Here is a 458918-nt window from a genome sequence, read left to right on the forward strand (position 1 = left end):
AAAACATCACGGAACTGGCAGGATTTGAGAACAGATTAAGGGCTTTCCAGGTGGGCAGCGAGCATTCCAAGCAGACGGAATAGCATGAGAAATGGCCCTCCCTGAGAACCAAAAATTACCTGAGGTGGCAAGGTTATAGGCCCCGTACACAGCGTTCTGGGAGGAATTATAGTTTGGGTGGGTTTAGACCAGTGGTTCCCAAATGCTGGTACAGCACCTAATGGTAATCTGTAATAAAACGTTCACCAGATTATGGTGGAAAGAGAAAACTAAGGAAATATCGTGTGGTTTTTCATAGAAAGAAATGTACTCCATTTAAAGGACTATCTTTTGTTTTGCGATCTTAGCCTTTTAACATTTTTCTTATTAAAATACTCTTTCTTTTATGAAATGTTGGTCATGGTAGAAGACACGTGTGTGTTTGTCTTTTAATGTCCTAACAAGGCAAATGAAAAAGTGAGTAAACCTAGGAGAGGCTCAGATCAAGTCGATATTTCTTTTCTTCTTAGAATTGGATGATCTGTGAACTCTAGAAGTTTGGCAACCACTGGTTTAGACTAAAAGAATGGAGAAATGGAGAAACCAGTATGAGCTAAGTTGAAAGAAAAAAGGTGTTTGGTATTTGAAGGAAGTTCTTCCTAGGAGTACTACTCTCTCTCTCTCTCTCTCTCTCTCTCTCTTTTATGGTTTCCTTCTTTCAACAGTGGCTACTGAAAGCCTCCCACACTCCAGACCCTATGCGAAGGCCATGGGGATATAGAGATAACGCAGGGTTTCTACCTTCAAGGTGCTCACAGAGCATCAGTACCACCCAGGCACTCGCCAGAAATGCAAATCCTCAGGTCCTACACCGGATTAGAAACTGGGGGAGTAGGGCCCAGCGATTCCTGTTTTTATAAGCTCTCTGGAGAATTCTGAGCACCTCTCTAGTTTGAGAACCCCTGCTCTTGTGAATTCCACTTCCTTTTCACCAGGACTCAGTGAGGATCTAAGTAGCCTACAGGAGCTCATGGGCCGTTTGAATTAGAGCAGTTTGCATCTTGCCCAGTAGAACTAGGCTGTTAACTTTGATAAGATCTCTTTATATTCAGTTTTCTGAAGAAAGACGGCCTTTTCAAGCTTGAGAACAAGCTTGCATATGTAAAGACGTATTGAGAATGGATCTTTGCAACTGTTGCAAGAGTCCAGATGGGGACATGAAAAGAACCTGAATTAAGGCCAGAGCAGTGGAGGTAGAGAGGAGGGAGCTACTGATATAGAAGCATCAGGATCTGGTGGCCGGACTGGGTATATGGGATAATGTGAAAAAGGGAAAGCCCCGACTTGTGCACTTCTGTCCTAGTTTCTGCTGTGCCCAGACTTGGTCCTCTGCTCTGGACAGTTCAGCAGCCTCCTTCTTATCCAGCTCCTCCCCTGACTCGGGCTCTGGCTGTGCCGTGCTCATTCACACTTCACTCTTGCTGACAGAGTCTACCCTTCTTTCTCTGCCCAGAAAAATACCCTCTGAATGCCCTTCCACATTTTCTCCACCTGTCTAAATCTCAGACGTAGCCAAAACCTACCAGCAACGGAACTTAAGGCATATTTATAAGAAAAACAAATCCCAACATGGAGAAAAACTGGCGACTTCCTATCCTGGACTTTCCAGGGCCGTCCTGATCTTAGGTAATTTTTTTCTTTTTCCAAATAAAGGTGATTTGTTAAACATATAACTAAATGTGATTTCGTTTTTAGACCTTTCTTAAAGTTTTTATATAAATACACTCAACAAATGGGAAAACATCCCTTGTCAGGACACACATCCTCAATGAGGGTTTGGAAAATGTGACTCTCTTCCGGGAGAGGCTTTTTCCCCAGGTTTCCTTGTCAACTTTTCTGGCCCCGTCTCCTCGATCCCATCGCCAGCGTGAAAGAGACGCTGCCCCGTCTATCTCTAATCCTCCCTTTTCAGTGCTCCAAGAGGGTCTTTCAGGTAGTCTGATTGTATCAAGCCTGCTTCAAGGAGACAGTCTTGAGTAAGTAGGTAATTTCTCTTTGAACCCCGGAGGCTACTGATTTTCTCCAACCAAGAAGACTTGGCTTAAGTTGTTGTAACCCCTCTTCGTTCCCTCCACCCCCCACCTGCACAACCCTAGATGCTTCTAAAAATACCCAATTTAAAGAAGGGTAAGTCCTAGGGGTCTGCATTATGTACCACTATTTACTATCCTCAGTAGTGAACCAGTTGCACACAGAATTGCAGAATGTCAAAGGTGGAAGGGCCCTCATAAACCATTTGTCCAATGTTGCCCAAACTTCCTCAGGAATGTGAGTTACATGGGATACTTGTCACAAATACAAGTTCTGGGGCCCCATCCCAGTCCCACTTGATTAGGGCTCCAGCACAGTGGCCGGGGAAACTATGTTTAACAAGAGCCTCAGTGATTCTCTCATCTGCGAAGTTCCCGGCGCTTCCCAAACTTTACTGTGGATTGAATCGCCTGAGGATCTTGTTAAAAAGAAGATTCTGATTTACAAGGTTTGGGGTGGGGCACAGATTCTGCATTTCTAACAAGTTACCCACGGATACTCCATGCTCCTGGTGCACGGATCGTACTTTAAGTAGCAAAACATTACATTCAAATTCCTCATCGTTCAGAAGAGGAGGAAACTGAGGCCCAGGGAAGGAAAGGAAGTTACCCATTCAGACACTTGGGTAGAGGCAGAGATGGGCTAGCACTGGGGACTCCTGGGCCAGTGGTCTTTCCACATGGCCAGGCTGCCTATCACCAGCAGTCACTAAAAGCAGCCCAGCTGTAATGGTACTGTTTCCAATCAAAGGCTAATTGGAAAAATGATGCCTCCTGAAAGGGAAGCAGCCCTGGTTTGTCTCAGTAATGAGTGGACACACTAGCAGGGAGGGGACAAAGGATGGGGGAGGGGACAGAATTTATGTCTCATTTTAATTGAAGAAATGAGCCAAGGTCCCCTTACAAGGAGCCAGGAGGGTTAAGGTCACACAATGTCCTCCTACCTCCTCCAGGAAAAAAAAAAACAAAACTAAGCTAAACTAAATTAAACCAACCAACTAACCAAACAAACAAAAAACCATCACCCAAAACCTTGGGTAAGCGCCATGATGGAGGTGCTGCAAGGAGATGGGAGATCCCAGAGGAGGGGCAGTCTGACTGCTGGGGTGGGCTAATGAAGGCTGCTAGATATTGGAGTTAGAATAATAAAGCATTAATGATGAAGAATGAGCTAAGAATTACCCTGCCTAGAGTAAATCTTTATTTTAATGGTCCCCTTCAGGCACGGGCTTCGCTGAGATGAAACTTGAGCCGAGGCTTCAACAAGTTGGAGTTTGTTTGAAGTTGGGGGGCGGGGGCAGGGGCCTTCCAGCCAGAAAGACCTGTTTGCACAAAGGCAAAGGGTCTGATCCACGTCCAGTGTATCTGGGGATCAGAAAGTCCTTCAGTGAGGTGGAGGGGTGTAGAGGGCAGGGGAGTGAGTGGATGAAGACCGCGTTGCAAAGGGAAATCGGGATTCATTCATCTGACAAACATACAACATGCTTCATGCTGGGCACTGTATTGGGCCCTAGGGGGTAAACAGACATGGCCCCTGACTTCACAGAGCTCCAAGTCTAGCTAAGGGAGACAGTAATGATAACACAGTGTGACGGGAGAAAATGCAAAACGGCAGGGGAATCGTATGGGGCACCTAATTCAGCCTGAGGACGAGTTAGGAGAGCCTTCCCAGAGAAAGTGACATCTTAACGGAAACTTGCAGATGAATAAAAGCCAGAGGGAGGAAGAATGTTCCAGGTTAGGGGAAAGAATATGTGAAAGCCCTGAGAAAAGTTAGTTGGAGCAACTGAAAGAAATCCAATATGGCCAGAACACACGGGGCCTGTAGGCTACGTTAGGCAGTTTGAACTTCCCCTTTGAAGAGCTCCCAGGGAGGTATTTAAAAGTTTTAAGCAGGAGAGAGAGATGACCAGATAAAAGTTGTAGATAGATCATTTCTGCTGCTGCCCTGTGGAGACTGGACTGGAGGGACACAGGAACAGGAGATAAGGAGAGCATTTGCCCGGGGCATTGACGTCCTTGATCCAGGAGAGAACTGATAACAGCTCGGACAAGGGTAATGGCAGTGCCGAGGTACAGGACAGGGAATCTACAGGGCTTGGTAAAGGATGAAATCTGTGGGAAGGTGAGGGAGAAAAGGTTTTATTTCTGGTTAGAGGGAAGTGAGTCAGAGGATAGGAAGAACTCCAGGCCAGGGAGAGCTGAGGGCCCCTGAAAGGTGACACCGAGGGAGGGACATTTGGGGGCCTCCTGCTGGGCAGTGGCAGCCTCTCACGCAGCCTGGGCTCTTTGGGGCACAGGGCTACCAGAGGCCAGGAGCGGATGAGGGACTTCTGTTCCCGCCCCTCAGCGCTGTGCAGCCTCTGTGTGGACCGGGCCCTGGCTGGGTGAGCTTCCTTCTGGATGAAGGGTCTGGGCCCAGAAGGAGAAACTACCAGCGGCCCAGCTCTCCAGAGATGCGCCAGGAACTGAGTCGGCACCACACATGCTTTATCCCGAGCAAGGCTCATCAAATCCCAGCAGGGTCGGGGTGCTATCCTCATGCCTACAGATAGGAAATGGGGGCTCAGAGAGGTGAAGTGACCTGTCAACAGTCACACGGCCAGGAAGTGATGGTTTGATGGTCTTTCCATTAGACCTTGTTTCTCAGAGAAATTTTGATACCTCCATCAAATGGCCTCTACGCTCAGTCCCACCACTATGGCTGCCACAAAAGCAGAGTTTAAACTCGTCTCTGCCTGGGAGGGCAGGAGAGGTTGCAAGTGTATTTGAGGATGCTGTATTACAACACCCAAGGCTGAAGATGCTGCAGGATGAAAAGGCACATCTCACAGGCATGGAGGAAGCAGCAAGAAAGTTATGGGGTGTTGAAGGCAGGTGGTACTTAGAATGGGGCACGTTCTCTCTGGAAGCAGTTTGGAGCTAACGGGGTAAAGGCAAAGCAGTGTACAAAGAGCTTGGGGGGAACATCACCAGGAGGACTGGAATTCAAGAACACAGAGTTCAAAGGACTTGGAGAAATCACCTAATGAGGCCCCCAGGCATCATTCCTGCTGGGTTCTTTCTTCATTTTATCATATTTTCCTTGTTTTTAAAAATGTGGGCTGGAGTATCAAAGGGCACAGTCAGCAAAGTGAAAAGGCAACATATGGCATGGGAGAAAATATTTGCAAATCATATATCTGATATGGGGTTAATATGCGGGATACATAAAGAACTCTTACACTTCAACAACAACCAAATAACCCAATTAAAATATGGGCAAAGGACTTGAATAGACATTTCTCCAAAGAAGATATACAAATGGGCAGGAAGCACATGAAAAGATGCTCAACGTCACTAATTATTAATCAAAACCACAGTGAGATACCCCTTCACACCCATTAGGATGGCTGCTATGAAAAAAAACACCCAGAAAATAACAAGTGTTGGCAAAGATGTGGAGAAATTGGAACCCTTGTGCCTCACTGCTGGGAATGCTGCAGCCACTATGGTAAACCGTATGGCAGTTCCTCAAAAAATTAAAAATAGGATTACCATATGATTCATAACCCCATTTATGAGTATATGTCCACAAGAATTGAAAGCAGGGCCTCAGTGAGATATTTTCATGCCTATGTTCATAGCAGCATTATTCAAAAGAGCCAAAAGGTGGAAGCAACCCAAGTGTCCACAGACAGACAAATGGATAAACAAAATGTGGCATAAACATAGAACGGAATATTATTCAACCTTAAAAAAGAAGAAAATTCTGACATATGCTACAATATGGATGAACCTGGAGGGCGTTATGCTAAGGGAAAGAGGCCAGTGATGAAAAGGCAAATGCTGTGTGCTTCATCTCTATGAAATATCTAAAATAATCATATTCATAGAAACAGAAGGTAGAACGGTGGTTACCAGGGGCTGGGGGCAGGAGAAAAGGGGAGTTGTGTAATGGGTCTAGAATTGCAGTCATGCAAAGATAAAAATTTCTGGATACCTGTTTCAGAACAACGTAAATATACTTAATACTACTGAACCCTATACGGTTGACCCTTGAACAACATGGGTTTGAACTGTCAGGTCTACTTAATACATGGATTCTTTTTTCAATAGATACATATTATAGTATTATGATTCTCAGTTGGTTGAATCTGTGGTGCAGAACTGTGGATATGGAGGGTGGATTTTCAACTGCCCGGAGGGTCAGCACCCCTTAACCCCTGTGTTGTTCAAGGGCCAACTGTACTTAAAAATGATTAAGATGGTAAATATTATGTTAAGTATATTTTATCACAATTACAGTCTTTAAAAAATATTAAATGTGGGCTGGAATCGATATTTCGGGGAGTTCCTTCTCTCTGTAGAAACCTCAGCTCCACTTTCCCCTGTTTTTCTGAGCCTCTTCCAGAAAACTTTTTCAGACAATGGGAAGAGTGGGAATGATTCTCTGACCAGGCCACTTCCAAATCTCCTCCCTCCCTCCCCAGCCTGCAGAGTCCCTCCTCTTTCGCTTACACCCGATGGATGTTCTTAGCCTGTTTCCAGTGTGTTCGTGGAATGTGCATTCTCAGAGGTACTGGATGAAGGCTGTTGACGAGGAGAAAGGTGTGGACAGCTTGTTCCAGCCCTGTAAGTTACAAGGAGCTCTGGGCTTGTCCAGCAATAGCATAGCTTTGTAGATTTCAGGCAAGCCTATGCTTCCTCTGAAATGTTCTTTCACTGCAGGTACAAAAACACAGTAAACCACGATCCAAAAAAACCCTGTCCACCCGTGAATGGTGCTTTGTAAGCTGGTTAATGTATAACACTTTAGAAAGCTGGGCAGGGAGCATGTTTGCTTTTCCAACAGGAACCACATCAGGGGTGTCAGATGCCAATAATCCCAGGATTCTGTGGTCATAGGCTTTGAATCTGCAGCCAAACTTTGGCATCCAGACGTAGAGGCCAGTGATTTCCAACCTTTTCACCACCAAGGATCCCTTTTATTACTTTTTCCCCTGTGGGCCTCACATTTGGAAAAATTTTTATCTAGCAAAGCTATATTTATTATGGAATAATTCATTTTCCCAATTTTTGACTCACTCGGTGCTTCTGATCCGCGTGAGATAACCACACCAAGCAGTCAAAAGCAAAGAAACGTGATATTGTACTTAGCTCTCTGTGGCTTTGTCTTGGCTGTATGTGCAATTTCTAGGAGACTTTTTAAAAAATATTTCAAAAAATAGCTTAAGAACACCAGTTACTCCCTTTAGAGACCTGCAGATTGAGAACTGCCGGTACAAGGTAGTGGAAGATCTGACAGGATGGCTATCAGCTGAAGAGGCTCCACATCCCATGAACCACAAGAAGAACAGAATCTGTTCATCAGGAGGCCTCCCTGTTTTATTTCACTAGCTTAAGTGTTCCGTTTTTTTTTTCCCCATGCAGAGGGAGTGATGAAAGAGATTGTTCCCCAAACAAAAATAACAAATGTTTACCAAGCCGCTACCTAGATGTCTGGTACTGTGACAGGACAAGTCGCAGACAAAGTCTGCCTCCCCCAGATCCTCTGCTCCCCAGTTCTAAGTCACGCTCCCTCTGGATTGAGGATCTTTGGTCAGAGGGCGTCATCTAAGCCAAACGTCCCTTCCCACATGGAATACAAGTGGACACGTCTATGTGTCTGTCTACGCTACTATACTGGAATCCTCTTGAGGTCAACCACTTGGTCCTATTTTTCTGTGTAACTCTACATCTCCACCAACCAGCGCAGTGCAGTGTCCGGCACCGGCAAGTGCTAGTGGAATGAACTACAGTGAATTCTAGGCTGAGTAAATAGTTGAACTCTTGGGAACTAGACTGTGAGCTCCTTAAGGGCAGACACTATCTTATTCATGTCTGTGTTCCCAGTGCCTGGCACACCATATGGCACAGAGCAGTCACTCAGTAAATGCCTGGGTGGATGCACGCATGAATGGATTCCATAATGCAGGAGCTGGTACCCTGCGGCTGGACACCCGGTGATGAAGCATGGACTGGTTATTATAGGCACACAGGTCACGGGCCACAGGTAGAACCGCTTCTCACCATTTATTTTTGTAAGCCATCACCCGGGGCTGCCATGTCTCTGGCTAACCCTTGGCTAACCACTCCCTTCTGCAACACTCAGTATAGCTCTGTCCTCTCCCTCCTACCTCATCACCCTCCCACCTTGGCATGATTGAATATATACACCAACATGCACCGGGCCGATAAAAGAGCATGGTTCAGAGCCCTGGCACCCCATTTTGGAAAGGGCACTGACCCCTACTATAAAAGAAGCTCAGAAAGGACAGAGAATGAATGCGGCCGAGACATGTCTCTCCCTGTGGTGTCACTGGGTGTAATTTAAGCAGAGGCATTCCTGCAGTTGTTACACCCAGGCAAGTGTGGGGAATGAAACAGTTGTCTGTGACTGATTTAAACTGTGGTTTTTGACAACTGTGGCCTGGATTGAAGTGTCCCATCTGTTAAATTTAGTGTCCAAGGGAGCTGTGAACATGAGCTCTCATAGCAGCAGCTTCAGTTCTGTGGGGTCCTTGACAACTCAGGAAGAGTTCCTATCCCCAAACCAAATTGGACATTTTCTCTGCATCTAAGGGTTGTTTTAATTAATACAGTTATTCCTGGCAGGATACTGGAATGCAGGAACAAGGTGGGAAGAACGTGGAGGGGGCAGGGAGGGGAATGGGGAGAGCCTCTTTTCAAATATTTAAGAAATAACCAGGACTATCCTTATGCAAAGGTCACCCAAATACCCCCTTCTCAAATTCCCACCTCTACCCCCATCCTCACCCCATCCCCATTGCCCTTTTCTCTCAGCCCGAAGTCCCCTGATAACCCCTGCTTCTAGCAAAAGCATTGTAAGCTCCCATTCAAATTAAAACCTGATTAAGACATTACCAACCGTTAACATCTACTGAGCATTTTCCTTTCAGATTTACGCTTGTAACATGATAGAGCCCAGAAGAAAAAAACGATATGGTTTGGATGGAGGAAAGTAAGAGAAAAAGATACTGCATAGAGAAGGCGGTCCTGGGTGAGACTTTGCCAGTGATAGAAGGTGAGAGTTCTGCATGGAGAAGGCAGGATGGCTCTATTGCCATCCAAAGAGAAAGGATGGTGATGGGAATTCCCTGGTGGTCCAGCAGTTAAGACTTCGGCTTTCACTGCTCTGGACCCGAGTTCGATCCCCGGTCTGGGAACTAAGATCCCACAAACCCACACGGTGTTGCCAAAAAAAAAAAAAAAAAAAAGAGAGAGAGAGAGAGAAGGGAGGAGGGCAAAGTGTGCAGGCGAGGAGACCCGTGGCACGCCACTTTGCCCTAGGTGGGCCCTTGCTCACTGTCTCCATCCCAGAGGAGCTTGGTACGAAAGAAGTTTCTATTATACCCATTCTCAGTGGAAGCCTTCCCAGCTGCGCCAGTCAACTAATCCATGACTGTCTACAACTATATTTGGCGAGGCAGCCTCCTGTGTCTACAAATACCAGCTTGGGGAACTCACGTAAACTCCTCACTCCTCCAGATTTAGGCTATCCCCAGTGTGATCTCCCATTATTTGCCAACATGAACTCTGAAACCCAGCCCCGCCAATCTACCTCACTGTTCTTTCCTGGAGCTCATCCCCAACACACACCACATTTCCATCTGGCTGACTCCGGGCCTGAAACGCTGCAGATCTCTCTACCCCATTCCCCAAATGCCTACTTTCTCTCAAAACACTATGATCCTTTCGGGCCCAGCTCAAGTCTCATCTACTGCTGAAGAAGTTCCAGACAATTCTAAATTCTGCAAAATGAAAACAAAAATTACAAACGCACAATCTACTGGAGGATGTAGAAAATAAAATAGACAATTATAGTAAAAGTGTGATGAATGAAGCATGTAGGTTCAAATCCTGGTCCTGCTACTTACTAGCTGCATAATTATGGTTGAATCATTCAACTTCTTTGAACCTCAGTCTCCTCATCTAAAATGGGGAAATGAACAGTACTTACCTCATTGGGCTAATGGAGAAATTGAATTAAATAATGCATGTAAGGTACCTGGCACAGGGCTGCTCCCTTCTGTTCCAGGGCCTTAGACATGATCCAAGAGGCATTAAGGGCTGATGGAGGGTTTGTCCCTGTTTCTTTAGGCTGAAGATTCTATAGGGAAAAGCTTTGACAGAGAAGCAGAAATACGCAGCTTAAGCAAAGTGCCCCTGGGGTGGAGGAGAAGAGTGAATGTCTGTAGGAGTGTTGGGAAAGGAAGAGGTCTGACTTCCTGGTGGAGGCCAGACTGCAGGGGCTGTTTGGAAATGAAAAGTGGAAGCACTATCTTGGTTGAAGGCCAAGCTGGACAAAGTACCACTTGGTAGACAGCAATCACTCCTCAGCTTCTGGAAAGGGGAGAGAGAAGGAGAAATGCACCCCACCACCTGCACCCACATTCTGTAAGTCACAAACTACAGAAGGCTTAGGGTCTTCCCTACTGAGGGACAGGCGCTACCCCTCGCCTCAAGGGAAGTAAGAAGCTCATTGCTGGGGGTCCGCATGACAAGAGAGTCCCCAGATCACATTTCCTCTTGGCCGCTTAGGAAGCCCCTGGTGCCCCCTTTCATTCCCACCACACTTGCCTCCTCCCAAGAGCTGATGGGTTCAGTTGTATGAAAAGTCAGCCTTCAGAAGAGTAATTCTAAGTTCAGGACCACAGGAACCTTCACCAAGACTTGGAGTAAGCACCTTAGATGCCTTCAAAAACTGATATCCTCACTATAAGTGTTTGGCTTTTTTAGTGCTCTTGTGTCTTGGCTACTGACCTTCTTCCCATGGTTCTCTAGCTTTAGGAAGTTTCACTCTCCAAGTAGGATTCTGTTAAATAGGAAAAACTATACTGAGTATCTTTCTGTCAGAGGGAGCAGCAACATCACCCACTGCTGACATCTCCAACTTGACGTCTCCCATGGTCCCTGTGCTGGGGCAGAGCCGCCAAGTGGCACCAAGGCATGAAGAAAGCTACCAGGCATAGGCCTTTGTCTGACAGCTCACAGTTGAACTTCACTTAGGGCAAGGGGCTCCAAAGGGATGAGGCACCAGCCTGGAAATCTTCCAGAGGAATCCTTGTATCTGCGTATAATTCCCTCACCAATCTTGGAAGTGTTTGTGCATGCCCTGTTCCTGAGGGTATGTATGCTCTTCTGAAGAGGGTGTCTTACTTAGGATTAGAGCTCTATAGAGGGTGAAAGGGAAGGAATGAAGGAAGAAGTTCACTAAGATTGCCTCCAGACCCCAAACTTGGGCCCAGCTAACCATGGCAGTATGGCACGATGGAAGTAGCCAGGCCTTCCACCCAAAAGCCGGGATTTGAATCTCAGCTCTGCCACAGAAAGACCCATCTTAGTGTTGTGAAAACTAAGCATGATGATATACAGGAAGCACACTGTGCATGACACACGTTCCGTCAAAATCAGCTGAAGCAGAGGTGTTAAGGAAGAATTTGCTTCCTGTGCTTGGAATATCAGCTCATTTGGGGGGCAGTGTGCTCGTGTTCATTCTCTAAACCTGTTACTCCCAATGTTTTCCACTAGTCCAGAACTCCCACCACTCTTATAACCCTCTCCCTTTGCTGCCCGCTTAAAGGAGCCAAGATTTAGCCAGACCTCAAGGTGGGAGAAGACCTCTTGCGCACCACGAGGCAGGTCTCAGGCCTGTACTCTCTGGGCTTTGGTTTTCTCACAGTCCGGTCAGTGTGCTGTGCTCCACTATCTTTTCCCACCCCCATCCCTTAGCTATTCCTTCCTCCCCTTCATCTTATCAAAGCCATACTTATCCTTCAAGGCCCAATTCAAATTCCTCGTCCCATGAATCCTCCTCCCATGCTCTATCATCGTGAATACATCCCACACATATTCACCCTTAACAAGCCTGGTTGTACGAATGTGACTGTTTCGTTTCCAGGAAGCATGGAGGCGATCTGAGAACTAGGGCCAGTCAAATCTTCTCTCTTTTCCATATCCTTGCATGCCTTCAAGGAGCAAGCATTATGCCAGGCTCTGGGGCTAGAGATGAACTAGACACAGTCCCTATCCTCAAAGTGGGGTAAACACCTCGGAGAAAGACTTAAGATGAGTGCTGTGCCATTTGAGGTCGCTGGCCGGGGTCAGGTATTCAAGGTAGAGAAAAGGGCACTTGGAGAGACCTGGGGAAAGGGAAAGTCATGCCATGTTCTGAGGATGATTAGAGCACCGTGTAGTGCAAACTTTGGCCACACAACAGGAAACATGGCTGGAGATGGAGAGTGAGGCCACCTCTGAAGGGCCTGGTTTTTGAAGCTAAAGAATCTCAATCATATCCTGTAAGCAATGGGAGCTGAGGGAGCTTTCTCTATGCTAGCAGTGAACATATTTTATATCAACTCTCTGTCCACTTGTCAGTTTTTCCTCCAGCACTGTTTCTCACCCAGGGCTGGTTTTGCCCTCTACGAGAACTTTGGGCAGGTCTGTGGACATTTTTAGTTGTCATAACTTGGAAGATGCTACTGGCATCCTGTCAGTAGGGGGCCAGGAATATTGCTGAACATGGTACGACATACTGAACAGCCCCCACAACAAAGAACTGCCCAGTCCCTAATGTCAATTGTACCAAAGATGAGAAATCCTGTCCTACAAGAATGACTATGGTCTCTCTCTTCAAGGTCCAGCAGGTTCTCAGATACTGTGAGTGCTCGAGTGCTTAATAAACATTGAATGAATGATCTGAATGTCCCAGATCCTTTTCTGGGAAAAGTGTATATCTAAATAGCTACTGCTCTATTTAATTACTCTCTTTCCCAACACATTCTCTGTGTGTCTGTCTCCATCTATTCGATTGTAGTTCCATGAGGGCATGGACTCTGGCTGGTTCACTGTTGTCTCCCCAGCAGTTAGGTGAGTGGCTGGCAACTATTAGGTGCTCATACATGTTTGTTGAATCACTGAATGGTAGATCTGATGAGTGGGGCTGGGGATAGAGACCAGAGGAAGCTAGGGTTTGAAGTAATTGAGATTTCTCCTTTCCTGGCAAGAGGCAGAAAGGGGAGACTGACAGTCCTGAAGATCTTCTGTACTGAATTTCCCCAAACCTACTCTGTCCTTTGGACCATGACTTCCAGTTTTCAGAAGTTTAATTATCGTGTGTCTTGGATATTTTTAGGCTTATTCTGTTTGGGGTTCACTCAGCTTCTTTAATTTGTAGGCTTATATCTTTTGACAAATTTGGAAAATTTTTAGCCACTATTTCTTCAAATATTTTTTCAGCCCCACACTCTTTATTCTCTCCTTCTGAGATTCCAATGATACAAACATTAATTCTTCTGCTATTGTCCCACAGATCCCTGAGGCCCTGTTCACATTTTTTTTCAGTCTATTTCCTCTCTGCTTTTCAGATTGGGTAAGTTCTATTCATCTGTCTTCACATTCACTGATTCTATCCTGTTATCTCCACTCTACTATTGAGCCCATCCAGTAAGTATTTTTGTTGTTTCTGTTATTGTATTTTTCAGTTCTATAATTTACCTTTAGTTCTTCTTTACATTTTCTATTTCTTTCCTGGGATTTCCCATGTTTTTCATTTGTTTCAGAAGAATTTGTAATTGCTCGTTGAGGCCAACTAACCCCGCCTCACATTGCCTTGTTCAGTCTTCTCCCTGCAGGATGGGCGTGGAGACTCAGCACAGCTAGACTAGGCTGGTAGCAGGGCATAGAAGATCAGCTCCCCACTCAGCTCCACTGAAACCCCAGGGGAGTGGTGTGCCGTTGTTCCATTGATGTTTAGTTGGAGTAGGGTGGGAAGTGCCCCCCGAAAGGTGTTATATTATTAGATGACCCTTTTCCTAGGTCTTTGACTAGGAGGAATGGGCTTTCCTTAGAACTATTTTTGGTTGGTGCCTGTTGGAAGTTTTGGGTTGGGGTTTCTGCAGAGTCCTATCTGGAATATATGGGGAGGAAATAAGAAAACCCAGGGGACTCAAGGCTGTGTTGTTCCTCAAGTCCTGAGGTCCTTAGGTTGCCTGCCTTCTTCTCACCTTTCAGTCTTCCTATGTTTGTTTGTTGTGGTAGGTCCAGTGTTTTTTAGTTGTAGGAGGGAGGACCTGGGAGGGAAGGAGGGGAGAACGGTATTATTCTATTTTGGCCAAAGCCAGAAGTCTGGGCCATGAATTTTAACCTTATGTCTCATTTTAGGCATTAGAGCAAGTCAGTCACCACCTGCTAGGAGAGGTTTTGCGATGTGTGTGTAATAAACATGTCTTGCATGTCTATACACCGTGAGAGTTTTCCCAGTGCTTTTATCCAGGATTTCATTTGATCTTCATGACAATCCAATGAGGTAGGTACTATTGTTAGTATCTCCATTTTATCAATGAGGAAACGGACACACTCAGAGATCAGTTAATTTGCCCAGGGGTGGCAGAGCTGACATTTGAGCCCAGGCCTCCAGGCCCTAGTTTAGGGCTCCCTTCATCGTACAGGTCACCAGCCTGATCTGCCTCTCACCCACCAGCTACCCTTAGGGCACCCAGGGTTTTCCAGCCTGCCTTCCCCCCTGGACTCCACCCTCCTCCCTCTTTTGCTCTAGATCAGTCAGCAGGGATTTTACAAGTGCCCAGCACTGTGGCTTCACAGTAATAGGTTCCAAAGGGCCACTTAGACCTCAGTCATCCCAGTCAATCCAGACCAGCAGGGAGGGGCTGGCCAGTGGGAGCTCGTCCGTATTCTCTAGACATTGCAGCTGGGGGATTTAGCAGAAATGTTAGCTGGGGCCAGGACTTGTGCAGTCACACAAGGCCCTGTGCTTCGAGAGGTCCCGGGCCTGGCTTAATGCTCTGCCATCACCATCGCGAAATGACTTATAAATTTGAACAAGCGGCCCTGCATTTTCATTTTGCACTGGGCCTCACAAATGATGTAGCCGTTTGGGGCTGAGGCCCAACCTAGTCACCTCTCTGGGAGCAGGGTTCAGTCTCCCAGAAAAGAGCAGAGGAACCTGCAAAGTTATGGCCTTGAATGAAAGGCCCCCAAGCATGAAATCTGTTCCTGTGAATTTCACACCACACTCCCATTCTTTTGTAGTCAGTCAGGCTCAGTGACCTGTGTGAACTTTCTCCCTGAGCCGAGAGAGCCCTGCCACCTCCAAGTCTTGGCTACATTGCTCAGCTGTACCAGACCACTGGCACTCCATCTCTCAAAAATGGTTTCTGTCTGATTAGACAGAATATATCTGATGCATATATAAACCTCCCCACTACATATAATCTCTTTTTAAAAAAATCGAGGTAATATTGATTTATAACGTTACATAAGTTTCATGTGTACGACACCGTATTTCTACTTCTGTATACACTACAGTGTGCTCGCCACTCAGAGTTTAGTTTCCATCCGTCACCACGCAGTTGACCCCCTTCACTCCTTTAGCCCTCCCCACACCCCTTTCCCCTGTGGGAACCACTATTCTGTTCTCTGTATCTATATGTTTGTTTTTGCTTGGTTTGGTTTGTTCATTTATTTTACTTTTTAAAATTCCACTTAAGGGTGAAATCATACAGTAATTGTCTTTCTCTGACTTATTTCACTTAGCACAATATATGCTTATTTCACTCAGCATAATATATGCAGATGGCCAACAGGCACATGAAAAGATGTTCAACATCTCTAATTATTAGGAAAATGCAAATCAAAACCACGATGAGATATCACCTCACACCTGTCAGAATGGCTATAATCAAAGAGGAAAAAAATTTTAGAATGCTGGAGAGGATATGGAGAAAAGGGAACCCTCATACACTGTCGGTGGGAATAAATTGGTACAGCTAGTATGGAAAATAGTATGGAGATTCCTGAAAAATTAAAAATAGAACTAGCATATCCGATCCAGTTATTCCACTTCTGGGTATATATCCGAAGAATATGAAGACACAAATTTGAAAAGATATGTGCACCCCCTGGTTTATTGCAGCATTATTTACAGTAGCCAAGATATGGAAACAACCAAAGTGCTCATCAACGGGTGAATGGATAAAGAAGATGTGGGACTACTGGGCATATACCCTGAGAAAACCATAGTTCAAAAAGAGTCATGTACCACAATGTTCATTGCAGCTCTATTTACAATAGCCAGGACATGGAAGCAACCTAAGTGTCCATCGACAGATGAATGGATAAACAAGATGTGGCACATATATACAATGGAATATTACTCAGCCATGAAAAGAAATGAAATTGAGTTATGTGTAGTGAGGTGGATGGACCTAGAGTCTGTCATACAGAGTGAAGTCAGAAAGAGAAAAACAAATACTGTATGCTGACACATATATATGGAATCTAAAAAAAAAAAGAAAAAAAAAAGTCATGAAGAACCTAGGGGCAGGACGGGAATAAAGACGCAGACCTACTAGAGAATGGACTTGAGGACATGGGGAGGGGGAAGGGTAAGCTGGGATGATGTGAGAGAGTGGCATGGACATATACACACTACCAAATGTAAAATAGGTAGCTAGTGGGAAGCAGCTGCATGGCACAGGGAGATCAGCTCAGTGCTTTGTGACCACCTAGAGGGGTGGGATAGGGAGGGTGGGAGGGAGACGCAAGAGAGAGGAGATATGGGGACATACGTATATACGTATTGCTGATTCACATTGTTATAAAGCAGAAACTAACACACCATTGTAAAGCAATTATACTACAATAAAGATGTTAAAAAAAAGATGTGGAATACTACTCAGCCATAAAAAAGGTGAATTCTTATCATTTGCAACAACATGGATGGACTTTAACAGTACTATGCTAAGTGAAATAAGTCAGATGGAGAAAGGCAAATACCGTATGATTTCACTCCTTTTGTTTTTAAAATTGAAATGTTTGAGATAGTTGAAGAGTCTCCTGCAGTTTTAACAAATAGTACAGAGAGATTCCGTTTCCCCTTTCCCCAGCTTTTTCTAATGATAACATTTTGCAAAACTCTACTATATCACCACTAGGATATTGATGTTGATACAATTCACAGATCTTATTCAGATTTCCTGTTTCACTTATACCCATCTGTGTGTGCATTTAGTTCTCTACAATTTTATCACACGTGGGTTCGTGTATTCTCCACCACAGTCAAAATACTGAACAGTGCCATCGCCTCAAGGATCTTTCGTGGTATTACCCTTTGTGACTGCACCCACATCCCTCCTGCAACCCTCTTCCCCACCAGTGGCAAACACTAATCTGTTCTCCAGTTCTAAAATTAGGACATCTGGGCTGGTTGCAGGTTTCGGCTATTATGAATGTCACCTCTGTTTTTGACTGTGTGTTCTTATGAATTCATGGTCACTTTAAATGAGTTACTAAAGCAAGATTTGTCAGGAAAAGTCTTTGAATCTCCTATCAGTCAATGGTTTTATTTTTCAATTTAGAGGCAACACAGGCCAGGAGAAAGCTATAGGGCTTTGGAGTTGGGAGAATTGTTTTTTTTTAATAATAACAGGGCTCCATTATTTCCCTCCTGCGTGGCCTGGGGCTGGTTACTTAACACTCCACAGCCATCACCTCCACCATCATCACCCCACCCTCCACTCAGCATCTCCACTATCTTTGTTTACCAGGAAAAGCAAAACCTCTGTGCAGAGTTGCTTTTGTGAAGATTAAATGAGATAGCACATGAAAGCTCCCAGTATTTTGGGGCTTTCCAGAGTCCCTTCTTTCTTGACACCAGCTGAGGAGGGGGAATGAATCGAAAATAGTGAAAAGTTGAAACTGTACATTTTAATAGTGCAGTTTGAATACTCCTAAGTATTTGCAACAAGGGGAAAATAGGACAAGAATGAGTGTACAACTGGGACTTATAATTAGCTTAACTTCTAAAGAGCTCTAGGAGGGAACTGGGAAGACTTCTTTAAACTAAGTCAAACAGGACCCTGTCCCGTCCCTCACGCCCTCTCCCAACACTGGGGAGGCTTAATTAGTTTAGCAGCTCTTTTCTTTCAAGATCTGCCTATAACAAGCTATAGTCTCCCTTAGTCCAATTTTGCAAAAATTCTAGATTAGTAGAGCCCAGATGAATGACGTTTTATTGGGATTGAAAAAGAGTCCTTTACCCCATGTTGGAAAACTTTCATAATTCTGTTTGTTTTTAACCCCCTCCCAATCTTTCCTTCACTCTCTGGCTCAATGATGGCTCAAGGCTGCCTCCACCCTTTTTGTTCTAATTCTATGAGCTTTTCCCCGGCACTCAAAGGGCTGTTGATGGATACGTAGTTTTGCCAAAGAGATATTGGGTTGGTCAAAAAGTTCGTTCGTGTTTTACTGGAACATCTCATGGAAAACCCTGAACAAAATTTTTGGCCAGCCCAATACTATCATTCCCCTCAGACTGCCCCCGCTTCTCAAGTTTTGAAATCCCAGATGACAGTTCTGCTTGATTTTCTAAGCACTTTCTGTGAGTGCGTGATGGGTCCATCTCAGGGAGCCTTGCTAAGTTGCTACTGACTTCCATTCCGAGTGTCTCTGGAATCCATCGCCAAGTATTTACTGCACATCTACCTGGGGCCTTGCCCTGTGCTCCACACTGTGGGGAGTGCAAAAGCCAGAGCTGTTGTCCTCAAGGGGTTTGCAGTTTGAGGAAACCCAAGTACACACATGAAACAGTTGGAGAATGATTACGAAGAACCCTGTGGGATAGGACACGGACTCAAAGTGAGATGATTGGTCAGAGAGGTTGGAGATCAGTGAGGGAGGAAGAAGGCTTCATGGAGAAAGTAAGGTTGGAGGCTCAAAGGATAAGCCAGACTTGGATAGATGGAGGAGTGAGAAAGGACATTCCCAGTAGGGGGACATCTTGAGTAAAAACATGGGGGCAGGGGGAGGCTTGAACCATGCTTCCTGACCTGAGTTCTGGGTTGCCTCAGTTCCTGACTTCTTGTCTTGCCTTCTGCTTATGGCCTCGCCCACCCTCACCTGGTACCCAGTGCTCAGTTCTCTGGGGCTGACACTCAGCTACAATGTATGCTTAAGTTTTGAATGCCAGCTGCATCCAAAGAATCATCCCCACCCAACCTTCCCAACCCTGAGTTCCCTACCCCAGCGCCCATCAGTGGTGGTGATGTTCCTGAAAACGTCCAGCCGTGAGATTTGGAACACAAAGGCCAGCTAGACCAGCACCAAGGAGTAGTGGGGAAATCAATCACAGGAAATGGCTAAAATGACATCCCATGGTGGAGGAAGGGCCTTGGTAACCAAACAGAGGGGTACAGATGTGATATAGTCAAAGATTAGGAACCACCGTAACCATTTATTTCTATTACTAGGGACAGAGGTTTCCTTTGACTAATATTAAGAAACTAGAGCCCTTTAGTTGACAGGGAAAATGAGCTGTTTCCCCTAATTAAAGGAAATTCTGCCGACAGCCCAGTGAAGACTATTTTTGTGTTAACCAGGCCAACAGGGAAGACATCCAATTTACCCCCTCCCAAAGTCTTGGTTGAACTCCACCCCACACTGGCCCAAGGCTATTTGGTTTGGAAGCTGACAGTCCAACCTCTTCCGTGGCTTCTGTTCACACTCTCACTGGCCTTGGGGGATTGTAAAGTCAAAAGAAGCAGGGACTGCAGTCAGCTGGCCAAAACCAAATGCTGCCCCACACCACGGCCGTACCACACTCCACACCGGGTGCAGCTGGATTTTCCCCATAGGGGAAGTCGATTTTACAACCTAGGGGTGGAAAATGCCCGAGATGGGAGAGGAGATCGGGCGAGGCATGCAGCTGGAGGATGCAAAAGGGCAGACTCCAAGACCTGGGTGTGTGTTGAGATGGAATTAACCAGAATCTTATAGCATCTTGGACAGAGTAGCCACCAATGTGCTCTACCAATCCTGGGCTACTGAATCAAAACGATTCTTACAACTATCCCCGCAAACTTTTGAAGGAGGTTGAGAGTCCGCCTGCCGATGCAGGGGACGCGGGTTCGTGCCCCGGTCCGGGAAGATCCCCACATGCCGCGGAGCAGCTGGGCCCGTGAGCCATGGCCGCTGAGCCTGCGCGTCCGGAGCCTGTGCTCCGCAACGGGAGAGGCCACAGCAGTGAGAGGCCCGCGCACCGCAAAAAAAAAAAAAAAAAAAAAAAAGAATAAGTCAAATGTACCACTTTACCCGGAATGTGAAACAAACAAAAAAAAAATAGCACAGACTGAAAACTTCCACAAAATAAATGAATGGCTGGTCTTTAACTCATTGAGGGCTGAGATCATGTTTCTTATTGCTCTCCATTATATCCCCAGGACCTAACATAGTATCTGGCACATAGTAGAAGCTCAGTAAATGCTTGTTGAATGAATAAATGAATCACAGTAATAATAGCAATGACAGTAATAAATATGTATTGAGCCCCAATTGTACCCCAGGCAGTGCTCTAAGTAATTTACATGTGTTAACTAGCTGATTGGATCCTCACAGCAGCCCTCTATAAAGTAGGCTCATTATTATTCCCATTTTATAGAGCAGGAAAGCAAGGCACAGGAGGATGGTTCCTTGCCCGAGGGTATAGGACAACTAGTAAGCAACAGAGCTTGAATCGTTACTTACTGAGAGAAGGCAGGGGCACCCTGGCTATCTCTTGACCACTTGTGGTCACTCAGTGTTCATAATGATCAACCAAATGTACTATGAGGCAGACGCAAAGTGGCGATTATTTATTATTTCCCCTGCCTGGGATGCTCTCCTCAGTCTCCTGTATCACCCTACCACAAATGCACACATCACTCCTTTCTTCCTATTAGAATCCCACTCATGCTTAAAGATGCAGTTCAAATTTCACCTCTTTTACCAAGCCTGTGCTGACTACTCTTGCTGGAAGAGCTCTCTCCCACTTTGGAACTCCTATGGCACTCGTGGGCCATACCACTCATTTGAAACTTGGAAGCTAGATAGCATGCCAGTTAAGAGCCAGAGTTTAAAGTTGGACACGGTTGGATTTAAATTCCAGCTCTGCCAATTTACTAGGTGTGTGACTGTGGACAAGTTACTTAACCTCTCCATCAAAGAGCATGATCTTTGAACTGGAAAGAGAATTAAAGCCCAAGATAGATGAGGAGATAATAAGGGAGTACTTAGTTGCCTTCAATGAGTTCAAGTTTCCAGGCCCGGACAAATTACATCCGAGGCTACTGAGAGAATGTGCAGATGTGATCACAGAGCCAGTCTTAGTAACCTTTGAGAAATTATGGCAAAGGGAATAGGTAAGAGACGCAAAGAGGCAGGCAAACGTTGTTCCAAGTTTGATTGAAGGGGAGGGGGCTGGTGTTGCAGAGTGCAAAATGTATATCCTGGAAACTGCAGACCAGTGAGCATGGCATTGGTCTTTGGCAAAAACATAGAATGCACTATTAAGCAGATCATTTTTGAGGCTTTAGAAAGGGAGCGGAAATCACTAGGGGTAAGCATGAGCTCACTAAAAGCAAGTCATGCTTAACTAAGCCCATTTCCTTTTTTGAATGGATATCTAAAAGGGTAGATGAAGGGGATACCATAGTGTAATGTATCTGGATTTCAGTGAGACGTTTGAAAAAGTCTTACGGTATCCTCGTGGAGAAGGTGGAAAAATTGGAGCTGGTTGGTAGCAGAAGTTATATGGATTGCTTCAAGTTTGAACAACCTTATTAAAAATGATTTTTAATAAGGGGAGGGCTCTAAGGTCATGCTGCAGTCTTCTGTCCTGGACTCTCTCTCATTCAATATTTTTATTAGTCGAGTTGATCAAATATGCAGATAAAAGAAACTTGGTGATACAGAGCTGCACTTTCAATGGAGGCGATATCGCCCCCAAGAGGGCAAAATTGCTTCTTGAGGAGTGAAAAAAACCCTTTACACATAGAGCCCAGACCTGTAGAGAGTAAATAAACATATACACAGCATATCAGTATTATTAAAATTTCACAGGCAGAGATTAGAGAAAAATGTCTTAGAAGGCTCCTTAGAGGTGTAAAAATGGAAAAAAAAAAGGTTGAGAAACATTGGTATAAAGAATATGGTATTTTAGATGAGAGACTCAAGATCTAGAAAAATCGTAAGAGAGGTAAATTCAAATACAAAAATAAACAAAGTGGGACTTCCCTGGTAGTCCAGTGGTTAAGACTCTGTGGTTCCACTGCAGGGGGCGCAATTTCGATCCCTGGTCGGGGAACTAAGATCCCTGGTGCGTGGCCAAAACAATAAAATAAAATTTAATTTAATTTAAAAATAAATACGACAAATAAACAAGGTGATGGTTATGGAGGATGCATGTAAGGCCCGGCACCTAGGCTAAAATAAAAGTCAATTGTATAAGCATAGAATCAGGCAAATAATAGTAGTTCGTGCAAGAAACAGAAGAGGGTCTTAATTGAGCTACAAGCTCCACGTTGAGCAGACAACCCGAATGGAAGATCTGGAAACCATGTCCCATGAGGCATGATTTAAATGAACTGAGGATATTTGGCCTGAAGGACAAAAGACGTGGGCTGACATGACAGATATCTGTCATGTGAAAGAGGAATTAGAAATAGTTTATGCAAAGCTAACTTTTTGCTCAACCTAAGGAATACGTTTTTTTTGTTGTTGTTGTTTTGGGTTTTTTTGGCGGTACGCGGGCCTCTCACTGTTGTGGCCTCTCCCGTTGCGGAGCACAGGCTCCGGACGCGCAGGGTCAGCGGCCGTGGCTCACGGGCCCAGCTGCTCCGCGGCATGTGGGATCTTCCCAGACCGGGGCATGAACCCGTGTCCCCTGCGTCGGCAGGCGGACTCTCAACCACTGCGCCACCAGGGACGCCCAGGAATACTTTTTTTTTTTTTTTTTTTAACAATTAGGGGATGTCCAAACGTGGAACAAGCTGCTTTACAGAGGGATGGGCTTTCCAGATTATCGGGATGATATTCCTGCACTGAGCGGGAGGGTAGATATAACCTCTAAAGTTTCTTCTAAATCTCAGATTCAACGATGCCCGACTCATTTGAAAGTTATGGACGTGGAAAAGATGGCTGATGAACCCAGACAAAACACCCTCCCTTGGTTTCAAAGCCAAAAGCCCACAATACGGGGCATACTTGCTTGAGAAATCTGTCACTCAGGAACCAAATCAGGTGCCAATACTGAGAGCCCTCATTCTCCCGGGTTCTGGTGTTTTGTGTTGCCCCCTACCTGTTGCTCAGTTTCCATCTTGGCATAGAGGGCGAGAAGGCACAGAGGGAGTTGTGGTGCAGTGCCAAGGAGGAGGTCGTAGAGATCAGAGTTAAGAGAACTGCTCAGATCTGTTTCATGAAAATATTGGGGCCAGTGAGTAGGGCAAGCACACTTCTTTTCCTTCTAAGTCTCTCTTTCTCTCCCTCTGTCTCTCTCCTCAACTAGCCAGCAGCAGATTTGGCGCAGGGATGGGGCAGAGGGTGGTAATTTCAGGTCAAAGGTTACCACCACATTGGTTGGGAGAGCTGCGGAATGAGACCATGGGAGTCCTCACCGTTTCTGAAAATTGAAACAAAAAAAACGACTTGAAAATCTAGTCCCTGGAACTGTGTCCCAGGGAATGTCTCAGGGAACAGGACCGTGATGGGGGTGCGGCATAGTATTCCCAGGGGTCTGAGTATCTCGCTGAAGCCCCTTGGTCGGCTGTTCAGTGCACACCCAGTTACGTGTTCTGCTTTTCACCTAACATCGTCAGGCAGACTCGTCACAGCCCCATTGCTAGAAATTAGGTTTCTTACAGCTGCCGTGCAATCAAACTCCATTCACTTTCCTCTTACTGCTCCCTTCTCTCTGCCCTTGGCCAGATGTAACCTGTTGCTTCACGAAGCAACCTTTTCTTGCCTGTGCCCCACCGTCTCCTCTTTCACACCCACCCACTCGCTGAAGTCCTCATCACCAGTGTAGATCCGTGTACAGGGCCGAGCCCACAAGAACTCTGCCAGCGCTTCAAGAGTTTTCTCTCCACGTCCTCTCTCGAGTCATGCTCAGGTCTGCACTATTAACTCTGGGACAGAAAAGTCAGAAATCTCTCAGACCCCTCCCTGAAAAGTCCTATTTCTCCTTGGAACAGAAAGAGCTTTGGAACGTGTTTTCCTGGGTTTTTCAGTTTGCTGGTGGGTGGGTCTGGAGTGGGCATCCCGTCTGCACATCTGGTAGGGGTGCTTTCCAGATTTTCCTCATGACTCTGGATCAGTTTCTGACTGCTAGGCGGGGCAAAGGCTCCTGAATTTTCTGCAAGGCACCTCCCCCTGTGAGCAGAGCTTGGTACAGCCCAAATAGTTTTCAGGTTAAGAAAGCCAGAATCTTTGTTCAGCCGCACTGACTGAACAGACTTTGTAGGGGTTACCTGGCTAAGAGCAGCGGCAGCGGCAGCGGCAGCGGCGGCAGCAGCAGCAGCAGCAGCAACAAGGCTCCTTGGATAACTCAGGTGAGGAGAGAGGACATTCGCAAACTCATCCTGCAATTTTATTTGCTGGATAACTTAGAGTCTAAATGAAATGAAGGAACTTGCACTTTATAGGTAAACTCCGCAGCTATCATTTTATGGTTTGTCTGGATAGAATGTGTGTGCGTAATAGCAGTTTGGAAACTTCGAAACTAATGGAATTTTGGATTGCTTATTTGGGGGGGGGGCAAGGGGTAATTGTGGTTGTCTGGCCATGAGACTTTTCTGGTGATATCTGCTAGGGTTTTGTTTTGTTTTGTTTTTTGGTCTCCTGTTACTTAAAATACCTGGTAAGGAAGGACAAACCTGGGAGGCGAGTGTGAGGGGGGGGAGAATCCCCATTTTCAGGGCTTTATTCTAGCTTCTGCTGACCCGCAATTGTAGGCAAATTGTTGAAATGCAGGCAGAATCTTGGAGGCACACTGTGTGCAAAAGGTCTTTAAGCCCTGGAAGTGGGGTCCATAGGTGGTACACTGTTGCACAGGAGGGAATGGCAGCAGAGTCTGTCCTGTCTGCAGAGCCGGGATCTTCCTGTCCTGGTGACAGGTTGATCTTGGCTATTTCATGATCAGCCCCTGGCTGGCCTGGTTTTGTTTTTCTCTGATTCTTGCATTGGTGTAAACTTAGATTTGCAGCTGGGGGCTCTATCCGTCCCTACCGCAACTACATTGTTCTGGGGGCTTAGCTGGACTACTTGACCAGAGCAGGCTGGGGTGAGAACGCGGTGGCAAAAGGATTGGAGCATTGCACTTAAAAATTGGTTCTGAGGATTTGGAGCTTGAAATATGGTGACAAGCACATAGGAAAATTAAACAAATTCTGCCATCCTGACAGTCACTTCTGGCTTCAGGATAAAGCATCCTGGTTTGTAATTAATGTTTTTATTGAAATTTGACTAATGCCTCATTTGCTAATATTTGTTGTGAAATTAAGGACATTTTATAGTCTGAAGGAATTTAGGAAAAGATTCTACGGGGGACGGCTAATTAACTCGCATTCCTCTTGCAGTTTGTGTGTATGTGAGTGTGTGTGCACAGACGCGCATGTGCGTTTATGAATACTTTGGATTTGAATAGCATTCTTTATTTATCCTTAGAGTCCTTAGCAGGCGAGGCAGAAGTCTAAACACTTGTGTAGTCAGGAATAGGTTAAAAAGCAGGCTTTCCGTATCCTTGGGAGTTTTCAGTCCCTAAATTAAAAGCAGAAAAAGCCCCTTTGTGACCCCAAAACAGTGTTTCTTTGATTAGCCTTGATTTGAAATCATCTCACCTTCTGACAGCAATTCAAAAACAAAACTCCTAAGTGCATTCTTGTAAGAAGAGGACAATAAGAATTTTCAGAAGCAATGTCTTGAGGTTTTGTGTTGGCATGCTCCCCCAGCTTTTTTTTTTAATTGTGGTAAAACGAGTCAGGAGGTCCAGGTTTTAGTGCTAGCTCTGTCATTAACTGTGCAACCTTGGACAAGTCCCTTCACCTTCCTGTAAAAGCAAGGAATTGGACTAAGTGATCTATCTCTAAGAGTCCGTCCAATGTAACATTCTAGAAAAACTGGAATTAGATTTTCGCAGGGCTATAAAATTAGACTTATAGGATGGGCTTATTCCAGCCAAGAGGGAAAAATAAAAGGGGTAGTGGGGCAAGTCAGCCAAAATGGAGAGGTGGAAGAGAGAGGAGGTACTGAATGGCAGAGGGGCCATTTTATATTGGTCTTTCAAATGTTTGTGTGTGTCTTACTTAAAGTATGTGATCAAATCTCCTCATTTTCCACTAAGAACAGAAAAGGGATTTAACTTGCTTAGAACGAGCGCTTCCTAATACTACTGCCCTATATTGGTCTTATCCTTAGTAGTTAAAAAGCATGTTCACATTCCTAATTTTGTTAGCTCTCCCCAGTAACACCCTGAGGTGTATATGGGGCAGCCATTTTATCCCCATTGCTCTTATGGGGAAACTGAGGGACAGAGATGTTATCTACACTAAATGATGGTATTTGGGATTGGATCTCCTGACTATGTGTGCTCTTTTCATGATTTTGAATTGCTTTTCATTTTTTGATAGAGTTCTGCAACAATGGAATTAAAGGAAATTGTGCACTCTTTTTCTTGGAATTTCTTTGAACAGGGTCTTCTCTCTGGGCAGAGTAGATGTGTTCTATATAAGGCTGGATCAGAGGACTTTTGTGGTCCCTTTCGGACCTCAGAATATCTGGCCAACAATTTGAATCTGAAGAACCATACGTTCGTTGGTAGATGCATTCTCTAAGGTGTGGCCATGCTTCTACCTGTGTAGATGTGGAAAGCAACTCTTCTCTGGGTAAAATGTGGATGCTGAATTTTGATTACTTCTCCTTCTCCAAGCCCCGTTTCTCTCCTCACACCACCCCCAGGGGTGAGGATAGAGACCCCCGATTGTGGTGAAAGTGGCTGCTACGTCATGCCGGGGCAGAGTTAAGTCTTCTGTATTCACTTTGCTCTGCAAACTCCCAATTGCTTTGACGTCCGATTTTGCCCCAAGTAGAATACAAGGGGGAAACTGGGGAAAAGGAGAAACCAGCCAGGAACAACACTCTCGGGGGCCCTGTTCTCTCCCTCTCTCCCCCTTAAATGCCGTCCCCTGCCCTCCCACTCACCGCAATGGAAAGCAGGTTGTAAACCACAGACTGGATTTCCTCTTATCAGATCATAATTTTCTTGAGTAAACTGAGGCAGATTTCATTTTTAAGAGCAAAATCTGGTTTCTACTCTAAGGCTGACCCACAGGCAAAGAACAAGTGATTTTCCTCTTAAGACTTTGTCCAGCTTCCCAAACTTTCTAGTCCGGTGAGTAGCAAAAGCCCCCTCTCCTAACTGTGGCCTCGTGTTCCACGTGGCAGGCTCCCTCAACTTTCCCTGGCAACTCCTAACTCACCACACCCTGGAGCCACCCCTCCCACTAGCTTTGGTTCACACGGCCTTCTTCATTCTCTCTGGATGAAGGATCCCCACTCAAACAGTACTTCTTAAGACCATTGTCTCAATACAAAACTGCACACTCTTTTTCACCCAACCACCCATAATACTAGCCCTCAGGACACAAGGTCCCCCTTCTTAAATGTGCATGTTCCCTTTGTTAGCTGGAGGCCTTCTTTGGTTGATACTCAAAACCCCAGCTTTGCTTCTGTTTACTGACTTTCCTATATGTGGTCTTTAACCTAAAGGCTCTCTTGTCTTCACAGCTGGGTACAGTAAGATAGCAAAGAAGGAACATTCCCTTCTCCACTCTCCTATACCCTGACAGGGCAAGTTGTTGATGACAAACTCAAGACAAATTTCTGAGTTTCCAAAAGTTTTCTGAGACTTAACTGATGAATCCTGAGATGTGAAGTGTTTGGATTCTCCCATGCTCATCAAACCATGGAAATAAAGAACCTTTTCAATATCTACCACGGCAATGAATTCTAGGCAGAATGCCTCCAAGTTAGGTATCATGTTTGCTTTGGAGGGTTTTCCTCATTTGAGCTAAAAAAAAAAAAAATCCCTTCTTTAAGAAGGCAGTGAGCAAAAGAAGCAGTGTGGTGTGATAGAAAGCTGTACACTAAATCGGGTGTTAACACAGACCAGGCTTTGAGTCAGCTCCGCCATTTTCTAGCTGCCCCTTGTCTGAGCTGCCGTTTCTGGAGATACAAAATGAAGGGCACAGATAACATCTACAGAACGTGGCTGCCATGAAGGGAACATGAGCTGAAATGCACCCTTCAAACAATAAATTGCTACACAAACATTCATTTTCTACATAAGACATTCATCCATTCCACAACTATTTCCTGAACAGTGGCTGGGTACCTAGCTCTGTGCCAGGCAGTGGGAGGGCTTACAGTGTGTACCTTGCACTTATGGAGCCCTTTCTGCTTATTCGAAACACCTGTACACTAACCATCTCATTAGGGAGAGCCACAGTGTAAGGAGGGCAAGATAAATAACCCCACTCCCCTGTTGAGAAAATTGAGGCGCAAAGAAACCAAGGTCACAGCAAATGGAATATAGTTTTCTGCTACCCAGTCAGAAATCGGGGGCAATTCTACTCTGCAAGTCCGACGGGGCGTGGGACTGCAATTGTGCTCTAACGAATGCCTGTCAAAGTTGAGGCTATTGCTCGCTATTCCTTATTTTCTGTGTGCCCCCAAAATGCGTGTGCCCTCACCCGAAAAGCTTGAATTATCTGCACCAGCTGTACATTCTGTCTCTGATAAAGTCGACTGGAATCATACCGGTTTTGAAAATCAAACTTGATTTTCTTCTCAATTGATGCTGTTTCTACCTGTAGACAGGCCTCTTTATATAATAGGGATTCCCTTTGCAGGCATTTGACTAGGTAACAAGGTAGACTGGCAGCAGCAGCGGGCCTTCCCAAGAACAGGAAATGCTCACTTATCCAAAATGTTCAGGAACTAGGAGGCTCTGGGAAACTAAATATCCTAATTGTCCCAGACGATCCCCCATTTGCAGTCCCCAGCCTCTGGCAATCCACCCAACCTTCCAGGAAAAGCAAGAGACACGGTAGGATTTGTTGTAAGTTTGAGCACATGTAAAAATTGGGGTCCATTTGTAAAAGGCCCCAGAAAGGAGCCTGGGCATACATTCAGATTGGCTCTGATGCTGCTTAATGGAAAACTATTACTGATACTGTCCACGACTTCAAACACAGTGAAATACACGTTAATATTTAAAACCCGTGGACAGACTTAAATCTGATGACTGAAAGCATTTCAGTACTTGCAGTTTCCTGTAGCCTTCCATTTGAAAAACAATTGCCAATAAACGAGGCTATGGAAAAACTGGTTATTTCCAGCTTCTTATTCCTTGGATTCAGAGAAAGGGTAAGTTTGTTTACATATATTGTAGGTTGCAAATAACATCGAATTACATTTTTTTATGGTTTTCAAATGGGGAGACTTCTTTACCGGTAAGGCATTTCAATGTAATACTAAAGGAACAGGAAGTAAGATAGTAGACAGGTCTGATTAATATTACACTTTTTATAAAATAACAACTGCCTCATTATTAACTGAGTTTTGAGCTGTGTTACCTACACAGATATTCTTTAAAGTGCTAATTATTTAGCCTTTTTTTTCAAATTTCATCCATTTTTTAGCAGACACTCTGACCTTAGCCAGATTTTTTGTTTCAACCCTCATGTAATCATAGAATATAGACACCGTTATCCTTAGAATATATTTTTGATATACTTGGTGCATATAGATTTTACAGCACCCTTCTATTTACCATTGACTGTCATCAGAAGATCATTAAAATCATTACAAATCTATCTTTGTGAATCAAGCAAAGTCATTGAAAACCCTATTATCACCCCAAAACTGTTTAAAATCAAATTTACCTTTCAAATTATCCTCATAAAAACCAGTTGTCAGGGGCATTTGAGTGTGGGGCACTCTGATAGACATTGCCTGAAGAGCCACTATATTAATTCTCTGTATAGCCGTGTGAGAGTTGTTTCGTTGTGTTTTTTTTTTAAGAAGAGAAAGCAACAGTGTATTGACATGGGATAAGAATCCACCTAATTGGTGTAACTGAATTTCGGAGTCTGCCTTTTATAGTGGGCCAATGATTGCACACTAGACTTTGAAGAAGACAGACACATACAATCTTTCTATCTTTCCTTGTCTTCGGAGGCCATCTGCTGAGCTCTGTTTCTTGCATTAGTCTTCCTGGCCAGTAATAAAAACGCAAACCTCTTTAATGATAAAAGGGAAGGAATTGTGTAAAAGGGCTTGTTAGAAGTGAAAGGGGCTGCTTCTCTCCTCAAGCACAAAGTGTGTGGCCCTTCAGGGCACCAAATTATTCTGAATGTAGTAAAGCGATTTTCCCCCTTTCTCTTCAAATTTAGAATTTTTCTGTGCTTGAACTCCTCCCTGCCAGTGGAAGATGGAAGATTGCCCTTTAAATTATAATGACTCACGTTTAACTAGCAATCTTAACGTTTATTATCTATTTTTCCAATAAGATTGTTAAGGCCCATATTACCCCATTTGGCAGATGAGGAAACTGAGACCCAGAAATGGTTTAGATGCCTTATCCCAACCCCCAGACGAATTTGCTGCAGACCCTGGGCCCTTCTTTCCCTGAAAATGGTGACTTTTCCTTTAAAGCTAAAACTGAGGTGCCCAGCTCTGGGAATAAATCACTGGGATGACAACTGTTTGTCTAATCTCGGGGAATCTTTAAAAGACTTGAGAACTTCTTCCTTCAATAACAACAATTTTCTCATTCTAGACATAGTTTGACATTATGGGTCCTCCTCTGAAGCTCTTCAAAAACCAGAAGTACCAGGAACTGAAGCAGGAATGCATCAGGGATGGTAGACTTTTCTGTGATCCAACCTTTTTGCCTGAGAATGATTCACTTTTCTACAACCGACTGCTTCCTGGGAAGGTGGTGTGGAAACGTCCCCAGGTAACTTCGTTGTTTCAATTTCTGTTTCCCTCTTGATCTCTTTCATCATAAATCTACTTGGTCCACTACTTCACTCACACAGCCCACTGCGTATAGACCCGTTTAGCAGACAACTTTATTTATTTTTTTATAGCATAATATCCTTTTTATATTTTTAGAGCACAGCAAAATTAAGAGGAAGGTATAGAGATTTCCCATGTATTCCCTGTCCCCAGACATACAGAGCCTCTCCCATTATCAAATGCCACCTCTCAGCGTGGTACCTCTGTTACAACTGGTGAATTTACACTGACACATCATAATCACACAAAGTTCAGAATTTACATTAGAGTTCACTCCTAGTGTTGTACATTCTATGGGTTTGGACAAATGTATAATGACATATAACCATAATTATAGTATCCGAATATTTTCACTGCCCTAAGAATTCCCAGCAGACAGCTTTAAAATTGGGAAGTTTTATGGATTTGTGCTTCTGGCTCTAACTTGAGGAATCTTGAATTTTAGTCACATTTTATCAGATTTAGTCATTTAGAAAGAACAAAAAAGAGATATACCATGCTTGTTTTCTTTTGGAAGTTCATTTGAGTAAATACGGTAACTCAGAAAGCAACTATACTCTTGTTTCTTTACTGAGTTACCTATGACAGCAACTTCAAGATAATCTCAGACCATTGAAGAGAAAAACTTATATGGTGAGCATAAATGAAATAAACTCAACAAGATGGAGTTTGAGTTGGGGGAGGGAGACTTCTTTGCTGCTCTTTGGATACCATCGTCTGTATTCTCCCACAATTAGCAAAGTGGGATCCAAGTAAGATCGTATATCTTTCACCGCCTATTCATAGTTACTATGGTTCTCTGTGGAACATCTGTATGTTGTGTCTCTAAAGCAAGTCTCAGAAGCCCTTTACAAGTCCTACATGAGTGGGAGGTCAATGTACAAAATGATAGGATGTTGGAATCTGGAGAATAAACAGTAACCTGGTTATATCTAAAGGGTACGACTAGATAGAAGGATATTCAACCTGGGCTCCTTCCCAAAGTGGGTGACCAGGTATATAAGCCATCAAGGGCTGTTATGAAATGCAAATTCTTGGACTTTCACCATATCCTGAAAACCTTCTGATCCTATTTCACGATGTACCTTTTTTATGCACTATTAACCATCTCAGTCAGCAACTCAAGGTTCGCTTTCTTCAATGAACAATTTCCACAGCTTGAACTCCTGAAGGGAGTTCTTACAAGAGCTACTTCGGTTTATGTAGGTTGCCACCAGGGGGTGCCAAGATACATGGGTCGCGTCAATGCTCTTGTTTTCTATGTGACTCAGAGGGCATGTCTCCATTTTTGCCCATAAAGTATGATAGTCGCTGAGAATATAAGAGCTGCAGAAGTTCTCTCCATCAGAAGGAAGATTACACTGCTGCTCAGTTTCTGTGCCTCCAGTCGTTGACATCCCTGTAGATCACTGACCTGCAATACAAATCTGGAAAACAAATGCATGGAGAAAATAGAAATATGCTGTTTGGGAGCCACTCTTCTGAATGGATGGTGATAATGAGGGCCGCCACTCTTTGTTGATGGTTGGCTATGAAAGAAAGGAGATCGATAGGGCAGAAGTAGCTGAAAAGAAGGCAGGGAATCGAGGGAGGTTTTCTGGGGGAGGGTGTCTTTTACAAATAGGACATATTTATAGGCTAAGGAGGAAATAGTAAAGGAGAGGTTAAAGACACAGAAGAAAGAAGGAATAATGGATGGGGGTGAGGTCCTGGACGAGGTGGCAGGAGATCTGACGGGCAGTAAAATCGCAAGCCAACGTGAAGCCATTCTCCTGATGTGAACCAAGCCGACAGTGCTTCCTGTATTGGCCCGCCTTTAGACACATCCTCCCTCCCCCATCTTGGCTCCGTCCTTTGTCCTTTGCCTTCATCTTCCAAATTCTGTGGATTGAGTCCTAGATGAATTAGCAAGGAAGGAAAAAAACTTAGTAATCACTGCAATAATCCATCTTGCCTCTGAGGCAAGCGATACCCCTTCCAAGGTGAGGGAGTGTCAGAAAGAGAGAGTGAATGGGGTAGAACAAGGCAGAGGCATTTAGAGCATGCCTACGATGGGCCCAGATACTGTGTCTGGAGTTTTCTATACATTTTTTCATTTCATCCTAATTTGCTATAGCTTAGTAAGGTAGGTATCTTTAAAAACCACTTTGATGTAATTCTTTTATCCTGGTGTGAAAAATAAAGGTAGATACTATGTTCATTTTATTGATGAGGAAACTGTGTCTCAGAGGGAAGGTAAGAATTTTCCCAGGGTCAGACTACTAACAAGCTGGGATTTGAATCCAGGTTTGACTCCAAAGCCTGTATTAGTTTTTACTCTACCATGATGCCATGTCAGGGAGATAGATTTGCTCGTGTCTCTTTTGGTAAAATAGGTAGCTTCCCTCCAGTAAGTTCTCACATTCCCCCTCACTGTGTTGATGCTGTACACCCATTAATTGATCCAGACTCTCCCTTTTGCGAGCATACTCTGAGCTTAGTCTTAATTAGGCCCAAAGAGAGAGTCAGTTGAGAAGCATTCATCGAGCGCTTACTCTATGCCAGCCTCTGTGCAAGATACAGACGAGGCCTGGGGTGAGGGATTCCCATTCCAGCTGACGAGATGGATATTGAGCTGTCGAAGAGTTAAATAAGAAATTACTGCTCCACAGAGGAAATGCTATTTTCAGGCATATAGCCAGTAAATCATAGAGGGTTTTGAAGAAAAGGAGATCATGGTGGATTGGAGCAGTTGGGGCGGGGGACTCTTGTGGGGAGTAGGGGGAAAAACAACGTTCCGGACCACCATCTGAGTCTCTTCTAAAAGCCGGAGATTCCTCTCCAGCCAGAGTGGAGGCCAAGCCTAGGGGCAAGAACCACGTCAAAGTTCTCTGGCCTCCCATCAGTAAAGCCAAGAGACGGCCTCTCTAAATTGGCTCAGGAAGACCAGATGGGTCGTTGGACTCACCTGCCTCATTGGCAAGGTTGAGATCCTCATCTTCAGGGAAGCTTACAGACATCTTGTCCCTTGGCATGCCACCTCGCCTCATACTCAAACGGGGTTCGTTTCTGAAGTCTCTAAAATGGAAGAAGCACAATTAACCAGATATTTTCTGTCTCTTTCCCTCCTGGGTTGCAAAGCCTCCGTGTCTGTAAACACCACTGCTAATCAAACCAACCAACTGCGGTCCAGCGCCACCATCCTAGGGCAGGATCGAGCTCCCCTCTTCCCACTTGCCACTTCCCTGCTGCACCCTAAGGAGCTGCTTTAGATGGGCAGGGATTGTGAGGGTGTTTTGCAATTGTTTGGTGCCCCTTCATCTGCCCATACCTTTCAGAGGAAGATCCTTCTCCTTAACACCTCCATTGGTCCAATGACCCCAGCTACCGGCCTAGCTTCCTGGGTACACAGCTATATTGCCTGATACCTGTCCTCCTGGGCTTTCCTGTCCTCCTGGACCTTCAACATATAAAGTCTTAGCAGATTCTAAGAGCTGAGTTCCCCTGAGTTACAGTGTGATCCTAAGACGGCAGGTAGGATTTTTAGGCTGAAATCTAGCCACCAAATTCCCACAGAAAATCTCTTCTCCAGTGACTCTCCCCTCCTACCCGCCTCTGGCTTTTTTCCTGACTGAGTCGTACCCAGCTACAATCGTGTCTTCGAGTCAGACACAGCTATTCTCCTGCTAAAATGGAGCAAGGCCTTTTGGGGATTGCACAGCCGGCTGTGGAGGAAGCCAGGGCACCTGCACAAGATCTGGCAGCTCTCCTGGTCAAGTTCTGAGTTCAGCCTCCACTACCATGGCCCTTGCCCAGGTCTTTTCACTACCTTGGGTGAGAAGAGGCCGATGAGGTTCTGGATTAAAGCAAAGGTGGGAGGAATGGGAGGGATCGGTTGAGAGGGGACATTAGAAGCAGAGAGAGATTGCATATGAGGGACCCCGTTAAAGGAGAAAATATTTCTCTCTTTGTGCGAATAGAAATTTCCAACACCCAGCTGAATGGGACACCTCTGTAGAGTAGTTTTGGCCTAGACTGTTCATGAATTTCTTTTTCTTCCCAGAGATCATGTGCCTCCACGTGAATGGTCCTAAGTGTTTTTCTCTGTTGACACAATCGAAAAGAGTTGAATAGGCCAATACTCTTGCCATCTGTCCTATTTATTTTAGATTCTGGATTTAAAAAACACTAGCAGCTTTATCGAAGTACAATTTATACACCATAAAATTCAGCTGCTTTAAGTATACAAAGCCATGATTTTTTAAAATAAATTTACCGAGTTGTGCAAACATCACCACAATCCAGTTTTAGACCAGTTGCATCATCCCAATACAACCCCTTGTGCACATTTGCAGGGAGTAAACCCCTCCTCCCCCCAGTCGCAGGCAACCAGTAATGTACTTTCGGTTTCTGTCTAGATTTGCTTATTCTGGACATTTCACTTAAAATGGAATCATAAAAGTAACTGGCTTCTTGAGATTAGCATGATTTTCAAGGACCATCCATGTGGCAGCATGTATGTTCCTTTTTATCGCTGAACTGTATTCCATTGCACGGATATATACATTTTTCCCAATAAAGCAGTTTGGGATTTACACCTGGAGTCTCCTTGCAGAAGTCTGAAGGTTTAAAGAAGAAGATAATTCTGTAGTGACTTGCTTGTCCAGTTTGGAAGTGGAAGTTGGGCTTAAGATATTATTCTATGGTTCCATATTGAGTTTTCCTTGGAGGGGTTAGGAAGGAAGAGATGTTTTACCAATGACAAGATCGTCATGCAGAAGCAAAACTCCCCAGCAAGTAAAGTCGACTCCTTGTGCAGGTGGTTCAACATCGGTCCCTGAGCCGAGGTCCACCTATAAATGCCGTGTCTGGAGATGGTACGATTTTCTAAGGATAAGATAATGGTTGCTTGGACTAGCTGTTAAAGCCCTCAGGCCCTGGATGGCAGCCCTGGGCCTTCTGGGACGACTTAGAGCCTTGGACTTAGTCCTAATGTACCTACTGCAGGGCTGGCCTCACTTGTAAGTGTCCACACTGTCCTCATCCCCATGGGACTGCTAGACTGCCCATAGCACTTTTGAAATACCTCCACTCTTCCGGCTGCTGGTTTTCTAGGCAGCCTTTCATTTTACTGTGGTTCTTGAGGTTTACCCTGGACCTCAATGTTTATTGTCAGCAAATTTCACCTGTGTAAAAAAAAAAATTGCTAAATATGTGGATGTGGTAGGTGCGAAGAGAGCCACATAGAGTGACATGTGTGGGGCTCCAAGGCTTATAACTGTATGCCTCCCTCCCCCCACCCAGAGGTCTCTGGGAAAGGAGATGAGGTAAGGACAATAGGAGGATCTCTCAATGCTCAGCTAAGAGAACATACTTCCTAGAGATGCTGCTTTGCTTGTATCAGTAGAAGGCTTTGGCTCAGGGATAGGGGTCTGCAGAGACCATTCCTGGATTTACTCTTGGTGCTTGACTTCCTAGTTGTGTGTTTTCCCCCAAGAAATTATTTTGCCTTGACAAACAGCCCAGTTTAAGGATCACGTCGACTAGGCCAACACAGCTGGGAACCATTAGAGGTTCAGCAATCTTCCCTACCTCTCAAGCCACCCAAATATGTGACTATGTGAGCTGTGACTTCTCCTCCAACTCCACTCCCTACCATTTCAGCAGAGCTTGGGCTGAAATGTCCCATCTGCACTCTGCATCCCAGCTTTGACTTACAGGAAAATGTCTCCAGCCTTGCTTCCTCACCCCTGCAGGAATTATAGCCAGTTGTCTAAATCTAGGGGAAAATTCAATAAATATCCATTTCATTGTTTTCAAATTTGTCACCATAAAGTCCATTTGGCTGTTAGATTTGCATTGGCTCATTACCCGTTACCCTTTCTACCTCCTTAGCTATTTCTAGTCTTTCACTTCCTTAAAGAGGTAAAAAAAAAATGTGGCTTAATAAAAATGTTCTCCCGTGCTTCACATCACGGTGCTGACATACATAAGAGTTTGATTCATATTTAGTGGATGAAACTGAGGAGATTAAAGCACATTGGTGATATCTAGCCTAGAACCAAAAGCTAAGACATGAGTTAAGCCAGTCTTCCAGAATGATGGAGAGCTTTTAGGTGAGCATTAAGCAAAGAGACATAAAACACTGGGATGGATGACTGAGACAATGAGTTGCATCTCCACCCCTGAAGAGCTTCACGGTATTATCCTTTGCATGGTGACCATTGATCAACTTAAAGGCAAAAGGATGAACCAGCTGATGTCTAGAGGTTCCTTCTCTAACTGAAGAACCTAAAACTTTAGTCCTAGGTCTACTAACTAGCTAAATGACAGGAGAGGCAAGTTACTGCCCTTCTCTGTGCCTGTTTCCTCATTTGTGAAATAAACAGGTTGACAAAATAGTCTCTAAATTCCTTCCAGGTTTGACAGTCTATGGACTGTTAACTCATTTTTAAAAACACATTGTTAAATAGCCATCTATCATGTATGAAGAGTGGTGAAGTAAAACTGGGGCATGGGCCAGTTTATGAGAGGAAATGGAAAATAAGGTGTTTTTTTTGTCCAAATGTATATTCTCCCATGATTACACACAGCTTTACACACACACACACACACACACACACACACACACTATATATATATATATATATATATATATATATATATAAAATCACATTCACGTTAGTCGACAGGAGAATAATTATCCAGTTCCTCAATTTGAGTTCTGTTTCCATGTCTTTTTGCTTATTTACATGATCCTTTAGGTCTTAAATAGAAGCTGACATGCCAAAAGTGTTTGCTGAGCCTAGATCCCTGCTGTGAATTAAAGCCTTGTGGAAAATCAAGACACTTATGTAACTCCAACCACTAATAACTCTACATAAAACCAGCAAATAATTTGCCTCAATAATCTAAAAACACACTTTTCCACATATCAATGTTCACTTTATTGTTTTTTCATGCTTGGAAACTATTATATGCATCATCTAAGTCCCAGAAATCACTGTATAACTTTACATCTTGCTACAAATAAAATGGTAACGCCTGACTCAGAAAGGAAAAACTGTATTTCGTCTCATCTTAGAAAGGGCAAAGAAACAATCAGAAGAGAAAGGATATCAGGACTGAATCCACCCAACACACCTGCTTTATGTTCAATAAATGAAAAAACAGGCAGCTCCCAACGCATGAAAAAATTTAGTAAGATAGAAGTCTTCTACTAAGACAAAAAAGTAATGAGACACCAGACATGCATCTAAAAAAAAAAAAAAAAAAAGACCAGAAAACCAAAGCTGACGGCAACCCACCTAACTCTCCTTTTGGCAAAGGAATGACCAATTAATTTTCAGTTTGGACTTGTCCTTGCCCAGAATGCCTATTCCTTTCCAGAGTTATTTTGGCTTTTAAAGAATATATGGAATGTTTCATTCTGTAGACCAGACCCTTCATCAAGGAGAATTATGTCCATTAAAAAAAAGAGGTTTGAGAACCAGAAAAATATAGCTGTCTCTATTTAATAATTTTTTAAAGGATATATGTCTAGATTTTCTTTCCATTTGAGACTAGGATTTATTTCTGCTGGGTAAGCAAAATGTCAAGGTACTGGCCAACGGCCTCCTCCACGAAGCTGTCTCCATCTACCCAAGACTTCATTGGTATTTCCTGCCTTTGAACTCTGCAAGGGCTGATACTCTGAGTCACGCAAACGTGTCTTCAATTATGTGGTGTCATGTATGTGACTATACCTCTGTCCATGACTGTCTCTCTACTCCTTACGCCTCCATCCCTCTCCCTTGTCCAACTGCTAACTCTAGTCATTCTTAAGCCTTCAGCGTGAACATTACCACCACTATTCAAATTATTTTGTCTACCACCAGGGAAATTTTGGGGATCCTTCCTTTAGGCACTGATTATACTTTGAAAATTCCTCCATTACATTGTGCTGGAATTGTATTATTTGGGCCTCATTTTCCTACTTGCAGTGGGAATGGCACAGCTAATGATATGTTGGGGAAAGACACACACATACGCCTCAAACAAATACTTGCTCCACTCTGTCCAGGTTCTGAACATCCCCTGTGGGAAAAGAGTATCTGTTGAAGTGCTCCTAGACGCGGTCTATTACCACCTGCTGTTAGTGCTGCTGCCATCTGTATTCATCCAAAGATGTGGGGAAATCTTGTTGCGTGGACACCGCTGTTGCCTTTGCTTTATGTTAGGAAAGGGCTTCATGTATAAGGTCTCCTAACTCATTTTTCTGGAGAGGGAGAAGCATTAATGTCCACCTCTATCAGGTCTTGTCTTTTAAGTGCAATCACCCATCTGAGCACAGGCGCTTCAGAAAATCTCATCCTGACAAATAGGTTCAGAATGTAATGTGCTAATCCCTCGTTCTCTCTTTACAAACTCACTGCTGCAGTGAAAACTCTCTAAACCTCAATGATAGCTATGTCTGAGGGCTCCCACCAGCACGTCTCATCCTGTCTCAGTCGCATCCTCTCCTTCCATTTCTCCTGCCGCCTTCCCACGTGACCCTTTTTCCTGTGTCTTGATGAGCTACTGCTTTGTGTTTGTTTCCACAACCCCCCAACCTTTCCTTTCTCCTACCTGTGGAAGTCCTGGTAATCTTTCCACCTTACCTCATCTGTGAAGTCTGTCCTGCCTAGCTGGGCTCACACTGACCCATGGGGAACACTTCCCAGGCTCTTAGAACCAACTGTTGTATCCACAGGACATCTGCGATGACCCCCGTCTGATTGTGGGCAATATCAGTAACCACCAGCTGACCCAAGGGAGACTGGGGCACAAGCCAATGGTCTCTGCGTTTTCCTGTCTGGCTGTTCAGGAGTCTCACTGGACAAAGGTACCGACCTCCCTCGGTTTCCACCTTCTTGTCTTCTTTAGTAACTTTAGGAAAAGTCAGCTCGTAACTGTCTCAGATTGTTTAATCCCTGAAGTCAGAAGTATTCATGATTGAAGGTGATTTCCCTCTATTTTATTATGAGAATTTTCACAAATACAGAAAGTTGAAAGAATTTTACAGTCAACACCCATTTACTCACCTAGATTCTACCATTAACATTTTACTCTATTTGCTTTGTCGCACATATTAGGTGATCTTTTGTCACTTGCAGTACTTTGACTCAGTAGCTCTGCATACTTGCATTCTCAGTACCTACTGGGGTAAAAAGCCACTGGGGGCCAGGAAGTCACTGACAGATGTGAACAAAAGAAAAGGTGAGAAAGGTGGAACTAGATGCTTGAAAAGGTTCTAATAAATTATAAGAGTACAAAAATCCCTTTGGCATTTAGGCAGAGTTCAAGGCAATGAAGTGTTGACCTGGGAAAAATTAGAGCATTTTCTTCAGAAAATAACAATTTTCGAAGATGAATGTGTAATTGTATTTAAAAAGGAGACTTTCCCAAATATAATTTTATTCAAGGTGTGAATAAAATCTATAGTCTATAGAATCTGCACGAACTCTCTAGGATGGACCTTTGAAAACTGAAACCACAGGGGACCTTGTGTTTTGATTGATTTTCCTTTTTAAAATGCCTTTGTTTATGTGGTTAAGTATGCAACCACGAATATGTTTGTGTAGACAGTTTCTCATGATCGAGTTTGTAGATTAACTGTGGTAAATAATTTAACCCATAACTTGCTGCCCCCAGTCACCCTGTGTGTATTCAGGGCAAGCATGGTAATACTATCCTCAGCAAAACTGAACTCGGGGAGCAAAAATTGCAGAAAAAAATGCCCTACCAGGGACTTCCTACCTAGACCCAAACCAAATGTATTTGGTGTGCTTCCTGTCGCCACATGGGATTTGTCAGAAGTCAGTTGTAATCTCAATATTTGGATATGGTCTGGTGAATAACAGTTGATTGAATGTTCTTATACTTCCAGACAATTCCCAACCATAAGGAACAGGAATGGGACCCTCGAAAACTAGATAAATATGCTGGGATATTTCGCTTCCGTTTCTGGCATTTTGGAGAATGGACCGAGGTGGTGATTGATGACTTGCTGCCCACCATCAATGGAGATCTCGTTTTCTCCTTCTCCACCTCCATGAATGAGTTTTGGAATGCTCTGTTGGAAAAAGCTTATGCCAAGTAAGGAGGGGTGTTGGCCAGTCAGCGGTCAGGCTACACAAGGAAAGGAAGGTCACATTCATCCTTGGGAACTCATGCTCTCCCAGCTTAGCCTTGGGCTTTAAATTGGGTAGGATATCAATCAGATCCAAGGCATTGCTTTGCACCTGGGAATGGCCCTCCCTAATTCTAGATGAGAAAGAAATCAGCTGTCCCAGTTTCCATTAAGCCCTTACTGCTCCCAGGTGCCCTCTTCCTGCTGCTGATCTACAGATCACATGGCATTATGGCCGCAGATTTTCTCCGTGTCTAATATTTACCTGTAGAAAGAAGTTGCTGCATGGACCGTCCTAGATAACATAGCCTAAACCTAGAAATGTGACTATATTCTCAAAATATCTCTCATTTTGTACCTAGAGGAAAGCTAGCCAGTAAAGGCTGGCTGGGCAAGGACTGTTTTAACTTGGGGGGACAAGATGTCCTTGACCTGGAAAAATACTTTTACAAAGATAACTTTGCATATTTGCCCCCAGGCTGCTTGGGTGTTATGAAGCCCTCGATGGTCTGACCACTACTGATATCATCGTGGACTTCACTGGCACATTGGCTGAAACTGTTGACATGCAGAAGGGAAGATACACTGAGCTCGTTGAGGAGAAGTACAAGCTGTTTGGAGAACTGTACAAAACATTTACCAAAGGAGGTCTGATCTGTTGCTCCATTGAGGTTTGTACTCACCCAAACCACTCTTCGCTCACTTCCGGCAGAGGAGACCGTGACATTTAGTGGAGAACATCACCCTTACCCTGGAGATCCAGGACAAGTCATTATGAAACTCGGAGAGCTAACGATAGGCACTGAGCCCTGGCGCAGAGGCTAAGGAGCTTTAACCTATTTTCCTTTTGTACCAGTCATCCCACTGGAGGCCGATGTAGCATCCGAGCTGATGGAAATAGTCTCTGCTAAATGATTCCTCCTGCCTCTGCTCCTGGGTGTGGCAGTTATAGCTGTTTGCTCAAAGAATTAACCAACCCCAACCCCAACAAATTTCAATGCTCTTCACATCAATGTACTACCGTGGGTCATTTGAATTGTTTGAGTTGTTATATTAAATTCTTTATTTCCTTTCCTTGGCTTGCTTTGTGTCAAGTTAGGCGGCAGGATCAAATTTCTATCTGCATAAGAGAACTAGTTTCAACCATACTCGGGTAAACCAGTCAAAGAAGAGGGAGAGCCAAGCCTTGGATCTCCCAATTCTTGTGCCCTTATGTATCTTTCTTTGCTCTCAGTTTCCCAATCAGGAGGAACAAGAAGTCGAAACTGATTGGGGTCTACTGAAGGGCCATACGTACACCATGACTGATATTCGCAAGATTCGTCTTGGAGAAAGACTCGTGGAGGTCTTCAGTACGGAGAAGCTGTACATGATTCGTCTGAGGAACCCCTTGGGAAGACAAGAATGGAGTGGGCCCTGGAGTGAGATGTGAGTGGCTTTCCACTTTGATTGCTGCATCCCCAAAGCCCTATACGTTCTCCCAATCCCATCCCTCCAGACCACTAGTGGGCTGTCAATACTTAGTGACATGGGGCCTGTGACTTAGCTGGTGGTGAGACAAAACTGTCCCAGTCCTCATGTATTCTGTTCCTTTGGCATCCTGCTTACTGTAGGAAGTCAATGGCAAACATAATGGCTTATCCCTTTGTTCATTTGCCTTTAGTTCTGAAGAGTGGCAGCAACTGACTGCAGCAGATCGCAAGAACCTGGGGCTTGTTATGTCTGATGATGGAGAGTTTTGGTGAGTAGGGTTTTTCTGTGCTAAAGGGAATTGGGGCTTCCACATGGAACTGCAGGGGTAGGTATTAAGTATCATCTTCATTTCTTTCCTTCCATTCAGGATGAGCCTGGAGGACTTTTGCCGCAACTTCCATGAACTGAATGTCTGCCGCAATGTGAACAACCCTATTTTTGGCCGCAAGGAGCTGGAATCGGTGGTGGGATGCTGGACTGTGGATGATGACCCGCTGATGAACCGTTCAGGAGGCTGCTATAACAACCGTGATACCTTCCTGCAGAATCCCCAGGTTTAAATAAAATTCTTTTTCTTTGCCTTCAAGTTATCAAGGCAATAGGAAGCCAGGTCTCACCTTGGAGTATTTCTTTGACATCAGTTCTCCCATTTGCAGCTATTGTGTAATATTCATCAACCAAGATGCATAGGGATTGGCTCAGATGCCTGTAAAGCAGACTGTGTCTCTGTAGAGACGTGACTTGGTGACATTATCAAATCCAAGCCATCTCCTCTGGCTGCCTCTATCCTGACCATATTGCTGGGTATGCTTTGACACTCCCTGCTTCCTTGTGATGGTCCCACATTAGAGAGAAAGGACCTGCTCCCTGACGTTTTCTCAATTCTTTTCATTTCTTTACTGCCTAATTGCTCTCTTGGGTACACATGTACTATATGTGTCCTCTTTCTCATGCAGGTGATTCTTCTGAACCCCATCATTAGGCCTCCCTTTTCTCATCTAGAATACCAGGTCATTCTTCTCAGGATTTGAATCGCTACCCTGTCAACGACCCCGTTCCATCCATCTCCCATTACAATGCTATTCCAGATGACACATTAGAGGTCAAGCCCAGGCACACACCAAAGCAAAAAATCCGAACATCCAAAGCCTGAACCTATAATAACCTTGATGGTTTTATCTGCAAATGTGCTGATGAGCTAACCACAGGAGACAAGACTTCTGACTGTATTGCAGCCTTACACGAGTGTGTCTTTTCTTTCCATGAGCTTCATTGGCCAGCCACTTTGAAGGATACTAAAGCTGGTGGGCTGATTTACTTAACTCATAGTTTTCTCCATTCCTTCCACCTTAATTGCCCCTAAAGAAAAGAAAGCTCCTATTGCCACCCCCCTTCATTTACAGCCCTAGAAATGCTTTAACTATCAGGAACATATACCAAACTGGGGAAATGGGCTTTTTGGCTTCACTGTTTAAGTGTCTGTGCAGGATGAACTGACGGGGGCCTCGTGAGCGCATGTTTCTGCATCTGTTTCCTGTTTCTTGGTGGGAGGTTTGGGGGAGAGCGAGAGAAATCTGATGTCTTTTAGTCTTACTTCCCAATGGCACCATGATTCCGCAGATGATGTTTGGGAAGTCTCTAGAAAAGGACTGCGGCATCCTTAAAATGGTGATAGCAAAGCATCAATTCACCAAGGAAATGGATCCGGCCCCTTCCACAAGTCACACATCTGGGCTGGCAATAGGAGGCTAGCCTAGGGGAATGCTGCAGTGTCAGGTTAAGTCAAGCAAGGATGCTTTCTGTCTTTGTTGATTCTCAAATTTTCCTGTGTACAGCTTTTAAAAACAAGGGGACAGTTTATAAGATTTAAAAAAATTTTATGTATTTATTTATTTTCGGCTGCGTTGGGTCTTCGTTGCTGTGTGCGGGCTTTCTCTAGTTGTGGCGAGCTGGGGCTACTCTTCTTTGTGGTGCGCGGGCTTCTCATTGCGGTGGCATCTCTTGTTGCGGAGCATGGGCTCTAGGCATGCGGGCTTCAGTAGTTGTGGCTTGCGGGCTCTAGAGCGCAGGCTCAGTAGTTGTGGCACACGGGCCCAGCTGCTCCATGGCATGTGGGATCTTCCCAGACCAGGGCTCGAACCCGTGTCCCCTGCATTGGCAGGCAGATTCTTAACCACTGTGCCACCAGGGAAGCCCACAAGGGGACAATTTTAAAAAACCCAAGATCCTCCCAAGAACTTATTAAAACAAAGCATACCCCCTTTGGCATCAAAGGCCTAGGTATGAAGTTGGCTCTCTCAACACATGCTGAATGCCATAGGGAGAAGCAAACATTAGGATCTGCATTTAGCAAGTCAATGGCGAAGCCCAGAACATGACCCAAGTCTCTGCTTCGCAAGGTAGAGTTTTCTTCCCTGAAATTTGAGCTGGCTCGTCTGAAACAGAAGTGCTAACTAAGCTCCTTGCTGGCCTCTTTCCCTTAGTACATCTTCACTGTGCCCGAGGATGGGCACAAGGTCATCATGTCTCTGCAGCAAAAAGACCTGCGCAGTTACCGCCGCATGGGAAGACCCGACAATTACATCATCGGCTTTGAGCTCTTCAAGGTAAGAATGGGCCTTTGGAGCAGAGAGAATGATGGCAAACAGTGTCAAAATTAGGACGGCTTGGGGTTAGGGGAATCAAGAAAGGTCGAGGGATAAAGAAAGTAGAAGAGCTAGGCTCTTCAAACGCAAAAACTATGATCTGAGCGCAATAGAGCATCTCCTTCTCTTGCATTTCCAGGTGGAGATGAATCGCAAATTCCGCCTCCACCACCTGTACATCCAGGAGCGTGCGGGGACCTCCACTTACATTGACACGCGCACCGTGTTTCTGAGCAAGTACCTGAAGAAGGGCAACTACGTGCTTGTCCCAACTATGTTCCAGCATGGCCGCACCAGCGAGTTTCTCTTGAGAATCTTCTCTGAAGTGCCCGTCCAGCTCAGGTGTCGTTTCCTTGGCCAGCCCTGCCAACTCCCATTCTGTGCTTTGCCTCCAGTCCTAACCCTCTTGGCCCTCTCCCCCTAGGTGGACACTCAAAGGGACAACTTATGCAAGTCAGATTTAACTGCAGTGATGGCAGGAGAAAGATTTCTCAAAGTGGTGTGGGTTGTGAGAAGTTCCCTGCGGAGGTCAGAGCTTCAGCACTTTGAGCTGCCATTTAAGGAGAACAGGCCTATAGCCTAAGCTTTTCCACTTATATTTTATCTTCTGTTCTCTGGCTGACTCTTCTCTTAAACAGCTGGCACTCCTCACTGCTCCTCTATTACGTTCTGAGTGCTGGGTCACCAAAGCTACCTTTTCACCCCAGCCCTGCCTACTCTGATCTTTATCTGCTGGGCCTTAAAGCAAGGGGAAAGGAAAACATACTCATAAAATATAAGCCATGTCGGAGGAGGAATGGGCTAGGTCACTTGGCATTTCGTGTTTTTCAACAACAGGGTCTGCTTTGGCGAGCCTATCTCCTCATCAAAGGGCATTCGTCATGGATGACGTGTCTTCTTTTTGATGTTCCAGGGAGCTGACTCTGGACATGCCCAAGATGTCCTGCTGGAATCTGGCTCGTGGCTACCCCAAGGTTGTCACCCAGATCACAGTGCACAGTGCCGAGGGCCTGGAGAAGAAGTATGCCAATGAAAGTAAGAACTGCAGGGGTGTCTGGGAAAGCAAAATCAGTTTCATTTATTGCATATATGGTTAGAAAAGATGGTCACACATGATTCTCTCCAGTGGCGTTTTCCGTGTAGAAAAGTCAGAATGGCTGTCAACCGTGATAGGAAAATGGGATATATATAAACAACAAGGGCCTACTCTATAGCACAGGGAACTATATTCAATATCCTGTGATAAACCATAATGGAAAAGAATATTTTAAAAAGAATGTATATGTGTATAACTGAATCACTTTGCTGTACAGCAGAAATTAACACCATGTTGTAAATCAGCTGTACTTCAATTTAAAAAAAGAGAAAATGGGATATAAAAGTCTTGGGGCAAGGGCCTATCTAATATTCATTTCTATATCCCTATATAAAGTATAGAAAAGAAAAGGGAAATAGGAACCAAAGTCCTAGGTCATTCTAGTACCCAGGTGTGATGCTAAAAGTCCCAGAATAGACTTAGTGAAATAGTGTCTTGACTATCTAGAAAGAGGACTTTTAATCACTGTGTTAAAAATAAATGTTACTTTGTTCCAGCTGTAAACCCATATTTGGTCATCAAGTGTGGAAAGGAGGAAGTCCGTTCTCCTGTCCAAAAGAATACTGTTCATGCCATTTTTGACACCCAGGCCATTTTCTACAGAAGGACCACTGACATTCCTATTATAGTGCAGGTAAGGATGTGAACAGGGACCCTCACGTGGCTCATATTCAGTACCAGATACTGGATGATCCCAAGTGCCTCACAGATGTCTAGGATACGGAGCAAGGCTTATCCTGTTTTGTTTGTTTGTTTTGGTTTTTTTTTTTTTGCGGTACGTGGGCCTCTCACTGCTGTGGCCTCTCCCGCTGCGGAGCACAGGCTCCGGACGCGCAGGCTCAGCGGCCATAGCTCACGGGCCCAGCCGCTCCGCGGCATGTGGGATCTTCCCGGACCGGGGCACAAACCCGCGTCCCCTGCATCGGCAGGCGGACTCCCAACCACTGCGCCACCAGGGAAGCCCTATCCTGGTTTTTCGTCTGTTTGTTTTGTACTGGAAGACACCTCCCACCAGGCACAATCACTGGCTTCCTCATGAATCTCCATCCTAAATCTCCTCTCCTCTGTTCTTTCATTGTGGGCAGAAGCCCGCATGCTGGCAGATACACATGTTGACACAGGTACTGTAAATCCCATGTGGGGAAGTATATGCCAATTCACACGACCCTCGCCCTGCTGCTCAGAATGGAGCACTGTGGTTTGGCCGTTTTTCTGACTTAATGCTTCTGACCAGCTGCCTTTCGGCGGCCATCTCATAGATCAAGGTTGATTCTGAACTCTGACTGGTGGCTTTTCGTCTCTCCTCTTTGAGGTACTTTCCCCTTAGCCAGAGAGGTATCAGGAAATACAGTCCCTTGGTTTTTACACAGACCTTTCAAAGCCCGGCATTAGGTTCTAGATGCCACTCGGCAAAGTCCAATGTTACGGAGGGTTGCTCATCTTCACTTTCTTGACTTGTCTCTCCAGGTCTGGAACAGACGAAAGTTCTGTGATCAGTTCTTGGGGCAGGTCACTCTGGATGCTGACCCCAGTGACTGCCGTGATCTGAAGTCCCTGTACCTGCGTAAGAAGGGTGGCCCAACTGCCAAAGTTAAACAAGGCCACATCAGCTTCAAGGTTATTTCCAGTGATGATCTCACTGAGCTCTAAGTCTCCAGCTCCAGGGAATCCTGACAGAGCTTTCCCATCCTTTTATTTTCTGTCAGACGCTAGATCTTATCTAGGATTCATAATCTTTTGAAAGAAAGAAATTCACAGTAATTAACTTTGCCTTTCTTCTGATAAGTTCCCCATACCTCCCCATCCGAGTAGCGTAAGTAGCTACGTAACCTATATACCTCCAGCAGCTGGACAGGGGGAGGTGACAGTCCTATCTGGAGATCAGACAGATGTTGGCCAAGGAAAGATCTCTGGGGCTTCCGGGGGTGAGATTCATGCAGGACAACGACAACAGCCTGGATACCCTACCGATGTCTTAGCTGTTTTCAGGTGCCCAAAATGTCTCCCCTGTAGGGCATGTTGAGGAAGGCGGAGGGGTGATCAAGGCCAAGCAGGTCTAGCCTGACATCCCAGCTCCTGACTGAACACTACAGGTGTCCCAGCAGCCTTTTACCCAGCAGCCACAGCCTGTTTATACATCCCCAGCCCTTACCGCCGGCACCGCCATCACCACCACCACCAACCACCACCTCTGGAAAGCGTAGTCCTGCCCTGACCCAAGTCACCCCCCACAGTAGGTTTTACCTTCATGTTGAGGAAGCTTCCTAGGTGCTTAATCAAGAGCTGGAGTTCCGTGAGGCTCAGACAGTGGGAAGGGCCCAAGCTCCAGCTCCATGGAAGCCAGCTGTGTGCCACAAGAGGGAAAAGTGGAAGAAGCTGCAGTGGGAGACAAAGCCTCCGTCCCCCACGCATCCACACACACCTACACTCACACACGCGCACGTGGGCGCGCACGAACTACCGTTCAGGCAGTCAGCGGGCAAGAGGAAGGATGAATGAGGACCACGCAGGATAAAAGGACGAGAGACTCCATCCAGGCAGAGTCTCGCCAGTTTGGGGCCCCTGACTGCAAATGTGAAACCTCCTGCTGCTGCTAGGTTTACAAACAAGCCCGTTGTCCTGTGCCTCCTAATATCATTGGTACTGAAGACCCCACCTGGGGGGCTTGAGACCCCTCAGGCTTTTCTCCCAGTTGGGAGCGTTCACTCCCTGGGGGTGTTTGTTTGCCCTCTTGTTTTTTCAGTCCTTCTATAGAATTTTCTCTAGAGTCAGTCATTCTGAAATGTTCTTCCCTCCATCTCCTCTATCAACATTCTACCCCTCCTTCAAGGCCCAGCATAAATGCCACCTCCTCCATGAAGCCTTTCCCCATCCCCCAAGCTCCACCTCCTAGAATATTTCAACGCTTCTGCAATGATGAATAAAATGACATAGTTGTAGTATACTTAGTCTAGTCCAGCACGCGATCATTTAAAAAATTTTGTAGTTTTCTTAGCTCGCTCCATTTCCTACCATGTTTTTCAGTCTAACTTCTGCAGTGCCTTCACCACACTGCCTTACATAATCCAAACCACAATAAAGTTCACGTTTAATAAATTGACCAGTCTTGACTTGATTTGGTGGCACAGGAGAGATGGCAAGAGTGGCTGTCTGCTGAGACTCCTTTGCGAGCGGTTAGAGGTGGGGGTGGGAGGAGGGGTACTTCCTGCAACCGGAGCCCAGGCTTAAGTCTGATGGATCCAGAGCCCTTGGCTGTATTCATCCGGGGGGGGAGGGGCTGGTAGAATGGAGAGGGGGTCCTTTTCTAGTCCATATTTAGGGGTATTTGTGTGATATCAGGGGTTACATGATTTTGAAACCCCTCTGAGATTGGACTCAAGGCCAAAGCTACAGTGGCCAGATCGTTCAAGGGCAGGCCTTCCAACAGGAGACGATATCATCCTCCCTCCCACCATATCCCTGAGAGCAGAACGGATGTGAAGACTTCATTCACTTGCTTCCACACTTAATTTGTCATCTGCCCATTTTAGGGTTAGACTAGGAGGGAAACTCCTCTCCTTTTTCCTTGAGCTCTTCCTCCTGACAGGACAGGATGCCCAGACAGGGGAGGCATCTCCAAGCTCAGCAGAACTGACCTCAAGCACAGTCCTCATTCCCTGTCCCTGCAATACTAAGCCAGAACACACTAGAGATGACATCTTAAAGACAGGCATTTAGGTGTGGTAGAACTTTTTCAGAAATGAAGTCTCTGATGCAGATAATGTAATAGTTCTATATGGTCACCAGATGGCACTATGATATTATGATTAAGCTCAAACGCTCTGCCACTTTTTAAGGATGAGAAATTTTCTCCCCAGATAAGAATAAAGACACAGACGTAGAGAATGGACTTGAGGGCACGGGGAAGGGGAAGGGTAATCTGGGACAAAGTGAGAGAGTGGCATGGACATATATACACTACTGAATGTAAAACCGATAGCTAGTGGGAAGCGGCCGCATAGCACAGGGAGATCAGCTCGGTGCTTTGTGACCACCTAGAGGGGTGGGATAGGGAGGGTGGGAGCGAGGCTCAGGAGGGAGGGGATATGGGGATATATGTTATGTATAGCTGATTCACTTTGTTATACAGCAGAAACTAACACACCATTGTGAAGCAATTATACTCCAATAAAGATGTAAAAAAAAAGTAGAAAAGAAAAAGAACTAACACGTTTTTGATTGTTTGCTATGTGTCAGACTCCATGCTCAATGCTTTATATATGTAATCTCATTTTAATTCGCATAACCATATGAAGTGTTGTTATTATCTCTATTTTTGAAAAATAAGGAAATGAAGGAACAGAGAGGATAAATAATATTTATCACACTTATAACAGAGAGGATAAATAACATTTATCACACATATCAGAGAGGATAAATAACAAATAAGTAACAACTCAAGGTTGTTAGTCAGTAATCATATAATGATTATTAATCAGATAATAATGTCTATTCGACTCCTAAACCTTGAACTATTCCATAAAAATATGCTGTCCCCCAGAAAGTGGTAACATCTTCGCTACATCTGTACCAGCTGTGTATCCATAATATTGTACCAAGAACTGTACAAATACCAAACGTTTCTCTCAGAATCTTTACCTCTCTAACTTACATACGCATGCGTATATGTACGTATGCACACATATAAAGTGTCAGTAGACTTCGTCTTCCCAAAAGGAATCCAGTGCACTAATATGTATCAATATGTATTATCTGATAACAGCATAAATGACTCTCAAAATAATTATGCTGGCTGAAAGAAGGCAGAAAAAAAAGGGTGCATCCTGCCTGGTTCTGTTCACATAAAACCTCGAAAATGTGAACTACTCTGTAGTGACATAAAACTTCTCATTGGTTGCCTGGGGAGGTGGGGAGGGGAGAGAGGAAAGAAATACAAAGTGACCAGAGGAACATTTGGGGAGTAATGATTAGGTTCATAATTTTGGAACTATTGTGTATCTTAGTTGTCTCGTTGGTTACACGACTGTATGCATTTCTCAAAACTCAACTGAATTTTACTATAAATAAATTTTTAAGAAGTGGAGCCTTATAACCACTTTACCATCCCCTTCTAATCTTTTACATTCTCATAGGTATTATATCTGAATAGATTAAAAATTCCTCCAGACAATGTTATAATTTTTTCTTTCAACAGTCCTACATATTTTAAAGAACTTAAGGGGAGGAAAATAGTATTTTATACTTACTATTTCTGTTTTGTGTCTTTATTTCTGAAGTTCCAAGATTCTCTTTGGTATCATTTATATTCACCCTGAAGAACTCCCATTAGCATTTCTTTTAGATCTGTTGATGAATTCTCTTAGTTTTTCTTCATCTGAGAATATCTTTATTTTGCTTTCATTCCTGAAGAATATTTTTGCTGGATATAGAATTCAGGTTTGGCAGTTCTTCCCTTTAAGCGATTTAAAGACATTATTCCTTTCTCTTCTGCCCTCTGTGGTTTCTGCTGAGAAATCCACAGTATTCAAATTCTTGTTTTATATATATTATGTTTCATTTTGCTCTATCTTCTTGCAAAATTTTTCTTTATTTTTAGTGTTCAGCAGTACTATTAACTGTCTAGGAGTGATTTTCTTTATGTTTATACAGTTTGGAGTTCACTGAGTTCTTGAATGTGTAAATATATGTCTTTGATCAAAATTGGGGAAGTTTTCAGTAATTATTTATTCAAAAATTACTTACTGCACCAATTTCTTTTTCTGTTCCCTCTGGACCTTTAGTGACATGACTATTAGACATTTTTATATTGCCCCAGAGATCTTGGAAGCTTTGTTCATAATTTAACTTTAATTAAAAAAATGTACATGGGGTGAATGATTTGATAGAAATAAGCACAGAGAACTGTTAGACACCAAGGAGGTACACCCAATCCCTGGGGTCAGGGAAAGCCTTCTGGAAGAGGTGATGTCTAAGCCGAAACCTGATGGATGAATACAATTGGCCAAATGAAGGAGGGAGGGACCAACAGTGACAGGCAATGAGAATGACGTGTGCAAGTGCAGGGACTTGCAAGGGAGCATGGAATGTTTGGAGAAAAACAATTCGTTGCGGTTGAAACATATGGTGCCAATGTGGGAGTGATGAAAGATGACGTTCAAGCAGTAAACGGAACGAATCATGAGAGGTCTTATATTTCAGGATAGGCATTTTTGACTTAACCAATCCTGAGGACAACTGGGAAACAGAAAAAAATTTTTTTAATGTGAATGGAGTTTCTTTTTCTTCTTTTCTGAATTTTCTCGTGTTTTTATATTGGACATGTATCATTTTTTATCATAACAGCTTTAGTAAAAATATAATTCACATATCATACAACTTACCAATTTAAAGTGTACAATTCAATGGTTTTTGGTTTATTTATAGAGTTGAGCAACCGTTACCACAATCAATTTTAGAACAATTACATCACTTCCAAAAAAGAAACCCTGTACTCCCCACTTCCTCCTAATCCCCTTCTCCTCCGCTTTAGGAAACCACTAATCTACCTTCTGTGTCTATGGATTTGCCTATCCTGGACATTTCATGTAAATAGGGTTATACAAAGTGTCGCTTTTTGTGTTTGGCTTCTTCTTTTTTTTTTTTTTTTTTTGCGTTACGCGGGCCTCTCACTGTTGTGGCCTCTCCCGTTGCGGAGCACAGGCTCCGGACACGCAGGCTCAGCGGCCATGGCTCACGGGCCCAGCCGCTCCGCGCCATGTGGGATCTTCTCGGACCGGGGCACGAACCCATGTCCCCTGCATCGGCAGGCAGACTCTCAACCACTGCACCACCAAGGAAGCCCCTGGCTTCTTTTATTTAGCACAATATTTTCAAGGTTCATCTGTACTGTAGCATGGATCAGTACTTCATTTCTTTTTATCTCCAGATAATATTCCATCGTATGGACATACCACATTTTATTTATTCATTCACCAGGTGATGGAAATTTGGGTTGCTTCCCCTTTTTGGCTATTGTGAATAATGCTGCTGTGAACATTTGTGTACATGTCTTTGTGGGGACATATATTTTCAATTCTCTTGGGTATGTAGCTACGAGTGGAATTGCTGGATCACATAGTAACTGTATGCTTAACTGTTTGAGTAACTGACAGATTGTGTTCTAAAGCAGCTGCACCATTTTGCATTCCCACCAGCAGTGTATAAAGTTTCCAATTTCTCTACATCCTTGCCAATACTTGCTATTATCCGTCTTCTTAATTATTTCCATCCTAGTGGGTGTGAAGTTGATATCTCATTGTGGTTTTGATTGCATTTCTCTAATGGCTAAGAATGTTGAGCATCTTTTTTTTTTTTTCGGTACGTGGGCCTCTCACTGCCGTGGCCTCTCCCGCTGTGGAGCACAGGCTCCAGACGCGCAGGCCCAGCGGCCATGGCTCATGGGCCCAGCCGCTCTGCAGCATGTGGGATCCTCCCAGACTGGGGCACGAACCCTCATCCCCTGCATCGGCAGGCTGACTCTCAACCACTGCGCCACCAGGGAAGCCTGTTGAGCATCTTTTTATGTGCTTATTGGCTATTTGTACATATTTTTTTGAAAAATGTCTATTCAAATCCTTTGTCCATTTTTAATTGGGTTGTCTTTTTATTATTGAGTTATAGTTTCTCTTTATATATTCTGGATCTAATCCATTTAATAGATATGTGATTTGCAAATAGTTCCTCCCATTCTGTGGGTTGTCTTTTCTATTTCTTGATGGTGTTCTTTGAAGCAAAAAAGTTTTTAATTTTGGTGATGTCCAATGTATCTATTTTTGTATCTTTTGTTGTTTATGGTTTTGGTGTGATATCTAAGGAACCACTGTCTAATCGAATGTCACAAGATTTATGCCTATGTCCTCGTCTAAGAGTTTTGTAGTGTCAGCTCTTTCATGTACATTTTTGACCCATTTTGAGTTAATTTTTGTATGTTGATGTATGGCAAGGGTCCAAATTCATCCTTTTGCGTATGGGTATCCAGTTGTCTTAGCACCATTTCTTGAAAAGACTATTCTTTCCACCATTGTATAGTTTTGGCACTCTTACTGAAAACCAGTTGACCACAAATGTATGGGTTTATTTCTGAGCTCTCAATTCCATTCCATTGATCTATAAGTCTGTCTTTATGCCAATACTAGACTGTCTTGACTACTGTAGTTCTGTAGTAAGTTTTGAAATCAGGAATGGGAGACCTCCAATTTTGTACTTCCATTTCAAAATTGTCTTGGCTATTCTGGCTCTCTTGCACTTCCATATAAATTTTAGGGTAAGCTTGTAATTTCTGCAAAGAGCCAGCTGGTATTTTGTCAAGGATTGCTTTGAACGTGTAGATCAAATTGGGTAATATTGCCATCTAACAATGTTAAATAGCATTTAATTGAACAACATCAAAATGAACATGGGACATGCATTACTTTTTAGATTAAAGTAAAACTAATATTATTTGTCTACAAAATGGTGCACTAACCTCATTTAAGGTCCCGTCTCAGCAAGTGCCCCATCTCCCTCTTGTGGCGTTTCTTTTTTTTTACTTTTTTTTTTTTTTTTGCGGTACGCGGGCCTCTCACTGTTGTGGCCTCTCCCGTTGCGGAGCACAGGCTCCGGACGCGCAGGCTCAGCGGCCATGGCCCACGGGCCCAGCCGCTCCGTGGCACGTGGGATCCTCCCGGACCGGGGCACGAACCCGTGTCCCCTGCATAGGCAGGCGGACTCTCAACCACTGCGCCACCAGGGAAGCCCCGTGTTGTTTCTAACTGGTTCTTTAGAAACAGAAACAAAGACCTTGCTATTAGAAGTGGGGCATATCAGAAAGAGGCAGTTCTGACCCTGAGAATTCTTGGCTTTGCAGACTCCCTGTTGTATAGTCCCATGCTGTGCAAGGGTAGAGGAAAACTATCATTTATCAAGAGCATATTGTCTGCCAAGTCCAGTGCCCTGCATTTCCCCACAACATGGTCTCATTCGATCTTTACCATGACACTTTACATGGGTATCACAATTCCAGTTTTACAGATGATGAAGTGAAAGCCTTGGGAGGTTAAGAAATTGGATCAAACTCATAGGGCTATTAGGTGGCAGAGGTGGGATTTGAAACAAAGTTGTTCTAACTCCAGAGCCTCTGATAGTCCCAGTGCTCCCATGCCCTGAGACCACTGAGAGTATGAAAACATCTGTCCAAACCCCTTTTAAACCTGCTTCCCAGACCTAGCAGAGGGGTCTCACCTCCTTTCTCTGGACCTTCTTAAGCTGTTGAGTTGCTCCCACATTCTCCTTACAGATGTCAAGGGTCACAAGGGAAGTCTGTAGTCTGTGCCAGGGTTCTTATCCCAGCTAACCTGGACTCTGTCTGGCACAGTACAACTCTCCAGAAGAGCTCTGCCCAGAGATGGGCATTGCCTTTTGTCCCAGGGCTGGACAAACCAACAACACTCATACTTTTGGATTTTAGGGTAAACCTCTCACCTGGTAAAACCTTTGGGATAAAGGTCTCAGTGACAATTGTGTAAAGAACCCATTTTACTCCATAATGGAAAATTTCTGTGTGTCTATCTCTAGACCACTATAAGGCCATTTCCAAGGAGTCTGAATATATTGAACCCATCCAGGTTATTGGCCAAGGACCATACCTTCTTTCTTAAAAAATTTTTTTATTTATTTTTTAATTGAAGTATAGCTGATTTACAATGTTGTGTTAATTTCTGCTGTATAGCGAAGTGATTCAGTTATACATATACACATTCTATTTTTAATATTCTTTTCCATTATGGTTTATTACAGGATATTGACTATAGTTCCCTGTGCTATACAGTAGGACCTTGTTGTTTATCCATTCTATATATAATAACTTACATCTGATAACCCTAACCTCCTACTCTATCCCTCCCCCCACCCCCACCCCCTTGGCAACCACAAGTCTGTTCTCCCTGAAGGACTATACCTTCTTGAGCATCAAGGAGAGAGGAGAATCAGCTTACTTTCCTGGATGGAGGCTGGCTTGCAGCAATTGGAAGGGAAAATCCAAACACTACAAAATAGAGAACACGGTGTGGTTTCTTCTGAATGTTGCCCAGTACAAAGCTGCCCTCCCCTCTTTATCAGTCTGTGCATTCTCAGCCTCAGAACTAATTATATCATTGGCCTCATATGCTTCTCCTATGGGATCATCATACAGGGAGAGTTTGCAATCACGAACTACAGTCAATGTTCTTCAGCATTTTTTTCCACTCCCTACTGGCATAGGGATCATTAATTTTGATTTATTGATGTGACTTTGTTATGTGGTTCCCATATCTCTCCATGGATCTATAAGCAGGGGTCATGGCTTCTGTTTAGAAAGTATTAGACAAGCTTTTGAACTTGATATGAGGATCCACATGAAGGGCATATAATGGAGAGCAAGGGGTCCATGCTGATGGTGCCAGAGAGTCTATGCAAAGGATTTAAGAAGGGTCATGACATGGTCAGGTTTGCTTTTCTGAACAAACACTAGCACAGTGTGAATCAGAAGAGTGCCAAGAATGGAAACTAGGAGACTGGTTCCTTCAGGCCTTCCTTATTTATTTTGCTGCAATATTCCCCAAATACTGGGGATAAAGAGTAAGGGATAGTTTAAAAGATATTTAATAGGAGGAATCATAAGAACGTGGTAACTGAGGAGACAGTAGGGGTAAATAAAAATGAAGAGAAGCTCAAGGATTATGCCTAGATTTCTGACTTGGGTAGTTATGGGAGACAGAACACAGGGAGAGGCTCTGATATGGTGAATACGAGCTAATGCATTCAGTTTGCAACAGTTTGAGTATCGAGTGACTTTGGGACACATTAATGGAGATTTCAAGTAGGTAGATGTATTTACAATTAGGGTCTGAAGTGTAGAGGAGACATATGGGCTGGAGATATTAATTTGGGAGTTATGATATAGGTGGGGATAGGAGACTTGGGTGTGAATAAAATAAACCATGAAAGAATCCTGGGAAAACACCTACCTGTGAAGGATGGTTGGAAGTAGGACTCTGAAAAGGGAACTGGAGAAGTGGAAAACAGAGAAGTAAGAGAATGATCGGGAAAGAGTGGTCACAGTACCAAGACAAGATAGGGTTTCGAGAAGAAAGGAACAGCCAACATTCACTGAGTCAACTAAGGTTTACAGAATGACTGCTGTGTGCCTGGGGATGCCTCAGGGAATTAAAAAAAAGATATTTGCCCTGGTGGAGCTTACATTCAACTGGGAAGAGTCAGACAACAGATAGAAGAAATAGATGAAATGGTAGAGCATGAAAGAAGTTGATAGATATTATGAGGAAAAGGACCAGGGGAAGCATATCAGGAATCCTGGGTGGGGGGGTGGAAGCAGTTGAAATGGGGTAATCAGGTAGACCTCGTTGAAAAAGAAATATTTGAGCAAAGACCTAAAGGAAGTGAGACATGAGATGTGTGGCTACCTGAGGGAAGTGTTTTCCAATAAGAAGGAACAGTCATCACAGAGGCTCTGAGGCAAACACATGGCTGAAATGTTTGGGAACTAGCAAGGAACCAGTGTTCCTGGAGCAGAACGTGTGAAGGGGAGAATAGAAGGGGATGAAAAGTGTGGGGGGGGGTACACACAGTGGAGGGCCTTGTAAGTCATTATAAGGACTTTGTCTTTACTTTGAGAGGAATATGAAACCATTGGCGAGTTCTGATTTATGTTGAATGTCCCGTTGAGACTATAGTTAGGCAAGCATAGAAGCAAGGAGACCAGTTAAGAGGCCACTGTAACAGTCCAAGCAAGAGATGAAGATGCCTTGGATCAGGTTGGTTGTGGTAAAGGTGGTCGGATTTTATATACATATATTCACAAATACACACACACACACACACACACACTCTCACACTCAAAATCATATACAGATGGTACCTGACTTATGATGTTTCCACTTACAATTTTTCGACTTCACGATGGTGCAAAAGCAATATGCATTCAGTAGAAATCATACTTCGAATTTTGAATTTTGATCTCTTCCCGGGCTAGTCTCTTGTGATGCTGGGTAGTGGCAGTGAGCCGCAGCTCCCAGTCAGCCATGCGATCGTGAAGGTAAACTATTGATACACTGACAACCATTCTTTACCCGGACAATCATTCTGTTTTTCACTTTTTTTTTTTTTTTTTGGTGGAGCACGGGCTCCGGGCGCGCAGGCTCAGCGGCCATGGCTCACGGGCCCAGCCGCTCCGTGGCATGTGGGATCGTCCCGGACCGGGGCACGAACCCGTGTCCCCTGCATCAGCAGGCGGACGCTCAACCACTGCGCCACCAGGGAAGCCCCCTGTTTTTCACTTTTAGTGCAGTATTCAATCAATTACATGAGACCTGGAACACTTTATTATCAAATAGACTTTGTGTTAGGTGGTTTTGCCCAACTGTAGGCTCATGTAAATGTTCTGAGCACGTTTAAGGTAGGTTAGGCTAAGCTATGATATTTGGTAGGTTAGGTGTATTAAATGCTCTTTCAGCTTACAGCTTAAAATGCTTTCAACTTACAATGGTTTATTGGGATGTAACCCCATTATAAGTCGAGGAAGATCTGTTGTTTCTTTTTAGTCAGTTTCATTGAAGTATAACTTAAATACAATGAGATTGCCCAATTTTAATTGCATGGTTCAGTTATGGGTCAGCAATGCATTATATGGATGCTGTAATGCCTCCGGCTAAAAATAAATCGAAATAGCTGGATTTTCCCCAAGAGTATTGTCTTATGGCTTTAAGAGTATTACGGAATGGATTTGGCAATATAGGAAGGGAAAAGATTTGGTAACTATTAAAGAACTGGTTATTTCAGCTAAAGATGGATAAGGACTTGAAATACAAATGTGAGGCACACAGCTGGATGCCATCCCCAGACGCAAGCCACCAGTGTTAGCAAAGATTTCTTGCTTTTGGATGGAGATGGGGAAAAAATGGGGTGCATGCTCACACCGTCTACACACTTCACCAACCAGGGCCCTCCCAGTCTGGTCCTACGTAGGACTAGAAGGTCTCTAACAATGGCTACTGCACTATGGAAGAAACACTTCTCCGCATTTGGACTGCCGGCTGAAATTCACTCAGGGCAGTGGCTACTCTTTTTTTTTTTTTTTTTTTTAACTAATAGGGGAAAGTTTGGTGGGGAAACAGGTATTTATATAATCTCAAATTGTGTCCCCACAAAATATTTATTAATTACTTTTTTTAAACATCTTTATCGGAGTATAATTGCTTTACAATGGTGTGTTAGTTTCTGCTGTACGACAAAGTGAATCAGCTATATGTACACATATATCCCCATATCCCCTCCCTCTTGCGTCTCCCTCCCACCCTCCCTATCCCACCCCTCTAGGTGGTCACAAAGCACCGAGCTGATCTCCCTGTGCTATGCGGCTGCTTCCCACTAGCTCTCTATTTTACATTTGGTAGTGTATATATGTCCATGCCACTCTCTCACTTCGTCCCAGCTTACCCTTCCCCCTCCCTGTGTCCTCAAGTCCATTCTCTACATCTGCGTCTTTATTCCTGTCCTGCCCCTAGGTTCAGATAAAGAAGATAGGGCAGTGGTTACTCTTGAAGGTGCTCCAATTGGCCAGGATATTTTAAAAGGATAATAATAATAATAACTACCATTTATTGAGTACCTACTTTGTGACCAAATGAGCATTGTGATATGTCAACTTCTTCATTCTTCACAGCCCCATCATGTGTATTTATCCTATTTTTATAATTGCTACTAACACTTAGATAAGAAAAGTGAAATGCAATTGTAGCCCTGAAATCTAAATTCATAATCCCATGTCAACCTCAGGGAGATCCATAATTTACAAGATTCGAGTGAATTGACAGCACCTGGTCCAGTCTATTTGCGGCAAGAGCAAAAGACATGGTGGGGGCCAGGATGGAGCATTCTTGGTACTGGGGTGCTACCCTACTAGGAGTGATGATGTTACTCTCATTATTTTATTTTTGGTGGGAAAACCCACTACCCAGAGACTTCTATGGGGGAGGAAGTGGAAGGTATGGAAATTTAGGAAGCTGATATAATATAGATCTAGACTAAAGTAGAAACTACTAGAAACACGCAGATTACCACCCCCCAAGGCATTTTGCAGCAAACTTGAATGGAAGAAGCACCAGAGCAATGTTGAAGTATGATGACAGGAGCTGCAGGAAGGGATGCTGAGTGATGTTGAAGAATCGGGGGCCTCCCTGGTGAGCCCCAAATGGTTGCCCTATCCATAGACAGGGAGAAAAATGGGGTGAACCTATCACAGTGGGTCACAGTGTGTACTCCAGCCAATAGGTAATTAAGGGAAAGCCACTGGGCCACTGTCCACATGCCGGCCGGAAAAGTAAGTGCCCCTCCAGGCAGGGTTCATTCCTTTACTTCTTAAACACTTCGAGTCTGAGGAGCAAAACTTGTACTCAGTCTGGACGGGCCACGTCAGGTGTAGCCAGGCACCCATGACAATGACGAAGAACAACATGGTTGGGAATTATTCATTATAGTGTGTGTGTGTGTGTGTGTGATTGGGAATTATTCTTTATAGAGTGTGTGTGTATGTGTGTGTGTGTGAGAGATTGGGAATTATTCATTATAGTGTGTGTGTGTGTGTGTGTGTGTGATTGGGAATTATTCTTTATAGTGTGTGTGTGTGTGTGATTGGGAATTATTCTTTATAGTGTGTGTGTGTGTGTGATTGGGAATTATTCTTTATAGTGTGTGTGTGTGTGTGATTGGGAATTATTCTTTATAGTGTGTGGTGTGTGTGTGTGTGTGAGATTGGGAATTATTCATTATAGTGTGTGTGTGTGTGTGTGTGAGATTGGGAATTATTCATTATAGTGTGTGTGTGTGTGTGTGTGTGTGTGTGTGGTGGGGAGCCTCTGATTGTGAGGCCAAGATGGTGAAAGAAAAGATGGTGGAAAACCTGAAGGCCTGAGAAAGTGAGGCCGACTAAAGTGGGCACGTGGCACCTTATGGCTCATTAAGCCTGTGGCCATGTGTTGATCCTCAGCTTTCCCATCTGAGGAACAGTGATTCCTAGAAGGTCATAGGGTGTGCAAAGGCCCAGCACAGCCAACAATGCCTCCTTTATAGTACAGATGTTAGTGCAGATGACATCAAGGTTTTGACTTCTTTAATAGCCTATAAAATGCTATGATCCATACACAGTTTGAAGGAGGGCTTAAGGTAGGTGTTAATAACCTTCAAAATGATACAATGAGTTAGAAAAGATCATAGGAGTGTACCGTGGAGCTAAACGAAAAGAGTTTCACTGACTCTGGAATTGATCCTCTTATGAGCATCATCTTATGAAAGGGAAATGTTTTAGATTCCAGATGTTTATCCTGGTACCATAGGCTACTCTGATATTAATACACACGCCTGTGTCATCAATAAGCACATCACTCTAAGAGTTACATCAGAGTTACATCATCCATGTAACTCTGTCACGGGAGAGGTATCTTCGATGGAATTTTAAAAATTCATGAATGTAGCTTCTTACATGAACCTCTTGAGATAGATTGTCTCCCAGTGTGGCAGGTAAAACCTTTATTGTTCGGGATTTGGTAACGGGGGTCTGCACACTGTGTGGTAGCCGCATCGTTTTGATGCTAGACGTGTTGGTGAGATTGATGATAACGTATGGAATCTAGACAGTATTTATCCAAAGGATTTAGAAGGCTATATTGCAAACTGGGACAATATTGTCTTTTCCACAGTCAAGTCTTATGCTAGGAATACCCCGAAAGCAGATTAGGACATACGCACTTGTGCTTCAGGTGAAAAACACCTTCCCAAACACAATACACCCAAAATTAGAAGAACAATCATTGCTGAAGGTAGCAATGGACCGATATGACCAGAGATTAAGATCGTCTTGAAGGGGACTACTTTGGTAATCCCTTCTCTCTACTTGCATAGCTAGAGGAATAACTGTATCTCATTCAAGTGAGATTCAAATTTTTTAGGAATTATGTCACACAGCCATTTAAATATGAAGGAGATTTTAACCACCTAAAGTCTGTGGGAAACATAGCAGGGCTTCTCATTTGTGCCTACAGCAGGGTTTCAGGACACATCAAGAAGTTTATTCTGTCCTATAACACTGTTGGAACATAACATTCCCATCCTGTATTTTAAAGCACAGCAATTCAGTTTTACTTGTTGTAGAATTAAAAGTTTCTCATTATGAATTTTGTTCTCGTGGGACACCATAGGCTGAGGAGCCGGTCAACCCATGCTCACAGGAAAGAACTCACAGGCAATTAGATTTGAGTTCCCTGCTTCCCCAGGGAGGCCTCGGAAGTGCCTGAAGAGAAAGTGGGAATTCTCACTACCTCAGATGGGCAGGACTAGGGACAGGTGGAATTAAGTTAGGGAGGAACTTCTTGATACCAAGGTAATTAGCAGCTGGTGGCGGAAATGGATTGGGACATGATATCCAGCCAGCATCCTAGCTCCTTGCCATGACCTCTGAAATGTCACGGGGGAGGTACCATGCAGTTTGTTGCTTTTCTTGTTGGAAACTTTGAGATAATTGCAGATCCACGTGGAGCTGTAAGAACTAAAACAGAGAGATTCCTATGCACGCTTTACCCATTTTCCCCCAATGGTAACAGAGCCTGTTGCTTCATACTTTGTGGGAATGTATATCCCTAGGAAACAGGACGAGGGTACTCTAGTGAAAACATTAAAGTACACGTAGAATGGAACCAAACTGCCAATTTCCTTTTTATTCCAAGGAGGGCTGCTTGGAAGAAAATGGTGAATTTATAAAGGAATGTCTCCAGCAGACGCTGTGAATTAACTTCCATGGAAAGCGGTGGGCCTGAAAGGGGCCAGGCTATGCACAGGTTGACCTGACGAGCCCCAAGAAGGGAGGGGGGAAACGAAGGCCAGACTTGTTCCCTGGTTCAGTGAGGCGACAGAAATGGAAAAAGAACCACCCAAAGGGGTCCGAAGATGTAGCAGAATCAGCTGATTTCATGGGAAGGGCTTCTGCTGTCAGGTATAGAAAAGAAAACAAGTTATAAAATAGATAACCAATAAGGACCTACTGTATAGCACAGGGAACTATACTCAGTATCTTGTAATGACCTATATTGAAACAGAATGTAAAAAAAAGAATATATGTATATATTATATATATATATATCTGAATCACTTTGCTGTACACCTGAAACTAACACACTGTAAATCAACTATATTTCAATAAAAATTAAAAAAAGAAACCCAGTAAAAAGCAACCTGCTATGAAACTGCAAGTAAGTCGATGAGTCGCCCCAGTGCCCTCCCCAGAGGCTCTTAGCACCAGGGACTGGTGTGGCTATTGAAGATATAGATCAGCAGAGTGGCAAGCACAGTAGCAATGGGAAAGTGGCATGGGTACAGGATTAGCAGAAGGCAGTGACAGCAGTGGTGCTTGACGCAGGTATGTGGAAAGCCACCAGATACCACCCAGGTGTCTGGAGGCCAGGGCTGCGTGGGATGTAGAGAACACCCACGATGTGGGAGGCTCTTCGGGTATTACCCCTCCCCCTTCACTAGGAGGTCAGGGACTTAGATGAGGCTAGAGTTCCAGCAACTGAGCTAGTAGGGCTGAGCTGCAGAGTAAGACATTTATCATTGTTTGGGACCCTGTTCCTCTAAGTTGTTGTGAAAACGGGAAATGCCTTTGAAATTTTCTCTTCTGATGGAAGATACTGCTAACCTGCTAACACGTAAAAAGTATTTCTACTTTAATAGGGATAGAAAAATGGAGGAAATCTGTCAATCCAAGTTGGAATGCCATGAGGCTAATAGTGGGAGAGGCAACATAGGAATTCATGCGCATGGGCGGTAGAGAGCTTGGCTAAAGGCCAACGACTGGGATTCTCGCTTAGTTGCCCATTCACATGTACGGAAATGTCGCTTTTGCTTTCAACATGGAGAGAGTCGGTGAGAGAAATAAAGCTTGCGTGTAAATCCAGTGAACTGAAAACAACCAAATAGCATTTGGTAAGATATATAAAACGTTCGAAGGAAATATGGTACCACTGGGTATCCACTTACACAAAGGTTATCAAATTATATACACAAGCTCCAGAAGGAACACTAGCCCCACTGTACAAGTACTACCAGGGCAACAAACCTCCAGGTTGCTAAACCCCTGATGTTTTTAGCTTGTCGGGGGGACTCAGTTTCTGACAAACCTGACTCCAATATGTTCATTTAGCTGCTTTCAATGAACTTTACTGTCATTTAGTCACACTTGGAGGTTGTTTTTAAAAGAAAAGTTATCTTTCTCAGAAAAGTCCACAGGGCCTGACCTACAGCAGGAGCTCAATAAATCCTTTTTGAATGAAAGAGTGAATGAATGAATGAATGTTCTCAGTAACATGGTTTTGGAACTTCTCCTGTGAACTGTGGCCCTTGATTTCTACATGTAAGATAAAAACTAAACATTATGGAGATGGCTTTACTTGTTCCGAATTTTCCAAGCAGAAAGATGAGCAAAAACAAATTATTTATTACATACGGTTTCTTTCGGCAGTTTCCCTTCATCTACCTTTTGCCCTGCATTGAGTTTACACATTTGTCTCTCTGAGCTATTCTATGTAGAAACCAGATGGAGACTCTGGGCCTGAGTTATCTAGTGGTAGGATCTGCAGGACATTTCCCATATTGCTCACAAGGCTGGCCGTTTCCCTGTCTTGATACCTGCGGGAGAATGCTACCCTCCAACCCGTGAAGCAGGTAAATGCCAATGCCAAGGGGGTGGGTGGAAAGGTGACAGAAGAGAGGAGCACCAGCTCAGTGATGTTTGTCATTTTTATTTGCAATACTTTAGGTCCAAGTTTCAAACTGCAATATTTTTACACTCAAGACACAGTCATGCACAATCCATATTTCAATTTTCTATTGCTTCAACCACAATTTAAAATAACAATATTGGAAACAAAAGTCCTTAAAAAGATCGGATGCTGAGGTCAGAAGGATGGAACCGTACCATCAGCAGGTTTACAAAAGAAATAACTTACTTAAAAATCAAACAAACAGAAAGACCATAAATACCTTTAATCCAAAGTTACATAAGAAGTTCACTACACATGGGTTTACAGATAACACATTTTAACAAAAGCACAGCCAAATGAGAAACAATTCTGATAAACAATGAAAATGCAGATCCTCCTTAACTTGTTTCGTCTGGATATTATGAGTATAATCCCAGTAGCCATCACTACCCTGTGATCTGTCTCTTCCTTGCTGATGTACTGAGATTTAAAACTCAACCCACTAATGGTTACAGAATTCTGTGAAAGGTCTTATCATCACTAATGAATATAGTATATGCGGGTCCGTAAAACACACCACACACAAGCACACACACCGAACTTGAATTTCACACTCAGGGCTGGTTGGCACTGCTGTGGTCAGGGCATTGGGACTGTCCACTACCAGTTTATCCTCTTTCCAGTAGCATGCTCATTCAACTGGCCAATCCCTGTGGGAGTTGTCACCAGAAATGCTATCTTTGGTTCCCAACAAGTGGATTGGCCAACACTCCTTAATGCTAATAGCATGTAATCACTTTTGCCTTTTTCTCTCTGCAACCTGCAAATGCTTAGGCCCACTCAGTAGTCCCAGCCATTAAAATGCATGGGTTCTGACATCTTGTGCCATTTATGAAGTAAACTCTATAAAGCCCAACACCACTTCGTAGGAAAGAAGAGGCCCAAGTACAGTTCTATTCTAGCAAGTGTGACAGTGTATTTCTGTTCTAGTAGCAAATACTGGCCACAGCTTAATGAAAACCAAACTTTACATACAGAGTGTATGGAAGATGAAAACTGGGAATATGCAACAGAAAAGGAACATTAGAACAAAAACAAAACAACTGTGAAGGAATTGGAAGGCTGCCACAAGTTTTATCAACATTCCCTAGTATTATTCGCTTCATTTGTTCGAGGGTTTTTTTCTTCTTTTTTTTGGCATCATCTTACATAGTTCTATTGTTTAACTGCAACATAAGAGACCCAGGCTGAAGCATGTGGTATTTGCCATCACTTTAGCAGCATGAATTAGCAAGGCAATCTACAGTACCACAGAATGTTGTAGCTTTTGGAAAGCCTTGGAGATCTAGTCCAATACCCTTATTTTATAGATAAGGAAACAGCCATAACATGGTTAAGTGACTTGCCCAAGGTCACACAGTAAAGTTAGGAATAGAGCCTTTATTAGAATCCAGGTATCCTTACTTCTAGGCTAGTACTTCTTCCACTACATCTGACTGATTCTCTCTAATTGCTGTTGATTTCCTCGTAGGTCCTAAATCAGGTGAACACGGTACCTGCCTTCTACTGGTATTATGGGATAGCATTCACCTGATGGCAGCTTCCAAAGGAGACTCTGAGGGCACTAACTGGCTTCTGTAAGTTTATATTGCAAGTGTGACTGTATTATGTGGCAGTAAATGCTCCTCGCTATTATTGTCTACTTGAACACAGAAGTGTGCACATGGAAGTGATTATCTCAGTTCCCGCATTTGCAGAGTCAGTTAGATATTGTTTAATATTAAACAGACATCCCCGATGAATGAGGAGTCGGGTTATATTCATTTGGTTCCTAAAGGAGTGTGGGATCAGAAAAGGAGTGGAAAAAAATTAAAGCTGGCCAACAGAAAGATTCTACCAGAAACACATTTTTGATGAAAAAATGCTTTCTGAGGAAAAATAGTCCCATTATTTCCAAGGTCCCATTTATTTCCTTCCCAATCCACATGCAAATACATGTTCAGAATTGTGTGTTAAGTTCACTCAAAATCCCGGGTCTGTTAGACTGTCAATTTACAAATGCTGAATTTCAGTTCTCTTTCTCAGAGACTGGGAGTAGCTTGCATCACTGGCCATGCCTTTGTTTAACCGAATATTAACTGCAAGTAGCTAAGAAAAGGACCATGAGGTTAAATGGGGCAGGGCAGGGCAGGGTTAAGACTCTCATAAGTAGATTATATGTTGAGAATGGCCAAAGAAAAGCCTGTGGGTTCTCTAGGTATAAGGTCTGCACTTGGTGAAACTAACACCTGAGGCCACTACCGCATTATAAAAGTCCTCACCTATAATTTCTTTGGTGAGTTAGAAGGAAATTCCTCTCTTTGGGTAGATAGTCTCCCCTTTTCTGTTTAAAAATGACAGTAGTTACTGCATACAACCTATAATCAGGCCGGACAGAAAGTACATAGAGGCTGCCATCTCAGGCCAAAGCTAAAAGGAGTATGACTGAATGCCAACAGGCAAGGGCAGTTCTAAATATTTGTCTTAATGTTTTCAGTCAGCTTTTAAGCGCAAGTCATAACTTCTACTGAAATCAATGGGACTTGCCTACTGTTCATTAAAAGAAAATCCTACCTGAATGATAGTGTATCCTGTTGGAAAAGGAAATGGTGGGAGCTGGGGATTTTATCCTTCTGTCCTTCCAAGATTCAAGCTGAAAATCTGCTAAAGTGATCCAGAAAGGCGATACTTGAAACAGATGACTTGAAACAGATGTTATCAAGGGGGCTGATCAAAGGTCACCCCTCCAATCTAAAGTAACCAAAACAGAAACCTCAAGACCATACTAAAGTGGAGGGGGGCACCCAGTCTGAAAGCAGAAGGACGCGTTTGGAGTACTAATAGTGACAGCTCCCTAGCTTTAACTTGTAGATAATAGTCCCCTAAGAAAGCACGTGCCGTACCCAAGCGTGTGCCAACCTCAGCACCCAGGCAAGTATAAAGCCTACGGAATAACTGTAACTAGCAAATATCTGTGCCCTGCATGCTCTGGGCTCTGGCCAGAAGGCATCTGCTTCTGGCGTCTTTTCTATGTTTCTATAGTTCCCTTTCTGATGTTTATTATAAAGCAACATTAGAACGATATCAAAGAAAATTTTAAAAAGAAAAAAATGTTCCACATAATCCCGCCACCCTAACACAACTGATTTCAATTGTCTGTGTTCCCAGCCTTTGCCCATATGCACACTTATTTTTACATGGTTGTTCTCCCTGTTTATGTTATTTAAAGGTGATTTTATCGATTCTCTCTGAGAACTGGCAGCCTCATTAGAAATAAACAACCCACTGAGCAAAGGAATATAATTATTTACACGATCTTTGAGCTGAGAAATATCCTTTATAGACAAACATCTCAAACTATCAAAACAGTTATACAGATGACATGAAGCAATTTCATATTTCTTTTTCTTTTTGCAATGGAATGTGCTTCACAGGGGAGGGAAAGATGTGGGGATCAGGTGGTTAAACTCAAACATTGGGGTGCAATTCACAAGCCTGAAAGAAATCTGAATAACACAATTAAAGAATAAATACTTGAGTTAAATCTTCTTACATGACTTGGCCATCCAGTAGCCAAAATGGAACACAGACACACAAATATTTACAATGACACACAGACGAGATCAGCAAGAACGAAGTCATTACCCAACATGGTGACTGATTTGAGGGGATTATGACAACGTACCGGATCCTTGCTACAACATTAATGTTCTTTTCTTTCTTAAATAAATAATCTCTACTGTGCTTCTCACCCTTCCCTGACTTTCCCACTGCCCTATCCCTATCTCAGGACATTTTGGAATCGACATTCGACGATGTGCCCTTATTATCTCAGGGCACACGAGCGACTTCAAAGATCTGGATAGACTCACCTGTGTCAAGATGAGCTAAAAACAAAAATGCAGGGAGAGGGAATAAACTATTAACCACCTGGAGTCCTTCAGCATCATTTTGGCAGGAGAAGCAGCTTCTTCCTAATACTTATTAGAAATATACATAACTCTCCAACGCGGGGAAGGGTCTTTAGAAGCTGTTCTCATTTTAAAATTTACATAGATATAAGTTTGTAAGGGTAAAGCCTACTGGGATTATATTACCATAAAATCTTGGTATAACGGGCTGTGGTGAAGTAGTACCAGGCTTCTTGTTGTTGATATGCTGAATTGAAAGCATAAAAGAGCAGCCATTTCTCCGCCTACAGTAACCTGAAGGGTCACTGGTCCAGGTCTCCCCCCACCAAAAAAAGGCCTTCATGACATGTAAGGGATGCTAACAGATAACTAGGGCTTCCCAACCAGGTATGGGGCTCTCTCCCCTGGCAGGGTATAGTTATCAATATACTGAATTCTATTTGCATCCCAGGTATTATTTCACTGAATTCCCTGGCACTATGAATGAAAAATTAAAAAAATACTTAATTTTAAATGAAATCAAAATTAAGGCTTCTCTCTCTCTCTCTCTCTCTCTCTCTCATTAAAACAGTGTGGCATTAAAATTTTCAGGCCCAGCCACGTTTTTGTGAAGTATAACATAGTATGCTTCAAATTAATATTACCATTTGATCTTTTCATGTTTGTTGTTTTATCCCACTGTGGACATTTTCGGGGCCGGGGGGTCAAGCCCCTCCCAAATTTCATAGTCAAAGAAGACAATAGGAAATCCACCAGTGGTGTCATCTCCTAAACATAAACACGTGCACTATATGGTTAGCAGAAACTCTCTAAAGAAAGTGCTTTCATTTTAAGGAATGGATAGATGATTATATTGACGGATGTGCCTAGGCAGAGAAGGAGAGAGGCCCACGGCATTGATCTCTTTCCCTCTCTTGCTGGATGTGGATAGGTTCTATTCAGATTCTTGACATACTACAAATCAAGAAGCCTTCTACTGCACAAACTGCTAGCTTTTCAAAGGCTTAGAGAAACAACTATGCAGAATTTATAAAATTGACAATACACTCGAAAGAGAAGCATATCCTTTTCTACGCAGACACCCTCCAGATATTTTTCTACGCTCAGAAGATTCAGAAAGTGGCAACTGTTGAATTTCTAATAAATTGATACACGGTGAAATACTAGTCAAATTTTCATATTTTCCCCAAGCCACAAAAGGAATTCAGTTGGACTGATATTTCTTGGGGTATATGATTGCAAGCCCAAATGCTTTTCACTGGAGAACTTCAAGATCTTTACAGACATGTTTTTAAAATTCAAAAGCCCAAAGGGCTAAGTATGAACACACCATATCCAGAAACAGAAATTGGTGAACATAGGGAAAATGGCAACAAGTACTTAGAGCCTAATGTTGACTGGGATGTAGTTTTCACTGACCTCCCATTTCTTACAGAGTTGACTGCTTACAATATTTCTGTCCTCCAGATCTTTAAAAACAATTTTAACGTTATAAATTGTCAAGATAAATCATTTTTACCAGCAGCAAATGTTGGTTAATGGGTCCGTTTCCTCCTGTTGTGCCTATTTTACAGTTACCTACATTCCACAAGGACAAGACAGGATTGGATTAGGTATTGTTATCTTTGTTTACTGTCCAACAAGGATTTCAGTATTGCATGCTTATATTATCTCCCTTTGGGCTCTTGGAGAAAGTCCCGTCTTTGTTTAAGTATGGTTTCTCCTATCAGGATTTCCTAGGTTTCAGACCTGGACTCACCCAACTGGAGTGCCATAGTTTTGGTGTGTCTTTTTTCAGGTATCATGAAGATGAACGAGCTGGTTTATACAAATGATAAATCAACTACCTCTTAAGCATCATCATGAAAATGTGATAAGATTTCACCATTTGAACTTTTAGACATAGAGTTTTTAAAAGCCCTTCCTGAACACACATATTCCTCTCTGCTTTTGGAAAATGTCGTAAAAGAAACCTTTTCCAATACAAATGCAGAAAAACAGGTACACAAACCGAGCCACCACTATAGAAGAAGAATAAAAAAATTTCAACTCTATTAGGGCATGGACTTCCACATGTTCACACAGTACTTGCTCTGGGTTATTTTTTTTTGTTTTTTTTTGTTTTTGGTTTTTTTGTTTGTTTTTGTTTTTTACTTTCTTTTTTTTTAAAAAAACGTTTTGACATCTTTTTTTTTTCTGGACATCTAATGACAATGCAAGTGAAAAACATCACATTGGGTAAGGAGTTTTGAAGGAGGTTCGAATGCAAGAGGGACTACTCTCTAACTTAAAAACAAACACAACACTATGAAGAGGGAGTGTGCATCTTTGAGAAATCTTTTTTCTTCAAAGTGAATGCACAAAATGAGGGGATTCACTACTGGCTCTTTCGCTTCACGGTAGAAGTGACCACTTGATGGCCACTTTGACATTGCTGCCCTGTTTGGGCTGCGATTCAGGCTTACAAATAAATTACATAATCTGAGGGAGTAGGAAAAAGGCTTATAAGAAGTTTCTATTCATTTGAAAGTTAAAGAATCCCCACCCCATTCAACTGTCTTTTCTTCCATCTTTCCTGCAGTGGAGTTTTATTTCAGTCTTACTCATGAAGGAGATGGTGTGGGGTAAGGCTTGCAGTCCTAGCGGCTGCTGTTCTTAATCGCTTCCTTTGCAGCGATAATCAGAGGAGTCAGGCTGGAGAGAGGCTTGGCTAATTTTAAAAATGGATGCTGCAAAAGGAAAAAAAAAAAAAGAAATTACTAGAATTCTTTCCTCCAACAAGTATATTACTTTACACTTTCAAGGAGTCTTTTTTTTTCATTAAGATGTATTTTGTGGATCCAATTAAACATCATTTAAAAAATAGTGCCAGCTTTTGTCCTTCAGATGTTTTTGGTCTTCGGTGTCATGAAATCTTCTAGAAGCTGACTGGCAGAGCTAGAAATTCAGAGTAGCGGTCTTGTAAAATCTCGCTGTGTTTGCAAGTCTAACTTTCTGATTTTCTTAAATCGATGAATTTATCTGGAGCAGCCGTCATCCTTAAAAAAGTGTATTCTTTTGACCACTCAAGACCTTGACCCTGAAATCAATGGCCCGCTAACTGCTAAACCCAAAAGTGTGTCTCCACCATTTCTTTTTTGGCCCCTCTGCAGTGCTTCAAACAAGTGAATATCCCTTTCTTCTTTGAGATGTTCTCTTTGGGGGCCTGTGACATTCTACTGTCTCGATTCTCTTCCACACACATGCTCACTGACTACTCCCTCCCTTTCTATCTTCCTCCCTGATTTCACTTCCTCTTCCCACCTCCCAGAACTTGACTCTCATCATCTTCTTTTTCTAATTTAATTCCTTGGAGAGCTCATTCCTTTTCATGGTTCCAACCTCTCATCAAGCTTTATGGACATGACTCCCAAATGTCCACTGTGTCACCTGATGTCTTTCCCGAATTCTGGTCCTATTTCTCCAATTGCCTGCTGGTTATTTCCTTTTGAATGTCCTTCTGCCACCTTGAACTCAACATTTAAAAATGTATGTTCAAATCTACCAAACGGTACTCTTGTGTGATGTAAGTTACAGGGGCTTTGGAGTCAGAGCACCTAGGTTCAATCCTCTCCTTTGCTTATCACAATGGTTAAATGAGGTAAGTGACAGTTCCTCGTAAGCTACATTGAAGCCAATCAGTGTTAGCCACTGTAGTATTATCCTCTATCACTTCTGCTTTTGCTGAACTCTACCACTGGTTTGATATTCTGAGGTAGCTCACTTTTGTGTTCCTCTCCCTTATGTTCTACATGCAATCAGTTACCAAGTGCTTCCTTTTCAATGCCTTTTACAATTATCTCTTGCTTTCCCTAGGCCTAATCAACTTAATCCTAAATTATAACAATAACCCCCCTATCTTCCTGCCTCCATTTTTTCTATTGCTAATTCTTCTTGCATACCACAAGATTCATCTTCCTGAACAAACCTTTCATCAGGTGTGTCCCTCAGATATCTTCAGTGTTTCCCCACTGCCTACAGCCCCTACCCTTTAGCCTGGTGTTCAAGGCTCTCTACGTCCTGTCTCCTGCGGCTTTCCTTCCTGGAACTCTTTACTTCAGCTACACCGTCTAGTTTCTGTTCCCTTGAACCCTGCCTACATGCCTTTGGTCATGCGATAATCCTTCCATCTGAAATTCCTTCCCCCTTTCCCCTCAAACTATCTAAAACTGATCTGTCTTTCAAGGCCCAGCCGAACTCTTTCCTTTTTGCAGACATTTTCTGAATGCCATAGCCCATAGAAGTACGTCTCTAATCAACCGTGACATTTACTGTTTAAACGGCCTCGGGTTGACTGAGTCGCTAAACAATCCTGCATTTTTTTCATGTTCCTAAGGAGACTGTGAACTTCTGAAGAGTAGGAATCATGCCTTTAACAGATTTGTATCACCCACTGCACTTAAGCCCTGCAAATAGGGAGTTGCTCCATAAAAATCCACTTACTTCTGTCTTCTCTCAAGCCTTCCAGTGGTGTGAATGCCATGTATCTCTCTCCTTTCTAACCTCTAAAATGGGCTAGAGTCAGAGAATGGAGTTATATGGACTTAAGGTGATATACAGATTACAGCCTATATGTGTAAAACGAGAAGATGCAACAAACAAAGTCTTCAGTTTTCTCAAAATATCATTTTGCATCAGAAATCTGACTGCTTCAGATAAAAGTATTGTTGGGGAAGGAATTAACTAGATAATTGATTCAATTACCTACATAACTGTATAGCTACCTTCAGAGAACCTGTATCTTCACTCATCCTTGGAAGAAGACATGATAGGAGTGTGTACCAGGATGTGTATGTCGGATGGTGGGAGGGGTGAAAAGATGTGGAAAAGAAGCATTCAAAAGTTCCAGTTTTTCATCTATAATTTGAGGCTGTATTAATGGGAGGATTAATAAAGGGCTATTTCAGATCTGACATTTTCGGGCCCCATGACAGCCTGTGAAACGCTCACAGGTAGCAGAGAAGACAAGGGGTAGCTTCCCCAATTCCTCCAAATTGGTGTATCCCAGATATGATTTGGGTTGGGATGGGATATTTTCGCGTGGGTGTGGCTGTCTCTGGAGGGAGTTCAGAAGCAACAGGAACTGTTTGTTGTTTGGCCTAAAACAGACTGACTCTATGGTTAATAACACTCTGCATGACCAAGAGTTATGCCTTTTGTTTAACTGGATTATGTGTTCAAAGTCAGGGAGAACAAGCAATCACTTTTCTTGGCAATTACAGATCTTTATCTTGTTCCCCAAGGAACAGTGAGTCCCCAGCAGTGAAGCTATATGTGTAATCCTGGGCATGCATTGCTTTATCAATATAAATGCATTTTTTCCCTCTAAATTGGTTTGTGTGGAAGAAAGTCAGACAATTCAGGGCTCAAATCCACGTTCTGCCACTCAATAGCTGTGTGAGTTCTAATTTCTACAACTGCAACGGGGATAATAACACCTATCCTAGAGAGTTGTAAGAATTAAGTGAGATAACGTTTGTAAAGAATTTGGTATAAGGTAGGTACTAATTACCATCATGTATACTAATCCCTGAGAGCCATGAAAAGGACAAATGGTTACAGAGGCACTCACCACTGGATGGTACTCACCCAGGCAAGCAGGTGCCTGCCATTTGGCATCACAAGCAAAGGGGCTTTGACCAGTAAAGCATTAGAGTAGCAGATGCCATGGAAATAATTGCATAGTTATGTAGACAATTACCTCCGGCCAAGAGCACCTGCGTACAACATCCAGGGGCACAAGCAAAATTTAGAACAAAACAGCAACACCAGAGGTTCACATTGTTATTTCCCTTGCAAAATAAGACTCCAGGAAGAATAAAAGAGAGTTACAGATTGAACTCCCAAGTTCTCAGAAGAAAGGCAACGTGCCAATCAATCACGTAACAGATGCATGCCTATACTTATGTGCCTGTGGTCTCAAATCAAATGGTTAGAGCCTAACTCGAGCTAGACCTCTTTTGATAGCGCTCTCTTACTGTCACACATTGACATGGAAAAGCTCAATATAATGACTCTCTCTTTGTAACTGTCCTGTTTCACTGTCACCTGTAAGAGCTCCTTGGCAGATCCTCGCCTATCCACATCCATCTCAAGACAGCGATTTAAAAAGTCACGGAATACAGCAGACAGTCTCTCAGGATTCTGGAGCTCTGGGGTTCCATTAGTGGCTATCAGATATAATGCCTATGGAAAAAAAAACATTAGAAAAATCTATTCAGCGTATACATGTTAGGATCACGAGCTGGCATACAAGACACAAATCCAGTTTCTTCTGGTTTATATCCTGGGTCTTAAAAATTCCATTTTAGAGAATGACACTGACATATACTGCAAAGTTTCTGTAACATTTAGAGATGGTTACTCTTGGCAGTAACGGACGTGACAGTGAGGTGCCCCACCCCCAAAAGCTTGGAAATAAGGTTATAAGGCTGTCCTATGAGACTTAAGCCAGAAAAAAATCAATATATAATGAACGTGTGATTAACCACCTAGGAAATGAAACCAAGGAATCTGTGACTAAAGAGTTGAGGAAACACACACACATCCAATCATATCGACCTAAGTATAACCTCCGGAAGGCACAGTTGCCAAGGTGATTGTAATTTACTGACTGTTTATCTTGATTGGAGAATATTTGTGAGCCGACCAGGGATGAACAGACTACATTATGCAATCAGAGAAGTACAGAGAATCAGAAGATGGCAGTGCCTGGATGAGAAGTAACCCTTGGGGCCCGAGGACTCAGGTACTTTTATCCTGCGGCAGATGTGTCCCTATAGATTTTAATTAGGTTCCCCATGAAAGTCTACCTATAATAAGAGAAAATATAAGAAAAGTTGACATTAATAATCCTGTATCCTACTGTAAAATAATAAGTTGCTAATATATCTCTGAGATCTTTGCTGTGGAAGGCCACCACTGAGAGAGATCAACTCATGGTGTGCTGACAGAATCAAGGGCCCTGGCCTTCCAGGCTGAGAGCTGGACCCAGAACCGTGGTTAATTCACAAAAGTAAACCCGTATTTCAAAGGCTCCGCAGCCATAAAAAGCTGGCCATTCCTCATGCCTCCTCTAAGCAAACTATTCTAGAGCACTGAGTATGTATCAGGTATTAAACACTGGAGATCCAAAGATGAATAACAGAGTGCCCTACTTTCAAAGATGACACAATTTAGTGAAACAGAGAGACTTATAGATAGCTACCATATAGTGAGACAAGAGCTAATAGAGAAACACAGAAAGTGCTAAGTCAATGTAAGGATGAAACAATTTACACCAGAGGTCAGAGAAAGCTTCACAGAGGAGCTTGGCATTTGAACAGGGTCTTGATGGCTAAATAGGAGTTTTCCTGCAGGTATTACCACCAGGGTTATGTTTGCCTATGTGACCAGACTCCTAACTATCATGAAGACATGCCCCCTCTTGAACCTGCTTGAACTTCGCAGCAAATTATCAGCCCCCTTTTCCACCGTGGCTCCTAATATTATTATCAAAAATATTTCTATCAGGGCTTCCCTGGTGGCACAGTGGTTGAGAGTCTGCCTGCTGATGCAGGGGACACGGGTTCGTGCCCCGGTCCGGGAAGATCCCACATGCCGCGGAGCGGCTGGGCCGGTGAGCCATGGCCGCTGAGTCTGCGCATCCGGAGCCTGTGCTCTGCAACGGGAGAGGCCACAACAGTGAGAGGCCCACGTACCGCAAAAAAAAAAAAAAAAATTCAAATAAATAAATAAATAAATAAATATTTCTATCAAACTCCTTTCTCAGGCCAGTTTTCATCAGCTGGTGAGGACATCTCTCCTCCTTTCCAGAAACCTCCAGAGATGTACTTTAGAAAGGGTTAGAAAGGACCGTTTAATCCAGTGGCTGTCAACTTATAGCAGGCACCAGAATCACCTAGAGGGCTTGTTAAAACACAGATTTCCTGGGTCACCCCCCAGGGTTTCTGATTCAGTAAATCTGCAGAGGGGCCTGAGAATTTGCATTCTAACAAGTTCCCAGGTGATACTGAAGCTGCTGGTTTCAGGACCACACTTTGAGAACTGGTTTACTCCACCCAATTAAGCAATGGGCTTAATGATTGATGCTTGACGCACCTGTCCTCACAAACCATCTTTGTTCCTGCATTAAAAGAAAATTGGTTACTGCAAATTACATTTGCTAACTCCTCCTAAAACTCTCTTATTTCAGCTGGCCACAATTCTGCCAAACTCTGCGTCCTTTGCTGGCTTTTTTCTGCCCTGTAGCCAAACCCAGTCCTAAACAAACACATCTCTTTTTTCCCTTTCCACTCTCCCTAAGTCTGTGCACATGCCATACTGTTTCATTTTCTCTCTTTTTCTTTTCACCATTCTTAGCTCAATACATTCTACTCCATATAATCTCGCCCCTCACAAGTACATACACATCTCTACCCAAGTCCTTCTCACCTCTCTTCAATCCACGTACTAAGAAAAAGGTTGACAGGAAACACCCCAACATGTTAACAGTGGTTCTCTCTGGGTGGTAGGATTATTAGTGACAATTTTTTAAAACATATTTTTCAATTTTCCAAATTTTCTACAATCAACGCGACTGCTTTTATTATTCTTAAAAACCCTCCAAAATTCTTTACAAAATAAAATCTAAAGAGCTGTACCATCCAATTTACACAACAATCTTCATCTATTTCTCTTTGTCCTCCTAGGATTAAACCTGCTTTTCATCAAGTACTACCCCTTAAGGGAAACAAAAACCCAGACGATTTCTTTTCCAACTATTGTTTTCGTTTTAATTGCAACAGTATTATTTCCAACTAATTTCTATTGCAAAGATCCACACTTTTAGTTATATTATGGCTAAACTGGCCTTTGTGGACTGGCCTGGGAACGTACTCACTATGCATAATGCCGTTTCTATGGGAAAATGCACTCTGAGTTCCAAATAGTTAACTTAAAAATGAACTTGTGTGTAAGCTGGGTCCTATCTTTGCAAAAAAGAAAATTGCTACTGACTACCCTGCTAATGAGAGACAAAAACAGTTGTAGGCAACACAACAATCACAGCAAAAAGCATTTTCCTAGCAAAGTCAAGTCTTAGCTGAAGAAAGATCACAGAAAATCAGTCTAGGCACGAGTTTATCACATTGTGGTTTTATCTGAGTTAGTGAAAACTCAAAGAAAATGGGCTGGCTGAGAAATTAGACTAGACTTATTTCACTTAGCATAATACCCAGCAAATCAGAAAAAGACAGATACCATACGATATCACTTACATGTGGAATCTCAAAAATAAAACAAATGAATGTATGTAACAAAACAGAAACAGACTCACAGACACAGAGAACATACTAGTGGCTACCAGTAGGGAGAGGGAAGGGGAAGGGGCAAGATAGGGGTAGGGAGTTAAGAGGTACAAACTACTATGTATAAAGTAAATAAGCAACAAGGCTATATTGTACAGCACGGGGACTATAGCCAACCCTTTATAATAACTATAAATGGAGTACAAACGTTAAAAACTGTGAATCACTATGTTGTACAACTGAAACTTATATAATATCGTACATCAACTATACCTCAATAAAAAAAGAAATTAGGCTAGAGATTTCCTTTACAGTTGGTTGCTCCTTGAGTAAGAAACCCAGATTCATACCTGACTTCTCCTCCTTCCTCAACTGGAAACCTTCCCCTCCCCCAGCCTTCACTCTAGTCAGTCTAGTAGCTTCTGTTCATGCAACCTTTAGAAATGTCATTCATACCTATGCACTTTCCTCTACTCCCACTGTCTCTGCTAAAGGTTGGGCTTCCCTCAGACTGTTACGATAGCCTCCCAATAGGTTTTTTCTTACTCAAGCCTTTTTATTCTTCAGTCCATCTTCCTTAACAACCTACCTCATCTTTAATCTCATCGTGGCATCCATTTTTCTGCTCTAACACAATTTCTGGTGGCTCCCTATGGTCCACAGATGTGGTTTTCAAACTGGACTCTCCAAAATTCCCCTCAAGAGCAGCTAAGTGGGAAAAGAGGTGGGAGAGGGAGATGGATGTAGGGATTCTAGGACCCTGCACCCACCCATATGTGTTTCCATCAGAGAAATACTTCTTTTTTCTTTATTTATGCATGCTTCCAGCAAGGTTTAATTTGAACCAAGGGATCACTATAGTTGTTTGAAAACACAGGACGTAGTAAAGATTCCTTTGCATGGCATACGTAGTAAAGATTCCTTTGCATGGCATAGAAGGTCCTCCATGATTTGGTCCCGCCTCCCTTTCTAGTCCTCATCTGTTCTCTTCTCACCCTAGAGCCCTGCTTCCCCCAACTCCCCATACGTACACACATTGGCCAAAGCTCACATACTATTCATGCCAATTAGTTCATCATTCCCATAGTAAGAAATGCTCTTTTATATCTGCCTGAAATGCTGCTCCCTTAACTGCCTAGTAAACTTCTACTTGCCTTAAAATTTCTATTTCAAATGGCATCTCCTTTTTAAAGTCTTCTCCATTGCTCCCAGATGGATATGGTGAATAACCACCTCGATTTTCTGGGGACTGTCCTGGGTTTTACTACTGAAGGTCCTATGTCCCTGAGTGCCAAGCAAACTGGGATGGTGGTCACCGTGCAGATAGAGTTAGTCCTTCCCTCCCTTAAGCTACTACAGCCTTTTGTTTATATGTCTGTTTTCACATTGTAGGGTGAATACTTGTTACTTGTTCACTGGTCTGTCTTCCTAGACTGTAAAGGTAGGAATTGTATCACAATCATCTCTGGATTTTATGGCAACTGGCTCAGTGAGCAATGTAGGTAAGGGGATGACATCAAAGAGAGGGAAAGCTGGAGAAAGAGGTCCACAACATGGTGAACTGCTGTGGGCAAACCCACAGAGGAAGCGGAGACAATACGTCCTCTCTGGAACTTGAAACATAGCAACTTAGTCTTCTCTGACTGATCGTGAACAGAGAAGGAGCTCTTGATTTTTCTTCAGCCTTATCATTAAACGAGGTCTGTTTAATTCTTAAGGTGAGGCAACATAGGCCCTGTGACCTTATTTATAATGTTAGACAGACAACCTTTGGCCAGAAAATGGTGTCTTTCTTCTTTGTGATACACACATTACCTAGAAGTTTCTGGTGTTCCGGAATTTTTAATAACTCTATATCACTTGGCAATAACACACAAACTTGGCAGTTTTCTGCGGCCCCTGATGTGCAACTAAATTTACCTTAGTACTCAGAGAAAACGACTTTACCCAGTTGGAGGAATAATTCAATTTACCTTATTGTCAATTTCCTCGGTTAAAAAAGATCAAAGTGGTCATCTTCGAAGTTACCACACTTCTCCAAAGAAGTCCCAAAACAATCCATATGTACCCAATAAGTTTTCATTAAGGTGGTTTTGCAACTGGACTAACCATTTAATTAAAAAACTTCAGTTTGTGACTTCAGTTCATTTTAACAGTTTATAAAGTTTAGGTTAAGACATTAGAAGACAAACCAGGAGACTTAAACGGAAATGTGTTAGTAACCCTGAGAGGTCCCAGCACTGTTATAAAGACTCCCTTTACAAGGAGGAGAGGGTGTGGTGTGAACATTTCTTTCTAAGTTGAATATTTGGGACTCAAAACACATTTTCCCATGGAAATCGTGTTATACATGGTGAACAGGCTCTCAGCCTGGCCCGTAAAAATCTATTTAACAAACAATGTTGGGGCTTCCCTGGTGGCGCAGTGGTTAAGCATCCGCCTGCCAATGCAGGGTACACGGGTTTGAGCCCTGGTCTGGGAAGATCCCACATGCCGCAGATAAGGCCGTGCACCACGGCTACTGAGTCTGCGCTCTAGAGCCCGCAAGCCACAACTACTGAGCCCACATGCCACAACTACTGAAGCCCACGCGCCTAGAGCCCGTGCTCCGCAACAAGAGAAGCCACAGCAGTGAGAAGGCCGCGCACCACAACGAAGAGTAGCCCCCGCTCACTGCAACTAGAGAAAGCCTGCGCGCAGCCAAAAATAAAAATAAATAAAATAAATAAATTAAAAAACAACCAATGTAACTATAAGACAAAGGGCTATTCATCTATATCTTAATATCTGTATAAATACGGTTTTCATGGGAAATATTATTAGCTAGCATTTATTGAATGATTACTATTAGCTCACTTGATTCATACAACGACCCCCTGAGTTATACTTGATTATGAGCCCCAATTGACAAATGAAGAAACTGAGGGAGGTAGGGTTAATACAATAATTTGCCCAACATCACACAACTAGCAATGAGGGAGTCAATATCTGAATCCAAGGACTGTGAGCCCAGAGTCCACACTCCTGACCACTGCACGGCATCACCTCACAGTGTTCCCAGCCTCTGAGGTAGTAATTCTCGTAAGCAGAGGCAGACAAGGTCTCTTCAAGAGATGAGGCACACTGAGCGTGCACAACTCTACCTCCACCTCTACCAGAGGAAATGGACCCCCTGGATGTCAACTGTTTTCCCACTTACTTCGAAATGGGGAACAAAAGGCAGGTGCCCAGTTAGGCTTCATATTGTATTCACCAGTGTCTGTATATATGTTGGGAGTTCATAAGCAGTGTGTCCTCTGGTTGTTGCCTGTAACCTACTGCTGTCCTGGTTCCTTTCTTACTTTGGAATTTTCAACTACCTTTGAGTGTTTTACGGGAGAGATTTGGCAATGAGTGACTTGACACCTTAAGACTTAGTTTACTCATGACCTGGGATTTCAGAGGTTAAAGGCCAGAGTGTATTACTGCCTCTGATGTGTTTATGGATTTCATGAAAAGCCCTGACATTTCTTTCTAAGAAGAGAGTAAATGGGGCCAAATCTACAAAAAAGGAAATTGCTATATTATAGCTACGATTGTGTCCCTATTTTGACTTATTCAACCCAACGGTTCAGTGTGATAACTGAATAAGCACTGTGGTCTAACTTAGTTCCCTACTTGTCTTGCATAGTAGCTCTCATCTGTCACCAAATTCTTCACAGGGGTAGGGAGCTCCGCTGCTGTTGCTGAGCCTATTACAGATCTATTCCCTTATAGCTTGATGGTAAAGGTAATTAGGTACCTCTGACTGATTAGGTCTTGGCTTAGCTTTAGACTGCTCCTTTCAAGTGTAAGAAACTGGCCACTGTGCTTCCCTGGTGGTGCAGTGGTTAAGAATCCGCCTGCCAATGCAGAGGACATGGGTTCGAGCCCTGGCCCGGGAAGATCCCACATGCCGTGGAGCAACTAAGCCCGTGTGCCACAATTACTGAGCCTGTGCTCTAGAGCCCACGAGCCACAACTACTGAGCCCACGTGCCACAACTACTGAGCCTGTGCTCTAGAGCCCGTGAGACACAACTACTGAAGCCCGCGAGCCACAACTACTGAGCCCACGTGCTACAACTACTGAAGCTCATGCGCCTAGAGCCCGTGTTCTGCAACAAGAGAAGCCACAACAATGAGAAGCCCGTGCACCGCAACGAAGAGCAGCCCCTGCTGGCTGTAACTAGAGAAAGCCCGCGCACAGCAAAGCAGACCCAACACGGCCAAAAAATAAATAAATTTATTTTTAAAAAAACAAAAAAAAACTGGCCACTGCCAGAAAATAAAGACCAGATGAGTCTGATAATGTACATGCTCATTCTAATCTCTCGGGATTAATAGTGCTTGTCAGGAAACGTGGAGCAGGCTACGTGTGCTCAGGAAGCCACCCTGGGCAGCCTAAGCAACACCCAAGGTTGAGAACCACAGCGGGTTTGGAAGTGGGGGAGGGGTGGGCAGAGAGATGGAAAAGCAGGAAAGCAAAATGGAGCAGGAGGTAGAGGGGGAAAAAAGCTGTAAGAAGCAGAGGGAGCAGGAAAATACAGGACAAGGACTGAGGCCAAAGTACCATGGGGAGAGAAGGTGGTCAGTGGAGTGAAGAGGAAGAGAAATGAAGATAAAGGCTCAACAAATCAGGAAGGTCAAGGGGACCCGATCCTAGGATCCATTCTGCTACTGCCCCATTTCTCCGGTCCTTCTCACATAAAACTTCTCAAAACATCATCTATATTTGGTATGTTGACCTCCTCACCTCCCATTTTCTCTTCAACCCACACCTAGTTTCTAGTTCCAAGATACCGTTTACCGTAATACGTTTGTTCCTATCCCACTTCAGAATATTGGAGCAGGAAGGGGCTAAGTCCCTGATTCTCTGGAGCTTTTCCAAATTACCATATTAGGATCAAAGTCCAGCTGGACTGTGATATGATCTGTGAAACATACATTACTGCTCACATCCATTGGTTTCAACTTCTGTTTTATATGCAGTTCATCAGCTGAACAGCTCTGTATACCGTAACATGCTATTCTTCCCGATATACCACAGAGTGTGGATCATGGGTCCCCGTGACAGCTTTATCACTCTTTTGCTCTTCCCTGGCTTCTCCCCAAGATTCCTGTCAGAGTGGGCTTGCCCAGTCCCACAGGCAGCGTGCTTTGCATCATGATCAAGTGTCTTTCTTGGTAGGGAAAGGGGGATTTTTCCACTCTATGGAATACAGACTTAGTCACGAGATGATGACAGAGATGTATCCGAGCAGCTTTCCGAAGGTCACAACTCTGGAAGCACTCCTACAGACGACGTGTACTCAAACCCTGGCCCTTCTGGCACTCAGGGAAGGCTGTAGCCTATCTACAGCCTAAGAATACAGAATCAGAGTAAGAGACCCAGGAGTTTCCTCTTTTATTTAATTAAATTTCATGTGGAAGCTCGATACAGAAAACAAGTTAAAGAGGAACTATTCTGGTGGACTCAAGAGACACATGACCTCCCCCCTGGGCCCCAAGGATCTCCATGGAATTCTAGGAGCCCATGGAATTCGTAGAGTCCATTGGTAACCAATAATCTTGTTGAATTCCACTTGTTTGAAATGATAAGGAAATGGAGGCCCAGCAAGAAGTAATCTATACAAGGTCAGGGGGCTCCTGACTGGCAGACCTGGGAATAGAATTCACTCTTTGACTCACATGATGCGTACCGTTGGCTGAGGCACTAGATAGTTCCTTGTCTGGTCCCGTCACATTCACTGGCCACACAGAGATGAAAAGTGCTGATGGATTTTGCCATCTAAGTAGTGGGGCAATGCTTTAAAAAAGAAGGAAGGGGACTTCCCTGGTGGCGCAGTGGTTAAGAATCCGCCTGTCAATGCAGAGGACACGGGTTCAAGTCCTGGTCCAGGAAGATCCCGCATGCCATGGAGCAACTAAGCCCGTGTGCCACAACTACTGAGCCTGTGCTCTAGAGCCGGCGAGCCACAACTACTGAGCCCGTGTGCTGCAACTACTGAAGCCCACAGGTCTAGAGTCCGTGCTCTGCAACAAGAGAAGCCACCGCAGTGAGAAGCCCACACACCGCAATGAAGAGTAGCCTGTGGAACATGTCATTTTAAATATATTGTAAAGACTCAGTTTTAATAAAAAGTTTAATATGGAAAAAAAGAGTAGCCCCCGCTTGCTGCAACTAGAGAAAGCTTGCACTCAGCAATGAAGACCCGATGCAGCCAAAAAATAAATAATGAAAGAAATCTATAAAAAAAGAAAAAACAAAAAAGAAGGAAGGAGGAAGGAGGAAAGCAAAGAAAAGAAAAGAAAAAGAAAGGAAGGAAGGAAGAAAGAGGGAGGAAGAGAGGTTGAGAGGGACGAAGGAAGGAAGGGAGGAAGGGAGGTGGGGAAGGAGGGAGAGAGGAAGAAAGTTACAGCAAAAAGGTCAGCCTGTTTTTGGTGATACTGTTAGGATGTTGGCTCTTGCAGCTACAGAGCTAAGACTGCCTTAATCAAGTTAACTTTCTCTGCTGAGAGGCTTATACAAGACACCTCAGAGTATCCTTTTATCAGAATGCAAAGGGTCTTCTAAAGTGATGTTGCAACCAGGTTGAAAAAGGCATATTTCAAAATGATGACAAAGGTCAGAAATTATCTTAATTATCGAGCTAACCCTAATTTTCTTGGTGAAGTCATTTTTCACTGGCAAAAACACAGATTTAAAAAGCCATAGGATAAACATGTGAGTGGGCATTTGAGGGGCCAAATGTCCATCATCACACTGTGTGATCTGTCCATTTAGAATGAACTTTGATTTCAACGGACTTAACTACTTAGTTATAGGTCTGGTACCTATTAGGGCAACGGGCATATGCACCCTTGGCTTATTCCCAAGCCGTGCTTTAAGGACACTGAGGAGTGATAAGATAATAAACAGTAGGATAAGGGAATATCAGTCATGGCCAACAGCAGGTCCCTGGTCACCACATTTGTCATCTTTCTTTGCCTCCTCTTTGCCTGGTCAGAGTCTCAGATTTTCGTTTGCTGTGGAATCAATTTCTCCTTTGGCTGTCTTCTGGGTCATAACTCACCAGTTTGAACTGTCTGCTTCTGAAGTACAATCTAAATGAGACTTGCAGCTTTCCTATGGCTAGGTCCCATTTTCCTATGCTAAATTCCTGACAACCGATGATTCTTAAGAGCTGTCTATCTTTTGACAGGCAATATTTTTTTCTGATTAAAAAGAAACCCTGTTACTGTTCTATAATTATTTTAGTTGCAGTTATCCCAACTCACCCCTCCTTTCAGGCATAGGTTTGCCCTCAAAGTAGAAGTGTCAACAAACCATCAATAAACCTTGCTGCTCCATAGTGGCTTACGGAAAAAGAAGGGAATGCTCCCAGCTCTTCCTGAAATACATTCAAAACAATATTGACTGAGTGCTAGCAAAGTATGCTTGCTTCTCTGGCGCTCAGGAAGTTTATGTCTGACTTTAATTCCAAATGAGCACCCGCCATCAAACCCAGACATTCCGATCCACAACACAGGTTCCAGCACTTTGGCCCTTAGCTGCTGCTTTTTAGTTGCTAGAGATTCTCTTCTTCTGCTTAACTCTCTTCTCTAGACATACAAGCTAACCAGAATTTCCCAGGTTCTATAATAAAAAAGAAGAAACTAACGTGTGTAGTGCTTCAAGCGTGGGGATAGGCGGAGTAGGGAGCCTCTTGTAGACAACAGGTCTGAATTTACACTTCTGCCCTCCCTTCTCTCTGGCCATACAGTTTAGGCACTCCTAATCACGAGTAGCCAGACTGAAGGCTTTCTTATCACCAATATGTGTTATGTACACAACAGCTAGCACATTGTCATGATGGACTCCGTTTGCAGGAGAAGCGAAATTGAAAAAGAAAATGGGCATATTATAGAGGTATATACCGAACTAATGTCATTTCTTTTTTGACAGCGTTGCTGGAATGGTAAATCAAAGAATGCCAGGGTGTGTCAGGATTTCAACAAAGTGACCCATGATACTTTTTTTTAGATGGAAAGGAGAAATGTAGGCAGAATGATAGCATGCTCTTTTCTGGTTGAGCAAGCATGCTCAAAGAGGGCTGATGAAGAACTGTTTTTCAATATAGACGGGGTTCTACAAAGGGCTTGCCACAGAGCTTTGTATCTGCTCTAGGCCTCGGTGTGGGAACTTGACGTCGTTTGTTCTTGAAGCTCCACAGATGATTCCAACGTGTAACCAAGGAGGAGAACCGCTAGTACAGGATAGGCGGTTCACATACTATCCTCAATACTATTTTAAGCCTTCAGATAATCTCTTCCTGATACCGATAACTGTCTTCCAAAGATCCCGTGTTTGATACGGTTTCACAGATGCTTAAAGCAAGGGTAGAAAGAGAACACTCAAAGTTCATCTCAACTAGGATAAAGGTCTGGAAAATTACACAGAAAAAGGGCTTCATCCACAGGGTCCAGGAGGGACCTCAACTGGATGTCACTGAGACGTTTCACAAACACCAGAATCCCTCAAAAGCCATTGACAAGAACAGCCCCATTATGTGGAATGCGAAGTTAAAAAGAGGCACTCTCTCAGTGCTGAGGAATAAAAACAACAACAAACCAAAGATTTGTTTTATGGAAATGATTGTGCCTCCTTATTTAGAATCAGGTCATTATAATCACAGGTTTATAAAAAGATAACTTCAAATTAACACAAAAGTTGGGGAGATGAGCAGTGTACCAACGTTTGATTTGCATATCCACAGGGAAAGTTCGATTTTAACTCCAGTCACTTTGGCAAACAAAAAGAACAAGGCACTTTATTATTGGAGGCGTCACTAAAAATGTCCGTGGGTCACAGAACGAGGCATCCAAGGCCAATTAACGTTGAGTGCAAAGACTTCAGGCAGTGAGGAACTTGTCTCTTCTCTGTCTCTGGAAGGGTATCAACCTCATAACATCGGCACAGTTAATAACTCTCTGACCTTTAAAAGGCATTTTATGAGCAAATTAGGTCAATTAGTACAGAGCAATTTACATTAAAAAAAATCCCAACCGCTTTATAACTGGGGGGAGGGGGGAGTCGCTAATTCCTTGCATCAGTGGTATGTTAACAGGCAATATTTCTAGAGGGTTTGCTCAGTTCCAATGGACGCAACAAAGACACAAAAAAAGCCACAGTGAAATGCAAACAGCCTTCGAATGTACAGCCCCAGATTTTACCTTTAACCTCTGCTGCTCAGTGTTACCTGTTCATGGTCATTTATACTAAACTGTGGAGGACTCTCCACTGCTCGAAGGGATGTGAGCATAGTCAGTGTGGAAGGGAAGTTCTTGGGGGAAGTGGGGAATCCGATCTCCCTTCATGAATGGGTAAAAAGTATTCGAAGGATCCTTTCTCACTTTTCTATTGATATATAAATCCCCTCCCCCATTCTCCTTACAATGAGCTACACACTGTGCTAGGTGTTTACATGCATTATTTCATTTAATTTTCACACTAACTCTGCAGGAGAGATATTGTCCCCATTTTACACACAGGAAACAGGCTTATAAAGGTTTTGAATGACTTGCTGAAGGTCACAGCGATGGCAGGTTGTGGAGCCGAGACCCACCCAGTTTTGCCTGACTCTGTGGGCCAAATGCTTTTCATATCAACATGCTAGCCTTCACTCTACCACTCTGTCTCCCTTCCACTTCCTTCCTTTTTTTCCTCCTCAAAGCCCAAAGAGGTGGATGAGTGGTGGTCTTGGAAGGATTTTAAAGAAAGAAGGGCTAAGCCAGTTCTCTTTTATACCTCTCCCAAAGTTCTGCGATTTTCAATTTCCCCACACATGGTCTGGTCACCAGGATCCAAGAAAACACAGGCTTCCAACAGGGTCATGGTATATCTTTTTCTGTCCAATCTCTCCAGGGTTTCAGTGACTACATTTTTCAAATTCCAAATCAGGGCATATAGCCGGGAACACTGGCTTTTATTTAAGAGAACGTGAGGACAACATATCTAAAATCAAAACTTAAAAGGTCCTTGTGGCGCCTGGCAGACAGATAGAGGGCCGGCACCATACGGACTTGGTGACTGAGTCATTGGAGGTGGATCACACGTGGAGAGGAAATCTTTGTCAGTGGAATTCAACCGGGTGGTCTTTCTGACGAATCTTTGTGTTACAGCCTTAATGTAGGCTTCCTGAACCTGGTGGCTTGTTAATCTACAAGTACTTATTTAGGTACAAGGCTGTGGATCCTAAGAGACAAGCTGTTAATTATTAGCTCTAATCCTAGGCTAGAAGATGCCCATAAAGATTAAAACTTGTTTCCTTTTTTCTAACGATCAACAGCCTAGCTGAAGAGCGATCAACTGTAATTGGGGAACGAAGAAGGTAATAAATGCATTACTGAGACCACTTGCTTTACAGAGCCATTGATTTAATCCTTAAATTTTGCAGGTTGTAAATTACTCATTAGAAGGCAGAAAGCAAAATAGCCATAATCCGTTTAGTGCCTCCAAACTCCAAAGACTTAGAGGAGGAAATCCATGGAAACAAGAGACCTGATGTGTTCTTTCACTGCTACTTCTTAATGGGCAAAGGTGGTTAAACAATAAGGACAAGCCCATGTAATTACCCTGATGCGCTGGTCCATAGGTCAGGGGTGGGCTTGATTCAATTCACGGAGGGCTGACCCACAAATGGTGGGAAAATGCCCCTTCTTTTTCCACTCAGCCGCATCGTACCTCCAGATTGTTTCATGAGACCAGAGCAATAGCCCATAACATTCATTAGGGCATTCACTCCTATCTGTTATTTTCTAATCAGTGCCGGGACTAGGACAAGAGGCCAAGTACCAGAGAGAAATTAGAAGGGGGCGAAGAGGAGGCTGTCCCCGTCTCCATACATGGGGAATGCAGCTCCCAATTACAAAATGTTCAACTGCAAAATAACTAGATAATTAGTCTGTAGGTTTCTTTACATGTACAGAAAGCCACATATATTTGGCTTGAATATGAATCTTATAAGCTTAACGTGTAAACACTTAACCATTTACTAATGGTTTTTGTATATACTAAGGGTAAAATTCAATTTTGGACGCTTAGTGGTAATGAAGCAAACAGTATGCAGGATGCCTTCGGCACTGGCGCTCTGCACGGGTTTTGAGATCAGAATTTGAATCAGTGCATATTTCCTTTTCTCAATAGTGTGATGCCCTTTATATATTGGGTATATAACATAGCTTCTGGCTCACCTTTAGGCTTTATTCAACAAAACAGCTACTGGCTCCCTTCTGTACTGAGCAACCTCTGATTCTGCAGTAGCAAACTGAGTTACCCAACACAAACGATTTCCATTCATTTTCTACTTGACAGTCTAATAAAGTTTGTGATGTCACCAGGCTGTGTCTATCTTGTGTTCCATTCACTACCCACCACGCTGCTGTTGCTCAATAAATCATTACTGATAATGAAACAAAATCTAATTTAAAACATTATAGCTGGTCTGGAAATGTGTTTATTTACTTTGTTAAAGTAATTATAAAGTAAGTGTTTCCTAGATAGATCATTTAACCATGGCGTGTGATAAAAATACTGTTTTCTTCCCACATCTTGCTTTAAAAAAAAAAGCTACATTTTTTTTAACAGCAGAAAGCTATACTAAAGAATTTTAAAGACCCCTGGCATTAGAAATAGCGATATCGAAGCATTTGAAATAACTGTTGAGACATCTTAAGAGAAACAGGAAATAACTCCTAGTAATTTTGAAAATTATAACTTGAAGCTTCTAGGTCACTCGTCCCATGAAAGACCCCATTCTGGCCACTTTTAGTGGAGACAAGAAATGACATTTGGCTTTTTCCCTTTCCTGGGGATGAAGTACTTGAGTTTTCTTTCGACTTACCCTGAGTGGATTTTCATTAAGGTAAGGGGGTTCACCTTCTACCATTTCAATCGCCATAATCCCCAGAGACCAGATATCAACTTTGGGACCATAAGCTTTTCGAGTCACCACCTCAGGTGCCATCCAATAGGGAGTTCCCACCATAGTGCTTCGTTTACTCTGCTCAGGGGTGATCTGGGCACAGAACCCAAAATCAGCTGCAGAGAAGAAAAGTCAGTTAAAATCAGCTCAAATTATTTTTCTTTTACAAGAGGTCACTTTCAGATATGGCCATACTTTCCTTTAGTTAGACTTTGAGCTGCTACAACTGCCTGGCTCATATCCTTCTGTTACCTGACCTCTCAGCTGGTCCAGATTTCAAACGGGTCTGAAATAACCGACTGATGTGATGTCATTTTTACTAGACCTCAATCTGGTTCCCTCCCCACACTGCTCCCTCTAACTTACGGAATCTTTTCGTTTTCTAATTAGGTATTTGTCATCCAGCAGATGGAAGGCATTAGAAATTCTGAACTATCGAACCCCCTAAATCTGGTCACGATCTACAGGAACACATTAGAAAAATTCTTTACCTCAAACTGGGCTCTAAATGCCTTCAAACCCGTCACTTTTAATAGCCCTTTTCTTCTCAAGATAGACAGTAGAAGAGCAGAAATCCCCTGACACTCTCTCAAATGCATCTGAACCGTAATACCTACTCAATTTAACAGAGCCATCCATCCCAAGGAGAATATTGTCACTCTTTATGTCTCTGTGGATCACTTGGTTTGAGTGCAAGAAATCCAAAGCTTGGAGGCACTATTGAATCAGGAAAAAAAAGTTCTAATTATATCACAACAATTTGTTTAGATGTGCTTCATTTCTAGATAAATTTCGGGCAAGGGCATAATTTTATGTTGTTGGGTGAAATAAACTACTAAAGGTTTTCAATGCCATTTTGAAATCATGTTACCATTTACATCAGTGATGCAACTTAGCGTTATACATGTGAGAGCTCCCGACTCAGACTTGGACATGAAGAGTGATGGTGTGATAAGTAGCACTAAATCATTAATACAGCCACAGGAACCAATGACTATAATCATACTTTGACTTACTTATCTGGAGGATGTGGATTCAGCTCGGTCGTTTACAGATACAGTAAGCATCTGCATCTGTGGTGTGATTTCATGTAGTAGGTCTGGAGTGGAACCCTGGAATCTGCATTTAAAACAAGTGCCCCAAGCTATTTCTGATGGACCGACCGTCAGGTTTGGGAACCACTTCTAGGCTCTGAAGTAACTATAGGTACTTGTTTGGAAATGGCTTTGCATTGTAATACTAAAAGACGGAAACCACAGGCTAAAGGTTGAAGAATCCCCTGAATATTTTAAGTTTGATTAATTGCATGAATAGGAAATATATGTGTTTGGTGGATATGTGTGCATACTGGGAAGGGGGAAATTTAAGTGAACAATTTAAAATAAAAAAACAACAAAAGACCAGCTGGAAGTATTTGGTTTTGTTTTACTATCATTGATTTTCAAGTTTCAGTGGGTCAGAGTTCCTCCCTGTGTCTATAGAAAACCTCAACGAATGGGGTAGAGGGTAACACCCAAGATGAGACTCCAATGAGGAGTGTTTTTTTTTAATATTGAAAAAATGAATATAATAAAATATCCTTCGTTTAGCTTGAAACTAGGGATATGCCACTGTTATTGGATAAGAGGCAGACACTCAGACTCACTGGAGGGCTCCACGGGAGGTGAAGATTGTACTGTGAAAGCAACTACTTTCTGGACTGAGGGAGGACCTTGTTTAAACTGTCTTCTAGAAAAGGATTGGATTATAATGTGGTCTATGTTATACATGGATTACATTGCACGTGCAAGGCAAAATAACTGTCATGTAAAAATTCCCCCCAGTCAGAAAGAAGTTCCATGCCAACGTTACTGTTTTCCATATTCACCCAGACTCCAGCATGCAGGCTTAGATATGGTACCTCGTGAATGGCATAATAGAACTCAAAAAGATCCACAGCAAAGCAGCTAAAATAAACAAAGGGGCTGGGGAGGGAGGGTTAGGATTTAAATTGGAGTTAGGATCTTCAATTGTTTTTTAGTACAAAAGATGTACTATTGCTACTTTGACGTTACAAACATTCTGAATAATCAAAGATAAAAAACTGTCAATCTTGGTGTTCTCATCAACCAGAGAAATGTTCTATTTTCTTACCTCTCTGCAGACGGCTGCTATCTGTCCTTCATCCATACAGGTCTCTGTGACCACATCAGTCAAAGAGCCACCAGCCAAGTATTCCATGACTACCCATAGTTCATCACCCACTAAGTAGCTACAACGAGAGAAGAAAAAGACGTTGACTCAGGCCTAAGGAAGTGGAGACCCTTCTATATTTCCATTAAGAAGGGAACGTGCAGTTAGTCTCTGCTTTCGGGCACATTACATAACAAGAGGAAAATATCAATAATGCGTATGAGACACTTCCTTAACATTAGAAGAGAATATGCATGGAAATCAAAGGATCATCAGATAAAAGTGCACCATGGAAGGAAGGAAAAGAGCAAGGAGGCCTCTGGTGACTGACTACTGTCAATCCTTCCATTGTAAAAAGCTAGTTTCAATGAACAGGATCAGTGAATAGCCCTTTTGGATAACTCAAGCCACAGTGTTGATTTCTTGGACTGAACTGACCCATGGCATACAGTTTTACAGGATAATTTATTCAGATCTCAGCATTATTTTTGATTCTACTCAATTAATTACAGAAATCTTTTCAGGTAGTGGCTGAATCAAAGAGAATCAAAGAGACTCATGTTGGCAATGGATTTACTGGGCTGAGGTCTCTGTTCTGATAGAAGTCAGTTATGACATGCCCGTTATCTTTAAGTAGTTATTGAGGGACACAGCCCAAGTGATCAAATATGGAGAGGCAGGTCACCAGAGCAATGTGGGCAAATTCAAACCCCTGGGATCATCTGAAGGCACTTTAGCAGTATGATCAGGTCTCTCTCTTCCCCTGCTCAGCAAGAGAGAGAAATTACAGTGAATGGAATGACCCTGACAATTCTACCCTGCCCCCAGCTTAACGTCAGTATGAAGCAAGCCTTTCTGTTCAGTGGTGCTCAAACTGCAGTGCCCGTAAGATTCACCTGGGAAGTTTGTTCAAAAGGAAATTTCTCATTAAAATTCTCATTTCATAAAAATGAAATATCTCATTAGTGATGGAGAACAGCCTAGCAATCTGCATTTTTTAGAAATGCGGTTTTTACAAAATTACAAAAGTAGAGTGAAGTCACTCTGCTGCAGATGGTCCCTAAATGACACTTTATGAAACCCTGATTTCGACTATAAAACCTGACCCTCCTTCGTTTTGCCCCCCTTTTGCCTCCTTCTGTACCACTCACTGGTCTACTTGGCACAAAACACAGAACGCAAGATCTTAAACTCACTGAGGTTGTAGACCTGGTCTTGTTTCCTTTGTATCCCCTCAGAGTACACAGCACAGTGGTGCTAAACAAACACTTATTGAAACTGAATGAGACAGATGTTAAACCACAACTGAAGAGTTAGTGCTGTCTTTAAATGCCTATTAATAACCCACTGCTAATACCACTGATGAAAGAGACATTAATTACCCGGTCTAGGAAAAAGGTTTGAGATTAAAGTCTCAATTCCCTAGACCTCACTGTCAATTCATCACAAAACACCCATGAAAGCAGGGCCATTGTAGTCTGCCTCCTTTACTTAGATAGCCAGAGACTGCACTGACTCCAAACAAACACTTGATGAAACGTTTCAAACACCACAGCTCTCTCCTATATGCAATAGCCTACTTCCTGGCAATAGGGGGTCACAATCCTCAAAAGGAAATTACACAAACTGCTCATGTTTAGAAGCAAGACCATAAAATGTGTCTTCAAATGTTTAATGCGTGGACACAGATAACTGGGTGCAAGTTTAGCAATAGATCTGATACTCAATATTCTGTAGCATTTGAGAACTATTTGTAGAATGGATGCTAAATGAATAGATCCTAAATAAATATAATTGGCCAAGAAAATGATATCCCATAAAGAAAACAAGTACATGATGAGAGAAAACACTTACCTATCTAAATAATTAACAATATTGGGGTTCTTATTTTCCCTCATGACCAGAATTTCATTAATAATTAATTCCTTTTTGGGTTGCTGTTGAAGGTTCATCTGCTTTATGGCCACCTGAATAATGATTAAAATGCAAGAATGAATTACCATCATCTGATTAAACACGAACAGCCATATTTTTTGGAAACAGTGTCAGGCATACAGATTCTTTATTTTACTAAGCTCTTCCTCGATGCCACAAACCCACGCTCCTTTTCTTTGGTCAATCATGAATTCGTCATTCACTTCAGATACTCTGGACGCCAGTGAAGTAAACATATGTCAACTCAGTGCTACCCGTTTTTTCAGGCACAGATGCCGTCGAAGAGGAATTCTGATCAATATGAATAAAGGAAAGTAGAAGTCAGAATTGAATGTTAACACTTACCTCTTGTCCTGTGGCGATGTCTAGCGCTGTATAAACAGTACCTGATGCCCTGTGAAAGTGAAAAGGATCAAATGAACAAGCAATCAAAGTGTTATCAATATATTTGATTTGGAATTACATGTAATCATTTCCAGGAGAGGGAAATCAGAAAACTCAAGATGAAGGATGAAGTACAAAAGGAACAACCACTTTGTATAGTAATTGCTCCCCAAACTATCATGATGTATCTCTTTTGGTGGGCCAGGAGCTCCAGTCAGATTTCCTGTGTGCCACGGAACTAGGCAGTCATAAATTGAGCAAAATGGCCTTGTTCCTTTCAGGAAACTCCTGGAATATTTTGAACACTCCTTGGACGTTGCACAACCAACCCTGCAGTCCTTGATTAAATACCTTAGGAAAGATTATATCATCTTTTGCTTAGGCAACTGTAAATTAATCTTTGTTTTTAACATATGGACAGAGTGGCTTTTTTCATATATTTCTAATTCTTAAGAATATCTTTGTCTAACAAATGAATCACTCCCAGTACAGGTACTTACTGCACTTACCTGCACTGTAGCTATACAAAGCAATAACAATGTGGTTTTATTGTTGAGCCATTTTTTTCTTTTTGTTAAATTTTGCAACAGCTTCTATGCTTAGGTTTCACTCCAGCCCACTCTTGTCTTAAAATCTATCATTCCTTAAGTCTTAGTAGTACTCATGCTTCTAGTCTAACTTCAGTTACGGGGTTCCCTTGCTTTGAAAATAGAAATTGTCTAGTAAAGCTGAATTCACAGTAACTTCCTGTGAAACACACATGCATTCTGAACCACCTCCCTACCCCATCCCCATGAAAAAGGAAAAGCCTAGTCAATTGCATTGAAACATTTGTGGTGAATAAAGGAATTAGGACAGAGATCAGTTCTATGATTCAGCAGGCATTGTAATGCTGCTACAGTTAAGATCTAAACTTTCTGGTAATTGCTGTTTCTCCTTTGCTTTCTATTTATCTCCCTTGCTGTTTTGTTTTCTGAGTCCAGGAGGTCTTTCCTTATGTCACCCATTTCCTTGTTATTCTTCTCCCTTCTCCCTGGATTGGCCAAACTACTTCTCACAGGCCTAGGAAGTTTACATTACCTGCTCCTAGGGAATAAAATGGGTGGCGTAGTAGAAGGAATATTGGATGGCTAACGGAGATCTGAGTTCTAATGTTTGCCCTAATATCAACAAGCTATATGATCTTGAGGTAGTCACTTCCCCTTTCTGGGTTTCAGTCCCCTCACTTGGAATATAGTGATCACAGTAACAGTAAACGTGTGTTGAGCGTGTTGTGCGTGTCAGGTACTACACTAAGAACTTAATCTTATGCAATCCTTACCATGTTTCTGTAAGGCAAATGCTTTTACCCCCATGTTACACATGAGGAACCTGAGGCTCAAAGAGGTTAAGTAATCTGCCCAAGGTTATATAGTTTAAATCCAAGTCCAGCTGACTCTCTGATCTATAAAATACAGGAAAGGGGCTACTTCATTTGTAAGGTTCTTTTATTCCACGGTCTAGAATCTAAGAACTCTACTGTCCTCCTCACTCGGTGTGGGTATTTAAATATCTATTGGAATGAGAGTGAAAAATCATACTTAATTAACAGATGCTACCTAAATTTGGTAATTTCAGACATTCCTTAGGATTGAGGCTTATATTAAACAAATCAGTCTCAATTTTATGTTTGAGATTCTGGGTTCAGAGCACATATTTGGTGCTCAAGAAGTATTTGTTCAATGAACAAACTAATAAAAGTCTTTGCAAGCAAACATGTAATTGAAATAAAACCGTTCCTTTCTGTGAAGGAAACATTTCTTCTACTTAAATCTACAGATAAGCTATCAGACATTCCTGATTTCAGAGGCCAGTTTGTGATTTGTCCTTCTGAATTTAGAATTGCCTGGGTTCAGAGGAATAGATCACCTCAACCTGGTGTGTATTTCAGCTGCATAAGCCCTGAGCAACTACTTAAATCTATTTGCAGAATGATTCAAAAATGCCTTTAGTTGGTTTATTCCTATATCTGTAGCCAACTTGTACAATTCCTTCAGAGGCAAAAAAAATTGATGGCATCTGCAAAATGAGCACCTATCTCATTGGGCTACAGAGAATCGAAGGGCACAATCTATATAAGCATTTAGCCTTGTGCCCAGATCAGAGCTGATACTTAATAGGGTAACTGCTATTTAAAAAATTTTTTAATTTTATGTTGAAGTACAGTTGACTTACAATGTTCTGTGAGTTTCAGGCGTATAGCAAAGTGATTCAGTTATACATATAAATGTATCTATTCTTTTTCAGATTCTTTTCCCATATAGGTTATTCCAGAATATTGAGTAGAGTTCCCTGTGCTCTACAGTAGGTCCTTGTTGATGATCTATTTTATATACAGTAGTGTGTATATGTCAATCCCAAACTCCTAAAGGTGGGGGGGAGATGGCAATATTATCATTTGTCGCTGCCACTGCTGTTATTGGTTTCACAGTAAAGGATGACATTTACTGAGTCGTTAGCTGGCCCTTCCCAATCTCCCAGCCAAAATATCCTTGCTAGTGTCTGCCCCTATTTTCAAAAAGGACAAAGGCCAAAGCTGACCTATTTGAACACTTTTTGGAGCTCCTCCGTCCTTTTTCCCCCCGTTAGAAAAGTGGTTTTGCCTTTTTCTTTAAGTATGGAATGTCTTTATCAAATGAAGCCGCACGCAGAAACCCTCGATATAAAATGGGAGCTGTTCAAGTTAAAGCTAGGGAGGGAAGCTCTAAATTCCTGCCCAAGTGGCCTTCCCCTTATTCAACCCCTGTGCCCCCCACCCCAAGTCCATTTCCACTGGCCTAGGAGCTAAAATTGCGATTGACTTAGAGTACAAGGGGGATTAGTCTTTAGCATCTCCAGAGCTTTACCTTTCAAATCCTTGGTTTTTTACTCCCCACCTCCCTCAGCATTTCATTGTCTTAAAATTGTTAGAGTACTAACCCTGGAATCCCAATAGCCAGGGTCTTATGGCATTCTGTGGTATAGAATTGCCACAAATCCCCACTCCACAGGAGTTTAAAGACCCTGAAACTCTAGAACATAGGTTATTAACTCAAAAACGAGCTTTTCTCCTCACTTCCCCTTCCTCCACCTTATTGCATATATGCCCTTGTTGGGTGGGAACCATTTCCCCCTTCCCCCCAACTCTTGTTCCCAGTCTTATAATGGTGATATCCTCCCCTAGCCCACTTCGCACCGCCTATCCCCACACCAAACATGTTGTTAGGCATTTGGAATTCACTGCTCTGACCAATAAGTTATTGATTGGCCCAACTTCCAGCCTACGTAGAATCCTCAACACAAATGCACAAACTCAGGTACGAATCCACAGAGTAGAACTTAGTGTCAGCACTCCTAGCACTTCTCTGCACCCCAGTTCTGATGCCTGTCCATAGTTCAGCAATTTAAGATTCAACTGGTATAAATGTGAATCTCTCTCATTCTCTTATTCACCTACTAAAGCACTTTTTGGCCGCTGAGGGCTTAAGGAAGTAGGCTTCATCCCCATCTACTCAAACCTCCCTGGGTTCAAATCCTCCACCCAATTCCTAGTTGTGTGATCCTGGGTAAATAATTTAACCTCTCTGTGGCTCAGGATTAAAGGAGGATTAAATGTGTACAGTGTTTAAAACCAGTTCTGGCATATAGTAATTGCCTAACAAATAATAACAATAATAATACTTATCATTATTATTAGGTTAATTGCTACCTAATATATTCATTAAGTTCCCAAATTGCAATCTGTGGATCACTATAAATCTTTTTAAGTATCTGGCAGTTTCCAAGATATCTTGGTGTTTCAAATTCATAACAGAAATTTGATATTTACCTGAGATGAAGCTAATTAAAATATCACATATATTTCCTTTTAGCTAGAATTATATCAACTTGTGATTACAATATATATCTCATGCTGCTCAAATTCTTTAAGTAGCAGTTATATGGTTTTTGTTTTTTTGCTTAATAAAGTATGGGAAGTAAACTATAATAAAATACAGTTTAATAGTTATTATTATTCACAATGTGGAGTTCACAAAGACAAATAATTGAAGGAATCCTTGGTGGGGAAGTTGGGAAGTACTCTCCTTATAATAGGTGATGCACAGTAGCGTGTACTCCCAAAGAAACAGTCTTTGAGCCAACAAGATGCCACAGTAATTCCCAAAAGACAAGTTTTGCTACAGCTGGGGTATGTTGAATTATCTCAGTGGGTATCTTTATAAAATCTGTCAGTCACTTTAATAGAAAAAAGTCAGTATCATGCAGCACTTTAGGCAGTAAGGATGGCAGAAATCAAACAAAGATGGCAGTTAAAACGAATTCTCTGGTGTATTGGGGATGGTGTGCTAAAATGGTCAAGACTGTCAATTTGATTTTTATGCCATTTAATTACATTGATCCCTTTTATCCTTCACCGCGGGCTGCTCATTGCGGTGGCTTCTCTCATTGCAGAGCACGGGCTCTAGGCGCTCGGGCTTCAGCAGTTGTGGCACGTGGGCTCAGTAGTTGTGGTGCACGGGCCTAGTTGCTCTGCGGCATGTGGGATCTTCCTGGACCAGGGCTCGAACCCGTGTCCCCTGCATTGGCAGGTGGATGCTTAACCACTGCGCCACCAGGGAAGTCCTTCATTGTAGTTATACTGAAGCCAAATTACTATAGGGAGAACATTTGTTTATGATGGGGATTTTGTTTATTCCAAACCTCAGTCCTTCAGATGGTATAAAGAAATCATGCCTTATCAGGACTCAAGAGAATATAGAGATCATCCAGTTTAATCTCCTCACTACAGATGGAAAATCTGAAGCACAGAGAGCTGGGGGGTACGCCCAAGATGACACAGCTAGTAAGTAACAAAAACCTCCTAACTTTGAGCAAGAGATCTTTTGGTGAACCTAGGAATTCAAGTATGCAATTCAATTCAACCGTAGTTCAGTGAACTATGATTCAAGAATATTAAACCAACAGATTGCTCAACCGTTGGGCCTCATCAGCAATTACAGCGTGATGTATACTGCTGGCATCACATTACATGCTTTATCAACAGTTTCTCCCCGACCTGGCCAAGCACTTACTATTCAAATGGAAACACTGGCATCTAGCCTGAAGGGTCCAGAAAGAAACAAAACAATTCACTATTTCTCCCTTTTCCTCCCAAGACAAGTCAGTTTAATTATCAGTAATCTTCATCAGGTTTTGATGTTTCCTGCTCAGAGCCAATGTCAAGCCGTGATCATGAGTAGTTGCCAAAGCAGCAACATGGTAGGACTTATAATTTAGATAAATCACTCTGATTTCAGCATAGAAATATTGCTAGATTAGAGGAGGGGAAGAAGGGCAGGCCAGTGGGGCTAGGAAGAAGCTCATGGTCTGGGAGAAAAAGGAAAGGGCAACAGGACTAGAGGGCTCAACGGGGTCCGAGGAGAGCCTCATGGGAATAAGAGTGAGAGAGTCAGAAGGATAGGGCATTATTCAAGTTTAAGGTTTCCTAAGTATAAATCTGGTGCTAATGAGATCACAGTCAGGAATTTAATCCACATTTAGGTTGGTTATTTTTTACATCTACTTTGACTTCTACTGCTGCTGCTGCTAGAAAAGGTTGTATCATTTATTGAGCCTCACTTTCTGCCTTCTCTATGTAAATGCCATGAGCTCACTTAATGCTCACCCTATACAACCCTGTGAGGTCAATTCTATTATCTTCCTTTTACAGATGGGGAAAGTGGAACTGGGAAATGGTAAGTAGCTTGCCCAAGGTTACACAGTTAGAGTCAGCAGCTGAGCTCAAAAATCCATTGGTTTAATGTAAAATAGATAGCTAGTGGGAAGCAGCTGCATAGCACAGGGAGATCAGCTCCGTGCTTTGTGACCACCTAGAGGGGTGGGATAGGGAGGGTGGGAGGGAGATGCAAGAGGGAGGGGAAATGGGGATATATGTATACATATAGCTGATTCACTTTGTTATACAGCAGAAACTAACACACCAGTGTAAAGCAATTATACTCCAATAAAGATGTTAAAAAAATATACTAGTACAATTAGAAAATACAGGAGAACTTTTAAGTAATAAAATTAATAAATTTAAAAAAACCCAATATACTGTAAAAAAAAAAAAAAGCATTGGTTCGACTCCACAGCCCATGCTCTTTTTATTTTCGTCTGCAGCTTTCACTGTTTTATTTATTTTTGTATTTTAAAAATTTTTTTAATTAAAAAAGTTTTATAAACATCTTTATTGGAGTATAATTGCTTTACAATGGTATGTTAGTTTCTGCTTTATAACAAAGTGAATCAGTTATACATATACATATGTTCCCATATCTCTTCCCTCTTGCGTCTCCCTCCCTCCCACCCTCCCTATCCCACCCCTCTAGCTGGTCACAAACCACGGAGTTGATCTCCCTGTGTTATGCGGCTGCTTCCCACTAGCTATCTATTTTACATTTGGTAGTGTATATATGTCCATGCCACTCTCTCACTTTGTCACAGCTTACCCTTCCCCCTCCCCATATCCTGAAGTCCATTCTCTAGTAGGTCTGTGTCTTTATTCGCATCTTGCCCCTAGGTTCTTCATGACCATTTTTTCCCCCTTAGATTCTATATAAATGTGTTAGCATATGGTATTTGTTTTTCTCTTTCTGACTTACTTCACTCTGTGTGACAGACTCTAGGTCCATCCACCTCACTACAAATAACTCAATTTCGTTTCTTTTTATGGCTGAGTAATATTCCATTGTATATATGTGCCACATCTTCTTTATCCACTCATCTGTCGATGGACACTTAGGTTGCTTCCATGTCCTGGCTATTGTAAATAGAGCTGCAATGAACATTTTGGTACATGACTCTTTTTGAATTATGGTTTGCTCAGGGTATATGCCCAGTAGTGGGATTGCTGGGTCGTATGGTAGTTCTATTTGTAGTTTTTTAAGGAACCTCCATACTGTTCTCCATAGTGGCTGTATCAATTTACATTCCCACCAGCAGTGCAAGAGGGTTCCCTTTTCTCCACCCCTTCTCCAGCATTTATTGTTTCTAGATTTTTTGATGGTGGCCATTCTGACCGGTGTGAGATGATATCTCATTGTAGTTTTGATTTGCATTTCTCTAATGATTAATGACGTTGAGCATTCTTTCATGTGTTTGTTGGCAACCTGTATATCTTCTTTGGAGAAATGTCTATTTAGGTCTTCTGCCCATTTTTGGATTGGGTTGTTTGTTTTTTTGATATTGAGCTGCATGAGCTGCTTGTAAATTTTGGAGATTAATCCTTTCTCAGTTGTTTCATTTGCAAATATTTTCTCCCATCCTGAGGGTTGTCTTTTGGTCTTGTTTATGGTTTCCTTTGCTGTGCAAAAGCTTTGAAGTTTCATTAGGTCCCATTTGTTTATTTTTGTTTTTATTTCCATTTCTCTAGGAGGTGGGTCAAAAAGGATCTTGCTGTGATTTATGTCATAGAGTGTTCTGCCTATGTTTTCCTCTAAGAGTTTGATAGTTTCTGGCCTTACATTTAGGTCTTTAATCCATTTTGAGCTTATTTTTGTGTATGGTGTTGGGGAGTGTTCTAATCTCATACTTTTACATGTAGCTGTCCAGTTTTCCCAGCACCACTTATTGAAGAGGCTATCTTTTCTCCACTGTATATTTTTGAGCCCATGCTCTTAACCACCATTTCATGTTCTGTTATAGATCTTTAGCATTTTTACAGCAATGCTAAGTGCTAAGTGCAACCGTGGTACTTCCCAAAGCCCACGTTTGTATGTACTATGCTAAGCCACCTCCCTAAAATATTTCTCTTGCCTCTAATTTTCTATTCGCTTAGTCCATGTGCCCCCTTGTGAACCATTTAGTTTGTCCCTGAGCACGATAAGTCTGATTCCTTTGGCATAACCATACAAGATGGTTCTTCCGTTTTCTGAATCAATTAAGATTGGTCACGTGGCCAAGAGTGAAGTGGACCCAGAATTAGTGCTTAGGACTGGACTTTATCTTCTGCCGAGTATTTAAGATACAATTACTCCTTGTAGGCCCCTATGTAGAAATTGTCTCACTGTATTAATTCACTTGATATAAAAATATACAGATATATTTTTCAATGCTACCATACATTTACTTGTTTTGTTGAGACATATGTCCTTTAGGGCTCCGGAACGGTGAGGAACAGCGTTAGTACGGCTTGCAATAACTCTGCCAGAAAGGGAAAGATTCAGAGTGTTTTCTATAATTTGCCACTCAATTAAAAACTATCGGGCTTCCCTGGTGGCGCAGTGGTTGACGGTCCGCCTGCCGATGCAGGGGACACGGGTTCGTGCCCCGGTCCGGGAAGATCCCACATGCCGCGGAGCGGCTGGGCCCGTGAGCCATGGCCGCTGAGCCTGCGCGCCCGGAGCCTGTGCTCCGCAACGGGAGAGGCCACAACAGTGAGAGGTCTGTGTAACGCAAAAAACAAAACAAAACAAACAAACAAAAAAACCTATCACTAAATTAAAAACAATAAAATTGCCCAAAAAATCATGTTATCTAAGTCCCTTTCTAAGTACACAGAATGTAGCGAGGGCCAGGGGGTACAGTTTTTAATTACTAGGATTATAAATAGTAACGGAATTTTTTGTTCTTTAGCTAGGGCATGACCTTTCCCAGAGTATTCATGATCATCTAATTTTAAATAGAGCTGTAACACATTATGGGTGTGGTGCCAGGGAGCTCAGTAGATTATAGTCCAGTGATAATGAGGCCACATTTACAGGCCTTAATCCCTGGAAAGGCCAGCTAACTCTCAACTACTCACTCCAACATTAAGTCTAAGCAGCTGTTTCCCTGTGTGTGCCACTGGTTTCAAGAGGGCCTAGACAGGAAAGGGGGGCGGGGGGCTTAATACAAGCTCATTACTATGGCTGGAAAAAACAACTTGAAGTGCAAACTCTGCTAATGGTGGTTGACTGAGTGGCATCATCTTTCTTTACAAGGGACAGCACACAACACAGGGCATTTAAGAGCATTAAGTAGAACAAAGAGCATCTTCCATTGCTCCATAAACATTGTTCTTCACAAATGCTAATGTATTTCCAATCCCCTTCATCACAAAGCCTATTATGAAGCTCAGACCACATCTATTTAGTGCCTCATAGCTGTGTTCTACCTTGTACGGCCCAAAATAGATCTGATGAGGAAGCAAATACTTTTGGGGTGGGTGGTCTCACCCAAAGAATCGCTTCTGTAAGCACGCTAGACACCACTTCTGCTCTTGCCCACAGTTTCTTGAGCAAAGAAAAACAAGTCAGAGCACTTTATTCTCAGCACTTATCCCTGAGTTCTGTGCTGTACACTACTTCGTCAGATTTGCAAAACAAGCTGTTATTCATCAAGTCCTTTAAGAAACAAGTTTCAAAAATATTCATCTTCCATATGGGAACGTCATGTTAGAGTTAAGAAAAAGAGGGCTCCTCACTGAGTAGCAGAGAGAAGTCTGAAAAATACCTAACATGATATATTTACTTTCTCAAGCATTGAAACTAAAATTAATTTAGAGGGATGGGGATTGGGGGCTTCCAAAAAATGTTTGTTTGCCATTACTGATGAGTTGGTCATATCATCATTCTACATAATGATACGATTGGCAAAGACCCAGATGTTAGATAAAAATTCCTTTGGTCGGATACATATCTTTATGCATAGGAGGAAAATGATTTCAAGAAATGCTCCCACTGTCAGCTGCTGACAAATTTAGCTGCTTGGCTGATCTAATCTATACGAAGAGATACTACATGCAACAAAAGATACTTTGGCGTAATACAAACATGGGCTATGTCGACGAATGGATTCTTCAGGATAGCCTTTTGTTTCGACACATAATTTCTTGTTAGAATTCCTTTCTTAAACACTTTCCCCTTTGAAGATCGGTGTGGGGACAATTTTTATTATAGTACTAAAATCCCACATATTTGAACACGGTTGTGTTGGCGAGAGTGTGGACAAACAGACACCCTCAAACACTGCTGGTGGGAGTGTTAAATGGAACAACCTCTATGGAGGGCAACTCGGAAATGCAGAATGCACATATCCTTTAATGTAACAATTCCACTTTTAGGAATTTATCCTAATGATAAATCCGCATATGTATGAAGTGGCTTGTCAGGATCTTCACTGAAGCCTTGTTTATAGCAGCAAAATATTGGAAACAAACTAAATGTCTACCAATGGGGGCCTAATTAAATAAAGTATGGTACATCCAAACAACAAAACACTGTGCCTCTGTTAAAAAGAATGAGGTATGAACATGGAACCATCTCTAAGACATAGGCACATAATAGAAAAGGAGATATATAACGTTTTAACATTTGTGTTAAAAATACATGCATCGTGCACGCGCGCGTGCGCACACACACACACACACACAAGGAGAAATGTACCACGTATACCCAAATACAAGGTAAGGGGCTCTCCCCCAATTTTTTCCTCAGGAGAAAAAGGGAATTGCCTTGTATTCAAATCCTTATAAAATCGCTCATGTAATGTAGTAATTCTCCATATCCATTTATTTTTATCCATAAAGTACAGTTTAGGAGAGATACATTAGGTTGAAATAGTCTCAATCAATGCTAGTTTGGGACTCTCATAAAGAGTATCTGTCAGAATTGGAAAGAAATGATGTAAATAAATTATTTCTAAAGGTATGATCTCATAACTGCAGGTGTTAGATATCATAAACAAGCTTTTTAAAGGTCACTTTCAAATTAATGCACTGAAAAGGGCTCCCAGTAGCCAAAGATGGGACAGTTTGACCATCAAAAACAATAATAAATGAGATTAATTGAAACAAATTGAAAACATAAAAATCCCATGAGTTTATAAAGATATTTTTTTAAATAAAAGAGAATGCCTTCTTCTCCCACTTAAAAAAAATCAAAACACCTTTCATTGGACACTTTTGGAAGTAGCGTGGGTACCAACATCTTACACTGAAAACGGGCAATTTAAAAATTAAGCATTTATCTTGATTTCCCTGTATGAACTATATTTCAGGGTAATCAAAGACTCCCTAAAATACAAAAGTATTTTAACTGATGAGTGTAGAAGGAATGACAGAATTAGAAAATTGCCATTCTGTTAACCCCTCATGAAATAATTGATCTGGGCAATAATCATCAATAGATGAAATCATTAGATGAAAGGCTGATGACAACTTTGCAGGGGAGGGGACAATCACCCACTGAATCTTCTGATCAATCTACTCATCACTAAAATATGGGACAATTAGACACTGTACCTCCTGATACAATATAATATGACACTGTACCTCCTGATACAATATAATATGAAACATATAGCACCACCACCTATGAAGAAACCTTGCCAAAAATTGAACCTCAGCCTAATTAAGCTTCTAGATCTAACTGCCATTTATAGGAAATACAGGAAATATGGGAGCAAGATAAATGGCATCAAATGAAACTAACAGACAAATCCAGAAAGTGTATATTCTACAAGATGCTGATGAGTTTCTTCAGTAAGTCAGTGGTAGTGGTAAAAGAAGGCGGATGCTTTAGAGTACAGAGACTTAAGAGACACAACCAAATGTGATATGTGAATCTTTTTTGGATGCTGATTTGAACAAATCAACTATACAAACTGCATTTTTTTAGACAACTGGACAACTCTGATTATCGACTGGGTGTTAGAGGTTAAATTTTTATATATATGCGTTATATTTATTTATTTATTTACTTTTACATCTTTATTGGAGTATAATTGCTTTACAATGGTGTGTTAGTTTCTGCTTTATAACAAAGTGAATCAGTTATACATATACATATGTTCCCATATCTCTTCCCTCTTGCGTTATAACGGCATCGTGATTATATTAAAAACATTGATAAATGTTGAATTTGGGTCATAAGAATATGGGAGGTCCTATACTATTTTCTCTACTCTTGTGTAAGTCTGAACATTTGTAACAGAAACTTTAAAAAGTGATATAGTAGAAAGTTACGTTGTGAAGATTTAAATATACACCTACAGGACAGATTTGGAAAACAATCATCTGAATGTTGTATAAATGGGTAATTGTAACTAGGAATAAAATATCCAGGCACAGAATCATATGTAGGTTAAAAAATATTTTATCTCAAAGATCTTAGAGGGAAGTCAGACGATGTACTTAGCTAACTGCTGGGGGACTCAAAAAGGGGCTCTGGGATTACAAAAACAATACAGATGCAGAGGCAGATTTTGAATTATACCGCTCGTGAAACGTGAGAGTAGAAAAATCTCTCCTAATTTATACAATGTGTGGTTTTAAATATGTAAATAAGGGCGAATTAACAAGTTAAACATCACAAGTAGACATTCACCATTTATTCATATATCTGATAGTTTGTGTATTTAGGTGAGTTAAAACACAGTGCACCACCTAATATTTGAGCATACATGGTATGTGTGAGCACACTTGCACACGTGTGTGTGTGTGTGTGTTTGTAGGTCCGCGTATGTGCGCAGAGATTCTATGAAAATATTACATACGAAACTAGAAACAACATCTTTTTGGAAGTTTCCTTTGTGCAGCGTAACTGGGAGGCTGAGGGAAAAGGGTTGGAGGGACACTTACTTTTCACTGTCTACTCCTCTGTACCTTCTGAATGTTATACCATGTCCAAGTATTATCTACTTAAAAGAATTAAACTCAAACAAACAAATAAAACACCCCACAGTATTGCTTGTATCTCTCAATTTGTTCCATAACACAGCCCCAACTGATCTTTCTAGCATTATTTCCTGTTAATTCTCCTGCCAAACTGTACCTTCGACTGTCTACAGAATTGGAATTCTTGATTTAATTCTTCTGGTCTTTTTGATACTCATTCATCCAATACTTGCTGAGTATTTACTCTATGCCAGACATCGTTGCACGCCCTAGGGATATCAAAATGAATGAAACCTACAGTCTGAAGTGAGTTTTCATTTGGTTTTCTTCAACGGAAACTTCCCATAATCCCAATTTGTTAAATCCCACACCTTCTCAAGTCACTATTCAAACGCACCCTCCTTGAAGAGTTCTTCATCATATCTCCTCCATGGCTATAAATGATCTGTCCCCATAGCTCTTTTTTTTTTTTGTGCGGTACACGGGGCCTCTCACCGCTGCGGCTTCTCCCGTTGCGGAGCACAGGCTCCGGACGCGCAGGCTCAGCGGCCATGGCTCACGGGCCCAAGCCGCTCCGCGGCATGTAGGATCTTCCCGGACCGGGGCACGAACCCGCGTCCCCTGCATTGGCAGGCGGACTCTCAACCACTGCGCCACCAGAGAAGCCACCCCATAGCTCTTTATAATTACATTACATTACTTACTGTATTTTGCTCTCTATAATAATAGTAACTGTGGGTGTGACTTTTACCCCTAAAAATAACATCGTTTATGGAGTCCTTCACTATGTGCCATGTACTGTGCAAAGCACTTTAAATACCTTCTCTCATTCCTTTCTCACAACCTTATGAGGTATGTGAATTCTGCTTACAATGACAGAAAATTGGTGCTTAAAGAAACTAAATAACTTGCCCACAGCCTTCTGATTTCAGAATCTGGACTCTGTCTTTCTCTTCAAATTTCCCCCAAATTCTCCCTTTATTCCATCATGGTTTTCAAAGTTTCAAGCAATTTTACATGTCTAGACAAGCTAAGATATAAGTGGTGTAGACATGCCTGTGTGGATCAAAGCTGTAGGACTCAGGACATACACAGAAAAGATGAGTTAGGGCTGGGGTAGCCAGAGAGAGAGATTCATGGGGGAGATGACAGTGAAGATAGTGTGTGGATAAAGTATGGGGGAAAGGTACACGCATTTGGGAGTAGGGCGGACCTGCTTACTTCTCGATACAACTTTCCGTTTCTCCCCGTCAAATGTTCAGAACCTGGTTCTTAACTACTACTCTGCACTACACATAGTAGGCCCTCAACAAAATTTCGCTGAAGGAAACACGTTATTTGTTAAACTGGATCCAAACCATTTCCTCTGAGCTGCTTCCTCAAAAATATTTGTTTTATTATAATGTTGAAGAGAAAACAAATGGAAACCTCAAAGAGAAAAAGAGTCTGTTGTTCAGTGCATTCTCATTTAAGGAAAGACCTTAAAATGAATTCAAATATATTAATGAGAAATATGTTCGGACAGCTGCCAATGTTCGTGAATTCAGCCCTCTGTTACGTAGCTACTGCTTACTCAGGAATTACACAGGTTTGCCAATGATAGCTGTTGACTGAAAATAAATATTTAATTTTGCTGTCTCACCCTACCTCATTTATTAAACAAGTTCTTTTATATAACTATCCTAAAGAGTGAAGATTCTTTAAGTCTCCACCAGATGTATTTCTGACAAACTCATATTGTCAAGTTAATGATATTTTGGGGGGTACCAGTCCCTTTTTCTTCCTTTCTGTTTTTTTTAAAACTTTACATACATCTGCTCAAAATATTTAGATTTGGTGGCCACGTACAGAACACTTTTCACAGCAAACCTGATGAAATAATGTCATTTTTAGCTTTCCACTCACAGCTATGGCCTCAAATGATTAGACATGCAATTCTGAATTTGATTTATGGAAAATGGAGCCCAATTCTCTGGCCCCAGGCCTGAATGCTGGGATGGCAGAAACCCATGCTGGAAAAATTTTGTTTTCCAAGTAGATGAGGGTGATTAATGGAGAGGTTCCTCTCAAATCCAGCTCCCAAGAGTAAGCTGCTGTGCTCCAGGGAGCTAAAAATGGAATACTGGGGCTGATTATTCCTAGCTCCAAATGATTACGGACATAGGTTTGAATGTCACCATCAATGAAAAGAAAAAAAAAAACTATAAATTGAGAGTAGAGACTAGTTTATCTAACTTGGTCAATAATTCATGGGAAAATCCATTGAGAGCAATTTAAATAAAAGAAAAATTAATTTAAGTGGGTTCTTTTCTGGTCTAGAAAGAAATAAAACAATATTTTGCTCATCCCTTTAAAAATTAAGAACAGAGAACAAAAATCTACCAAAAATGAAAAAAAAATCGTTAATTAAATAAATGATAGAGTTACAGTAAATAAATAGATTTAAGTTACTAGCTTATATCTTAAAAAGCTACATAATTACATCTTGATTTTATGACCATTTTGGTTGGGTGTGTGTATGAAAATGGGCAGAAGGTGAAGCCAACATGGATGAAAAAGACAGACATGCAGCACACACAAATACCCAAAAGAGAACAAAATCAGATGTGGTGAGGCTGATCTAGTGATTATGAGAAACAGTTAAAGACACACTGCAAAAAACAGAGACAGAAAGAGCAAGATACACATGTATATACTCATGAAAAGACAGAGGACAGAGGAAAAGGAGAGCTAGAAAGGCAAACATTTTCATTAGTTCAACAAATATTTATTGAGGCAAAAACAGATCCAGAGAGATGGGGGAAGCAGACAGGCGAAGCTCTGTAAATCCCTGAGCTTGGCCAAATGAACTCTGACTGTTGATCGAAACTGTACAAAATTGTTTTGGGGGGATCCACCAAGTACAACAGCACTATGCTAGACAGTAAAGGCGACAAAAGGATAAATCAAAAAGACTCCCCACCCTCTAAGGGTTTATTTAAAAGTTGAAGGGGGTCTATGAGTGAACTCTCTGCTGGTTTCATCATTCTTGAAAATGATGAACTTGCTGGGAATATAAAAGAGAACTTTCCGCAGCGGCAAGCAGGATTTCTCCTTTGATTTTTCATTGTAGATTATAAAGGCTTTACAAAGGTATGCAGAAATACAGAACTTTCCTCTTGCACCTTCAGAGGTCAGAAGCATAAATAACAACCAGGAGGGGAAATCTCTTTGGTATGCCAAGTTGTTTGGCAGCCTAATCTTTGTTCCTGGAGGAATCAGTCTTGCTTCATTACCTAGTATCTGGGAGATATTTGAAACCATCTCTTACTTTTTTTTTCTTTTCTGAATTTAATGATATTTTTGGCTCAGTTGGGTCTAAGTGAGAATGAGCAATCAAAACAAAATTATAACATTTTCCGCTCCCCAAAAGACAACTCCGAATATAAAAACACTTTATGAATAAATCAATAGCTCCCATTTAAACCTACAACTAGGGCCGTGTTTGTCCATTAGACATATAATGTGAACCATATTTTATATTTGGGGGAAACTCTATTTTCAAAAGCTCAAAAGGTGAAATTAATTTTAATAATATATTTTATTTAACACAATGTATGTAAAATATTTAAGCATGTAACCAATATAACATTTATTAATATGATATTTTGCATTGTTTATTTCATAGTAACTTTTTGAAATCAGGTGCATGTTTTATACTTGTAGCTTACCTCAGTTTGGACTAGCCACATTTCAAGTGCTCAATAACCACACGGCTACCATATTGGACAGCAAAGATCTGGAATGCTACTTCTCTATGGATTGTGTATCATTTCCTATTGTTAGCTCCATCAAAGATCCAACTAGATTAAACTAAAATCTAAAAGGTAACTTTCGCCTTCCAAGTCACCTTAGTACAAAATACTGTGTTCTTTTAACCTGCCTTGTGGTGTTAACCTTTTGGACAAAAAGAAAGTGAGCTGAGGTTTGTACATGGACTTGAGAAGGCACGGCTTCCTGACTTAAGTAAAGCAACCAGTTCACTAGAACTTCTAGTTTACTAGAAGTTAAGGAGGAAAACTCCAGGTGAAATAATGGCTACAGAAGCCAGCCCTACCCTGCACTTGGGTGAATTGAGTAAGCATGTCACCCAAGGTACCCTATTTAGCCTCTTCAAGCATTCATCACTATAGATTGTAAGTTCCTTGAGGGCCCACACTATCATTAGTGAGCTCTGCTTCTCTCGCGTTTAACAGTGCCTGGCATATAGTTGGTGTTCAATAAGCGTGCACTGAACAAATAAATTAATTCAAATAAATACAGTCTCTCATTTGCACTAGACACATTTCAAGTGCTCCATAGCCACAATGTTAGTGGCTATCATATAGGACAGTGCAGATGTAGAACATCTCTATCATCACAGAATGTTCTAGGGGACAGCACTGTCCTAGAGCAATGGGCAGAAATACTATTTGACTTGTTAAGTTTTAGGGGTCCTCTAGAGACCACAAAACCTTTTTTTAGGAGCACGGGAGAATACCAGTGACAGCAAATGACAAAGAAAGAAGCAAGAGCACAAACAGGTATATATTTTGCCCTCCTAGAAAGTTTAAATGCAGCAAAGTTACGGTTTCCACTGCAAGAAGACACTTGGCCATATATTTCTCCCTTAGTTTCTGCCCCCTTCTTAGGGTCTTCTCACCTTGATTCCCACCAGGCACAGTCCCCAAGAGTGTCCCTCTTACCCTCTAGCCAAAATGTCTAATGAATGTTTTCCCTTATTTCCCGAGATAAGTTGGCAATTTCAAAAGAAACTTTAGTAAAAAAGCTGGGGGAAAACGAAATAAAATACAAAAAATCACAAAAACAGTCAAGCTTATATACAGTCTATAATTTTCTGAAGCTAAGAATCCCAGGAAAAGCAGTGAGGTGCTTGAAGAAATCCTACATTCCCTTATCTGAAAACAGACTCCAGTGGCTGAGGGGCTAGCACAATTCTGCAGGCACATTAGCTGTATCCCTTTCTTCCCAGCCCCTTGTTTCAGTCAGGAGACCTCTGGGGTGCCTGACATACAGTTGTTGGTACACCTAAATATCTTGTCTCATTTCCCATTTAAGGACACCCCTTTAGAACGCTTCATTTCTCTTTAAACAAAACATTTCCCTGTTTCAAACCCTGTTGCCTACTCAGGCACTCCTGTTTAGTTTCACGTGAAGGCTTGAGAAACATGTCTAATTACAGCTGGCTTGTAGAACTGGTGACTCCCACCGTTAGCTCTGGTGAATGATCTAGCCCCCTGGTTTCCAGGTCTAGTTGATGGTCAGGATTATCTGAGGAACTGTCCCAAAGTTCAGATTCCTGGGCCCCGCTCCAGACTTCTGAATCAAATCTCTGGCAGTGGAGCCTGGGAATCTTTATTCCTACAAGCATACTAAGTGAAAATGATACACTCCATCCCATTTAGGGATTATTGATCTATTTCTTCCTTACTCAGATAGCCAACTCTGCCCACCTCTGGATCACTCAATCAGGACCTTCCTTACCATCACTCTGTCACTTTACAGTCTGAGAATGAAACAGGATCTTAAGCATAACATCCATACAGATGTAGAGGGGGACAGGGATAAAGGGGGTTTTCATACAAGCTTAGAGGTTTCTATAACTCTACTGCTTTTCTAGACGAATCGGTTTGAATCGTGTAACTCTATGGGATGAAAGCATCAGTAAATAATTCACTGTTAAGCTAACAATAGTGCAGATTCCAGCAGGATATGTTCCTAGGTTAATGAACAGTCTGACAGCCAGAAAGGCCGATATTAAGAATGCAAAACATGAATGTAACCTAGAAAATGAGAAGCATAATTTACCAGAAATTCAAGCTGTTATTGCACTTTAATATATGTCTCTGGTGCTCATCTTTTGATAGTTCACATAATAATCACTTACCCTTGACCTATTTTTTCAAATCTTGTGTATTTTTTCTTTGGGTCACCAACACTCACAATGCTTCCTGAGGGGAGGGAGGGGAGAGAGAGAGAGAGAGAGAGAGAGAGAGAGAGATTTAAATTGATTGATTTTCCTCTATTTAATATTAAAATTTAAGATGCCAGAGTCAATGACAAATAAAATATTACAGCAATATTCTTATGTGATTTCTATAATTTATATGGATAATGATATATTTTATTAAAGTAACAAACAGTAATATATTAATTAAACTAGTAGTAATAACCCAGATGCTTATACTCAAAATTGATGATGTTTGGGAAACAAGAAGGACTGATCATAACCCAACATTTATAAAAAGTTCCCATAAAAGGATACTGTAGATTAGGAGATTAAAACATCTAAAGGACTTGCACATAGTATTTAATAAAATCACTATCTTCTCTGAATTGGAGTAAAATCGAGTGCTACAGTACATTCAGTTTTGCTGGAAAAATATCTCTTGAGCAATTAATATGCACCCAGTACTGCACTAAGGGCGATGGGGGATGGGGAATGGCTCTAATAAAGAATAAAGGTTAATCATAAAGTAATGAGACTTACTGTTTTAAAAAAACTTACATCCCTGTACACCTGAAACTAATATAATATTGTAAAACAACTATACCTTAATAAAAATTTGTATGATTATAAAATAAAATCCTAAAAAAACTCCATACATCCCTGAACCTAGGCCCCTATTAGCACTCCAAACATTTTTAACAGCTTTACTGAGATATGATTTCCATACCATAAAGTTCACTCAAAGTGTACAATTCAGTGGCTTTTAGTAAATTTTTAGAGTTGTGCCAATTTACTCAATTTTACCATGATCTCATTTTAGAACATCTTTATCATCCTAAAAAGAAATCTTGTACCTGTTAGCAGTCACTCTTGGTCCCCTCTTTGCTTACCAACCCATCCCTAGGCAACCACTCACCTACTTTCTGTTTCTATAGGTTGTTCCAAACATTGTGGAGTAAGTTTACAAGCCACACAAGAAAACCATTCATTTATCATGTTTGGCTCTGGGAAAAAATATTGGTTTTTGCAATTTCAAAATTTCCAGTCCAGTCAATACTTGCCATCAATCAGAATAAATCTAAAGGAAGTGACATTGACTCTCCAATGCAATGCTCAAATAGGTACAGAAAAATTCCGTGCCACGGCAGCATCGTGGGAATAAGTTCTCAAGTGGACTACTTGGAAGGGAATCATTTATTTGGATCCTTCTGGCCCTCCCTTCTTTCCTTATGGAAGCAAAAATCAGTATCATTACCTTTAAGTTATATCTTACTAACATGGCCCCTATTCAAAGAAGTGTAGAGTCAGTTAGTATAACAAGATTTATACACATGAACTAATTAAGAGAAGGTCTGTGGAGTCTATCTCCTAATTGTCACTCTTATCCATTCCCTCCTCTTCATACCCATGGCCACTGCCATTGTTCAGGTCCTCAACATCTCTTGTTCAAACAATTGTGCTGGTCGTGACCTACCTCTAAACTCTGCCTTCTCTAATTCCTTGTCCACAATGCCTTTGGAATAGGGTAACCATGTAACTCATAAACGAAGACTGTCTTGGATAAACTGAGATATGAGGTCAGCCTACTTCAGAGTGATTTCACTCCATTATCCATAAATCGTCAAAAGTTCCCCCTTACTACAGGATCAATTTCAAATTTCTTAGTCTGGCATAGAAGGCCCTTTACCATCCAGCAGCATCTAGCTCCTACCTAACCAGTCTAACCTCATATTATTCCTTTCCTCTCCGTCCCTCCGACTTTATATCCTAGCAACACCATCACTATCCAAGGCTTTGGTCTTTAGACATGCTCCCCCTTTCCCTTTCCTATCAAACCCATGAATTCCTATTTATTATTTAAGTGTAATATCAATATTCTTCTCTGATCATTCTAATGAGACTTACATGCTTCTTTTTGAGGGCAGGAAGCTTGTCTTTTCATCCCTGTAACTTCAGTGCCCAGAACAGTGGCTGCCACTGAATTTGCTGACTAAATGAATGTGAACAAGCAAATATGTATTCAAGAGCTAAACTGTGTGCTACAGACGATACTTTGTGCTAATTTAGACATGATCTATTTTCTGGGCTAGTGAACAACTTCATTCAGACCTACCAGTAGATAGTATACCTGGAAAAAAAAATGTTTCATTCATGGGTTGTTCATCCATGGTTGTTAGGTTTGTTGTTGTTTGTTTTTCGTAAGAGAAGTCCATGTTTCAGTTAGGTTAAATAAGAGTCACGATATGTGAGTCGTTGTAATTCTTTTCCTCTTGTATTCCCAATCTCAGTCAATGGTACAACTATCTGTCTACTCAGTAGCCCGAGTCCGAGATCTGGGAGTCACCCTGACTTATCCCTTACCTTCACTCCCCATGTGTGTAGTTGTCCACTGAGTCCTGGGCCTATATCTGTTTACCTCCTAGATACTTTTTGAATCTGTCGTCTCCTCATTACTACTGTTCTAGTTAGGCCCTCACCATTTTTTGTTTGGGCTATTCCGACAGCCTCCTAACTGGATTCAGAATTTCCAGCCTCTGCCCACTCGAGTCCAGGCTCCACACCTATGTCAGGATGCTCTAAGTGCAGACCTGATCACGTGATTCTCTGGTTCAGGGGTCCTGGATGCTTCCTCAACACCTACAGGGTAAAGCTCAATCTCCTTGGCATGGAATGCAAGGTTCTTTGTATCTGGCTCTTGCTTCATTCTCCATCTCATCTTCCCCACTTCCCCACTAGAACCTTATGCTCTCACCATAACAAACGAATTGTAGCTCATGATCAGATCCTGCTTAGCGACTTGGCTCCCTCTCTTAAAACTCCAGTCCTCATATCCACCACCAATTCTACTGATATACTCAAGTGGCACTGAATAAGTTAATGTTCCCAACCATATACTTTTATACTTTCTTTACATGCTATTCTCTGCCCGCAATGTCCTTCTTAAGTTTTCTTCCTGGCAAGTCCTTATTCACGCTTCAACTCAGCTTCAGTTATGCCTCCTCTAGGAAGGCTTCCCTGATGTTTTTGGAATAAAATTAATAATTTCCCTTCTCTGTACTGCCATTGTACCTTCTCTCTCTCTCTCTCTTTCTGCCTCCTCTTTTGCTTTTTTTCTTGTTTTTGCTCTTGCTCTCCTTCTCTGTACTTAATATACCATCCATCTATATCTATGTATTTGACATCCCCTTATAGACTGTGTCGTAAGGACAGGGGCCATGTCTTATTCATCTCTGCATCCTCAGTGCTTCCCCATATAATGCTGTATGTGAAATACGTTGGTTACTCAATAAATGTCTATTGAATTAAACTCAAATAAAATTAGGAATTACATTTAGTAAATGCCCCGTATTTTAAGGCAGGGGTTAGAGAATGTATTTTACTTGAGCTATCTCTATAGAATACCACCAATGTAATTCTGAGTTGCTATTTCATTTTTCAGATTGTCTCACAGATTTCTACATCACTGAGAACTACCTTCCTTCAAGCCAGCTGTGAATGGGTAAGGACCTGGAACTTAAAAAATTTTTAAATGAAATGATTTTAAAGTCACTTGAAACCACAGTTTTATTAAGCAGTTTAAAGTCTTCTAAGAAAGTTATACTATTAAGTTGCTGAGCAAACTCTTTTCCATAGACTGAACAAAAGCAAATAAGCTTCACCCCAAGCCACTTTCTGAATTATGACCAATTCCAATTGGCAGGCTTCAGTTAATGAGGTTTTTATTTTATTTTATTTTTATACAGCAGGTCCTTATTAGTTATCTATTTTATATATATTAGTGTATATATGTCAATCCCAATCTCCCAATTCATCCAACCTCCCACCTCCCACGCCTTGCTTTCCCCCCTTGGTGTCCATACATCTGTTCTCTACATCCGTGTCTCTATTAATGAGGCTTTATGGCAGTAAATTATTCAACTTTTATTTCCATGGTATGCAGGATAAAAACAACAACTGGGAATAAATCCTTTCATGAGGATTACCAAAAGACAACCATTTTGAGGCGCTTCTGCTTCTGAATTTAACTGCTATTCTAATAAAATGGCGTCCTCATGCCCATTACCAGTCACAGGAGAGTGTGTGCTGCCATCTACTGATGCTAAGCAAGTGAACAGCAGGCCTTGTGTACAATTCCGAATTACAAAACAAGCTTTTACAGTGACCTCTTTCATCAGAGCCATTATAATTTGTGTTCATAAATTATACTAAAGAAAGGAGAAAACCTTGGTACACAATAGGGATAAAGAGACAAAATTCAGCAACTCAACATCAAAAGGAAAAAATGATGGCAATACCAGAACAACTTCCAACCAGAGCAATTTCCTAAATGAGAAACAAACCATTCACTTTAAAGTACAAGGATTTAAGAAATCACTAAATACTAGTATTTGAAAATAGGCTTCATGATGTGGTTTCAGTGACAGAAAAGCCCATCAGTGTGTTCTCCTACATATCAAGGAAACTAAGTTGAACTCCAAGCATTAAAAGACTGTCTGTTTGGCATAATGAAGGTTTTGATTTCTGAGAAAAAGCAAAAGAACTCTCTAAACTAATATTAGTTCTATCGGAGGGGGGATTCGGAGAAAGACTTTTGAGTGGGGAATGCTGGGGGAGGGGAGGGACTAGAGGAGGAGGTGATTGCACAATTCTGCTGACAGTCAGCACCTTTTGAAAAATTTCACTAAAATGTAGGGGTTTCTTTATTTTCCAGCAGATTCAGACCAGACCACAATGAACAAGGCAGACCCAGGCTATCTGTCTGTGTAAAACTGAAAGATGATCTGTTCATTTCAGCCATTAATGATCCCATGGTCTGGCTCCCACAATCAGTATCTGTGTGGAAGAAGAATAGCCTGACAGCTCTGTGGTCTGGGCTGCCCACGTCATAGTAATCAGATCCCTGAGACTGAAGGTGAGGCCGCCCTCCCCTCCTCCCCACGCTTATGGTGGGGTCCACCCTGGTATGGGCCGTAGGCCATTTTCCTACCTCCCTGTCTCCCTTTTCCCTCTCCGTTGCCTCTTAGTACAGGCTCCTTTACTCCTTCCCCAAGCCCCTCCTCCTCAGTGATTTCTGTACAGAGCCCATACATCTGGGATTATTGCTGGTTTCAAACATTCTGTCCCCCTGAAGATCCTAGGCCCCAATTTTTTTTTTTTTTTTTTTTTTTTTTTTTGCGGTACACGGGCCTCTCACTGCTGTGGCCTCTCCCGTTGCGGAGCACAGGCTCCGGACGCGCAGGCTCAGCGGCCATGGCTCACGGGCCCAGCCGCTCCGCGCCATGTGGGATCTTCCCGGACCAGGGCACGAACCCGTGTCCCCTGCATCGGCAGGCGGACTCTCAACCACTGTGCCACCAGGGAAGCCCCCGAATTTTTTATAGTGAAAAATACGGTTGCTCTCATTGTGGAAAACACAGCATAATAATTCTAAGCAACTATTTATTGTGCTGGGTGGCTTACATACTTTGCCTCGTTTGGTCCTCACAAAATCCCCATTATACCAGTACAATCGTCTCCATTTTTCAGATGAAGACACTAAATTTTAGAAGAGTTCAGTGACTTGTCTAAGGACACACAGCTGGTCTGGGTCTATGACTCACTCAGACTCAGTTATGATTCACTTCAAAGTCTGTCCTATTGTATTATCTTAATAAGGCTTTATATTCATGTAATAAAATAGTAACTACCGTTTATTGAGCACCTATTGTGTACCAAGTACTCTTGCTGGAGGTTTTTACATACATTATTCTCATTGAATTATCATAATGCTATAAGGTTGGTACCATTATTATCCCCATTTTTCTTAATGAGGAAAAAGAGGTCCAGAAAAGTTACAATAACTTGCCTAAAGTGACACAGCTGGGAGCAATGGGCTTGCGATTTGAATCTGGGCCTTTCTGACGCCAATACCTGTCCTCTTAGCCATAGGTTGGGCTACGTAAAATCCATCCTGTAGACAGAGTCCTAAAATGTAGTTACGATTCTCATCCCCATTTGGCCAATAAGAAATGAAGGTTCAGAGGGGTTCAATAACTAGCTTAAGGTTATATAAGCGAGTAAGTGGCAGAGACAGGGCCCAGGGAGGGTGATGGTGAAGCAGAAGCAGGAAAGACTGACTTTGCAGACTTTGCAGTAAAGCTCAGCCTGGATTTGCTTCGTGAAAAACACTCCTCCATTTCTTGGCAGGTGTGCCCTGCCGACATCTGTGAGCACAAGGTAGGGTTGAGAGTTGCAGGTGGCCCACAGGCTGGAGGGAAAAAGATTCTCTCTAGGCCCAAGCATTCTCCAATAGAGAAAACAACTGACTTAATTCTTAATTAAAAATGTAATCAATCAAACATGGCTTTTTCCTCTTCATCATGTTGCTCAGTGTGGGGCAGAATAAACAACAAATTATAAAAACCACAGCTCCAGAACCCTTACAGTTTGCAAGCAAAACAAGATCTTGCCCCCGCCTCAAAATAATGCCTGTTTCTCTGTCAGTGAACTTAAGAAAGCTATACATGTATTTTCATTATAATAAATCTACTGAGACTTGAACCAGTTATCAAATAATCAATTTTACTAAAGCGAGGCTGCTAGATTTTTAAAATCTGATATATTCTCACAGGTCGTGTAAAGTAAAGGAAAAAAACTGAGGCAATTGTCTGAATACTTGAACTGAAATTATCCAGGCAATTCTTTCCTTTATTCCTTCCGTTTTACACAAATAGACAGCTGGCAAATGCAGAAGCAAAGTGGGTAATGGAAATAGTATAAGCTTTGAAGGCAAACAGATATGAATTCCAACTCTGGCTCTGCCACTCATTAGTTTGGTGATCTGGTCACTCCAGCTTTTTGAGGCTTACTTTCACTGATCTATAAAATGAGGCTATGAAAATCTACCACAAGGGATTACTGTGAAAATTAAACTTGATAATGTATGTGAAGTGGTCAGCAGAGAAGGCACTTAATAAATGGGAATTATTGCTGTTGTTATTAAGGAAATAGTTGGTATTAGCACTAGAGGCATGTTTGATCGTGTACAGTAAAGTCAGTTGGCTCAATTGGTCCCTCAATTCCAGTTCTGAGCGCTGACAACGGCAACCCAAACCTTTGCCTTTCCAAATACCTCTGTGTCAGACTGTCTCAACATCAGCACTGTTGACATTTGGGGCTGAATAATTCTTTGTCGCAGAGGGAAAGGAAGGAGGCTACCCTTTGCATTATAGAGTGTTTATAAGCATCCTTAGCCTCCATCCACTAGATGCCAGTGGCATTCCCTGTGCTGTGACAATAAACATGTCTCCAGATACTGCCAAATGTCCCCTGGAGGGCAAAATGGCCCTACGACCACCTCTGCAGAGTCTTCCTGTGGCCTATAGCCTGCACTGCTCTCTTCCTTTCCTGAGTTCTTTTAGACAGTTGCATGAAACAAGATGGTCTCCTATTCTCTCATTGCATCACACTATTAAATCTTATCTTCCAAATAAAATTGTAAGTTTCTTAATATCAGGAAATTGTTTTTCTATGGTTTCCTCCAAAGACTCTGGCATAGAACACGTAAGTAGGAACCCAGTAAAGATGCATTTGTCTGCTCATTTTTTCACCCATTCAATCAACAAGCATCCGTTAAGTGCCTCTCTGTACCAGGCACTTTATTAGAACTGGATGTACGGGAAAAGAAGGCACAATCTCTGTCTTTAAAGAGCTCCCAGTCTAGTGAAGGAGACAGACAAGTACAGTGTGATATTTGCTGCAATAAAGGCAGTGAAAAGAAGGTCCATTGACTCAGACTGAGAGAGACAAGGAGGGCTTTCCTGAGGAGGTGTCTTTTGAGCTGAGGTTTGAAGGATGAGTAGGAGTTAGTCAGATTGGAGGCACGAACTGTAGATAACTAGTGATTTGTCAGATGCTTTTGTAGTATGAGTTTAATGAATGTGCTTCACAGAACTTTGACTCTTTTCAACAGAGGATTTTTTTTTAAATCTCTTTGACTCAGAAAGCTAAGTGGAAGAGGAGTGTTTTGTAAAATGGAGCGAGTGTGTATGTACAAGCCTGGGTACACTAATGACACTGGGTACACTGGGTACACTAATGACACTGCAGGAAGGAGGCTGTGAGCATTTGCTGGCCCTGCCTCCCTGTCCACGTAGCAATGTTCCTAAATTAAGAGAAAAGGCAATTTTATCGTGGCCACCCACTTTGATTGACTGTGTTGGGTTTTGAGGTTGAACTATCCATCATGATCGATCAGGTGGGGGCCCCTGGGGTATGATCATAAGATCTTTTTCGTCAGACTGATCCCCTTTGGGGGTATAATCTTAAAATAAAACATACTACTTAATTCATTTAGTGAAGTTTTCACCTTGATTGATGTTTTTCAAGTGAAAATGCTTGGTTTTTGTGCAATTAGGAGTATGAGGGAGGGGGTGATCTGGAATACACAGTGAGTCTCAAACTTTTCATCTTGTGATGTCAGGGAGCCTGGAGTTCATGCAAGCAGGTTCAAATTTTTAAAGGTTCAATCCCCACTGTAGGTGGAGAAACCCTCTCATGAAGAAACTAACGATGGCAAAACAAAAAACAACTCACTTAGCTTCTCTAGGATCTCCTCATCTGTCATCTTGGATTTTTTCCTTTGCCGATCTGTGTTTCTATACAAAGTACTGGAATTGGCGTTCTCAGCAGAAGGTGGTGTGACCTCTTTATTTGGTGCTGCTGGTGAAGCAATGGATTCAACCACGGAACGAGTGTAGATCTTAAAGACAAAAAATCTGGTTACAGATTAAAGACCAAAATAATGCTACAATTGATGAACCTACATTGACACATCAGGATCACTCAAAGTCCATAGTTTACATATGGTTCACTCTTTTTTTTTTTACACATACACACAATGATTTATTATCATGTACTTTCATAATTATTAGATGTATCCTTTACAATAACGACTTCAGAAGTATCCATTTTTGTAGATCATTAATAAATTCAATGTTCCTTGAATCCAAAATCACTAATTGGGTATGGGTAATACAGATACTAGTGAAAATTCTATAACTAAAGAGTTGTAAGACCTTAGACAATTAAATCACTTTCCTAAAGGTTTTTTTTTTTTTTTTTGCAGTACGCGGGCCTCTCACTGCTGTGGCCTCTCCCGTTGCGGAGCACAGGCTCTGGACGTGCAGGCTCAGGGGCCATGGCTCACGGGCCTAGCCGCTCCGCGGCATGTGGGATCTTCCCGGACCGAGGCACGAACCCGTGTCCCCTGCATCGGCAGGCGGACTCTCAACCACTGCGCCACCAGGGAAGCCCCTTCCTAAAGTTTTAGGGTCTGACTATGCCTGATATCTCTCTTCTAATTCTCAAAATTTATGTTTGGCCTTCCCCTCTGAGTCTTTCTTTTCAGAAATGCCTTTTCTGTCTCCCATTATCCTTTATATGGGATGGCAGCCTCCAGGGCCATCAATTTCTGTAGAGATGCTTACCAAACTGTATTTACCTACAAAAGTCAAGTAGGAGGAACTAGAGGAACATACTATAATGAAGGTAGAGTTGGGCTGTTGTATTTTTGGCCACACAGAGACCAATAGGATTATGATATTCAAGTACCCTATTTTTCATCACTTTCAATCCATCAATCACATGGTTCACTCTTAATGCACATTCTATGGGCTTGGATGAATGTATAATGACATGCATCCATCATTATGGTATCACACAGAGTATTTTCTCTGCTCTAAAAATCTTCTGTGCTCCACCTATTCATTCCTCCCTCCACCCCGCCCCTCAACCTTTAATGAGTTTTTAAAGACAAGTGATTTCTATCAAAAAAGATCTTTAAGTTGCTTCAAGTATACTGCCCTTGAAAACGCTCAGGAGCTAGTCTTTTGAGGCCCCCAGACATGCTGTGCTAATTGTGGTCTTGGTGCCTCTGCGTATGCAATTCTTCCTACCAGATTCCCATGGCTTTTGTTCTCTTTCTTAACTTCTGCAGCAGTTTTAAAATTTAGCACTTATTTGTATATTGCTTGGTATTATTCTCTAATTGTCATGTGCTAATCTGCATCCTCAAACAGCAACCCCAGTGAAATTTTTATCTTATACTCTAGTTCCGGGAACATAGATGCTCAACAGATACTAGGTGATTAACTAGATTCTGACTCTAGGACTATGCCAAAGGACGTCTGTTGAATCATTTGGAAACACGGTCACTTGGGACTTACTGATTTTGTGTGCTCTGGTCTTGGTGCGATGACTGGTGGCGGCTCATTGTCGTCTTCTTCTTCTTCCTCTTCTTCATCTTCTTCTTCAGACACAGGGGGAGCCAAAGGAGGCTCTGATGCTGTTTTTGTACTCTTACGGTAAAAACAAAGTTTAAAGACCAGATCTTAACTCCTCATTGTTTCTCTTCAGAAGTGAGAAAAGGGAGATAAAATATCTAAGCACGTAGGGACAGGAAGGAACTTCATCTTTTACAAATGCACAGAACCATCTACAATTTGGTGGCCAGAACCTGCCCGCATTCAGAGATAAATTCAGGTCAGGATTTAAGCACCATGAAATTTTAAAACTTCCTTTTATTTTCCACTGAGCTCAAAAACAGTGAGCTATTCATTGAACATTTTCAAGTTCAGTGTTCTTGAAATCAATGAATATATTTTAAAAATCAAATTAATTGCTATTAACGCCTTGAATTGGTACCGGGCAGATTGTCAGTGTGTTGATTGACAGTTTGTCAACCAGCAAATGGCTATTTTGTGCCTAAAGATCAGAGCATGCGTATGGCATAAATACAGCTCTGCAAATATTCACGAAGTACAAGCGAGCCCATAAATGTTTCTTTCCTGTTCAGCCTCCTGGAAAGAAGCACTCAGAGAATAACAGACATGAAGATTTAAGGAATCCTCATCTACATAAATAATTGTCAATCTCAACCAACAGGTAAATGATGATTTGCAATGAGAAAAATTTCAATAACACCAAAAATAATGACAGCAACCACAGTATCTAGGGTTGGTTCTTGATCATTCACATTAATGCAGGGGTAGAATGGTACCAAAGGTGGATTTTGAAATAACTATGGCCATGGTACTCAAAGTGTGGTCCCCAGATCAGCATCATTAGCATTATCAAGGAATTTGTTAGAAATGCAAATTCTTGGACCCTATCCAGACCTATGAATCAAATTCTGGGGGTGGGACCCAGCAATCTGTGCGATAACAAGCCTTCCAGATGATCCTGATGCTTGCTTAAGTTTAAAAATCACTGAACTATGATATAGGTCTTTGTTGCTCAGTATGATGGCTATTCAACACTTAAAATGTGGCTAGTCTGAGTTGAGATGTAAGGTGTAAGTGAAAAATACATACCAGGTACTGAATATATAATAAGAAAAAAATATAAAATATTTCCTTATTGCTTTTTATATGGAGTGTATGTTGAAATAAAAATATTTTAATATGTTGGGTTAAATAAAATATATTATTAAAATTAATTTCACCTATTTCTTTTTACTTTTAAAAATGAAAGTCAGAAAATTTAAAATTACACATATGGCTTTTATTACATTTCTGTTGGACAGCACTATTATAGATGGTTTTTGAGTTTTTGTTGTGTGTGTGTGCATGTGTGTGTGTACTTGTTTATGCCTTTGAGTACACTGGCTCAGGCTAAGCCTAAAAAGAATTTTCTTTCTTTCTTTCTCTTTCTTTCTTTCTTTCTTTCTTTCTTTCTTTCTTTCTTTCTTTCTTTCTTTCTTTCTTTCTTTCTTTCCTTTTTTCTTTCTTTCTTTCTTTCTTTCTTTCACATCTTTATTGGTGTATAATTGTTTTACAATGGTGTGTTAGTTTCTGCTTTATAACAAAGTGAATCAGGTATGCATGTACATATAGCCCCATATCTCTTCCCTCTTGTATCTCCCTCCCTCCCACCCTCCCTATCCCACCCCTCTAGGTGGACACAAAGCACTGAGCTGATCTCCCTGTGCTATGCGGCTGCTTCCCACTAGCTATCTATTTCACATTTGTTAGTGTATATATGTCCATGCCACTCTCTCATTTTGTCCCAGCTTACCCTTCTCCTTCCCTGTGTCCTCAAGTCCATTCTCTACATCTGCATCTTTATTCCTGTCCTGCCCCTAGGTTCTTCAGAACCATTTTTTTTCTTAGATTCCTTATATGTGTGTTAGCATATGGTCTTTGTTTTTCTCTCTCTGACTTATTTCACTCTGTATGACAGACTCTAGGTCCATCCACCTCACTACAAACAACTCAATTTCATTTCTTTTTATGGCTGAGTAATATTCCATTGTATATATGTGCCACATCTTCTTTATCCATTCATCTGTTGATGGACACTTAGGTTGCTTCCAGGTCCTGGCTATTGTAAATAGAGATGCAATGAACATTTTGGTACATGACTCTTTTTGAATTATGTTTTTCTCAGGGTATATGCCCAGTAGTGGGATTGCTGGGCCATATGATAGATCTATTTGTAGTTTCTTAAGGAACCTCCATACTGTTCTCCACAGTGGCTGTATCAATTTACATTCCCACCAACAGTGCAAGAGGGTTCCCTTTTCTCCACACCCTCTCCAGCATTTATTGTTTGTAGATTTTTTGATGATGGCCATTCTGACTGGTGTGAGGTGATACTCATTTCAGTTTTGATTTGCGCTTCTCTAATGATTAGTGATGTTGAGCATCCTTTCATGTGTTTGTTGGCAATCTGTACATCTTCTTTGGAGACTAGAAAGAATTTTCATTCCTCGAGGACAAAGTTCCTGAGGCCGATGCAGACAGCCTACTAATAGACTGTTACATCAAAGGACCTCAGTCTGTGATTTAAATCCACTGTGGATTTTCTATAATCATGTATAAACCTACGGTGGTGTAATAGGTATAACCATATATCTTTTTGGAGCCAGCAAGATTTATATACTGTGACAAGACAACTTAGAATTTATAAATTTGAAAGAATATTTGATTGCCTGATATATACGCTGAGTGGTTTATAGATTGAAGTTTATATGCTTACTTGATATTGTTTTTCTATTTTTTTTAATTTTTAGTTTATATTGGAGTATAGTTGACTAACAATGTCGTGTTAGTTTCAAGTGTACAGCATATTTATTCTTAATTTAGCCAAAACAGCTGGGCTATTACATTGGGTTGTGGCTGCGTGGATAGCAACATATATTAATGACGTTATATTTCTAGATAAAAAATCAGTTTCTTTTTGTGAAAGACTAATTCTTCAGGGCACCTCAGGGCACAGGGAGAAGTTGTCTTTGGATTAATGGTATTTGCTTTGATATTATTTTGTTCCAGAAACTTCTACTCCATCTTATGCCAGCTGGGATCCAGAATGCAACTAATTACTGTTCCTTGGTAGACGGGCAGAACCTGCATATAAACTGACTCGTTTCTATATGGCAAACGATGCTATTTTATTCATCAGGCAATATGAACCATGCCTAGGAATAATAAGCTTTACGTGTGCCTAAGAAAATATTTGAACTCAGAAATAAATCATCGGCTCCAAAATGCCACAAGAAAATGATAAAATTTGTCAGTTAATGTCTAATTAAATGTCTGTTAAGTATAATATATGTCAACTTAATTAATTAGTTCTTTAAATTTTTAGTATTTATAGAAATTTCATTATATTAAAAAACAAATTATAGGTTAGGCTGTTCTATTTAGCAACAATTCTTGAGTATTCACAATGATTTCTAAGAAGTTACACCTAACCATAAATTAAGTGCTACTTATGATCAAATAATCTCAAAATTAACATTTTAAAAATTACTTTTAAAATTTTATAGCAAAAATAAAAAGTGGGGTATAGAGGCCCTTTAATATACTTGATATATTTGATACAATGCATCACATGTCCTCCATAAGTGAGAGTGTATATACAGCCTATGAGGATCTAAAAGTGGCCCAACCCTTAAACTGGTACAAAGACCAACCAGTGCCTACTGGCCAAGAGGTAGCCTTGCACATTTCAGTTCTCGCTAATTTACTAGAGAAGATCCACCTGCAAAATTTCACGGACTGATTCTTAACATTCATTACTATCCTCACTATCCTAATTTCATATGGGGGACATTCCAGTCTCTAAGGATGGACTAAGGGACTATTCGAAAACCTAAAGATTTTCATCCTTTGAGGGTTTACAGGGCAGGAAGAAGATACATGTCTGATTATCTGGGACCAAACACTATGCTGCCATGTTGGTTGGCTGGAAAGAATGTGTGACCTCCAGTGGACATTATGTTTTGGATGTTGGTTGGGCCAGGGAGCATTAACCACCCAGCATTACACATAGATACCAGGCCTTCCTTGGTACTAAGAATTGAAATGAACATAATTTCTTGCTCCTGTGTATTTTTTCCACAGATTTTCCATCCCTGTGTAAATAACACTGGGGCTGGGCATACTTTCTTTTCCCTGTGTTAAACAATATCAAGATGGAGCATATTTTCCTGTTCTTATGTTACACAATACTGAGAACAAGCAAAAATAGCTTAGCTTCTCACTTTAAGAAATACTTGTTCTTGGAAGATAAGACTGAACCAACTGAAGTAATTTACTTATTAAGAATAACAACAGCTTGCTCACCAAAACTCTATTCAAGACCCTCACTTTGCTGTATTCCCCAATCCAAAGTTACTTTATCAGAAACACTGCACAATCCTAACTCTTTTCTTGTCTTGAGAGACCTGCTTCAAAATCACATAGCCGTGCTCCAAAACCCTATAGATATTCTCCCTTGACATCCCGTTTCTAAGACACTGGCAGTGCTCTTTCTTGCTCCTGTAAGTGTAATAAACTTAGCTTTCCTTGATTAACAGCTTTTTTTGATGGCCTTTGGGGGAGTCAAAGTTATAATGTTGCTACACTCTTCCTTCCGGGCTGAGGATTACTATGTCTAGTATGTCTAAACTTGTAAAAGTAGAGACAGATGGATATCAAGTAAGGAATTTTTTGTCTTTTTGAAATTAAGTATTTTTGACAGTCATTATGTCACACATTCAGTCGAGCTAGGCAGGTTATTCTTAACCTGATTGGGTCTTGGACTCATTTCCAATTCTAAAGGGTTTGGCCTATCTCCCCAGAAAAATACAGGTAGACACATATTTTTACATATAATTTCAAGAGTTCAAATGTCTTCTGAAGCCCATTCATGGACTCCAAGTTGTAAATCCTGCTCTAGAGAATACACCAGCTAGTGGAACTACCTTAGGAAACTCTCCTTTCTTTGAGCTTAATTGTTAAAGGTCGAAGAAAGAATAAGTAAGGACTTTGGAGACTTCAGATAATGCTAAGTGTGGCCTGAGAGCCCCTCTTGGTCGCTTGTTTACAATACAGATTTCAGGGCTCCATTCTACTCTGGGAATGGAGCCCTAGAATCTGCATTTTAACAGGCTATCCAGCCAATTCTAATGCATACTGAAATTTTTAAAAAGCACTAATGTAGATGAACAAAATAAGCCAGTACTGTAAAAAAAAAAAAGTGTCATCTGTCACACGCACACCCAGTTTCTCTAGGCACAAATCACGGCATATTCATATTATTGCTGTTACCTTCCACTCAAAATACTAGCTCAGGATTCTCAATGCATTACTTCACTCTCAATAGTACAATAAATATACACGAATTTCAAAGTAGCCTCAAATTGAAGAGTAGATCCCTGAACAGTATTTAGCGTTTAATAACACTAACACCAAAGAAGCTATCATGAGTGGGCAGTGAAGCAGATTCGTATGACTATGAGAGGCATTGCTGAATTCATTATTAATTATATTGCCATTAGTTTAACACATTTAGTGAATATAACATTGTTTCTATTTTGATTCCCACCCAGGCTACTAGAAGATGCGAAAACTTGTGAGTAGTTCAGGCTATGTCGAGAAGGGGTAGTCAATTCCATTAAATCACATCCTGTAGGATAGCTAGGTCTACTGGGAGTGTTTCTAATGCAACAAAAGCACAAGCAGTGTGAAGTGCAATCTCCCCCTAGAAACATAAGGAGAACACAAGATGCAATTCCCCAAGTTACTGAGCCCCAAAGAAGTGACCCAACCTGACCTTAAGGGTCTAAATTCAGTTCATTCAATCAATAGAAACCCAGCCTTCCTCAAGTAGCCTAATCAATTAGTTCCATCTGGAAGTCTTGCTAAACCTTCGAACTCAAACTGTCCAATAGGAAACTCAGCATCTTCTCCCAGAAATATGCATCTCCTGAAAGATAATACCCTCATATTTTTGGCCACCCACGTAGCATCCAAAGCCTGCAATCATCTCTGACCTCAACCTTTCCTCCAACATCTAATCAATAACCTAAACATCTTTGGAATTTAAATCTAATCTCCATTCCCACTGCCACTACCTCACGTAGGCCCTCATCACCTCTGGCCTTGGATGCTTGAGATATTTCCCCAGTCAGTCTCCCTGCATCCAGTCTTACCTTCTGTCCTTAATTCACTCTGGACATTTGCGATCAGATCACTCTTCTAAAGCATAAACTTTATTCACCTAACTCTCCTGCCCCACAAAACTTCAAGGGCTTCCCACTGTACACTTACATAGGCCAGATTCCTTAGAATACCATTGAAGGGCTTCTATGATTTGGCTCCAACTTAACTTTCAAGGCTTAACTCCTATGATTCCTTTTCCTGCATCTCAGTCTTCATTCAAACCCATACCCCCTTGTCCCCTTGCTCTTTTCACTACCCTGCCCTTTATCATGCCTTCCCTTTGCTTAGAATGCCCTTCCTTATCTTCACAGATCCAAATCGCATCTGACCTTCAAGATCTAGTTCAAATTCCGCCTTTTCTATGAAGCATTTTCTAATTCAACAAATACGTACCAAGTGCCTATTTTGTACTAGGCACTGAGCTTAATTAAGCCCTTGAAGACGAGGGCCTGCTTCCTCTTCCCTCCCCAGCTAAAAGTAAGCTCCTTCCTTTGAATCCTCAGAGCACATGGACATATTTTATGGTATGTAACATGATCCATATGGTACTGTGCTTCTTTATGTTCGTACTTCTCTTCCCTTACCAGACTGAGCTCCAAATTTCCTAGTGCTTATAAGGAGGCACTTGATAAATACATGTTAAATAAGTGAATACCCAGTTGTTTTATCTCCAAACAGTGAGTTCATGAGTTTCCTTTTTCTGATCTGATGGAATATTTTGAACATTATGTAGATTTAGTTTTAATTCTGTAGTAAGACCTTGCAAGGTCTTACTTACTCTGAAGCAAGCTAAAAACAAAAGCAAGCTTACTTACTCTGAAGCAAGCTAAAAACAGAAGGCCAATATCCTGGGAGCTATAAGCTGTTTATAAAAATGAAAACCAACATACAGACTATCCTAGCAGGTTGGTGTTTAAAATAACCGACTACCTGAAAAGATAACAACGATTTCTTTGTCAAGATACTTATCTAGTATCGCACAATAATGACAGTAATTAAATCAAGGGAGGTAAGGTATGTGTTGCTCATGGAAGGTTGGTATTTTTGGCTTTCCCAGTTTGCTATTATCTCCCTTCACGTGCTGTTTTCAGTGAGGCCCAGGAAGCTGTCATGGCAAAGAAGCAAAAGGAGGGCAATGACCAGTGAGAAAAGAAGGGCGACATTCGGCTCTGTTCTGAGAATTCTGAACAAGGCACCAGTACCATGGCCTCAGACAAGTCTCACTCATGGAGAGAATGAGTTTTCGTCTTTGTTGCCATCTACAAATGGTAGCAATAGTAGCTTACATTTAATAAACACATAGTATATGCTAGGTAATGTACTAAGTATATTATATGCATTAGCATATTCAATATTCACACAAGTTTTAGGAGGTAGGTACTGTTATTATTCCCAGTTAAAGGCTGAGGAAAGAGAGGGTCACAGAAGCTGAGCCACTTTCTGAAAGTGGCTCAGCTTGTAAGTGGAGGAATAAGACTAAACACCTACGCCCAGAGCCTTTACTCTTGTAAGTTTTCTTTTTAGTTGTGGTAAAATAGACATAACATAAAGTTTACCATCTTAACCATTTGGAAGTGTCTAGTCCAGGAGTGTTACGTATATTCATATTGCTGTGCACCCATCCCAGCTATCCATCTCCAGAATTCTTTTCATCTTGCAAAACTAAAACTTTGTACCCATTAAACAACAACACCCCGTTTCCACCTCACCCAGCAATCACTTTCTGTGTCTATGATATTGACTACTCTAGATACCTCATACAGGTAGAATCATACGGTATTTGTCTTTTTGTGACTGGATTATTTCACTTAGCATAATGTCTTAAAGGCTCAGCCATGTTGTAGCCTATGTAAGGATTTCCTTCCTTTTTAGGGCTGAATAATATTCCATTGTATGGATATACCACTTTTGTTTATTCGTTCACCTGTTGATGGACACTTGGGTTGCTTCCACCTTCTGGTTACTATGAGTAATGCTGCTATGAATATGGGTGTTCAAATATCTGTTCAAGACCCTGCTTTCAGTTCTTCTGGGTATATATCCAGAAGTGCAACTGCTGGATCATGTGGTAATTCTCTTCTAAATTTTTGAGGCCCTGCCGTATTATCTCAGAGCCTTTAGTTTTTACCAGCAATGATTTATTGCTGTCACACCGGCTGCCCAGGGTGACATCAAGCAGGCCAGCATTTGTCCTCTATAAAAGGAAGAATCAGCTTGACTATCCGTGACTCTGAATAAGCGGTGAGGAAACTTTCACTAATGCTAATTATTTCACTCCAAAGGAAGCAAATGGGGCAGGAGATAATTTCTATCAGGATATCAGAATGAAAATCATGTAAAGGGAAGCCTTGTCTAAGACTGTTTTCTGTGTAAGGGTATTCTTTCAGATACTATAGCACTTCCAAGGCCCTTGAGCTAGGTTGCTTATTTTCTAGTCTCTTCTCTGGTAAAACTATCTATGTGACTTTGGGCAAAGTCTCACTTTGTTGGAACAGGTGACACCGAAAGATGTAGTGGTATGACCTTAGACAAGTTATTTCACCTCTCTGAACCTCATCTGTAAAATGGAGACAACGATAAGACTTGCCTAATTGGGTTGTAGGAATGGTTAAGTGAATACAAAGTATTATTAGCCTAGTGTCTGGCACATTTGTTCAGTCAAGAGAAGTTTCTATCATTATGATGATTATTTTCAAGATTCTATATGTAAAAGAAATAGAAACATTTGTCTATGTAAAGACTTATGCATGAATTTTCATAGTAGCTTTATTTATAAACGCCCCAAACTGTAAACAGTCTAGAAACCCTTCAGTGGGTAAATTGTTAAATAGCAGTATAGCCATACCCTGGAATACCACTTAGCAATAAAAAGGAACAAACTATTGATACAATACAACAACTTGGATGAATCCTAAGAGCATTATGCTGAGAGAAAAGCCAATCCCCAAAGGACATATACTGTATTATTTCATTTACATTTGAAATGTCCAGAAAGACAAATCTATAAAAGCAGATTAGTGATAGCCTAGGGCTAGGGTGCGGTGGATGGGGGTTAACTCTAGGCAGACCTGGGAGATCTTACTGGGGTGATGAAAGTGTTCTAAAACTAGATTGTGGTGATGGTAGCACTGGTGTATAAATTTACTAAAACTCATCAAACTGTACACTTAAAAACGGGTGAATTTTATGTATCTAAATTACACCTTTAAAATATTTTTAAAGGATTCTATGTGTATCTAAAAACAGGATCTGCACAATTGTATTCTGTTGCACCACTGGAAACACGGATCATACAAAACTGTTTTCAATTTTTCACTTACCGAAGGATGGGCTGCTATATATCCATGTGCACTTTTATCTGAAAAGTGAAGATAAAGATATTACCTTTGTTTCATAAAGACTGCCTCATTTAGAGACCATGCTTAAAAAAACTGCATGGGTTTGACCAGAAGGAAATTTTCTGATTCAGTATTAAATAGATACTACGACAAATGACTAGTTTTTCTTAAAATAGCTCACACCCTTACATCATCACCATATTCTCGCCACCCCATTTTATAGATCTTAATGAAGGCCTCCAGTGAATCTCATCTATACTGAGGAGTGTTGAGATAACCTACTCCTGACTGGTATGACTTTACACGTCTATATCCAGAATTTCTCCTCGACTTCCTCCTTCCCTCTCCTCCTCCCTCCCTCATTTCCCTTCCTCCCTTCCACCCTTCCTTCCTTTCCCCTTCCCCTCCTAGGCTATTAGTTAGCATCAACACGAGAGCATAAAGAAAACATATGGTGAGTTTCAGAATAGAGCAATAACTCAGATACTGTTGAGTTCTAACATAGTTTTTTCAGGATTTCATCTTTATAAACTGAGAGAATTTGACACATAAAAACAAAAGGGTTAAAAAGCAGTGGCAGGGCTTCCCTGGTGGCACAGTGGTTGAGAGTCCGCCTGCCGATGCAGGGGACGCGGGTTCGTGCCCCGGTCTGGGAAGATCCCACATGCCGCGGAGCGGCTGGGCCCGTGAGCCATGGCCGCTGAGCCTGCGCGTCCATAGCCTGTGCTCCGCAACGGGAGAGGCCACAACAGTGAGAGGCCCGCGTACCACAAAAAAAAAAAAAAAAAAAAAAAAGCAGTGGCAACGTGGAATAAAGAACAAATTCTGAAAATGTGCCCTGTACTAAAACCAATGCCAAGAGGTAGGGGCTCTTTATAGCTGGAGCACTAATGATACTATTCTCTTCTTTCTTTCTTTCTTTTTTTTTTTTTCCGGTACGCGGGCCTCTCACTGTTGTGGCCTCGCCCGTTGTGGAGCACAGGCTCCAGACGCGCAGGCTCAGTGGCCATGGCTCACGGGCCCAGCCGCTCCGCGCCATGTGGGATCTTCCCGGACCGGGGCACAAACCCGCGTCCCCTGCAACGGCAGGCGGACTCTCAACCACTGCACCACCAGGGAAGCCCTCTCTTCTTTCTTTAGATGTAAAATAATAAATTGTTTTAGAGACAAAACCCAGATCATCATTTTCACAATGCAAAATAATTGCTTGGTATGTTTTTTCAGTTGCTTACAGTGCAAATTTGGACATCAAACCTTCAAACAAAAGCTGGGTCTACAGGCTAGCAAATGAAGTCGAGATATGGCAGGAATGTAGCCATGTCAATCTCTTATAAATACCAAGACATGATTTCTTTTTTTAAGTCTGATTTTGCGGTCAGATCAAAATAACCCAGCAACCACAAAATTTGTGCTGTGTCACCATGGTGCATGCAATTCAGTGAATCTAAGGGATAAAATAAATTTCAAGAGACCAGGGTTTGATCCAGACACCTCTTACTTCCTAAACGCATGACAAGGCCTGATCCTAAGTGACTCAGTGTCTTCATGCCAGTGAAGAGACAAAACAACAATCGTGATTGCTGATTCAAACTGACAACTACAGCTTCACTGAACAATTTCCTTATTTGAGTTATAAAATCACCCAAGTACTGGAAATCTCCTAACATCAACCTCAACTTCCAACTCATCTTTTGGTTGATTTATGTTGAAGTCATTCAGAAAAGGAACTTGAACTGGCTTCGAATACCCTCCAGGCATTCCGTTCTAATCCTGAGGTTCTGAGATTGGAATTACTTCTTCCCTTTTTTTTTTTGGCTGCGCCGCACAGCTTTTGGGATCTTGGTTCCCGACCAGGGATCAAACCCGGGCCCCCTGCCATGGAAGCGCAGAGTCCTAACCACTGGACCGCCAGGGAAGTCCCACTTCTTCACTTTTTGATATCCTAGATTTACTCTTACCTCCGGACGTAAAGCTCATGTACTTCTGGTTGTTGACTGTTTCTTTGGAATCATAGAATTTGAGAACGTCTAGAACGGCTTGGGGGTTCTTCTTCTGTTCCAGCTTTGTTATGTTGGAAGTTTGGAGTAATCGTGCCCATTGCTCAGGAATTCCCTGTGGACAACCAAAGGGAAAGAATGGAAGCTCAGAACATTCGACAGCTGCATTTTCATGTTCCAGTAAAGTTCTTCACCAAGAAGCCCATGCTACCTGTAGGATTACACTTGGGAAACTGAAGTTACACTCTAGATTTAAAGTTAGTAACTTAATAATGCAATCATTCTCTTCTCTAATTAAAACACATAGGTAAAACTAAGATCCAACTTAAAAAGGGTGGGTGGGAGTATGACTGTGATAGAAAAAAAAAAGCGCATGAAAATCACCTCCATATTAACTCTGCTCATCCATGAAATGATGTTTACGGCTTAGCTTATTTTTTCTGGCGACTCAGGGCAGACATAGCAAGACTTCTCTAAATTTGTGCACAGCATAGTATAGTGCAGATCAATAGATTTTATATGACTGGAATAACAGAAGCTGTTTCTGGGCATGTTGCAATCAGAATATCTTTTAGAATAAAAGTAAAGCCTCACCCTTGGTCAGTTCATACTCTGTGGTTATCAAATGTAATTTTTTGGGGGGTCTAGAGCTTTAATATAAAGGGGGATTGAGAGGAGAACAAAAATAGAATCATGGACGAGCAATAACCACAGGGGTGCTAAATAGTAACATTTTCCCTGCAGCTTTCTCCTCTCCTCCCCCCATCCCCTCCTCCCCACTTCGTTCATTGGCCGCATAGAACCTGGGGACAGTGGCAACCATGCCAAAGCCTTCTGAAAATTTGCAATAATCTGAAGCATTTAGAGCAGAGAGGAGGGAGTGTTTGGCAATCTAACCAAGGAGAATTGCAAAAATTACACAGAGAGGTTAGCTTTGTATTGAGCGTTCAGCACTCTTTCCTACACGTTCGGCCTACAGATGTCCCCATTTCATAATTAACCAACCTCCAAGAGAACTTGGAGCGAGAAACAGACACACTCTTCCTGAAGTGCATCTAGACACAATTTACGTGGCTTTGTCCTATGAAGTCTCGGCAAAACAATGTGTGACGTGGGCCTCCAGAGTTTGGGAATGACAACAAAAAAGTGAGATAAGCCAAGCAACAACTCTACTGCACACACATGAACCTGCTGCTGCAGTGCTATGACATCTCAAAGAAGCACTTTGATGCAAGCTTCTTTTGGGCCTGTGACGCACCTCTGGGAGCTTCCCTGGGCACATCTGTGAGCCATAGAGATCTGGCTGTAATGGACGTAAATAAAGAAAGAAAAGAAAGTTAAAACAGAATGTGGGACAACTTAGAAGGTGGGAGGAGATGAAACCAATGGGTCTGAATGGGGAGGGGTTAATCCCTTCTAAAGTGGGGCGGTTATGAAAATAGGGAGGTATTAACTAAATCAGGGGCAGGACAGGCTACAGGACAACAGATTTAAGAAAACAGAGAAAACAACGATGTTCCAAAGTTTGGATGCATAGTTCCACTTTTGGCCAGATGCTTCCTCCATAAATATGCAATAATAAGGATTACCATTAAATGACTGGAGAAATTACTAAAAGGCAGAAACATGAATTTGGAGGGAAGAAGGATGGCATCATGAAAAGCTTCAACGACAATTTGTAAGTTGTTTTTACGACTGGGTGATCACAGGTAGCCAATGGCCATGTGATGAACTTACAAATTTCAGTTCCCAATTCTGGTGAACCATTTTCAATTTCACATTGGAAGTGTCTGTATGGCTAAAATTCAAAGAAGAGGTATATGGTGATGCTGAATTCAACCTGTTCTCATTAAGGTGATTCTTCTGTATTTTGGAGCTAAAGTCGTGGCTGGCTTAGAGAAAACTAGATTAAGGATTTCCCACACAGCCAGACTCTATGTTTGAATTTCTTAGACATTTAGGCCAGGGAAAGGGAAACCATTTCGTTTCAAACCATATTCTGAATAATCTCCATTTTAATGCCGCAGTTCTAAAGTCCCACTTCCCACAAAATAAGATCAGATATAAGGTAACAGCTTTGTCTAAATAAAGATGATATTTCCAATGCTACAGAAACATGCTTTCACCCAACTGATTTGATTTGGGTTACAGGTCTTTGATTCCTGGCATTTGGGGTTACTCCAAGCACAGTGAAAGGACACTTTTACATGCATTCATCACGCAATTTGATGCTAAAGCCTTAAGCCAAAAATTTGAACTCAGGAGCCCATGCATGATCCCAGTTCTGATTCTAAGTGCAATTAATAGCGTTTGGTTAATACTGTAATGGCCAAAGGAGTTATTAAGTGTTACAAAACCAGGTAGGCATTGCACATAACCACCAGAGCAGACATCACTGGCATGATCGTTACCATAATCATTAGAATATTTGCAGTTATTATACATACTCATGGCACTTCTAAACTTTTGTGATAATAGTCTTGTGATCACTAGACAGCAGGAAAGACTGCTGTCAGTTGCAAAAGATCCTCCAGACAACTATACTTACCACGTGACTACACTGCTGACATAATTGTTTTCTTTTTTTAAGTTGAGATAAACCAGTTCATCAATGAAACCTGACACTTCAATTTGAATGTATGCCATGAAGGCATGTAATCAGAAAGCCATAACTCATTACTCCAAATTGAGGTACAAACCCCAAAAGTCAGATAGCTAATGGAGACCTAGAAGTGTGAGCATCAGAAGCCTGACCATGTATGTAATAACAGCTAGATGTACGTCAAGCTGGGGATTGTCCAGTGTAGCCCAGGAGAATGGCAGCATGATACAACAGGCCAAGCATTTATCTTATCATAAGAAATGATAATGTATATCACTCATACCATTTTTCCCTCTGATTGACTTGAAGCGACCGTCACAGGTCTAGAGGTCTGGAAGGGGGAGTTCTGAAGTATTTGGGACAAAAATGGTAATATAAAGGGTAAGGACTTAGAGTAGTTTCATACCCCAAATCTCACCTCCCAACCTAATTTTAACCTCAGGGTCCAAGTGTGTGACCAAGTGTACAAGGTTGCATGGGCCAATTAGCCAAAGGGTAAACACCACCAATACACCAAACCAGTGTCCAAATGTTCCAAATAACAGGCCCTTGTGAGACAACTGGGCTCGACAGTTCAACAAATTGCTCAAAATTCAACCTCAACAACTGTAATGATCAAATTTAGTAATATGTCCCTCCCCCTCCACGTGAACACACGCATACACACACACACACACACACACACACAACCAATTAGTGGTACTGGGGCGATTAAGATCCCATTCTAAATCCTATCAATAAAATGACTTTTAAAAGCTTATTATCATTTGGTATTTTTAAAGTTAGTAAATATAAATCATAGGTTAAGATAGTTAAAAAAAAGGCAGAATTTGGTATCTTTAAAAAACAACGTGGGGACAAATAGTTATGAAAGATTATCACAGCGACAATAAAGTACATCAGATTTCCAAATTTAGCCTGCGTCTCATCTATATATTCAGTGGATTTCTAACAATTGCATCCAAACACTTTATTTTATATTAGGTTTTTAGGAGGAGGGGAAAGGTTCTTGTTTGGTTTGGTTCAGTTGCATCAAAATGTTTTTCACAATTGGAAAGATTGCCCATCACACATCCCACCCCACCCCTCTCTGGTTGATTCTTGGGGTTCTAACTGACAGCAAAGTGAAAATGGATGGTCTCCAGTCAGCAAGATGATGGTGATTCACTTTCCTTCATTTCCATTCAGAACCCATAAAGAACAAAGGAAAAGCTAAAGATAGAGAAATTCTATCAGAAGATGTCAAGCAAGTAGGAAAGAGTGGAAAAAATTTAAAAATTGGAAAGAAACCAGAGTATCACATGAGAATAGTGGAGGGGAAAATTTTCACATCAGAAAACAAAAAGGAAGAATAAAAGAACAGAGAAATATGGAATGACAACAATAAAACAAGAAAAGATTAAACAGAAGAAAAGCACATGGAAAACAAAAAGGTCAAAACAGGAAAGACAGTTCTTAAAATAAAAAAGGGAAGATTTTTAAGATAAAACTTATAATGATTCAGTGCTTTTACTGTTTCAAACATCAGAAAAAATAGTCATCTCTTTGTTTATGATTTTTTAAAAATCTAAACTTGTTCAGATTATAAAAATATATATAAATATTTTTTGTTTTGGGTGGTGATGATGGTGGTGGTAGTGGTGACAGTGAGGTTATATTTTCTAAGTGTAGCTAACAGAATATTCTCAAATACAGCAAAGAACAGAGGCTGGGCTCAAACTCAAGGCCATTTGAATAATATCTCTGACTCCAATGATGAAATTGGCTAAACCAGTATCTCAACTTTATCAATGTCAGCACTTCTTAACGTTCTCTTCTGCTTGCTACTGAGAACATACAATCAGCTCACATCACTTTACAAGGCTAAGATGTTTAGTCAGTTTCCATTTCATTCTCACACTGCTTACTTCCGGAATTGAAAAAAGAAGGTAATTTGTCAGTTCAGAAACATGGTTTGATTCTCCAAATCAAATTAATTTGTTCCTTCTTTTTAAAAATTTAATCTTATGACACAGTCTACTCACTAACCATCATGTTATGAAATAGGAAATTTAATTATTTAATACCTAAATTTCTCTCTGGTTTAAGAATCCAAGAATTAACGGTAATGGTTCTATCAAAGAATTTTTTTCCAGAATGCATTCAAAATTACTCATTATCTCAGAATGCACATTTTGATTGAGGTCCTTACTAGTATAAAAAAGTAGTTAATCTTCCTGAGGACATGTTTCTAGCCACATCTTTTCCTTCATCCATCCAAAAGAAAGATGCCAGATCTTTAAAAAAAAAAAGGTATAAAATATCATAGATCTGAGATCGTGTGCTATTTGAGCACTAAAAATATCCAAAGAAAGACTGGATCTATAGCTATAGTCTTTCTGGAGAATTCTTACTGGTATTTATTGTGCATTATGTATATATATTATATTTGTATAGATGTATATATATATATACATCTATACAAATATAAAGTAAGCATATAACCACTAAAGCATATGATACAACCATCAATATTTCTTCCTGAAACATGGGGTCTGTTGTTTTGAATGTCTACAAAATATACCTGTAAATAAGCCTAAAAATAAGCTATGTTCTTGAAATCAAAGAGAAGAAAAGGTCAATTTTACAGAGATTTTTGGTTAGTGTGGTTAACTTATCTGGGTAATCCAGGTTCCATTGTAAAGCCTGAATTATTCAGATAGACTATCTTCACTGGCCAAGTTGAGTCAATGGTTCTCTGATTCACTTCAAGTGCTAAAGCACAGGCTCAAGCTGAGTCTATCTGGACTACATCTCCTGTGCCATGGTAAATTAGCATTTTCAATCACGTTGAAGGCTAACCGCGATCAGACGTTTCTGTTAAGATGGACAAAATAATTTTGCCAATACTCTTGCCACTCTCTAGTTCCATCTGTGATTGTCTAGGCAAAGTCCATCTTCCTTGAAATCACCAAAGACATCAAGTCTGACATTTTGGGACGTGGCAATTCTTCCTTCAAACCTATTTTCACAAAGGAATCTTTTCATGCCTTACAAAAAAAAAAAAATAAGGAGCTTACTTACAGTGAATTCCCCGGTGACTGCATCAAACCCCACATGAATCGTATGTTCAAAGTCTGAAGGAAGAGAGATCTCTGGGCGTTCTTTCTCTTTCTTCTTATTGGCTAAAGGCAAAATGTTAACATGTATTTATTTGGGATACAGTTTTGGCATCCATAAGTTGTACAATTAGGTTCATCAAAATAATTACAAAGTTGAAAGACAATTGAGTCCAACACAATTATAACAATATTTAACTCCAGAATTTATAATTTTATTTAAATAAATGGCTGAGAGTTTGACAAAATGCTATGTCCAAATAATTTACAAATTTCCAAATCCAATTCAAACAAAACTTGCAGTCAAACTGATTTATGTCCTTTACCAGTCTAATGATGTAATCGGCAGGTATCTAGGTATATTGTGTTTAACTGGTCTTGTTGGATCAAATTCCACACACTATAGAAGAAATTCATTAGACTCAAGTCAAGCTAAGCCTTACTATTAGAAAGAAAGAATAGAAAAGTGCTTAAGCTATCTATATAGTGTTGTGAATTGTTTCTATTTTAAACCATAGCTAAATATCAAGTAACTAGAACTTTAATTTACACGTTTACATTATGAAGAGTAGCTTAATAGGTTCTTGGTCTTCTTTCAATGAGAATACTACTGCAAAGCAATAACTTTGCTAGTGAAAAACAAAACACAAATTGTTGCTTTTTACTGAATTAATTTTATTGAGTTCTTAGAAACCTCAAACCAATTCCTTGGTTTCGTCATTTTAGTTCGTAGCTATTTTTCCATGTCCCTATAAATTTTGTCATAGTAGCCATTCGAAATCATTGTTCTCAAGTAACAGATTATTCATAGTGACACAGTTATGAAGAAATACATCAATAGTTAATAAATCAAAAGCTTTTAAAGGTATAATCACTGAAGAAATTAAGTTGGGAACTGTAATGAAATTAGTCTATCTCAAAAGAGATCACAGGAGGAAGTTATTATGGAAGCATTGTAAAATGGCATTTCCTAGCTTCCATAATAGACAGAGCAGCAACTTTGAGCATGTATCTCTGATATGGCTGCATTTCATAGTCAAAAAAATAATACTCACCCTAATACTGCGTAAGTCAGCATGAACCAGTTTTGCCCCATTGAAACCAATCAACTTTAGAGTTGCCAGGGTGGCAAATTTAGAATATTCTGGTTCAAAGAGATGTTTCCTTGGCCTCAATTTCAGACAACATTTAACTAACCGTAATGGATCACTGGTTTGGGGGGTTACGCAGGACAAATTTTAAATTCAAAACATTTCATGTTCAAATGTCATTCGTATGGCTTCTTTTCACTTTCTACTCTCTCTCACTGTTCCATATCCGCCAGCCAGAGGACAGAGATATGGGACAGAAATATGGAAATTCAAGTAGTAAGAGGATTAAGATACAGGATTAAGAAAGAAAGGTTGGGGTTGGGGGAGGCAAGGGTCACTCAAAGTCTTTGCCTGGCCATGGAACACAGTTAGGACTCATTTTGAAAGGTATATACGTGCCACCTAACTTCAGTTCAGCATGGATTCCACATTTACAGTGAGCCTACTTTATTCCCTATCATTTTAACTGAACATTAGAGTTTTGGGTAGGTACTTCTACTTCCCCTGCATGTTTCTGGACTGTAGCTACCTTTTATACTTGTTCACCTACCACTTTTACTTATCCAGAAAGGCAAACAGAACAATCAGCTTTCTGTTCTTGCCACTTCACTGAAGACGTCCCAGCCACTTCTGTAATCGTTTTCTTATTTTCCTCTTTCCTGATCTCCCACCCATGTTGGACATGGCTAACCGCCTCTCTTTATACTTCCTTGACAATGTGGTCTGATTCTCCTCCTCCCTCAGTGACCATTCTTCATTTGATGGGCATCCTTTCTTCTGCCTTTCCTGGTGCAGTCTTTGGCATTCATTTCTCTTGGATGGCATTCACTCCCAGATACTAACTCATGTTGGGTAATTCCCTAATCTGCGGTTGGCAGGGGGTAGACACAGATTTTGTGGGACCAAAGACTTTATGTAATTTGAGAGGAACGCTCCCTTTAGGTAAAAACAATACAAAATTGCTAGGGCTTCTTCTAGAGCCTTGGAAGAGTCCCAGGCAAGTGAGAAACTCTGAATAAGCAGCTTTATTCACTTCATAGTAAACGTACTCTGGTGGTTGGTGGCCTTTTTGGTGTCAAAGATCACTCTGAAAAATCTGAAGCAAGCTGTGGTACTTCTGTCTATAAAATTGCACTATACACACATATACACAATTTTGCATATAACTTCAGAGGTTCAAAATTCCCCTGGGCTCTAGGTTAAGAACCCCTAGCTTAGTCTCCATCTCTAATCATTGTATCAACTTGCATCCATGACCTCTCTTGCCAGCAAACAGGCTCTCCCTACTTCTCCATTAGCAATGGCTGCACAATTGAAGCCTGTTGACTTAGATGTAAACACTCCACTTCAGCTAAGCTACGTGAATCAGCCTAATGGGGTCTCCCTAAGGCCATCTGGTTGCCAGTCCCTTACCAGCCTAATTATGCCATTCTCTTCACGCAGGACAAAGCGTAACAGAGGCAGGAAGCTCAAACTCGCTCCTCCTTCAGTGTCCATGTTCTCTGTGAAATGATAAGCACTTACCACCCAGATCAGAGAAGGATTAAGGCCTTGGACCCCTCCTCTTTGGGAGGCTCTAAGCAATGAAAAGATTACGACCTCCTCTCTCAAATAAAAGCAATACTACAGCATAAAAAGGGAAGGAAGCCCCAACAGTTCTGATGTTCCTATGATGATTAACTTAAGTCTTTTAAAAAACGACTCTAGATCCCAAATCAAAATGTTTTCACATTTTGGGTGCCCCGACGTGCTGGGCCTTAGGCACATGCTTGCTCTGGCTTTTGGTTATTTCAGCCCTGGCCCAACTGCCCAAATCATAAATTTGGGAGCTTCTTTGACTCCTACTTTAATTCTACCTTAATCAGTCATCGCGTTCTATTTCCCAAACTCACTTTGGATGCATCTTCTTCCTTTCATCTCCACAAACCATCATCTTAGTCCAGGGCACTGGCATTTTTCACCTGGTCTTACTACCTCCAATTTTGCCCCCTGCAATTCATTACTCTGTGGCCGGAGTAATCTTTTGAAATATATATATCTGCCCGCATTCCTCCCTGTAAGATCCTTCAATGGCTCCCCATTACCCAGAAGTTCAGAGTTCATGCTCCTTAGCGTGCTAGCCAAGGGCCTGCTTAATCCGCCCCCAGCGTACCTCTCTACTGTCTATTCTCGCTATGGCCCCCGCTGTTGCATACCCATTTCATGCTCCCTCAACTGCCAAGCTTTTCTCTTACTGCCAAGCTTTTACGCATGCTACACGGAGGCCTGGGGAGTCTTACTTCTCAACGCCCCACATCTGCACCCATTAGTCCTTTTTTTTTTTTTTTTTTTTTTTGGGTACGTGGGCCTCTCACTGTTGTGGCCACTCCCGTTGCGGAGCACAGGCTCCGGACGCGCAGGCTCAGCGGCCATGGCTCACGGGCCCAGCCGCTCCGCGGCACGTGGGATCTTCCCGGACCGGGGCACGAACCCGTGTCCCCTGCATCGGCAGGCGGACTCTCAACCACTGTGCCACCAGGGAAGCCCCAGTCCTTTTTCTTGAAGACTCACTTTTGTGTTTCCTCTCCTTTGGCAAGTCTTTTCCTGTCTTCCCTCTGCAGACAAAGTTGAATGCCCTTCTCTTCATGCTCCCAGAGAGCTACCCAGTGTGTACTCTGAGTTTGGCCCTTATTAACACTGAATTGTCATTTCTTCTTTACATACCTATCTCTCTAGCTAAAATCTGAGATATTTGACAGCAGAGACTGTATCTTATTCGTTCTCACATTCCCTAGCACCTGGCTTATGTCTGCACATGTAATCACTATCATCTACGGAATATTCACCATGTGCAAAGTGCTTCTAGGGTTATCTCGTTTAATCTCCACCACAATCTTATAAGGCAGGCATTATTATTGTATTATTATTGTTTTACAGATGAGGAAAGTAAGACTCAGTGAAGTTAAACCACATATCCAAGATTACACAGCTGGCAGGTGTCGGAGCCAGGATTTGAACCTAGGTCTCAATTGTGTCTACAGAACCTAAGCTCTTAATAGCGACACTATTTATTACTCAGTAACATTAAAAGAAAACCGCAATAGGGTTGAGCCGTTAGTCTTCAGTAAATGGTTATTGACTGAATGGAGACTAGCTGAGAACTTTTTTCTTTTTTTTTTTAAGGAATACTAAAATGTCTGTATCTCCCCCAGAAAATTCTGTGAGCAGTGGTTGTTTATATTAAGACTCATCCTAACCTGAATCTTGGGCTCATAAGACGCGGCCTGATCACCTCTGGGTTGATATTTGCAGAGAGCAGAAGAACAAACGAGTACCACTTTCTAAGTGTATCAACCATATTCTATTGGAACCTAGAATGAAGGCCACAAATCGCTGACTAGACCACAGATTACAAATGGTGTTTGGCACTGGGACCCTCTACCTGCTCATGGTTCTGGCTGTAACTCCAGGGGCCAGCCAATCTCTCCAGAATCTCTCATCCTGACATCTTTCTCCATCCCACTACATTTTTTTTGTTTTTGTTTTGCGGTGCGCGGGCCTCTCACTGTTGTGGCCTCTCCCGTTGCGGAGCACAGGCTCCGGACGCGCAGGCTCAGTGGCCATGGCTCACGGGCCCAGCCGCTCCGCGGCATGTGGGATCCTTCCGGACCGGGGCACGAACCCGTGTCCCCTGCATCGGCAGGCGGACTCTCAACCACTGCGCCACCAGGGAAGCCCCCCCACTACATTTTAAAGAAAGAGAAGTCATCTGTCACCTCCTGTACACCCCGACCCCAATGTTCTGCATTTCTCTAGTGACTAGGGCTCACTCCATTAAAATCCCCCTACACCTTCACTTCAACCTCTTCATTAAATGCACTGTTGACTTCTTGCCTTAGGTTCTCAGACTTCACTGTGCATCACCCTCATGTGGGAAACTTCAAAAAAGTAAGCGAGAGAGAGAGATTTCAGAGCCCTGCCCCCAGAGATTCAGATTTAGCCTGGGGTAGACCTCAGCACCTTTAATTTTTAAATGCCCTCCGGTATTTCCATTAAGCAGCTGGGGTTGAGAAAAACAATTTTAAACCCTACTATCCAACGAAGGTATCACTTCCTCAGATAATCCTGATGGACGATGACGGTTCTTCCCCATTCCAAGTCTTTAGGTCCAGGGGAATGGAGAAGGGCAGAGTTTCCTCATTTTTATTCCATATTGTTTGTTTGAGATCAGTACTTCTGCACTTTCCTACAAAGCCCCCTCCTTTGAGGTTACTGCCATTTAGTTCTCCTGGCCAAGTCGTCGTATCCACTGAGGACTTTGGCTCGCAGTATTCTTCCCAACACTCAGTGCTGCCATCTCTCTGTGAAACGTAATATACAAATGGACACCTCTTTCATACACACCCTCTCCTTTTAACTCCTTGACCTCCCTCAGCTCTAATGAACTTCATCTCCTTTCCACTTCTTCAATCCACTCCCATGGTCACCATTAAACCAGTGGTTCTCAACCAGGGCTGCTCATCAGAATAACCCGTAGAGTTTCATAAAAATCCCAACACCTTGGGCCCACTCAGAACCTACTATATCAGGATTTCTGAGGATGAGACCTGGGCAAATGATTTTTTTAAGCGCCATAGATGATGTGCAGACAGAGTGGAGAACCACAGCTACCCCAGGCCTCTTCATTACCCAGAATGACCCTTTCTCTGAAATACTCTCTGAAATAACCCTGTTATCTCATTCTCTGGGCCCAGCCTCCCATCCTGCTAGCCTTCTCACTCTTTCATGACCTTATTCCTATTTGACTTGTTCTTTGATGTCAACAAAACTTCCAATCCCTGGATCCTTCCATTTTTAGCCAATTTCTCAGCTTCCTCCTCGCCTAGACTCTGTGGTCCATCATTTAAACTTCTCTTAAGCCAGTGCCCTGGGAACTGTGCTCCTGTGACCCCCTCTTGCAATTCTCCCACAAAACCTTACCCTGACAGAATCCAACTGTGAAATCTCCATTTCCATACGGAAGCTGGTAAAAGTTGTTGGGGGAAAAAGAATCACACAGCCATGCAGATTGGTGCTTACTATAAAGGTCACGGACAGAATTGGGTCATCAATGGCACTGAGCAGTACCCTTCTTGACCCTGGCCAACTTCCTTTCCCACTGCTCTTAGCGAATATTCTAGAATTTCACAACTTCGCTCAAACTTCTGCTTCATCCTCTCCTCCCTTACTTTCAGCGTAAGAAATTCCTTCTACTTCACTGAGAAAAACGGAGGCCATCAGTTTGGAACTCCTTTGACTTCACTTCCTGTCCCGCTCCTATGAATTTATCTCCATCAGTAACATCTCCCTTCACATCTTACCGGAAACAGTGTCCTCTCCTACCTGAGGTTTATGCCCTCACTGGTGCTCTAGATCCCTGTCCCTCTCACTTCTCCAGGGGTCTCACTCTATCAATTACCTCCTATTTCTTCTTATATCTTCAATCTCTCCCTCTCTACTAACACTTTCTATTTGGCTTCAAAAAAACATGCTGAGATTTCTTTAGTCCTTAAAAATTGAAACCTCCTGCCATCACACAGCTTTCTTTAGTTGTTATAGTCTCTCGAATTTTCCTTCTCTAGCTTAAACTTCTTGAAAAGGCAATCTAGACTCCCTTAAGCCTCACTCTTCAAACCACGGCAATGAGTCTCTGAGGTCCCGAATCGATCTCCTCCCTGAAGACGGCCATTTTCCAGTCCTTACAACCATTGACCTCTCAGTCAAAACTGACATTGCTGACCGTGCACTTCATGAAACTAACTTCTCCCCACCATCTCTCACACAATTCTTTCCTGGAGTCTATTCCTACATTTCTGGGTCTCTTGTAGACAATTTAAATAGTATTCCCCAGGAGCTGTCCTAGGTCCTCATCTCTTATCAACACACCTCTCCCTTTGGTCACCTCATCTACTTGTGCGGTTTCAATCACTATCTACTTCCGTGACTCCCCAGCTGGATCCCCAGCCCTGACCTCTCTGCTGTCCCCTGACTGAACACCTCTATTTGGATGCCTCATAGGCCCCTCACTCGAAATACTTTCAAAAGAAAGTGAATTCTCTACTGCCTTTCCCCATGTAAAATAAGAAACTACAACTCCTCTTGTGTTCCCTACCTCACCCTCCTCTAGTTTCTCTTGTCACCATCTGATAAGTTGCCTAGTTCTATTAATTCTTCCTCATAAATGTTCCCTCTGCATTGCCCTCTTTTATTCTTACAACACTGGCCCTTAGGCCAGGCCACTGTCATTTCTCACCTACCTGAATCCCATAGCCTGACTTGTCTTCTTTCATTGCCCACCCCCCACCCACATTCATTCTTCTCCTGTGGCTAGAGTGATACTGTGAGACACAAATCTGATTATTATTCCCCTGCTTCAATGTTTCCGCATCGCCTTCAGAATCATATTCAAAGCGCTTAGCATTGCACATATAAGCCCTCCAGAACCCGATCCCCAATTCCTTCCACAGCTCTGTCTTCCATGCCTCTCCCACCAGCACTCTATGCACTAGCTATGCTGAACAACCTGTAGTTACAGTCATAGAACCTCAACTAATAGTGTGTCACGCCTACTGTCTTCATAATGCTGCTCCTTGTTTCTGAGATGCCACCCAACTTTTATTAGCTGGCTCTATTCCTTCATTAAGACTCACCTCAGTTGAGTGGTCACCTCCTCCAGGAAGACTTCCCTAACTGCTCCCTTCCCTCAGTCTTCAATAGACACCCCATCTCAGTGCTCACTTCTCTACTGCACTTACCATGCTGATCTCTATTCATTGACTGACTTGTCTGCGTCCCTCATTAGGCCATCAGTTCCTTAAAGGCAGGAACTGGGACTTATTCACCTCTGTACCCCAACATCTATCTAGCATAGTACTTGATTCAATAGATATTTAATGAATAAGCAAATGAACAAATGAATGGATGAATGAATGACCTTCATTATATGAAATGAGACCCAATATATGGAAACAGGTCATGCCTATTTGCCATTATGTGTTCATGGATAAGGAGACATTGATCCAGGTTCCCCAAGAAGGCTGGGGGGTGGGAGGGTATGTTTTAGAGTAGTTGTTATAGTTGCAGTTGGCGGTGATGGCGTTGTTGCTGTTTTCCCCGCACTAGGGATGCCTCTGTACTCATTCAGGTATATCTCTTGCCTGGTGACACTTTGGGGCCAAAAGCATATATTGGCAACAAGTTGTGCAGGGTTCGAGGTACAGCAAAGCAACCAATTCTCCCCTGGATGAAATCCCAGGATGGTGCTATGTCTGCCTTCTGAAAGCATTTTAGCAATCTGTCACCTGAGTCTTCCTTGTTGTAGGAGTTCCACTTGTCATCTTCCCCTAAAATTCCTGGAAGTTTTGTTGGGCCTTCTCATTGGATGTCACGTCCAGAATTATTTTTTAGAACACTTTCTAGCTCCTTCAAAACAGAGCATGCAGGAAAAGAAAAAGAATAACAGGGGACAGACATAGAGAAATGCTTTCCTATGTAAATTTAGCCTAAAAGAACAGAACAATAATTATTTTTTAAAAAGCAATGGAAAGCACGCAAAGTTACGGTGTACGGCATAATAAAAAAAAGTGACATTGAAAGCCATATAAATACAGAAAGAGAAAACCAAAATAGTATATAAAACATATTTTTTAAATGCAGAAACAAGTTTTCCAAAGGAAAAAGCACTTAGGCTGGCTAGTTCTAAACAGCAAGCATTTCACAGCCCTGGCTCTGAGGAACAACTCTCTCTTGCTACTGCCCCAGCTTCCTTTTCCTCTGAACCAGTCAGTAGGTCCGTTAACCAGTATACATGGAACTGTGGATCAGTGTAGTGACAGATTGTGTTGCGTGACTCGTTAGGAACTAAAGTAATATTCTAAGTTTGCGATCTCATTGGGGAAATAAACTTAGCAAACAAGAAGCAACAACTGATACTACCAGACCAACGAAAATTCAGTGCTAAGTTGGGAAAAATAGAGTATAAATGCTGTAGCATGTCAAAATAAAAGAAGATCAGAAAACTGTGGCGGAGAGAGAGGGCTTACTGGAGAGGAGGTAGGATTTGGGAGATGGGTCTTAAAGAATGGGTAGGCAGGAAAGGTAATGGGTAGGCAGGAAAGGTAAGGCATCGCAAGCAGGAAAATCGGGAGAGGCAAAGCTTGGATGCTGAAATGGATACGGCACATTGACGAGGAAGCGAGAAGACAGAAGGGTAAATGGGTAGGGTGTAGTCTTGGAAATCAGGAAGATGAAATTGGAGACAGTGATAACGAATATGCTGGGAAAGGCTTTGGGCAGGTGGATGATATGATAGAAAAGGCGTCTTCTGGAAGAGAAGCCAGGTAGCTTTGTGCTGCGAGGGACACGTGGGATGGTAGAGGCAGGCTTCAAAATGGTCCCTGTTTCACACAGACTGAGGAAGAAAATGAATAGTGGGGATGGAATGGGAGGACCTATCTGCCACTGCATCTGTTGCCTCGCAGGATCACCTACTGGGCATTTCCTGCATAAACTGCGTGTCTGATTTCTGCACCTAGATTGAAAATTACCTGAGGACAGGGAATCTTATCGTATATGTAGTATTCCCCGTCCCACGACACACAGTGCAGAGCTAGGCACATAAAAAGCAGGCACAAATCTTTTCTGAGTCAAGCATATAAGTGAACTACAAAAGATGCTCCAGGTAAGCCGACATTAACAACCAATTCTGTTCTATCTCATTTTTAAATCGCGATAGCTAGTAAACTAGATCTGGGCTCAAAGTCCGCACGCAACTCAGATTTAGGCATTGGCTGGTTGCACATGTCTCTATCCTGTGACCTTCCAGAAAGTTCCTTTGAGACAAAGGAGGTCTAAAAAAACATTTTGCTAGGAGGCTCATACTGGAGTTGCTGGAGTTGGAGCTCTCCTAGGAGGGTCGCTTGTCCTACAACCCCTAGCTTGACACTAGAAGCGCTCCCTCCTCTCCCCGCTTTGTGGCGCTCCCCCTACCCAGGTGCAATCTGTACTCAGTGTCATGTGTTCCTGAGGCCAAACAACTTGCGCCGACATGGGGTCATTTCTGGCAGGGGCAGTGAGGGTGTCAGGGTTAGAGATCCTTCATACTAAAATACTTGTTTTTCACCTCAATATTCCTGGGCTTTGCTCTGGGAACGCCATGTTGGAAGGATACAGAAGTATTTTTAAAGGGCCATTCATCTCCTATGGGTGACAACCTTTACTTTTCCCAATAGACGATCCTTAGTGACTTGGTCACTCTTTAGCTGGGTGAGAGGCGCATTCAGTGGTTCGATAATTTCTCCAATTTACTAAGAGGCAGTACCTCACAAAGATCGTTTACAAAATGTTACCCTTGTGGTCTTTCAAGAATTAAAATGCCTTAGTGTCTACTTAACTACCAGGAAAGTAAATTAAGTACTGGAGTTGGTGTTTTTAAGTTAAAAAATGCCATTTTGCTCCATCCTCTGCTTTGTGGGTCACTGAGCACACCGTTCCATAACTGCCTGCCTACCCAGCCCCCAGCCAGGAAAATGTCCGAGGTCTTATAATTCGGGTAAGAATAAGTATCCCGAAACAGTTCTTTCTATGGCAACAGCAGCCCTGCAGGTGGTGTCAAAAAGGCAAGTGTTCATTGTGAGGGCAAACAGTTCCAGGGGGACTGACTTCTGCAAGGACAGTTCTAGTTTCTGGCACTCCTGCTCTATAAACAAATATCCCGTTTGAGGACATATTATGAGAGGGGACCCACAGGAATTCCTCACCTCCTGAATTCAGGAAGTGCATATGTTCCCTTACAGAGGGGAGAGATTATCTAGTTTTCCTCTATTTTTTTTTTTTTTTGTAGAAAGAATGACATTTTGTGGACCTTCAAAATTTATTTTTCCCATTGGAAATACTTGAAAGTACTATGTGGTAACTACAATGGAAAGTTAGGCATAAAAATAGATTTTATTCTTGGCTCTAAGAATTTAAAGAAATTGATAGTGCAAGGTTGGTAAAAGATTTAAAAGAGGTTCTACATAACAGATATATTTCTGCTTAAACCTAGCATCTTGGGCAAAATACATACCGATTCTGAGCAGAAAAGGAAACCGATGTTGAGTAAATGAGGAAAAGGGCCCAAATCCTTAAATACTGGATTATGAATGAACCTAAAGGGAGGGATGAGAGGTGACTCTTGTCTTCTATTTTAATATAGTTCTTTATTTTAATTATAACAATATCAGATATTACTTTTGTAATAGAAAAAGATTTTAAAGGCAAAAAAAATAACACAGGAATCAGGGGAAAAAATTAACTATTTTCTGTTTTTACAAAGGCTGTTACTTTCTGCTAGCAAGTTAGGCCCTCAGGAGGATTAACTTATAAAAAGGCATGACTACTGTTGTTAACTGCTGAATGAGAAAATGGGTTAGATTCACCTAAGTTTCACCTGCTTCCATAAAAATTCCATTTCTGCATATTCCATTGGCCAAAACCTATTTTCAAAACAAGTTAGGTGACTCTCATTTTATCGCAAGTGGTATAATAGTCAACCGTCACTGGACCAGGAGTCGGGGATCTAAATTCTAGGCCAGCCTTGCTTTGTAATTAGTAGTGGGGCAAGTTTGTGGAGGTCAGTTAACCTCTCTAAACTTCTGCCTTCCTCTGCAAAATGGATAAACCTTGCCCCCATCACAGGAGGTTTGAAGAAGGTGATGATATGAAAGTACATTGAACGCTGGTAACACCCCTACAACTACCATCAAACACATCATCTCACTAGGAATATACGTATTAGCAGGGTGACTGTGTTTGCTGGAGAATTAAGTAATCTGTCACTTCTTAAACCCAGCTCTTCCATGCTATGAATGATGTCCTTGCAAATATAACTACCAAGAAAGGAGATTAAACTGGGCTATCTTAAACATTCACTGCTCTTACGTCTTTCGTTATATTAGCAAATGCCAGAAGTATATAGTTGGGAAGGCCCATGGTGGAAGGTTCCTTCACCTGCCTTCAGGTAGAACCTGCTAAAGTCATGAGACACCCCCCATAGAGAACCTAGAAAATTTCACCCTTGGTAATTCATAATATTTAATCGGCATATCTGGAATTTCTTTATGGCTAGTTCCATTCCCTCTGGTGGAACAGTAAGCCCATTTCCTCCTGTCAGGTCTTCAGTGGCTATGAAAAACAATATATGCTCTCCATAAACCAGCAGCCTTTAATGTATAGATAAAAACACAAAGTGGTACCCAATTCCTTAAGAGTAGCTACAAGCCCAATTCAGAGGTTAGGTGTTCCATGAGGATGACAGGGAAAAGGAAATGATGGTCCCATGTGAGCCCTTTTAGTGACTCCCACTCACATACAAGCAGACAGCCATCACCTTCAGTGGTATCATCTTCAAAAACTTTCAGCAAAAGTGATCATTCTGGCAAATCATTATGAACTTGACTCTTACCTATCTTCTTCCAGGCAACACACACCAGTTCCAACTCTCATTTACACCCAATTCACACATGCAACAATTTCAATGGAAAATGTTGGAAAACAAAAGGCAAATATGAGGCCATGTCCTCAACTGGACACTTCTGATCATGTGGATAACGATATAGGGCAAAAATACGTTTGAAAGGGGTGGAGGAGGCCTCATTTGTTTTGAGGAAAGCAACTTCATATCCCTTAGCTGGTGTCCAATTCACTCTCTTTGCAACCCTTCATCTTAATGTTTGATACATCTCTCTTGTCTTCCTCTCTTCTCATCCATTTCCTGTACCTTCTCCATCTCCTAATCTCCTTCTCATACACTACTTCCTCTCTCAATCTATTTCTCCCCATTGCTTCTCTCCTTTCATCTATTTATCTCCTAATGCCACATTCCATACTTTGCTTGAATTTGTCTGCTGGTTCTACTGGGCCACCATATTTGTGCCCAGTTTCCCTGTTTACGGGCCTTGAAGTAGAAACACGGGTCCTAGTAGATAGAGTGCATCCTTACCCCACCTTCTTCCCATTTCAAACACAGAGGACTTCTAGGAGTAAAGGAGTAGTACAGGAAGCTCTTCTCCGGGGCAGAGCACTGACCATGGAGGACAAGCAAGATGCCGTGCCCTTTCGCTCCCCAAAGGGCAAGGCAGTGACCTCCAAAGAGCACTCTTTGCTGAGCTGTATGGTCTACATTTGAAGAACCGAGAGGAATGTAAACACCATTCAGGATGTAGTGGTCTCTGACATCTGACTTTCTGCTAACAGAACCCTCAATTAATTGAGACTCCCACTCATAGTTAGTGCAAGGAAAATAACCTTGAGCTACTGCAAGATCCCAAAGGGTCTTCAGCATCACCGAAGAAAGACTGCGTACTGTTCAGTCTAGTTATCACACTAAGTATTTTTTATTGTGCATTAATTAGATGAAAGTTAATAAAGTGTATTGACCGAAACATTTGAGTAACAAGACCATAAAGGATAACTGAGTCTTCTTTAATATAACTGTTGCACAGTAATGCTTCCTGCTGTGTAGTGTATATAGAAGATAACATACTCTAGGAGTTATCACAATAATGTGTATGCAATACAATAACAAAACTATACGGCACTTTAAGAACGTTTTCTTCATTAAAATTTAAAAAAAAAGAACTTTTTCACATATATGAACACACTCAGTTTAGAACCTCAAGCTTCTAAAGTAAGCAACATGTAAGCCAATAAAGTACACATACCAAATGAGAATCTAACCACATCTCTCTTGTCAAGAATATTTTCTTGCCATCATTTCTTTCCAAAAAGACATGAAAAAACGTTTTCTTTCTTTCTGAGTGGCAATAAAAAGTCCCCTCTTCTGAAATTCGGATATGTTTCAAAGTGCACTGCCATCTTCTTAAGGAAAAATGAAAGCCACTGCTGGCTTTTGGATGCTAGGAACATAGTTTACCACCTATCCCTTTGTCTTGTTTCAAGGCAGTGTGACAGAGTAGCACAAGCATGGGGTTTGGAGTCAGAGACACCTGGGAGATTTCTGGCGTCTATCGTTTGCTATGTGACCCTAGAGGCTGTCTACTTAAACGCTTTGAGCTTAAATGGCCTCATCTGTAAAAAGGGGTTAATACAGAGTAGTTGTAAGGATGTAAAGATTCAATACACATAAAGTGCCTGTCACACAGCTTGGCATGTAGGAACTAATGGGTAAATGACAGATCACTTCCTATTCGTCTTGAGCTGATTTAGCCAACTATCCCCTCGTACGCCTCCAGGAAGGGGGGCCTTCACTTCCATTTGCAGGCTCACCAGCTCCCGAATCTCTCGATTTCCCACAAACAAAATGCACATGAACTGTGCTCACTAAAGACACAGCCCTTCATACAGCATTGCATGCCCCCTGAAGCACACCTAATGCTCTAGTACAGCACAAGACAAAGACGCATAAGCACGCTTCAGAAGACACAGACGTCACATAGGACACGTCACCTCCAAAGCAGCCTCACCTGCTTCTTTCCCACATGTTCTTCCAAGCTTCCAGTCCTTAACATTGATTATTTTTAGAGGTACTATGCCATTTTCAGAGTCCTGGCTGATTCATTTGCCTCATTGCCTTTGCCTTATTGTTTTATTTATTCATGTATTTTTTCATGTATTTATTTACCCATCCATGTATTCATTCCCCACCTTGTTCCAAAATAGATATAAGACGGCTTACAAGAATACACAAAATACAGTATGATAGCAGCAGAAATCCAAAGTCGATATAGTGAAAGGAAAAAAAAAATAGAACAAAGATAGGCACATAAAACGGAGCCTGGAAGAAAGCTATACAAAGTGATACATACCATAGAGGCCCGTTACAAGTGCTAGGCAGGGGCCATACATCTGGCTCCATGCTTTCTAGTGGCCAACAAAAGAGAAACCTGATCAGTCTCACACTTCACAGGGTCCTTAAAGGAACATCAAACCACTTGTTCAGGATGTCCTTTTCCTGGTCTAAATTCTGAAAACTTTTGTAAGGTGAAGCATCATAAATTCGTGGCAAACTGTCCCTCTTACTTTGCTCTAACACCAAGATTCAGCTCCTGGAAAGGCCTCCAACCAAGACAGGTCCTCCATCTGGAAATTACTTTTACTACTTGTTTTTCTTCTACCTGTCTCTTGAAGTTCCATTTGGTCAATGAAATGTAGCTATTAAAGAGACCCCTTAAAACACACAAAAACCTCTGCTGTCACCAAAGCAAGTATTTTCATTTAACTAAGGAAATAGACAATGTGACATTATTTATGACAAAAATTTGGATAGGATCCCAAATAATGAACAAAATAAATGGTTAAGTAAACCACGATGCTACTATATGATGAAATGTTATATACCATCAAAACTTATATTTATGAAAGCTTTTTTAAAATATAGGGAAGTGTTCACGATAAAATGTTGAGTGAAAAAGCAGGATATAAAACTGTATACGTTATGATTTTTAACTATATAAAAAAGTATATGTATATATAGCCATTTAAAAAAGTCTGGAAATGAAGCCACTAAAATATTAACATTGTTTCTGAGATTTGTGAATATGGGTGATTTTTACTGTTTCTATACTCTTGTCTTTATTTTCCAAGTTTTTATCATTGATGAACAGTTTCTCTATGATGAGAAGAAGAACTGGGTGGAAAAACACCAACCCAGTTAGTTATCTTTGGCTTGTGAAATTATGGGTAATTTTAACTTTTTTTTTTTTTTTTTGGTACGCGGGCCTCTCACTGTCGTGGCCTCTCCCGTTGCGGAGCACAGGCTCCGGACGCGCAGGCCCAGCGGCCATGGCTCACGGGCCCAGCTGCTCCGCGGCATGTGGGATCTTCCCGGACTGGGGCATGAACCCGTGTCCCCTGCATCGGCAGGCGGACTCTCAACCACTGCGCCACCAGGGAAGCCCTTAACTTTCTTTTTAAAATTTTCTGTAACTGACATATAAATTCTAGTTAGGGACAAAGTTACTTAAAAAAAAGAAAGAAGGATTCTAAAACCTAGTTTTTTAGTTGTTTGTTTGTAAGTTCCAGAATGATACAGATGTAATAACACCTCACAATTATTTAGCACTTTTTAATTTCACTTTTAATAGCACTCTGACATTTAGAATTACATTTGATTAGTAAAAATATTTTGCTAGGGAGGCCAGGTCTTATTATTTTCATTTAACAGGTGATGAAACTGAGGATCAAAAAAACTAAGTGATTAGCACAAAGTCACAATAATCAGTGGCAGAGCTGGACTTGAAAGCAGGTCTCCAGAACCCAAGTAAGTCCAGTGCTCTTTCCATTCATTCAAGACTGACTGTGGTATAATCCAAGTAATCACCAAGAGGTAGAAACACAGAAATCGTAACCCTTCTTTACCTATGAAGATCAAGTTCCTGAATGACCCCCCCCACCTAGGTAGGAGAGTTCAGCTGAGGAAGTTATAATTTTAGGAGGTGAAATAAAGGGCAGGGGAACTGAGGTCACGTAAACTTTTGAATGCCCTCATAAATATTTTTTTGCACAGTAAAACAATAACAGTACATTACATAAAAAGAATAACGAGAGTTTACATAGCTTAAATTAGTAAACGTGATAGGCTCTGTAGAGTTTCCATTTAGATCTTGAGACGGTTTCCAGAGGTGATGAGGATGTATCACTCATTATGGCAGTGGAAAATGGGGGTGACAGTGAAGCAATGAACAGAGGTGGACTGTTAGTCCAAATCATGGATCTTCGTGCTCTCAGAGTCTTCATCAAAGTCCAATCCTGAGATTATAACAACTTGGGGCTTTAGCCCTACCAAGCAAGTGAAGTTACGTGGCATGACTTAATGACTTTGGCTCTTCTGAAGATGCTGTCTTCTCAAGTCTTTTCTGAAGACAGCTTGGCACTTCTGTATAGAGCTCAAATTAAACCATTTAAGTTTGTCTGAAGGCAGCTTCTCTGCTGTCTGACACAGATACTTAAATGGCAAGACTCGATGATTTAGGCTCCTCTGAGGTTGCTTTCTTCCGAACATGGTGTTGTAGAAAGACTCCACCTCTTTATAGAGTTCAATTAAGTCGTTCAAGTTTTGTACCATGGCAGCTTATCAGCTGTCCAGCAATGGTATTAAACGGTACCATCTGATGATTTAAGTTCTGCCGAAGATGGTTTCTGTCCAATGTGATTTCTTTTGCAAGGCGTAATGTCACCTCTTTACTGAGTTCTGCCAAATCACTCAAGCTTTGAACACGTAAGATTTGACATGTAAAGGTACCCATTTTTCCATTACTTTCTTGGGGAGGATTTAATCTTGTTCTTAAAATTTTTCTCCTGTTGCTTGTAACTGCATTTGTCTGCAGTGCCATAGCTTCCTAATTATCTTTATCATCACTTATGATAATCACCTCTGCAGTCCCAGGAGCTTCCTGAGTCATCCTCCAGCCCAGCACATCACGTGAACCAGCATCAACCAGTTCAGATTCAACTTCGGCCAATGACTGCTCCTGTGCCAAATGTTCACCCTCACCTACAGGTTCTGTTTCATCCAAAGACTTTTTGTCTTCAGGAGAAATCACTGAAAGATATTTCACCATCTCTAGCCACATCTTCTCCCCGATCACATGAATGACAGGCTCTGTTAAACTATCTAATGCCTATTTTATGAAGAATACAGCATTGGTGATGGTGTAGGAATCCCATGCACTAGGATCTTCAGACAGATGAACCTTTGTGAGATTCTGAACAACAAAGTTATACATTAGTTTGGCCTAAGTCTTCCTGAATGGCTGGATCAAACACCGATCTAAGCGCTCCAGGACCTGAAACAAGCAACTGGTTCTAAAGACAACCTTAACATCAGGATGACATTGGCAAATGCATCTGCGGCACCAAGAGGACAGTGAAGAATCAGTAGGGCTTTGAATTCAAGACTTTTTTTCTTGTAAGTAGTCTTGAGCTTCCGCAAGAAAGCACTGTTCAAACAATTCCTAAGGGGAGAGGGAGTCACCCAGGCTTTTCTCTTTGCACGCCAGTATACTGGCAACTTAGCTCGGATTTTCCTCTGAGAAGACATGGGCCTAGTTTTCTGTAGAGTGGTAATGGTTTCACTATGAGGTCACCTGAAGTATTAGCACAAAACAGAAACACCAGCCTCTCTGTTTTGGCTGACCTCATGTCAGAATCAGCTGGCTCCTGTTCTTCAAAAGGGCAGATGGGACTGTTCAAGGGCTTCCAAAGCATGGCGGTCTCGACAGCACCAAAGACTCGTGCAGGCACATAATCCCCCCTTCAGTCGCTTTCTACAGTTGTGGCAGATACAACACGGGAGCTGCAGGATCAGGTGACTTGGTCTCCGGGTCATGGTGCACCATACATTTCTCAACCCTTGCTCCTGGCAATACTTTTTCTCGGGACCCACTTCGGTATCTGAAAACATGTCTTCGAAAATTCTTCTTGCATGATGGCAGGTCCCTTGCATGGAAAGTGTTTTCTTATTCCTTTGCTTGTCTTCAATCCAGAGGTTTAACGTCATTTCCATCTTTTCCATCCTTGGGTCACGAGGGATAAAGCATCTCTTAAGTGACACAGGTCTACAAGAGGTGATACTGGCCCTAATAAGAGTTTCAGCTTTCCTTATGGTACGAATTCTTTAATACCATATAAACGACCTACAAAGCTATCTGTTTTACCTTTGAGAAGATCAAGAGCGTCCCTTTTCTCTTCAAGAGACATCACCCCTCTTACCCTTTAGCAACTCTCTCTGGTGCCAGAGTCCTTGTACTTGGCTTTACTCTCTTCCGCCGCAATAGTCACGTTTATAGAAGCCATGTTTAAGCTTTATGCTAATTAATGCAACCTGACAATTACTTACTAGAGATTTTATATCTCCCAATGTTACAAAGTGTCAGCGTATGACATTTAAGGACCAAATGGTATTATGAACAACACAAGGATAAACGATAGTATATTGTTGGGATACTCGGTGCAAAAAGGGCTGATTGTGTAGGGGGTGACTGTCAGAAGAATGGGAGAGGAAACAAATAGCTCAGAAGTTTCTTCCCACCTTGTGATATAGTCAGAGAGACAATAATGGGGCACTTGGACTGACTTCCGTATACTCAATTCAAAATTTTCATGGCTGTCAAAAAGGTATACAGAAGTAAATCCACCTATACTCAAATTCCCAATAAGGGCAACTTGCAGTTAGGAAGGGATTTACTATAAATTCTCCTGTAAGTTATCAGAAAGAAAGTCACTATTCATATATTTAAGACAGTACTGTTGCTATGATTTCCCTTGGCTTACCACTATGAATTCAAGGCTATGTGAAAGGCAAACACAGCATACGTGTATCTTCTGTAAACCCACAGTAAGTCAATCAAACATTATCCTCTGACAAAATGCAACCTCCGAAGGTGTAGATGTAAAGGTCAGGCAGGCCCTGAACAGCCCACGCTCAAGAAATGACTACTCGAGAAAGAAAGTGACAATGAAAGAATAAACTAGCCCCTTTTCAATGCCCGGTCACTGATACTTTACTTTTATCCCCTCCTCCTGGGAAGATAGAGCGAAGCCTGGCTTTCTTATTCTTCTCTTCAGGGGCCATGGGAAGTGGTTTGGAGCTGTGGTTGAGTGCCGAAGAATCCCGGTTGTTACTATTCATCCTCAGTGGGGGAGCTGGGGGTTTCTCTTCATTATCCAGACCGTCAGACATTTTCAGTTACAACCGATTGCACAGCTCCTAAAGACGAGGAGGAGAAAATAGGAGTTAAGGGAGGTCTAAAAGACAAAGTGGTAAATCCGGGGAGTCTAACATCTTAGAAACAAAAGCATTCATCTCACGTCATCTCAGGTTTGGCACTGACCATTTTGAGGGGTTTCTTTTCTAGAGGGAAGGGAGCTGCCTGCCTAAAACCCAACGATGCCATTTCCCAAAGAGGAAAGCGAAGGCAATAATGAATGGCTTTTCAATATGTAGACACAAACACCTAAGGTCCCTTCCTTTTCCCCCAGTGACGCTCTATTTTCTGCTGTCCACTCAGTCTTTTAATGAACAGTTTCCAATCTTTCTTCTTTAAAAATTCTATCCTCATGATCGTGGTCAGGTAGCACAACCTCCCCGGAGTCTGGAATTGACACAGGCCTGGCTGTTGATACATAATGGCCCACAACTATCATCTGTTAGTTGCTTTGACACTGGGATGCCTTTGGCGCCTGATTCTTACCTGTGTACACCTGATCAACAAAACACACCCTACTGTTTTATGAGAAAGAACTGAGAAACAATCTAGTAAACCTGGTAGTTTCAGCAGAGTTGGGGTGGACTGCTAGGGGAAGAAATGCCCCATCTGCAAGGAGCAGGCAGAAGATAAAGCAGAGCCCAATGCCACCATGAGCAAAGAGGAGGTCCAAGGAGAGGACTGCTTCGTGAGGAGACACCATAACCTTCCTCCTTGTCATATTTTATGTCCTGGAACAGGGAACAAGGGAGTTGACAGGGGTAACAGGGTGGTAAGAACCAGTCTCGTTTTAACAACTTATCTGCTCTTAATTTCATTCTTCTTCAGTATCTTGTGCTGAGGGTTCAATACATTCAGGTTTCATGCCACTGGAGGGTTAAGTGAACTAGAAAAGCACAGACTCCACAAGGAAATGTTTCTGCTTCCAGCTGTCTTCCCATTCTCATTCAAGTCCTTGCATTAGGGCCCTGACACTTGCCATGCATGTCACGCATGAAGAGTACCTTCTAGGGGAGACAGGGCAGGGGAGGGAGGGATGGAGTGGGAGTTGGGGATCAGCAGATGCCAACTATTGTACATGGAGTGGATAAACAACAAGGTCCTACTGTAGAGCACAGGGAACTATATTCAATAGCCTGTGATAACCCAACATGGAAAAAGAGTATGAAAGAGAATGTATATATACGTATCACTGAATCACTCTGCTGTATAGCAGAGATGAACACATTGTGCAAATCAACTATACTTCAATATAAAAGAAAAAGGGTGCCTTCCAAGTGAATCTCCAGTTCGGATACAAGGAAAATCAAATCCCACTGCAACAAAATCTCTGTAATTCCATCAAGTATTAACTGGCACTAATTTAGGAGTGTATGAGCTCTCCATACACAACTTGGCATATCACTTTATTCCAGTAACATTTACTATTAACCAACCTAAGTACAACAACCACAAAAACAGGGGTCTCCTCATTACCTGCTACAGTGAGAAATAATCTACCTTAACTCTTTTCAGCCCTTCAGTGGTGACAATGTGTTTATTACTTTCAGTAATGAATTCTAAGTTATATTATGTTATGTGGAAATTTTTACTGTTTTAAATTTTCTCAAATATATAGAGCCTGTACGTATTCAAAAATAGCTGAGTATCAATTAAGTTTCCCCATCTGCACAGGTGACTGCCAACTAACTGATTGGTTTGACCTTGGTTTGGACAAGAGATCTCTTTTCCTTTGCCTAAGTGTCATGCCTTGCATTATCTTAATGAATTAAGACCAAATCTGTATTTTTTTTCAGGAATCACGACAGTGAAATTATCAGTAGTAAATGTTTTGTTACCACCAGCTTGATTAAGTCTCATATTTTCCTATACGGGTGAAACTACAGCACAAGGTAAAATGAAAACCTAGCTGTGCTGTCAAGGATCAATTATATGCATAGATACTGCTGGTAAATATATGAAATCAGTGCTAATGTGTCGACATTCCCTTTCACATTTTGATTTTGGTCTTTCTAAATTCATTCTTTCTCCAGAAGAAAAGTGAGTTTAAGACTGACTTCACCAGTGGTATTCTGTATCAGACGGGTTCATGGTTTTAATTTAGTCACTACAAAGAATTTGCCACCAGAATAAAAGCACTATATATTTTTTGTGTGTGTGCGGTACGCGGGCCTCTCACTGTTGTGGCCTCTCCCGGTGCGGAGCACAGGCTCCGGACGCGCAGGCTCAGCGGCCATGGCTCACGGGCCCAGCCGCTCCTTGGCATGTGGGATCTTCCCGCACCGGGGCACGAACCCGTGTCCCCTGCATCGGCAGGCGGACTCTCAACCACTGCACCACCAGGGAAGCCCAAAAGCACTAATTTTTTCTCTGTGTGTGCTTTGTCTGTTTTACTTTTCTGGGTTCAAAAATAATGCCTGAATATGTGGTGATTATTAACTAAAGCTCAACATACAGAATCTAGGTTGGTAAAAATAATGAAGTCTGAAGGTTATTGCAAAAGAACTGAGGATTCTAGGTAATACCTAGAAAATAGTGAAAAATGTGTCTCAGGAAGAGAAAGCCACCACATTCTGGATGATACCTATTTTCTGAGGACATGTTAGTTAACTTGAGATGACAGAAGTCAGAGAAACATACATACCCTCTTTAACATGATATACAAAGTTGACCTTACACAATAAGGCAAACAGGAGTCTGAGCCAGTCAGGGTTCTAGTGCACCTCCGTAATCCAAAATACTAGTCTCCTTTGTTCTGGATAATCAGGTGTGGGTAACAGTGGCCTTTTTTCTTCCTAAATATTCTCTCTGGGTAGAGACTCAAAAGGTAGATGCCCTGTTTCTTTTCAGGTCGGGAAACAAGGGCTACTTGGGATATAAAATTCACACTATACTCTCCTATAGTAGACTAGAAACCCCTGCCCAGAATTTGAATACCACACACTTGCTGCGGTCCGTATCACAGGCATTCTGCAAGGGACCCAGCTTAGATGGCCCACCTTTCTACTGCCCAGCAAACTGGAATTGGTTTAATTCCATTCAACTTATCAGGGGATTATAAGAGGGGCTGGAATAAACCTCTTTTACAGAGATGTTAATGAAATTGAAGAATCTTTATCTACTTCCACAATAGGAACATGAAGCAAATAATCACTCCGTTTACCTAGACATTTCAGATTTGCTTTTGCTCAGATTATCCTGCTATTACGTCAGTTCTTCATGACTCTTTACAAGGCAAAACCAATCTTCATCTTCTTCTCACGATTCCAGATAATTCTGAGCTGGTGACAAAGGAATAGGGCTGGAGACTCTTGTTATCTCTAACTCACCTTCAAAGCAAGTGCCTCAAAGCACACTTTTCGGTGACCGATGGAGAAAGGGTAGGGCCCTGTAAGGAAGCCTTGCTGTTAATGTATTTGCTTCCCAAGTGGGAGGTGTCTCCGACTATTCCACAAACGTATGAGAAAAAGGGGGATTCTATTCTGTTATGTTTGTAAACAATGCCGATTTACTAAGCCACATCCCTCCCCTGAGACAGCTTTCTACAAAGGATACTATTAATGGACTGCTGGTTCAATCTGCCTATGAGGTCATTATTTCCAAGATCTTGAAAGAGACTATTTTGTTTGGGGCGGCTGCAGGCTCTATTTCAAGAATTGTACAAAAGTGCCATTATTCTCCAGGAACCCAATCGAAAAACTGTTGATCTTTAAAGTTTAACTGTTGTCGTTCGCTTCTGCAACACAGCAGAAACTTGCAAGTGCAGGTCACGCTGGATCCAGCCACAGGCCATTTCATTTCACTTTCAGAATGTGGCTCTTAGCATTGAGGAGGAATCTGAATGGACAACCAGCAACAGTTTGTATCTGTTCACAAATTGCTTTCAGACTTGGCTACTAGGTTTTTCAGAGAGAATTCAAATGGCTTTTGTGGACAGTGTACTTTTTGTCCAGCCCTTGGGACTGAATGTGGCTTACCGATGCTCTGTAATTACAATTGAAATTCATCAGCAGTAAGAAATGAGCCTCTTGTCTCATGATAACCAAGAAGCCAGAGCATCCCTCTTTCAGAGTACTAAGAAAGATTAATTCTCTATTTCCTCCCCTCCTTATCTCCCTTTTCTCTCGCTCTTTTCTCTACTCCCCACTCTCACCCCCCAAGCGCAAGGGCAGGCACACACACACAGGTGCATACACACACACACACACCCCTTCACTGAGTTGCCTTTTGACACAGAGATTTGCTGCAAAGTACTTCAGAGGAAAACTTTTATCAAGGTGCATGGCAACTTTAGATGAAATGATTAGGCATTATAAATAATTGTCATTATTCTCTCATTCTTCCAAAATGTATTCTCTTAATGTGGTGACAAACTAAACCCTCAGAGAATGTTCAGTAGGTTACAAAAGAAAGCCGCCAGCCTGCATGTTCCAGGAGTCAAGGGGAAAGACAGGTGCTCAAGTATACTCTAGCTAATGTGGCCAAAATTCATATCATGGCATATGTGTTGAACTGGATACAGTCAAAAATGCCAATTGTGCCCATTTGCCACAGATGCTCTACCCAGGTGTGTGAAGGGTGAGACTCCAGAAATACTGGCCCTACAACTTGCAAAGATCATCTATTAAGCCATTAGCAACTGCACTAAATATTTTCGTCAGATCTGGTACCATCAGAGACAGCCCATATGTCTGTATTATTCTGTCTGCTTTCAAAAATCTAAATAACTGTTTATTTGCATATTTTCCCAATGAGAGACAAACTAATAATGGTCTCCTTTCAAAAACAAAAGCCCAGGCCGGCAGATGCACAGCCATGACCTAATAAACCCAGAGGTAAAGCTCCCAGACCACCAACCACACAAGGCCATTACTATAAACTGGTGAGCACATCAATATCGCTTATCTCCCTGTCATATCAAACTAGAGGATCTAACACAGGAATGAGATGTAGCCCAGGGGAAATTTCCAGGGTGAACTTCCTAATGTTTCTGAGATACCTACATAAAGAACAGGGTTGGCTGCAAGACACCTAGAGCTGATGAGATGACAGCTAAACTGACAAGAGCACACATGAAATAAGACTGATTTTAGGATCTCAAAAATGTAGTAAACAGGTCAAAGAACTCTCACTATGTTTAGACATTAACAGAACATGAGAGCGTTTCAAATTTCTAGAATTGGGTAAATCTTTTTAACAAGAATTAGCTCTATAGATCAAGAAAGAGTGAACTTTAAATGACAGCTTCCAGACTTGGAGGTATTAAGTAAACATAGATTTAAAGTCAGCCAATGTCTCCTTAGACAATGATATCAACACTGGACTGTTCTTCGTATTTCAGGATGAGGTTACTGCTTTTACTATAAGAATGACGTATACACTGAATTATACTTTGGTGGTGGGAAAAAGGATCCAAGAGTTACTTGCTGGCTCTTTCTTGGGCTTCCTTGTAAACAGAAGCAGACATTTTCAAGATGGCTAGCTGAGCTTCCTGGGATAAACTGTGATGGGGAAACAAATGATGCTTTGCTAACTATCCTATGCTGATACTAAACCCACTTTATCTTGGACACATTCTTAGCAACTGAACCAACCAGCCAGACACTTATGACTGACAGTGTAAGAAGATGTAGTGAACTGTTTTCAATTGCCAAAAAAAAAAAAAGAAAAAAAGAAACAAATCATCTAGCCTTCTACAAAGGGGACAATGTATTATCATTTGAAAGAATGTTTATACCTTGCTTTACGTTTTTACAGCAACTTGTATCTGAAGATTTCTAGCAACTTTTCAGACATTATTTCCCATAATATGCTAAGATGCCAAAGAAGAGAGAAAGGGCTCATTTTATAGGGAGGAGAATGAGCCAGGTCTGGGTCCCTCAGCAGCCCTAAACCCACACTCCCATTCCCAGACAAGGTGGACGAGAGCCCGACCCCTAACAATAGTCAGCCAGATGGGCCCAACTTAGCATTGCCACCATCTTGTCTCAAATTGCACACAGTCATGAAACATGTCATTCCCCTCACTAGATCATAAGCTCCTTGAGGGTAAGAACCCCTCAGTCATAACTATAATGCTTTCAAACTGCCTAGTACAGTGCCTTGTTCCCAGGAGGCATTAAATACACATGTGAGGGAATGAAATGGAACTCTGTAAGTTCTATGCCTTTGTTGAAGCTCTGAGTAAGTTTTTCATGGTGTTGAATAAGCCTATATGCCTACTCCAAGCAGGTCTGAGCTAAGAAGGCGTTTGGAAATTTTGGCACTAGTCTAACTGCCAAGCAATTGGGCATCACGTAGATGCCAGCTACCCTCGGATTACCGACACCTCATTTTTTACTATATGACTTCATAATGTCCAGGAGCTTATTTGAGCTCTTGCTCTTATCTGAGCCGGACACCAACCTGTGAAGAAGGGAGCACCATCCCCATTTTCCATGTGAGGAATTAACAAGGCATAGAGGTGAAGCGACTTCCCCAGGGTCACAAAATAATTGAAAGAACTGAGACCAGAATCTCGAACTCTCCTCAATTCCCCTCCCATGACACCATTACAATATGGATCCAAGTAAACCCACAAACACACACACATTCTCTCTCTCCATATGTGCACTTTCAACCTCCCCGAATATTCATATGACAGTTCTAGCTTTTTCATTTCAACCCACTTCAGGCTGGTACTTACCGATTTCAACTGCTTGTCTCATCCAAAGACCCAAGGCTAGGAGATTTACTGACAGAACTCCAAGAGGATTCGTTGGCCGGTAGGACCAATTCTTAGATGGCCTTGTTTTGGGGCTTGTCTGTTCTGGGGCACTCACCAAGGGAACTCTGCTATCAGAGACAGGGGTGTGCTGTTTCAGAAAGCCTGGCCTGGGAGATACCATTACAGCGTGTAATGGAGGGAAGCCATTTCAAAGATCATTTGATCAGGAGTTGCTGAGCTACTTGTTAGGCAGATTTGCAAAAGCAGCCGGACAAGTAAGGGAGGCACTAGCTCTTTTTACAGCCGCCTCATTTCAATCTTAGATCCTGCAAGAGATAGCTCACTACTGACACACATACAAGGCATGGTCACACAGAATACGTTCATGCTCTCTCTCACACACGCGAGCAAATGAGGTCGGTTCCGCTGTAGTCCTGTTCTCTGTTATGAGTGGCTTCCACTGTTTGTAGCAGGAACTTCACAGTAATGAAATCCAATAAGCCAGCGTATTGTAGTTGCAAATTTCAATAATAGCTTGCAAATAAGGTAATCGATAGGTATACCCCAGCATCCAGACCTCATACACTGCATATATTATAGGGGGCAAATAGTTCCTATTCGAACGACTTCTTAAGCTTCTAAATGTATTGTGTATGCTGCGTGAGCTAATGCCAGGAAAATGCTAATAATCACCTGACCTGTGTCTGTATTTGCAAACTGATGCATTATCACAGGTTTCAGCTTTTCATTTCCAACACTGATGCTTCTAAGAAGAGAAAATAAGATGCATAAAGAACAGAGGTAGACATTTTTGTAAGCGTTAAAGAAAATAAAAGATGCCTCAAATAAACGTGTGGAAAAAAGAAAAGGGAAGCAAAACCTAGTAATAGAACATTTCCTAGTTCTCAAAAGAGAATGTAGTATCCTTGCAAGCAGTCAGATGGAAAAAATTAGATGCAGACTAGCAGCCCAAGTGAACAAGATATGGTAAACCAACATCTCGAGTCTCTGGGGTTCTAGCTGCTCGCTGTTACTATGCATGGGTGATAATTATACCGTTCCCTGATCCACTCCGGCAAAAGAGCCACAAATTCCCTCAAACTCAAGCCTAAAAATTCAATTCCCAAAGTTGCTAGGGCTTTTTGTATACCAGAGAGATGTCTGGACATCGTTTTCGAACATGTGCCTTATGGCTTATCGTCCTAGGAACTTGCTCTATTCTCAATGCTCTACACCCAAATCGGCCTTCTATAGGGAAGGTGCCCATTGAATATTTGAAGAGAAGAGTTACATGGGGTCAATTGAGATCTTAGCATTACATATTTCTAAACTAGGAATTGAGATCATTGTAGCAAAGCTCAATGCTACCCGCTCTAAACTAGGAATTTAGATCATTTTAGCAAAACTCATATGCTGCCCGCTCCCCGCAAAAAAAAAGACATCCTGCCAGAACTGGAGGTCAAAGAATTTGAGCTGGTGCAAAATGCAGCAACTCTTCTTCAAGCTTTTGCCCCTTAACCTAAGTTTACAAAAGAGCTGAGCGTGTGTCTCAGCATCTTATCTGGGGGCTATGGTTAAGGATGAGGAAATACTATCTATTAAAAACAAAGCGGGGCTTCCCTGGTGGCGCAGCGGTTGAGAGTCCGCCTGCCGAGGCAGGGGACACGGGTTCGTGCCCCGGTCCGGGAAGATCCCACATGCCGCGGAGCGGCTGGGCCCGTGAGCCATGGCCGCTGAGCCTGCGCGTCCGGAGCCTGTGCTCCGCAACGGGAGAGGCCACAACAGGGAGAGGCCCGCGTGCCGCAAAAAAAAAAAAAAACAAAAAAACAAAGGGCTTCCCTCAAATGCTGAAGGAAGAACGGGACGTGACCAGGCCCAATTGCCATCTATCCCACTTCACAAATGGTAGGGGATAAACATCCAGCTGGCCATAGCCTTAGCTGCAGGAATTCCCCATCTCCTACCCCCACCTCTTACTGCCGCCAAAGAGGATTATTTTTGTCTTAAAAAAAGACTGTCCATGGGTCTAAGAAAAGATTGTAATCCACCCAGTGAAATGCCTCTAGAAACCAGAAGCCCGAAGGATGACCTCACAGTCGAGCATGCTGGCTTCCCTATGGCTTTCCTGTACCAGGTAAGTTCTTCACTTACGAGCTGTCAGATCCACCGAGTGAGTCATTCTCCTTGCTGCCCGTTACTCAGCTGCCACTGTCCACTTCTATAAGACGTGGCTCATGACATGCAGCAGATCCCTCCTCCAGCACTCGATCAGCTACGCTGCCCCAGTGCTCACCCGCACACACAAAGAGAAGGCTGCCAGGTACCTAAGTCTTTCTGGAGCCTGGAGAAGCCTCCAGGCTGAGAGCACAGGGCCCAGCCCTCACTTCAAAGGAAGGACGTGATAGCCCGGTAGGAAAATTGCAGATAAAGCAGAAGTAGGGTTTGTTGCAAGGAACGCGAGTCAGCAGGCCTGAGTTCCCAATGACTCCTGTGGAGGTGGGACTGTGGCCTAGAACACATCTTGACAAACATTTGGGGGAAGAAAAAGGGAAGGAAAGTTGGGTGTTTATAATAAATATATATAACTCCATTATAATTCTGTATCAAGCAACGGTCATCTCAGAGTGTTCGTTCTCCTTTAAGATTGAGCCTAGGGTAATTCCCTGGTGGTCCAGTGGTTAAGACCCTGTGCTCTCACTGCAGAGGGCCCGGGGTTCAATCCCTGGTCAGGGAACTAAGATCCTACGAGCCGTGCAGTGTGGCAAAAAAAAAAAAAAAAAAAAAAGATTGAGCCCAATACATTCCCTGCACTCACAATCATGGCAGCCAACCACCAGCAGGTTTCGTGGCCTTCTGCAGTCTCTTAGACATGCCCTACACTCTTCTGGCCAGCTTAACTATGAGGGTCTATAATGAGGGTCTATATGACGGTCTTTATGCACAGCTGTATAAAGAGAGGAAAAGAGAAGATCTTAGGTCAGCCTAACATTGCTTTTTATAGGAAAAGAAACCAGTTACGTGCCTTCTTCTTGTGGCTTGTTGGCTGACTTTCATTTCAAAGAATCCTAAGACCAAAGCAGAGACCTACTCCCCTTTAACGGTAAGGTGCTGCGAGTAAAGAGATAAATAAACGCCCAGCTCTGAGGGACATTATAGATTTGAGCAGTGGGTTTCATCTCTGGCTGCATACTGTATATAAAATGTATATTAAATACACAGATAAAAATATAACTACAGAACCAGGGCACGTGTATTACAAATTGAAGGGGGCTACAAAAAGAGGGACTGAAGAAGGGAAGACTCTCCTTCACTGACTGCTATCCTATTGGATGAGAAATCAGTGCCAATAATCATACCTCCCCATATAAGGAAAGTGTTTGATGTGGATGTTCCAAAGAACATCACTGTCCTGCCTTTCATCTCCATGCCACAAACATTCATATGTACCAGGTACTGTGTCAGGTACAGGGGGTATACAAAGAGAGGTGAATGAAGACCAGTCCCTGTCTTCAAAGAGCTCACAGTTAAATGAGGATGGCAGACAGGCATACATGCAATAGGGAATACAACGGATGCACCCAGGTGGGCACAGAATGCTTTGGAAGGACACAGCAGAAAGGTAACTGAGGTTCTCAAAGAGATCAGAGATATAGTACTTCAGCAGGGCATTGAAGGATGAGTAGGAAAGCACTAGGTTGGTGTAATACATTATTCAACAGTATATTCCAGCAAACAAATACTCCAAGCATGCTAGATTACGTTTCTTAGCCTTAGGCCTCTGTTTCTGCTGAACTAAGTGATGCTGGTGATATGTAAGAAAAAGAACAGATCTTAAACCTCTGGAAGAAAGTAACACGTATGAGACTTTCAAAGGCCAGAACACTGGCTTCTGGTGAACTATGGAAGGGATCAGTAAGGGTGACACAAAGCATTTTCCAGAACTGAAGTCATATATGGGCAGAACAGACTTCTTTTGGGGAAGTGTATTAAGAACATAACACTTGGAAAAAGAAACTACTTCCTTTCATGCTACATTTAAGAACTAAGTTGCATCTTGCTCTGCAATTTTAATTTTTGGAGTTGATTTCTGGTTAGGTCTTTTTATAAACCCCAAAGAATTGTCTCCAACCAAAGAAGAATGGCTAATTCTAGCCCCACTCCTGGATTGTTCTGTGATCTTCAGATAATCACTGAATCTTCATAAATAAATTCAATCTTTCATTCAGCATTTACACGGTGTCTAGTATGTGCCCAGGAAGGCAGGGGATGCTTTGGAAGGCCAGTGTAGGAAGGGAAGCTAATACTCCCCAGAGGCATCAGAGGGCATTACACTTGAGCAAGGTATTGAAGGGTAAGGAGGAACTCACCAGGGTCTAGGGCAAGAGATGAACAAGTTACAGTCCCCACCCTCAAGGAGACAAAGTATAATGGGTGTTGGCCGTGACAACTCAGGCCAAAGATGACAACGGGTTGCTACTGAAGGGCAAGAGAGGGGCTCCCAGCAGCCTGAAGAAGGATGCTTCACAGAGGAAGTACACTGGAGCTGAATTAGGAAGAACAAATAACCAAACCACGGGGAGGTCACGTTTCAGGCACAAGGAACAACATGTGCTAAGGCCGAGAGGAGAGTAGAGACAACATAGTGTATTAGAGAAACTACAGGTAACTTGGTGTGACCGGAGCAAAGAAGAGGGATGCGAAAAATAAGACCAGTGGAGATCAAATTAAGAAGGATCTCGTATGCCTTTCTTTGGGGTTTGGACTCTTCCTGTCTAGATAAAGAGATCTCAAACAGTGGAATGGCATGATTAGCTTTGCATTTCAGAACTATTATTCGGGTGACAGTGTAGCAGATACAGCAGGTTGAAGAAAACTTGGGGAATTTTTTTCCCATGCAGTGGGATGTTCCAGGTAGAAACATGGGAATAATTTTGAAAAGAGACAACTCTCAGAAAAGGAGCCACGGGAGAGGAAGCACAGGCAGTATGGGAATAGAAAGACAGGAAAAGAGAGGTTTCAAGAGGGGTCTCTATTTTGGACATTGGCCAAATATGGCACGGATGCTAGACCTGGTGTGATTAACGGGTCTCAGCACCCCAAATGGAAATCTGGGTAGAAATATATTTCTATCCCAAGAGGCCCAGAGGAATGTGGGAGGACTGATTTTTTTTTTATACTTTAGGGGTTTTTCCAGCTTTACTGAAGGATAACTGACAAATATAAAATGTACATATTTAAGGTATACAGTGTGATTAATGGTTTGGTATATGTATACTATGTGAAATAGTATACATATACCAATTAACATACAATTGTGGAACGTGAAATACAATCACGTTAATTAATACATCCATCACTTCTTTGCTTTGTTTTGCTTTTTGATATGTCGAAAACACTTAAGATCCACTCTCTTAGCAAATTTCAAGTATACAACACAGTATTATTAACTACAGTCACCATGCTGTACATTACATCCCTAGTGTAGCCTTTAGTTTTTGTTCAGGATTCCAGACAGAACCGTGCCTCAGTTTCTGGTCTTTTCGGAAACGAGAGTAAACAACTAGCTTAGAATGGTGATTAATAAAAAAAAGCTAATGAAGTTGGTATGCTGATAGCAAATATGATTATGCGGGAGATGAGATATCATCTCACACCAATCAGAATGGCCATCATCAAAAAATCTAGAAACAATAAATGCTGGAGAGGGTGTGGAGAAAAGGGAACCCTCTTGCACTGCTGGTGGGAATGTGAATTGGTACAGCCACTATGGAGAACAGTATAGAGGTTCCTTAAAAAACTACAAATAGAACTACCATATGACCCAGCAATCCCACTACTGGGCATATACCCTGAGAAAACCATAAGTCAAAAAGAGTCATGTACCACAATGTTCACTGCAGCTCTATTTACAATAGCCCGGAGATGGAAACAACCTAAGTGCCCATCATCGGATGAATGGATAAAGAAGATGTGGCACATATATACAATGGAATATTACTCAGCCATAAAAAGAAATGAAATTGAGCTATTTGTAATGAGGTGGATAGACCTAGAGTGTGTCATAGAGTGAAGTAAGTCAGAAAGAAAAAGACAAATACCGTATGCTAACACATATATATGGAATTTAAGAAAAAAAAATGTCATGAAGAACCTAGGGGTAAGACAGGAATAAAGACGCAGACCTACTGGAGAACGGACTTGAGGATATGGGGAGGGGGAAGGGTGAGCTGTGACAGGGCGAGAGAGAGTCATGGACAGATACACACTAACAAACGTAAGGTAGATAGCTAGTGGGAAGCAGCCACATGGCACAGGGATATTGGCTCGGTGCTTTGTGACAGCCTGGAGGGGTGGGATAGGGAGGGTGGGAGGGAGGGAGACGCAAGAGGGAAGATATATGGGAACATATGTATACGTATAACTGATTCACTTTGTTATAAAGCAGAAACTAACACACCATCGTAAAGCAATTATACCCCAATAAAGATGTTAAAAAAAAAAAGCTAATGAAGTTGGTAGCTGATAACAAATATGATTATGCGGGAGGCCCCTTAAATGAGCAGCCACTGGCCCACCAGTAATAACCATATTCCCAAGAGAATAAGAACACGTTATTCTGGTTTTGGCCAATAGGACAGCCCTTATCAGTTTTATAGAAAATTTTTCTAAATTTTTCTAAAGACTCTACCAACAAACATAAACATTCTACAAAGACTAAATAACTGCAAATGGTCCTCGAATACGTAACTTCTGTATAAGTCCATACACAAAGAAGAGAGAACAAACGCAGTGACACAATGGAGATCTCGGTAAAAATTAAACTAGGAATATCTAGGAGGAAGCAAAACAAATATCTAAGCACCCTGTCTTTATTACATAGCAAATAATAAAAAGCTGAAGGGAAACACCAATTCACATGTGATGGGAAAAAAATCTCTCCCTAGCTATATCTATTCCTCTCAACAGAGAAAGCAAAATTAAGACAAATATAAACGTAGCAGCAGTTCTAACATGTGTATTTGGCATTATGGAATGGTTCAGTGGAGAGCAGGACACGTGGGCTGAAAATATTAATTTGGAGACCATTAGCATGCGAGTAGGTGCAATTGCCCAGGAAGAGTATAGAATGAGAGAGGAGGAAAGACCTCGGCGGAACACCAACATTTTGGGGCTGGAAGAGGACCCAGGGATCCTCGAGAAATATGCTTCAAGTAGAGGAACTGGCTCTATGACATCATGGAAACCAAGAGAAATGTATTTCAAGATGAATATGGCTATGAGGCAAATGTCACAGAGAGGTCAAAAATGTTCTTATCTTTTTGTCCTCCCATCCTTTCCCTAGAGTTCACTAAAATTGACGCCTTGTCATTTTCAGGTCAGAAGAGAAATGGCCAAGTGGCACCAGAGGTCTGCTGATGTGTTTCAGAATGTTTCAAGAGTCTCCAGGCTCTGGACATTTGGTACTCCTTGAGCAGCATGAACAAAACCACACGGCAGGCCTCAAGAAAGATTTTCCTTTTGGTGGTAAACGGTACCACCGTGACCATATATCACTCAGCCTTGTTGCAAAGGGTACTCTTATGATGTCACATTTATTGCACTTTTGCAACATGTTGGGCATCACACAAGACACAGAGAGAAACACCGTGTGGTCTGGCGAGCAGCTAAACTGTAGCTAGTAGCATTTAGACATCTTTTCACAGGAAGGATCATGCTCAGTTCAAACAGCTCATATTCGCCAAGTGTCGCCCCAAAGACTTTGCCCAACAAAGATGCAAATATTCTGCCTAGACTAGTACCTTCTCAGCCCAGCACCGCTAATGAGCTTCGTGACCTTGAGTACATCCCTTGGTCGCTCTGAATCTATTTCCTCACATGCAAAAGGTGACTACCTCACCAAGAGGTTGTGAGGATCAAATGACCCACATGTGGGAAATGCTTTGAAGTCATTTAAGACTTTTTACCCCACAGAAGGTGTTTACAATTACTGCCACAGACTTCACAGGCCATAAAAAAAATCACCACCATTCACTGAGATTTGATTATGTTCCAGGCACTCTGCTAAAAGTTACTCATGTACAAGTTCACGTAACTTGCAAAACCACTTGTGTTATTATTTCCATTTTACAGGTGAAACTGACATTCGGAGACATCAGTTCACTCGCCAAGGTCACAGAGTAAGACTAGAGAATCTCAAAGACAAATACCATATGATACCTCTTATATGTAGAATCTACTAATAAAATATGACAGAAATGAACCTATCCACCGAACAGAAACAGACTCACAGACCTAGAGAACAGACTTGTAGTTGCCGGGGGAGGGGGCAGGAGTGAGGACTGAGAGGTTGGGATTAGCGGATGCAAACTATTATATACAGAATGGATAAACAACAAGGTCCTATTGTATAGCACAGGGGACTATATTCAATATCCTGTAATAAACCATAATGGAAAAGAAAAACAAAACTATACAATCCCATGTCTGTGTGACTCCAAAGCCCATGCTCTTATTTATGCTTCCTCAATCACATTACAGTTTTATGTGATATGCTGAGTTCTCAGTTACTCACAGCTTTTGCATGGACACAAATGCTCTTAGGGCTCTGAAGTGAGTGAACCGTGCCTCCACTCTGCTGTCTGGGACCAAAGCCTGGAAATGAGCAGACCCCTTGCCCAGGACACAGAGATTTCAGCATGAGAATCAAGGGCAGAGGAGTGCCTGTGGTTAGAGACCAGACCTCTGGCTCCACCAGCATCAGAAGTCTTTTCCATTCCTCCTCTCCCAGGTTTCTGTACCCGCATATGAAGGTGATGTTACCGAGGGCCTCACGATTTCAAGGGAAAAGCTGTAGGACTAGAGGGGACATTGAAATGAACATGAAACATTGCTACAGTGGCCAAATAAGCATGTCTGAAAATGACACAGGAAATGAGGAAACTCGCATGGGTTAATTTTATTTTTCACGCATCTTCTTAAGTGGAAATGAGCATTGACCCCTAGCCCCTGGTTAAGCAGAAATAAAGACTTAAAGGAAAGCACGCAACCAGTCCTGTGAAAATCGGGTCTTTGGCAGCAAGGAACCATACTGTTTCTCCGTTACCTCAGGGTTCTGCCCCTTTGAGAGCACCTCCTTCCAAGGGCTGTGGTAAGGATAATAATAAGATCTACCATTTTTGTTCAGCACTGACTATAATCCAGACATTGTGCTAAACGCTTTCATACAGTATCTCAATTCATCCCCATAACAACTCAATGAGGTATTAGCGTCATGCCCATTTTACAGATGAGAAAACTGAGACTTGAGGATAAGTAATTGACTCAAACAAGGTTACATGGCTAGGAAGTGCCCAGATTGGGATTCAAATGCTGGTCCAGCTGATTCCAGAGTTGGTGCTCCTAATGCTTCTATCATAACAGATGACAGGGTTATTAAATATTTTGAGAAGTATAAAATACCATATACATGCAAGGGGTGGGTCTCCTTACTTAGCGCTCCTCATTGTATTCAAGTGAATTCAGGGAGGTGCATTTTGTCCCTCCTAAAATTCAGCCAGTACTGTCAGTTTTATAAATTGCTTTCGGTGAGTCTCAGCTTATCGGCAGAAATGATCAAATGTAAATTTGCCGAGCTATTTCCCTAAAGCTGTCTCCTGGTGGAAGTGGTGGCTAAATCTTAATTAAGTACAATATTTCCATTAAGGTCTAAAAGCTCACTTTTATTCCTCTGCCTGATGCCCAGTGACAAAGCACTTTGTTACACAATCTTCTAGAAAGATGAGCCATCTTTCCTGTGCTAAGCAAGATGTCTATGAGGCAGTTGGCTTTGGGAAGTGTCCTCCCTAAATCCTGACTGCTGTTTCCAACCACTCATGGGCCCTCAAGGCCTTTTGGAGCCTGAAGACCACGGAATGACATGATGAGGATTCCGCTGACCCCCAACTTCAAGACTGCTGCCTTGTACTATGGTTTCATGGTGATTCATCTTTCCCATTCAAATGAAATTACCTCAGGGGCAGAGTTTGTGCCTCTCGCCCATTTGAATTTCCCTCTGGGCCTTGTACTATGTGTGGCCCACAGAAGGTCCTCAATGTGAGCTGGTAATGCCATTGGAATCCTGGAATTGAGGGAGAGAGGCACTGGATCTGTCCTGACCACATGTTGCTGCCCACCCACCCCGTTTAGTTTCTTAATCGAGTTTCTCAAGTAGCTGCCCTGGGCCCGGCGTTGTGTTAGGCACTGAGCATCCAAGCTAAGTAAGGTGGTGTGGTCTCAGCTATCAAAGAAGTTCTCGATCTAATGATGGGTGTACATGGGGTGGGCTGGAGAAGTGGTATCCCAGAGTATAGGCTCCTCCCCATGGTGTGCTGGAACCCATATCCAATGGCGGCTTGGTTATATTTTGAAGTGTTTTTACTCCAGGGAGACTCCAGCAGGGGCAGCCATGGACTACGGAGACTCCTACAAGGTGCTCTTGGGGCCTAGGGTGGCACATGGCCCTGGCACCAGGCTCCTGATCTATTGGTTCACTCCGGGGGTTTTTTTTTTCACCCTCTGCAGGGAAATCTACAGTCTGTCTGGAGTGCAAGGAAGTTTCTTCAGCTTGTCTTTACCCACGCCTACTGAGAGATCTCCTCTGTTAACTTGTTAGTAACAGCTGCTGAAATTCCAGTGGGGTCTATATGTGCTCGTGCACACTCACAATAGGAACATGTTTTATCATCCAGCTAGCTCATTGGCCTTTTCTTTCTCTTTCTTTCTTGAATACCATGGTCCAGGGTTAACAGGGGAAGGGCAGACCTGGCTGGATGAGAGGTACCTGCTGGAAGTAGGACTGCCCTTTCCACGTGTCTAATCAGCAGGCAATTCCAGATCATAAACATTAAACCAAAGACACACTTTCACATAGGAAACCATTATGAGTGCATAAAGAAACGCATGCTTCACCTCCCCCTGCCCTTGGGAGAGAAATGAGGTGGCAAGTTAAGCCGTAAACTTCCAAAAGATAAACAAACCGTTGAAACCCTAACCTCTCTGGAAAGGAGTGGCTAAGGTTCTGCCTATTAGAGGTGATTTCTGCAAAAGGAAACTATGGTGAAAGGATGTAAAACTTGACCTGAGGGTTTGAGCAGCTACTTTTAATCCTAGACATAAATCTCACTCCTTTCTGCTAGAAAGATCCAGTCCCATTGGCACCTGGCTGAGAGCAACACTCTTCCTTTTAGCCAGAGGTGAGAAGAGAACTAGTGGCAAATAGGGGGGAAAAAAAGTGACAGCTGTGACTACGAACTACTGCCTGTAATTGGGTGTGTTACAATGTGTGTGTGCGTGTGTGTGTGAAGTGAGAAAGTGTGTGAATGTGATAGTATCAGTGCGGGGGTATGTGTAAGAGTTTGGGAAAGTATTACATGGGTGTGTACGTGACAGTGTGGGTCATTACTAGTACTATTGTGAATCTGTGTCAAAATGAGTGTTGCCATGGGTAAGTGTGATTACGTGTGAATGTGACACGGTTAGAGTGACTGTATCAGTGCTGAATATATGAGTGGAAGGGTGTAATTCGGAGTGTACAAAGATATAAGAGTTTAAATGGGTGAGATTGTGTTTATGGTGTGAGCATGTGTAAATGTGAACATGTATGCACACGTGTGTGTTCGTGACTTACGAGCTGTGTAAACATGTAACTGTGAGGAGGAAATAGTGGTGTCAGTGCAAATGTGTTGGAGTGTATGAAATTGAGCGTGTGTATGACCATGTGAGAAACAGGCAGGGAAAGTCAACCTATGTCTGCGTACGGAGTGTGTGTAATTGTGTAGGAATTTGAGGGAGGGTTAAGGGTGACTGCATCATCTGAGTGGAAGTGAGTGTGTAGGTATGACTGGGAGAGTGTGAGAACATAAGAAGGAACGTAAAGAGTGTGTGAGAACGTGAGGGTGGGTGTATGATAAGTGTGGGCGTGTGTCAGTACGGAACTGTGAATACAGAGACGTGACTGTGTATCAGTGTGTGTCAGTATGAATGTACCTGTATATAGTGTGTTCAGAAATATGACGGTGTGTGAGGGCGAGGGGGTAAGAGTGATCATCACTATGAATGTGTCCAGTGTGAACAGTGAGTGTGAGTCAAGGAGGTAAATATGATCGTGTGAACGTACAAGGGTATGAGTATGTGCTTGTGAGAGAGTGTGTGTGTGAGCGCCGGAGGGTACCAAAATTATCTGGGATGCTGAGAAACCCTCCAGAAGTGTCTTTCCTCCCAAAGTCACTACATGTGTCCAGTTACACGCAAGCACCTTAGCCCCTCTCAACCTCTATCTCCTCATGGGTAAAACAGTGATGATAAAAATGCCTACCTCGAACTAGTATCACTTTTATAATCAGAAACAAAAACAGCAACGATCAGAAAAAAATTTCTACCTTGCAGAGTTACTGTAGGATCAAACGGTCTCATGCAAGTAAAATGCCTAGCACAGTGCTGGCAACAGTGGACAATAAATACAAGTTATTATTGTGGCTGTCATGGAACACCCAGGAGAGACCCAGGGGCTTGCTTATTTTAGCCAGTTCTAGTTACCTTTTGTTGCTCAAGCTCTATAGAGGATCCCCTGCCAGAGCATCTCTGGAAAGCTGAATGCATCAATATCGGCAAGGCTGTAATTTCATACCTTCAATTTCACGGCCAAAACTCTGGAGCTTCCCCTCCATGAGATGGCATCACAGAAGCACCTGCCACTGAGCCGCAGTTTTCCTTTGTCCTGTAGGCCCAGGACAGGCTCAGTGTGAAAGGAAACTGCATTGTATATTCCTTGTTTGTTTTTTGTTTAGGTCTCTTTGTTTTTCTTGTTGGGTCTTTTTTTAAATGTTGGTTGTTTGGTTTTGACTTGGGCAATATGAGAGATGTCTCAGCAACTGACAAAAAGACAGAAGACCAGACAGGGAGACAGAGGGACGGTAAGATACAGATAGCTGGACAGCAGCATATGGCCACAGAAGGCCAGACAGAGACGACAACAGAGGAAGCTATCATGGCTGCCCGAGAGGAAAAGAGACAGGTAGAGGATCAGAGAGGCAGGCCAAGAAACCTGAAAGGAATGGACAGGAAGAGAGAGAGGCCCAAATGGGAAAGCTGTTAGGGAACTGCCAGACACTTGAGAGAGACTAGAGACCTGTGAAATCTGGTCCCTACTCCTGAAGACCTTACACAGTCCAGTTTACCTGCCAAGATGAAGACTCCAGAAATCATGCAAGAATTAGTTAAGGCAGCAGAGAAACAAGGGCTACGCTACATGCTACAGACTCGGGCGTCGTTGGAGAGCTGGGGGAGGAAATGCTCCCTGGTTGGGTGGTAAGACAGAGGGAATGTTCTGGAAGGTTTAAGTTAAGCCTGCCAGGCCCAGAAGCTGGGATGGATGGGATGGGGGTACACTTTGAATAGGAAGGTAAAGTTAAGGTTATGGGGCAGTAGAAATTACAGGAACCAATTGGTGAATTTGGGGCATGTGGCTGAAATGCCACTTCAATATCAGGGAAGCAAGAGGAAAGGAAATGACAGCTTGACGGGAAGCATGTCTGTGTTACACGAAAGCTCTTAGATGGAGCTTGACATTTGCAGAGGACTTGACAATGACTGGTAGGTTGTTTCTCCTGCTCACTCCAGGATGTAGGTCAAGGTTGTCAATCCCATATTAGAGATGGGGGAACCAAGAGACCAAGCGCCACTGCACAGTCCCCCAGAAAGTATGGGCTGTGCCCTGAGGCCTGGCTGGTGAGGCCCAGGCAGGGTCTTTGACATAGGGAGCTCTGGTGGAAAGGTGGCATTCACCTGGATTTGGAGATCCCTAACTCCCTGCCCTGGAATCCATTACTCACCTCACACAGCCACCGCTGCAGGACCTCAGCACAGGTGGGTGCTGCCCATGAGAAGGGGCCGGGCTGCCTTCAGCTCCGACGGGCTCAGTGCTGGGCACACCAGCTGCCACAAGATGCAAGGACTCAGCTGCTCTTTCTTGGGGGAAACCTGCCGAGAGAAGCATTGTGGGGGGGCGGGAACCTCCTTCCCCACCTGCTACTACTCCATGCAACCCCCCAAATATCACACACACACTCACACACACACACACACACTACAGAAAATCCCTTAAGAAGGTAGATAATCAGAGTCAAGAAGTGTAAAAAAAAAGCCTCGGTACATGGGAATCCGGAAAGGGCACTGAGCTGGGAGTTTCAAGCTGAAAGCTGCTAGCACTTCGCCACTCTGCATCTGCTTGCTGGTGAGTGGAAAAGACCTGCCCTGGTCACCCTGGACAAGTACTGAGAGCACTCAATCAAATGACAGGCGTGAAATACCTGCATATTTACAGGGGGTGGTACAGTCCGGTGGACAGGAGGAAACTGCGAGATGGTGGCAAACCCTCACCCCCAAGTCTCCACCGCCATTTCCATTTCCCTCCTCAACAACCTCCTTCACTGGGTTGGTGGGCAGGCTTGGGGGAGCACTCTGAGGTCCCCTAATTTGCTATCATCTCACAGCTGCTGAGGGCCTCAGCCTCTGATCCTAATTGGAACTTTCCTCTACCTTCCGCCAATATCTGCCACAGGGATGTCTTCCGTAGTCTTCCCCAGATTTTCGGGGTGAATACATACTGGGGTTTTTAGGGGGTTACAATTTTCCTTATCTTCCCCAGAGAGGTTTCCATGTCCAACCACAAAGGAGACAGGGTCCCCCCTTTTTTTTTTTTTGCGGTACGCGGGCCTCTCACTGTTGTGGCCTCTCCCGTTGCAGAGCACAGGCTCCAGATGCGCAGGCTCAGCGGCCGTGGCTCACGGGCCCAGCCGCTCCGCGGCATGTGGGATCTTCCCGGACCGGGGCACGAACCTGTGTCCCCTGCATCGGCAGGTGGACTCTCAATCACTGTGCCACCAGGGAAGCCCAGACAGGGTCCCTTTAACCCTTCCCTTTCCTGCCTTTCCCCACAATCACTTGAGCCTCTCAAGGAGGAGACTGATATTCCCTTGATAGGACCCCAAGCCTTGCAATCCTTCCTTCCTTGCCCCCTCTTTCCTCCATAGACTTTGTCCTCAAAGAAGAGCAGCACCTATGGGCTAACTTCCAATCGAGTCAGATCCAGGCTCGCACATGCTCTATTAGGGGATTCCAGAACACAGAGGGTCCTAATCCAAAGACATGGATGGATGGATGGGTAGCTAAAGCTGGAGAGAGTAAAACTGAAGCCTCAGGGAGCCAGGAAAAGCCCCGTTCTTCCCAATTCCCCTTTCTAGAAGAAAAAGACCAAGCCATCCTCCGGGTCTGCCAAGTTGCTGCTGGCAAGCCTCCAGAGCACGTCTGGCCCCCCAGGGCCCTGGCATCCCCTGCGAGCGTCCCACATGCACACTCCAAGCAGCCTTTCCAAATGCTACCCATTGCACCGCTGAGTGGTGTGCCACCCCCGCCCCCAAGGCATGAGCTCATCCTGCAAGGGCGTGGGGGGGGGTGAGGGAGGGAGGGCTGCCGTAGCTCCAGAGAGGGGCGGGACTTGGAGAGGGCCCAAGAAGAAGGGCCGCAGGAAGGCCCCTGCGCATCCCCAGGTGGGGAGCGGCACCAGAGGACCTGGGGGAGTGGGGTGCTAGTGCACCAGCCAGTACTAACCAAGCAGCTCCAGGTTTCTGTGCAAGGTCAAGAGCTTTCCTTGACGTACCTCCACTTCCCCTCAGCTGCTTATTGCTTCCACAGCAGCCCGCTTTGAACCCACCAGCTGCACAGCTGGAGCCAATGCAGAAGCAACGGGCAGGACACGGAGCTCCACCTGGCGGCCGCACTCCTGTCACCCGTCTGGGGGTATGCTGTGGTGGAAGCGTGGGGGCATGTCTGTGTATTTGCGTGCCTGCACCGTGTCGTGCCTGTGCAGCTGTGTCTATATTGGCGTTGTGCGTGTGTATCATGGCAGTACCGTATTGCGTATGTGTGCCGTGGGTCTGCGATGTGTTACACGTGTATTCCATCTATCCCGTGCTTGGGGAGCCTGTATCTAATCTATATTGTGTGTCATATGTCTACGCCACGTTGTGTGTCTGTATCTTCTCTGTGTTTATACTGCCCGTGTATGCACCTGTGGCTTAGCCTCCTACTGGAGGCTGGGGTAGAGATCAGTGCACCCCTCGTGCGCCTACCAGCACCCCAGCCTTGCTACATTCCGGCTTCCTGCCAGCATCTATCTGGGGACTAGGGCTGCCACCTCTTTGGTAGGGGAGGGGATCTGTGGACAACCATTCTCTCCACCACAGAGACTACCTGTCCCAGCACTGAAGAAAGCTGGGAATGTTCCAGAACCTTTTTCAGGCCCAAAGAAGGAAACTGGGCACTGGGGGTGAAATGGCTCCCTCTCTCAACTCCCAGCCCCAGATGGGCCTACAGGAAGTTGCAGCCACCTGAGTTTCAAAGTTGGAAGGACTGGAGCCCTTCTCCACAGGAAGGAGCTGCTGCACAGGGGGTTAAGCTCTGACCTTGGAGCTGGGCCACGGGATGTATCCGGAGCTCTGCCAAAGGTGTCCCCGTTGAGGTCACTAGAGGGCGCGATTGTGCTGATTGTTAGGGGTAGTGTCTCTAGAAAGTACAGAATTCCAAAACTTCCCCCTGGCTCAGAGAGGGAGGGGGTTGAGGAAGACAGAAGGAAAAGGATACAGACCCTAAGCCGGGCCTTTCCTTCACCCTCACCCCAAGCCCTTCTGTTTTGAGGCTGAGTTAGGGAGTCAGGGCCACTAACGCATGTCCGCCCCCCTCCAGGGTGTAAGATCTGTGTAAGAGCCCTACGGCGCTTTTCAGGGGCTTGGTTACAGGGGCAGATTCTCCACTTGCGCTTCTCTTTTCCTCCCTGTTCCCATTCCCATGAAATAAAAGTAAGGCCACCCTGCTGAAAGAGATGAAATGTGTGTAGTGGTTGTGGGTTTGTTTTGTACAGTTTTCCTCCAAATTAGAGGCACGCCAAAAAGTATGATTTAAAAGGGGTAAATTGGGGGGGCTCTCCTTTCGTGAATCTGTTTTTCATTACCAAGAATAAATGGACCCACTTCCTAAAATGTCACCACCATCTTAGAAACCACCTAGTCCAAACCCATCATTTGAAAGACAAGGAAATTGAGGCCCAGAGAGGGGCAGAAACACTCAGACCAGAACACTGGCTTCTGGACTCCCAAGGTTGGTTCCATCCCAGCTCCTGGTCCTCTAGTCCCTAAAAAATCTTCCTTCTCCAAATCCAGGACCCTCCCACCTCAGGGCAAAATCCTGGCCTCCATCTCCACTGTGTGGGCTCCAACACCGTCCTATTCCATCTCAGTGATCAGGCGCCCAGGCCTTTCCGTGATTTCCATTGCCCACCAGGAGACTGTTCATCTCTTTCCAGTCTTCAAGCTCCGCTTCCCCTCATTTTGCTTCGCGCCCGCAGACCCAGCTGTGGCCACGCCATCTTGCCCCTCCTCGCATCCCCCTGGGTGCAGCGCAGATTGCCCCAACCTGCAGATAATTGACCGACTGTGCAAATCAGACACGGATCCATCGCATTGTTTAACGTTTCCAATTAAACTCTGGGTTAGGCTGTATTAGTGACTCCAGTAATCACCGGGGATGTAAATGCAAACGCCTTCCAAAGTCGCGGAGCGCGGGAGGAAGCGACACATTCTGGGAGGAAATGGAAGCAGACTGCCAGACACGAGGGTTCATCTGGTACCCCTAAATCAGATTTGAAATGTATGGCTGTCACTTGATCCGAGGCCCAGGTTTCACACCTGAAATGGAGGTCTCTGGCCCTGGGCGCACCGCGGCCTGCCCTTTCCCGCCCCCTGTCGGAGAAGCCGCGTAATGCTGAGCTGGCAGTCGAGTTCACCCCAAGGCCCTGCAGAGGGAACTGCCTAGCCTCTGGCCGGTGGCGAGCTTGGGGGACAACAGGGCAGCTGAAGCTTAAGCTGCATCCTAGATGCCTCAGCAGCTTCACTTACCTTCTAGGGCAGTGGTTTTCGCCGTCCCCGGTCTGCACAGGGTCCCGGGGCCCCTGGGAAGGAGGGCTTTCTTTTTGAGCACAGGCAGAGATACCCCCATGCCTGAAGCAGGGGCCCCAGACCTGGCCCTGGACCACCCCAGGTAAAAGCAGTCAACCTACCTGTCTCGGTCAGATTCGAAGCTCCCCCAGTCCATTCTGGGGCCCTGGCCCCCCACTCCCTTCTCCTTACCCAGGAGGAAGACCCATTTGTAGAGGCTGCTGCTCATCGAGTTTCTTCTTCTTCCCTCGACCAAAGCTACTGGCTCCTGAAGGTTGGGTTTCACCAGTGAGAATGCTATTGATTCCCCAAGTACGGAGCAATTGTCCCCCTAAGTCTGGACTGAGCCACAGGTGCCCCAGCCACCCAAACTGCCCCCAGTCCACCAGGGAAATCAGGGCCTTTGGGCTCCTGGTAAGATGATGGCTTTTTTCTTCTCTCTCTCTTTGGCTTTGCTCCTATCTACTCCCCTGACCTTACCTACCTACTCTATCTGATTTCTAGATCTGATTTTTTTTTTTTTTTGGCCTTGGCTATCCACTTTGACTTCATAGTAGCTTAGTCTCTGACTTCATAATAACAGAGTCTCTGATGAGGGCAGCACCTCCCAATCCCCGAAGTTATTCCTCATTTCCATCTCTTGTCACGTCTGTCTGCTCCCTTCCCCCGAAAGACCTCAGAGCAACCTGTGGGAATGGTCAGCTACTTGGAACGTCCTTAGGGTGTTGTGGCCCCATGCCTGTACCTCTGTCACAGGCAAACCCCCTTTTTCTGTGAGGTCTCTCCTACAAGGTCCCCCCCTGGCCTCGAGATTCGCAGCTGTTGGCTTTTACCCGCCCCCCCCAGTCTCTGGCTATTTTGCCTCTTTCCCGGGGGGAGGAGGCTATGATATTTGTATCCAGAAACGGAGGCTTACATGGCTCTCTCCAAGCCCTGGCCTGTTAATCGCCCATTACCATATTAAGCCCCTTTGCCCAAAGGTGTCCCTGATTAAAGGCCTCAAGAACCAAATGACAGACCTGCCCAATTATAATTTTGCAGATGGCCCAGTGAAAACCACACTGACCTTTACACCTCGGTCATTCCAGAACAGGGCCACAGTGTTGTCACCGACAGGAATGGACTTCCTTCTGTTCCAACACCTCAGACAGCCATACAGTTGGCCTGGATTTGAGTCTGCAAAACCATGAGGGGAGCGAGACTAACATGGCTAAAGGCTTCCCTGCTGAAAACCATTTTTTAAAAATAGCACTGCAACCGCCCCCTTCATGCTTCCCAAAGCCAAGCCACTCACCCTTCTCTCCTTCGCTTCTACAGACCACAGCCCAGAACCCTCAAGTCCAGAGTCTGGCACTGGATTCTGGAAGGTGGGACCAAAAGAACAAGTGGAGCCTCTGGCTCCTTCCCTGCAGGCACCGCCCTCCCACCGCTCCGCACTCCACCCCTCCACAACCACCGAGGGAAGGAGAACCTGCCAGAGCGAGAAATCAAAAAGGTCCAATCCCTCCGAAAGTGTGGCAGGAATCCTGCCAGAGCAAGAATCGAAAAGGTCCAGTCCCTCCGAAAGTGTGGCAGGAACCTTGCCAGAGCCAGTTCACAAACTGAGGGCAAGGCCCCCTGCAAGCTGACGGGGACAGGGAAGGGGGGCAGTGGACCTGATGACCCTGCTCCCCAAAGACAAAGGCCAACTGAGGGACCCCGGGTTTTCTAGGGACATTACTGCATCATTCTAGTCCTCACAGGAGAAGAAAAGAGTCCTCCTCTGGTTGCCCTACCCCACCAAAAAGGGGGAGGGGGAATATAGAAAAATAAAAGAAAGGGGGGAAAGGCGCCCGTGTAAGAAAATCGTCACTTTTTCTGTTTGCTCCGGTTGGGCTGTTCCCCCTCCCCCGGACTTGCCGGGGCCGCGGCCACACCCCCTCGCCTTGTGGGGGTAGGGGGCTGCCGTCGCTGCTACAGTGGCTGGGGGAGGGAGGCGGGAAGATGGTATAAGACTTACAGCCTGACGTAGCTCCGGGGGCGGATTTAGCCTCAAGCGGCCCAGGCCCCAGTAAGCGAGTCTAGGGCTTGACCCACCGAAGGGGCCCTGGTCCTCCAGGAATGGCCCCGACACACCCACTTGTCCGCGTTCGCAAGCCGAGATCGTGTACACGGTGCGCCGGGTGTCAGGGCTCTGGGGGAGCCACGTAGGGGACTCGAGGCCGGGGCGCCACGACAGCGGGAGGGGGGTCCAGGCAGGCAGAGAATCTGCCCGGCCGGCTAAAAGCAGAGCCCAGCCGCCACCCCCTTCCCCAGAGCGAGCCGGGTGCCACCCATCGCGGGATTTACCTGCCACTGGTCCAGCCACCCCGTCCAGACCTTGCCTCTCCCTCCGAGCGCTCGGGCTGGCTGGCGGGGCTGGGGCGCCACAGCCCCGCGGCCGCAGCCGCAGCCCCGGGCTCGGCCCGCTCCCCACCCTCCCGGCTCTCCTCCCGGCCCCGCACACTCGCTCCGGGCCGGGGAAAGCTGCAGCCCCCCGCGCGAGACCCCAGACGGTCCGCCGCCCACAGCTGCACGCCCGCGGTCGAGCCGTGCTCGGCAACAGCTCCCTCGCCCTGCTCCGCTATGACGTCACCCGGGCTCTGCACCGCGCGGAGGCCAATCAGAGCCGGAGCAGAAAACTAAAATCACCCTGAGTGGGCTACTGGGGACCAATCTTTTGTTTCCAGGCAGGAAGCGCCGGGAAGGAAAAAAAAAAATGAAGGGGAGGGAACAGGGAGAGGGAAAGGAAAAGGAGATGGAAACTTCTACACTGTCAGGGTTGTCTAGACAGAGGTGTGGCCCTCGAGAAAGAGGCGCACCTGACAGTGGGAGGGGAGGGCGGTTATTGAGTATATCTTCCTCAACTGCCCCCGCAGGAAGACTGGGATTTCAGATACATTTTCAGGGGAGGAAATCTGTCCAGCTACACAAGCACTTTTTACTGGGGGCAAATGGTTTGGATTTGGGACACCACCTGTCAGGCAAGCAGTTTACACCGATGGAGTCTCCAGAAACCACAGTAAACTGAGAGGCAGGTATGGCAATGGGGTTCAAAGAGATGGCAATCTAGATAGGAAAACTACCTTTCTGCACATGAAACACACATTTTTAAAACAGCATTATAGGGGCTTCCCTGGTGGGGCAGTGATTAAGAATCCACCTGCCAATGCAGGGGACACTGGTTCGAGCCCTGGTCCGGGAAGATCCCACATGCTGCAGAGCAACTAAGCCTGTGAGCCACAACTACTGAGCCTGCGCTCTGGAGCCCGCGAGCCACAACTACTGAGCCCACGTGCCACAACTACAGAAGCCCGCGTACCTAGAGCCGGTGCTCCGCAACAAGCCACCGCAATGAGAAGCCCACGCACCGCAACAAAAAGTAGCCTCTGCTCACCGCAAACAGAGAAAGCCCACGCACAGCAACGAAGACCCAACGCAGCCAAAAAAATAAAAATAAAAACAGCATTATACAAAAAGAGAATGATTAATCTACTTCAAATACAATATATATGTGTGTATACACACACACACATATATATAGTTATATTAACAATTGTTAAGATGTGGCTGTTTCTGTCCATCCTTTCCCTAAAACCTCCCATGGCATATCTTGTCTTTAAGAAAAAGTTCAAATTTTTGCCCATGTTGAAAGCCTTCTAAAATCTAACCTCAAATGTCGTCTCTTGGGCTTCCCTGGTGGCGCACTGATTGAGAGTCCGCCTGCCGATGCAAGGGACACGGGTTCGTGCCCCGGTCCGGAAGATCCCACATGCCGTGGAGCGGCTGGGCCCGTGAGCCATGGCCGCTGGGCCTGCGCGTCCGGAGCCTGTGCTCCGCAACGGGAGAGGCCACAACAGCGAGAGGCCCGCGTATGGCAAAAAAAACACAAAACTGTCATCTCTTGCTACTCCAAAATCCAACCGCCCTAGGATTTGGCTAGATTATGTAAATTAGCGTAAACCCCAGCAAGGAGACAGTAAGCTGTCATCAAAAATGACCAAAAATGCAAAATAATAAGTACATTTGAATTACAATGATGTAAAATATGCCTACACACACACACAAAAAATTAGAGATGAACATAAAATTATAATAGTTGGGTTAAAGAAGTAGAATTATTGGTGATTTTTCTTCTTCACTTTGAAACTTCTTTTTATAAAGATAAATGTGTCCTCACATAGTTAAATGGTCAAGATGGGTCATGACCCTCCCCAGTGCACTTCTATCCAATTTTCTCAACACTGCATAATATCCAGCAATCATTTTGCTGTAATGTCAACAAAATAAGTTTCAAGACCAAGAGTGAACAAATACATCTGCCAGGGTCCTCTTAGGAAAAGTCACACAACAGGCCTCTAGATTCACCAGAGACAACATCTGGGGAAGTTGGAGATTGGGATTCCTCTTTGGACTAATTCATGTTAAATTCTGATGATATTGGGAATTGGGAAATGAATAATAACGACCCTTCAAGTCTACGACAAAGCAAGAAAGAGGGAGGCAAAGACTAAGTAAACCACATATTCTTAAGACTTTTTTAAGAATCACTTTGCATTTTACTTTTTATTTTCCTTAATTAAAAAATATATTTATGTATACATGAGTATTACATGAATTTTGCAGAGCTGGGATTTGTGTCTAGATCTGAGTACAAAACCCATGCTCTTTCTAATATGATGTGTGGTATTACTGATTTTGTTAAAATACATATTTGCTTTAAAAAAAAATCTGAGTATACCAGCTTGATTTTTTTTTAATCAGGCATTTTAAAAAGGCTTTTTTTTTTGGTGTGGTTACTGTCTTCTAATGCAAAAACTCCCATCACCCTCCTCCTCAAATCCTTGATTAATAGGTTTAAATCAGGATGGTTCTGCTTCCAATGATTTTACAGATATCTTTTTTTTTTTTCTTTTTTTTTGCGGTACGCGGGCCTCTCACTGTTGTGGCCTCTCCCGTTGCGGAGCACAGGCTCCGGACGCGCAGGCTCAGCGGCCATGGCTCACGGGCCCAGCCGCTCCGCGGCATGTGGGATCTTCCCGTATCAGGGCACGAACCTGTGTCCCCTGCATCAACAGGCGGACTCTCAACCACTGCGCCACCGGGGAAGCCCCAGATATCTTTTAAATTAACTTCGGGGTTAAAAAAAGCGCAACCCATCACACTGATTTTTATTTTTACATCGTGGTAAACGTAATCTAAAAATCACTGATATAAATGAATGTCATTTACTTAGTGTTACATCTCTGATTTGTAAAATGCGCTTCTCTGGGTTATTTTAAACAATAAGAACACTTAAAAAAAAAGAAATAGAAAATATAACTGGATTTTCCTGGCTAATGATCTAACTTGAGTCTTCTAGGCTATTGACTTAAATTGTAATTAAAAGGTATTTGATTTCACTCTAATCCTCCCATATACCTCAGCTATACTTCAGAGCTATTTATGCAATCACCGCACATGGTTATTTAAACATTTCATGCGTGTATTTCTTCTCTCCCTGGTGATTATAGAAACTAGCACAGGGCCAAAATCCTATTAGGTGCTTGACAAGTTAAAGCATAGTGGTATCATAGAAAGAGGACTGGACCTAGGAGCGGGAATCGACACAAACACTTCAGTCTTCCTGTGAAAAGGTGATAACCTATTTCATTCTTGATACCATACAGCAGTCTTCACTGCTGCTGGGGTTTGTCCTCCAGGAATATAGGATAACTGCATGGGACCTTGCGGGGAAACTGAAATGTCTTAAAGATTTCATCTGTGTTCATCAACTCCCTTCTCCAAGCTCATTGATTTAAGGATACAACAACACTACCATAATAACCTCTTTTTGTGTGTCTGTCTTTTGCGGTACGTGGGCCTCTCACTGTTGTGGCCTCTCCCGTTGCGGAGCACAGGCTCCGGACGCACAGGCTCAGCGGCCATGGCTCACGGGCCCAGCCGCTCCGCGGCATGTGGGATCTTCCCGGACCGGGGCACGAACCCGCGTCCCCTGCATCGGCAGGCGGACTCTCAACCACTGCGCCACCAGGGAAGCCCCATAATAACCTCTTGGCACGTGTATCCTGCTCCTTAGGTTACACACCAGTTTTGTCTCTCCCCGTTTGATCCTCACAATAACCACGACAGTGTACTGTGGCAATTATGATGACCTGCATTTCACAGATGAGTGAATGGAGGTCTGGGGTTGAAAGTAGCCTGTTCAATGCCTCCGAGAGATGGTCCTAGAAATCAGGTCTCCCAACTGTCAGTTCTGTTCCTTCTACCACCCTACATGGCAACTTCAGTTGTATTTCTCCTTTGGCTCCCACCGATCCAGTCAGCCCTTTCAGTCGCAGGAGAAGTGAGATGGGGCTTGTAGCAACAGATGTAAACTAAAACGAATATCTTCAAACTGTTCCAGCCAAATCCCTGCTAAAGGGAACCCACCAGGCAAAAGCAGCCTGGATGTTCTGGCTCCCTCTCCACCCCTGCCTCGAGTCCCAAAGCCAGAAATTATTCCCAGTAGTCGACTCTGGGTCTCTGTGGCTCTCAGTCTTCACAGCTTTTGCTGCAACAGCTGAACTTAAAAAAAAATCCTCCCTCCTGCTCTGAATACAAAAGAACCTGCCTTGCCAGCTAGCGCACAAGGCATTGGTTGGGCGCGCGGTGCCCACTCCTCTTTCATCTGGGCCTGCTCACTCTAACCTATTGTCATCACTGTAGTCAGGCCCTACTGGGCTCCTTCCCATCCCTTCCACCTTCTACTCCAGTCATTAGGGGCTCCAGCTGTCCTGAAGGAGGCAACGTGGTGGGTATCCTGCAGGGCAAAGGTCTCATCCCACATCCCTTAAAACCAGAGGCTAGGGAAAGAGGGAAGCCCATGGCTAGGGAAACACCATGCTCGTGGGTCTTCAGAGTTCTGGCCAGGGAATCAGGAGAGCCAGACTGTAGTCTAGCCTCTGGCTAGGAAACCTTGGGCAAGATTCGAATTTCCCTCAGCTTTAAATTTCTCCTTTGAGAAACCTGTCCTGCCTGTCTCCCTGGACTCTTGTATGGAGGCAAATGGCTAATGGAATATGAGTGGTTTAAACAGATTTCAGAGCTACACACCTCCTTAATAGACTGGACGAATCCCCATTTACATATACTCCCTGTATAGTGGAACCTCGGGACTGGGTGGTGGTGGTGGGCACTCCTCACCTTCCCTCACTATAATTAGTGCCCGTTAGAGACCTGCCCTGTAGAATCTACCAGCTTTCAGAAGCCCGCAGCCTCTGCCCTCCTCCCCTCCACGAGGGAGTTAGCGAAAGAAAAGCAGAAGACAATTAAATGCAAGTGGCTGTGGATGAATTAATATGAGAATTAGGAAGTTCCTCTCCTCTGACTTGGTTTTAATTAGCTCCACTTCCATGGTCCTACATATCAAACCATATTATTTAATTGAGCTGATGCTCTGTTTTGCTCCTAAGTGGATCACATTATACATTCCTTCCCCACGCACTCCGATCAGGCACTGCCCGAACCTAAGTCAAACTGCAGAGTGAATTTGGAAAGTTGGTTTCATTGCTGTCTCCATTTTACTAGGGGAAAAGAGAGAGAATGAGAAAGTAGAGGACAAAATCTAGGGGACAAAGAACCAAGGAGAGAAATAGAAAAACAAATCTTAATTTTTTTTTTTTTTTTGGACCGGCTGGACTATGATGTCATGCTTTCTCAGCTCACCTGTGATTGGCTGCTCAGTTCAGCATCTGCTGAGAGCTAAAGGCTGATTATTTGCCAGAGATACAGACCTTTCAGGGAAGCTTTGAATCATTGCTGGTTGTCGTGACAACCTGGGCAGTGTCTGCTCCTGATAACCACATAATGAGGTTGTCAGGAACAGAAGTGACCCCATCCCCACATCCAACCATCTGAAGTGGTGAGCAATAGAACATTTCTCTTAGGAGGCAAAGGGAAAAAAACCACCAGCAGGCGTGGTGGAGATCCCCTCAGGTCAGGTATGTCAGCCAAATCCTGGAGAAAATCTTCTTGAGGAGCTCCTCACCTAGCATCTGCAGGTTCCCATCTAAACCCCATTGTATTCACTATAATTCAGAGACCCAAGGAACAGGTGGTGGAGGGGTGAGGCATCTCTGCAAGCGTCCAGCAAAGCTGAACAGAGGGAAGTGAGAGTGGAATGCTAAATAGATTAGGGCAAGGTACATTACATCTCTTCAAAGGACACCATCATGGCATGGTTGAGGGCCAATCGAGGGCATATGTCAAAGATGGCAAGGCATGGCCGTACCCAGTCACCAAAGCCAGATACAAAGGGAGCTTGAAGAGGATGGGTTGTGTGCTTTTCTTCCTGATGCTTTCATTTCCCTGGAGGTCAACACCTCACTCTACATTATCTTGGGGCTCTGAATGTTCTCGAGAGGGAATATCAACTGCACCTTTGTGACACGTTATACATTCCTAGGACAATTTTATTAGCACCTACCAAGGACAAAGCACACAGCTAGGTGCTACAGATGCTACACAGACGAACCAAATCTGGACCATCTCCTCAAGGAACTTGGGATCTAGCTGGGGAGAAAAAATACAGACCCAAGTAACTGTGATACAAGACAGGTGTAGTAAGTACAATACTACAAGGAAAATCCAAAGTCCTCGATTTCAGAGAGGAGAGAATCACATCCAGACTGTTACATTCCAGCTCCAACCCATCTTTCCAGGTTCTTCTCCCACCAGTCCTCCTTTATACCCCAAGCATCAGCTCCATCAAACCAATATCTGTTTCCCTGATATGCCTTGACTTTCACACTTCTGTGCCTTTCCTCCTGCTCTTCCCTTTGCCTAGCATAGCTTTCTCTCTCCTTTCCCTACCTGGTGATATTTAACACGTATTTCCAGACCCTACTCAAATGGCATCTCTGTTGATGCACAAACGGTTCTGATATTTATAACCCCACAGGGATCTGTAACTGGTAGACATGGATGTTGACGGACATTACTCTTGGGTACCATCTTCAAATTCAGCGACATACAAGAGAACGTTGATATAACCAATTTTGGATTATTTGGGGGGAAGAGAATAGATAAAGTCACACTACTTTTAAAGAGGTCTTATTAAGATGATCAACACAAACACATCTTCTATAACTGTTTTCAATTTTGAAAGAGTTTAAGGCTCACAAGAAGTTGCAGAAATAGTACAGAGAGTTCCCAGGTATCCGTCAATGAGTTTTCCCCAATATTTTGATACATTGTATTATTTTATTTTACACGGCCATAGTACATTGTCAAAACCCTGGACATTGACATTGATATAGTAATAACTGAAATAAAAGCCTTTTTCAATATTCACCAGTTTTACACGCACTCTCCCATTAGATAATTTACCAACTCAGCTGAAAAGTAGCAAAACCATTCATTGTAGATCTGAGTGTCAACTTTCTTTTCCCCCTCAGGCCCATCCCCTCTGAAAAAGCCCAAAATCTGAGAGTCAAAACTTCAATCAGCTTGGACTAAGAAAAAAGAGCCCTGCCATTAATCAGGCTGGGAGGACAGACAAATAAAGTCAGCTGCAAAGTTAACAGAAAACACTTTCTCCCAAGGTTACACAGCAGTTGTAAAATGCCATAATGACCTCCGTCTTCTTTGAGTGACTACTACTATTGATACTTTCTTGCCAGCGATGGCCCAGACCTGCTTTGCTATTCTCATGTATTACTGGGAATACCAATTACTAAGCCACCCTTGCCTCATGACAGTACCCAATTCCTACTCAACCCTCCTTCTCCTGATCCTGCGTCCGAAGCTGCAACCAATCCAGAAGTCATCCCTGCTTCCTTAGACCCTCCTCAGCATCCTTCAGTGGGAACCCAAACACTACAAAAGATGTTCCCTCCTCCCTCTTCTCAAGAGTGGCACCCTATGGTTCCTCTGCAATGCACTTCCTCAATGCATCAGGTCAATACATTTGACTTTGTCCAACTACAGTCTTGTCTCTGGTAGCCTTTGGCTGATTAAGCTTTAACGTAAATAACGCGATAACCAACCTATGGCTATCTGGAAGGCCCCGTGAATTACCAGGAGTTAGCCACATTTCCTTGAATCTACCTAGAGTCACACACTACACCTAAAACTGAGATTTACGTAGTAGGTGCCCAATAAATTCTCACTGAGTGGACATGGGATTGTCACATATCAGATTCGTTGGAATGGTACTGGACCCAGGGGACAAAAGCCCAGAGAAACAGTATTGCATAGAAGTTCAACATGCAGACTCTGAAATTAATCTGCTGATATTCAAATTCCAGATTCACTATTTAACAGCTTTGAGACCCTGGCAACTTATTGAGCCTTTCTGAACCTCAATTTTCTCATCTGTGAAATGGGGATCTAATAGCACCTCCTTCTTAGGGTAACTGGGAAGATTAAATATAGATTAAATGCATGTAAGGTGGGAAAGCTTTAGGGTAGTGGGTCCCAATTTGCTGCACTTGGAATCATCTGGTGATCTTCACAAAATGCTGGTGCCTACCCCCGCCCAGAGATTCTGATTCAATTGTTTGGCATGAATCTGGGCATTAGGGTTTTTAAAAATCTTACACTCTAATCTCCTCTGATTCTAATGTGCAGTAAAGTTTGGGAAGCACTACATTCAGGATTTCATTACTTAAGGATTATCTTTCCTCCTTAGGTTAGTGGGTAACCTCTCGCCATCTCTCTCAGGGCCAGGAAGTAGAATTGGGGAATTTTCCCAAAGGGCAGGCAGGCATTTAAGTTTGATTCTCCCTCAGGCTTTACCCAGCTTTTTCCTGCAATCCCCACCCCAACTGCCAGATGGTTTGTTCGACTTGGAAAAAAAAAAACACAGCCCTTTTCTTCCACGTGCAGAACAAAGTGATGAAGACTCTGAATATTGGGATCAAACTGCAGCTGTATTCATCTTTGTTTTTTTTATTTTTTTACATCTTTATTGGAGTATAATTGCCTTACAGTGGCATGTTAGTTTCTGCTTTATAACAAAGTGTTTGTCTCCTCTTTCCCCCTTCCCAAATACAGCTCAGTCACACTTCAAATCAAGCGGTCTCAAGTGTGACTTTAAAAACAAAGTTAAGGGAATTCCCTGGTGGTCCAGCGGTTAGGACTCCATGCTTCCACTGCAGGGGGCACGGGTTCGATCCGTGGTTGGGGAACTAAGATCCCACATGCCGTAACATGGCCAAAAAATAAATAAATAAAAATAAAGTTAGAATTGAAAAAAAAAGTTAATACGTGCACGCAGGATTGGCTGGCCGTCACAGACGTGGTTGATAGATGCAGATCTCCCTGTGCCGTTGTCCCATCTAGGTATGCACCTGTTGATCCTCATAACCAATCCTTATTTTGTTATAATCCAGGAACTGGTTACGTTCAATGCTCTCCGGTGTTCACTTGACCAGGTCACTTGTTGGGGAAGGGACATCCGAAACAGCTCGCCCCTCCGCCCCTTTGAATCAAGCAAGCTAATACCTTCCCTACCCAGTAAATAATAAATATGAATTAACTGATGAACTTTAAAGGTCAGTTAAAAAGTGAAGTTTAAAATATGTTCATGTTGATTTTTTACAAGTGGTTCACCACCTCCCCTCCTTATTCATTCCGGCGGCTAATATGGAAAATTTAACGAATTCTGACATGCCAGGCTCAAGTTTACTGCCAAAAAGGGAAGGGGGCAGGTTGCTAGGCGAATTAATACTATAAACATAGGAAAGTGACAGCCTGCTATGGGAGTATGCTAACACGCAGGTTTTAAGCACCACTTTGACTGCACTTTGCATTCAAATGACCAGTATGCTAATTACAGTCCTTATCTGTTTGTTCAAGGCCTTAAGAGTCTTGGAAGCTCAGAGCACAGACCCCAGCCAGCAGTTGGACTGCACGTTTGTGGAAATAATAACATGGCATTTCTCTAAACATATTTTCAAATTCAAGCTTCTTACAAGTCGAGATTGGCTTTTCCCCCATTCAGGGAATTAGTGAGGCTTAACTGTGTTCACTATGGTGCCGGCCCACACAAACCCCTGCTAACAAAGGCTCTGACTCTTCCTTGAGCACTGCTGCTTGGGGCAGATTTCCATGGTAATTTGCTGGTTCTCTTTTGAAAGACGTGGGGCGTCTTTGGAAACGGGAGGAGGGTGTACTTTCTCACTAATCTTGGGATCGTCTTTGACCCTTTTTAATTTTCACCACCCATGTAAGGCGAGAAAGACTCTTAACCCGGCTTTTTGTAATTTAAAAAGCAAACTGCCCCCTCATTCTGTTCTTGAGAGGGAGGTAGAGAGACAGAGCATCACTCTCCCTCTACTCTAGTTGAAATTATCAGACATTTATCAAAGCTACATTGGGGGTGGGGAGCTGAGGATTTATCACCCTTCCCCCCAGGCTCTATTTGGATTTGTCTGCTGGAGGTGGGTGATGGTGAAAGTTACCGTGTTCTAGTTATGCCACACAGCCCTCAAATTCCTTAGATTTTTAGTTAACTCTAAATGATCTAGACTCCCCATAACAGCAGCCTCAAATAATAAATTTATTATTTTTTTTTACTATATTCCACTTTTTTAAAAAGCCTGTCCCACACACACAACACACACACACATGTTGACATCTGAGTCATCTCTCTAGAGTTTGAGACAATGATCCATGGACATGACAGGTCTGTCCTAAACAAAATTATAAACTAGTCTTAGTATGTTTTTTCCCTTCCCGTGTTCCATTCTTCCTCTCAGGGACTTCTCCCAGCCACCCAGAAGCCCAGTGAACTAAGGTTGCTGCCCATTTCCTTCCTGGGTCTGTGAAAAAGGAAATCTGATTGACTTCTTCTCAGTACAGTCTTAGCCATTCCATGTATTGCTTCTTTTAGATATCTGCATTTAGGAATGAAGTGCACAGGTGAAAATATAGAAGCCAGTGTAGGTTTGCGGGGGGTGGATGAGAAAGGCACGTTTTTGGTGAAGAAAAAGAGCCTGCTGAAGAGACCGTCCCACAGTCAAGTTTGGTTCCGATGCGGGCCAGGGTTCTCAGACATCAGAACTCCATGATTTCAAAGACAGACTTCTGCATTCATACACGTAAGCAAGACTTTTCATCAACTCCAAGAAACTGAAGACAAAAACAGGGCTTTTGGTCAGAGAGAAATTTAAAATGCCTCTCAGGGCTGATGACCCTCAGCTTTCTGGTTAATTTCAACCTGACCATATTAGGAGTCTAGGCCAGTCCCTGCCTCAAGAACATCTGTCTTCACTGCTGTGCAACTTTATGCGTCCAGATATAGAAGGCTGGGGGTGATAGTGCGGTTGGGGAGCAATCTCGTGGCTATTTTAGCAGAGGCTTGAGATAACCTGGATTAAAACAGACTGGCTAAATTGGAAAGCCACTTTCTGGTCTGGGGATTTTGATTGGCTACAATACACCACTTTACTTTTAAATAACATCTTCATTTTTAAACACTCAAGTTCTCTTGTTTAAAAAATGACATTTAAAAATAATTCAGCACTTGAAGATAAGTTGGATGTTTTCTGCAACTTCGGGAAAATCTGCTTGTACTGAAAAACAAAAATAATAATCAAATACATTTTCCTCTAAGCAAGGCTCCTAGGGAAAGGGGTAATAGTTTTTCCAAAAATCTACTGTGCCAAACCACACAAAAAAGGAAGGCACAGGAAAAAAACAAAGGAATTCCCTGGCAGTCCAGTGGTTAGGACTCTGCGCTTTCACTGCCGAGGGCCTGGGTTCAATCCTTGGTTGGGGAACTAAGATCCCGCAAGGCACACAGCACAGCCAAAACAAAAACAAACAGAAAACAAAAATACAAAACAAAATAAAACCTCACACATTCCCCTGGAATAGTGACAGCATAGTTTCGAAGTTTCTGAACCAGAAAGGCAAATAAACTACAGAAAGGTTTAGAGGCTCAAGGACTCGGCTACTGGGCTAGGTGTTCTGAAACTCCCCTGGGTGCGAACCATTCACAAGCTCCATTCCATAAGCTAGAGCTTATCAGTTACTCTGCTCAACTAGAAAATGATTGGGTGCCATCCATCCACATCACAGAAAGGGAGGCAGGTCCCAAAGAAGCATCCTAGAGGAGATGACGATATCTGATGCATAGCTTGAGCTGAGAATGGAGTATGAAAATCCCTAAGGACAGAAGACACAGAGGATAAGCAGCCCGTGTTTAAAAGCTGCCTCACAGTTGGAGCTAAACTATTTACAACCTGTGATTAGTTTTATTTCAATTCATTTCATTTCATTTAACAGTCACTCCTTTTCTTCAATAGCCCAGAGGAAGAGAAAATTAATTGAATCCAGTGAATCAGTAACCTCTTGAACACATTATTTTATATGCAATGGAGTGATAGGGCTCTGAGCTAGTTTCCCCAAAAGTCAAGTCAAACAGGCCTAGTCCCTGCCCTCTGGACGCTCACAAAGACAGATAATCCAGGAAGGAACAGAAATGTGTGTGCAAGAAATACTGGACAAACATTGTGCAGTATCAGTGGCCACCTGTGAATATTTCATGGACACTTCTGAATGGACCAGCCAGTCCTCTCCAGCACACTGTGGGGTTGGTGAATGTTATATGTCAAGATATGCAGATTAATTTTAAACACGAGATTAATCAGGATGGGTACATCTGCACTCAAAAAGATAAAAATGATTTTGAAATTGCCTTTTATTCGTGTCATGGGCAAAAGAGATGACTGTCCAGAAATGAAATAAATAAGATCAATGCTTGACGGCAAGGCCATGTTCACTGCTATCTATCGAGTGCTTAGCACTCTGCCAGGTATCTAGAGGTGTGCAGTACTGATGAACCAAGCGAAAGACATGCTGTATAAGGAAAAGAGTTGGTGCGTGCAGTGGGGAAAGCATGGGGCAGTGGTGGGTACCGCTCGGGTGGAGAAGCCCTCCCTTGCTCACTGTCAAGAGCATGGCATTGCACGTTCCGGAATGAAAAAATGGGAGGTGAAGTTTTATGTGCAACAGTTGATCAAAGAGGCCAAGAATTGGCTGTGACAAAAACACAGGAAGAAGGAAGGACATAAACAACAATATAACTCATCAGTTCAGATGTTAGATGGTATTGAGAGTGGCAAAGGAAGGAGGGACGGTACCACTTAAAACAGAGGTTAAAGAGAACAGAAAGAGTTCGTGCTAATAATCGGGGGAAAGAGAAGAGACCAAAAACTAGCCCGGTAACGAGTGAGAGAGGTTATGGAATGAATAATGATTCAAGTTTACAAGAGTGGCGCCTTTTGAAAAGTCAGCTTTCAGACAAATGAATAAACTAATTTAAGCAAGCAGCAAGTCATGAAGGCCTCATAAAAATAACCATCAGCTAGAATGAGGTAAGGGACTACTCAGGAAATGCGAGCCAACTCAGTGAGCCAGCAGCTATGATATACGAAATCATAAGAAGGAAAAGACTGGTTATACCTTCTGTGCCGTATTCGGATTTATGGGAAAGAAATGTCAAAAGCCACGACAAGAAAAACAAACAGGAAGACCTCATTCATTTGAGCCCATCCAATTTAGTTTTGTGATCATTCCAGACCTAGGGTGGAATAAAGTTATCTTTTGCATTTCCTACCAAAGAACTGTTTGCTAAGTAAACTACTAGTGTTCATGTCAGACAGGATGTAACCAGTTTGGGAAAAGATCATTTCTTTTAATTATTTCTGTGGCATTAATTTCTATATCCATGTCCTAATCATCAACGTGTCTCATTCATTCAATGAGCAATCTTTTTTTTAGTACCATCTATTATGTGTCGGGAAGCACTACATATAGATAGAACTATATCTGTATTCCTGCCCTCAAGAACCTCATACTCAGGGATCAGAGATGGAGGAGGGGGATTAGAGGGAAAAAGCATCCATTTAAAAATCATTATTCAGATTCTTTTCCCATTCAGGCTGTTACAGAATATTGAGCAGAGTTCCCTGTGCTGTACAGTAGGTCCTTGTTGGTTATCCATTTTAAATACAGCAGTGCGTACAAGAATTTGAAAAAGAATAGTTACATGTATAACTGAATCACTTTGCTATACACCTGAGACTGTCACAACACTGTTAACCAACTATACTCCAATATAAAATAAAAAGTTAAAAAAATCATTATTGAATGTCTACTGTATGTCATGAGAAATGCTGTATATTTGACCTATGTAACCTGCATTTCCCCATGTACACGGGTACAAATGAATTTACCGTAATAGTAATAACTCAAGTAAAACTTGCCTCCTCTTGGCACAGTGGGGAACAACAGAGAATCTTTTCTTTTTTTCCCCAACCAATTACTATTGGCTTTCTCTTCCTCCAAACTAACATCCCACAGGCAAATGGAGCAGCTAAATCTCAGGAAGAACCTGCCAGAATCAGCCCCTGCACCTCCATCCTCATCCCACCCCGAAGGTCTTCTTAATAATTAGAAACTTCCCAAGAGCCCCTTGGTGTCTAGATGAAGCTTAGCTGTCTAACACCCAGAACACTCCAGAAAACATTTTGAACCTTTATTAACTGTTAGGTCTCAAGTTTCCCCAAACCATACCTGACCTTGATCACACATGAGATCACATACACTTTAATAACTCGCATCGCACTGACTCGTGTCCCCCACTTGCTCAGTCCCCCTTACTGTTTCCCCAGTTATTTCTGAGAATCCTCAAGAACAGTTCTTTTCTGTTATTCTTCTACTCCCTCTCTTCTCACAAATGTCAACTGCCAGCAAATTAATTGAACAAATGTTTCTTAGGTACATACTATGCACCAGGCACTGGCCCAGCTGCTGGGAATCCAGCGGGGACCGCTGACAGAAGCGTCCCTCTTCTTACGGAGCTCACATTTTTTACATCTTTATTGGGGTATAATTGCTTTACAATGGTGTGCTAGTTTCTGCTTTATAACAAAGTGAATCAGTTATACATATACATATGTTCCCATATCTCTTCCCTCTTGCGTCTCCCTCCCTCCCACCCTCCCTATTCCACCCCTCTAGGTGGTCACAAAGCACCGAGCTGATCTCCCTGTGCTATGCGGCTGCTTCCCACTAGCTATCTACCTTACGTTTGGTAGTGTATATCTGTCCATGCCTCTCTCTCGCCCTGTCCCAGCTCACCCTTCCCCCTCCCCATATCCTCAAGTCTGTTCTCCAGTAGGTCTGTGCCTTTATTCCTGTCTTACCCCTAGGTTCTTCATGACACTTTTTTTCTTAAATTCCATATATATATGTTAGCATACGGTATTTGTCTCTCTCTTTCTGACTTACTTCACTCTGTATGACAGACTCTAGGTCCATCCACCTCATTACAAATAGCTCAATATCGTTTCTTTTTATGGCTGAGTAATAGTCCATTGTATATATGTGCCACATCTTCTTTATCCATTCATCCGATGATGGGCACTTAGGTTGTTTCCATCTCCGGGCTATTGTAAATAGCAGAGCTCACATTTTTAATGAGAGACAGTCAGGGGCGGCCCCTCCACCCCTCGCCAGCAGCTGGAGGGAGCCTCTGGCTGTGGGAACACGGAGGCCCCTGCTGGGGTGGGGTGTGGGTTCCTGGGCGCTCACAGCTGCAGATGAGCAAAAGCCCATGAAAGATGCCACCCTCCCTTCCAGAAGCTTTGGCTGAAGCCATCTACGGGTCTACCCAGAAAGGTAGAAACGCCCCCTTTCTTTTCCCTGCCACACTTTGTCACCTGGACACTGAAGCCACGTTGCTTCTACCCTGTATCTCAGTGAGGCCCATGGGAGAAAAGGGCCTTCAGCTTCTTCCTGTAGCAACACCCCCTTCTCCAGAGCTCCCACCACCCCGGCTCAGACTTCCCAGCTCTGTTCCTGTGCTCCTCCACCACCACAGCCTTAGGTTTCCCAGAGTCCTCCTCACAGAGCCTTGTCCTTTCCTCAAATCGTCTCAAGCAGATAGACATCTGGTGGTCTTCACACACCCACATGTGTCTGAATCTCAATTTAGGGTCAGCAGCAGGACCCCTGATACAAATAATGTGTTTCACGTAAGTCTTGGAATAATCTCATGAGGTCAGGTACAATTCTTCAGTCCATGATCAAGAATTCCAAATTCCTGAAAGCTTTGAAAGCCAGTTTTTTATAAGTTCCCCGACAAAACTTATACAGTGACAAAATCTGTGAGGCACTCCCTGTAAATATTCATATGTTTCATTGCAGAAATATTAATGTGATTGATTCCTGGGTTCTGTTCCAAATCCCACTAAGGGTGTTGTACACCATGCAGTAGTTTTAAAATAAAGAGAAAATACTGAATTATGAAACTCATCTGGCACGAAGGCTTTTGAACAAGAGGTTGGAAAACTACTTCTACACCAGTTTTATAGGTAAGGACACTGACATTCAGAGACTTGGCCAAGGTCACAGAGCTAGCAAATGCTGGAGCCTGGAGGAGAATCAAGGTCTTTCTGACTCCTAACCCTTTGCAATGTCCAATACATAAGTTTGGCTGGGTGCTTATGTAAGAGGTAGGGTGTATGGGCGGATGTTACAATCAAAGGAAGGTTGAGACCAAGTAATCAGAACACATCTCCAAATTCTGCCTTGCAAAGTCGTGTATCTGTTAGTTAGCCACGTTGGTAGTATTGTTTGTCACAATTCTATCCTCAAAAGAAATTATTTTCTGAGAGTACATTTTAGTACTGCTTTTAGAAGACTGACAAAGGTTAATGAGAAAACTCAGAAAGAGGATCCACTTCTAAAGGATTCCAGGGTGTTTCACTCTACTCTCTGGTGGGGACATGTGGATTTGCAGTAGAAAATCTGAACAGTACTATTTGCTCAAGATAAACACCCTATGTGGCCAGATAAGCCATGCTCCAGAAATGTGACAGCTCCATGGTATATTCCCAGCACTCTAATAACCATAACCATAAGAGGTGCTATTTTTGAGAAACTACTAGGGACAAGAAACTCTGCTATATAGTTTATATAATTTTATTTAATAATCTCACAAAAACCCTGAAATGCAGTTAGAGATGGTGATGATGATGATAACAATGTATTAAACCTTTCCAATGTGGTAGGCATTGTGTGGGCTAAATTCTTCATGTGAATTAATCCTTTCAACAAACCTATTATTATCCCATTAGATAAGGAAATCAAGGCACGGAAAACTTAGAGTAAGTGTCCAATGCCACGCAGCTGGTTAAGTGGTCACTATTTCATAGCGAAGCGAGGCTTAGAATCCAGTTCTATCAGTTTCCAAAGACCAATATGGCCTCAGTAAACTGGTTTTCTCAATGACATATGTGAGAATGCCCCCAAACACTTTTTAACATCCAACTACATAGTATATGTGTGCAACAGGCTGTCCGATTAGGTTGGGTTACTTACATGGATTCTAGAGTCTGATATGCAATCACTCATTAATTATGAGAACCACCTGATGTATACATGTGCCCTATGAAGTATTATCAGAAAGAATATTTTAATACAGACATCAAAGGGTTGGGGAACATGGCAGGTCGCATGTGAATAGATCATATGCAGCTCCAGAGGCTCGGGGAAAGTATCACTGCATTAAAGAATACGCCAATTCTCTACAGGCAAACAGAAGTGCGTAAGATCTGCCCTCAATTATGGGAGCTAAGAGTGAGGATTCCCCCCACTAGGTGCCCAGCATGTAGCAACATGTTCAGACTCTCGGGAGAGCAACATTAGATCAAAGTAGCGACCAAGACAGGATATCACAAAGTAGACGAAGTGCAAACAGTGGCCGGGTCAAGTATGAGGTCTGGGACTACAGAATGGCATTTTCCGTGGGCCTCAGCTGCCTCACCTGTAAAATGGGATCACAGTAGCACCCGTAGCTGAAGGAAGGGAGTTACAGCAGATAGTCTCAAAGTCCTTGCCGGGTCCAAGATCTATGATTCATTTGAAAGAGACATCCAAGAGGTATAGTAATGACTACAAGTACACAAAAGCCTTAACAGGAGATTAAAACATTCTTGTGCTCAAAAATAAAAAAAAGCCTTCCCTCCTCATCCCTGCCCCCAGTTCAACCTGAATTGCAAAGATTTCTCTGCAGGGAAAGAATTGCAAAGATTTTTCTGCAGCAAACATAGCCCAGTCTCAGAGAGGCAAGATGTCTCCATTTGAGGCACGTCCCAACCTGGACACATGGCCACAGCCATTTTGAAGTCACAGAGTACTTATGGGAACCTCACTGGAAGCACACGCAGTCCATACAGACGATCAAATTCAGCAGTTTAAAGATAGGAGCTTCAAGACAGCTCTGGGTTGGTGCAACTCCCCTGGAATCCCAGCCAGGCTGTCCTTTTGTTTCAGGGTTACCTTGTGCCCATATAATGCAAAATCATTTTGTAATGGCTTGAATGGGTAGAAAATCGATCATAGAAAAAGAAAGAGCTAATCTAGTGCACTGCATATCTGGCAAACAGGTTAGCACAATGCAATGTCAGGTCTCTCTTTATCCTGCATTGTCATTAAAGATACAGAGGAGAGAAAGAAAAAGAAAGTCAGATTCGGTCTACGGAAGAGTCCAATTAAGGGTTGTCTGGAAGCAAGGACATTAAAAACGATGGATGTGGGTGTGAAAACAGAACACTGTGCTGGAGGGTGCAGTTGGGAAGAAACGGCCCTATTCATCTGGAAAACGAATTAAAACTCACCATTCTTAGGATGTACACATCAGGCGGCAGTGGGGGATTGGCAGTAGCAGTGGGAAGAGGAAGAGACCATAAAAGCAGTCTGAAGGATGCCCCCATCCTGACATCTGAGATACAAACTTTGTCACAAGGCAACGAGACTGTGGTCTTACAGAGAAGGTACAAAGGGAGATGAAACACCCATCAGGTTGTTAAGCAGAAGGAAGATGTATTCCGTTTTGGTTTTGTTTTATTTTGCTAAGACTATCTGGTCATTACCCATTCATCCCATTTATTCTTTCAGCATGAACGTACTGATGTATTTGTTTTGCTTAGCTCTTTACAAAGTACTTGAGGAACTACTTATGGAGCTAGGTAAGATGCAGCCCCTGCTCTTAAGAAGCTGAAACTATAAGTCGGGAGACAAGACATCTATGAAAGAGTTATAAATATAGCAAAGAAACATCATAGGTTACAAGGTAATATAAAATCACCTCCTTTGCTATGGATACAGTGGGTTTGAAGAGCAAGAAAATAGTGGTGTTGAGTAGAATAAAAATTAACCAGAAGCCCTAGCTTCCAAGGACAGATAGATAGTTTTTTTTCTCCTGAACAGGACTTGGAAGATTCTACTTCCTCAATGCCCCATGAGCTATGGGATGTGCCCATAACCAACTAACCAAGGCTCTTCAGGGTAGCTACAAACCACTAGAATTAGATGAGGCAACATGATAGGTGTGTACTGCCTGGCAAAGAGGGCTTATAACGTAAATATCTTCTCTCTACCCTGTAGAAGAGGCTCTTTAGGAAAGGAGCTGTCCCTCTCTCAGTGGATCAACTAACTTTTCAGAACTGACATTCAGTCTCATTTCTCATATCCTCAAATGCTCACTCTTAGGTGGTGCTGAATATGTAAAAGTCAACATCACACCGCCTCCAGATTGGGAGACAAGGCAGAGACACACACTGGGATGGACAATTACAGTTTGTATTGATTGAGAATACAGGTTCAAAATCCAGCCATTCAAAATGGATTAAAGACCTAAATGAAGGCCAGAAACTATCAAACTCTTAGAGGAAAACATAGGCAGAACACTCTATGACATAAATCACAGCAAGAACCTTTCTGACCCACCTCCTAGAGAAATGGAAATAAAAACAAAAATAAACAAATGGGACCTAATGAAACTTCAAAGCTTTTGCACAGCAAAGGAAACCATAAACAAGACAAAAAGACAACCCTCAGAATGGGAGAAAATATTTGCCAATGAAGCAACTGACAAAGGATTAATCTCCAAAATTTACAAGCAGCTCATGCAGCTCAATAACAAAAAAACAAACAACCCAATCCAAAAATGGGCAGAAGACCTAAATAGACATTTCTCCAAAGAAGATATACAGACTGCCAACAAACACATGAAAGAATGCTCAACATCATTAACCATTAGAGAAATGCAAATCAAAACTACAATGAGATATCATCTCACACCAGTCAGAATGGCCATCATCAAAAAACCTAGAAACAATAAATGCTGGAGAGGGTGTGGAGAAAAGGGAACACTCTTGCACTGCTAGTGGGAATGTGAATTCGTACAGCCACTATGGAGAACAGTATGGAGGTTCCTTAAAAAACTAAAAATAGAACTACCATATGACCCAGCAATCCCACTACTGGGCATATACCCTGAGAAAAACGTAATTCAAAAAGAGTCATGTACCAAAATGTTCATTGCAGCTCTATTTACAATAGCCTGGAGATGGAAACAACCTAAGTGTCCATCATCGGATGAATGGATAAAGAAGATGTGGCACATATATACAATGGAATATTACTCAGCCATAAAAAGAAACGAAATTGAGTTATTTGTAGTGAGGTGGATGGACCTAGAGTCTATCATACAGAGTGAAGTAAGTCAGAAAGAGAAAGACAAATACCGTATGCTAACACATATATATGGAATCTAAGAAAAAAAATGTCATGAAGAACCTAGGGTTAAGACAGGAATAAAGACACAGACCTACTAGAGAACAGACTTGAGGATATGGGGAGGGGGAAGGGTAAGCTGTGACAAAGTGAGAGAGTGGCATGGACATATATACACTACCAAACGTAAAATAGCTAGCTAGTGGGAAGCAGCCGCATAGCACAGGGAGATCAGCTCGGTGCTTTGTGACCACCTAGAGGGGTGGGATAGGGAGGGTGGGAGGGAGGGAGACGCAAGAGGGAAGGGATATGGGAACATATGTATATGTATAACTGATTCACTTTGTTATAAAGCAGAAACTAACACACCATTGTAAAGCAATTATACTCCAATAAAGATGTAAAAAAAAAAAAAAAATCCAGCCACGCAGGACTCAAAAACAATTAGAAATCAGCAATTGGGCTTCCCTGGTGGCACAGTGGTTGAGAGTCTGCCTGCCGATGCAGGGGACACGGGTTCATGCCCTGGTCTGGGAGGATCCCACATGCCGCAGAGCGGCTGGGCCCGTGAGCCATGGCCGCTGAGTCTGGGCGTCCGGAGCCTGTGCTCCGCAACGGGAGAGGCCACAGCAGTGAGGGGCCCGCGTACAGCCAAAAAAAAAAAAGATAACCAACTCCCTCACTCCCACCACTCAGACCCCTCACTCCCAGCACACAGACCCAACACAACATACGTCTGCAAATTAAAAAAACAAACACACTTCTAAACAGCTTTTAAATAAAAGAGGAATTTAAAATGATATTCCAAATGCTTTAGAACTGAATGATGATGAGAGCAGTACCTATCAAAGTCCGTTGGATGCAGTCAAGGCAATATTCAGAGAAAAACATATGGTCTTAAATTCACTTACTAGAAAATAAAAGCAAATGGAAAATGATTAATTAAGCTCTCAAATCCAGAAGTTATAAAAAGCACAGTAAAATAAATTCATGGAGAGTAGAAGGAAGGGATTGATAAAGATAAAATCAGAAAATGGTGAAATAGAAAACAAAATATTTTAATATTAAAATAATATGTAACCAAGGTAATATTAAAAATAAGAGAATACTACGTAAAATCTTATTAACAAGTTTTTTTTAGTGAGGTACCATTGGTTTATAACATTATATGTTTCATGTTACAGCACTATATTTTAACTTTGTATACCCTACAGTGTGCTCACCACCAAAAATTCAGTTTCCATCTGTCACCATACAGTTGATCCCCTTTACCCATTTCATCCTCCCCCCAAACCTCCCCCTCTGGTAACAGCTGCTCTGCTCTTTGTATCTATTTGTTTGTTCTAAACTAATATATTTCAATGGGAAAATTTCTAGGAAAAGACAAATTACTAAAGTTTATCCAAGAAGTAGAAAAAAAATCATAGACAAAAATCATAGAACAAGTTGAAAAGATAAGCAGTTTTATCCTTCCAAACCTTTAAATCAGACGATTCCCATTTATATAAATGGTTCCATAGTATAGAAAAGATGAGCTGCTCTCACAGCTTGAACAGACAGACAAGAAAGAAAAAGAAAATTATAAACTAATCTCACTTATAAATAAAAATATAAAAATCCTAAAGCAAATGGAACGTAGCAGCTTATTAAAATGATACATCATGTCCAAGTAGGGTTTTTTTTTCTTAGATTCCATATATATGTGTTAGCATACGGCATTTGTTTTTCTCTTTCTGACTTACTTCACTCTGTATGACAGACTCTAGGTCCATCCACCTCACTACAAATAACTCAATTTCGTTTCTTTTTATGGCTGAGTAACATTCCATTGTATATATGTGCTACATCTTCTTTATCCATTCATCCGATGATGGACACTTAGGTTGCTTCCATGTCCTGGCTATTGTAAATAGAGTTGCAATGAACATTGTGGTACATGACTCTTTTTGAATTATGGTTTTCTCAGGGTATATTGGGCCTCAGTTTTCTTAAATGTCAAATAGATAAGTTAATAGTAGCTACCTCATAGTGTTCTTATGAAGACTGAATGAGAGAAAGCATGCCCAGTACTTAGCAGTGTTCTCCTTCACAGAGGCTATGTACTCATTAAATGGTAACATTACTACTACTATTGTTATTATTGCTGTTGTTGTTTTTAAATTGGGTGATTTTCTTCCTCACAAAGTCCTGATGAAAGAGGTATGACTCACAGTGTCATTCTCTTTCTTCAAATAAGAAATTGTTCAACAGAGTAGGGAAATGGTTTAGCCAAAGTAGGAGCATGTCAGAGCCCAAATTAGGCACACCATCTGGTTTCCCCTTTAAACAACCAAGGCACTCTGACGTACAGAGCAGTAAACAGATTAGCATAGTTCAGGGTGCGTGGGAGGGGTCTGTGGTCTAGAGCAATCCTGGAATTGTGCTCTTCCCCTTGCCAACAAAATCCCTGAAAGACAAGGAACATCCTGGAGTTATTCAGGGGTTAAGTCAAGTCAGTCTCTGAGTCCAGCTAATCTTGAGCAGTGTTGAGGAGTCTAGAGCTTCTTTTCATGTGTAAGAAGCCACTGCTTTTGCAATAAATGCCCAGTTCCATGTGCCCACTCTTTCCTACAAGAAGAGATGACTGCTTTAGCAGCAGGGTGCTACTGAAGGCCTCTCTGGAGAATCTTGTTTCTCTTTAGTTAGGTTCAAATAATTTAGTGTCTGCTTACAAGTCACTGGAGAGAAACAGATATAGCATAAAAGACAGTGTCTCTTCCCTTTCACTCTCAGGCTTTTCACAACAATTCCATTCAGTAATTCTTTCTAACAGATAATTTTCGTGAACCTTGAATATTGTTAGATTCTTTGCTAAGCATTTTATACATATCATCTCTTTTAATCATCACAATGACTTTTGCGGTAGATAGTATTTTCATCCTCACTTGGCAGATAGGAAACTGAGGCACAGAGAAATTAAGTGATTTGTCCTAGTTCACATAATAAATGAGGAAAAGAGCTAATATTAAAGTCCAGGTCTGTGGACACCTAGCTCCTTCCACTTGGCCATGACCTGACTGAAGAATACTTCATTCCATTATGCTTTCCGGGTATTTTCCAAAAGTGTGAGGCAGAGAGGCTCTTTTGAGGAAAGCACATGTTAGGCAGTTGGCTTCAGCCACCAGTTTTTCCAAGCTAGTGTAAGAAGAAAGAGGTCTTTTTCTTCAGATAACAGGAGCTGAAGCTGTCATGTGGCAGTACAAACAATATGTCATGGAAAGGGCGAAGCCAGTCACCCCTAAGTGGTGATTGCCACTATGACAAGAAGATAATCTTCAAAGCAGTGGCCTTTCTCTCCTGAGGCAGTGAAAAAAATGAGGTAATTTCCTGACTCAAGGGTTCTACAGTTTGATGGAGGTGTAACAAACCACAGTTCTCTCTCTTCTGTTCCCATTTGGCTTGATGACCTAAGGCAGGCAAGCAACAGGGTCTTCAGCAGAAATCTCATCTGCTGGGACTGGACCTCCAGACCGGCCTCTTGTGCCACTCTTACCCCAAGCAAGATCCTGTTACGTGATGAGACTGAGCTTTTATGGTATATACAGAGCCCTCCGTCTCGGAATTTTGTCACTTCTAGGAGGTTCCACAGATGTCTGGCTTCAATTTGCAGAGTACATCTGCCCAAAGTTCAATTCAACCCAAGCCAATGCTCTGCAGGCCATGAGTCCATGATGCTTATGCATTCTTTCCTAATGAAGATGGTACCTGGTCTCAAGTGTGGCACTACACTCAGCACACCATGATTTAACAAATCTTTAAAATTAGAAACTCCTAACCTTGATAAAACTTATCTACTAGAAACCTACAGCAAGCATGCTTTCATGGTGAAAATTTAGAAGCATTTTCATTAAAATGAAAAAGAAAAGGATGATCATTAACAACTACTATTCCATATGGTATTAGGTATCCTAGCCAATGCAATAAGACATAAAAAGAAGTTAGGCTTAAAAATGAAGTGACAAACTATTTAGACCTCATAGCACTTTTAAAAGCAATTGGGTATATGATTCACAGGCCAAAATTAATAGCTTTCTATACACTAGCACTAACCAGCTGGGAAGTGTAATAGAAAAAGAAACCCAACCTCTGAAATACATAGGAATAAATCTGACCCCCAAAATGGTCAAAATTTTTATGAAGAAAACTATAAAAATTTATTGAACATCATAAATATAACAACATAAATATAGATAAATATAAGTATAAATATAGATGAAAGACAGGATGTTGAGGACATAAAGTCTCACAAAAGGAATCTTATAAGATCAACATAATGACAATCTAAATCCTACAAGATACATCATAAAATTTGACAAGCTGATTATAAAATTCAAAAATAAAATGAATATGTAAGAATAGCCAAGATAATTTTATAAAGAAATAAGCAAGATATTTGTAGATAACAAAGCATGTGATACCTCTGAGTAATTAAAATGTATTTGCATAAGACTAGACAAAAATAAATCAGTAGAGCATAGTGAAAAGTCTAGAAACTGATTCATGTATCTATGGGAATTCAGTAAAAGTAGCATCTCAAATCACTGAAAACCCTGACTATTCAAAACACTGCATCTGTACAATAGGTTATCAGTTTAAATAAATAATATACTTACCTAATATACATCATTCGGAAAATAAATTTCACGTGAATGAAAGACCTAAATGAAAAATATGGACGTAGTCTTCATCTAGAATATATAATAAATGCCTACAAATCAACAAGACAAAGATGATCAACACAGTAGCAAAATGCGCAAAGAATGAAAACCAAAAGTTCACAGAATAGTAAACCCAAATGGCCAATAAATCTGAAAATATGTCCACTCTTCCTAGTAATTAACAGTGAGATACCATTTTCATCCATCAGATTGCCAAAATGTAATTTTTTTGAAACATCAAATGTTGACAAGAAAAATGTTTAACCTGACACTACTCAAGCCACTGGATGTAACTTCCAGGTTATAAGAAATCCAAGGGAAACAAGAACATGTAAAATAATACTGTTCATCACAACACCATTTGAAACAATCAGACAAATACAGAACAGTCTACAAGACAATTAACTTGGTATCTTTCAAAATCAATGTATGGGGGAAAAAGGCGGGAGCACTGTTCTAGAATAAAAGAGTCTAAAGAGACATAAGAAAATGCAGAGTTTCACAAATGACCAAAAAGAAATGTAAAAATCTGAATAGATCTATATAAAGACATTGAGTTAATAATCAATTAATTCCTACAAGGAAAAACCCAGGACAAGAAAGCTTCACTGGTGAATTCTATGAAATGTTTAAAGAAGAATTAACACTGATACTTCACAAACTCTTCTAAACTTAGAAGAGGAGAGAACATTTCCTAACTCCTTCTGTGAGGCCAGTATCACCCTGATACCAAAACCTGATAAATACATCGCCAAAAAGAAAACTACAGACCAATACCCTTTACAAATAATAGATGCAAAATCCTCAACAAAATAGTAGCAAATCAAAGCCAGCAGCATATAAAAAGGATGATACAGCGTGACCAAGTGGGATTTATCCCCAAAATGCAAGATTGGTTCAACATATGAAAATCAATCGATGTAACATACCACGTTAGTAGAATAAAGGGGAAAACCCCACACGATCATCTCAATAAAAAAAGTAAAAGCATTTGACAAAACCAAACATTCCTTCATGATGAAAACACTCGACGAACCAAAGATAAAAGAAAACCTCCTCAACCTGATAAAAGGTATCTATGAAAAACCCATAGCTAACATTATACTTAATAATGAAGGGCTGAAAGTTTCCCCATAAGATCATAAGACATAAATGTCAACTCTCACCATTCCTATTCAACATTGCTTGGAGGTTTTAGCCAGGACAATTAGGTCAGGAAAAGAAATAAGTGGTATCTAGACTGGAAAGGAAGAAGTAAGACTATCTCTATTCATTAATGATATGATCTTATATATAGAAAATCCTAAGGAATCCACTAAAAGACTTTTAGAAAAAATAAATGAGTTCAAAACAACTCAGTATCAAAAAATAAACACCCTGATTTAAAAAATGGGCAGAAGATCTGAATAGACATTTTTCCAAATATGATATACAGATGGCCAACAGTCACATGAAAAAATGCTCTAAATCACTAATCATCAGAGAAATGCAAATCGAAACCACAATGAGACATCACCTCACATCTGTCAAAATGGTTATCATCAAAAAGTCTATGAATAACAAATGTTGGCGAGGATGCAGAGAAAAGGGAACACTAGTAAATTGTAAACGGGTGCAGCCACTGTGGAAAACAGTATGGAGGTTCCTCAAAAAACTAAAAATAGAACTACCATATAATCCAGCAATTCCACTGTTGGGTATATATCTGAAGAAAACAAAAACACTGATTCAAAAAGATACATGTACCCCAATGTTCATAGCAGCATTATTTACAGTAGTCAAGATATAGAAGCAACCTAAGTGTCCATCAACTGGTGAATGGATAAAGAAGATGTGGTATACACACACACACACACACACACACACACACACACAAAGTGGAATATTACTCAGCCATAAAAAAATGAAATTCTGCAATTTGCAACAATATGGATGGACCTAGAGGATATTATACTCAGTGAAATGAGTCAGACAGAGAAAGACAAATACTCTATGTTAACACTTATATGTGGAATCTAAAAAATAAACAAATGTATATAATAAAATCGAAACAGATTCACAGATACAGAGAACAAACTAGTGGTAAGCAGTGGGGAGAGGGAAGGAGGGGCAAGATAGAGAAAGGGAATTAAGAGATACAAACTACTATGTATAAAATAAATAAGCAACAAGGATATACTGTACAGTATAGGGAAATATAGCTATTATTTTATAATAATTTTAAGTGGAATATAATCTATAAAAATATCGAAGCACAGTGTTGTACACCTAAAACCAATATAATATTGTAAACCAACTACACTTCAATAAAATAAATAAATGAGTTCAGGAAGGTTGAAGGATACGAGATCAATATAAAAATTGTATTTCTATACATTAGCAATGAGCAATCTAAAAATGAAATTAAGAAATCATTTCCATTTACAATAGTATCAAAAAGAATAAAATACTTAGCATAACTCTAAACAAAAGAGTGCAAAAGTTGTACACTGAAAACAATAAAATATTATTGATAGAAATTAAGACTTAAATAAATGAAAAGACAACCCATGTTCATGGATTGGAAGACTTATTAAGATGGCAGCACTCCCCAAATTGATCTATAGATTCAATGCAATCCCTATCAAAACTCCAACGGCCTATTTTTGCAGAGATGGACAAGCTGATCCCAAAATTCATATGGAAATTCAAGGGTTCCAGGATAGCCAAAATAATCTTGAAAAAGAAGAACTAAGTTGGAAGACTCATACTTCCAGTTTCAAAACTTACTACAAAACTACAGTAAGCAAGACAGTGTGGTAGTGGCATAAGGATAGACATATAGATCAGTGTGACAAAATTGAAAGTCCAAGACTGTTTAAAGAAAAAAAGAACAGTCTCTTCAACAAATGGTGCCAGGACTACTGGATATCCACATACAAAAGAATGAGTTTTGACCCCAACCTTATGCCATATACAAAACTTAACTCAAAATGGTTCAAAGACTTAAATATAAGTACTAAAAACTATAAAACTTTTAGAAGGAAACATAGGAATTAATCTTCATGTGTTTGGACTAGGCAACATTTTCACAGATATGACACCAAAAGTATGAGCAGCCAAGGGGGAAAAATAGATAAATTGGACTTTATAAAAAGTTAAAACTTTTGTGTGTCAAAGGAAGCTATCAAGAAAGTGAAAAGACAACCCACAGAATAGGAGAAAATATTTGTAAATCACAGATCTGATGAGGCACTTGTATCTAGAATATATAAGGAACTCGTATAACTCAATAAAAAAAGACCACCCATTTTAAAATGGTAAAGGATTTAAACAGACATTTCTCCACAAAGGTACACAAATGACCAAAAAACACACAAGATGCTCAGCATCATTAGGGAAATTCAAATCGAAACAGTTAGATACCACATCATGCCCACTAGAATAGCTATAACATTTCTTAAAAAGTAAAATAACAAATGTTGGCAAGTATTTGGAGAAATTGGAACCCTCATACACTGCTGGTGGTAATGTAAGATGTTTTAGTCACTGTGGGAAACAGTTTGACTGTTCCTTGAAATGCAAACATAGGGTTATTATACGACCCAGCAATTCCACTCCTAGATATGTACCCAAGAGAAATGAAAACATATGTCCACACAAAAATCTGTAGGGGAATGTTCATAACAGCATTATTTATAAAAGTCCCAAACTGGAAGCAACCCAAATGTCCATCAACTGATAAATATTATTTAGCCATAAGAGGAATAAAGTACTCATACATGCTACAACAGGGATGAATCTTGTGAACATTATGGCTAAGCGAAAGAAGTCAGGCACAAAAGGTCACATATTGTATGATTCCATTTATATGAAATGTCCAGAATAGGCAAATCTAGAGAGACAGAAATCAGATTACCAGTTGCCAGGGGTTGGGAGGAGGGAGAATGAGAAGTGACTGCCAACAGGGGTGAGGTTTCTTTTTGGGGTGATGAATATGTTCTGGAATAAAGTAGTGGTGATGTCTGTACAATCTAATGACTGTACCTAAAACCACTGAATTGTTCAATTTAAAATGCTGAGTAGTTTTTGGTATTTGAATTATTTCAATAAAAAATGCACTTAGTTAGCCTTGGCTGGATCCTGGTTGCCAAAATAAAACATTATAAAAGATATTTTTAGACACCCAGGGAAATTTAAATGTGAGCTGGATATTAAATGATATAAAGTTTAGGAAATTATTGTTAATTTTCGTAGGGGTGATAAGATATTGTGTGAATATAATTGGCATGTATATAGGATAATGTCCTATTTTAAGAGATCCTTGCTGAAGTATTTAAGGGTCAAGAGCCATGATACTTAAAACTTACAGTGAAGTGGTTCACCAAAAAAGAGAGATAATAGATAGCTAGATGACAGATAAAACAAACATGACAAATGTTAACAATTAATTAATTTAGGTGTGATTATATGGACAGTCATTATACTATCACATTTTTTATGTTTGAAATTTTTCACAATAAAAGCTTGGAAAAACATTTGCAAAGGATCGGGGAAACACATACGTTCATACACTTTAGTGGAATGTAAATTTTGAAAAGGCACTTAAGAGTGTGATTTTGCAGTACTTATTACAATGAAAAAGGGGGGAATTCATGATGACCCGGTGATTCCCATTCGCAATATCTACCCTAGAGAAATCCCTGCTCAATTACACAAGGAGGCATAAGCTAAGACTTTCACTGAAGCACTGTTTGCAATAGAAAAACACTGTAAACAACTTAAATGTCCATTGATAAGGGAGTAATTACATAAATTGAGATATATTCATAATATGCCACACTATGCAGTCATTTATTGTAAATGAACTAGGTACATGACAAGATCTTCAAGACAACGTAGGGTAAAAAAGGAAGTTGCAGAATGATATGTACTACCCAGCATTTGTACAAAAAGTCCGTGCATAAAATAATCCTCTATATTTGCATAGGTCCCTATATATGCATGTAAACATAGAGATAAAGGTCTTAGAATACACACACCAAATGGATGACACTGTCAATTTAGGGAGGGAGCGGGGAGTGAGATTGAGTGTGACAATAGCACATATGAGACCAAAACCCAACCCAATGTAAGGAAAGGAGAGAAATGGGCAGAAAGGAGTTCAAGGGACATGAAGGACAATGAATCATGGTTTAAGTCTCTAAAGATTGACAACAAACCTACAGATGAAGAATTTATTTAAACAAGTATTTTCTCTCATGTGGTATAGCAAGAAGTGGGATAGCAGGAGGCACAGAAGATTTTATCTACTTGACTTTTTTGTTCAAGGTCTCCTCTAGTTCCTCCCAATTTGGCTGACACATCTCCCTTCATCTGGGGACAGGTCTTAGCTCACCAGCAGCTGGCGTGCGGGCCGGCCCTGCTTACTAGAGAAAGGGGATTTTGCTCCCCAACCATTCTGTTCCAGGAGCATAGATTCTCATTCGGGAGGCCCAGTCTCCTGCAGCAGCCCTGCCTGAGGAGGTGGTACTGCCTTAGATGTTTCCCGAGTTTTCCTCTGACCTAAATGGGACTGTGAATACATCAAAAGTATTTTGACAAACAATACAGCAGTGACTTGACTGAAAGAGAAAGAGAACAAGGGAAACAGAGAATGGAAGCAAAGGGGAGAAAGGAGAAGAAAGCGGGGGGTGGGGGAGAGCAGAGAAAGGGAAAGGTGGGGAAGGAAGAGATGAATGTGAAGAGTGGGGTCATACGCCAGGTCTGCTCATGATCGTCTCATGAAGTGGAGGACACTTCTGTGGGCTCCGGTCATCTTAGCAGCTTCTGCAAGATTCCTTGGTCTGCTCAGAACATTCAAGTTTTGCAGGCTGATGTTCGTTCCCTAGCCTGGTGAGGGTTCGATTCAGGATGTGAGGCGTGGCTGTGCAGGTGGTCGTCTGGTCAGCATTGACGTGGATCCTGGTCTGGGCGGGGATGACCTAGCGCTGTGCGGAGAGTAGGCACGGCCCTGTTCTAGTCAGTGTCCTGAGTGGTTTCACGGGCCTGTTTGGGGTAGAGAGTCATTGTTGGGGGAGAGGGGTTTGAGAATTGACTCTGTTTAGCAGGTCCCTCCAATTGTTGGAGACGGTGTTACGGATCTTAGTTTCATCAAATTCAGCCTAATGCTCTGTGAAGAGGTGGTAGGGGAGCCGTGGTAGGGGCTGACACCTATGTCCCAGGTAGACTCTGGTCTAATCATAGGTTGCCTCAGGTTTTGAGGACTGGTACCGGCTATGTGGACCTGGTCTTCTCCGTCATTTCCTCATGCTGGAGCTGTGCACTGGCCAGATCACGGGTTGTCCAGAGAACAGGGGCAGTAGTGAGCGGCAGGTCAAGCCAATAAATGAAGAGGAGGCGTGGTTATAACCTGCCACATGGTGTGGGGAGATTGACAAGTGTCTGGAGGGCTGCTTCATGAAGAGCTTGGTTGGGGTGAGGTCTGCTCAAGGGTGGTCTCAAGGAAAAGGGTACATATAAGCATGGGGAGTGATGGTGTGGGCCAGTAGCTGGTGTGCACTGCAAACCTACGTTAGAGTCCTCGCTGGTTTGGAAGAGATTTGCCTAATGGCATGTGTACCTAGGTAGTGAGACTTAGAGAGCTAAATAATGATGGGTGCAGTGGTTGTAGGAGAGGATAATATTCAAAATATTTCACAACAGATTCTGCATGGGCACTGGCCAATCAGTACACACACTGGAACAGGATGCATAAGCAAGCACTATGCCTCAGTTGCGAGATTCTGAGGAGGTCCAGGACTCCTTAGGGAGGGTCTAGGGAAACCGGGATGATGGTGGGACGCACAAGGGGAAGGGGGAATGGTTTAGGGAAGTAGGTATTTATCAATAAGTAGGGAAGAATTTCAATATTTGAAAACCTATTATGGCCATACTCATGTATTCTGGATGAATATTGGTCCTAGTTTTAGGGTTACTTGTTCTAAGCAAGAGTTGTCTGATGGTGTGAGGCATTTTGAGTAGTGGCAGGCGGCTGCCTCATAGTTTGTGGGGAAACAGAGAGGGCAGGCCAAATCGGGGCCTTTTTTGGAAGCCCTAATTACTGAAAAGATTTTAGATGACCTTCCTTGTCTTTATCATTCAAATGGAAACCATTCTAAACCATATAAAGGTGTAAAAAAAAATCCAACAAAGTTCTGATTTTTCTTGTCACGACTATTTCATCTTTTAATGTCGAATTACCAACTCCTGAACAAGTTATTTGTCTGGTGCCCCTGCACTGCTGTGCCCTAAGCACATATTAGAAAGTTGTTCCGCTGGGCATATGGGGAGATATGAACGCTGGTCTGGGAGAGGGCTGCCTTACTGGGAGCAAAATGGCAGCCTAAGCCCTGGTGAAGGTGAGGGCTGGTGAGGTCAGCTTCACAGTAGACCCAGCAATGGGAGCCTCTGGTCTGGCTGTCCTGTGTGAAGTGGTGGCTGGGTGCTCAAGATTGACCTCACGATGTTCAGAGTGGTGGCATGGCGAGGGATCGTGTAAGGCTGCCTTCACTGCATTGGAAAGTTCAGTGAGAGCTCCAAGCCGAGCGAGGCTTGCCTCACAGAGTTAAGATGGGTTAAGTAGACCACGGAGGTCATTGTCAAGGCTGCATCACTGTAGGATACAGTCCGGCGGAGAGCAGACTCGTCTCAGCATGTATCACAGCCAAGACGTGACCTCAAAAAGAAAGCTCTTACTCCACGCAGCTAGGGTACGGCTCCTCAAGTAAGTGAGAGCTGCCTGATGGTGTCTGGAGTGTGGGTGACTGCCAGGAGGGCTGCTTTGGGGTATGTGCCGTGGTGGTGTCGACCTTGGTCTGAGAAGGTACTGTGTGGGGTTATCCCGATCAGTGGATGAGGCCCCTTGAAGGAATGTGTCAGGGAAGAAAGAAAGGGCTCTGGGATGGACGGGGCCTGCCCAGCATGGTATAGCACAGTTGTGAGGGTCTTAGGTGGGGCGAGAGTTACCCCACTGTACGTAGCCTGGTCTGAGGGTCTCCTTGTTGATAAGATCCTGCCTAATAGTATGTAGTGTGTCAAAAGTGCCTGAACCTTGAATGGATATTTGAGGGTATTATATCCAGACAATTACAACACACAGCGAACCAGTATTCTGAAAGGGCTGCCAGTTGGTGACTGTGCAATGGCTTATACGCCATCATTTAATATCTGTACAGATAAAGAAATAGAGGCAACCTGACCGTTCTTCTGAACCTGTTCCTGCAATCCTAGCCCTATAATCTGGAAGACATTGGGCCTCCAATTCTCCATGTGCACTGGAAGACACTGGTAGCTACCGGCCAAAGAGCACTGAGAACCTCAAGCTTTAGAACCTGTTGGGGTGCCGACTCTCTCATCCAATCCTGAGTCAGTGGTGGAAGCTCATTCCTCAACCAGGCACAGCTCTTCCCATCAAGGATTCTGGAAGCCTACACCTCTCTATATTCTAATCTCAGATCTCTCCTGGAAGTAGACATATAGGAAAGCCCTGCCTCCGATACTCTTCACCTCACTTACACATGGGGCACGTTCCCTGAATATGTTTTATATCTCAGAAGAACATATGTGAACCTAATTCAGTTGTGCCTATGAGATACATGAGCTGTACGTCTACCACAAGTTTCCACAGTAAAAGCCACCACTGTCTATTCACAGCTTAATAACATTTATAACATGGCCTACTGTTTAATAAAAGTATAAAATAGATCACAATATCCTTATCTTTTGAGCTTTTCTGACACTGGTAAAGGGGTGTGGCCATGTTAAATCCCTTCTTCCGTGAAAGAAGCCAAACGTTTACAAAATCATCCACTTCCATTGCCACTGCCTCAGCTTAAGACTTTATAAAATTGGTACTTACGTAAAAGAGTCAAAGGAAGGAAACACACCTATTGTAGTGCATCGGTTAACAGAAGTTAGAGAGCTTGGCTTCAAATCCCGTCTCTATCAGGCAGTAGCTATGTGACCCAGGAACATTTATTCACCGCTCTAAGTCTCAGCTTCATCATCTAAAAACTAGTGACAGTATTAATTGTACCTGCCCCGTGGGAATCACTGTGAGGATTAAATGAAGTGGTGGAATAATGTGCTTAAGAGGATTAAGGTATCTGGCACATAGTTTACAATACATGTTAGCTGCCATTATTATTAACGCCACAAGATAGAGGGTCTAAAAAAAAAGAAAGTATTGACCATTAATCTGTATTCTCTGTAAGACAAGACAAATAAAACGTTCAAGCTACACGGCTACATAAAACATTTTCTGGAGACCCTCTGGCTCACATTCCAGTGTTTTGTTGTCTTAAATAACTCATTCTCCTGTGTTGATGACCTATAGATTGTTCAAGACCTCTGACTCTTGCCTGCTCCTTCAATTCTTCCCATTCACCAATAAGGGATGTAACTTAATGCTAATTCTCTTCCTCGGCAATTTCTGGAGATGGTGGGAGAATCTGGGAGGAGGGTTGAGAGGGTGTGACTCTGGTTTCTGAACTAGGCAGCACAAGGAGCTGGGCTCAGCCTTGACCAGGGGAGCGGGATAGATGGTACCTCCTGCCCCCAGCACCCTCCTCCCAGGCAAATGGAAGTACTGTTCACAGACACGGGCTTGCTTGTCTTCCAAGCTTCCCAGTGTCTTATTTTACAGTGACCTTGGAGCTGCTGAGAGTAGCTTCACCATCTGTGTGTTTTGGGAAGGCCAACCGTTGCCTTGAACTGAGAGCTCCACCTTAGGGCCAATTTGAGACTTGGTCTCTAATGAGATGTCTTCCTGTCTAGTACTTATCATGGCTCTAGTGACAGGCTGAGAAGTGCTTAATCATTTCACTTACATGTAAATCTTCACCCTCCATGGGCTTCTTTAGTTCTTTTCCTTCTTCCAGGCAGTTAAAATTGCTTACACATGTACACACATGCACACCCATGAACACACACATTGCCCAGAAGGACTACATCCACTGATGTCACACTAAGCAGAGATCAGCCCGAAACTGGAACCCCAAGTTATTAGAAGCTCAGACTGCGGCAGCAACCTAGTGACGGGGGAGGAAAATGGGGGGCCTATGACGATTATCAGCTCAAGGGGAAAAAAAAATCTCAAAACGTTCAATATGGAATACTAGGTTTAGAGAAAAACAAAAAAAGGGAGGAAATGGGCCCAAGACCATCTTTTAGAAGCAATCTCTGTGGGGTTTTGGCTTATTGCCTGGAATGTTACAGCAATTAAATTCTTCCAGTAATAGCTAGGGAAAGGTTTCCACTAGACAAACTGAGTTTATCAATACTAGTCTAAGATTCGGGATTGATATTCAAATCTATTTTCATTCATCCTCATATCCAATACATATTTATTGTGCACCTGCTATGTGCCAGGCACCCTTCCAGGCCCTGAGGAGATGGAGGTGAACAAGCCACACAGAGCCACGGCTCCAGTGGAGCATATGCTTCTTGCTTTCAATGGGGGCGGAATCCTTTTCCAGAAGCCAAATTCAGACTGTCTTGTCTTATTCAGAAGGTGATAGCGCACTCTGACCACCCAAACCCACCCGTCTCTTTCTGCTCAAATCCGAGGCCCAAAGCCCAGGACAAAGTTGTAAGTTTCATTTCCTGCAGCAACTGAGAGCCTTGGGCCACTTGTCATTCCGTCCTCTGAGTCCCTACTTTACAGTGTTCTCCTCTACCCACTCCCCCGACCCCGCCACCAGGTTTGCCTTGTGGGGTTTAGACACTGACATAGGACAAATAAGCCCTTCAAGTGAAACAAAACCGTTATTGTCAAGTCCGCATTAGGGACCCTTATTATAGACTCTCCACACAAGCCCTGACACTGGCCGGTGCCCATCTGCTAAGGGAAGCAGAACAATCAGTCTCTGATAGGCTCTTGGCTCCTAGCAGGGCTTCAGGATGAAGCCCCGCGTGGAGGATGAGGCCTTGCTTACTGGCACAGGGAGAGGGTAGGATTAACAGTCTGAGATTGTTGCCAACAGCTCCTTCTGAGCTGAGGGGCTGGGCCTAGAGGTCTGAGGACCTCATGCCCGCTCTGCTAGTAACTCAGATGAGTGAGCTCCTTCATCGTGCCAAGCCACATGCTGGCAGTGAATACAAATGATAACAGTGCTTCGACTGACAACATTAGCCAGACTTACAGAAAGCTCTGCGTGTCTGGATGAGATCGTTGATGCTGCATTGTCTCTGGTGCTTAAGGGATCAGAGTGCGCACTTGTAGTAGGAAAGCAAAATACTGGTGATGACTTTATAGGCAGGCTTTTTCCCCAACGGATCTCAGTCATTCCAAGGCACTCTCCATTGCTTATCTTGATATCCGCCCCTGTGAGTAGTAAGGAGCCTATGTTATGAGGCTGATGTCAGGAAGGATGACAAGGACTCCTCACCGCCCACGCTTAGGGCCCCCTGCCTGGGAAGGAATCCACAGCATTGTTCAAGGGAGGGGGCGAACTGTAGGGAAGAGGCTGGGGGAATTGGAGATTATTCTAATCTACACTTTCTAGTTGTATTTCCTGGGAGCTACTAGATGTGATAAACAGATCCCTTGGAATGACGATTTCCTATATCCTTCAGCTGCTTTGTACTCCTGAAGGGTCCCACAGCCATTACTTTAAACTCTCATCTCTATGCTGATGAGATCCTCAACCTCTCTCTCCTCCTCCCTGCAGGATTCTAGGCCCACATTGAAAGGCTCTGCCAGAAACCTCAGGGGATGAGTAAAACTCAGCATGTTCTAAACCAGACCTGTCATCCTTCCTTCCCACCCACCAGCAATTCTTCCCCCAAACTTTCTGCTTTATTTTCATGGCAAGAAACTATAGAATTATCATTTATCTCTTTCTTCCACTCCCATAACTTCCAGATAGCAAGTTCTACTGATCTATTCCTCCACTTCTATTTTTGATGAATGGATAATTATTTATTGTGTAATTGACCTGGGGTCCCAGTTTTGATAATCTGTAATAGAAACAGTGACCTAAGAAGCCTTCCAGTGTTTACAGTATTAAATACACTGAAATGAAATCTGGGTGGGTTTGGTCTAATACTGATTTGTTTTTCCATTTTGCTTCCTACTGCCACCAATTTAATTAAAGGCTTTACTGCCTATTGTCTGTATTACTGCAGTAACCACTCTGCTGCCAATTAATTCATTCAACATGAATTCAGTATATATTTATTATATGTCTACTACATGCCAGGTACTGTTCCAGGCATGGAGGATACCAGGGAAAGTAGGACAGAAAAGGTTCCTGCTCTCATGGAGCTTACATTCTAGTTCTGTGCATGGGAGGTGGGGAGTAAATAGTTCAAGAACAAGATAAGTTGACAGAGATAAATACTATGAAGAAAAGAAAACAGGTTGATGTATTAGAAGGTGATAGCAAGGAAGGAAGCCTACTTTAGGTGGTCAAGAAAGGCCTTTCTGAGAAGGTGACATTTATGCTGAGTCCCCAACGACAAGAAGGTGTCTATCACATGTAAATAATTAGAACAGCATTCCAAGAAGAAAGAAGAATTGGTGCAGAGGCCCTAATGGACTTGTTCACAAAACAGAAAAGACAGTGAGACTGAAAGACAGTGAGCAAGAGGGAATAGGGCACAAGCTGGGGTTGAAGAATCATGCAGGTGCCAAATCCTGTAGGACTCTTGTACACCACAGGAAAAAGTTTGGATTTTGTTCTAAGTGCAATGAGAAACCACTAGACGGTCTCAAGCAGATGAGTGATGGTCTGACTTATCTTTTTAAAAGCTCACTGTAGAGGCTCTGTGGAGAATTAATGATAGGCCCTATAATAATAATAATTATATAATAATAATAATATAGAGGAGAAAAGGTAGAATTGGGAAGACCAGGTAGGAGATATTACAGTGGTCTAGGCAAGAGATGATGACGGCTCGGACCAAGATGAGAGCGATGGAGGTAGAACAGATGGATTTTTAATATTTTTTGGAGGTAGAGTCAATAGAATTTATTTTTTTTAATAAATTTATTTTTGGCTGCATTGGCTCTTCGTTGCTGCGCACGGGCTTTCTCTAGTTGCGGCGAGCGGGGGCTACTCTTCGTTGCGGTGTGCAGGCTTCTCATTGCGGTGGCTTCTCTTGTTGCGGAGCACGCGCTCTAGGTACGCAGGCTTCAGTAGTTGTGGCACTCAGGCTCCGTAGTTGTGGCTCGCCGGCTCTAGAGCACAGGCTCAGTAGTTGTGGTGCACAGGCTTAGTTGCTCCACGGCATGTGGGATCTTCCCAGACCAGGGCTCGAACCCATGTCCCCTGCTTTGGCAGGCGGATTCTCAACCACTGCGCCACCAAGGAAGCCCCAATAGAATTTACTGATGAACAGATGAATAGAATGTGTTGGGTGAGAGAAAGTAGGGTCAAGAATGAGGCTAGGGATTCCCTGGTGGCGCAGTGGTTGAGAGTCCGCCTGTTGATGCAGGGTACACGGGTTCATGCCCCGGTCTGGGAAGATCCCACATGCCGCAGAGCGGCTGGGCCCGTGAGCCATGGCCGCTGAGCCTGCGCGTCCGGAGCCTGTGCTCCACAACGGGAGAGGCCACAACAGTGAGAGGCCCGCGTACCGCAAAAAAAAAAAAAAAAAAAAAAAGAATGAGGCTAAAGGGAATTCCCTGGTGGTCCAGTGGTTAGGACTCTGGGCTTTCACTGCTGAGGGCGTGGGTTCAATCCCTGGTCGGGGAACTAAGATCCCACAAGCTGTGTGGTGTGGCCAAAAAAAAAAAAAAAAAAGAATGAGGCTTAAGCTTTAGTCTTGGACAAACGGTACCATTTACTTAGGGAAGCCTGAAGTAGGAACAATTTGGTGGTGGGGCTGAGGGGTACATGGATCCAGGGCGTTTTGGGAGCCATGATAAGTCTGAGATGCTATTAGACCTCTAAGTAGAGATTTAAGTAGATAGTAGGATATATGAATCTAAAGCTCAATGGAGAGCTGAGAACTGAAGATATAAATGTGAGCATCATCAGCATGTAGACTTTTAAAACTATGAAACTGGATAAAATCATTGTAAGAGAGAGCACTGACATTGTAAGAGAGGAATAGAAGACTTAGAGCTAAGCTGTGGGGTGTTCCAACATTTTGAGGTTAGGTAGAGAAGAAATAGTCAGCAAAGGAGGCTGAGAAGAAATGGCTAGAGAGATATGAGGAAAACTGGAAAGTATGGAGTTGGAGAAATCAAGAGAAGAGACTGTGGCAGAAAGAGGATGGAAAGATGACCACTGGATGTGACTCCGAGGAGGTCAATGGTGACCCTAACAAGAGTATTGACCGTAACATCCTGGGGGTAGAAGCCTGTCTAGAGAAAGCTGAGAAGAGAATGATAAGTGAGGAAGTGGAAACAAGGATATAGATAGCTTTTTCTTTTACTTTCTTGGAAGTTTTGCTATTAGGGCGGTAGAGCAATGGGTACGAAGCTGGAAGGGAGTGTGAAGTTAGAGAAGGTTTTCATTCTTTTTTTTTTTTTAAAGCAGTAGGCTAACACTGCATATCTGTGGAGAGAGAAAGATTGAGGATGCAGAAGAGAAAGATACCATTCCAAGAGAGAAGTCCTTGAGGTGGCCAGAGGAGATGGTACTTCCTGGACCCTGCTGTCAGAGTGTCTTCCAAAAGGGCAGTTTCGATGATGCAATTCCTCCTTTGCAATTCCTTTGCAATTGCTCCAAAATTGCCCATGGCTCCCTACTGCCTACTAAATAAACCTAACTTTTTAGCCTGGCAGTTAAGCCCAGCCACCACCAAAACTTCCAGCCTTGTTATCCTTCAGCAAGTCCCCATGTGTATCCCATGTGAAAGCCAACATAAGCTACTCACTGGTACCTTCATACTCTGTGTGTGTTCTCATCTCCACGGCTTTGCTGGTGCCCTTTGCCCTCAGTTCTGCCTGTTGAAAGCCTCATGCTTCAGTGCCTTCCCTGATGCTCCAACAAGAAACAACCCCTCCTTCTCCTGGTGCCTATAGCACTCTGCAATTCTTAAGGCCTGTAGAAAAGACTACAACCATTAGCATTTATATAGTTTCAGCTTATAAGGTTATGTGTATGTTCTTAATTAAGACTAATAGTTAACACCGTCTTGTCCTATAGCATGTTGAGTTTGAGTATGTGTCTCTCCTTAACGATCAAATATCTCTCTGAGATCAGGGACCACCTCATGCCACAGATGACAAAAAGTAGGCAGTTACTAACTGTAGAGTGTGAAATGACATCACATCTACCTCTATACACAGGTGTATCTCACTTAATGCAGTCAACCTGTTTCTGAAAGTTAAGCATCTTGAATTTCTGTAAGTGAATCCCTTATGGCATTCATCTCAGAGGCTGTCAGTTTAAAGAGGCCTGTCTCTTATCGTGGTGTTCAGATTGAAACGTATAGAAATATCACATCACTATGTTGTGTAACAGGCACTGACATAGTGTTGTAGGTCAAATAAACAAACTCATAGAAAAAGAGATGAGATTTGTGGTTAACCAGAGGCAGGGGCTGGGGGAGAGGAAATTGGACGAAGGCAGAATTGTGCTGCCACAATTCTTCTCAAGTATCAATAGAAATATTGTGCTCAAAATGTCAGAAAATATAACTGTTGAAAATAAAAATAAAACATAATCCCGGAAACCTGGCAGTATCTGCCAATAACACACTGGAAAGCGTGAGCAGTGTGGTTCTGCTTTTAACTCGTGTCAAGCCACCTTAGCACTTCCAAATTGACGTTCAAGGTAATTTCCTATACATTTTGGGCACTTTGCCCATTGCTTCCCCTTGTTGGCCTCTTTCCAGACACCTGTGCCTGATTATACCTGCATCTGATGAGGATCCTTGGGAAGAAGAGCTAACAGCATCTAAGATCTAAAATGGAAGTCAATTTCATTGTGGAGGGGAGGAAAGGAGAAAAGAGCTGAAGAAGTCTGTGGCTGGGGTTTCTGTCCACTAGGCTTCCCTTGCAGAGGCTGTGTCTTTCACTGCAAGCTTTCACGTCATATGTCATAGCTTGAATTTCCATCTTCTAGACATTTCTGAGTCTCCTATGCCAGCCCCCACCCTCCTCCCAAAAGGCTCATGTTCACAATCTCCATGATCCAGCTTAGGTGGGCAATGCCAAAATGGCAGGTTTTCTTGGAGTTTCTGTTCCAGTAACCTGCAAAACACATTCTAAGATCACATTCTTGTAGTCACAGATGACAGCACGGATGGAAAAATGAACACTTATGTGTAAAAGCACTGCAGAACTCTGGTATGTACATTCTCCAAAGCTGCACCTGAGGGACTGCTACTACAGGGTGGGAGATGATGATAGATGGGGGTAGCCAATAAGGTAACCATGTATTTGCTAGTGAGCACCTATCTCCCTATTTCTAAGGCAACATCCAGGGAGTGACCAGGGTACCTGGACAGAAGAGAAAAGAAAGGACCATGAACCTTGATACCACTGCTTTCGAAAAGTTGTCAACTCTCTTTCTAGGGGTTCCTGCACAAAGCAGGGTGGTTAAAGACCAAATGAAGAAAGCAGGTCTTGTCCTTGGGGGATATGCTATTAGCAGCCATTGAGAGAAAGAAGAAGGAAAATCAGGAGCAACCAAAGCCATCCTCTCAGAATTTGTCAAGAGTAGGGGGTAGCAAAAAAAAAAAAAAAAAAAAAGAAAAGAAAAAGAAAGTATCTATTGTATTATGTTGGGTTATGTGTCCATTCTAAAATGTTCTAACAGGAGAATACATTATAATATAATAAATTAATCTTTAAATGTTAAAAAAAGAGTAGAGGGTAACACATTGGGGAATAATACTCCTCCATTGTTTTGTAATGTGATGGTGACACAGTAGTAGAGTGTAAGAGATACATGGTGGATGCCTGGATTCTCCTTCAAACTCAGTCACTATTTTACTGAGTGGCTCCAGGCAAGCAAGTAGAAAGTTCCTCATCCAAAAAACAGACATAATTTAGCCTCCCAGACTACCTATCTACTTCAAAGCATCATGACGGAATTGCATGCAGCATACTTTGGTTTCTTATAATGGTTAAAGCCACCAAAAATCTCTGGATAAATATGTTTTTTAAAATTGGCATAAAATCAATAAAAAACCACATTATTTATGAACTATCAGAAAGAGAAATTAAGAAAACAATCCCATTTAAAATTTCATCAAAAAAGAATAAAATACCTAAGAATGAATTTAACCAAGGAGATGAAAGACATGTACACTGAAAATGATAAATCATTGAGGAAAGAAATTGAAGAAGAAACAAATAAATGGAAATAGATTCTACACTCATGGGTTGGAAGAATTAATATTGTTAAAACGTCTATACTACCCAAAGCGATCTACAGATTCAATGCAATTGCTATCACAATTCCAATGGCATTTTCCACAGAAATAGAACAAATATTCCTAAAATTTGTATGGAACCACAAAAGACTCAGATAGCCCAAGCAATCTTGAGAAAGAACAAAGTTGGAAATATCATGCTCTCTGATTTCAAAATATGTTATAAAGTTATAGTAATGAAAACTGTATGGCATTATTATAAGGACAGACACACAGATCAATGGAACAGAAGAAGGAGCCCAGAAATAAACTCATGCATATACGGTCAATAAATTTCTGACAGAAGAGCCAAATATATACAGTGGGGAAAGGACAGTCTCTTCAATAAATAGTGTTGAGAAAATTGGACAGCCACATGCAAAAGAATGAAACTGGACCACTATCTTACATAATACACAAAATTTAGCTCAAAATGGATTAAAGACTTGAATATAACATCTGAAACCATAAAACTCCTAGAAGAATACACAGGCAGTAAGCTCCTTGACATAGGTCTTATATCACCTTTGATGATGTTTTTTAATCTGACACAAAAAGCAATAATAAACAAATGGGACTACCCCAAACAAAAAATTTCTGCACAGCAAAGAAAACCATCAGCAAAATGAATAGGCAACCTACCAAATGGGAGAAAATATTTGCAAATCATATATCTGATAAGGGGTTAATAATCAAAATATATAAAGAACTCATACAACTCAACAGCAAACAAAACAAAACAAAACAAACCCAAAACAATCCAATTAAAAGTGGGCAGAAGATCTGAATATACATTTTTCCAAAGAAGACATACAGATGGCCAACAGGTATATTAAAAGATGCTCAACATCAGTAATCATTGGGGAAATACAAATCAAAACCATGATGAGATATCACCTCTCACCTGTTAGGATGGCTATTATGAAAAAGGCAATAAATAACAAGTGTTGACCAGGATATGAAGTAAAAGGAAGTGCACTGTTGGTGGGAATGTAAATTGGTTCAGCCACTATGGAAAACAGTATGTGGGTTCCTCAAAAAATTAAAAATAGAACTACCATATGATCCAGCAATTTCACCTCTGCATATTTATCTGAAGAAAAAGAAAACAGTAAATCAAAAAAGATATATGCACCCCCATGTTCACTGCAGCATTATTTACAATAGCCAAAATACAGAAGGAGATATGGAAGATACACACACACACACACACACACACACACACACACACACACACACAGAGGAATATTATTTAGTCATAAAAAGGAACAAAATTTTGCCACTTGCAGCAACATGGATAGACTTGAGGGTATTATGCTGAATGGAATAAGTCAGACAGAGAAAGACAAATACTGGCTGATTTCACTTCTATGTGGAATCTAAAACAAAAAACAAAAAAAAAGACAACCCAAGCTTATAGATACAGAGAACAGATTGGTGGTTGCCAGGGGCAGGGGCTGGGGGTGGGTAAAATGGTGAAGGCGGTCCAAAAGTACAAACTTCCAGTTATAAAATAAATAAGTCATGGAGATGTAATGTACAGCATGGTGCCTATAGTTAATAATACTGTGCTGCATATTTGCTCTCTTAGCAAAGTTGCAAAGAGTAAAAGTTCTCAGAAGAAAAAGAATCTGTGACTATGTATGATGACGACTTACTGTGGTTATTGTTTTTCAATATATACAAACATCGAATCATGTTGAACACCTGAAATTAACATAATGTTACATGTCAATTACACCCCAATGAAAATAATAAATAAAACTAATGATGTTGGTTAAAAGAAAGAAATTATGGTTAATGGGATGAGAGGAAAGGAATGTATAGTAGTGGTCAATAAAATATTATACATGTAGAAAAAAAAGAACTAACAGGTAGTGAGTATTATGGGACAAGACTGACGTGATAATGGGAACCTAGAAAGTTGAGTAAGCATGGAGGTAGCTCCTTTTGCCCTAAGGGCATTTTCCAATGCTAGCGAATTTGAACTTCCATGTTGAAAGGCTTGTGGGTCAAGGGGGACAAAAATCAAAGCCCGGAGCCATAGAAGGTGAGAAATACGGTAGGAAACTCTCACCACAGAGAGAGCCAGGGTTCCAAATAATAATACTTACAGGATAAGGATGAATCACACATGAACCTTGCAGGCTTGCAGCCAGTGTTTATATTGTCCATAAAAAACTCAAGTCTTGAAATAAAATTGCCCCAGGCTAGCAGTGCCCCAAGATCCTGGTCAAAGCAAACACAAACTCTCTCTCTGAAGAAGGATAACTTTATCCTGGGTCTCAAATTATGGCTACACATAAGTTTTCAAGTAAAATGACTAGCACACAAAGATAACCAGACACACGAGGAAATAAAGTACCATGTCCAGGAGCCTGTAGAAAAAACAAACAACAGAAATCGACCCACAAAGACTTCAGATTTGGGACTTGTTAGAGATAGACTATAAAATGATACTATGTTTAAAGAAATGGAGTTAATCTGTTCTAAGGTCCTGATATTATCCATGAGCAGGATAAAAAAAAAAGTATGATTCGAAAACTATGACAAGTTAAATGGGCATGCTCTAATTTTTAGGTAACAACTAAAAGAATATAAACAGTATTTATCTTCCAAACTAGTAGAGCGGAAAGAGAAAAAAGATAAAACAATAAAATCATTGCCAAAGAAGGCAAGAAAGGAGAGGAAAAGAAACAGAAAGACAAGTAGAAAGCACAAAACAAGTTGGTGGATATTCATATTGGAAAATGTACACAGAAGTGCTAGGGAAAAGCTCACAGTGTATTATGAACGCAAGAGATTCTTGTGATTTGGAAACTTTAATTGTGGTAAGCACAGAACTGTCCTCTACTTTCAGCTCTCAATTCTTGAATGGTCCTCGGACTCTACTGCCTGGTGGTCCCACAAGTAGGGTGTGGGGTGGTGGAGTGGCTGTTCACCTGAGCCTCAAAAGAACCATGACCGATTCCAAAGAAATCAGAACATAGGGACAAAAAGGACATAAAATAGATGCAGCCTTTCTTTTATGGTCCAATTTGCTGAGAGCTGGGGAGTGAGAGCTGAGAGCATGGACCTAGGCACAGTCAGGGGCCCAGACAGGGCCAGGGCCAGGGCAAAGGCAGGACAAAATAAAAACTACTACAACTATGACAAACTGGTCGTTTGGACACTTGACCGTTCATTCAGTGATTTGACGTTCAGTGAATTCACTTTTGGAGAACTGGCTTTTAGTCCACTAGAACCATTTGACATGTATTTGCTACATGTGGATTTCCTGTGCCTCTTGTCCCAGGGCCTTGGGAAGCAGCACAAGGGAATGGGGATGGCTAGCAGTGATGGCCCCAGACTCAGAAGAGCCCTGCGTGTGGTTTAAAGCTCTGCTCTCACTGTCTTGAAGTTCTTAGTTTTTAAACCAGAGGCCTGACCTTTCTATTTTTCCTTGGGCCCTGCAAATTATGTAGCTGGTCCTGACAGCCAGAGTGGTAAGTGGGCAGCAGCAGATGAGAATAAGGTCAAGGCCACTCATTGAGTTTTGCCAACCTCATGGCTCATGAGTGCCCCAAGCCTACGACTAAATGAATGCTTCATTGGGCGCCATATACAGCCCGAGATGTGTTGAATGGAAGTGGTGACTGAGGTACCAGAGCACCCATCCAGAACTATTTGAGGCTTATTTTATATAGATACTATACACCAGGCACTGGGCTAAGCCCTTTGCATACGTGGTCTAACTAATTCCTTATTATGAGCAGGGTACTGTACTAGGTGCTGTGGGAAACACATAAGTTCTTTTCTAAATCCCCTTTCAGGGAGGAGCTAACTGTGTAGCTGGACAGAGACATATAAGCAATAGTAAAACAACTGAAAAGGCAGGATATGTTTAAGGGCCAAATGCATGACGTGTCTGAGCAATAATGCAGTACAAGTTCAGAGGAGGGGAGTCCATTGAGTTGCAGTGTCAAGGAAAGTTTCTTGAAGAAACTGAGGTTTGAGATGGGTCTTGAAGGAAAGGTCAGTCCTGGATACATGGATAAGGATTTCAGGAACTCCAAGCAAGGAGAACGGTATGGGAGAGAGAGGGGAAGTAGAAATCCCCCCAGTATGACAGGGAGTGGAGGCAGGATGAGGTTGAACAATCTTGTTGAAGTATAAGGTACGTAGGGTAGGGTGAGGGAAGCAGCCAGAACTTTTGGAAAGAGGAAGGTGTGGAAGGCCTCGAATGCCATGGTTTAGACTTGATCTAGAACTTGTAGGGAACGGCAGCAAAGGTTTGGGGCAGCAGAGGAGTGGCATGTAAAGGGATGTTGGGGGAAGCTGAACCTAGAGGCAAAGACAGGGGGTACTGGGTACAGTGAGTGGTTCTGGAGCTTCCGGAGGAGAGTTCAAACATTCTCTAAAGGCATCTGGCCAAACTGCATCCCAAACATTCCCCCAGGACCGTCCCTGAGGGCTACCACCCAAGAGGGCAAAGTGAGAGCAATTCAGCCCTCTCTTCTCCTCATCTCTGCCCAGAAAGGGCCTGTCTGGACCCCAGCTCTTGCCTCAGCGCCTACGCAAACACTAATAAGTGCCAAGGCATTGCCATGGAAACCACCGCTTTGGCTTTCTCATGGAATGCTCTGCAGCCACGAGGCTTCCTGCTCTGGGAAGCTTTTCACAAATATTTGAAGAAAGTGGCAAATGCGTCAGCCAGGAGTGTACACGTACAACTGGCTAGTGGGGTGGGGGGTGGAAGGAAGGGGCTACCTCATGGTACAGGGTCCATGGGGAACTGACTCAGCCGTGGGGTCACTAGAAAACAATGACCTTTGAAAGCCACAGTGCTTTTAGTTAACAGGGTGGGCTCCTAACAATGTTTTACCTCTTTCCACTAGCACTGGGTCATACCCGAGGGCCTGAGAGTCTCAGTCGCACACCCCCCTCCAGGAGTCCATTAGTGACACTCCGGACTTCCCTATGGTACAGCTCAGCATGATGTAGTAAAGGCTGGTAGAATTACATGGAACACAACAGGGCCGAGAATTGCAGAGGGTAAACATCCATAATGATAATAACCAGGAATAAATCTTAGTTAATTCTGTGCAGGGCACCACACTGAGCACTTGATGGGGGTTTCCTCATTTAATTGTCACAGTATCCTGCGAGCTTGGTCCTATGAGCCTGAAGTGGCTACATGACTTACCCAGAGACTCACAGGTCATAGAGCGGGGGGTGTGAGCCATGATTTGTCATACATTGGCAACCATTCCGCCTTCCTTTTTTCTCTTTCTAATGACGGTTTTATTGTGAAATACAGTATGCATTAAAAGTGTGTGAAAATGTATATGTATTTTCTTAAATAGTTATGTTTATCTGCTTTCAGTAACTGTTCCATAATGGTGATGATGATGATAATTACCATTTACTAGGCACTTCGTTTTTGCCAAGGAGAGCGCTAAGTGCTGCACCTACATTCTATTTATGTAATTCTCACAACAACCCAATGAACCAGGGACTTTTATTATCACCTCTACTTTAGAGAAGAGGAAATTGAGACTTGGAGAGGTTAAGTAACTCATCCAATGGAATTTAGCAAAGCAGGGACAAGAACCCAGTTCTCTCTGATTCCAAGGCCTTACTGCCATTTGCAGTCGCTAAGCGGCATTCTCTCTGGACCTAGGTTGAGTCTTTTAGTGCAGGCAAACCTCCCCCCTCCACTATGACAGCATCTTGGAGACAGCGTTTTGCTATATCTACATTTCCTGGGATGGTTAAGAACTCCGAGGGGCCCAGCCCTTCTCTAACAGGCAGAATGTCTCCCTTGGATTCTCAAGGTTGATAGGTGTGCCTCAGCCATGACCCTAGGAAGTGTGTGCCTCACAGGACCCCTTCCTAGCCACAGGGTACCCCACAGGCACAGCTACTTTAGGGAAATTCATTCACCTATGTGCTCATACCCAGCTTGCCTTCCTGGTTTGAATTTCAGCCCAGTTTAGGGCTGATGATACTGACACTCCATCTCCAATCATTCAGGAAGCTGCCTCTGTGTGGGCTACAGTCTAGCCTGATTCTCCAAGTGAGAAATCATCTCTGCCCCAGTTCTCCCACTTCCGTTTGTCTGCATGGTCTATTAAAGCATCAGTCCGGTCTGCTGAGCTTAGAGCAACTCTATCACTGAACAACCTCACCTGGAGGCATACTTCCGGTCTTTAGTGAGTGGCGGGGGGTGGTTGAGGGCAGATGAATGGCTGCTACCTTCTGCTTAAATAAGAGGCTAAAGTCAAACGGCAGATGCAGGTACGTCTAGGTCAGATATACAACTGACGAGCTGATGGCATCAGTTTTATGACATGATAATTCCTCTCATTTAAGAGCAACAGGAGTCTTACAAATGGGAAGATTGTAAATCAGCAAGCAACACCCAGCACATGAATGAAAGTTGCGCCCAAAGCCTCTTGTCAATCAAAGTGGTCCAGGATCTGACAAGGAGGCAGCAAGGAAAACTGGATTTCTGAGTAATAGCTGTTTTGTGAGCATGAGAAGGGTGACTAGTTGAACTTGCCCTTTATGCCACTGAATTTCATGGATCGATCTTCAAATGTCATCCAAGGAAACACAAGCTTAAGTGACAGTGAGAGTGGCATAGAAGAAAGAAAACTCTACTAAGTTCTGAGTTAACCTGGGTTTATCCTAGGTATTACTTGCTACTGACTAGCTGGGTGACCTTGAAGGGCAAGTCACAGAACTTCTGATCAGGAAGTGATGGTAAAGTTTATCTTGTCTAATCCTCTCCTGGTGCTTGAATATTTTTCATACTACCAGCCTCTACTGGCATCCTGGGAGTGACAGGGAACTCGCTACCCATAAAAGCACTTCCTCCAATTCTTTTATTTTTTTATAAATTTATTTATTGATTTATTTCTATTTTTGGCTACACTGGGTCTTCATTGCTGCATGTGGCCTTCTCTCTAGTTGTGGCAAGTGGGGCTTACTCTTCGTTGTGGTGCGCGGGCTTCTCGCTGTGGCGGTTTCTCTTGTTGCAGAGCAAGGGCTCTAGGCATGTGGGCCTCAGTAGCTGTGCCTCGATGGCTCTAGAGTGCAGGCTCAGTAGTTGTAGCTCACGGGCTTAGTTGCTCTGTGGCATTTGGGATCTTCCCGGACCAGGGCTCGAACCCATGTCCCCTGCATTGGCAGGCGAGTTCTCAACCACCGCGCCACCAGGGAAGCCCACTTCCTCCAATTCTTAGTGAGCTCTCAATTTTATCTATTTTGTTATTTAACAAGCACTTACACTGTCCTTCACGTTTGTCAGATACTGAACTAAGCAAATCACAAATTTTAAACTATTTAATCTTGAAAACATCTTTATGGTATAGGTACTATTATCCTGATGTTACAGGTGAGAAAGCTGAGTATCAGAGAGGCTAAAATACTCAAAGTCACACAGCTCGTAAGTGTCAGAGTCAGGATTCTAACCCAGGCAATGTAGCTTCTCACTGTGTACGTTTACCCACTGCACCGTGAAAAGCTCTGTTATTGGGCTGAAACCTGTCTACCTTTGTAACTTTGTGACCCCATTGGTCCTAGTACTTACTCTTCCTGGAGTCCCAAAGACTACATTAGACCTAACCTCAGAAAGGCCTTTTCTATGCGTGAGTGCAAGGCAGATTAGGATGCAGGAGCCATTGCTATAAGAATGATGGGGTTAGTGCTCTGGCTCAGACGGGCAGAGGATGCCAGGGCACTTTACTGTCTGTGTACCAGGCCCACAGATGCAAAGAAAGTCACAGAATGACTTGATGATAAAGTCTGAACTTGAATCTATGTGTTTGAACTTCATGTTAATGTCCTTTATGATATAGTCCCTGAGGCTACCTCCATCCTTGCCCACTGCCCCAAACACGTACATTATTATTGTTGATAATAATTGTAGCTATCATTCAGTGAATGCTTACCTAATCTGTGTCTGATGCTCTGCATACGTTATCTCACTTAACCCTGAGAGATACCTCTATCCTGTGAGATATGTACTACTATCATCTTCATTTTACAGAAATGGAAATCAAACCATCGGGAGGTCAAGTAATTTGCCAACAGTCAAACAGCTAGTAAGTTGCAGAAGTTGGATTTGAAATCAGATCTTTCTGTCACCAGAGTCTGGGCTTTTAATCAGTATGTTGCAGACCTCTCCACAATATTCACAAGAAACTGGGGCACCTTGTGAACCCCTTGTTGAAATGGAGATTATTAGTGTTAAAAACCTATGAACACGTATAGATATCCTGTTCCTGATATAATCAGATTTTTTAAATATTGGAAAAGAAGAGTTTGAGAGAAAAAGAGAAAGAAGGGAGTCTGCCTCGTAACTGAGATAAGATATGAGGCTATAACTGATAAAACATGATTCTTGGGGAGGAGGGAGATTCATGCTTGCTTTAATTTTACAACAAAGTTTTTCTCAGCACCTACTACGTACCGGGCACTGTGTACAAGGAAGACGGTAGACCTATGCTGTCTACTACTTGACAGGCTCAATTTTGTTTCTTGGCAGGGTTATGCCGAGTCTCTATGACTAAGGGGAAGACAATATTCACTCTGCTTCCTCTAAGAACTGAAATACTTGGTTATCCTTGAGTGGTATAAACCACAGTACCAAGGAAAGACCAGTTTTGAAGAAACAAGGGATGTGGGAAGATTTAAAAAGTCATCCACACCAATCCAACCCCCAAATGGAAATGCTCTCAATTTTAAAACAGTGGCAGGGAATCAGCAAGCTTAAAAAAACAATCAGCACAAACATGACAGAAGGTTGGGAGCCTTCGTATATAAAGAGCTTGCAATTTGTCAAGAAAAATACTGAGACTCTAATGATTAACTGGGCAAAAGGTACAACTATTTTCTAAAGGAGGAACTATAAATGGCTAATAAATATGTGAAAAACATTCAACCTCACCTAGTCATAAAATATATAAAAATGAAGCAACAGTCGGAAGCAAATTTTGCCTATCAAATAAACAACAAAAAATAGGTTTTTTTAAAAAAATGAGAGGACTCAAAGTTGGCAAAAAGTGTCCTATGGGCTCTCTTAAGCACGGCTAGTTTAAACTGGGCAAGCTGTCTGTAAAGAAATTTGGTAATAAGTATAAAAAGCCTACAATACATTTAGACCCATGGCATATAATGACTTGCTTGAGGTCTCTGTGAGGGGCAGCTACAGTCCACAGACACTCAGCACACGGCCTTGGTTAGTCAAGCTCAGCCTTGTGTAACTCTTGGTGTCTCAACCGGACTGCGGTCTGTGTCCAGTGCCACCTCCTTCAGCAAGCCCCCTGCACTGAGTACGTGTTCAAGGACTCACCGCCTAGAGATGGATGAATTGATGGAAATGGTGATACACGGGGAGCCCAAGTTCCACATTTCACATCGTACAGATAATAAGCTAGGGCTTTGGCATCGGCTCTTCCACTGACTGGCCATTTGGCTTTGGGGACTTTACTTACCTCTCTGTTTCAGTCTCCTGACCCATTAACTGGGGCTAGCTTTATTCACCTCTCAAGATGACTGCGGAGTGAGGCTCCACCAGTCCCAAGCTGTCTGATCTTGAGAGAGCTACTACACCCCTCTCAGGACTTTAATTTTCTCATCTATTTAGTACTGCCCTCATAGGGTTGAAGTGCAGATGGAATGAGATACTTCATGGAAAGAACCCAGCACTGTGCCCAGACAGAGTAAGAATAATAAAAAATGAGGGGGCTGCAGCGTCATATCTTCTACTTGCACAGCATTTAAAATCCTATTTTTAAAGCATTTTCTTTCTATTTTCTTTTTCCTCTCTCTCTCTAGGAAAGCCTGAAAACATCTAGCTAATAATGTCTCAGGGCCGTGACCACCACCTCTGCCTGCTGGCATGCCACCCCACTTCTCCCCCACCCCCCTGCTCTCATACCAGGCACAATCAGTCCCCAGCATGGCATCGGTTACCCACAGTAAAGAACAACAGGTGCTTTGGGAAAATTCAGCCACGTGCTTACAAGTCCCTCTGGGCATCACAGTGACTATTTAATGGGGACTAAGCTGAGCCTTAGAGATTTGGGTGAGTCCCTGCAGACTGAAGCAGTTGAAACAAGAGGCAGAATCCTTGACCCTTGTTAACCACAACTACATCCATTAGCACAGCACTGTTTGTGTGCAGGAGGCTTTCCTGACATTTCCATTGAGCCGCCCAACAAGGCTATGAGGGCAGCAGGGCAGATATTACCATTGCCATTGAAAAGATGAGGAAGTGTGGCTCAGAGAAGGACAACCTTGCCTACAGTTATACGGTTAGCTAGCAGAAGAGGTGACATTAGAACCTAGGTTGAAAATATCCTATGATATCCCTTACATGTGGAATCTAAAAATAGGGTACAAATGAACTTACCTACAAAACAGATGTAGAAAACAAACTTGTTACCAGGGGGTAAGGTAGGGGGGAGGGATAAACTGGGAGACTGGGACTGATATATACATATTACTATATGTAAAATAGATAACTAATAAGGACCTACTGTATAGCACAGGGAACTCTACTCAATACTCTGTAATGGCCTATATGGGAAAAGAATCTAGAAAAGACTGGATATACGTATATGTATAACTGATTCACTTTGCTGTACACCTGAAACTAACACAACACTGTAAATCAACTCTACTCCAATAAAATTTTTTTCAAAAAAGAATGTGAAAAAACAAAACAAAACAAAACAAGGAACCTAGGTCTAGTCTAGAGTTCTTTCCACTACATCGCAAGGCCTGGCAGGCGCAGCTATCAAGGTCAGTTTCAAGGGAGTGCGGCACCTCAGACAGGATACAGAGGTTGTCTTGGGAAAAAGAGTAGATGACTGGCAAGCCCACTCTTTGGCCGCAAAGTAATCTACTTGCCCTGACCTGGGAAATTACCAAAGGACTGAAACAGTAGCATCCATGGAGCACTACAAAGGTTGTCGAAAAGATCAAAGAAACTTATGTAAAAATTGGATTTTACACATTGTTGGAAAGGGAGGAGTGGACAAGCAAGGACAATACGACGATTGAAGCACTCGGGCAGTCTCTTATTTATGGACGATGACCTCCATTTGCTCTCAGGATCATTTTTTTTAAATCTCGGCCATTTATCTCTCTCTCTCTCTCTCTCTCTCTCTCTCTCATCAGATGAGAGAGAGAGAGAGAGAGAGAGATACAGACATATATATATAGATACATAGATAGACATACAGATATCTTCTCTCTTTTGGGCCATATTTTAGCCCTCTGAGTAGGTTACTGTGACCATCTCCCAGGAAATAAGCTATCCTTCAATTTTACTCTCTAGCTGCCATCCTCATGGAGAGAATAAAGTACAGCAAGAATTAAGTACAGAAGGGAAATTTAGAGTAGAATTGTGCGTATGCATTTGTATGTCTGTGTGTGTGTGTGTGTGAAGAGGCAGGAGAAATGAGAGCTTGAAATTAAGAGAAAAAGTTCCCAGCTCTGTTAGGGTGCTGACACTGAAATGATGTAAGGCACGAGATTGTGGAATTCTTTTTTAAGAGTATAAGAGATTATGCCCCCTCACATGATTGCAAAATAATAACAATAATAAGAACAAAATTAATGTCATTTTTATTGAGATCTTATTGTGTGCCAATTACCCTGCAAAATGTTTTTACAAACATCATTTTACTTATTCCTCACAACTCGGTGAGGTAGGTATCATCATCCCATTTTACAGACAGGCAAACGATACTTAGGGTGATTAAGTAACTACACCAAGGTCACACTGTTAATGTCACAGCTCAGACTAAGCCCACGCATCCACCTCCAAAGCCTATGACTTAAACATTACACTCTAGTCTCCTGCAGGGAGATGGACCTCCCCGCGCTCCAAAATAAGGCATAATACTTATGAAAAGTTCCTCAGAGTACTCTTATACTTTTCATTTAGTTTCATCCTCATAGCAGGCATTATTAGTCCCCATCTTATAGTAAAGTTAGGAAAGAGAAAGTAAGGAAAACTGCTCAAGGTTCCATGGTTAGCTAATGGCAGAGCCAGAATTAGAAGACAAGAGTCCTGACTCCCAGTCCAGTGCTTCAATGCTCTTTCCATTATGCTACATCTGCTTCAGAGCTCCTGACATGGACCCCAAGGCTCTCTCTGGTATCGACAGCCATGGAGCATAGGCTAGACCTAGTGACTTGATCCTAAGGGACAAAATATAGCAAAAGTGATGGGAAGTCACTTCATTGATTAGGTTCCAAAAGACTGTTAATCCATCTTGCTGACACTCTCTCTCCATTGCCTTTGCGGCTTCGACACATCGATGAGGTAAACTGCCCCACAGGAAGAGGCCATGTGGCAAGGAACGGAGGGTGGTCTCTGGACAGCAGCAAGATCCAGGCCAATAACTCACAAGGAGCTGAATCCTCCCGACAACCACACGAGTGCGCTTAAAAGTGGATGCTTCCTCAGTTGAGCCTCGAGATGACTATAGTCCTGGCCAGCAGCTTAACTGCAGCCTTGTGAGAAAACCTGCTTAGCTGGGCCTGGACTCCTGACCCACAGAGACTCAGAGATAATACATTTGTGTTGTGTGAAGTCGCTAAGTTTTGGAGTGATTTGTTATGTAGCAATAGATAGTGAACACAATATGATTCCAGCCAGCAGCTTCACTGATCTTCTGCTCATTCATAGCAAAACAAATCCATGGCACAGCGCTGGAGAGGGGTGAGAAAAAAGATCTAGGTGAGTCTTTTCACTCCAGGGGAAAGCTGTGAATGCAAGGATCACCTCTTGGCCTACATCGATGTTTCCTTTGCCCTGAGGTTCTGATAGCCATGTCCTAAGGTGGTGCAAGTAGATCTAGGGTCTCTCATCCTCTGCTGGTCAGAGTCCAGCATTTCTCACAGCTCGGCTTCCAAGTGGTTGACAACATCAGGTCAGCTTCTCCTCACTGTCAGCTTGAGAAGCACCTTAAGTGCCCCCCATAGGAGCTCCCGGAGGGCCCAAGCCACCACCCTAGGCTGTCTCCATTCTAGCATTTGGAGCTGCTCCCCAGCCACCGTCCCAACCACAGAGCTATTTTGGAATTTCTGAGTGTGGGCTGGAGTAAGTGAGGGGTTCTGACAGACTCCCTAAAAGCAATTAGCCAAATGGGAATCACTTAACACTCAATTTTCAAATGGCTAATTTGGTGTCGGGGAATCTTCTTTAAAAGGCGTGGGTAGGGCTTCCCTGGTGGCGCAGTGGTTGAGAGTCCTCCTGCTGATGCAGGGGACGCGGGTTCGTGCCCCAGTCTGGGAAGATCCCACATGCCGCGGAGCGGCTGGGCCCGTGAGCCATGGCCGCTGAGCCTGCGCGTCCAGAGCCTGTGCTCCGCAACGGGAGAGGCCACAACAGTGAGAGGCCCGCGTACCACACACACACACACAAATGGTGTGGGTGGCAGACATCCCAGCGTATCCTGTAACGATTTCGCTAGACAGCTTAGCCAAGGGAGTCACATTCCCACACGCTGAGAAAAGTCTCATCAAGGGGGTCCACCTGAGTGCTTTCTTTGCCCGCCCTCTCAGGTGTCTCTAAAAAACTAGAGACAAGCCAGGGAGAGTTACTTTTCACCATATCAGCAGAAACTGGAAGGTGAGTGCAGGCCAATGTGGGGCTTTAGCAGATCAGTGCAGTGCCTGTGAGGTAAGGGTCCTCTGCCCCTTCCACATCCTTAGTCCCACGTGTCATGAATGCCTGTGCGTGTGCCTGGGTCGGTAGTTACGGGGGAGGAAGGAGGGATAGGAGGGGCGTGACAGATTGGAGAAGGTGCACTCCCCACAGATATGTAGGCTTGAACAAGTATCACCTCTCACAGATGTAGGTGATGGGTGTGAAGATTTGCCTCTTGACAGCTACAGGTGACATGCGTCTAGAGGGGGCTGTGACCACGAAGACCCTGTGTGTGCGGAGGGAAGCTGCGAGTGGGAGAGCTCCACTGAACTCTCACTATATAGAGTCAGAATGTTTCAGGGTCAGCATACCTAAATCTGGTGATTATAAATCGGGTCACAATGGGACTATGTATGTATGTGTAGAACGTCTCAGATTCGCAGTGTGAGTCATTCACTGACGTGTGTGTATGAGTATACCGTCCTGCATGTTAGTAACAGGGGAAAAGAAGACAAGTATGTCAGCATGGAAGACAGAAACTGACAAGGAGCCCATGAAGAGCCCTTTAAGAAAAGGACAAGGAAGAAGATCTGGCTCATTAAGTACCTACCTCATTAGGGCTCCAGTTGCCAGGGAGCTGAACCAAACTACTTCAATTCCTTGACAATTAAGCCAGTCCCTCTCCCCTTCTCCCTCCACTGAAGTAATCAAGAGAAAGGGAAATGGTGCAAAATTGCCCCTCCCTCAGATGAAATGTACATGTCCTCCACGCCTCTCTCTTTCCTAACAAGGGTCTGTTAAGTACCTGCCTAGCTTGGGCTCAGCAATGGGCAGTCTTCCCTTTGTTTTTCATTATCTTCATTTGATCTACACAAGTCCACCGTTCACAGTAGCATCCAAGGAAGAAGAATGGTTAAATGCAGTACCGTGAGCCACCCTATCTCGTTTCTGACGGTTCCCTCAAATAACAGGGGAACTGGCTGCAAGTAGAGCAATAAACGGATTATCTTGCACCCAGAGGTCTTGTACCTTAAAGAATTAGGCTTGGCTGAAAACCAGAGTGGCTCACATAATGTTCCTTTTTTGCCTGTAGTTACACAAAATGCAACCTGGGTTTAATGGTCTTCAAGAACATTGACCTAAATGTTTACAAGCTTGGGCAAGTTTCTGGATGAAAGATGCTAACATGGTGGCCAAAAAGAAATACTACTCCTTACTTTCTAGAAAAAGCAGTTGTAGCAAGTGCAGTGCGGAGCCTCTCAGCCATTTTTGTGCTATGGACCCCCCTGGCACTCCAACGAAACCTATGGATCTCTTTCTGAACAATGTTTTTATTTTTATTCTTTAAACTTTATTTATTTTTTGGCTGCATTTGGCTGTGCACAGACTTTCTCTAGTCGCACCGAGCAGGGGCTACTCTTCATTGTGGTGCGTGGGCTTCTCATTGTGGAGCACAGGTTCTAGGCATGCAGGCTTCAGGAGTTGTGGCATATGGGCTTAGTTGCTCCACAGCATGTGGGATATTCTCGGACCAGGGATCAAACCTGTGTTCCCTGCATTGGCAGGTGGATTCTTAACCATTGCACCACCAGGGAAGTCCCTGAACAATGTTTTTAAATGTATAAAATTAAATATATAGGATTACCAAGGAAATATTGAAATATGCACACTATTAAAAAATTTGTGATATAGTCACATATGTGTTTTTTTATTAACATGTTAAACAAGTTTTAGCAGAAGGTCTCATAACTAATATAATTTCAAAAAGGTGATCAGCGCAAATGGTATTTTAAGACATTGGCAATGGCTGTAATGTTATAGGAAAACATCTGTGATTTCTACTGGTGATAAAATTACAACTACTGCTAATACTACTGCAGTTTATTGCCAAATTCATAACAGAAGAAAAAGCTAAATCTCAGAGATTTGTAAAATTACAAACGCCCTTTTTTTCCTATCCAAGTTCACAGACCCTCCCTGCGTTCTATCCACAGATCCCTAAATCGTTAAACTCTCTTGAGAGACAGAGACAGAGGCACAGAGAGAGAGAGAGAGAGAGAGAGGGAGCGAGAGAGAGACAGAGAGAGTGCCAAACCTGAAAATAAGATTGCAATAGTAACCCCTAAATAAGAGAATGTTCTGACCACCGCTGAAAAGTCAAAGGAGGCCGAGAACAGTGAAGACAGTGATTGTATTAGAGGCGCAAAGAGACAACAATGACAAGTACACAAACAAACAACAATAACAGTGGAGAGAAGAACGTGTGCTCACTCCCTCTTGCGAGAGCACGGGAATCACAACTAACTGCTGGACAATCATCAACAGGAAGACACTGGAACTCACCAGAAAAGATACCCCACATCCAAAGACAAAGGAGAAGCCGCAATGAGACGGTAGGAGGGGCACAATCACAAGAAATCAAACCCCATAACCACTGGGTGGGTGACTCACAAACTGGAGAACAATTATACCACAGAAGTCCACCCACTGGACTGAAGGTTCTGAGCCCCATGTCACGTTTCCCAACCTGGGGGTCCGGCAACAGGAGGAGGAATTCCCAGAGAATCAGACTTTGAAGGCTAGTAGGATTTGATTGCAGGACTTCAACAGGACTGGGAGAAACAGAGACTCCACTCTTGGAGGGCACACACAAAGTAGTGTGTGCATCAGGGCCCAGGGGAATGAGCAGTGACCCCATAGGAGACTGAACCAAACCTACCTGCTAGTGTTGGAGGGTCTCCTGTAGAGGCGGGGAGTGGCTGTGGCTCACCACAGGGACAAGGACACTGGCAGCAGAAGTTCTAGGAAGTACTCCTGGACAGGAGCCCTCCCGAAGTCCACCATTAGCCCCACCAAAGAGGCTGTAGCCTCCCGTGCTGGGTCACCTGAGGCCAAACAACCAACAGGGAGGGAACTCAGCCCCACCCACCAGCAGACAAGCGGATTAAAGTTTTACTGAGCTCTGTCCACCAGAGGAACACCCAGCTCTACCCACCACCAGTCCCTCCCATCAGGAAGCTTCCACAAGCGTCTTAGATAGCCTCATCCACCAGAGGGCAGACAGCAGAAGCAAGAAGAACTACAATCCTGCAGCCTGTGGAACAAAAACCACATTCACAGAAAGAAAGACAAAATGAAAAGCCGGGGGACTATGTACCTGTTGAAGGAACAAGATAAAACCCCAGAAAAACAACTAAATGAAGTGGAGATAGGCAACCTTCCAGAAAAAGAATTCAGAATAATAATAGTGAAGATGATCCAGGACCTCAGAAAACGAATGGAGGCAAAGATCAAGAAGATGCAACAAATGTTTAACAAAGACCTAGAAGAATTAAGGACAAACAAACAGAGATAAACAATACTATAATTGAAATGAAAAACACATTAGAAGGAATCAATAGCAGAATGACTGAGGCAGAAGAATGGAGAAGTGACCTGGAAGACAGAATTGTGGAATTCACTGCCATGGAACAGAATAAAGATAAAAGAATGAAAATAAATGAAGACAGCCTAAGAGACCTCTGGGACAACATTAAACGCAACAACGTTCGCATTATAGGGGTCCAAGAAGGAGAAGAGAGAGAGAAAGGACCCGAGAAAATGTTTGAAGAGATTATAGTCAAAAACTTCCCTAACATGGGAAAGGAAATAGCCACCCAAGTCCAAGAAGCCCAGAGAGTCCCAGGGAGGATAAACCCAAGGAGAAACATGTCGAGACATATAGTAATCAAATTGACAGAAATTAAAGCCAAAGAAAAATTATTAAAAGCAACAAGGGAAAAACAAAAAATAACATACAAGGGAACTCCCATAAGGTTAACAGCTGATTTCTCAGCAGAAACTCTAAAATCCAGAAGGGAGTGGCACAATATATTTAAAGTGATGAAAGGGAAGAACCTACAACCAAGATTACTCTACCCAGCAAGGATCTCATTCAAATTCGACGGAGAAATTAAAAGCCTTACAGACAAGCAAAAGCTAACAGGATTCAGCACCACCAAACCATCTACAAAAAATGCTAAAGGAACTTCTCTAAGTCGGAAACAAAAGAGAAGAAAAGGACCTATGAAAACAAACCAAAACAGTTAAGAAAATGGTAATAGGAACATATATATCAATAATTACCTTAAATTTGAATGGATTAAATACTTCAACCAAAAGACACAGGCTTGCTGAATGGATACAAAAACAAGACCCATATATATGCTGTCTAAAAGAGACCCACTTCAGACCTAGGGACACATACAGACTGAAAGTGAGGGGATGGAAAAAGATATTCCATGCAAATGGAAATCAAAAGAAAGCTGGAGTAGCAATACTCATATCAGATAAAATACACTTTAAAATAAATATTACAAGACACAAGGAAGGACACTATATAACGATCAAGGGATCAATCCAAGAAGAAGATATAACAATTATAAATACATATGCACTCAACAAAGGACCACCTCAATACATAAGACAAATGCTAACAGCTATAAAAGAGGAACTCGACAATAGCACAATAATAGTGGGGGATTTAACACCTCACTGACAGCAACAGACAGAGCATTCAGACAGAAAATTAATAAGGAAACACAAGCTTTAAATGAAACAGTAGACCAGATAAATTTCTTTTTTAAAAAAACATCTTTAATGGACTATAATTGCTTTACAATGGTCTGTTAGTTTCTGCTGTATGAAAAAGTGAATCAGCTATACATATACATATATCCCCATATCTCCTCCTTCTGTGTCTCCCTCCCACCCTCCCTGTCCCACCCCTCTAGGTGGACACAAAGCACTGAGCTGATCTCCCTGTGCTATGCGGCTGCTTCCCACTAGCTATCAGTTTTACATTTGGTAGTGTATATATGTCCATGCCACTCTCTCACTTTGTCACAGCTTACCCTTCCCCCTCCTCGGGTCCTCAAGTCCATTCTCTATGTCTGCGTCTTTATTCCTGTAATGCCTCTAGGCTTTCAGAACCATTTCTTTTTTTTTAGATTCCATATATATGTGTTAGCATATGGTATTTGTTTTTCTCTTTCTGACTTACTTCACTCTGTATGACAGTCTCTAGGTCCATCCACCTCACTACAAATAACTCAATTTCATTTCCTTTTATGGCTGAGTAATATGCCATTGTATATATGTGCCACATCTTTTTTATCCATTCATCTGTTGATGGACACTTAGGTTGCTTCCATGTCCTGCCTATTGTAAATAGAGCTGCAATGAACATTGTGGTACATGACTTTTTTTGAATGATGGTTTTCTCAGGGTATATGCACAGTAGTGGGATTGCTGGGTCATATGGTAGTTCTATTTTTAGTTTTTTAAGGAACCTCCATACTGTTCTCCACAGTGGCTGTATCAATTTACATTCCCACCAACAGTGCAAGAGGGTTCCCTTTTCTCCACACCCTCTCCAGCATTTATTGTTTCTAGATTTTTTGATGATGGCCCTTCTGACTGCTATGAGGTGATACCTCATTGTAGTTTTGATTTACATTTCTCTGATGAATAGTGATGTTGAGCATCCTTTCATGTATTTGTTGGCAATCCGTATATCTTCTCTGAAGAAATGTCTATTTAGTTCTGCCCATTTTGGGATTTAGTTGTTTGTTTTCTTGATATTGAGCTGCATGAGCTGCTTATAAACTTTGGAGATTAATCCTTTGTCAGTTGCTTCATTTGCAAATATTTTCTCCCATTCTGAGGGTTGTCTTTTCATCTTATTTATGGTTTCCTTTGCTTTGCAAAAGCTTTGAAGTTTCATTAGGTCCCATTTGTTTATTTTTGTTTTTATTTCCATTTCTCTAGGAGGTGAGTCAAAAAGATCTTGCTGTGATTTATGTCATAGAGTGTTCTGCCTATGTTTTCCTCTAAGAGTTTTATAGTTTCTGGCCTTACATTTAGGTCTTTAATCCATTTTGGGTTTATTTTTGTATATGGTGTTAGAGAGTGTTCTAATTTCATTCTTTAACATGTAGCTCTCCAGTTTTCCCAGTGCCACTTACTGAAGAGGCTGTCTTTTCTCCACTGTATATTCTTGCCTCCTTTATCAAATATAAGGTGACCATATGTGCGTGGATTTATCTCTGGGCTTTCTATCCTGTTCCATTGATCTATATTTCTGTTTTTGTGCCAGTACCATACTGTCTTGATTACTGTAGCTTTGTAGTATAGTCTGAAGACCGGGAACCTGATTCCTCTGGCTCCAATATTCTTTCTCAAGACTGCTTTGGCTAGTCGGGGTCTTTTGTGTTTCTATACAAATTTTGAAATTTTTTGTTCTAGTTCTGTGAAAAATGCCAGTGGTAGTCTGATAGGGATTGAATCTGTAGATTGTTTGGGTAGTAGAGTCATTTTAACAATGTTGATTCGTCCAATCCAAGAACATGGTATATCTCTCCATCTGTTTGTATAATCTTTAATTTCTTTAATCAGTGTCTTATAGTTTTCTGCATACAGGTATTTTGTCTCCTTAGGTAGGTTTATTCCTAGGTATTTTATTATTTTTGTTGCAATGGTAAATAGGAGTGTTTCCTTAATTTCTCTTTCAGATTTTTCATCATTAGTGTATAGGAATGCGAGGGATTTCGGTGCATTAATTTTGTATTATGCTACTTTACCAAATTCATTGATTAGCTCTAGTAGTTTTCTGGCAGCATCTTTAGGATTCTCAATGTATAGTATCATGTCATCTGCAAACAGTGACAGCTTTACTTCTTGTTTTCTGATTTGGATTCCTTTTATTTCTTTTTCTTCTCTGATTGCTGTGGCTAAAACTTCCAAAACTATGTTGAATAATAGTGGTGAGAGTGGGCAACCTTGTCTTGTTCTTGATCTTAGTGGAAACGGTTTTAGTTTTTCACCATTGAGAATGATGTTGGCTGTGGATTTGTCATATATGGCCTTTATTATGTTGATGTAAGTTCCCTCTATGCCTACATTCTGGAGGGTTTTATCATACATGGCTGTTGAATTTTGTGGAAAGCTTTTTCTGCAGCTATTGAGATGATCATATGGTTTTTCTCCTTCAATTTGTTAATATGGTTTATCACATTGATTGATTTGCATATACTGAAGAATCCTTGCACCCCTGAGATAAACCCCATTTGATCATGGTGTATGATCCTTTTAATGTGCTGTTGGATTCTGCTTGCCAGTATTTTGTTGAGTATTTTTGCATCAATGTTTATCAGTGATATTGTCCTGTAATTTTCTTTCTTTCTGACATCTTTGTCTGCCTTTGGTAGCATGGTGATGGTGTCCTCATTGAATGAGTTTGGGAGTGTTTCTCCCTCTGCTATATTCTGGAAGAGTGTGAGAAAGATAGGTGTTAGCTCTTCTCTCAATGTTTGATAGAATTCGCCTGTGAAGCCATCTGGTCCTGGGCTTTGATTTGTTGGAAGATTTTTAATCACAGTTTCAATTTCAGTACTTGTGATTGGTCTTTTTACATTTTCTATTTCTTCCTGGCTCAGTCTTGGAAGTTGTGCTTTCGTAAGAATTTGTCCATTTTATCCAGGTTGTCCATTTTATTGGCATATAGTTGCTTGTAGTAATCCCTCATGATCCTTTGTATTTCTGCAGTGTCAGTTATTACTTCTCCTTTTTCATTTCTAATTTTATTGATTTGTGTCTTCTCCCTTTTTTGTTGATGATTCTGGCTAATGGTTTATCAATTTTGTTTATCTTCTCAAAGAACCAGCTTTTAGTTTCATTGATGTTTGCTATCATTTCCTTCATTTCTTTTTCATTTATTTCTGATCTTATTTTTATGATTTCTTTCCTTCTGCTATCTTTGGGTTTCTTTTGTTCTTTCTCCAATTGATTTAGGTGTAAGGTTAGGTTGTTTATTTGAGATGCTTTTTGTTTCTTGAGGTAGGATTGTATTGCTAGAAACTTCCCTCTTAGAACTGCTTTTGCTGCATCCCATAGGTTTTGTGTTGTCGTGTTTTCATTGTCATTTGTTTCTAGGTATTTTTTGATTTCCTCTTTGATTTCTTTGGTGATCCCTTGGTTATTTAGTAGTGTATTGTTTAGCCTCCTTGTATTTATATTTTTTACAGACTTTTTCCTGTAATTGATACCTAGTCTCATAGCGTTGTGGTTGGAAAAGATACTCGATACGGTTTCAATTTTCTTAAATTTAGCAAGGCTTGATTTGTGACCCAAGATATGATCTATCCTAGAGAGTGTTCCATGAGCACTTGAGGAGAAAGTGTATTCTTTTGTTTTTGGATGGAATGTCTATCATTATCAATTAAGACCATCTTGTTTAATGTATCATTTAAAGCTTGTATTTCCTTATTGTTTTTACATTTTGGATGATCTGTCCATTGATGAAAGTCGGTTGTTAAAGTCCCCTACTACTATTGTGTTACTGTCTATTTCCCCTTTTATGGCTGTTAGCTTTTGGCTTATGTATGGAGGTGCTCCTATGTTGGGTGCATAAATATTTACAACTGTTATATCTTCGTCTTGGATTGATCCCTTGTTCATTATGTAGTGTCCTTCTGTGTCTCTTTTTTTTTTTTTTTTTCACGGTACATGGCCCTCTCACTGTTGTGGCCTCTCCCGTTGCGGAGCACAGGCTCCAGATGCGCAGGCTCAGCAGCCATGGCTCACAGGCCTAGCCGCTCCACGGCATGCGGGATCCTCCCGGACTGGGGCACGAACCCATGTCCCCTGAATCGGCAGGTGGACTCTCAACCACTGCGCCACCAGGGAAGCCCTGTGTCTCTTTTAATAGTCTTTTTTTTAAAGTCTATTTTGTCTGACATGAGAATTGCTACACCAGCTTTCTTTTGATTTCCATTTGTGGAATATCATTTTCCATCCCCTCAGTTTCAGTCTGTATGTGTCCCTAGGTCTGAAGTGGGTCTCTTGTAGACAGCATATACACAGGTCTTTTTTTGGTATCCATTCAGCCATTCTATGTCTTTTGGTTGGAGCATTTATTCCATTTACATTTAAGGTAGTTATCGATATGTATGTTCCTATTACCATTTTCTTAACTGTTTTGGGTTTGTTTTTGTAGGTCTTTTCCTTCTATTGTATTTCCTGCCTAGTGAAGTTCCTTTAGCATTTGTTGTAATGCTGGTTTGGTGGTGCTGAATTCTCTTACCTTTTGCTTGTCTGTAAAGGTTTTAATTTCTCTGTCGAATCTGAATGAGATCCTTGCTGGGTGGAGTAATCGTGGTTGTAGTTTTCTCCGTTTCATGACTTTAAATATGTCTTGCCACTCCCTCTGACTTGCAGAGTTTCCACTGAAAGATCAGCTGTTAACCTTATGGGGATTGCCTTCTTTGTTATTTGTTGATTTTCCCTTGCTGCCTTTCATATTTTTTCTTTGTAATTAATTTTTGATAGTTTGATTAATATGTGTCTTGGTGTGTTTCTCCTTGGATTTATCCTGTGTGGGACTCTCTGCACTTCCTAGACTTGATTGACTATTTCTTTTCAATATGAGGGAAGTTTTCAACTATAATCCCTTCAAATATTTTCTCAGTCACCTTTTTTTCTCTTCTTCTTCTGGGACCCCTATACTTCAAATGTTGGTGCTTTTAATGTTGTCCCAGAGTCCTCTGAGACTGTCCTCAATTCCCTTCATTCTTATTTCTTTATTCTGCTCTGCGTTAGTTATTTCCACTATTTTATCTTCCAGGTAACTTATCAGTTCTTCTGCCTCAGTTATTCTGCTGTTGATTCCTTCTAGAGTATTTTTAATTTCATTTATTGTGTTGTTCCTCATTGTTTGCTTGCTCTTTAGTTCTTCTAGGCCCTTGTAAAAAATTTCTTGTATTTTCTGCATTCTATTTCCAAGATTTTGGATCATCTTTACTATCATTACTTTGAATTCTTTTTCAGGTAGACTGACTCTTTCCTCTTCATTTGTTTGCTCTGGTGCATTTTTACCTTGCTACTTCATCTGATGTGTGTTTCTCTGTCTTGTCATTTTGCTTAACATACTGTGTTTGGGGTCTCCTTTTTGCAGGCTGCAGGTTTGTAGTTCCCGTTGTTTTTGGTGTCTGTCCCCAGTGGGTGAGGTTGGTTCAGTGGGTTGTGTAGGCTTCTAGGTGGAGGGGACTGGTGACTGTGTTCTGGTGAATGAGGCTGGATATTTCTGGTGGGCAGAACTGTGTCCAGTTTTGCGGTATCTGTGAACTTATTATGACTACAGGCAGCCTCTCTGCTAATGGGTTGTGTTGTGTTCCTGTCTTGCTAGTTGTTTGGCACAGGGTGTCCAGCACTGTAGCTTGCTGGTCATTGAGTGGAGCTGGGTCTTAGCGTTGAGATGGAGATCTCTGGGAGAGCCTTCACCATTTGATATTATGTGGACCGGGAGGTCTCTGGTGGACCAATGTCTTGAGTTCGGCTCTGCCACCTCAGAGGGTCAGTCCTGACACCCAGCTGGAACACCAACACCCCATTAGCCAAATTGCTCAGAAGAAAAGGGAGAAAAAAAAGAGAGAGAGAGAAAAAAAGAAGGAAAGAAAGAAAGAAAGAAAGAAGGAAAGAAAGAAAGGAGGGAGGGAGGAAGTAAAGAAAGAATAAAATAAAGTTATGTAAAAAAATATTATTGAAAATAAAAAAGTAATAAAAAAATAGAAAAAAAGAAAGGAGGAACCAAACCAAAAAAACACATTCACCAATGATAACAAGCACCAAAACTATACTAAAAAAATAAAAACCCAGACAGCCAGAACCCTAGGACAAATGGTAAAAGCAAAGCTATACAGAGAAAATCACACAAAGAAGCATACACATACACACTTGTGAAAAGAGAAAAAGGAAAAAATCTATATATACAAAAAAAAAGTAAGAGAGCAACTAAATATATAAACAAATCTATGAATGGAGAGAAACCTTCAAGATGGTGGAGGACTAAGACATGGAGATCACCCTCCTCCCCACAAATACATCAGAAATACATCTACATGTGGAACAACTCCTACAGAACACCTGCGGAACACTGGCAGAGGACCGCGCAGACTTCCCAAAAGGCAGGAAACTCTCCACGTACCTGGGGAGGGCAAAAGGAAAGCAAAGACAAAAGAATAGGGAGAGGACCTGCATCAGTGGGAGGGAGCTGTGAAGGAGGAAAGGTTTCCACACACTAGGAAGCCCCTTCGTGGGCGGAGACGGTGGGTGGCAGGGGGAGAAGCTTCAGAGCCGCGGAGGAGAGCGCAGCAACAGGGGTGTGGAAGGCAAAGCGGAGAGACTCCCGCACAGAGGATTGGTGCCGACCAGCACTCACCAGCCTGAGAGGCTTGTCTGCTCACCCGCCGGGACGGGTGGGGGCTGGGAGCTGAGGCTTGGGCTTCGGAGGTCAGATCCCAGGGAGAGGACTGGGGTTGGCTGTGTGAACACAGTCTGAAGGGGGCTACTGTGCCACAGCTAGCCGGGAGGGAGTCCAGGAAAAAGTCTGAACCTGCCTAAGAGGCAAGAGAGCATTGCTTCGGGCTGCGCGAGGAGAGGGAATTCAGAGCACCACCTACACGAGCTCCAGAGACCGGCGGGAGCAGCGGCTATCAGCGCAGACCCCAGAGACTGGCATGAAACGCTAAGGCTGCTGCTGCTGCCACCAAGAAGCCTGTGTGCAAGCACAGGTCACTTCCCACACCGCCCCTCCCGGGAGCCTGTGCAGCCCACCACTGCCAGGGTCCCATGATCCAGGGACAACTTCCTTGGGAGAACACGTGGCACGCCTTAGGCTGTTACAACGTCATGTTGGCCTCTGCCACTGCAGGCTCGCCCCACATCCATAACCCTCCCTTCCCCTAGCCTGAGTGAGCCAGAGCCCCCGAATCAGCTGCTACTTTAACCCTGTCCTATCTGATCAAAGAAGAGATGCCCTCAGGCGACCTACACGCAGAGGTGCGGCCAAATCCAAAGCTGAACCCCAGGAGCTGTGCAAACAAAGAAGAAAAAGGGAAATCTCTCCCAGCAGCCTCAGGAGCAGCGGATTAAATCTCCACAATCACCTTGATGTACCCTGCATCTGTGGAATACATGAATAGACAACAAATCATCCGAAATTGAGGCAGTGGACTTTGGGAGCAACTATAGACTTGGGGTTTGCTTTCTGCATCTAATTTGTTTCTAGCCTTATGTTTAACTTAGTTTAGTATTTAGAGTTTATTATCATGGGAATATTTGTTTATTGATTTCATTCCTCTCTTCCTTTTTTTAAAATATATATATTTTTTTTTCCTTTTTCTCCTTTTGTGAGTATGTATGTGTATTCTTCTTTGAGTGATTTTGTCTGTATACCTTTGCTTTTACCATTTGTCCTAGGGTTCTGTCTGTCCTTTGTTTTGATTTTGTTTTTGTTTTCTAGTACAGTTTTTGCACTTGTTGTCATTGGTGAATTTGTTTTTTGGTTTGGTTGATCTCTTCTTTCTTTTTTTTCCTTTCTTATTTTTTCTTTTTCAATTACTTTTTAATTTTTAACAATTTTTAAATTCTTTATTTTAATAACTTTAATTTATTTTGTTTTATTTTATGTTTTTCTTTCTTTCTTTTTCTCTCCCTTTTCTTCTGAGCCGTGTGGCTGACAGGGTCTTGGTGCTCCAGCTGGGTGTCAGGCCTAAGACTCTGAGGTGGGAGAGCTAAGTTCAGGACATTGTTCCACCAGAGACCTCCCAGCCCCACGTAATAGCAAACAGCGAAAGCTCACCCAGAGATCTCCATCTCAACACTAGACCCGGCTGCACTCAATGACCAGCAAGTTACAGTGCACCCTGTGCCAAACAACTAGAAAGACAGGAACACAACCCCACCATTTAGCAGAGAGGCTGCCTAAAATCATAATAAGGTCACAGACACCCGAAAACACACCACCAGATGTGGTCCTGCCCACCAGAAAGACAAGATACAGCCTCATCCACCAGAACACAGGCACCAGTCCCTGCCACCAGGAAGCCTACACAACCCACAGAACCAACCTCACCCACTGGAGCCAGACACCAAAAACAACAGGAACTGAGAACTTGCAGCCTGCAAAAAGTCAACCCCAAACACAGTAAGTTAACCAAAATGACAAGACAGAGAAACACACATCAGATGAAGTAGCAAGGTAAAAACGCACCAGAGCAAACAAATGAAGAGGAAAGAGTCAGTCTACCTGAAAAACAATTCAGAGTAGTGATAGTAAAGATGATCCAAAATCTTGGAAACAGAATGGAGACAATACAAGAAACGTTTAACAAGGACCTAGAAGAACTAAAGATCAAACAATGAGGAAGAAAACAATAAATGAAATTAAAATTTCTCTAGAAGAAATCAATAGCAAAATAACTGAGGCAGAAGAATGGATAAGTGACCTGGAAGATAAAATAGTGGAAATAACTACCGCAGTGCAGAATAAAGAAAGAAGAATGAAAAGAATTGAGGATAGTCTCAGAGACCTCTGGGACAACATTGAACGCACCAACATTCAAATAATAGGGGTCCCAGAAGAAGAAAAAGGAAAAGCAATTGAGAAAATATTTAAAGAGATTATAGTTCAAAACTTCCCTAATATGGGAAAAGAAATAGTCAATCCAGTCCAGGAAGCGCAGAGAGTCCCATACAGGATAAATCCAAGGATAAACATGCCAAGACACATATTAATCAAACTATCAAAAATTAAATACAAAGAAAAATATTAAAAGCAGCAAGGGAAAAATAACACATAAGGGAATCCCCATAAGGTTAACAGCTAATCTGTCAGCAGAAACTCTGCAAGCCAGAAGGGAGTGGCAGGACATATTTAAAGTGATGAATGGGAAGAAACTACAACCAAGATTACTCTACAAGTACGGATCTCATTCAGATTTGAGGGAGAAATTAAAACCTTTGCAGACAAGCAAAAGCTAAGAGAATTCAGCACCACCGAACCAGCTTTACAACAAATGCTAAAGGAACTTCACTAGGCAGGAAATACGAGAGCAGGAAAAGACCTACAAAAACAAACCCGAAACAGTTAAGAAAATGGTAATAGGAACATACATAATGATAGTTACCTTAAATGTAAATGGATTAAATGCTCCAACCAAAACACATAGACTGGCTGAGTGGTTACAAAAAGAAGACCCCTATATATGTGATCTACAAGAGACCCACTTCAGACGTAGGGACACATACAGCCTGAAACTGAGGGGATGGAAAATGATATTCCACAAATGGAAATCAAAAGAAAGCTGGTGTAGCAATTCTCATGTCAGACAAAATAGACTTTAAAATACAGACTATTACAAGAGACAAAGAAGGACACTACATAATGATCAAGGGATCAATCCAAGAAGAAGATATAACAATTGTAAATATTTATGCACCCAACACAGGACCACATCAATACATAGGCAAATAATAACAGCCATAAAGGGGAAGTCGACAGTAACACAATAGTAGTAGGGGACTTTAATAACCAACTTTCACCAATGGACAGATCATCCAAAATGAAAATAAATAAGGAAACACAAGCTTTAAATGATACATTAAACAAGATGGACTTAATTGACATTTAGAGGACATTCCACCCAAAAACAACAGAATACACTTTCTTCTCAAGTGCTCATGGAACGTTCTCCAGGATAGGTCATATCTTGGGTCAAAAATCAAGCCTTGCTAAATTTAAGAAAATTGAAATTGTATCAAGTATCTTTTCTGACCACAAGGCTATGAGTCTACATATCAGTTATAGGAAACAATCTGTAAAAAATACAAACACATGAAGGCTAAACAATACAGTACTTAATAACCAAGAGATCACAGAAGAAATCAAAGGGGAAATCAAAAAAATACCTAGAAACAAATGACAATGAAAACACGATGACACAAAACCTATGGGATGCAGCAAAAGCAGTTCTAAGAGGGAAGTTTATAGCAATACAATCCTACCTTAAGAAACAAGAGACATCTCAAATAAACAACCTAACCTTACACCTAAAGCAACTGGAGAAAGAAGAACAAAAGAAACCCAAAGTGAGCAGAAGGAAAGAAATCATACAGATCAGATCAAAAATAAATGAAAAAGAAATGAAGGAAACAATAGCAAACATAAATGAAACTACAAGCTGGTTCCTTGAGAAGATAAATAAAATTGATAAACCATTAGCCAGACTCATCAAGGAAAAAAGGGAGAAGACTCAAATCAATAGAATTAGAAATTAAGAAGAAGTAACAACTGACACTGCAGAAATACAAAGGATCATGAGAGATTACTACAAGCAACTATATCCCCATAAAATGGACAACCTGGAAGAAAAGGACAAATTCTTAAAAAGGCACAACTTTCTGAGACTGAACCAAGAAGAAATAGAAAATATAAACAGACAAATCAGAAGCACTCAAATTGACACTGTGATTAAGAATCTTCCAACAAAAAAAGCCCAGGACCAGATGGCTTCACAGGTGAATTCTATCAAAAATTTAGAGAAGAGCTAACACCTATCCTTCTAAAATGCTTCAAAAATATAACAAAGGGAGAAACACTACCAAATTCATTATACGAGGCCACCATCACCTTGATACCAAAGCCAGACAATGATGTCACAAAGAAAACTACAGGCCAATAGCAATGATGAACATAGATGCAAAAATCTTCAACAAAATACTAGCAAAGAGAATCCAACAGCACATTAAAAGGATCATACACCATGGTCAAGTGGGGTTTATCCCAAGAGTGCAAGGATTCTTGAATATACACAAATCAATCAATGTGATAAACCATATTAACAAGTTAGAGGAGAAAGACCATATGATCATCTCAATAGATGTAGAAAAAGCTTTCCACAAAATTCAACACCCACTTCTGATAAAAACCCTCCAGAATGTAGGCACAGAGGGAAGTTACCACAACATAATAAAGACCATATAGGACAAACCCACAGCCAACATCCTTCTCAATGGTGAAAAACTAAAACCATTTCCTCTAAGATCAGGAACAAAACATGGATGTCCACTCTCACCACAGTTATTCAACATAGTTTTGGAAATGTAAGCCACAGCAATCAGAGAAGAAAAAGAAATAAAAGGAATCCAAATCAGAAAAGAAGATACAAAGCTGTCACTGTTTACTGATGAGATGATACTATAAATAGAGAATCCTAAAGATGTTACCAAAAAACTGCTAGAGCTAATCAACGAATTTGGTAAAGTATCAGGATACAAAATTAATGCACAGTAATCCCTTGCATTTCTATACACTAATGAAGAAAAATCTGAAAGAGAAATTAAGGAAACACTCCCATTTACCATTGCAAAAAAAAATAATAAAATACCTAGAAATAAACCTACCTAAGGAGACAAAATACCTGTATGCAGAAAACTATAAGACACTGATTAAAGAAATTAAAGGATATACAAACAGATGGAGAGATATACCATGTTCTTGGATTCGAAGAATCAACATAGTAAAAATGACTCTACTACCCAAAGCAATCTACAGATTCAATGCAACCCCTATCAAACTACCACTGGCATTTTTCACAGAACGAGAAGAAAAAATTTCAAAATTTGCATGGAAACACAAAAGACCCGAAATAGCCAAAGGAATCTTGAGAAAGAAAAATGGGGCCGGAGGAATCAGGTTCCCGGACTTCAGACTATACTACAAAGCTAGAGTCATCAAGGCAGTATGGCACTGGCACAGAAACAGAAATATAGATCAATGGGACAGGATAGAAAGCCCAGAGATGAACCCATGCAGCTATGGTCACCTTATTTTTGATACAGGAGGCAAGAATATACAATGGAGAAAAGACAGCATCTTCAATAAGTGGTGCTGGAAAAACAGGACAGCTACATGTAAAAGAATGAAATTAGAACACTTCCTAACACCATACACAAAAATAAACTCAAAATGGATTAAAAACCTAAATGTAAGGCCAGACACTATAAAACTCTTAGAGGAAAACATAGGCAGAACACTCTATGACATAAATCACAGCAAGATCCTTTTTGACCCACCTCCTAGAGAAAGGGATATAAAAACAAAAATAAACAAATGTGACCTAATGAAACTTCAAAGCTTTTGCACAGCAAAGGAAACCATAAACAAGACCAAAAGACAACCCTCAGAATGGGAGAAAATATTTGCAAATGAAGCAGCTGACAAAGGATTAATCTCCAAAATTTACAAGCAGCTCAATATCAACAAAACAAACAACCCAATCCAAAAATGGGCAGAAGACCTAAATAGACATTTCTCCAATGAAGATATACAGATTGCCAACAAACACGTGAAAGGATGCTCAACATCACTAATCATAAGAGAAATGCAAATCAAAACTACAATGAGGTATCACCTCATACCAGTCAGAATGGCCATCATCAAAATATCTAGAAACAATAAATGCTGGAGAGGGTGTGGAGAAAAGGGAACCCTCTTGCACTGTTGGTGCGAATGTAAATTGATACAGCCACTATGGAGAACAGTATGGAGGTTCCTTAAAAATCTAAAAATAGAACTATCATATGACCCAGCAATCCCACTACTGTGCATATACCCTGAGAAAACCATAATTCAAAGAGTCATGGACCACAATGTTCATTGCAGCTCTATTTACAATAGGCAGGACATGGAAGCAACCTAAGTGTCCATCGACAGATGAATGGATAAAGAAGATATGGCACATATATACAATGGCATATTACTCAGCCATATAAGGAAACAAAATTGAGTTATTTGTAGTGAGGTGGATGGACCTAGAGACTGTCATACAGATTGAAGTGAGCCAGAAAGAGAAAAACAATTTCCATATACTAACACATATGTATGGAATCCAAAAAAAAAAAATGGTTGTGAAGAATCTAGGGGCAGGACAAGAATAAAAATGCAGACGTAGGAAATGGACTTGATGACACAGGGAGGGCAAAGGTAAGCTGAGACTAAGTGAGAGAGTGGCATGGACATATATATACTACCAAAAATAAAATAGATAGCTAGTGGGAAGCAGCCACATAGAACAGGGAGATCAGCTCGGTGATTTGTGACCCATCTAGAGGGGTGGGATAGGGATGGTTGGAGGGAGACACAAGAGGGAGGAGATATGGGGATATATGTATATGTATAGCTGATTCACTCTGTTATACAGCAGAAACTAACACACCATTGTAAAGCAATTATACTCCAATAAAGGTGTTAAAAAATATCTACCAATGATAATAAGATCTAAATACTAAACTAAGATAAATATAAAACCAGAAACAAATTAGATGCAGTAAGCAAACCCCAAGTCTACAGCTGCTCCCAAAGTCCACCGCCTCAATTTTGGATGATTTGGTGTCTATTCAGGTATTCCACAGATGCAGGGTACATCAAGTTGATTGTGGAGATTTAATCTGCTGCTCCTGAGGCTGCTGGGTGAAATTTCCATTTCTCTTCTTTGTTTGCTCCGTTCCTGGGGTTCAGCTTTGCATTTGACCCCACCTCTGCATTTAGGTAGCCTGAGGGCATCTTTTGGGAAGTCTGATGTCTTCTGCCAGCATTCAGCAGGTGTGCTGTAGCAGTTGTACCACATGTTGAGGTGTTTTTGATGTATTTGTGGGGAGGAAGGTGATCTCCATGTCTTACTCCTCTGCCATCTTGAAGGTCCCTCCCCCCAGATTTATTTAATTGCTATTTATAGGAAATGCCATCTGAAAACAGAAGATTACACTTTCTTCTCAAGTGCACATGGAACATTCTCCAGGATAGATCACATCTTGGGTCACAAATCAAGCCTCAGTAAATTTAAGAAAATTGAAATCATATCAAGCATGTTTTCCAACCACAACGCTATGAGATTAGAAATCAATTACAGGGAAATAAAGGTAAAAAACAGAAACACATGGAGGCTAAAAAATACATTACTAAGTAACCTAGAGTTCACTGAAGAAATCAAAGAGGAAATCAAAAAATACCTAGAGACAACTGACAATGAAAACACAACGATCCAAAACCTATGGGATGCAGCAAAAGCAGTTCTAGGAGGGAAGATTATAGCAATACAATCCTACCTCAAGAAACAAGAAAAATCTCAAATAAACAATCTAACCTTACACCTAAAGGAACTAGAAAAAGAAGAACAAAACCCAAAGTTAGTAGAAAGAAAAAAATCATAAAGATCAGAGCACAAGTGAATGAAATAGAAACAAAGAAAACAATAGCAACGATCAATAAAACTAAAAGCTGGTTCTTTGAGAAGATAAAATTGATAAACCTTTAGCCAGACCCATCAAGAAAAAGAGGGAGAGGACTCAAATCAATAAAATTAGAAATGAAAAAGGAGAAGTTACAACGGACACTGCAGAAAAACAAAAACATCATAAGAGACTACTACAAGCAACTCTATGCCAATAAAATAGAAAACCTGGAAGAAATGGACAAATTATTAGGAAGGTATAAACTTCCAAGAGTGAACCAGGAAGAAACAGAAAATATGAACAGACCAATCACAAATAATGAAAATGAAACTGTGATTAAAAATCTTCCAACAAGGGCTTCCCTGGTGGCGCAGTGGTTGAGAGTCCGCCTGTTGATGGAGGGGACACGGGTTCGTGCCCCGGTCCGGGAAGATCCCACATGTCGCGGAGCAGCTAGGCCCATGAGCCATGGCCGCTGAGCCTGTGCCTCTGGAGCCTGTGCTCCGCAACGGGAGAGGCCACAACACTGAGAGGCCCGTGTACCACACACACACACAAAAATCTTCCAACAAACAAAAGTCCAGGACCAGATGGCTTCAGAGGTGAATTCTATCAAACATTTAGAGAAGAGCTAACACCCACCCTCCTCAAACTCTTCCAAAAAATTGCAGAGGAAGGAACACTCCCAAACTCATTCTACGAGGCCACCATCACCCTGGTACCAAAACCAAAGTTACTACAAAAAAAGAAAATTACAGACCAACATTACTGATGAATATAGATGCAAAAATCCTCAAAAAGTACTAGCAAACAGAATCCGACAATGCATTAAAAGGTTCATACACCATGATCAAGTTGGATTTATCCCAGGGATGCAAGGATTCTTCAATATATGCAAATCAATCAATGTGATACACCATATTAACAAATTGAAGAATAAAAACCATATGATCATCTCAATAGATGCAGAAAAAGCTTTCGACGAAATTCAACACCCATTATGATAAAAAACCCTCCAGAAAGTAGGCATAGAGGAAACCTACCTCAACATAATAAAGGCCATATATGACAAACCCACAGCAAACATCATTCTCAATGGTGAAAAAAATGAAAGCATTTCCTCTAAGTTCAGGAAAAAGACAAGGATGTCCACTCTGGCCACTATTATTCAACATCGTTTTGGAAGTCCTAGCCATGGCAATCAGAGAAGAAAAAGAAATAAGAGGAATACAAATTGGAAAAGAAGAAGTAAAACTGACACTGTTTGCAGATGACATGATACTATACATAGATAATCCTAAAGTAGCCTTTAGAAAACGACTAGAGCTAATCAATGAATTTGGTAAAGTTGCAGGATACAAAATTAATGCCTAGAAATCTCTTGCATTCCCATACAACTAACTATGAAAAATCAGAAAGAGAAATTAAGGAAACAATCCCATTCACCATTGCAACAAAAAGAATAAAATACCTAGGAATAAACCTACCTAAGGAGGTAAAAGACCTGTACTCAGAAAACTATAAGACACTGATGAAAGAAATCAAAGATACCAAAAACAGATGAAGAGATAGACCATGTTCTTGGATTGGAAGAATCAACATTGTGAAAATGACTATACTACCCAAAGCAATCTACAGATTCAATGTAATCCCTCACAAATTACCAATGGCATTTTTTACAGAACTAGAAAAAAATCTTAAAATTTGTATGGAGACACAAAAGACCCTGAATAGCCAAAGCACTCTTTAGGAAAAACAGAGCTGGAGGACTCAGACTCCCTGACTTCAGACTATACTACAAAGCTACAGCAATCAATACAATATGGTACCGGCACAAAAACAGAAATATAGATCAATGGAATAGGATAGAAAGCCCAGAGATAAATCCATGCACCTATGGTCAACTAATCTATGACAAAGGAGGCAATGATATACAATGGAGAAAAGATGGTCTCTTCAATAAGTGGTGCTGCGAAAACTGGACTGCTTCATATAAAAGAATGAAATTAGAACACTCCCTAACACCATACACAAAAATAAATTGAAAATGGATTAAAGACCTAAATGTAAGACCGGACCTTATAAAAGTCTTAGAGGAAAACATAGGCAGAACACTCTTTGACATAGATCACAGCATGATCTTTTTTGACCCACCTCCTAGAGTAATGGAAATAAAAACAAAAATAATGATTCACTTTGTTATACAGCAGAAACTAACACACCATTGTAAAGCCATTATACTCCAATAAAGATGTTAAAAATAAAGAAATAAATAAACAAATGGGACCTAATGAAACTTAAAAGCTTTTGCACAGCAAAGGAAACTATAAACAAGACGTAAAGACAACCCTCAGAATGGGAGAAATTATTTGCAAACGAATCAGTGGACAAAGGATTAATCTCCAAAATATATAAACAGCACATGCAGCTCAATATTAAAGAAACAAACAAGCCAATCCAAAAATGGGCAGAAGATCTAAATACACATCTCTCCAAAGAAGACATAAAGATGGCCAAGAGGCACATGAAAAGATGCTCAACATCACTAATTATTAGAGAAATGCAAATCAAAACTACAATGAGGTATCACCTCACACTGGTTAGAATGGGCATCATCAGAAAATCTACAAACAACAAATGTTGGAGAGGGTGTAGAGAAAAGGGAACCCTCTTGCACTGTTGGTGGGAATGTAAATTGATACAGCCACTATGGAGAACATAGTTAAAAAACTAAAAATAGAATTACAATATGACCCAGCAACCCCACTACGGGGTATATACTCAGAGAAAACCATAATTCAAAAAGACACATGTGCCCCAATGTTCATTGCAGTACTATTTACAATAGCCAGGTCATGGAATCAACCTAGTTGTCCATCAACAGACGAATGGATAAAGATGTGGTACATATATACAATGGAATATTAGTCAGCCATAAAAAGGAACGAAATTAGGTCATTTGTAGAGATATGGATGGACCTAGAGACTGTCATACAGAGTGAAGTAAGTCAAAAAGAGAAAAATAAGTATCGTATATTACTGTATATATGTGGAATCTAGAATAATGGGACAGATGAACCGGTTTGCAAGGCAGAAATAGAGACATAGATGTAGAGAAAAAACTTATGGACACCAAGGGGGGAAACTGGGGGTGGTGGTGATGGTGGTGGGATTAATTGGGAGATTGGGATTGACATATATTCACTAATATCTATAAAATAGATAAGTAGTAAGAACCTGCTGTATAAAAAAAATAAAATTCAAATAAAAGTAAAGTAAATGACTAATTAGAACCTACTGTATAGCACAGGGAACTCTACTCAATACTCTGTAATGACTTACATGGGAAAAGAATCTAAAAAATCGTGGATATATGTATACGTATAACTGACACACTTTGCTGTACACCTGAAAGTAACACAACATTGTAAATCAACTATACTCTAATAAAAATTTAAAAACAAAACAATAACAGTGGAAATGTTTGGAAATCAGAACTGATTCAGCCATAGAGACTTAGAGTCATTAGAGTAACAGGATGATGATGAGCCAGCATCAACCAGAAAAGGTTAAAATATGTTTTGCCACTTTGTTCTCTGCTCAAAGAAGCCCTCTGTTGATTTCCTTCTCTCTATGGGAGGAAGCCTAATCTTCTTGGGTTGGCCTCCAGGGATTCCCAGTACCTCCCTCCTGTACGAAGCCTCCTCTGACCCTTTCAAATAGTGAATCACCTCTTGCTCTAGTCTCCCGCAGCCATCTAGTACTGACTTGCTGTACTTTAGTTCCCTGTTTCACATATCTATTTCTTCCATTAGACTGTGAGCTCCCCAAAGATAGGAGCTGTGTTTCATTCGTCTCACAGTTGGTATTCACTTTGTATGCGTTGCATGTATATGTTAATGAGTAAAATTATTTCCAATGGCTGAGCCATTTCAAACAACTGGCTTTGACCACATCACTAGTTCAATTTGCAATTTGCTTGGGACAAGGGTGAGGGTGGGTTACATAAAGTTGGTTGTTTACCAGTTGCCAAATTGTAGGACAGTGGAGAGTTCAACTGATGATGAAATCAATTGTAATGTAGCTTAAACTTTCACAGTGAGAATTAATGTCCTTCAAATGTATTGAAACTAAGCTAAGATGAAGCATCTATACCACTGTTGGGCACACTTAAAACCTAATGAAGGAAGTGGGAAATGACCAGGAAGTATTTCATGATGTCTTGAGGCAGGCCTACCTGAACTTCAAAAACAATCAAGAAACAAGCAGATCAACTTGAGGTTTTTTCCTTTGTCTCAGTCCAGCTCTCCATCCTTCCATCCATCCATCCATCCATCCATCCATCCATCCATCCTTCCATCAATCCATCCAACAGCCCTTCAACTGTATATCCAACATCTAGCCATCCATTCATCCCTGATCTATCCATATATCCAACATCCCTTCATCCATCCAGCCACCCACCTATTTAACTAATGTAACTATGGAACTTTAATGTTCTTGGAATCTTAAAGGCAAATGAACTCTACAGTTAATCTAGCTCTCAAATTGAGTGTCACATGAAAATTCTGGTGGGGAATATGGAAATCTGATATTTAACAATTGCTGAGTTGCACTAAGCATCCCTTCTCTTAAAAACCTTCCTAGATCTTTTCAGTTCTGCCTTCCCTCTCACTCCAGATTCCAAATAATTCTCAAACATCAGTCCTGTCACCCTCCTACACAAGTTTCTTCTCAGTGAACATTGGTAAGGATTTGCAGGGAGGGAGGCCTCCTCCTCAACATGAAGGTGGGAATTCTGCTGCAGTCTTTTGATAGACATGGAGAAATGACAAGGAGGTTTTAGGCAGGATGTGACAAAGGGAACCACACCTTAAAACTCACCTCCTCCCCTGAAACTCCCTGAGGCTTCACTAGCTCCCAATTCCTTAAGGAAGGTACCAAGGGACAACCAACAGATCAAGAATAACAAATATCTGAAAGCTTTATGGGAGGTTGTTGCCCCATGAAGCCAAGCTTCATATGCAACTTTGCTGAATTTCCAAGCAAGGAGAACAGCATAGCATGAAATGGCACTGTAACTCAGTCCCACGTTGGCATGAGTCTGCGATTCCTGGGAGAAGTGAATTAATGCAGTTGAGTGCCCAAGTGGGATACATTGCCCAGAGAGGGCTAGCAGCCTTCCTCCCATCAATGTCTCCTCCATACACCCTTTGATTCCCTTGTCATTTCCTTTTGTGTACGTATGTTCTATAGATAGTTTATTTGTGGTTACCATGGGGGTTAAATGCAACATCCTAAAGTTATGACAATCTGTCTTTAATTGATACCAACTTAAATTCAATCACATAAAAAATTCTACTCCTTTACAGCTCCACCCACTCACTACTTTATGTTATTGATGTCACAAATTACACCTTTATGTATTTTATACCCATTAACATAGATTTATATTTTAATGCATTTGTCTCTTAAATCCATTAGAAAATACAAAGTGGAGTTGTAAGCCAAAATTAAAATTAATTTTTTAAATATTTGTCCATATATTTACCTTTATTGGAGAACTTTATATTTTCATATGGCTTCAAATTGCCATCTAGCATTCTTTCATTTCAACTTGAAGGACTTCCTTTAGCATTTCTCTCAGGGTACATCTAGTGGGAATGAATTCACTCAGGTTTTGTTTGAGCATGACTTAATATCTCCCTTATTTTTGAAGGACAATTTTTCTGGATACAGAATTCTCAGTTGACAGTTTGCTTTTCATTCATTGTTTTAAATATACAACCCCCCTATCTTCTGGCCTACATGAAATTAAAGGTTTCTTAAGGTTTCTGCTGAGAAATCTGATGATAGTCTTATGGGGAATCCTTTATACATCCAAGGCATTTTTCCCTTGCTGCTTTCAAGATTTTTCTTTGTCATTCTCTTTTGACTGTTTAATTATAATGTGCCTTCATTTGGTTCTTTTTGGGTTTATACGCCTTGGAATTTATTGAGCTTCTTGGATTTGTATATCTATGTCTTTCCTCAAATTTCAGAAGATTTTAGCCATTATTTCTTCAAATAATCTCTGCCCCTTTCTCTCTTCTCCTTCTGGAACTCCCATAATGTGTACAATGGTCTGTTTAATAGTATCACATAAGTCCCTTAGGCTCTGGTCACTTTTATTCATTCTTTTCTCTTTTTGCTTCTCAGACTTGATAATTTCAAATAATCTGTCTTCAACTTTGCTGATGTTACGCCTGTTTGAATCTGCCTTTGAAATCCTCTAGTGAATTTTGGAATTCATTTATTTTCTTTTTCAGCATCATAATTTTTTGTTTCTTTTTCATAATTTCTATATTTTATTGATATTCTCATTTTGTTCATATATTGTTTTCCTGATGTTTTAGTCTGCTCATGCTGCCATAAAAAAATATCACAGACTCAGTGGCTTAAACAACAGAAATTTATTTTCTCATACTTCTGGAGGGTGGAAGTCTGAGATTATGGCACTAGCATGATGGAGTTCTGCGCCTTCTTGCTGTGTCCATACATGGCAGAGAGAGGAAGAAAGTATGAGAAAACTCTCTGGCATTTCTTCTTATAAGAGCACTAATCCCACCATGAGAGCCCCACCCACATGACCTCATCTAAACCTAATTACCTCACAAAGGCCCCATCTCCAAATACCATCACACTGGGGATTAGGACTTCCATATATGAATGGGGATTGGGGGGCACATTTCAGTACATAGCACTTTATTTCCTTTAGTTCTTTGTATTATATTTTACTTTAGCTCTTTAAGCATATTGAAGACAGCTGTTTTAAAGTTTTTGTCTAGTAAGCCCAGTGTGTGTGTCTCTTCAGGGACAGTTTCTGGAGATGTATTGTTCCTTTCATCAGGCTAGTTTTTCCTGTGTTTTTTTTTTTATAACTTTTGATGTGATCTTTTTTTGAAAATTGGGCATTTGAAAAGGCAACTACCTCTTCCAGTCTCTGCACACTAGCGTGAAGACCTTCACTAGTTAGCAGGTACCTGAGCCTTGGGGTCAGTCCAGGGTTAAGGCTTTTAAGTTCTTCTCAGGTATTTTCTGGAAATGCATCCTGTCTGTGCTTGCTTATGTAAGATTTTATTATTTTATATCCTCCAACTGCTTTTATTTATTTATTTGTTTATTTATTTATTTGAAATATAGTTGATTTACAATACTGTGTTAGTTTCCAGTGTACAGCAAAGTAATTCAGTTATATATTTTTTCAGATTCTTTTCCATTATAGGTTATTACAAGATACTGAATATAGTTCCCTGTTCTATACAGTAAATCCTTGTTGTTTATCTATTTTATATATGTAGTATGTATCTGTTAATCCCATACTCCTAATTTATCCCTCCATCTCCCCTTTCCCCTTTGGTAACCATAAGTTTGCTTTCTCTGTCTGTGAGTCTATTTCTATTTTGTAAATAAATTATTTGTATTATTTTTTAGATTCCACATATAAGTGATATATAATATTTGTCTTTCTCTTTCTGACTTACTTCACTTAGTATGATATTCTCTAGGTCCATCCATGTTGCTGCAAATGGCAATATTGCATTCTTTTTATGGCTGAGTAATATTCCATTGTATATATGTACCACATCTTCTTTATACATTCATCTGTTGATGCACACTTAGGTTGCTTCCATGTCTTGGCTATTGTAAATAGTTCCCCAGATGCTTTTAAATATCTTAATTTCCCAAAAATCTCATCCCTGCTTCTTCTTGGGCCCTTGGATATTCTACGGTACTCATTTGCCCATAATCTCTTGCTCCCAGGCATCCACACGTCAGCAGTTCTCTTGCAATTTTCAGGTGCTGCAGCACCTGCCATTGCCTCCATGGCTTCCAGCCTGAAATGCAAACTATTTCACTGTTCCTCATCTGTGCTCTGAGTCAAGTGATACAGAAACCAGTTCCTCAGGTATCCCACAGAGAGGTCAGAATATTGCAAACAAGTTCCACTCTGCTCCTTCTGTCCCAAGGGAGGGAAACAGGAATTGGGTTGATTACCCCATGACCATACTGCACCACACTGGGGAGGGGATGAGGCAAGGGTGAGTAAAATATCATGAAATTTCTGGCCATTTTGAACGTAGCTTTTACTTGATTGGGAATTTGCTTGGTTGCTACTGATCTTTAACTGGTTTCTGGAACTCCTATAAAGTTATTGTAGTCGGTCCTTAGTTGTTTATTTGATGTTTCTGTGAGGACCTGGAGCATCCTAGTCCACCATTTTGCTGACATCACCTGTTTGCACTTATTATTAATCATGGAATAAACAATGCATGGTACATAGGAAGTGCTTAACAAATGTTTTCTGAATTGAGTTTTAATCTAACCTGCATTATTCATTATTGCTTCAGGTATATTAGACTTGAATCCTCACCTCGATTGTAAGCTCCCTAGGGTAGGGAATCATTCATAACTTCTGCTGTGTTTACAGAGAATAGATGCTTAACATCTGCCTATTTTGCTCAAAGTAAGCAGACTTGGATCTCATTAGATGATACATAAAAATAAATGGATTGGATATATATATATATATATATATATATATATATATATACACACATATACAATGGAATATTACTCAGCCATAAAAAGGAATGAAATTGGGTCATTTGTAGAGAGGTGGATGGACCTAGAGACTGTTATACAGAGTGTAGTAAGTCAGAAAGAGAAAAACAAATATTGTATATTACCACATATATGTGGACTCTGAAAAAATTGGTATAGCTGATCTTATTTACAAAGCAGAAATAGAGACACAGACGTAGAGAACAAACGTATGGATACCAAAGGAAAAGGGGGAGGGGTGGGGTGAATTGGGAGATTGGGATTGACGTATATACACTATTGATACTATGTATAAATACATACCTAATGAGAACATACTGTATAGCACAGGGAACTCTACTCAATGCTCTGTAGTGACCTAAATGGGAAGGAAATCCAAAAAAGAGATTTTATATATATATATAGCTGATTCACTTTGTTGTACAGTAGAAACTAACACAACCTTGTAAAACAACTATACTCCAATAATTTTTTTTTTTTTTTTTTTTTTGTGGCACGCAGGCCTCTCACTGTTGTGGCCTCTCCTGTTGCGGAGTACATGCTCCGGACGTGCAGGCTCAGCAGCCATGGCTCACGGACCCAGCCGCTCCACGGCATGTGGGATCTTCCTGGACCGGGGCACGAACCCATGTTCCCTGCATTGGCAGGCGGACTCTCAACCACTGCACCACCTGGGAAGCCCCAATAAACATTTTTTAAAAAATGGATTGGAGCCATATATTGCCCTCATCTCACTCCCAGGAGGTAAAAATAAATCTAGGTCTAGCCTCTACTTTGCCCCATGCCAAACTCACATTCATTTCCAGCCAAAAGCAGGGACTACTGTCCATGTTGAATTTTTACTATTTAGCATTGTGAGTACCAAAGGAAACACCAATTTTAGAATAAAAGTAATAGGTCAGAAGCTCCTATTTATCTCCAAGAGCCCCTGGGGCAAATGCTTTAATCATCATCTCATAATTATCCCTTCTTTTCTTCCTTCCTTCCTTCCTTCCATCCTTCCCTTCTTCCTTCCTTCTTTCTTTCCTCCCTTCCTTCTGCAACTGTATATGTAACAAGCAGTACTGAACAAGAACTGATGATGTGCACATGAGACAACTAAGGCATGGACCTTGTCCCAAAAGAGTTCACTGAATAGTAATCATATCTATAGTGTCCTCCACTCTATCTGGAATAATGGTTACTCTTTGAAAGAATTCAAATAACTAATTATCTCCCTAGTAACAAAACCAATTTGGGGGGGATAAGTGTGTCCAAGATGGAGGAGTAGGAAGACCCTGGGCTCACCTCCTCCCATGGGCACATCAAAATTACAACTATTTACAGAGCAACTACCTATGAGAAAAATCTAAAGACTAGCAAAAAAGATTTTCCACAACTAAAGCTATAAAGGAACCACAATGGGATGGGTAAGAAGAGCAGAGACACAATACAGTCAAGACCGACACCCCTGGTTAGGTGACCCACAAACAGGAGGATAATCACAATTGCAGAGGTTCTCTCTAAGGAGTGAGGTGGGCACCCCAGCCTGGGGGTTCTGTACCAGCAAGACAAACCCCCAGAACATTTGGCTTTGAAGGCCAGCAGGGCTTGCCATATAGGAGAGCCTGAGGGCTGTAGAAAACAGAGACTCTGCTCTTAAACGGTTTGCACAAAATCTCATATGCTTCAAGAACCAGTGCAGAGGCAGTAATCGGAAAGGAGCCTGGGTCAGACCCACTTGATGATCTTGGAGAGTGTCCTGGAGAGGCAGAAAGCAACTGGGACTCCCCCTGGAGACACAGACACTGATGGCAGACATTTATTGGAGCTTGTTTTACCATAAGGACACTGGCAAGCGCCATTTCTGAGTCCTCCCTCTAGCCTATTAGTGCCAGGGGCTTATCTGCTCACCAGTAGGCTGGCATCGTCCCAGGCCACCACACTGCCCCAGAGCCAGGCACCTCAGGACCTGGCCCTGCCCACCAGCAGGCTGGGACAAGACCCAGGCTTTCCCTGGCTCCCTAAACCAGCCAACCCAGGACCTGGCCCCAGCCACCAGTGGATCAGCACCAGCTTGGGATCCCCCTGACCCCACAGCCACCACAGGACCCAACCTGCCCACCAGCCAGCTGGCACCAGCCCTGGGACACTTTGGGCCATGCAGCCACTCATGCTGTGACCCAGCCCCACCCACCAGCAGGCCAGCAGCCACTGCAAAGGCAGAGCCTAGTAGCCAACTAGGCCGGGGGCCAGCCCTGCCTACAAGTGTGCCCACAGCAGTCAGCCCCACCGAAACAGAAGGGCTCATGTAGCCCACATAGGGGACAACTCTAGAGAATGTAGCCCTGGTGACCAGAGAGGAGTGTGCTGCTGGGCCCCATAGGATGTCTCCAACAAAAGGCCACTTCTCCAAGATCAGGAAATGTAACCAATCTACCTGATACATAGAAATAAACACAGAGAACTAGGCAAAATGAGGAGACAGAGGAATATGATCCAAATGAAGGAACAAGACAAAACATCAGAGGAAAAACTAAATGAAGTGGAGACAGGCAATCTACCTGATAAAGAGTCATGGTAATGATCATAAAAATGCTCAACAAACTCAGGAGAAGAATTGATGAACACAGTGAAGTTTAACAGTTAGAAAATATAAAGAAGAATGAAACAGGGCTGAAAAATACAATAAATGAAATTGAAAGTACACTAGAAGGAATCAACAGTAGACTAGATGATACAGAGGAATGAACCAGCAAACTGTAAGACAAAGTAGTGAAATTACCCAGCTGTACAGAAAAAAGAATTAAACAAATGAGGATAGTTTAAGAGATCTCTGGGATTACATCAAGCATATCAACATTTGCATTATAAGGGTACCAGAAGGAAAAGAGAGAGAGAAAGGGACAGAGAACATATTTGAAGAAATAGTGGCTGAAAACTTCCTTAACCTGGGGAAGGAAACAGATATCTGGGTTCAGGAAGCACAGAGAGTCCCAAACAAGATGAACCCAAAGAGGTCCCCACCTAGACACATTGTAATTAAAATGGAAAAAATGAAAGATAGAGAGAGAATCTTAAAAGCAGCAAGAGAAAAGCAAGTGGTTATGTACAAGGGAACTCCCATAAGGCTATCATCTGGCTTCTAAGCAAAATTTTGCAGGCCAGAAAGGAGTAGCATGATATATATATTCCAAGTGATGAAAGGAAAAAAACCTAAAACCAAGAATACCCTACCTGGCAAGGCTATCATTCAGATTTGAAGGAGAATTAAAGAGTTTTACAGACAAACAAAAGCTAAAATAGTTCAGCACCACTAAACCAGCTTTACAAGAAATGGTAAAGGGACCTCCCTAAGCAGAAAAGAAAAAACCACAACTATAAATATAAAAATTATGAAAGGAAAAATTTCACTGGTAAAGGCAAACACACAGTAAAGATAATAGATGAACCATTTATAAAGCTAGTAGAAAGGTTGAAAGATGAAAGTAATAAAATCATCTCTATCCACAATAAATATTTAAGGGAGACACAAAACAACTAGTTGTAAAATATGATGTCACAAACATTAAAAATGGGATGGAGTAAAAATGCAGGGTTGTTAGAATTCATTCAAACTTAAGAGATCATCAACTTGTATTCCATGTAAATGGAAGGGAAAAAAAGCTGGGGTAGCAATACTTATATCAGACAAAACAGACTTTAAAACGAAGACTGTAACAACAGACAAAGAAGGACATTACAAAATGATAAAGGAATCAATCCAACAAGAAGATATAACCATTGTAAATATATATCTGCACCCAACATAGGAATACCTAAATTCATAAAGAAAATATTAACAGACATAAATGGTGAAATGTACAGTAATACAGTGATAATAAGGGACTTTAACACCCTACTTACATCAATGGACAAATCATCCAGACATAAGATCAATAAAGAAACACTAGCCTTAAATAACACATTAGACTAGATGGACTTAATAGATATAAAGAGAGAACAGTCCATCCCAAAGCAGCAGAATACACATTCTTTTCAAGTTCACATGGAACATTCTCCAGAACAGATCACATCCTAGGCCACAAAACAAGTCTCAATAAATTTAAGAAGACTGAAATCATATCAAGCATCTTTCCCGAACACAATGCTATGAGACTAGAAATGAACTAAAGAAAAAAACTGTAAAAAACACAAATGTGAAGCCTAAACAATATGCTAGTAAACATCCAATGGATCACTGAAGAAATCAAAGATGAAATCAAAAAGTACCTGCAGACAAATGAAAATGGAAACACAATGATCCAAATTCTATGTGACACAACAAAAGCAGTTCTAAGCGGGAAAGTTATAGCAATACAAGCTTATCCCAGGAAACAAGAAAAATCGCAAACAATCTAATCTTAAAACTAAAGGAAGTAGAAAAAGAAAAACAAACAAAACCCAAAGTTAGTAGAAGGAAAGAAGCAATAAAGACCTGGGCAGAAATAAATGAAATGGAGACTAAAAGACTATAGAAAAGATCAATGAAAGTAAGAGCTGGTTCTTTGAAAAGATAAACAAAATTGATACAACTTTAGGCAGATTCATCAAAAAAAAAAAGAGAAGCCCCAAATAAATAAAGTCAGAAATGAAAAGAAGTTATAACCAACACCACAGAAATACAAAGGACCACAAAAGGTTACCATGAACAATTATACTCCAATAAAATGGATAACCTAGAAAAAAATGGATAAATTCCTATAAGTGTACAATCTCCTAAACTGGATGAGGAAGAAAAGGAAAATATGAAAAGACTGATAATCAGTAATGAAATTAAATTAGTAATTAAAAAAAACTCCCAAAAAACGTAAGTCAGAAGCAGAGAGCTACACAGGTGAATTCTACCAATCATTTAAAGAAGAGTTAATGCCTATCCTTCTCAAACTATTCCAAAAAATGGAAGAGAAAGAAAGGAGTGCTTTCAGCCTCATTATATGAGGCCAGTGTAACCCTGATACCAAAACCAGACAGACACCACAAAAAAAGAAAATCATATGTGAATATCACTGATGAACACAGATGAAAATATCTTCAACAAAATATTAGCAAAACAAATCCAGCAATAAAAGGATCATATACCATGATCATGTGGGATTTACACCAGGGACGTAAGGATGCTTCAATAGCTTCAAATCAATCAATTAGATACAGCACATTAACAAATTGAAGAATAAAAACCATATAATTGTCTCAATAGATGCAGAAAATGCTTTTGACGAAATTAAACATCCATTTATGATAAAAACTCTTACAAACTGGGTATAGAGGGAACGTACCTCAACATAATAAAGGCCATATATAACAAACTTACAGCCAACATCACACTCAATGGTGAAAAGCTGAAAGCATTTCCTCTAAGATCAGGAACAAGCAACAATGCCCATTCTCACCACTTTTATTCAACGTAGTATTGGAAGTCCTAACCATGGCAACCAAACAAGAGAAAGAAAGAAAAGGAATCCAATTGGAAAGGAAAAAGAAAAACTGTCACTATTTGCAGGTGACATGATACTATATATAGAAGATCTTAAATATGCTCACCAAAAAACATCTATTAGAACTGATAAATGAATTAAAGTTACAGGATATAAAATTAATATACAGAAATCTGTTGCATTTCTATAAATATTAACAAAGTATCAGAAAGAGAAATTAAGAAAACAATCCCATATACAATTGCCCAAAAAGATTAAAATACCTAGGAATAAACCTAACCAAAGAGGTAAAAGACCTGTACTCAGAAAACTATAAGATATTGATGAGAGAAACTGAAGATGACACAAAGAAATGGAAAGACATACCATACTCATGGAGTAGAAGAATCAATATTTTTAAAATGATCATACTACCCAAGGCCATCTACAGATTCAATGCAATCCCTATCAAAATACCAACGGCATTTTTCACAGAATTAGAACAAATAATCCTAAAATTTGTATGGAAACACTAAAGACCCTGGACAGCTAAAACAATCTTGAGAAAGAAGAACAAATCTGGAGGTAGGACACGCCCTGATTTCAAACTATACTACAAGGCTACAGTAATCAAAACAGTATGGTACTTGCACAAAAACAGACACATAGATCAATGAAACAGAATAGAGAGCTCAGAAGTGAATTCACACTTATATTGTCAATTAATCTCTGACAAAGGAGGCAAGAATATACAATGGGGAAAAGGCAGCCTTTTTAAATAAATAGTGTTGGGGAAACTGGACAGCTACCTGCAAAAGAATCAAACTGGACTACTTTCTCATGCTCTTTAAAAAAATAAACTCAAAATGGATTAAAGACTTAAATGTAAGACCTAAAACCATAAAACTCCTAGAAGAAAATGAACATACACAGTATGCTCTTTGGCATCATTCTTGGTAATATTTTTTATATTTCTCCTCAGGCAGGAAAAACAAAAGCAAAAGTAAACAAATGGGACTACCTAAAGCTAATAAGCTTTTGCACAGTGAAGGAAACGATCACCAAAGCAAAAAGGCAGCCTACTGAATGGGAGATGATATTTTCAAATGATATATCTGCTAAGGGGTTAATATCCAAAATACACAAGCAGCTCATACAACTCAACATCAAAAAAACAAACAACCTGATTAAAAATGGGCAGAGGGTCTGAATAGACATCTTTCCAAAGAAGACATACAGATGACCAACAGGCACATTAAAAAAAGATCAACATCTCTAATTATTATGTAAATGCAAATCAAAACCACAGTGAGATATCACCTCTCACCTGTCAGAATGGCTATTAACAGAAAAGACAAGAAATAACAATAGTTGGAGAGGATGTAGAGAAAAGGGAACACTTGTGCACTGTTGATGGGAATGTAAATTGGTGTAGCCACTATGGAAAACAGTATGGAGATTCCTCAAAAAATTAAAAATAGAACTACCATACAATCCAGCAATTCCACCTCTGGGTATTTTTCCAAAGAAAATAAAAACACTAATTCGAAGAGATACATGCACCCCTATGTTCATCGCAGCATCATTCACAATAGCCAAGATATGGAAGCAACTTGTGTCCAGTGATAGATGAGTGGATAAAGATGTACATGTGTATAATGGAATTTTACTCAGCCATAAAATAGAATGAAATCTTGCCATCTGCAACAACATGGATGGACCTACAGGGTATTATGCTAAGTGAAATAAATCAGACAGAGAAAGACAAATACTGTTTGATTTCAGTTATGTGTGGAATCTAATAAACAAATGAACAAAAATAAAAACAGGGAATTCCCTGGTCGTCCAGTGGTTAGGACTCTGTGCTTTCACTGCCAAGGGCCTGGTTTCAATCCCGGTCAGGAACTAAGATCCCACAAGCCGCGCAGTGCAGCCAAAAAAAATTTAAAAAGAAACAAATTAAAACATCTTGGGACTTCCCTGGCAGTCCAGTGGTAAAGAATCCGCCTTCCAATGCAGGGGACATGGGTTGAATCCCTGGTTGGGGAACTAAGATCCCACATGCCACGGGGCAACTAAGCCCGCGCGCCACAACTACTGAGCTCCCACGCCTCAACGAGAGAGCCCGTGTGCCGCAAACTACAGAGCCCACGCACCCTGGAGCCGGCACGCCACAACTAGAGAGAAGCCCGCACGCTGCAACTAGACAGAGAAGTCCGCGCTCCACAATGAAGATCTGATGCAGTCAAAAAAATAATAATAAAATAAATAAAAAATAATTTTAATAAAAACCTTGTTTTTTTAAAAAAATTTTTAATTACAAACAAAAACAGAAGCAGTCTCAGAGATACAGAGGACACACTGGTGGTTGCCAGAGAAGAAGGGAGTTTGTGGTGGGGCGGGGGGGATGAGTGAAATTGGTGAAGGAGATTAAGAGGTACAAACTTTCCATTCTAAAGTAAATTAAGTCACAAGGATGTAATGTACAGCATAAGGAACATAATCAATAATACTGTAATAACTTTGTATGGTGACGATGCTAACTAGACTTACCGTGGTGATCGTTTTGCAATATATAAAAATACCCAATTACTATGATGTACACTTGAAACTAATATAATATTGTTAAGTGAATTACACTTGAATAAAACAATTTGGATCTTGTGATCTCTCCCTTTGCACTCTAGGACACACACATGCGCTTTTAAGTAGGCAAGCTATCAAAATTTCTCTTTCGGATTTTTCCATGTCTCCATTCCGGCACTGTCTCTTCCTGCCCCAGGCAGCTAGTGCACTCTCTTTTTTTTAACATCTTTATTGGAGTATATTAATTCCACCAGGTAACATTTTAGAGAGTTTATGCCGTCTGGCACAATGCCCCCACCTGTTCCCATGGAGGCTTCTCTTCCTGACAGTGCCCTATGCTCTATTTTCACCTCTCCAACACATTCTGTCTTATGGCCCAATTCCAAATGGCTATTTTCTTAGTTCCCAGTTAACTGAAAAAAGAATTTTGCTGAGATACTTATTGGTTTCATTATTGAGCACAGGTTCAGTGAGAATATAGCCTTTCTGATAGCAGCCCAGGGGGAACCATCTCTCAGGGCACCTCCTTCTTCCGATGATAGAGCAACCTGTTTCACCCTCCACTGGTTGTGTACTAGTCTCTTTATGTTACTCTGTCCACAATTCCCTACCTTTAGATCTCGCAACAATTCTGCCCTTGGTAGACAGCCCACTGCCTCTACTTTAGCTCAGACCTTCATCACCTCATGTCTGAGCTATCCTAATAATAGCTCATTTTTATCAACTGCTTACTAAGTGCCAAACACTGCTAGAGGAGCTTGACACAATTTAATCCTCACATAACCCTTTGAGATGAATACTATTCTTGCCCCCATTTTACTGACGAGGGACCTGAAGCACGGTAACTAGAGTCCCATGGCTAACAAGTAGCAGGGCTGGGACACAAGCTCAGGGAACCTTGGCCTCACATTTAACAGTCACACCATAAGACTTCTTTAACTAGAAGGAGAACATAAAAACAAAGCCTATGGCAACAGCTTCTGTCTCCATTTTTTTGCTGTTGTTTGGAAGATAAAGTTATCACAGATCCAGGAAGTGAGTCCCTGTGAAACAACGTAGCCAGAGGTTTCTTGAAGTAGCTGGCCCTTGAAGGGTGAATGCAATTCAGACAGGAAGAGAGAGCAGCAGTGGGTATTTCAGGCTCGGGGGCATGACATGTGCAAAGGTAAAAAGTGAGAATGCCCCAGTTGTGTGCAGACCAAACCGCAGGAGCAAAGGGTTCCTATGGGAGAAAGTTGGAAGCCCAACGGGAGAGGCATGTTAGGGCCAGGCTACTGCAGTCTTGAATGTCAAGTTAAGGCATTTGAGTCTCATGAGTAAGCCAGTGGTCTCCACACTGTGTTCCCTGAGGCCCAGGAAAGAAGGGAGGCTACATTTTTTGAAGCATGTTTACTTTTATTTGCTTTTCATTTTGGGGTTTCAGCTACCTAATATTTTGCTTGAAAAAAGCATCCCCGTAGTAACTGGAAACCAAAGAACAAACAAATGAACAAACAGACTTTGAAAACTACTACTCCGGGCAATGGAAAGCCAGCTATGGTTTTTGACCATTGGTATGACGTGACCGGAATGGTGTTTTAGAAATATATTCTGCCGATATAATGTAGGGTAGACTAAAGGAGATAATGAGTAGGGGGACCTGCTAGGACCTTGTGGTAACTGTTTAAGTTGACAAGGTCAGTGGCAGTGGGAATGGTTAGAAAAAGGATAGATGTTTGGAACATTCCAACGGATATACATAGAGCACGGTTAATACAGCAGGATAACTGACAGGATGTGAGAGTCAGAAAGGAGTTACATCTCTAAAAAGGATATTTCAGCTGGTAAGGAAATATTTGGGGTCAGAGAGACCATTCCAACGTGCCTCAAACCATAACATGTTGGGTGAGCTGCGCTTCTGACTCCTCAGAAGAGAAAACCGGCCTCTGTTTGGTTTTCTGGAAAGAAAAACAAACTGACACATTCATCTTTAAGAGTGAGTTGGGCAAAATAAGGGACTATTTTTCAAGACTACTCAGACACCAGTTACCAGATATTCCTGTCTGACAAGAAGAGATTCCCTTGGGGGTCCTTAATGGTGAGAAACAAGCTTAGAGAGGAGAAATGTTCTTATAAGCCTGTACCGTCAATGAAGAGCAATAACTATTTTAGATTGGGCTCCAACAAATTGAGCTTGGCAGCTACGGGGCAGCAACCGGATTTAATTCTACAGTCTCTAGAGCACCTAGCACATTACTGATGTTCCATCAGTGTTAAATCAGCCATGGAAAGAAGCATAGCTCCGTATGCCTAGAGTAAGAGAGAAACTGGGTTAGGCCAAAGGAGACTCAAGCAGAGGCCTAATGAGAAATGGAATTAAGATCTCATGTTATACCCCTTTTCTACAAGTGGAATGAACACTGGATGGGGGGATCCCAAATTCAAGGCTGTTGCCAATTATGTATGTGACTTTGGACGAGTCATTTACTTCTCCAGGCTTCATTCTCCCTGTTGTCAAATGACAAGAGTGGTACCTGTCATACAAGGCTGATGGAAGGGTGGAATTAGATTTTTTAAGTGCTTTGAAAAGCATCAAGTATATACAGAGCACCATGTTTTGATATGGATTTTATATGCCCAGATAGTGGTATATGACCAGACTTTTTATAAATCAAACCACATATTAACATCTTAACATTCTGTTATACGACTATGAAAGAACTTTGCAGTGAACACCTATATGCCTACCATGTCCTTGATATTTAAAGGCACTGTTCAGCAATAGTTTTCCAAAAGAAATTAGCAAAGCAGACTGGCATTCATCATTTTCTGTAATTTGTGCTCATCTTCGTATTCTAGCCTCTCTAGTTCCTTTGTATTTTCTTGCAGAGGAATCTTTTTTTTTTATTTATTTTTTATTTATTTTTTTATTATTATTTTTTCTTGCGGTACGCGGGCCTCTCACTGTTGTGGCCTCTCCCGTTGCGGAGCACAGGCTCCGGACGCGCAGGCTCAGCGGCCATGGCTCACAGGCCCAGCCGCTCCACGGCATGTGGGATCTTCCCGGACCGGGGCACGAACCCATGTCCCCTGCATCGGCAGGCGGACTCTTAACCACTGCGCCACCAGGGAAGCCCAGAATCTTTATCTGAGAGAGAACCCAGAACATGTTTGCTGCCAACAAAATGTAGTTTCTCTTTGCTTCTCAAGGTTGGGCCTAGGGTACTCATGGCTAGAAAAGGCGGGAGAATAACTGGACTAGATCAGTGAAGGAAGGCATCAGGAAGATTTGGTCCAGTTGGATAAACTGTAATCCACCACTTTCTGGGATCCCACAGAAGAGAAGATTCTATCTTTGGATGCCCATTCCTTACAAAAGTCCTTTCCAATTCATACCCTTTCCTATGGGGCACTACGTTGATTATTGAGAAGGCAAATGAGATCTGCTTAACAGATGAACAATAGACTTTTTGACAATAAAAGGAGAGAATCAGAATGCTATTTATGAAAACCAGGCAAGCAATCTTGCCGTAGGTAAATTAAAACCCTCTGACCCAGCAATCTTCCCACCACCCCTGGTAAATATGCTGAGATGAACGGGGATGGTGCCCTCTTTCACAGGAATGACCACAAAGTTCTACACAGCTTGAGTGCTCATCAATAGATGAATGACTGAACAAATCCTGGGAGAATCATATTATGGACTATCATGTAGCTATTTGAAAAAATGAGCGAGATCCATGCCTACTGGTGTGCTGGGAGATCTGTGAGGTACTTTTAAGTGCGTAAGCCCGGCTGCAAAGAAACATCTATCTCAGGATCCCATTCTAGTACAAACGCCAAAATCTCCAATCGATGTACTCCATGCCTGCATGTCTTTGCATGTGCACAGTAAAGTTGTGGGAGGATTCAGACTCAGGCTGTTACTATCGCTTACTCTGTAGAGAGGAAAAGGAGAGAGGAGTGCATTGCTTATTTTGCTTCATATGCCTGTGTATTATCTCACTGATGGCACTGAAAGTGTGGAACATTTGTAATTTCTGAAAAAGTTTAATAATTCTTTAGAAAGAAAACTTTACATGGGACTTAGAAGACTTTTCCCCTCCACTACTTCCCTGGTCTCTCTGCTCCCCTGTCCTTCGTGTCTACATCGAGGGACAAGGAAAGTTATTTCTTGCTCAGAGACTCTTGCCTCCTTTGCTGCTAAATTGTTTGCATGCCAGGAGAGGTGAAGGGTGAAGGGTGATGGAACGGGTAGGGCTTTAACAAGGCTTCATCCGCTTGCCCCTTGCCAACATTCCTGGGAAACAGAAATAACCTACGTGGAAAGTCAGACACAGCCCTGTGCATAAACAGCTCCTGTTTGAATAAGAGGCGGCTGTGTTTCAAAATCACGCCTTCATTTCAAGGAATGGGGGAAACTGGCAAGCCCTGTGGTCGAGGAGGCTCAACTATCCAAATTGCCTGTCCCCTGCTGAGGCCTCCCTCCCCCTTTTGCATTTTGCCCTCCCCCCAAGAATAACAAGTCACAAAATTTCATCATCTTTTGTGCATGCACTCAGTACGAGGCCAGCACTGGCACTTTGCAAGGCATTTTCAGCCATATCATGTCAAGTTAACGTGCGCCACAACCTCTGTGATAGATAGGCTATGATTGTGTAAAAATGGGATAGGCTGGAAGAGATATGGGAACATATGTATATATATAACTGATTCATTTTGTTGTGAAGCTGAAACTAACATACCATTGTAAAGCAATTATACTCCAATAAAGATGTTTAAAAAATAAAATAAATAAATAAAAATAAATAAAAAAAACAAACAAAAAAAAAAAAAATGGGATAGGCTGGAGCCATCTTCAGAAGGCTTTCACTGGGTTTATTTAATCCCTTTATGTACCAAAGGCTGAGGATTCCCCTAGCGCTCTCCCAACTGCACTTGATGAAACGCACAGATATGCAGTTCAGAGAAGTTGGCTAGTGCCTAAAAGATCACACAGCCTTGAAGAGCAGAAATGGGAATGGCTTGTCCAGGATTTGATTTAGCCAGAGAAACTTGCAGCTTCCCAGGGTTACTACGGAGCACCTGAGGAGCTCTGGTTCCCAACCTGCAACCCTGTGGCTCTTACACGATCCCAGGAAACCATTTATTCATGTTAGCAATTCCTGACATTGACATAGCACTTTACATTTTGCAAAAAACGTTCCCTGAATCATTGTATATCTTATCCTCACAAATCTGATGGAGATAAGACAAGAAAATTACCCCAATTATATAGATGATGAAACGTTTTCAGCGGGGTTAGGTGACTCATCCAAAGTCATAAAGCCAGGAAATTCATGAGCCAGAACTAATATCTAGGTGGTGAATGAAGGAAGCTACTGTATGTGGTTGCTACACACTTCTTTTTTCTGTTCAACCAACTAATTAACATCCATGCTGGGATTATGAGGGCACAGTATTGCTTACGGGTGTAAAACATGGATTTTGTTACTTACCAGGTGGCCTTGGACGAGTCACTGACCAGCTCTGCTGCCTCAGTTTCTTCATCTATAGAAAGTAGATACTTAATAAAACTGCCTACCTCCTAGAGTCATTGTAGAAACTTAGGTAACTCATATAGAGCGGTTATGAGAAGTTAGGGCATTTAGTGCAGCGCTTGGTACCCTATAACATATTCTTATATTTTAAAATACTTGAGATGTGGCTCTTGCTCACAAGTACAAATACAAAGCAGATATTTGTGAAGCTGTGGAGCCTGCCAAGGTTATTTCGTAAGAGATGCTTTGAGACAGAGCAAATTTCTTCATAAGGACGAGGAGCCCAAAGATGGAAGACACGCTACCAAAGAGGACAGCAATTCTCAGAGGCCGTAGTTGGTTGTCTACTGCCTCTGGGGTCGCTGGAAAGTGAAGCGACAATGGGTTCGCTTGCTTTCATCCGTGCCAAGAAGTGGCTTTGCCAGCTCCAACCCGCACTCTGCTGGTGCCACCCTTTGGGGCCGGCATCTTTCCAGTGGGTCAGCACCTTCCCTCCCTCTTCCTAAACGTAGATGTCAGCCAGAGACACCTACTCCTGTCGCCCCAAAAGGCAGAAGGGTGGAGAGACATGGAGCAATTGGAAAAACAGGGAGGGAGGAACAAATTGGGAATGGGGGCAGGTATGGTACAGTGACAGGCAGAGTGATAAAAACAGATAAACACCGCCTTCCTCTGGATACAGCCAGGTGAAAGTGGTAACCAGCTCTAAAGAACTCAGGGACCAGGGGCAGCCCAGCACTGTGAATGCACTAACCACCACTGAACTGTCCACTTTAAAATGGTTAATTGCATATTATATGAATTTTACCTCAGTATAAGAAAGAACGCAGGGGCTCACAGCGCCACTGCCCCAGAGAGAATATTTTGCAGACACTGGCCCTGGCCTGGGGTTCAAAGAGCCCCTCATGGGCAACAAACGCCTATTTGTGTCTCTCCTGTAACCTGTCCTCTCTGGGTTGTCCACTCGTGTGGTGGTAGTGTATGAGTGTGTGTATGAGTGTGTGTGTGTGTGTGTGTGTGTGTGTGTGTGTGTGAGAGAGATCTCTCAGAGCAGCTCCTGTGATCCTTGACTGCCGGAATTCTCTCAAATAATAGCAATAATAACACTTAATCCTTATTAAACTCCCACTCTGAGCCCAGCTTTATTCCCCACAGCAATCCCCAGAGGTAGGGATGATGATCACACCCATTTTACAGATGAGAGAATGGAGCCCCAGGAAGGTCCAGGAGTTGCTACAAAGCCACTCGGCAAGTGAAGCGGACAGGCTAAAAGCCAAAGCCAGGCACTGAAGCTCTCTGCTTCCTGCACCGAACACCTACTCTCTGCCAGGTACCATGGAGACACCAGAAAAGTATAAAGGATGTGGCCTCCGCCCTCGAGGAAATGACAGTGCAGATCAGGGAGGGTCTACTGGAGGAGACTGCAAAGGACTATTTTAAAGAGTGCTTGGCTACGAAGCGAATCTACTCATAATAAGGAAGAGCTCAGAGAAGAGCTGATAATAACAGTAACCACAACGATTACGATCATTCACACTGACTGGGCACTTTTCTATGTACCTGACCTGATTTATTCCTTACGGCAATCCTGGGAGTTCCACGCTAGTACCAGCCTCATTTGAGAGGAAGGGAACTGGGGCTGAGAGAGGTAAAAGAAAGTAACTGGTCCAAGGTTGCACAACCGGCAAGTTAAGGGTGGACTGGATTTGAACTACTCTTTGTTTATACGTAGAAGAAACTCAATAAATCCCCAACAAATGAATGGCTCTCTTCCATCTGTTGAGCACCGGCTTGGCTCTTTATCTCATCTGATACTCACAACCCTATGAATTTAGTACCGTTACCGGCCCCACTTCACAGATCAGTCGGCCTTGATTTGGACGCAAATAAGGGAGATACAAATAACAGGCTGGCCTCTAATGCAATGCGTGTAAAACGTGACCACCGCATGCAGGCCGAGGGGAAGGGCACTACCATGGGGGAAGTAGGGAGGCGAGGCCTGGAAAATTCCGCTCCCACCAGGGGAGAGACATCTTGGTTCCTCTTACAGCAAAAGCAACAAACTCGAAGCATGCCACAGCCAACAGGAAACGGGAATGTTCCTTGGAAATCTGCTTCTCATAAATGAATGCCCACGCTAGAGGAGGAAGCCTGTACCCCGACACCTCATCAGAATTATGCTGCTCTCTGCAAGGGTCTCAGCTCGGCTCCAACTGCCACCTACCAGGAGTGGCTGAACTCTTCCCGTGACGTGTATCATGGGCTCGCTTTTGAAGAGACTGTTTCATGCCCCCTTCCATTTGCTGCCAGCTCTCATTTCAGCTTGTTCTGTTGGGTGCTCCATTCTGTTCTGGGGATCAGAGTGACTCTCACAGGGCCAGACCACACGGTTCACAGGGTGATGCCTTAGTCAAGGCCCACTCTACTTCACTTAGGGAATTTCTCCTACAGTGCTGAGCCCGGTGGAGATGGTTCCAAAACACTTGATTGATTGACAGACTGATCGTGGGGTAATTCAGTCGTAGAGCTTTGCTACTCCGGCTGTGGCCCCTGGACCAGAGGCGCTGGCATCACCAGAGAGTCTATTAAAAACGCAGAATCTCAGGCCCCAGCGCAGGCCTTCTGAATCAGAAACTGAGTTTTAACCAGACCTCCAGGAGATTTACATGAGCATTAAAGGGAGAGAAGCTCTGGTGTAGGACAGTGGCTCAGAAAGCCACAGCTGTATAATAGGTCCTCATTCGCTCTGTGTTTCTGAATCCAGTCGTTTCCAAATCTGGTTGTTCAGTAGTTCATCTGGGGAACTGGGGTACTTTTTAGAATTTTTTCTTTATTTGGAAATCATTTTAAACTAACAGAAGCGTTCTAAGAATAGTACAAAGAACCCTTGTCAGCAGGGTAAGCCCTCACCCAGATTCGCCAAATGTTAGCATTTTGCCATATTTGCTGTGTTCATCCCTCTCTACATTTCTACATGGTATTTCCCCCTTTAATCCATTTGCCTAAATTGCAGACATCATGCTCTTCACCCCTAAATACTTCAGCATGTATTTCCTAAGAACCAGAACATCCTCTTATGTAATCTGGTTATCAAGTTCAGAAATTTTAACATCGATACGGTAATATGATCTAATATTCAGTGCATATTCAAATGTGGTCAATCATCTCGATAATGTCCTTTATGGAAATTCTGTTTTTCATCTGGAGAGCTTTTAAAAAGTGCCAAGGCTGTGGCCCTAACCCCACACCAGTGAAGACAGATTCTCCAAGGGAGGGGCCTGTGCCTATACATTTTGAGGCTTTCCAGGAGATTCCAATGTGCAGCCAGGGCTAAGAACCTGTGTGCTATATAGGCTTTTCCTATGACCCCTATATATTGTACGGGTAAGAGCCCTTGTCGGCAGAGTGAGCCCTGAGTACAATTTGCCTAGGCCCCATGTCTCCTTAATCTGAGTTCTGCCATCACTCACTGCCTATAAGTTTCCTTGGGCCTTTCCTCACTGTCTTCTGATGTCACTTCTCAAAAGGCAACAAAACATTCATTTTTCCACCCTGCTATTTCCCCTACAGCCACTCAGCACAGTCCTTCTTTCTTCATAAAAAAATGAAGCCTTGAACGGCATATGCCCTGGGCTGTGTTCTCCACAAGCTATGTCTACCAAGTTGGCTACATCACCTGGAATTGCAGAAGAGCAAGGGCAGACGGTGGGAAAAGAACGCCAGAGATACAGCAAATCAATTAAGGAGAGGGCCAAATTTCTCTTTGGGCTCGCCACAAAGTTTCTCTAGAGTTCGAAGGCTGCTCGATTATAACTAAACGGTTCTCAAATTACCTTGGCTTGAAAGCGAGCCACTGAGGTGAGCAGATGTAGCAATCCGGGGCTATGGTGGACATGAAGGTGATGTACAGATGGGGAGCAATTGAAAAACTCAAGCTAATCCCACGAGTCAGTAGGCTTTTGCGTTTCCTGAAAGAATCTGGGTCAATCTAACCTGTCGGTTTAATTGCTTCAATGGATCTGTTCTGTTTCCAGCTGTTAGCAGATGAAGGGGAAGCCTGGCACGTCTGCGAGGGAGCTGACCAAGAGTTCATGAGATTTAGTCTGCTGGGTACAGAGCCGTTTCCCCAGCCCTGAAACAGCCCTGGCACCCTTACCCCTGCACCTCCTCCCACCCAAACATCTGTTTCACTGCAGCCAAAGAAAGTCAGCTTTCTTTGAAAAGGCTCTAACAGAAGAGGCTGAGTCCAGATTTGTATGTGTTTGTGAATATATTCTGGAAGAAAGGTGAAGGCAAAAAGGGATCAGTTGGCTTTTAAACCACTTTGTCAATGCCTGACAAATCGACTTGCTCTTAGGATGTATTGATATTCTTTAATATTCGAGAGAACTAGCCTACTCAGATGGATTGGTTTAACAGATGCATCTTTGCAGTTAGTCAATGACAAAATATTTGTGAGTGGTAGTGTCTTTCTTCTTCACAGGAACTCAATAATGTGCCAAGTGAGATCATTTCCTCTGGCCCAGGACTTGAGAACATTTTGAATTGGGTTCATCCTGATTGGGAACTAAAGAATACTCAAGTTATTGCCAGAACCCAAACGGAGGGCACTTGTTATTACTAGACAACCGTTAGAAAACTCCCTAATTAGGAACCCATGTACATTGCTGTTGCCATTTCTAATCATCTCTTTCATCAGAGGACTCCTTGTCGTAGTACAGATTTTGGTCCCTGCCAGTAAGACAGAATGTGCTTAAATTGACTGAGTATGTGTGAATTGCAGATATCTCAAATTTTTGTACAAGAAGGCCCACAGTCGGGAAATGTTTTCATAGAGTATATTTCACATAGCTTAACTCAAACTAACAAAGGGGTTGTCTTTCACATTACGACTATTAAAAATTGGCTAATACTCTCTCCCACCATGAATTCTCATTTTCTGCTTATTTAATATGTATATTAAATATAATATATACATGGTATGTATTTATGCATTTAAAATATATACATTTAATATTATATATAAATATGGTATGTGTAATTATATAATATATATAAACATAATATTATATATTATACATAAATATAATATTGTGTATACACGCACACATGTACACATTTCAGGATCTCGTAACCTGACCTAAGCTCGGGTTTATACGTAATAGTGGAGTTCAGACATACACTAACTCAAATACCCCTGCTCTGAACCTGACTCTTGCCCAATCCCTTTCAGTTTGGGAAATGTTAGCATTTAGCACAGAGATAAGGACGCAGAATCCTAGAGCCAGTCTCCTGCATGTAAATCCTGTTTCTAACCACTTATTCTGTAACCTTGGGTAAGTTAGTTAACGTCTCTGAGCCTCACTTACCCGACTTTAAAATGGAGAGAGAAACAGTACCAACTTCATGGGACCATTGTGAGGACGAAAGGAGATGATGTATGCAAAGCATTTATCATAGTGCCTTGCACATGGTAAGTGCTCAAAATGGTAGCCGTTGTTTCTAAAAAGAGGGTAATGGCCCCCTCTATATAACATTAGACGTGCAGAGAAGCAGAAAACACTATGGCTGTAGGTCTTCTACTTTCTTTACACCTCCTGTGGTACATACTAATAATAGTAATACATATATTGATACCTTACACAAGTGGAGTAGTTTACATTTTGGAGAATACTATCCACTAAATCCTCTCATCCAATCTTTATAACACTATAAGGACAAGGCTGCATGCTTGTGTGGACCTCTGGATGAGTTGAGGTGTTCTGAAAACACCATTGCTGTCTACAAACTTCCCAGTAGGCTGGCTTTCCCCGCGTGGATTGCTGCTTCTGCACAGCTGGAAGAGGAAGCATCCTGGGTCATGGCTGCCAGACGAGGAGGCTCCAGGGACCACCCCCCTGACCCTGTGCTTGGCCCATCTTCCTTAGGTACACATCAGGCCAGGGGAGGCTGCTTCCCGTGTGGCATCATGGCCTGCATTCTGCTTAGTGCATGCATTACTGGACCCCAAATATCCAAATGATGCTAACTGGATGACTCAAGGACTTTTGATAATACACATAAACCAACCCAGAAGGATGCTCTGCATTTTTCATCAATTCTACTTATTAGGCCAAGAAAAATCAGCCCGCTTTTCTATGCTACCAATTACACTTCTCATTAAGGCGAAATCATGAAGATGTCTCAGGCGGTGGTATTACTGCCACACTCAGCATTAATTAGAGTTCACTGATTGGAGAGAAATCAAGCACAGGAGACTCAGTAACTCGTTATGGTGCTTAATAATGATTTGTTTCCTCACCAGAAATTGGACAAGGACTCTAGACTTCAGCGATTTCACTTCCCTGCTCTTTTCTTTGCCTTCATGTTTCTGTCATTGGTGACTCTGCTGGAAACAGAGGACAATGGCAGGTCCTCTATTTGGTGTCTATTGTTTGACTTCCCTGAGCCTTCCCCTGTGGCCAGTTTCGTCCTGTTATCTTTAAGATCACAGGATGAGGCAAACCGACCTTGCTAAGCTCTGTTCTAGTCACTCCAGGCTTCCTGCTGTTCCTTAAAGTGGTCAAGCCTCAGGGCCTTTGCACTCGCTATTCCCTCTGACTGATACACTCCTTCTTGGAGCTCTTGCTCCCTCCCTCCTTTAAAGTCTTTATTCAAATGCCACCTTTTCAGTGAGGCCTGCCATAACCATCCTATTTTAAAACTGCCCCTCTTCTGCTCCCTATCTGCCTTACTTTATTTCTCTCCATAGCATCTATTTCCTTCTAAAATACTAATTTCCTGATTGCTTTACTTATTCCCTCCTCCACCTTCTCTCTACCAAAAGGTGAGCCCCAGGAAGGCAGGGATCTGTTTAACTTTTTATTTTGAAATAATTTTATTAAAAAAAATTTTCCTAGAGGATGGAGTGATGGTATTTTTATTTCTTCTGTAGCTTCTGTCACAAAACTGAATATTTATAGCTTGCATTTTTATAATACTTCAAAAGCAGGTTCCCATACAAATTCTTTGAGATACATTATTATTGGGTCTAATTTACAGATGAAGACACTGCGGCTCAGGAAGCGTAGCAGATACTGTCAATGCCCTTCCCATATCCTTTGGCATTTATCATTTCTGTGCCTGCCAGCCTGCTTTCAAACTTCCTGAAATAATGTTAGACTTTACAGGAAAATTGTAAACATAGCACAGAGAGTTGCTGTATACCATTCACCCAGCTTCCCCTAACATTAAACACCTTAGATAATAATGGTAATAGTATTGAAACCAAGAAATTAATACTGATACCACACTGTTAACTAATCTACAGACCTTATTCAAATTTCCCCAGTTTTTCCACTGATGTCCTTTTTCTATCCCAAGATCCAATTCAGGATCTCCTATTGTATTTGTTGTCATGTCTCCTTAGCGTCCTCTAAACTGTGACAGTTCCTCAGTCTTTGTCTTTCATGACCTTGACAATTTGACAAGTCCAGGTCAGTTACTTTGTAGTTTCCTTCGATGGAGGTTTGTCTGATGTTATCTCACAGTTAGATTAAGGTTGTGTATTGGGGGCAAGAATACCGTTGAAGTGAAGTTGTGCAAGGTGGGATATTTTGATTGTTTGTTCCCTGAGGTATCCTCAGTTGACTAGGACAGGCCCTGACACGTGGGAGGTGCTCAGTACTCATGAAGACACAAAGGGATCAGACCCCCAGGCACCCACACTCATCTCTGGACATGGGAAGATTATGTTCTCTGGAATATCACATGTGTTGGGAACCTCTTGTGGCTTTGAGGAAGGGGAAGGTAAGAGAATTGGGGTGGAGTGAGGGTCCGCTACCATAATGTTAAACAATAACAGGTGAAGGAAACCAAGTAGCATATGGCCCAGTGAGAGGAATAGTGGTACAACACTTGGACAAAATGATAGCAAAAATTATTTTTTACTTTAAAAAATAATAATAACCTCCCGTCTGCTACAGACTGAAGGTTTGTATCCCCTCAAAATTCGTATGTTGAAATCTAATCCCCAATGTGGTGGTATTTGGAGGTGAAGCCATTAGGAGGTGATTAGGTAATAAGGGTGGAGCCCTTATGAATAGGATTAGTGCCCTTATTTAGAAAAAGTGTCCACAGAGCTCCTTTCTCCCCCTGTGCTATGTGAGATGATAGGGAGAAGATGGCCATCTGCAACCAGGCAGAGGGCCTCACCAGACCCCATATCTGCTGGCACCTTGATCTTGGATTTGCCAGCCTCCAGAACTGCAAAAACGAAATTTCTGTTGTTTATAAGCCACCCAGTCTATGGTATTCTGTTATAGTCGCCAGAATGGACTAAGACATGCCCCTAATAAAACCCATTACTTTACATGTGGAAGTGAGTGGCTCAGTCTACAGGTTCTGAAGCCAGATTGCCTGGGTTCACAATCTGGCTCTAACACTTACTAGCTAGGTAATGATGAACAAAACTTTTAACCTCTCTGTGTCTCATTTTTCTCATCTGTAAAGTGGAGATGCTGTTAATACTAGTATAGTATATTTTTTCTGAGGATTGATTGAGGTAAAACATGTGAGAAGTCTAGAGTATCTGAAATATAGTAAGCACTCAATAGGCATTTTTATGTAAATTTCTCTACTTTACAGACCACTATCCAGTAAGTCATCTTATTAGATATTCAAAGCGATCCCTCAGGGGCAGAGACTATTACTTTCATTGACTGATGAAGAAACTGAGGCTTAGAAAAGTGAAAGGATTCATCTAAGGTCTCCTAAGCTAATGAGTGAAAGAACCAGAGTAAGATATAGGTCATACGTTTCCTAGTCCAGTGCTGTTTCTGGGCCCCACACCCCAGACATCCAGGAGAGTCTCACCAAATATCAACAGTGACCGAATGAGAATTGGGGCTTAGATTTACCTCTGAGCATCACGTTCTTCTTGGTGCTGGAGAGGATGTGGGATACTCTCAACCTTCTAGGATCTTACAACACAAGTGAGGGAGAGAGAAAGTAATAAGATAGCCCAGCAACTATCCGGGGAACAATGGCTGCACTGACAATCACAGGCAGCTTCCACCTTATACCAATGGGGATGGTTGTTTGAACCATGGAAGGTATTTTCCAAGGGAAGTATCACCATAAGCAGGGTTAAGCAGCAAAGCCAGACTACCAAATGTACCCAAAGCGGAGCACTGCCACTGCCACAGAGCCCGGTGCACAGGTGTTGTAGGGGCGGGGGAAGAGGAAAATGAGATAAGGCTGGGGAGGCAGGCAAAGGCTGGGTTCTGCCAGGCCTTGATGGCCCAGGAAGAAAGTCGGATTTTACTCTAAGTGTGATGGGAAGCCACTGGAGGCTGTCAAGCCAAGGCATGATACTATCTGATTTACATTTTTTAAAAGAGCACATTGATTCTATAATAGAGAACCATGTAGAGCGTGAGTCTGTCATGAGACAGATCTGGGCTTGAATCTCAACTCTCTCCCTTCATAGCTTGAATCTCTTCTGTTCAAGAGAAACAATAATAATATTAGGAGGATGGGATTAACAGATACACACTACTATATATAAAGTAGGTAACCAACAAGGACCTACTGTACAGCACAGGGAACTATACTTAATATCTTGTAGTAACATATAAGTGAAAAGAATCTGAAAAAGAATGTATATGTATAACTGAATCACTGTGCTGTACACCTGAAACTAACATGACATTGTAAATCAACTACACTTCAATTAAAAAAAATAGTAGTCACGTCACAGGGCTGCAGTGAGGAGTACAACAGACAATGTATGTAAAGTACTTAGCCCAGCGTCTGGCCCGTAGTAGGTGCTCAGTATGTGTCAGCTGCAGTAATTATTACTAATAGTAGAAGTAGTAGTAGTGGTCACTGTTGTTATTGTATTTATTATTATAGTAACAACTTTGAGAAAACACACAGGATGTGGTCCAGATCAAGTATTAAGTCAATGTGGATTGAAATAAACGTTTTGGACTCCTAAGACCTGACATGACGGTGGAGTCTTTGGGGGCCAGGTGAGGAGATGGAAAAGGTCCATCTGGGGGTGCTGCCAATTAACTATGTGGGCTTCCCTGTCCTTTCTTCCCAGCCCAGGACATGCTCTGCCCCTGGCTGTGTCCCAGCATAGGACTGTGTCTGGGCATAGAGTGAGATGACAGGGAAGGCATGGAAAAAGAAGCATTCTTTCCTCACTATTTGTGTCAATTCCCAGAGTCCCAAAGGGTTCATTCATTCAAAAGTGCCCCTTATGCACCAGCCCGGCGCTGGGCCATGCCATCTTTCCAGCAACAGCTGAGTCACAGGCACCATGGGGAAGCCCCACTGGGCCAGCCCATCACCTTACACTGTGGGGATTACGCAGTGCAGCTGCTGGGAGGAGCCAGGTCCAAGGCTTCCGGTGGCTGCATGGCCATGGGCTTCTCCTTGGACTCTGGTTTAGCTGTTCCTTGGCCTGAGCTACAGGAGGTTATTAATCACCCTCCAGCCAGCAGGGGCAGACTGGGTCAGCAGTGTGTCCCGTGTCTCACATGTGCCCTGTGCCGCAGACAGACCACACCCGGAGAATGGCGATGACACAGAGGGCTTTCTCTTTTGGCGTGCTCCTGAGCTTTGCGGTCTTGTCTGGCCGCGCTCAGTTCTTACAGTTCCAAAGCCTGTCTGCTCCCTGGAACGGATGACCGCAGAGACACAGCGTGCCCTCTTGGCAAAGAGAGTTGTGTCATGCAACGCATGCCTAAGCTGTCTGGCCCTGGGGTAAGCTTGGTGTGCCAGGCGTGTGGCAGGAGTGACTGGAACTCAAGCCAGGGTGCTACTCAACTCACCTGCCACTTTATCCTGCTACTACTTCTTACTCAACTCTTTGACCTTTACTTCCATTGATTCCTTCAATCATTTGATCATTCACCTATTCAACAACATTTTTTAAAATGTATCTTATTGAAGTATAGCTGATTTACAATATTGCATTAGTTTCTGGTGTATAGCAAAGTGACTCAGTTATACATATATATATATTCTTTTTCATATTCTGTTCTATTATGGTTTATTACAGGATATTGAATATAGTTCCCTGTGCTATACAGTAGGACCTTGTTGTTTATCCATCCTATATATAATAGTTTGCATCTGCTAAACCCAGACTCCCAATCCATCCCTCCCCCACCCCCTCCCCCTTGACAACCACAAGTCTCTGCTCGATGTCTCAACAACATTCATCGAACGCCGACTCTGTGCTAGGCACCGTGGGAGGTGATGGGGATGAAAGAAACAAAATCCCTGCCCTCAAGGAGCTTACATTCTAATGTGGGAGACTGGATCATTCGCATTAGAATATTATTTCTCCCATCCAAAACATTAATAAAATCCTCTCTCAACTCTAATCCTCCCTCCAGATACTGCTACTACCCTATTGCTGCCCTCCTCTACATGTTACAAAATCCCACGGTCTTTCTTCGTCCTCCTCTTCCTTGAACTCTCTGCAGTGTTTGACATAGTGACCACTCTCTCTTCCTTGAATGCCTTTCTTCCCTTGGCTTCCAGGAAACCACATTCTATTGGTTTTCTTCCTTTTACTCTGGCTGCTTCTTCTCAGGTCCAATTTCTTTTGCTCTTCAACTCAACCTCTAGACTTTGGAATGCTTTAGGTCTCAGTCCTTGGACCTCTTCTCTTTTCTACCTGAATTTACTCTTGAGGTGATTTCGTCCAATCTCATAGCTCCCAAAGTCCTATCTCTAGCACCAACCTCTCCTATGAACTCCAGATTTATATTTCCACTTCTCTACTTAACATCCCCAGTTGAATGTCTAAAAACAGGTGCTTCAAAATTGTCAACTTCAAAACTAAGCCCTTGATATTTTCCCCTCAAACCTACTCTTCCCGTAGTCTTTCCCATCTCAGTAAAATGGCAACTCCATTCTTCTAGACGTTCAGGCCAAAAACCATGGTGTTGTCCTTGACTATGCACTGCCTCGGGCCCAACACAGTCAGCAAATCCTGTGTACTCTAACTCTCAAGGTACGTAGAGATTTTGACCATTGTCTCTCATATCACTACCATTGCTACCACCCTTCTCCAAGCCACCATCATCTCTCACCTGGGTTATTGCAGCAGCTTCCTAGCTGGTTCTGCTGCTCCCGCCTTTTTGCCCCTTCAGTTTATTCTCAACATGGCAGATAGAGTGAGCCTATTAAAATCTAAGTCCGATTATGTTACCTCTCTGCTAGAAATTCTTCAGTGATTACGTGCCACTTTTTACTCAGAGTAAAAGCCAAAGTTCTTACAATAACATTTAAGTTTCCACATTATCTGTCCTCCATTACTTTTCTGAATTTATCTCCTACCACTCTGCCCCTTGTTCTCAACTCTCCAGCCACACTGGCCCCCTTGTGTTTCTCAAACACACCAGGTCTGGTCCAGCCTCAGGGCCTTTGCACTTACTTTTTCTCTGCCTTGAATGCTCTATCTCCAAATAGCTGCATATCTAGATCTCTCATTTCCTTCATATCTTTACTCAAGATTCTCCTTTCTAGGCCACTCTATCTAAAACTTCTCTCTCTCCCCTCTAAAAAAAAATCTCCATTTTATGCTTTATTTTTCTCCTTAGCACTTATCCTTATCTAACATACCATATGTCTTAGTCTGCTCAGGCTGCCCTAACAAAATACCATACATTGGGCGGCTTAAACAACAGAAATGTACTTCTCACCGTTCTGGAGGCTGGGAAGTCCAAGATCAAGGTGACAGCAAGGTAGGTTTCATTCTAAGGCCTCTTCTCTTGCCTGGTAGGTGGCTGTTATGTGCTCACAGGACCTCTCCTCATGTGTGTGTGGGAGAGGGAATGGGATGGGGGACAGAGTAAGTTCTCCAGCGTCTCTTTTTACAAGGAAACTAATCTCATGAGACCAGGGCCCTACCCTCATGACCTCATCTAACCCTAATTGCCTCCTAAAGCCCCATCTCTAAATATCATCCAATTGGAGGTTAGGGCTTCAGTATATGAAATTTGGGGGTCACAAACACAAACATTCAGTCCACAGCTATATATATACATATGTGTGTGTGTATACACATATATACATATATATCTTATTGTTTATCTTCCGTATTAGAATGGAAGTTACCTAAAGGTTAGGATTTGTGTTTATGGTGTTCATTGTTTTAATCCCTGTATTTCGAGTCATGCTGGGCACATGGTAGGGGCTCAATAAATATTTATTGAATAAATGAATGGAATAAGCATAATAATTACAGCTTGTGATAAGTACTAAGGAGAAAATAGACAAGCTGATAGATTAGAACAGCAGCTGTCAACCTTGGCTTCACATTAAAATCACCAGAGGAACATTTAAAGTATAGATAACCTGGGACTCATCCATAGAGGTTCTGATTTCCTTGGTCTAGAAGGAGTCTGGCCACGTTTTTAATGTTCTCTGAGTGACTTCTAATGTGAAATGAGGGCTGAGAACCAATGAGTTTGAGATTAACATGGGGGACATGAACCAACGGGAACCTACTTGAGATAGGATACACAGGAAAGACCTCAATGAATGATACCATTCTGAAATGGTATCATTAAATGGAAACCTGAAGGGCAGAAGGAAGCATGGGAAAGTTGGGGCATGGGTGGGATTCAATTCCTGGTGGCGAGCAGAATGAGAATGAAGGCACTGAAGCAGGAATGAGCTGCGTGTGTTCTCACAACAGAAGGCCGGTGTGGGTGGTGCAGAGTGGGCAAGGGGAAGAGTGAAACAAGATGAGTTTGGAGAGATATGCAGGGGCCAGATTATGCAGGGCCTTGTAGACCATGGGAAGCAAACTGGATTTTGTACTACGTGAGATGAGAGCCAGTGAAGGGTTTTGAGGAGGGGAATGATGTGATCTGATTTACTATTGTCTAAATATTGCTCTTGCTGCAGTGTGGAGGGCATGAGTGAAAGTAGGGAAACAACTTAGGAGGCCACTGTGGTAGTCTAAGAGAGACTTCATGGTGGCCTAAACTAAGTTGGCACTTGATGTCCCTTTCCATTTAGACAGCAGAAGCCTGAGAGCGACATGTAAATGTATTCTGCTCAGATAAACACACACTCAAGGCCATTGTTTTCTGGAAACCTTCCCAAAGCTACGATTCCATAGATTGCTAATACTGTGACCAGTGGCTCAGTTGTTGGAATATGTATGCCATGCCCTGCCCAACAGACAAGGCCCCGTTGATTAGTTAATGGGAAAGATGCTTTCTAACAAGAACACAATACAGCGATAAAGAGATTTAAAATATTATGGCAACATTTATTCATCTAAATTTTAGAGAGCTCACTAATCCCCAGCAATGGGTCTTTTATGCTTTCTAGTTGGTGGCGGCGGCAGGGGGGTGGGGAGAAAAAAAGAGAGAGAATGAGAGAGAGAACTCCGCTCTCAAGGGAGCTTATAAATTAGAGGAGGCGATCAAGACATGAACACAAATAGAAGTCACACAAGTTATAATGAGGTAGGTATCCAAAGGGGGATATAAATACAATCAATTATTGCTGTCATTTATTTAACACTCAGTTTATGCGGAGCACTGTGTTGGATGTTTTACATATGTTCTCATTTAATCTTCCTAACTCTATGGAATAGGTAATATGGTCACCCATGATGATAATAGCAGCTAACATTTATTAAGTGCAAGGAAAGTTCACCACGCAACACTGTTTACAACAGCAAAAGTGTGCCGATGATCTAAATATCCTTCCATACGGGACTGACGAGTTAAGTTAGGAAACATCCCCAGAAAAGAACACTATGGTGTTAAAAAGGATGAAGTAAAACTATACATTCTGACAAGGAAAGATGTTTCCAAAAGACTGTAAGTGAAAACAGCAGGTCACACAACATTCTCTCTAGCATGATTTGATTTGAATCATAGATCTGTGTTTAGGAATGCACAAAACCATTAACCACAGTTATCTGGTAGGTTGTCAGCACAAATAATTACAGAGGAACTTTCACTTTCTAATTTATATGCTTTTGCATGCTGTTGACCTTTACAATTATATTACTTTTGTAATTGGAAAAAAAAGTACAGTAGTTTCCATTTTACAAAACAAAACGAGCCATCTTAGATCATCCTTCATCCATCCTGTCTTTTGTAACTACAACATATCTTGGGTTCAGCAGTGCATCTGAAATTGTCTCCTGTAACTTTCTATGAATGAGCTGAGATAAGGCAGCAACATATTAACCAGGTTATATAGCACAAGTGAAATGGATTAGCAATTGATCAAAGAATTTTACACAAAGCGTAGGTGGCAACCAGCAGAAAAGTCACCAGAGAAAGGCCACAGGCTTTTCCACTTTTACTAATTACTTAGATGACACAGAAAATGTACTTACAAGTCTGGAGATGACCCAAAGCCGGCAGGGATATCAAATATGTTGAAGAACAAAACTGAGATTCAAAATGAGCTCAGATGGGCTGGAGTACTGGGCTAAAATTAAAAAAAATAATAAAGTGAAATTTATAAGATAAAGAAAAAAATCCTCAAAAACTTAAGTCTATTTTGTAAGACCAAAATAAGGGAAGCATAGCTCAGCATCAGGTCACATAAAAACAAACAATTCAAAAAAGATCTAGGGGTTCGATTTGAGCCAACAGTTTAACATAGCTAAATTATTTAGCTGCTAAAAACAGAGCACAAATTTAGGTTGAATTAATTAAAGTAAGGTTTCTAATAATTCAAAAAGAGTCATGTACCACAATGTTCATTGCAGCTCTATGTACAATAGCCAGGTCAATGGAAGCAACCTAAGTGTCCATCGACAGATGAATTGATAAAGAAGATGTGGCACATATATACAATGGAATATTACTCAGCCATAAAAAGGAACGTAATTGAGTTATTTGTAGTGAGGTGGATGGACCTAGAGTCTGTCATACAGAGTGAAGTAAGTCAGAAAGAGAAAACAAATACTGTATGCTAACACATATATATGGAATCTAAAAAAAAAAATGGATGTGAAGAACCTAGGGGTAGGACAGGAATAAAGACGCAGATGTAGAGAATGGACTTGAGGACACGGGGAGGGGGAAGGGTAAGCTGGGACGAAGTGAGAGAGTGGCATGGACATATATACACTACCAAATGTAAAATAGATAGCTAGTGGGAAGCAGCCACATAGCACAGGGAGATCAGCTCGGTGCCTTGTGACCACCTAGAAGGGTGGGATAGGGAGGGTGGGAGGGAGACGCAAAAGGGAGGAGATAGGGGGATGTATGTATATGTATAGCTGATTCACTTTGTGATACAGCAGAAACTAACACACCTTTGTAAAGCAATTATACTCCAATAAAGATGTTAAAAAAAAGTAAGGTTTTTCGATTCCAGAATATAATTGTCACACTGCAATCTCTGCTGTTTTCTCCTGGAGTCTCCTGTTCCATCCTGTGCAGCACACTTTAAGAGGACCACTGAGAAAGTGGAACACCTCCAGAGGAGGGTCTCGAAATTGACACAGGGGCTGGAAACCACCCCATAACAGGAGTGGCTCTAGAAGGGACCAGAGACATGGGGCCTACAAAAGAGAGGCATCCAGGGATATAGAGGCTTCCCACCTGCTTTCAAATCTCAAAAATGTTTTCCTATGGAAGGTATGCATTTATTCTGGGTTGCTTGGGTGACAGAATTAGGACTACTGCCACCCAGTGGTAGCAAGGAGGCAGATTTTCAGTAAACCTGTCAAAAAGGCTTTCTGATCTTGAAAGGGTCCTGCAGGAGGCTGAGCAGGCTGGTGAGACAGTGTTATTTTAAGCCAAGGCTGGATGAACAGATGCCCAGTGGCAGAATCACATTAACCTGGTCCCTTTCAGCTCTAAGAGATTACATCTTTCTCCTATTCTCCACGTCCTCCTCTGGACCAATGAGCCCTCTCCCTGCGGTCTACAGAGTGGTAAGGACAGCTGGGCAGGAACTACTGGGGCTGCCCCCTCTTGCTTATTGTTGTCCAAGGCCTATGTGGGCAAAACCCACTGCTTATTTTATACTTTTATTTTGTTTTCCTATCCCCCTCTATTGGGCTATAAGTACCCTAAAAGCAGGGATCATGCATGTCCTGTTTCTGGCTGAATCTCAGCCCCTGGAATATCAGTAACATATAGTAGGTGCTCACTAAATATTTAATGAAATGACCACTGCATCCCAAAATCCGTGCCATTTTCTGCAGTCTTGATTTTCTCAACAAAAGACATTTCAGATTTAAGAACCAGATCTCAAAATAATAGCCAGCAGTTGTATCTTAGTAGTAAGATTTAGGGTGATTTTGTTTCTGCTTCTCAATTTCCCCAATTTTTTGTTATGCAGCCATGTTACATTAATGATTACCTGGCCATAGTCATTGTAATAGCTCACATCTATTGAGTGCTTTCCATGTACCAGGCACTGCGATAAGCACTTTACTTGGATTAATTCATTTAATCCTCATAATAGTCCTTTTCAGTTGGCGCTAGTATTATTATTATTATTATTGTTTCAGTTGGCACTAGTATTATTCACATTTTAAAGACCAGGGAACTGAGAAACAGGGAGGTGATATGCCTTGCCCAAGGTAACACAACTAATATCAGGCAGACTTCAAAGCCCATGTTATTAACCCCTGACATCAATATAAGATGAAACATGATGATGATAATGACAACTAACATTTCTTTAGTACTAATCATATATCAGGCCCTGCGCTAAATGTTTCAAACACATCACCTCCTTCAATGCTCAGGACAGCGATCGCATGAGGTGGGAACTATTATTATGACCTACTGTACAGTACTAGGCCCTCCTGTAATGTAATCAAACACGCCCACTGCCCCATTTGGACTCTGCTTTGATTTCATAAGAAGCGCGCTTTGTTGGATTTTCTCTTCTGCGTTCCAGCCAAGTGGAGAAGCGATCATCTGCTAGTCACTACTTGAACCCTCCACGCCGTGGAGATTAGGCCTCCAACACACATAATGTCAGCCCTTACCCGTGCTGTTGTCCCTTCCTAGAATGTCTTTCTTCTTCCCTCTGCCAACGCAATCCTACCGATTTCTTTTTCCAAATGCAGCTCAAATGCAACTCCCTCCAGGAATCCTTCAGTGATCAGCCCTTTCCACCACAATCTCTCTTGTTACACAGTCTGTACATTTCATTCAGCCTGGTCATCTCTGGCTTTGCAGTGCTGACTCTCTTTCCACTCACATATGTCCCTTTTTCTGAGTTAGACTAGAGCTCATGGAGGCAGCTAGGCCTTGAGTTCCTTGGTCTATTAGCTGGCCCATAGTAGGTGCTCAATAAATATTTTGCTGATTTCAAAATGATACTATACCCTCACAGTTGTAAAATGTTCTCTTTTCAAATAGCTTTCATACATATCATCTCACTTTTGCCTCATAGCAGCCCAGAGAGGCAAGATCTTATTTTTCTCATTTTTACAGGTAAGTAAATTGAAGGCCAGGGAGGTTAAGTAAGTTGTCTCAGGTCACACATCTGAGAATTCAGCCCAGGCCTCTGGACTTGAAGCCCCAGATCCTTTACCCTAGACCACACCGATTCTACTGGAAGGTACCGCTGGCTGGGCGCAATGCTAATAACGTTCCTATAAAGGCCTTGTCTTCATTCTATCACTGGAGCAAAAGCAATAAAGAGCGCCAAGAGGCAATGTCGACTGTTGAGGTTGGGAAGGCAGGTAAATTCACACACTGTGGAGTGAGAAGTGCCTGGTATTTAGCAGACTATGTTACATCCCCCGCGAGAAGGGCACTCGGGACTGAACGGAACGTTGTCCTCTACACAGGCCAGAGTGGCTCAACCCTCAGCAGAAGCAACACAGAAATCAGAAGATTTTACATAAATATTCAGATGTCCAAGCTCTCTAGAAAAATCAGACGATCTAGCAACATTTAAAAAGTGGAAGACCTCACATAAAATTCAATTTCCAATCTTTCAAGAAAAAAAGATCTGGACGCATGGGGTTATTTTTTCATCTGTTTATTACTTACAATATAGTATGTTATGTTTTGATAAGTACCACAGAGAAAATATAAAGGAGACAGGGAGTTCTGAAGTAGTAGGGGTAGGGGGATCCTGCAAGGCCTACAGTTTACAGAAGGTGATCTGAGAAAGCCTCACTGCCGAGGTAAGCTATTCCCAGGACCATACTGGCCTGGAGTCCAGGAGTAGCTGCTCCCTTTAGGTGGGGCACATGGGAGAAAGGTTTAGGGGGTACCAATACCCTCAACATACCAAGTGGGGAGTAAAAAGACACTGATGTTGGTCCCTGTGAATTGAAACAGAGTTTTAAGTCTATTACTTGATTTCACAAAAGTAACAAAAGAGTTTCAAATGGTCAAGTAAGTATCAAAGTCTGAAAGAAGGAGCAGAACAAACTGTGTTTACAAAGAGTTCACTAACCAATAGCAACTAAACACCCCAATTCACTCAGATGCATTTTCTGTCTAATGGGGGTCAATGCAATTAGCCTGATACCTATAGCAATACCCCTACCTTGCCCTTACATCTCAGGCCAGGGCCATTACACAGTATTAGAACTCATTCTAATTAGAGAGCAACCAACTCTGTCAACCCAAGCATAGCATGGGAGAGACGGGGAGAGGAGAAATGGGTCCTGCTCCATTCTCTGGTTGGCCATTTCTTGTCTGGGCTGGGACTTGACAGATAATTTCTCTGGATACTAGTATCTCCAAATGGAAGATAGTATCCTCTAGTGTATTTCCAACATTTTGGACCATGATCTAAAGTAAGAAATACATTTGTCATTCATATAGCACACATTACGGAAATATATATTATATATGTGTGTGTGTGTATATATGTATACAACAAACATGTCCTGAAGCAATCCTTACCCTTACTGTGTGCAGTGCACACTGTTATTTCCTAGTCCATTCCTTTTTTTTAAATCCTGGTCACTACCCACTAAATTGATTTTCTGAGTGGGTAATAATTGGCAGCTTGAAAAATACTACTCTAGACCAATGGAGTTTTTGTTAAATACATACTCTTGTGCTCCATTCCAAACCTACAGAAGCAGAACTTCTCCAGGGTGAGGCCCAGGAATCTATATTTTTTACCAAGGACTAGCCATGCACTGGCATTAAGGAATCACATTTCTCCTCAGGACACAGAAGCAAATAACATCAGTAACAGTCATTATTATCAAACACCTACTTCATGCCAGTGCTGCTGGCATAAGAGCTTTCCATTCATTGACTCACCTAAATCCTCCCAACAACCCCACTTTATAGATGAGAATACTGAGGCTCAGAGAGCCTTTGAAAGACACAGATAGAGAGGTTAAGAAAGTGGTGGGGCTCTGATTCATGTGGGATCTGTTCCCACTCTTACTGACCCCTCCCACCCTCTCCCCTCTGTAGTTCCAGAGACCTTGGATCTGTCCTAGGTGTTCTATACCAAGATGGTCCAACCATCAGAGGCAAGGAGCAGACATAAAACAACAACAAAAATAGGTTGCACTTATACTGAGTTTTTACTGTTTCCAAAACATATGTGTGTTTATTTTCTCCACAGTTAAGCCTTTCAGATATCCTGTGAGGCAGAAGAGGCAGTTAAAAAAAAACAGAGACCCAAAGACGGGAAGGGACTTACCCAAGGTCTCACAGCAAGTTCAGAGCTAAGCTGTCCACTCTGACTTCCCCAGGTAGGGTCTACGATTGCACCTGGGCTGGCTTTCTCCAGAGTTCCCAGCTCCACTTCGTTTCAAGTCTGTCTCCCTTTAAGGCAGAAGAGGAAGAAGAGCTGGTACTTTCTGCCTCCCTCCCTACAGGATTTACCATCAACTTCTGAAATGAGCACACTCTGTATACACACTGCCTGAGGGACGGTTGCCCTGAACCTCCTCCACAGGGCTGTACTTAGGGCTGGCTGCATTTCTATTTTTGCTGTGCAATTTGGAAAAAGAAAAAAAAAAAGCTCTGCACTGTGCTTCAAAGAAAAAGGAAAAATAATGGATTCCATGATGAAAGGCAAAGGCACCATCCCTCCCACAGAGGTTAAATGCCACCAGCCACTAGCAGAGCAGTGTTTGGAAGTCTCTGCCGAGCAAAATGCTGTGAGCCCACGGAACACCTAGGTGGTGGATTGGACCAATCTTTGTGATGGCAGAAAGAGGTTGGAGGGATGAATGACCCCCATTTAGCTTCCTTGGCTGAGGTCCTCCCTCTGTATAGAACATCCCCTCTGTTTCTGCCACAGAGAGGGGTGTTGTTTGCAATGTGTATATATTTATGTGACAAATGACTAGCTATTTATCAAACACTAACATTTTTCTTCACCCCTTCCCCTTCACAATGCAGTTTGTTCTGTCTCTCCCCTTAAGAGCTTCCAAAGATCATCTACCCCCCGCCCCGCCACACATGCTTAGTGAAAATAAAAGCAAGCCATCCTTCTCGGCCTCGGTCTCCCCATCTATAAAGTCAATGAGTTGAACCAAATGGCTTGTTAGGTCCTTTCTCTAGTTCTAGTATTCTGATAAAATATGTGGGGAACCCCCTCCCGTATAGCCCACAGATTTGCGATACAGGCTATGAGCAGGGAGGGGCAAACTGATGTCAAATTGTGTTTTAAACAGTTGTCTTTTGTTAAAGAGGGTCCAAAAACGTGGGATAAAGAAAAAAGAAACATTTCTGTTATGCCCATGAGCAGGCTAACATCCTTAATGATGAGAATCACTCCGCTTTTTCTGTCCCTTGCTTTATTTTTTTTTATTCTCTTTATACGTGGTCAGGCTGCAAAGCCTACCATGTCAGTTGCCTCTTCCCCACGTGTCAATTTCTCTTCTCATGTGAAGGTTCCGGGTGCAGTCTAGCCCTGTAATAGCTGAGGTTTCAGCCGTGGAGAGCTTCAAACTAACGCCATTATCACCTCAGTGGAAGCGCTCCACTTGATGTCAGAAAAATTGGAAGAGGTGTTAAATTTGCTTTGTGACTGCAACTCCCTTTTAGTTGGGTGAGGCTGGCTTAGGATTTGATGGTTTTATAGATTTCAATATCAAGAAAGGAGAAAAGATCTCAGCTTTTTAATTTATATTGTCAATCACCGAAGTGGCTCCTTGCCCACGGGGACACTAACTAGATCTGCACTTGCTGCTGCTTTGCCAACACGGCACGTGACCCTCTCCCACCTGCTTCCCGGGGCTGGGTTCAAGACGATGAGACTGCACCAGGGAAACACTCCCAGGGCATTTCAAGAAAGAAACCAGAGGAAATTAGAGGATTCTCACCCTTCCACAGTACAGCAGAGAAACTCCATTCAAACTGCCTGCATTTGAATCAAGTGACTGAATCTCCTGGGTCTGCTCATCGCCAAATGGGAATAATACTAATAATACCTCAGAAGGTTACTGCTGAGAGTAAATGAGTAAAGTGCCTAAAGCAATGCCCCACCACGTGCTAATGCCTCAATAACTGCCGGTTATGCTGACTATTATTATTCCTTCTGGCCAAACCGGTCTTTCAGCTTTCTGATGCTTAAACAGCTTGCATTTTCCGGCCATCTCATTTCACCAGAGGATCTGAAAGTACACTAGTGATGGGGCTGAGTCGAGGTTCATCTTAGAGCCATTCGGGTGGGTCGAAGTTGGCCCATTTTCCTGTTCCTGTCCTGTTATTTATTCACTCAGCAAATATTTATTGATCACCTATTACAAGCTCTGTACTAGGTGATGACATAATACTGAATAAGATAAAGTCCTTGCTTCATAGGGTTAGCACTCTAGAAGGGGGCAGGGGGGGCATGGTACAGGGATGAGCTTGCATGATCCGGGGTCCTAAAGCCAGGATGCCTGGGGCACGGGAGAGGGTGGTATGAGATGAGGCTGCAGACGAAGGCAGGGGCCAGATCATTAGAGCCTTACAGGCCAGGCAAGGAGTTTTGTCTTCATCCTAAGAACATTGGGAAATAAATGGCAGGGTTTTTAAAAATTTATTTATTTTATTTTATTTATTTTTGGCTGCGTTGGGTCTTCGTTGCTATGCGTGGGTTTTCTCTAGTTGCGATGCGCAGGCTTCTCATTGCGGTGGCTTCTCTTGTTGCGGAGCACGGGCTCTAGGCGCGCGGGCTTCAGTAGTTGTGGCACGTGGGCTCAGTAGTTGTGGCTTGCAGGCTCTAGAGCACAGGCTCAGTAGTTGTGGCGCACGGGCTTAGTTGCTCCGCGGCATGTGGGATCTTCCCGGACCAGGGCTTGAACCCGTGTCCCCTGTAGTGGCAGGCGGATTCTTAACTACTCTGCCACCAGGGAAGCCCTAAATGGAAGGTTTTAAGCAAAGGATCAATGTACTCAAATGTTTGTTTCAGTTCTTGCTGACGGCTGTACGGCTTTGAGATCATTGGGGGGCAGGGCTGCCACTCTCTGATACAGTGTCTTTGTGTGGGTTACAAAAAAGACACCCCTTCTTCAAGTTAAAAGCACAAAAATTAGGCTACAACCTAAACCACTATAAGTTCTGCCCAAGGGAGTTTACCAGAGTCCCGGCAGGCAGCAGCCTTGGCTGTGTGCACCCACATTCTTCTTACTTATGCATTTCTTGTCCCTAGAAAAATGTACCATCAACAGCACTTTGCACCCCACTGTTCCACTGCCTCCCCCCCGCAAGATGAGGCAACTGTGGGTGGGAGGGATGGGGCTTTAGAATGTGAGAGCAATGGGTGTTGAGTGAGAGAAGTGAACTCAGGGGACACCCAGGGCTTGGGCAGGACAGAGCCCACTTGTGCCACCAAATGTGTGTGTGCGTGTGCGTGCGCACGTGCGTGCACGCATGTGTGCTCTCCGGAGTCTGTACAAGACCATGTGTACTGGTATAGGTTTATGTAGGAACAGGCTCTCTTCCTCTGCTCTCAGACTTAAAGCCAAGAAGCCCAGAATGTCTGCACCCATCTGTACCCTCTTATGTAAGTTAGTAAGCGTCTACGATAAAAATGGCACATCCAGAGCTATGGTGCCCTTGTGCAGTACACAACCTGAACATCCATGCACGAAAGCACTTTGCATTGAGTTGAAGCAAGTAGACCAGTTGGGGGGCTGCAGGAGTGGACCAGGAGAGAGATGATGGTGGCCCACACTAGGTAAGAGCTGAGGAGGTAGTGAGAGGTGGGCAAATTCAGGATGTATTTTGAAGGCAGGTCAGCAGATTAGCTGATGGCTAGTACTCGATGGAAGAGGCAACAAGAGGAATTCAGGATAATGACTAGGAGTCTGACTTAAGCAACTGGGTAACTGTAGTGCCATTTACTACATGGGACTGACAAGAAGAGGAACATCGTAGGAGAAAAATCACAAGTCCTGCTTTGGGCAGTTTGCATTGACTCCGGCTGCCCACCTAAGAAGCTGATCTATCAGTTTCTGTACCTTAAGCTCCTTCCCACTGAACCTGGTAATCCCTGCTCCTTATCTATGGCTCAGCATGTTTCTTTTTGTGCCTCCTTTGGCCTGAGATGAAATAATGATTTCAGTTTGTTCCTACCAGTTTCTCAAGATTCCTCATTTATTGACAGGCTCCTGGTCCCTCTCAATCAGTATATCTCTCTCTCTCCCTCTCTCGTGCATGCACGCACACGCACACACACACACTCACACTTACCATTTCCCAATGTCCCTTTTTCTGAGATTGCTCTTTGTCAAAACCCAAAAACCTTCCGCTTTGGGGAGTACACCTTCATTCAAGGACAGGGATTCTCCATCTGCCGCTGCCGAGAAGCCACCCAGAGCTCCACCGCTTCACCCAAACCCCCTCCCCAGGACAGGAAAAAGGTACTTGGAAGATGGAGCAGAGTCAAGTGAGCTGAGAAATGAGCCAAGCACTGAGAAATTCAAGAAAGTAATGCTGACTGGGGGCGTGGGGGGAGGCATTAATCAGGAAATCTTAAGGTCATTGCAATCTCTTTGATTGCATTAACATCTAGTAGAAGAAGACTACAGATCGATTAGTGCTACGGCAGAGGGGAGGGGGAATTAAGCTGCAAGTGTACTGCCCAGAGCTGCATCTTCCATAGAGAGAATTAATGCCAGCAGATGAAGCCAGATCTCCTCATTCCTGGGCCACGCACATTCCCTTAGAACCCACTTCCTCCCTAGACACGTATCAGGCCATCTAGGCACCAGAATACCGTTCATTAAATTGCCCCCTTGTACACTGTGCCCATCCTTCACCCTAGATCATGCTACCCCTTCCCTCCAAACAGCCCTTTCCCGGGATGGCCTAGGGAAGGCTTCTGAAGAATGAATCACACATGGTGATCCAAGTAAGCCTTTGGGGCCTGCCCTTGTTCCAGCCGCTCTGACTCTTACTTCCTAGAGCCCCTTGCACCTTGCTCTTAATTTGCCAGAAGAGGAAAGGAGTCCACCTTTTTCAGTGACAGGTTGTGGACCTGTCTCCCATAAGCAGAAGACGCCATGCTGTGGTAGCTTTGCCTCATTTCAGCCAGCAAACCGTAGCGACCTGAACTGCATGGGCCTTTTAGGAGAAGCCTACTTAATGTGGACAAGCACGAGAAAGGAAATATCAATTGATAACAATTGTTGTGCTGTGCAGCATGTGGGATCTTAGATCCCCGACCAGGGATTGGACCCGTGCCTCCTGCAGTGGAAGCGCAGAGTCTTAACCACTGGACTGCCGGGGAATTCCCTGCAGCTCCTATTTCTCCAGCTCCAACCATGTGCCAAGCACTAGGCTAAGAGCTCTATATAGGTCAGCTCATGTAACCCTCAAAGGAAGGCATGTATGGTGAGTATCACCATTTCATAGCTGGAAAAAAAAAATGAGGCTCAGAGACATGAAGGAACTTGTTTGAGGGCCCACAGCTAGAAGTGAGCAAAGCCAGGATTTTAAACCCACACATGTCTGATGTCAGAGCAAGTACTCATAGCCCGTTGAGTGTGCTGTGCTGGACCCAGAAACATCCCTCTATTTTCAGCCTGTCTTCCCTTCACAACAGATGTATCCAAAACCATTGTGATGACTCCCACATCTCTGGCTCTAGCCTTGACCTCTCTATTCACCGTCAATCTTTTTGTTTCTTTGTTTGTTCTTGTTTTGTTTTGATTTTTGGCCACACCTAACGGCATGCGGGATCTTAGTTCCCTGACCAGGGATCGAACTCGCACGCCCTGCAGTGAAACCATGGAATCTCAACTACTGGACCGCCAGGGAATTCCCTCAGCGTCAATCTTAACCAACTCCTTTCTACTGGATGGTTTCTTTCCACACATGTCCCCTAGTCACTCAAACTTAAGACGCCTAAAACTCGTTTTTTCTCCCAACCAGCTCTCCACCTAGATTTGCCTCTTTCTGTCAGTTTATCCCAATTCCCAGGCTCCTAACTTAAGGACCATCCCCAACTCCTCTCTCTGACCACATCTGGTCAGGCACCAAATTTTGGTGATTTCCCCTCCATCATGTCTCTTGAGTCTATACTTTCTTCCATTTCAAATGCTTCTTACACACCTTTCAACTCAATAAACACACACACACACACACACACACACACACACACACAAAGTTATAATCTCACAGTTCCCATGCATGGGTCCAGTCCTGCTCAGGGTATCTCTGGGCTGAAAAGGTGTCAGCCAGGGTTGTGATTCTCATCTGAAGTTCCATTAATATAAAGTGTAAAAGTGTAGTATAAAGAATTTCCATATACTCTTCACTCAGATTCCTCAAATGTTAACGTTTTCCTACATTTGCTTCGTCCTTTTCTCTCTTTTTTGTACATATTTATATTTACATACACTATTATTTTTTTCTGAACCATTTGAGAGTAAGTTGCAGACATCATGCCCCTTTATCTGTAAATAATTCACTGTATATTTCCTAAAAAAAGAAAATGAGGTTATTCTCTTATATAGCCACAGTATAATGATTAAAATAAGGAAATTAATATTTATATAATACTATCATCTAATCAAAAAACTTCTTTCAAATTTCATCAATTATCCCAGTAACATCCTTTAGACCAAAAACAAATTTTTTTTATCTGATATAGGACTCAAACATGGATCAATCCTTGAATTTAGTTATCATGTCTCTCTAGTACCCATTAACCGGAAACAGTTCCTTGGTCTTTCATGACCATGACATATGTGAAGAATACACTGGACTCTGATATTTTATACATTTTATCTCACAGTAGACAGAAAAGCAGAATTCCATAACTTCCCAACTATGGAATCATAGAATATGGAAGGAAACTTAAAATGAACTACTTATTCATCTAGGTCCCAAGCTGTTTCCATGCACTCCTCACATGGCCATATCATTTACCCAACATTTTTCTTTAAATTAGTTCACTTTTTAAACTTAATTTCTGTGGTAGACAAAGTTCTAAATATGATCCCCAATGACCCTTGCTCTTGTAAAATCCCCTCCCCTGAATGTGGGTGGAGCTATCAATTTGACGAGAAATAATTCCAACGATTATATTACATTATATGGTAGAATGGAGATTACCTGAATGGGCCTAATGACGAGAAATAATTCCAACGATTATATTACATTATATGGTAGAATGGAGATTACCTGAATGGGCCTAATGACGAGAAATAATTCCAACGATTATATTACATTATATGGTAGAATGGAGATTACCCGAATGGGCCTAATCTAATCACATAAACCTTTTAATAGCAGAGTTTTCTCTGGTGAGTAAGCAGAAGAGGAAGTCAGAGAGATTTGAAGCATGAGAAGGATTTGACGTGACAGGTTGCCAGGTCACTGGCTTTGAAGATGGAGGGGGCCATGTAAGAAGGAATGTGGGTAGCCTCTAGGAGCAGAAAGGACACCTGGCTGACAACCAGCAAGGAAATGGGGACTTCAAACATATATCCCCAAGGAACTGAATGCTGCCCAAAACCTGAATGAGCCTGGAAGGAGATTCATCCACAGAACCTCTAGATAAGAGCCCAGTCCAGCTTACATGTTGAACGGCAAACACTGTCAAGTCTACCAGGACTTCTAACCTACAGAACAGAACAAAAATGAAAATACAACAGGCTACGTTGAAAATCCAAAGTGTCAACAGGCTACACAAGAAAAACGATATGACCGTGTCAACTGATGCAGGAGAGCATTTGACAAAATCCAACACCCATTCATGATTTAAAAAAAAAACTCTCAGAAAACTAGGAATAGAGGGGAGCTTCCTTGACTTGATAAAGAACATCTACAAAAACAAAAAATAAACAAGGGAGACCCCCACAGCCAGCAAATTGAACCAAGCAATATCTAAAAGGATTACATACCGTGACCAACTGGGAGTTTTTCCAGGAGTGCAGAGTAGGCTTACCATCCAAAAACCAATTAATATAATTCAGTTGAATTACACTTCAATAGAATAAAGGACAAGAACTACATGTTTATCTTAATAGATACAGAAAAATGCACTTGACAAAATTTAACACCCCTTCATCATAAAACACTCAACAAACTGTGAACAGAAAGGAACTTCCTCAACCTAGTAAAGAGCATCTATGAAAAACCCACAGCTAATGGTGAAAGAGTAAAAGCTTTCCCCCTAAGATTATGAACAAATCAAGGATGTCTGCCCATGCCATTTCCACTCAACATTGTACCGGAGGTTCTAGTCAGGACAATTAGGCAAGAAAATGAAATAAAAGGCCTTCTGAATGGAAAGGAAGAAATAAAACGATAATCACAGATGACATGATCTATATCTAGAAAATCCTAAAGAATCCACTAAAAACCAATTAAAACTAGTAAGTTCAGCAAGGTTGCAAGATACAAAATCAATATACAAAATATAAATTTCACTTCCACACAGGAGCAATAGGTAAACCAAAAATAAAATCAATAAATCAGTTCCATTTACAATAGCACCAAAAATAATAAAATACTTAGGACTGGATTTAACAAAATAAGTACAAAACTTATAATCTATACCATACAAAACATGGTTGAAAGAAATTAAAGAAGACCTAAATAAATGGGATCTAACCCTAAAGAAATGGAAAGACATCCCAAGTTCATGGATTGGAAGATATACATATATATACACACACACACATATATACATACACATATACTTATAGAACAATGGAATAGAGTTGAGTCGAAAAATAAACCCTCACATTTATGACCAAGTGATTTTCGACATGCATGCCATGAGATTTCAATGGGGAAAGAAGTCTTCTCAACAAATGGTACTGGGACAACTGTATATCCACATGCAAAAGAATGAAGTTGAACTCCTACTTCATGCCATATAAAAAATTAACTCAAATGGATCAAAGATGTAAATGTAAGAGCTAAAACTATAAAACTCTTAGAAAAAACATAGATAGATAGATCGATCGATCTTAGCAACCTTGGATCAGGCAATGGTTTCTTAGATATAACACTAAAAGCCCAGGCAACAAAAGAAAAAATATATAAAATGGAAATCATTAAAATTAAAAAATTTGTACTTTAAAGGACACCATCAAGATAGTGAAAAGGCAATCCACAGAATGGGAGAAAATATTTGCAAATCATATATCTCATAAGAGACTTCTATCTAGACTATTTAAAGAACTGTTAGTAATAAAAAGACAACCATGACAGTCAAGAAGTGGAAACAACACAAATGTCCATCAACTGATGAATGAATAAACAAAATGTGCTATGTGCAACAATGGCATATTATTTAGCAATAAAAATAAATGAAGTACTGATACATGCTACGACATGGATGAACCTTGAAGAAATTATGCTAAGTGACAGAAGCCAGTCTCAAAGACCACATACTGTACGATTCCATTTATATGAAATGTGCAAAACAGGCAAATCTATAGAGATAGGATGTAGACTGGTGGTTGCCTTGGCTGGAAGAGATGAGGGATTGGGTGGTGATAGCTAGGGGGTATGTGATTTCTTTTGGGGATAATGAAAATGTTCTAAAATTGATTGTGGCAATAGATGCAAAGTTCCGTGAATGTATAAAAAGCCATCGAATTGTAAACTTTAAATGGGTGAATTGTATGGCATGTGGATTATATCTCAGTAAAGCTGATAAAAATATACAGCCACAGCTAACATCATACATGATGATGAAAGACTGAATGCTTTTGCCTTAAGATTGGGAACAAGGCAAGGATTTCTATTCTCATCACTGGGATTCAACATAGTACTTCCCAGTGCAATAAGGCAAGAAAGGAAATAAAATGCTCACAGATCACAAAGGAAGAAAGAAAACTGTCTCCATTTGCAAATGCCATGATTATCTACATAGAAAACATAAAAGAATCTATAAAAAATGCTCCTTCATCTAATAATGGAGTTTAGTAAGGTCGCAGTATACAATATCATCATACAAAAATCAACTGTGTTTCTATATGCTAATAATGAACATGTGAAAGCTGAAATTAAAAATACAATACCGGAGGGCTTCCCTGGTGGCGCAGTGGTTGAGAGTCCGCCTGCCGATGCAGGGGACACGGGTTCGTGCCCCGGTCTGGGAAGATCCCACATGCCGCGGAGCGGCTGGGCCCGTGAGCCATGGCCGCTGGGCCTGCGCGTCCGGAGCCTGTGCTCCACAACGGGAGAGGCCACAACAGTGAGAGGCCCGCGTACCGCAAAAAAAAAAAAAAAAAAAAAAAAAAATACAATACCGGGCTTCCCTGGTGGCGCAGTGGTTGAGAGTCCGCCTGCCGATGCAGGGGACACGGGTTCGTGCCCTGGTCCGGGAAGATCCCACATGCCGCGGAGCGGCTGGGCCGGTGAGCCATGGCCGCTGACCCTGCGCGTCCGGAGCCTGTGCTCCGCAACGGCAGAGGCCGCGACAGTGAGAGGCCCGCGTACCACAAAGAAAAATAAATAAATAAAATAAAAATACAATGCCATTTACAATCACTCAAAAAAAATTAAGTACTTAGATTTAAATCTAACAAAACCTGTACTTGTATGGACTCGTAAGCTGAAAACTAAAAAAAACAATGATGAAAGAAATCCAAGATCTAAATAAATGGATACATGTACTGTGTTCACAGACTGGGAAACTCCATACAGTGAAAGTGTCAATTCTCTCAAAATTGATATACACGTTTAATGCAATTCTTATCAAAATCCCATCAAGATTTTGGTGGATTTAGGCAATAGTATATTCTACAACATATTTGAAAAGACAAATGACTTAGAATAGGTAAACAATTTTGAAAAAGAAGAATAAAGTGAGAGTAATTGCTTTACCCAATATTAAGGCTTACTATGTAACTTCAGTAATCAAAGAGAGCATCGTTATTGGCAGAAGGATAGACACAGAGATCAATGGAACAGAATAGAAAACCCAGAAATAGACCCACACAAATATGCCCAGCTGATTTTTGACAAAGATGCAAAAACAATTCAATGGAAGAAAGATAGCCTTGTCAACAAATGATAATGGAGTAATTTGACATCCACAGGCCAAAAAAGGAAATGAACCTTGACCTAAACCTCACATCTTATACAAAAATTGACTCAAAATAGGTCATAGACTGTATAGTTTTACAACTATCCACAGTTTATAGAAGACTTCTGAAAGAAAACGTAGGAGAAAATCTTAGGGACCCAGGGCTTGGTGAGGAGTTCTTAGGCATGACACCAGAAGCACAATCCGTAAAAGAAAATCAATAAATTGGACCTCATAAAAATTAAAACACTGCTCCGTGAGAGACTTTGTTAAAAGAGTGAAAAGACAAGTCAAATACCGAGAGAAAATATTTTCAAACCATGTATCTGACAAAAGCCCAGTATCGAGAATATATAAAGAACTCTCAATACTCAACAGTAAAAAACACAAAATTCGATTAGAAAATGGGCACAAGACATGACAAGACATTTAACTGAGGAGGATATTTTGATAGCAAATAAGCACATGAAAAGTTGTTCAACATCATTAGCCACTAGGAAAATGCAAATTTAAAAGATACCACTACACACCTGTGAGACCGGCAAAACTAAAAATTTAGTGGCAACATCAAATGTTGGCAAGGATACAGAGAAACCGGATCACTCATCTATTATTCATGTTGGCAGATTCTTATAAGACTAAACCTGCACTTACCTTATGACCTAGCAACCACACTCCTAGGTATTTATCCTAGAGATGAAAACTTCTGTCTACACAAAAACCTGTACACAATTGTTCATACCAGCTTTACTTATAATAGCCAAAAACTGGAAACAGCAAAAATGTCCTTCAAAAAGGTGAGTGACGAAACAAACTCTGATGTATCCATTTCATGAAATACTACTCTGCATTAAAAAGGAATGAATTATTAATATATGCAACAACCTGGATGGGTCTCTGGGGCATAATGCTGAGTAAAAAAGTCAATTTCAAAAGGTTATATATTGTATTATTCCATTTATATAACATATTCGAAATGACAAAACTACAGAGATGGAGAATAGATTAGTAGTTGCTAGGGGTTAGCAACGGCTGGAGGAGGAAAGTGGGTATAACTAGTTAGAGGTAGCAGGAGGGAGATCTTTGCTGTCATGGAGTGACTTTGTATCTTAATTGTGGTGCTGGATACATAAAACCACACAAGAGATAAACTGACATAGAACTATACACACACATTGTGTCACAGTCTATTTCCTGGCTTAATATTGTATGGTGGTTGTGTATGTTACCCTTGTGGGAAACTGGGTGAAAGGTACACAGGACCCCTCTGTAACATCTTTATAACTTCCTGTGAATCTATAATTATTTAAAAATTAAAAGTCTAAAAAACTATGGCCTGTGCCATATGCATTGTTTTTCAATATAGTGATTTTTTCTTTTTTTTTTTTTTTAACTTGGTCGTGCCACATGGCTTGTGGGCTCTTAGTTCCCCAACCAGGGATCAAACCTGGGGCCACGGCACTGAAAGCACCAAATTCTAACCACTGGACCGCCAGGGAATTCCCTAGGCATTTTTTTTTTAAGTTGCTGGGGGCGGGGACTCCCCTGGTGGTCCAGTGGTTGACTCTGCACTTCCAGTGCAGGGCACGTGGGTTCGATCCCTGGTCAGGGAACTAAGATCCCACACGTTGTGCAGCACGGCCAAAAGAAAAAAAAAAATTGTGGAGAGATATTTGTATAAATATCTAGATTTCTATTTTCTCTTGAAAAGTCCTAAGACATAGAAACCCTGGCCATGCTTTCCACTGCTCTTTTATGTGGGAATTACTCTCTCCAGCCATCACCCAGGTCCTGGTAGTTGTTTATGCTACGGCCTGGCCCCCAAAGGCATTTGAGCTTGTGGCCTCTGGTTATGCCTTTGTCCCCAACCCTCTGCCTGCCTCAACTTTCACCCATTTCTAACACAGCCATGCCCCAAACAGGAACCCTGCATGAGAAGCCTCCAGTTTAGGAAAGATACCTCTAGGCCTCACCTTTCTGTTATCAGCTCTGACACACCCCCTCCCTCACTCATTAATCCCCAGTCTGTTGGCTTTGGCACCTGCCCTGTTCCAGTTCTTGCCCCTTACGGCAAGCCTTTAGGATGTTAACTGTACCGCTGGTTTCTTGAACCACAGTCAGGGATACAGGGTGTCCTAAGTAGGCACATCACAGGTCAGGACTCTCCTTCCCTACCTACCTGTCTGGGCAGGAAGATTAGATACTCTTGCAAGTGAGAGCTGAGCATATGCCTGAAAGTTCTCTGAGTCCCTGTTGAGTGGTCTAGCATTCCCTTGCACACAAGGAGCACTTTTTAGCAGCACATACAGGGCACAATCATTGCTCTCGAGGACAAGGTATTCTTGGGGGCAGAATCCATCCCTGACACGAACTATACAGACATATCCTGTCCCACTTTTTTCTCTTCCTTAGAAGTTGTTTTATTCACAAAAGTCATTCATACTCATTTGGAATTCTGGTGACATTATAGAAAAAAATTAAAGGAGAAAAATAATCTGCAACCTCACTACCTACAGATAATTGCTATTAACATTTTGATGAATTTCCTTCCAGTCTTTTTTCTATATTTGTTTACTGACACACACACACCCTAAAAGGGCGTCACACTCAATATATTTTGTAGCCTGCTCTTCTCACTTACCATATATTATGAGCATGTTTCCTAGTCGATAAAAATTCTTATAAGACATTTAGATTTGAATGTTACTGTTGGTCCTATATTTTCCTTCTCATTTTTCTAAAGAGGGAGTCTCTCTCTCTCTCCTGTCCCCCTCTCTCCCTCTCCCCTTCCCCCTCTTTCTCTCCCTCCCTTCTCCCTTCCCTTCCCCCTTCCTACTCTCTTTCTCTTTCTTTGACATACTAAATGAATCAAATTTATAGGGATAAAGGTTTGGGGTTGGGGGGGAGCAGTGGGCCTAAGGAAGGTGTAGATTGAAGAGGAGGAGGTTTGGTGGGTAGAGATGAAAAGCTGCTCTGGGCATCAAAACTGGTCTGCTACGCCAAGTGGCAAGATGAATCGTCCCACCCCTCTTTCTGTGTCAGTGAATGGAGCTGGAGCCCTGGGGCCAACAAAGACCACCATTCTTTCTATTATGGAGACTCCAGCCGTGGAAACCCATTTTTCATATTAGAAAAATATATTCCTTTTCTAGGTGATACATATTTGGCCATTCATTGAAACACTGAGACTACATCAGATGAATGAATTATAAGCACCCTATTTACCGAAGATTTACACGTACCGGGCACCGTGCTCATCACTCTACGTGAGTTTGTGCGGTAAAGGAAAGCATAGTGCTTAAGTGGTGGCCTCTGGAGCAGGCTGCCTGAGTTCCATTCTCAGCTCTGCCGCCTACTAGTTGTGTGACCTTGGACAAGTTAAGCTTTTTGATCCTCGGGTTCCACATCTATAAAATGGGGATAATAAGAGTACCTATCTCATAGGGTTATGGTGATGCGTTACTCAGTTACAGCATGAGAAGTGCTTGAAGAGTGCCTGGTCCATAGCAGGAGCTTCTCAGTGTTAGCTAACATTGCTATTGGTAATACATCTTCATAGTAGCTCCAGGACAGGGGTACAGTTGTTACCCTTTTATGAGAGGTGATGAAACTTGGGGCTTGGAGAAACCAAATGATTGCCTAAGCTCGTGCAGCTAGTAAGAAGTCAAGGGCCGGGTCCAAGCTGCCTCACTCTGGAACTGGGCTTCTTAACCACAGTGCTATAGGTCTCCTGTCTTTCTGTGAATAGCAGCTGATCTTCTTGTTCCCAAAGCCTGTTGCTGAGGCTGCAGAGGAGGAAGGGGACAATGATAGCCAGCTGGCCTCCCCACGCCCTTGGCCACTTCAGCAGATCTCAGGCCGGGGGGCTCAAAGCAGCAACCCCCAATCAGAGAAGGGGTGCTTGGGGGTAGCTCAATAGGTTTGGATCTCCTGCTTGGGGACTGTGGGCTTAAGCTCCCAGCCCTCTGATTCTCAGACGCTTTGACCCGTCCCAGAAAAAATGCTACCTGGATTTTCTATTTTCCTCTGTCCCGTTTCCACTTCAATCTCACCTCCTGGAGGCCCACAAGGCCTTCCGGGCAGTCAGCCTCACACTGGCCAGAAGAGACAGCTGTCTCGACGCTGGCCCCTTTGTTCGAGAGAAGCTGGTACATCAGCAGTAATCCCCGATTCACAGCGATAATCAGCTCCCTGTCTGGACGGTCAGGGCTGCACAAAATAACAAGTGGGGCCGCACCTGTTCTGGGGGTCTGGCACTCGGAAAGCAAGCTGCTATGAATGGCCCAAACCCCCAGCCGTGTAGCAGCTGCAGCCTGGAATCAGAGCTTTGTTAGCATAAGAATGGAGCCGGCCACGCCAGCCAGCCTGCTAACCAGCCAGCCAGCCAGCCTGCTAACCAGCCAGCCAGCCTGCTAACCAGCCAGCCAGCCAGCCTGCTAACCAGCCAGCCTTCTAACCAGCAAGCCTGCTAACCAGCCAGCCAGCCAGCCAGCCAGCCTGCTAACCAGCCAGCCAGCCTGCTAACCAGCCAGCAAGCCTGCTAACCAGCAAGCCTGCTAGCCAGCCTTCTAACCAGCAAGCCTGCTAACCAGCCAGCCAGCCAGCCTGCTAACCAGCCAGCCTTCTAACCAGTAAGCCTGTTAACCAGCCAGCCAGCCAGCCAGCCAACCTGCTAACCAGCCAGCCAGCCAGCCAGCCTGCTAACCAGCCAGCCAGCCTGCTAACCAGCCAGCCTGCTAACCAGCAAGCCTGCTAACCAGCCAGCCTGCTAACCAGCAAGCCTGCTAACCAGCCAGCCAGCCAGCCTGCTAACCAGCCAGCCTACTAACCAGCAAGCCTGCTAACCAGCCAGCCAGCCAGCCAGCCTGCTAACCAGCCAGCCTGCTAACCAGCAAGTCTGCTAACCAGCCAGCCAGCCAGCTTCCTTTTCTCCCTCCTCCCCAGCTCGCCTCGAACACCAAATGGGTCACCCTCATGGTGAGCAGACCGGCTTTGTGATTCTTTTCTCAAGTGTGCTGATCAAGTTTTCATTTGTGGGAGAAAGAGCACTTTTCCTTGCTTCAGACCTGGCCCAGGTGGATGAAGAGTCTGTTGATCTGCTCACTATTCACTGGGGTCTCGATCCAGGGCAGGGGTTACTTCAGTACACACACCAGGAGGAACGCTGCACAGAGTATAATGCAAATGGTGCCCCCTGGAGTTGTGCAGGGCCTGGCCTGTGTGGCCCTGCTCCAGGGGCAAATGGAGATCACGGGATTCCTCTAGAAAGGCCTCTAGCCCCTCGATACTCAATGTGGTCCATGGACCCGCTACATCAATGGCAGAGGAGCCTGTTGGAAATGCAGAAGCTCAGGCTCTACCCTGAATCAGCAATCTGGTTTTAGTGAGATCTGGTGATTCAGCTGCACGTTAACGTTTGAGAAGTATGGAGCTAGAAAACAAGTTTCCACTTTTCACATACTTGAAAGTGTTTGAGTTTCAAACCAGAAAAATCATGGTTCCAATCTTAGCTCCATCAATTACTAGGTGTGTGACCTCAACCAAGTCACTTAACTTCCCTGAGCCTCAGTTTCCTCATCTGTAAAAGGGCAACAATGACAATAATGATAGGGTCACTGTGAGGATGAATAACAAAAATGTTTATGAAAGTCATTAGCATACTGCTGGTATATGATCAGGTCTCAATAAATAATAGCTCTTATTATTATTTTGCTCCCCAAAAAACAACATTATTCTGCCAACTGCAGATGATTCAGATGCTGACTTGATCGGTTGCCTGTTAATCAGGAAGGCCCCTTTATTTCTTCTGCTGTTAATGGGAACTTAAAGCACTCGGTTTAATTACGAACACCCCACATCTATACAGCACTTTGATCTTTTCAAAGCATCTTTCACACTCATTGTCTCCTAGCATTGAAGACTCAGGGCATCAGAGCTGAACGGGAGCCTAGAGATCATCTCATCCAACATCCTCCTTGTTCAGACGACAACTGTTCAGTAACTTGCCCAAGGTCATACAGCACAGTGGGTGGCATAATCAGCATTAAAACCTGATTGCCAGTTCCGTGCTTTCGCTATCAAGCAGTTTTAACAAGAAGGTTGGCTTAGGGAGAAATGACACTAGAGGCTCAGGTCAAGCCAGGGTGTGGCCACAAATGACTCACCCAGGAATGTCCCCTGAACTAGACAAATTAAGACTATTTTACAGCATGGGACTGGGAACCACCAGATTTGTCAATGCCAAGATTCCCTTTTTATAAGTTAGAATGTGCATGTTGCCCTTTCCCAAAGGCAGATGAAAAGCCTCCAGCCTGAACTCAATCCCAGTTTGGAAGAGCGAATCAGGGCCACTGTCCATGACCTGCTCTGAGAACTAAGCTCATGGGGAATCAGTTCCCACTGAGGTCACAGTGTGGGGCTGGACAGGGTGTCTTAAGGTTCTCCCAGTTCTGAGAAAGGGAGCAGAATTTTATTTCACAAAGTAAACAGGTAACAATCATTGATTCAGTGGACTCTTCTGCAGCTTTTAAAAAGACTCTTTAAAAGGGACTGAGAAAATATTTGAAGAGATTATAGTTGAAAACTTCCGTAATATGGGAAACGAAATAATCAAGTCCAGGAAGCACAGAGAGTCCTATACAAGATAAATCCAAGGAGAAACACGCCAAGACACATATTAATCAAACTATCAAAAATTAAATACAAAGAAAAAATATTAAAAGTATTAAGGGAAAAACAACAAAAAAACATACAAGGGAATCCCCATAAGGTTAACAGCTGATCTTTCAGCAGAAACTCTCCAAGCCAGAAGGGAGTGGCAGGACATATTTAAAGTGATGAAGGGGAAAAACCTAGAACCAATATTACTCTACCCAGCAAGGATCTCATTCAGTGAGATGATGGAGAAATTAAATTTGAAATTTAATTTCAAAGCTCCGTCAGATTTGACAGAGAAATTAAAACCTTTACAGACAAGCAAAAGCTAAGAGAATTCAGCACGACCAAACCAGCTTTACAACAAATGCTAAAGGAACTGCTCTAGGCAGGAAACACAAGAGAAGGAAAAGACCTACAATAACAAACCCAAAACAATTAAGAAAATGGTAATAGGAACATACATATTGATAATTACCTTAAATGTAAATGGATTAAATGCTCCAACCAAAAGACATAGACTGGCTGAATGGATACAAAAACAAGACCCGTATATATGCTGTCTACAAGAGACACACTTCAGACCTAGGGACACATATAGACTGAAAGTGAGGGGATGGAAAAAGATATTCGATGCAAATGGAAATCAAAAGAAAGCTGGAGTAGCAATTCTCATATCAGACCAAATAGACTTTAAAACAAAGACTATTACAAGAGACAAAGAAGGACACTACATAATGACCAAGGGATCAATCCAAGAAGAAGACATAACAATTGTAAATACATATGCACCCAACATAGGAGCACCTCAATACATAAGGCAAATACTAACAGCCATAAAAGGGGAAATGGACAGTAACACAATCATAGTAGGGGACTTTAACACCCCACTTCCACCAATGGACAGATCATCCAAAATGAAAATAAATAAGGAAACACAAGCTTTAAATGATACATTAAACAAGATGGACTTAATTGATATTTATAGGACATTCCATCCAAAAACAACAGAATACGCTTTCATCTCAAGTGCGCATGGAACATTCTCCAGGATAGATCATATCTTGGGTCACAAATCAAGCCTTGCTAAATTTAAGAAAATTGAAATCGTATCAAGTATCTTTTCCGACCACAACGCTATGAGACTATATAGCAATTACAGGAAAAAAATCTGTAAAAAGTACAAACACATGGAGGCTAAACAATACACTACTTAATAACCAAGAGATTACTGAAGAAATCAAAGAGCAAATCAAAAAATACCTAGTAACAAATGACAATGAAAACACCATGACACAAAACCTATGGGATGCAGCAAAAGCAGTTCTAAGAGGGAAGTTATAGCAATACAATCCTACCTTAAGAAACAAGAGACATCTCAAATAAACAACCTAACCTTACACCTAAAGCAATTAGAGAAGGAAGAACAAAAAAAACCCAAATTAGCAGAAGGAAAGAAATCATAAAGATGAGATCAGAAATAAATGAAAAAGAAATGAAGGAAACTATAGCAAAGATCAATAAAACTACAAGCTGGTTCTTTGAGAAGATAAACAAAATTGATAAACCATTAGCCAGACTTATCAAGAAAAAAAGGGAGAAGACTCAAATCAATAGAATTAGAAATGAAAAAGGAGAAGTAACCACTGACACTGCAGAAATACAAAGGATCATGAGAGATTACTACAAGCAACTATATGTCAATAAAATGGACAACCTGGAAGAAATGGACAAATTCTTAGAAATGCACAACCTGCCAAGACTGAACCAGGAAGAAATAGAAAATATGAACAGACCAATCACAAGCACTGAAATTGAAACTGTGATTAAAAATCTTCCAACACACAAAAGCCCAGGACCAGATGGCTTCACAGGCGAATTCTATCAAACGTTTTGAGAAGAGCTAACACCTATCCTTCTCAAACTCTTCCAAAATATAGCAGAGGGAAGAACACTCCCAGACTCATTCTACGAGGCCACCATCACCCTAATACCAAAACCAGACAAGGATGTCACAAAGAAAGAAAACTACAGGCCAATATCACTGATGAACATAGATGCAAAAATCCTCAACAAAATACTAGCAAACAGAATCCAACAGCACATTAAAAGGATCACACACCATGATCAAGTGGGGTTTATCCCAAGAATGCAAGGATTCTTCAATATACGCAAATCAATCAATGTGATACACCATATTAACAAATAGAAGGAGAAATACCATATGATCATCTCAATAGATGCAGAGGAAGCTTTTGACAAAATTCAACACATATTTATAATAAAAACCCTCCAGAAAGTAGGCATAGAGGGAACTTACCTCAACATAATAAAGGCCATATATGACAAACCCACAGCCAACATCGCCCTCAATGGTGAAAAACTGAAAACCATTTCCACTAAGATCAGGAACAAGACAAGGTTGCTCACTCTCACCACTATTATTCAATATAGTTTTGGAAGTTTTAGCTACAGCAATCAGAGAATAAAAAGAAATAAAAGGAATCCAAATTGGAAAAGAAGAAGTAAAGCTGTCACTGTTTGCAGATGACATGATACTATACATAGAGAATCCTAAAGATGCTACCAGAAAAATACTAGAGCTAATCAATGAATTTGGTAAAGTAGCAGGATACAAAATTAATGCATGGAAATCTCTTGCATTCCTATACACTAATGATGAAAAATCTGAAAGTGAAATTAAGAAAACACTCCCAGTTACCATTGAAACAAAAAGAATAAAATATCTAGGAATAAACCTACCTAAGAAGACAAAAGACCTGTATGCAGAAAATTATAAGACACTGATTAAAGAAAATAAAGATGACATAAATAGATGGAGTGATATACCATGTTCTTGGATTGGAAGAATCAACATTGTGAAAATGACTATACTACCCAAAGCAATCTACAGATTCAATGCAATCCTTATCAAACTACCACTGGCATTTTTCACAGAACTAGAACAAAAAGTCTCACAATTTGTATGGAAACACAAAAGGCCCCGAATAGCCAAAGCAACCTTGAGAAAGAAAAACGGAGCTGGAGGAGTCAGGCTCCCTGACTTCACACTATACTACAAAGCTACAGTCATCAAGACAGTACGGTACTGGCACAAAAACAGAAATATAGATCAATGCAACAGGATAGAAAGCCCAGACATAAACCCACACACATATGGTCACCTTATCTTTGATAAAGGAGGCAAGAATATACAGTGGAGAAAAGACAGCCTCTTCAATAAGTGGTGCTGGGAAAACTGGGCAGCTACATATAAAAGAATGGAATTAGAACACTCCCTAACACCATACACAAAAGTAAACTCAAAATGGATTAAAGACCTAAATGTAAGGCCAGACACTACTAAACTCTTAGTGGAAAATATAGGCAGAACACTCCATGACATAAATCATAGCAAGAACCTTTTTGATGCACCTCCTAGAGAAATGGAAATAAAAACAAAAATAAACAAATGGGACCTAATGAAAACTTAAAAGCTTTTGCACAACAAAGGAAACCATAAACAAGACCAAAAGACAACCCTCAGAATGGGAGAAAATATTTGCAAATGAAGCAACTGATAAAGGATTAATCTCCAAAATGTACAAGCAGCTCATGCAGCTCAATAACAAAAAAACAAACAACCCAATCCAAAAATGGGCAGAAGACCTAAATAGACATTTTTCCAAAGAAGATATACAGACTGCCCACAAACACATGAAAGAATGCTCAACATCATTAATCACTAGAGAAATGCAAATCAAAACTGAAATGAGATATCACCTCACACCGGTCAGAATGGCCATCATCAAAGAATCTACAAACAATAAATGCTGGAGAGGGTGTGGAGAAAAGGGAACCCTCCTACACTGTTGGTGGGAATGTGAATTGATACAGCCACTATGGAGAACAGTATGGAGGTTCCTTAAAAAACTACAAATAGAACTACCATACGACCCAGCAATCCCACTACTGGGCATATACCCTGAGAAAACCATAATTCAAAAAGAGTCATGTACCACAATGTTCATTTCAGCTCTATTTACTATAGCCAGGACATGGAAGCAACCTAAGTGTCCATCAACAGATGAATGGATAAAGAAGATGTGGCACATATATACAATGGAATATTACTTAGCCATAAAAAGAAACAAAACTGAGTTATTTATAGTGAGGTGGATGGACCTAGAGTCTGTCATACAGAGTGAAGTAAGTCAGAAAGAGAAAAACAAATACCGTATGCTAACACATATACATGGAATCTAAGAAAAAAAATGGTCAAGAAGAACCTAGGGGCAAGATGGGAATAAAGAAGCAGACCCACTAGAGAATGGACTTGAGGATATAGGGAGGGGGAAGGGTAAGCTGGGACGAAGTGAGAGAGTGGCATGGACTTATATATACTACCAAGTATGAAATAGATAGCTAGTGGGAAGCAGCTGCATAGCACAGGGAGATCAGCTCCGTGCTTTGTGACCACCTAGAGTGGTGGGATAGGGTGGGAGGGAGGGAGATGCAAGAGGGAAGAGATATGGGGATATATGTATATGTATAACTGATTCACTTTGTTAGAAAGCAGAAACTAACACACCATTGTAAAGCAATTATACTCCAATAAAGATGTTAAAAAAAAGACTCTTTAATCATTTGGAAGGATAGCAGAGATAATGTCAAGTAGAAAAAATGCAAGTTATGGAACAGTGTGTAATATAATATCTCAGGCTGAGCAGGGATGGTACCTGCATCATGGCCATGGGTGTTCTTCAGGCAGAGTTCTTCAATTTTCATGCCTATGACAGGCACTAGCAAACCCGAAGGAAAGAGGAAGGGCCTTCGAACACTCACAAAAAGTCACATCAAGCTGTGAGAGCCCTCAGTCTGGGCCTTGGCAACCAAATATACACATCTGGAAGGGTCAGAGTTCCTAGACACCAGCTCTATGAAGCTTGCATACTCTTGATATAAGAGATACTCTTCTATTCTTGATAAACAGTGTACTTGGTTAAAGTTTGTTGTGAAGATCAAGGTTAATGGCATTCAAATTTTTTCTTCTGGCTACAGAATTTTTACTCTAATGGAAAATGTCTTCAGTTGCCCTAATTAAATTAAAGAGTTTGGCCCTGGTGTGTAGTCCACTTAGCTCACTGCCCCTCACCTTCACTCCAGAAAACGCACAGGCATCCCTGAAGTATTAACTTGAAAACCACTGCTATAAGTCCCTGGGAGTCATTGATGGCATATAAGCAGGGCAGTAACTCGAGAAGTTTTGCATGGTAGAAAGATTATTCAGGTTCGGAAGACAGCTTTAAGGAGGTTGCTATAGAGCCAGGCGCTCCAGTTAGGAAGATATGATGGTCCAGGTGAGAGATGATGGGAATCTAGAGAAGGGGCAGTCAAGATGCAAAGGAGCAAATAGATAAGAGATGTTTGGGAGATAGACTCGGGAGCAACTGGTAATTGTAGAAAGTGAGGAAGATGAAAGAAGGATCTTGGATGACTCAGGTTTCTGATTTAGTGGAGCCAGAGTATATAAAAGGTCACATTCAGTTTGGGACATGTTGAGTGGAATTTCTAGGCAGAGACAGCCCATAGGCAGTTTTATAAGCAGATCTAGGGCTCAAGAGAGAGATCTGTGGTAGAGGTAACCATCTGGGAGTTAGAAACATGTAGGTGATAGCTGAAGTCGCAGGCACGGATAAAACTGCCAAGAAAAAATGTGAAGTAGTAGGAAAAGAAAGAGAAAGAGCTTCCTGGGAACACTTATATTTTGGGTTTGGGAAAAGAAAGCAAAGCTCAAGAAGCAGCCAAAGAAGTAGGAGGTGAATCAAGAAAGAACAGTGTCATGGAATCCACTGGAGAGCAAATTGTCAGGAAGGCAGGCAGTAAACATTAATGACTCAAACACCAAGTCAGTCAAAAGACCGAGACGTGTTCATTAGGTGTGTCAGTTGGGAAATCACTGGTGTCCGTGGCAAAAAATGTTTCAGGAGAGCGATGAGGACAGAGACCAGATTCCAGCGGACTGCAGAAGTAAATGGAAGGAGAGGGAATGGAGACAGGCTAGGGAGACTCCTTGTTCAAGAAGCTTGGCTATGAAGGGAAGAAGAGACATAGGGCAGTAGCTAGAGAGGGAGGGGGGATATGGGGTTGAAAAGAAAGTCTTGAAAGATAAAAAAGACTGTAGAGATTCTGAAGGGAGCCAAAGGTAAGTAACATGTTGAAGGTCCATGAAATAGAGGAAAGTTTTGGTAGAGGTGGAGGAGACAATGGAATAAAAATGGGTACAGATGCATCCACATTTGAGGCAGCAAGACAGGAGTTTGAGGCCGTGGAAGCCTCTTATTTTTTCTATGAAATGTAAAACGAAGCCATCTTCTAAGAGAGACAAGGACAAAAGTGGGGCTAGAGGCTGGGGGACGGTACTTTACACACCAAGAGGAATGTGAGATGTAGCTTACTAGGGTCACTTTGTAAGAGTTCCAAGTAGTTTTAAGGGAACAATTGTGATTGGTTTCCTGCCCAGGTGTGGAAGTATAGGAAGGAAAGAGGCAGTCGCTCGATTAATCCAGTTGTTCATTAGACTCACTGGCTGAGCTTAAAAAGACCAACATATAGGGACTTCCCTGGTGGTCCAGTGGTTACGACTCTGCGCTTCCACTGCAGGGGGCACGGGTTTGATCCCTGGTCGGGGGATTAAGATCCCACATGCCACACGCTGGGGCCAAAAAAAAAAAAAAAGACCAACATATGGGCCCCAATGTAATCAAGCACCAGCATACTTTAAAGCATCTCGGGTGATTCTCATGTGCAACCAGGACCAAGATCCACTGGAATGATCTATGGTTTGGGCTTTGCTGAACTACTAACCAGGCCAGAAAGTTGACACATGAGAACTGCTAGAAAAGCTGCACTATAGGGTTTAGGAGAGAGAAGAAAGAATAGAGCCCAGAAGGACTGATATCCATGAATAACTAAGCAGAGTCAGGAGATGAGAGATTTAGATAAGGTGAAAGAGAAAGCGTAATTAGAATTAAGGGGCTGGATGTATAAGCTTTGCTACCATAATTCTTGAGTTTAAGATTTCAGAGGTGAAGCAGTTTGGGGCAATGAAAAAATAGGCAGGGGATTTCCCTGGTGGTGCAGTGGTTAAGAATCTGTCCAGGAAGATCCCACATGCCACGGAGCAACTAAGCCCGTGTACCACAACTACCGAGCCTGTGCTCTAGAGCACGCAAGCCACAGCTACTGAGCCCACGTGCCATAACTACTGAAGCTCGCGTGCCTAGAGCCCACGCACCACAACGAAGAGTAGCCCCCCACTTGCCACAACTAGAGAAAGCCCGCGCAGCAATGAAGACCCAACGTAGCCAAAAACAAACAAAAAGAATAGGCAGGCAGGCAATAGGGACAGGTGATCACAGTGGAGTAGAGATGAAGGTGAGTGGAGACAAAGGAAATCAAGGAAACTTCAAATGTAAATCAGACTCTATCCCATTCTCTAGCCAGAACCCTCCCTTCCAAAGGCTCACCATCTCAATTCAGCGTAAGAGCAGGGCCGGAGTCCGTACAATTTCCTACAAGGCTTAAGAAGACCTGGCGTCACGTACCTCCCTGACCTCATCTACTACCCTCCCCTCACTAACTCAGCTTCAGCCATACCAGCCTCCTCCCAGCCAGTACGCTACTGCCTCAGCACATTTGCACTTGTTGTTATCTCTGCCTGTAACACTCTCCCACAAGATATTTACACGGTAGCTCCCTCACTTCCTCCAGGTCTTTGCTCAAATATCATCTGCTCAATGAACGCTACCCTCATTGAAATTCCTTCTCTCACATATAAAAGCGATTCTTCTCTCCCAGCATTCCCTACCTTGCCACCCTGCTTCATTCTTTTCCATCTGTTTATTACCATCTGACATTCTATGTATGATTCACTCCCATCCTCCTGATCGTAAGGTTCTTGCAAGCAGGGATTTGTGTCCATTTTGTCCATTCGTTCACTGCTATATCCCTCACACCTCTAACAGTGCCCAGTACCTAGTACCACTCCATAAACATTCATCAAAGGAATGAGTCGTGAGTCCAGGGTACTGGATGGATTGTACATTGGGGGACAAAAGTAATCCAGGATAAGAGCAGGGCTCGGGTTTGAGAGGAAGGTGATAAACAGGTATTAAAAGTCCAGGAAAAGTGTGGGTGAATGAGAAGGAAAAGGGTTGACAAAAAGAACAGTGGGTGGTATAGGCAGCATGTGCCTCAAAGGAGCTTTTATTTAATTTTATTTCCTTTCTTTTTTTTTTTTTTTGCGGTACGCGGGCCTCTCACTGTTGTGGCCTCTCCCGTTGCGGAGCACAGGCTCCGGACGCGCAGGCTCAGCGGCCATGGCTCACGGGCCCAGCCGCTGTGCGGCATGTGGGATCTTCCCGGACTGGGGCACGAACCTGTGTCCCCTGCATCGGCAGGCTCACTCGCAACCACTGTGCCACCAGGGAAGCCCTCATTTCGTTTTTAAAACAATAAACAATAAATTTAGTTGTTATTTAATTCTGTTAGCTGTTGATTTCTTTTCTTTTTTTAGGATGGACACAAAAGGCCTGAAAATAGTGCTAGGGAACAGGAACGTGTGGACATCACCCCTCAGCTCTGTGGTGTGTGCAGCCCTTGAGAGTGAGCAGCTGCAGGAGAATGGATGTGTCCTGTAAGGCAAGCAGGTGTCAGTGGTGTGTAAACCTGGCGCACATCAGCATCGCCTGGGGTGGCTCTTAAAAAAGTAGAAAAGCCCAGGCCCCACTTCAGGCCAATTGAATCAGAATCTCCAGGGAGGGAGCCCAGGCTTCAGTCCTTGTTAAAAAGCTCCCCAGGTGACACTAATGTGTAGCCAGCGCTGTGATGCACTAAGGCAGATGACACTGCAAGAGGGAGGGGCCAGGGGACTTTGTCGATGTGCAACATGGGTCTCAAAGGGCACAGACGAAAGCCTGGGAGAGACGGTGAAGAGAAAGCACAAAAATGTATGGGGATGAAACGCCCCAGGAGAGGCGAAAGGGGCTTACATTTAGGGTAGTGGCAGAGGATGGTACGAATGGAGAGGCGTTAAGAGGTCTCAAATTTCTTTTTTTTTTTTTCCAAATTCTTCCCTTTTTTTTTTTGGCCATGCCACGCGGCTTGTGGGATCCTAGTTCCCCGACCAGGGATTGAACCTGGGCCCTCAGCAGTGAAAACGTGGGGTCCTAACCATTGGACCCCCAGGGAATTCCCTGAGGTCTCAAAATTCTGAGTTGACTCCTTTTAGAAGGAAATCACTGGGTGAAGTTGTCCCTGAGTTGAAACCAACTGGGGAGGTGCTGATTACCGCCCAGGGCCAGTTCCAGATTTGGGGAATTCAGAAGGTATAGCCAGGTCCAAGGGGGTGCAAGGTGGGGATGTGATTATTGCCTGCAGGTTTCTCTTGCTGGCTTTGGAAAACAGGAAGTGAAGTGGACCCCTAGATGTTCACTGCTACAGGCTGTGTTCCACAAATGATGACCAGGTCAGTCTTGGGTCTCCATCAGGAGAGGTGGAAGGCAGGGCAAGTGGCAGCAGTGATGATGGGGCTGCTCAGACTTAAGCCCCTGGACACTTGGCGGAAGGTGGTTTGCATGCAGTCCAGACTATAAGGGGTGGACACACTGGACACAGAGCAAGTTTTGGTTAGGCAGGGAGCTGGGCTGGCTAGACCAGGCCCAGGTCGCTTACAGTGTGAACCTGGAGCTACCCTTAATCCCACTGAGATGCTAAATCCATACCCATCCCCCAGCAACACCCCCTGGTTGGGTATTAGATTACAGGGCAAGGTCCAATTCAGTTCCTCTTTGAAAAGCAACCTTAGAAGTTTGTGGGTACAGGCCAAGGTACTGCCTCTGCAGACTAACTCCACCACCTAGCGCCACCTTGAGGCCTTCCCTAAAACGGACCTGTTGTGCCAGTCAGTTCCGAGGTGCAGCTGAAACGTTACAGATTCTGGCCTCCTGGTCCTTCCCACTCTGGTGGTCAGGACTGTTACATCTCTTTTTCTGTCACTCATGTGGGTGTCCATGCATGTCTACAACTGTGTCTGGAGTTCCTGGGGCCCCTGAGAATGACTCTGGACTATCCCCTGAAGAGGGAGCAGGGATGAGCTGGGTTGTACCCAAGGAGCTAGCTGTACGTGCTTTCAGTTCCAGGGCTGATCTCTGAAGCCATGACGTCTCAAGGTGTGATCCAGGGCTTACCTGCACCATAATTTCCTGGGATTCTTGTAAAAATGCAGATTCCTGCGCTCCTACCTCAGAACTGCAGGATCAGACAACTCTCTGTAGAACTTCTGTAAGAATCACATAAAAACTGCAATAGGGCACCTCCTTATTGTTTCATCTTGTTTAGACATGGCAACCCACCTATATTTTGTCTATTTTGTGACTGAATCTAAGGTCCATAGCATGTTATCCGTAGTATGTGTTTACCCCTGGCCACGAAGGCCCACACCTGCCTGAGCAACTGAGGCCCTTAGGCCACTTCTAGTCTTCTCCTTTGCGCATCCTGAGCTAGCCTGCACACGCCCATGAGGCCATGCTTCTGCGAACACGTAGCCTTTACTGCACGGATGAAGGATGTTCTGAGGACCAAGGTGAGGTGTGTCCTGTGTATCATGCTGACACGGCAACAATCGTTCAAAAGGTGATTAATGATTAAATGCAGTTCAAAGTCTGTATCAAAGCACATATCTCTTCGAGAGTATGTCATAGCTTTTTCTTTTTCTTAAGAAAAGCTTGACCCAGAGCCATGCCTGATGCCTCAGTGAGAAGAGTAAAAGTTGAAAGAGAAATGAGTTCCTTCCCTTAATTGATCAGTCGGTCTTCAATACATCACGTCTTGGGTGCTTTGGGCAATACAGACGTGAGTAAGACATGGTCAGTGCCCTCAAAGAGTTTAAAACCTACCTAGGGAGACAACAAATTCACTCGTGTTAACTGGCATCGAAACAAAATAGTATAGGATATATGCTACCTAAGCATTATAGACCAAATGTGGCACAGGAGAGCTAACCTCTGAATCAGTTTCAGGATACATCCCCATGTCCGTCAGTGGTATTGTCCTCCACCTTGCTCAAGCCAGACACATGGAAGTCTTCCTTGATTTCTCCCTCCCCTCCGCCAACATATTCAGTCCACTAGCAAGTCCTTTTGGCTCTAGCTCTAAAACGTATCCTGAATCTGCTCACTTCTCTCCATGGCCACTGCCACCCCCTAGTCCAGGCCACCAGCATCTCGCTTCCTGGAGTAGTATCCCAGCCGCCTATCTTGGCCCTCTTTCCCTTCTTGCCACTCTCCAGGCCAGTTTTGTGTAGCAGCCAGAGTACTATTTTAAACGTATAAATTGGATTATTTTGATCCCTCACTTAAACACGTCCGGGACTTCCCACTGCGCTCAGCATAAAGAGGGAACTCATTACTGTGGCCTGCAAGCCCCCGCCTGGTCTCCAACCTCACTGAGCATCACTTTCTCCCTGGTTCACTAGCTCTTTCAGTCAGTTGAATACGGCCAGCACCCACCTCCGGTGTCTGCCCAAGTTGGCCCCTCTGCATAGAACATTCTATTATTTGTTCATCTTTCAGGTCTCAGCTTAGATGTCACCTTCTCCCAGAAAGGCCTTTCTTCGTTGCCTCCCATCTAAATTGTCTCCCTTGTTATTATCTTTCATACCACCCTTTCTTTCCCTTCACAGCACTTACTACAACTTGCACAGTTGACCTTTGAACAACATGGGTCTGAGCTGTATGGGTCCACTTATAAGTGGACTTTTTTCCAATAGTAAATACCACAGTACTACACGATCTGCGGTTGGTTGAATCCATGGATGGGAACTGCAGATACGGAGGAACCGCATATATGGAGGGCTGACTATAAGTTATATGCAGATTTTTCACCTATACAGAGATTGGTGCCCCAAACCTGACATTGTTCAAGGGTCAACTGTAATTATATACGTCTGTGTTTGTTTGTTTAATGTCTACCTCCTCCGCTAGACTGTGAGCTTCATGAGGGCAGAGCCTCTGTCTGTTTTGGTTATAATCATATTCTAAGTGCCTAGCATAGCACCTAGTATATAACAGATGCTCAATGTGTCCTTGGGATGAAAGGATGAAAGACTAAAGGAGTAAAGAAGTGAGATGGTTTAAGAAACATTTTTGGAGAACCGGTAAGAGAACACCATAAACAAAGGCATGGAAACAGCTATTTATGTGCAAGATGTATTCTGGGGATGAAGGTAGACCGGTGTGGCTGGAGTATGGGGTCTGTGTTAAGTAAAAGCTATTGCAAATGTATGTTATAGTCATTTATAGTCATATAGCAAAAAAGCCTAAAACTCCGGGCTAAGAAGTGTAATCTTTATTTGGTCATGTCTACCATGCGGCTACCCCAGCCTGATCCCAGCTAGCCCCCAACAACCCAGGGTGGGCAGGATGCACCAGTCCTCCTCAGCTGCAAGAAGTTAGGGGTGGCATGGCCCCTACATCTCCAGCCATGGCCAGGTGCCCAGCAGGATTCAGAATGAGCAACATCTGCTGTACCCACGCAGCTGGTGGGAAAGTGGAAGGGGTGGTACAGAAGGGCTTGTTGTCAAAGTACATCGAAAGTCCTCTTGCGTCATGCAACACCTTCTGAATATTTCATAGATGTCCAAGATGCTATCAGGACCCTAATACTGCAGGCTGACCAATATCTCTAGTCGTAATAATAGTGCCTACCGGGCTTCCCTAGTGGCGCAGTGGTTGAGAGTCCGCCTGCCGATGCAGGGGACACGGGTTCGTGCCCTGGTCTGGGAAGATCCCACATGCCGCGGAGCGGCTGGGCCCGTGAGCCATGGCCGCTGAGCCTGCGCGTCCAGAGCCTGTGCTCCACAACGGGAGAGGCCACAACAGTGAGAGGCCCGCGTACCGGAAAAAAAAAAAAAAATAGTGCCTACCTCAAACGGTTACTATGAGGATGAAATGAGAGAATACCTATAAGGTATTTAGCATAGTGCCTCACAGGCGGTAAGCACTCAATGAATGTTAGGTATTATTTCTGTTATTAATACCTTCAACAGCAGCAACAACAATGATATTGAATAGTTGAGGGAAGAAATAATAAGGGCTGAACTAAGGCAGAGACATTGAGGAATCCGATGAGGGCAGCATGTGCCTGAAATGGTCAGTCACTGTGGGCCCCAGAGGTGGGGATACATGTATAGGGAAAGGCCTTGAGGCTGGTATCCAGCCAGTGATGGGCAGGGCAGGTTGCCTGGTCACTAGGCTGAGGCAGGTGATGCCCTGGGAGGTGGCTCCCCTCAAGGCAGGCCTTGTCACCGGGATTCAATTCCCGGCTCTATCGATCAGGTAGGAATTGTCACTGTGGCATCATCTGCTCGCCTTTCTTGATGTACCACTTGGGGAGGAGATGCAGGGCCCTCTGGCCTGTTGTCTTGGAGGAAGGCCAGAAGGGAGTAGGTGCCTGGGGGGGGGCTGCCAGGGGAGGCGTGGGAGTGGGAGGGGCAACTAACAAAACTCTGTGCTGCCCGGGGCCAGGCTTCTATGGGGAGCTGCTAAGCAAGGTCTGCCTTGTCCCCATTTTTGTCACTTTGTGAACCTGGGGGCCTGGGAATCAGCTGCTGTCCAGAGGCAGCCCATGTGACACTGTGCAGTGCTTTTGCAGGAAGCACTCTTAGTCTCGGGAGGTCCCCATGCAGAAAGGCCATCTCCTCTGTTTACCCCAAACAACAGTACTTCTGATACTTCACAGGCATCAGAAACGTCTGCTGGGGTGGAAGCGAGGCCCAAAGGTGGCCCAGACACTGAGAAGCCAGGGACCAAAGGGCCTACAGGGTCACTAAATTTGGCAACAGACTGATAACACTTTTTGCAGCACTTCTATGTGCCAGGCAGTGCACTGAGACCTTTGCAGGAATGAGCTCGTTTATTCCTCAAAAAACCCTATGAGGTGACTACTATTATTATTCCCATTACACAGGTGAAGAAACGGAAGATTAAAGAGGCTAAGTGACTTACCCAAAGTGCCTGGGCCAGGACTCATGCACTCATAATAATAAAATAACATAGCTGCCGTTTACTGAGCATTAACTATGGGGCAGACCCTTGCCATATATTATCTCTGATTCCTTACTGTAACTCTACAAAGTAGGTACAATTATTATTCTTTCCACTTTACAGAGCAAAGTCAGTTAGGTGGTTAAGAAACTTTCCAAGGTCACATAGTCAGTAGGAGATAGAGCAGGGATTTGAACTTAAGCAAATGATTCCAGCTCCTAACGTGTTAACCTTCCACTACCTTCTCTTTTTCTCCAAAACAGCTCTTTTACCAGGGAAAATCTGAAGACAACCACAGTCATATATCTTGGACCATTTGTTTTTGATGATCTGCTTGCTCTAATATCCCCACGGAAACGGGAGAGTCAGGATCATTACAGATGGGAAAACAGAGGCTTAGCGAGGCCAAGTGACTTGGTGGGCATTAGACACGGAGCCAGTGACTGAGGCCTTAAGAGACCTTGATGTCTACTGGCTCTCATGACCGGAAATGACAATAAAGAGGATACACACTGCAGAAAATGGCGGGGGGAGTCTTCATCTGGCAGCTCCAACTCAAAAGAGAGTTTAGAGAAATTATAGCCAATATAAGATCCTTCCAGGAAAAAGCCGAGAAAAAAGAAAAAAAATTGTTTCTGTGTAGCAATGTTAAATCAATCCATGCACTCCAGTCAGAGGAGAAACCTGGGCTCCTTCAAATGGGGTCTTAGGTTATGGTTTGAAGATGGACTTGGTCCCATGGGTATATTCTCGAAATCTCTGGGCATGGATTTGTTGCACTCATGAGTTTGAGTCATATCAATTCGACTTCAATGAGTCTGTATTGGTGGATGCCAAATATTCCTTGCTTCGTGCTGCAAGTTTGATAATGAGAATCAGACAAGAAGGACTGTTGTTCAGCCTATTCTGGGCCCTCCCCCCGACTATCTCCCCCTTTACAGTCTCCCCTTTAGCGGAGAGCATCCAGGAAGTCATTCCCTACCTCTGCTCCTCTATAACCGTGGCACTGGCTTCCGGAAGGGAGTGGAAGGAAGAAAATAACAAGTATGTTTCACATTCCCAGGATCCATGAAACTAACAATAGTCACAGGGGTCTCGGGAATGTACTTCTCAATGCCAATATTTACAGCTTTACTCAGTTTTCAATTCTCAGGAATCAAACCCAGCCTCCCAGGCCCACCCCTACAATGATACGTAATAACCCTGGCAACATGACTCTGCCATTAAGACCAACTCCCCCTCCTTTCTTGGTGTTTAAAGTTACCCAGACTCTTCAGAGCTCAGACTCTTCACACCCAAGAAAATCTGTTGCTATTCACCTTTGGTACAACCCAGCCTGACACACGCCATAGGGAACCGTTAATAGCAGAATACTCTGTTCAACCACGCAGGCCCCAGGACCAGACCGATAGATCACTGAGCCACTCACCAGCTGACTGAACTTGTGCAAGTCACTTGGTGGCCCTGAGCCTCAGTTTCCTCCTCCATGATCTGAGAATACTAAGATTGCCTGCCTGATGGAGCTGTGGAAGGGATTGAATGGGATGACGCATGTCAGGAGGCTGGCACAGTACCTGGCACGTGGCTCAGTAAATGGTGGCTATATGTAAAGAGCAAGACGTGCTGTCTCTGAAAGTTTGCCTTTGGAGAACCACTTCTCTAGCTCCAACTTCCCCTGTAATGAAAGGAAGGGCTGGAGGCTGAGACTCAGGGAAAGAAGTGGGGCAAAGAGGTGTGTACTTTTTTTTTTTCCTTTGGCCACACCATGCAGTTTGTGGGATCTTAGTTCCTGACCACGGATTGAATCCAGCCCCGCTGGACCGCCAGGGAAGTCCCCAGAGGGCTGTACCTTGATGCTGACCCCTTTCCTTTTGGCACTTAGAGGGCAGGACAGTATTGAGAGAGGGCCTATGACTGAAGGAAATTAAATCAGTAATGTGATGACCGGAGGGGTGATGGGTGGAGAGAAGGTGTTTAAAGTGCAGTGTGGGTGGGGGAGATGAGGAAAAAGCTCAGGGGTTGAAATCCCCTGAAACAAGAGAACCCGCTGCAATGCTGTGAGTTGATTGAAGGAAAGAGAAACAAAAGCTTACAAGTCAAAGGAGGGACAGAAGCTTCAAAAGGGATTCAAAGGAGAGCTTGGGCAGAAAGGGGCTGAGTTCTGGAAGCCTCCTTGTCCTTTCTCAGAAATGCTTTGACTGAAGATTTTGTGCCAAAGGGCCTGAAATATGCTCAATATTGAATAACTGGTCAGTTCGCTCATCCAGACTTGCTCTTATTAAAAAGAACAGTCTGCTCTCCACTCACCTCAGCAGAAACCAGCCCCAGGGAACTAGGTCAAAAACCAGCCTCCCCAAATGCGGTCTCATATCATAGGTTTCTCAGCCAGAGCTACTGGGAGATGTGGACTTTCCCACTTAGGAAAATGGGTTTCATTCCCTCAGGCCCAGGGAATCTTGCCCCCTGAAAGTTACCACAGGAAGGGGTTACAGCCTTCTCTGTCTTCTAAGGAGCTGGTTAACAGATAGACTTCCTGGGTCCACTCTTGGAGTTTCAGATTCAATGAGTTAAGGTGGGGAATCCAACATATTTTTTTTTGAAATGCCCCCAAATGATTCTGTCACAAAGCAAACTTTGACTTTGCAGACAAGTATGCTTTGTATAGATGATCTATTCCTAACTATGTTTTCATTTTATATGTGAGGAGGCTGAGGCTCAGAGAAAATTAAGCACTTGTTCAAGGTCACACAGCTAATTAGCAACAAAATCAGAACTGGAATTCGGGTCCTCTGTCTCCCAATTCACTGTAAGCTCCACTTACCGACTCTCTTTGCCTCTTAATGAGATTGTCCTTTCTAGTTTAAGTGTGGGGACAGATGTCCTCTCCTGGTTCTAATCAGAGTTAAACAGCAACACTACCCTTGCAGAATAATTCATTAGAAAACGAAACATGACAATCCCCAGTTCTACGAAAAGCATCAAGCATAGTTTTAAAAAGAAAATATGACCTTTTCCCTTATGACCATCCATAAGGAGAAATGTATCACATGATTTATGTGTAGAGACCGGTATCTGTGGCTATAATGTTTCAGTTTTAAATTATTCAGCGTTGGGGAGTTCCCTGGCGGTCCAGTGGTTAGGACTCAGCGCTTTCACTGCCGCGGCCCCGGATTCAATCCCTGGTCAGGAAACTAAGATCCTGCAAGCCACGCGGCACTGCATGCATGCATAAATAAATAAATAGTTCAGCATCGAAGAAAAGACACCCTAGTTTTAAGATGGGACATTCGTTAACTCAACAACCAAAGCCATTTTTTTTTCAAGGCAGCAAAGACTAATAATTATATTCCTGGCCATCAGTTCCCCTGTGAAGGATCCTTACTCTAGTCCAAACCTTTAAAAGAAAAAAACCCCACAAATATTAGATAGGATCTAAAGCCATTTTCCAAATACCAAGATTTTGAGGTAAATGGGAAACCACAAATAATAACTGGCAATCGTTCAAATAAGCATCCCATGGGTGGGGTAAATACCACATTAGGTAAAGTGAACGATGGGTAAGTACAAGGGGTACTCTTAAATATATCAAATTAGGAAGCTGCACTTTAAAGGCACCTATATCCATCCCTAGAGGAGAGAAGTTGCCAGATTTTTAGCTAGCATGTGTTGGGGGTATGTCAGGAGCCTTTTCCAGCAATGTCCAACTCTCAGAACATTTCTCCTTTCCAGATGTGTCTTCTCCATCTGTAAAATGGGTACACAATCACTGCTCTTTCATTTCCCACCCATGCTCTGCCACCCCCAAGGGATCTGACGGTTACTGCTGTTGCTCTCGCTCTTCTGACTAAAGATAGTTCTTAAGCCACACAAATGACCGCTCTGATATCCATCTTCTCCTAATCCGTGGATCCTACCCATGGCCTAAAGTAAACACCAAAATTCCATTGACCGTATCTGGATGTTGGCAGGAAAGAGATGCAAGAAGATGAAGCAAGCCCAGGCAGAATGAGGAGAAAAGTTACACCTGTACCTGTTTGTCACTACTCCCTTTGCAGAGGGTGACATCACTGTTTATTTCCATTAGAATAATTCCTCATGGGAGGGCCTCAAACTTGTCCTCTTTGCAGGAAGGCAAGTTGGATAGAAGCTAACTCCTACTCAGCACTCAGCCTCTGGAAAATTCTGGAACCAACCTAGCTGACCTCAGAGTTTAGTGAAGATGCAGCAGTAGCTTTGTTCCAAGTGTCTTACAAGGTACATCTCTAAAGTTCATTTGCCATTGTCGGCTGCTGCGGCTGCTGCCAGCAGAAATGGCCCTAAATAGCCATTCATTTCACAGTGAATTTAGAGGGACTTGATGTTGGAAAATGCTTTCGACACAGTTCTAGTTGGAAACGAATTAAAAAAACATGTTTGCTGAAATAATTGAAGGTGAAACGTGTATTACATGCGTTTCACGTGCAGTTAGGGATTTCTGCCCACAGCCTTTTATGGTGCCAAATATGAGTTTCTGCCTAGCACTTGACTTAAGAAGCAAAACCTGAATTATCATAAGACATCAAGAGGAGGAGTAAAGTATACTTCTTTACACTGCAGTTGGAGTGTAAACTGGTTAAAAAAACCCAACACTTTAGAGGACAGTTTGGAAATATCTAGAAAAAAAAAACTAAACAAATCCAGTCCTAGGAATTTTTCTGAAGGAAATAATGAGCCAAACACATATAATATAGCCCAAGGACATTCATTGTGGCATCGTTTAAGTGCTCATAAAGGAATAGAGTGACAATGGTTATTTTTAAAAATCGTAAACATTGGGCTTCCCTGGTGGCGCAGTGGTTGAGAGTCAGCCTGCCGATGCAGGGGACACGGGTTCGTGCCCTGGTCCGGGAAGATCCTACATGCCGCGGAGCGGCTAGGCCCGTGAGCCATGGCCGCTGAGCCTGCGCGTCCGGAGCCTGTGCTCCACAACGGGAGAGGCCACAACAGTGAGCGGCCCGCGTACCGAAAAAAAAAAAAAAAAAAAAAAAAAAATCGTAAACATTTCTGTGCAATGAAAGACACTAAAATCAAAGTCAAAAGATAAACAATAGACTACTTACTATATTTGCAACATAGATAACAGTTAAATTGTTACTACTCAAAATATATAAAGAGATCCCATTTATCACAGTGAGAAAGAAAAACCCAATAGAAAAACAGGCAAAGGATATGAAATGGCAACGCGGAAAAAGAAATGCAGATGTGCTATAAACATACGAAAAGATGCTGGTACTCAAAAAAAATGTAAAGGAAAAGGAGATTTTTTTCAGCAATCACATTGTCAGAGATTGAAAGGACCAACCAACATAACTGAAATCGGTGAGGAAGGGCATGGAGAAATGGCCATGTGGATGGGGGGCAGGTGGGGAGGGAAGTCGCTGTCACCTTCCTGGAGGGCAATTGGGCAGGCTCTCTAAAAATCACAGTTGTGCAAACCAAACTCTTTGAACCAGCAAGGTCACTACTGTGAATTTATACGACAAAAACGCTGGTGACAGTATGGAGAGGTGCGTGTAGAAAGAGGTAGGCTGCGCCAATATTTAATAATTTGTAAAAATTTGAAAGAATGCAAAATTTCAGTAATGCTCGTATTAGAAATTAGGTCAGAACCAGATGACAGAATACTATGCAACTGTTAAACAGAATGAACTAGCTAGAAGTGTACCGGCGGGCAAAGACCGCCAGATATAGAGTCCAATGAAGAGCATGTTGTAGAACAGTATGTGTAGTCTTGGTCACATCTTTTATTATTATTTTAGGCACATGAATACATATATGAATATTCATAGAAACACACACAAAATGACACAAACCAAGCTGTGAACATAGTGGGGGATCAGTGGTGGAGAGGCCAGGAACATTCTACTTCATATTCCTATTTTTACAAGCATGAGCATATATTATTCTGATCATAAAAATGCTTTTTTTAACAAGAAGTGAGGCAAGCTGTGTCGTTCCCCCACAATGTCCAGCTCCCACTCCCAGCCTCTAAAAATGTCCTCTTCAAGGACATGTGTTCCAGCATCTAAGACAATTTCGAATCCCCAAAGCCATGAGCTTTTGCTATTTAGAAGTTGAAGTAGGACGAGAAACGCTGGAAAGAAATGAAGAGTTGTTGACTTCTTTTAGAAGAGTCTCGTTTCATGCAATGGTGGCATGATTGACACCCTTTCTAGAACGATTTCCCTCTCCCATCCTTCCAAGTCTCCTGCCATTCTTCCTGCCATGCCTCCTTTCCTCCCCATCTCTTTCATAAGGCTGGGAGAAAGGGAAATGGCCAGCTCGTTTCAGTTCCTTTTCCGTTTTTCCCTCAAGTCCAGGACTCAATCCCATTCTTTTATCCTAAAGAAATGCCACTCTAACCAACCCCGCACCCCCAGTCTTTTTGGCACAAGACTCATCCCAGTATTTCCAATTCCCTCCTAGGTAAGGTTGACAATTCCAGCTCTGGGAATCTTTAGTATGTAGGGAGCATCTACAAGTGATCCTAGGCTGTGTACCAACACCGACAGCCAGCAGAGCAGGAGCCCGAGACCCAGATGGCCGTGAAATTACATGCACGTGTTAATGGATGTGGGTCCTTCTTTGGGGAGTACATCAGTAGCTTTCATCAAGCTTTGATGGAGGTCCTTGGGCCACACAATGTTAATAATAACCAAGATAGAGGGACTTGGATGCTTGAATCACCCACTGAGTATTTCGACAGAACACCCAGTCCTTAGGTTTCCAGCTGGCCGCATGGCTTGGTGAATCAGACAACTGTACACTCAAGAGGAATGGAGATTGAGAGATACGGGGAAGCATGGCCTTTGAGGGCTCCACTAGAGACCTGTCCCTCTGCTAAAGCCCACACAACTCAGGCCTGGACATGACCTCCAAGTCCCACTGAATGAGCCAATCCACACTCCCCTGAACTACACAAGAACACAGCTGGGTGTAGTATAAAGAGCACAAGGAGGCAGCAGATCTGAGTTTTAGCTTTTAGGATGACTTCTGTCATGTGGTTAGCTGTGTGACCTTAGGCAGCTCACTGTACTTCTCTGGTCCTCATTTTCCTCATCCAAACAGAACATTCACACCAGATGAACTTCACAAGGCACCTGTAGCTCTACCATACTATGACTCTGCCCTCCTGGACAGGCATTTCCACTCAGCCCTCCAGAACAGAGAATGACTTCACTCTCAATATCCAGTATCACATCTTAAAGTCACACAGTTTTCTCTTGTGGCTAAACCCAATCCTTCCTCCTGCACCTGAAGCCTGCTGCTTTCATGCGGGGAATGGCTGGTCCGTGTACAGAGCACTGTAGACTATACCTCTAATGCCTTCACATCAGTCTCTACCTCAAACCCAGTTTGTAATGATCCTTAGCAGTAAATCCTCAAGAACTCCATTATTCTAATGGCCACGGCCTCCTAGTGGCAAAATGTACCCCGGAAGCTGTGCTCAAGAAACCTCTCCTGCAAACAGGACTCTGGCCCAGATGGGCCACTGGGGCCACTGGAGATGAGCCCTGCAGCAGCCAGCTTCCAAGATGGTCCTTTAGAACTGCTTCTGCAAGAGGATGAGTGTGAAGGATAAAAGCAACTTCCCAACTACATTTAATTCCCACCTCCAGGGTTTTCTGGTCAGCAGGGTGTGTTCAGATTGATGGGACTTTTCTTGAGGCTGTACTGATGATACCTCTGGACCAGGAAATTAAAGGCCACACTGAAATTGCCAGGATGTGAAAGGAAGTAAGCCCAGAGAACTGAGTCACTCAAGGTTGAATGAGGATAGGTCTTTGCAGTCAAAGCAGAGCAGAGAACTGAGGCAGTCTGCCCAATAATGTAGCAGAAAAACAGGATCGGGGCTGGAACTATAGGATAATTGCCTTAATTCTTCACTTCCCTTTCATAATAACCTTGAGTTTATATACAGCCTTTCTTCTAAGGAGCTCAAAATACTTGCAGAGATATTATCTTAGTTGTCATCACACCATCACAGTCAATGATTATTATCAACTTCATTTTACACATGGGGGAAGGAAAGCCTGGAGGGCTGAAGCGAGTCATCCAAGTTTACCCAGCAAGACACCGACAGCCTCCAAACTCAGCACAAATGCTCTTGCCCAGCATTGCCCAAAGAATGTTCTTCTCCGCACCAGCCCAGCCAACTGCTTGTTGGAACACAAGGTTCTGTGGGAAAATATATCTGGGAAATGCTGCATATTCTCTTCTCCTGGAGAGTCACGATATACCCTAGCCTAGTAAAGTCTTTTAGAAGCCTTGCAATAAGCAAAACCGTTTTTGTTTAAGCGAGAATTTCTCAAAGTAAACTTAACCACAAAACTCTGTGTGTGTGTGTGTGTGTGTGTGTGTGTGTGTAACACCTACTAACATCCTATGGAACTAGTCTTTTTTGGAACCCACACTGGGAAGCACTGTCCTAGCCAGTAGACTAATCCGAGTATTAGCACAGCAACAGATCAATTCCATTCCAGCCCAAGCTGGGGGGCGGGGGGTGTTTTTAGAGCTACTGCCTGATACCTTCTGGTATTGACAGCCAGTGAACAAAGGAACTCGATGCGCCCAAAGGACCCCAGGCCATCATTTCCTCTGCAGCAGGGCATTGGCCAGATGGGAAGAAGCCAATTCAAACTCACCCACTTCTGCTGGCACTCCTTTTTAATAGAGCCCAGGGCTCTTTTTGGTGTTCATTTAAGGGAGGAGATGCTCGGGATGCTGGTCCAAACCCTCAGAGCCCCACTCTTAACTTGCAGAATTTTGTGCCCACCAGGCACTTCCAGTAGAAATCATCCATCTCTTAGGTTCATTTCCAGTGCCATTCATCAGCCCGTGCAATCAGTGCCAACACAACAAAACAAGAGGACGTGCCCCTGTTCTGGCTTCACTGCGTGAGTATTAGAGTAGTCATTGTATATCCATTTCAGAACTAACACACAGCACAGAAATCTTGTGCTATCATTAATTACCAGTGACACTACTAAAAGTACCTAAGATGTAAAACTCCCTGAAGACCCTGTCCTGATTAATTTGTATTTTATATACAATTCAAATGATGAAAGATCACAGACAATGGATTTAATATTTACTACTGACATTTTCATGTTTTCTTTTAGTGTTTATGAAACATCCACACCATGAGGGAAAATGCTTCCACTGAAATTGGTAAATTTGTGTGCAAAAAGTCAATGTAATACAAGTATACCTTTCTGTACCCATCCATTGGCTATGCGAACAATTCTGTGTAGATGGATTTTTGGTAAAAATATTCACTGTAAAGGTCACAGGGGCACTGTTATTTAAGATGATTTGATTATGAATCCTTTTGTAAAGCAACGAATTCTGCAATGTGAATACTGTCCATCTAGTTCGTTTGCCTTGTAAATCCATACTTACACATATCGGATTTGCTTAAAGCAAAACACACTAATATTAATAAATAAGCTAGACATTTTTGTAAATGGGGATGTGTTCTGATCCTTATCAGTCTGCAGTACTGGCTCCTTTTTCATTCACCATTAATCACCATCCCAGTCCAGGGAGATTCATCCTGAGTTTGTTGAGAATGTGACAGTAACACTTCCAAGGACTCCCTGCAGTTTTACTTAACTATGACCCTTCTGCCTTTATATATGCTGTCCCTTCAACTTAGCCATCTGGTGAATTAATTCTTCAACACTCACTCAAATGTCACTTCCCCTGTGAAGACTTCCTTGATCATTCCCCCCTTCTCCAGCCAGGCATCCCTCTTCCATGCTCTCACAGTAACCTGCCCGGCCCTTGTCAAACTCTACTGTAATGATCTGTTTACACATTCTCTCTTGCCTACCACACTATGCACTCCCTGAGAGCTGAGATGATGTTTTATTCATTTATTCATTGCTATACTTCCAATACCTAACACTACTGGCACATAGCAGGTGTTTAATAAATGCCAGTTGTTTGAGTGAACGATCACTGTCCTTAACTGTACATTTTTGAACGCTGAAAAACGCTTTATTAAAACCATAAATTAAAATGTCAAAGAGGAGGTTTACCAGTTTTGTTCATTTTATTGATACCTTCTCTCTTTGATTAAAAAAAAAAGAGCATGCCAATTCACACCTTATGGGTCAACAACAACAAAAAACTCTCAACCAAATTCACAACTAAGACATAGTGCTTTTAGTATGCCCCTTTTTCTCCAAACATACAGCTACAACCTAACCCACCACTAACATAACTGCAGTAAAGAAGACATGAGGCTCCACTAATTAAAGGGGTGGGGTGAGGAAGTTAGGAGGGGGGGAGTTACTGCAGAGATCACTGTAAGAGCTTTGTATCCTCATTGGCTGAGAGAGAGAAGCCTGCCAAGAAAGTTGGGCATCTTTGGGGAAAAATAATGATGTCCAGTAAGACCTGGCCAATGTGGCTAGAAATTCCACATCCAGAATGTCCTAAGCAACAGCCCCAGCTGGGGGTTTTCCATCACTTTGAAACCATCATCACCCTTCCGACATGGGCAGAACAGGTTGGACCTGATCGGCCTGCGTATTACTGCAATCTGGCTTGGCATGGAATGATACCCAAGGACATGTAATGCCAGGAGTAGCCCAGCCCCATGGCGCGCGCGCGCGCGCGCGCGCACACACACACACACACACACACCACACTCCAACTCACACTCACTGAATCCCACATAAACCTGCACCATCTCCCACATCTGCATTCCTGTGTGCCCAGTCACACACAGGGAGTGCCCCCTCACATTCCCTCACTTCCCTAGACTGCCCGGCCCACACCCCACTCCACGGGCGGACTGCAGCCTAGCCTGGAACTGGAAGCTGGTGGGGACTGGTTTTGTTGTACGCAACAAAGCCCCATGCACCCAGGTGCCCCGCTGAATCGACTCCATCCATCTCTCCCCTCCCCCATCCATGAGCTCCCAGACAAGAGAAAGCTCAGCTCTGGAAAGTGGATGCGGGGAGCGGGGGCGAAAAGAAAGAGAGCTTTAGGGGTGGGCGGGGGCAGGAGTCCGGGCAGCTTCCGAGCTATCTCGCCATGAAGCGACAGGGACGGCGAACTGGCAAAGGGACCGAGCTGCCTTCCCACCCCACCGCACCCCATCTATTCATAGAAAAAGACCCAAAACTGAGAAATAATCTACCCTCCCGTCCGCCCCATGCCCTCCTAACGGCTCTCGGAGCCACTGGCGCTCCAACAGCCTGCAACAAAGCGCCCCCGACACAGACCTGTTCCAGCCTCTTACTGGCCCGAGCGAAGGGGAGCCGCGGCTGAAGGTTCTGCGCTTCGCCGCCGGGCAGCAGGCGCCAAGGGATGGGAGGGGGAGCAGGAACTGGGAGAGGAAGGAGAACGAGAGGGGACAGGAGGCGCGGCGGCAGCGGAGGCGCGGCGGCAGCGGAGGCGCGGCAGCAGCGGAGGCGGCGGCCGGAGGAGGAGGCGGCGGAGGCGGCGGCGGCGGCCTCTGTGGCAGCTGCTGAGGATGCTCTGGCGAGGGGCAGGGCTGGGTGCGCGGGGCGTGGGCTCACGTGCGCCCCATGGCCCGGGGATGCGCGCGCGTCTGGGTGTGTAAGAGCATCTGGGTGTATTTTGACTGTGATTATTCCAATTCCGACCTAGTCTGGAACTTGTGGTTCCTGCAGCCGGGCGGAAGTGAAACCCTTTCAGTCTCCCAAGCCTGACTATGCCGGCCAGAGGATGGGAGTTGGGGGTGAGGGAGCAAGAAGGGGTTCAGTACCAGGGCGCCAGGCCCGCCATCAATGAACAACACATCCCTACCCTTCAGTCTTCCTTCTGGGCCCTGGTAAATTGCATCCACACATATCTTTGGGAAACCTATAGCTAAGGAGAATAGAAAGAGACCAAGGACAGTCACCATCACATCCTACTGAGTGAGCTGTTCGTACTATGCTCAGTGCTGTATGGACTACCAAGAGCGCAATTGCTGTTCCACCTTGGGATTTACTTTCACGAGTTGAGGTACCCATAATTTCATACAGGTTCTGAGTTCTGCCTTTTCTCCTGTCTCTCATTCCGTTGCAAATCTCTGTGCTTGTAACCAAGGCGGCACACAATCAATTCTCTACGCTTTAGTCTGCTCACCAAGCCAATATTATCCAGATCCCTGGCTTCACTGGTGTCAAGGGGTCACTTAACCCTCATGCCACTCTCCCTCTAGGAGTGGGGCACTCAGTTTAGATGAGAACCAAGACTGGTTTCCTCGAAGTCAGTGGGTTGAAGATCATCATGGATCCAGCTGGAGACTCAATTTGGATTGGCCCCCCTAAACCGAAGATAAAGGGAAACCAATTGTGAGAGGCATAATTTTTCTCTATGACGTCATCCTTGGTGAGCCCCTTGCTTGGAGCCCTGCTGAAAATCTTCTTCCCGCTAGTGACCTTTTGAGCGTTCCTCTTCATCTTGCCTAATGGCTTCTGCTTGTACAGCACTTTGGGATTTACAAAATACTTCCTCATAGTGGAATCCCTATGCTATCATCTCGGTGAATTAGGCAAGGAAAATATCATTATTTGTATTTTACGTAAGAGGAAACAGATTCAGAAAAATTAAGTGGATTTGCCTAACATTACAGGTTAATAAGTGGCAGATCCAGAATTGGGACTCAGGTCTTCAGATTTCTAGGGCAAAACTTCTTCTTTTTTTTTTTTTCTCTTTGCTGCACTGTGCAGTTTGTGAGATCTTAGTTCCCTGGCCAGGGATTGAACCCAGACCCTGGCAGTGAAAGCACCGAGTCCTAACCCCTGGATCGCCAGGGAATTCCCAAAGCTCCTTTTTAAATGACATCTTGGAAAGAAAATTTCAGATGCATCTATTGATCTCCATGTTGGAGGGTAATGGTTTAGTGCCTTGGCTAAATTGAAATGAACTAAAATGAGATTTTGAAAAAGTATTTCAGTTAGGTCTATATATTCAGGTGCAACTCGCAAGTTAGTAAGTAGAAAAGAGTTAACAACTTTTAGGCCTCAGTACCCAATCAGCAGACAAAATTATTCCTCTGATTCTGCTACCAACAGCTACTGTAAGAATAATTTGGTACAGAAAGGACAGTAGGAAGAGGCATGTGACATAGACATTTGAATTTCCTGGGGTGGTAATCTTGTGACTGTTTCCCCCAGGAGCTAGATCTTTATCTTCTAAGTCATGAGAATGAAATGGAAGAAATTAACTACCTCATGATCCTGAGCATGTAGGCCACCCCCCTCACTGGTGCCTAAGGATTGATCATGTTAACTGCCCTATTACCTCAACATCAACCAATCAGAGAATTGTGCACGAGATAATCACATACCCTAAGACCCCCTCCCTCACCTTGCTTCTAAAAATGCTTTGCTGGGGGAATTCCCTGGCGGTCCAGTGGTTAGGCCCGGGTTGATCCCTAGTTGGGGAACTAAGATCCCGCATGCAGCTCCGTGAGACCAAAAAAAAAAAAAAAAGCTTTGCTGAAACCCTTTGGGGAGTTTGGGGTTTGGGGAGGATCATGAACACCCCCACCCCGGTTCTCTTTGCTTGGTCCTGCAATAAACCTTTCTCTGCTCCAAACCTCGAAGTTTCGGTATTGTTTGGCCTCACTGTGCGTCGGGCATACGTTTGGTATGCCAAACTTGCGTTTGGTAACAATACAAGTGCCTAAGACATAGCAAGACTCAATAAATGATAGGTATTATTGTTAGAGAGAATAAAAGCAACAACTACATTAATTGGTTTTCTCCATTAAAAGCATAAATCCTTTATTACTAGTGGTACCTCAATATTGAGAGAATGCAGAGGAAGAGATTGCTTTTCTCCAGGACAGGAGCGATCAAGTGGTGGTTATAGGAGATAGGCATGATAAACAAAGAGAGATGAGGGATCTTCTGCAACTACTGAGGACCAGCATGGAACTAAGAAGAGAACAGGATCAGAAGAGGATGATGAAAAGTGGGCATCTAGGATTGGGAGTATATGCTGGTTAACGGTTTTGTAACAATGTACAATGTACATGGTTTACTCAAAGGGGTGTTTTGGCTCTTCTAAACAAGTTCCTGTTTATCAAAAGACCTAAGAAAGAACTCCATTCAAAGTCTCTCAGAAATACCTGAATCTGACATTTGGCCAGGGACTCCCTGTTCTGATTTGGTACCAAATAGAGATTATTCTTATTTGAGCCTTGCCAAGCAAAGAGAGGTTGAGTCATAACAATGCTCAGAGCCAAGATGCAGAAAAATTGTGAAGGAGGTGAAATCTGTCTCCGACACTCTTCCAGTTTCTCTGTGTTACACCCTTCTCTTCCCACTTAAACTCTCTGGACATCAAAATCCCTGCATTTCCCAACCGTGCAAAAGTGACCTGATTTAGTTATTTACAATGAAGTGCCTTTACATGCTTCTCTTCTCAAAAGGTAGACTAACAGGAGGAAGCAATGCTAAAACCAATGAAATGGATCACTAATGGTAGAAGTTCAGGCGTTTGGAGTGGTAAAGATAGCTTGGGTGCCCTCAGATCATTTAGGTATGAGACTCTCCATGAATAAGACCAGACCTTGGAAATGTAAATTCACATCATAACAGAAACCCAGAACAAGAAGAGGCATTAGTTATTATTTCCAGTCCAACCCTTTTGTTTTACAAGCCATTAAACCAAGGCTCAGAATGGTTAAGTGACTCTTCCAAGACCACATAGCTCCCAAGAAGGAGAGCCAGGACTTGAATTCCAATCACAGATCTTTTTCCACTACACTGTCCTACTCCATCAGCCGGGAAGAAAACCAGGAACAATTGCTTAGGATTGATATTTGAGACTTTATTCCGGGTACACAGGGATGGCATGAAAATAAGAATAGAGGACCAAAATGAAGGTGCAATCCTCTTTCTTTAGCTTGCTCCTCACAAGTAGCTATTTCAAACAAGACTGACATGCAGAATGGTCTATGTGATACCAGGCACCTGACTCTGGAAATGATATTAGAGGTCCTGGTCACTCCCTGAATCATTTTTTTTATTATTGTGGTAAGAACATTTAACATGAGATCTACTGTTTAAACAAATTTGTAAGTGTACAATACGGTACTGTTAACTATAGGCACAATGCTGTACAGCAGATCTCTGGAATTTAGTCATCTTGCATCACTGAAACTTTATACCCATTGAACAGCACCTCCTTATTCCCCCTCCTCTCAATCCCTGGCAACCACCATTCTACTCTCTGGATATTGGGGTGCTGATAGGAATTGCATTGAATCTGTAGGCTGCTTTGGGTAATATGGACATTTTAAGAGTATTAAGTCTTTTAATCTATGAATATGAGATGTCTTTCCATTTATTTGTCTCTTTTTACATTTCTTTCATCAATGTTTTGTAGTTTTCAATGTACCAGTCTTTGACCTCTTTGATTAAGTTTATTCCTAAGCAGTTTATTATTTTTGATGTGATTATAAATGGTATTGTTTTCTTAAACTCCTTTTTGAATAGTTCACTGTTAGTGTATAGAAACGCAACTGACTTGTGTATGTCATCTGCAAACAGCAATAATTTTACTGCTTCCTTTCCAATTTGGATGCCTTTTTGTTCCATCTAATTGCTCTGGCTGGGACTGCCAGTACTATGTTGAATAAAAGTGGCAAGAGTTGGCATCCTTGCCATGTTCCTTATCTTCAAAGTCTTCAGTTTTTCACCACTAAGAATGATGTTAGCTATGGGCATTTCATATATGACCTTTACTATGTTGAGGTGATTTCCTTCTTTTTTTTCCAGCTTTATTAAGGTATAATCAGCAAATTAAAATTGTATTTTGTATTTGTACAAATTGTAAATTTGTACAGTTGTAAAATTGTAATTGTATTTAAGGTGTACAACGCGATGTTTTGATATATGTGTACACTGTGAAGTGACTACCACAATCAAGCTAATTAACACATCCATCACCTCACATAGTTACCTTTCTTTGTGTGTGTGGCAAGAACACGTAGGATCTACTTCAGCAAATTTCAAGTATACGATACAGTATTATTTATCGTCACCATGCTGTATATTAGATCCCCAGAACTTATTCATCCTGCATAACTGAAACTTTGTACCCTTTGACTAAGGTAATTTCCTTCTATTCCTCGTGTATTGAGAGGTTTATTATTATTATTATTATGAAAGGATGTTGAATTTTGTTAAATGCTTTTGCTGCATCTATTGAGATGATCATGTTATTTTTATCTTTCATTCTGTTAATGTGGTACCTCACATGAATTGATTTTTATATGTCGAACCATCCTTGTATCTAAAGGATATATCCCACTTGGTCATGGTATGTGATCCTTTTAATGTGCTGTTGATTCTGGTTTGCTAGTATTTTGTTGAGGATTTTCACATCTATGTTCATCAGGGGTATAGGCCTGTCGTTTTCTTTTCTTCAGTTTCTTTGTCTGGCTTTGGTATTAGGGTAATGATAGCCTCATAAAATGAGTTTAGAAATTTTTCCTCCTCTTCAGTTTTTTGGAAGAGTTTGAGAGGAATTGGCATTAATTTTCCTTTAAATGTTTCATAGAACTCACCTGTAGAGCCATCTGGTCCTGGGCTTTTCTTTGTTGTGAGACTTTCAATTACTGATTCAATCCCTTACTAGTTAAAAATCTTTTCAAATTTTCAATTTCTTCATAATTCAGCCTTGGTAGGTTGTATGTTTCTAGAAATTTATCCTTTTCTTCTAGGTTATCCAATTTATTAATGTATAATTGTTCTCAGTAGTCTCTTACAATCCTTTTTATTCCTGTGGCATCAGTTGTTATGTCTCCTCTTTCATTTCTGATTTTATTTATTTGAGTTCTCCCTCTTCTTTTTCTAGTCTAGCTAAAAGTTTGTCAATTTTGTTTATCTTTTTAAAAAACTCAGTTTCATTGATTTTTTTCTATTGTGTTTCTATTCTCTATTTTGTATATTTCTGCTCTGATCTTTACTATTTTCTTCTTTCTGTTAACTTAAGGCTTAGTTTGTCTTTTTATTTTAGTTTCTTGAGATGTAAAGTTATGTTGACTGAGTTTTTTTTTTTTTTTTTTTTTTTTTTTTTGCGGTTCGCGGGCCTCTCACTGTCGTGGCCTCTCCCGTTGCGGAGCACAGGCTCCGGACGCGCAGGCTCAGCGGCCATGGCTCACGGGCCCAGCCCCTCCACAGCATGTGGGATCTTCCCGGACCAGGGCACGAACCCGTGTCCCCTGCATCGGCAGGCGGACGCTCAACCACTGTGCCACCAGGGAAGCCCTGAGTTATTCTTTTTTAATGTCGGCACTTACTGCTAAAACTTCCCTCTTAATACTGCTTTTGCTGAATTTCATAAGTTTTGGTATGTTGTGTTTTCTTTTTCATTTGTCTCAAGATATCTTCTAATTTCCCATTGATTTCTTCTTTGATCCATTGGTTGTTTAGGAGTCATTCTGTGAGTCTTGCATTTTTAGAATAAATCCCTGTTAGGAGCATATTACAATGAGCCTCTACTTAAAATAGGGTACCAGGAAAGAATCTAGTTAGTGAAAGTTTCCAGTTTGTTGGGGTCCTGTTAATTAAAATTTTACTGTAATCTCAAAACACAGAAAGGATTTAAAAGAATCTGACCTTTAAAAAATAGAACATAAAACACAACACTATTTAGTCTTACGTTCCTCTGTTTTATTGCCATGTTTCTTATCTAAGCTGTTGACATTTACTTGGGATTTAAAAGTTATCACAATATATGTATAACTGATTCACTTTGCTGCACAGCAGAAACTAACACAACATTGTAGATCAACTATACTCCAGTAAAAATTTTTTAATAAAAGTTATCACAAGATTTATTAACTAGTCTCTCTGTTCCTATATATGTTTGAAATTTCCTATAATACAAGTATAAAAAAAAAAGACATGGTTCCTGTACTCTGAGAACTGGAAGGAATTCAGCATTGGATTGATCATGGATTTCAATTACTGCTATATGTAAATTAGTATAATTTCTCTGGAGGGCAAGGTGGCAATGTATATCAAAATTTTTAAACATTAAGTGTGGCAAAGAAGTTTCCCCAGGCAATCTCCTGAATTCCATAATTGGAGAAATTATCAGGAGGCCTGGTTTCCCCTCCTGATTAGATGAGTTATTTCTATGGACAAGTTCTTTGTTTTAGGACCCAATTTCTTGATCTACAAAATTGGTAATAATTTTTTAAACACATGTCTCTTTGTAAAACTAGGAAAGATGAAAGCCTTGTGGGAAGAATACTACATAATCCATAGTTCTCAAATATTGATGCAAAAGGCAAAATATGGTGAGTGTGGGTAATGTGTATGGTCCTTTGAAAGTTAAATTATAAAGGAAATGGAAAATGATTAATTTTAGACTAATTAAAGTATGCATGTTAAAATGGCAAGAGTGATCAACAAAAGTATAGACATGAAATATATGACTTTCAAATTGGTAGAGAGGAAAAGGGAATACAAAAGAAAAAAAAAAGCTTAATTTAAAAGAAGCTGGGCCTCCATGGTGGTCCAGTGGTTAAGACTCTGCACTTCCAATGCAGGGGGCATGGGTTCAATCCCTGGTCAGGGAACTAAGATCCCACATGCCACAACCAAAAAAAAAAAAAAAAAGATATGGGCTTCCCTGGTGGCGCAGTGGTTGAGAGTCCGCCTGCCGATGAAGGGGACGCAGGTTCGTGCCCCAGTCTGGGAAGATCCCACATGCCGCCGAGCGGCTGGGCCCGTGAGCCATGGCCGCTGAGCCTGCACATCCGGATCCTGTGCTCTGCAATGGGAGAGGCCACAACAGTGAGAGGCCTGTGTACCGCAAAAAAAAAAAAAAAAAAAAAGATAAACTGAGGCATATTAAACATTAAAAAAAAAAGAAGAAGAAGAAGCCAAGAAAAGAGGAGGAGTGAAATGAAACAGTAAAAGGGACAAATAAGAATCACACAATAGGGACCTCCCTGGTGGGTCAGTGGCTAAGACTCCACGTTCCCAATGCAGGGGGCCCCCAGGTTCGATTTCTGGTCAGGGAGCTAGATCCCTCATGCCGCAACTAAAGGTCCCACATGCCACAAGGAAGATCCTGCATGCCGCAACTAAGACCCGGTGCAGCTAAATAAATAAACAAATATTTTTAAAAATAAGTAAAAACCACATAATAAGGGATAAGAATAAATCCAAATATATCAGTAATCACCCTAAATATAAATGGGCTAAAGTACTCAATTAAAATGTCAAGGATTGGGGCTTCCCTGGTGGCACAGTGGTTGAGAGTCCGCCTGCCAATGCAGGGGACACAGGTTCGTGCCCCGGTCTGGGAAGATCCCACATGCTGCGGAGCAGCTGGGCACATGAGCCATGGCCGCTGAGCCTGCGCGTCCGGGGCCTGTGCTCCGCAACGGGAGAGGCCACAATAGTGAGAGGCCTGTGTACTGCAAAAAAAAAAAAAAAAAAATGTCAAGAATTGTCAGAATGAATAAAAGAACAAACCCAGTTATATGCTGTTTATAAGAGAAATAATTTCATTTGGACTTCAATGTAAAGACATAGAAAAACTATATGTCAAAGAATGGAAAAATATTACTGGGCAAAAACTGACCAAAAGAAATATGAAGTAGCTGTTTTAATATAATATTTTTAAATGTAAGGCAAAAGCATTACTAGGGGGAAAAAGAGTCACTTCATAGTGGAAAAAGTAAATTCAACCAGGAAGATATATCATTTCTAAATGTGTAATTGCCTATTAACATGTCCAAGGATTTTTTCAAAACAATAATTGACAGATCTACAAGGAAAAATTGATAAACCCACTATCACCGTGGGAGATTTTAACACATCTTTTACAGAACTGATAGATCAAGCAAAAAAGAAAAACAGTAAAGAAATAAAAGACTTGAACAGCATAATTAGCAAGCTAGATATAATAGATATATATGTAGAAAATTTCAACTATTAGAGAATATATATTACTTTCAAGTACATTTGGAGCACATATAAAAATTGACCAGATGCTAGCTTCAACATATTTCAAAGATTTAGTATTGTATCAGACCACCTTCTCTAATTACAATGCAGTTAAATTATAAATCAACATTTTTAAATGACTAGAAAAAATCCATTTGTTTAGCAACTTGAAACACAATATTTTACAACTTACAGGTGAAAGAAAAATTATAATGAAAATTAGATTTGGAACTGAATACTTAGATGTGAAAGATAATGAAAATATTGCATATTAAAATTTCTGAGATGAGCTAAAATGATATTTAGAAGGAAATTAATAGACTTAAAAGCTTTCACTAGAAAAAACAGAAGGCTCAGAACTTATCGGTCAAACATTTAATTTAAGAAATTAGAGAAAGAATATCAGACTAATCCTCAGGAAAGCAGAAGGAAGGAAATAATAAAGATATAAGTAAGAGTCAATGAAATATAAACAAATATATAGTAGTATCAACAAAACCAAGAATTATTTCTTTGAAAAGACTAATAAAATACAAAAACCTCTGGCAAGATTAATCACATTTCTCCAAAGAAGATATACAGATTGCCAACAAACACATGAAAGGATGTTCAACATCACTAATCATTAGAGAAATGCAAATCAAAACTACAATGAGGTATCACCTCACACTGGTTAGAATGGGCATCATCAGCAAATCTAGAAACAATAAATGCTGGAGAGGGTGTGGCGAAAAGGGAACCCTCTTGCACTGTTGGTGGGAATGTAAATTGATACAGCCACTATGGAGAACAGTATGGAGGTTCCTTAAAAAACTAAAAATAGAACTACCATATGACCCAGCAATCCCACTACTGGGCATATACCCTGAGAAAACCATAATTCAAAAAGTGTCATGTACCACAATGTTCATTGCAGCACTATTTACAATAACTAGGACATGGAAGCAACCTAGGTGTCCATCGACAGATGAATGGATAAAGAAGATGTGGCACATATAAAGAATGGAATATTACTCAGCCATAAAAAGAAACGAAATTGAGTTATTTGTAGTGAGGTGGACGGACCTAGAGTCTGTCATACAGAGTGAAGTAAGTCAGAAAGCGAAAAACAAATACCATATGCTAACACATATATATGGAATCTAAAAAAAAAATGGTTCTGAAGAACCTAGGGGCAGGACAGGAATAAAGACACAGACATAGAGAATGGATTTGAGGACATGGGGAGGGGGAAGTGTAAGCTGGGACAAAGTGAGAGAGTGGCTTGAACATATATACACTACCAACCAAATGTAAAATAGATAGCTAGTGGGAAGCAGCCACATAGCACAGGGAGATCAGCTCGTTGCTCTGTGACACCTAGAGGGGTGGGATAGGGAGGGTGGGAGGGAGACGCAAGAGGGAGGGGATATGGGGATATGTGTATACATATAGCTGATTCACTTTGTCATACAGCAGAAACTAATACAACAATGTAAAGCAATTATACTCCAATAAAGATGTTAAAAAAATAGTAAAAAAAAGACATATTATAATCTCAAAAAGTGCAAGAGAAACATTAGACAAATTTCAACACCCATTAATGACAAAAACTCTCCACAAACTAAAAAAATAACAGAAAACTTCTTTAATATGATCAACAACAACCACAAAAGTCTAAATTATACTTATTGATGAAAGAATAAATGCTTTTTACCTAAGATCTGGGGAAAAAAAAAGATTAATCAAGGGGGGAAAAGACAGATAATGCAATTATATATTTTGGAATTTAAAAAGTGGGAAATACAGATGCTGCAGAGATTAAACATATAACAATAAGATAATACAAAGAACTTCATATCGATAGTTTTGAAAACTTGGATTTAAAAGTGGGTATATTCTTAGAGAAATGCATTTTACTAAAAGTGCCCTTAGAAATAGAGAATTCAAAAAGTCCTCTAACCACTAAAGAAAACATCAGTACATAAAATTGTTCCCATGAAAAACAGCAACAACAACTACAAAAAAACACGAGACTCACAGTGCTTGACAAGCTAGTTCTACCAATCATTCAAGGAAAATATCATTCGGTATTATCCAAATTTTTCCAGAGAAAAGAAAAATAGTACACTAGAGTTATTTTGATAACAAAACCTGACCAGGACTATATATACAAAGGAATGTTACAAGTCATTCTCACTCATGGTTATAAGGTGTAAAAATTATTTTAAAACTTAGCAAACTAAATTTAGCAATGTATAAAAAGATAGTGAATATTTACCAAGTTGGATTTACACCAGGAATGCAAGGTTGGTTCGGAGAATTAATTAACATAACTCATCATATTAAGGAGGAAAACATCCATATGATCATTTTACTAATATAGAAAACATTCATTCATGATTTTAAAAGTCCCTTGGCTAACTAGGAATAGAAGGGCTCTTCTTATACCTGATAAGGCATCTGGGCCAATAAATATAGCAGACATCATACTGGGGAAATGCCAAAAGTATTTGCTTTAACATCAGAAACAAGACAAAGATGCTTCCTAGGACAACCCTTGTTCAGCCAGTGGAGGTTCCAGCAAGTACAATGAGACAAGAAAAAAGAAAGATTAGGAGGAAAAGGAAAGAACTGGTAAGTAGTTGAAGTTTGTGCAGTATATTTTATATTAATTATTATTACAATAAAGCAGTGTAAAAAATACTTTCTGCCTTGATCCTGGCCTAACCTGAGCCAACCCAGCCTTACATAACTAAAACTAACACCTCCAGTATTGAGGTAGAGTGATCCTATTACTACAAGAAGATCACAGCCCAAGTACTTCCACCTATATGCCTCTCTCTCAAAGAAAATGGCCTCTCTCTTAAAGAAAAGGGCCCCAGGTGAGGTTAACTACTTGGTGTAGGAACAGGAACTGCTGGCAATTAGAGCTACCTTTGAGGCATGGGGTTTCTGCACCTATAATGATATAGCACAACCTGTGCATTATGATGTCGTTGAAGCAAAACTGAATGCTCAGTGTTGCCAGGTGAAATGGCACTGTTCTAGAAAAGGTAGACTTTTCACATCCATTCTTTCCCATTGAGTAGATGCCCAGTCAAGTAGGTCTGGGTGCAGCCAAGACCCCACCCTAAGAGAGCCTCTGACCTGGGAGTTTTACTGCCATTATAGTCAGTTGCATCTAATTGAGGCAAGTGAAACAGACAACAGGCAGATGCCCCTATGCAGGAGCACTGGCAAGGGGCCAGAATATTCTAATTAATGCAAGGGGGTTACTAACTATAAGCTGCCAATACGTTCTGGGAGAAGTACTGACTCCAACACAGTGCCCTATTCAAAACTTTGAATGCAGGGACTTATGATGTCCCCTTATCTGCCATCAGCACTTGGAGTATTTACATTCCGATTAAAAATAGATCTGAAAAGCCCAACAGACTAATATACTCATTACCAACTGTAGAACACACTCTTGACGCCATTGCTGTGGGACTGATCATAAACCTACTCCTTGTTTCATGATCATAATACTATCTTGGTTGTAGTGTAGTGTCGATACACTTACCAGAAGGCCCTCACAGTGGGCAGTGTTACATAATGATTAGGGGAATGGGCTTTGGAGCCAGACAGCAGTTGTTTGAATCTCTGCTTTCTCCTTTATTGGCTGTGATTTTGGGTGAGCCACTTAACCTTCCTAAGCCTAGTTTCCTCAGCTGTAAAATGCAGATAATAACAGTCCCTACCTCACAGAATTGCATATAATAATATGTGTAAAGCATTCTTTGTTATATGTTCAATTTTTACACAAATAATATATGAATATATTCTCATTGTAAAAAAATTGGAAAAATTTAAAAATACATAGTACATGCACAAAAATTTGTATATTTATAGCAACATTATTCATGATAGTTAAGAAGTGAAAACAACCCAATTGCCCACCAACTGGTGAATGGATAAATAAAAGGTGGTATATCCATACAGTGGAATATTATTCAGCAATAAAAAGAAACGATACACTGATACATGGATGAACCTTGAAAATATTATGCTAAGTGAAAGAAGCCAGTAACAAAGGACCACATATTGTATGATTCCATTTTTATAAAATGTCCTGAATAGCCAAACCCATTGAGACAGAATGTAAATTGGTGGCTGCCTAGGGCTGGGCATGGGACTGGGGTTGAGGGGAAATGGTGAGTGACTGCTAATGGGTAAAGTATTTCTTTTTGAGGTGATGATAATGTTCTAAAACTGACTGTGGTGATGGTTGCACAAGTCTGTGAATATAGTAAAAAACTATTAAATCACACATTTAAATGTGTGAATTTTATTTTATGTGAACTATATCTCTATGAAACTGTTATACAAATATATAGCGTGGGGCTTCTCTGGTGGGGCAGTGGTCGAGAGTCCACCTGCCGATGCAGGGGACACGGGTTCGTGCCCCGGTCTGGGAAGATCCCACATGCCGCGGAGCGGCTGGGCCCGTGAGCCATGGCCGCTGAGCCTGCGCGTCCGGAGTCTGTGCTCCGCAACGGGAGAGGCCACGACAGTGAGAGGCCTGCATACCGCAAAATAAATAAATATATATATCATATAAAGTAAAGAGCCCCTTCACAATCATCTGTGTCCATATTTTCCTCCTTTTGGTAGGAAGTCTGGTATGTGTCACTCCAGACCATTTAAATAAGTTTTCATACCTATGTGTACATATGCAAATATATGGTTTTACTTTGCTTAGGATAACATTGTGCATTTGTTCTGCAACTTGCTTTCTTCATCTGCCAATGGAGTTCAGAATTCTTTTCATGTCAGGACACATAGCTCTACCTCATTCATTTCAACTGCTGTATTATAGTTCAATGCAATGTGGATGACGGAGGAATCATACTTTATTCATCATTCTTCTATTTCTGGACACCTAGATTGTGTCCAATTTTTTGTTATTATAAACAACGTTTCAGGAACATCTGTGTACATCCCTATTTGTGCACATGGAAAGAAATTTTCTAGAAAAAATATAGTCCCTCTAAAGGACTTGCTGTATTGAAGAGTAAAGTACATTTAATTTTTTTTGATTCTACCAAATTGGCCTCCAAACGGGCTATATCCAATTACATACCAACAAACAACTTATACATATAAATTTCTCCTCACCCATTGTTTATTTTTGAGTTGTTTTTTTTCTTATATTGAGATTTGACAATTTTTTATATATTCTGGATGCAAGTCATTTCTCAGATATGTGATTTACAAAGATTTTTTTTCCCCAGACATTCTCTGAAGAATGTTTTCTTGAAAAGCAGAAGTCTTAATTTGATGAAGACTAATTTTTCAATTTATTCTATTAAGGATCACATCTTTGGTGTTGTATCCAAAAACTCTTTGCCTAACCCAAGGTCACAAAGAGTTTCTCCTATGTTTGCTTTTATTCATCTTACAGATTTAGATTTTACATTTAGGTTGTGATCCGCTTTTAATTTTTGTATGTGGGTTGAAGTTCATGATTTACATGTGAATATCTAATTGTTTCAGCACCATTTGATAAAAAGACTATACTTTCTCCACTGCACTGCTTTTGCACCTTGCAAAAAAACCATCAGCTATCCATATAGTGTGGGCTCTCCGTTCTGTTCTATTGATCAATTTTTTTATGTCAATACCATACCATTTTGTAGCTTAATAATAAGTCCTGGGATTCCCTGGTGGTGCAGTGGTTGAGCGTCTGCCTGCCGATGCAGGGGACACGGGTTCGTGCCCCGGTCCGGGAAGATCCCACATGCCACGGAGCGGCTGAGCCCGTGAGCCATGGCCGCTGAGCCTGCGCGTCCGGAGCCTGTGCTCCGCAGCGGGAGAGGCCACAACAGTGAGAAGCCCGCGTACCACAAAAAAAAAAAAGTCCTGAAATCATTTAGGGTTAGCACATCAACATTTTTCTTTTTCAAATTTATTTTGACTATACTAGTTCCTTTGGACTTCTATGTGAATTTTAGAATTTTAGAAGCAGCTTGTCAATTTTAGAATTTTAGAGTCAGCTTGTCAATATCTACCAACAAAATAAAAACTTGCTGAGATTTTGATTGGAATTGCATTTAATCTATAAACCAATCTGGGAAGACTTGATATCTTTACAATTTTAAGACTTCACCAATGAAGAAGGTATGTTTCTCCATTTATTGAAGTCATCTTTAATTTCTCTCCACAATGATGTATAATTTTCAGTGTACAGGTCTTTCAAATCTTTTATCAAGTTTATCTCTAAGTATTTCATATTTTTGTGCTATTATAAATATATATTCTGAATTTTCAGTTCCTGATTGATTTACTTGATTTCTGCATATTGATTCCTTATCTTTCAATATTGCTAAACTCATTTAGTTCTAATAGCTTTTACGTAGATTTTATCAAATTTTCTAAACAATCACATCATCTGTGAATAAAGACAGTTTTATTTCTCCCCCTTTCCACTCTGTATGCCTTTTATATCTTTTTCTTGCCTAATTGCGCTATCCAGAAGCTCCAGCACAATGTTGAATAGAAGTGGTGAAAACAGACATCCTTGCCTCGTTCCTTATCTAATGGGAAAAACATTTAGTCTTTCATCATTATATATGATGTCATATATAGGTTTTTTAGATGCACTTTATCAAGTTGAGGAAGTTCACTTCTATTCCTACTTTTACTGAGAGTTTTTTTTTTAATCAAGAATGGATGTTGGATTTTATCAAGTGCTTTTTCTTCACCTATTGAGATGATCACATCGTTTTTCTCCTGTAGTTTGTTAATATGGTGAATTATATTTAAACCAGCCCTGCATTCTTGGAATAAGTTCTACTTGGTAATGATGTTTATACTTCTAATATATGGCTGGATTTGATTTGCAAACATTTTTTAGGCATTTTCTATCTATATTCATGAGGAACAGTGGTTGGTAGTTTTCTTTTTTTGTAATAACTTTTTCTGGTTTTGGTATCAGGGTAATTCTGGCCTCATACAATATGTTGGGAAATAGCCATTCCTCTTCAATTTTCTTGAAGAAAATTTATAGTGGATTTGTATTTTTCTTCCTTAAATATTTGATAGAAGTGAAGGCATCTGGGCCTGGAGATATATTTATGGGAGGGCTTTTAACTACAATTCAATTTCTTTAATAGATTTATGGTTATTTAGGTTATTTCTTCTTGGGGGGCTTTGGTAGCTTGTGTCTTTTAAGAAGTTTGTCCATTTTATCGTAGTTGCCAAATTTATTGGCACAGTTACTTATAATTTTCCCTTATTATATTTTAATGTTGGTAGGATCTGTAGTGCTGATTCTTGTTTTTAACATCAGCAATTTGTGTCCTTTTTTTCCTGAGAAGTCTGGGTAGAGGTTTATCAGTTTCTTTGATCTTCTTGCAGAACCAGCTTTTGGTTTCATTGCTTGTCTCTTTTTACTGTTTCCTATATTATTGATTTATACTTTAATCTTCATTATTTATTTTCTTCTAATTACTTTGCTTTTATTTTTCTAGTTTTTAAGGTGGAAGCTGAGATCATTGATTTGAGATCTTTCTAAACTACTTCTAGTTACATACCACAAATTCTGTATGTTATGTTTTCATTTTCACTCAGTTCAAAATATTTTCTAATTTCCCTTTGATCTCTTCTTTGACTCATGGGTTATTTAATAGTGTGTTGTTCAGTTTTTAAGTATATTTAAACATTTCTCAGATTTTTTTTTTGCTTTTTCTTTGGCCACACCACACGGCTCATGGGATTTTAGTTCCCCAACCAGGGATTGAACCCGGGGCCCCAGCAGTGGAAGCACGGAGTTCTAACCACTGGAATGCCAGGGAATTCCCACTCAGATGTTGTTGTTAATTTCTAATGTAGTTCTACTGTGGTTGAAGAATATACATTGTATCACTTGAATCCCTTAAAATTTATTGAGACTTATTTTGTTCAAGAATATGATCTATCTTGATAAATGTTCCATCTGCACTTGAGAAGACTATCACATCTGCTGTTGTTGGGTGGACTGTTCTATATTTGTCAATCAAGTTCGTTGATGGTGCTGTTTAAGCCTACTATATCCTTACTGATTTTCTGTGTACATGTTCTATTAATTAGTGAGATAATATTGAAATCTCCAACTATAGTTGTGGGTTTGTCTATTTCTCCTTGTAGTTCTATAATTTTTTGCTCATGTATTCTTTTCTTAGGGGTATAAACATTTAGGACTGTCATGTCCTCTTGAAGAATTGATCCCTTTATCATTATGAAATTACCTTCTCTATCACTGATAAGATTCTTTGCTTTGAAATTCACTTTGTTTGATATGAATACAGCCATGTCAACTTTCTTTTGGTTTGTGTTAGCATGGTATGTCTTATTTCATCCTTTCACTTTTAACCTATTTGTGTCTTTATTTTTAGTGTGTAAAGCATACTTCATTTTATTGCCCTTAACAGATATTGCATTTTTTAATCAATGGAATGTTTGTGGCAACCCTGAATTAAGCAAGTCTATTGGCACCATTTTCCCAACAGCATTTTCTCACTTTGTGTCTCTGTATCACATGTTGATAATTCTCACAATACTTCAAACTTTTTGATTATTATTATATTTGTTACAGTGATCTATGATCAGTGATCTTTGATATTACTATTGCAATTTTTTTGTTTTTTATTTTTAAATCAAGGTATGTACTTTTTTTAGACATAATGCTATTGCACACTTAATAGACTATATTATAGTGTAAACATAACTTTTATATGCACTGGGAAATCACAAAATTCATGTGACTTGCTTCATTGTGTTATTTGCTTTATTGTGGTGGTCTGAAATCAAGCCTGCAATATCTCTGAGGTATACCTGTATGCTGAATGCAGCATATAATTGCATCTTACTATTTTTACCCAATCTGACAATCTCTGCCTTTTAATTAAGGAGATTAGACCATTAATTTCTAATGTGATTATTTCTATGGTTGGTTTTAAGTGTATCATCTTGCTATTTGTTTTCTCTTTGTCTCATCTGTTCTTTCTTCCCCTTTTATTCTTTTCCCACCTTCTTTTGGATTATTCTGCATTTTGTTTTTAATTTAAAAAATATTTATTTGTTTTATTTATTTATTTTTGGCTGCATTGGATCTTCATTGCTGCGCACGGGCTTTCTCTAGTTGCAGTGAACAGGGGATAGTCTTCATTGCGGTGCACGGGCTTCTCATTGCGGTGGCTTCTCTTATTGCAGAGCACAGGCTCTAGGCGCACGGGCTTCAGTAGTTGTGGCACACGGCTTCAGCAGTTGTGGCTCGTGGGCTCTAGAGTGCAGGTTCGGTAGTTGTGGTGCACAGCCTTAGTTGCTCCGCAGTATGTGGGATCTTCCCGGACCGGGGCTTGAACCCGTGTCCCCTGCATTGGCAGGCAGATTCTTAACCACTGTGCCACCAGGGAAGCCCTATTCTGCATTTTTAATGATCATATTTTATCTCCTTTGTTGGCTTATTAGCTATAGCTTTTGTTTTGTTATTTTACAGATTGATTCAGGATTTACAGAAACATTTTTTTGTGTGTGTGTGTGGTACATGGGCCTCTCACTGTTGTGGCCTCTCCTGTTATGGAGCACAGGCTCCGGATGCGTAGGCTCAGCGGCCATGGCTCACGGGCCTAGCCGCTCCGTGGCATGTGGGATCTTCCCGGACCGGGACACGAACCCGTGTCCCCTGCATCGGCAGGCGGACTCTCAACCACTGCGCCACCAGGGAAGTCCTATAGAAACATTTTTAAGTGATTATAGTCTACTGCCAAGAGAATTTATACCCCTTCACAGGTAATATAAGAACCTAACAGCAGTATAATTCCATTTCTTCCCTCCCAGCCTTTACACTATTGTTGTCATACATTTTACTTGTACTTATTTATAAACCCCACAACTCATTGTTATTATATTTGTTTAAGGAATCAGTTATCCTCTAAAGAGATTTAACTAACATGGAAAAAAACATATATTTACCCAAGTAGTCATCATTTCCAGTACCCCTTATTCCTTTATGTAGATCCGTATTTCCATCTGGTGTCATTTTTCTTCTACTTGAAAGACATCCTTTAACATTTCTTATAATGTGGGGTTAATGGTGATGACTGATGGTTGATGGTGATCTTAAACTTTGTATGTCTGAAAATGTCTTTATATCATCTTCCCTTTTAAAAGATATTTTCCCTGGGTATTGATAAACTTGATTCGGATGTGGTTTCGTGTAGTTTTCTTCATGTTTCTTGTTTGTGAGATTCTCTGAGCTACCCGAATCTGTGGCTTTATAGTTTTCATCAAGTTTGGAAATTTTTCAACCATTGTTTCCTCAAGCATTTTTCCTAACCTCTCCTTGTTCTCCTTTGGTGACTCCAATTACTCATATATATGGCAGCCTGAAGTTGTTTCACAGCTCACTGATGTGTTTTCATTATATTGATTCTTTTTTTCCTGTGTTTTTTAAAGGTAGTTTTTATTGCTGTATTTTTTAGTTTACTAATATTTTCTCCTGCAACATCTAGTCTGCTGTAAATCCCACTTAGCATATTATCAACCTCACACATTACAGTTTTCATCTCTAAACTTCTATTTGGGTCACTTAAAATTTTTTCCATGTCTCTACTGAACACTTCGAATATACGGACTACAGTTAAAGTAACAGTTTTAATGTCTTTGCTAATTCTAATATCTGTTAGTTCTGGGTTTGTTTTCAATTGATTTATTATTCTCATTAGTGGCTGAATAATATTACAATGTATGAATGTACCATAATTTAGTTAACCAGTCCAGTATTGATGTACATTCTGTTCTTCTCAGTCTTTTACTAATACAATTAATGCTACAATAGACATCCTTGTACTTAGGTCTTTGTGCAAGTATATTGGTAAGATAAATTTCTGAAGTCAAATTGCTGAGTTAGAGAGTATGTGCACTTTAAAAAATTATTTAGTTAGTTATTTGAATTTTTAATGTGATAGTCATTCTGGCCCCATTAAAAGGGATTTGGCTCCTTCATGCAAGTAATATCTGGAACAGGTATAATCCCAGTGTCTGTCAGCACTGAGTGCCTGGTTTTGATCTTCATTCACACACCACACGTTTGGTTTTCTCCCTCCTACCTGACTGATGATATTCCTCTTGTCTTTCTTAGTTCTCCCCCATTGGCACTGCCCCTCAACTTCTACTGCTTTCCTAAGATCCTCTTGCACTTGCACTTTCCTAAGATCCTCATCCACTTATTTTAGATAGTTTTTTCCTTTGGACATAATTTTGTTATTTCCTCTTTCAAGATCCATGACTAAGGGCTTCAGGAAGAAGCATCTTTGTCTTGCGGGACTAACTTGCTGGGCTACTCTCCTTCCTAGCCTCCACATGATGAGAAAAGCATCAGACAGTCTTTATTTAAAGGACATCTTTCACTTTGGGCATGGATTCAGGGCTTGCATGCTTATCTATCAGCTACTAGGATGAAACTTCGGTCACTGTGTTGGCACAGGTCATAGCTTGATAGAGACTCATGCTGCCAGCTTTGGGCTCCAAATGCTGGCATATATGAAGATATTCAGGCATCCTTCACAGTGGAATCAAAGAAAGCTGATTTCTTGACTTCCTTAAATCCTGTATGCCTATAGACATGGGTGAGTAAGGTTTATACTTCTTGTAAGTTCAAAAACTACCTGGGCCTCTTAACTAATCTGAGAAATATATTTGCTGGCCCAACTTGTCAAAAGGGAGCCAACATGCTCTGTCACTGAACTGAGGATAGGATAGACTCAGGGCCTGTTGCTGCTTGGTAGACCAAACCCTGATCAAATGAACCCAGATGCCCACTAAATTCATACTGACCACGCTGTGAACAACCACCACAAATGGGTCTCTCTGACTGGGAGGACTGTAACCCTCAAGATCATCTCATAGATAATTAGATAAGAGGGTGTCGCTGGACACTGCTGCCCATTGGCCACTATCCAACCTCCACTGGTCCTTGACTTTGCTTTCCTGGAAGCCGAAGACCTAGCCATTGACACAAGGGAGAAGTCTCAGTGGATTGGATATAGCAAAGAATGGTGGTGGATGGGTTAGATTCACATAAAGGGGTTAGCTGGAGTCAGAAACCTATTGTGTCAATAATGTTCTTTACCTTGAGTGCCCCATATGGTGGTGTTTGGGTGTGTGTGATTGTCTCCCATGGTGATGTTCTCTTCAAAGACCCAGAATTGTCCAGTATGCTTCATGCCCTGACCTTCAACATGCTGGTAGCTTACAGCTTCCTATGTCCTACATAGCATGGGAGAGTCAGGAAAGCAGTGGGTGTGAAAGTCATAATTACTGAGAAAATAGGTATTTCTAGAGGGATGAATGTGATGAGTTGTGGGGGAACTGGGGCATAGTAAGGAGGGGAATCAGTATGTTGTTAGTAAAAGGTGAAATAGCGGAAGTACTCCTCTAGATAGCACTTGGTTGATGTCTTCAATCTGACTTCTATATCTACCAGTAGTAGGTAGTTGACAAATGGATACTAATGTGAAGGACCTTGAACAGGGCCCTCCAAAATCGGGATGATAATTGACAGCAATAATCAAAGAGCATATAGCTGGATAATGTGGAACCAGAAGATTCTTTTATCTATTTTTATTTATTTTTGGCTGTGTTGGGTCTTTGTTGCTGCACGCAGGCTTTCTCTAGTTGCGAAGAGCGGGGGCTACTCTTCGTTGCGATGCGCGGACTTCTCATTGCAGTGGCTTCTCTTGTTGCAGAGCATGGGCTCTAGGTGCGCGGGCTTCAGTAGTTGTGGTTCGTGGGCTCTAGAGTGCAGGCTCAGTAGTTGTGGCGCACGGGCTTAGTTGCTCCGCAGCATGTGGGCTCCTCCCGGACCAGGGATCGAACCCATGACCCCTGCATTGGCAGGTGGATTCTTAACCACTGTGCCACCAGGGAAGTCCCAAGATCCAGAAGATTCTTTTGGTAAACAAAATAAACATAGCTGGAGTAGAAGGGGAGCTGGTGCTCAGTACACAATGAATGATTTTTTTTTTTCAGAGCATCTCCCACTATGAGGATTTTGTGAAGTTATAAAAAGGGAATACGCTTGGGGCTTCCCTGGTGGCGCAGTGGTTGAGAATCTGCCTGCTAATGCAGGGGACATGGCTTCGAGCCCTGGTCTGGGAAGATCCCACATGCCGCGGAGCAACTGGGCCCGTGATCCACAACTACTGAGCCTGTGCGTCTGGAGCCTGTGCTCCGCAACAAGAGAGGCCGCGACAGTGATAGGCCTGCACACCGCAATGAAGAGTGGCCCCCGCTCACCACAACTAGAGAAAGCCCGCGCACAGAAACGAAGACCCAACACAGCAAAAATTAATTAATTAATTAATTAATTATTTTTAAAAAGGGGAATATGCTAGAAATAGCTGACTGTGAGATGGTATCCCAGAGGTGAATGGATCACAGTGGCCATCAGGGTAGGGTCATGGTACAAGAGAAGTACTTGTGCATGAGCTTCTCCAGCTAGGAAATATAATTGCCCACTCTCATTCAGTAGGCAATTCCAATGTTCTGTGCCTCTCAGTGCTGTCACTACACAGGCCTGGATCTCATCCAGGTGCTGCCATGAGTAGGTATCCATCTGCAGCCTGCTCTGGATTGTGTCAGCTAATTGTAGAGGGTAGTGGTGTGGGGCTTAGAATCTAAGAGATTTGAATCCAGAACCTAGCTCTTCAAAATTAAAGTCACTTAATTTCTTCAAACATTAGTTTCCACATCTCTAAAGTGGGAATGATAACAGTACTAACCTAAAGGATTGTTATGAGGATTTATTTGTTTGTTTTTAATTTTTTCTTCCAGTTTTGTTGAGATATAATTGACATACAGCACTGTATAAGTTTAAGGTGTACAGCATAATGATTTGACTTAGATATGTCATGAAATGGTTATCACAATAAATTTAGTGAACATCCTTGAGAATTTAAATGGAATAATTTGTGCAAAGCATTTATACCAGAGCTTGGAGCACAGGATTAACATTGGTTATTATTTTTCTTCGGTCTGGATAACCCAGGTCTGTGGGAGAAACTACCAGGGTGAGGCTGCCTCCGTTTTAGTCTGAGGCAATGTTGGGTTCCTCCTTCCAGACAAGTAGAACTCCTGAGCACTGGATTTAGACTGGAGTGTGCTGTCACTGGAACTTGCATTGGCCGCAGGGATAGGGCTGGGCTGGAATGCAGCCTGCAGAAGGTGGAACAGAGGTGGGCAATCCAAGAGGCAACATTCTGGTGAAAAATTGAAACCAAAGCCAGGCAAATAGTCAAATCTAGATGTCAGTCAAAGGCTGGTAGAACAGGAGAATCTGTGATGTATGTAGGTAACAGAGCAGAAAGGAGGAAAATTAAGAGCTAGAGAGGGCTTGGCTATAACTCAGCTCCACCACATACAAGTTGAATGGCCTTGAACATCCTAATTAAACTTGGTTTATATTCTGACTCAGCCACTTCCTTAGCTGTTGGCCTTGGATGAATTACTTATCTTTCTGTTCTACAGTTTTCTCATCTGTGAAAATACAGATTGAAAAGAACACATAAGTCACAGAGTACTTGTGAGAATTAAATATGGTAATTTCTATAAAGTGCTTAGTATATCTAGTGTCTGGCACACAGTAAGTTCTCAATGAATATTAGTTGTTGCTGTTAAACAGAGAGCAGAGAAAAAGCCTGGGAAAATTTCCTGAGCTGTGGAGCGTACACACAAACAAGTTTTATAGGATGCCTTTGACCACAGCATGAGCAGAAGGGGCTAGAAAGGGCACTGACTCAGTTTGTACAGACAGAGTATCCTCCCAGCTGTCCTGGATGCCTGATATAAAAATGACAGGTGGAAACAGTTCAAAATGTGGATATAGTCTCCACAATGGAGATACTGAACTGCTCAAAAAAGATGACCTTCGACCTTCTTCATCTTGGAAGGCTGAGCTGCTGGGTCTTTTTCAGTTGCTCTAGCCTATTGGAGTCTACGACAATCAGTCATGGGTGTTGGATACCCCTGAAGTAACACTTCTAGATCTCTAGGTTAGCCTTCGTGGCCAGTACCCCTCACACATACACACGGTTGGTGGAACACAGGCAGAGATATTTCCTTCCTAGAGAACAAAGGACATAAAACGACAGTGATGCAGCCAGGGTTCTCTTAAGTCAGATGGGCATCGATTGTCATTTTTATGATATTGGTTTGGATGGTGTAGGGCTATCTATGCCTAGGAGGCCAGAATGAGGTCAGAGATGAAAAGTGGCTCCAACTGCTAGAGAGCTAGGGCCATGATGAGAACCAGATAAAAACTTTCTTCTTTTGAGAAGGTTAATCTGGTGGTCAGATATCAATAGACCACTTTGATTGATCCGGGGGCCCCAATCTAGTGTGGCTGGCACTTTGCCAGGCACCATGTAGACAACCGGGGTGGCCAGGCCTTTGTTTAAGAAAGTTACCTCTGGGCTTTTCAAGGCTTTCCCAGAGGTGGTGCTATTTCAGATGGCCCAGAACTGCCCAGACTTGGGATTCTTTTGAGGTCAAATCATGGGAATAAATTAAGATATCCTCCAGGTAGATAACAAACCTTCTGTCAATGACGTTGTATGATATCCAAGGCCAGTAAATTATTGCTCATGGGCCAAAATCAAGCCACTCTTTGGTTTTCTTTGGCCCATGAGCTAAGAATCGGGGTTTTTGGGGTTTTTTCCCCCTTTTGGCAGGGCCAGGTGGCTTGCGGGGATCTTAGTTCCCTGACCAGGGGTGGAACCGGGGTCCACAGCAGTGAAAGTGCTAAGTCCTAACTACTGGACTGCCAGGGAATTCCTTAAGAATCGTTTTTACAGGGCTTCCCTGGTGACGCGGTGGTTGAGAGTCCGCCTGCCGATGCAGGGGACACGGGTTCGTGCCCCGGTCCGGGAAGATCCCACATGCCGCGGAGCGGCTGGGCCCGTGAGCCATGGCCGCTGAGCCTGCGCGTCCGGAGCCTGTGCTCTGCAACGGGAGAAGCCACAACAGTGAGAGGCCCGCGTACCGCAAAAAAAAAAAAAAAAAAAAAAAAAAAGAATCGTTTTTGCAGATAAACATTTGCAATATATTTAATGACAGGTGATGCTAACGCAAAAACCCAATTAGGTGAAATGTTATTCCCAAAAAAATAAAGATTTCCATTTTCTCATTAGTAGGTTTATATTATCAAAAATTATACCCAATCATTATCATATTTGGAATTTTTTCAATAAAAGTTTGTGGAAATCCTTTTACTTTCTAATGAGGTAAGCACCTACATAATATCCTTGAATTTGCTCTTGGCCCGCAAAGTCTAAAGTATTTATTATCCGGCCCTTCGCAGAAGAAAAGGTTTGCTGTCCCCTGCGTAAGAAAATAAAAGTAATAATAAATAAGGCTAGCCAATATTTATTGAGTGCTTATTATATACTCGGGCATCATTCTAAGTCTACACGGATTATCACGTTTATTCCTCACAGTATTCCTATAGCCATTATTCTGATTATGTTCCCATTACGGTTGTTAAAATGGAAGCACGGAAAAGTTACATAACTTGCCCAAGGATGCAAAGCTAAGAAGTGGCAGACCCAGGACCACAGTCTACCTCTGGAACCCACGCTGCCAATCGTTGAGCTATATACACAATGGATCGGGCATCACACAAGCCCAAAAGCTTAACAGGACATTCGAACTGGTCAAGGTTCCTGGGGAAAGTCGGCCTCCACCTCTCGCTCCTGCTGTGTCTGTTATATGCCTCCCCAAGGTCGGCCCCATGCTCTGAGAAGTCAGCCATCAGAGGAGTAAGTGTCTTACAGCTGCAGGAATTCTGGCAGAGATGTCACATCCCGTTTTTCTTTCTCACAAGGAGCAGCAGAGCTTTTGTCGGGGTTAAGAGGCCTGGTGAACCCCTCCCACAAACTGGCTGCTACAGTCATTCAGAAGGGCTGGGTGTGGGATTCTAAAGCGTACGTGCCTGACAGACAAATGAGCCCTGAGTACTGCGATGATCTCCAATCACATTCATGAGAAGGCAACACTTATTCTTCCTCTGTGCTCCCAAACACCTCTGGGACCAGGTGTTCAGGCGACAGACGAGTTAGGTCCCAGGGGGTACAAACAACCCTGGCAGCAGAATACAGAGGTAAAGTGAAGAATATGGATGTTCATAATGAAAGGAGATGAAATATGGTTTTCCAGCCAGCAGAAGCCAAGGACCAAAGGTAGTTCTCTCTGAGAAGCTGGATTAGCAGAGAGCCAAAACCTCTGACCTAAGAAATTTGAGGCTCTCAGGCCCACTCTAGTTATTGGAAATAGTCTGGTATACCCAGCAGGTCCAGAGTTTTGAGGAATGGCCCTGGAGCTCTTAGGGTGAAAGAAGACTTTGGGTTTTAATTGGTTCAAGGGATTTTTATATTGCTGCATCAGAGAGACACAACCACAAGCCCCAGAGGCTACTTCAGCAGATCTCAGTAGCTCATTCAATGCCCCAAACACAACCTGCATGGACTTTTTTTGTCCTCACTCCAAGCCAGCAGTCTTCAATATGCCCATACAGAAACAACCATGCTCCAGTAAGAAGAGATCTGTGTGCCCCTGTCACTGTTACCATGGACTTCAACTCTGACCTCTTTTCCTCTTAGGACCCCGACACAACAACAATAATAAATAACACAAATACTTGATATGACACTTAGTAGGTCCCATGCACAGTTTTAAGTAATAGGTATATGTGTGTGCCTTCCAATACCATCTCACAAAACTGGCTTACTGCCGCTCAGTCTCAAGGGCCTACCTGGATCAGACGCCATTACTCTGTTCAACCTGGGATCTTCTGTCTTCACAGGCTACCTTGAGTACAGATTTGGAACCAGGCACACTTGTATTTGAGTCCGGGCTTTGTTCATTTAGTAGCTGTATGACTCTGGGCAACTTACTTAAGCTTTCTGTGCCTCAGTTTTCTCATCTGTAAAACAGGGATAACAATAGTTCTGACTTAATAGGGTTGTTATAAAGATTGGATTAAAGAAGTTAATCTAGAGGCACTCTGAACAGTGCCTTGTAAGCTCTCAACTCACATTAGCTCTTGTTATTACAGTGGATCAGACACTGTGCTAGATATAGATACTGCACATCCATTTGGATGTATTTCCTACTAGACTGTAAGCAATGGTGTGCCAATGAATGCTTAGCAATGAGCTCTCTTGGGAAAGAAAAAAAAGCCCTAATTTGTCGAGTTTAGTGATTTCTGTGGAATAAATCCTCTGACTATGGCCGATTTTAGATTATCAACATGATGGCATTGAACCAGAGTCAGGAAGGAAGTGATTGCAAGTGATTTGAAGGCGGGGCTCTGTTTTCAGCACTGAAAGTTTTAGCACTCAACACCCCACATCTTGAGGGTGGTCGATCACCCTAGGCTGATTCAAGTTATACCAGTAATAGACCCAGTCCCTAGCACAACATTTGGCATGGAGTAGCTATTCAAGAAATATGGATGAGTTGACGAAATTGAGTTATTTGTAGTGAGGTGGATGGACCTAGAGTCTGTCATACAGAGTGAAGTAAGTCAGAAAGAGAAAGACAAATACCGTATGCTAACACATATATATGGAATCTAAGAAAAAAAACGTTCTGAAGAACCTAGGGGCAGGACAGGAATAAAGACACAGACGTAGAGAATGGACTTGAGGACATGGGGAGGGGGAAGGGTAAGCTGGGACGAAGTGAGAGAGTGGCATGGACATATATACACTACCAGATGTAAAATAGATAGCTCGTGGGAAGCAGCCGCATAGCACAGGGAGATCAGCTCGGTGCTTTGTGACCACCTAGAGGGGTGGGATAGGGAGGGTGGGAGGGAGACGCAAGAGGGAGGAGATATGGGGATATATGTATACGTATAGCTGATTCACTTTGTTATACAGCAGAAACTAACATAACCATGTAAAGCAATTATACTCCAATAAAGATGTTAAAAAAAAAAAAAAGAAATATGGATGAGTTGAACGATTGCTAGGCATTTTGTAAGATACAGTGAAGCAGGTACTCCCTGTTTTGGCTCCTGTCTGGTGGCCCAGTATATGGATTTGAGCTTCAGACACTGGCTCTGCCACTTCATAACTGCTTTGAGCCTCAATTTCCCCATCTGTAAAAACAGGATGAAAGTATTCACCTCCTAGGAGTGCTGGGATGGGTAAATAAGGTGAGGGGTGAGACAGTGCCAAGGGCATTTCCTGATTCACAGTATTCTCTCAAGAGATGCTAATTGACAGTTTCCACTGTGCCATTCTCTTTTCTCCTCTCAGGTCTTACAGCTGGTGATTTATTTTATTCTTCTGTTTTTATTGGACCCCCTGCACTTGGATTTAAAAGAAAAAAATGAGGTGGAGCCGGGTATTGAAGATGGAGGGCCCAGAATGGGATTTGCTTCGGGAGTCCAAACCTTACATGGGTTTGGCAGCATGGGCTACACCTGAGGTAATCTGAGGGGCCTCCCAGACCCAGCTATTTGGGAAAAGAGGTCTTAAAGGGGCCACATCTTAAAATGCGTATGCCTGCATCTTAGGTTAAAAAAAAGTGAACGAAGATGAAGGGCTTGTGGGAACAAACCATGGGATCCTGGAATGTGGGAGAGAGGAGAGAAATGGAAAGGGAGAATGAAAAGAAGCCAGAGACACACTTCTCAACCAACTCTCAGCTGTGTTGAAAGCTGGCCCTGTTGACATAAATACAGCGCTTTCATGTTTTTTATTTTATTTTATTTTATTTTTAGCAAGAAATGCTTTTCTGAAGAACGAAAGAAAAAAAAAAACCTCAACTCTCCAGAGTTAGCCAACCGTACTGCTGAAATAAGATCTGCTGTGTGACTCATACGCAACCTAGGAGAACATCTGGAAATCAGCTTGCCACCCTTTCTTTGCTAGAGTAAATACCTATCAAGTGAGAGGACCCCAGCCCAAAAGGAGAAGAATGACGTTTCTTCCAAGCCAGGTGACAATCGTATCTCTCCTAGTGAGGGGTGAAGAAGGCTGCAATCGAACCTTCTGCCATATGGCATGTGCTAACTGGAGTGAGAGAAAGTCCCATCTGAGAATGTGACACAGAGTTCTCCCTCGCCTCTGCCTGTCAGTTCCTGGGTTCCCTTGGGATGAAAATACACCATTCATTGTAAAAGTAGCAGTGCCTTATTGTGTAATGTCGGAAGAAATTGCAGGGAAACAATAGCTAACATTTGTCAAGTGCTTACTACATGCCAGACACCTTATATATTGTCTTATTTAATCCTCACAGCACCCCTGGGAGATACTATACCCATTTTACAGAAGAGGAAAATGAGGCTCGGGGGAGAGAGGGTGGTAAAGCTGCCTAAGGTTGTACAGCTAGCAAGCAGTGGCTGTGGGATTTGAACACTGGCCAGTCTGACCCTAGAATCTCTGGCCCCATCACTATTAGGTTGACTTTCCCCATCATGTAAACCCAGAGGGCTTTTTTCTCCATGCTTTCCAGGAGCCCAGTGGCACACTTCATATCTGGTGCTAACAGTGTACTCCCCTGGGCACAGAAGAAAGAATTGACATTCCTCAGCTTCTTCCTGGGTGGTCTTAAATTGCTAAAAATAAGGCTGGGAAAGTCCCAGCAGACACACTTTTGGCTACAGGCTAGCCAGGGCTACCACAAATAGATGTGTATTTCTTGCATTCCACAAATGCACCCAGCCAAGTTAGAACAGGGGGCAAATTGGAACAGAAAGAAAGCCCTTGCTCCACTTGTCAGGCTAGTGGAAGGGGGCTTTTCTGTAATTTGCCCACCTAAGGGGGAGTCTTTTTGTCACTTGCACAAAGGGGTGCTATGGGCTAGCTTGAAAACAAAAACAACCTGTTGACAGTCTGATATTCACTATGTCAAAATGAAGTCCTGGTGGTGTAAGGGCTGCCTCTGTAAATCTGTAAGTCTGCACTTCAACCCTCCTCCAGAGAGCAGCTTCCTGATTTTCCCAGCTCTGCCCCTCTACTTTTCTGCCCTGAGCTATGTCGTCATCTATCTCCAGGCCAGGGGCTCCACCAGCACATAAGGCATCATTGGGTGAATTACAAAAATGCAGCCCTGCTAGGACAACAAACTCGGGGAAAGATGCCCCCTTCTCAGAGCTGATGCAGACCCAAGCCGGAGCGCTGAGTTTGGGAAATGGGGATTGAAGAGTGAATTTCAGGTCCCACTGCCCTCCTAAGAACACTTTGTGTATTTGAGATTTAGAAAATGGATTACTGTAAAATCATCCCTGGATCACTCCGCAACTAGATAATAAGGCTATTGAGAGCCAGATTGATCAGGTATCTACTTCTATACTCCTCACAGGACCTAGCCCTGGTCTGGGTGTCTACAAACCAGTCAATAATAAATATAGAAAGAGACAGAACTGTGGTCCGGGGAGAGGGGAAACACAAAAACGTTAATTGTCTGTGCCCAGAAATGATGCTGCATGAACATTCAGAAGCATCTGCCTATACCTTATCCACCCCACGTGCCACACCCATTATGTAACACCCTGACGCCCAGGCTCAGCCTTCTTATATAACCTAAGTCTCCCTACTTCACAGGGAGCAAAAAAAAAAAAAACCCAAACCTTATTTAAAGGCCAATTCTCCTTTGGAACCACAAAGACTGACTGGCCCAACTCTTATCAAGTGGATTTGAGTGTCTTTTGTTGTTCGCTTTGGAGCCCAGGGATGAGTGATTGAGTGATTGGCATTTTGCTAATATCCACAGGCGCCTCCACCAGCCAGGGCTGGTGTAACTCAACCACTTCTGTGTGTGCTCACCGTAGCAGGAAACACAAGCTCTGTCTGTAAAACAGGAGAATACCTCAGGGAAATGAATACTCCTGAGAATGGCAAGGTTCATATCTTGAAACTACATTCGCAGGCACTGAGGGAATCTATATTAATCAGCTGAAATGGAAGGCCATTTTATTTCAGAGTTAGACTGTAGTCAATAGCTGGAAGGATTTTCAAACAATTGATTCTATTAAGCACTGAATTAGGTACCCAAGTGCTAGAGGATGGTGGGGTAGAGTCCTGTGGGGTGAGAAAGGACATAGAGTATTCTCGGGTGTTTAAAGAACTATTGAGGAAAAGAGAAGACAGCCCTAAACTCTTCTACTCTGAGTCTATGTTGAAATTCTTCTTTCCTTGGGATGTTTAAAAACTGTAGGAACATACACACAACATAAGGTATACCATCTTAACCATTTGTGAGTGTACAGTTCAGTGGCATTAAGTGATTCCCATTATTGTACAATCTCTAGAACTCTTTTCATCTTACAAAATTGAAACTCTGTACCCTCATTTCCCCCTTCCTTCAGCCCCTGGCAACCACCATTCTACTTTCTGTCTCTATAAATGGGACTTCATAGAAGTGGAATCATACACTTCCTTGGGATTTTTATACACACAAAAGAGACCATTTCTTACAAACATTTCTGGTTATAACGCCCAAATGTGAGTCACAAAAAGCCTCCCTTTGGCAAATCCCTTAACTCCTAACAGATTCTGTCTGTAAGAAGCCTTTCTTCTTCTGCCCCTTAAGTGTTAGCGATTCTTGAGCCTTGGGTCCCCTGTTCTTCTCACTCTACAGGTCTTTCTGAGCAATTTTATCAACCCTCCTCCACATAGTATCATGTGCTTTATGACTTTAGCCTCCTGAATTCATATTCTCTATCCTAGTTCTCCCTCCTGTGCTCTACAGTCCTGTGTTCAAGTGACTACTGGGCATCTATACTTGGATGTCTCCTAGGTTCCTGAGACCCGACATGTCCAAAGCTGAGCACATCACCCACCTCACTGCAGTCTGCTCCTCCATCTGTGTTCCCTAGGTCAGCAAATGGCAATACCATCCGCTTGACTGTCCAAGCAAGACACTTAGGACCATCCCTATCTCCTACCTCTCCACCAACCTTAGTATCCATTCAGTCATCAAGGCCTATAGATCCTGTCTTCTCGATCTCTTGCAACATCTGAGAAGGATGACACAAAGGAGAGCATAATTCACTCTGCATGGAAAGCAGGCAGAGAGGGCCTCAGAGAGCAGATGCTCCAGCCAAGCATTGAAGAGTGAGTGGAAATATGCCAGGCAAACAGGTGGCTGGATCACCCTAGGCAGACAAAGTAACCCCTGTAAAGGTACGCAGAGAAGAAACAGCATTTGCAGAGAACATCAAATAGTTCAGTGACACTAGAGCACAGAGTGAAAGTTGGGAAACGTAAGTGGTTGATGGAGGACTTTGCATACTGTGTGCTGGAGTCACATTTTGCAGTGGAGCAGCAGTAAAAAGTTTTACAGAGCCATAGTCAGAACCGTGATTCCAGATTTCTGGTGGTAGCACAGGGTGTGAGTTGGAGGGGAGCACCATGACACTAACAGTCAATAAATAGGGGCATCTTACATCCCTGATTTTTTTTACTCCCCACATCCTGAAGGACTTCTCTATGTCCTGTTTTTGAAGGTATTTTTTGGCCGTGTCGCGGGGCATGCAGGATCCTAGTTCCCTGACCAGGGATCAAACCCATGTCCCCTGCAGTGGAAGCGTGGAGTCTTAACCACTGGACCACCAGGGAAGTTCCTCTATGTCCTGTCTTATGCTTCACTTCTTTTTTAAATTTATTTAATTTATTTATTTTTGGCTGTGTTGGGTCCTCGTTGCTGTGTGCGGGCTTTCTCTAGTTACGGCGAGCGGGGGCTACTCTTCGTTGAGGTGCGTGGGCTTCTCATTGTGGTGGCTTCTCTTGTTGTGGAGCACGGGCTCTAGGCACGTGGGCTTCAGTAGTTGTGGCTCGCAGGCTCAGTAGTTGTGGCTCGCGGGTTCTAGAGCGCAGGCTCAGTAGTTGTGGTGCCTGGGCTTAGTTGCTCCATGGCACGTGGGGTCTTCCCGGAGCAGGGCTTGAACCCATGTCCCCTGCATTGGCAGGCGGATTCTAAACCACCGCGCCACCAGGGAAGTCTCTTATGCTTCACTTCTGAACTTGTGCCCCATTTCCTTAATTCCTACCTCCTTGTCTTATCTCCTATTTAGACCCTTCCTCTATATCCTTGAACCTGATGCTTGATATTATCCCTCAGGCACTGGACTTGACTTCACTAGTAGGACTAGCATTCCCGCTTGTTCGACTCAACACCCACCTCAACGTATGCTCAAATACAGAGGAGTCTGCAGCTAGCCTGGCTGGGGTGCCCAGCAAGTATTTGGCAACTATAAACACCAAATCCAAAGGGTCTGAGTTAGGATTGAAGGACCTATACAAAGCAAGGGTTTCAACATTAGGCTGAGATGAGATCAAAGCAAGAGTAGGCTGAGATACGATTGGGCCGGGACGTAGGAACAGTGATGAGGGAACATTACCGCAAACGTCTTTTAGTGTCTGGGCCTTGATTTTCTAGTTCGGCTGGTGATCGGGATGCGAGTGGGTTGAGTTGATTTAAAAGACAGAAAGCAGGGCAAACTTCCCACCCTTCCCCACAGTCAAACCTCCTTGCCAAGAAGGGCTATAGGGCTTCCTTCGGTATGTCTGGTGGAAGACAGGAACCTACAGTAGCTCTTCTGGCCCCTCTTTGCCTCTTGTCTTCCCTCTCCACAGCCCTTTAACCCAACCTAACCCTCCCATGTGGTACTTCCCCACTTGGCCATAGAGGCAAGCCACAAACCCCTACTAGTGTACGTAGAAATCACTCTTTAATCCTGATTACTCATTTCAAACCTTGGTCTAATCTTATCTCCACCCAGTTCTGCACTTTTGCAGGAACCACTGTCTAGATTTCTGCTAAGCATTGGGCCTGGTCCTTCAGCTCTTCCCAGTGAATGGTGGCTTAGCTTCCCCTCTAGTTCTTGGGACCCCTAGCTGTGATAGGACTCCAAATTGGCTCTGCAGAACCCAACCCAATCTGGACCATACGAATGACTAGCATATTAACTTGACTGGTAACATATTATGTCTCCATTCAATCCTCCCCCAAAGGAGGATTTGGGTAAAAACCCTTCCTTGTAGACCCAGTTTGAGAGTTCATGGGGTCAACAAGAATCGACGATCTTGGGATGCCAGGACTAGCTGGGAGAATATGTGTGTCTGGGATAAGGGTGGGGGAAAGGCACAGGAGTGAAGAGTGAGGGGAGAGATCTTGACAGGAAAGGAATATAAGGAAAAAGTAGAAGATACGGTGAATGTGACAAACTGTGATAGAGCCCAAATAGCACAGTGTTGAATAACTTAACGATATTGAAAAACCTAGGAAAAGAAATCATTCAGTTGGTTGTACAGCTGTAGCAGGAGGGGCATATGGTGTCTCTAGCTTGATTATAGCTTCAGGTACCGAAGATGGCTTATGTTTTGTACTATTCCTTAGAATGTTAGAGGTTGCCCCGTGGCTCTGTCCATGTATTCAGAGACAGAGAAGGTAGTAGAGGTAGAAACCAAGGTTGGTGTAGAACAGCTTGTTCTTTTATAAAAGCCAACTTTACTGAGGTATAACTTGCATATAATAAATACAATAATATCATATATATGACATATATAATATAAAACATAATAAAATACACCTGTTTCCAGCAGTTTGATATTCTGACAAGTGTATACACCTGTGTAACCACAACCACAATTTAAAAACTAGAACATTTCCATCACCCAAAAAGATTCCCTCATGCCACTTCCCTGTCAGTCCCCCACCCCATGCCTGGCCCCAGGCAACTAATGATTTATTTTCTATACTATAGATTAGATTTACCTCTTATAGGGTTTTATATAAATAGTATCTTGTACCTGTGTACTTTTTTGTTTGGCTTTTTTAAAATCACCGTAATGCATTTGAAGTTCATCCATGTATCAGTACTATGTCCTTTTTATTGCTGAGCATATTCTATTGGACGGATGCACCACGGTTTTTTTCCCATTTACCTGTTGGTGGACTTTGGGGCTATCTCCAGTTTTTGGCTATTCTATATAAATCTGCAATGAACATTCATGGGCATATTTTTGCATGGACATATCTTTTTTACTTCTCTTGGATAAATACTTAGGAATGTAATTACTGGGTCAAATGAAAAGTGTATGTTTAACTTTTTAAGAAGCTTTATAGAAATAAGGTTTATATCCTTTCTGTATAGTCATGTCTCTAACTTTTTGAACGTATGGAATACCGTTATAATAAACTGTTTCAGCGCCCTTCTCTGCTAATCCTAATAGCTGTGTCAGTTCTGTGTTGATTTCAAGCGATTGATTCTTCGCTGTACATTAGAAACTAACACAACATTGTAAAACAACTATACCCCAATAAAAAAAAAAAGCAAAGGCCTCAAGTGAGTGTTTCTTCTTCTTAATGAGTCGTGTTCTCCTGCCTCTTTGCATGCCTGATAATCTTTGACTGGATATCAGACACTGTGAACTTTACTTCAGTGCTGTATATGTTTGCATCTTTATAAATATTCTTGAGCTTTCTTCTGGGATGCAGTCATTACTGGGAAAGAGTTGGATCCTTCAGGTCATGCTTTTATGATTCATGAGATGGGTGTGAAGCAGTGCTCAGTCTAATTATTCTCCACAACTGAGGCAATACCTTCTTAGGATTCTACCCAATGACCATGAATGATGAAATTTTCCTCTGTCGTTGATGGGAAAAGCCATGGTTCCTGGCCCTGAATGTTTTCCACTTCTTTGGGGCACTCTTCCCTCTAATTCTTTTGGGTGATTATTTCCCCAGGCCTTGAGTAGTTTCCTCACCGTCATGTGCTGCTTAGTACTCTGCTGCATTATCTAGGGAGACTCACCGTAGATGCTTGTGGTTCTTGATTGATACAACTCTCCCCTCTGTGGTACTGTTGCCACCTTTGTCTCTTGGACTTTCAGCTCCATCTCCTTAACTCAGGGATTCCAGTTGTCTGTGCCCGATTCCCTGCTCCATGCCATGGCCTGGAACCCTTCTCAAGGTATTAAGCCCAGTCAATCATAGGGCTTACCTCACTTTCCCCCATCTTTTGGGGATCACTATTTTTCAGTGCCTAATATTTTTTGTATTAAAACTTCTGTTTATTATATTGCCTTTTTTTTTAGTTGTTTGAAGAGGAAGGGTAAACTAATCCCAGTTCCTCCCTCTTGGGTTGGAGTAACCCAAGCATTAGAAGTCTTATTTAAATTTAAGAAGCCACACATGGCTAGTGGCTACATAGTGATCAATGTAGCCCAAGATGGTAGTTCATGGTTGTTCCAGGTAGCCTGTCATGGTGGCAAAAGAGCTGCATAATCACCTACTTCCCAGCTTTCCAGATTCAAGTCAAAAGGTGAGGGGAGAGGAAAGGTGTCACTTTCCCAGTATTCTCAGTAAAATTCAGACCCAGTGGGTCTGATGTGGTCATATGAGCAATCTTGAACCAGTATCTTGGCGTAAGGAGATGAGATGCATTGACTTAGGCTCAGGTTCTATGGCTATACCTAGAGTCCATGGAGGACTCATCTAATCCATATAGACAGGATATTGGGTAGAGGTGGATCCTCAGGCAACACTCAAGTATCTTTGGAAGAAGAGGCAGCACGTGTTGAGGAGACAAGCTGTAAATGATCATCACAGTGTTTATCAGGATCCGTTTGATTTATGCCTCCTGGCCACAGCTCAGGTAGGTGATAGGCTATGGATATGGAAGTGCGAGTGTAATGTGCAATGCATCTGGTCGCCGGAGCTGAGGTCTCTTGCCAACATCTCAATAAAATTTTCTGAAATGCGGCTCTTCAGGACTTTCACTCTTCCTGTGGGGGGGAACTAAAGCTCTCTCTTTAATAATAGAACTGGCCTCCCTAACTTGGCACTCCAAGGGAGCTCCGTTTCTATCAGCACTATCACAGTCTCCATGTTGTTGCCCATAACTACTAATCCTTAATTTCCTAGACAAGCTTAATATTAGGCAGGCCATAAATAACTGTGGGATAAAGGAATGAATGGCCTTCCAAGTGTGCCTATGTCAACTTGAGAATAGTATGATGTGTTTTCACCTTTGAAGTACCCCAGCCATTTCCCAGTCCTTATGAATTATATTCTCTGTGACTTCTTAGAAAGAAAAATATTTTAATCTGGAAAACACCCATTCAGCTCTCTTAAACTGAGCTCACTTGTACCCTTTAGTTCAACTAGTCCTACACCATTCGTTGCAACACCATCCCTGGCCCAACCTTGAGAAATAAAAGTTGGGGGACTTCCCTGGTGGCACAGTGGTTAAGAATCCCCCTGCCAATGCAGGGGCACGGGTTCGATCCCTGGTCCAGGAAGATCCCACATGCTGCAGAGCAACTACATCCGTGTGCCACAACTACTGAGCCTGTGCTCTGGAGTCCGTGAGCCACAACTGCTGAGCCCGCGTGCCACAACTACTGAAGCCCGCAGGCCTAGAGCCCATGCTCCACAACAAGAGAAGCCACCACAAGACGCCCGTGCACAGCAACTAAGAGTAGCTCCCGCTCACTGCAACTAGAGAAAGCCTGCGTGCAGCAATGAAGACCCAACGAGGCCAAAATAAATAAACAAACAAACAAACAAATAAATTTATGAGGAAAAAAAGAAATAAAAGTTGGCAAGCACTATGGTTGAGTTTATGGGTATCATGTTTTGTCCAGCCAAGGAATTCATACAATGCTAGGCAAATTGTCAGTGGTCAGTGAGAGAGAGGTCCCTCTCTAGGGCCAACCAACACACCTTGGGATTCTCCAGATACTATTAGCAATTACTCAGTCCCAGGAAAATCACAACTTGTGATCTCTGCCCCTCCATCTCTTGCTCCTCCAGGAAGATGAACCCAGATTATATTAACTGGCCAATTTGGTCTTGGAGGTACTAGCTCAAAAAGTGGCTAGGTATTTCATGACAATGCACTAAGAATATTGAGCCTGGAGCAGCTCTGTGAGATATAGAAGCTCAATTCATACAAAAACTGCCTAATAGATTCCTCTTTCCAGAAGACAGGGTGTCAAGGGGTATAAGAGGCAACTCCATGGTGAAAAGTTCTTTGGACTGAGAATTTTGCAGTCATCCCAGCTCAGCTAGAGCCAACCAAGGTAGCATGAGCATGAGCAATGGGAAGATCTTCTCATTAAAATGTGCTTAAGATTCAGAGCTGGTGAAGGGCATCTCTAGAAGAGAGCACAAAATGTTGAGGATACTGGGTCTACAAAGGTGGGCTACTGTCCATCCCAACCAGAGAGGCTAACATCCCAGATCTTCATCTGTGCAATGGCAGCATTTAGGTTAGCCAATATCTTAGTCTTTGGTGGCTTTATATCTGATGCACCCTCCTGTCTGATCTCCAGGTAACCCTGTGACACAATCACCCAATATATTATTTCGAAGTTTGTCCCTTTACATGGGTACCACACCCTACTGGTGATGGTGAAAGCCCTCACAAAATACCCCATATTATCCCGATAGTGGCCCCATCTAAAGAAGGCAATGCAGCCCATTTAACAAAATCTGCTTCCATAGGCTAAAAAGCTCCCTGATGTCTTCCTTCAACCTTATTATGCTTTTGAGGACACAGTTCTTGGCCCTTCAGTTCCATGTCCACCAAATGGCTTTACTATCTAAGCCCTCCATACTTATTTTCAAGCAAATCATATTAATCAGGTGTATGAATCAGAGTCTAGCCAGGAAGAGGGAAAAACACTCAAGTATTTAAAGTTGAGAAGACTTTAAGGCAAGAAATTGGTTACACGGGTGATAGAAGAACTGAAAAGCCAGCAAGAAACAGTGAAGTAACCTTAAGATTGCAAATCAAGAACCTCTATTATCACTAAACTGGAGAGATATGGTAGGGGGAGACAGGTTTAGCAGAGTCCTAGGGCTGGGATCACTGAAAGGAAGCCGGAACCAAGGTGGTCTTGTCCAGTGGGAGCTGAAATCACGGAAGAGACATAGCTGCTACTGCATCTAGATGTCACTAGAAGCAGATAGGACAGGGAGGAAATACCCTGCCTTCTCAGTCTTTACTTCCAGGACCAACTTCCCATCCTCCAGTCTCACTTACCCTTCGCTGAAATTTAGCTGGAAACCCACCAATATGGAAGTCTGGGAAATGTAGTCTGCAGAGTTCAGTCCACCTGTGATACAGAGCAGATCAGGAGATGAGCAAGGAATAAATTGTAAGCCAATGCAGGCCCCAGACCAGCACACTTAGTACAGTAAGTCCCCTACATATGAACCTTCAAGTTGTGAACTTTCAAAGATGCGAACGTGCGTTCGCACGTCGTCCGATAACATGTTAGTTCACGTGTCTGGCTTACATTGTCACGTGTGTGCACCCTCTACAAGTGGTTGTGCTTTTGTTTACTTTACTGTACAGTACTGTATAGAGTACAGTAGTACAGTATCTTTATTTCAAGCCCAGGGTGTCCGGAAGCAAGTGTAAAAGCAGCAGTGATGTAGCTCGTACTGCTAAGAAGCTCCAAGTGATAATGATGGAAACAAAAGTGAAAATAATTGAGAGAGAGGAGCAACGCGAAAAGATGGTAGACGTCACTCGTTCTTATAACATGAATTCTTCAACCATTGGCACAATTCTAAAGAACAAGGACAAGATCTTAGAACATGTGAAGTCTGCTGTGCCAATGATGTCGACAATAATATTGAAGAAGCGTGGAAAAGTGATGGAGGAGATGGAGAAACTTCTCCGTGTGTGGATGCAGGATCAGCATCAGCGTCGAGTCCCGCTCAGCTTAAAGCTGGTTCAAGAGAAAGCTAAAAGCCTTTATGAATGAAGACTTGAAGAGGAAACACAGCAAAGAATCAGAGGGTGCATATTTTTTTAATTAATTAATTTTTTAACATCTGTATTGGAGTATAATTGCTTTACAATGGTGTGTTAGTTTCTGCTTTATAACAAAGTGAATCAGCTATACATATACATATATCCCCATATCTCCTCCTTCTTGCGTCTCCCTCCCACCCTCCCTATCCCAGGGAGATCAGCTCAGCGCTTTGGGCGCATCTTTTAATGCCAGCCATGGCTGGTTTCATCAGTTGAAGGCTAGTGCCAAACTTCACAACGTAAAAGTAAGTGGGGAGGCAGTGAGTGCAGATATGGTAGCTGCCTGAGAATTTCCTGAAATGCTTCGAGAAATTATTGATGAAGGTGCCTCTTTACCTGAGCAGGCTTTTAATATGGATGAGACAGGACTGTACTGGAAGAGGATGCCAGACCGAAGTTACATCAGTAAGGAGGAAAAGTTGATGCCAGGCTGTAGAGCAGCAAAGGATAGGCTATCTCTGTTGTTTGGTGGCAATGCTTCTGGCGATATGCAGCTGGAGCCTCGCTTAGTTTATCATTCAGCGAACCCAAGAGCCCTTAAAAACATAGCCAAGGGCTCTCTTCCTGTTGTGTGGAAGAGTAACCCCAAAGCCTGGGTTACACAGGCCATTTTCCAGGACTGGTTTTTCCACCACTTTATCCCGGAGGTAGAGAAATATTGCTTGGAGAAGGACATCCCATTCAACATTCTTTTGCTGCTCGACAACGCTCCGGGCCACTCCCCACTCATGGACGACTTTTGTCCCAACGTCAAAGTAGTGCATCTGCCACCAAATACTACATCGCTCATCCAACCTATGGACCAGGGAGTTACAGCAACTTTCTAGAAATATTATTTACGTCACACTTTTTGTCAGGCAGTAAAGGCAAGTGATGGATCGGGAACAACCTTGCGACAATTTTGGAAGGACTATGACATCTACAAGGCCATAAAAAACATTGACTTTGCTTGGTGTGAGGTTATGGCCATCACCACGAATGGGGTTTGGAAGAACGTTTGCCCGCAGTTTGTTCACAATTTTTGTGGATTTGAGAAGGTGGATGAGGAGTCCAAAGAGGTCTTCAGCAACTTGGTGACCCTCAGCGAGAAGCCGGAGCTAGATCTGCAAGAGGATGACTTCACTGAACACCTTGCTGTGCAACACGAGGAGCTTACTGATGAAGACCTGATGGAATTGGAGGCCCAGAGAAAGGACGAAGAGAGACAAGAGGAAGAAGAAGTAATGAAAGAACTGAAGAGATTCACGATGCAGGAAATGGCAAGGGGGGTTTCTTTATGTAAGGAAGCACTGTTAGTTTTTGCGGCCCAGGACTTAAACGTAGAATGGTACACGAAGGTTGCAGCAGCCGTTCAGAATGCAATCCCCCGCTACTGTGTCATTTATAACGAGAAAAAAAGAGCTACTACCCAGACATCACTGGATTATTTTTTTAAGAGGGTAGATAGAATTGAATCCAGCAAGGAACCAGGACCTGTGCCATCCATGTCAGGCGTGAGTGAAACTGCAGCTTGCCCTCCGTCTCCTGTTGCTGACGATCCTTCAGCTCTACCATCTCCCACCTCCCCTCCCTCCTCCAGTCAGTAACTCTTCTTGCCTGTTCACTGGATGCCAGCCTCTGTATGCCAGCTGTTGTACTGTACTACTGTACTTTTCAAGGTACTGTACTGTAAAATTTAAAATGTTTTCTTTATTTTTTGTGTTTGTTTTTTACACATTATTTGTCTGAAAAGTATTATAAACCTATTACAGTACAGTACTATATAGCCAATTGTGTTAGTTGGGTACCTAGGCTAACTTTGTTGGACTTATGAACAAATTGGACTTACGAACGCACTCTCGGAACGGAACTCGTTCATATGTAGGGGACTTACTGTACTTGAAAAGATACGCCAGCCATTATTCTTCAATTTATCAATACCAACAGTACAGTCAGCCCTCTTCTACCCCTAGAACCATGGACACCCAGCAGCCAGGCAGTACCTGTGAGAACATGAACCCCTTAGAAGCACCTATAGGATGTTCTCCTACACAAAAAGGGCTGATTCGGAGTATTTCAAAGGGCACCAGGTTCCAAGGGCAGGCATCCAAGTAGTTGCTGGCGGAATCTCTGCCAAACATAGGTCTATTACCTGTCTTTGTTGGAACTTTTAGGACCATTATCTGAGACTCTTTAAAGTAGCTGAGATTAACTCCATGGTCTCCCCAACCAAGCCTCCCTCTTCTCTATGCATCCATCCCATCCTCCATTGCACCTCACTCTGTCTGGGACATCAAAGCCCTGCTCTGCTACCTCAACTAAACTACTGTTGTGGCTGAAAAAAAGATCCCAAAGACGTTGTGTCCAGCTACAGTGCCTGGTTGCAGCAAGTACTCAATAAGTAACTGTTGAGTGAATGAAACACCTGAAAGGGTACTGGCTGGAAAACTGGTCCTGAGAAACTGGCTTGTGTTTCCAAAAAGCACTGGACTGAGGTAGCCTTTTATCAGTTGTACGCGGGGAAACACAACCTGCCACGTCCTGCACAGCAGAGGAAATCAGAGAAGGGATGAGGTCAGTGTCGTGTGGTTGCCTGTAATAGCTCCCACTTTTCCGCATGCGGGGCTGTAGGTCTTCCACATAAGCATCTCCAGTCGCATTTCTTTGGCTCAGGAAATTTGTCTCAGGTTCTGAATCCATCTGCTTGGCATCCTATCACTCTTGATTGGTTCCCTTCGTACCTGGATTCTCCCCCTCCACCCTCTCCTTTGCTCCACAACCTAGATGGACCATCAATATGCCTACATTTGGTTTCAGTCTTTGCAAGAGTTGGATGACTCACCCACATTTCAAACACTGCCCTTCACCGTGGGCAAGTTTTGACCCACCCTGGTGCCTAGCCAATCTCTCAATTTATCCCTCCCCCGCCTTCACCCACCCCCCACGGTGAATAGACAATGTGCCCAAGTCTCTCAGCCTCTTGGGAATTCGGAGACTTTTCCATGGTGTTATTTTGTCACCCGCCAACACTTTTTACTGCAGCCCCATCACCTACTAGAACAGTGGGAAGGAGGTGGGGCAGTATATGAAACAGCTGGAAGAGAGGTGTTAACCTGTGGGATTAGTTGGGCCTAAGCCTGGACCATTCATGCTCCCTGCTTTATTCCTATAGAGTTACAAGCAGTGGCACCTGCTTTCATGTCTGGGCCCCAGTAGACCCCTGGCTATTGGATAGATTTATGAATGAAGACTTGATCTAGCTGACCACGCAGCCCAAGCCAATCTTGAGTTGCCACTAATTCCTCTGCTGTGGGAGCCAGTTTCTTATGAAACCTCACTATTGAACTGGGATTAGGGAATAATTCTCACGGTAAAGAATGCTATTATTCAAGTGGCATATTACTGACTTTGCAATAGTACCCCAGCTGTACCAACCACTGCTACCAAAATCATCAAGGAAATTTTCTGTCTCCAAGGACTTGACATCTACCGGATCTCTCACTAGAAAGCCACGTTTGTATCTCTGCTTTGGAGGGTACTATTCAAAGCCCTCCACTTTTGCATCCACCAATCACCAGCTATAGATGAGTGGCCAGGTGCATGCTTTAAATGAGCTCTTGGAGGCGTCCCTCTGTGCTGCACCTCCTACGTACAGCAGAGATGTGTTTCCCAACCTAGTGGACACGAGATTTGCATGGAGAAAGTCACTGCATTTCCCCCAGAGGAACGCTCTCTTTCAGAGCAATCTGTTTTTTTTCTTTTTAAATTTTTATTGGCGTATGGTTGATTTACAATGTTGTGTTAGTTTCAGGCTTACAGTAAAGTGAATCCATTATACATATACATATATCCACTCTTTTTTAGATTCTATTCCCATATAGGTCATTACAGAGTATTGAGTAGAGTTCCCTGTGCTATACAGTAGGTCCTTATTAGTTATCTATTTTATATATAGTAGTGTGTATATGTCAATCCCAATCTCCCAATTTATCCCTCTCCCCCCTTCCCCCGTGGTAACTATAAGCTTGTGTTTTTACATCTGTGACTCTATTTCTGTTTTGTAAAATAAGTTCATTTGTACCGTTTTCTTTAGATTCCACATATAAGCGATATCATAAGATATTTGTCTTTCTCTGTCTGACTTACTTTGCTAAGTATGATAATCTCTAGGTCCATTCATATTGCTGCAAATGGCATTATTTCCTTCTTTTTTATGGCTGAGTAGTATTCCATTGTGTATATGTGCCACATCTTCTTTATCCATTCGTCTGTCGATGGGCATTTAGGTTGCTTCCGTGTCCTGGCTGTGGTAAATACTGCTGCAGTGAACACTGGGGTGCGTGTGTCTTTTTGAATTATGGTTTTCTCTGGATACAGAGAAATCAGTTTTCTGTTTGGCGCTTCCATCACTCCAATGGCTGGTCGAACCTAGAGGCTAGACAGGCCAACCAATAGAACTTCTAGGCTCCCCCTCCGGTGGGCCTAGAACAAGAAGGATGTTGGCTAGTTTCCGAGTCCAGGGGGAGCTTTTCCTCCTGCCTTTGCCCCCAACTGAAGGGTGGCTACCTGAAGCCCTTAAAAGAGACGATCAGCTTGGTAGCGTGTTGGGCTGCACCCCGCAGGCCTACAAGGCCCGTGCTTGCCCAGCTTCACGACCAAAGAAAGAGCCCGAGTCTGCAACAGAGATATCAGTGGTTTAATAGATGGGGAAGTTTAAGCATCTGAAGCAAGGTCCTGGAGCCACACCCCACCGTGTGCGGCCAACAGTGCCGGGCAGGACATGGTGGCAGTCTTCGCTCCCAGGGGGAAGGGGAGATTGCCAGTTATAGGGGAACTGACGTCAGGTGGGTTCATCAGTTACCAGGGAAACCAGGCGAGGGGCACGCCCCTCAGTGCCCCTTTGATTAAAGACAACCACCAGGTGGGCAGGGGCAGGTACTTAGGAAGGTCAGTCATGTGAGTAGGGTGTAGGTGAAGCAGGTGCTGGTCAAGCAGGGGATGTACAGAGAGCAAGAGAACAGCCATCTTGAGTGGCCTGACCACACATCGCATTGCTACTCAGTCTGCTCCACTCTGTCTGCATATTTCCGCATTCTCTCTATTTCTTCTGGGTGACTCCTCAACTGGGTCGATGACCCAAGGCAGGAAATGGAATGTATTGTGGGAAAGGTAATCACCCGTTCTGTTGCCATGTCCTTGAAAGCTTCTCGCGTGTCCATGTTACTGCAGTGACCTGTCTTGAGGCTCCGGAATGAGTTTAGGTTTCACACCTCACCACCAGCTTCTAACCTCTCTTCTCTTTCGCTGCTTTCAGACTCCATTTTTATTGGCTGGAACCAGCTACCACTGCCTCTTTTATTTTATTTTATTTTATTATTTTTATTTTTTTGGCTGTGGCACATGGCATGAAGGATCTTAGTTCCCCGTCCAGGGATTGAACCCTTGGCCCCTGCAGTGGACGTGCAGAGTCCTAACCACTGGACCTCCAGGGAATTCCCTACCACTGCCTCTTGAGAGCTAAGTGTGCACATACCTTCCCAACTCTGCATTCAGTGATGTCACATTGGTGTCGAAATCATCCGTAACAGGAGAATTTACACCACAAAAATTGTCAAACACTACAAATTAGATATTCCCCCCACTGGAGAGCCAGTTGTTACACACTGACCACCAAACCCCTGCTTATACCTTACCTCCTCATCTTTGATAAGTCCTAATTGGTTTTGAGGAACAGATTCTTTTTCTCCAAGCCTACGATTTTTAAGGATGTTGCTTTAGAGAAGTACTTTTTGATTCCAAATAATGACACCAAGGGGCAAGAGGCATCCCTCCACTTTGGCCTGAGTATAAGGGACATCCCTCTGATCAGAACTACAGTAATCCAGTAATCCCTCTGGCTCAACTAGTCAAAGGCAAGGTATCATACAGGCTTTAAAGTCCACCTGGCTCCTTGGGGCTTCTATTTGCATTTCCCAGAGGAGGGCTGTGGCAGTAGTGTATGTAGACATCCTGCTAAGTGACAGCCCAGCGTTGGAACTGTGGAGTTTCAGCATCAACCCTAAGCCTTTGCTGCCAAAACTACAACTCCTATAGAAAATCACTGGTGATGGCTAGTGGTAGTCCTACTTTCCATGGAAGACATTCTGTTCCGGATTGCAGGGAATGGTGCACATACTGCATAACTGGGGTCTTGATTGGCAGATAGCAAAAATGGTAATACATGCTCACATAGTATTTACTATGTACTAAGCACTATTCTTAACTAATTTAATCCTCACATTAACCCTAAAATGGGTACCATTATATCCCCATTTTACAGATGAAGACACTGAGGCATAAAAAGGTTAAGTAACTTGCCTAAGGTCACATAGCCAGTAAGCAGCAGACTTAAGATGTGGATCCAGGCACTTGACCTCTAGATCTTATACTCTTTTTCTTTCTTTCTTTTTTTTTTTTTTTTGGCTGCATCAGGTCTTAGTTGTGGCACACAGGATCTTCACTGAGGCATTCAGGATTTTTCGTTGCAGCGTGAGGGCTCTTTGCAGCTCTTTGTTGCGGCGCGCAGGCTTCTCTCTAGTTGTGGTGTGTGGGTTTTCTCTCTCTAGTTGTGGCGTTTGGGCTCCAGAGCACATGGGCTCTGTCGTTTGTGGCAGGCGGGCTCTCAGCATAATGTCCTCCAGGTCCATCCATATTGTCACAAATGTCTTTCTTCTTTCAGGTTGAATAATATTCTACTTTGTGTACATACTACACTTTCTTTATCCGTTCACCTGTCGACAGACATTTAGGTTGTTTCCATATCTTGGCTACTGTGAATAAGGCTGCAATGAACATGGGAGTGCAGGTATCTCTTTCAAATCCTGACTTTAATTCCTTTGGATATATACCCAGCAGTGGAATTGCTGGGTCAAATGGTAGTTCTATTTTTCTTTTTTTTTTGAGGAATCACCATGCTGTTTTCCATTAGTGGCTGCACCAATTTACATTCTCATCTTATTATTGCTATTGTTGACACCGCTGATAGATAGGTACTGCCTGTGGAGGGGATCAGTAACTATGGAGACCTTCCATTAAGCTGTGAATCGGAGAAAGTGCCCAGGGGCTGGTATACCCTTCCCCTGGGCCCTCAGCTTTTTGTGGCTAGAAATCCTCAAAGTAGACTTCTCCTTTAAAACTCAGGCTGTCCAGTTTATAACAAAACAATACAGTTACCCAGCACCTCACGTGCCCTCTCAGCCCTGCATCACCCAGAACACTGCCCACCCCGAGGGGATCGGAGGCAGCAAGTAGAGAAACCGTCCTTACGCTGAGGGAACAGCCATTCCTTCCAGCCTGGACTCCAGGGCTCAGGTCACTGCTCAATTTTTATATTCTGTGTTAGAGCCCAAGGATAAGACACCAACTTGCTGCAGGCATTCATTTGCTTCCCTTAATGAGACCCCAGCTCTCTTTCTAACTTGGAAAAATGAAGAGTTCTACCTTCACCTGAATGACAATAATCAATCGTGACATGATCACCACTACCTGCACCTGCTGACTTCCAACCTCCGAGACCAGCTCTATGATGCATCGTTATGAAATTGGACATCTAGAGGCCCACAGTTGTCTTCATTTCTTGGAAGGTGACAAATAGAAGTTGCACCTCAGCTGAGGCAAAATTACTGTAAATACGGTTTAGCCTGAGCAACATCTTGAATATCTTCTAGCACGTAGTGGAATGGAAGAGAGCACAGCACTGGACAGCGGTTTACCATACTTCTTCAGAGCATGACCTCTATAGTCAGACTACCTTAGTTCAAATCCCAACTCTTCCAATCACTATATGACCTTGGGGTAAGTTACATAAGCTTTCTGTGTCTTAGTTTTGTAATCTATAAAATAAGGATAAGAATAGAACCAGGAACATAATAAGTGCTCAGTAAATGTTATCCATTATTTTAATGATCAACAGCTTCTATGACCTCCTGCACAGACAGTCTGTTCTTTATCTGGATCGCATCGTATCTTATTTTCTGACCTGCTTTTAGAAACAAAGCAAAATAAAAAGGTAAATATATAGTCTGGCAGGTCTAGTACTGCCTGTAGTGGCATCACCCTTGAGCCCACACAGCAGATTCCAAGTCCAGAGGTGGAATTCTTTTCTTCCAGCTTTACTGAGGTGTAATTGAAAAAAAAGTATATATTTAAGGTGCACGACATGATGGTTTAATGTACATATACATTATGAGATGATTACCACAATCAAGTTAATTCACACATCCATCACCTCACATAGTCACCTCTTTTTCTGGTGTGGTAGGAACACAACATCTACGCTCTTAGAAAATTTCAAGTATACAGTTCAGTACTATTAACTATAGTCACCATGCTGTATATTACATTCACAGAACTTATTCCTCTTATAACTGGAAGTTTATAGCCTTTGAGCAACATCTCCCCATTTCCCCCACTTCCAGCTCCCATTAACCACTGTTCTGCTCTCTTGTTCTATGAGTTCTACTTTTTTAGTTTCCAGAGGTGGAATTCTTTTTAAAGATTTTTTTTTGATGTGGACCATTTTAAAAGTCTTTCTTGAATTTGTTACAGTATTGCTTCTGTTTTGTTTTGGTTTTTTGGCCGCGAGGCATGTGGGATCTTAGCTCCCCGACCAGGGGTTGAACCCGCACTCCCTGCATTGGAAGGTGAAGTCTTAACCACTGGACCGCCAGGGAAGTCCCTCCAGAGGTGGAATTCTTGAACAAAATCCTATCTGGCTTAGACGCCAACCATCCGCGTGAAATAACCCCTTAGGTCAATCAATCATGTCTATAAACGCCTGAAGTTCACTAAATACTGCTGAGCATTGATTCACCATGTCTCTGCCCTGACATGGCTAATAGGGGACTTCTTACCTAGGAAATGGTTTCCTCTAATCTCTGAGCACAGTCATGGCCATGAAGACTCTGTTCACCTTTGTTAGGTTCTGGTCTAACCAACTAGGCCATAACTTAGTGAAGCTGATTCCTCTAGCATCGTTGTATGGGGCCATTCCATCACAGAAGAATCTCAGTACTAGTGCCCACTTCGTCTGTCTGATTCTCTAGGAAGCTTGTTGTGGACATCTTCAACGTCTTTGTTTGCAAAAGAAAGCGACTGACCATCAGAACTCTCTTAGAGGTAGGTTGTCCCTTCATCAAGGGTCCCAGTGGGTGCATGGTGAGAGAATACTCAGATTACTGAAGTCTAGAGCAACTTAAACACAGTGGCTCCTTACTGCCGCTTTACCCTCTAGGCACACTAGGCATTTACCTAGGAGAGTAGCAAAGGAGTCGTTCCAATAGACTAAGAAATATATTTGGAAAAAATTTGATTTTGCGCGTCCGGAGCCTGTGCTCCGCGATGGGAGAGGCCACAGCAGTGAGAGGCCTGCGTACGACAACAAAACAAAACAAACAAAACAACAACAACAAATTTGCACTTCCTTGGACTTCTCTAACACCTATTTACGGTTTGTTATTGTTTGTATTTTCAATTATAAGTGGGGGACATACACATTTCTGTGCTTAGGGCTTCTGAAGGTTTTAATCTAGCCCCTGTGTGCCTCATGGCTCAAGCGGTTAGAGCTTACCCTCTGCTACATCCCAAGCAGCCGGAATTTCTGAGGCAGTCCTAGAATCTGGAGTACTATGAGACGGGGAGGCATCCAAGGAAATTTAGGTAACAGGGGATATTGTGGTTGTCAAGACACAGCCACAACTAGCAGAGGTGATTCAGCAGGGGCCGCAAGGGATTAACTATGTACAGAAGCACCTCACTGAGTTTCAGGGTCATTCATAGTTAGCCTTGGGAAGTGAGGAGTGCCCACTTCCTGACATTATTCCAACTGTCTAGTTGTTTGTGGCTTAACCCAAACCTAAATACAGGGCCTACAGTTGCAGTTCTGCAACTGATATGACACACCCCAGAATACCATGAACTCTGACACCTGTATCCAGGTCAAAGATAGGTCCAAGCAATTCAAAGACCAGTTCTTCCATTCCTGACACCAAATGTTCCTGGGACACCTTCACACTCAAGCTCCTTCCCAACCTGGTCTTTTCCATAGCTACAAAGCCCTCCTTGTGTTGGCAGTGGGTATCCTAACAAAAAAATTTATGTTATATCCTGACTCTGATTCCCATGCATATGAGCTATTCATTCATTTGTTCAATAAATATGTATTAAGTGTTTATCATTCTGGGTATTGTTGAAATGGTATTGAAAAGGAATAACAAGGTCCATCACGTAGACGTTATAGTCTGGGAAGGAGGAGAAAAGAAACAAGTAAACAAATAGTCTGTAGGGGCTTATAAATTCCAACATGAAAATTAATGGAGTGATGTGAAATAAAAGGAATTGGCAGGGGTCAACTTTAGGCAAAGTGATCAGAAAAGACTTCTTTGAGGAGGTAAGACCTGAAAGATGAAAAGGAACAAACCCTGCAAGGAACATGCAAGCAGAGGGAAGAACAAGTGCAAAAGCCCAATGGCACGAAAGGGCCTAGGTTTCGGAAACAGAAAGAAGAGGCTGGAGTATGGTGAATGAGGGCGAGACCGGTACAAAATGAAGATGTAAAGGTGGGCAGCGATCGCCACCACCTTGTTTATCTTACAAGATCCTTTACCTCTGTGGACTTCCCGGCCATCTGGCCCAGCTTCATCCATCTGTGTACCATCCACCCACAGACTGAGTCAAAGAGTTGAAGCAGTCCAGTGCGAGAAGAATTTCTCTGCTTCTATTCCGCCTACCAGCCACATGATACACCTACTTCACCACAGCAGAAGCTGCCTACAACATCTCACTGTATTCCTGGTTTGGAAACACCTCCTTTCATAGCAACTATTATCCTGGCCTTCACTACTTTTTATTTCTAATATGAGAGACATCCTTGTAGCCAGTTTGTACCCTGGGGAGCTGTAGGATGCCCAGAAAGGGCACCTTCTGTTGGGCCAAAGACCAGTACAAAAGATAGACCTGCTGGTTCTGGGCATGGGGTGAGAGAGAATTGGTGGGAAACTTGATATGGAAGACAATGTCTGGGTTGCCTCTAGGCCTGTGTGCACCATGGAAGCTCAGGGATCACTGCTTATAAACTTTTAAGAATATTAGCTGCAATTAGAGATCATGATACTAAGTGAAGTAAGTCAGAAAGAGAAAGACAAATACCATATGATATCAATTAGATGTGGAATCTAAAATATGACACACATGAACTTATCTACAAAACAGAAACAGACTCACAGACATAGAGAACAGACTGGTGGTTGCCAACGGGGAGGGCGGGAGGGAGAGGGATGGACTGGGAGTTTGGGGTTGGTAGATACAAACTATTACATTTAGAATGCATAAACAACAAGGTCCTACAGTATAGCACAGAGAACTATATTCAATATCCTGGGATAAACCATAATGGAAAAGAATATGAAAAAGAATCCATATATGTATATGTGTATAACTGAGTCAATTTGCTATACAGCAGAAATTAACGCAGCATTGTAAATCAACTATACTTCAAAAAAAAAAAAGACAAAGGATATCTATTATGAACCCTGTAGCTCTCTGACACCAGCATCTTCCTGACTCCATGCCCTTTGGTGAGCATCAAAGCTTTCCAGACAAGTTCCCAGCTACACCTGACCCACTAAGATCTCATCTTCCATTTTGCACTCAGTGGCCCTCCCAGATAACCTAGGAAGAAAAATATTAATATGTCATAGAGAGAGAAGATATAGGGCTCATGTTGACAGTATGGCTAGATCTATAGCTGGCCTGATGGGAGGGTAACAGTCAAAGGCCTGGTCTTAGGATTCTACCTCACATCTCCGGTCAGCAAGAGGCCAGAACTCATAAGGCCAATGCAGGAAAATCCTCGTATCCACCCCTTGTCAGAAGAAGTTTGGAAGAAAATAGTGTCCACTCTGTTGTTGTCCATTTTAATGCTTCTGGAAGAACCATGATGGTGCTCATGTGACCTGATGAAAAGCCACGGAAGTCATCTGCATCCTGGCACAGTCATTACCCCAGGCCTCCTTCCCACCCCCTCTGTGTACACAACCTCTCTCGCTGATCTTCTATTTCCATCTCTCTCAAATTCATACGTCGACGGCCCCTCTTGGTTTACACCCATGTTGGTTAGAAGCTTGATTTTGGACTGCCTTCATGACTCCGACCTGGAATTCCCTTAGGACAATTCTTCAAGTAATTTCTGAACTCCATTCAGTGCAATAATCACAATGAGGAAGGATAAAAGGAGGAGGAGGAGTTAACATTCACTGAGCTACTACTAAGTATCAGGCATTGTGCTAAGCATTTCATGTTCATTATCTCTTTAATCTTTGAAAATCCCTATGAAATACTTACTATCATCATCCCCATTTTTTTTGTTGTTGGATGAATGTTAGCTCTTTTTTTTTTACATCTTTATTGGAGTATAATTGCTTTACAATGGTGTGTTAGTTTCTGCTTTATAACAAAGTGAATCTGTTATACATATACATATGTTCCCATATCTCTTCCCTCTTGCGTCTCCCTCCCTCCCACCCTCCCTATTCCACCCCTCTAGGTGGTCACAAAGCACCGAGCTGATCTCCCTGTGCTATGCAGCTGCTTCCCACTAGCTATCTACCTTACGTTTGGTAGTGTATATATGTCCATGCCTCTCTCTCGCTTTGTCACAGCTTACCCTTCCCCCTCCCCATATCCTCAAGTCCATTCTCTAGTAGGTCTGTGTCTTTATTCCCGTCTTACCCCTAGGTTCTTCATGACATTTTCTTTTCTTAAATTCCATATATATGTGTTAGCATATGGTATTTGTCTTTCTCTTTCTGACTTGCTTCACTCTATATGACAGACTCTGGGTCCATCCACCTCATTACAAATAGCTCAATACAGTTAAACTCTTGATGAAACACTAATTGGGTCATCCAGCACTCTGCTTCAATCTTTCAATAGCTCTCCCTTGCTTATGTGGAAATGTCCAAATGAGTTCATACAGCTTCCAAGGCCCTGTATGACAGTACAATGTTTTTTTAGGACCGGCAGTAAAGACTACGTTTTACCCACGGTTCACCTTTCCCCTAGGTCCTCCAGGCTTTTGGTGCTGCAAGCCCACAACTTTAAGCCACTTTCTGGAAACACCATGTTCTTCCCTTTATGTTGTCTATCCTTCTCCTGGGCTCTATCTTATCCATCTCTCCTAGACCTTGTGAATGAAAAATGTTGCCTGCCATATCAGCAAACAAAGGATGCGGCCATCAAGCCATTAACCACTATCCCTGCTCCCCCTTGCCCCCAGCGGTGAGCCTTGAGGGAACTCCCGATGGAAACAAAGGGGCTGCCCACTGCCCGGCCCTCAGCCACTGCAGCCACCCACTCCCCCCTACGTTGCACCCTGAGGGGACTCAGCTAAAGGTGCATATCAAAGGAATGATTTCAATGAGCCCAGACTCTTGCATCTTCCCATACGTAGAAAAGCACTAAATTCATTAAAGTGAGACATCTGGTTTTCTTTAACTAGCGGTAAATCTTCTGATGTCTTTGTTGCAAAAACCCCTATATATCCTGGCTCCTCCCTTACCTCTGGAACAGTTCCTCATAGCCATCTGAGAGGCTGCCTTCCGGGCTTGATGTCCTCAGAAAGTTTGCTGAATAAAACATAATCCTCAACTTTTAAGTTGTGCATTTTTTTTCCAGTCAACAGTCTGGAACCTTGGACGTAATTTTACCATGATAGCAGATCTGCTTCTGGAGCCCAGGTCCCTATGTACCCGTATCCCTCTCTTAACCAGAGACCTAAGCTTTCCATAAGTACTTGGGCAACTGGTACTATACAGCTTAATGGTTAAGCACAGAAATTTGGGGTCACTTAGACCAGAGTTTGAATCCTGGCTCTGCCTCTCATTAGTTACATGACGGTCTCTGCTTCAATTTCCGTCTGTAAAATGGAAATGATGATAATAATCGTTCCTCTTTCATAACGTTGTTCTGAGAATTATATGAATTAATGTACATAAATCACTCAGGGTCTTACCAGTCATTTAGCTTGATTCCCTAGTGTTTATCAGTGAGAATGCAGACTCTGCAATCCCAGCACTGCCACTCATTACCTGTTTACCTCTGAGTCCTTCTTCCCTGTGAAATCGAAGTAATAAGAGAGCTGTTGGGAAGATTAAATAATGCATAGAAAAGTGCTCAGCGTAGTTTCTGACACATAATAAACACTCCATAAATGTTAGCTATTAGTATAATTGTAATAATCGTTATCATTACTATCACTACTATTGTTTTTACTATCATAGTGATGTGTTGAGGGAGTCATCAAGCCCTCCACCCCCACTAAAAAAAGGCTCAATGCTTTCTCTTTTTTATTTTTATTTGTTATCATAGGAAAATACACATAACAAAATTTACCATAGTAACCATTTGAATGTGTATAAATCAGTGGCATTAAGTACACTCACAATGTTGTGCAATTATTACCACTATCTAGTTCCAGAACATTTTCATCACCCCAAACAGAAACTCCACACCCATAAAGCAATCACTCCCCATTCCCCTTTCCCTCAGCTCATGGCTAACACTAATCTGTTTTCTGTTTATATGGATTTGCCTATTCTAGATATTTCTCTCTTTTTTTAGAATTTATCTTTTATTTATATATTTATTTATTTATTTTTGGCTGCATTGGGTCTTCGTTGCTGCGTGAGGGCTTTCTCTAGTTGTGGCGAGTAGGGGCTACTCTTTGTTGAGGTGTGCGGGCTTCTCATCGCGGTGGCTTCTCTTGTTGCAGAGCATGGACTTCAGTAGTTGTGGCACAAGGGCTCAGTAGTTGTGGCGCATGGGCTTAGTTGCTCCACGGCATGTGGGATCCTCCCGGACCAGTGCTCGAACCCGTGTCCTCTGCATTAGCAGGCAGATTCTTAACCACTGCGCCACCAGGGAAGCCCCTGGATATTTCACATAAATGGAATCACACAACGTGTGGTATTTTGTGACTAGCTTCTTTCACTTAGGATAATGTTTTCAAGGTTCATCCATGTAGCATGGATCAGTATTTCATTTCTTTTTAAAGCTAATAATGTTCCATTGTACGTTTATATCACAATTTGTTTATCCATTCATCCGTTGATGGGCACTGGGTTGTTTCCACCTTTTAGCTATTGTGAATAGTGTTGCTATGACCATTTGTGTACAAGTGTTCCTTGGAGTACCTGTTTTCAATTCTTTTGGGAGTGGAATTACTAGGTCATATGATAATTCCATGGTTAATTTATTGAGGAACTATCAAAGTGTTTCCCACAGCGGCTATACCATTTTACAGTCCCACGAGCAGTGAAGGAGGGTTCCAATTTTTTCACATCCTCATCAGCACTTCTTTTTTTTTTTTAACATCTTTATTGGAGTATAATTGCTTTACAATGGTGTGTTAGTTTCTGCTGTATAACAAAGTGAATCAGTTATACATATACATATGTTCCCATATCTCTTCCCTCTTGCGTCTCTCTCTCTCCCACCCTCCCTATCCCACCCCTCTAGGTGGTCACAAAGCACCCAGCACTTCTTGTTTTCTACTTTTTTTATTATAGCCACCTAGTGGGTATAAAGTATAGCCAAATCATTGTACCTTATGATTTGCATTTCCCTAATAACTAATGCTATTGAGATCTTTTCATGTGTTTCTTGGCCATTTGTTTATCTTCTGTGGAGAAATGTCTATTCAAATCTTTTGCTCATCTTTTATTTTAATTGGGTTGTTTCCCTTTTTTACCTTTCGAGTTGTTAGAGTTCTTTATATATTCTGGATAAAGACCCTCATCAGATATATGATTTGCAAATATTTTCTCCCATTCTGTAGGTGTCTTTTCACTCTGTTGTTACTGCCTTTTGTGCACAAAAGTTTTTCATTTTCTTGAAGTCCAGGTTACCTATTTTTTCTTTCATTCTTTGTGCTTTGGTGTCATATCTAAGAACCACTGCCAAGTCTAATGACATGAATGTTTATCTGTATGTTTTCTTTTAAGAGTTTTATAGTCTTAGCTCTTGTATTTAGGTCTTTGATCCATTTTGAGTTAATGTTTGTATATGGTATAAGATAAAGACCCACTTCATTGTTTTGCATGTGGATATTCAGCTGTCCCAGCACTATTTGTTGAGGAGACTATTCTTTCTTAATTGAATGATTGTGACGCCTATATTAAAAAATCAGTTGACCATAGATGCATGAGTTTATTTCTAGACTCTCAATTCTACTCCATTGATCTATATGTCTATCCTTATGTCAGTACCACACTGGTTTGATTATTATAGCTTTGTAATCAGTTTGAAATCGAGAAGTGTGAGTCCTCCAACTTTGTTCTTCTTTTTCAAGATATTTTGGCTATTTGGGACCCCTAATCATTCCATGTGAATGGAGAATCAGCTTTTCCAATTCTGCAAAAGGACTGTTGGGATTTTGATAGGGATTGTATGGAATCTGTATATTACTTTTGGGGAGTATTGCCATCTTAACAATATTAAGTCTTCCAATACATGAACATATGATGTCTTTCCATTTATTTAGGCCTTCTTTAATTTCTTTCACCAGTGTTACATAGTTTTCAGTGTACAAATCTTACTCTTATTTGGTTAAATTTATTCCTAAGTATTTTATTCTTTCTGATGTTATTGTAAATGGGATTTTTTTTTTTTTTTTTTTTTGCAGTACACGGGCCTCTCACTGCTGTGGCCTCTCCCGTTGCGGAGCACAGGCTCCAGACGCGCAGGCCCAGCGGCCATGGCTCACAGGCCCAGCCGCTCCACGGCATGTGGGATCCTCCCAGACTGGGGCACGAACCCGCGTCCCCTGCATCGGCAGGCAGACTCTCAACCACTGCGTCACCAAGGAAGTCCCCCGGGAATTGTTTTTTTAAATTTCCTTTTCAGATTGTTCATTGCTAGTATATAGACATTCAATGCTCTCTTGAAGAAAAATATTTCAAAACTCTGCCTTTTTCAGGACTACCTTGATTCTAATATTGTCACCTATAATCTCATCTTTGTTTGGAAAGTTGACAATGGAAAATAGCCTATAAGAATCTTCCAGCTAGTCTGAAAACACTACCATGCCCTTTGACCTTTTTAACACCCAGTCATTCTCCATCAACAAATAACCAGTATTCTACACCACTACCCAGACAGAAGGTTATTGTCTAGATAGATGACATTCTCAATTGTCCCTCCCTTTGCACCAACCATGAGATGTACTTATTTAAAAGCCCTGAAGTCTAATTCCTGAGCCAAGATTTATTCAGCTATGATGTCAGGGGTCAAGTGACATGTGACACCTGAGACAATCTAGCTATTCCTTGGGATTACTTGGGTATCAGCAAAGGTTCAATCCTTACTTCTCCACCATGACTGTCTAGATAACCAGATTCATCAAACAGGAGAGGAATTTATCTGTATCATGACCTTTTGTATTAACCCCCATTATCTTGTCCAGTTTTATCATCACCTGACTCTAGACAGACAAAAGCCTTTCACAATGCAGTGAGAGCCATCTTATCTCAAAAGTGACCTCTACTTCTACACTTATTTCTCTGGGAAGCTTCTTTTGGAGTCAGAGCTGTTTGATCACCAAAGTCACCTGATGCTGGTGTGCTCTCAGATCACTGCAGAATGGAGCATAAGAGATGGAGTCATAACAAGAAATAATAAATGCTGGAGAGGGTGTGGAGAAAAGGGAACCCTTGTGCACTGTTGGTGGGAATGTAAATTGGTGCAGCCACTATGGAAAGCAGTATGGAGATTCCTCAAAATATGATCCAGCAGTTCCATTACTGGGCATTTATTCAGAAAAAACAAAAACACTAACTCAAAAAGATATTTGCACCCCCATGTTCATTGTAGCATTATTTACACTTATGTTAGTGTTCATTAACGGATGAATGGATAAAGACTATATATTATATATATATATATATATATATATATTTATATTCACAATGGAATATTATTCAGCCATACAAAAGAATAAAATCTTGTCATTTAGGACAACATGGATGGACCTTGAGGGCATTATGCTAAGTGAAATAAGTCAGACAGAGGAAGACAAATACCATATGACTGCACTTATATGTGGAATCAAAAAAAAAAAAAAAACCCCAAACTTATAGACACAGAGAACAGATTGGTGATTGCCAGAGGCAAGCGGTGGGGTGGGTGTGGACAAAATGGGTGAAGGCGGTCCAAAGATACAAATTTCCAGTTCTAAAATAAATGTCATGGAGATGTCATGTACAGCATGGCAACTATAGTTAATAATACTGTATTGTATATTTGAAAGTTGCTGGGTGGGTCTTAAAAGTTCTCATGACAAGGAAAAAATTGTAAACATATGTGGTAATAAATGTTAACTAGACATACTGTGGTGATCATTTTGCAATAAATACAAATACTGAATCATTATGTTCTACTCCTGAAACTAATATAATGTTGTATGTCAATTATACCTCAGTAAAAAATGGTTAACACACAAAGCCATAAAATCACCTTGTACCAGGTAAGTCATTCTATTGTTTTCAGCCCACACATGTGATCACTGGCTGCACCTCCAAGTTGTTCCTGGTTTTGGTGGGGGGTTCTGCTCCATTTTTTACCACTTTGTAGACTAATTCCAGCAGACTGGAATTAGCGTGTAGCTAATTCCTACAATGTAGCTATGCTACATTGACATATAGCATATCAATGAGATTTTAGAGAAGGACTTCTCAACTGAAGCACTATGGTTATTTGGGCCAGAAAACCCTTTGTTGGGAGCCAGTAGCACCTCCCACCCCCACCCCATTTATGATAACCAAAAATACCTTCAGATATTCCCAAATTTGCCCCAGGGGGGCAAGTTCACCCCAGGTTGAGAACCACTGTATTAGAGGAATACCGCTTCCACCATACCTCCTACCAAAACATGGCTTCCCTCAGCGCAACAGAGATGCACTCAAATCACTGCAGCCCATCCCTTAAAACACCCTCTTTCTTAGTAACTACAGCTTCCACTGCTACTATTCCACACTCACTGGAGCCAGATGATCCTTGTAGGAACTAAGGACTGCTCTAAAAACAAAAACAAAAACAAACCCCCCCCAAACCCCAACATCCACTTTGTAAAACATTGGTTAAAAGAGAATGCCAACTAGTACCAAACCGCAAGGAAGGGCATTTGAATGGACCGTACCATATGGTCCTCTTCCAGCCACTACTCTCTACTCATTTATTCTAGAATCCAGAGGGCTGCTATTTGGAACTGTGGTGACAGAGGTTGTCAAGTCCAAGGTCCTCCAGCTCAAGCACACGTCCTCTGTGCATATCCAGCTAGGCTTGCCTTGTTGCTAGCATGCCGGCAAAGGGTCAACAACCTGAGTTGAGAAAGGTGAGTTTATTAAGCAAATGGTGCTGGGTTCAAGAAAAGCTCTTGGAATTGGCACCCAGAAAGTGGTAAAAGTCCCAGAAACCATCGAAGAACGTGAATGGTGCCCCTGGCATCGTGCAGTACACACCATGCCTTTACAGTTAGCAGAGGCACATTCTAATCCCTGGATCCTCTCAGACACTTTAGAACTTTCTAGCAGGCAAATTCTGAGGGAGCGATGGCTCATTCCATCTGCAGCAGAAGCCTGTAAAGGATGAGTGGTATTCTTTACACATCAGTGCCTTTAACTGCTCCCAGCATGCCTGTGCCAAAGGCCCTGACAAGTGTCTGAATGCATGCCAATTCTTCCGGGTTTTATCCTGCCTTTCACCTGCTTCAAAGCTCACACAGCGGCCTCCCCTGCCCTCCCTGTGTCTCCTGTCTCATCCAGTGCTACTCTTTCTCTTTGATCGTGATACTCCAGCCACAATGGTCTCCTTTTTGTTCTTGAACATGCCAAGCTCTTTTCTTGCCTCCAGGCCTTTGCACTTGCTGTCCTCTTCCTGAGACCCTCTTTCCCCACACACTTCTCACTCCTGTTCATCCTTAAGGGCTCAGGGCTCAGCTTAAAGATTACTTCCTCAGAGAGCCTATCCCTGACCTCCTGGCTTAAATCACTATTCTCTCCCGTACCCCAACTCCACTCCTCTCTCTCATACCACCCTGTACTTCTCCCTGTAGCATTTACCACACTCATTCAGATTTTGTTTGTTTCCTGTCTCTTTCACTAGATTGAACTCTGCGAAGGAGGCGATGGTGTTTTTTGCTGTTTTTCTTAAATGAATTAATTAATTTATATTTTATTTTTGGCTGCACTGGGTCTTCATTGCTGCACGTGGGCTTTCTGTAGTTGCAGTGAGCGGGGGCTTCTCTTCATTGCGGTGCATGGGCTTCTCATTGCAGTGGCTTCTCTTGTTGCAGAGCACAGGCTCTAGGCACGCAGGCTTCAGTAGTTGTGGCACGTGGGCTCTGTAGTTGTGGCTCACGGGCTCTAGAGTGCAGACTCATTAGTTGTGTCACACGAACTTAGTTGCTCCACGGCATGTGGGATCTTCCTGGACCAGGGCTCGAACCCATGTCCCCTGCACTGGCAGGCAGATTCCTAACCACTGTGCCACCGGGGAAGTCCTGATGCAATGGTGTTGATTTTTGTTCCCCATTATACTGTCTCTTCTGTGCCCAGCACGGTGCCTGACACATGGTATGCTCTCCAAATAAAGGAATGTGTACAATTCGGAGTGTCTTCCTTATGACACATAGATTAAATTAGCTTGAACATTTAATTTTGAAAAGATCAGCTGTCAATCTGTACTTAATTTGATTCTAACACCTTTTCCATGGCTAATTTGATCTAAGGTGGTTAAACTTTTTGATGAAACACAAATTGGATCATGTCATTATCTTGCTTAAAATCCTTCAGTAGCTTGCCATGGCCTACAGGAAAATGTCCAAACATGTCAGCAGGGTTGACAAGTTCCTCTGTGACAGTGGATTTCAAACATTTTGACCGTGACCCACAGTACAAAATAGATTTTATGTTGCAACACAGTACCCACTGCTATAAATATGTATATAAATAACTTAAAATTTTTCACAAAAGATTTTTTTACTTTTACTGTAGGCAATGCATTATATTTTCTATTCTATTATAGCCCATATCATTTTTTTTTTTTTTTTTGCAGTACGCGGGCCTCTCACTGTTGTGGCCTCTCCCGTTGCGGAGCACAGGCTCCGGACATGCAGGCTCAGCGGCCATGGCTCATGGGCCCAGCTGCTTCGCGGCATGTGGGATCTTCCCGGACCAGGGCACGAACCCGTGTCCCCTGCATCGGCAGGCGGACTCTCAACCACTGCGCCACCAGGGAAGCCCGCCCACCTCATTTAATAAGATGTTGGTCATGACTCACCAAATTGATTTTACAACATAGAAGTGGTTTGCAAGCTGCAGTTCAAACACAGTGCTATGTGATCTGAACTCCATCTCCAGCCCCTAAAACCATGCTAAGCTCCTCACAGGTCCCCTTATATGCCATGCCATCTCACCTTTATTCATATTGCTCCCACCACCTGTAGGACACTTATTTGTTTATGAAAACTCAGTCCAAGACTCAATGAAGCTGCTGGCATCCCCAAGGAGAAGTGATGACTTCCTCCTCTGGGTCTACCTCATCCCACTCTTCGGTACCCTATATCAGCATCCTTTATTGGAATCCTTAACAAAGTGTGTTATTTGTATTTACTTATATAGGTCCACGAGGTTGACAAGGTGGGGGGTATAAATACATCGAATAATGGAAGATTCTTGGTCCTTTCTTGTCTAGCAAAGACATTCAGTGATCCTTGGGCATCATTAAGTGCCCTCATTGTGGTTCCCATTTTTCAACCCTCACTAATGAACAGGACAGACTTGGTTTGTGTTCCAGTGGAAGAACTTAATGTGTCCCATGCATTGCTGGAATAGAAGGTGAGTTCTTATACATTTTCTTCCATATTATACATTTACCATTGGTTCTAGTATTCTGCCCCATATGGTTAAGGGCTGGAGAGAAGATGTCATAGACCCAGATGGTGCTGTCTGGGACACTTGGGTTGGACATTATAGTCGGCTCAAGTTTGCCAAGTCAGTACCATTCTGAGTTTGGACACTGTTTCTTGGAATGGGTTCCATTCTTACCCTTTGCGATTGAAATCCTTGGCTTGATATGCACTCCATAGATTTGAACTCTGCTTTGGCCCTTTATATTCCTGACTATCTCAGGGTGAGGGATGGAAGTGTTCTCTGCTCGTCATGACTCCAGCCTTAACGCTGGCTCACTTGGCTAACACTCCCATGCTGGAATCACCGTAACCCCTAGAGAGTGGAAGTTCATAGATATGAAAATGACTAAGACTCAGTCCCACTCCTCCAGAAGCATGTAATTTAGAGAATAATGAGTATCTAGAACTATCCTTAATCCAACATCTCTGTTTTTGGCAACTGGTCTTTCCTAGCTGGAAGTCTTTGTTACTCATGGGTCCAGGACTTGTAGACCTTCAGCAGCCCAGCTTTTTGTTGCAGACTGTGCACAGAAGTCACCCAAGGTGGTCACAGAGTCCACCTAGCCAGGCAGAAATGCAGTTCCCCAGAGATCTCTTGGGCAGCCCTGCTGAGCTCCTAGAGCACTTCCCTCTGTCTGGAGATAAGACATTATACCCAGCCTTTCTAAGGTAGTATAGCATCCAGGCAACCACAGACCTATGGTCTCTGAACATTGAAAGTAAACCTATGAATGGGACTCTCTAACCTACCCTCCCCAGATCCTAGTACTTTTTATGAAAAAGAAGAGACTAAAACTGAGGCGGTGCCGGAATGCTTAGACCATCAAAACAGTGATAACAGGATCACAACATTTTTTGCTCAGCCCGAGTTTCAGATCAACCTAAGGGGTTGGGTATTCGTAATCCTGAACCTAGTGGGGAGCACACAGTACCATCTAAAACAAGGAGGAAATGAATGAAAGGCAGAATTTCAGACTTTCTTGGAGGTAATTAAATTATCTGATGATTCCCTTTGAAATGTGCAGTATCCCAATGGTATATCCACACTTTATGAATGACATCACCCATGAAACTGAAATTGATTAGTTTCTTCAGGAACATATTGATATATTCCCAAGATCTTGTCTCTATGAGACCCTGGTTTAGGCAGTTCCTGGGTGACTTCACAAGGGCCACCAAATACATGGGAGACAATATGGCATAATTACACTCATACCCTTGGTGAGATGATCCATTATAGTAGCTTCTAATTCCATTGCTATACGGTTGACTCTCAAAATTGTATCTTCAGCCTGGACCTTTCGTGTCAACAAGAGACTCATATCTCCAACTGCCTCCTCAACTCTTTACTTGGATATCTAATAAGCATCTCAAACTTAATATGTCCAAAGTAGAATTCCATCTCTATCCCAAAGAACCTTCTCAATATCAATTCGTGGCAACTTCACATTTCAAGTTGCTCAAGTGAAAAAACTTAGGCTTATCTTTGATTCCTATCTTTTTCACCCCACATCCAGCATGTCAGCAAACCCTGTCTGCTTTGCCTTCAAAATATATCCACAATCAAAAGAGTTTTCACCACCTCTACTGTTTTCACCATGGTCCAACCCTCCATCATCATAAAAAAAAACAGCTTTATTGAGATACGATCCGTATACCATACAATTTTCCCATTTAAAGTACACAACTGAATGCTTTTTAGTATGTCCACAGTGTTTTGTAACCATCACCAACATCAATTTTAGAACATATTATCAGCCCCAAAAGAAACCCTTAGCTATCACCCACATATTTGCCTATTCCCCCACTCCCTGCAGCTTTAAACAACCACTAATCTACTTCTTGTCTTTATAGATTTGCCCTTTTGGACTTTTCATATAGAGTCCTACGCTATGTGGTCTTTTGTGATTGGCTTCTTTCATTTAGCAAAATGTTTTCAAGATTCTTCCATATTATAGCATGAATCAGTACTTAAGTTCATTTAATGCCTGAGTAATATTCCATTAGCTGGATATACCATATTTTGTTTATCCATTCATCAGTTGATGACATTGGGGCTGTTTCTACTTTTTGACTATTGTGAATAATGTTACTATAAACACTCATGTATAAGTTTTTATGTGGACATATGTTTTCATTTCTCTTGGGCCTATGTCTAGGAGTGGAATTGCTGGGTCATATGGTAACTCTGAGAAACTGCCAGACTGTTTTCTAACTCTATCCTCTTTTGCCTGAATTATTTCAATAGCTTCCTAATTGTTCTCCCTATTTCTGCCTATACTCCTCTTCAGTCTATTCTTACACAGAAGCCAGTGTGATTCTGTTATAACCTAATTCAGACGTCACCCCTTAGTCTCCCTTAGAGTAAGAGACAAAATCCTAGACGCTCTTTACGATCTGGTCCCTCAATTACGTCCCTGACTTCATCTCCTATTACTCTCCCCTGCATCACTTTGCTGCAGTCACAATGTCCACTTCCCTATTCCTCTAATACGCCAGGTATTCCTGCACCTCAGAGTATTTGTACGTGATGTTCCTCTGCCTTAAATATTCTTCTCCCATATAGCTGCCTGCCTGCTCCATCACTTCCTTCTGGCTGTTGCTTAAATGTCACCTTCTCCATGAGACCTTTCCTGACCACCTTATTTTTATCTACCAACATGTCGTATCACCACCCCTCTGCTTAATTTTTTTCTTTGGCACTTACAATTATCTTATATACTCTGTACTTATTTATCTAGTTTATTGTCTGTCTCTTGTACTAGAGTGAATATTCCACGAGAGCAGGGATTTTTACGTTTGGCTTATGTTGACTCTGCATACCCAATACCTAGAACATGTCTGTCCCATAGTAGGGGTTCAACAAACACGTGAAGGAATATATGAATGAATGATTGAATGAAGGAATATATGAATGAATGATTGAATGAATAGTGCAGAGCATGAGTCTTAGAGTCAGACAAACCGATTCTCAAATCTCAGCTCTGCCACTTAGTAGCACTGTGACCTTGGCCAAGTTTCCCTGAGCCTCAATTTCTTGCATGACTCACAGGGCTGATGTAAGAATTTTAATGAGATAATCTACGTAAAGCCCTTAGTATAGTTCTTGGCAGATAGAGAGTATAAGTGCCGTATAAAATGAATAATTATGCGATATTTTCTAAAATGCATATGTGAAAATAAAGAGGATGAGTTCCTCAGCCACGTCTGGTTGAGGCTGGACATGGCATCCTCAGATGTACAATGGCAAGATTCCTGAACCTGCAAAGGAATAACAGATTCTTGGGGGCTACAAGGTATCTCCTGGGGGTCTTGGGGTCTTGTCCATTTTCCCAGTTTAGACACCCCTCGGCATGATCTCTAGAAGAAGAGATGAGGCTTCCTCTGACTCCAGCTATGTCTGAAGCCTATTCACCTCCACATAATCCTTGCACACCTTGACTTGGCTCACCCATGACTCATTGCCTTAGTGACCATCCTGTCTCAAGGTAATCCCCGAGTGGGATCTTCCCAGAAATGCTGTGAGCCTAACTTTGCTGGAATTTCATCAGGAGGCAGCAGTAACTGACTTCTATGCCCAGCAGCCACTCGTGAGAGCTCAGAATCATTATACTGTGTCATTGAAGCGATGGGATATGGAAGTGGTGACACCCCAGCATAGTGGCTCTCAACCTTGAGCCTGCATCAGAGTCACATGGAGGTCTTGTGAAAACACCAATTATTGAGCTCCACCCCCAAAGTTTCTGATTCTGTAGGTCTGGTCTAGGACCCATGAATGTGTATTTCTGACAAGTTCCCAGGTGATACGATGTGGTTGGGGAGTCGGGGGACACACTTTGAGAACCACTGATCTAGTCCAACCACATAATCATCCCTAAGCCTGAGAATCAGATTCAGTAGGTCTGGGGACCAACCAGGAATCTCCACTTTAAGCAAACACTCTAGGTGGTTCCGATGCAGGTGTTCTACGGACCAACCACACTTTGTGATGCCTGGTATTTGTGATGTCTAGACTCTGTCCCTGAAGATACTGGTTGAATAAGTTCTGGGGTGGAGCCCAAGGACCCAAGTGGTTCTAATGCACAGTCAAGGTTGAAAGCCATTGGTTTATCCTGTCATCAGTTAAGCGGACTGACGAAACAGCTTTTACCTGTCTTTGTAAGGTATAACCAGGAGTTGTAAAGAGAAAGGATATCCACATCAGTTAGTGAGAGCTTGCATGGAAAAGGTCTTTGAGAGAACTGTTTTTGAGAATAAGGGCCATTGTGCAGGTAGAGGTAGTGGGGAGGAGGGTGTAGTTAAGTAGCTTCAAGGCCCAAGCAAGGTCTGCCAACTTTTAGTCACTTGGGCAAGAACTGCTCTGATAGTGGTATATACAGGTAGACTCCTATTCATCCTTCAAGACCCTGCTCTGAAGCATCTGTTGCCTGACACTGACCTTGGTGGCTTCCCCAGGGCCAACTCAAAGTTGTCTTTTGTCCAATCCCTCATAGAGAACTCTAAGAAGCCAGGATTGAGAGGAACCTCAGAGATCATGCACTTAGCTTCCCCTCATGGCATTAGGGATGTGAAGGCTGAGGCCCAGAGAGAGAAAGGGACTAAGGAGATAATAAAAGACCACAACTTTGCCAGAAAAGGGGTCCTGCACGTGATCTAATATTAGAAGCTAGGTACTGTGCTAAGCATTTTATATACGTTACCTCCTGTAATAATCAGAACAATCTCATTAACTAAGCACTACTATTATCCCCCTTCCACCCTAAGACCTAGAGAGGTTTTTACACCCGGGTGTATGTGTACACTTGGGTAGAGGTTGCTACCAGGGCGTGAGCTGGAGAAAGCAATAGTCAAGTAAACAGTATCAGCCCCCTGATTGGTCACAGTACTGAATTCCAGCCACCGAGCAACCATGTTTGGGGAGGAAGGTTGGCAGTCATTTCATGACTGGGGCCTGGGGAGGAAAGGAGAGAAAATGGCTGCCCACATGATAACTGCACGTGTGCAGTAAGGGGGAGAAGGGGGCAACTCCACACACCAAGGAGGCTTTCCTCTGCCCAGAAGGGGGTATGTGTGTGTGTGCAGTTGGGACAGGGTTAAGTAACAGGGGGTCCTGGGGCCCAAGCAGCAAGTTGGCAGTGATGCATTTGAGGGGTGCAGGTTTCAACACAGCTCAGGAGTGGCTGAAATGGACTTGAGCTCACATCTGTCTGAAGCAAAGGCTTCCGCTGTTAACCTTACATCGGTATTCTCGTGATTTACTGGGCCTCAGAATGGCCTGGAGGGCTAGTTATAAATACAGGTCAAACCCACAGACATTTAGATCCAGAGGGTCCTGGGTGGGGTTCAACCAGCCCCTCCGAGGGATTTTGCTGCAGCTGGTCCAGGGCTCATAATTTGAGATTTACTACCTTGGATATTCTAACAGATTAACACCATTCCCAGGCCACAAAACAGTGTTCGTCGTCAACATCCATGCCAAGACAAGCCACATCCTCCTCTGCCTGCTGTGCCCGACACCCTGATGTCTTCAGCCTGGTCACCACCACACTGTTCACCGGAAGGCGGCTGCAACTCAGAGTATTCAGAAACAAATGCTTCCATCCAAAGACCCCGACTCATGGGCTTTTCCCTCTTTTTTTTTTTTTTAATTCTACTGAAGTATAGTTGATTTACAATGTAGTGTTAATTTCTGCTGTACAGCAAAGTGGCTCAGTTATGCATATACATATATTCTTTTTCGTATTATTTTCCATGATGGTTTATCACAGGATATTGGACTTTTCCCCCTTAATACAAAAAGGTATAAACTGATCATAGATGGTCTATAGTTACTGATAACCCATTAGTATTTTGTAATTCACACATGGTAAAAAAAAAGTTCAAAAGAGCAGAAAATTAATTGTAGGGACTTCTTTCTTACCTCCCATCACTTATCCCTACTCATTCTCTCTAAAGGACACCCCCATCAATAATATCTTATATGGCCTTCCAATATTTTTTTCCTTGTCAACTACTGACTCTGGAGGGCACTCTTCAAATCTACCTGTCTGCTGCCCATGGGTCAATAATTAGAGTTCATACCGAGTGAGCTTTACATATGTGCCAGTCACTTCATACATATTCTCTCATTTAATCCTCACAACAACCCTGTGAGACTACGTAGTATTATTCTTCTCAATTTAAAGATAAGGAAACTGAGGCTCAGAGAGAATAAGTAATTTGATTTGCCCAAAGTCACTCAGAAAACACATGGCAGAGCTGGGACTTAACTTTCCGTGAGTCCTACTGCCTCTTAGCAGCATGTAATAATAGCAGCTAATATATATTAAATGTATACTATGTGACAGGCACTACCTTAATCACTCTACCCGCATTGCCTAATTTTAACTCTTACCATAACCAGGGGATAAAAAGGGTATTATTTTTATCCCCATTTTACAGATAAGGAAGCAGAGGCACAGCAAGCTTAAGCAACTTGCCCAGGATCACACAGCTGGTAACAAGCAAAGCTGGGATATAAAGCTGGGCAGTGTGGCTTCAGTGCTGGCATGCTTACACACAATGTACGCGGCCTCTTTAGGTAGAAGGAGCACGTAAATAAGAGTCTTAAAGTTTCAGACCTCACCACTGTTGAATTCACACATAACCACTCCTGGTGTCCCCTGTCTGGAACATCCCCTGTCACAGCAAGTTTGACACCCCCGAGAGCTTTCCTGCACCCCCAGAATCCCTCATGCTAAACCTCAGCGGCCAGCCGCGTGACCCAGATCGCATCACGGTAATTACTCTGCAGACTGCTCCGCACCAGCTCTGCCAGGCTATGGCCTTGTGGCGTTTCAATCCTTTGATTGGCTTCTTGTGCAACCTCTGGACCTTAAACTTGGGTTTGGGACTGAGTCTAGTACCCCATCTTTATTGTTCTCCAAAGGAATGCACCTTGGCTGGTCCTCGAGGTTTTGTGGTCCAGCTTGTCTCAGTAGGAATACCCACTCTCCCTCTAGCACTGCAGGACCAAACCTCAACCCTGGTTGTGTTCCCCTCTTCCTGGGTGGGCCAGTCTCAGTCTCTAAACCCCTTGTAGCGGGGACTCAAACAAGTCGCCTCCAACTCAGGGGTGTTTTTCAGAGCTGTCACCTGCTGTTTGGGGAGAAGAAAAGGCCGATTTCTCTTGACAGGTGCTCATTCTGGCAGCTAAGTTGGCGGCGGATTGGCCAGAGCTGCTCCTCTGTGGGTTGTGATGCCTCAGGGTACAGCAGCCAAGGGATCTCAACCCTGCCCCTACGCCACCCTCTGGAGAAAAGAGGAAGTGATCTCAGAAAAAAAAAAAAAAAAAGAGCATGTAAAGCTGCAGCAATATCTGGCCCCCTGCCCCAGCTTCCCCGCTTTGTGTGGGAGCCTGAACACGAGGGAGTAAGAAGCAGAGAGGGGGCGCTGCTGCAGCAACCGGTAAGCTCCCTTTCAGGGCATTCTGTGGATTTCCAGATCCCCCTCTTCTAAGAGCCTGACTGAGAGGAGGGGTTAGCCAGGGCTGCCATCTGTCGCCCCCTGGCTCAGGCGTGTTCTAATACGGGGCTTCTTAACTTGGCCTCCACACATGGGGTTCATCCACAGAGAGGATCTGAGAATTTGGATGCAGAAAACACATCTTTGTCATTCCTAATCTCTAACTTCATTTTCCTTTAATTCAGTGTAGCGTCTCCTTCAATTATAAACGTAAACAAAAACCCTGGTGGTATTAGCAGTACCTGTGACTTTGTCGTCAGTGGAAGTCACAGATGGTTGCATATCACATTTCAACAGCTGCAGATCTCTTCAAGTGATGTTTATGCTCATCACTGCTTCGAAATTCTGGAGGTAATGAGACCTGCCACTAGATCTTGTTATTTCATGCGTAATAAAAAAGCATCTATATTGCTATATCACAAATTCAATTTTTTAATATTTTATAACTGTATTTCAGTATAATAGGTTTCCTTTTTATTTCTATATAGTTTGTCTTATGCATTTAAAAACATGGTTCTACCCTCCTACATGGCTGGTGGGAATGTAAATTGGTGCAGTCACTATGGAGAACAGTATGGAGGTTCCTCACAAAACTAAAAATAGAGTTGCTATATGATCCTGCAATCCCATTCCTGGGCATATACCCAGACAAAACTCTAATTCAAAAAGATACATGCACCCCTATGTTCACTGCAGCACTATTTACGATAGCCAGGACATGGAAGCAACCTAAATGTCCATCGACAGATGAATGGATAAAGAAGTTGTGGTACATGTATACAATGGAATACTACTCAACCAAAAAAGAATGAACTAATGCCATTTGCAGCAACATGCATGGACCTAGAGATTATCATGCTAAGTGAAGTAAGTCAGAAAGAGAAGGACAAATACCATATGATGTCACTTATATGTGGAATCTAAAATATGACACAAATGAAGTTATCTGCAAAACAGAAACAGACTCAGAGACATAGAGGACAGACTTGTGGTTGCCAAGGGGGAGGGGGTGTTGGGAGAGGGTTGGATTGGGAGTTTGGGATTAGCATATGCAAACTATTATATACAGAATGGATAAACAACACGGTGCTACTGTATAGCACAGGGAACAATATTCAATACCTTGTGATAAACCGTAATGGAAAAAAATATGAAAAAGGAGGTATATATATGTATAACTGAATCACTTTGCTGTACAGTAGAAACTAACACGGCACTGTAAATCAACTATACTTCCATAAAATAAAAATTTTAAATGGTTCTAAAAGGGGGTTCTGTCGGCTTCATAGGCCTACTAAAGGGCTCTGTGGCACCCCAAGGTCAAAATCCCAGCTCTTAGGAATTCTGTCTGGCTCTGGCCCAGGAATTGGATGGGTGTATCTGTGCCTAGGGTCCATGCGGGAAGGCTGGGTGCTGGGATGCTATGAAAGGAACGAGTCTGGCTGCTAAACCGCAGGCAGAGCAGAACAGAAACGTAGGTGTGGAGCTGAGCACCACACCAAGAGGCCAGGCCTCACCTCCTCGCCTTTGCCACAGGAGCCCACCCTCCCTCCACGGGGAGGCTGGAACAGCTGTGCCGCAGGTTAAAACGCCTTCCCCACAGCACGGCATATGCCACCAGATGGCGCCATTGTAGGAGTCAGTGGCCGGGAAGGGATTCAGCGCCAAAGGGTCCCATAACTGTAATACAGTCTAACGCAGTCACTGCTCCCAAGCTGCTGGGCTTGTTGTCAAGGCCCAGTTAGGACCCTCAGAGGCCTGAAAGCACTGAAAAGACTATATGTACGTCTCCCTCATATGTAATGTAAAACAAAAGCAACACTAAACTGTAAATGATTTTGCTGAACTAACTTCCAGTGACATTTCTAGATTTCCTGATTGTGAAACTCCAGATAAGGTCTTTGAAGTTGACCTTTCCTGTGCCCTTGATGTAGTGAGTCTGCCTGTCAGGAAGCCCAGCACGGCATGCTGGTAAAGGGGTAACCAAACCAAATCCTGCTCTGGACCCCAACTGAGCCCTAGCATCCCTCCCCCCAGGCTCTGTGTGTTGGACACTGGCAAATTGTCAGGACATATGGTAACTACTTTCAGATTTCTGATCGACTAAAGGAGTTTTGAAAACTCTGAGGGCCCTTCCCAGCCAATTTGCATGGCCTAAGCCAGCCCCAGCATGGATGAACCCACTCTGTGATTCAGAAAAAGAATAAGCACTGAGGTACACGTAAAAGTCCACACATGGCACCATGCAAATGTTCTGGCCAGATATAATGTCACTTGCAAAGCTTACCTCTCAGCGTCACCCTGCTTCTTGATCCCTGGCTTCTCCTGACTATAAAGTCATACTTCTACCATCCTCAGGGCAACTGCAGCCTGTACATCTCAGGATTTTGCTTGCATTTTCCTCTACAAACATACCAGCGTGAATTTCGGCCAAGCTGCACCAGACCACCTAGCTCCCCAGAAGGGACTCAATATTCTTTGTAGAAAGAAAAATCGAGAACTCTATCTCCGCCAGGACTCTGCAGCGTCAGTTCTGTAACCATATGGAACCCTTCCCAGCTTCCCGGACAAACCACTCCCATGGGATCCAAGGCAATGCAAAGTTAAACTTCCAGGTCATCGACACCCCTGATCAAATCCAAGAGGGTGACCAAAAACCTCCTCTATTTCAGACCTGTTCCAGACAGTTCCTGCATCTGATAACAGCCTGCAGCTTGCACAACATCTCAACTTTTCAAACAGCTGATGAACCTGTGCTTAACCCTATCTTTAAAATTTTTAAGTATTTTAACAAATACTTCTCATGATGACTATGTGCCAGGCACCATTCTAAGCCCTTTACATATAATTAATCATTTTGTCTTTATCACAACTCTCTAACAGAGGTACTATTTTAATTTCCATTTTAGCGATGAGGAAACTGAGGCACAGAGAGGTTAAGTGACTCACCTGGGGTCCAACAGCTGGTAAACGGCAGAGTCAGAATTCAGACCCAGGAAGACTTGCGCCACAGTCCGAGGGCGTAATCACCACACTGCCCGCCAGTCGATGCTTCTGATAATATACTTGACTTCCCTTTTAAGTTCTAGTCCACAGCGCCCCCTTGTGTTTCATTTATTCCCACCCATTCTGGATAAATGTCCTGCCTATCACCGCAGGAGAACTGGTAGTCCTTCCCCTCCTCCAGGTGTAGCCAAGCTCCCTGGATGGGATCCAAACACAGGTGAGGGGTGGTGACGGGCTGAAGTGGCATGATATCTGGCCATGATATCCTGGCAGTGGAGAAGGAGGAGAGGCAGCAGATACAGGAGGAATTTCCAAGGAAAAATCAGTGGGATTGTGAGGCAGGAGATACAGGGGTCAAAGAGCATCTCTAGGCTTCTTCAAGGGATCGTCTTCTGGCCTGGATGACTGGGCATGTGGGTGGTGATGCCACTCACTGAGATGTGGGCACAGAAGGAAGAGCAGTTCGGCAGGGACGGTAGTCATAACAGCAGGCATTCGTGATGCACACACCATGACAGGGAGATAGCAGGCACTGATCACTGTGCCCGCTTTACCGACGAGGGAATGTGAGCCTCTGAGACTTGAAGGAACTTTCCCAAAGTCACGCAATGAGTAGCAGGGTCGGGATTTAAACCCAGGTACCTCTGACTCCAAGTCTGCACTTTTAACCAGTTGGATGGAAGGCCATCAGCCTGTATTCAGACCCCCTTCCCTTGCTCTGCCTGCTATTTTAACCCTGGTTGCCGTCTATCTTCATGCTTCCTGATTTGCTGCCTTTCTAGAGCCTTAATTTTGGCTTAGGCTCTGACTCTGGCTGTCTACCTGGCCATGACTCCCATCCTTTCTCCAATCTGCAGTGTCTGGATAACTGCCTCCGCCCCATCCCCCCTCGAGCCCCAACTCCACCCTTTTCTCATGCATGCTTCATCCAGACTCACGACTCAATCGAATCTACAAGTTTTAAGACCCTTTTCCATTTCCCACCCAATGCTGGGTCTCCATCCCTGGATTCTTGTCTTCCAGGCTTGTCCTGTAATGAATAGCAGGGCCCTGACTCACTTTCCCCTTGAAACTTTGTATCAGGAGATTCTCAAATTCCGTGCTCTGGGTGCATGCGAGTGTGTAGAGATTGGTTCCACAAGGTGTGGAGCCCTACTAGCATTTAGTGGACAGAGGCCAGATGTCCCCAACTTTGCTGGACAGTCCCACACAGTGAAGAATGCCCTGGATTCTGCCCAACTTTTGAATGCCACCTCCCCTTACCCAGTTATTCAGTAGATTTAAGAAATCTATTCATAATCATCTGTGCCTAGAACATAACTCTGCTTTACACATGAACACAAAATATTTATTTGCATGGTTTTAGTATATGCTTGAAATTTCCAGGAAGACATCTACCACGTAAATTGAAAGAAAATTGAACTTTGTTTTGTTCAGAACTCTCCCAAGAGTAGTTTACCATTTTTGAAGATCAAATTGCTGACAGCAGTGCTGCTCATGGTAGTTGAGTCATTAATGCAATGCCCTGTAAGGGTCTGCATTTGTAGCATAATTTACACCTATGGGGTTTCTACACAAAGGTGCAAGTTCCTGCCTGTTTCCTTAGGTCTTCTAGCATGGTGTGGCCTGAACCTTTACAGATGGATTAATTACAAACACTTTCCTTTCATTTCTCCTTAACACTGTCATTAGGCCTTTCTCTCTCTCTCACTCTCTCTCTCTCTCACACACACACACAGATACATAAAATTGTGTATATAGTAAGTACATTACATTGTCCATGACTTTCCTAGTTTCATTTTTCAGGATAGCGAATTATTTGTTATAAATGCAAGCACTTACTAAAGTGCCCAACACTGTTTCAAATTCTTTATATGTATATCTCACTTAATCCTCACAAAAACCAAGTGAGATGAGGCTTATTTTTCACTTCTATTTTGCAGATGAAGAAACTGAGACACGCAGAGGTGAAGTAATTTAGCGAGGTCACACAGGTAGTAAGTGATAGAGCAGCAACCCGAACCCAAATCTGTTTGACTTCAAATGCAGTGCGCATTCACTTGCTGGATATGTGGTAGCTTATCTGTCATGTTTCTTATTAGTGTTAGACTCAGGACAATTCTAAGGGCAATCATCTATTCCAAAATTCTTTGAAGGTTCCTAGAAAAAGTACAGAGAGCCCCAGGAGGATGGCAAATACTCGTGTAATCATCTGCGTATGTTTGCATGACACTCATACAGCCAGTCAAATGGCCTGAGTCAAGTTGAATGGTGTCTTATTCCTTAATTGCTTCTTGCATCCAATCAGATTGTATAAGGCCTGAGAGCAGCTCTTTGCCAACCATACTTTCCATTTGAAAAAATAAGGTGCATTATCTGACACTGAATGTAGCAAAGGGACCAAAGAGGTTCCATCTGGACTCTGAAATCCCTAACCCATCAGCAACCAGCCACCTTCACAGGACTTGGGGACTACTAAATGGGAGACCCAAACCTTTATTTTTCTCAATTAACAAGATATATCGGGTGAAAATGCATGTCACATGTCTGCCTTATTCAGAGAAATTGGCCATTCATCATGCTCTGTGTAGGTGCAGCCTCAGTGTTTTTCTCCACGCCCCCAGGGGGAACTGCAGAACTCAGGCTCCAGCATATCTGAAGTCCACCACTAGATGGCAGCGTTTTCCAAGCTTTGAGTGGCAGAAAAAAGGACAGTTTTGTTAAATGCCATTTTTTAACGTCATAGGTCAAATGAACCATCTTTCCTGCCACCCGAAGAATGCCCGGATGTTTTCCATGCTGCAGTTCCAGGAAAGGTAACTTGCCTTTGGCAACTTATTGACATTTGAACAATAACGCCTGTTCCAGTACAGCTGGGTCTCCTCTGTTTTAGTGCAAATACTCATTGAGCACATACTATGTTGAAAATGGTGTGCTAGATGCTGGGGGTACAGAGATGAAGCTGAACAGGCTTGGCTCTTAAGAAAGGCATGGTCAGGAATTCCCTGGCCGTCCAGTGGTGAGGAGTCGGGGCTTTCTCTGCCGGGGGCCTGGGTTTGATCCCTGCTCGGGGAACTAATACCCTGCAAGCCGCACAGCGTGACCAAAACAGGCACGGTCTATCATAAGCACTGTGATGGGGTAAGCAGAGATGCGGCACCCACCTCAATCCGGAGGCTCAGGGAAGTCCTTCTGGAACAGGTAACACTGAAAACTGTATCTTGAAGAATGGGCAGATATTAGCCAGGAAAGAATGTGGGAAAGGGGATTTGGGGAAGAGGAAACAGACCGAGCAGGAAGCTTGCAACAGTGTGGTGTGTGCTGAGGAACCGGGTGGGAGCTGGTGGGCACAATAAGAGAACGTGATTTGAGGTGTGGGGTAGGTAGAGGTCCAGTCTAGGAGTGCAATAGTAATGTGACAACTGGGAACATATATAAAACCAGCTGCTTCTCCCAACTGCTTCCTGAGATAAGAGCATCACAATCTTACCTTGAGAAGGAACAATCTCTTCATTTTTCCCAATCCCACTGTGCAACTCAAAATAACTCTGGCAAACATTTATTGAGCCTCTACTAAGTACTGAGCACTGTGCTTAGAGCTGCTTCATGCATTGCCTTCTTTCATATATGTAATAATCCTGTGAGATGGATACTGTGGTGCTATTATTATCTTTGTTTTGCAGATGAGGAAACCTAGGTTCAGAGAGATTAAGTGACTTACTCAGGATCACACAGCCAGCAAGTGACGGAGCAGGAATTTGAACTGAAGCATGTATTAGGTACAGAGGAAGTACAGGAGAGAGAGAGAATCACTAATAACATCAGTAGGCGTGGGCTGAGAATGACAAGGAAGACTTTCTGGTGGAGGTAGTGCCTATGCTGGGTTTAGTAAAATGGATGACAATAATAGTAGTATTGAAAATACTTAATATTTTTGAATATGCATAGACTCTGTCCTGAGTGTTTAATAAGTATTACCTTATTTAATCCTTACACTAGCCCTATTATTATCTTCATTTACAGATGAGGACACTGAGGCACATAGAAGGTAACTAAGTTGCTCAAGGTCACGTGGTCAGTGCGTGGCAGAGCCTGGTAGAGCCAGGAGGCCTTCCAGTGAGTAGGGGACATGAGCGAGGACATTTCAGGCAGAGGAAACAACAGCAGGGCATGAACTGCCATGGAAGGTTGGGAACCCAGAGCAACTTGGAATTGCTAAACTGTAAAGGGGCTGCTAAGAGGTCGGGACTGTGAAGCTAGAGAGACCCGCCGCAGCCATATTGTGAAGGGCCTTGGGTGCAGCTTGAACTTGACATGCAAGGAGCAAGAGGCAGGGAAACACAGAAGACATGTAAGAGGGAAGAGATCTAATCCTCCTGACCTGAGGTTTTTCTTCCTTTTGCCAACATCTTCAGGTAACTCATCCTGCAACACCGACTTCAGGCCAAAGCTCATACTCTTTCTAAATACTTGCACTTGTAGCTACTACATTTCCAGGTGCAACTATGACAGCTATGCTCGAAGACAGTGGTTCTCCCAGTGAGGGCCCCGGCCCAGCAAGATCAACCTACTGAGCCTGCGCTCTAGAGCCCATGAGCCACAACTACTGAGCCCACATGCCACAACTACTGAAGCCCACGCGCCTAGAGCCCGTGCTCCGCAACAAGAGAAGCCACTGCAATGAGAAGCCTGCGCACCGCAACGAAGAGTAGCCCCCCACTCACCTCAACCAGAGAAAAGCCCGCGTGCAGCAACAAAGGCCCTCAGCTGGAAACTTGTTAGAAGTGCAATTTCTCCAGCCCTATCCGGGACCTACCGAACCAGGAACTCTGGAGGGAGGGGCTGGCGATTTGGGTTTCCACAAGCCTCCAGGTGATTCTAAGGCACACTAACACTTGAAAACCGCTCTCTTACACTGTTGCTTCAATATCGTATGTGTGTGTGATTCATTTCCTCTCCCACCTCCTTGAGGTCAGGAGCCATGTCTTTTCTTTGCTCACCCGGCCTGCCATCCCCACCTCCTGCCCCTGGCACGGAACACCATGCATATCCCAGCCCTGGCGCTGACTCGCTGCGTGTAAGTCCCTGAATCTTTCCATGCCCCAGTTTAATCAACTGTAAAATGGGACTGATGATAATAATAATACCCACCTCATTCAGCTGTATCAAAAGAGTTAAAGCAAATAAAGCTATTCGGACAGCTTTCTTGACTCATGTTAAGTACTCAGTTTTATATATTATGAGTTAGTTGTACCTGGTGTCCAATCAATACTTGTGAATGGTTTGCATGAGAGTAGGTTTAAACAAAGAGAGGAGAGAATGAAAAGGCAGATGAGCTAGCAAGGCAGAGAAAACAAGAAAAGAAAACCTGTTTCAGACAGATCCAACCCCGCCCTACAGGCCATCCTAGCATTCTAGGAGCCTGACTTTGAGGGAGTCAGAGAGAGAGAAGGGGAAAGGAGAAAGAGGAAAAAGAGGCCTGGTTCCATTATATGAAATATCCAGGAGAGGGAGATCTATAGAAACAGAAAGTAGGTCACCAGGGGTGGCTGGTGGCTGGTGGGTGGGAGTGGAGTGTGACTGCTGGTAGGTATGGGGATTGCTTTTGGGGTGGGGAAAGCGTTCTGGAATTACATAGTGGTGATGTTTTCACAACTCCTTGAATATACTCAAAACCACTGAATTCTATACTTTAAAAGAGTCCGTGTTAGGGTATGTCAATTGTATCTCAATATTTTTAAACTGTTAAAAAAAAATAAGCCTGGTCAATCTGAAAAGAGAAGTCAGGACCTTTGCCTTTCTTTCCCATTAAGCCCCAGGAAACCAGGCACTGAGCAGGTGCAGAACTGAGACCAGGAAAGAAAGAATCTCGTAGCTGGATTTTGTTCTAATTTATTTACTTGCTACATAGGGGCACCCAACTCATTTCCTGTGTCATTATTTCTAAACATAAAAAAGTCTGACGTTTTCATTAAGACCCACCGTATCAATGGCATAAAATTAAATTGCAAGAGAAAAGCATAACCTGATTGTAATAAAAGTGCAACCCCAGACTGGCACATAATGGGGAATCTCACAAACATGTGCGTCACATGCTTGAGTTCAACGTGGGTGAAAATATCAACCTTTTTTTTTTCTCTCCAAAGGCCTCGGGCAACATAACCTAGTCAAATAGTCCTGGAAGATCTAATTATATCCCCAAGGGACCCAAAGCACTTAACTTCCCCTCCCAGCTTTTAGAGTTTCCAAGAAAATCATTCAACGATTATTTTACCGAATGATAAAAGCAGCCTTATGCCTTTATAATATAGGATGGATGAATTTGGACTTGGGGACTTTTGAGGTTTCAATATATGCTCAACATTGTTCATTGTGGTGGAGGAGGCCACTTAATTTTATTAAAGATAGTCTAAACATGTCTGCTTTATAGAACCTCCCTGTGACAAGATTGCTTATTGCCAAGAGAGTTCTACCAGGAAAATCTGAGACAAGAAGCAAAATAAATAAGCGCGAAGCAGTAAACGCTGGGAAGAGTAATTTAAATGAAGGCAAAGGGGAGGACATAGAGCCTAGTGGTTAGAGGAAAGGATGCCACGTGCCACACACCTAATTTTATTAGGTCTTAATTCTAAACCAAACTAAAAATTATGAATCTGTATAGTACAAGGGTTGAGCATGCAGATTTAGAACTAGGCTGCCTGGGTTCAAAGATTGACTCTGTTCTGTGTTCTCCTGACTTCTCTAAGACATTAGCTATATAGTTCTTTCATAGCCTTTTCTTTAATCTTTATTGTTATGACCTGACTCCCACTAGGTTATAAGTTCTATGGATAAGGCAAGGGGCCATATCTGGCTTGGCATATAGTAGATACTCAATAAATATTTGTAGAACTGACTAGAACCCTTAGCTTTGTGTCCTTGGGCAACTTACCTCTCTAAGTCTTGGGGTCTTTTTCTGTCTATCAACTGGGGATGGTTGTCATACCCTCTTAATAGGTTGTTGAGAGAAATCTACATAAAAAGTACAGTGCCTGGCACCTAGCAGGAGCTCAAAAAATGCTCCCTATTATTATAAAGCAGAATTTCTATATCAACAGTCTGCAGATACTGGAACAGGAAATTCAATAGGCTGGAGTCCTTTCTTTAAAAGTGGCATTTTATTTGTTTAAAAAAATCATCCGAAAGAACCCTAGCAAGAATGTTAATGCATAAATTCTGGGTCATGGATACTTTGGTGTTTTCTTTTTATATTATTCCCTATATTTTAATATGTGTAGTAGTTTCTAAATGTATAAATCTTTGACACTTTTCCTATAGATGGGGGGGTGACTCTGTCCCCTCTTACAGCGTTTTTTTGGTTGTTGTTATTTTGAATTTGTGCCATTTGGTTATTTTTTCCCCAGCTTTATGGGGTCATAATTGCCAAATAACATTGCACTGTATATTTAAAGTGTACAATGTGGTGATTTGATGTATGTACACATTGTGAAATGGCTACCACAATCAAGTTCATTAGCACATCCGTCACCTCACATATTTACCTGTGTGTGTGTGTGTGTGTGTGTATATGTGTGTGTGTGTGTGTGTGTGTGTGTGTGTGTGTGTGGTGAGAATGCTTAAGATCTTCTCTCTTAGCAAGTGTATTTGTCTTTCTCTGGCTTGTTTTACTTAGCATAATGTTCTCTAGTTTCATTCATGTAAATGGCAGAATTTCATTTTTTCGGCTGAATTATATATGCACACACACACACATGATGTGTGTGTGTACCACAGTTTCTTTATCCATTCATCTGTTTACAGGTCGTTTCCATATCTTGGTTATCATGAATAAAGCTGCAAGAAACATGGGAGTACAGATATCTCTTCAAGATACTGATTTCTTTTTTTCTTTTAATTTTTTTGGAGTATAGTTGATTTAAGATACTGATTTCTTTGCCTTCAGATAAATACCCAGAAGTGGTATTGCTGGATCATATGGTAGTTCTATTTTTGACGTTTTGAGGAACCGCCATACTGTTTTCCGTAGTGACTGCATCAATTAACATTCCCACCAGCAGTGCACAAGGGGTCCCTTTTCTCCGCATCCTCGCTAACTCTTGTTTTTTTCTTGGTGTGAGGTGTGAGCTATGAGGTGACTGATTTGCATTTCTCAGATTATTAGTGATGTTGAGCATCATTTTGTGTACCTATTGGCCATTTGTACGTCTTCTTTGGGAAAATATCTATTTTGGTCCTCTGCCCATTTTTTTAGTTAGATGATTATGATGATTATTATTTTGCTATTTCATTGTAGGAGTTCCTTATAACCTCTTATCAGATATATGGTTTGCAGATATTTTCTCCCATAGATTGCTTCTTCACACTATTGATTGTTTCCTTCACTATTGATTGTTTCCTTCTGCTGTGCAGAGGCTTTTTAGTTTGATGTAATCTCACTTGTCTATTTTTTTTTTTTTTTTTTTTTTTTTGCGGTACGCGGGCTTCTCACTGTTGTGGCCTCTCCCATTGCGGAGCACAGGCTCTGGATGTGCAGGCTCAGCGGCCATGGCTCACGGGCCCAGCCGCACCGCGGTATGTGGGATCTTCCCGGACCGGGGCACGAACCCGTGTCCCCTGCGTCAGCAGGCGGACTCTCAACCACTGCACCACCAGGGAAGCCCTCACTTGTCTATTTTTGCTTTTATTGGCCCTGCTTTGGTGTCATATCCAAAAAATGATTGCCAAGGCCAATCAAGGAGCTTTTCCCCTATATTTTCTTCTAGAAGTTTTATAGTTTCAGGTCTTACATTTAAGTCTTTAATTCATTTCAAGTTAATCTTTTGTGAGTGGTGTAAACTAGGGGTCTAGTTTCATTATTTTTGCATGTGGATATCCAGTTTTCCCAATACCATTTATTGCAGAGAATATCCTTTCCCCATTGTGTGTTCTTGGCCACCTTGTCAAAGATTCATTGACCACATATGCCTGGGTTTATTTCTGGGCTCTCTATTCTGTTCCATTGGTCTATGTGTGGGTTTTTGTGCCAGAACCATACTGTTTTGATTACTATGGCTTTGTAATATAGTTTGAAGTCAGGAAGTGTGATGCCTCCAACTCTGTTCTTCTTTCTCAAGCTCACTTTGGCTATTTGAGGTCTTTTGTGGTTCCATATGGATTTTAGGATTCTTGTTGAATCTTGCAGGCTCATTGTACCCCATAGGATGTTGTGGGAGTGACCCTATGTGAGTCCTGAGACTAGATCAGAAAAGGTGCTTTCATTTCCACTTCGCTTATGGGAACACTTACTCTGGGAGCCCTGAGTCACCATGGAAGAAGTTCGATTACCTTGAAGTCACTGGACAGTGAGGAAGCCAGTCGTGTGGACAGGACACATGTAGGCACTTTGGTTGGCACTTCTAATCTTTGAGTCTTCCTAGCCCAGGCACCAGGCATGTGAGTGAATAAGATTTTAGATGATTCCAGCCCCTGGCCATCAAGTCACTCTCAGACTTCAAGTTTTCCCACATCATGGAGCAGAGAAATCTTTCCCCATTGTGCCCTTTCTAAGTTCCTGACCTGCTGATTCCATGAGCATAAAATCATGGTTGTTTTAAGCTGCTAAATTGGGTGGTCATTTGTAACAGCATGTTTGAAATATTTTGTAATTTTTTTCCAGTCTGTATTTATTTTTAAATTGAGGTATAATTGACATATAACATTATATTAGTTTCAGATGTGCAATAAAATGATTGGATATTTACATGTATTGCAAAACGATCACCACAATAAGTCTAGTTAACATCCGTCATCATTCATAGTCACAAAAATTTTTTTCTTGTGATGAGAACTTCTAAAATCTACTCTCTTAGCAACTTTCAAATATGCAATAGAGTATTATTAACTATAGTCACCATGCTGTACGTTGCATGCCCAGGACTTATTTATTTTAAACTGGAAGTTTGTCCTTTTTAACCATCTTTACCCATTTTGCCCACCCACCCCTCACCTCCTGCCTCTGGCAACTACCTATATGTTCTCTGTATCTAGGAGCTCATTTTAAAAATTATTATTATTTCATAATTCAAAAGAAAGATCATTAAAAGGACCAGTCCCCCATCATGCTGCCACCTCAATTCAGGTTTTGCAAGAGGTAGGAGTAGGGAGCCATATCATGATGTCATTTGAAGGGCATTAAATCTCCAAAACCCATTACCCCATTCTAATGTCTAAAATGTCCCCAGTCAAGATGTTTGAAGTCTTTTACCTCCAAGAGTCCACTACTGAAAAGTAAATAATCCCTCCAAAGGCATGGAGATGGGGGACAAGAAAGGAGGGCATTTGACCTGGGCAGTGTATTCACAAAAGGCTTCAACTTTAGACTTTTGAAGTCATCACTGAATGAATTTCTCGATATACAGTGTACAGTCATAACTGTACACTGTATCGTGTGCACTGAACAGAAGATATTCATCACATAACTTTAAACTTCTGTCTCATCACCCAGCCCACTACTTGTACTGTACTGTGAGTTCATTTTAAAAATAAATCTGGCAATTATCTTGTGACTAGCACAATAATGTTGTAGAACATTGCCATCTGCCATGGAACATTTAAATTAGAATTAGGCTGTAGATTATGAGCGATTCATGGTCATCAGCAAAACTCCTAATTGACATAATAGTCGCTGGTATATTAAAAACCCTGTGACATTATTTAGCTGCAAAGATTCCAAACTGTGGTATCTGTCAAAAAATACACGAATCGTTAACTCTTAGTGAGCAGATAGAAGCGAACTGATGTGCATTTTTTTAGTTCAAAGTGTGTGTGTGTGCCATGTAAACATTGAAAATATAGCCCAATTTGAGCAACCTGTTTGGTATTTAGAATGTATATGTATGAAGAGTCTTAGTACCTGGAAATGGCCACTGTGAGTTTGGCTCTCTGAGTCACAGGTGGTACTAAAACCTATCGTTTGGGGACGTGTGGGGCATTAAGTTTAATGTTGGAGTTTGATGCAGGAATTATCTTTGAGTTCCTTTCTAACCTTGAGGTCTAGGGACCATCTGACCCAATAAAGCCCCCTGGGGGAGAAATGTGAGGCCCAGGAAGGGGAAGGACTAGAGACTGTAGAACCTCTTCTGCCCAATATTTCTCTCTCCACGTTTTGTCTGGGGCTTCCAGAGGAAGGGGGCCCAGGGGGCTGGAACAGACTGGATCAGTCTTTTCTGAATGTGGCTGTCCTGATGCAAAATTCAACCCCTTCTGTGAATCCAAACAGGGTAGCGGGCACACAGGGTTACCATGGCTACTGCTCTATTGCACAAGCTCCCAACAGATGCCAGGAAAGGGTGTGGCCGGCCCAATCCCTGCAGCTCTAACCCTGCCTTGAAAGCTCCCTAATGGGCTAGACAGTGCTGGCCAGCAGAGGGCTCCACTCGGCCTGCTGTCCAGCTCCAGAGACGGCCCTGAGGGGCCTCACCCTGCCATGTAGCCGATGCTGCAGCTGCTACCACCCTGTGTCTCGGGGAGGCGGAGCGATTGCTTCCAGAGAGGAAAACAGCTCCACCTTTCAATGGGAGAGAGCAAGCCCAAGAAATGCGGTTGGCTGGGTCTCCCACCTCACCTCACCCTTGCCACCTACTGGTCCAGGGTCCCCCCAGGATTGCTGGGTGGAGGCTGCTCTCTTCTACGTGTCCTTCTTCCCCTCTCATCCTTTGATCTTCCTCTTACTTCTGTCTTCTGAGCTCTTTGCTTCTTTCTCTGCTAGCTTTCTGCTTCCCCTCTACTTCTTGGGCTTCCCTCAACCCCCTGATCCTTTCCCTCTTGCACTGCCCTTTATTTGATCCTTCACTCTTTTCTGACTTTTATTTATTTACTTGGCCGCGCTTCTGGGCTTGCGGGATCTTAGTTGCATGACCAGGGATGGAACCCAGGCCCAGGGCAGTGAAAGTGCAGAGTCCCAACCAGTGGAGTGCCAGGGAATTCCCGACTTCTTTTTTTTTTTAATCTTTCTCCTTTTCTCCTACTTTCTCTTTTCCTCTCTTTCTTGTTCTCTGATCCTTATTTCTCTCTTCTTCCTTTCTGTTTTATCTGCCATTCTTCATCCAGAGGTTGCAAACTGGTGGCTGGTGAGCCAAATTCAGCCCATAATTGGGTTTTATTTGGCCCACAGGGTGGTTTTTTTCCCCTAATAATTTTTTTGTTGTTGTTAACATTAAACAATCATGAGACTTCCTTTTTAAAAAATCTGGATTTTGAACTTTACCTAAAAAACAGAGTATCTGGTGAAGCTGGCCCACATTCCTGCAAAGCAGCGATCAGCTAGAGCTGAGCTGGGCCACTGTTGACAAGGCGGACACCCTTCAGGGCGCCACAGGCCCAGCCAGCCTCCTCCCGCACATCTGCTCCCTGGTGGGGCCCTGTACGTAGGAGAATTTCAGTTCCCTTCTCCAACATCTTTTCTTTTTCTTTCTCATGGCTTCTGCTGGGAGGCAGTAAGCCCACTTGTTCAGCTCCCAACCTTTGAGGTCACTCAGATCTGGGGTCAAACTGCATTTTATCAAGCTGTGTGACCTAGGGCAAATGTCTTAAGTTCTCTGAATCTCACTTTTCTCGTCTGTGGAATATGGGCCTATTAATGCCTATCTCATGGGTTTACTGGTGGGGGGGGCACGGGGATGGTCACTTGAGATAATGTTTATAAAGGATGCAGCACAGTGTCTGGAACATAGTAGGCCCTCAATTAATAATACTTATTATCTTTTTGCTCTTATTTACATCTTCTCCACTGCTTTTCGGCCTCCCTTCTTTCCGTTTCCTTATACCATTCCTTCTTTTTCTCTCCCTGGCCTCTCTGTCCATTTGTGTGTGTGTGTGTGTGTGTGTGTGTGTGTGTTTCTAGGCTCTATCATTCTCCTTATTTTCTGCTCTTATTTCCTTTCATTCTCTTTCTTCCCCTTTCTCTCCATCTTTGGAGCTTATTCAAGTATTTACTCTTCTTCCAATCTTTCTTCCCTCCTTACCCTCTGCCTGGTTGCCTACCCTGCTCTCCCACCTCCCCATCTATACAGGCCCCAATCCCTCACAGGTTTAGAAATATGAAGTTCCAGGATTTGGGAATATGAGTATCTATAATATTAAGATACTGCTCATTGCCAGACCTTGAAAGGGATTTAGGATGGCCAAGAGGAAATACAGACTAGAAATTGTGAGAAAGGATGGTGCACACCCACTTCTAGATTCTTCAGTCCTTAGTACAGTAAACGCAATGCTGTAGGCTGAACTCTCCCCTCTGTCTAAGGCAGTGCAATCCCTAGGAGTCTTTTTATCTATTTTTTAATTAAAAAAATTTCATTTATGTATTGGCCGTGCCAAGCGGCATGTGGGATCTTAGTTCCCCGACCAGGGATTGAACCTGTGCCCCCTGCGGTGGAAGCGCTGAGTCTTAACCACTGGACCGCCAGGGAAGTCCCCCTAGGAGTCCTTTCAAAATCTCTATTGTGAAATATTTCAGATGTACAAAAGGTATGTGTACCTTCTTGTTTAACCACCACCCGGCTTAAGAAATCAAGTGTTATCAGTGCAGTTGGAGCTCCCAGTGTGCCTTTTTCCGATCACACCCCCTCCTCTACCTCCATCCAAAATGGGGTCGTTACCATTCCATGGATTTCTTTATCCTTTTACTATATATGTATGTAGCCGCAGGAGCCTTTTTAAGGGCTTTGCCAAATCCTTAGTAGCAGGTTCTCATCAGTTGGGCAGAGGTGACAGAAAGAGGAAGTTTTGATGATTCTTGGGGGCAGGCAGCTTTCAGCCTCACCCACAGTCTAGATGCTGAAACCTGCCAATGGTTAGCAGAGAGTGTGGTGGTTAAGAGCATGGACACTGCAACCACACTGACGGGGTCTGAATCCAAGTGCTGTACTTCTTGGCTATGAAAGCTTGTAAAGTCTTCAGAACAGTACCTGGTGCGTGGAAGTGCTCCATAAAGGTAAGCTTCTGATTAGTAATAGTGAAGGGCACTTGCTAGACAATGAAGGTGGAAGCCTTCTTGCTTTGAAATCAACCAAGAGGCTTAAGCTAGATAGCCAGCAGTCTCTGCGACTCCAATAGGAGAAGAAATTTCATGGATCTGGGTGAAATTGACCCCAAGTAGGATTTGCTTGGGGCCTGCCTTACTCCAATTTGTATCTTACAAGGTGTTTGATTCTTGCAACGGAACTTCTGCAGACTCCTTCAAATTTCCATCTAAGAGTACACTCCTGATAAGGGCTTGGAGGTTGTGCTGTAAAAAGATGATGCTGTGACAATGTCTATGCAATGGTAACAAAGCAAGCTTTAATCCACCACCCTTTTTCTCCCCTGGGTTGGGGGGGAACACCAACCACAAAGGACAACAAAAAACAGAAACAAACAATGGATTCATTCTAATTTGTTGCTGTGGACTTTGAGGTTTGACTCTGGAATCCTGGGGGTAATGGTGGTACCACTGATATACATGAAGAAGTTGATGTAGGGAAACAGTTTAGAGTGAAAGATGCCTCTAAGTTTCGATACTTTCAGCTGAAGATGGTGAATGACTATGTAAATGAAAACGCTCTCTAAGCAGCTCTGAAAAGTAGGAAGGCAATTGCTCCATTTGCTAATTGAGCAAATAAAGGACCAGGCAAATGCAGTCATACGGTCAAAATAAATAGCATTGGTTCTTCAATTTTAGGCTGTATTCATTGGTTGTGATAGGACTCAGGAATCTGCATTTAAAATAGTATTTCAAGTGTCTCTGCCACAGTGGTCTTTTCACAGAGCACACTTTGAATATTTCAAATACATACTGTGGAGGGAATTTCATATCGGGAAGAGGGTAGAGTCCCAAGATGATGTAAAGGGAAGTGGGTCGACGACCAAGCCAGTCCAGGCCAACCAGGCTTTTGGTTGATAAGTGGGTCCAGTCCCTTCCTTCCATTCCAATTCAGTCTTCTCTGGCCTGACTGGGTAAATAGATCATATGTTTCCTTGCACTGTTGTATTATGGTCTCATCTTTGTTCGTTGGTATCTGGCTTGGGGGATATGGGGAATAATCAGTACTGAGGCACAGGGGAGTATTTGGTGCATTGCGATAAGGGCAGTTGGAATGGAGATGGAGATGAGGGCTCTGAGTTTTGCATTGAACTTTGAGAGATATTGGTCTCACTTGGGATGAGATCAGTATTATAGATGTACATTTCAGAGATATTAGCATAGATGATAAGTTATACCTCCACTACATGAAATGAAATGATCTGGCAACTACGCTATTTATTTGTTAGTATAGACAAGTGACCTGGATAGTTCAGGCCATTCACAATGATTGCATGGCCTACAGAATTGCCAACTCACCATCTCACTTCAGATTATCATAAACATGGTTCCAGTTACCACTTGGGAACATTGCCTTGGGAAAGATCAAGTGGAAAGTGAAAAGATCCAGATAAAGTGAGCTGGGCTTGAAAAGCCATAGCCCTGAGGATTGCTGTGAGATTGTAAACTCAAAGGCACGCTTGGCCAAAAGAGGCATACACTGGGGGAGGACAGCTTGAAGCTGTTTAAATTTCTGGAGGGACCAATAAAAACCAACTGACTTCTCCTCTTCCCTATAATCCACCAACAAGGGGTTACTCAATGAAACGGATGGCAAATAAACATAGGACAAGTAAAATGGATTATGTCTTCCTATAGTACGTCACCCTCTATGGAAGTCACTACTGCAAGAAGCTGTAAATGGAAATGTTGGGACCATGCTTTAAACGTGGACGGGATGACTTCATAATCAGCTCTAATAACGTTTGCATCTTTGGCTCAGGTTAGGTAGAATTCATCTCCACGCTTCAAGTTCCAAGCCCATAACTTGGTGGGCTGGGAGAGGTGTGCAGCTTTAAGAAAGATTCGCGTCTGCTAAGAAGAGCAGTATACATTTAGCACGCACTGTGGGTTTTCTTTGGCTGGTTTGGGTACAGGAGGCTGGATCTGGTTGGCTCTCACTTCTCTTGGAGACTTTTTTAGTTCTGCTGAACTCATGATTCATAGAATCACAGTGCCACACAGTTCAGAATTGGAAGCATGCTTAAAGAGGATCTAGTTCAACCCTGTCATTTTTCAGTTGGGATTCAGAGTGAGGAAATGACTTGCTTAAGATCATAAGAGAGTTATATGCGTGGACAAAGGTAGAAATGTAGTCAGACCCGTTATTTGGTGTGGTACAGATAAAAGATTCAGATGCTTGTCTGAATTGACCAGATCAGTGGTTCTCAACACTGGCTGCAGAAGTGGTATTTGAAATATTTAAAAATGGGTACAGTACTGGGCACTAATTAGAATGGAATCTGGCTAAATGCTGCAGCAGGGTTCTGGAGGACTCCTGCTGGGCAGACATTAACCGTTTAGTAACTGATTGTGGGGATGTCTGGGGCTTCTGGACTGGAAGAGATGATGTGTCCTGGGCACTCAGGTATCAGGACATTTACCAACTTCATTGAAAATGTTTCTCAGGTTTCCCTGGTGGTGCAGTGGTTAAGAATCCACCTGCCAACGCAGGGGACACAGGTTCGAGCCCTGGTCCAGGAAGATCCCACATGCCGCGGAGCAACCAAACCCGTGTGCCACAACTACTGAGCCTGCCCTCTAGAGCCCACGAGCCACAACTACTGAGCCCACGTACCACAACTACTGAAGCCTGCGTGCCTAGAGCCCGTGCTCTGCAACAAGAGAAGCCACCACAATGAGAAGCCCACGTGCCGCAATGAAGAGTATACCCCGCTTGCCGCAACTAGAGAAAGCCTGCGCGCAGCAACGAAGACCCAACGCAGCCAAAAATAAATAAATTAATTTAAAAAAAAAGAAGAAAGTATTTCTCAATATCTTCACAACTGGTATGCCTATCCCAGTGAATCCTGACTGGATAATCCAACTTGCTTGGCCTGCACACTAGAATCATTTGGGGAGCCTTTAAAAATATCAGTGCCTGGGTAATTTTAATGTGTAGCCAAGGGTGAGAACCGTTGGACTAGATGTTCTGACATCTAGTTCTGGAGGTTTGGGAGACTTATTTCCTTTTAAGCTTAATTCACAACCATCACTCAGGAACATAACTAAGATGAGAACCAGTGATCAAGCCTGTTGGACTTCTTCCAAGACCTCTGAATTTCATCTTGGTTCCTAAGCAAATATATCACGGTTTGTCTGGGAAGGCCCTGATGACACTGCCTGGGCCTGCTTTCTGTGCAAACTGTCTCTGTAATAAACTGAGGTCATCACGTTTGATCTGGATATAAGGTAAAACAAAAACCCCACACAAGGCCATCTTCAACCGTACAAGCCAGGATGGTGCCTTTGTGTGTCCATTGCAATTTCCCCTGCACTGTGAGCTTGATCTCTGCAAAATAATCCTTTTCAGTGGGAGCCAGGGAGGGGTGTTGGAGCCTGGGATGGGAGATCCCATCAGATGGGGCAGGGCCCTTGAAAAGGTCCAGTGGACAAGCTGATTACCTCCCTTATCTGAGGATATTCTGAAGTGGAGTTAGTGATAGAGATAGGAGTTATGGAAACATGGCGGGGGTGGGGGGAGAAGTGTGAGGGGACAAGTTATAACCCAGGGAAGAAAATAGGAGGGGGAAATTCAGATACTAAATATGGGTGAGCATGAAAAAATCAGACACAGGAAGAGACGTGGGGAGATAAGGGATACTTCTTGATAAATCACCTCCACCATTATTTTTTTCGCCAATATTTTATTAATATTTAAAAACATACAGAGAAGTTGAAAGAATTTCACAGTGCACACCTATATGCCAAACACCTAGATTCTACAATTTACATTGTACTTTGCATTATCAAGCACTTCATCTCCCTATCCCTCTATCCATTTATCATCCATCTTATTATTTTGATAATATGTTGAAGTCAATCGCAGATGACAATACACTTCTCCCTAAATACTTCAGCATGCCTATAATGAACTAGAGTTCAGCATTGGTTTAGGGTGATTTTTTTCTTTTGAGATTACAGTTACATAAAAATGAGATGCATACATCTTCACTGAACCACCAGTGAGATATGAAAAATTAATACACATGTAACCCAGGCCCCTTTCAAGGTATAAAACATTACCAAAACTTCAGAAAGTTCCTCATGCCCTTTTCCGGTCAATCCCTACCTTTATCCCTGCCTCAGGCAACCACTGTTTTTTGTTTGTTTTTGTTTTGTTTTTTTTATCATAGATTCACTTTGCCTATTCTAGAACTTTATGTAAATGGAATAATACAGTTTAGGCTCTTTTGTTTTAGGATTCTTTCATTCAGCATGGTTTTTTTTTTGTTTTTTTTTTTTTGCAGTAGAGGGCCTCTCACTGTTGTGTCCTCTCCCGTTGCGGCCTCTCCTGTTGCGGAGCACAGGCTCCGGGCGCGCAGGCTCAGCGGCCATGGTTCACGGGCCCAGCCGCTCCGCGGCATGTGGGATCTTCCCGGACTGGGGCACGAACCCGTGTCCCCTGCATCAGCAGGTGGACTCTCAACCACTGCACCACCAGGAAAGCCCCAGCATAAAGTTTTTAAGTTTCATCCATGCTGTTGTGTGTATCAGTAATTCATTCCTTTATATTGCTGAGTCGTATTCCATTGTATGACTATACCACAGGTTTTTATCCATTCACTTATTACTGGACCCATGATTTATTTCCAATTTGGAGGTATTATGAATACTAATGCTATGACCATTAATATACAAGTTTTTGTGTGGACTAATTATTTCATTTTTCTTGGGAAAATACTGAGGAATAGAATTTTTAGGTATTAGGGTTGCAGCATATTTAGTTTTATAAATAACTGCAAGGTGTTTTTGCAAAGTGGTTATACCACTTTACACTCCCACCAAAAATGTATGTAAGTTCCAGTTGCTCCAAATTCTTGACAGCATTTGTTGTCAGTCTATTTAATTTTAGCTATTCTTACCGATGTGTAGTGGTATCTCATTGTGATTTTAATTAACAATTTCCTAATGACTAATGATATTGACTACATATTCATGTGTTTATTGACCATTCACATATTTTGTGAATATTCTGTTAAAATATTTTTCCCATTTTTATTCGATTATTTGTCTTTATATATCCTGGATACCAGTCCTTTATCAGATACATACTTTGTGAATATTTTCTCCTAGTATGTGGCTTATATGTTTATTTTCTTAGTCGTGTCTTTTGATAAACAATGTTTTTAATTTTGATGAAGTTTAATTTATCAATTTTTAAATTGTATGATTATTGCTCTCTGTGTCCTATCTAAGAAACTTTTGGCTACCCCCAGGTCATAGAGATACACTCCTGTATTTTCTTCTAAAAGATTTATGGATTACGTTTTTACATTAGATATATGTTCCTACTCAAATTAGTTTTTGTGTGTGGCTTGAGACAAGATGGAAGTCCATTTTTTTCTATTTGGATATCCAGTTTTCCAGCACCGTTTGTGGAGGAGACTTTACTTTTTCTTTTTGATTGTGTTGGCATCTTTGCCAAAAATCAAATGACTATGTAAGTGTGGGTCTATTTCTGGGCTCTGTATTTTGTTCCATTGCTCTGTCAATCCTTATGTCGATACCATATGGTCTTGATTACAGTATTTACAGTAAACGTTTAAGTCAAGTGTATTAAGTTTTCTGACTTTGTTCTTTTAAAGATTGCTTTGGAAATCTAGGTCCTTTGAATTTTGAAATAAATTTTTAGAATTAGCTTGTACATTTCTACAAAATGCCAGATGGGATTATGTTTGCTGTGTCACTGAATATTTTTTTAGAATGCCATTCTAAATTAAAATCCACTTATTTGCATTTTAGTTATACTTCATTGTATTACTCTTTTAGTGATTGCTCTGGGGATTATAATATACATCCTTAACTTTTCATTGTGTACTTAATCTTTTATCTTTTCATATAAAATATAGAACTGTGTCAGTTGTTTAAGTCAATTGACCTCAATTCCCATCTGTGTGCTATAGTTGTCAGACACATTATTACCCCATACATTTTAAATCCAGCACAATAATGTTATAGTCTTTGCTTTAAACGATTATATGTATTTTAAAGAAATTAAGAGGGAAATAGTTTTTACATTTACTACATATTTAGCATTTCTGAAACTCTTCATTCCTTCCCGAAGATTCCAGTTTTCATCTGGTATCATTTCCCTTCAGGCGACTCCTTTTATAATTTCTTGTAGTAAAGATTTGCTGGACACAAAGTCTCTTCGTTTTCTTCTGTGTAAAACTATTTTCATTTCACTTTCATTCTTGATGGATAATTTCTCTGGATATAGAATTCTAGGTTAAGAGTTCCTTTTTCCTTTTAGCACTTTAAAGATATTATTCAACTGTCTGCTGCACTCCATTTTTTTCCTGCTAATTCCAACATCTGGATCATTTCTAGATTATTTGAATCACTAGTCCCCTATATCAGGAGTCCCCCACCCCTGGGCCGCAGACCACTATCGGTTCACAGCCTGTTAGGAGCCGAGCCAGCACAGCAAGAGGTGAGCAGCTACTCCCCATCGCTCCCCATCGCTTGCATTACTGCCTGAACCATCCCACTGCTCCCCCTTCCGAGGAAAAACTGTCTTCCACGAAACTGGTTCCTGGTGCCAAAAAACAGTTGGGGACCACTGCCCTATATAATGTAACATTTTCTTTGCCTGTTTTCAAGCTTTTCTCTTTATCTTTGATCCCAATCAGTTTCACTATGATTTTCCTAGGCATGGCTTTCTTTGTATATATCCTTCTTGGGTTCACTGAGATTCCTGAATCTGTAAATGTATATCCTTCACCAAACTTTAGATATTTTCGCCCTTCTTTCTTTTTTTAAAAATATTTATTTATTTATTTATTTATGGCTGCGTTGGGTCTTCATTGCTGCATGCTGGCTTTCTCTAGTTGCAGCAAGGGGGAGCTATTCTTCGCTGTGGTGCATGGGCTTCTCATTGCAGTGGCTTCTCTTATTGTGGAGCATGGGCTCTAGGCATGTGGGCTTCAGTAGTTGTGGCACACGGGCTCAGTAGTTGTGACTTGCAGGCTCTAAAGCACAGGCTCAGTAGCCGTGGTGCACGGGCTTAGTTGCTCCGTGGCATGTGGGATCTTCCTGGACCAGGGCTCGAACCCCTGTCCCCTTCATTGGCAGGTGGATTCTTAACCACTGCACCACCAGGGAAGCCCCTTAAGCCCTTATTTCTTCAAAAAAGTTTTTTCCCTGTTTCATTCTCCCTCTCCTTTCCTTCTGGAACTCCAGTTACACACAAGTTAGACCTTTTGATATCATCCTACTGATCCCTGGCGTTACATATTAGTTTGGGTATTTTTTTTTCTTCATTTGTTTCTTTTTTCTTCAGACTGGATAGTTTCTATGGCTCAATCTTCAAGATCACTGAGTCTTTCCTTTGTCATCTACACTCTGCTCTTAAGCCCATTTACTATTTTAAAAAATTGTTTGGTATTGTATTTTTCAGTCTAAAATTTTTCATTTATAGTTTCTATTTCTCTGCTGAGATTCCCAATCTTGGCATTCATTTTAGGTATATTTTCCTTCATTGAGCATAGTTACAATAGCTGCTTAAAAGCCCTTGCTTGCTAATTTCAGTATGAGTCATTTCAGAGTTGGTCTTCACTGAAGGTTTTTTCTCTAGAGAATGGGTCATATTTTCCTGATACTGCATCTATCACATAGTTTTGGATTGTAACCTGGGCTTCATGAATGTTATATTGTGGGAACTCTGGTTAATGTTATATTTCCTTGAGGAATGTTGATATTTTTGTTTTAACAGGCAATTAAATTGGTTGGACTTCAACTACAAACTCTGACTCCTGGGTGGCAGCTTGATCTCAGATCAATTCTTTTATCCTTAGCTGAACTTCTTGGAGTCCACTCTGCACCTCTAAAGTTCAGAGGTCAAGAGAGATTTGGGAAGAATTTATACACAGAAGTTGTACCTTCTCCTCTTTGCTGCTTTCCTTTCTGAGAGTCTTCCCACACTTTCCAGCAGCTGTGGATGCCCCAAACTCTACCTTGTGGTTACTCAGTCCAGAAAACCTGCCAGTTTTCTATCTGAGCATTAGTTGGCTCAATACAGAAAGGATGATGGCCTGCCCTCAGCAAGAAGCTGAAAAAAGGAACACCCTTTGCCACTCTCTTGGACCAAGTATTGACCCACCCTCCAGAATCTGCCTGCATTCTAGTCTCTTGATGGAGTTGTTTTTCAAATTTTGTCCAGAGTTTATATTTTTATCTTCAGGAGGGTTGGTCCACTAGAGGTTTAGTTGGTCATTACCAGAAGTAGAACCTCTTAGTTTCTCCAAAAATATTTTAAGTTACAGAAATAATGCATGGCTATATTCTTTACTCTCCTTATTAAAATTTCAAATCATATAGACAGAGCGAAGGTCCCTCTTGGCCTTCCTCATCTCACTACCCTACCCCAAGGTAACCACCTCTACCAGTTTGATACACATCTTTCTCTATGAAGTAAAATATATATGTATATATACTAATATAAAAATTGGGGGCTTACTTGTGTAAATGATATAGGTGGTATAATATGGAGGTTAAGAGCATAGGTTCTAGTGTCAAACTGCCTGAATTCAAATCCCCATTTTAGCACTTACCACTTATGTAACCGTAGAGAATTTCCTCAAATATTCTGTGCCTCAGTTTTATTATCTGTGAAGTGGGGATAATGATATTGCCTACCTCATAGGCAGGGTTGCAATGATGGTAATAATTAATACATATAAAGTACTTGGGACAACGTCTAACATATATTAAGCCCTCAGTAAATGCTAGCCATTATTGTTATTCTACAACTCACTTTTCCCCCTTAATAATACCCTGAATATTTTTATCCTGCTGCATATTATTACATATTATGCCTGCACCAAGATTTTTTTGCCTATTACCCTACTGATGGACATTCAGGTTGTTTTCACTTTTTTCCCTCTTTTATGAAATAGATCACAATGGATATCCTGATACATGCCTATTTTATGCACATAGAAGAGCTTTATTCTAAGAATAAATACCTAGAATTAGAATTGCTGGGCCAAAATATGTGTACATTTCAGCTTTGAATGTAATGTGGAACAAAGCAAATGAATATTTGAGTGATATTCCAATTCTATCAACACTGCTGTCCTTGACAACAAGGATACTCGGTGTGGGAAAAGGGAGGTATAGATGTAAAGTAGAAGAGGTTAATAAAACCCCATGTCATCCAGAGTATGAATTAGAATGACCAGTATAAACTCACAGGGTATTTTACTTAAACAAAATACACAATGACCAATCCAGTAGTAATAAGCATTTTTAGTGCTCAGAAAGTGGTCTCGAAATAACACTTTATTTGGAAAATAGGACTTCTTGAAGAAAGAGCTAATCAAAGCCTTTTCAATGGCCTGCAAGGCCCAGCAACATCTGGTCTCACTGTGGTCCTTATGCTCCATTACTTTCCCCACCCCTCATTCTTCTTTTGTCACACTCACCCTATTTAATAATGCAAATCACCCCTTGACCCCAGCACTGATTTCCCTTCCACTTCCACTTTTAATTTTTTTCCATGGCACTCAGCATCTTCTAACATACCTATACATACATGTGTGTGTGTGTGTATATATGTGTGTGTATTCATATGTATATATGAAGTTTTATATATGTAAGACATATCAGTCAAGTATTGCCAAATAATTGTATGTTAACAAACCATCCCAAATCTCAGTGGCTTAAAGCAACAATCATTTACCCTCAATCATGTATTCGTTGGTTGACTGTGGGTTGGCTGCAAACTGCAATTTGGGTCTAATTCTCCTTCACTTGCCTCTCATCTTTGGACCAGCAGGCTACCCGGGGCTTATCTTTCTCAAGCTTATGGCAAAAGCACAAGAAAGCAAGCCCAACTGCACAAGCCTTTGTTCACATCACCTCCACCAATATCCCATTGGCAAAAGCAAGTCTCATGGCCAAAATCAACATAAATGGGATACTATAGACCAATAATATACTTTATATCTAGTAGGAGGAACTATAGAGTTACATGGCAAAAAGTATAGATAGAAGGAGGGTGAAAATTTGAAGACAGTAATTAAATTTACCTCACAAATTGTGTTTATTTTCTGTCTTCCTCAATTGGAATATAAGTTTCACAAAGGCATGTTTTGTTCACTGATTATTCTTAATGCCTAGAATAGTACCTGACACCTAATAGGTGCTTAGTAAAGGTTTCTTGAATTAATATGTGAATGAAGTATTCCTGTTAGAATTAATGGCTCCTTTCTCCTTGCTTCCATAGCAACTGGTTTAGATCTCTCAGGTCACACAGTGTATTGGGCCTTGAATGTGGCTTCCTTAAAGGCCGCTGTAGGACTGTGTATCTATTAGTATGTCCATATTCCTAGCAGCAAGGGGGAAAGGGCAGAGACCTCAAGCCTCAGCTTCCTATCCTGAACCCTGAGAAGGCACTGTAGTTTGGGTGGGCAGTGCCTGCTGCTCTACCACCTATGCAATGTTCTGCTTGCAAAAGCAAAGGGCATTTCTGACTCAGAAAGAACAACTAAAATCATAATGTACCATCAAAAGAATGAGAAATGAGGAATTATTCTTTCCAGCCCCAAGCAAAAATTATCTGTGCTGTCTCATCTCTGCCAGATCGTGTATTACACTAGCTGTCACACTGGCAAGGGTTTGGAACAGTTTCCTCTAAGCTGTTAAGATTGATAACGCCACATTATTTTATCTCCTTTGCAACTGTACAGGACATTGACTTAACCCTGAAGATCTAGTGGATGGGAGAGAAGCTAGATGGGGGCAAATGGCTTTTCTACAGTCCCTTGAATCACCTAACAGAGGACCTAGCTCCCCAAACACACACACGCTAATTGCTAAGCCCCAACTCCAGAGGTTCTGATTTAATCGGTCTGGGCATTGGGATTTTTTTCTAACACACAGCAAAGCTTGAGAACCACTGCACATGGCTTGATACAAATGTCACAAACTAGTAACACCTGATAGATGAGGACGCTAAGAAATTTCTCTCTACTGGATCTTTCCTAACAGCGTAAGACATGCTAATTCTCCCATCTTTAAACCAAAACACCTCTTCATGACTCCACTTCTCCCTCCAGCTATGGCTCTATTTTTCCCCCTTATAGAAAAATTCCTTGGAAAGGATCGTATGTACTCTCAGTCCCCCATTCCCTTCCTCCTGTTCTAATAAGGCATTGGCTTCCACTACTTCTCCAAAACTGCTCTGATCAAGACCACTCACTGGTGATGTCACTCATCTATATTATTAAATCCAAGGATTTATTCTCAGTTCTCATCTTACTCGACCCCTCAGCACACTTTTTCACAGATGGTCACTCACTCTTCCTTAAAATACTTTTCTCACTTGGGTTCGAGGATGCTACACTCACTTCTTTATCCTTTTACCGCTATGGCCACTTCTTCTCAGTCTCCTATGTGGATTTCTCCTCATCTTCCTGTCCTCTAAATGTTGGAGTGCCCAGGGCTCAGTCCTAGTACCTCTTCTCTTCTCTATCTACACTTGTTCCTTAGAGGATCTCATCCAGGGTGTTAATTTTATATACCATCAAAACAGCGGTGACTCCAACTACCTATTTGACTTCCACACTTAGATGTCAGTTAGGTATTTTAAACTTAACACGTCCAAACTCAGTTCCTCATATTCCTCCCTGCTCTAACTGTAGTCTTTCACATCTCAGTAAATGGCAACTCTTTATTCCTTCTGCTAAGATCCAAAACCTTGGGGTTTCCCCTAACATCCAATCTATCAGAAAGTTATGTCAACTCTACCTTTGAAGCTGATTGAGAACCTGACCACTTCTTACCACTCTGCCACATTGGCCCAAGTCATCATCATATCTTTCATGAATTATTACAGTAGGATTCTAACTGATGTACTTGCTTCTGTCCTGGCCCACCATAAGTATATTCTTAACATAGGAACCATAGTGACCCTATGAAAACACGAATCAGATAACACTACTCTGCTCAAAATCCTCCAACAGTTCACCATCTCCCTCATAGTTAAAACCAACATCCTGGTTATGACATTCAAAGCCCTTCAGGATTTGGCCCTGTTCCCTCTTTGACCTCATCTCCCTACTGCTCTCCCCCTCACTCTATCCTCTCCAGCCACACCAGTCTCCTTGCTGTTCCTTGACCACACAAGGTACTGCCCCATGTTAGGGCCTTTGAACTTGCTGCTCCTTCTACTTGGAACACTCTTCTCCTAGATATCCGCATGGCTCACTTTCTTGGCCTCTTCAACTGTCACCTTCTCAATAAGGTTATCCTAGAATAGCAAACCTCACCCAACCCTCCTCATATGCATTCCCTATCTCCCTCTCTGCTTGATCTAATACAGTATATATTACCATCCAACATGGTACATATTTGCTTATTTATCTTGTCTATTATTTATCTCCCCTCCTGCCACTAAAATGTGTGCCTCACGAAGGCAGAGATTTTTGTCCATTCTTTCCTGTTTTGCTAACGGATGCTCTCCACAGCCTATAACAAAGCTTGGCACATAGCTGGTGCCCAATAAGTACTTGTTGAAAGGATGAATGAATGAAAGAAAGTAGAGGGTAAGTTTTTTATTGGTGACATTTGATCTTTACTGAATGAACTAGCTCAAACCTAGAATCTCCTTCTATTTTTGGATCAAGGCAGTTATCAAAGTGGTTAAAGGCATGGGCGCTGGAGTACAACAGGCTCCATTTACAAGCTGCATGACTTTGGGCAAGCTACTCAACTTTCCTGAGCCTCAGTTTCCTAATGGGACTCATGAGCCTCAAGTGAGATAATTCGTTAAAGTGATAAGACTATCTGCAAAATGGGTCAAAGTATGCTTTGTATGATTTAACTTATATGAAGTATCTAGAATAGTCAAACTCATAGAAGCAGAGAGCAGAACAGTGATTGATAGGAGTGGTGGGGAGGAATAAATGGGGAGTTCCTAGGACTTCCTAATCTATGGGTGTAAAGTTTTAGTAACGCAAGATGAGCACATTCTAGACATTTGCTGTACAACTTTGTGTCTATAGTTAACAATATTGTATTGTGCACTTAAAAATGTGTTAAGAAGGCAGATCTCATCTAAGTGTTCTTATCACAATAAAATAAAAACTAAAAGAAAGACCCAACAAAAAACCCCAAATACTGAATAGCCCCATAACTGTAAACTAAATTGATTCCTTAATTTAAACTTTCCAACAAAGAAGAAAAGGTGTGCTTTGCAAATGTGAAGAAACAAAATAGTCAAGGTAGCTCAAAACCATTAGGATAAGAGTTCCTAATTTAGATGTCCAGGTTGAATGAACATCTGACCTAACTGGAACGAGGTATCAGAAGCCAACTTCTTTGACTTGTGAGAGTAAACAAAATAAAGCATACTTAGCTCAATGTTGGCACATATTACTATTATAATTATCATTATTCAATAACCATCATTCAAGTACATATGCATTTATTTGAGGTTTAAGGAACTCTACTACCTAATAAATATTAGATGCTGCGTAAATATTTTTTAATGTACGAAGGAATTCCAATTTGAGCCAGGTTGAGCTGCTGATTAACACATATCTAGAGCCCATCAGCAGAATTTTTTTTTCTTTGGCACATATGAGCTGTAACACAGACACCACACGTACTTTTCAGGAGCATTGGAGGGCAGGAAAATGGTGAGAATAATATAGTCAGCATTTTTATTTATGTTTCTGAAGCAGCTGAAAAATGGATCAAATTGTTAACATTTCTGGAAAAGAGATAAGACCAAGGAAGTACAGAGTAAAGACCAAACGTTTTACTGTAATTAGAGTATTTTCAATTCAGTTGAAATCTATCTGACGTCAAATATATTTTGGCAACGGGGAGTCCACTTTCAGTGGGAATTCTTGGGGGCGCAGTGTCCTTGATGTGTCGAAACCCAACTGGTACACAAATAGGAAAATTGATATAAAATTGCTTCTGAGACTGCCCTTATGACGCCCAAACAACCAGAAGATCTAGTCAATACAATGACAAAGTCACTTGGAGCTCTTTGCTTGGTTACGCATAGTCAAAACATGTCTTTGATTTAATTTTTCACTTCTCAGCCAGCTCCTTGTGTGACGGGGAAGACGAAGCCCAATTTTGCTTTCCTTTTCTTTTCATTTTTTAAAAACTCTGATGCCTTACTTTTGGAAATGGAAACATCTGAGTCTCAATAGGTCACAATCAATTTGTCATCCAAGCACAAAGAACCCAGAAAGCTGGAGACATTTTGAATGAAACCAAGAATGCCAACCTTCAGCTTTCAGAATCGTTCTTGATGGAAAATCAGCTCACTCTGATTTGCACATAATCACATTCTTATTCTTATTAATAAGTGCACCTTGCATATGAATAGTGCTTTTTGTCCCCTTTGCCCCAAAGGAATTTTCACACGCATTATCTCATTTGCTTCTCAAAACGCCTCCTTGAGATGAGTTAAGTAAAACTCTCCTCCCATTTTATAGATAAGGAAACGGAGGCAGAGAGCCAGTTAGTGAATTCCAGAAGGTCACAGAAGTGTCTAGTGATAGTGTTTAGACTAGAACCCAAATTTCCTAACTGCTAAAATTAGGAAAATTTCTCTAAACCACAGTGCCTCCTTACACCATGACTACTTTACACATTTTCCTGAACCTGGCCGTCATGGCGAGCCTCAGGGAAAGAAAAAGTCTTTCTGACAAAACTGTACAAAATTATTTGACTCTTATAAAAGCCTCCTTTAGGGGACTTCCCTGGTGGTCCAGTGGCTAAGATTCCACGCTCCCAATGCAGGGGGACTGGGTTTGATCCCTGATCGGGGAACTAGATCCCGCCTGCATGCCGCAGTTGAGACCCGGCACATTTATTTAATAAATAAATCTTTTTTAAAAAAGTGTCCTTTAAAGACCCAAAGATAGAAGGGAAGAACAAGAAAATGAGAGACAGAGGAAAGGAAAAAAGAGAAAAAGGATAGAAGAAAGGGAAAGAAGGGAAGGTGGGTAAGAGAGGGAGGGAGGGAGGGAGGGAGAAAAAAAGAAACTTTGTATTCGGGCCTAATCGGGGGTGTTACAGACTGAAAGATACATATATTTTGGTTTCTTATTCTTGAGTTGATGGTGATTTTTTTTCTCTCTCACATGGCTACTGAGATGGAGATTTCCTGATATTTATTTACCTGCTAAGATAAGATGGAGATATCCCAATAAAAGAAATCTTTTTGCTGTTAAGAAAATATTGTTAACCGGTTTGGGAGTAGAGTCAGGGTAGGCAGAAATGAGAGACGGGTGCTCTGAGAGTCAGGTGCAGTTTGGGTTCATTTTGGGGGTCTTTGTGTTCTTTTGTATTCTTGATAGCAGTCGTGGCTCCTTCTCCATTTGCATGAGGCTTAGAGCTCTTTAATAATAACAAATAAAATACGAAAAAAAGCCTCCTTTAATTAATTAATTCTTCTTCCCAGCCTCCCACCACCTGCCCTTCCCTACTGTCATTCCCTCAGAAACTCATGCAACTGCAAAATCTAATAACTAATTGCTTTAGGCATGATGGGCTTTCTCTCAACTGTCTCTCTAATTGGTTGGTTCTTCCCATTTAAAGTACAGTTTCTGAATTGTGATGTTGTATCCTGATGGAAGCCTGGAACCCAAAAAGGCTATTAGTGGAAAGACTGGTGAAATCCGAATAAAGGCTGGAGTTTAGTTAAGAGTAATATACCAATAACATTAATCTCTTAATTTTGGAAAATGTGCTATAGTTGTGTAAGATGTTGACATTAGGGGAAACTGAGTGAAAGGTATATGGGAACTCTCTGCGTTGTCTTTGCAACTCTTCTGTAAATATAAAATTATTCCAAAATAAAAAGTGTATTAAAATATACTTAAAATATCAATGGGAAGAAATATACAAAAATACAGCTAATAAAGAGAGTTGTACTAAAATTAAAAAAAAAAAGATAAGTGATGTCCATGGAGGGCATGAAATATATATTATCTGTTTTCTTGTGACACCTAACGGGAGAAGTGAGTCCTGGAGAAATGGGGTAGTAAAAAAAAAAAAATATATATATATATATATATATATATGTATGTATGTATATACTTAAAATAATAAAAAGTGTTTAAAAGACTGTGCTTTTAAAAGGTACAGTAACTTTGAAATTAATCTGCAGTATATCTCACCCAGAACCATATGTATTTTTTAATCTTTTTTTTTTGTATTTTTTAATCATTATCAGTAGCATATTTCTACTTTTTCCTTTATTTTTTTGGTAACTCCCATGTTGGTGGGGGGTGAATAAAAAACAGTATCCCCAAATAATTTTCAACCTTTCTTTCTCCTTTGAAACATCGATCATAGTTGCCAGCAAATGCTTCTTGGAGCTGTAAGCACGTGGTGTCAGTCTGAAGAATAAGCTTTGTATTGACATTAGAAGTTAAATTAAAGGAGTAGAAATCAGCAGCTGGCTACCCACTGGCTAAAGAAGATAAACAGTGAGTATCACGCACCCCTCCCTCCCAACAAGCTGCCTGATCTTTTCCCTAAATCAGTTCATAAGCCATAGACTGAGAGGAAAGAAGATCCTCAAAGCAAGTCCCACCTTTGAATAATTTTGTAAACTTATAAACCACCTTCCTTCTTCTTATAAACACACTTCATACCCTGAATCTCCAGTAAAATTCTTCGTTTTCAGCATTTTGCCTCTAAGTGGCACTTGTCAGTATCATGAGGTACCTAATTGTGACAGAGAAAGGGAACTATGTTAAGAAATCTAGATTGGGTTGCTTTGGCACTAATGGTGGTGTTCACTTCAGCAGAGTCAACGTTCTTTAGTAAATGGGGAGATAATCTAAAACATGACTAAAGGATACTCATGGTAATGCTGAGTCAGGAACCACATTCTCTCTTAAATTTTCTCCACCCCACCTATCCTGACTTCTGAGCAAAACTAATCAGGAGAAAGAGGAGGAGGAAATAGGCTAAGTGATATACTGTATTTTTACTATAAAGACTCTGTTCCTACAAAACAAGTTCTTTGAGATGCTCTTTCAGTACCTGGGCTCAGCTGCAAGGAACCATCCCCCCTCTGCTCTCCCCCTCGGACTGCTCCTTTTGACCAACGAATGACATGCTTAGGGTCTAATTAGGTAAAAAGCCTTCGAGTTTGCATCTACATAATTTTTGATATATTAACCAAAGTTACGTTTTCCTTCTAGGCGTTTCCTGTTATTCCATTACTTGTCTCCTATTCAGGCTGGTTCACTCAGCATCAGCATCCGTTGCTTCAGAGTAGGGCCATCACAGCATAAATAACGGGAAAAAGGAAAGAGTCAATTGTTGGCTTTTAAAGTTCACATAGAAACAAACCAAACGCCTGTCCATGTGAGTCTGGATGAGTAAGCTGTGATATGTTCATGTGGTGGAACACTGTACAGCCATCAAAATAAATGATCTAGAGTCATGCACGACAATGTTGATGAAGTTAGCAATATGACATTAGGTGAAAAAAACAAAGTCCAAGACGATCTTCATAGGACATGATACCCTTTTCATAGAATTAAAGACAACCATGGTTTTAAAAATTAAGAAGTACTTTCTGTAAGACATGTAAATGTATTAATGTTAAATCAACACGAAAGCAAAGGCACGATGAGCATGGGATTCAGGATCATGGTTACGTCAGGTAGGGTTGGCAGGGGGGTGCAGGGGTGTGGCGGGGGAAGGAACACACGGTTAGATGTAGGTTATTATTAAGGTTCTAAATTTCTAGCTTTTGTTTTGAGTGGGGTTGTTTGGGGTGTCTATTACAATTATTAAAACTAAATAACTAGTTAAGTCAAAGAGGGTCATGTGTGGAACACATCCTCTTAAAGCAAGGATGATGATGAATCCATTTCTGTGAACCTGAGGACTCATTAAAAAATATTAAACGGCAACAAACTTATAGCAGAGATAATCATTTGAGAGCGACAGGCTTTGAGTTTCCTTATCCCTTAGCCTGAGTCTCTGGGCATTAAACAGAGGATGTGGGGAAAAGAGTCTTCTGCACTCCTACATCAATGTAAAGATCTTCCAAATGGGGTAGTCAGAGAGGCAGCAAGGAAAGTGGGAATGAGTCAGCATAACGAGCCCCGAGTGAGGGTTCCGTGTCTGACACTTCACTGGGAGGGATCCTGGGGGCAGGAGGAGCCATGAACTTCCGAGCTAGTTTAGGGAACCCGAGAGGAGTCTGGTCCTGTAGCTCACCATAGTCCAGATTATGTGGAATTGGAAAAAATGTCTACAGATGGGTCTGAGGCAGCCCCATTGAATTTCTTGCAACTCCAAAGAGACGGGGGGATGTCCTGTGTCCCATGGGCCCGAGGGGCATGGAAGTGGTTGAGGGAGAGCTGGAACTGGGGAAGCCCTGTGGTGGAGAAGAAAGGCCAGTGCAACAGTGGCCTGCTTGAATCTACAGCCAAGGACCAGAGAAGATGCTACAGGTGCAAGTAGACGCCAGCATCTCCACCGCCAGCCCCCAGCCCCCGTATCTTTCCAACGCCATTCTGGGCAAATTCGAAACTCTTCAGAGCTTACATACAACTTAGAAGAAAGAGGAGGGGCCCGAAATGATCTAGAGGACCAGAAGTGACTAAGATTGAGAGTCTACTACCTGCCTGAAGGAAGACTTGATGTAGAAATGAGGTTTCGTTATGGAAGATTTAAGAAAATTACATTTCCTACGCAACTGAGCTCGTGGCCTGAGATAAGAACCCCCTGCATGTATAAGCTATCTAGTCAATCCCTTTGGATATCTGGGAATATGAGATACGGAGGCAAAACATATTGATTAGCCCAGCCTTTTCACCATAACTGGCCTTGTGGCCTTTGACAAATCTCTGGGCCTCAGTCTCATTCATATAAAATAAGGGTGATGGCTAGACCCTGACAGTAACTCACTGTGTGACTTTGGACATGTGTCTTTCCTTCTCTGGGTCTGCAGTTCCTCATCTGCAATACAAGGGAAAGAGGTGCCATCTATACATTCCTTTTAGCTCCAACCATCTGTAACTTAACTTTCATATGGGCTTCTTTGGACTTTGAATGCACTAGATACAGCTAATGTCCCCTGGTTTCACTAACTCTTAATATGAAGATAACTCTTATTTTTTTCTAAGAAGCTGACAGCCAGATTGCGTTTGTAGAAGGTCATTTATCCACATCTATGGCCTGTCACTCAGATGGCCAGAAACAGCTGAGATGTTAATATTTAACCATGAATAAGCAGCAGGATTCCTCTGCAGAGCTAAATACAGTCAATTTTTGTTATTTTTCTAAATATTATTGGCTTGGCTGTCTCTGCTTGAGAATGGTTTCTAGGGTCATAAATATAATCAGACAGCCCTCTTCTTCGAATCCAACCTCTAAAGAGAGAAGGTGGGTCTATTTATTTTTTTTAGGACTCAGTGTATAATTTTTGGCTCCCTGCCTATTCTATTTATTTGCCTGTGAAACACCATGAAGATGGGGAGGTGGTGAGTGAGGAATCTAGGGATAGGCGAGCCAGAGGATTCACTATCAGAGAGTGTGGGGAAAAGGAAAATAGAGGCAGTAATTCAAACCAAGACCTGTGTAGGCATATGGCCTGCAGTCTTGAACACATGGAGTCACAGATTGGTGGGATAGTGAGCGGGTAAGGGCATGGGTCTTAGACACAGCAGCCGTGAATCTGAGTCCTGGCTGTACTCCTTACTATGTATGTGACCTTCCGATTTGTAAAAGATGGGATGACAATAATAACACCTACCTCATAGTGCTGTTCCGAGGCCATTTATAATACATGTAAACGAATCCATGTAAATCATTCGAAATACATTTTGAATACATTCAAAAGAATACATGGAAAAGGGCTTAGCATCATGTCCAACATACAGTGAGTACCTAATAAATTGTAGGTAGTGTTCTGATTATCAATAATAATGATTATTCCCATGGGGAGATTTCAATCTCCCAGAGCTGGCCTATCTTTAAGGAAGATCACGGCCAAGGAGAGTGGCAAGAACAACTTCCTCAGCAGCCGGAATTACCTGCTTCCCTGCACACCTCCTGCACACCCACTTCCTGCCAGCCCTTTACTAGATGCCATGCTCTCTACCCAGGGAACCTGCGGCAATGCCAGTGCTCACGGCTTCAGGGCTGCCATGAGGAATGAGACAGATTCTTGGTGTCTTTCTCATGAAGATCCTGGGGTGCTTTTATCAGTAAGTTTCTCCTCATCACCACCAGCAATGAAGGTATCGTTTTGTGATGTACTTAGGGTGATTTCCAAAAGAGTTACTTTCTGGTCCAGTTTGGGTAATAAACAACTAGAAAAGATACCAGAGGCCCATGGGCGCAGGGTACTGAAGGCCTTCTGCTGTGTCAGCCATTAACTCTTTAGCTATGGATCGTGGGGAATGCTCGAGGGTCCCAGGGGAGGGGCAGGAGCAGTGGAGGCTGCAGGGGACACCTGGGGAAGCTTGAGACAGCAGCACTTTACCCAACGGCAAGGAACTCTTTCAGTGCTTTAACAATGGTACAACTGCATCAGGGCGTACTGTTCAGTCAGCCTGGATGTACTCAGGGCAGGCTTTAGGCCTGGGGCTGCAAAGAGAACCAGCCAGAGGTGGGTCTGGCACTCTAGAAGCTTACATGTTAGACAGCTGTGCCCACACCAGGGCTCTAAGACAGCTGGGCAGAAGGGGAAACCCCCTACGTGCTGACAAGTGAGCACTTTACAGCAATGCCTTGTTCCCAAGGTTGAGAAGTCTCCCTGCTGCCACTGCCTCCGCCTTCAAGAGCTTCCACTCGCAAACACCTCAGGAGTCTTGACATTGTACTTACTACTTTTAGATAAGGAGTCTTTTATCATTTTTATTTTTAATTGAAATATATTTAATTGAACTTTATATATATATATATATTTATTTATTTATTTATTTATTTATTTTTGCGGTACGTGGGCCTCTCACTGTTGTGGCCTCTCCCATTGCAGAGCACAGGCTCTGGACGCGCAGGCTCAGCGGCCGTGGCTCACGGGCCCAGCCGCTCCGCGGCCTGTGGGATCTTCCCGGACCGGGGCACGAACCCGTGTCCCCTGCATCGGCAGGCGGACTCTCAACCACTGCGCCACCAGGGAAGCCCTGAACTTTATATTTAAATCAACTTTAATTGAAGTTGATTTATAATATTGTGTTAGTTTCTACTGTACAGTAAAGCGATTCAGTTACATATATATATAATATATATATTCAGTTATGTATGTGTATATATATATTTTTTCAGATTCTTTTCCATTATAGTTTATTACAAGATCCTTGTTGTTTATGTATTTGATATATAGTAGTTTGTATCTGCTCACCCCAAACTCCTAATTTATCCCCCCCTCCCCAATAGAGGAGGACTCTTTTTGCAATGCAGTGGTCGGCTATTGCTTTGCACTGGAACTGAGAAGAAAAGCACTGGTCTGAAGGGCACACCAATATCTTTTTTGACCTTGATGATTTGCCCTAGATTCACTCTCCTTCTCCTTGTCTTATGTGGTAAGGTGTTCCAAGAAATGGCAGTAACACTAGCTCTCAACGATGACTCTCCGAAGGCGTATTTAGTCCCTGTTGTTTTGAAAAAAAGTCGAGCTTGTCAAATGGGCGGCCAGAAGATGATAATTAAATTAAATGAAATTAATCCTAAGCACTACCATTATGGGATTGGCTGATTCCATAGGTAGCTAAGACCCACTACCTACCATTTTCCCTGCTGGACTCAATGATATTTTGGTTATGAATGAATAAGTAGTGAGAGCAGCACAGCCCCGTCCACAGAAGGAACTCTTCTTTATGCGTCGTGTCAATCAAGGGGCAGGACAGAGTCCCCGTGTGTGCTGTGGCCTGCTGGCCTCCCCCCTGAATGCTGCTTGCTGTGCTGTGCCACAATTAATCAGGCTTTCTAGGTTTTAGTTAATTTCAGGACCCCAATAAATTGGTTTGTACTGGCATTAGTCCAGCCCTGATCATTTCACAGCTGTGTGCTTGGGAACTGTGGCAAGTTTGCACAGGACTTAGCAAGCACGGAGGGGGGGGAGAAAGCATAAAAGGAACTCTTGTTTGGCTTAAGTTCCATTAATATTGGGGAAAGCTGAACTCTAAGTGACAGAAAAGCATGGCTGAGCACGTGGACTTTGCAGCTGAGAGGGGGTTTCTCTTTGCTTCTTCCACCCTTCCCTCAACCCAGGGTGGATTTGAAAACACTAAAATTAAATAAACCCAAACCTTCGTTTGACATTTCTCTTTGTCTGATTGTTCTCAAGTTTTTGTCTCTGATTTCACAAGAGTCCCCTGAGGAATAAGCACTGGAGCCCATAATCTAGTAAAAGGTTCATTTGGGTTTAGGCTTTTTATTTTTAAAGATATGATTCTTGGAGATTTTTTTTTTTCGATTACAGGCAGCTTTTATGACTGAGAGGTTACCAGGAAGATTCAAAGGCAGCGAGATGAGGGGTCCCTAATGAGTATAGACATTGGGGCTGCGTCTGTAAATTAGCTGCTGTGGAGAATAAGCCCAACAAGCAAGTCTTGCAGGATTTCAGAGGCTGGGCAATGTCTCTGGCACTTGGGTTCTAGAATGCTCTGTGGCCACAGAAACACAGGTTGGAAGGGGCCAACAAGCTTAGTGACTGGGCACCTGGAATATGATTTTACAATCAAAGACTGCTAGAGCGTGAAGGAACAGATGGGGAAACTGAGGCCCACAGGGAGGTCAGGATGTGACCCATCCAAAGCAAAGTCAGGACCAGAGCCAAGAATCCTAATTCTCAGTTCAAGGATCCATCCAGGTTCTGATGCTGCTTCTCTTGTGGCAAGAACATATTTTCTCTAATATGAAAAAGGAAAAAAAAAAGATTCGGACACTTGGTTACAGGGCCAATGTGAGAGTGGCTGTTTAGATTTTCAGATTTTCTTGGCAAAACTCCCTGGGCGTGCAGATTCTCTGTTAGGTTTTAAAACCATCCAAACACAGGGAAAACTGGAGATGAGTGTTTGACTGTGTCTACATGATGCCTAAACAGACAGTTGATTCAGTCAAAAAATATTATTCATGTTGCTGGTTTGGCAACACAACCCATTTGTGGACTGAAGCGTCCACTTTTTAACTCCTTGAGACGCAGTATGAGGTAGAAAAAAATGTCTGAGACTGGCTGTCAGAAAGCCAGGCTTCCAGACCCGGTTGAGCCACTTACTCACCCCCTGCCCCCTCCCCGGACCTCAGTTTCTCCCTGTGTAAGTTAATCAGATTTGGACTACGTTGTCCCAAAGGTGCTGTAGAGTTTTCACCTTCTAGAATACTGTTCTACATACACTCAATCATTTTCCAGTATGGGATGTGAGAAGAGGATGTCCCTACTTGTGGTCTTTGCCATCTGCATTTGAGGTCAGCAGCCCTGCAGTTCTAGTGTGAGAAGAGATTTCTGGATGTAATTCACAGGCTATTTCCATTTCACTCCCAGCTTGGCTTCTAAATAGGCAGCTCACTGCTCTCCCTTGTCCCCTCCCTTCTCATAGGGAGAAAAGGAGCGTAGTATTCGGCTGACGGGCAGGACTCAGCAGCACGGTCAGGGGGCCTGTAGTTTGTCATCTGACCTCGTCAAGCTAGTGCCAACCCTTCATCAGTCCACACCTCCCTCGCACATTACCCATGCCCCCAAACTGGATAATTGGCCTGTGGGATTTTTAAAAAGAGGTAGGGAACAAGGAAGTAGTGTTGACTTAATGATGGGTTCCATGTCAGGTGTTGAATCTGACTTTTTCTCGTTGATTTCTGACTCTTAGCCTGTGAATAAGATCTCCTGGCTCACACCCCTGACCATCCCACTTACTTTGCTGAACCTTTTTAAAGTGGATTCGAGTGGTGTTCTGGTACCAGGTCTTACCAGCTCGGGAGAGGCAATTGCGCGCATCTCTTACCAGCTCTGCGTTAAGTGACGACATACTGGTAGTTTGAAATCAGCCATGTTGGGGATATTTCTATATCAGAAATTGGAAATTGCTATGAATCAGGATTATTTTTCTCCCTAGAGAGCCACTTGTTAGACAGTTATGACTGTACACCATGGTTCAAATTCAAATGGCCCTAGAAGCTAGAAAGGTAATCTGAATGAGTAAAGCAGGCCTGAGGGTAACAAAAGG

The 458918-nt window shown here is 42.4% G+C and overlaps 2 protein-coding genes across 13 annotated transcripts; one reads left to right on the plus strand and one right to left on the minus strand.

Annotated features, from left to right (window-relative positions):
* Positions 1 to 24358: 24358 nt before the first annotated feature.
* Positions 24359 to 49462, plus strand: CAPN6 (calpain 6). Its single transcript, XM_067722961.1, has 13 exons — positions 24359 to 24490; positions 30778 to 30957; positions 39730 to 39861; positions 40906 to 41114; positions 41627 to 41819; positions 42383 to 42576; positions 42812 to 42889; positions 42989 to 43175; positions 45105 to 45227; positions 45406 to 45608; positions 46180 to 46301; positions 46860 to 46996; positions 47830 to 49462. The coding sequence occupies exons 2-13, from the start codon at positions 30793 to 30795 to the stop codon at positions 48010 to 48012; spliced, it is 1926 nt and encodes a 641-aa protein (XP_067579062.1). The 5' UTR covers positions 24359 to 24490; positions 30778 to 30792; the 3' UTR covers positions 48013 to 49462.
* Positions 49463 to 65206: 15744 nt separating this feature from the next.
* On the minus strand, positions 65207 to 348783 carry PAK3 (p21 (RAC1) activated kinase 3). 12 transcript variants are annotated; one of them, XM_067723272.1, is made up of 22 exons: positions 187952 to 188281; positions 186918 to 186983; positions 186690 to 186799; positions 185746 to 185891; positions 185585 to 185637; positions 185209 to 185318; positions 181466 to 181613; positions 160692 to 160893; positions 141044 to 141144; positions 136637 to 136681; positions 135340 to 135493; positions 133364 to 133401; positions 123783 to 123914; positions 122152 to 122317; positions 113515 to 113578; positions 94895 to 94943; positions 94469 to 94581; positions 92576 to 92693; positions 91060 to 91159; positions 90362 to 90558; positions 75221 to 75358; positions 65207 to 71862 (listed from the first exon to the last, which is right to left on the minus strand). In XM_067723272.1, exons 8-22 carry the CDS (start codon positions 160864 to 160866, stop codon positions 71773 to 71775), a joined length of 1680 nt encoding a protein of 559 aa, XP_067579373.1. In that variant the 5' UTR covers positions 160867 to 160893; positions 181466 to 181613; positions 185209 to 185318; positions 185585 to 185637; positions 185746 to 185891; positions 186690 to 186799; positions 186918 to 186983; positions 187952 to 188281; the 3' UTR covers positions 65207 to 71772. The 12 variants fall into 12 exon arrangements, with proteins under 12 accessions (XP_067579373.1, XP_067579375.1, XP_067579371.1 ...); XM_067723274.1 differs by lacking the exons at positions 185209 to 185318; positions 185585 to 185637 and having other exon boundaries at positions 185816 to 185891; XM_067723270.1 differs by lacking the exons at positions 185209 to 185318; positions 185585 to 185637; positions 185746 to 185891 and having other exon boundaries at positions 187952 to 188278.
* Between the last annotated feature and the right edge of the window lie 110135 nt (positions 348784 to 458918).

Source organism: Pseudorca crassidens, chromosome X, assembly GCF_039906515.1.
Source record: "Pseudorca crassidens isolate mPseCra1 chromosome X, mPseCra1.hap1, whole genome shotgun sequence".
Classification (NCBI taxonomy): domain Eukaryota; kingdom Metazoa; phylum Chordata; class Mammalia; order Artiodactyla; family Delphinidae; genus Pseudorca; species Pseudorca crassidens.

Bases quoted from the DNA above. Each gene is read 5' to 3' on its own strand.
- CAPN6 (XM_067722961.1), top strand. From the start codon at position 30,793: ATGGGTCCTCCTCTGAAGCTCTTCAAAAACCAGAAGTACCAGGAACTG. The intron at 43,176-45,104 runs GTTTAAATAAAA...TCTTTCCCTTAG, and splicing joins CCTTCCTGCAGAATCCCCAG to TACATCTTCACTGTGCCCGA. The intron at 46,302-46,859 runs GTAAGAACTGCA...ACTTTGTTCCAG, and splicing joins GAAGAAGTATGCCAATGAAA to CTGTAAACCCATATTTGGTC.
- PAK3 (XM_067723280.1), bottom strand. From the start codon at position 160,866: ATGTCTGACGGTCTGGATAATGAAGAGAAACCCCCAGCTCCCCCACTG. The intron at 136,682-141,043 runs GTAAGTAAGCTC...CGTCCATTACAG, and splicing joins CAGTCACCGGGGAATTCACT to CCAGATCTCTATGGCTCACA. The intron at 135,494-136,636 runs GTGCGTCACAGG...GGTTGTCCACAG, and splicing joins GCCCAGGGAAGCTCCCAGAG to GGAATTCCTGAGCAATGGGC.